Genomic DNA, 412,108 nt, shown 5'->3' with positions numbered 1-412,108 from the left:
GCTAGAGTGAAACAAAAGACTCCAACTTAGTTCAATAAGAAGATCTCAACACAACAAATCAACGACTTCATCATCATTTGTTAAATCTAAACTGTGGTCTTTGCACTACTACAGTCTTTTTGAAAAGAATTCTACACCCTACCTAAGCAAGAAAAATGTTCATTTTTAAGGCACATTTTTATGACAAAAACTGAAAATTCATAACGAAATCAAGCCTTTATTTTTAAAGCAAGCATTATTTATAGTGCTATACGGAATATACCATGGGTCGAGTTTCTTAGATCTTTTAAAATTTCCTGTACCATCTTATATCAGTTGATGTTGTAAAATGAGAAATCGGTAAATATGAAAAAAAATGTAAATATGCTTTATTTACTTCAGCGAGCATTGTAAGCATGAAAACGTGTATAGAAAAAAAAGAGGATGAACCTCCAAACTGGCTCTTTTTAAAAAGGTTTTTGTACTATCTGTCTTTCTAATTATACCCATAGTTAGAACCTTCACTCTAATTGTGACAAAATTTGCCATAATAAATAAAATGGAAATATTTATTAATTTATTATTATTTATAGAATTGCCTACATAACTACGTTATTTATTTCTTGAATAGTTCCTTAAGTAAGGTTCAACATTCTAGTCATTTAACATTCCATCAAGAAATTAAAAGGATACGCTGGAAGAAGTCAGGTATTGATCCTCAAGTTGTTGTTGTTTTTTTGTTTATACAGAAATAATCATTTATTTTTTGTTCGATTAATTGTGAATGTTTGCTAAACCTCATCAGAAGTTTAGCAAACTTTTCTAGTGCCCTCTTTTTTATTTCTGCAAAGTCTTAATTGATTTTGCAGAAATAAAAAAGAGGGCGCTAGAAAAGTTTATTTCAGATTATATATTGAAACGGATCATTTGTGATAGCATAAATATTGGTATTATTACTACCTTCCCTGTAATCTGCAGAACTGTTGCATAATAGAATGATTAACTGATTAACAGAATGCCATATTTTAAAGCATAATAACTCTAAATGATTATGGAGACTGACTTTTCAGAAGGGAATAATAATATGTCTACTTTTCTTAACTTATTTTCGATTTATTCAGTCCCCCTACATTCAACATTCACACACACATTTTTTTACTATTTTTTTTATTACAATATGATGTTTTTAGTCTTGCGTGATGTATAAATATAATATGATCTGTTTAATTGTTTAGTCATATAAAACAGCTGTATGCCAGCCATCTGGGCCAAAGCACGCTCATTGAGTGCCGCCAGACAACGACGCAGTAAGATCATCTGTTCCTCGAGCCTACAATTTATGTTCTCTGAAGCCAATACTGTTGGCACGTGTCTAATTATGCCTAGATGCCATCAGAATGAGCTTTATCGGCCATAATTACATCTCTTTGTAAGTTTTTATTGAAATTAGCGTAATAAGCTGAAAATGACTGCCAGAATTGAACAAATTACTACAATTGAAACATTTAATGTCATGCAGAATTGAGATGGCAAATAGTTCGCTGAACTTTAATGATCTTTCATTTACTTAAGGTTTCCGATGTAATTAACGGCTAAGATAAGCACCGTTATCAACAGAACGGTTTGTTAAAAGATGAAAATACATTTTTATTACATGTTAAATATCAAAAGGCTATTTCATTTGCGGTTCAATATAGATATTTGCTTATGGACAGTGACGACCTCATTTTGATTTTGCTGATGAAGACATTATGCCCTAACTACTTAAAACTTTATTTTTATTTTTTGGAGAAATATTATCTCATTTTTTCTGGTAAGCTGAAAAAAAAAAAGTAAATCATGCAATAATAAATTAAGTTCAAAATACATATGATTTTTTCCCCTAAGAATAAGCTGAATATTAGTTTTTGCTTTCTTAAGTAAGAGTTTTACTTGTTCAAATGTTAACAGAATTAACAGACTAAGTTAACAGAATTACTTACTTATTTAAATCCTCATATGGAAATAGAAAACACTCGAATATTATATTATTGAATGTGAAAATCGTTCAGATAGATATTTAACAAAACATCGTGGCTCTTAGAAGATAGAAAACGAAAAAGAACTCATAGTACTGTACCAAAGTTGCCATATTAATAAGTAGGAGAGTAGATCGCATTAAGGAAAGGTTTACACTCTAGCAGTGGGGATTCTACAGGCTGAGTATCATTGTAAAAAATCAATAACTGAATTTTGTTTTTATTTAGAAGTGGGTGTTTTTAACTATATGAATGTGTCTCTAATCTCATAACATTAACAATGATTCAAATCACATTTCATGTGCATAAAATTCATACTGAATTAAATTTTAACATCCAGTCTCAGAGTTTTCTTTGAAATGAATTTCATCATTTGAAAACAAAATCGAAATCTTCCAGCATATCCAGTATAATTTCTTAATCATCTAGTAAGTTAAATAAACTCTATATTTATTTATGTTGTAAATATTTTATATTTTATACAGTAAAGATGTGTTTATTTATTTATTTGTTTGTTTTTGTTTTCAATATATGATCAATTTTTATATGCTCAAATATATTCTCTAAGTATATTGCTTTCAGTTTATAGTTCTATAGTTTAATCAGTGTTTTAACTGATGATTCAAAAAGTTTGCTTGCATTTTATTTAAGATAGTATATGCCAAACCTTGTAACTGAAAGAATAAGCAGCATAATAATCATGTAACAAAATCCTATTATACAGAGGTTGTCAAACTTATCTCGACTGATCAATTCCATTATTTTTCATAAAGGCCATTTGGCTTGAGATACGTTTCATTATTTTCTTTCTTTCTTTCTTTCTTTCTTTTTTTTTTTTGATCTACATGTATTTCGCTTTTTATTGAAAGAATGATTTTAATAACTCTTTTTTAAAAGTTACTTTACTATTTCTCATAAATGGATTTTATTTTAATACCACCTTCCAGATTTCAATTCAGATTGTCACTCAGCTCAAACACATTTCGAGTCGATCAGTAAACAAACACAATTGATGACCTCTGCTCTGTGTTGTATTGTTTCTAATGTCTTACACACTTTAATTAAAAGCAAAACCAGTGTGTTAAATTCATTCCCCTAGACATGTATAAACGTTTAGACGTATTTCATAATTCAGTGATAAACTAAAGTCGTAAGTATTTATGTGGAAATACTCATAACACCATTTTCAAGAATAATCACACACTAGAAGTAATTCTTACAGACATAAACTTTAATAATAACATTAAGGATATTACGGAATAAAAAAGGCTATAAAATATCATATTATTATTTATAAGAACATAATTTTATGTTACAAAAATACAGTAATTGAAGAAGCTTTAAGAATAAAACGAATAAATCACCCTTACTGTTTTGTTTGCAAAATCCTTCCCCTGGTTCTGATAAACAACATAATATATTTTTACTTTATTTGACTTTTATAATAACGCAAAAACGAAGTTAATTATCTATAATGAATCTACATTGGTTAATGGATCTGTGTATGTAGTTTCCTTCCCTCCCCTCTCTGCAGAGGTTCAGTAAGCGAGCTACTGCATGATAATGAAGCAGAAAACATGGAAAGTCAAAAGACAAAAAAAGAAACAAAATCATAGCAATTTCGAGATAGGACATCTTTACTCATAGAGACGTGTTAGAAGAGAAAAAACAGACCTGTTGTTTGGATGATGTGCGATCATAAATGATCAAAAGGGAAGAATAATAAATAAGTAAATAGTAGGTTCGGATGCTTTGTTATAAAAGTGAATATGAAAACAATGGAAATGGCATTAAAGCTTTCTCCTCAGTCTTATTCAGTGTTCAGATGTTTGTTCGATGGTTATAAGCCAGAATGACGATGTAACATGCAAATTAAGCAGAAAGGAAGGAGAGAGAGAGAGAGAATGATCGAATAAATGTAGAGAGAAAAAATAATAATTCAGGAATAAAAATATTTGGATTTCAAAGAAATAAAGAAACATAGTTATTAGTATATCAGACTACCATATATATATATATATATATAGCACATTAAACATTGATTTTCTCTCTCTCTCTCTCTCTTTCCTGCACGCAAGTACCATTTCATCTATAAGAATTATATACTGAACTTTAGTCTTTGTAATTACTTTTTTTCATAATAATGTATTTATTTTATTTATTTATTTACGCTAATTATACTTTATTTTAATGATTTAAACTTGTTGTTTTTTATTATTTAAATTTTTTCCGTTTTATTATTATTATTATTATTATTATTATTATTATTATATTGAATGACGATTCAAGTATCAAATCAAAAAGTTCATGTTTAGTACCCGTTTGTAGAAATCCATAAGTAAAGTAAATGAATATTATCTAACGAACTGTGAACCACAATTATAGCAATAAAATATGGTCTAGAAGAAAACGAATTAATAAAAAAAAATTAAATAGTTTGAAAGCGACAATTTAGCTAGTTAAAAAGAGCGATGGCACATTTATCATCAACTTATTTAAAAGGTTCAAGCCCAAGAGGTGTCATTTTTAACAATAACTTTTTTCTTTTAGTTTTCCTTTTTTTTTTCTTTCTTTCTTCCTTTTGTTTTTCTCTTTTGATAATTGGATATTTTCTTACAAGGAGCCCAGAACGGATCAGTAAAACGAAATAACTCAAGTCTAAATTTAAATTCACTGATCCATAAATTGACTTGGAAAATTATATCTCCATGAAAATAAACGGAGAATTTGCGTCCTTTCAAAACACACACAGACACACAAAACCATTCGACACACACATTGACGCATACACTCACAAAAACAACAGAGTAAGAATGAAAATGTTGATCCTGATACAGTCCTTGTATATTTTGTCATGCGCAGCAGATACAGAGGAAGAAAAGTAAGCCATTTTCCATGTTAGGGTTATCTTCCACATGCAAACAACCTGTGCAAGACAGTTAAGTTCCCGACGCTATAATCTCGTCAACAGTGCCTGTAATGTTGGTATCGATTATTTTCGAAAAGTGCAAACTACGGAACATTGTGTCCTGAATATCAATGCTCATGTCGCTGTGTCGATCAGCGTTCTTGTACAGATGTTATTTAGATCATGATTCCCCTCCCCCCCTTCATGTCTGCAAGACTCATAACGTAATCACGTGCTGCCATTAATTAGCGCCTCCAATCGGCCACTTTTGTTAATTTCCCACCGTGTGTGGCGCGACATCTTTTCGCAACACTTTTGAATTATTGATGTTAATTACATTTTGGAGTAATTAATAATGTTAACGAACGTCTCACTCCTTTCAGCACGAAAGGTTATGAATGCCTTTTATCGATATGATTTCAAGAAGGATCTGTCTTTTTATTCACTTTTTTTTTTTTATTTTATCTTTACTTCCAAAGAATGTCTCATGTTATTTCTAATTATCAGGCCGAACTTTATTACAAGTATCCAATAAAAAAAAAAGAATAAAATAAAAAAGTATTCATTTTAAATCGGAGTCTCTCTCTCTACCCATAGGGCCATGATAACCATTTTACCTGATAGTTTAGAATTGGTATTGTAGGTAAATCTCATTGTCCACAACAGCAAGCTATTTTAGAGTCATTACAGAGTACTTTCACAACAATGCAGCGTTTGTACAGCTGCTCGCGAGCTCAGTTTCACGCTTCGTAGTACACGAGACAGACGCTGGAGCAGGTATCCTATTTTTGTAAAACGGTTCATCTCTATCTATCTATCTATCTATCTATCTATCTATCTATCTATCTATCTATCTATCTATCTATCTATCTATCTATCTATCTATTCTGTCTCTCTCTATCATTCTATCTGTCTTCTCTTTCCTCTCGAATTCAGACTCGGCAGGGCGAATGGAGGTTCCCCCACCCCACCCTCGAACTTCTTTAAGCTCTGGGCAATTTGCCGCTTCCCACTGTGGAAAGTAATTATACAACTGAGCACAGTAAAAAAAGCAATATCTTTGTATAGGCGTGTTTAGAAAAACATTGTTTCCTCACTGTGTATGTTGCCGTAGTTGACATTCTTGCACTATATAATGTGGCTGGGATCCTAGAGATCCTATCTTACCACAGAAGTATGCATTGACTGTGTACATATTTCTGAACCTTATTCCCATTTATTTTAGCACGTTGGCATTTTCTTTTGCTAATAGATGTAGTTGATAAAAATGGTAAACGTTGGACTACAGAATACTATTAATGTCATATTTTTGTTACTGTATTGTTGAAATTGAGATTTTTTTTTTCTGCCAGAGAGTTCATACTGTGCCATAACCAATCCCACCCTGCTAATAGCATTCCTTCCTCATTTGATTCGGTAATCATCTACTTAATTTTAAGATGTTATTATCTTTAAGTAATTATAAAAGGAAACTTGGTTAAGATTAAGAGCCAAAACTGAAGAACTATTTTTCTTTTTTTTTTTATCAATTAAACTTCCTTTTGTAAAATCAGCTTTTAATTCCATTGAAAGGTAATTGTTAGATGATAATTTGTACATAGGCTTTATATCGTGTGATAGTATCGATTAGGTGCCATTTCTAATACTTGTTTTAATGAGAAACTTGTAAATTATTTACAATGAAGATGTGTATTTTCCAACAATCATAAAATGTTTTTTCCGATTTTTACATTTCAGATGTGTACTTATTCAAATCTTTTTTTTTTCAGTTAAGTCCATTATTTTGTCAATTTTAACTGTCGTTGCCTTATTATTATATACAAAGATTGTTAAGCATTTTAACTGTACTTACTTTTTAGTGTTGCCTACACATGTCAATATCACAACTGGATTTTTTTAATGAATATTGTTCATTTCAATATATATTTTTTGTTATTTAATTTCTTGCAATGAGTTAACATGAATAAAGAAATTATTGTAAATCCCAAATAACATAAAAACTGGTGATTTTTTTTATTTATAAAATTCTTAATTTTGTCTCTATTTGTGTTTATTATGATGATTATTGTTGTTGTTGTTAATGAAAGGTGCAGGCTCGTGTATATTATTCATACTCAGTGAAACATATCAGTTCATTTCTTGATATCCGACCTCGAGGCAATAAACATTTATAATGTGTATGCTGGCAAACATCTTCCTTACTGATTTGTACTCAAGTGTCGAACACTTCGTTAAAGTCTTTGTCGTGTTCGGCCCATGACTTTCCCTCATTCCATTGGTTCCTTCTGTGTACTTGGATACTTTTAACATTTTGTTTATGTCTTTTATGTTTGTTTTTCCCCAACAGTGCTTGGCAAGTCTAGATTCGTTTTCATATCCCTCCCCACCCTCTGCTGCCTCACCACGATATTTCCCTTCCACTTCCTCTCTCTCTCTCTCTCTGTTCCCCCTTCTCTCTCTCTCTCTCTCTCTTTCTCTCCCTCTCTTTCTCTCCCTCTCCCTCTCTGATGCTGTCATGCAACATACCTACAGGCTTGTAATCCGAGCAGTCACTGTTTCCTTTATGTGTGAGAAATGTAATAAAGTTTAGAAGAAAGATAATGTGTCTCACTTGTTTTCTTTTCGCTAACTAGACAGTTGTATAAATAAACAATAATTGAATAAAATAAGTGGCTCCAAGGAATGTTTATTCCTTTCTGTTTTCCTATCAACCAGAGCACTCTAATCAAAATATAAACTGGAAAGAAAGGAACGAATATTCATAATAAATTAAATTTGTGCGACACACACACACACACACACACACACACACACACACACACACACACACACACACACACACACACACACACACACACACACACACACACACACACACACACACACACCATTTTGGCTATAGCAATATTACTGTATGATTTCTTCTCTTTTCAGACATTCTGGGCGTTCTAAATACGTTCAAGAAGTCAGGCATCTAGGAAACACTGTGACATGAATTTTATCGTTCGTTATGCTCCAACTCTGAAACTACCATCATGTTGATTGTTCAGAAGTTCCCAAATTATGGGAAGAGCATTTCGAATATTTTGAGTTTGTGCTTGATGAAGTTAAATTATATACTGATATTTACATTAGTCAATAGTTTTTTATTTGTTTTTATTTTTATGAAGTGAAGTAAGTTGTAGCTAAATATTTCACTTCCCAATTGCAATCTACTTAATATTTTCGTTGAAAGAAATGAAAAAATGGCTGCCATTCATATCACTTACATTTTATCTTGAGTTATCGAAAGGTTTCAAGGCTTATAGCGCATCAGTACCCCGTGTGAACACGAGAATAAGAAAAGAAGGAATTTAATGACTGGTTTGGTATTTGGAGAAGATATTTAAGAAGTTCAATCCAAAGACTAAAAAGGGATGAAATGAAAAAGAAGAAGAGAAATCAGTTGTGTAAGTTTGAAGCTAAATAGTAAGTGAACATTAACCCAGCAGCTGCTCTTGTTTTTCTGTTTTGGAAGAAAGTGAAGGAGTAAGAATGATGGTAGCTAGATCGGAGGAACCAATAAAGCAGAAACATGACATCTGTTAGGTAGAGAGAGAGAGAGAGAGAGAGAGAGAGAGAGAGAGAGAGAGAGAGAGAGAGAGAGAGAGAAGTGAGTCTGTGAGAATGGGATGGTCAGTTAATCGGATTACCCTCTTCTGGATAGCATTAATCCAAGAATAGGTGGATTTGGATTTATAGTGTCAGCAGCTGTATAGATGGGAAGTAGTGTCTTGAGTGGAAAAAAGTATACCAAGTTTCTTGTAGGCAGCTGAAGAAGCTGAGATGCGTTTATGCCAGGAGAGGCTAGAGGAAAATCTGATCCTGGTTGGAGATCTGGGTATTGGAGAGAGAGAGAGAGAGAGAGAGAGAGAGAGTATGAGAAAGAGAAACGAGGTCTTTCTAGTAAGAGATCAGACAAGGGCTGTGTCTTTGTAGCATTGAAGATCACAAGATTATACTTTCTCCAGCGAAAGATAACAAGGATAAAATAGTTTAAAGCATTTGTTACGGAGATTTGAAGTTTCTAAAGATTATGCAGATTATGGGTTTGAGGATTTGTCAAATGAAGCAGGGGAAGCAGGGTGTGTGTTCTCATCAACATAGCTACGGACAGAATTTGAAAGAAAGTTATTTATTTACAGGAACGTACAGAACCGTAGACTACTCTAAGTGGTTAATTATCAGAAAGGAAGCCGGGGAACTAATTGTAAGCGGTAAAGTAGATCGTAAAGATGGTAGATGGTAATTGCATTTACAATTGTATTTCAAGTGATGCTTGAAATACAATTGTAAATGCAATTGTATTTAAAGGTAATTGAATTTCGATATAGTATAAGAGCATTAAGATAATACTCTTATATTATATCGGTCTGAGTTTTTTTAATACCTTTCCTTCTACTGGTAAATTTAACCGAACATTATTGGGCGTGTATTTTAGTTAGGTTAAATATTCTATCTTAGAGAAAAAATAAGGCAGTAACGAAGTTTTTCTTTTCTTTTTTATAGAGCGAGAGAAAAAGTTGAAAAGCCATAAGTGTTGTTATCTAGCAAAAAAAAAAAAAAAAAGGAAAATAAATAAATACATAAACACGATGAAACATATTTAAAGTTTCAGTTTTACATATTTAGTGACTGGTATTGATGGCCTGATATGGCTTCACATATTATCGAGAGTCAGCAAGTTCAAACGTTATCTTCGTGCCAAACATTTTGAAATTAAAGACATAATCAAGTGAATTTTCAAGAGAAAATTCAAAGAAAGTTATACTTAGTAGCATACTTTTCGTGAAAAATTCTCACGTGTGAAAAACTTCAATTCCGATCCTCTTCAATTCACTGCGCATAGTTCGGTGAGATATGGATCGGGAACAGCCTTCATTAAATGCTTCGATCAATTCCTGCATACAAGAAGTTCTGTTTGTTCGTACAAGCCTCCTCAGGAGGCGATCTCGTTCCTGACGGACTGTCTTAGGACCTTAGTGAAGCTTCTTAGTCAAGCAATTTGGGTTATTTTTATAATGATTAACCACCCAGGATATCTCACCGTTTGAGAAACCAGTCAGTTTTGCTGTTTTCAAAATCTTGGCTCCAGTAGACAGACACCCACAATAAGCCTTCATCGAACACCGAAAGATCTTTTGTTTTTCCCATTATCATGGGAAAAACAAAGAAGATTACTGATCACCAGCATTCTTAACTAGTTGCCTAAAACACGCAAAAACCACGTATTTGGCATATATGCTGCGTAAGTGACGTCTACATGCATTTACATAAAGGTTTCTAATTAAGTGACCGGTATGTGTGTTTAGACTTAAAGAAAGATCTTGCAAGTAAAACTTTTACAATCAACATGTAAAATCACTTATCCACCGATGTCTGCATGAAATGGTCACATTGTTCAATAGAGACATAAAAACTCTTATAATCATAGGACGAATGGCTTAACAAGGTTTATGGTTATGATGAAAAGTAGTTTACAGTTTCTTCTTTCATTTTATATTCGTCTATAAAATGAGAGAAGTATATCACAAAGCACAAAATGAAATCCTCTGACTATACGTTTTTGAATCCCGGTAGGGGTACGAACATATGTGAAAATCTTTAAGTGGTAAATGATTTTCATTGCCAGGTATAAGTGTACTGCCATCATGCTTATTTGAAGCCTGAGGTGGCCCCTGAAAAGCATTTCATGTCTGGTTACAAGAGCAGAGTTCTGGATAAACTAATCCCTAGCTTACACGGGTTACTAAATGTGCTGAAGGTTTCCAAACTTTGTAGGTGAAATTCACATAAAAGATAAATCAATTGGAAGTAACCTCAATAAGTGAATAATGTTATTTTGTTAAGGTGAGGTTTAGAGGATGTCGTACTTCCACAAATAATTTCGATTTATTTGTGGATCATTTCTTAAGAAAAGTTTGATTTTCTGATTAAAAAAAAAAACTTTAAAAAATCTTTGTACGTCGTAATAAACACTCGAAAATCTGAATACGAACAGAATAGAAGTACGGATTTATATTATGATTTCAAAATATGGCCGCCCTGGTATTATTATAATAGCTGAATTTTTGAAAAGAGAAACTAATTTTTTGGAAATCTTAAAGGAAAACTTAATTTCTCCATTCTTTTCTTTCTCTGAAGAAAAGAAAATGATTTTTTTTCTTGATGTACGAAGCAAAGAAACTTTTAAATAAACATTTTATTTATTTTTTAATTATGACACTTGTGAGATTCTGGAGAAGGAATTTTGAACACTGTAACAAAAAATGGGGAGAGAGAGAGAGAGAGAGAGTCAAATAGCAAGGACTTTCCACTTACTTTAGTCAGTGAGTTATTCACGTTTGACATCACTAGACGCCGTAGGGTAACTCAGATAACTCATAAGGTTTTTGTAGTGAAGCCCTCTGATAGAAATGGTAGGGTCGCTCGCAGAATCCCTTTTCCCCAAAGATTAAGTAACACAATCACAAACATCCGTGCCCGGATTTGAACTGCGTATCCTTTCTCGAATTAGCGTATCCTCTTTCCAACCTCTTGGCCGGAGAGAGGATACGCTAATCACTCGGCCAACCAGACCTGCCTTTCCACTTCATACTTGCAAATGTTCAAGTCACATTAAAAGTTGACTTGCAGAGATCTATAAAATGATTAAAGGAAATTTTAAAATAATAATAATAAGAAGAAGAAGAAGAAGAAGAATTGAATTGTATAAAAAAAAGTCATTCAAAGGAGAAAACCGCTTTGCCTGTGGTAATTTCCTCCTATGAATATTACTTTACTATGAATATTAGTACAGCATTGTAAAAAGAATGATGCTGTGGGGTTATAGCCTTTCGGCTGTTTAATGGCAGCTATATACACGCCATCATCTAGGGAAATGACTATTAGAATGGTAGTTTCCCGTTGCCGTACTATATCCTATGGCTGTAGTCTGTGTGTTCGCGGGTCCGGTTTGCCTGCTTGGGGGATGAAAAACTCCAGGATAAACTGGGGGAGAAACCCTACTGTCTACGTCCGGCTAACTTGGCTATGGCAGCCTTCAGCACCGACGGGAATCGAACTTAGGACACTCCTTCCCCAGGCATATGGTTGCGAAGCGCACAACCACTAGGCTAAGCTCGTGGACGCTTTCAATATAATTAAAAAATAATTTTCCTCCTTATTACTCGAAAATAAGACTGAAATAAGCTGTTTTAGATAATCACTAAAAAAGAATGAAAGTTATTTTTTTTATAAAAACTTAATTTTTATATAGGTTTTGGAGAACCCACAGAATCTCGACACCACCCGCTGCGCCTGAAGGTTCAAAAACTGTTGGGTATTACTGAATAGTTCAACCTCGCCTTTAGGACATCTTGGCGAACCTCTAACAAAAAAAAAAAAAAAAAAAAAAGCACGATAGAAGAACTAAACAACAACGATCGAGGACCCCCTTTAGTAAACAGCCAAACAAGAAACATTTGAAATACATGAAAAAGACCTTCAGAGAATATAATATTTGTATTATGTTACTAAAAGAAAGAACCAAAAGGCTTCAGTTCGGCGATGTAAAATTACATAGATCCATCATTATTTCAAAGCCGAATGTTTGTAGAAACCAAAGTTTCGTAAGTTGACTTAAAAGACATGAGGCGCTATTCAAGAGTCCATATATTGCCTTTTTCTCTGACATTTCGATTTCCTTATTACTGAACGAGGTTTTTTTTTTTTTTTTGCTCTCTTCAGGTTTCTGCTTGATCTCTGAAGAGAACCAACCAGTTCGAAACAGCTGTCAGGCCAGTGACACACCTTTATCAAATGCACTAATAAAATGTGAATATATGGACGCTTGGGAAGCGCTCATGTCTTTTAAGTAGTGCAAGCTACGGTAACTCGGGGATGCCGACGATTGTATTCTCTTAAGCTCTCAGGTCAGCTTACGAAACTTTCATAGTTTCTACAAACATTCAGCTTAAATAATGATAGATATAGATCCCCTATGCCTATGTAATTTATATTATATTTCTAAGAATCTACAGAGTGTCCTAAAAGTCGCCATTCATAGGGAAAATGGGAAATTGTAGCTAACTGTACCTTTATTTACAAAATATTCTCTACTTGTTGGCGACCTCTTTCTACATACACACAAAGTCTTCTCTCCCATTCATGGCGAACGCGTTCCATGATATCTGTTGTTATGTAAGTAATTGCATTTCGAATGCGTTCTTTTAAATGATCCATGTTTCTAATCTCTTCCTGATACACCACAGTTTTAACTGGCCCCACAAGTAAAAGTCGAGTGTTCAAAGATCAGGGGATCTCGCAGGCCATTCCACGGGGCCGCGTAGAGAATACTACGCGGCCCCGTGGAATGGCCTGTTAGGGGAAAATATATAGAACTATTATTTAGATATTGGTCAAGTGTAGGTGAATAAGTATTTTAATTACCAACTAGTTTCGGCGGCTTATGCTGTCTGCTTCATCAGGTTACGATCAGGAAAGCAAAAAAAACGAAAATTACAAGCTTAACGTTAACTGGCAATTCTATTTCAATAACAAAATAGTGCGCGTGAAACAATACGCGTGTCGCGGATATATGATTTACTTCACATGGTGTATTCCGATAATTGGATCGAATTTCTTTATATAATAAGCTATGTAAAACACAATGAATTGATAAAAGACCCGACAAGTTTCGTGAGTCGTTTGACTTACATCTTCCGGGGAAAGAGGTAACTTAAAGTTAAAACACAAAGAAAAGAGAAATTATTAGTAATAGTTCATACTAAACAGTTGTGGTCGTCTGACTATTGATAAAATTAAAAATCAGAGTACAGATTCAAAGTAATGATGATTTACTTGTTGAGATGCATTTTATAGTTTGCACTGAAGTTCATTTCTTGTGTGTTTATTGTTCTAATTAAAGTCTTCCATATGTCTGGTAGGATTAAACCTCGGTTCCTATTGAGGTTATTTGTGGAACAGGCAACTGTAGCAGCTTCTTTGAAGATTCTGGAATGGTAGTTTTCTTCTATATATGGCATAAGACTTTTATTCCATTCAATAATGTGGTTGGTTGTAGAGAAGCGGGAAGAAAGGCCAGAAATATCTTGTCTGTGATTTCTAACATAGCTGATGTGTTCCTTTTGTCTCACTTCGAAGCTTCCAGATGTCTGACTAATGTAACTTATACCACAGGAACAAGGGATGTTATAAACTCCTGCATGTTTGTAGAAAGGATTGGAATCTTTTGATGATCTTAGAAATTTCTGGATAGTTTCAACTGGTTTGAAGGTCACTCTAATATTGTGTGGTTTTAGGAGGTGAGCTATTTTCTTGGAGATGGTACTAACCTATGGAATAGTTATAGTAGATATATATTGGGTGTCATCACGTTGTCTTTGTGGTATATCAGAGAAGAAAATTTTATTAAGAAGTCTTCTATGGTAGCCGTAACAAGATTCTCTTCTCTGATATACCACAAAGACAACGTGATGACACCCAATATATATCTGCTATAACTATTCCATACGTTAATACCATCTCCAAGAAAATAACTCACCTCCTAAAACCACACAATATTAGAGTGACCTTCAAACCAGTTGAAACTATCCAGAAATTTCTAAGATCATCAAAAGATTCCAATCCTTTCTACAAACATGCAGGAGTTTATAACATCCCTTGTTCCTGTGGTATAAGTTACATTAGTCAGACGTCTGGAAGCTTCGAAGTGAGACAAAAGGAACACATCAGCTATGTTAGAAACAACAGACAAGATATTTCTGGCCTTTCTTCCCGCTTCTCTACAACCAACCACATTACTGAATGGAATAAAAGTCTTATGCCATATATAGAAGAAAACTACCATTCCAGAATCTTCAAAGAAGCTGCTACAGTTGCCCGTTCCACAAATAACCTCAATAGGAACCGAGGTTTAATCCTACCAGACATATGGAAGACTTTAATTAGAACAATAAACACACAAGAAATGAACTTCAGTGCAAACTATAAAATGCATCTCAACAAGTAAATCATCACTACTTTGAATCTGTACTCTGATTTTTAATTTTATCAATAGTCAGACGACCACAACTGTTTAGTATGAACTATTACTAATAATTTCTCTTTTCTTTGTGTTTTAACTTTAAGTTACCTCTTTCCCCGGAAGATGTAAGTCAAACGACTCACGAAACTTGTCGGGTCTTTTATCAATTCATTGTGTTTTACATAGCTTATTATATAAAGAAATTCAATCCAATTATCGGAATACACCATGTGAAGTAAATCATATATCCGCGAAATGCGTATTGTTTCACGCGCACTATTTTGTTATTGAAATAGAATTGCCAGTTAACGTTTATCTTGTAATTTTCGTTTTCTTTGCTTTCCTGATTGTACCCTGATGAAGCCGACAGCATAAGCCGGCGAAACTAGTTGGTAATTAAAATAGTTGTTCACCTACACTTGACCAATATTATTATTATTATTATTATTATTATTATTATTATTATTATTATTATTAATATTTGACACTCCCAGGGAGTCCAAAAACTCATCGAGGGAGAGTGTGCCAACAGCATCGAACGATTCTTCACCTTCAACTACTAACCGCGCTCAAACTTACTTAACTGAGCCATTAGTAGCAGAGGCTCTACCAATCGATCTAAATAATAGTTTACTCTCATTAATCTTTGTGGTCAAAAATCAACAATTTTGAAATATATAGAACGTTGTAGGAAAAAACATACACGTATGGTTTACATACTACTATTTAATGTTTACCCTTTAAAAATCGGTACTATTTATCTTTGCTTTGAGGAGGACGGGATCATGCAGGCCGAAATACTTGAGCAACGATCGACCCCCAAAAATTAACATTTTACTGTGCTTTTTGTTGTCGTTATATATATTTATGTTATTTATTTGTAAGTAAAAATTTTACTGATGTCTAGTTTAGCGAGTTATTTTAACATATTTTGGGGTAGTCAAACATAAACGTTATATTTCAGTAGCCATAAATGAGGAAACATTACCTCCACCACAAATGTCCCTTTCAAGGATACTAGAGGAATAAAAAATTGTCCCCTGGTTCTCTCTACAAAGCGATCATTGTTAACGAGACAAGTCCTGGACTCTTATGTTCGTCTGTATGCTCGCTCTCAGCGAGTTAGAGAGATACTTCAAGAAGAGCAGTCGTACGTACGTACAGACTGACCAGCCAGGTCTCTTAACCATAATCCTTTTGAGCATGTCTGAGATGCTATAATTATGCCCGAAAGTTTGTCTCCCTCATTACACTTCCCCAATACATTTTCCCAGCTAATTACACTTAAACATATGAAGGCGCCTACAAACAATGACAATAACGCTGCAACAAAAATGAATTTCCTTCATAAACCAGCTCCATCAAAAAAGTCACATCACAAACAGACACAACACAAAAACCGAGCCAAAACCTCACTTTCACATTCACTTTACTGATATCCATGGCATTAACACAAACATGACGTTCGCCATCATTTGCAGTCGTCCACACCAGACATCAAATATCTGGCAGAAACCCCGATTGCAACTATATCTCCCACTATCCACTTCCAGCGCCCAACACTTTACGATTCTTTTCGCCACAAAGGTGTCTTGTGCATTTGTGAAATCTGACACGTCTGCCAGAGAATGGCCAATTTAAAATCCTTTGCTTTGCTTTAAAATCCTTACTCAAGGTTTTCTTTCCCCATTTAGTAACATTCATTTGTTGAATTTACCGGTCTTCAAACAATGATAACCATTCTGACCTCTCCATATTCCTTCATTAAACTCGACCATCTACAATTCAACTATCCAGTTAGTGAGGTAATCTTCCTGAGCGACCTCAACGTCCAAACTTCCAACTGGTTCCCCTATTCCGACATCATTGACCAAGTTGAACTAGAGGCAGAAGTCTTCTCGTCGAACTTAGTCAAAGCGGACCTAACAGAAATTGTACATCTACCTTAAGAATTCCTCATAACCAGCTTCACTTTCCGAATACTCTGGATCTCTCTTTGACCAGTTCTCCTTCCAGATACACTGTAGAGGTTACCTCTCCTCTCGACAACTCTTGACCACAATCTGGTGCTTCTCCTCACTAGCTCCTGATACGTCTCCTCAATACCTATACACCCTTCCCCTAACCAATCTCAACCTCACGTCCTCTGGTTACAAAAGAGCCAACTGGGATGACCTCCGAATTTCTAGCCCTCCTTTTCTTGGTCAAACTATTGTGTCCGCTCATCTGAGCCTAAAACCTGCTGTGAACGAGTTATAGAAATTACTCTCACTGGCATGAAGACCATCTTTATATAAAGGTATAATCCTCATCCACTTTCCAATCCCTGTTTCACTCGAAAGTGTACCAAAGCACTCGAAGAAAAAATTTAGCTTACCGCAAGTGGCTCACTTCAAGAACTTCATACTCTGCTTACACTAAAGTATGCACCATATGCAAATCAGTCATCAGCAGATCTAAATCTGATTTCATAAAGGCCAACAGCTAAAAATTCTGGACCCTAGCTAAAGTGATTAGACAGAACTTCAGCTCTCCTTCACTTCCAAATCTTTCTCATCCACATGGCACCACTGTCATTTCACCTAAAGATAAAGCTGACCTCCTGTCATCACTCTTTTCCTAAAATCTTGCATTGATAAATAGGGGAAATCACCTCTTACCATGCCAGATATAAGATAGCACACCTATCCATATCCTCAATAACACACAAATTATTACACATCAGATCTCCTTGCTTTTGGTGGCATTGCACATGACAAGATTGTCCTAACCTCTATCGAAGGACAGTATGGAGAACAATGTTTAAGGCACTAATTGTAGATGATCTTGTAGCTGGGGACATCATAATAATGCATGGTTTGTCAAAGGATTACGATGAGTGAAGAATACTATCGGCTGCAAAGCTGTGGACAGATTAGTGGGGTTTGCAAATAGGACATGTACAGGAGAAAGAGAGTAGGTGATGGGACAGAGTCTTGAGACACTCCAGCATCGATGGTAAAGTTTGAAGAGGAGGGAAGAGCCATCAACCATGACTCACAGAGAACTATCAGAGAGAATGCTTGCTCTCAGTACAGAGAGTGGCTGGGAGACCAAAGAATGGTCTCCCAGCCACTTGAAACACGGTCGAAAGCTTTGGAAATGTCAAAGGCGACAGCACAAGTTTTTCCGAATCCTGTGGGTGATGTAAGCTACGAAGTCAGCTGTTGAATTTGAATGGTGGAATCCGTACTGGTGGTCGCTTGATTAATTGGTAAGCCTCTAAGTAGAAGGGGAGATTACAATTGATGAAATTCTCCATTATTTTGGAGATGATGGAGGTGATGGAAAATGGTTAAAATGGAAAATTTGGCGGTAGACTTTTGTTGGAATAGGATGAATATGAGATATGAGATGATATATACCTATATCAGGTGCTCCTCCACGCAAGATCTACAATATGACAATTATGTGAGCAAATAATTAAAGAGAAGAAAGGAATCTGTTAATGTGCATGTGATGTGTATACTTAAGATTTCATGAGGGAATGAATCTCTATTTCCTTTCTCTTATTAAACTAGTGGTATTTTTCTTATCAATCAGATGCCAATCATTAATGAAAGCAGCCAAAATTCTTCAAAAAATAAAAATAAAATAAAAATAATAAGGTTTAAAAAGAAGTTGAGCAATAAGGTAAAAACTAGACAAACATTCAATTGTTATTATGGGCAAGATGTAACATGTTACCATGTAACAAGTCATGTGTTTGTAGCCGGTATAAATTGAAGGAATATGACGCTCCCAAGTAAGTGCGACTGTGTCCGGGTGAAATGGATGCGAGAAGGGAACTGACAGAGTGTGAAAGGGCGTTGTGATAGGATGCCATGTTGAAGGCCCATTTGTTGGGGAAATTGTTAACAAACAAATTGAGTCATCCCAGGTCAATAATCAGTGATACCATAATGACATGGAATTACAGAGGGGTCACTGCAAGTGTTACCACCAGTAAATCTATCACATTCACTAAACGTGACCGTAGGATGCTACGAAGGATAATATGTAAAACCGCCATTTTTCGGCCGACGCTTTAAATGCAGAGTTCCGGGATCGACTGGAACACGAATCTGCACAAAAACATTTAGAACCGAGGTTCACAATAGGGGTTTCCATCATAGTGCGGCAATATGCAAGTCTCAAATTATCCGAATCAACATGCAGCGTCTTCTTTTTTGGTGCAAAGAGCTTGTACTTTGAGACACAGAAGCTTGAAAAGCTGTGTTATGAAGCGGCGAATCTCGCCACATCCTCTACCGAGTCGTTGCACAAGTGTGGATGTGGCGATGCCCGGTGAACGTCTTTTACCAGAGTACGTAACCAGAACTATGAAATTCGGAGATGACAGTGTGATCATATGGGCATGTTTTTCCTTATTGGCCTCGGGCCTCTGTTTATGGCCACGAACATTGAACTCTGACAAGTATCTGAATATTCTGGACAATGCTTCCTACTTTATGGTATTTCTACGGACCTGCCTATTGTCTCTATTAGCAAGACAATGCACCTTGTCATCAGGCTGCTACTTTAACTGTGTAGTTTGTGAACACCTGACAGGCTTTTACAGAGCCCTGATCTCAACTGTACTGAACATCTGTGGGATGAAGTGATTCAAGGGACGTTAGCCCTTGTCAACAGTCCAGGTTCTCATTACATGCCTACAGAATTGTTCAAAATTGCCATTGATCGCAATCGTTCGTTCGCTTGTGGGAAATATGCTCCTTAAGATTGCTGCATCATCGAAGCGAAAGGTGGTTCTACATCATATTTGTTCTTCACACTATGGTGTCCGTTGAGTTTTTGCTAAGCAGTGTACATACATATGCATACATATATATGTATATAAGAATCATTTAAATTAATGACATCTTAAAATCGTCGTCGTCGTCGTCGGCTCATCTGCTGCAACTCTCTTTTTAGAGGGTTGCAACAGATGAGCTGTAATATAGTTATTGTCAGATGTCCTGCAAATCTGGTCTTTCTTTGCATAATGTTTTTAAGTGTTCTTTCCATCCCAACTCTTCTTAAAACTTCTTGATTTGATATTCTCTCTGTATAGCTAATCTTTTCCATCCTTCTGTAACACCACATTTCCAATGCATTAATTCTTTCCATATCTCTCTTTCTGAGTGTCCATGACTCATTTCCATACCTTGCAATACTCTAGACTGTTGCTTTAACTGTTCCAATTCTCACACCTACTTTAATATTCTTATTTATTAAAATTCTCTTAAAATCTTAAAATCAGAGATAATTATTCTTAGACAATTTTATTTTTTTTTTAGGTTTAAAAAACTATATGTAACGGTTTCAAAGCAAATCCTGGTAAAGGAGGGATTAATATTAATAAAACTCTATTGAAATATCTGTGGTTGAATAACTCTGACTGGCTCTGTATATATCAGCTTATATGCTAGTTTTTTAGGTAGAAATCTATAAGCCAAAAACAATATTTACTTTTTGGAAAGATCATCTCATGTCAACTTGCAGATATAAGCGCTATGAAATGCTGTTTTTGCTTGTTTAGAAAAAACCTTGAAGATGGTGAAAATCTCATGAATTGTGGTCATTTCTATAGGAGATTCAAGCATGTCGTTTTTTTGCTTATTTTCTTGTTTTTCACATGACCCCACCACATCCGCTTCTTCAGTGAAATGGAATTATATTAAGAACTTTTTTTTGGTAGCAGTGATAAATTAATGTACTTATATTTTAAGCATTAAAAGTAAATAAAATATGGATTAAAATTTAATACTACCTTCCTGAAAATTATCGTCTATATTCTTCCCCCCACTTTTGTTTACTTACTTTTACACATTGCTTTGTTTTCTTACATTTTCATCATGGAGTTCTATTTTTTTCTATCTTCAATATTTTCTTCAGCATCTGCTGCCAAGTCTTTTGCTTGATACTTCTTAATTCGATGGTACGTATATGAAATTTCAATGATGATGACTGAAGTTTGTTCCAGCGCTGATTTTTGACTGTTGTTCCTTGTTCTCTGGGGAAAAAAGCGAGTCCCTTGTTTAACTCGAATATGTCTCAACCAGAATTAAAGTCCATTACTATGCCATCAATTTTTGTTTTAATTTACGCCAGTAAGCAGCCAAATCTCAAGTTGCTAACTCCTGCTCATTTATTCAGTATCCTACTAACAGGATCCACCTGATAAATGCGATAAATGTAAAAAGTTCCAGTGATCCGCATCGTGCTGAATTAACTGTAAGCACAAGCTAATATTCTTCTCGTTCCTTATAAATAGAGCACTTTCAACGTCAACAAAAAATATATATGTGTATATATAGTAAGATTTCAGTCTATCTGGTGTTGACGCTCTTCTAAATTAGAGTTGGCAGAGAAAGGGGCAAGACTGGAGAGGGCGCTTGCACTGGTTCTGTTGTAAGAGATATCACGTTGATGCTCTTTGAGTCGTAGTGAGATAGACTTATCGGTTTGCCCATATATACAGTATATTATTAGCAACATGAAAATAGAAGCAGGTGAGATATAATTTAAATAAAGTTTGACTGACTGTTTTTTCCCTTTCAGTCGTTTCCGACCGTAGGTGACTTTGTAGGCATTGCCCACAAGGTATTCCTCGTGAGAATTACAGGATAGTTCACCATTGCTTCCCCCAACTCCCAATTTTATCCGGGCTCAGGACTGGCATATGGCTGAAACGTATTCATGATTGTAATCCATGTGTGTTCACGTGGCCGGTTTGCCTGTTCTAGAGGGACGAAAAACCCGATATTTCGGTGGGGGAAAAACCCTCTACTTCCGTATGACACCAGCTAACTCACGTTTAGTCGAAAGAGACCAGATAAAGATTCTTTATCTGACGGGAATCGAACCCAGGTCTTTCCGAACAAAGGACTTCTCTATACTGACTGAGCTACGAGGCTCAAATAAAGTTTAATGTTACTAATTGCTTTTCTGGTGGAGGGGGAGGACGACCTTTTACATGATTGAAATAATAATCCTCTAAGAGGGATTCATATAAAAACAAGTGGGAAATTAATCAAATGCCAAATATGAAACCCAGTCCTGTTCTCGGCCTTGCCTCCCCAGTACTCTCCAACAGATGCCAGATGTTATAAATTCCGTTTATTTTAGTCCACAAGACTATTCGGGGTTAAAATCAGTAATCAGTGCTGCTGCTATTACTATTACCAACATACAAAAATAATGTAGTTCCCTTTGTTCAGTGCATCTTAAGTATTTCCTAATCTTACGTTGCCACATTAGTAGCGCAGGTGGTAGCGATGACGTCCTTTGGTTGGAAAAATTTGAGTTCAGTTCCTCTTGTAATATGTTTTTTCATTTAAAGGTGAGTTAACCGATCTCATACCAAAGTGACAAGATTTTTTTTTTATCCCAGAAAACAAATAAACTGTCCAGGAATGGACAGATCTAATATACTAACTTCATTCCTTATTACCCTGGTTAAAATTATTTCAAACATCTCCAGTGTGGAAAGAAATGCTTTAATTGTTAGTTCATATGTTTAGTGAAGGAAAAAATAATAATAAAGATGAGAGTATTTCAACATTTGAGTATTATTTACGTAACACTGCTTCAAAGAATTAACTATCACTAAATATTTATAACATATGACAATTATTCGATATTTCCAATGATACCGATAGATGGCGTTGTGATCCAATTAATATATTATAACTGTCTGTTATAATATAACATATAACATATGGGTTCAAGCGAGGTTACACTAGCTGGGGTCCGTTGCTGTCAGGTACTGCTGAAAAAAAATCGAACAGGTTTCGCATTTCCCATACGCGACACTTGTGTTAAATAATACTGCCGGCTACACGACCTACGGGAAAGATTTCCGACTTAAGTTATGGCCAATCATCATTGGGTACACCAGGGGTATTCCTCAAGGTCATTTGGTGAGCAAGTGTCGAGCAATATATTAGAGCGGTCGTAAGAGGGAAGGAAAGAAGCAAGGGAACCGGTTTTCTAAGGAACTGAAACATCGTAGCCCTTGTGTTGACGGAGTCACTGAAAACGAACAGTGTGGGAAGGGCACGGTGACACCAGCCACTAGACTCCAAAATCAACACCAAGCTAGGGAGGTGCAGAATTACTCAGGTGAGGGCTGTAGCGTCAATAAGTGCTTAGATAAATGACTCTTTATTTTCTGGCATTATTATATTTCAGAAACAAATAATACTTTTGTCACTTCGAGTTTTGGTATCATTAATAATAGGTATTTGTGTTCCGCTTTAACGTAATTTTATTTTTAAAAAATGCCTGATAACTCAAACTATTATGAAAACCATACAAAAAACGTGTGTTCCATTTATATAATGAAATATGATTAAATTACTGCCAAGGCCCTTTGAGAAAAATAAATTCTATTCGTTTTTGATATATTCCTATTTATTTATTGTGTATTTTTGACATCAGTGTTCCTGTTTTAATTTTTAACGCATTATTCTACAGACATTATTTATATATAAGGGGACGGGGATGCCATATATTATTAAGTGATTGGACACAAACGAAATGAATCATTTATTTCTGAGTCTCAGTCTTTAAGCATGTTGATATTACAATGTATTTTATTTTATTAGCAATGTTGTTTTAATATTACAGGAAGCAGCACCTAGAAACAAAAATAAAACCAACCTTGATAACCTTTCAACAGAGCACAAGCAATGATATTGAAATCATAATAGACTCATAAACTGAAAAGCCGGAAGTAACGCATCACGTAAGACAGTGATGAAGAAGCTTTTCCAGCTGGTGTGCCAAACTAAGAAAATCTTATCCAGCTAGCATGCTAAAAAAATCAATAATATTAATAATATCACTCGGGACCCAATTGCTAATTTCTATGAATATAACGTAACAGCCTGATTTAGCCTACTTACTATAGAAAAAAAACCCTCCTCTCCTTCCCAGAAAAACAACTGATTTCATGAGGATACAAACAGATGACGAAGTGCGATAGAATGTCTACTCTTTTAAAATATATAAGTATTCCGAAACAGAATTTAAGTTCTTTGTTTTCCGTAGCACGCTAACAAATACCTTCTCATTTCATTTGTTATCCCAGAGCTAAGTTATTTTAAGCGATTTCGTTTTGCAATGCTTAATAACTAACAAATATTAACTTACACGTGAAATCTAATTCTGTACGTATATGATGGCTCTTTAGTTTATACCATTTGTGAGGAGATTTGTAGTTTTGAAAAATTAGCGTGTATTTAAGGCATTTTTACGCACATTCTTTCAAGAATTGTTGATGGAAACATACTCCATTCCAAAACTGACTCTTTTAATCAGTCTAAACTCGTCTTTAGGGAAACAATTGATTTTTTTTTTTTTTTATTATTATTCCTTCTCTCGCAAATTTTCCCAAAGTTGAATTTGATTACTTGGGGAGAAAAAAAAGTGACCTAAATGATCCATGAACCAATTAATCGATGCGTACTAATAGAATGAATTATTCTTCTTCCATATGAATGCCTTTGCATTTAGCGAAAAATTTAAAAAAAAGGGAAAATTTTTTGTTGTTTTTTTTTTTACATCCCGATACAGTTTTAATGACAATTTGCACTGCCGATACATATCGAACTCGTAAATAAGTGAACCAAGTCCTCCATATAAAAATCGAAGATTTTTATGCATAGTCTCCTTTTTGAAATTTCGCTAGCATCCTAAATATTGTCTTCTCTGATTAATAAAATTTGGTTTTATTAATCTTTTCTAATTAGTGCCACCGAATATCTGTGGAAATTTAATCATTCTACAAGCAGCGAATTGATTGCTTATATTTAATTCTCAGTTTGGAAGAATGGCAGCTGTCATGATATCGCATAATTAAAAGAAACACGTATTAACCACAGTGAAAATTATTTAATTGTAAATATTTCATCCTAAGTATCTTAAGGACATCATCAGTACAGTAGTTTAAACAATAATAGGATTAACATACAGTTAGGGCGCATGATTACAATAGAATCTCATTAAACGTGCGCAACGTGTTACAGAAGAAAAAAATACGAATAATAATTATTTAACACAATTTTGTATGACAATTTCCCATACTTTAGGAATAGTAAGAACGTCTTTGCGGTTTAAATTTGGTCTGTGTAGTAGGGCTTCATAACTTTCTTTGTATAAACGTTCATGTTTATATAAAGATCCAAGTAAAAGTTTTTCCCATTGGATCTTATGACTTGGATTTTCAATTCCGTGTTGAGAGAGGCCAGATTTCTGCAGTTTAAAAAGACGAATGTGGTCTTGATGTTCCGAGATGCGTTTCTGAACAGACCTACCTGTCTGTCCAAAGTAAGACAATTTGCATGAGCATGGAATCTCATAAACGCCAGGCAGCATCAAAGGTGAGAGTTTGTCCTTAGGAGAAGGTAACAAGTTGTAAATTTGGTTGATAGGTTTGTAAGTAGTGGCAAAATTGTATTTCTTCATAATTTTAGAAAGACGTTCGGAGATGCCTTTGACGTAAAGTATGGGAATCCTATGGACTTCTTCCTGTCTGGTTTGATGTGTGAAAAAGTGACTGATGATTTTTTGAGTTGTTTTAGGATTATATGCATTTAGGATGGCTGTATTATTTTTGATTACTTCTAATTCTTGGTTTAAAGATTCTTCAGAGGAGCAGAATTTGTGTGCTCTGGAAACTAGTAATTTAATAATGCAGATTTCTGAGATGGATGATGAGCAGAAGAATTGTGAATGTAGCGACCTGAGAATGTAGGTTTGCGAAAGACAGAAGTAGCGATAGAACTGTCTTCTTTTCTTTAAATGTGTAAATCCAAAAAGGAGATACCCTGTGCAGATTCTTTTTCTAACCAAATTTTTGGTTTCGATTCAAAAGTGAATATATATATTTTTTTCCTCAAGGTGTTCTATAAACAAGTTTGCTAGGTTTGGTGATAAAGGAGATTAAAAGGAAAGGTCAAATTTACAAACAAGAAGAAGGAACAGCAATGGGACCTCCTTTACCAAACCTAGCAAACTTGTTTCTAGAACACCTTGAGGAAAAAATATTCACTTTTGAACCCAAACCAAAAATTTGGTTGAGATATGGCGACGACGTATCTGCAGTCTGCGATCATCCCGAACGTGAATTACAACTGTTTCTACATAAAATTAACTATGAACGTTTATACAAAGAAAGTTCTGAAGCCCTACTACACAGACCAAATTTAAACCTCAACGACCTTCTTACTATTCCTAAAGTATGGGAAATTGTCATACAAAATTGGGTTAAATAATTATTATTCGTTTTTTTTTTTCTTCTGTAACTCGTTACGCACGTTTAATGAGATTCTATTGTAATCATGCGCCCTAACTGTATGTTATTCCTATTATTGTTTAAACTACTGTACTGATGATGTCCTAAGATACTTAGGATGAAATATTTACAATTAAATAATCTTCACTGTGGTTAATACGTGTGTTTCTTCTAATTATGATATCACCCCAGGTTTCGTTATTTAAAAAAAAAATGATATCGCATGTTTAACAAAGCAAAATAAGACTATTTTACAAGATGTGAGTATTGATCTAATACCAATAATCAAAATGTTTTGAAATATTGATATCAATGTGCTACTTCAATCTGTTTATTAATCACAGCCAGTCCCAGATCATTTTGACGGGGGTTCATAAAAATAGGGCATCGAAAATATATGCTATTAAAAATATTAAAAATTAAATAATGTATTTATTTAATGTTTGACATTTATACTTTGGCAAAAAAAAAAAAGAAAGAAAGAAAAAGAAAAGAAATTAAGTATAAATAAATGTTTCTTCCTTTTTCTGTTCTACAAATTTCAAATTTCTTGCTTCTGGATCCAATCGGTCCAGCCATCCAGTGGTCACAGACACGCCGAAGGCAAATGCTGCACTTCCGTCTATTTTAACAGAACGCTTTGAAAGATCCTGACTAGGTGGTTTCATAAATATTCGAATTGGCTGTGAACAGTACTCACAAATTCGACAATTTAATCCCTTAAATGTAATGATTACCGATAACAGAATCAATTATCCATTTCAAATATCTTTCTTAGGTTAATTTCAGTGTTAAATGAAATGTTAAACATAATATTATTTAAAATAATAATATAACTAATTGAAATAATAATCTATAATAACACTAAAATAGTATGTTTTTATTGAACCTTATGTCTTATATAATTAGGATATTTATTCATGCAAAGGGGAGGACAAAAGCAATACACACACAATAAACTTAAATTCGTTTAGTCTATGAAAGATTATTATTTTTTTTTTATCCCCTGAGTTGATTAAAGGAGGGGAGACTTCACACTGATCACTTTGCGTGCTAAACACAGACCCCGAATCATTGCAAAACTTGCTTACTCGTGTGGGTGTGTGGATCGGGTATCCATATTGTTTTGAATCCTAGCAAAGAGAAAACGTGCATCTTCATTTGGAGTTTAGGCCACCTTTACCAGTAGACACGAATCTAAAAGAATACATACAAGGCTAACTCATGGAAAAAGTAGTTCGAGCTCTACATAAATTTATTTGATATTATTTGAAACGTCGACACTAATGTTAATTTTCTTATTTATGAATTACAGTGAGATATTACATGTGCAATCATAAAAAGTAAGTTAGAAATATTAAAGATAGCCGTTTAAAAGTTTTTCACGAAAATAAGTGCTTAAATAGCTTGATATATATTAACAACTCTTTGTTTGTGTATCTCTCCATATTTTTTCTGCCTTTGTCCGGTATTTAGTTACAAATAGTTAAAGCAGAGACATGATACTGATACATTTTGCAGTGGAGAATCGGCAAGTGATCATCTTATTGTGTTTCAATACCAATCGATTTTGAATTTTACGCAAACATCGTCCTAATAAGGTCCTTATAAAGGTTTCTTGTGTCCTAGTCAGTTCACATCACCTGTTATTAAACGTAATATTACATCATTCTCCATGACTTTAGTTTTAATAAGCCGTTGTTACAAATGGATGACATAAGTTGTTTTCAATGACATTATTTTGTCAACAACTGCAAACGTAAACCAGTTCGGCGCCTTACGTCGTCACACATGAAGCCGTCATCTTACTCACCCAGTTCTTGGTAGAGATACAAACGAGACCTTAAACTTGAAACAGGAACATCTCAAGGAAACAGGAAACGGGAACATCTTAAGGAAGAAAGGCTTGACTAAGATTTCTACACGTACCAAAAGCTGGGAGCGAGTAAAATTTGTTTCTTTTCCTACTGCTGTAGTTCCTATAAATTTTTCATGCAATGGCCTGTAATCTGATCGTGAAGATTAATTGAAGAGAATTTCTGTTTGCTCTATTTTGAAACTGTAAATAACGTGTTAAAACCGCGTTTCCTATTTGATATAAAGAGTAAAGAAACCCAACTCAGAGTGTTCAGTATTCTATCGCATTCTTCTGCTTTCCAGTAAACTTTGTTTAATTTGCTAGCTTTTATACAGTCGGTGAATTTAGTGTAATGCTTCGCACACATGCATCATTTATGCACAATGTCTCCGCAGTGTTAATAATTTAAATCGCTCCAGACGCATCTCTGAACGCGGTCATTAGCAACGTCTCTCTCTCTCTCTCTCTCTCTCTCTCTCTCTCTCTCTGTATACTAAGTGAGTTCATTTCCTTTATATTTATTCTAATTCTTAAATGTGTTCTAATTTTGTTGCAATTCTTTCTTGAAAGATACAAATACAGGATTAAAAAAAGAAAGGAAAAAAAAAACAGCCGGTGAAAAGAATTCGCTGACTGCTTTTAAAAGAGCATTGAAAAAATCCCTGAAATCGTAGAATCCACAATGATAGAACGAAAATGATCACAAGAGAAAAAGAATTGAACGAAAAACAAAATACTGAATTAATAAAATTTATGGTAAATTAGATAGAGAAAGCTTAACTAAAGAGGGAAAAAATAGGAGGAATGCCAAAAAGGAAAACATAAAAACCAATGATTAAATTAACGAGACGGAACAAGCTGATATTTCTTTCTTTCTATTTTTCTAAAAAAAAAGCAAAATAATGAAAGGATCTTCTGGTTTCATATTTGTTCCTTTTAGTTTAGATCCGAAATAATTCGCTTAATAATTTAAAACCTTCTGCAAACCATCTACTTTATAGAAACATTCGCAATATTAAAAATGTCTTTAATGGCTGTAATTTTTTTAATATTTAACATTTCATGTTAGTTCTGTATAATGAAAAAAGTCTCGTTTCCTACTGAATTTCTAATTACAATTAAAAATAACAAATCGTGATAATAAAATGAAAGAAAGAAAATAATCGTCCATTTCCCCCCCCCCCAACACACACACACACCCCGGAAATAAATAACGTCTTTAAGCCGAAAATTGCGTGCGACAAAAAATAAAATCACTTAGAAGAAAGCCTGATCAAAGAAGCAAATTGAGAACTATGTAATATATTGTAATAGATATTTCCAACTTTGAACATCTTCGATGCGTAAATTCTCTATTGGTGTTATGCAAATTTCATTAAGTTTACTTCAGATACTTTTTGACTTACCCTCGTATAAGGACAGATAGAAAATGCATCTAGTGGAATAATAAAACATTATTCTTGATATTATTATTATGATCCTGATGTAAGAGAAGCATTCATACAAAGCAATTTTTGAATTACCATTACAACACGAGTTACACCTATTACTGTGACTTGTTCATTTGATACTTTTACGTATTTGTTTACACAGTGGTAATACTCAGAGCTTAGAGGAACCACACGTGAAACAGAAACGCCATGATTCACCTGTGAAAACTTTATTCCCATGAGTTTCAGAAAGGTTTCTAAGGAATAACAGTCTACTTTACAATACAAGACATGAGACATTAATCTCATTCTGTTATACAATAATTGTGAAAATATGAAGCACATGGAGATAAGAGTACGCATAAAGTGTGGGTTAAAAGGGCGAATACTTGCTCGCCTGCTTTTGTTCCATCATGATTGTGTTTTTTTTCATGGCTTAACTTATCTTTCGTTGATAAAACGTCTGTATGAAATAGTTTTCTTTATCAAAAGAATTTCAAACAGCAGCAAAAAAAAAAAAAAAGATGAAACCTATGTTTATCAAGGAAAACTGATGAAGTAAAAATTCACTACTCAATTGAAAATGCCAAGGACAATTTGCTGTTTTAATGCCTCTGGTAAGTGAATTCTTTTGTCCTCTGTTTTTTTTCCTGCACTTCCATTCTTACAGTAAATAAACTTGTCATTGCCATCAGAACTGGGCAGGCTGTTTTGAATTTCCGTAAATAAGGGGCTATCAGGCCAGTTCATGGTCTGTTCACTGTGTGCGTGCGTGTTCTACTGGCCACTTTACCTATTTTTGCGGGATGAAAAGCCTGGATTTCCTGGAGAGAAAAAACCCTTCACCTCCGTATGAAACTCACTAATTTATCTTCAACTGAAAAGCCCTTATATAGGTTTCTTGGCATCTTAGAGAGATTTTCAAACCACGTTTTTCCAACTAAAGGGCATCACCTCGCCCAACAGAGTCAAAATCGGGATCTCCGATGTTTTTGAGTGGTTAAGTCATGTTGCACAGCATACTAAGCCTGTCGAAGACGATCGGATGCTACCGAACAACGCCGTTTTACTTTTTGCTGGAAACAATCGAATACCATTCTTTTTAAATCCTGCATTCCTCAGTCTTTTGCTGAGAACAGTCCATGATATAAAATGTTATAAAATATGAAAATTCAAACTATAGGAAATCTTCAAGAATCTTCATGATTCAAGAAATCTTCAGATGCGAATACATCTGAAGGTGTTCGTGAAGACCAGCTTACTGTTTGCTTACTCCAGAGTTACAACTGATAAGAAAGTCGACAATGTTTCCTCTCAAATGGAATTAATCAGTTTCATCATTTCAATCTAGTTATGTTTTGAAAGAAAATTACACATTATAACAGGCAACAGAGAGAGAGAGAGAGAGAGAGAGAGAGAGAGAGAGAAAACAACAGGATGAAGATGAGAGCAGGACAGCTATCCAGACAACTAATAAACCACTTGAGGACATCCGTATTAATTCCACTGTCCTTAAATGCTAATATCAATTTTGATCTTTGTCTCGATAAAAATAAATTTATTTCGCTTGCCCATTTCGGTTGAGTGCGCTGTCGTGTGGCTTATGCAGCCCGCGCTACAAAATTCACGTCAATTTGACCGTACGATTGCATTTTTATGGATATATGAAAGTTTTAAGAATGCATCAACGCTCTAATTGCATTAATTAATGCAATTCATTGTAGAATAAATTTGAATACATTAATTTATCAATTAATTGTAACCAATTCTGCGTAGAGTGGGGGGGGGGTTTGCTTGTTTTAAGATATATTAGAAAACAATCATGAAGAAGAAGAATGCTAAATTTGTTCGGTATATTTGAATTATTAACAGGTGTAAATATAATAGCAACTTTGGGAGAGGAGGACGAATCTTACCTCCTTCGACTACAATCATATAATCCGCAAAAGCTTTGGCAGAAAACGGGACATTCAGTAGATCGTCAATACTGTTTCCCAATGTAAACATGGGCAAGAAAGTTATAAATTATTTATAGAAAATTATATTTTAAAAACTTGTTTATATCGATGTCCTAAACACGTTAATTCACGCACTTCACGCACGCAAAACATTTGAAACGCAGAAAACAAAAACAGCAACTCATGACAAATGACAACTTTCAATCGGATTGGTTGAAACAATAACCAATCACAGCCACTGATTCCTGGGTGCTTTTGTCTCGGCGCACACTCTGACTCGCCTTCTGGGTAGTTTAAAACCACACACACACACACACACACACACACACACACACACACACACACACACACACACACACACACACACACACACACACACACACACACACACACACACACACACACACACACACACACACACACAAAAGCATTCACCAATATGGTTACTTTCCGACAATGTTCTTTGGAAAAGCTCTGAGTTTGAAACCAGGGATGTGAATAAATCCTTTATCAGGACTTTTCAGCTGATCTCATAAGGGATAGCAGGGTTTTTCCTCCCAGAAACTTGGGTTTTTCGTCCTTTAAAAACAGGTAAACCGACCAAAAGAACACACACACACAATCTAATAATGCACTGGCTTCACTAGCTTTAGATCTATGTCTTCTTATGTCAGAAGTTGAATAAATCCTTCCTGTGCAACATTGGCATTGTCTCCATGGAAACCAAACTACCCTGCTAATTAAATAATAGCTTTGCATTTTAATTCTTAAAGTTCTAATTATACACGCAATTTTTATTTTAATAAATAACCTCACTAAAAATAATTATTAACTGAATTCTGATCTGCGGTTTCTCAAAGGTGTTGTGTCACGGGGTGCTGTTCCAATATGTGGGAATATATCCATAAAGCTTTCTTAAACGTTTTAGTTTAATTAACATAATAAACTCCCAGTAATATGGCATTTAAGTTAATTAATGATTTCCGGCATGTTATTGATTCACTTCACCCACTCTGATGGAAATGTAATTTCTGCTGCATGCCACATATAAATCTGTGATGTTGTTCGTCCGAAGTGACTTTTATTGTTTTTTTCTCGAACTTCAATTAAATGCGCATCAATAATCCATTTGTTCACATTAAATATTAAAAAAACTGAAACAGAAAATAGGACTGGTTGGATTTAACGGAGTAGCAGTTACGGCTATGAGGCCAGTATATTATCCACCAATTGCATCTGTACTTAGTTTGTCTGTAGGGCTAATTCTTCCACTTCAACTGAAAAGTTCTTATACAAAAAGGAGATTCGTAAGCTTCCTCGTACTGTAGACGATATTCGAATCCATGTTGCATCGGTACGGCAATTATGTTTCCGACATATCAAATATTTATTTATTTATTTTTGGTTAAGGAAGTTAAAAAGATAGATATGCACTTCAGCAGAAACAGAATTTTTTTCCAGTGGTATTACGAAGAATCTTTCATGCAATCTCGCATAATTATGCAATCAAGAAGTCAAGAATTATCACGGAAAAACGCAAAAGGTAGTAGCGAAAAACCAGTCAAACAAAAGAAGGAAGATATAGCATGTTCAACGGCGTTCGATCAAATTAAAAAACTAAAATAAAGGCTGTGAAACACATCTCCTGAAGAAGAAATATTATTTCTAGCAACGAAAACGTCATGTAAAATGAAAGTCACCTAAGTATGTATTATCTCTCTCTCATTTATGGGAGAAAGAAAGTAGCACCTCCGTATGAGACAGATTAACTCACCTTTGAATGAAAAGCTCTGATTTTTCTAACGAGATGCGAACTTAGGTCTTTTTAACCAAACAACTCCGTCGAGATCCAAGGAGCTACAGAGGCTTCTGTGTAACATCAACAGAAGCAAATCTTCAGTTTTGCCAAACAAACTCCAAATTGCCATTCCAATTTGTTCATTTAATAAGCAACACCCGGAGCATCTGTAATTTATGTGTAATAATGTGTGATTTAATAATGTGTAATAATGTGTAATTTATGAAAGAAAACTTCATTGAGCTCATGTGCACTTCATTGCTACGGAACTGCCGGCAATGCATGCACTTGTCCGCAGATTCGCTCATCATTTTATTGATGAGGTTGAAATCGTCAACCACTGTCAACTTCGTTGTAATAGTAGTAGTAGTGAAAGGATGCCAATTAAGACACCCCCCATAATACTGAAGTGCATCGCATCAACAATGAATATGGCATGGAGCTTTTTGACTCAGACAAGTTCTGCTGAATTCTATTGAAATTATAAACGCTGTATTAATACTACAAATACTTGAGATGTAGGAAATTCAAATAACTTCTAAATAAATTTAAATTATACATTTTTGGTCGTTTTATAATAGAAATACAATTTTATTAATACAGACCAGTATTTTACAATAAAAACATTTATTCAAACCTACCAGTTTCGCCAGCAAACTGTCTGACTTTTTCAAGGCATTACGGAGATATGAAAGTTAGTAAATGCAAATTAAAAGGAACATAAAAAACGTTGTAAACCAAACTAGTATCTATGGTTACACGTTTCGCGTGACAGAGATGACTTATTGTTCTTATTCATTATCACGCATGCGTGTTTGTTGTAGACTTGTAATGTGATTACTGGCTAGCTGTAGTTCAGATTGATTGAGAGAGAGGATCAAGTTTTTCCACGAACTGTTTAGAATTACACCCGGATTTCTGTTGAGGTTTCCGCCGGTTATTAGTACTATTGTGGCTTCCTTAAATACACGATGCCTGTAGTCGTCATCGAGATATGGCATGGAGCTGTTTTGCCAATCTATCGTGTGGTCAGACGTGCAGAAATGATGTGCTAAGCCGAAAGAGATGCTTCTGTTGTGGTTTACATCACCAACATGTTCTTTTTGTCTAATTTTTAAACTTCGTGAAGTTTGTCCGATGTAGGCAAGACCACAGGAGCAGGGAATGTAATATACTCCTGGATATTTGTAGAACGGAACTTTATCTTTTGGAGATCCTAAAACTTGTCTGATGTTGGTGGTTGGTTTCAAGACCACTCTGATGTTGTGGGCTCTTAGTATTCTTGCTATTTGATAAGAAATTGGCTTGATGAAAGGTATCACTACAGTAGAAATGTGCTGACGGTGGGATTCTTCTTGTCTGGGGTTGTCATTGTATAGATATTTTTTGATGATGTTTTGAGGATATCCATTTTGTGATAATGTGTTAGCTATTAGTGAGAGTTCATTCTGTGTATCCTCCTCTTCTGATATAAACTTTTTGGCTCTATGTTTCAACATGTGGATAATACTCTGTTTGTGTGACTTGTGATGGTTTGAAGTATAGTGAAGATATCTTCCAGTATCTGTGGGCTTTCTGTAAATGGATAATTTGACACTGTTAGGTTGTTTTTTTATCAAGATATCTAAAAAATGCAGTTGGTTGTTATTTTCTACTTCCAGAGTGAATTTTATCTTGCTATGTATTGAGTTGATTTTATCCACAACCGATTTTAGGTTGTCTAAGCTGTCTTGCCATATGATGAATATATCATCCACATATCTCCACCATGTAGATGGTCTCGGAGAGATTTCAGAGAGAATTTCTTTTTCAAGTTTTTCCATGAAAAGGTCTGCACAAGATGGTGATAGTGGGCTTCCTATTGCTAGGCCTTCTAATTGTTGGTATATGGTGTTATTAACCTTGAAGAAATTAGATTGAAGGCAGTGTCTAAAGATCTGTGTGATGTCTAGAGGAAAGAGGTCTTGGATGATGTTTATTACCTCTTCTACTGGAACATTGGTGAAAAGGGATACAACATCTAGGCTGGCTAGCATGTCAGTTGGTGCAATCTTAATGGCTTGGAGTTTATTTACAAAATGTTGACTATTCTTGATATAGGATTCTGTTGATCTTATTTTATTATTTAATAAGTTTGCAAGATGCTTTGCCAAAAGGTAGGTTGGTGATGATCTTCCATCAACTATTGGACGGAGAGGTATATCCTGTTTATGTATTTTAGGTGCCCCATATAGTCTTGGAGTGATAGGATGTGAGGATTTTAGTGTTTTCTTCACTTCTTCTGGCCAATTGTTACAATTTCTGATTAGTTGGTTTGTTTCATTATGATTTTTCATTGTGGGGTCTCTGTCTAGGATTTTATAAGTTGAGGTGTCTGATAGTAAAACGTTTAACTTATCATAATAATCTTTAGAGTTGAGAATAACTGTAGAATTTCCTTTATCAGCTTTTGTAATAATGATATCTTTAATTTTCTTCAAGTTGAGAATTGCCTTTCTATCATAAGGAGACGTGTTGAGAACAGGTTGTTTGGCTTTGGCTAGGATTATTGTACTTTTGAATCTAATAGTGTCGGCAACGTTTCAAATAACTTCTCTTATAGTATTTTACTTGCTCTGACGACACTCCAACAGAAAAGTTCTTATAAAGTTTCTACGTATGAATAGATGAGATTCAAAAGTTGCCTTAACATCGTGACTTCATCATACAAATACGGTGTAATTCTGTTGTACAGTCTGACCTCGAACTAAAGAGATGAACCACGTCGCTTTGGAGTATCATCTTCAAAGGATTTCATAATGACGGTTAATTTCTCATCATCCGAATAGTGTTTTTTTTTTTCTTTCATAGTAAAGCAGTCGGTGCGATTGTATTGTTCATCTTCAATTCTGCCCTTCGTTCTTGAAGTTTCAAGTATGAAACCCGTGCTTTTCATAAGGTATCATGCCCATGTTTTTCGGTGAACTACGCCCACGAACTACGCCCAGTTATAAACCTGTAGTGCAGTAAAACAGAGTGGGCTAAGAATTAAATAAATCATAAATCTGCTCTTAATACCAAAACAGAACTTTTTTTCCCTAGCCATTGCATGCCTATGATAAGCAGCGCGACACACGCACGCACGCACACACGCGCACGCACACACACACACACACACACACACACACACACACACACACACACACACACACACACACACACACACACACGCACGCACGCACGCACGCACGCACACACACAATCTACTACTTTGCTAATCTCAACAACAGCTTTCGAGACTGACCCAGTGTTTACGGCTCAACAGTGTGAAGAAAACAGCCAAAGACGTTTCAATCTAGCACTGAAAATTATTAAACGAAAGAAAAATAAACATGTATTTTTTCACAGTAAATTAAACAAATAATTTTGCCTTTCTTTTAAATAATTAAAGTTTCAAAATTTTTCAAGAGTTCCTAGAATACAATCGTGAAAATGAATTACCGTACTCTGGTACTACTTACAGTAAAGACAGACTCTGCCGAGATGCCCGTATAGCAGTGCAATAGGTAACTAATCTCGATGGTTCCCTTAAGCCCTCGGTCAATTTCGAAACTCTAATTTCAAAAGCAACGTTTGCCTACTAGTTATGAAATAACAATGGATAGTTATCTTTTCGTGAAAACTGTAGATATATGTTAATGAATATGCTTAGAGAGAACCAAGAAGCTCAAAATAATGACTTAGTACCAGCACCTACAGCAAATGTGTTGGAAACACTTAAAAAAAAAAGTATTGATAAAAGGTAAAAAAAAATTCATTCCCTCAGGTCTTTCCCAGCAATTTAAGTGCCAGATGACTAGAGCAAGCTCTACATGCTATATAATAATATCGTAACATCCAGTCCAATATTCCTTCCTTTCTATTTTAAGCTTACGCTTAGACCTACACAGTATCATGCAGGCTTTCGAAACCACATCCAACGTATAAGTGTGCTTAATCCTTATTCCCGTAGTGTTCTATGCCAGTTGCCTTTTGGGGGATGGAAAACCCGAGTTTCCGGGAAAAAATATATTCCACCTCTGTATGAGATCGGTTAACTCGCTTTCAGATGAAATGCCCTGATAAAAGTTCTTCGCGTCCTAGATTCGGAATCCGGGGCTTTCAAACCAAAGGGTTTCGTCTATACCGACTGAGCTACGAATGATCTAATTCCAATATTATAATATTTTAGCAAAATGTCTTTCGTCAAATAATTTATTTTTTGTTAGCGCAAATATCAGTTAAACATTAGTTTTTCCTACTGAGCCAACTCACCAAACAAACGGCAATCATTGGTCTTTAAAGACATTCATGAAACTCTTAAGAACTGCTGTTGAATTCTGAAAAGTTTTTTTCCAGAGTAACGACTTCAGAGAGTAATATCTGATCCACAAAATTCAATTTACAAAAAAAAAAAAAAAAAAGTGTCGCAAGAAATTATCGACTGCAAAATATATAACGTTGACTACGTATATTATTTCAAGTGACGTTATACTTTTTTTTTTTTGAAAATACAAACAACATTAAATGAAAGTTAACAATCAACCTTAAACTAGCATATGTGCATGTATTAAGCAGAATAAATGGTCATATTCCGAAAGCAAGGAATTTCAGTTGGAGCGTGCAGAGCCATTTGTAGGAGTTGCCTCACTTAAATGGACAACTCGGAGCAAAGGTGGATCAAAACTCTATACAATTTCAATTAACGCAGTGCTTAAAAGAAACTCTATTTTCCTAGTACAAATCTTTTGCTTGTCTAAGGATTAATAAAATGTTAAATTTATTGTTTTAAATATATCAAAACAGTGTAAAAGATAATAATATATGTATATAAAGATTTTTGGACACACATTATATGGAAAGATAATAATATATGAGCATAAAACAAATTTAGATATACATACATATACAGTATGTATATAGGAAAAGCATTGAGCAGGAATATATAAACGAAGTAAAATAGGAGAGAAAAATTACAAACACGAATTCTTAACACTAATGGTTTTGTTTGGAATAATTTAACAATCGATCAAAGTTAGGTAATTGGGGGAACATTGTAAATTTGCATCCCATCCGTCTCTTGTTTCTTCTCCTCATAGCTACTTGTCTGGGTGTAATTAATGCAAAAGAAGAGTCAGAGGAGAGTTCAGTTATCCAATTACTCTCAGAAAATTTCGCTTAATGAGCCATGTTTCGTTTGTATAATTTTTTTCATTCTTTAATTAATATATTCAGGTATAATTGATATGGAAAAATGAACCGACCTTTAATTCGCATGAGAATGCCTTACTAATTATATTAGTTACAACCTTCTTTTAAAAAAGGGAAAAAAATTGTGCTACAGTTATATTACAATAACCGCTAGCTTTACAGCTGATTGGATTATTACTGGAACTTTAAGGTTCGTGTGTTATATTTATCAGCTGTGTTTTCTCTCAGGCAGATTTGTATGTTTGGCAGTAAGAAACCCAGCAGTCTTACTGCGAGACTGGCGGACTTATCCGTGGTCGACATGGATTGAAATGTAGCATTTTTTAGCGAAAGGTATGCATCATTGTATAGATGTTACTTTCAAGAATGGGAAGTCTTCAACTGGAACTAACACGATCTTTATGGCTACTTCAAAACGAAATGTTATTACCAATAACAAAAAAAAAGTAACTTATTAACTTCGGATTTGAACATCACATCTGAAGTTTTGAATTTTTTGAAACAGATGGAGAGCTGGTAAGAATGAAAGAAATGAAGGAATAAGATTTGGACTTTGAATGAAGTGTTGCCATATGTATTCTTATAGATTTTAAACTAGTGGGATTATGGATGCTTCTTAGAAAATATGGCCATGGACACATCTGAAAAACAAAATGCAACACAGACAGGGAAAGTAAAACCGAGAAAATAATGAAATGATGAAAAATAGAAAGAATATAGAAACATAAAAGGCTTTTTATGCTCGATGTTTTTAAACGAAACTGCAGCCAAAAATGCTATACGTAATGTGATAAGCAGAATCAAAAATATAAAACAGCCGAAATATATGCGATACTCATATCGTGATACCGATAGATCTGACTTGATTATTAGTAAATTCCAATAACTTCCAAGCTGTTTCAGCTTTGAAAACACTGATATAAAAGTTTGCTTGCGGTTTTGAAAGTTTTGGATTCTGTTTCAACCAGAATATTGAAACCAATAATAGAAATGAAACAGTAAAAATAGATAAATTACTTCAAGAATCCTTTGTAGTTCCTTCACTGCCAAATAGGCTCATTATAATTTTATGTCCATTTCAATTACAACTTTTTGCTTCAGATTATATTACATTGTTTTTTTTTTTTTCAGAAAACTGATAATTCCAAGCCAAAGTTGAATGTCTACATTTCTGTACTTTTTCTTTCTTTTTTTTTCTTTCTTTCCCCCTTTAGCAGACGAAGCTTAAACATTCAAAACGCAGCATATGAGCAGCGGAGCGTGATTTTAAACAGACAAAGCAACTACGAGCGAGTTCATTATCAGAGAATGCGCTGCCTAGCAACGACTCACGTGAACATGTACATTGGTACTCAAGTCACGCTGAAAGAGTAGAAGCCATTTTTTGCTGTTTTTGTTACTAAAAAAAATAATACCCTAGTAATAAATTTAGAAATAAATTAGATGGAACGCCTCTGAACATTTTAAACGATCCTCGATGTTTGCTGAGACAGGTTAATATGTTACAAAGACCATGAAGGTTTTTCAAAGTAATTTTTCTTGTCCGAACTTCAAACTCGGTAATAAAATTCCTATCTTCTGTACTATCTTAGAAAGAAAATAATAACTACAAGTAATTTAGAACATTGTGTAACTAATGTTGCTTGATTAATTTGTACGCTTTTATGGTCACAGGAAAACAATTGTAAATTGGGTAATTCGAAACAATAAACAGCAACAGGGGAATAAACATTCGTAATTTCTCGTTAAACTTTTGAAACCGAGAAAGGAAATTCACTTGCAAAATTTTAATGACTACTTTCAAGGTAAATATGCTGATGATTGAACGAACACATTCTCGTGGAGAATTAGTCACTTATTCGTGTACTTATTTGATTTTTTATTACACAAGATATAAAATGAACTTAGCTGAATGTAGTGAGATTCTCTCTCTCTCTCTCTCTCTCTCTCTCTCTCTCTCTCACACACACACACACTCACTCACTCACGTCTCGATATGAATCTACGACATTACGAACATGCGATAAAATTTGAAGAAATACTGTAGTCATCTAGTAGAGCCACAACACGATATTTCCGATCCACACACGCACGCGCACGCACGCACGCACGCACACACACACACACACACACACACACACACACACACACACACACACACACACACACACACACACACACACACACACACACACACACACACACGCACGCGCACGCGCACGCGCACACGCGCACGCGCACGCGCACACACACACACACACACACACACACACACACACACACACACACACACACACACACACACACACACACACACACACACACACACGTTACTGAAAGTGATGTTTGTAACAAAAATTAGGAGGAATTATAAGCAAAATTTCATTTTTAACATTTTTTATACAATAAACGTTTTTAAAATTTTAATTATTGTACATTTTGTGTACAATAATTAAATTTTTACATTTTTAATTTTTAATTACTGTTCATTAATTATCGTACATTTTTAATTATTTCTTTATCGATCTAGTTAATATAAAGAATCTTTATAATGATTTTTTTTCAACTGAAGATGAGTTATTCGGTCACATACTTAACATGCATCTTTCTCATATTTGAGAGGCTGCAACAAAAAAATTCCCTATCAAACCTAAAAGGTATCCAGGAGCAGTGACTCCATTTTTTGCAGGAATTTTACGGGCTACACCAAGCTAGTTACCGTCATGCCTACATTTTCCTCTAAACTAAACGCTTTCCTGCAACGGCAGAAGCGAAAAACCAGTCTGCTACGATGTGCAGTAAACAGCGTGGAGATTGGCACTCACCTGCAAAAGGTAGAAAGCATATCATATTTCAGTTCGCTGAGAAGGCCACAATGACACACCTAACCAAACGTCACGAGAGAATGCACGTTTTTCCAAATCTTTCGGTAACAATGGCCCAGAGGTGGGTGATGTAGGCAAAGGAACTCGAATGTACAGTATGCTTACCAGTGATATCTGTGAATAACCAGAGGTGGACTTCTACACTGGAAAAACTTTACATTTTAATGGTCTTTTTCGTGATTTTTGAGACAAGGTGAGTTCAGTGGATCAGTAATGTCATGACTGCCTTTTATTTCCTTTTTGAAATGGGATGAATATGAGATCGGCTTACTTCTAAGTACCAATGCAGATTCCATCTGCGCATAAAAGAGTTTATACGATAGACGATGGATGTAAATTGAAAAACACAAGTTTTAACGAATTGAATAGAATTAGTAGAGGGGGGGGGATATAATCAATATTAAAAGACTATTGAATTATGCTATTCAATATTTATCTGATCTTTCTGGTGAGAGGTCACAGAAGACACTCTGTGGATACTCTTTTGGTATGGTAGTTAATTGGATGATGAAAAGAATGATATTTGGTGTCATTAAATTACCTATGGATTTGTGTGGAGTGTAAAAAACTCGATGGCTTTGTTAAAGATCGACAAGCCAGAAATGAGCAAATGCAGGATTTCTGCATTTGCTCGTTTCAAAGTGAGATTTCGATTTGTTGGTTTCTATTGCGAACTTTATTCCAAGCCAAGAAATTTGGAGTTTTGGTCTCAAACTAATTTGATGCACTGAATTTTTTGCTTGAACTGCTTTGGATCACTCCTTGATAAACCACGGGACTCTATCAGTGAGCAAAGACTTGGATGGAATACGAAGAATGGGTTTCCTTCAGACAATATTTCAGTAATTCTTTCAGGGAAAGTGAAAGTGTCTGGATTCAGCAGTGGTCATAGTAATCTGACAATGGAAAGTAATAGTATAAATTACCCAGGCCATAGCACTTGTTGCCATTCTAGTGCTAAACGATACGATAAAAGACTTTTTTATTTTGAAAAAAATAAAACTTGCACTAGATAATGGTTATCGTTACCAAAAAAAAAAAAACTGACATCAAAAGAAGACTGGTTAACAACAGATCAAGAGAACTGAAAGAGTGTATGAGTCATTTGGAATTCTGGTGATATTTTTTTCTTTACACCCCTTGAGGGTACATGGCAGGAATTTGATGATGATGATGATGATGATGATTTTTTTCTTTTGCATTATATATATGTTGTTTTTTTTATTTTCCAGTTATCCATAATAATACTCAAAACAATAGAAGGAGAAAAGAATTAACATCTCTCAAGCTGATTAACATCATACAAAACATTTCATTATTTCCATGTGAGTAATACAATTATGTACGGATAACTGCATTCTTAATTTTATTCAGTACTTTTACTTTAAATAGAAACAGTACATATACAGTACTTACACACCAATAATCTAATTTTTTAAATAGCTGAACTCAATGGCTTCCCTCTCTCCCGTATTTTTTTTTTTTTTTTTTTGGAAATAGTCTGGGTGATGAATTTTTGAAATAACAATAGATCTTTGCTGATACTGGAGATTATTTTAGACAGCTATCAAGAACATACTTATAAAGCTATTTTGGTCAGCACCTGGCAACTATTTCTTCAGTTTTCTCTCTTTCAGAAATAGTGACCTTGCCTCACAAGTATGTCAAGTATTTTTTTGGTAGTATTTTTTGGTAGTCGTGTAAAATAATCTCCAGTGTAAACAAAGATTTGTTATTTCAAAATTTATCACCACCTGCTTTCTCAAACTATTTCCAAAAAAAAAAAGTTTCTTTCTTCTTCTTCAACTATGACAGAAATGAACTGGAAGTTTAAATTTATCATAATCAAAACTAACAATAATAAAATAAAGTCGGACTATTGCCCTCTTAATCGCTAGACTGTAACTTTGTGCCATATAATCCAGACAAATTCATTCACCAACTACTAAAATCATGACCCGAGATATTATGGTATGCTATGGTGCTCTTTGGTGTCACACTCCAAGTCGATCACACACACAATCAGTCATAATACCCTATGGTCTGTTGGTCTGCGTTTTACGAGACAATACATTTCAAAATTTTTGGCACCGTTCTATTGTCTCTGGCATTCGTTTTGAAATCGAACAAATCTAGATTACTTGTACTACGATCCCCCAGTTAATCAGTAAGCTTTGCTGCGAATATAATTTCAATTATGCCGAATTCTTACTTTTTTTTTTTACTATCAGAATAAGGATTGCATCCATCCTCTTCCTCTATTCGAAATATACTCTTATTCTTTTTTTTTGTATTAAATTTCCAGTTTTGTCCCACTGTATTCACCGGTTACGTATAAGTAATACTCAGAACGAGGTGAGGGGGAAGCATGCATTCGCTTTTGAGTCATTATCAGAATGGATAAAAGTAGAAGTAATATATAACTCATGGATCTAAGAACTAAGCAAAACTCAGGAGTTGGAACGCTTTTGTTGTTGTTGTTGTCGTAGTTCACCCTACAGAAAACTAGCTGTGAAATAGGCAGAAAGATGAGGAGAAAGAAGGAGCATGTTAACTTTGAATTTGAAGACTTGTAGATCGTACTCCTTAAATACAAGAGAGGATGAATGTTCCAAAGACATCCGTATTAAAGCATGAATGAACAGAAAAAAAAGTTCTGAAAATGAGCTATTCATCAGTCCTTCATAGTTATATTTAGAACTTTCACGCATTTTAGTAGATGTAGAAGAGAGAGGAGAGCGGAGGAATTACTGATGGTAATTGTAATGAACTTTGATCATGGAAATATTTGATTAAAATTCTGTGTGAAAAAGAGGGAAGTAGTGTTGAGTGATGGGTCATTAATCAACCTAATTACTCTCTTCTGTACTGAGTCAAATGTCATTAATCAGTTCTTCGGGGAAGGTACCACAAATGCGAAAATCATATTCAATGGTTGGAAGGATCTGAGATCTGTATATACTCAATATCTGTTCTCTTTCGCTCAAGACACTTTCTGAACGAAAGAGTAAACCTAATTTCTTGGAGGCATTACTTGTAACATGTTTATGCCAAGAAATATCGACGATTAAAATCTTTTTAAGAAGAGAAATCTTGGCAAATTATGGCAGCTGATGGCAGTCAGAGTACGGCTGCAAACCGTTCATAAATTTGCTGATATTAATTAATATCAGCAGAAATTTGATATGTCCATAAAAAATTTTAGATTATTATTATTATTATTATTATTATTATTACCACGGGCTACTCCAGGAGTCCTTAGACTCATCGAGGGAGGCCCTAAACATCATGTTCACACAGCTGTTCAACATTCTCACAGTATCTATCATACCTTGCCTTGAACTCGCTCACTGTCATAGCACCCACAACAGACTCTGTCAGCTTATTCCACTCATTTACCACTCTAAAAGTAAAGAACCCAGCTCTAACACCCCTGCTAACCACGCTCTTGCCCAGCTTCCATGGGTGTCCCCTAGTTCTCCCACCACCAGTCCTGATTTCAAAAATATCATCTGAATTAATCCTATAGAATCCTTTTAGCAATTTGAATGTCTCAATCATATCTCCCCTTTTATTAGATGTTCGTAAAAATTTTAAAAATCTTCCATGAAATATTTTTAGACCTGCTTCATATTTCAATATAACTTTTCGGGATTCATTCACCATATTTAGATCAAACTATCTTTGCGAAAGCAAGTTTAGAAACGTATTTTTCTTTGTTTCACTAATAAGAAAATTGAATCATCTCTTAATTTAAGATCTGTGAAGTATTCGTAAAAATCGATATTGTTTATTGTCGCCCTATAAATCTTTCGTTGTACCATCAATAGATTGAATTCGAATCTTACTATAGCATGCATGCTTATAAAAAGACTTTCCAGCTTTAAAAATTTAGAGTTGCTAAAAAAAAAAAAAAAAGAAAAAAATCTAGGTGGCGGATAATGATCTTCGTATACCATGTACCATATTTAATGAGGAATCGAAATAATTAAAACTTCCGCATAGGATTCCCATCATACCTAACATTTGTTTCACCTACACATTCCCATCTTATCTAACCTTTCTCTTACCTACAGATTTTAATAGCCATTTGCAGTAGGAGTTGAGAAAAAATATAACAATTCAGTTATGAAATAAAAATGTTGTTCTTGTGCCTTATCCCATCTATTTGGTGCCGGCCTTTTTATATGATTCGACTTGAAGCAATCCCAAGAGACTTATCGCAGAGCCTGACGTTGGGGAAAAATGTATTCATGTCTGTGTGTTCACGGGATGAAAAATCCCGTGAACACACAGAGAAAAAACCGAGAGAAAAAACCTCCACCTTCTTACGAGACCGGCAAAATCACCTTTAGTCGAAAGAGACCAGATAAAGGTTCCTCACCTCATGGACGAGAATCGAACTCAGGTCTTTCCGACCAAAAGGCTTTATCTATATCGACTGAGCTGTGGAGGATCTAGTTATGAAATAAAATTGTATCCTTAAAATAACTTGATAGGCAATAATGCTTTCTTTCTTGTCCATAAAAAAAAAACCTCTAAATGACTGGTTTCGGATCGTCTCACAAGACATTTATAAAAATGTCTTTTCAAAATGGATGGATCACACAAAATATTGAAATATTGAAAGACATGAAACGTATTGTATTTCTATCAGTAATAAATATTTTTTAATCTTTAATGAAAATACGACGTCATTATTTAAAATAGATAATGTGCAGTTCTAATTCCTAAAAACTTAGAGCACTAAGCAATGTATATTGTGATGTGTAACGACAATCATATTCTATGAATAAAGTAATACAAAAGAATAATAAGAGTGATGCTATGATAAGATAATAAAATGTTACGATAGGAGAAGTAATATAAAAGTAATAAGAAAGAGATTATAAAATAAATAAAGAAGTAAAATTAAATTACATAACTTCATCGAAACTCAGTCAGAAAATGGGAGCATTCTTTTCTTCTGGATAAGAATTTTCAAATTAAACATCTGAGTCGGTATTTAAACTTGAATTCTTGCATTATACTGAATCAACAGTTGAAAAAGTCGAAGTTTATTGTGCCACATTTCTGAGTTTAATTGAATTTTATTTTTATGAAATCCATAGATAAAAAAAAAAATTCTTCATTAAAGTCGTTGAAAATACGACGTCTGAAATTCCTTTCGTAATCACCTAGAGCTGACGGAAAGCTGAATTCTCCGAAGTCTGTTGACTCGTCGTGATGCAAAGATTAGTGAAAGATTGAAGGTCCTTTCACTTTCTGCTAGAGTCAAGCAACCCTCTCGGCCATTCTTTCCTATATTAGTGCTATGACAACCTTCCTCACGAATGCACTGCTAGATAGCGTTAGCTAGACCCAAACAGAGCGTCGTTCATTTTCCTGTAATCCCGGAAATGGCTGCTGACGTTTTTCCGGCGGTCAGTAAAGAAAATTCTCTCTCTCTCTCTCTCTCTCTCTCTCGCGTATCTTTTCATTGTGTATGTTCTTAAGAAAGAAACAAGTAGTGCTTCTTATTTCTTTCAGGCTACAAATATTGCTGAAAATTCGATATTTTATAGCTTCTGGTGAGCGTCGTGAATTTTTTTGAAGGACAGGAAATGATACGGTTTGTGAAAATTTAATCTTTTTCTAGACAGCATTTTTTTTTTCTTGACCACCATTAGAACCGTAAGAGGCGTAAAAAAGCGTAAAAATTAATTTTTCTGACCTTCGAAAATCATTATGTCGCATTCTGAGACTTAATTGAAATAATTTGTTGAGGAATCAAAAAAGGTTTCGATTCCTCAACAAATTAAAATTAAAATTAAAATGAGCGATAAGGATACGAATGAAGAATGTGTCCTTTCTCGCAATTTTCTCAAGTGATCACTCTTAGATGAATAACGGATATTTTCAAGCAAACTATGGAAATGAAAGAAATGAATTCTTGACAATTTATTGGTTAACTTACGTCAATTTGCTATTAGCTCTGAAAAAGATATGCTTTTTTTAATGTTTACAATTTTGCCTTTTTTTTAAGGTGTAACTATCAGAACAATCTGTCTTCGATGAACTTCTTAAGCACATAATACGCTTAGAGCTTGTGATTTTTTTTCCCAAAAAAATCACAGTATACAGAAAAGCAAGTTCGTTAAGTTACTCTTTGCGTACGTTATAATAAAATAATATAGATTAAAAAAAATGAAAAGCAAAGCAAAATAAATTACATATTGTCTAGTTAGAATATAATTATAGAATAATGCAGGTATGTTTTAAATTGATTTTATAATGTTCGTCAGAGTTTATGACAAATGGATTGTTATAACAATTATATTTTTTTTCCTTTTAATTAAAGAGATGTCAGGTTTATCTACTTTACTTCAAGCTAACTTTACTCCAATACTTTTGTCTCTATATACATGACAGTATGGGAGTATCCAATGAAAATTCACAAACTGTATTTATTTATTTATATTTTTATTTTATTTTTTTCCCGAAAATATAAAGAAAGGTGAAAACAATAAAATTTACTTCGACAAAAAAATTCTGTTCCTCTTGATCTTCAGACTTTCCTCCTCTAAAAAAAAAAATAAAAAAATAAAAAAAATAAAAAAATAAAAAAAAAGAGAAAGAAAATTCAGGATATCTCATTGAACACCCTGTATCTGGTAGACTTATAAAGATAGCAAACTGGGGCTGGAAGTCGAGGAAGAAGGTTTTTTCTTTTCTTTTCTTAGTATGCATATCCATAGAGGCTATTAGATTCGTTCTTCCGTACCTATTTATATTGAAGTAACCATAGGTCTGATCGGTTTGCATAAGCAAAAGTGGGAAATTAATCCAAGAGGAAATGTAGGTTTTGATTATCTGGATGTTATCATACAAAAATGTTTTGAACTTTTGAAATTTGATTCGGCTATGATTTATTAACTTAAGAAAATTCGAATTCTCAGTCTTATGAAGTTAGCTACACGTTTCTTGAAGCTTTGATATTTTGTGCACTATGAATTTTGTCAGGTTAGAGAGAAGAAAAGAAAAGAGTAGAATAGGTTAAGATTTAATCGATATATACAAGAAGATTAAAAATGTCAGAATTCCATATGAATTTTGCTATTATTTTAGATATTATAAAAGTGAGTGCATTAAACTCCTTACCATCGAACTAGTATTTTGATGTTAAGAATGTTCTCGATTTTGGGAATTGACTAGAATTTGAATTTCAACTACAAGAAAGCCATTTAACAAGAGAGTATAGTACGAGGGTGGTCTGAAAAGTTCTCGGCCTCGACCATAGATAGCAATACTATTGGCAAGATTTTTTTTTCTAAGTTGGTACATCTGTCATAAGCATCCATGTGAAACTGCAGGTCATTCTATCAAGTAGTTTGTTTTATACAGCTGAAGCATTTAAACGTGGCCGTACCAGCCTTGAAGATGATCTACGTGAAGGAAGTCCAAAAAGTATAATAACACCAGAAATCATTGATCAAGTGCACGATATGGTATTGGATGACCGGCGAGTCAAAATGCGTGAAATTGCTGAGACTATAGGCATTTCAGAAGAACGTGTAGGATATATTTTGCATGAAGAATAGCAAACGAAAAAGCTTTGCGCAAGATGGGTTCCTCGCTTGCTCACATCAGATCAAAAACGCACTCACATGAAAATCTCTGAACAGTGATTGGAGCGTTTTAACAAGAATAAAACTGATTTGGTGCGTCTATTTATTACTGTGGATGAGACGTGATTTCACCATTGCACACCAGAATCCAAACACCAGTCAAAACAGTGGACAGAAGCGTTTTTTAGCGCCAAAGAAGACAAAGTTGGTTCCATCAACAGGAAAGGTCATGGCATCGGTGTTTTGGGATGCTAAAGGCATTTTGTTTATTAATTATCTTGAAAAGGGTAAAACAATAACCGGGGAATATTATTCCTATCTTTTAACCAGACTAGACGAAAAAATTCGTAAGAAGAGACCAGGTTTGCAGAAGAAAAAATTCATCTTTCATCAGGACAATGCATCTGCCCACAAAGGTGTTTTGGCAATGAGAAAATTAAGGGATCTGCACTATGAATTGTTGGAACATCCACCCTATTTCTCAGATTTGGCTCTCTCTGACTTCTATCTCTTCCAAAAACTAAAACTCTTCTCGCTGGTCAGCGTTTTTCTTCGAATCAAGAGGCGATTGCAGCTATAGAGGGGTATTTTGCAGATCTTACTAGAACCACTACACGGACGGGATAATGGCGCTGGAGCATTGCTGGAATAAATGTATTAGTCTTAAGGGAGATTATGTTGAAAAATAAAAATAATTTTGAAATTATAAATTCGTTTTTTCATTGTTAGGCCGAGAACTCTTCAGACCACCCTTGTAACTGTTATAATCTTTTTTTTTTTTTTTTCATGACCTTAATGAAATGCTGAATCTGGTGTGGCAGAACGTGCCATCTTGACTAAGCAGACAGTATTTTGGAAGAAAACTAAACTTTTACATAAAAGTCTATTTCTTATAGAGTGGTTATGTAAGGAGAGGTCTTTCTGCACTAACTCAACTTAGAAACAGATCTGATGGCTTTCAGTTTTCCCTTTTATGGGAAATATTTTTATATTGTGTTTAATAATTGGGAAGTTTATTGACTATCTTTGTCCTATTAACGCTATGCACGTTTTTGAAAATGAAGTTTCCTGTGATCCAGAGGCACACATTTTACAGCTAATAAATTTATTTCACGTAAGTTTCCTTCCTTAATTTTTATAAACATGCAGTTATCTTAATATTTATGTTTTTTTATTGTATTTTTTTACTGTTTCAGAACCATCATGAAAAACGTTTTAGTATTCTGTGCCACGATCGTTTTCTGTCAAGCGGATGTTTCTTCCAAATCCCAGTTAGTTGACGTTATTTATCCTGGTAACCCATTACGCGTTATTGAGACAAGTAATGGTTTTGCATTTTCTCTCGCCAGTCATCTTCCTACTGTTGGAAATCTGTTTTTTTCTCCAATCAGTGCTTCTATTGCCTTAGCCATGATTTATCTTGGCGCTTCAGGGACCACTGAAGCAGAAATGAGATCCATATTAGGTTATGACACTGCTGATTTACAACCTGAGGCTGTACATGAGGGATTCAAACGTGTGCTACAAATGGTATCCAGTAGTAAGAAGGAATACGATCTTCGTCTGGCCAATACAATGCTAGTTCAGCAAGATTATCGTGTTATATCCAGCTACAAAGATCAAATCACCCATTTTTATAATGCTTCAGTACATGAAGTGAACTTTGCTGACTCACTTAGTATTCTAAAAAGAGTGAATGCCTGGACTGCCTGGAAAACAGAAGGAAAAATCACCACGCTTCTTCAAGAACCACTGGAACCACTTACTCGGCTGTTTCTTCTGAATGCTGTTTACTTCAAAGGTACTTGGAAAACTCGTTTTGATCAACGCTTAACTATGCCTGATACTTTCTATAACAATGGACAGGTGCCCAAAACCGTTCCTATGATGAGGATTAGAAGAAAATTTCCTTACACTTACGTTGTAAAGCTAGAGAGTTATGCATTAGAATTACCTTACAGCGGAAAAGATATCTCAATGTTGGTAATCCTGCCAGAGAAACGGGATGGATTAAAACAAATTCAATCTCTTGTCACATCTACAGTCATCGAAGATATCATACAAGATTTGCGTGAAGTGCCTGTACAAGTTACTCTACCTCGTTTCCATCTTGAAGAAAAATGCGATCTTATTCCTGTGTTGAAAGAAATGGGAATCAAGATGTTGTTCGATGAAGAAGCAGATTTGTCAGGAATTACTTCAAATAAAGGACTGTTTGTTACTAAGGTAATTCATAAATCGGTGATTGATGTAAACGAAGAAGGAAGCGAAGCCGCTACTGTTACAGGAGTGGCAGCTGGAGTCAGAATTGGTGGTCCACTGGTATCTTCATTTAATGCAGATCACCCGTTCCTCTTTATTATTCGAGATACTCATACAGGTTTGATTCTCTTCATGGGAAAAGTAAGTGAACTGTAGGAAAACATCTCTTTACATCAGTGGCAGAACACGGTGTTCGTTATAGTCACCATATTTTTTTAAAACTCTATTAAGACATTGCTGTTTAATTGATACAGATGTTTGCTGCATGGACAAAGTTTTGCAAAAAGACCGAATGAACTACATTAAGAGTGCATCGCACAGCTTTGTTATTTCTTAATTTAAAAGTATTCAGTTTTTAAATGGTAATCTTCCGAACATTCACTGTGACAAAATGAACATTTTTGAAACAAAATAAAGCTTTATATTATATTATATATTTTTGTTTTCTACGACTCTAAATTCGCCTCATATTTAAAATAAGTCGCTTTTAAATGACCCTCTTACTTATGTATAAGAGAAAATGTTAAATGATAAAACGCAGTAAAGGTTGCGCAAGTGTATATAGTCGTATAGAGTGGCTAGTAAAAAGTAAAATAAAAACTAAATCTTCTTCTACCTTTTTCGTTATTCCTTTTGACTTATTTATCACTCCTTCATAGGACACTTCTCAAATGTCAAACTTAAAATTATTTTCTAGTGAAAAGTGAATGTGTGAACTATGATATAATCAATTGACCTCCTTATCATTAATGAAATCTGCAGCTTTAAAGAGCACTATGTATTGCAATAATACAAATAATTGCCGAACTGGCTGAATGATTGAATAGTATTCATCTAGGTGCTACACGAATATTATCGACTGGTGTAAGACACGCCTCGCTTATTGGATATCTAAAGTGACTTGAAAAAATACTGTTTGATAAGTATAGAAACTACTAATAGGTTTTCAACTTTTTGCTGGTTGAATTCACTTAAAAAATGCACATCATTATAGACACACAAAGTAGTACGTTTCGGTTTAAATTCCAGATATGAAATTTAAATAAAATTCGCTGAGCTAGAAGAATCTGATGATACGCATACTTGCAGAGGAACGGGCCAATGAATAACTAGCACCTTCTACAATGCTGTACACTATCGAAACAGTCCTGACCACAACAGCATCAATACAAGGCACTACACAGCAACTCCAACAAAAAAAAAATCATAAGCTATTTAGCGGAATCAGCAGCCAACTTATTAATCTTGCCTATCTGTATACATCGGTTGGAAAGAAGTCAACGGACACCATAGTGTGAGGGACAAACAGCCATGGCGCTCATCTTAAGATGTAGGACCTCCTTTCGCTGTGATGATTGCAATCTTACGGGGAATACTTTCCAGAAGCGTACGATAGCGATCAATGGGAAATTTTTACCATTCTTCCTGTTCGCAAGTATGAGGCCCTGAACTGTTGTGGGAAGGATATATCCTGGATCCAACCAGTCCAGTTCATCCCACAGATATTCAATAGGTTGAGATCTGGGCTCTGTGGAGGCCAGTCAAGTGTGATGACATTCGTGTCCACAAACCACGCAGATACAGCAGTAGCCTTATGACACGTTGCATTATCTTGCTGAAAGAGACAATCATTCCCGTAGAAACGCTGCTAAATAGGAGTAACTAATGGTTCAGAATGTTCGGATACCTCTCGGAGTTCAATGTCAGTCGCAGTACAAATAGAATTATGAACCAAACCAGAATAAAAAAACATGCCCCATACCATCACACCGCCACCTCGGAATTTCATAATTGGGGTTACAATTCGCTACACCCGTCCATCTGCTTGGTAGAGGATGTAGCGCGATTCGTCTCTCCATAACACAGCTTTCCAAGCTTACCAGTCCCACTGTACAAGTACAAGCTCTTTGCACCACTGAAGACGACGCTACTTGTTGGATTGGGTAATGTGGGGGCTTGCAAATTGAATCTCAGTTTTAAATGTTTTGTGTAGATTCGTGTTCCAGTCGATTCCTGGAACTCCGCATTCAAGATGTCGGCCGACGAATGGTGGTTTTTACACATTATTCGTAGCACCCTACGACCCACTACACTCACCGAAAGTGAGTGTGGTGGGTCGTCCACTGTAGGTAGCACTTGCAGTTTACTCCCTGCGCTACCATCTCAGTATGGTGTTACTGATTGTTGAACTGGGATGGCCGAGTTTGTCAACAATTTGCTGAACAGATAGGCCTGCAATATCTCATTCTATCACAACGCTTCTTTCAAACTCCGTCATTTCCCTTCTCGCAGCTATTTCACTAGGACACAGTTGCACTGACTTGGAAGCATCATATTCTTCTAATTAACACCGGCTACAAATCTGTGACTCGTTACATGGCAAGATGCAACTTGTCCATCGTGGTGTGTCCGTTGACTTCTTTCCAAGCAGTGTATTGATGTATTGTTTAATCTCAAAGAATAAATTTTTCTTTCTCCTCTAACATTTCCGCCATTAATAATTTAATTTTTGGTTTAAGAATTTGTTTTATAACACTTGATGCAGTATCATGTTTCAACAGTTGTACTAATTTTAACAATTGTATGAGAGTAAAGCTAACGAGGATGAATCAAAACGACTGTCTTTATTTATGAGCATTTAGTAAAACTCTTAGCTTACCCAAAAAGGTGGTATCTGCAATCACGACAAAAGGTAGATCAACAGCATATTGAAGTTTACTGAAATATACTCAGCACAGTGTATGTTTTCTAAGTTGTATAATAACGGGCTTTGAGAGGGGGGGGGAAAAAAGATAAGTAGTGCTTTTATTCATCAGATAAAACAATAAACTTACGGGTTATATTGCAAAATGTGATTTTAAAAAATTCTTGTAAAATATCATTCTCTAATATGACAAAACTTTAACCAATCTCTATCGCACATTCATTTGGCACGAGAATTAAACATGTAATCTTTTCTTCTTCAACCCATCCGTCCCTTAGGAGGGTAAGAACCCCAGATTAGAGATCACAACGAATTAATGCAGCCCGCACGCTACTCCTCTGCTGCATTCCCGAAGAGCAAATATTCATGCCCGTAATCTGTGTGTTCACGGGGACGGTTTGCCTGTTTTAAGGCACGAAAAATCCGAGTTACCAGGGCATAAACCACCGTATAAGGCGGGCTAACTCGCCACTCACTAACTCACTTGAAAAGTATTGATAAATATTCCTCTTCTCATAGACGGGATTTTAACTAAGGTCTGCAACCAAAGGGTTGCAGACCTTAGTTAAAACTTAGTTAACCAGTCTATACCAACGGAGCAACGGAGGCTGAATTCATGTAATCAAAATTGCAAATTTGCCTTAAAATAGAGCTGACTTACAAGCTACAAGAAGTTGTAATGGTAATAATATACACGTATAAGATGTCTATAAATTTCAAAAACTGGTTCTTGATGTAATGTGCACCTCCGCAGTTCAAATGGAAAGGTTACGCGTTTTTATTTAATTGTTTTAAACATGTGAGTTGTAGAATTGTGGTCAAAGCATCTTAAGGCTTATGAGACTTATTATGTTCTCTAAATTGATTCTGTTCTTCTGGTCCGCTTGCCTGCTTTGCTGGATGAAAAACCTGAGATTCCGATAGGAAAAACTCTACCATCTTACAGATGAGATTGGCTAATTCACTTCCAGATGAAAAAACCATAATAAAGGATCTGCGAGTTCGGGTTTGTCCAGCCAAAGAACGCTATTCGATAATGACTAAGTTAGTAAACTGTTGTACTTTGTACAACAGAGCATACTAACTTAGTATATATATATATATATATATATACTAAGACAGGCTTCAATACTGGGGAGATGGTTGACGTTTCTTTCTATATTATGTATGAAGTCTAAATATGGGAAACATTTTGGTGAAATCGCAAATTTATGGCCTCTTGCTAGAACATTTAATTCGTCTGTTGTTAGTGGACGGTTACATAAATTGACTACCCATTTTTCCGTTGGTAATTTGTTAGTGATCTTTTTTGATCGATTTAATAGATTAAGGAATATATTATGTAGAGCACTATTGCTTTTATCAAAAGCTTTTTTTCCTGAATTCTTTGAGACAGTTATAATTAATTGTAGCAATTCTTGGTTTAACGTATTTGACAAGTCTGTTTCTAATTCTGTAATATTTAAATTGTTTGTTGCTAATTCATGCTTAGAAACTCGTAACTGATTGAGTAGTAAGGAATGGCTTGCTTTACAAGGCTTCTAAGTACTATTTATTCTTCATCATCAGTACTACTGTACTGATGATGCCCTAAGATACTTAGGATGAAATATTTACAATTAAATAATCTTCACTGTAGTTAATACGTGTGTTTCTTTTAATTATAACTTAGTATATGTCTCATCTCCTAGCATAATACTACTAACGTTATTTATTATAGGAATGAGATAGTCATAAACCATGTTCGGCAACGAAGTTTACTTTATATTTCTAATGACAATATCACAGTTTACTTGATGTCTACTTCTTTCACTCGAACATTTTTAGACTTACTTCAAACAAGATGGGTAAATCCTATAGTTATTTTCTAGGATACATGTATTGAATACTATTGTTTTGTAGGCTGTAAGCCAAATAATATAATATGAGGTTTCATATTGTAATATCAGGTTACGCTAAAGTGGATTCAAGGTTATATTGTGCGTGGTGTAATTTAGTGCTTGTGTAAAACTGCTGTAAAATCGCGCCAAAAACGCAGAAGAAACGAAACGCAACAAGAACAGTTAAGTAGCAAATAAGGTTTTCTCCACTACAGAATACACAGTATTGAAATAATTTAACCTCCGAAATCGCTAGGTTAAAGCAGATTATTAGACAGACAGCGAGGAAATTAAATCGACTGGCGTTTAGAGGAATATAGGGAGTATAAAAAAGTTGTTCAGCAGCAAAATGGAAAACAAAGTACAGAATCTTGAAAGGTAGTGCATAATAACAAAAATCTGGTAAGTAAAGTTGATTGAAAAGGTAGAATGTTATGCCATTGATGAACAGGTTACAACTTCAAGTTTTTCCTGAGTAAAAATTAAGAATATAACTCAAGCAATTGAAAAACATAAAAACAAAAAGCAAAAGAGGTCGCAATTATGCGTGGCCGAAAAAATTCACAGTAAACATTTTCGCCCTAGGAAAATTCGCCGCATACATTTTCGCCATAAAACATTTTCCCCGTAAGACATTTTGCATTAATTTTTGTAAATAATCAATGGTTGATAAAGGGTATTATAAAATCATTAAAATGGATCATTATTAAGGTGAATGCCAGTGATACATAACATAATGAAATCATTTAAAAATTGTGCAAATTAAAAGAGATGCTGCGTAAACAATTCACTTTTTGCTTCGGATCGTCAATTCAACAAATCCATCACTAATATCGCTCATCGCAAGAAATGCTAATACTATGAAGCATATAATTTTCATGTTGGATTCAGCATCTGTTTAATAGCGTAACTTCAAACCAACGCCAACAATTTTGCGATAAAGATTTTGTGCCATATGAAATAAACAACCTGTTATAGTTGTAGATGTAAATATGTTAGAAAAAGCGTTGATAGTTGCTTTCTCGAAGTCAACCATTAATGTTTCGGAATCTAACGATGAATGTAAGCCCTTTAAGGCACTGAATAATCTGCTGTAAGTTAATTCTGATTTGCCAGGAAGCAAAGCGAAAAGCTGCCATGGAATCCTTATGGGTCTCATGCCAGTCCGAAGCATGGATAAAGGAGGAGGATCGGTCAGTTGAGCGTCGATGCTCTGACCGTAAAGAAAAAAAACACGATTGTTATCTGATGCCTATACGATCAACAGCTACAATATGCCGGCTCGGACGTCTCCCGGATCAACAAGGTCCGGGATTCCAACAAGCAATCTGGGATTGGATCGAAAAGTAGGATACCGAAAGGAAACAGAAACTGAAACTAACAGAACTATTATCAGTAGGAACATGGAATGTACGGACATTTTGGATGTTAGGAAAACTAGAATTACTTCGCGAGGAAATGAAATGATATCGATGTGATATACTAGGGCTGGCGGAGTTGCGATGGACAGCAGCAGGAAAGATAAATAGATACTAAGTCATGTGGTCATGGCATGACACCAAACATGAAGCAGGAGTTGGTTTCCTTCTTAACAAAAAAGCTAGAAAGGCACTGTTAGGCTACAAACCAGTCAGTGAACGAATCATAGCAGCAAGATATCAAGCAAAACCATTTAATATATCAATAGTCCAGTTATATATGCACCCCACATCTGAACAGCACAGATGAGGATATTGACTTATTTTACAAAGATTTGGTGTAAACAATACAAATAATACCAATGCAACATGTACTAATTATTGAAGGAGATTCAAATGCTAGAATCGGAATATATAGAATGATGATTGGGAAAGAGTCATGGGAAAATATGGTTTCGGAAAAAGAAATGAATGAGGTGAAAAAAATGTTAGAATTTTCTGTGGACCCCGAGATGATGTAACACAAGATTCCAGGAAAAGGAGTGTAGAAAATGGACGTGGCGATCAATTAATGGGAAAACCAAGAAAATGACTGATATGATTATGATTAAAAGAAGATGAATAACATCGTTACAGCAGTGTCGAACTTTTCAAGGAGCGGATATAGACTTGGATCATAGTTTAGTGATTGCAAACATCAAGTTGAAATTAAAAAGAAAATATAAATCCGATCTTCAGAAACGAAGAGAGCAGGAATAAGTAAAGCAGAAATAAGAAGGTACAGAACAATATTAGAGGAGAAACTTAAAAGTATGGACAAAGAAAAAATTCGAATCTAAGAGTGAAATGATTAATGAAGACGATAGAAGATGCAGTTGAAGAAACAGTACCAGAAAAAGAAGAGAAGATGTGGATTAGACAAAAAATTCTGAAGTTAGTACAGGAGAAAAGAATGTTGAAGATAGAAATGATACATCAGAACAAATAGAGGAGCATATAGAAGAAAGTGCAATGAGGTGAAAAAAGCAGTCAGTCGGATAAGATGAAATGGTTAGAAGCCCAGTGCAATAAAATATAGAACAGTACTATGGAGAGTATAAATCTAGGGAGGTGTACAAAATGGTTACAGCCATTAATAGAAGGTAGCAAACAAAACAGACCACAGTTAAAGACGAAAAAGGCAAATTATTGATGAATAAAGATAAAATTGTATAGCGATGGACAAGATACTGTAGTGAGTTATATGAAAAAAAAAAAAACCTAGATTCAGATAGCGTTGGGAAACTAATTGAAGAATTGAAGATGATATCACCACCAGGTAATGAGTATGATATGGAATCGCTCGATTGGTATCGAGGATCTTGTTGATCCGAGCGGCTTCCTAGCTGGCATGTTGTAGCTGTTGATCTTATAGGCATCAGATAACAATCGTGTTTTTTTCTTTACGGTCAGAGCATTGACATTCAACTGACCGATCCTCCTCCTTTATGCATGCTTGGGACTGGCATGAGACCCCTAAGGATTCCATGGCAGCTTTCAGCTTTGCTTCCTGGCAAATCAGAATTAACTTACAGTAGATTATTTTCAGTGCCTTAAAGGGCTTACATTCATCATTAGATTCCGAAATGGTTCCTTAATGGTTGACTTCGAGAAAGCAACTATCAACTTTTTTTCTAAATATATTTACATCAACAACTATAACTGGTTGTTTATTTCATATGGCACAAAAGCTTTATTGCAAAATTGTTGGCATTGGTTTGAAGTTACGCCATCAAACAGTTGTTGAATCCGACACGAAAATTAAAGGCTTCACAGCATTTAGCATTTCTTGCAATGAGCGATGTCACTGATGAATTTGTTGAATTGACGATCCGCAGCAAAAAAAGTTAATTATTTACCCAGCATCTCTTTTGATTTGAAAATTTTTAAATGATTTTATTATTTTTTTTATGGCTATTTTGCCCGCTTTCGTTCAGGAGTACTCCTCTTTTTTAATGTCATTGGCTTTTTACTCAAGAATTCTTATGACATTGCAGATGTATTTTAGAGATAAATGTATGTAGAATAATAGAAGAAAATTCGCACATACCTTTTCTTGGATGTTGTTGCCTGTCTTCCTTCTGCGATGTGCATACTTCTGCTTTGTGGTTTTAAAAGGGAAGTTCAGGGTAGGCAGTGGGAGAATTAATTTGAAAAAAAAAAAACAGGTTTTTTTATATAATGTATACATATTTGTTACAAATAATATATTTGTAAGGGCGGTAGAGCGCTTTTTTGTACGGTGGGAAAAAGATGAAAAAGGGGGCTGAAAATAGAAAGTATTTTTAAGAGGAAGGGGAACGGTTTATGGGAAAAGGGGCCCGGGGAGAGGGTTACCGGGGTGCGAGCCGTTTTGATCGTGTGTGTCGTCGTCTGAATTCATGGAGAAAGTGAATGCTATGTCATCTCGGCTTGGCGTATCTGCCTTTGAAGTGCTTATGTTATAGTCTATTGGTCGGAGTTGTGACCTAATTTTTATGTTATGGAGTTTCTAACACTCGGAGATTATGTAGGGTCGGAGGACGTTGATTGAGTTCTCGTCACATTTTATGGCTATCGTTTCTGATATTCTAAGCATTGTTTCGTTGTCTTGTCTGTCTATTATTATGGTCTTTTTGACGATTTGCGGGGCATGTTTCTGTTCAAGGGCGTGAATTTCTATTACTGTTTTCCCTGTACTTTGTATTCTATTTTTCTTCTTTTTGATGTTGAATAATAGAATACAAAAAATGCAAGAATACACAAAATGAAAATAGAATTACGAAGAAGAGGTTATGGTGTCAAACGATTCGACTCATAGGCAGTGTAGAAGAAATGGATGTGTGTTTTTGGATGTCGGGAATGAGTCTGGGGGAAGATTGGATTTCTATAAGAGAGACAGCCTACACTTGAATACGTTTGGCATCAGGAGTCTTGAAAAATTATAAATTAACATGACACCTAACACAGAGAGTCGGAGAATTTGAGGAATCGTGAGAAACTATATGCAATAGCTAAAATGTTAAGTAACTACGTTAATGTTGGGAATGGTTATTATTATGGAAATGGTATGTTGAGAGAATGATTCTGTGTTCGTCCGGTTCGGACCTATCAACCATGGGTAAAGATATCTACATAAGTAAGGAACTAGATAAGAAGAGGTCAGTAAGATGTCGCACTATGCAGACCAAAGGCAAGAGTATGCAAAAGACCATGCAGGTAACTTCCGTCTATGCACGAATGCTAGAAGTATCAGAAACAAGGGAGTAGTTTGTTGAATTGGTTAATATATTGACACCTTATATTATAGGCATTAGTGAGACCTGTATATCAGAAGAAATACTAACTGGTATTGAGTGCAAAGAGTGCAATATTTTTTTTAGGAAGAATAGACAGCATAGGAGAGGATGGGGACATGCTCCTAATAATATCAGATCAGTTGAATCCAGTTAGAGTTGAGACCTATGACTGCAATATAGTAGCTGTTTTTCATGTGGCAGTGTGTTTGAATCCATCTGGTGTGAGGTGGAGGTAAACAATACCAACTACAAAGTGGGGTGTTGTTACAGACCTAGCGGATGAGCTAGTAGTGACGAAGAAATGCATCACCAGATAAAATCGATGGGTGCGAAAAGAGTAACATAATGGATACTTTAATTATCCGAAATTAATTGGGTAGCTGTTAATTAACATGGAAATGAAACTGAATTTATTGAGCAGTTATGAAGCAACTTCCTCAACTAGTACGTGACAGAAGGAACTCGTGGTCAAAGAGTGTTAGATCTCATTATAGTGTCGAGGGGGGGGTCAGTTAAAGACATAAATCTTCTGCTTCCAGTTGGTTACAGTGATCACCTAGTGCTCATTTGGAAAGTGGCAAAGTTTATGAATGTTCCATTCGGAATGCTTGCATGCTGAACTGCAAAGCAGGAAATTATGATCACCGGAGGAATATGCTGGGTTCTGCGCCATAACATCAGTTGTTGGATGGGAAAGATATCGACAGTGCATGGGAAGAGTTTAAAAAATAGTTAAATGATATGATATCAGAATGTGTCACTAGAGTTCGAAGAATAGAGTACTAGTGAAATGAATGCGTAATCTAATTAAGAGAGAGATTCCTAAGAAAATGATAATGTGGAAGGAGTACTGCATAAGGATAATGTCAGTTATGATAATTATAAGCAGTAGACCAGAAAAGTCACAAGGTTTGTACGGAAAGCTGCCTCAGTATGATAAGAAACTGGCTCTGTAAGTTAAAGACAACGTAAAAGAATTCTATCGTTATGCGTCAAGTAAAAGAACTAATGGCTCTGCTGAATACAAATAGTATATGGGTGACTGATCCAGAAGAGATTGTTCAACTAATGAGTAGATTTTTATAAAAGCTATCAACCTGGTACAGGCAACATTGAACTCACCGCTACCTCTTCATTGAATGAGGAAATTCATGTGTATAAGAACAAAATACTATAGCTTTTGCACAAAATGTATAAGAATTCTACAGTAGGTACTGATGGAATATCAGCACCGATGGTAAAAGAGTGTTTAGCTGAACTGGCTGTTCCTTTGACCAGGCTACAAAATTTGAATATCAGAACAGGTAAGATTCCGCACGAGTGGAAATAATGTATGTCCCATTGCACAAGGATGGTGCAAAGACCGATGTATCCAACTTTGTCCAATCAGTATCTCAGGAGAGGTTGTCAAGATTTTGGAAAAGTTAGTTAGGGCTTGCATTCAGAAATGGGATGACAGATTCACAGAGAATAACTACTTTGCAATGAATAGCATGAGGGAAGTTCATTTTTACCAACTTTTCTACATTCCATACTAATGTCACCACTCAATTAGACAAGGGAAATAGAAACACTATGATACTTTTGATTTTGCTAAGGTTTTGCAGAATACAGCATGGAAGACTTACATAAATTGCAGAATATGGGATTGGATTATGGACTATTGGCCTCGATAAGAAGAGGACTGACTGACTGACGGATATTGAAAATTCTCATATGAGGAGTGTTAGATCTTCAAAGTATTTAGTGATGTGCCTCAAGGACCACCCCTTAGTCCATTGTTATTTAATCTATATATTAACGACATTGGGATGGATTTGACATGCTACATACAGCTATTCTGATGATGCAAAGATGTTTGCAAAATAATTTGAATAGGCTGGAACTGGGGTATGTGAAAATAGCTGTCATTTCAATGTTAATAAATGTATAGTCATGCACTTTGGTGCGATTATATTTCTAATGTGGTATTATATTGGTGGGATTACGCTAGAAGAAACTGATCAGGCTAGGAGTGTTGGAGTTATAGTAGACAGGAAGTTGAAGTTCAAGGATCATATAACAAAAATTGTAAATACAAATCGAAGAATAATTGCAATGCTGAAACGAACCTTGGCATGTAAAGATAATGAAGTCATTTTGCGTCTTCAGAAGGCATTGATAAGACATCACTTGGACTATTGCGTGCAGGTCTGGTCTCCTGGTTTCCGTGGTGATTTTAGTACAGTGAAGAAAATGCAAAGAAAGTGTCAAAAATGATATCAGGATTGTGGAATAGTGATTATGCAAAGAGACAGACTGAGAATTTGTTGACTGCAGACACTAGCAAACAGAGAAAGAGGAGGATGGGGTTATAAGATTGAGAGTTACAAACTTTAGAAAGGGTTATACAGCATTTCAATAAATGGAATTTTTCATTTTATGAAGGGTGAGAAAAGAAAGTGAGGGCATCCTTGGAAGTTGAGAATGAATTCTGTCAAGAAGAGAACGAGGGCTAGATTTTTCTCTGATAGGAGTGTTGCATGATTGGAATGGATTGCCGTTGGATGTATTGTGTGCAGGCAGTGTGAATGAATTCAAGAATAGATAAGACTGCTGGTAAGAATAGTATGGTCTCTCTTGGTGAGTTGTTGACTGTCTGGAGGCAGAACCGGCGCTAGGGTCTTTGCCGCCTGCATGCAATTTCTATATAAGCGCCCCTGTAACGATCCGGGCTTGTGTGGTTCTTTTACAACAATAAAAATTTTAAGTTATTTGAAATTTCTTAAAATATTTGACAGAACAGCCACACGTTGGTTCGCTAAACGTAACGAACCGGGGGTGTTGACTAGGCAGGATAATCGTTAAAAATCCAAATATTCAAAAAATTCTCAAAAGTTAAAGCAAATTTTGATAAAGCCACTTCACTTTAATCGTTGAATAAAATGATACAAGGATTACAGCCTTCTAACCGACCGGAATCGCTAACAAAATTAACATGAATTTTAATTAAAGTTAAAATTTATTTGAACTAAAGTTTAAAAAATTCTTACATTTTACAAGTTACTAAATTCTTAGTAACTTGTAATTTTTTTTTTTAATAATTTTTATAAGTGAAACTATCTTTTAGTAAAATAATAGAAACACAAGATAGATGAGAAAATAAGAAAATAATTCAGAAATAGTTAAAACATTTAATATAAGTAGTCAAAAAATAACATCTTTACAGAATAACAGAAAATAAATTAAATTACATAAATATACTTGGAATTTTTTTTATTAAAATTTTAGGGTTTTTGATTTCATATTCACAAAATTAGAAATAATTGTCTTACCGTCTAATTCCGCACATATATCATTTTCAATAGCTATTAACGCTAAATTAACAAGCCTCTTTTGTGACATAATTGTTCTTAAGTAAGTTTTAATCAATTTCAACTTGGAAAAGGAACGTTCACCGCTCGCTATACTAACAGGTAAGGTTAATAGCATTCTTGAAGCAATTGAAAAGTTAGGGAAAAATAAATTATTGGACACAATAAAATTAAGAATATCGAAAGGGTTTTGAATATTTAAATTATCCTTCCGAAAAATATACCAGAAAGCTCATAATTCGTCATATAGTTCTATTGCATTTACGTCTTTATTGTCGCCGTCCTTCAAGAGAATCTCTAAATCGTCACACTTCTTTCGTAAATCTTCGTTATTAATTTGTAGTAATCTATACAAGAAATAATCATGATATGTTTTTAGTTGTTCAAAACGTTCTATTAACAAACACATTGCGACTAGGGCCGACTCTACCGACGGTGCAAGACGTGCATTTGCACGGGACGGCAAGTTTTTTTTGGGTGGCAAAAGTGGCATAAACTATACGAAAAATAAGGGAGAAGGGGCGGAAAAATATCCTACTGCACGGAGCAGAAAAATTCCTAGGGGCGGCCATGATTGCAACGTCTAGAAGTGTATAAAACACATTCACTCTAAATTTATCTTCTAGCGATTGTGTCGTTTCGTCATGATGCTCGTAGTCAAATTGCCGTGTCTTCTTTCGTCATCGAACTTCCGTACCAGTTTTAAAGAAATTCTAAAAACCTAATGTTCTCCATCCACCTCTTCACTGAGTTCTTTTGCCGTTTTTAGAACTTCTTTAAAATTTGTATCTCATCGATACTCTTGAAGAGTATTTAATAATATTTTTTAAGAATATTTTAAAAAATAAGAATATTTTTAAGTTTTCGATAAATTCTAAAGCAATGTTCATATTTTTGTCTTGAAGCATTTTACTCACAGGGTTTATTCTCTTAAGTAAATTATGCTAAGTTATAAGAGAGCAAATAAATTTGTAGTCCTTTATTTTAGCACATAATGTTTGTGCTTCATGCTGATTTTCTTTTTTAAAATTTTCATTATTTAAAATTTCAAAAAGTGCATCGTAAATTTCTCCTAATTGATATCGTAGAGAGCGGATTGCATTAATTTTACTTTCCGATCGCATTTCTGATGGCTGTTTCAATGTTAAATTTTTTACGAACTTTAAAAGGATTGCCCAACGTTTGTAAGAGAATGAAAAGAAATTGTATATTTCTTGAATAATTTCAAAGAAACTAATTGTATCTGCATTCACTTTGGCTGCATTTAATGATTAAATTTAGATTATGAGCAGAACATGGCACGTAAAAAGCTCGAGGATTTTTGTTCAAAAGCAAATTTGGGAGCCCATATTTTTTCCCTTCCATATTTGTCCCATTGTCATACCCTTGACCTTATTTATTTGGATAATTCCAATGAATCACTTCAGAGTTACTTAAGTACCGATATCCTTGCTTGTGTTATTGTTCATTCATTTCTTAATATGCTAATTTCGGTAAAATCAGTGTTTTATTATGATTTCAAACTCACAACATTCAGTATCTTATTTTTGTCAGAAATTGATTAGTGAACTGTTCAAAAGAGAACCCAAATTCTTTTGTTAGTTCTATTGATATTTCTCGGATTACTCTGAAATGTTTGGAGGAACTTTTTCGAAGCCTTTCTTCAATCGGATTTAATCACACTATGGCAAGGACAAGCAGGTTTTTTTTTCCCAGAAAGTCGGGTTTTCGTCATTTATATTCAGGAAAATCGACCTTAAAATCCACACTATTTAAGACAATAACATATACTGTTAGGGTTAAGTACCAAGAGATGGCAGCACTTGTGTGCAAGTCTCTTCCTCAGTCGCTACTTATAATTAGGGATGGTCTTGGGTCAGCTTTAAACAGGGTTATAAGGCCTCTCCTGCTCCCTGTAAGGGAATAAATGGTGGTAACTGAATTTTTTTCTGCAGGTTTGTTCATCGATGAATCCTGTTTTATCTTGCCTTTTTATACTCTTTGGTTCAACTATGATAGTATTTATTCTTCAGTTTGAAAATGAGCATATCTCTTCCTGTTTAGGTAATTCTTAAAAAGAAACACAAATCTTTATCAACAAATTATTTTCCTATTGATCTTACTTGAATTCTTTATAAATTAATTCATAAATATATTAATGAATAAACTATTCCTGTATGCAGACTGTGAGTCAGTAATTCAGTTACTAAGTTACTACATTGTCATAGCAATATTTCACAAAATATTTGAATTTGTACTGTTGCCATTACTCTGGCAGTCACGATCTGATATATCATTCCAATCAAAAGTCTGTTCCTCTCAGCATTCCCTTTGTCAACCAACAAGGCACAATCAAATTCCACAAAGCTCAAAGCTTTCTGCGAGAAATGTAAATTTTATTATGTCAGTCTTGGTCAGCTACTGTATGTGACACACCAAAGAGCTCAGATGGGATGAAAATAAAATAAAGAATTTATTCATGATTGTGACTGAAAAAAAGAATTGCAAACAGTAGCAATATTCAGTGGCCAGTATATGTAAACTGGCCCACTGAATTAGAAACCCGTATACAGATGTACTGTAGGTAAACGTCACTTACGTAGAGTATATGCAAAATACATGGTCACGTGAGTCAACACGTGTTCTAGACAACCATTTAACGATGTTACTGGTCACTAGTCGTCAACAGTGGTGATCACAGTGGAAAACACAAAAGGATCTCTTGGAAATCGATAAAGAGCTTATTGTGGAGTCTCATCTAGCTGGAGCCATGATTTTGAAAAAAAGCAGAGCCGACTGGTTCCTCAAAAGTTGAGATATCTCCGGTGTTTAATTAGTTGGAAAATGACCCAAATTGCTTGTCTATGAGACATAACTGGTACTAATACAGTCTGTCAGGAATAAGATCGCCATTGTCTGAGAAGGTTTGTATGGACAAACAGAACTTAGTGGGTTCAGCAATTGAATAAAGCAATCATTGAAGGCTGTTCCCAACCAACATTTCACTAAACTATGAGCATGGAACTGAACAGGATCGGTATTGGCAGTAACATGACTATAAGGAAACAATTAATTTCAGCAAAGAACCGAAAAGTTCATCTACAGTGGTAGCAGGCAAACTGTGACTAGATACTGGAAGATTGGAAAAACGTGATGTGGTCCGACGAGTCACAGTACACCTTGTTCTGATGGAGACAGTTTGTCGGGAGTCCCATAAAGCAATTCACCCAGCTTGGCTTGTAAACACTACTCAAGGTTCTGGAGGTGATGTCATACTGTGGAGTATATTCTGCTGGTACATAACGGGTCCTCTGATATTGCATCCTGCAATGTTGACTTTTTTTTTATCAAAAACCTGAAGATTGTTTCATGGACGAAAATGCTACTGCTTTATTCCCCTATAGGGGGTAGGCAAGGCCGTTTTATCCCTAACTTTTAGAGACTGACTGGGCAGTTCAATGCACTTCATAATAGGAGTGCATCAGCACTTTCTAGAGTAATGAAATGCCGCCATAAATTCTAACATTTACTGTCCAAGCGTTAACAGAAATATTTGCATTAATAGAAATATTTGGCCTGCACTGAACAGAAGATATCAACTTTGACCTTTGGTTGCAAAAAGATATTTAAAATCCTGTGTTAAACATTTTTGTAAGTGTTTTTTTCTGAAAGTTGATTTCATATCAGAACATCAGGTGACAAAGTTTTGCAATAGTTGATTGGGCCATAATTCTAAACAACTCATTCTATCAAGTCATGGGAAATGTAGATATAAACAAACATGTATTTATCGAATGAAAAATGTGTCATTATTTAATTCAAAAGATCAAAACGAGTTCGCTTTCTTCTATACAAACGAATTTCAGATAGAATATCCAACTATAAAGGTTTATGTGATAGAGTAGTTTTGGTCAAATTAAAAATTAATGAAATCACATATTAGCTCAGTGGAAGTGAAAAAGTATTATAGCTCTTGAAGACTAAAATGGAAGAAAATTATTTAGCAAACAAGAAATCACAGAAGAAGCAAAAATTTTTTACATGTACAAAAGTGATGATAGAAAGAAAATTTCAGAATCAGAAAAAAAAAAAAAAAATAAATAATAGATTTTAAAAATACCTCTGATATACCTCCATTAGAAATCTTTGAAATTGAAAAGCATTAAAACAAATGAAAAACAATAGATCTTCCAGAGATTATGGTTTAATGATAAAGGTGATCAAATAAGACAGGGATATTCAAAAACAAGAACTGAAAATCCTACTCACTAGATGCATTGATAAAGGAGAAATTCCACAAATATGGAACAACGCAAACCTTATTTCACAAAAAAGGAAGTAAATTAAAACTAGAAAACTACAGACCTACTAGTTTCTTATCCCACATTTATAAGCTTTTCACTAGAATTATAACCAATAGATTAGAAACAAGACGATTCAATGCAACGGTCTGAACAAGCTGGTTTCAGAAAGAACTTCAGTACAATAAATCATATTCCATAAATAAACCTGCTTATTAAAAAACAACCTTCTTCATTTATGCGAATGCTACATCAAATATCATTCTTAATGAAAGAAACAAAATAATTCACATAAAGCAAGGAGACACCACTTCTAAACTCTTCATATTAACACTGGAACATATGATGAGTAATTTAGAATGGTCCAATAAAGGAGTCAATATTAATGGAATTAAATTAAATAACCTAAGATTTTCTGAAGATATTCTTATTATTGCAAACAATATGAAAGATGTAAAAGAAATTATAGAAGATCTAACAACCAAATCGATTGAAATTGAAAGACATTAATTCTGAGAAAACCCAAATAATGGCAAACCGAAAAGGTTATGATGAGAGACACGTTATTATGGTAAACAATAAAGAAATTGTTAACAATGGAAAAACAAAGAGCCATAAAAGAAGTGAAAAGAATAATATGAATGGAATGGATTAATGGAAAATGGAAGAATTTTTAAACAGTTTTTAATAAAAACTTAAGAACAGAGAAAAACTGTTAAACCAATGTGTATTGCCTGTTATGACATCTAGAGCAGATACCTGGCCAATCTAAAGGAAAAGAATAGATAAAATGCAAAAAAATAGAAAGAAGAATGGAAACATGTCTGCTAAACATAAGGTTCAGAGATAAAATCAAAAATAAAGAAATAAGAGCTAAAACAAATTTTTAGGTATTGGAGAAAGCATACTTCGAAAGAAATGGAAACAGAGAGGACACATTACAAGACTCAAAGATAACAGAGGGACAAAAGTTATACTAAAGTGGCAGCCATATAAAAGTAAAAGATCAAATGGTCAGATGATATAAGGAAAATAATTGGAACTCTTTGGCACCAAAACGCTCAGGTTTTCCAAATGGAGAGAATTGGGAGACAACTATATCCAGAAGTGCTATAAAAATGGTTAAAAGAAGTAGAAGAAGATTGTTGTTTCTAATTATATACGTTTATTAATAAGAAATATATATTTGCTTATTTTTATGGAGCTTATTTTGATTTTAAAAGATATAGCAGAGTCTTCCTTAAAGCAGATTTTAATAAGTTTGTAATAGTAATAATCAACTGATAAGGTGACTGTTAGGACTAATATCTTAGCCTGTCACCATGACTTTAACTCTGGTTAAACTAGCTGCTGTAGTTCACAAAATTAGGGAGCGGGTTAACCAGGCATTTTCCTATTATAATCGGAATAAAAATAAAGATGAATTCCCTACAATTTCGCAGGTGAAAAGAACAAACAATGGAGAAAACAGGTCAGAATTTTCAATTTTTATGCTATTGTTACAGCTAAAGATAAACCTTGTCATCTCATTTGGACATGAAAATAGATCTGGGAATTACAATTCAAATAACGCTATACATCAATTTGATGAAACTGATAATGAAATGTGATTTACTACAAATTGATTAAACAGGGCTTAGACTTTCTTTTACATGTTTCAGATCATTTTCTTTAGCTAGAGTCTAAAACTCGCATATACAGATGCTCAACTTTTGTCCAATATCTATATAATAAATAATAAGCTAACGTCTTTTATTCCTTTATAGGGATGAGGCGAGGTCTTTTAACCCTATCTAGCTTTTGGAGACGGAGTGAGCAGTTTCAACCTCCACCCGCAGCCATTCAGCGATAGCTATCCAATGACTATATAAGCAGCAACCGCAGAAGTGACGGGCCAACAATCTGCCATCTATTGGTACCTAACCCTAACAGGATATGATGATGTATGAAATAATTTGCCTTCTACAGTCGATTTCCATGAGTTTACTGGAGGAAAAACCCGAGTTTTTCAGAGAAAGCCTACTTATCAGTGCCAGAGATCAACTAACTTGGGAACCGGTCGAAGACAGGCTTACCAAACGTTCCTCCAGTCGTCGACTAGTGAAGACTAGATAGACTGAAATCTGTCTTTTACGGCGGTCTAACGCAGAGGTTGCTCCACTTCCACTGAGATACACAGGCCTCAATATCTGTATAGCTGAACATGTTTTACAAAATCTTACCATAGTTATAACCTTGTCGAATGCTTACAGCTAATGGGCAAATATCCTTCGACTAAATTACCAACATACTACAAGGCTTGGGCATTAGCTAGTATGCACAAATTGAATTTAAACAAACAAACAAAGAAAGCGACTACTTTTTACCTTTTACAACAAATAAATGAAAATAGACAGTGAATATGATTATGTAATTGGATACTAATCTCCACAAAAGCAATTATCTTCAGAAACGCATACTCACAAGAGAAAATAATATTCCATCAATCTGAGTCCAAAAAAAAAAGTTTCTGGTTGAAGATATATGCAGAAAATTAAAGAAACCATGGATTGAATTCTTCACTGTATTGTGCTTTACTGGATATTCACTGTATTCTCATCAGTATTGAAAGAACAATAGGAATAAAACTCAAAAGTATTATTATTATTATTATTATTATTATTATTATTATTATTATTATTATTATTATTATTATTATTATTATTATTATTATTACTGATACCTCCAAAAACTATGCTAATAAAAAGCACAAAAATTTTACTCTCTTTGTAGCAAGTCGATTATACTATTTCATAAATACATTTTCCTCGTTCATTTCAAATGGTGCCAAAACCTTACAAGAATAGTAGGGTAGAAAAAAAAATAGAGAGAGAAGCGATTAGAGAGAAATCAGATGGACATGAAGAGTAAGCAGGAAGAGGGAAACCAAAAATATATGCATAAAGATAATCAGGTAAGTAAAATCAATTACAGAAAGAAGTATATTATATGGTATAGAGATTCAATTATGAAACTTGCGATTTATAACTGTGTTATTGCTTCGAGTTTTGCGTGTGCTAAAATACCATCTAACGCCTTTTATTCCCTTATAAGGAGTAGGCGAGGACTTTTAAATCTAATCTAACTTTTGGAGACTGAGAGGGCAGTTCAATCTCCACCAGTAGCCAACCAGACATAGCATTCCCATGACTAATCGCAAATTGTAAGCATCGACCGATCAAGAGACCGGTAAACAAGTTCAGCCACCTGTTGCTACCCAATCCTAACAGGATATGTTACTGTCTGAAATAATGTGGGTTCTATGGCCGATTTTCTTGAGTTTAAGAGACGAAAAATCCACCCGTCCCAGAGATCGAGTAACTCAAGAAGCGGTCGAAGATAGACTTAAAAAGTTCCTCCAGTCAGCGACTAGACTTGAACCAAACTCTATCTTCGAGCCACCTAGCGCAGAGGATGCAAGCGCCACTTTCACTGAGCTGCACATGCCTTGTGCAAAAGGAATGTAATTGAAAATCAGCACAGTAACCAGCATGGTAATTCTTGTAGGAACAAGACATTTTCTGGCAATAAATACAATATGAGAGAAGATTTGAAAGGACTTCTGGAAGAAGCAATAGTGAAGATTTACAAAGTGAAAAGAGTTAGTATGTTAGCTAAGGAGAGATTATGGACTATGATGGCAAACATCTCGATGTGTAAGCTGTGTAGATAGCGCGAATTTTTGAATGTGTGCAGTGATGAGTATGAACCCAGAAGGGAATTATAGAAGAAGAATGGCCTGCATTTGAATCCGTTTGATATCACGAGTCTGAGGAAATTATTTATTGGTATTAGACCTAATATGGAGAGTCAGGATTATGATGGGAGGAATGATGATAATCTATGCATAAGAGTAACCAAGTTATGCAAATATATTCAATGATACAAATATGCTTAATAGCAGAGATTATTATGATGAAGAGATGATTTTGTGTTCGACCGTTTCGTACTTATTAAGTATGTGTCAAGATGTCTGTAAAAGTGAAGCATTAGATATTAACAGTAATCTGAAATTATCCAAGTGGATTATGCAGACTACAGGGGAGAGTATACAAAAAAAAAAGAATGGAGATACAATAGTATCTCTGTACACAAATTTCGGGAATATAAGGAGTAAGAGGATAAGTTTGTTGCCTTAGCAAATATGTTTTAGCCTCAGATAATTGATGCTAGTTGGACATAGACTCAAAAGCAGATAGTAGATATAATGACTGGTATTGAATGTAAAGGATACAGCATTTTTTAGGAATGATAGAAAGCTAGAAAGAAGAGACCAGAAATATGATGCTATTGACATCGAATGATTTTATTCAATTTAGGGTAGAATGCTAGAATTGCAGTATTAGTACGTTTTCCCTGCTATACCGGTGAGTTTGAGATTACAGGGTTGAGGTAGAGTCGAACAAGATCAAACACATCATAGAGTATTGGTACAGACCTAATGGATCAGTTATTGGCGACGATGAAATGCATCGACAAATAAACCTAATATGCACTAAACAAGTAATCATCATCATCATGACTATATTTATCAGGACAATGATTGGGAAACAGTGAAATCTCATGAGGAGAATCTGAATTTCTTGAGCTGTTGCGAGACAACTCTCATAAGCAGAAAAGAATAGAAGGAACTTGTGGTCAGAGAGAATTAGACTCAATGGATGTGGCGTTTGCCTAGTCGGCGACTAGAAGAAATTTTTCTAAGTCTTTTTTAGGCGTTGCCGAGTTAGCCGATTTCTGGTACGGCCAAGCGGGTTTTTTCTTCCGGAAACTCGGGTTTTTCGTCCCGTAAACTCAAGAAAATCGACCATAGAACTCACACTTTTCAGACATTAAATATTGTGTTAGGGTTAGGAACCACGAGATGGCGGCACTTGTTGAGCCATCTCGCTCACTGCGTGCCGCTTAATTAGTGATAGCCTTGGGCTAGCTATCTCTGATTGGGTACCAGTGGAGATTGAACTGCCCACTTAGTCTCCAAAAGATAGATAGGGGTAAGAAAAGGCCTCACCTTTGATTAGTGTCAGTGATCATGCTGTACTGACCTAAGAAGTGGCTAAGTGTATGAATATTTCATTTAGAAAATTTTACGGGCTGAGCTATAAATCAGCATATTACGATCGACTGAGGAGAATGCTAGGTTCAGTTCCATTGTACTAGTTGGTAGATGGAAAGGATACCGACAATTCATGAAAGATATTTAAAAAAAACCACCGACCATACAATACCGGAATGTGTCCATAGAGGAGAGAATACAAAGAATGAACAAAGAATAGATGTGCAAGCTTATTAAGCAAGAGATTTGTAAGAAAAAAAATAATATGGAAGGAATACAATGTGCATAAGGATTATGTCATTTATGAATTTCGTCATTTATGAAATTGTGTCATTTATGAAATTCAGCTCTGTATGCTAATTACAACCGAAAAGAATTCTATCGTTATGCTGCAAGTGAAGGAAAGAATGAATATGAAAGAATTATTCTACTGAATGCAGAGGATATGCGAGTGACAGGTGCAAATGAGATCATTCAACGAATAAGTGCCTATTTTTCCAAAAGCTATCAATTTGTTGTATGCAACATAGAGCCCTATACTACATCTAGACGGAAGGAGTAAATGTATGTATATGAGGAAGATGTAATAGAGCTATTGCATAAACTGAATATAAATTTTATCATAGGAACTGGTGGGATTTTAGCACAAATGCTAAAAAAGAGTTCGGCTGAACTACCCGTTCCTTTGATATGGCGTATAAATTGAGTCTTATCACAGGGGGTTTCCACAGAAGTGGAAAGAATGGATGATAATCCAATTGCTCCCAGGGTGATACAAACTAATGTGTTTATTGGCATAACAGTTTCTAAGAAGTGGTTGTGAAGATGTTGGAAAAGTTGGTAAGAGATTGTTTATACTTCGAAATGTTTATACAGAGAAAAGTCTATACTTTGAAATGAACAACATGGGTTTACTACATGAAGGACATCTTTGAGTAACTTTCTCATATTTGAATATGGCTGTTGAGTTAGACAAGAGATTGAATTCGTATTATTAGTTTTCTGAAAGGAAAATTTCTACTTACTTATGATAAGCCTTAAGACAGGCTTACGTTTTTTATGTTTTCTTCTGTGTACAAATAAATACATATCCTGTTATATACGCCTTGATCCCCCCCCCAAAAAAATCATTGATAGCAATTTATTCAACTTTTTGTGATGACTACTGATGTACCCAGGCTGTCCACATTTTACAAAAAGTAGAACCGCCTACTTTCGTTTGGGCATAAAAAGACGTAAAAAAATCAGCTAACGCCTTTTTATTCCCGTATACGGGGAGTAAGCGAGGCCATTTGGCCCTATCTAACTTTTGGAGACTGAGTGGGGAGTTCAAACTCCATCAATCAGAGATAGATGGCCCAAGGCTATCACTAATTAAGCGGTACACAGTGAAGAGAGAAGGCTAAAATGTGCCGCGATCTCGTGGTCCTTAACCATAACACAATATATTTAATGTCTGAAATAATGTGGATTCTACGGTCGATTTTCTAGACTTTACGGGACGAAAAACCCGAGTTTCCGGGAGAAAAAACCCGCTTGCCAGTGCCAGAGATCGACTAACTCGGGAACCGGTCGAAAAGAGGCTTAGAAAAATTTCCTCTAGTCGCCGACTAGACTCGAAACCAAGTCTTCCTTCGTGCGGCCAAGCACCGTGGTATGCAAACGCCACATTCACTGAGCTACACAGGCTCTAAAAAGACGTTAGAGAAGATAATATATATAACAGAATATTTCGGGGGGTCTGAGTTGAAGTAAACAATGGATTATTTCTCTTAAAACAAGAGGTTTTATCCTGCAATTCATCGAAATAGATCATAGACGTGACAGGAAAATTCATCATAAAAATCAAGTAAACTTTATGTAAATAAGGCCATAGGAGTTGCAGTTGAAGAGATCTTTGAGCAGTAGATGCTGTGGCCTTGCAAATGAACTTGAATAGATTGTATGAATGGGCGAGTGGATAAAGATGCCAATTCAATGTAGCAAGCAAAGTGTAATGTTTTAAAATTTGGTGTCCAAATTTTAAAATACTTTTTTAAAATAGGACACCAAATACTTTTGTATAACATGCAAATATAAGGATGTTATGATTTTATTGTATAAGGCTTTGATCACACCACATATTATTATTATTTTACGGCCTCTCCATGGAGTCTGAAGACTCATCGTGGGACTACTAAATTCAACCATTATACAAAAAAACACACACATCATACCTCTTCTTGAAACCATTCACCATCAAGGAACTCATAAAAAAATTCATGCCAGCAGCACCAAAGGTTTCCAGGTGTTTACTCTCCGAAGTATTGCTGTGCCTGGTTGGGGTTAATTTCAATGATCAGATGAGAACTGGTGAGTTCAAACCGATTTGGAAGCTGACACATATGGATTAACTATGCACAGCTCTAAGCATGAAGATATGTTAGAAAGGGATCAGAGATAACTGAGTAGAGTGGTTTCAGGTCTATGGAATGGAGTATGCAGACAGATAGAGAGAATTCAAATTACATATCCTAGTCGATTGGAGTAAGGGGCGACATGATCGAGACATATAAGGTGGTGAGGAGTAATTATGAGATTAATGTGGATGGAATTTTTCATAGAATGGTTGGATGAAGAAAAGAAGAGAACATTCCCTGAAAGCTGTACAAGGAGGATAAGCAAGAGGGTGGGAAGTAGTTTTCTTGCATGGAGAGTGATGGAATGCATTGTCTGAATGTGTGGCGACTGCAAAGACAATCAATGTAATTATGTCAAGGTATGACTAGATGTTTGTGTGAGAGTATGACCTTCCGCGACGAGTCTCTTGATTTTATCAGGATGATGATGGTGATTAGTATCCATGAATTTACTATGGTTGATGAATATTGAAGCAGACCGGATAGATAGCAATTTCCTAAAGTGAACCCTAAACTAACGTGATGTGTTATTATCTGTAATAATGCATGTTCTTCAGTCGATTTTCTTGAGTTTACAGGGAGAAAAATCTGAGTTTTCCGGGAAAAACCCACTTGCCGGTACCAGAAATTGACTAACTCGTGAACAGATCGAAGAAAGGCTTATAAAAAGTTAAAATTTGTTCAGGATGAGAGTTTCATCTTCCCTATTTCTTTTTATTGCTAAAAGAAGCGTTACTATTTTTAATTACTATCGGTATATAAATAAATAAACTGATTTATTTTCATTCTCCTCTTCTCCTTTCACGTATTAGGCCTAGTGGCTCGTTACGTTCGTATCAAGCATGACCTATTACGATTTGAAACCGCGACTGCTTCCAGGATAACGTGGTTAGTTCTATGCCTTCCGGTAAGTCTTATGCTTGTAGATGATTGTGTTGAATAGGCAGGTTTGCCTCTTCCCCCAGAACAAGCAAAAATTCTGCTTGTTCTGGGCGGAATTCGGATTTCTGGGTGAAAAAACCTCCTAGCTTATGAGACCGGCTAACTCACCTTTATTCAAAAGCGTCCAGATAAAGGCTCCTCACATCTTGGACGGAAATCGAACCAGGGTCTTTCCTACCAAAGAGCATCATCTATACCGACTGAGCTACGGAGGCTGGATTTATTTTCATTACATCCTCAAAATAAAACTGTAATTGATACTATTTGCCTACTGAATTGAAGAGTGATACCTCTATCTTATAATTTATTGATATTTATTTAAATTCTGATTTATTTATTCATACAAAATCTATCTCTTTTGGAAAAGTCTTTTTTTCCTTGAATTTATCCTTAGAATAACTGATATCGACCTTTGGTTTCCTAGAACTGTTTATCTCTGAGTCACTTAATCCATTTTGTGAGTTTTCAAATGCAGTATTGGATATAGACAACGACTTCTGTCTTTTATTATTTTCCTTTTCATTCATGTTTTTTTTTCTTCTAGAAATGCCATTGCTGGTTATGCGAAATCATGGTCTAAATGTTTCACATACGAATGTACTATCATTTGTTGATACTATATTTGTTGCAATATATACAGGATTATCATCTATATTTTTAAGCATGAGTTTGTAATAAATGTTTGGTCTTAAAATGTTAATCAAGATATTATAGTATCCATATAATAGAATCAAATTACAATTATTTTTAATAGATAGACTGGTAACACTGGTTATTTTTTATGCGGGGTGTTAATTTCCGATTATCAGTATCTTTCTGCTGTCCACTAGATGAAAGGCAGTGAACAAAACATCATTGTTCATCGTAGAATGCAAAAGACAATGAAATTCAGTGGTGGCGGTGATGATGATGATGATAGGCTTTATAGTATGGTCATTTTGTTCCTTGTACAAAACAGCTATGTTATAAGATCCATTGACATGGACATTAAGTTTTAACTTTTAAAAAGATAACAGAGAATTAAGATTTATAGTACTTCACTGTGGGCTTGTTTGGGCTGTATATATTACTTTATATATAATCGAAAACAAAAAGAAAGCAAAAAAGAAACTGGGCATGCGGTGTGATTTGTCGCTGTAGGAAATGTGACCATAATGTAAATGAAAATAATGGGCTTGAATGCTTACTGTGGTTATTATTTTTTAATGCCCCAAAAGACTAATATTATATACTCGATTATTAGTTGGTTTATTTTATTATTTTTATGACTAGTTTGTCATAAATTTTAAGAGTTTATATGCGGGGTAAGTTTATGTTTATCATCCGGATTATATGTAATATTTACGAAGATTTCTACAAATGTATGAAAAGTGAATATCAAAACAAGAAATCAAAATGAAGTGCCATTACGAAGTTCTTGGCTTGTCAATGGATGCATCCCCTGAGGACCTCAAGAAAGCTTATCGAAAATTAGCTTTACAATGGCACCCAGGTATGACTAATAATTTTGGCTATCAGTTTAGTAAGAATTTATTTCCCAAACGATGTTTTAAGGAGTGATGATATTATTAGTAGTAATAATAGTATTCATGCATCTCTATGGAGACCTAGAACTTATCACGAATGCCCATATAATGGAATCTGTAACTTGGTATTGACGATACCGTTTTTCTTTTGGACAGGCCAAGATTCGAATCTTACCTAGGAAACAAAAAGCCATTCTACATACTCGGCAGAAGACAAATTAGTAGGTTTCATATGAGGTTGCATGGTTTCTCCCAAAAGAAAAAAAAAAAACTTGGGTTTTTTTTATCCTACAAACAAGAAAACTGATCAGAAAGTGCACACAGTTAACAGTCATAATATAATGAACTTATAACCCTAGATGCTTTGGCTGTAATTCCAAACAACAATTAAGAGCCCATACAGTGCCTGTCATACTGTCTGAACTTATTCATGAAAATGTGTGCCAAGCACTATCTTACATTTCATTCCATCTATTCATGCAGCAAACAAAAACAAAAAAAAATTCGATTCCTGACCAATATCTTTTATTTAGTTTTCAAAGATGATCTGCAAGTTCTTTCCCCACCTCTCCAAACATGTAGTAAAATTTTTCTACAGCTATCCTGTCAAATCACTTCGGTAATTTATGTTTCTATCACACCAACATATCTATGGAATGCTTGTTATGAGGATGGATGAAAGCCTATCAACTCTATTAGCCATGCTTATAATGAACATGGATGAAAGGTTATCAAATGTTACTATCTTGTAACATTTGATGGAGAAAATCTGTATTTTCTCCATCACTTCCTCTCCCTATGAAACTCGGGTCATTTCATCTGGCCACAAGTAGTTCAGTAATGATCAATTGGCCATATATTTTCCCAAGCATCTCATTTCCTCAATTTGCTTTCATTTATTATGGTTTAATATTCTTGATGTCCCTGGAAATGCCATATGAGGATGGATATCATGAAAGTATTTTTCAGTAGCGGTTTGTTTTCTTGATTGAATTGCAAACCTAAAATTTTCTTAGTGAATCATAATGGTCAAATCACCACATTTATTCACATTGCTCAAAATTAAGTTTAATGGGAGGAAAACAGCACAATGAAATAATTAACTATAGGTTTAATAGTTCCAGTTCTTTGTCATGAGGCATCATCTTGGCCACAATATAGCAATTGTAGGAACACACAAAAATACACAAACAATAATTGGAAAATGTTAGACTAGAAGCCTAAAGGCTAAAGAGGGATGCTCTCTATGGATGCTGGTAGCTAGCCTTTGCTATTGGTCTGGAGGCCTAAGAATTAATGTTTCCCAAATCTTGGGACGTTTAACATAATCATAGTAATTTAGATTTGGTTGGTTTTGTTTAAATATGCTGTTGATATATATATATATATATATGTATATATATATATATATATATACCCGTCAGGTTTGTATTTATTGTGGTAAAGCAATCTAGTTTTTACCGTTTGATTCTGTACAAGATATCGGAAGTAAGGTTAGCTACACTGACTCACCTTAATTATGTCAGTGGATGCAGTTTTTCTGTTCGTAATGGCAAAGGTGTTAGTAGATCTTCCAGTTTGTCCATAATAATGTTTGACAAGTTGAGAGAACGAGAAACCTTATATATATATATATATATATATATATATATATACCTGGAACAGAGAGAGGATAAGGGCATCTAGCTTAATATGAGGTTTGAAAGCTGTGAAGAGATTATATTTTTTTAAAGTTCTGGGTATTTTTTCAGAGGCATCTTGGATATATGGAATAGTGATAACATTACACTAATCATGTATGTTGAGGAATATATGAGGTGGCAAGAGGAACAACTATTTTATTAATGTTTTTAGCATTGGAATGAAAGCCATTTGGGCTTTTAGGCTAACATTTGTATTTCCTGAATATTACAGTTTTTATGTTGTATCCCAGATGATGTCTCTGTGACAGAAACAAAATATTGTAACTATTAAATGTTTAATTATTTCATTTTGCTTTTTTTTATTATTTATTTATTTATTCATATGGCATGAATAACAAAATATACAATACAATACACTGTCACTTTAAAAACATATAAAATTAAAAGTCATTTTAAAAACCAATAAAATTAAATGGTTACATCCATATTGGTCAGATAGTTACAGCTTCGGGTGTAGCACTTAAAAAGTCCAATTTGTCTCCTGAATATGCTCTGAGATAACACGGAGTCACAATATGGTCCACAGTTTGTCTTTGAGCTCCACAATCACAATGCGGGAATGGTCTTTTACCCCATTTAAAAAGCATGTTCACACATACACCATGACCAGTTCGTATTCTATTAAGCTGAGTCCAGGATTTTCGTGGGAGGTGTGAGCAAGCATCAAAACTTTCTTGTAATTCTTTGAGAGAAAATTTTGTGATGTAATCTGTCTGGCTCTCCCACTGTTCTTGCCACTTTTGCTTCAGGTCAAAGTTAGATTGTAGTAGTAGTTGGACTAATTGTGGTAGTAGGTCTTGATCTCAATCGTCATACACTTAAGTCTGGGAGATCTAAATGTATTGGTAGGGCTGTGTTCTCCAAGATTTTCTTATACTCCTGTAAGAGAGCCTTAGTCCTGCACAGATTCGGTGAAACAATGTTGCTAAGAGCTGGAAGCCAGTGTGGGGGTGTTGATTTAATTGTGCCAGAAATCAGTCTCATTGTATTATTATTTTTATTATTTTTTTATTATTATTACATGACACCTCCAAGGAATCATCACAGTAGAGCTTTCTACTCTACTCTGCTACACACGCATCTCACTGTTTTCCCTACTACTTAATTCTTCAAATACACACGACACTACTACTACCCATCCTGCTAACTCTGTATGAGATCAGCTAACTCACCTTCAATTGAAAAAGTCCATATAAAGATTCATCATAATGAGAATCAAACACAGGTCTTTTCCAGTCAAATAGCCCATGTTCTGCTGTTCTTCTAATTGCACTATGAAGGCACTTTTATTTCATTAACCTTAATTATGAGCTTAAATCAACACTTAAGTATTAATCACATCAATGTCAATATGGAGGGGGGTGCTTAAGGGTCAAAGCTGTATAACTGAGAGGAGACTTCCACATAACCTTTAAAGGAATGTGGAGAACCGACCAGGGCTTCTGACCTAATGTTCAGTATTCACCTTCTCGTGGTGCACCCTTTTAGATATTTATCTGGATACTGAACAAATGAGGATGAGCTTACAATTTGGGATTTTAGCCGACCAAATTGTATTCTTATTGGCTTAAACCACAATATTAAATGATGGTATAATATGACAAAATTTCATGCTGGCTGGAGCATGGCCTGTAAAAACAATGGTCCCCATTGTTTTTACCAGGGAACCAGGGCGAACAGCGAAAAGTCAGCTACTGGAACAAACCCTGAAACACCCCAACTCTATATCACCAGAGCTCAAGATTGGTACTATCAACATAAGGAGCCTGAATGGCTAAGAAATGGATGTAGCTGAGCAATTGGATAAGTACCAGATCGATATAATAGGGGTGACTGATACAAAAAAGGCAAAAACTGATGAGAACTTTCTGAGCAATAAATACAAAATGTTATATTCAGACAATGACAATCAAGAAAAAGGAGTACCCATAGTATTCAACACTGAATACAAGGCTAATCTTCTTGAATGGCAAGCAATTTCAAGTAGAGTGATGTGGGCAAATATCAGAATGGGGAATTGGACAATGAGACTTATTTGTTCCAATGGTTCCACAGAAGGTTCTGCTAAGGTAGAAGTGGAGGAATTTTTTTAGGATTTAGAGAAAGCAACTGACACAATGAAAAATGAAAAGTTGGTCCTTGTTGAGGATCTAAATAGCAGAGTAGTGAAATGATTGTCAGACATACAAAACTATTTTGGGAAAATTTGGAGAAAAGAGCAAAGCTAATAATAATGGCAAATACTTGTTGGATTTCTACTCAGGACATGGATTGATTATTACTAACACCATGTTCCAACATAAAAATGTGCATGAATTCACATGGAGAGAAGATGCAAGGAATAAGAAAAGTCTCATTGACTGTGTTATTGTTCATAGTGATGTTTACTCTCTGGTGCAGGACACTAGAGTGTACAGAGGATTTGAAATTGGAAGTGATCACCATTTAGTCTTGAGCAGGATAAAATTGAATTTAATACAGAAAAGAATTTAATACATGTAAGAAAGTTTTAAAGCGATTAAAAGATGAGCAGCTCTCAGATGTGAACTGCAGACTAAAATACACCATCATTGAAGAAAAAATGGAAGAGTTTGAAAACAGGAATCAAGCCTTGGAGATTCATTGGCAAACTCTGAAGAAAACATTGATTCTGCCAGAGAGGCATGTGGTGAGGTTGTCTGCAAGGATAGAAAAATCAGAACTCGATGGTGGACATAGGAAGTTAAACAGACAGTAAAGGAAAAGAAGAAAGCATATCAAAAGTTCCTAGCAAATTAGTCAGCTTATGCTCATAGAGAATACAGAGACAAATGTAAGAAAGCTAAACACTGTGTAAAACTAGCTAAACAAAAGTATGGGAGGACATTGGTAAGCACATAGAAAATAATTATCAAGAAGGTGGCAAGACATTCTGGAGATTGTTGAAGAAGCTCAGAAATGGAGGAAAGAGTGCTGTAAATGGAATTAGAGATATAAAGGTGATATGAAAACTGGAAAAAAAAAGATATCCTTGAAGTATGAAGTAATTACTTTGAAAAATTGCCAAATGAAACTAGCAGTGATGATAGCACAGTGATAAAAAAAAACACTGACCAGTCATATAATCAGGAATACATATCCATACTTGAAGTAGAAAAAAGCCATCAAAAGTCTGAAATGTGAATAGGTAGCTGGAGTAGATGATATTCGACCAGAAATGCTCAAGTATAGAGGTATGAAAGTCTTACAGTGGCTGCACGGCATAGTTCAGAGGGCCTGGACAGAGGCACGAATTCCAGATGATTGGAGTAGAGCTCTGTTAGTATCAATATATAAAAAGGGAAATAAAACCGAATGTGAGAATTACAGAGATATTTCTCTACTGAGTGTTCCTAGTAAGATATATACAAGTATACTTGAGAAATGGTTGAGAAGGATTGTGGAAGAGAAGCTTGGTGAAGAACAAGCTGGAATCAGTCCAAATAAAGGCTATCAAGATCAGATTTTCACTTTACTGCAAATAGTTGAGAAATCATGGGAATATAACAAAGATCTGTATTTAAGTTTTGTAGATCTGGAAAAAGCATATGACAAGGTACCAAGACAGAAGCTATTCAAAACGCTACAGTTGTATGGTGTCAGTGGGGTAATACTTAGTCTTTATTTGCATTGTAAGTCAGCAGTTAGAATTGAAGGAAGTACAGGAAAATGGTTTAATGTTAAATCTTGTGTCAGACATGGATGTACATTATCCCCTCTGTTATTCATTATTTATGTGGATCACATTATGAAAGAAAGTGGTATTGAATCTGATATCAAAATTGGAGATGTTAATTTGAGCTCTTTGCTTTATGCAGATGATGTTATACTTCTAAATAAATCTGCTACAAGTCTGCAAGATTATCTGACTAAATTGAATAACTGTTGTAATAGATATAATAGGAAGGTCAGCAATAACAAGACAAAGACAATGAAAATAGGCAGAAGCATTGACAATATTAACTGCTTTGTGAGTGGAGAACCTATAGAATAAGAGAGAAATTAGTCCAAACACTAAATTATCTGTATACAGACAGTGTTCAAACCAGTTTTAACTTATGGATCTGAGAACTGGGTTAGAAGTAAAACACTTGATCAAAGATTAGAGACCACAGATATGAGTATCTTGAGAAAGATATGAATAGATGGCATCAATGGCAATATCGTATTAAAAACGAGGATATTAGGAAAGAACTTGACATTGTTACCATCCAGGAATGTGTTAGCAGAGCTAATCTCATGTGGTATGGTCACTTAAACAGAATGGGAGAGGAAAAATTAGCAAAACAAGTGTTCTCTGCCAGGTTGGCAGGGAAAAGACTCAGAGGAAGACCAAGGTATAGGTGGATTGATATGGTAAAAAGTGCCTTAGAAGATAGAAATATAAGGTATGACAATGTTGGAGCATTGACAGGTAATATATTGATTTGGAGGAAAATTGCAGATAGGAAGTTAGTAATGATGTAAATTTTTCATTTAGTACTATCATACCCTTGAGGGTAAATATTAGGAATTAGATGATGATGTCAATATGGATAAATTACATCACTCCTCATACACTTCATGTTTATCATATATTTCAATGTAATATCAATGGTATTAGAATTTTCATCTCTCTCTCACTCTCAGTTGCAGAATTTTGAATTAAAATTCTGCAAATTCTTGCATGCAATATCTTGAAACCTTATAAATCTAATTCCTGCTCAAGAAGAACAATTAAGGGAACTGACGTCACCATATCCTCTTCCTAATTAAGTAATCATGGAAAAACTTTCACTCCACTCCATTAGCACTAGAGATCTGTAAAATAAGCGTTTTCTATTTTACACACACATAAGAGTCGCACAAGCTCGGAAGCAAACTGACATGCCTGAAATTGCTCCTGCTTTTACCTTGATTTTGTGTGGTTTTGAACAGAAAAACTGGATGTATCTAGTATCAACTGATGGCTCGTATAGTGTTCTATCTAACATTGAGTAATTTACTCTGTAGTTTCATAGTTCTAGGCACGTATGACTGAAATTTTATTCCATCTTTTTGAACTGAATACTGCTGGTCAGACTATCTGTTGTTCAGCTACCTCAAAGACAATGTCCCAGTCATAATAGATATGTTAAAGATACCAAGTAATTTTATAACCTTGGTTTTAATCCTTTTTCCCAACTTGACTTACTTGACAAGTAAGTCAAGTTTGTGCCTGAACGTGATTCAAGACTTTAAATTGCCAACAACCACATTCAGTCGCAAACTTGACTTATATGTCTGTTTGCTTACTTGGGAAAAAAGATTAAAACCAAGGTTATAAAATTATTTGGTATCTTTAACATATATATTATACCCAAGGTAAAACACTTTTCATGGTCATAATAGAATTAGCTGCTACAGCAAGGGCTAACACCTCCCCCCCCCTCCCAACTGCTGCCACTGGGAGGTATATAAAGGACACAAGAAACAACCCTCTGAAGCCTAAATCAACGGAAGTGTCACATTTAGGAACAAGCAGGAAAACTGTAAGTACACTATCTTGAACTTTGTATCTTAGAAAGTGTAGCAGTTCAACAGGAAAGCTATAATACACAACTTTAAGTAACATTAAGATGGCGGCACAGGATGAATTAGAGTTGAAAAAAGCCCTAGATTTGCTTAACATTACCAAAGTAAAACCAATTTAAGAAATTATTAAAAAAGGACATACTAACTGCAGTGAGTGAACTAACGAAGGTATTCAATAAAATGAAAAATGCAACTAAAGTATCGATAGAACAATAGCCTACTAGAAACAACCAGAGACAGGCTAACTTAGCTCAGCCTATTCAGCTATACTTGCAAGTTTGTTAAAAACAACTCTAAAAACAAAGATGAATCCAAAAACAATCCTTGCCATTATTTAATATAAAACCGATAGCTCAACTAAACAGCAAAGAAACCAAAAATCTTATAAATGAAAAACTAGACCCAAGAAAAATAAAAAATATTAATAACGGAAGAGTGTTAATTGAATCCAAAGAAAAGACTGATATAGACTTGCTACATAACGAAATATCTAAGGAATGCAAAGACACATTAATAGCAAATCCCAATAAGAAACATCTTCCAAGGCTGATAATATATGATATTCACAGTGAAATTGATACGAACAACGCAATAGACTCAATCTGTATGCAGAATGAAGAACTCTTCATCGGCAACACAAAGATGACATAGAAATTTGTCATGACAAATGAAAAAAACGAACAAAAGAAACCTGATTATAGAAGTTGATCCAACAGTGAGGACCAGACTGCTGAAAACTGATGTTAAAATGCTATGGAGAATTTGCCACTGTGCAGACTACATAAGCGTTCTGAGGTGCTTTAACTGTAATAAGTTTCACCATCACAAGACTGCAGGGGAAAAACCACCTGTCCATTCTGCTCTAAAGAACATAAGTTCAGTGAGTGCCCATGAAATAAGTCTGAGATGAGTTGCATAAATTGCCAACAAGCATGCCAAACCAAAAACGACTGCAAAGACTGCCCAACATACAGCTACTGCAAACAACTCAAAATTCAAAACATAGAATAATGCACTATGTCTACTCAAGAAACCTATTAAGCAGCAATCATGATGCATTTAGACCTGAATCCAGCATAGTAGATGCAATTATGGAGGTTAAAGAGTTCACAAAAGGCAGTGTACAGTAAAAAAAAAAAAAGACGTACTACTGATCTCACTCACTGTACAAGGAGCTTTCGATGCTGCATGGTGGCCAGCCATAATCAATCGATTAAGAGATTTAAAATACCCAAAAAACTTACTCGATCTTACAAGAAATTATTTTACAGACAGAAGAGCAACCATGACATTAATAACTACAGTGGTAATGAAAGAAGTCAAACGAGGCTCCCTGCAAGGCTCCTTCTGTGGGCCAGGCTTCTGGAACATCCAGTACAACTCGCTATTAAGACTTCCTTTCACTACCGAAACAAAAGTCATAGCTTTTGCCGATGATGCGATGATAACGATTCAGGGATGTGACAGCTTACAACTTCAATTAACTGCCAACGAAGAACTTTTTAACATTGCAGAGTGGGCACGTGAGAAGAAAGTTACATTCAACAGTAGCAAGTCTAAAGTGCTCCACATCTCACATAAAAAATCAAAACAACCTGTTACGTTCTTCCTAAACTGAGAACTTCTCGAGGTAGCCAGTGAGCTAAAATACCTAGGAGTAATAATAGATGAAAGATTTACCTTCAACAAGCACATCTCATATGTTGCCGAAAAAAGCTTACAAATTGTAAACCTTTTAGCAAAGGCAGCCAGGATTAAGTGGGGATTAGACCAATGAGTGCTGAAAACAATATATACCGGAGCTATACTACCATTAATATCTTATGCTGCACCTGCCTGGAAACATTCACTAAAATCAAAGAAAAATTGACAAAAGCTAAACAGAGTTCAATGCCTTATAGCCTTATGCCTTATAATTAAATGATACAGGACAATATCTTTCACGGTAGCTTGCATTATTGCAGCTCCAACACCGATCTGTCTGAAAATACTAGAATTATCCCTAATATACAAAGTCACTTCTGGAAGATATAACAGAAATCCCAACATTGATCCAAATTGCTACGAATGTCCACTTCACTACAGTAAGTGGCCTCACCCAGCAAAGAAAACAAATATTAAGGAGAAGCAAAGCTCTAAAAGTGACGAATTCCATATATACACTGATGGAAGCAAAACCTGGAGGGAATGTCGGCTGTTCTTTCATTACATATAACAGGCAGTCCATTATACAAGAATGCTGCTCTAGACTGCATCCTCTCTGTTTCAACAACCAAGCAGAACAACTTGCTATAGTTCGTTTACTTACATATCTCCAGGAATTAGAAGTCAACACCTCTCATCAAAAGACAGCAACAATTTACAGTGATAGTAGAAACACTATAGATGGCATAAAAAACCAGAACAACCATATAGCGTTAATAGAACAGACAGGAAAGCTGGTATGGAATCTCACTCTATCGGGATGGGAAATCAAGTTCTGCTGGATGAACGCGCATACTGCGGTAGCAGGAAATGAGAGAGCAGATCAGTTGGCTAAAGAAGCAGCTAGAAACGAACGACTAGAAACAAGTTACCAAAAGTACTCGAAATCTGCTATAAAAACATTTGCAGAAGAAAGAAGCCTAGACTTGTGGGAAGAAGAATGGAAAACATCAAAAAAAAGGATCAACAACAAAAGAATTCTTTCCTAGCATCAGAAGCAGGCTCCGGCTGAAAAGACAAGCCATTTCTTCAGGTTTAACCATGCTACTAACGGGACACAGAAAACTCAGACACTACTTACATAGATTCCATATCCTGGAATCACCATCATGTATTTGTAGTCCACACCTTCAACAGACTGTTGACCACATACTTTACGACTGTCAGCTACTGGACTCCATCCGCATGCTCCTAATGCAACACATCATTGCTTCTGGAGACAAATGCCCAATGTCAAAACAGAGACTTATCGAAAAGTATTACTCAGAACTAATTAAATTTGCCAATAAGATCAACTACCAGTCGTTGTAAAGTAACATAAATTACGTAAATATATGTACACATCTACTGACACACTTTTTTTAAATTGATTTTTTTTGAATAAATTAATTGATTTGGTTGTTAGAAGTTCATATGCTAATATATGGGATGACAGCTCCACTAAAAATACAAATATAAATATGGATGTAAAGGCAGAGGCGTAGCTGGGGAGGGAGCAGTACTTTGAACTTTTGCAGTTAATTCTAAAATGCAGTCTCAAAAATTCATTTCCAAATATTGCAATGCTACTGTGAATTTTCCTCACAATTGCTGTAAGTGTTGTTAGTTGTGAGAGGAGTTTTTCTAAATAAAATAGATTGAGAATTATCTACATTATTATGAAATAGACTTCGCCAATGTCATCGATTTTGCTAACAGAAAAACAAGAAAAATAACATTTTAGAATGTTGAAATTAAAGTTTTACTTCAAAAATAAACATAATATTTTAATTTATTTTCCTATACGTCGTTTTGACTTTTTGTAGTATTTTTGGTGTGTATTGAGAGGGGCGGCAAACTCAGGGACTGCCCTGGGCTGCTAAAGCTCTAGCTAAACCACTGTGTAAAGAATATGTACATATAGATGTAAAAATATAAATGTAAATATGAATATTGATACAAAATTGGAAATGTAAATGTTAATCAGTATTTGGAAGCTACATGTAATATATGCATTGTATACAATGGAACATGTAGGAATAAATTATCTCCTGGGGATTACTATTAGGAGGGAAACACACACACTCATAGAAACATTTTTTTTAGTTGATTCCTTTCGAATAATCGTGTAGAAAGGCTTATGTGTTCGTCACACATGTTGATTGGATTTTTAACGGTTTAGATGCGAACACAGATTGCTAAGAAAATAACTATTTATTAACTTAACGTTAATATTTTGTTGATATTATATCCAGAATCTTCAGAGCATACAAACAAAATTTGTTACAGTAGTGAGATAACTGCAATCCGGTGTAACAGTGGGACCAGTATGAGTAATTGTAGCATGCAACACAAAGACTAAAGTCCTAATCAAGTGCCATCTAAGTTAAAAAAAAAAAAAAAAAAACATTAATTTGGTCTTAGGATGACTGTCTCCCAAATCTTTGGTAGATTTATACAGCCATACTTGTTGAGGTTTGAAGTATTTCAGGGCTTCTGTTGATTCCAGGAACAACCTCTCTGACTTGTAAAAGCTTCTGTGCAGTACTTTTGTTTTTTTCCAATCGATCCTGTGTGTGCAGGGGTATCCAAAGCATTGGTCTGCCAGACCCGACTTGCCATAGTGAAAATGCCGGATATATTTTTTGTGTTCACCAAGGCGGATATCCACAGTAGGCTCGATGCCATGGCACTTCATAGACTCCTGGATGCGATAAAGGAGAGAATGTGTCCTTAGGTCAACGAATAAGATAGATAAAATACTAAATACTCCCCAAAAATCCCCCCCCACCACTATCTACCACAAAAGACTACAACAAAACTATCACCATCCCATACATTAAAGGCACATCTGAAAAGATATCTAGGGTGCTTGACAAATACCAACTATGCACTGTATTTAAACCTTATGTGAAATTGGCAACTCTCATCCGTTCACCTAAGGACAGATTCTCTCCTTTATCGCATCCAGGAGTCTATGAAGTGCCCTGTTCATGTCATCAAGCCTACTATGGACAGACAGGAAGAACTGCTGTGGACATCCGCCTAGGTGAACAAAAAAAATCTATCCGCCACTTTCGCTGTGGCAAGTCGGGTCTGGCAGACCATGTTTTGGATACCCCTGCACACAGGATCAATTGGAAAAAAAACAAAAGTACTGTACAGAAGCTTTTACAAGTCAGAGAGGTTGCTCCTGGAATCAACAGAAGCCCTGAAACATACTTCAAACCTCAACAAGTATGGCTATATAAATCTACCAAAGATTTTGGAGACAGTCATCCTAAGACCAAATTAATGTTTTTTTTTTTTTAACTTAGATGGTGCCTAATTACGACTTTAGGCTTCGTGTTGCATGCTACAATTACTCATACTAGTCCCACTGTTACACCGGATTGTGGTTGTCTCACTACTGTAACAAACTTTGTTTGTATGCTCTGAAGATGCTGGATATAATATCAGCGAAATATTAGCGTTAAGTTAATAAATAGTTATATTCTTATCAATCTGTGTTCACATCTATACTGTTAAAAATCCAATCAACATCCTTTCAAATAAATTAATTGATTTGGTTATAACAAGTTCATATGCTAATGTGTGGGATGACAGCTCCACTGAAAAATGTAATGTGAATAGTGTTTTCATGCCATAGTATAAGCAGGGCCACCCCCATTGGTAAGAGATACCTTTGTTCAAAGTTAAATTTCAGTGTCCACCCCCATAAAATAGAATTTGCAAATTAAAATGAAATTAATTTCAAGAAATTTTTATTTATTTTGTATATAAATACAACATATATGCATGTGTACATAAAAATAGTGCATCTCAAAAAAAAAAATTTTTTTTTTTCAATTAGCACAAAAATATCGCAACATAATTCAAACCTTCTTTGATGCACCATCATGAAGCAGTGCGTCAAAGCGAAGTGGCTAATCAGTTTACTGTTAATTTTTTTATCGACTTACTGTTTATTTTAAGTCGTGCAATCTATTTTGTAAAGTTTTACTTCATGAATAAGAGCATTGTATAAAAATGTATTAGTAATTATCGTCTTGAAATGGCCCCTCCTGATCAGGTGCCTTTGTGCCCCGTGCAGGGAACAAGCAGTTTTATTCATTTTTCATACATTTCAAGGCAGCATTCATTGATTTAACCAGGCATTCTGTGTAATGCATGTGCTAGAAACTGAATCACTAGAGATTGCACTCTGATATGAGTGCTAGTATTTTTTTTAATACATTTTATATATCATCCTTGGCTTAGATTTTTCTAGGAAGAAAGGAATCCATGGGGTTCTCATTTTCTAAGAGGAAGGGGCAAACCTTTTGTAATTTTTTTTTTAGTATTATCTTTCAATATGCTGTTAGCTCATCAAGCAAAAAATTCAGTACAGTAAAAAAAATCTAAACATTTTTAGATTGCAGTGAATGTCATTCGACTTGTATTTATATATTTATTTACTACATACAGATTCCTTTTTTTCCTCTCCAGCAGTTTCTCATTTTTCCTATATCTTTTAATGGATGCTAATCTATCAAAATGAATGGAACTTAATGAGCCAATAATGCAAAAAATGGGTGTACTGGAAAATTGTAAAAACACCACCACTGTAATCAAGATGTCATTTTTAAAGGTTTTGGGGAACTGTCTGTAGTACAGTATAACACACTAAAACCTTACAGGTTTTGTTGTAAAAAGCTACTAAAGACAGACACTATTGTCTTTCAGAAGAATAAGCAGTATAACTGGTAATCCTTGACTGTTAAATGATATATTAGAACATTTGTATGTCCTTTTGTACATGTGAAATTACTTATTTGTCCTTTTCTGTCTGTGTGTGTGTATATATATATATATATATATAGGTGCATTTGCGATTTATATTCTGATAATTGGCTATCCTGATAGTTGGCTATGTGGCAGATTGTTAGTTGCCAAACTTATGTAATGGGAAGCATTTGTAAGGACTGAAGGCTGTAAGTAGGACTCTCTGTTGGTGCCATTATATCGAACCTTTATGTCAATATTGCAAATGGATTAAAACAAGATATTCCGAATTGGGCAGTGCTAATTTAATGGTGATAAATATGAGGTTTTAAGCACTGAGTCTATAGATGGAAAACTGTAATTCTATCAGTGAGATATACTATCCTGAAAATGGCATTGGATCTTGAGGTAATAAGTGGAATTGAAATTTAAGTACATATAGCAAAGGTGGTAAAGATAACCTATAGGACTGCTGCAATGATGTGAGTGATACCAACCATTAGAGATAATGTTGTGGTTCCATTGCATAGCCCTGTGATCATACCATATATAACTGGCCACTTGAATTTTGAGAGGGGCGAGGAAACTAGATTTACATTAGTAAGTAGCAAAGATATCCATATCGGCCAGTGAATTGGAAACTTTTCTTTAATACCATGTTGAACCTCCTTTAGTTGAAATTACAACACATATGTGATTTGGCATAGATTCCACAAGGTGTTGGATTTCATTTACATCTCCAGCATAAACATATGTTCGCCAGAGTCCTTTACTTGTTCAGATTGACGGAGAAGGATTTTGTTCCTGGATCTGTTTTTCTAACATGTCTCATATATTCTCAATGGGGTTCAGATCCGAAATTTGTGGTGACCAGGGAGGATGGTGGAAGTCACTGTCATGCTTTCTGAACAGTGCTTGCACAATGGACAGTTGCATTGCTGTCCATGTAATAACTTCACCTGTTGGATAAAAAGTCAACATTACAAAATGGACTTCATTGGTAATAATGTTCATATATTCCTTGGAAGACACCCAACTTTCTAGCAATATCAGTGGACCCGTTCCATACCCATAGAACATGCTCCACACCATGACACTCTTGACCAGAATCTTGAATTGTGTTTAGAAGGCAAGCTGAATTCATTGCTTCATGGGGCTCCTGCCAAACTCTCTGTGTGTTGTCAGATGGACTTGTGACTTGTTGGACCATGACTTTTTCCAGTCTTCCAGTGTCCAGTCATGATGTTTTTGACACCACTGCAGATGAACTTTCTTCACAGAAATCAGTGGTTTCCACGACTACCAGTTCTGATCCTCTTCAATTTCCTGTGCATAGTTCAGTGAAATACGGGTCAGGAACGATCTCCATTAAATGCTTCAGTCAATTGCTGCATGCAGGAAGTTCTGTTTGCCTGTACACGCCTTCTCAGATGATGGCCATCTCATTTCTGACAAACTCTCTTAGGACCAGGGGACCAGTTATGCCTCTTAGAAAGCAATGTGGGTTATTTTTCTGCTGATTAAACTCCTGGGATATTATCTCACCTTTTGAGACACCAGTTAGCTCTGCTGTTTTCAGAATCATGGCTCCAGCCAGACAGATACTGATATTAGCCCTTTATCGAACTCCAAAAGATCCTTTGGTTTTCCCATTGTAATCAATACTATTGATGATTGCTGACCAGCAGCATTCTTAAATAGTTACCTAGAACACATGGTCATGCATGTGACCATGTATTTTGCATATGCACTGTGTATGTGATATTTACATATATCTGCATAAAGGTTTCTAATTCAGTGGCATATGTGTACCATCAGGACTGCAAAATGTTGTCTATTAAGATGGATTGAAATCACATAATCAACTCATTTTTAGGGGGAAAGGTTGGAAAGAACAAGACAGATAAAAAAAGCTGATAAGTGAATGATAGGTATGATTTCAGGTGTTTTGCAATCTCTGTCTATACCAGAGGTTCCCAAACATTTTTTGCCATCCAGTGGTGTAGCTATACATTTTGCCACCCAAGGCGGTCCCTGAATTTGCTACCCCTCTCAATAGACACCGAAACTACTACAGAAAGTCAAAACAACGTATAGGAAAATAAATTAAAACACTATATTTATTTTTGAAGTGAAACTTTAATTTCAACATTCTAAAATGTTATTTTTCTTGCTTTTCTGTAGCAAAATCATCGATGACATTGGCAAAGTCTATTTCATAGTAATGTAGGTAATTCTTAATCAATTTTATTTAGAAAAATTCCTCTTACAACTAGCAACACTTACAGCAATTGTGAGTAAAATTTGCGCTAGTATTACAATATTTGGAAATGAGTTCTCGAGAATGTATTTTAGAATTAACTGCAAAAGTTCAAAAAGGTTCAAAGTGCCTCCCAGGGTGGACCGCCCCCCCCAGCTATGCCTCTGTTGCCATCACACTACCCTTTAGTGTAATCTTAATGTGTACAAAACTCTCATGAAAATCCAAATACTAAAATGAACAACAAATTTTCTTTTTCATAAAGGATCTCTATTAAAATTTGTTGAATGATGTCAATTTTGGGTTGTTTGTAGTATATATAGTTTGGGATCTTTGTGAATAAAAATTGAGCATTTGTGTCATAAATGAGCTCTCATTTTTGTCATGATCATTGGAATTTCAGTAGCACTTGATAGAATTTTTTTAATAATGTAAATTTGTTATAGACATATCAAGAAATGTGTGAGATATTGAGTGGACTAGAAGTTAATAAGGCTGTCAGAATGGATGATGTATCACTACACATTTTGTAGGGAATGTGTGTTCAAAGGTTATTTGAACCTTTGAACTGATTTTGAGGATCTTGCAAGAGAAAGTATTTCCAAGGAATGGAGATTTTAAAAAAATGCTAGAAGAAAAATGTCTTAAGAAACGAAAAATTTGTTCCCAACACTGCAGCACACACATTTGGTCTTCCAAGACGGATGTTTTCGGTTAGTGCAAGAATATATCTGCAGTTATGGTTAAAGTATTGGAAATATTGGTTAGGAACAGAATATTCGATTGGGTTGCAGATTGCCAGACTTCTCTGTCAGCATGGGTTTGTATAAGATAGATCTTGCTTTAACTCTGCTTGCATTTTCTGATGACAAGTTGGCATGGGGTGGAGAGAGCTATTGATAATAGATTGGTCATGGTATTGGCTAGAGATTCACATTCTTAGGTGGAGTGGGAAAAAAATTCATTCCATTTTTTTTTTCACAATTTTATTTCGATGAACAAAATGTTTACCAAACAAATGTTCCATATAAAAATAAAAGGATATAAGATAAACAGTGAATTATTTTTATTTCAATAAACAAAACTAAATATTATTATTTCTTATTTAGAAAATATTATACAATTTAGAAAATATTAAATATTTTTTAAATTGCATTTATTCTAGCCTTGAGCAACCTTTAAAAATGCAATTTATTCAGTTTGATTAAGATATTCAACAATTCCCTTGTATTCCATATTCAAGTGCACAATGATTTGTCAATGTAGACTTGTATCTATGTTGTCCATATCGTCACTCTCAGAATATGACATCATCTTTAAAAGGTAAAAGATTTTATAGATTATAACAATTTCACCATCAATGGTATAAATATTTATGGTAAAACATAAAAACCTTGAACCAGAAAAATGTTAATGTGTTAATATTATTATTCTAAACCTCTATTTAATCATAAGATTCATCATGGGAGACCTATCTTAGACAACAAAGTCTGTCATACCACTCCATCAGGTGATGAATTCCATGGCCCAACCACCTTCCAAAAAAACAAAACAAAAAAAGCCACTTCTTGCCCTCCTACTTATTACCTCCTTTAGCAGCTTCCAGGAATGACCTCTTGTCCTTGTTTTCCCTCTTTGTTTTACTGTGTGTGAAAAATCTCCCTTGTGTTAATCCTTTAAATATCTCTTAACAGTGTAAATGTCTCAATTAAATCCAAAATTGTTATCTGTCTTTGTACTTACCAAGGTTAGTTTATCCTCTTGAAATCCTGATGACCAGATCAGGCACAATACTGTATATGTGGCCTTATCAGGGCTTTATACAATGGTATCACCACTCTCCTATCACAGCTTGTCAAAGTCCTTATTATTATGGCAGTTCTTTGGGTTACCACCTTTGCAACATGTGCCCTAAACTTAATTATCCCAAGATTCTTTGCCTCATTTCCTTCCTTAATCTGCCAATAGAGCATGCATATGTGGATCTCAGATTTCAAGACCTTGTATTTAGTTGCATTAGATTGGCATTCCCATTGATCTTCACACCTCTTGTCATCACGACACACCACATTTTCACACCTCTTGAAGAGCCACAATATCAAAACTAAAACGCTCCCGAGCTTCACATCATTTGCAAATAACTGAATATCTCTCTGCAGTCCAGTGACAATATCATTGACATAAAAGTTAAAAAGTAAAGGTCTTAGCAGAGCTCCAGAAATGCCACTTAAATCTACTGGGCAAAAAAATTTTACTTGCCCATAGAAATTAATAAATTTTGTAAAAGTTGTGTGTGTATATATATATATATATAATAAAACAAAATGGTTTATTTATCAACATACAGTGCACCTGAGTTTTGGAGAGGAATTATGTAAACAAATTGTCTCTTCCAATTTTTATCTATGCATTTCCATAATGGACGAGTTGTTTTGCATTTGAAATGTCTGTAGAAGTATATAGAAGAAGACTCACTACTGGAGTATGCAATTTCTTTAACTGATGTTTGTTTAACAACATCAGCAATGTTGTTTTGATACTGGCTTACTATTAAGATTATGGAGTTTTTGAAAAATAATTTGTTGAATTCAACTTTATAATAGACTACATTAAAAAAGATATTGCATGTGTTGAAATATTTTAGAATCCATCTTTCTTTGAAAAATTACCCAGGTGATTTGTGATAAAGTGTATGCCACAGCATTTTATGTGAAAATTGAACATTTCATGAAGCCTAATTGACTCCATTTTTAAAGGACCTCGTAAATCTTGTAGTAATCTAAAGTTTCTCTCAGCAATCCCAGGATATTTTTTATATATTACGGAGTGCAACTTAGCCTTTGTAGCACATCTCCACATGAATTCTCTTTGAGCCATTTGTCTTAGAGAGAGAGCACATGTTGTTTTTAGTTGATAATGCAACAGAACTATCTTCTCCAGTGTTTTTAATACTTGATGCTCCCTTACCCTTTTTTTGCCTTTTGGGAATGACACAGAGAATACTGCATCATTAATCATCACTTAATGCATCACTTAATCCTGAATGGTTAATAGATTTATAGTCTTATTCTATAATGTCCTACAATGAGAAATATTATTTTTGAGCAATTTTGATTAACTGGAAAAAGGAGTTGTGGGGAGAGTCTATTTTATTACATCTTTTACTCTACCCAAAGTTCTATTTATCAATTCCAGGAGAGGGAGTCAACATAACATAAATCTATAATTGTTATGTATTGTGCATTATAATCTATAATCGAGCCTCTCCCAACGGAGCCTACAGCTCCGTTGGTTTGAAATGTGCCTTCTGTTAGGGCAGACCTGGGTTCGAATCTATCTAGGATGTGAAGAACCTTTATCAGGGATTTTTGATTAAAGGTGAGTTAGTTGGTCTCATATGGAGGTGGCAGGGTTTTTTCCTCCTGGAAACTTGGGTTTTTTATCTACCAAAACAAGAAAACTGACCAGACAAAGCTTGCATGATATGGTTTTTACACTCAAGCATAAAACATTAAGGAAGGAATCTTTAATTATTATTATTATGAGCATCTCAGTGGAGTCTATAGAATCATTGCAGGAGGCCACTAACATTTCACTAATCAATAACAATCATTCACACAATAACTGTCATATTTTGCTTTGAACTCATTCATTGACAGAGTACTCACAACTGGCTCTGACAAGCCATTACATTTATTTACCACTCTCCAAGCAAAAAATCTCATCATTATGCCCTTGCTAACCAAATTTTTCTGTTTCCAAGGATGCCCAATAGTACTCCCACAGCAGTTCACGCACTGAAATATTTCCTCCATATTAATCCTTTATGTCTCTGTCATATCCTCCTTTTCTGCCTATCTTCTCTTCGGTGAAAGTGCTCGATAGATTCTTACAATCGCTTCAGTTGTCCTTACAAGGACGACTGAAGATTTCTAGGAGAGAACCCAGAAATCTTTAGTCTTCCTTGTAAGAAACGTTCCATAGATCTACCATCAACTTGATCATTTGCCACTGTATCTTCTTCTTTACTTCTTACAAGAAATCCACGTGACTAGATCTATGCACATTACTCCATCTAGGGCTATATTCTATGAGCCATTTTAGCCACTTTTGCAGTATGTCCTCTGAACTTTAACTCATAGTTCATCTTCTCCTAAACAGCTGGTATTCTTTTCATCCCAAAATGCATAACCTTATGTTTTGCTACATTAAACTGACAACCATTTTCTTTTGTCCATACTGTCTGCCAATCTGTTTAAATCATCCAGCAAGATTTCTGCATCTCTATTAATTATTGCTCTACCCAATTTTATCATCAGCAGACAAATGAATATTAGTAGCAGCTGGACTACAGAGCCCTGTGAAGCACTGCTAGTTACATACCTTTTCCTTGACTACTTTTCTGTAAACTACTCTCAGATGACTGTCCATTGGCTGCCCTCTTATCCACATTATGAGCTTCATGTCCATCTCATTTGCTCTGCATGTTATCCTATCACATGCATTTGTCAAGTCCACAGTATTATCATATAGCCATTCCCTCCATGCAAATCAGCTGTTATTTTTATTATAAAAAAAGTGAGTAAATTACTGGGACATGATCCACCATTGTCAAAACCATGGTGTCCTTTTCATCGATTCGTGAATTTTGTCCTGTCTCCAATACCTTGACCACCACTCTTGATATGTTAATTGGTTGATCATTTGCTTTTTTTTTTTCTTTTTTTTTTTTTGAATCTGTTTTATGCAACAAGTATTTTCCCTCTCTTTCTACTCCCTTGGGACCCCACCAAAGCTGAGACTCAGTCTAGTCGGAGGCACTTGCAGTTCCCTGAAACATTCTCACATGTACTTATATCTCATCTAATTCCATAGCTGTATTATTTTTGTCAAGTAATTTTTTTTATATTTACCATATTTTATATATAAACTATTTTTTTCAAGTTTCTGTAATATCCTATACATATCATCTACCTCTGTTTTCAGATCAGCTCTTTTCACATCTATTACTGCAGTATCTCCACCTTGATACACTTTTGGAAAGTGATTACACAGTAATTCAACTACTCTCTTTGGTTCATTTACCTTTTTACCATCAATATTCATAAATTATTCTAGTCATTTTTCTTTTACTTACCACATACTGAAAGAACTCATTGGAATTACTTGGCTCACTGAGCAAGTTTCTTCTCATAGTCTAATTTTGCCTTTCTTACAATGTTGTTAGTATGGTAAGGGGAGTATGTTAGGCCAGTACCCATCTGGCCTGTGCTGTGGTGTCTCCACTTTTTTTTTTTTTTTTTTTTGTGATCTTCCTCTTGATCTTTCTCCCTCAATTTTCATTTCATACCTTCTTTTTGGTATGCTTTCTAAATTCATTCTCATTATTATATGTCCAAACCACTTCAAATAAAAGTTCATAAATAGAGTTCACTTTTCTTCAGTGCTTTCAGGTGTTTCAAATTACTCCTAATGTCCACATTTTTTTTTATTCTGCCTTTCCTTGTTTAATCATTTTCATCATAACTTTCATTTCCATTGCTTGTATTCTACTCTGTCTCTTTTTGTTAAGCTCCATATCTTTGCTGCGTAAGAAAGAGTGAATAAAAAGTTGCTTCTGTTAATCAGAAGTCTACGTTTCAGTGAGATCTCCTAATCTAAACACCATCACTAGAAAGTACACTTCAAATATTTAAAGTTTTCACTACTTTTCAAGACTTGCTCATTGAGTCTAATGCTATTAACTTACATATGCACATTGTTAACTGAAAATTCCGCATGTTTAGCCACCTACCAGATGAATTAAGAGGAAACTGTTGCCAAATGTTTTAAATTATTTGTAAATGGATAATAACCTTGAAGTCTTATAAATAAATAAGGCACAGTTCTTTGTTCTTGTTTGCAAAAGGTTCGTTTGGACTAATTCCAGGAGGATGAAAGCTAACTACATTTTTTGAAAATTTCATTGCATTATTTTTACTGAAAGTAAAAAAAAAAAAAAGTAATAGTTAAGTTAGTGATTGAATCATTCTAAGCATTTGTAGAGACGGAATTTAGAATTTATTTTCAAAATCATGCAAATCACTAACAATTCAACTGAAACCTCAATTAGGTTGCAGTTTCAGTTGAATTGTTTCTTTAGCAAAGCAGTTTTCACAAATAATAATTCCATTTCTAACCTTATAAAATTTAAAGTGATTGAACTGCCCACTCAGTCTTCAAATGTTAGATAGGATTAAAACAGCCTTACCTACTCTCTCTATAAGGGAATAAAAGGCATTGAATGATTTTTAGAATTTAATGAAATTTAGAAGAGCCCTGTGTAGCTCAGTGGATGTGGCGTTTGCACACCACGGCGCTTAACCGCATGATGGAAGGCTTCTTGGTTTTGAATCTAGTCGGTGACTAGAAGAAATTTTTCTAAGCCTTTTTTCGACTGGTTCCCGAGTTAATCGATCTCTGGCACGGACAAGCGGATTTTTTCTCCTGGAAACTCGGGTTTTTCGTCTCGTAAACTCAAGAAAATCGACCGTAGAACCCACTTTATTTCGGACATTAAATACGAGTGTTAGGGTTAGCGACCACGAGATGGCGGCACTTGTTGAGCCGCCTCTCTTCACTGGGTGCTGCTTAATTAGCTATAGCCTTGGGCCAGCTATCTCTGATTGGCTGCCAGTGGAGATTGAACTGCCCACTCAGTCTCCAAACGTTAGATAGGGCTAAATGGCCTCACCTACTCCCTATATACTGAAATAAAAAGGCGTTAGCTTTTTTTTTTTTTTTTTTTTTTTTTTTTAAATTTAGGGTTGCTATTAAAATGTATCAATGATTTCAATCAAAGCATTTGTAGTGACAAACTTTTGCCCATTCATGTTCTACCTCTGCATCCAAATACAGATGCAGACAGAGTATAGTATGATACTATAGTACTGTCCGACCACAGATGTGAGATCCCCCCTCAACACTGTGCATGGCAGAAGAAGGCGAATCCATTCCAATAATAGTGTAATCAATGATGAGTGTTTATTATTATACGTCGGAAAATTAGCTTTTCTTTTACAAAAATTCTAGTTTTTAAAGTGGTAACTATTTTGCTTATACAACAGTTGGAAAATTTTATGTATAAAGTACATGATTTCACATGTTGGTGATGAATTCATACATTGCCTTATTTTATTCTCCCCTTCGTGAATTGACTCTTCTTGGCACTGTGCCAGCCAGTTAGCCAGGGTTCTCTCATGTGTGGTTGGACAATTTGATACTATAGTAACATCATCCAAAGACAAGACTGACTTACTGGCATTATTCTCCTCCCCAACTCCTGCATTAACCCCCACTTTACCAAGAACTGCTCATTGTGTGCCACTCTTGTCTTTCATTTGAAAGAAATCAGAAGAATCCTCGGTAGCTAAGATACCAGCACATTGTTTTGTCCTATTATTATTATTATTACGTAACACCTCCAGGGAGTCCAAAGACTCATCGAGGGAGGGTACCTACTCTACGACTCCCTGTCTTCATCACTCAATCCACCAACTACAGCGAACCACAACTATCATCATCATCTATACCAATGCCATCTACCACCCATCATCACCACTAGTATTCACAGACAATCAGAAACATCATTGCCCACAGTGGGATTTGAACCCACAGCCTTTTGGCTAGAGAGTGGATACGCTGACAACTTGGCCAACCAGGCTGGCGTCCTGATGATACATCTCCTGTTGCTAAAAAACCTGTGCTATTAAATTAATACCTAACATATACTACCTTTTTCTATGTCAGTAGCATGCACTGTCCATCATGGAAACAGGCCTATATTCAGCCCATTCCAAAAACAAGATGATAAGTCTACTAACAAACTATCATCCATCAGCCAACTTTTTACCACATAGAGGAAGCATGTCAGTTAATCATTGACCAGTAGTATAATTTTACCACTCTCAATCTGCACTTAATCTCCTAGTCATCACAATCTACCCTTTGAATCAAGCCATGGAAAGGTTTGAAGAAACTCGTGATTGTTCTTGACATTTTTAGGGCATTGGATCAGGTCTGTCACAAGGGCCTTATCAGCAGCCATCTTATATGATTTGCCTTCTGGTCTTTGCTGTTGGATCATTGGCTTGCTTTCTGTTCATTTACCACATGTCATATTTGAGGACTTCCTCTCCTCAGATATTCCCACTAATGCTAATGTACCTCTGGACTCTGTACTTTCACCCACTGTTTTCCTTTTGTACATAAATTACCTTCTCTCCCTAACTGCAAGTCCTGCCTATGGCTGTTTTGATGACAGCATGTACCATTCCTCTTCTTCAATTGACAAACCCTGTCATTCACAATCCTTAGAAACTTCAAGATCATCCATAACCAGTGACTTCCTCTCCTCAGGTATTCACACTAATGCTAATGTACCTCTGGACTCTGGACTTTCACCCATTGTTTTCCTTTTGTACATAAATTACCTTCTCTCCCTAACTGCAAGTCCTGCCTATGGCTGTTTTGATGACAGCATGTACCATCCTCTTTTTCAATTGACAAACCCTGTCATTCACAATCCTTAGAAACTTCAAGATCATCCATAACCAGTGACAAACGTTTTACTTCTCACTTTTCTTTAGAGGGATGAGAATAATCTTGTAAACACAGTCCTGTTATCTCTCAAAGAAAGGTCTCATTTCCCCTTACACTTGATAATATCTACCTCTTCAGACAAGAGACCATCCTTCTCTTCTTGAGTTGATTTACATCTGTGACCTCACTTGGAATAAACATAGCCATAGCTTCTTCATCTTCCATAAAACTTGGTGTACTTTTCAAGATACTACTTCTTGCCTGTAAAGTTGTTAACATTGTATAAATCCCAACTATGGAATACTGCTCACACATTTGGGAGGGTAGTGTGGTGCACTTAAATGTCTCTGAGATTTTAAGTGCAGCTGAGAAGAAGAGGACAACTGATGATCATTCTCTTATATAGGTTTGGTTTCTGCCTTATGTCTCTTCTGTAAGTATTTGCACCAATGTTCCTCTGCTTTCTTCCAAAACTGTTCGAACATTAGTAGCTACTGGTCAACACCCATTTACTGTCCAGTGTCCTCTTACCCCATACACAGTACTGATGTGTGCTTGTAGGTCTTGCAACATTTTATATGTGGGTCTGATACAATTGTAATCAGCAGCAGTACCATGCTCATCGAGATGATCAAGAGTTGTTTGAAGAGCAGTATCAGACTATGTATCGAGTCAGGAGCATAAATCAGATTGATGAATAACATCATTAAGCAGGTGTAAAGATTTTTGTCACAAAGACTTGCGAATTCTCTTTAAAACTGTGTACTTTGGCGAGGAGGCGCTGCAGTCGTGACAGAAGCAGACGACGCTTAGGACTTGATTAGCAAAGTTTCCGCTGTGTGTGGTATCCATTTTTTTTAAATGTGCCCGAAGTGAAAGAATAAGTACAACATTAGTGTTTGAAGGCAAATTATAATGTTTTTGTAGTTTCAAGAATCTTGTAAAGCAAGTTTGTGTCAAGTTTTTCAGAAATAAATAACATCACTAGAGTTACATCAGTGAAATGCGTATGAATGTGTTCTAAAAGTATACGTATAAGCGAGCATTCATTCTGCGTAATGATCAAGACTTTCACCAGCTTTACCACTCATCACAAGTCCGAATTTTACTGGCGCAGTCGATAGGACCTACAAGGTGAGAGCAATTCGTTATGTAAATGCATGCTCCCATGTTTTAGAGTTCTATTTTGATTATTTGGGCGAAAGTCTGTTTTAATACAAAACAAAAAAAAAATAGTGTTCGTAGTTTGTTCCATCCTGGAACAGTAGTAGTTTTGATTTCCCGCCAGAGAAAGAATACGTCAGTATTCAAATTTTGTTCCATCCTGGAACAGTAGTACAACAGTTTGGATAAATGAAAAACACGCCAGTGTTCAAGCTATATTTTCGTCCCAGATAGTTCAGAATAGTTGTTTTTTTTTTTTTTTCATTTTAAATTTATTTTGTTCTGCAGTTACCGATTTGTCCTGTTTTGCATGTTAGTTCCATCTTGGAACAGTCAGAACTTGTGATTTCTCGCCAGAGAAAGAACACGACAGTGTTATCATAGTTAATTTTTGCATACTGTTTTGATAGTTCTGTTTCGAGATTTCAGTTATTATATAGTAGCGGTGTAAAATCGGAACTATTTTTTTGTTTTTGTTTTGTTTTTATATATCCACACACACATATATATATATATATATATATATTTGTGTATTTGAAAGTGTAGTAAATTGTGTAGTTGAAGTTTTTATCTGATAATATTGTAAGATTTATCTATGTTTACAAATGATATGTTGAATTTAATTATGAGTCCCATAATCGCCAAATGTATACATCTCTTTTTGGGCTTTTAAAAAAAAAAAAAAAAAAAAAAAAAAAAAGTGCAATTGATTCTTTTTTTTTAGGGTGATTTTTTTTTTATCAGTAAAGAGAGTTATTGTTTAGCACCATGACTTATTTAACCAAAGGTAGAAAGGAAGATTTACGTAAATTGGCTGAAGAATTTGGAGAGAAGCCAACTGTTGAAATGAAAGTGATAGATCTTAAAATGATTATTACGGGAAGTAAATTTTATGAAGAAGAATTTGTTAAAGGGATGTTGGAGACGATTATTAGTACCAGACTCGAGGAAGAACTGATGAAGAAAGAAGAATTAGAAGCTCAATGGCGGAAGGAAGAACTAGAAGCCCAATGCCGGAAAGATGAATTGGGGGCCCAACAGAAAAGAGAACAAATGGAGTTCGAGTTGAAGAAACTGGAAATTGAAGCGCGTGTTCAACCAACCTCAACTCCAGTATCCAGTGACAATAAACCATATTGTCTTGAACTAATTAAGCTAATGCCTAGGTTTAGATTACAAGAGGATGACATTGTGATATACCTATCCCTGTTTGAAAGACAAGCTAAGAGAACAAAAATAGATGTTAAAGACTGGATATCATGTCTCTTGACTTTGTTACCATTTGAGATTGTCCAATTAATTGGTAAAGAGTCAGAAGAAAATTGCGAAGATTATGAATATATTAAAACAATTCTACTAAAGAGATTTAGACTGAATCCTGAAAGTTTCAGAAAAAAGTTTGTGATGCACCAAAAGGTTGCTGAAAAATCTTTGAGGGATTTCTGTTATGAAATAACTAATTATTTCGAAGAGTGGATTGGTGGCCTTGATATCAAGGATTTTGAAGGGTTAAAAGATCTAATTATTACGGATCAACTGAAGAAGAAAGTACCACATGAAGTGAGAGAACATCTCTTAGACGACTGGACAAAATTTGTTTCTCCAACCAAGTTAGCTGACAGATTGGACGAATACGACAGTGTTCGTAGTACATCAAGGAAGCCCATCGGAGCTATTCCGAAGGACAAGGTTACTGAAAAGTTTAGACCTTATACTCCACCTGCTGAGCGAACATTCAAAAATAAGTTATCTCCCTCTCAAAGTCCACCGAGATGGTACCAGCCGTGGCGAAATGATGATTCATACAAGCCTCACTACAAACCAACTTGTTTTACTTGTAGAAGGGAAGGTCATATTGCCAAGTTTTGTATGAAAAATAGTCAATCAAAAGGTACTCCTACTACAGCACACAGTAACCTAGTTCAAACGTCTACCACTGGGAATGACGATAAATCAGGTGTGTTGACTGCCAAAATTTCCATTCCAGTATCCAAATCAGTGGACATTGATCGAAATGTAGATGATTTGAAGGTGGTCAAAATCAAATGTGGAAGTAGGGTTTTAAATGGAATAATAGATACGGGAGTGCAAATATCGGTAGTGCGCAAAGATTTAGTGGCAGATACGCCCCATGATGGAGAAAGTAAGATAGAAATATCTTCTGCTTTCGGAGAAAATGAAATAACACCCTTAAGGATTTTTGAAATGAAAATTGATGATAATTTACATGGTAATGTTCCAGTCACATGTGCTGTCTCAAGAAAACTGGTTACCGATCTGCTACTGAGCTCCTCTGCCTATGAAATGCTGGTCGAAAGCGTCGAGCTACATGAGAGTAGTCATCATTGGGAGACACCGGTTCTGAAATCAAAAGATTTAAGCGATAAACGGTCAGAAGATGATGAAGATGAAGACATGCCTTCGAAAATAACCAGTACAGCATTGGCAGTAAGTACGATAGAGTCCCCACCAGGTGAAGAAAATGAGTGTATACCAGAAAAAACAAAATTCGAATTCGGCAAACTTCAAAAGGATGATGAGACGCTTCGAAGGTGTTTTGAATGGGCAAAAAGACAAAAATTCCTATGCGTTTGACAATGGGGTTCTGCTTCATAATGAACATATTTGTGGCGAGAATATTAGACAAGTAGTGCTACCGCGTGTGAAACGAGAGAATGTCTTAAAGATGGCACATGAAATCCCTCTTGCTGGCCATCTCGGCGAAAAGAAAACCCGTCAGCGAATCAAGTACTCATTCTTTTGGCCTACCATTAAACAAGACGTGAAAAAATATTGCGAAAGCTGCAAGGAATGTCAAATGAGAAGGACTGCTACATATAGAGATAGAATCCCCATACGACCTATCGTCAGACCAGAAGCTCCGTTTGAGGTATGGAGCGTGGATTGTATCGGACCGTTAGAACCCCCATCGGGAAGAGGACATCGATTCATAATATGTGCTGTTGATTTATGCACTAGATGGGCCGAAGCCATACCTGTCAAGGAAATAAGTGCTAAAACTACATGTAACGTTCTAATGAGGATATTTACTCAGACTGGATTTCCTAAAATGGTCTGTACCGACCAAGGTACGAATTTCACATCTAAACTCACTCAAGCTTTTGAAGATCTGCTAGGCATAGCTGCACGTTTTTCCACTCCAGGACATTCTGAGAGTATGGGCGCTGTTGAACGTTGGAACAGAACTTTAAAAGAGATGATGAATAAGAATATACAGGAACATGGAAGAAACTGGGATTTACATCTTCCCTATCTTCTATTCGCATACCGAGAAGTACCACATAGCACTACTGGGTTATCACCTTTCCAGTTGGTATATGGAAGATTACCTCCAGGCCCCTTATCTTTGTTAAAAGAAATTTGGACTGGTGGACGAGTCATCCCAACTGCTGCCTCTCGTTCGGTTGAAAATTATTTACAAGAGCTTCTTGAAAATCTAAGAAAAGCTCATGAAATTGCATCCGAGAATGCCAAAGGGTCTCAAGAACAATACTCCTCCAGATATATAATCTTCGTTCCAAAGAAAAATCCTTCATGGTTGGTGAAAAGGTTTTAGTATTGTTACCTTCATCCTCTCATAAGCTTCTAAATACTTGGACAGGACCTGCTACAGTCGTCCAACTTACTAGACCACATTCTGCGAAGGTTGAGATGAAGGATGGAAGTATCAGGGAGCTCCACATAAATAAGCTTCGACCATATATTCAAAGAATTAATCATGTCGGTCTAGTTTTCGAACTAGATGAAGATTTCGGAACACTCCACTATGCACCTGCTGACAAGATGAATAAATCAGTTGAAGATATTAGGAAACACCTTGAGGATATGAAAGCTCTCTTGACGGAAGAACAAAAACAAGAACTTTTTGACATCCTCCGGAAATATGCAGATGTTTTTAGTTCCAAACCTGGTCATGCCAAAGTTGATGGACACTCCATCAAAGTTACAGAGAACTGTTCCCCTAAGAGACTCAAACCCTATAGGGTGCCAATCACTCTACAAAAGGAAGTAGATCGACAAGTCAAAGAACTGTTAGATATGGGTCTCATTGAGCCAAGTGTCAGTGAATGGGCTCATCCCGTTGTTTGTGTGGCTAAGAAAAATGGAAGTGTCAGACTATGCATTGACTTTAGATTGCTGAATAGTTTTACTATTCCAGATGCTTATCCAATGAAAATAGCTAGAGATTTATTATTTGAGGTAGGACAAGCAAGATTTATCACTGTAGTTGACCTCACCAAGGGATATTGGCAAATCCCTATGGAAAAGGAAGCAAAGCCCTTCACCGCATTCGTGACGCATTCTGGTCACTATCAATGGAATGTCTTACCGTTTGGAATGAAGAACGCTGGAAGCACATTCCAGAAATCATTAGATAAAGCACTAGCTCCTCATAAGGCATACTGCCGATCTTATATCGACGATTTGGCTATATTTTCTAAAACATGGTCTGAACATCTCACCCACATAGATGAAGTCTTCAAAACATTAAGAGAGGTGGGTTTAACAGTAAACCTAGAAAAATGCGAATTCGGGAAAAATCAAGTGAAGTTCCTAGGTCATTTGATTGGATCCGGTCAACATTCTCCAGACCCAGAGAAGGTCGAGGTTATAAAAGGTTTAGCGACACCAGCAACAAAGAAGGAAGTAAGAAGTCTACTTGGACTGGCTAGCTACTACCGTGACTACATACCACGATTCTCCCAAATTGTATTACCACTGACAAATCTGACTAAGAAAAGTGTCCCAAACAACATTCCTTGGACTACTGATGCTGATGAAGCTTTTACGAAACTCAAGGAAGAGCTTATAAAAATGCCTTCTTTGCATACTCCAGATCTCGACAAGCCATTCCAGTTGTATACGGATGCATCAGCAACAGCAATTGGCGCATGTTTAGCTCAAAACAACGAACAAGGAAAAGAATTGCCCATTGCTTTCTTCAGTAAGAAACTAAATTCCTGTCAAATGAAATGGTCAACCATTGAAAGCGAAGCTTTTTGCGTCTTGGAGGCGTTGAAAAAGTTTGACACATGAGTATTTGGTGCTGAAATACAGGTAATTTCAGATCATAACCCTCTGACCTATCTAACTAAAAGTGCCCCTCATGGTGCCAAGTTGTCCCGATGGGCTTTAGCCCTACAACGTTATAATCTGACTGTTACATATAGAAAGGGTAGTCGTCACGGTAACGCTGATGCCCTTTCCAGATTAAAAACTGATATAATTAATTAATGCTATTGGCTTGTTTCTTAATAATGATTATATATTTTCTTGATGTTTAGTTAATGATAATTATATAGTTTTTTTTTGTGTGTGTGGGAGCTGCATCGCACCATAAAGCTCTCACCTCATTTCTTGTATTTTAGAGTCAATTACTCGCCTGAGTTTTTTTTTAGATGCAACATCGACACTCCTGTGACGGATGTGCTTCCCCCAAAGGGAGCTGTAAAGATTTTTGTCACAAAGACTTGCGAATTCTCTTTAAAACTGTGTACTTTGGCGAGGAGGCGCTGCAGTCGTGACAGAAGCAGACGACGCTTAGGACTTGATTAGCAAAGTTTCCGCTGTGTGTGGTATCCATTTTTTTTAAATGTGCCCGAAGTGAAAGAATAAGTACAACATTAGTGTTTGAAGGCAAATTATAATGTTTTTGTAGTTTCAAGAATCTTGTAAAGCAAGTTTGTGTCAAGTTTTTCAGAAATAAATAACATCACTAGAGTTACATCAGTGAAATGCGTATGAATGTGTTCTAAAAGTATACGTATAAGCGAGCATTCATTCTGCGTAATGATCAAGACTTTCACCAGCTTTACCACTCATCACAAGTCCGAATTTTACTGCAGGATAGCAGAAAAAGAAAAAACACTCATGGAGAGTATATGAAGAGAAAGGCAATCAGCAAGATCATAAATAGTACAAGGCACAGGTAAGAAGGGTGATTAGTATGGTGAGAAAGACAACAGTGGATTATGAGGGAAAGCCTTGCAGGCCATTGGAAATTTTGGAGTTCTTTTGCTATGTGGATAGAGATATTTGCCATAATTCCCTTTGTCTTATTTTCTGCAATTTCATCTGTTCTGTTTCCTGTGTTTTCCTTTTTCCATTTCCTGAAATTTTCTTTGTACTCTTCTCCACAATGTTCTGTTATCAATGTACAATTTGCCACCATTTGTTTTGCTCTGTTACATGCCATTTTATTTCATGGCAGTGCAGTAGGTAGTCAGTCTTTACCTTCCTAAATTCATTATAGCAAAATTGTGCTTTAACAAACTATTTCTGTGGTCGGGAGAGGAGAGGGTTGCATCACTAAATACATATATCTAAAATCAGTCCCACAGCGAATTACAAAATCAAGAAGTTTGATAATATCTGGAGAAAAATCATGTTTAATTAAATTAATAGTATCTATCAGTGGAATGTTCTTGCAAAGATATATATATATATATATATATATCAAGCCCAACCTGAAGGTTCTCAATATAGATTACAAACTTTTGTTTTAAAATCTATGGAGTTTCTTGATGTGAGAAGTAAATTTTCTAGTAAATGAGGATAACATAGACAAGTATTTAGAAACTTTATATGTGGGACAGCTGATACAATTTAATATATATTATATATATATTAAAGAAAAAACTAAAATTTTTTTAAAGTTTTTTCTTTAATTCTTCATCCTAGGTGAAGATATTATCATTCATTTTATTGACTTTATTAATTTGACTTGAAGTCAGATTGGATGAGATGGGACAATAATTAGAGAAATCAGGTAGCATTAAGTAAATTTTCCTCAAATATTCTCTTATCTTGTATAACTACTTCTTTGCCCTTTTTTTTTTTCCAGTCCTGATAATAGTAAGATTACTGTTCTTTTTTAGAGAATTAAGTGCTTTAAATTCCCATAGAATTGGATTAGAAGGTGGTAGTTTTTGCTTTGTAAAGAATCATAGCTGTTTGAAAACATATTTTGTCAGCAGTCTCAGGAAGGAACTGAAAATTAGCCTGTAAGATGAAAAAAATCCATAATAGGTAAAAAATAATCTACTTGGAGAGATGGCATATTTGTAGCCTTTGGCTAATACTGAGATCTCTTCCTGGGTAAGAGGATGTCCTAATAAATTTACTATTAATTTATCCTCGCTGTCTGTAATATTACTAGAATAATTGATACAGTGCTAACTAGTAAATTATATTTCTGTATAAGAGAGCTACAGGTAGCGTTGAAACCTCTTTTATAGGAATCCAAAGAAATACTTAAAACCATATTTATACTGGATTTATTTTCTTATGGGGAACCCATTCATGAGAGGTTCCCAGCTTGTAGTATGCTAGTACTCTGGATGGGCAGAAAGGAACTTGTTCCACATTTATCTTGAAAGCTGTGGATTGTATTCTTTGGAAAACACATAATATGGCAGACTGTTCCAAAATTTGTTCTGTGAGTTTGAAGATACACTGTTAGGGAGCGTTGGCTAGTTATTGCACGTGCTTGAATTGATTTGACAAAGAGCAGGGGTATTATTGACTAATTCTGATGTTGCTGTGGCTGTAACAGTGGCTGTAGAAGTATTTATAGACGATGCAAGCAGTAGAAACTGAGCATCTTTGTGAAAATGAGTAAAGTGTATTAGTGAGTGGGGGATCATTGATCAGTCTGACTGCCCTTTTCTGTATCGAGTCCAGTATCTTTAGGGAGCTTTTAGGAGCACAACTCTAGATATGGGAGCAATATTTTCAATAGTTGTAGGACAGATTTATTATTGGAAAAATTAGGTTTTCTTTATTGCTTAAAGTAACACTTCGAGCAAAAAAGAAACCTAATTTTTTGGAGACAGAGGAGGCAATATTTGTAATATGTTTCTGCCAAGAGAGATTTGAGGTTAAGGATTGTATTCTTTGGAAAACACATAATATGGCAGACTGTTCCAAAATTTGTTCTGTGAGTTTGAAGATACACTGTTAGGGAGCGTTGGCTAGTTATTGCACGTGTTTGAATTGATTTGACAAAGAGCAGGGGTATTATTGACTAATTCTGATGTTGCTGTGGCTGTAACAGTGGCTGTAGAAGTATTTATAGACGATGCAAGCAGTAGAAACTGAGCATCTTTGTGAAAATGAGTAAAGTGTATTAGTGAGTGGGGGATCATTGATCAGTCTGACTGCCCTTTTCTGTATCGAGTCCAGTATCTTTAGGGAGCTTTTAGGGGCACAACTCTAGATATGGGAGCAATATTTTCAATAGTTGTAGGACAGATTTATTATTGGAAAAATTAGGTTTTCTTTATTGCTTAAAGTAACACTTCGAGCAAAAAAGAAACCTAATTTTTTGGAGACAGAGGAGGCAATATTTGTAATATGTTTGTGCTAAGAGAGATTTGAGGTTAATGTTATTCAAAAAGATAATTTTCATCATGCATGAGGATTTGAGTGTTGTCAGATCTTATCAGATCTTATATTTCTATCGTCTAAGGCACTTCGTACTGTATCAATTCACCTATATCTTGGTCTTCCTCTGGGTCGTTTTCCTGCTAACCTGGGAGAGAACATGTTTTGCTAATCTTTCCTCACCCATTCTGTTTAAGTGACCATACCACCTGAGATTAGCTCTGCTAATGCATTCCTGGATGCTGACAATGTCAAGTTCTTTCGTAATATCCTCATTTTTAATATGATATTGCCATTGATGCCATCTGTTCATGCCTCTAATCTTTCTCAGGACTCTCATATCTTCGGTCTCTAGTCTTTGGTCAAGTGTTTTACTTCTGACCCCGCTCTCAGATCCATAAGTTAAAACTGGTTTGAACACTGTCTTGTATACAGCTGATTTAGTGTTCCGACTAATTTCTCTCTTCTTCCATATGAATTTATTCAATTGACTTCTTACCATACCAGCTTTGTTGATTCTGTTGTCTATTTCCATATTTAATTTACCATCTTCACTAAAAATTGTGCCTAAGTAGCTGAAATGTTTTACTTGTTCCACAGGTTCTCCATTCACAACACAGTTGACATTTTCAATGATTCTGCCTATTTTCATTGTCTTTGTCTTTTTATTGCTGACCTTCATACCATATCTATTACAACAGTTATTCAATTTAGTCAGGGAATCTTGAAGACTTGCAGCGGATTTATTTAGAAATATAACATCGTCCGCATAAAGCAAAGAGCTGACATTAACATCTCCAATTTTGATATCATGTTTAATACCACTTTCCTTAATAATGTGATCCATATAGATAATAACAGAGGGGATTAATGTACATCCTTGTCTCATACCAGATTTAACATTAAACCATCTTCCTGTACTTTCTTCAGTTCTAACTGCTGACTTACAACTCAAATAAAGACTAAGTATTGCTTGATATAATGCCCCATTGACACCATATAACTGTAGCGTATTGAATAGTTTCTCTCTTGACACCTTGTCATATGCCTTTTCCAAATCGACAAAACTTAAATACAGATCTTTGTTATATTCCCATTCTTTCTCAACTATTTGTCTTAAAGTGAAGATCTGATCCTGACAGCCTCTATTTGGCCTGAATCCAGCTTGTTCTTCACCAAGCTTTTTTTCCGCAATTCTTCTCAACCGTTTCTCAAGTATACTTGCATAGATCTTGCCAGGAACACTCAGTAGGGAAATACCTCTGTAATTTTCACATTCAGTTTTATTTCCCTTTTTATATATATGGGTACTATGAGAGCTCTACTCCAATCATCTGGAATTTGTCCCTCTGTCCAGGCCTTCTGAACTATGTGGTGCAGCCACTGTAAGAATTTTATACCACCATACTTCACTGGTCGAATATCATCTACTCCTGCTGCCTTTCCAGATTTCAACCTTTGATGGCTTTTTCTACTTCAAGTATGGATATGTATTCCTGACTGTATACCTTGAGTGTTTTTTTACCACTGTACTGTCACTGCTTGTTACATTTGGCAATTTTTGAAGTAATTACTCCATACTTCAAGGATATCTTTTTCTCCTGTTTTAATGTCACCTTTATCATCTCTAACTCCTTTTACAGCACTCTTTCCTTCATTTCTAAGCTTTTTCAACAACCTCCAGAATATCTTACCACCTTCTTGATATTTATTTTCTATGTTCTTGCCCAAGTTCTCCCATGACTTTTGTTTAGCCAGTTTTACACAGTGTTTTGCTTTCTTACATTTGTCTCTGTATTCTCTAAGAGCACAGGCTGACTTATTTGCCAGGAACTTTTGATATGCTTTCTTCTTTTTCTTCACTGCCTCTTTAACTTCCTGTGTCCACCATGGAGTTCTGATTTTTCTATACTTGCAGACAATCTCACCACATGCCTCTCTGGCTGAATGAATCAGGGTTTTCTTCGAGGCTTGCCACTGAATCTCCAAGGTTTGGTTCCTGTTCTCAAACTCTTTCATTTTTTTTCCAATAATCTTTGTATATTTTAGTCTTCAGTTCACATCTGAGAGCTGCTCAACTTTTATTCTCTTTAAAACTTTCTTACATGTTATTTTTTTCAATATGAAATTCAATTTTATCCTGCTCAAGACTAAATAGTGATCGTTTCCAATTTCAAATCCTCTGTACACTCTTGTGTCTTGCACCAGGAAGAAAACATCATCGCTATCAACAATAACATAATCAATGAGACTTATTCCTTTCCTCTTCTCTCCATGTGAATTTGTACACATTTTTATGTTGGAACATGGTGTTAGTAATAACCAGTCCATGTCCTGAGCAGAAATCCAACAAGTATTTGCCATTATTATTAGCTTTGCTCTTTTCTCCAAATTTTCCTAAAATATTGTTGTATGTTTGACAATCATTTCCTACTCTGCTATTTAGATCCCCAACAAGGACCAACTTTTCCTTTTTCATCGTGTCAGTTGCTTTTTCTAAAGCATCAAAAAATTCCTCCACTTCTACTTTAGTAGAACCTTCTGTGGGACCATTGGCACAAATAAGTCTCATTGTCCAGTTCCCCATTCTCATATTTGCCCACATTACTCTACTTGAGACTGCCTGCCATTCAAGAAGATTAGCCTCGTATTTTGTGTTGAATACTATAGCTACTCCTTCTTTTCCTTGATTGTCATTGCCTGAATATAACATTTTGTATTTATTGCTCAGAAAGATCTCACCAGTTTTGGTCTTTTTTGTTTCAGTCACCCCTATTATGTCGATCTGGTACTTATCTAATTCCTCAGATAGCTCCATTTCTTTGCCATTCAGGCTTCTTACATTGATAGTACCGATCTTTAACTCTGGTGATGTTGAGTTAGGGTTTATTTTCAGATTTGTTCCAGTAGCTGACTTTTCGCTGTTCGCCCTGGTTCCCAGATGAAAACAACGGGGCCCTTGTTTAACTGGGCGATGCCCCAGCCAGCATGAAATTTTGTCATGTTGTATCATTATTTGCTATATTGGTTTTAGCCAATAAGAATACAATTTGGTCTGCTAAATCCCAAATTGCTAGCCCATCCTCGTTCGTTCAGTATCCAGGTACCCAACAGGGTGTACCACGCGAAGGTGAGGATTGGACATTAGGTCAGAAGCCCTGGTTGGTTCTGTGCATTCCTTTGAAGGCTATCTGGAGGTCTCCTCTCAGTTATACAGCTTTGACCCTTAAGCACCCTATTTCTGTACACATGCTCATTTATCACAGGGATGGCCAGACACATGCTTGATTGCATTCCTCCCCTACCAATATCTTTAGTTTCCCTGGTTTTGCACTTCCAAACTTTTGCTAAACAACACACTCTCCAAACACCTGATTCCAAATCCATTTAAATGTAATCTGTCAGGCCATCAAATTCACTCCATACATCAATAAACTACACACATTCCTCTTGCATTATCTTCTCACTGGCTCAAAAATTGAATCTTCTTCCCAACTCTGTCCTATTATACTGAGGCAGCAATCTCACAATTTTTGCTTCTTTACTCTTCATTCTAACTTCTTTCAATAACTCTTTCATATCTTCTCTCATTGAATATTTCTTCGCTTTCAAATAATTTGTTCCTGCTATAACAGTCATATTTTTCACTTCTCCCTTCTGCAAACTACCAACTTCACTACCTTTGTCACCATATCACATGACAGTCATTTGTCGCTCCAGTCGCTCTAGTTTTGTCCTGTGAAGGATGCAATGTAAGTGTGCTGTTTCACTTCCTACTATCGATTTATCATCCACATTACTTTCAACGACTTCTTTCATGCTCTCATTCCACACTCTGTTGTTCACTATTTTTGCATTTGCCAGAACACTTTCACTATCTTTCCTTACATTTTATTTTTTCACTTAATCTTACGGCTTTCTGCATGACTTGCATTTCTTGCACTGGCAAATGAAACATTTATGACAAATTCTCTCTCCATTCTCACTTTCGCACCACAACTCATATACACTTGGCAATGAATGCCTAGAACAAACACTATATCAAAATCCTTCATACTAAACTCAGTGACCAAGGAAATCTTGGCTGCCATTTTCCTTCTGTGCATAGGTACCATATATAAAAACATTTTCTAAATGAGATCTCATATTAAATTTCACAAACAAACACACATGCTCAACATTACAGTCTAAAATAAGTAATTTTATTTTTATATCTATTTAGCTTATTTTTGTTTAGGAATACCCTTTTTTTTTATAATGTCATTTTATAATGGCTTTTTACTCAAATTTTAGGGCATTACTGATGTTTTAAACACAGACATATATGAAGAATATATAGGAATAATAATTTGGACATACCTTTGTAGGATGTTGCTGGTTATGTTCTTATTCTGCAGCATCCAGTGTGGTATACATTTACCTGCTGTTAAAGTATCACTGAAAGGAAGGGGGGTTGGAAATTTGGGGATAGAGAGATATGAGAGAATTATCGGTGAGGCAAGAGATGTGTGAATTTTTAAGGTTTTTTTTTAAGGGTGGGCAGGAAGTGAAAGATAGAAATTTTTGGGGAAGGAGAAGGATATGATGGGATCGCATCATATCCCATCATAGGTCCTATCATATCCTTCTCCTTCTTGGCATCTTGTCATATCTATATAACTTAAATATAGGATTTCCCAGCCTTAAAAGGAAAAAAACTGTCAAACTGATCCCAGAAAACCTCTTTTTGGTGTGAAGCCAGCTTATTCTTCTCCAAGTTTCTCTTCCACAATTTTAATAGCTTCTCCTCAAGGATGCTTGCATCAATCTTACCCTGGAAAAGTCAGTAGGGAAATTCATCTGAAATCATCTGAAATTTGATCTTTCTGGTTGAATTTATTGCGCTGTTGTGTGAGAGCTTCCTCAAGCAGATGTAACAGAAGGAACTCGAGGTCAAAGAGTGTTAAATTTGATTATAGTGTCAGAGATGTTTCAGTTAAAGATGTAACTATTCTGCCTCAGGTTGGTGACAGTGATCATGCATTACTCACTTATGAAGTGACAAAGTTTACGAATGTTTCATTCATAAAAGGGTGCATGCTGAACTACAAAGCAGGAAATTATGACCAACTGAGAAGTACACTGAGTTCAGTGGAATGGGATCGGTTGCTAGATGGGAAGAATATCGACAGTACATGGGAAGCATTTAAACAATACTTAAATGATGTGATATCAGAATGTGTCCTGAGAGTTTGAAGAATAAATAGGGTAGGAGTCAAATGGATGTGTAATCTTATTAAGCAAGAGATTCATAAGAAATGGATGATGTGGAAGGAATACTGTGTGCATAACGATGTCCATTATGAAAAGTATAAGCAGCAGGCTAGAATAGTCACAACTGTTATATGGAAAGCAAAGTCTGAGTATGAAAAGAAACTGGCTCTGTGTGCTAAAGACAACCTACAAGAATTCTGTCGATATGCTACAATTAAAACAAAGAGTGAATATGAAAGAATAACTCTTGGAAATGCAGATAGTATTTGGGTTACAGATGCAGAAGAGGTTGTTCAACTAGTGTATTCAACTTTCAGTGCCCATTTTGTTAAAAGCTATCAACCTGGTGTACACAATGTTGAGCTCACTGCTCAACATTGTGTACTGGATGAAGACACTCTGGTGTATGAGGATGAGGTATTAGAGCTGTTGTGCAAACTGAATAAGAATTCAGCAATAGGAACTGATTGAATATCAGCACGTGTGCTAAAAGAGTGTTCAACTGAACTTGCTATTCCTTTGACTATGCTGTTTAATATGAGTCTCAGAACAGGGAAGATTCTACAGGAATGGAAAAAAAATTTATGGTAATTCCATTGCACAAAGGTGGTGCAAAGACCAGTGTATCCAACTATCTACCAGTTAGTATCTCAGGAGTGGTGGTGAAGATTTTTGAAAAATTGGGACAGTGAATCTCTGCTTTGCAATGAGCAACATGGGTTTACTAAGGGAAGATGATGTTTAAGCAACTTGCTCACATTTTATAACAATGTTACAATTGAACTAAACAAGGGGAACAGATACACCATGATACTTTTGGATTTTGCTAAAGCTTTTGACAGAATACTGCATGGTAGACTATTGCATAAATTGGAGAATATGGGTTTGGGTTATAGAATATTAGCATGGATAACAGGATGGCTGACTGATAGATATCAAAAAGTGGATGCCTCGTCAACATCAGCCTACATCTCATTCTACAATGACTTTGTCAAATAGGAAGCAGAGGAAGAGGGCCTATGCAGGCTCTCTATAAAAAGAATAGAGGGTAATATGCCAAGACCATTCTTGACGGTGCTTCCCATCCACCTTTAGCAGACTTACTTGATGATTTTGTTAAATTCTGGAGTACAGTCTTTTCTGCTCCACCTCTACACTTCCCTGATGATGACCAACCTACGATATTGAGGTCAATTCCTGCCTTTCAAATATACCAGCCTGTCTCCATCCAGAAGATCAAAGCATCCGGACATGATGGCTTTCCTGCGGCTAGGCTTCGGAAGGTGCTGTTGAAGATTCTTCAAGACTTATTGGACATTCTTCTTTCCAGTAAAGCAATACCGCCATACCTACGTGCTTCAACAACTATCTTCGTTCCAAAGAAAGAAACTTAAAGCCGTGCATCAGACTCTACGCCTATTACCATCTCCCTGTGCTACTTAGACTCTATCATAAAATTTTAGTTAAACAACTTCAGCAATATGTACAGCATGATTATAGACAGAGAGCTTTTGTCCCTTCAGACGGCTGTGCCGAGAATATATATATCTTCTTCTCTTCTCTCTGATTCCCGTCGCCGCCTTAAGCCTCTATGTATGGCATCGCTGGACCTCCAAAAGGTCTTTTATAGCATCTCCCTTCCTGCTTTCCTTCGAGCGCTGTCTATTGCTGGATGCCGAACCCTTTCTTTCCTATGTTATGGAGCTATACTTGGGTAGTTCCATCACTATCACTACAGGGTTCCGTGCGATTTCTATTCCTGCAGTGCGAGGTGTTCACCAGGGTGTTCCTCTATCTCCCCTTTTCTTTAACTGCATCATAGATGAGTTTCTTCACTCTCTTCCTAGCCATATAGGCTACTCTCTAGGCAGTTCTTCCTTTAATGCTATGCCCTTTGCAGACAATCTTATTCTCATAGCCTCTACTAGGGTAGGCTTGCAGGAACTCCTTGATCAGGGAGTTGACTTTTTCTCCATTCGAGGCCTTTCTATTAATGTAGAGAAGTCCTGCTCTTTAGCTTTTGTCCCCCTCTGGTCATGACAAGAAGCTTAAGGTCAAGACTATAGAGTTTTTCCCTGCATAGGAGGCCATTGCGTGCTTTGACCATCTTGGAAGAGTGGAGATACCTCGGTATCATGTTCACCCCAAAGGGAAGGTCTTCTGTCCCTTCCCTAGAAGCTGGGATCGCTTCTTTGAGGAAAGCTCCTCTCAAGCCCCAGCAAAGACTGTTTCTCCTTTCCCACTATTTCCTACCTCGCTTTTACCACAAGTTGGTGCTTGGTAGGACATATATCTCGGTACTGTCTTGAATGGACAGGGCTATTCATTCAGCCATGAGATCATGGCTCTGACTGCCGCCTGACACCCTACTGCATATTTCCATGCAAGGATGAAGGACGGCAGGCTCGGAGTTCCATCACTTAGATGACTGATTCCACTCTTGCAGCTGTCCAGAATCGCAAAGGTAGAACCATCTTCTTTCCCTATCTGCAGAGAGGCTTTCTATAGCCCATTATCTGGTCCCATTATCAAGGTACCTTAATTGAGTCAGCACCTGCAGAACACGAGAGATGGCCATCTCTGCTGCACTGTTCTGTAGATGGTGCTCCTTTAAAAGAGCCATATCTGGTGCCTTCCCAGTATGATTGGGTAAGAGATGGCAACAGACTCCTCCCTGGGTTCGAGTAATTTGACCTTATCAGGACGAGGATCAGTGCCCTGTCCACTCGAGCCCACACAGCTTGATGGGGTAGTGACAACTCAAACTGTAGGGCTGGCTGCCACTACAGTGAGACATTGTGTCATATAGCCCGGTGTTGCTTCCACACCCATGGGGTTTGCATGCGGAGGCATGATGCCGTGATCTCCATTCTGAACAACCGCTTTAAGAAGAGAGGTTGGGAGACTGCAGTGTAACCACATTATAGGACCTCCCCTGGTAAGCCAGACATAGTGATTAAAAGAGATGGTGATATTTGGGTAGTTGATGCCCAGGTGGTGGTAGCAGGGTGCCCACTAGCCTATAGCCATAATAATAAGGTAAACTATTATAAGAATAACCAAAATCTAGTTAGTAAGATAATGGAGGAGCATGGGCAACTCCGAGGTTTACCAGCGCCACCATCTCTTTACATGGGGTATGGAGCGCAGATAGCTATAAGGACTTAAAACAGCTTGGGCTTATGCAGAAGGATATAAAAGGTCTTTCCTTGAGGACCCTACAGGGCACACTGGTGGCATGGCATTGTCACCAGAGAATGATTACAATGATAACTATAACAGGCCAGGGCTGGTGTGAGAGTATCTGATGCCCCTAGGTAAAGAAAATTTAGGCACCCCTATACAATGTCTCTATGCAGTAATTAGTGCGCCATTTTATTCGATACCCAAATTCGATTAGTGCACTTATATACATCTTAAAAATAAATGTTACAGATTTAAAAAATTTTCTTTCTATACATTTTTATTCCTAACTATTTTAAAAAATCATTCACCAGAACGAAATAATTTAGTTACCGATTTAAAACATTTTACAAAGTTATTTATAATGGCATACTACACTACTTCCATGTACACTATGTATACCAGTGTTTACATAGTGTACATGGTATACATACACAGTCAGGGTTTCCCAAACTGTGTTCCATGGAAGGTGAATAAGTGTTCCACGAGAAGTTCCTGGAATTTGTCGTTTTAGTTTTCTAAGCATTTTTTATGAATAAATATTTTATAGTGGAAATATTCTGAGGAGAGTAATATTCGAGAATATGTCGAAAAGCTCAAACCCAGAATGCCTAATAACATTTGTTTTGTATATCATTAATTTTCACTCATCGAAACCTTTCAACATTTGGGAAAGAGAATACCGCTGTTTATGATCGGTCAGAAAAATTGCCTGCAAGCAGATTATACAATCGGCGGCGTATAATATTTTTCGTACAAGCGAAGTTTTTACGCAGCAATGCAGAGGCTGACCCTGATGAATAGAGAAGCAGTAAAATTTGCAGAAGAGTAGAAGAGGCAATAGGGCCATACCGTCAGTTATATGAAAAAAAAGAAACAAAATGCCTGCCAAACTACGTTAGCTCAATTCTTTGTTAAGAAGTAGAATAATAAAATTTATATTCTGAATATGTTTTTTTCGTAGACAGGCTTATGCATTGGTTATGCATTACTAAATCACTTAAGGAATTGACAACTACTTACTTAGCCCTGCTGATACTTACTTACAACACCTTTAGCCCGCTAGGGGCACCATCAGGACTTTTAGGAGAACAATAGTTTCATCATTTCATTCTCAGTTACTGTGTTGTAGTGCCTACGTGCACATACCTTTTTGTAAGTTCCTTTTGAAGATGACGTGATGACGTTGCCGAAATATCGGAAATATTTATTAAAGTGTAATTTAATTTATATTCTTATCTATGTCTGAATATGTTTTATAGTCTTTCAGCTACATGATTTTGCTTTAACTAGGCCCTAAGACATACCTTAATTCTTTTATAAAAAAAAATTAAGGTTCAAAAAAGAAATTTGAAGAACGAATTATACTTTTTCCCATAGGTTATTATATTCGATTATTGCATTTATGATTAATGCGCCTGTTTTAAAGAATGCATTAGGCGCACTAATCGAGGAATTGCTGTATATATATTTTATCATACTCACACAAGCACACATACACCTACACATGTGGATATTTATAAAAATAATATCATTATGAACATTTATATATAAAATTTATTAATCAAAACCAATACATTTGTATACATATATAATTACTCCTAATATCTGTATAGCAAGAAAAATTATATCTTAAATACGAAAATTATGAAAAATTAATCTTTCGAGCTTTTGCTTTGGCAAAGTTTTGAATTAATTCATCTCTATTGATTGTAGATGCAATTTCATGCTCTATAGATATTATTTCTAGACCAGTAAGTCGTTCCTGAGCCATCGTAAAGCGAGTATAAGTTTTAATTTCGAGAAACTCCTTTCTGAACTTGTTACCGATACTGGGAATGTCGAAAGAATTCTCAGAGCAATAAACACATTTGGAACACTATTTTCTAAATTTTTTTTGCATATGTATGACAGGACATCTAATGAGGAAGTATTTTCTGGAATTCGCTTTGCTATTATTTGTAATTCACTACATAAATCTATTCCATCAATATCTCTAGAACAGGGGTCAGCAAACTTTTGAGACGGAACAGCCAAACCTGTCCCTCATAACAATTTAAAAATTAATCGAGAGCCATAAATATATTTTTACAAATAAGGAAAATCTGAAGTAATGTTATAGTAAATTTATAGCAATATATAACAAGTTATAATATTATATCTTTATTAAATGAAGAAAAAATTACCCAAAAAATTGCTCTCATTGGTTTTAATCAGTGTGAGCAATGAGCTTGTATTTCCTTAGAAAGTTTCTGTATGTCCAGTTTGTAACTAGTCGTTTTTAATTTAAGGCACGATTCCAAGTTGGCATCAGTAATTTGGTTCCTCAATTTACATTTAATGAAATTCATGTTAGAAAACGAATGCTCACATAAATATGTAGACCCGAAGATACTGAAAACACCAAATGCAAATTTTTTCAACTCATGATATGAGTCTGGAAGACTATTCCAAGTATTGAAAATCATTGAGTCTGCCTTCTGTAGTTCTTTTATGGCAGTCTGCCTGCGCTGTGAAATCAGATTGCATTTTTCTTTTTCCAGTTCTATTTCAGTACCAAGACATACAAATTTTGAGCTCCATAAGTCTTTGCTTATCAAGTCCAGCAATTGTATTTCAAAATTAGCTATGTCAATATCAAATGGAGAAAAATTGAATTCCTACACATTGGTATTGAGAGGATTTGTAATAAAAGCTAGAGTCGCTTTATTATTTCTGAATTCCTGAAACCGTTGAAGAAAAGATTCTCTCATGTTTAAAACTGCTGTCTTGAAATAATCTTTGTTAATGAGGGCATTGTTTTCTTGGCGATATTGAGACAAGTTTGGGAAATGAACTAAAGTTCCCCTGCCTAAATCTTCAGCGAACAGAATCAATTTCTTTTCAAACGAAATAACTTCATCTAGCATTGAAAAAAGCAGTATTTCCCTTGCCTTGTAATTTACGATTGAGCTGATTCATTTGTGATTGTAACACCATAAAGTACAATTTTTGCAACCACTGATCTTCTGTTAATTCTGGATATTGAACATCCTTGTTGTCAGAGGAATAGTTTGATTTCATTTATGCACGATGCAAAATGCTTTAACATGTCGCCTCTGGAAAGCCATCGATCCCTGCTCTACTGGAGAAGATCTGAATACTTGCTCTCCATTTCACTTAGCAACTCTTTAAATTGTCGATGGTTAAGTCCCCTTGCTACAATGGTGTTGGTAATCTTAATTATCAATTCCATAATTTTACCAATTTCTTCTGTAAATCTTTGTGCACAAAGTGCTTCCTGGTGGAGTATACAATGGAAAGTAATAACTTCATGATTAATTTTTCCTTTTAAAATTGAAACAAAACCCTTTTTTGCTCCCATCATACTTTTTGCACCATCGGTTGCAATTGACACAATTTTATTGAGTGGGATATGATTTTTTTTCATGTATTCAAGGATGGCATTTGCTATGTCCTCTCCGCGCATTTGGCCCTTGAGTGGCAATAATCCCAGATGATACATACTGCACAAAAAGGGAAACTTGGGCTGTGTCCTTGATGCCGCAAGACTCATCTACCACAATTGATAAAGCCGAAGTTAATTTAACGTTCTCAATGTCATTATGACAGATCACAAAGGCTAACTTCAAATAAAATTCTACCACAAATTGAAACATGCCATTAATGCTTGTTCGAGTTCTCCTTCTAGCTCAAACACAACCAAGCCAATAAAAATCAAACAAAGGTTGAATCTTTGTATGAGTTGAACCCGACGGTAATGAGAAGTTCTGTCGGAACGATAAAAAACACCCCATCGTGAATGTCTTAAAACTAAGAAATATATAGTGAATGGTGTCATGACAGTTGCAGATGTTATGGAATTCAGTTGAAGAGAATTAGCATATCAACTCAAAAATTGTCGATTCCATTTCTCTTTGGGTTGCGTGATCTTTTGTTAATACCGCACCAATCAAATTCATGTCTTCATAGCTGCTCTCTCCTCTAAAACAAAATTTAACTTGTACGTATTGTAACAATTTAAAAAAAGTGGAATAATTTATAAGCGTATAAAATGATATCATATGTACATCATTGATGTGCCAGCAAAATTCTGGGCGTGCCAGGTTTGCCACCACTGCTCTATAGCAGTGTTCTCAACTTATGGTCAGTGAACCACAGGTGGTCTGCAACGATGAGACAGGTGGTCCACAGCAGACTTAAATTAACCAAATAAATCTATATATTTTAATTATCCAAACAAAACAAATTAAAATTGAACAAGTAAAAATTATTGAAATACAATCGATACTTAAAAAAATAAAAATAGCGGGAGAATGTTCATTCCATGAACATTCTGCCACTGTTTTAATTTGTAGCGGCAGAATGATGAGTAATAAAAGAGGGGTGAAATGAATAACAATATGGTTTTATTGCTTTCACCCTCACTTGCTGTTTTGTCAGATTTGAAGTGAACACTGTTATCCACATGACCACATTTCAACCAATTGCTTACTGTTTATTGATTTTTATTGTTGAAGGTTTTCCTCCTTCAACCAAGGCTCGATATATCTTCAGAAGTGCTAAGTAATACTTGGACAAAGTGTGTTGTGAGTTAACCCCAGTATTTATATATTTTTTGGAAATCGCGAGACTAAAAGATAAAAGCAAGCCGCCAGTTGAGTTGAAATGCTAACACACATGTGCGATCACTTATTAGTCACTTTGTTGCTCTGCAAATGACCTCAGATATCGAGGCACCCTAAAACTAATCCTAATTAGTCACTTTGTTTGGCTGCTCTGCCTACCATGTGCTCAACCTTCCTCTCCACTCCCTCTGTATAATCTTTAAAAATTTTATAAATGAAACTATGATAGTTTTATTTTTATTTTCAATTTTACTTCAGAGCCACACTTATGTGGCTCTGAAGTACCCAAAGAGCCGCGTGTGGCTCGCAAGCCGCAGTTTGCCGACCCCTGCTCTAGAATTATCATGTGTTAAACAATTTTCCGATATCAAACATTTTTAAGCAGTTCTGCTGAAGTAATTTTCTGAAATTCATATACATTTAAACGAAAACCAACCTTTTTATTAATTGTAGACATGTTCTTGAATTTTTCATCAACAGATGCAATTGCGGTCTCAATGATTGAAAAATAAAAATCTACCTTAAATTTTTGTTTAAAATCTGTTATGATGCCGCAGTTTGCCGACCCCTGCTCTAGAATTATCATGTGTTAAACAATTTTCCGATATCAAACATTTTTAAGCAGTTCTGCTGAAGTAATTTTCTGAAATTCATATACATTTAAACGAAAACCAACCTTTTTATTAATTGTAGACATGTTCTTGAATTTTTCATCAACAGATGCAATTGCGGTCTCAATGATTGAAAAATAAAAATCTACCTTAAATTTTTGTTTAAAATCTGTTATGATGCCGCAGTTTGCCGACCCCTGCTCTGGAATTATCATGTGTTAAACAATTTTCCGATATCAAACATTTTTAAGCAGTTCTGCTGAAGTAATTTTCTGAAATTCATATACATTTAAACGAAAACCAACCTTTTTATTAATTGTAGACATGTTCTTGAATTTTTCATCAACAGATGCAATTGCGGTCTCAATGATTGAAAAATAAAAATCTACCTTAAATTTTTGTTTAAAATCTGTTATGAATTCATCCTCTGCTTCATACACAAATTATTTCCTTTTTTTTCTAAGTCTAACTGTTTCTTGTTCAAAATTAGGCGTTATACTTAAGACAGACCTCAGTGAAATTTTCCGCATCTGTTGACATCTTTTCAAATTCATCCTCATTTCGGATTTTCATTAAGAAATTCTTTGCATCATTAATACAATTTATGGCACCATTTATATCAAGGCTTGTATTCTGAAGTTGTTTACTTGTAAAGTTTATTTCAAAAAGTATATTATACCACATTACTAAGGATGTGATAAATTTGAACTTCCTTAAAGTTTTAAGAAGACTACTCGCATCTAATTTCATGGTATTTCCAATTAATCGACATAAACTATCATCTTGAGATATTTCTTGCAGTGCTTCGCAAACATCGGTCAAATTTTATCTTAGGGGCTTTAATGAGTCAATTTGACTCTCCCAACGTGTATCACAGACTGGTTTGAGTGTAAAATTACTTGTGTCTTTTGAGGTATTCCCATCGATGAGTCAAACCGGAAAAAAATACATATAGACGATGTACCTCATCAAAAAATGCTGTGGCACCTAAAGTATTAGCAGTGCAATTCACTACTAAATTTAATGAATGTGAACTACAAGGTATATACATTGCGCTCGGGTTAATATTTGAAATTCTTCGCTGCACACCTTTTACATCACCTTTCATATTACTGGCATTATCGTATCCTTGACCTCGTAAATCTTGTATTGGTAATAAAAATTTGTCTAGAGTTCCTAGTATTTCATTTGATAAAAATTCTCCAGTGGTATTTTTTATTTCTATAAATCCCAAAAAGTTTTCTTTTATAGAAACCGTGCTATTATTAGTGTCTACGAATAAAGTACTATGCTCATTTGTTCCGTGTGACCAATGTCGGACGTATAGTCAATAATTATGGGGAAATATTTTGTGGCAACAACAGATTCTAAAATTTTCTTTGTTATCATATTGGCGAAGATGTTTATTATTTCATTTTGAATATCTTTTCCAAGATAATGCACGTATCTATCTTTATCTTTTATTCTTCGAAGATGTTCATTCATTATTGGATCAAACTTGGCTTGAAATTTGACAAATTTCAAAAAAAATTTCCGTTTCCATGCGAAAACAATGTCTTATTTGTTCCTTGAAATGATAAATTTTGAATAGCTAGCATCTGAACTAAAGCAAAGAGTCGTAATACTTGCACCCAATGTTTCTCCTCTTTTCTAATATTCTCATAGACAGGCTTATACATTGGTTATGCATTACTAAATCACTTAAAGAATAGACAACGTAGATACAAATATAAATTAAATTACACTTTTATAAATATTTCCGATATTTTGGCAACGGCATGTTGCCATCTTCAAAAGGAACTTACAAAAAAAGGCACGTGCACATAGGCACTACAACACAGTAACTGAGAATGAAGTGATGAAGCTATTGTTCTCCTAAAAGTCCTGATGGTGCCCTCTAGTGGGCTAAGTAGGTGTTCTTGGCCGTTGGGCCAAGAACAAGGACTACATCCGTTCCAATTTGTCGTACAGACCATGCTGTGGATACATGCCACAGAATATGGTGGAAGAAAGCTACAGTAATACACCGTAGCAAATACAAATTCGAAAGAGTATTTATGGAATCAGCCTCAGCCATAAGAAACTCTCCAAACCTGAGCAAATTTGGTTGTATGAGACTGCCCCAAATTTGGGAGGCTTACATCAGTAGACCTTCAGTCCAACGGCCAAGAACACCTACTTAGCCCTCCAGAGTGCACCATCAGGACTTTTAGGAGAACAATAGCTTCATCACTTCTTTTCTAATAACTAGCAAGTTCTCTTCATCCATGGTTTTCTTTTCTTTTATTCGAATTTCTAATTCTTTCCACTTATGGTAATTTTTAGCATGTCTTTGACTTTTTTCATGTGCACCTAAAATAGAAGAAGTATTTTTCCAGTCCCTCAATCCAGAATCAGCAAGGTTAATCTGCCATTGATCAAATAATAAACAGCAGAAGCAAAATGCAGAATCCGTGGATTTTGAATACAATAACCAGAAACGCTGCAATGTCTCGTCATTAAATAGTCTTCGAGTATAATGAGTCATTGAAAATCTTCTATTATTGTTATCTTTCTGAAAATCAAAATTATGAATCTGTTCAGGTCCATGTTCAACTAATAGTTGATGTAATTGATTGATATTGAAAAATTTTACAGAATTCCAAGTTGCTGGATCATTATAATTTAAATTTGTAAAATCAAATCCTTTTATGATTGGATCTGTAGAACAAACCAGCTTCAGAATCAACAATACTCATATCATCTGTAGATTTTCCTTTGATGTTTTAATCCAATTTGTTGTATCTGTAGAATTCTCCAATTCATTAATCGAAACTGTAGACCATAGGTTCCCAAATTTTTTCAGCCACCGCCCACTTTACAAGACATAAATTTTGTAACGCCCCCTCATAAATAATAATTAATAAATAAAATAATTACACAAGATATAACCAACAAACCTACCAAACATAACCACAGAAAACAGTATAAAAAGTTTCGAATAATATTTGCTTTGTTTTTTCCCAATATAAGTTAGTACTAACTAGGCTAACTAAAATTTACGATTTTATTTCTTTCTTGCCATTATTATTTTTAATGGCAAGAAAGAAATAAAATTTAATCGTAATATTAAATTATATAAAATTGGGTTTATTTTTGTATAAATCAATTAGAAAAGTGGTTTTATATGTTTTATATTTTGAAATGAAATATAACGAATATATTTGCTACTGTAAACATAACCTATTATACACACATATATACACTCTATTACTCTATTTTCTCATTGACATAGAAAATTGACATCTATTTCTATTTGACATGGTAAATTTTCAAATAATTGAAATTTTTAAATATATATTATTAATTTCTTCTATAAAGAGCCACCGACCCCTAGACCGCCTGAACGTCCCCAAATGCTTCTGATCCCACTGTAACCCCCGTAGAAGGCTTCAGAGCCCACTGAGGGGCGGTACCGCCCATTTTGGGAACCTATGCTATAGACGAATTATCCAATGAATAATCTTGAAGATTTTCTTCTTGTATGTGATTACGATCTTCTCGGAAAAGATTTTAAAAATGCACCTTCTTGTTTTTTCCAACTTTCTTCCTTTTCCGCTTTACGTTTGCAATATTAAAAACCCAATTTCTTGTTTATCCATTTTCAAAATCCAGTAACTGAAATATTTATAAATAAAAATAATCTTAATTATAAAAAAATATGGACTTTAAACTATTCAGTAATTCACAAATAAATTTTTATACATTTATTAATGAAGTATTTATCAATTATATATACCTTGTAACTATATAACTCAGGGGACGCCAAACTTCTTTGACCATTGATTCCTTCAAGAGTTTCTTGACTTTTTATCGACCCCCTCTATTTTACTATTACGTAATTATAATAGGACAAGCAAAAAAAGATGCTTATGTGAGTTTTTAGATTGTTTATTTTATAGTTAGTGTTTATTGTATGTATAATATAGTATATGTTATTATATTACTATTACTACTACTATTACTATCACTAGTAATATCACTGGTATTACTAGTGATATTAATGAACTACTGGTATTAATATCACTGGTATTACTACCAGCCCTGCTCAACTCTTCAACATAGAGAAGTTCAGTTCGTGAATGAAATAATGATTGAATTATAATATGTATGTTGATGAATTTTCGAACATTAAATCTCACTTGTATGTCGATGTGCGAAAATGAGACTTGGATTGAATACGTGCAAGTATAAGTAAATAAGAACCGCACACGTGTTGCAATCTCGCTCCCGCCGTGCCTGCTGGGCAGAAACCACCAACATCCGTTTATTGGTAAATACATCATTTTGGCCTACTTGATTAGCCTCAGTAACTATTTTCATGACCTTACTCCATCTTACAGGTCCTATTCATATCACTTCCCATGATTTACTCTTAATTACGTTGTCATTCAGGATGGAGGTAATCCAAGTTAACCAAATTAAATATTACCCATACAATGATGTCTTATATTTTTCTATCGATCCCTGAGCCCGAATCAACCCCTAACAATGTTGCCACTTTGGCAACCACTGATATAACTTATCTATCATAAATTTATAATTTAATAATTCAACAATATCGTTTTATATGGCATTTATTTATTGACAAATTTCTCAAATGCATCTGACTTAACGAATTGTGTAAATATTTTTAACACGTTTAAGTACAGAAAATAAACGTTCACCGCTAGCATTACAAACAGGCAGTGTCCAGGGCCGCATTTATACTTTTGGAGACCCGGGGCGCAACATCATTAGGAGGCCTGTTCATACGGTTAGCCTAGTGGCTTTGTGCTTTGCAACCATATGCCTGGGGGAGGAGTGTCCTGGGTTCGATTCCTGTCGCTGACGTGAGGAGCTTAAGGATCTTCCTCAGCCATAGCCAAGTTAGCCAGTTTGGCGTGGGTAGCAGGGTTTTTTCCCCCCACAATTTATCTGGGGTTTTTCATCCCGCAAGCAGGCAAACTGGCGCTGTGAACACACACGGATCTACAGCCATAAAATATTTAACCCCCATGAGGGAGCTCAACTCACCCCAATGGGGACATGGGAGAAAAAAGGGAAGAAACTCCATATGAATAAAAAAAAAATTAGGAGGCCTCAAAAATAAGCACTTTTTTTTAGTTTATTCAAAATAAAAGTCAACATTTCCATGATAACTAATTTTAATAACAATACAACATTGGTATACATATATTTGCATTTTAAAAAAAGTATAAAAATAAATCAGTTCAAATTTAAATAAAAAAAATCAATAACTAAAAGTTTTTTTTTCTGGCTTTCGTTTTAGCAAATATATCTATAATGTCATCATAATTAATCGAGCCATTATATCTGATTCAATGCATAATAACTACAGGTCACTTGTTTTATTTTGGTGCAAGTTGCTTCTTAAATAATCGTATAAGAATAAAAGTTTTTTTTTTTTTTAAAAAAAAGAAAAGAATTTAAATGCAATCAAATTAAGCTTGCTGATTAAGGTAAATAATAATTAAGGAATTGACAGCATACACCATAAATATAAATTAAATCAACTTTAATATATACTTTCTGATATTTCGGCAACATCACGTTGCCATCTTCTTGGGAACTTAAAATAAAGACAAGTGCACACAAGTACTATGTAACAGCAAATGAGAATAGAAGCGAGGAAGCTACCGTTTTCCTAAAGTCCTGATGGTGCCCCCTGGCAGGCTATATTGGTAGTTCTTGGCCTTGGGCTGAAGTTCTTCTGATGAATGTTTCCCAAATTTGGGGCAGTCTCATGCATCCAAATTTGTTGAGGTTTGTCATGTTCCTAAGGGCTGAGGCTGATTCCATGAATTCCATATGGAATTCGTGGAATTCAAGGAAATCAGCCTCATGGAATTCCATGAGGCTGATTCTTTCATATTTGAACTTGCTGCGGTGTATTACTGTATTACTAGCTTTCTTCCACCTTATTCTGTGGCGAGTATCCAGAGTGTGGTCTGCAAGCCCAGAGTGGCTGTACTGGTGAAATCGGATGTAGTCCTTGTGTTCTGAGATTCTGATATTTGCTGTCCTGCCTGTTTGGCCAAAATAGGACAATTTACAGCTGCAAGGGACCTGGTATACATCAGGTAGGTCTAGGGGAAGTGGTTGGTCTTCAGTGGAGCTGATAAGGGATGCCAATTTTCTCTATAACAAGTAGTCAAGTCATTTTTTTAGGATTTTGTTGATTTTTTCCGAGGTGCCTCGGATGTAGGGAATGGTGATGGATTTAGAGTAATCTTTTTTGTGAAGTGGGGGGGGGGTGGATAACTGGTTTAAGTATTTTTTGGATTTTTTTTTTGGGGGGGGGGTAGCCATTGGCTGAGAAAGTGTCAAGGATGTGATTTAGTTCAGTGGTTAGGAATTGATCATTTGAACAGATTAGTTTTGCCCTGTTGAATAGTGTCTTAATAACTCCATATTGTTGTGAGGGAATTTTAAATCTTTATTTTAAGTTCCCAAGAAGATGGCAACGTGACGTTGCCGAAATATCGGAAAGTATATATTAAAGTTGATTTAATTTATATTTCTAGTGTATGCTGTCAATTCCTTAATTATTAGTTATCATGTTTAACCAGCGTATAAGCCTTTCTACAATAATCAAGGTAAAAATAGAAACTTCATCAACTGTAACGTTCAGATATTTTCAATAAAAATAAAAATTTTGAATTTACGGTAATAAAAATTTAGCAGAAATCATTATATTTATGGAATTACAACATGGATCTGAATATAAATATAAAACATTTCAGTTTGCAGTAACATGAACAGTATGCCTCCCTGGTTGACAGAATGGTTAACCTATCTGCTTTCCAACCACCCAACTTTAGGTGAAAGGTAAATTTTGTTGCCTAGTGCAAGACCACCTTACTTTCTGAAGGCCTGGGATTCACATAAAAAGCATATAATATATATATATATATATAGGATTAATTCAGTTCCAACTTTATCGCACAATTATTAAGATTTATTCAACTCCAGATTTGATTTTTTTAAGTTGCAGTAATAAGTATAATAATTCCAGCTTTAGTTAAAACATAGAAGCAATCAATAGTAATGATAACTCTATGCTCGCTAACATCCACTTTTTTACTCGACATTTTACACTAAAATAACTAGAATCTTGATGCATAAAAAAATGAACTGAAAAATCAATTTAATTTATAAATAATAATAAACTTGAAAATCAAATGCTCTGTTTATGTGATATAGAAACTGCTCTTACCCACCAATTAATACAAATAGCAGCAGCACACAAAAAAACTTCTGTTGTCTCAGAAACGTGTTTGAAAATGATCGCAAGTTCAATACTCAGCAATCTGTTCTTTCCTAACAGGAGTCTGGGAAATCACAGGGTGAAATATTCTTAAAAACGTTATGGATTAAACTGACCATATATTTAATCTCTGGATTAAACTGCTAAGTCAGTGATTGGTCAACACAAGTCAAATATTTAGTAAGAGAAAATTTCCAGAGAAGGAGATTGGAATTTAGTAATATTGATAAGAACAATAGTCCAGGTAGTTCAGAAGCAAAAACCATCTGCGACAAAATGAAACTAGTTTATTTAATTAAAAACACAAAAATACAACCAATTTATTAAATATATCTTTATAGAGTTCATAATTAAAAGGATTAAACTAAATTTATTACATTCTAACCAAGTGAAAAATAAACTTTCAACATTTTCTCTAAATCCAGAGTAATTTATTAAAAAGGTGGTACACCATTTGGCAACTCCTATAGGTAGAGATGACCTTGCTAACGCTTCTGGCTGGTATCTCCACTTGGACCTGGCTCCCACTGAAGAGACCTCAATAAAGGTCGAAACTAGTCTGGGTAGTGGCCCTTCCCTTAATGCATAACATTAGACATATCCGCAAGGAGATGTGTTTTGTGTTATGGGAGATACTGAGATAGGAATGATAGTAGCTTGCTCCACCTTTGCAAGGAGTCGCCCTGGTGTTGCACCACCTTACCCCAGTCCTGAAGATACTTTCTGGCGCAAACTTTGTTTGCTCACACTTGGATAAAGGATTAAACTAAATTTATTAAATATGACATTTTGCTTTCTTTCCTTGCAAAATAAAATTATATGGGTCGCACATTTCAATTTTAGGAATGATTTTTTTTTTTTAATGAACAACAAATGATGTTAAACTGCATTACTTGGGGTTTCTAATGGTGAGTCTTTTTAATATCAAAAATTTATGTCCAATGGTATTTTATCAGAGATTCTTTGCCTTTGTCTTTTGCTTAAAACTGCAACAGTACAATTACTTTGGAAAAATAACGAATTCAAACAAAAAGAAAGTGCACATATGTTATCTAGCAGTATTTTGTGTGTGTGGTGATAATTTTGAGAGGTGGGTCGAGTTAACCATTAAAGGCGAATTAATTCTGTTATAAACATGATATAAACATAATGATGGGTGACTTCAATGCAAAAGTGGGAAGAGGGGGTGATGGATAAATTGTTGGCGAACATGGCTTAGGCACCAGAAACGACAGAGGAGATCGCCTAGTCCAGTTCTGTCAGGAAGAAGATCTAACAATAGCAAATACCTGGTTTAAATTTCCACCCAGAAGACTGTACACTTGGAAATCACCTCAAGATAACCAACATAACATTGTCAGAAATCAAATTGATTATATACTGATAAATAAAAGATTCCACAGGAGTATAAAGAATGCAAAGACTTATCCTGGAGCAGATCTCATCAGACCACAATCCCATAGTTGCAGAAGTACGTCTTAGATTAAAATCAGCTAAAAAATCACAAAAGAAGAAAAAGAAAATTGATGTAGAAAAACTGAAAGACCCGAACATAAATAAAAGTGCCAAGACACAGCTTAACCTGCGATTACAACAGATTAACATAGAAGAAAATAAAAGTGTGGAATCTCTTTGGAATAGCTTAAAGAATGCCATCGTAACAACAAGTATTGAAGTAGGTTATGTGAATAATATAAAACAACAGGAATGGATGATAGATGAGATTCTTCCTCTTATTGATACAAGAAGAATGTACAAAAACAAAGACCTTGCCAGGTATACAGAAACACATAACTTCATCAAGAAAAAAATAAAAGAAGCCAAGGAAAATTGGATGAAAAATTTATGTACTGAAATTGAACTGCTTCAGAAGAAACATGATAATTTCAATCTGTATAAGAAAATCAACGAAATTTCTGGAGAAATTTCCCAAAGAGACGAAAATGGAAAAATAGTTCTAGAAGAAGAGAATAAAGCACAGATTTGGATAAAATATGTAACAGAACTTTTCAATGATACTAGACAGAAGCCTATAAATATAAAAGATTACATTCAAGGACCAGCAATCATGAAATGCGAAATAGAGAATGCTATACGAACAAGTAAAACAGAAAAAGCCAGTGGACCAGATGGTGTGCAAACAGAATTTTTAAAATTAATAGAACCAGATAACATCAAACTTCTTGAAAAACTATTTAATAAAATATATGAAAGTGATGAATTTCCATCAGATTTGCTCAAATCTACATTTATCACTGTCCCAAAGAAACCCAAAGCGAATTCCTGTGGTGACTTCCGACTTATTAGTCTAATGGGCCAAACATTAAAAATATTTTTGAAAGTAATTCAGAATCATATTTATAGAAAAAGTGAAGAAACTCTAAGTGAAACACAATTCGGCTTTCGGAATGGTTTTGGTACTAGAGAGGCCCTTTTCTGTACCCAAATATTGATACAAAAATGCACAGAAAAACAGTAATCTGTCTTTATGTGTTTCATAGATTTTGAAAAAGCATTCGACAAAGTCAGACACACTAACTTAATAGAAGTCCTTCAACAAATAAGGCTAGACGAACAAGACATAAGACTAATAACAAATCTGTATTGGAATCAGTCAGCTACCATTCAATTAGACAACATTACCACCAGTGATATTAACATCAAAAGAGGAGTGAGACAAGGATGTGTGCTCTCACCACTCCTGTTCAACATATATGCAGAGGCAATCTTTAAAAAAGCATTGGAAGAATGTTCAGAGAGAATCACAATAAATGGAAAGATTGTTAACAACCTTCGATATGCAGATGACACCATGCTAATTGCAGATAATATTATGGATCTCCAAAAACTCATTGACAGAGTATACATAGAAAGCCAAAGAATGGGAATAAATATAAACATCAACAAGACAAAATACATGATCATCAGCAAACATCCAGCCTCATCAATGAAACTGACACTCAATGGGAAAAATATCGATCAAGTGTCAAGATATAAATATCTTGGTTGCTGGCTTAATGAACAGTGGGATCCAGAAATAGATATAAAGACAAGGATGGAAGTTAAACGGCAGTCCTTCATGAAAATGAGAACACTATTCTGCAATAAAGACCTAAACATGGAAGTCAGATGCCGAATGCTGAAATGCTACGTGTGGTCTATTCTGCTCTATGGAGTTGAAACATGGACATTGAAGGCGACAACCATCAAGAAAATCGAAGCCTTTGAGATGTGGCTATACAGAAGAATGCTAAAGATATCATGGACAGAAAAAATTACCAATGAAGATGTCTTAAAATCCATTGGCAAAGCTAAACATCTTGTGCAAATAATCAAGAAACGAAAAACATATCTTGGCCACATCATGAGAAACAGCAAACACCAACTTCTACAAACTATTTTGATAGGAAGAATTGGTGGCAAAGGAACTAGAGGAAGAAAAAGAATATCATGGTTTGACAACATCAAGACGTGGACAGGAAAGAGCAGTGCACAACTGCTCAGATTAGCACAAGAGCGCAGTTTGTTCACCAAGATGGTCGCTGACCTTCGATAGAAGATAGCACAATAAGAAGAAGATTTCTGTTATGAAAATTTTGGAAATAAAATTTCATTTTGACGCATGCACCTACGCATGTTTCGAAGGATAAAGTGTAGGGAAAATATTGCTACTTCTAAACTGCCGCATAATACTGAAAATATGTACATAACAGTTGACTTCATAACTGCCGTTTATTTCGATTTATAGGGAGTGATTGGGGGAAACCAAGAAAGTTGAAATGCATAAACCTACAGATTATGTTTATAAAAATGATGCATTACATGATATGATTCAAGATTTACATATGATTCTCTATAAAGCAAAATTTAAAAGTGCGAACCTTCGTGCAATTTGTGAACTAACCTTCGAACTAAGATTACGAATAAAAAAGAAAACTTAATTTGGAACAGATGGAGGCTGTGTTCATTTTTAGATTCGGATTTTCTTGAATTTATAAAATAATTGTTTGACAAAAATAATTATCTTCAATCAAGTTCTGGGAGAATTTTAAAATGTATTGGTGATTAAAATAATTAGCAAAAAAATTGATAGCAACATTGGTCTTCCATAGTGATACAATATGAAGTGAAGAAAGTATGATAGGATTTCTTATTTTGCGCTGGCATTAAAAACTATAATTATACAATAAAAACAAGCAGCAAAATGAATATAACTCATAGGTATTTAGTCTGATATAACTTCGATTCCGGTTACCGAGCAAACGGCAAGCAACTGCGTCTCTTGCTGTAGGCAACTGAACATAGCTACTACATACGCCAAGTAATCTAGTTAAGTGTTCTTTTCAGCATGAAGGATTATTGCCCCTTCTAATGGCTGACTGTCAAACTACATTTCTTATCCATGTTCTTTCAGCAGGTGGACAGAATATTATCTAGGTTTGCTGGACATGTATATACCTCCAGCAAAGAAATGGTATGCTTACATACATGAATTTTATGGAATATAGGAGTTCCTGTTAGTTTTATATAGTTTTATATGTAGCATAATCTGGCACCCATAGGCGATTGCCTAGGTTCGCCTAGTGATAAAACCCACCCTGGAACAAGCATAGGGTAAAACACTTGTAAAGGCTTAGGCCTATATCAAGTCTGGTCGAGGTGTCTGAACGTGATGTAAGGGTAGTACTGCGCATAACCAGTACAAAGATTAATAAAAAAATAAATAAATAAAAATAACCAGTGGTGTACCACAAGGATCAGTGCTTGGTCCACTGTTATTTAATCTGTACATTAACGATATTGGGAAGGATTTGACAAGTGACATACAGCTATTTGCTGATGATGCCAAGGTAAGTAGGGTAATCAGGAATGCTTGATATGCTGTACTTGCAGAATGATTTGAATAGGCTGGAAATGTGGGCATGGGAAAATAGATGTCAGTAAATGTAAAGTCATTCACTTCGGCGTGATTAGATATCCAATGTTGTATTATATTGGTGGGATTATGCTAGAAGAAACTGATAATGCTAGGGATATTGGAGTGTTAGTAGATAGGAAGTTGAAGTTCAGGGGCCATGTAGCAGATTGCAAATACAACTCAAAAGATAATGAATGCTGAAAGCAATGATAAAGCAATGCTGAAAGAAATGTTTAGATAAGGATGTCATTTTGCCTCTTTCCAAGGCCTTGATAAGACCTCACTTGGACTATTGTGCACAGGTTTGGTCTCCTGGATTCCGTTGTGATGCTGATATATTGGAGAAAGTGCAAAGGAGAGTGTTAAAAATGATATCAGGATTGTGGAATACTGATTATGATGACAAATTGAGAATTTGTAGACTGCAGGCAGGCACTAGCAAACAGGAGAAAGAGAGGTGATAAGATTGAGACTTACAAACTTCTGAAAGGGTCATACAGGATTTCAATTGTTGGAATTTTTCAATTTATGGAGGGTGGGGAAAGGACAAGAGGGCATCCTTGGAAGCTGAATGAATGCTGTTAAGAAAGGGGTGAGGGATAGATTTTTCTTTCATAGGGTGGTGCATGATTGGGATAGATTGCCATTAGTTGTTATGAGTGCAAGCAGTGTGAATGTATTCAAGAATAATTATGACAGCTGGTGTATGTAGTATGTGGCCTCTCTCGATGAGTCCCTGACTCCTTGGAGGTCATGTCATGGACTCCAGCTATATTTCATAGCTGGAGTCCATGACATTTTGATAGTTTTTTTTTTTTTTTTTTGATTTCCCCAGGTATTTGATATGTACTCCTGATTGTATTTTGCTTTGTTATTTTCTATTGAAGTTCTGTTATTATTATTTGTTTCATGTACTTTGGGCATCCAGAATGTTTTTATTCTTGATTTTTGTCCTTTATCATATCTGATCCCTTTGACAGTACACCTTCCTCCATTTTTAAGCTTTTTCTGTACCTCCAGAACATTTTGTTAACTTTCTGATATTATTGATATTAACACCAGACTTTTGTGTAGTTAAAAGACTCATCGCAGATATTTATCCTCTATATTCGTATCAAATTTTGCCTTGACTATCGTTTAGCTATTTTTCCACATAGTTAGCTGAGCTTTCTTATATTTTATCTTTATATTTTCTTAGGACATTTCTTAACTTACTTGCTAGGAACTTTCAATATGCATTCTTCTTTTCAACTGCTTCTTTAGCATATCTGGCGTGAGTCTACCCTGAAGTTTGGATTTTCCTGTTCTTGCAAATAACCATGCCTCCCTGACTGAATTAGTTCAGTGTTTCCTTGACACTCTGCCAGTACCTCCAAGGTTTGCCTCTTTTTTTCAAAATGTTTTTCTGTAATGATATTTGAGTGTAAAGCGTGCCTATGAAAGCAACTCAACATTGATTCTTTTAAAGACTTTCTTGCATGATTTTCTTTTCAGTATGTTATTCACTTTCATCCTGCTTAAAACTAAATGGTAATCACTATCTAGTTTTGCCCGTTCCATTTTCTTGTATGCTAAACTGGCATGAATATATCACTATGAACAGCAACATAGTAAGTTTCTTATTTCATGGGAATTTCCTATGAATCTGTGCACATTTTTATTTTGGAATACTGTATTAGAAATGACTAGTTCATATCCTGAATAGAATTCTAGAAGGTTTACAAACATTAATGTTTTCTCCAAATTTTCACAAAACATTTGTGTCTTGGTATTCGTTTCCAACTGTGCTATTGAAATCTCAAGCAAGGATCAGCTTTTTCTTTGTTAATTGCCTTAATTTGAAAAATTCCTCCACTTCTTTCTTTGTCTTCTCTCACGTTCAGTAGAACTATAGATACAGTCAGTCTTATTTTCCAATTCTTCATTTTCATGTTTGCCCACATAACTACTTGAAAATGCTTATCATTCAGACAGTCATGTTTAGTGTTGAATACTACAGCTGCTTCTTCATTTCCTGATCACTATTGCTTGAAAACCAGAGCATATGTCAACAAGCTTAGAAAGTATAAGGAATTAATCCCTGGAAACCTAGTTCTCCTTGAGCAAAAATCAATCCGGAGGAAAGGAGGAAAATTTGGAAGAAGTGCACTAGGCCCTTACGTGATCCTGGAGAAACCTTCTCCAGTAAACTTCAAAATTCGAGACGTAAAGAACCCCGGAAAGGTCATTGTAGTACATTCGAATACGATAAAGTTATATAACAAAAGAAATAACAGACGTGTGCTTGGGTGACTCTTTAGACTCATTGTTGGAAAAAAGGACCTCCAGCCATCAAGAGAAGAGGAAGGCAGGGGCACACTATGCCAATCAAGGGAAACAGGATAACCTCATATCCGAGGAGGATGCTGCCAAATATCACAGATTCGTGAACCAGGAGGATCACAAAGATAATGAGAATGAATGCTACGAGCCCCCAAGTGAGGGCAGTACATAGGTTGATGATACAGGGAGCAAGCAGCATTTTCAGATGCGATACTTCTTGAGATCAAGAAGCAATGTAAACATTATAGAGAGAAGCAGTAATAAAATTCACCACCCAGGCAATGGGAGAAGTAGAGAGAGAGAGAGAGAGAGAGCAAGCTGTTGGAAGGGAATTAGACGCCCGAGGGATAATAACAAACAAGTCACAGCATCAGTCACGCCAAGACGAGCCTACAGGTCAGATTGATGACGTTCCCTGCTCAAAATTAGATGACAAAACTGAGTATTGTCTGACCCAGAGAAAGTATGAGACATGATACAGACAGATTAAAGAAAAATTTTTCATTAAGGGGTGGGCTTTTGTAAAAACTCAATTGTAGCTTAAATATTCTAAAGCACATTGCATCACTTTTTTACATAGGTCAAGTCCCATAAGAATGTTGTAAAAATAACCTTGTTTGTCTCTGTATATTTTATATTAGATATTATTGTAAATAACCCTTTGGAAGTTAACTGTATATACTCCTTTAATAGGAATATTTTAGAGTGTTAAAAACAAAGGCAATGTTTTGCCACCGGAGCTGTATGTAATAGATCTACATGGTGGCATAAGAAAGGTTGTTTATGAAATTTTGTATGTATGAGAAAGGCTTACAGGCTCTGCATGTAAACATCTCCAAAGTCAGTCAGAAAGGTTCAAACAACTTTCCGATGGCCGGCAACTTAAAAGAAGGCACCGAAGAGAACAAAAAGTGGACCAAACTTGAAAGAAGATGAAAGAGTAATGCCGAGTTCTTTGGGGGTTACAAACTTCAGGCGCGGTCTCAGAGAAGGCATAATAAAAAGGGACAGAGCCAAGCATAGGAGGCTTCCCGGTTCGAGATGTTGCTAGAGAGAGAGAAGACTTCTAGGCCAGAGAGAGAGGGTTTCCCAGAGGCCGCAGACGGGGCTTCTCACTTTCAGCAGTTGCCAGAGAGGTAGGGATCCTGGTTGAAAGTTGGCGGCAGTTTCAGTTTCTTGGAGGCGACAGTTCAGGCTATTGGAGACGGCAGTCATCCAGGCATTTTTGGCGAGCCAAAGCAGAGGAGAAAAGGCAATGTAAATTATCCAAGGCAGCTTTGCTCGGAAGATTTTCTTTTTCACCGTGGGAGAACAACCTTTTACAATTTGGCAGTTTACAGCCCACTATTTTTCCGATGAGATACTGCTGAATGCCAAAATTTCCTGAAGAAAGCTTGAGATCTCAGATGAAAGAATTGTCAGAGAACTTTTAGTGAAAAATTTTTGACTGAATGTGCAATACAGAGTCTTTGTAAGTTGCACACTTTTGTATATTCCCTCTTATAGTTGTTATAGAAGGACTTTTAAGATTTTTGTTTAATAGTGATAAGAAGTGTCCTTAAGAGAATTGGCATGTTAGAAGTTGATATCAAATTTGTAAAGATAATTCAACAGAGATTTAGGTAACCTCTTTACGAGTAAATTTGGAGTTTAATAAGTGAAAATTGTAAACTGAGAGTAGATAAGTTTTGAGTTAAAGGAAGTATTTAATATTGAAGTAAAAAAAAGTTCTAATTTATGCTAAAGAATTTTTATAGATGGATAGAGAAAGCAATCTCCCTAGTTGTTTAAATTCATGTATATTTCATAGTAATGTAAGTAAATATGTTTTGATTTTTTGTTAAAAGAGTGCTGCCTTTTTGTTTATATTACAACTGCACTGTTCCTAAAAATATTGGACTTGTGAGTGGGAAACTAAGTGAGATAGCCGAAGCCTAAATTTAAGTAAAAGAATAGACCACAACTGTTTGTGTAAAGCTTTATTGAAGAAATTTGTGTTAGAGAGAGAAAGAAATCTGCTGTATTATTGAGTTTTATGCTAATTAAATGATATTAGTGGCACAGTCTAAATTAAATAAATTTTCTAGTATCTTAGGCATAAGACTTGTAGTGCGAAGGGTAGATAAACACAGTATGTAATATAAGCAAGAAAGATTCAGAGAGAGAAAGCACGCACAGCTAAATTAGAATAATGGCATATAAAGATAAAGATATTACATATAAGAAAATAAACCATGAGATAATACAAATAATATTGGAAAATGACACCCTTTATTACAATGATAGTGGCAGTTAGCTGTAGTTGGTGGATTAAGTGGTGGAGATGGTGAGTTGTAGAGTAGGTTCCCTCCCTCAATGAGTCTTTGAACTCCTTGGAGGTGTCACGTAATAATAATAATAATAATAAAATGAAAAAAAAAAAGAATAAGCAAAAAGAAGATATAGTATTGGGTGGCCAAACGTTAGAAACAATGGAGAATTTTAATTACCTAGGATCAATAATAAATAAAAAAGAAAAGGAGCAGAAAAAGATATAAAATCTAAGATATAGAGAACACAAATAATTTTTAACATGTTAAGGAAAATATGGAAATCAAAGCAAATAAGCTTAAGAAACAAAATCAGGTTATTTAGTATAAATATCAAATCAATTCTTCTTGTATGCATTAGAAACGTGGATAACAACAAAAGCAATTAGGAAAAAACTGCAAAGTTTTGTATATAAATGTTTAAGAACCTTACAAATAAAATGGCAATTAGGAAAAAACTGCAAAGCTTTGTATATAAATGTTTAAGAACCTTACAAATAAAATGGCCAGAAAAGATAACCAATAAAGAGTTATGACAAAAAAAAAAAAAAAAAAACCTAAACGAAAACCAATGATGTATGACATTAATCAGAGAAAATGTAAATGGATATAGTACTAAGAAAACCTGAAAATGACAAAGTCAAACAAACATTAGAGTGGAATTCACAAGGAAAGAGGAAGAGAGGTAGACCAAAGATGAATTGATGGAGAGGAATAGAAAAAGACTGGAAAGAAGAAAGATTCGAAAGAACTGGATACAGATGAAGAGAGGAGCACAATACTGAATCAGATGGAGATCTGTGTTTATGCCCTATGCTTCCAGTGGGGTGAAGAGGAATAAGTAAGTAAATCCGAAATTGCAACCCATCCTTTTTTGTTCAGTATCGAGGTGGATGCTTACTAACAGAGTTTGCCATGAGAAGGTTTTGGAATGGCCATTAAGTCAGAAGAATTGGTTCTTTGCATTTCTGAAAAAGCTGTGCAGAGGTCTCACTCGCTCTTCTTTAAATAAATGACCTTCTTTCACTGATAAATCATTTCCATAGCTTTGTTGATGGCAGTACATCCCTTTCCTCTTTTTTATTTAACAGATCATGGGGTGCACAATCATTCCAAGCTTCAAAATCTAAAAAATAAATAATATATTTATTTACTTGTTGATTTTATACCTAATATCTCCAGAGAATAGTTTGTCATAGTATACAAATAGCAACATTTAGTTAATAGCGAGACCAGTTTAAAATTGTAACTGACAACACAACGTACTGAACTCCTAATAGGCATCATCTATTGTTGGATAAAGAAAGAGGTTTTAACTATTCATTTTATCTTAAAATTACTTTCTCCCATATTTTTGGTAAATTGATACTGCAGGTTTGGGTAATGTTTTAAATTTGCTGCTGATTCCAAAACAGTTTCTCTCTGACTTGTAATGACCTGTGTAGCACTATTTTTTCATCTGATGTTTTGTGAAGGGTGTCCAATGCATGGTAGTCTGCTAATCCAGACTTCCCATAACAATGGAGTTGACACTGGGGAGTTCTTTCGCTTGGTGAAACAGGGGAAAGGAGCTAGGACAAAAGGGCCCTGAAAGTTATGAAAGGAAGATGTGAGCAAGAGGATGAGGAGTGGTTTCTTTGCATGGTGGGTGGTTGAACCATGGAATGCATTGCCTGATAGTGGTGAGAGCATGAATGGTCAATGAGTTCAAGGAGTGGTATGATAGACTTTGTTTTCTAAGAAGGGCTTCCCACGATGAGTCTTTTGACCCCATGGAGGCCTGAATCATCATCATAATAATAATAAAATGTATTTTTTATGTTCTTCAAGGTGGATATCAACAGATCTTCCTCAAGATGAACTGCTAGCATATTTGCCTTTTTGCTCATCATAAATATTCTGTTTCTACCTTTTCCTCTTTCACTAGCATTTTTACAGGCAATTTTCTGCTGAACAGACCATCATTTCCCCCCAATTTTTTTTAATACTTAAGAACACAACATTCATTTACTGCCTAGCATCAAACTTTAAAACCAACTTATCTTCCACCTCTTTTATTCTATCTACCTTTCTTCTTTGGAACACCCTCCCTCAGACTTTCTTTCCAAACAGCACCCACTCTGGTTGTTAAAGGAATATCATCCTCTTGCCCACATGCAGTACTGAGCTGCTATAGAGTTTGCACTCTTTCATGTTTTGTTGTGTGTGTATGTATATATATAATAAATTTTTATGACAAATTAAGGCAATGGAGCACAAAAAGTAAACTATTCTATTTTAATATAAAGAATTGTAAAGCAGTACTTCACTATAAGGCTGTTGGTAATTTCATCAGAAAGGAAATTATGTTGATTGTGTCTTATATTAATAAGTATTCATTGCATTGGAGCAATGGTGTGTGTGTGTGTGTTAGAGAATTAAGACAGAATGCATTTCTGAGACTTTCCTAAAAAAAGTCTCTAATGTTTAGTGCATTGAAATATCGAGCTATGAAGTATGGTATTGCATCAATACAGTAATTGTTGTTTGGAATATATTACACTGAAAAATCATTATATTAATGCTTGGCTGAGTGCAATTTCAATTAGCATTCTTAATATTTTCAGTATACATTAAACTGCACTGCATAATTTTTTATGATTAATCTGAAGTAAACAAATAGAGTAAATTATTTTATTTATTATTAAAAAAGCACAACTAATTTCATCCCACCCTTAATGGAATTTGTCTGTTGCATAAAAAAACAAAAGAAAAGATTTAGAAACCCAATAAACATTAGAAATGCAGCAACTGTCATTACACTAAAATTCTGTTGTTTAATACTATTCTGCATCTGTTGGTATTGTTGAACATGTGTGTGTTGTCTCATGTTCACAATAGCCGAATTGCAGTCTGATTAATTAAATCTAATCTAATTAGAATTAATTCTAATGTTTTTCTTTGTCTCATAATTGGTGAAAAATCTCTGATGCATCCACTTTATTACGTAACTGATAGATTGTCATTTGGATCTGAAGAATTAAATACATGACTGGATCTTCCATATGCAGTCTCTAATTTGCTTCTCTGTATGGTGCTCTATGAATTTTAGTGTAATTGCAATATGATACATTGCAATCACACTAATGGCATTAAGTTTCTTATGTTTTGGTTTCACTGGATGTAGCAAGAAATGTAGTTTTGATCCAAGATGCGAAAGTGGTTTGGATTTTGTGTTTTCTGAAAATTTTTGCTAACTTGAGATGATATATGAGAGAGAGAGAGAGAGAGAGAGAGAGAGGGGTGTAAAGTCTTGTAGAATGTTTTTCCACTTGGTTAGAAATTAAATTATACTTGCCAAGAACTAATATTCTTGTTTAATCCTATGTCCAAGAGTAAGCAAACAAAGTTTAACCATGAAGTATATTCACAACTAGAATATTTTAGTAATAGGTGATTTTTTACTTTTTTCATACATTATTATCATCCTAAGATTCCATGGAGTTACTCATCTAGGAGGATGTTATTATTATTAATATATTATTATTATTATTATTATTATTATTAAACAAGACCTCATGGAGTCAAAGACTCATCTAGGAGGTCCTTTTATCTTACACACATCTCATCATACCGGGTCTTAAACACATTCAAACTCCTTGCAGACACCACACTCTCAGGCAAGGCATTCCAATCATTCACAACTCTGCACGAAAAAAACCTGCCTCTCACTCCCCTACTCACACCCTCTTTATACAGTTTCCAGGTATGACCTCTGGTTCTCCCCTATAGTTATATATAATTAAATAGTTATATGCATTATATATTTATAGTTATATGTATCCAATAATAATTATTATTAAATGTTATTATTAATATTATAGTGTTCATTTTGGTTTTTATTAAACTAAAGTTGTGCTCTAACATGGTAGTTGTCTCCATAATTTTTGATAATGTAACTGCTCTGCCAAAATGAAAATACTAGTGGTGGTAGTCGGTCATAGATGCTGTTGGTGGAGATGGAGAGTTGTAGAGTTGGTACCCTCCCTCAGTGAGTCATTGGACTCCCTGGAGGTGTTATGAAATAATAATAATAAATAATAATAATGCTGAGCAATATACACTTTTGAAAGGAAGTATGCTTTGCATTATACTAAGACAGTTGAAGTGCAGTCATCAGCTTCTATATACAAAGTATCCTAGTAGTGAAGATATTTCATTTATTTACACTTGGATAAAGATTTAACAAGAATATAATTTCTTGGCAAGTTTGATTTAATTAAACTTAATCCCCTATTTCACTTATCAGTTTCATGACTGAAATTGATAACAGTGAAATAAGAGGACTGTTTTTTTGGAATGTAGCCCAAGGAAATTTTAGTTCTTTGGTTGTTTCCTCCTCATCATCATAATGTGTGTGGACTCAAGCTCCTCTGGTGATATAATCCCTTAGTTTTTGGGATCAGTAATGATGAGACTGAGCAGATTAATATCCTATGTACATTTTCTTTTTTCAAATGTTTACATATAGATATTTGCCAGTTGGGAGGTTCAAAGATTTATCTCACTGCCAGGTCTAAATTTTTTTTTGTGGATTGTGTCCTTGTAAACAAAGTGACCTGAATTTATACAGTGTTTTAAGAGTGCCATGACTCATCTGGAGAGTTTATCTTCCAGTAATGTTATTACTTTTTCAGTTGAGAACATTTTAGAAAAGGGAAGTGGCATCCCATCTTACCTTGTTCTTTATTATAAAAACAAAATGTTTTGACAATAATCTGTAGGTGCGCCACTCGCAACTTTTTCAACAGCTGGTCTCGGTGGACTGTTTTCCATATGTTTTCCTTATTTCTCTTGCAAATGCTGCTGTTTTAAATAAATTATTAGTACAGATTGGAAAATCTGTTAACATCTGCCTTGAAGAACATAACAAATGCATTTGCTACTATCATTATGACAAATCAGGACTAGCAGACCACACTTTGGACACTCTTTCACACAGGATTAGAAAACCAGTGTGCTATTTGGAAGTTATTACAGATCAGCTCTTTGAAAGTTATTACAGATCAAATCCTACATAGCTGTGATACTTCTTTTTTTGCAACATTAGAGGTTGCCAAAGATCTTTTGTCCATTACAATTTGAACTGTTTCACTTACTAATTATCACATATAAACTATAACATGCTGGTTTGAAATTCAGCAAAATATAAGCCAGTTAATAAACATCTTTTTTTTATTATTATTATAAAATCATTCATTTGGTGTTGCTAATACTGTCAAAATAAGTTATAACTGTCTATGTCAACTAAGATATTAGGCACAAGTGTGTCTTCTGACTCAAGGAAACTGAAAACTCTAATGAACAAGTTGTCAAACTCTCAGATTTAAAATATTGGAATTAGATACTGTTATAAGAAAAACTTAATCGTAATTTAAAGTTAAGATATAAACTTAGCCTAGCCTGTGTGTTGAAGTATTCTTTAGGGTTACAAAAACACAATTTTGTTTTGTGGCTATCGATCTCTGTACTAAGTGGTTAGTAGGCTGGCCATTATATAGTACAATGGATTGAAGCTCATGGTAATCCACCAGGAGGATTCCCAACCAACAAGCAAATAATCCCAAATTCCATTGTAAGTGACATTAGTGAGTCTTAACCCATACACTGCACACCCCTACTCTTTTTTAACTGCAAGAATAAAAGATGCCACATCCACTTCAACATTAGTAACCTTAGCACAAACATAAATGCATGATGTGCACCACCATTTACAGACATCTAAATCAGACCTAGCATTTCTCATGGCACCTCAAGTACTATCCTCAATCAACTATTTTTATTAAATTCTACATGGCTCCTTTTGTCACAAGGGTGATATTTTGTCAAATCTGACATGTCATGTCAGAGAACCACTACTTTTTGAACTTTATATTGTCTCTGAACTTATGGTTCATATTGCTCCTTTAGTAATCTTTGATATAAAACAATAAGCCAATCTTTTATGTTATGGAGCATCCTTAGATCAGAACATGTCTTTTGACTGCAAATATATTTTTTAAATTAAAAACCAAAATAAAAATTTATGAAGTGATCAATTGTTATACCTTTGGTAATAATGATCTTTGAATTGGAGATTGCAGATGGTGATTAACGAGTGTATTAGTGATAGGTAAAATAGTGAGATGAAGTTCCATTGATTTTTAAATTTTAAAACTGCGATATGAATAAAGGAGTCAAAAGTGAAAAAATAATAGGATATATTCAAAAGATGAGAATAAATTTGGTAATGAATGATGCTATATTATTAGTAAAAATATTATAAAATGTAAAATTTAAAATGAAAAATATTAAAAGATTAAACACTAGAACAAAAACTGTAAAGGCCTTGAAAGTAAAACATAAGACACGTTCTGATCTAAAGGTGCTCCTTAACATAAAAACTTGGCTTATAGCTTTATATCAAACACTACTCTTTGATTATATTAGATCAAACACTACGTTACTCTTCACTGTAGATTACATGTACAGTTAATAACTTCACATACTAGGACACTAATGTTGAAGTTGGTGTTTGGGATCACCATTACAAAATAATAATAATATGGATAATTCTGAATGAGTTTGTAAATATTGTGAAGTATAATATATTAATTTATTTTAGAATAACAAATTAACATTCCAGATAAGAACCTCCACAGAATAGAGGAGGCAAAAGAACAGTTTCAATTGATTCAACAGGCTTATGATGTACTAATAGATCCACATGAAAGAGCATGGTATGACCGACACAGAGATTCTATTTTAAAAGGTGAGTTTTTTCTTGTTGTTGTGGTCTTTATGTCACATAACATCATAGACACTTCACTGATTAAACTTTCTTTACAGTTGTTCTAAATGCACAATTAATACAATTCTGAAAGACTAAACAGCACGGTATATTTTGTAATTCTTTAAATTTTTGAGGTATTTTTTAGAAATTAAAATAAAAATAGCATTTAAAATTATATTATTTTTATCATTAGCATATTTATTGAACAAGAATAAGAAAAATTTACTTACAGGAGAATTACGCCCTTTTGTGGATGAGATTCACATAAAAATATGATCTTTATTCTTTAAAATATCATAATTTCCTAATATGTACCCTCACGAGTGTGTAGAGAATACTGTTATGATATTACATAATTAAATTTACACAATTTCTAGCTCCCTTTAAGTTTTTTTTTTTCCAAATTAATCATTTATGAGGTCTCCGGTGTCGTGGTTAGCCTAGTGCACTTCACAACCATATGCCTAGGGAAGGAGCATCCTAGATTTGATTCCTGTCAGCGACATGAGGAGCTTACGGATCTTCCTCAGCCAAAGCTAAGTTAGCTGGTCTTCGGCGTGGACAGCAGGGTTTTTTCCACCAGTTTATCTGGAATTTTTCATCCTACAATCAGGCAAACTGGCCCTGTGAACACAAAGGTACTATATCCTACAGTCATTGGATATAGTACGGCAAGGAAGGCAATGGGAAACCATCTTGCTCATAATCATTTCCCTAGTATGGTAGCATATACCTACCCCACCAGCCCTATGTCTGAGGAAATAGAATAGACAGGGTCTCCAGTATTTGCCAGATCTCATATTTTTGTTTTCTAAGGCACTTAACTGTTCACCAGGACGTCCTCTTAAACGATTCAACGATGACTTCTAAGGCTGGAACAGGCCATGCTAGGCCTAAATCCTTGATACGCATGATGATGACAACTGTTCACCTAGATCATGGTCCCCCCCCCTTCTAAAAACAGTGTGGTTCTGGTATGAAGTAGAAGCATGCCATTTTTAAAAAAAAAATTTTTTTTTAGTTATTGCAAAATTATTTTAGAATAGACCTGCACTAAATTGCAATAATATAGTAACACAAATATGATAGTCAAAAAATAAAACAGAAGTACTTAAAAAAAAAAAAAAAAAAAAAAAAAAAAAAAAAAAAAAAAAAATTGCCTCATACCCTCCTAAAGACCTTTTGTGTACCATTGGGGATATGCATGCCACACTTTGTGAAACATTGTCTAAGAGAACAAACAATCTTACTAGAAACTTTCAGTATGCTCTGTACTTTTTTTTTTACTGCCTCTTTAACTTCCTGAGTCCACTATGGAGTTTTTTTTTTAATCCTTGCAGACAACTTTACCTTACCTCATGCCTGGCTGATTCAGTCAGTGTTTTCTTCAGGGTTTGCGACTGAAATCTCCAAGGTTTGGTTCTTGCTTTAAAACTGTTTAATTTTTTCTTGAATAATGTTTGTGTATTTGATTCTACAGTTCATCTATTAAAGCTGCTCAACTTTGATTCCTTTTAAAACTTTTTTCCACACTCTACTTTTCAATAAGAAATTCAAACATTATCTTGCTCAAAACTAAGTGGTGGTCACTTTCAATTTCAAATCCTCTGTACATTCTTGTATCCTGAACCAGTGGGAAAACATCACTGTCGACAACAACATTGTCAATGAGACTTTTCTTATTCCTTGCATATTCTCTCCATGTAAATTTGTGCACATTTTTATGTTCAAACATGGTGTTAGTTTATTTATTTAACAGTGTGGTTATGAAGCAAGCAATAAGAAAATAATTATGCATTAAATGAAATTTATGTGGCATATGCTGACATTAACTAGTCCATGTCTTGAACAGAAATCCAGCAGGTACTTATCATTATTATTAACTATATACTCTTCTCCATATTTTCCCAAAATATTTCTGTATGTCTGGCAATTATTTCCAACTCTTCTTAGATTCCAACAAGGACTAGCTTTTCCTTTTTCATTGTGTGAGCCGTCTTCTTTAGTGAGTGTCTCAAAAAAATTCCTCTATTTCTTTTTCAGTACAACCTTTGGTGCAACCATAGGCACAAATAAGTCTCAATGTCCATTTTCCCATTCTCATATATGCCCACATCACTCTACTTGATATTGCCTGCCGTTCAAGAAGCTTATCCTCACATTTTGTGTTGAATATTATAGCTACTCCTTTTCCCTGATTTACATTGCTGAATATAACATCTTGTATTTGTTGCTTAGAAAGATCTCACCTGTTTTTGTATTCTTCATTTTGGTAATGCCTATTATGTCGATCTAGTACTTATCCAATACTTTTTCGTCTAGTTCCATATCTGTTTCATATGTGTGTGGTTTTTAATCTTTGATTAACTGTTTAATTTAATTCCTAACCTAGCTCTCAGTTCTGTAAGTTGGTTCGGAGACTGCTTTGTGTAGTATTTTGGCTAATTTTTCTCTTCTTACCTGCTTTAAATTTATTTAGCTTGCTCTCCATTGCACGATCTGCACTTATTTTATTATCTTTTTTCATATTAAATTTGCAATCTCGCTAAAAATCATGTCTAAATAGCTGAAATGTTTTGTTTTATGGGTTCTCCATTGAAAATGCATTTGATGTTTTCCATGTTTCTATTTGATTTCTTAATGCTGTCTTTTTATTGATGATTTTCAGGCCAAATTCATTATAGCAGCAGATTACTTGATTTATTTAGGAGTATAAACAAATCCTATGTAAAGTAAACTGCTGAGTTTAATATCTATTATTTTGATGTCTGGTTTAATATCTTTTTACTTCTTGGTGTGAACCATTCAGATAAATAATAGAGAAGGTAGCATGCACCATTGTCTTGCACCTGATTTTACATCAAGCCATTATTCTTTTGCCTCCTTCAATTCTTACTGCTAATTTAAAGTATGATAGACTCTCACTATAGCAAACTTGTAGGATATACAGAAATAGTTTGTTATAGTTTGCTGTTCTACATTTCCTTTAATGAGTAGTGTTATGTCCTTACTTTCTACTAATTTTCTATCTTTACTGTCTCTATAATCACTATTATCTATTCTACTGTCTAGCCTAAGAAATTTCTATCTAGAGTTATTTCCTTTTCAGATACTGGCAAAATTTATATTGTGCTGCACCAGCCAGTATCCTATAACAGAAGAGATTCTTGCTCAGGGAAACAATCCTAGATCTTAAGGCATACACTTATCATTATGCACTTCGTTATGGTCGTATAGATTTCTGGTGCTGACAGTTGTGACCTGTAATCTATCTTTATATACCTTCTAAATTCTTCCCGCTAAGGTTCTATTTTATAAGTGGTAATTTGATCTCGTAATCAGGCATAAGTAATAAAACATTTTTATTGGAATTTTAAGACACGTACAACTAAGATGAATCATATGTTCAAAAAGTCTCAATTTCATACTAAATAAGGTTCATGCTAAGGAAGTTAATACATTCTAAGTTAGTTAAACACATTTAGTTATTTCCAAATTATTAATCAAACTAGTTAAGGTAGAAAGCAAACACAATATCACATAATCTTATGATCCCTTTCCACATGCCACTCATTACATATTATACATTCCGGTGTTACTCAATTAAAGGCTATCTGCAATCTTAATTTCACTTTATCAAACTCAGTCATACTCAAATATGAGAATCACTTCCGAACAATTCTTTTGTTCAACGGAAACTAGTTATTCCAAATAAGTACTCTCACTAAAGTTCTCTAATAAATTGTCCACATCTTATAATTACACACAATTTTCTTTCTTCTATTACTTCTGAAACATATTATAAAGTTCTCTATGTTACCGAGCCCTTTCTGGGTGTCTAGTCGCTACCACGTGTTGATTCTGGTTACCTTCCGATTTGGCTGTCTCTGCGCCTGTCATTGTGGCTATGTCGTCCTTGAACCACTGCCGGACATGAACGTGTTTTTGCCGCATCAAAGGGGACTTTCTCCGCTCCGTCCAATGGGACATTCAGTGATGGCACAATTCTGCAAAGGCCGATAATTCATGAATGGCTCCGCATGGAATCTCTTAGGTCTCTCCAGGAAAAGGCCTGCTGTCCGACATTACAGCACCTATGCTCCTCACTCTCACAAACCACCCGTCAAAACACCAAGCAGGAACCAGGAAAAAGAAAGAAGAGACTCAATATGGCGCACATCACCTTATATTCTTCTCTCGTGCACCCCCTATTTTGCTGGGTCTTTTCCACACGACCCTTTTGTCAATCCCTTCCTCTCCCTTTGCTCTTAGGTTGCTGTTTCCATGGCAAACATGCTACTGCCACCTTCCGCATAAGCCATTGCCTCCGACGCTATGCTCGACTGCTATTTATTACCTGTCTGGTGATTTACAGTATACTCGATTGCTTAATGAAACCAATAGTAAGCCAGCATTTCTCTTATATAAATTTTCTATTTGACATAAATTCCTTAATTTGATTTTCCGCTAAACAGCAATAAATTTCAATACATCACATATAAGGAATACATATTCTCACATAAATTAAACAAGTTTTCTTTATTTTCTGCTGTGTACAGGTATTTCCTTAAGTAGTTAAATTTTGCATGTTAAATCCTGAATGAACAATTTCCTTGCAAAATTTCTCCATCTTACAGTAGAATGTCTTGTGTGTTGGCATTACATGTTAATTAATTTAATGGTATTGATTCACAACACTGAATAATGAGAAAATAATTAATGTTTATTAATTTATTTGCTGAAAGTTAATAAATATTAATTATTTTCTTATTATTCTGTGTTGTGAATCAATATCTTTAAATAAATTAACACATACATTTCCTTTAACATGGCATTGTGACTATGTGACTTTGAGTTGGGACTTTTCAGTAATTTTATTGTGAGCAAGTTTGTGGTAATGGGATTTACTATACCTTATTTACTTGAATATAACTCATCCTCACATATATCTCGCACCTCCAATTTTACTTTACGAAAAAAGAAATTAAAAAGTTTTGCATATGCTGCTTCGCACACAAAAAAAGTTTAAAACTTTAAGAAATACATGGTGAATTGTTATTGCAGTTTCAGATATTTTGGAATTCAGTTGAAGAAAAGCATTTCAACTCGACAATCGTCAGTTTGCCTTTTTCGTTGAGTCACTCAATCTTTTGTTAATACCACACCAATCATATGTATAGAAATGGAAGGAACCAGTACAGGAAATGGGGGACTGAGAGCATTGACTTTTGCTGGATCTTGGATTGCATGGGGGTGGATAAAAGTTAAGAGACCATCATTTGTTGTCCAACTGGATTTTGAGAGATTGGGACATAATTTTTCCAGAAATGATTAATTTAACTGCAGAAGCATTATCGCTAAAAAATTCAAATATATTGCTTGATGAAGGTGAGCAGTTGATCATGTAAATAACGTTGATAATTATATTTAATGTATTCATCTTATAAATAATGTGAGCAGTTATAAATTATAATGAATATTGAGGATTTAATTATAAACCTCAATTTCGTTTTTTTCCTGAAAAACTGTAGTTTTCAAAAATCCCCGCAAATATCTTGCACCACGATTTTTTAGCTTTAATTTGTGAAAAAAAAAAGTGCAAGTTATATTCGAGTAAATATGGTAGTCTGAGTGTCAGCTGTTTAGGCTATATCTATTCTACTACTTAACCCATTTCTTGCATGTTTTCCATTATTGTTTGCATTTGTACTTGATTACATGCCGTTTTGTGTTCTTTGTTTGCTTACTACCTATACTTTGCTGTTCTGTTATCCATATGATTTCTTGCCATTTTCTTTGTTCTGTTTCAGTTTCCTTTGTTTATGTAAGGTTCCCCTGCCTTACATATAGATTGTTCTCTCATCAGTGTATGATTTGTTGTCATTTGTTAGGAAATTCAGTTTGCTATTGTGAATATTTTGAGTGTTTACTGTTTGTAATAGTGAGCTGCTTGAAATAGCATTGTTTCTGTGGGACTTTGGCTGGAACATTTATAGTGGTGTAGTGCATGTCTATTGTAGTATGCATCAGATCAAATAAATTCTCCGTTTTTCAAAAGTATACCTAATAAATCATAATAGTACTACCAAAACAAATATAAAACTGCTGTATATCAGGATATAGATGTGACAGATAAATAATAAAGGGTTTCACTTCCTGGTCACCTGCTAGGAAATGTTTTTTTTTTTTTTTTTGCCTGATTAATGTTTTTTAGTTTTTCTGGGAAAATCATTCATCTGCACTGAGATTATAAAGAAAGCAATAAGAAAATAATCATGCATTAAATGAAATTTATGTGGCATATGCTGACATTAATTACTTTTACAGAGGTGTACATAATATTGACATAGTAGAAATTTGGAAATTGTAGATGATGGTACAATTGTCATGATTCTTATGGTACCAATGTAATGTCTGTTTATAATATGTGAGGTGGTTTTCTTATACCAGAGTGTACCTGAGCAGTTCATTAACTTTTTAGTTAATATCACAGATTCAGATCTGGGATATTATAATAAATTAACTTAAGTGGTTGAGTGAGAGACAAAGAAAATTCAGAAAGTTATTTATTTATTTATTCTTATGGCAAAAGCAGCTATAGGTCGATGTCCAGACCAGAAAGCCAATCCAGAGCTCTTCTGTCACCATGAAATTGGCACCTTGGGCAGTCATTCACAATATGAGTGATCGTCTGGGCCACATGGGAACAGTCACAATAAGGGTGGTCTGACAGTCTCCATTTATGCGCATCTATTGTGAATATTTTGAGTGTTTACTGTTTGTAATAGTGAGCTACTTGAAATAGCATTGTTTCTGTGGGACTTCGGCTGGAACATTTATAGTGGTGCATGTGTTCTTTCCCAGACAGGTGCACAGTATCCTGCTGCAGAGAATGCGAGGGCCAGTGCAGATGACCTTAAGACATCAGCACCACAACCCCAGATTGCTCCAGCACACTGTGAGATGATATTATTTCTTGTTTTAATTTCGTTGGTGATGTGCCTTTTATAGGTTAAACTTCTGTCCCGCCTCATTCCAAGGTATTTCAGGTAAGGCTCATGCCATGCCTTTTTGTCACAGAAAGAGAGGTTGAGGTGTGATTCGCCTCTGCATTGTTCAGGTGAAATGCTGTGAACACAGTTTTTGTTGGATTTGGCTTCAAGTACATCTGCTTAAAGTACACCTCCAGGATGTTCAGGTTGTTTCCAGGTTGGCAAAGGAGGTAGACTGGTGTAGGATTGCAAGATCATTGGTGTGTATATATTTCCTTGAGCTGGTATGTGGTAAGTCTGACAAGTAGATGTTAAATAGTGAAGGGGATAACACAAAGCCCTGTGGAAGAATCTGGGCCTGCTCCTTTTTCCAACAAATGGACCAGGATCTTTCTGTTGGAGAGAATGGATTCAAAAAGTTCATTCAAGATGGAACACAGTTTTTGTTGGATTTGGCTTCAAGTACTACTGCTTAAAGTACACCTCCAGGATGTTCAAGGTTGTTTCCAGGTTGGCAAAGGAGGTAGACTGGTGTAAGATCGCAGGATATCAGCGTATATATATTTGCTTGAGCTGGTATGTGGCAAAGTCTGACAAGTAGATGTTAAATAGTAAAGGGGATAACGCCAAGCCCTGTGGAAGAATCTGGGCCTGCTCCTTTTTCCACCAAATGGACCAGGATCTTTCTGTTGGAGAGAATGGATTCAAAAAGGTGGAAAGTTGTTTTGCACCTTATGATATTGCTTAGTTTTAGGAAGAGGGCCCCTGATCCAGATTGTGTCATAAGCTGATGTTAGGTCAATAAAAGTGACTGGATTTAAGTTTCTTCTGGAAGCTTTCTTCAATTTGTGTTGTCAGGACAAGCTTGTTCAATTGAGAGTGCTCTTTCGGTGATTGGTGAAATTCTTTTAAGGAGAATTTGTTTGAAGAACTTAAAGGTGGAGCAAAGCAATGAGATAGGTTGTAGATTTTTGACATTATTTGGATCTTTCCCTGGTTTGGGCACAGCAATTATTTTGGCTTCTTGCCACAGTTTTGGTAGTTTTCCAGTTATTATAATTTTTGAGAAAAGGGCGGCCAGCCATGTTTGACTTCTTTGGCCAAAATGTTTTAGAAACTCGGGGAGGATACCATCCACTTCCGCATCCTTACCATTCTTGGCGAGTTCTAAGGCTCTAAGGCTTCCTGTACTTCTTCAAGAGAAACTGGGTATACAAGTTCAGGAAGCTCGGAGGCCATCTTCAGATTTTTTATGATGGAAGATTGCACAGTTATTTTCTTGGAGAGTTGGGGATAATCTTGGAGGTTTTGAGTAAATGATTATCCATTTGTTCAGGAGTTATCTCTGGAGGTTTGTATGTTGGTTCTGCTCCCCCTAATTTTCTCAAAAGTGACCAACTTTTCTGGCTAGATTTGGTGAAGTCAAGTTAATGTTGATAGTTGAAATCCATCTTTCCTTTCTGTTTTTGTCGAGTGTTGCTATGAGCTCCTTAGCAGTAGTTGGGTCTTCAGTTTGTTTGTATTTCGCTAAAAGTTCTTCCGTATCCCTGCTCCAGCATGAGATGTATTGTTTTCTGTAGCCTCTAGGAATAGAGGCTTTGACTGCAGTTTTAATTAGTTTGACAAATCTGGGATAGCAGTTAGGGGTGGATGGTATTGCTGTAATGATTTGCTCAATTTGCTTCTCAAATACATTCCAATTGGATCTGCAAAGGTTCCCTCTAGCGATTAGTTTTCCACTGATGATTGGATTGATGTCCCTGTCTCTATTAGTGTAGGACAATGCTGACTGTTACGGAATCTGTTGAGGATTGTTCTGGTTGTTGGCAGAGGGTGGTCTTCAGAGTCTTTAAGACTATGCACAGGTCAGGGGTGTAGGTTCTGTTCCATCTGGCTGAGTGAAGAATGCCTTCTTGCTTGGCATTGGAGATCAAATATAGGTTATGTATTCATCCAGTTAACAAGATTATCACTATCTTGGTTGTTAGAGGAATAGCCCCACATGGTGTGATGAGAGTTGAAGTCACCAACATAGATAGCAGGATTAGGTGGCAGCCAGTCCATCTGGTCAGGCCAGGATTGTGATGGTGGTTTGTAGACATTGTAGATGGTGGCATTTTGAATTTTAATACCTATGGAGTATTCTGCTTCAGGTATACATTGGGTTATGTCCTTGAGACCAGACCAGATGTAGATTGCCAGGCCATGCTTGGGATGGCAGTTATAAGATACAAGAATTAGGCCTGGGATCTTTAGTCTATTGAGAGCTGTGTCAGGCACGTGGGTTTCCTGGAGTGCCAGGACATCAATCATTTTGTCTTTGGCTATTTTTCCAATGACTTTGGCTTTGGATTTAAATAGTCCTTCTATGTTTAAGGAATAAATCTTGAGAGAGTGTTGTTAAGGGGACTAACTTATTTTTTGAAGCCTGCCCTCCTCCCAAACAAGCAATGTGATCCTTGTTATTCCGGGTGACAATCAAGCCGGCATAGAGTTTATTTAATTGTGTATTTATCATGGTTTCTGCAAGTGGTCCATGAGGCTTGGACCTTTGGACACCTGGTTTGAGACATTGGCTTCATGTTAGCATTACATCTCTGGGGCTTCTTGTGTCTGAAGCACCAACAATGTACAACAAGGGTGACACTACTGGTGGTGGTGAGGGGGAGCACGGGAAGGCTGTCTCAATCTCCCCAATTCAGAAATAATATCTTTATTTACAAACAATTAATATTAGTGTAAATTTATGGTATTGTTTTAATAGCATGTGTGTAAAATGTTTGTTTTGCAAGTGCTATATACAAATATGCATTATAAATAAAAACTTATCTCCTAAAGAGAAAATGGCCCACAAATTTAATATCAGACTTAAAGAACATAATCACCACACAAGATTTCTTGTCTCTTCTCTTCAAGATCACAGGATTTGATGGAAATACACAAACTTCAAACTTGTAAGACACACAGAAAAATAAATATCACAGTTTCTTCCACTCTTAACAGTAGCTACAGAAATCTAATTAGCTCATATCTGTTTTTCTTTGAAAGCAGAAAGATAATTTGTATGCAACTTTTCTTAAGAAAGAATGGATTTCTTCTTTCATATCTTCTCTACAATATCAGTTCCTTTTCTATTTCACTGAAATTCAAAAATAATTTTAAAGTATGCTTTTCCCTGTGGAAAATTCTTATCCTTCAACACACACACACACAAAAAAAAAGTTCATCTCTTTCAAGTTTATAGCAAAGCATTTCACTAAAATAAGTTTTGCTGCTTGATGTATCAAAAGGAACTGTCTGTTGCTTAATGAGAAACTATATAATTCTTCTTATCACTTTTATATAGACTTCAACTTAGTTTCCATTGAAAGAAATGCATCTGTTAATTTTAGGATAACTGTTTGTTTCCCTCATAACGCTCTTTTCCACCTTTTTGGCTTAAGAATTCCTTCACACTATATTTCTCCCCTAAACTTACAACTTTTCTGTTCTAATCAATGCAACAGCTGTTCTGTTATTCTCTCTCTCTCTTACTAATTCAGCTTTCTCTTCTGAAGTACAAACTTTGCACAACCACACTACTAGCTGGCCTGCAAAGCAACTTTGCAGCGAGACGAAAGTAAAGTGATGGCTTGTTGTAAACAAGACTACAGTTCCCTAATAGCGTTGTCAGAAAGTTCAATATTTTCTTCTCTCAAGGTTTTTTTTGTTATTTTTTAAATTTATTTTTGTTTTTAAGTTACAGATATAAAAACTAAATTAGAGGTGAGTCCTTTTTTACAAATAAATATCACAATTAAACATTTTGCAACAGGCTGTAACTATATAAAGATTTCTCTTATATGTAACATTAGTAAAGAAATTTCTTATTACAAGAAATCATGCATTTTTGCTATACATTTAGGAGATGATTACATACGTGATAAAATAGAACTTATCCTGTCCTTTTTTATTTATTTATTTAAAATGTCACCACTGAAAATTTAATGAAAAAAAATAAGATAATCTGAAATCGCTAAATAGCAGATATCCTAACAGTTTCACCTTTCAGATCTCTATCACGAGTAAGTGGGTTTTAATAGTGTGAATTTTTTCTCCTGGCAACTTGGGTTTTTCATCCCATAAACTCAAGAAAATCGACCATAGAACCTGCAGTAACATATCTTGTTAGGGTTAGGTACCAAGAGATGGCTGCACTTGGTTCCCTGTCTCTTCATTGGTTGCTGCTTATAATTAGTGATAGTCATGAGGTTAAAAGGCCTTACCTACTCCTTATAAGGGAATAAAAGGCATTAGCTGATTAGTATTATTTATTATTTACTTCTTCTTGAACATAACAAAATTTCTTGACACATTTTTTTTTTTTCATTCATCTGTTATCTGTATGTTGAAATTTTTCAGTTTTAATATGTATAGCTAATTTTCTTTAAACAAATTAAATTGAAAATCATATATTTTCAACCCCTTTAACCTCTCCCAATAACCAATATCCCAGAACTACCGATATTGCTTTCCACTGACTGGCCCATCTCTGGAGTTTCCACATTACGTTGGAAACCAGGTGACTATTGTGTTTATGTTGAGCCCTTAGACGAGTGATTGGTTGGTCAGTCTATAGTATGGTAGTACTGTGGTTGGTTTTCAGTTTGTATTCAGTTTGAAAACCTGTGTATTATATTTCCTGGGGGGAACACATAAGAGAGAAGACTACAGGTAGAAGGAATGTATGAGAAAGTTGAGCTGTGGAGTGGCAACTGGTTGTATTTCAATGGATTTAGTAGACATAACTTGGTGCTAGTTAATATAAAAAAATATCATGGTAATATTTATAGAAGATGCATATAGCAGACACTAAATGCAGTGGAATGCATTGATAAGATGCGAGTCATTATTCAACTCTTAATTGTCCTCTTCTGGATTGAGTCAGGTATTTCTAGGGCAGGAACTCTTTGGAACCCCACCTCATATGTGAGAGCAATATTTCATATTGGTGCACATGTGATTTGTATAGGGTATTAGTAGAAATTAGTAGAAATATAATAATAATAGTTAACAAAGAGGAGTTCTAGTTTTTTTTTTGGATGCTGAGGAATCAATGGTTGCAGTGTGTTTATGCTAAAGGAATCTTGATGTCAGGGAAATTTCAAGGAGAGAAATCGCATCTTGTCTAGAGATTTGATTGTCAAAGGTAAAACTGCAGTTGTAAAAAGTAAGGCAGAACTATGTTTTTTGCGATCATTGAAATTGATGGTTATCTGAACCATATTGAAGAATAGCTTGAAGATCAGAATGAAGTGTAGTGGAGTTCATGTCTATTAAGTTGTGGTGATTTGTGTAGTGCAAAATTTTTCATATGAAGAGGATGAGTGAAGTATATTCTCATCAGAAAAGCTGTATATATCAGTCATCTACCATCATCAGCGAAACTGTGTATATATCAATGACCTACTGTCATCAGCAAAACTGTAAGTTAATAAGCTACTCCAGTTGACCACCAATGATTGGTGGTCAACTGGAGTAGCTCATTGATATACAGAAGGAAAAGGTGGTCAAAAGAACAGAGCTTGTGGGACCTCCCCCATTAGTTGTATAGTTAAAAGATAAGAAGCCATCCATAGTCACAGATAGCATGCATCTAGTCAGAAAGGTGATAACCCAGTTGTCAACTTATAAGACCCTGTCAGAAACCTTGGTGATGTGAAGTACGACTGCTTGGGATTCAAACTTTTCAATGGTATTTTTTCAGAAATGGATGATGTATATAAGCAGATTCTCTGTTAATTGATCTGCAGTGTAGAGTCTATACTGTCGCTCGTTTATTAGTTGAGTGTTATTAGTTGATAAGATGGTTCTCTCCATTTGCTTTGGAGAAGATTGGAGTGGAGAGTAAGAGGAGGAGGATACAGGTAGTTTGATGATAGGGATTTGCCACCCTTCTTGGCAATGGGTAACTGCCAACATTCTAGCTTGTGAAATAGACACCAGTAGAATAAAGAGAGCATAAAAAGGTGACATAGAACAGGTGTCAACAACTCTAGAGTGCATATCTTCAAGACAGGGGATTGCCATCATGACCAGGAGACTTTTTGGTGTCTTGAATGTTTAGGGTAGCATTTACCAACATCAACTGTCTGTGCATTTCAGGGAAAGTATGAAGCCAGGAGATTAGCGTTTTCTGTTGGCTGATGATACAGTAAAGTCATTTGGGTGCAACAAGGGCAGTAATATTATATTAGGTGAAAATATTTTTAACATCACCTACTAATAATAAGGGTGTAAAAATATGAATATATTTCAAAATAAAATTATTTTCATTTTTAAAAAATAAAAAATAAAAATTGTGCACAGTAGTGCATATGTGATTGGATCAAGTGGAGCAACAATAACCTTATCTCTGCTGGTCAGTGTGCTTCTTATGATGCCAACTGTGTACTGTGTAGGCTTCTGCCACATACCTTTGAAATTAAATAAGACCTCTATCAACTAGTCTCTGCAGATCTTGAATTTTATCCCACCTTCCTGGAGTCTAATTCCACCCATAAAATTCTACACTCTCAAGTGAAATACCTGGTAATTATTAATGAAAAATGGTAATCCCCACTCATTTGTAATTGGCTAAAAGTCTATTTAAATTTTCCTAAAGGTACTTGACATTAGCATTACTCATTATGACTAACTTTCATATGAAAAAAAATTGCTATGTTTAATTACAAATGCCAGAAGTATCAGAAATAAGGGAGATGTAATGGTTTCTCTGATTGAGTTTATTTACAAAATTGTTGGAATAAGTGAAACATTGAATGAAGATGATGATATCCTGATGCAAATAGAAATGTATGGATGCAGTATTTTTTGTGAGGATAGAAAGGACTGGAAAGGAGGGGGAGTGTTGCTGATGATAGCAGGAGAATTATGTCCACATAAGATAGCCATGAAAGAGGGGAAATAGTGACAATGGTTATGGAGGTTCACAGGAAGATATATTTGGTTGGATGTTGCATAGGCAGGGAATGTGGAGGGTGATGATGAAGAAATGTATAAACAACTTGTATTAGTAAACAAAGGAAGGGTAATTATTATGGATGATTTTAATTATATCAGTATAGATTGGAATGAGGAGATAGCATTTGGGAATAAGGAAAATTAATTTCTTGGGTTCTTGAGAGATAACTATCTCAGGCAGCATGTAAAGGAGGGCACACGAGGACCAAGAGTTCTAATCTGATCATTTCATCAGAGGATGTAATTGTGAATAGGGTTTCACACTTTCTTCCAGTTGGTGAGAGTGGTCACCTGGGTTGTGGCTAGCCATATGCAGACTTCCGTGAGGAAAGGATGTATGTGGAAGTACAAGGCTGGTGATTACAACAAGCTTAGTGGACAGCTTGGAGCTATAGAGGAGTTGAGCAGTAAGGAAATAAATGCTGCTTGAGAACTGACAAAGAAATATATAACAGCATCAATGTGTGAATGTATTTGAAGGTCGAAAGGCTGAATAAGGTAGATGTAAAATTGATGAATGAGGGGCTCTTAAGCATGAAATCTGGAAGAAGGCACTTGGAGGCAGTACGAAGTGAATAATAATAATAATCAGTTACATGAAGATTATAAAGAACAAGCCAGGATAGTGACTCAATAAGGACAACAAAAGTGCAGTATAAGCAGAAATTGGCAAATCAGGCAAAGAAAAACTAGTTTTTTAGATATGTGCCAAGTAGAAGAGAGAGAGAATGATTATGGTGGGATAATGTTAATGGATGAAAATAATAGAATCGTAACTGATGCAGAAAACATTGTTGAGGTATTTAGAAATCATTGTTGATGGATGTGCTATGGATTGTGCTAATGATGACTTAATTGTGAGTGAGCAGAAGGTATTTGAGGAAATAAATAACCTTGATATCAATAAGGTAATAAGATTTGATGACATATCACCGTTCATCTTAAGGGAAGGTTCCAGGGAATTGGCAGTAATGTTGGTATACCTGTTTAATAAGAGCCTTACAACTGCACAGATTCCAAGGAAGTGTAAAGAAGGTGAAATTGTTCCACCATATAAAGGTGGTGATAAGACTGTGGCTTCAAATTATAGGCCAATCTGTATATCTGGAGTTGTGATGAAGGTATGAGAGAGAGAGAGAGAGATTGGTGAGAAGTAGGATACAGAAATGGGTTGATTACAGCAGTATTGCCTCTGGCTATTAGCATGGATTTGTTAAAGGGAGATCATGTTTTGCTAACTTACTTAGTTCTATAAGAAAGTTACAAATGCCTTAGGCTGGGGAAATGCATATACAGTGGTATACTAAAATTTTGCAAAATCTTTTGATAGACTGCCACACAACAAACTGTCAAATAATGGTGCTTCCATAGCACAATTGGAAGAACAGCAGTACATTGTTCCTTTTGATTGGAAATGACCTGGATTCAATTTTCATCATGACGAGGGGAATCCTTATACAGGCATTTTTTCAATTGAAGGTAAGTTAGCTGATCTTATACGGATGTACCAGGGTTTTTTCTCCCGGAAACTCAGGTTTGTCATCCCACATACAGACAAATCAGCCTTCAAAACACACACAATTTACCGACAAAAAAATACTGTTGTTGGTAATGAGGGGTGGTATGTGGCATTGATGGTAGTAGTATCATAGTAGGAGAATTAAATAGTAGTGAAGAGGGTGAGATGCATTTTAGCAAAGTAGAGTACAGTGTCCTCTTGCGATGAGTCCTTGGACTCACTGGAGGTGTCATAATAATAATAATAAATTGAAAAGGATGGGATTGGATAACTGGCTGTCAGATAGGTGTCAGAAAGTTGTATATGAGGGAGGGTGTAGTATCCTGAAAGAGGAAAGTCACTAATGGTGTGCTGCAAGTGTCAGTTTTGGGACCATTGTTTTAAATTTGCATATTAATGATATCAGGTTTGGTTTAACTAGTGATATGCAGCTATTTGCAATGATACAAAGTTGGGGAGAGCAATGCAAAATCAAACAGATGTTATGGCCTTACAGGAAGTCTTGAATAGATTGAATGAATGGGCAGGTAAGTGGAATTGTCACAAAGTGTAAGATTTTGAAATTGGTAAGCAGTAGTGGGATGCAAAGTATACACTTGGTGGGGAAACTTTGAAAGAGTTAGAGGATATGAGAGATCTGTGAGTGGTGGTGGACAGGGACTCATTGAAATTCAGGGGCCACATTGTACAAGTTATGATGACATCACATTGGATAATGGCAATGATGCAGAAGACACTAACATTCAGAAATAAAGAGGTGCCATTGTATAAGGCCTTGATCAGGACCTCATGTGACACAGATCTTGTTACTAGGTTTTAATGATGCTGAGAATATTTTGGAAAGGGTCCAGAGAAAATTCACAAAGGTTTTCAGTTGGAATGTGGAGTATGAGGACAAATTGAGAGAATGTAAATTGCAAAGCCTCATGAATGTAAGGAAAAAGAGGCAGGGGATATGATTGAGACATATAGGCTAGTCATCAGGGGTTGTTATTAGGTTGACATGGAAGAGATTTTTCATAGAATGGGAGGGTAGAATAAGAAGCCAAGCCATCACTGGAAACTATATAATAAGGGTGTGAGCACTGGACTGAGGAGAAGGTTGTTTGTTTGGAGAGAGAATGATTGGTGAGTGGAATGCATTGTCTGAGTGTGTTGTGAATGTAGACACATTAAACATCATACCATGCTTAGCACCAAGTGATTCAGGAGTTCTTGAGGCAAATGGCCCACTCCTCCTTCAGAGCATGGATAAGGCCTTGTTTGTTTTCTGTAGGGGAATTTCGAGCAGACATGTTCTACAGGGTTGAGATCCCAATCCAGCAGAACATGTTGAGATCCTTGACTCAAAATTAAATTACAAATGAGTGTGATGTTGTTTTGTACTGTTAATATGACTATTGTACTGTTAATATGACTATTGTACTGTTAATGTGATTCTAAAGAGGTTTAGGGAGACAGGTGCCTTTTTTTTTTCCTGACAGAAAAGGAAAATTACACTTACTCAAGTTCATTTACTAGTTAGGAAAAGCAAAATGAATCTGAGATTGTCTGCTGTAGACAGAGACTTGGCAGCTAGTGGGATTAATGTTTCAGACATGACAGTCCATCGAAGATTGTTGGAAGCAGGGAGGACTGCCCACAGACAAAAAAAAAAAAAAATGAAACAACTGTTGACAAAGACTATGCAGAAAAAGAAGCTCCAGTGGACAAAAAGTGTACAAAGATTGGACTGTTGAGAAGTGGAAGAAAGTCATAATCTCAGATGAGAACCATTTCTTTGCCCAAGGAGAGAGAGAGTGCCCTATGTTTGCAAATCACTGGCTGAGAAGATGTCTCCCACCCACTTTCAACAAGGTTCTAAACACCAAGCTAAAAAAGAAGTTCTGGGGTTGTTTTATGCATTACGGTCTAGGATCACTTGTGCCATTTCATAGTATGATGAAAAGTGACCAATACATAAAAAATTTGGAAAAAGAGTGGTCCCACATATCCAGAAAGACAAAGAACTCATTTCAAACAGGATCTTGCTCCATGCCACACTTAAAAAAAAAGTGAAAAAGTTTCTTAAAAATCTCACTATCCATTGCTTAAGTGGCCAGGTAACTCTCTAGACTTTAACCCAATAGAAAATTTGTGGGTCATAGTGAAAAAGAGACTTGGAAAATAAAATTATGATACAAAGGATAACTTAATCCATTATAAAAAGTATTGTTTTGAGATGTAGAAATGAAAATATTCTATGTTGGTAGAGTCCATGCCTAAGTGGATTAATGAACTTATTGGTAAAGAAAGAGCACACATAATTATTAAGTAAAGTTGCAGTTTAATTTTTATACTTATTTTCTTGCAAAATTAAAATTCATCATCATCATCATCAAATTCCTGCCATGTACCCTCAAGGGGTGTACAGGATATGACAGTACTACATGAAAAAATTACATCATTACTAACTTCCTATCTACAATTTTCCTCCAAATCAGTCTGTTACTTGTCAAGACTCCAACATTATCAGATCTTATATTTCTATCGTCTAAGGCACTTTGTACCGTATCAATCCACCTATATCTTGGTCTTCCTCTGGGTCGTTTTCCTGCCAACCTGGCAGAGAACACTTGTTTTGCTAATCTTTCCTCTCCCATTCTATTTAAGTGACCATACCATCTGAGATTAGCTCTGCTAACGCATTCCTGGATGCTGACAATGTCAAGTTCTTTCCTAATATACTCATTTTTAATATGATATTGCCATTGATGCCATCTGTTCACGCCTCTAATCTTTCTCAGGACTCTCATATCTGCGGTCTCTAGTCTTTCGTCAAGTGTTTTACTTCTGACCCAGCTCTCAGATCCATAAGTTAAAATTGGTTTGAACACAGTCTTGTATACAGCTAATTTAGTGTTCCGACTAATTTCTTTCTTATTCCATATGAATTTATTCAATTGACTTCCCACGATACCAGCTTTGATGATTCTGTTGTCTATTTCTATGTTTAGTTTACCATCTTCACTAAAAATCGTGCCTAAGTAGCTGAAATGTTTTAGTTGTTCCACAGGTTCCCCATTCACAACACAGTTGACATTTTCAATGATTCTGCCTATTTTCATTGTCTTTGTCTTTTTATTGCTGACCTTCATACCATATCTATTACAACAGCTATTCAATTTAGTCAGAGAATCTTGCAGACTTGTAGCGGATTTATTTAGAAGTATAACATCATCCGCATAAAGCAAAGAGCTGACATTAACATCTCCAATTTTGATATCAGGTTTAATACCGCATTCTTTCATAATGTGATCCATATAGATAATGAATAACAGAGGGGATAATGTACATCCTTGTCTCACACCAGATTTAACATTAAACCATCTTCCTGTACTTCCTTCAATTCTAACTGCTGACTCACAACTCAAATAAAGACTAAGTATTGCTTGATATAATGCCCCATTGACACCATATAACTGCAGCGTATTGAATAGCTTCTCTCTTGGCACCTTGTCATATGCCTTTTCCAAATCGACAAAACTTAAATACAGCTCTTTGTTATATTCCCATGCTTTCTCGACTATTTGTCGTAAAGTGAAGATCTGATCCAGACAGCCTCTATTCGGCCTGAATCCAGCTTGTTCTTCACCAAGCGTTTCTTCCACAATTCTTCTCAACCGTTTCTCAAGTATACTTGCATAGATCTTGCCAGGAACACTCAGTAGGGAAATACCTCTGTAATTCTCACATTCAGTTTTATTTCCCTTTTTATATATGGGTACTATGAGAGCTCTACTCCAATCATCGGGAATTTGTCCCTCTGTCCAGGCTTTCTGAACTATGCAGTGCAGCCACTGTAAGACTCTTATACCACCATACTTCAGCATTTCTGGTCGAATATCATCTACTCCTGCTGCCTTTCCACATTTCAAGCCTTTGATGGCTTTTTCTACTTCATATATGGATATGCATTCCTGACTGCATGCCTGGTTAGTGTTTTTTATCACTGTGCTGTCATCACTACTTGTTTCATTTAGCAGTTTTTCAAAGTAATTACTCCATACTTCAAGGATATCTTTTTCTCCTGTTTTCATTTCACCTTTATCATCTCTAATTCCTTTTACAGCACTCTTTCCTCCATTCCTAAGCTTCTTCAACAACCTCCAGAATATTTTGCCACCTTCTTGATATTTATTTTCTATATTCTTGCCAAAGTCCTCCCATGAATTTTGTTTAGCTAGTTTTACACACTGTTTAGCTTTCTTACATTTGTCTCTGTATTCTGTTAGAGTAAAAGCTGACTTATTTGTCAGGAACTTTTGATATGCTTTCTTCTTTTCCTTCACTGCCTCTTTAACTTCCTGTGTCCACCAGGGAGTTCTGATTTTTTTATCCTTGCACACAACCTCACCACATGCCTCTCTGGCAGAATCAATCAATGTTTCCTTCAGAGTTTGCCACTGAATCTCCAAGGTTTGATTCCTGTTCTCAAACTCTTTCATTTTCTTTTCAATAATATTTCTGTATTTTAGTCTACAGTTCACATCTGAGAGCTGCTCAACTTTTATTCGCTTTAAAACTTTCTTACATGTTATTCTTTTCAATATGAAATTCAATTTTATCCTGCTCAAGACTAAATAGTGATCTCTTCCAATTTCAAATCCTCTGTACACTCTGGTGTCCTGCACCAGGGAGAAAACATCACTATCAACAATAATCAACATAGTCAATGAGACTTTTCTTATTCCTAGCCTCTTCTCTCCATGTGAATTTGTGCACATTTTTATGTTGGAACATGGTGTTAGTAATAACCAGTCCATGTCCTGAGCAGAAATCCAACAGATATTTGCCATTATTATTAGCTTTGCTCTTTTCTCCAAATTTTCCCAAAATATTTTTGTATGTCTCACAATCATTTCCTACTCTACTATTTAGATCCCCAACAAGGACCAACTTTTCCTTTTTCATTGTGTCAGTTGCTTTTTCTAAAGCCTCAAAAAATTCCTCCACTTCTACCTTAGTAGAACCTTCTGTGGGACCATAGGCACAAATAAGTCTCATTGTCCAGTTACCCATTCTCATATTTGCCCACATTACTCTACTTGAGACTGACTGCCATTCAAGAAGATTAGCCTCGTATTTTGTGTTGAATACTATGGCTACTCCTTCTTTTCCTTGATTGTCATTGCCTGAATATAACATTTTGTATTTATTGCTCAGAAAGATCTCACCAGTTTTGGTCTTTTTTGTTTCAGTCACCCCTATTATCTCGATCTGGTACTTATCTAATTCCTCAGCTAGCTCCATTTCTTTGCCATTCAGGCTTCTTACGTTGATAGTACCGATCTTTAACTCTGGTGATGTTGAGTTGGGGTTTGTTTTCAGATTTGTTCCAGTAGCTGACTTTTCGCTGTTCGCCCTGGTTGCCTGGCGAAAACAACGGGGGCCTTGTTTAACCGGGCGACGCCCCAGCCGGCATGAAATTTTGTCATGTTGTACCATCATTTTTTATTTTGGTTTAACCAATAAGAATACAATTTGGTCGGCTAAATCCCAGATTGCCAGCCCATCCTCGTTCGTTCAGTATCAAAGTAGATACCCATCAGGGTGCACCACGAGAAGGTGAGGATTGGACATTAGGTCAGAAGCCCTGGTCGATTCTCCGCATTCCTTTAAAGGCTATGTGGAGGTCTCCTCTCAGTTATACAGCTTTGACCCTTAAGCACCCCAAAATTAAAATTAAAATTAAAATTTTACTTTAAAATGTGAGTGTTCTAGTAGCCTTTAAATGTGCTTGGGCTATGTGAAATGTAGTAAAAAACAATCTTGAATCCAATTTACATCATAGATTAATCAAATAACCAGGGCAAAAATTGTATGGGATAAAAATCCAGAAAATGATAGGTTGATATTACACATACCATTTGTCTTTCTTTTAACTTAATGGATGTGTTGTTGTTGCTGATCCTAAAGCTATTGCAGAGACTTGGGGAGATAATTTTAGTAAAATCTCAGCGACAGCTTTTTGTCTTCCTGAATTTTTAATATTAAAGAGGAACAAGAGAAACAGTAGCTAAGTTCTATCAGAATCCATACAATCTGCTTTTCATTAAGGAGGAACTAAAAAAGAGCTCTTCTACTCTATCATGCCAGTGCAGTAGGCCCTGGTGACATCTATTATAAGATGATAAAACATCTTCCCTGGGTTTTCTTCTCTTACTATACAACAGAAGACTTGCCTGATGCTTCGCATAAGGCAGTTGTAATTGCCATTTAAAAACCTGGAAAGGACAAGCAAACAATTATTGATCTATCACTCTGGTGATCAGCTCTCTGTAAGATATTGGAAAAAAGTGGTAAATGCAAAGCTTCTCTGTATTTAGAAAGCAACAAACTTCTTTCCAATACACAGTGTGGCTTTTGTAGTCATTGATAAACATTGTACCATTTGGTCTGTTGAGCAACATGTGTAAGAGACACTCTCCTGAAATGAGATCATCTGGTTTCAGCCTTCTTTGGTATGGAAAAAGCTTATGACACCACCTGTAGATATGGCATATTAAAAGACCTCTTTAATCTTAGTCTGAGGAGACACCTTCTTGTTTTTATTAAAAATTTTCTGTCCCGCTGAGTCTTCCAAGTCTGAGTAGAAAGCACATACTCAGCCACAAGAAGTTGTTCCTTAAGACTATATTGTGTGACACTATCAGAGTTAATTCAATCACTAAGCAAACACCTCCCACAGTAAGCAGTGCTCTTTATATCAATGACTTCATAATTTAATGTGTCACTCTTACAACATGAGGGGGTAACTGAAAGACAGCTTCAACAGGCAGTTAATTGCATCTCCTCAGTGGCTCTTAGTAATAGGTTTTCAGCAAAATTAAAAACTGCCTATGTACACTTATCCCAAAAACATATCCTTTATTCATATATTGATTTAAGATTGGGACATAGTATTATTCCAGTAGCACCAGAGGCCAAGTTCTTGGGACTAGTCTTTTGACTGAAAGCTTACATTCTGTACACACATTTGTCAATTTAGGGACAAATGCAAAAAAGCATTGAGTTTCCTTCACACTCTATCCTCTACAGAATGAAGTGCTGTTTGACATTCCTTGCTCTGCCTTTATCATATACTTGTATGATCATGGCTTTATTATGGGTCACACATTTACAGTTCTCTGAGGGAGAAGATGCTCTGATGGTTGGACCTTATCCATCATCAGGGTATACAAATAGCTACTGGTGCATTTTGCACATCGGCCATTCAAAGTCTTTATGTTGAAGCAAAAGAACCTGCACAACTGTCTCTTAATTATGCCCTAAAAATAAAGTCTCTTCCTGAGACTTTCTTTCCTGCATTGAGAAAAGATACTAGTCTACGCAGCAAACTACCACACGTCTCTTTGGTATGTATGTATGTATGTATATATGTATGTGTTAAAAAGAATATGGAAGAAGCTTTTGGCTTGAATGTTGTCAGGATGAAGTGCAAAAACCTGCCATGAAGGCACGTTTTTGCACTTCATCCTGACATGTAACTTCTCACATTGTCAACTACAGAAGTCTCATACACCATCATCTGTCTACTTACAATTGTTAATGCACACAGAGCACCATGCCATTCAGCTTGTTCTTGTGCATATTAAAGAAAAAGTGTACCAAAAGTGTGCAATTTATACAGACTCATTGAATTCTTTACAGACCATCTCGTCTCTTGTGTATAATCCACATCCAATGCTAAGATTTTTTAGATATATTCAAGTTTTGTTTTCTCTCATGTTGTCTTTTACATAATCTCTTGACAGGTTCTTCTACATAATAATCCCTTGAAAGAAAGGTTTTCTATTAAGCATCATCCTTTGAAGTAGCTGTGCACATGTTGTTCAGATAATGCTTTATTTTTAGTAAATCATAATATCACTAATCATTATCGGTGGTACTTTCTTTATTTTTGACAGTATAGTTGAATGTGTTTGTTTAATTATGAACTTTATTACACAATATTGTTTAAAAAAGTGTTCTATGTGGCAACGACATTCAAGAAAATGGCAACCAAGACTTCCGATATTCAATGATTTCAATGTGAGGGATATAGTGCAATGTAGTGTATGTTCAATGCATTCTGATGTTGAAAATTTTTTCACTTGGTTATAAATTAAATTAAAGGTGCCAAGAAATTATATTCTTATTTATTTATCCAAATGTAAGCAAAGTTTGTGCATCAAATACAACTAGGCTACTTGTATATAGAGGTTAGTTACTTAACATTAATTATCTTAGTATCCCTTAATGTAAAGCATGCATCCTTTCTGGTGTGTGTAATGTTATACATTAGAAAGTGCCACTACCCAGACCAGTTTCAACGTTTATTTGAGGTCTCATTCAGTAGTAGCCAGAGATACTACTGAATGAGATAACAAGAGATACTAAAGTTTGAAGTAATGCAGAGGTCATATATTTCCCATATACAAGTAGTGAAAAGATCTAACATCTTATTATTAACATACTCTTTTTCATCTACCAGCTCTAATCCAGAGTGATTTAATAATAAGCTGTTACACCTTTCCACTACTTGTATATGGGAAATATATGACCTCTGCATTACTCTGTATATGAGAAATATATGACTTATGCATTACTTCAGCCTGGTATCTTTGATCTGGATAGTGGCCCTTCCTATAATGCATGGCATTATACACACCAAAAATGGATGTGTGTTTGCATTATGGGATTACTAAGATAACTAATGTGCAGTTACTAGCCTCCATATACTATTAGCCTAGTTCAGAAGATACTTCACATGCAAGATTAACCACAAATATAATTTCTTGGCATCTTTAATTTAGTCATTGTATTCATTGCTAACAGTGAATGTTTTTTGAGCGAGTGCAAAAAATGAGTCATGTCAAAAGTAGGAGAATGAAATAACTAATGTTACTTCTTGGCCTCGTCACCTTTACTTTTATTCTTGTTATTTTATTCTATATGTATTATTTATCTGTCATGCATATCAGTTAGTTCATTGCTGACAAATTTATACTTTGTTTAGAACGACTGCACCAGCCGGCAACTAAATTCTGATACTCAAATAAATAACGCTAAACAACAAGGGGATCACATGACATGCAGTCGTGGCTCCCCCTCCCCCTTTTCTTTCTTACATAAATTGCTTCCCCCTTCACTCATACAGGTCCGAAAGTTTTATAAGTGGTAATTCAATCTCAGGAACAACAGACTCATGAACTTTGACATAAAGAAATACATTTATTATAAAGCCTTGCATAGATACACTTTAAGTAATAATTTCAATGCTAGAGATTCTGAACTCCCCCCCCCCCCTCTTTAGGTTAGGATATCCATAATTTCAATTCTTATGTTTAAAAGAAACAATCCTATATCTCTGTTATATTATTATTTTCAGACTCGATTATTCCATACAGGGTTACTCATTGCTCATTTTCTAAGCACAATTATGTACAAGCTTTATTCAAAGTATGTCAGACGCTTTCCGTCTTGTAATTTGACATAGAAAAATGTTCCAATTCGTGCTCAAGCTCTATCCCCCCACAACTTGATTAAAATTCAGGCTAATATCTAACATTATATCATATATCTTCTTTCTGACAAACAGTTCAGAGGTTAGGTTCCTTTCTCAGCACAAGCTTAGAGTGGCACCAGCTTATTTGACACAGACAGATCAGTCCAAGCAGTCTTTTAGGCACTATGGGTAAGTTAATGTGTGGAGCTCCTTAAATCCTTGGCTCCTATTCCTTTTACGATTACAATTCTAAAATGAGTATGAAAAATTGTACTTTACCATCTTGTTCTTTTCATGGGGTTCCGTGACTTCCCTCCACGCTTTCACTTCCGATATGTAAGATTTCCATATTTTCTCACCACGTGTTTCTGTGGCATCAGCAACTTACTTCCACTATCTTCGAAGGTTGCCCTCCGCTGACTTCACGTTGGCATAGCTTACCAACGGCTCTCTACTGGAATTCTGACCTCATTCCTTTGGTGGCTTTACTCGACTCGGTACAACAGCAACCAGGAGATTGTTGCTGGGCACCGCCGACAATCTTCCATAGCTATTCAGAATTGGACGGAACATAGGAACAGAAAACAAGAGAGAGCGTTTGAGTCTCGCACCGCGCCTTAAATTACAAATGCGGGCGCCCTCTCTCTATGACTGCATCATACTCTTAACTGCAGCTGATTGGTCACCCCAACTCCAAACTGTTTTGACGTGGTTCTAATACATAGATCTCTTATGCACATTTAATAATAACAATTTCGGTCCTGAGACACAATTTCCCTTTGCTTATTTACACAGACATTATCAATTCTAAATACAGATTTCTTAAGTTTATTTAACATTAACAATCTCAGTCGGTTTTTGATATACTTTTAAGTGAACATATATACAATACTCTCTTAGCCCTTTCTCTGGAGGCATAAGCATGCCCTTATCCTTAGGTCTAATCATCACTGTGTGTTGGGTCGGAAACAAGATGGCTTACAAATAGTGAGTCAGCTCTTTTTCTGACACAACACTAATATTAACAATAAGTTAGGATGGTGAAGGTGTTGTAGAGAATGTAGTGGAAGGAGTGAAACAGTGTACAATATGAATGAGAGTATGAAAGAAGTAGCTGAAAATAATGTGGATGATGAGGTGACAGTGAGGAGAGAAATATTGTGCTTACACAGAGTTTTTCACAGGAAAAAATATGAACTCAAGTGACTGGAGAAACATTTGGCATGTGGTACATCAGGAAAACGAATGAAAAAAAAAAAGAATGGGAAAAGTATAAAAGTGAAAGAAAGTGGGAATAAGGAAAAGGTATTGTATGGAAATTCGATGATAGGAAGTGCACTTAATGAGAAAGTGACAGAGCATGTTTCCCAGATTTGCCAAGATCAGGGATGTTAGCAAAGCTGCTTACAGAAGTGAAAGGGTTAATTCTTTTGTCAGGCATGCATGATTTGAAAGATGAGAAATATCCAGTGAGAAAGGATATGGAAGAGTTGTTGAAAGAAGCAAAAATGAAAAGTACGAAAGTAAAGATTGTGTGACTACTGGCTCAGTATGATAAGACAGAATTGAGAATGGCCATGATTACTAATGACACAATCAGATTGTGTATGAGGAATGATGCAATGTTTATAGATGTATGGAGTGAATTTAATGGATGAAAGATGAATGAACTGCATTTGAATGGTTTTGGAGTAAGATGTTTGGTCTGGAAAGAGTGTTGTTCACTGAGGGTGTTGAAAGTCCAAAATCAGGGAAACTAGAGATATCAGGAAGAGGATGCAATCAAGCATGTGTCCAACCATTCCTGAGACAAATGAGTGGGAATGCAGAAATGATTATGAACAGCTTAGTGTAACTGAGCTGTTCATGGTCATCTGAGCTTTCCAGTCTGAATAGGTTGGTAATTACATTATGCAAGGATAACAATGGTCTTAATGGGATATTGAAATGCATGTATGAATGCTAGAAGTATCAGAAATAAAGAAGAGTAAATTTTGACATTGGCTAGCTCAACTCTGCCAAAAATTATTGGCATCAATAGGTCTGTTTGACAAAGAACTGATAAGGGATATTATATTTTCAGAGAGGACAGGGAGAATGGGCCAGGAGGAAGGATATTATTAATGATAACTGAAGAACTTCAACCAAGAAATAGAAGTTAATGAAAATTTTAGATCTGAGGGATATGGTTTCTTTGAGGCTATTCGGTGTGAAATGGAGGCCAATAGGATAAAATATATTGTTGGCTGCTGTTATAGGTTTGGTAGTACAGAGGAAGATGTTGCTGTGCATTGCCAAATTAGCAAAATGTGTGCAGGCCAGCTGGTATCATGGAGGAACTTCAACTATGTGAATATAAATTAGAGGGAGAGAAGGACTCCTGGCAAGGCAGTAATGGAATTTATACAGTTACTAAGAGATAATTAACTGAAATAGCATTGTATAGAGGGGGGGGGGGACCATGGGTTTGATAATAGCAGCAGATGATCTATCCATAGTCACAGTAACAACTCTACCTCTGATCGTGTAAAGTGACCATGCAGTCTTATTTTGGAAGGTTGCTCAACATGTGAAATTCTCAGTCAAGAAAGGGTTTATGGGTAACTGCTAACTTAGGTGGTGTCTTGGAGCAGTGCCAGGATGCAAGAAGCTGCAAAGAAAAATGTCAATAATGCATGGAAGTAGGAATTGTTTGAGAGAGAGAGGAAGTATTGGACTGCATATTCAGGGTTTAAATGGATGAGTAGCGAGTGGGAGCTAAAAAAAAAAAACATTCCTTTTGGCAACTCATAGGTAAAGATGACCTTGCTACTGCTTCTGCCTGGTATCTCCAACTCTGGGCCTGGCTCCCACTGAAGAGACCTCAGTAAAGGTCGAAACTAGTCTGGGTAGTGGCCAATCCCTTAATGCATAAGAGTATACATATCCACAAGGAGATGTGTTTTGCATTATGGGAGATACTGGGATGGGAGTGTTGGTAGCTTGCTCCACCTTTGCAACAAGTTGCCTGGTGTTGTACTACTTACCCAGGTAAGATAGTAGAACACTATATTCAGTCCTGAAGATATTTTCAGGTGCAAACTTTGTTTGCTCTCACTGGGATAAAGGATTAAACTAAATTTTAATTTTTCTTTGCAGATTTTATAAAGAAGATCTTGGAGATTAATCATGAAAATTCACGACCGAACAGCAAACATGAGTTGTGAAATTTTTCTATCAAAACCAAGGATCAATAATTCTGACCTAACGAGCATATCATTGCCATTACGGCATAAGAGATTCTCCAAGCAAATCAGTTATTAGACATTTGATTGGTCATTTTGAGGAACAGGGTTCAGTAAGTGACCTTCCATGAACAGGCAGACCGCGCTCGGTTAGGAACGAAGCCACAGTTGTACTTGTAAGGGAGAGTGTTGCAGAAGACCAGAGCACATCCACTCGAAGGCAGTCTGGACAGGTTGGAGTCTCTCAGACATCACTCCGGCGTATTCTGAAAACCTTGAACCTGTTTTTGTATAAAATCCAGTTGGTGCAACAGCTGAAGCCACCAGATTATGCTCACAGATTTCAATATTTCAGATTTCAAGAATTAGCATGAAGAGATCCCAAATTTATCCACAAGCTGATAATGTCAGATGAAGCACATTCTCATTTGAATGGCTTCATTAACAAACAAAACTGCAGGATTTGAGGTTTGGAAAATCCTAGAGCAATTCACCAAAGGGAATTGCACCCCCTTATGTGCACGGTCTGGTGTGGGGTGACATCAGAAGAAGTGATCGGACCTTTTTCAAAGACCACATTGGGAACCCTGTCAATGTTACAGGAGATGAATATTGGTCTTTGATCGAAAATTTCTTACTCCTAGCAGTTCAAGATAAACAAGATGTTCCAACAGGACAGAGAGACAGATCACTTAGCAAGGGCCATAATCCAACTGCTCTGACAAATTTTTGAGGGAAGAATAATTTCCTGTGGTTACAACATAAGTTGGCCATTGCATTCTCCAGGTCTGACAGCTCCTGATTTCTTCCTATTGGGCTATCTCAAAGAAAAAGTTTGTTAACAAGCCTCAGACACTCCAACAGCTGAAGAACAATATTTGGGCCAAAATCAGATCACTGGAACCTGAAACACTAAGAGCTGTCATGAAAAACACCTTAGAAAGGGAATGTTTGTACAAAGCAGAAAATTGATGCCATTACAAGATTTGATTTTTCATACCTAGTGTAAATTTATTTCCTATATATACTGTATGCAATACTATAGTATTGTAAATTTAAAACAAAAAATAAAGGAGTTATTAAATATTAAAACCTCCCTTTGTGACTTTTGGTCCACCCTGTATATTTAGAATATTTGTAGCATGTCCATTTGAACAGGAAAATTCCTTCCATGCTATCTACATTTCCAGATATTTGGTACAAGCAAAAAGCACTTTTGTCTTTTAAAAATACATTTCATTCTGTGTCCATGTTTTAAGAATCTCTGTAGTTCATTTGGGATGAACAAAGCCCTTCATATAGAAAGACATGGGTTCAAATGCCATCTAGGACTCAAAGAATATTGATCAGGACTTTTCAATTCAGGATGAGTTAGCCAGTCTCATGCAGAGGTGACGGTTTTTTTTCCTGGAAACTCGAGTTTTTCATCCTGGTAAACTGAGATCAAATACACACAATTTACAGCCTTAGTTTCTGCTTAAGTTTGCAGAAGAAAGAAGTGACAGAGGAGTTAATTGTGTTGGCAGACACAAATTATTTGAAAAGTGTGAAATTATTTGAAGAAGTATGCAATGTGAGAATATATGAAAGAGTTGTTAGAAGAAGCAAAAATGAAAAGGAAGAAAATAAAGGTTGAGAGTCTGCTGCCTTGGACAGAATGGAGAAGAAGGGCCATGATTGCCAATGAGGCAATGAGAAGATTATGCAGGAGGAATGGTGTGCAGGTTATAGATGTGTGGACTGAATTTGATGGATATAAAGACCTGTATATGCCTGATGGACTGCATTTAAATAGTTTTGAAGTTAGGTGCTTAGAGAAAATCTTGTTCATTGAGAGGTTGAAAGTGCAAAACCAGGGAAACTAGAGATAGTAGGAGAGGAAGCAATCAAGCATGCGTCTAGCCATCCCCTGAGATAGATGAGTGCAAGAATGATTCTGAAGAGCTGGGTGCAGTTTCCCAGTTTTCATATCTGAATGGGCAGGTAATGCTGTTATGTAAGGGTAACTGTGGACTCAAGAGGATGCTGAAATGCATGTACATGACTGCCCAAATTATCAGAAATAAAGGAAAGGAGTTTTTATCATTGATCAGTTCAACTTGGCCAAAAATTATTAGCATCAGCTAAATCTGGTTGTCAGAAAACGATGTACTTACAAGGATAGAATGTAATGAATATTGTATTTTCAGAGAAGATAGAAGAAATATGGAAGGAGGAGAGGTATTATTAATGATAGCTGAAGAACTTCAACTAACAAAAAAAAAAGTTAAGGAAGGTTGTCGATCTGATGGAAATGGTTTATTGAGATTGACTGGTGTGAGATAGAGGCTAATGGGACAAAATATGTTGTTGCTATAGGCCTGATGGTCCAGAAGAAAAAGATGTGGACAATCTCATCAGTAGATTAGCACAATGAGTATGGGCCATGCAATTATTATGGGAGACTCAACTATGGTGATATAGATTTGAAATAGGAAAGGGCACATGGTGAAATGGAATTTATACAGTTATTAAAGGATAATTAACCAACTCAGTATGTGATGGATGGAAGTAACCAAGAGTTTGAGAGTGTTGGATCCAGTAATAGCATCACAAGATCTAAATATAACTACAGTAGCAACTTGACCTCTAATCAGGGAAAGTGACATGGGAGATTGCTCAACATTTAGAAATTTCAGTCAAGAAAGTGTTTATATGGAACTACAAAGCTAGCGATTATGACAAACTTAGGAGGCAACTTGGAGTAGTGCTATGGCATAAGAAATTACATGGAATGAATGTCATTAATGCATGGGAAATGGTCAAGGATTGTTTGAGCCAGGCAGTGTAAGATTGCATATCCAGGGTCAGGAGGATAAACTGGGTAAGGATTATAAAGCATGAGCTGCAAAAAAAGAAAGCATTGTGGAAGGAATATAAACAACTAGGGGATCAGCATGCCCATGAGCAGTGTGAAGCACATGCAAGAAGGGTAATTAGTATGGTAAGAAAGGCTAAATCGGATTTCGAGAGAAAATTAGCTAAGCAGGCCAAAGTAAATCAAAGAGTTTAAAAGAGTTTTTTCATTACGTAGCAAGTAAGAAAGAATGATTATGGAAAAGATTTCTTTACCAGTGCTGCTGGTAGGAAAGTGACAGAAGCAGAAGAAATAGTTCAGTTACTAAGTGATCACTTTGCAAGGGTATATCATCCAGGTGGTGGCTTTCAGTTACCAAGGTGACAGAGACTGAAGTGAGCATTGAGGTACTCAGTATATAGAAAAATATCAATGTGAATACAGCAGTGGTCCTGGACAGTATGTCTGATCATGTGCTATGAGAATGGGCAAGTGAATTGGCAGTGCCTCTGATGAAGTGAACTTGTTTTATCTATGTCTCAGCTAAGTCTAAGTTTATACTAAGTGTCAACTCTGGTAATGTTCCAAGGAGTGGAAAGAGGGTAAGTTAGTTCCATTACATAAAGGTGGCTCCAGGACAGAAGCAGCAAATTATAGACCAATTAGTATCTCTGAAGTGGTGGTTAAAGTATTGGAAAAGTTGGTTAGAAGTAATATTCAGGATTGGGTGGATAGGAATATCATACTTTATAGGGGGTAGCATGGCTATGTAAAAGGTAGGTCCTGCCTCAGTAATTTATTCACCTTTTTTAATAAGGTCACAGCAGAATTGGAAATGGCTACCCCATGATACTGTTGGACTTTGCAAAGGCATTTGACAGAATACCATATGGAAAACTATTACATAAGTTGGAACAAATGGGAATGGATATGAGGCTGGTGGCATGGATAGGAGAGTGGCTGATAGACAGACCTTAGAGGGTGATGTATGGTGAAATGAAATCAAGGCAAATGAAGGTGACTAGCTGAGTGCCTCAGGACTCTGTACTAGGACCACTACTCTTTAATTTGTACATTAATGATATAGCAGAACATATAAGGGGAGAGATTAAATTGTTCACTGATGGTGCAAAACTAGCGAGGGCAATAGTTGACAAAGATATCTACTATCCCTTCCCCCCCTAGATAAGATATCTACATCACCCTATTGGGTGATGTAGATATCATACAGGATGATATAAATAAATTGGCAGTGTGGGCAGAGGACAATGGTTGCCAATTTATTATTGCAAAATGTAAGGTAATGCACTTTGGGATGAAAAGATTACACACTTCGTATGATATTGATGATACTGGTTTATAGGTAATCAATAAGGCTAGGGATCTGGAGGTGATGACAGATAGAGATTTGAAATTGAGGACATATTGCAAGAGTTGGCAAAAAAGCCCAGAAGATTACTTGGATGTTATAGAACAGATTGACAATAAAGATATGGAGGTTATTATCTCTCTTTGAATGATATAATCACGTAATCACAAGAAAGATATTTATTTAACCAAATATTTCGGTCTGGAAATAGCAGACCATCGTCGGTGGTATTACAAGAACAGTTTAAAAAATATACAAGCTAGAATACTAACAATAGATCGTTGAAATTAGAACATGCCGCGTGATGTTATATCACTAAGTATGAAACGAAATATTTTGAAGTAGAAACATGATTGAATTTGCTATTTAAAAAAAAAAAAAAAAAAAAAAAAAAAAAAAAAAAAAAAAAAAATTAATGAGTAATCTTGATTAGGCTTTCCCAGATTTTTGATATAGATATGCAGTCATTACGATTCAGGTTGGGATGATGGAGCAAGGCCTCCACGCTTTCCTTGAACAGACGTTCGAACCTATAACGCGACCTGAATCGTAATGACTGCATATCTATATCAAAAATCTGGGAAAGCCTAATCAAGATTACTCATTAATTTTTTTTTTTTTTTTTTTTTTTTTTTTTTTTTTTTTTTTTAAATAGCAAATTCAATCATGTTTCTACTTCAAAATATTTCGTTTCATACTTAGTGATATAACATCACGCGGCATGTTCTAATTTCAACGATCTATTGTTAGTATTCTAGCTTGTATATTTTTTAAACTGTTCTTGTAATACCACCGACGATGGTCTGCTATTTCCAGACCGAAATATTTGGTTAAATAAATATCTTTCTTGTGATTACGTGATTATATCATTCAGTCTTATGTCGCAAGTATCCTTAAAACAACATTATCTCTCTTTATAAGATTATGATTTGTCCACATGTTGAAGATTTGGTCATGTGCGTTTCTTGATGATTGAGAAGTGGTGGAGAGGATTCAGAGACAAGTCACCAAGCTGGTGACAGGTCTGTGGGATGTTCCCTATGAGGATAGATTGAGGGTGTGTTGAGTTGCAGAGTTCAGCTGACAGGTGGAGGAGAGAGGATATGAAAACTGTCCTCAATTTCAAAAAGGGATTCTATAAGATTGGCACAGAAGAAATTTTTCAATACATGGGAAGTAGTGGGAAAACAAGGGGTCACACATGGAAGTTGTCTAACACTGTGGCTAGTAAGGGTGTGCAAACTAAGTTATTTACTTGGAGAGTGGTGAATGAGTGGTATGGATTTCCAGAGGTGGTTGTGAGCACCCCCCAACACTGAATAGGTTTTAAGTATGATTGGATATTGCTTTAATGGATAGAGTGGATCTCCTGTGATGAGTCTTTTGACTAAATAATAATAATAGCATGCAGCACATAATATTAACTGTAGGTTTCTAAGAACCCAAGTTACTCGATTGTGAGCCTAACATGAAATTAGATTCATATCTTATCCCCCCCCCCATGTTATGTTTGATATTGTTCTTTTAAAGGAATACACTTGTTTAGTGTTGTTGAGAAATAAGAAAGTTGCTTATATATGAACAATTTTAAAACTCAATTTCCTTCTATTTTTGGAATTTCTGTTTAGAATAGAATTGCAGTGGGGGTTACATAGGTTGATCTCAGCAGCCTCAGAAAAAGTTAACTGCCTATAACTTAATTAATACGAGTAATAGTTCTTTATATGAGTTGCCCCAGTCGTGAAAATAGTTCAGGAGTAAACTTGTTTGCTTACACTTGAATAAAGGATTAAACCAAGTACAGTCATACCCTGACTTACGCGAATCCGGAGTTACACGGTTTCTTATGTGTACGTATTCCTGTCCTGCTTCACATCTCACCACTAGTCGTATCTTTCAGGTGCCAGCCGCATTTGCCAGTGTCGCGCATGCTGTGAACAAGCACCGACGTGTTTCGCGCGGTCTCCATTCATACACGATTTTTATAGTCCACAAACCTTGCGATTGTTTAATGTTATGCGGTTTCTTGATAAAAATTTTATCACATAAAAAATAATAATGTTATCCAAAAGAAGCAAGTCCGATTCTTCTACAGCTAGCAAGAAAAGAAAAACATTGACTTTGGAAAGAAAACTCAACATTATTAAGGATTTTGAAGGCAGAATGAAAATTTATGAGCTAGCAAAGAAGTTCAATCTACAGGAATCCACAGTAAGAACAATCATAAAAGAAAGGTTTACAGATTTTGGAGGACATAGATTCTAACTAGGAAAGAACTGTAGCCACAAGGCAAAAGGCAAGGAATAAAAAAAATCATTAGCTTGCTATGAAGAAATTTTGCATGACAAGAAAAAGACATTATGCCATCAGACGAATCTATTAGATTTTATGAAACCATCGGCATCGAAATAACTTTCTTTTTTTTATGTATGAAAAACTACAATTATGATTATATTAAAAAATTAAGTGTTTTTGTAAACCTTTGGTCCAAATTGTATGTTTGTATATATAAATTACATGCAAAATATCCCGAGCTATGCGAATTCAACTTATGCGCTTTTTGTTGGTCCCACCTACCGCATAACTTCGGGGATTTACTGTATATAATTTCTTTGGCATCTTTAATTTATAGTATAACCAAGTGGAAAAACTTCCAACAACTTTCTCTAATCCAGAGTATTTTAATATTGAGACTTCAGTAAAGGTCGAAACTGGTCTGGGTAGTGACCCTTCCCACAATGTATAGCATTATACATGTCTGCAAGGAGATGTGCTTTGTATTATGGTATACTAAGGCAAGTGATGTGAAGTCATTAGCTTCTATATAAGAGTTGCCCCCAGTCCTGAAAATACTTCAGACACACACTTGTTTGCTTACACTTGGATAAAGGATTAAACTAAGTATATAATTTCTTGGTATCTGTAATTTGTAGTATAACCAAGTGGAAAAACTTCCAATAATTGGCTATAGCCATTTTAAAAGCAGAACTGATTTATAGCTCAGGTTGAGAATTTTCCTATAACTTTGATTTATACATCAGAGTATTCATTTGACATATGCATTGTCAAAAGACAAATTATCAGATCAAGCCAGCCATATTTTCAAATTTTAGAACCAGTTCTCAGTTCTGAATGAGACACAAGCATAGGCATTATATGAACAATAGATAGACCTTGCTGATATTATTTAACAAAAAAAATATATATATCAGCCAATGCCTTTTATTTCCTATAGGAAGTAGGTGAGGTCATTTTATCTCTATCTAACTTTTGGAGACTAAGTGGGCAATTCTATCTCCACCAATTGTTAATCAAAGATAGCAGGCCCAAGACTATCACTAATTATAAGTGGCATTCGATGAAGAGGCAACTGACGTGTTGCCATCTCTGGGTCCCTAACATAAATAGTGTGGGTTCTATGGTCAATTTTCTTTATATTACGGGACAAAAAACCCAAGTTTCCAAGAGAAGAACCAACTTATCTGCCAGAGATTGACTAATTTTGGGAACCGGTTAAAGAAAGATTTAGATAGTATTACTTCCAGACCAAAGACTCATCAAGATAAAGTTCCTCTAGGTCAGTGATATTAGAGACTAGTACTTAAGTCTTTCTTTGGGTGGCCTAGTGCAGAGGATTCAAATGGCACTTCCACTGAGCTACACAAGCCTTTTTTATATATATATATATATATATATATATATATATTATTTATTTATTTATTTAATTTTATTTTTAAAAAACTGATTCAGAATAAGAATAGTTTCAAAACTGCTTGTCCCCTTTAAGTAAATGACCCTTCCATGTCATACTCCATTGCTCAAAAATATTTGCCTGAATATGCACGTTATAATTCCTGCCTTTTGCAAATAGTAGCAGTGACACTTAATGAAAAACTACATATTAATTAATAGTAGTAATAATAATGTTAATTATGTTTTATTTTTTTTTGTTTCTCCTACCCATTATTTGCAAACCTGTAGTGCATTTTGCACCATGGTGGGCTAAGGTTTTCTTCTATTTTTATTAATGTTTTGTATTAGTATTCTATTTATTTATTTATTATTATTCTTATTTTTTTTTTTTTTGTATGACCAGACGTTACTTTTTCAAGCCACTTGAGGGCCCCCAATAGTTGGGGTATTGGTCTCACATCAGACAGTGAAATTCATCTCATTTCATCTCTAAAAACAATCACAAACATGCCTACAGTGAGGTTCAAACCCCCAGCCTGTAGGTTTTAGAGTGGGTACCCAAATCACTTGCTCACATGTAATATAATAAGAGATGTGAAATGTTTAAATTGATTTAACACTTTTGTTACTTTTTTTTTTCAGACCATGATAGTGAATACAAAGATGATCAGGTTGATGTTTTCCAGTACTTCAATACTTCATGCTTTTGTGGATATACTGATGATGAAAAGGTTAGTCATGTTTTGTCCCCTCCCTCTATAGTATAATTCTTACTACATAGTGAACTCATATTTGCTCTGGAACAAAGATTACATTGTGTGCTGTCTGATATTAATAGTAATTATATATACGCTTACACATATATCAAGGGCTTGAAAAATTGTGCACTGGCACAGTAGTGAAGTAAATATCTGACCTATCAGGTATGTCTTTATGGAGTACCACATTTTCCTAACATATTTCAAAAGAGGAAAGTCACTAGTGGTGTGCTGCAGGGGTCAGTTTTGGGAACATTTTATTTATTGTATATTAATGATATTGGAATAGGTTTAACTGGTGATATACAACTATTTGCAGATGATGCAAAACTTGGGAGAGTGATGAGGAATCAAACAGATGTTGAGACTTGAATAGATTGCAACAGATGGAATTCAGAACCTTACACTTTGCAACAATTCATTGTTGCAAAGTGTAAGGTTCTGAAATTTTGTAGGCAATAATGGGATGCAAAGTATACACTTGGTAGGGAAATTTTAGAGGAAGTTGAGGAGTTTGTTTTTCCATTTCCAAGATTTCTCCAGGTGAATATCCTAGAATAAGAGACCTTGGAGTGGTGGTGGACAAGGATCTGAAGTTCAGAGTTCACATTGCACAAGTTATGAAGGTATCATATCTGATTATTGCAATGATCACCTTAACTTATAAAAAGGTTCTGGTTCCATTGTGTAAGGTGCTGATCAGGCCTCGTATGGGTTATTATGCACAGATTTGGTCCCCCCCCCCCCCCCCCCCGATTTTCACGGTGGTATACTGGAAAGGGTCCAGAGAAGACCGACTAAGATTGTAGCCGAATTCTGGGATGTGGGATATGAAGACAGATTGAGGGAATGCAGTTTGCAAAGCCTTGTGAATAAAAGAAAGAGAGAGAATATGATTGAAACATTTAAGTTTGTAAAGGATTGTTACCAGGTTAGTGTGGAAGAAATTTTTCGTAGAATAGGAGAAGAGCGTAAAACAAGAAGACATACCTTACCTAGAAGCTGTATAAGGAGGATGTGAGCATGGACATAAGGAGTAGGTTCTTTGCATGGAGAGTGGTTGATGAGTGAAATGTGTTGCCAACATTGTGGTGAATATAGATAAATTGAATGAGTTTAAAGCAAAGTTTTTTGGGCTTTGTGTGTAACAATGTTTACCTCTTGTGATGAGTCTTTTGACTCCATGGAAATCTGATGGTAATGATAATAATCACAGTTGTGTGTTCAATTTCTGATTTCTCTTCAATTTCCAGTTTATAAGCTTTTGCTAATGCTGTGGCTGTTTTTAACCTGCATAATTTTGTAAACTAAGCAGTTTGTTAGCTTTCGGGTGGGAGAGACCACCACTTTGCTTATCGAAAGCCTGAAGTGGCTTGAAAAAAAATTCAGTGTTTGGCTCTAGAGCAAGGTTTCTGAATTATGTAAGATAAATAAATAAAAGAGAAAAAAAAATTGACCCATTCATTGTACTAACGGACTGTAGTTGTTAACACACACACTACTGATATACAATGGTACCTTGACATACGAACTTTTTTCATATCCCATTTTGACCTCTAGATACAAACCGTGATGCTTTTCTTTTCAAATGAACTAAAGCCTGTTTTACATTATACTTTTTTTAAACTTTTTATGCACGTTTAGCTGAGCATGCGCTGAACCGTCTCTAGTGTAATGATTGTTGTTACTACGTCGTATTTATCTGAAATACGACGAATGCTGCACGTATTTACTTTTTTGTGTATCATTTCAGTATGTGTAAACAAACAATACACTTTGTGGTGATTTTTTTAGGTTTGTATTTATTATGTGTGCTGTATGTATTTCCTTTTATAAGTGACATATTTTATTGTAGCTTCACGTTTATTTTCTGAATAATCTACCAGATAAGCGTCATTTCACTGATCAGCGTATTATTTTCAACATGGGGCCAAAGAAAACTAAGAAAGAAGAGAAGAAGAAAATCACAATAGAAATTAAGAAAGAGATTGTGAAAAAATATGAGAAAGGAGTCAGGCAAAGTGATCTGTGCAGGCAGTATGACTTCTCCAAATCCACCATAGCTACAATTGTCAAGAAAGCAGATTTTTATAAGGAACTGGATGTGGCCAAAGTAGTATCTATCATGTCATCTTGAAGAAATAAAGTTATGGAAGAAATGGAAACTTTACTACTCGTCCGGATTAATGACTTGCAACTGAAAGGAGATTGTGTATCTCAAAACATGATCTGTTTACAAGCTCAAACTATTTACAAAGATCTTTTGCAGAACTTGCCATCCACTACCAGTAGCAAAGACATTGGTGAAGAGTTTAAAGCTAGCAAAGAATAGTTTGAGAAATGCAAGAACAGAACCGGTATCCATAGTGTTGTTAGACATGAAGAAGGTACTAGTGCTGACAAAGAAGCTGCTGAAAGGTTCATGAAGGAATTTCAGAAACTGATGGAGTCAGAAGGTTACAGACCAGAACAAGTTTTCAACTGCAATGAAACAGCTTTTCTGGAAGAAAATGCCTAAGAGAACATTCATCACTAAGGATGAAATGGTATTGCCAGGACACAAGCAAATGAAAGACAGACCAACTTTGCTTCTTTTGTGCCAATGCCAGTGGTGACCTGAAGATAAAATCTCTGTTGGTTTACCACTCTGAAAATCCTAGAGTTTAAAAAGCAGAAAGTTAACAGGCACAAACTCAGCATTATGTGGAGAGGTAACAGCAGAGCCTGGGTAACCAGACAATTCTTCTGACCTGAAAGTGAGTGGATAATAGAGGTCTTTGCTCCCACAGTGAAACAGTATCTACAAGAAAAGGGTCTGCCTGAGAAAATTCTTCTTATAATGGACAATGCTCCAGCACATCCACCACAATTGGATGAAGAGTTTAATTTCATCAAAATTAAGTTCTTGCCTCCTAATACCACCACTCCTACAACCAATGGATCAATATGTTTTTCCAACTTCAAAAAGCTTTATACCAAAGCTCTTTCCCAAAGATGTTTCGAGGTTATCGCCCAACACAGCGATTCTGGAAGAATCACTTCAATATTCTTCATTGTTTGCATCTTATTAGTCAGGCATGGGAAGATGTTTCTGTGAGAACTCTAAAATCAGCCTAGAAAAAGTTATGACCTGACTGTGTCTGATGAACTGCATTCATTGGAAGGACCTGAAAGTGAAATTGACATCGTAGACACAGTTGTCTCCCTCGGCAAGACCATGCATTTGGAAATTGATGAAGCAGATGTAGAGGATCACAACATTGAGTTGACCACTGAAGAACTACAAGAGTTAAAAAGAGAGCAGGAAAAAGAAAGACATGAGGAGGAAAAGCAAATGTCTTCAGAGGACGAAGACGACAGCAACAAAAAAGGGAGCAATTCCAATAAGTGACATGAAAAAAAAAAGGGTGTTAAGGAAACAACAGATTCAGTCAGCATTGGATAGGTTTTTTAAACCTCCCTCACCTAAGAGACAAAAAGAAGCAACTGATGACAACAAATCAAAAACTCTTGAACCACAAAACCAGCCACAAAAAAATTGATTTTTTTTTTACAATTTAATGGAAGATGATTTTCATACTAATCATGTAAAACCAAAGATTTCATAAATAAAAATTAATATGTGATGGTATACAAAATGCATATTTATAGTGTAAAAAATGCTCCTTCTCACTCCTCTATTTCTTTGCATTTTCTTCGTTTAGTTGAGAATAGTTTTTTATTTTTTTAATTTTTTTTTTAATTTTTGAATCTGGGAATGGATTAATTGATTTCCCATAAGATATAATGGAAAATTGCATACTTTTCGAGATACGAACCACAGTCAGGAACGAATTAAGTTCGTAAGTTGAGGTACCACTGTATTAGTGTGTTATCTATGAGACACAGGGAAAAAAAATCACCCCTGACGCATGACCATTTATTTACTCATTAATGATAATGATCATTTTCAGTGTTCAGTATGTCTTCAATTGCTTTTTTACAAAAACATCAAACAATTTTTTTTGTCATTGTAAACAAATGTTGAAGATAAGAAAACTCAGTGAGTTTTCTGATTGGAAAATGGTTCCAAAACATTGGCATCAGTGATGTATAATGTAGTGGTAACTGAAAAGACATTTGAAAATATTTAGGTTACGTTTTAGAATCAATATAAAATATATCAATATATATTTTGAAAATAAAGAAATAAATAGTGATAATTCTTTCCTAACTTTCTGGCCATATGCGCATTCCATTATTGGGTTCAAAATAAACTATCACTATCTTCGCAACATATAAATTAAAGATTCCAAGAAATTATACTCTTGGTTTAATCTTTTATGCAAATGTAAGCAAAAACAGTTTGCACATTAAGTAACTTCATGAGCTACTTGTATAAAGTGGCTAATCACTTTACATCAATTACATTATATGGCAAGGCCACTACCCAGACTGGTTTCGACATTTATTGAGGTTTCATCAGTGGGATCTCAATATCTCTGCATATAACTCAGTTGTGCACTTTGTTTGCTTACTTGGATAAAGGATTAAACCAAGAATATAATTTTTTGGCATCTTTAAGTTATAGTCTAACCAAGTAGAATAACTTTCAACATCTATCTATAGAATATTTTAATAATAAGGTGATACATCTTTCACTATTTGTATATGGGAAATATATAACTTCTGCATTACTTCAACCTTGGTATCTCTTCTGGGTCTGGCTCCCACTGATGCCATTTAATAATTCATCTTTGGACTTGCTTGTTTCCTGTGGAAGTAGAGAGGTTCTGCTCAGTGGTAAGTTTTTGCCTGTCAGTGAGTGGAGCCACTGCTGAGTTTCCTGTCCTGGCGTGACAAGTTTAGTAATTATCCTTTAGGATCACTCAGTGAGATTTAGAGTGATCTTGTAGATCACTCAGAGTTTTTGGAGAGGTATCATCTGCACTTTAACTCTTTCCAAGAAATGTTTTCTATTATTATGTGTTTTGGTGTTACAAAATGATTAAACATGATTTTTGTTTTTTCTCTGTTTATTTTTAGGCCAACTTTTCTGCTTTCATGATATAGGTCTTCTATCATTATATTAAGGTCTTCTGGAGTGTTTGCAAAAATTATGATATCATCTGCATATCCTAGGCATGTTAAGTTTCTGTTATTAATTTTTATACCAAGGTTTGTCCAGTTTATATTATTAAATTTTTCTTGAAGGACCGCTGTAAAGATTTTGGGCAATAGAGAGTCTTCCTGTCGGACACCTTTTTTCAATTGATATTTTGCTACTCGTGTGAAGTCGGATTGTTGCTGTTGCAGTGTGGTATAATTCCTAGAGGAGGTCCATATATTCTCCAGGAACTCCCTGATTCTGGAGTTCTTTGATTATTGCATTAGTTTTGATGGAATCAAATGCTTTTTAATCAATAAAGGCTAAACAAAGAAGCATTTGTTATTCTTCTGCTTTTTCTATTATTTGTTTTACTGCATGAATATGATCAATTGTGTTAAAGCCTTTACAGAATCCTGCTTTTCATTATGGGATACTAAAGCAACTGATGTGAAGTGAAGTAGCTCGGTTAGGAAGTTACTTCACATGCAAACTTTGCTTATACTTGAATAAAGGATTAAACCAAACATATAATTTCTTGGCAGCTGTAATTTATAGCCTAAACAAGGGGAAAATCAGCTTATATGTTTTAGGTTACCATGTTGCATTTAGTTCGCTAATCTGTGATATGCTTGCACTTTCTCTCTCTCTCTGTTTCTGTACATAATGTGATGCATGCATATCCTTTCCTCTTATTAGTCATCGTGCATTGGACATACTTAACTTATTGTGCTCTTGAGGACATGCTGGTTATTATAAATCCTTGTTTTATTGATTGAAAAATCAATAAAACAACTGGTTTAGTTTTTCACTAATCTCTCTCTCTTATTCCATATAAATTTATTCAGTTGACTTCCTACAAGCTTTGACAATTCTGCTATTTCCAAATTTCATTTGCCATCTTCTAAAAATTGTTTTACCTGTTCTGTAGGTTCTCCATTCAGGAAAGTTGATGTTTTCAGCGTTTCTGCCTATTTTCATTATCTTTGACTTTGATTTTCATACCAAATTTATTACAGTCTAAACACCCCTTGGGGATACATATCAGGAAACTGATGATGATTTATTACAGCAGTTATTCAATTCAGTCAAGAAATTCTGCAGACTTGTCCTGGATTTATTTAGGACTATAACATCATCAGAATACAGTCAACAGCTGAGATTCTTTCATAATGTGATCCATATAGAAGATTAATAAAAGTGAAGATAATGTGTACTCCTGTCTCACACCTGATTTAACATCAAGCATCTTCCGGTAACTCCTTCAATTGTAATTGCTGATTTACAACTTAAATAAAATCTAAGAATTGCTTGATATAATGTCCCATTTACACCATATAACCAGAGTATTTTGAACAGATTTCCTCTTGGCACCTTGTCATATTCCTTTTCCAGATTTACAAAACTTAAATACAGATCCTTGTTATATTCTCATGTTTTCTCAACTATTTATCTTAAAGTGAAAATCTGATCTGAAAATCTCTGTTTGGCATGAACCCAGCTTGTTCTTCTCCAAGCTTCTCCTCCACAATTTTTCTTAGCTGTTTCTCAAGAATACTTGCATAAATCTTACTGGGAACACTTAGTAAGGAAATACCTCTGTAATTCTCACATTCAGTTTTAGTTTCCTTTTTGCAGATGGGTACTATGAGTGCTTCTCCAATCATCTGGAATTCTACCCTCTGACCAGACTTTTTCTTTTTCATATGATATTTCACATCCAAGATAACTGAAAGTATTTATCTTTTCTATTAATATCATTATTAATAGCTATTTTACTTTTAACTGGAGTATGTCCACAAAATGCCATTGTTTTAGTTTTATCTATAGATATTTTCATTCATAGCTGTTCTTCATTAATGTTTAAATTATATATTGCTCTTTGTAAATTATCTTCTTTATTTAATATTATTTACTTAATCATCTTCACATAGTAATATATTTATTTTATTATTCTGAGAAATTTCTATACTTGGGTTGTAAAGTGTTCCATTGTATTAGTGTTTCATTAATCTAAATATTAAAAGCATTGGAGAAAAGGGACATCCTTGTCTTACATTTTAGTTTATAGATTGTTTTTCAGAGATTTTTATTTTTATTTCATTATCTTTGGTATATTCAATTTTGCATGTAGTAAAATATTAGGTATATTTATTCTCTGTTATACGAGGATTGTTTGAAAAGTTTGGTAAATTTCCAATAGATGGCGACTCAGTTTGTTCATTCATACCAGTGTTGGCACGTATCATCTTTTTCATGACCCCTGGCAAAGTTTTAGGCCATGTACGACACATAGTTCTCATTTGGCAAACATTTAAAATGACCGTGTTCGCATTTTTCATAAAAATGGAGAAAAACGAGTTTCATGCAGTGATAAAACACTTTTCTTTGAAGAAGTGGAAACCTGCACAGATCAAAGCCGAGTTAGATTCAGTTAATGGGGACTCTGCACCAGCATTAAAGACTATTTATTTTTGGATAAATTAGTTTAAACATGATTGTAAGTCCATTGAAGATGAAGCACGCTCCAGATGCCTGACTAAAGTCACTATGAAGAAAATGATTGACAAAATCCATGGTATCGTTATGGAAGCCTGCCAAGTGAAAGTGCATGAGATTGTTGTAGGCATTTCAACTAAATGGGTGTATAATATCCTGCACAAAAAATTGCATATGAAAAAGCTGTGTGTGTGATGGGTTTCGTTTAGCGCTTTGTCTTCTAGGCCAGCATCCCGAGAGTTAATTGGGATATTACTGTACTTGTATTTCATGCTATTAGTATTTTTCCACTTGTATCTATTTTATTTAAACATTTTAATTATCTCTGAAATTTTTTCCCCAACAAATTTATAAGTTTGTAGTTTATTCAGTCTTTTCTTGCTAATTTATCATTTTTTATTTTATTTAGGTTGTCCTTTAATTCTTTCATTGTTATTCATTTAGATGATATAATAATATCATCATCAATATCATTTTAGTAATCTAAGAACAAGCTGTATTACAGTATACTAAAGTGTAAGCTACAGCATAACTGTTCTCTTACACCTTTGCATTAACTCTAGCCTGATCTTTTGTGAGGGAAAATGGTTAACAGAGCATTCACTATCACCAGTAACTTAGTCAGTGAAGCTATTCTTATTTTTTGTCTTCTCTTTCTCTCTCTCTCTCTCTCTGTGAATTACACATCTTTATGTTAGAACATAGTGTTAGTAATGACTGTTCTTGTATTAATCCCTGAAGATGCCAGTTTAACTTTGGCAATTATAAGAAGTAGTAATTAAATTTTTTTTAGTTATTATGTACTCTGTGTTGCCAGTTTCCTGAAACAACATAATGCAGGGGCAACTCGTGCATAGACACTGTGGAACTGCAGCACCCCCAATTTTTCTCTATATAAATATATTTATTAATTTATTTATATTTGCTTGTAATATTTAATTTTATCAGCAATCCTATACACTTATTTTGTAAAAAAAAAAAAAAAAAAAAAAAAAAAAAAAAAAAAAAAAAAGTAAAAATCCATCTTGTTGCACTTAGTAGGGCAAAGGATGCTAGCAGCACTGTGTTTTCCACAGTGTCATAATGCTATGCATGCAAGTATATGCATGTCATAGTGAGATGCGAGCTGTTAGCGTAATGTGGCACTCTCCGTCGCTCAATTTCACTGTTGTTTATATGCAGTTTGCGCCAGTAGTAGAGTGTTCGTAGTGCTTATCGTTTACTCCATCCCTTTAAATATTTGGCCATTACAATTAAAGACATAACATTTGTTATAGTAATTTTTAAGTAATTTTGAATTATACTAAACTGTATAATTTTATCGATAATAAACAATATTTTTTCATGAAACAAAACAAGAAGAATATATTTTATTTTTAAGTAATTTTGAATTTACCAAACTGTATAATTTTATCAATAATAAACAATGTTTTTTCATGTTTAATTTTTTTAATTTTAATTTTTACCATAATTTTGATATTTTATCCAAACACGTATACACTGTACTTATAGTGTGTATGTATATTTCGAAAGTTGCAGCATCCCCACGATTTCAAGCCATGAGCCGCCACTGTTCTGTTTCCCAGAATTGTACACTGCATTCTTTAAAAAGTAGTGTGGATGTTTCTTCCCAGTTATCTGGGTTTTGACCCTTCAGCAACCATTTAATAGAATCAGCCATCTCAAAATTGAAAAATACAAAATTAGCTGGAATTGATATGCTAAAAATATGGAGGTAAAGAAATAGTAAAAACATGAGAAATTTATAAACATATCTTTGAGTAAAGTGATTAAGACAGATCTTCAGTGGATGGAAAATAAATATTATATATCTGTACATGAAAAAGAAATGAAATCTGAACCAAAATTTGTCGAGGAATGGACTTATTTTGTACTACCCTAAAATATGTACAGAAATTATCAAAGAAAAATCAGATTCAGGATTAAATTATAATGATGAACAATAAGGATTCCATAAGGGAAGATCATACACCGATGCTATATTTGTTGTAGCAATAAAATATGACAAATTGCTATTTATGTGTTGTTTCTTTTACTTAGAGAGTGGATTATGGATGAAATAATAACAGAAACTAAAATATACATTTGGTTGGATATGTAGATGTTGTAGTGTTACAAGAATTAAGATAACCTAAAAAATAATTATTTAAATCCCAACACATATGCAACTGTTTTAATATGGGCATATCAACACAGAAATAATATATATATATATATATATATATATATATATATATATATATATATATATATTGGGACAAATATAATGCAATTTAATATACCTTGAAATAATTTAAATAACCTAGGAATAATAGTGAAAATATAACACAGAATGGAAGTAAAAGAACCTTAAGGCTAATAAAATATCAGAATGTTTAAATTTACTATGTTGTAAAATAAAGATCTAACAAAAGTTAGAATCTGCAAATCAGTAGTCTGACCAGTATTAACCTATACACGTGAAACAAGAATATCAACCAGACACTATATAAATACAACATGAAAATAGTAAGAAAAATACTTAATAAAACAAAATTTGACATGCTTCATAAAAGATTTATGAAGCATGTCAGTTACAGCTCATAAATGAATGAAAAAAAAAGAGGATCGGAATGGAATAAACATATTAAGATAATAGATTCAATTAGAATAGCTGAATTAGCAAGAAAATGGAGGCCCCCTCTAAAAAAAAGCAGTTAACAGATTATTTACATTGAATTATTGCAAACACAACTAACTTAAATGTGAAGTGATATAATGATAGTTGTTGTATGGATAAAAGAAAAGGACAACAGGTGTTCTGCAGACAAGAAACTGTAGATATACATTTGGTCTTTTATTGTTTGTGCCAGTAAATGCTAGAGGTTTAAAACATCCCAAGAAGAGAAACATGATCTTGCTTAGGGGTCCAAGTATATATTAAGATCTTTCTTGTATGAGAATAAGACAAGACTGTTATGCTGAAGTTTGCATTGTGAATGCCATTGCTACTAGTAACTAAAAAATGCTAACAAAAAATAGTGTTACCAGTGCTTGTCAGAGCTATAGTTTCTATAACTGTAGCTCTGAAAAACTGCAGAAAGGTATCAGTTTGCTACTTTTCTGCAGTCATATGTTGTTCCATAACAGATCAGTGTGAAGGGAATTAGAAACTCTATGTGAATGCTCCTGAATAGGGACTGTATGTATTCTAGAGCAGTAACATTTGTTAAAATGACTGCATCTGGTAACATGAATTACATATTTTACTTTGCCAAAGATTATTTTAAACCCTATCAAGGCCATTTTTAGTTTACAAAACATCATAGTTTTTAAATTTATGAATGGTTACCATTACAGTAAATTAAAGATGCCAAGAATTTATATTCTTGGTTCATCAGAATATCAATCCTGGGAAAGATTATAGGAGTGAACAGATGGCATGAATGGCAATATCATATTAAAAACCAGGATATTAGGAAAGAACTTGACATTGTCAGCATCCAGGAATACGTTAGCAGAGCTAATCTCAGGTGGTATGTCACTTAAACAGAATGGGCGAAGAAAGATTAGCAAAACAAGTGTTCTGTCCCAGGTTGGCGGGAAAACGACCCAGAGGAAGACCAAGATATAGGTGGATTGATACAGTACAAAGTGCCTTAGACGATAGAAATATAAGATCTGATAATGTCGGAGTCTTGACAAGTAACAGACTGATTTGGAGGAAAATTGTAGGTAGGAAGTTAGTAATGATGTAATTTTTTTCATGTAGTACTATCATATCCTGTACACTCCTTGAGGGTACATGGCAGGAATTTGATGATGATGATGGAAAACATACCTTGTGCATCCTCTCAACCAGCACACCTTTAATAATGGAGTTGCCATACAACGCCACTAGCTCGTCTTTCATAACTCTTTCGTACCTACTTGATTTGTTTTAATCGTTTTCACCTGAATTTTCTTAATTGCACTTCGCATCCATTTCATCTCTTGCCTCAACCAACCCAATTCAACTTTCGAATCTTGTGTCACATTCTCTCTAACATTCAATCTTTCTAATTTTTGAATTTTCGATTATTGTTCTTTGTGTGTGTGTGTGTGTGTGTGTGTGTGTGTGTGTGTGTGTGTGTGTGTAACATTATATATGACATTGTTCTTTGCACAATCTTCCCTGGTTAGTTTTATTAATAACATAATATAAAAAGTATTATTTTTAGGGTAGTTTATACTATGCTACTCTACTTCATTCTTTTGTGGCTGATTCACATTATTGAGTCTTGAGTCTTTGTTATGTTACTTGTATGTTTTATTTTGAATTCATACTGATGATGTCCTTGATACTTGGTCAAAAAATTTATGCAGTTCAAATTCTGATATTAGTGTTCTGTTGTATCCAAGTATTTATTTGTTTAGGCTTATATATATATATATATATATATATATATATATATATATATATATATATATATATGTGTGTGAATCTTAAAAATTATTTCTTTGAATGGCTGGCCAACATGTCCTTGCCTTCAAATTTTTTTTAATTTTTTTTTTTTTTTAGTCATTTTATGCAGTATATAGAGATGTATTTGATAGAATTGCTGCAGAAGATAGGGCATTCATGGAAGAGGACAATATCGAAATACCATCTTTTGGGTATTCTTACAGTTCTTATGAAGAGGTGTGTATGTATCAATTCTTGATTTTATTTTTCAGATGATTTTATATTATATATTATCAGGGCATGACAGATATGCTTTCCAGTTGCAAGTATATTTTGCTAGCTGGCAAGTAGATGCAAACTGGATAAAATAGAATATCTTTATCTAATAAAATAAAATAAAAAACTGCTGCAACACCAATAATCACTTTATAGAACTCTTAATGATTATTGAGACATTTAAAAAAATGAGAAGGGAGGAGTTGAACCATGAATGAGTAGAGTTTGCATAATTTGTTGAGTCCTGTATATTATCACTAACAGTTAAAATATAAAGGAAAGCTGAACAAAATCTAAAAGGATTAGAATGTGTATTTAGAATAAGGTTCTTTAACTTAAAGAATAATAGATAAACTGAAATCATACCATTATTGATTCAAATGTATGTCTAATGAATTCTATATTAATTGTATATTTTTTGTGTATAATCATATCACAATGAGTAAATAACAATATCATTTACTTAGCAAATGCATGCTAACAATATATATATCGCCCTTGTACATCAGGCAGGTGTTCACTTGACTGCATATCACTATTCCTTTGCATTTTGATGCTTAGTTTTGTAAAAGCATTTAATATATTTATTATTTTTTTAATATTTATTATTATTATTATTATGGCAATGCATTTCACTCGCCAACAACTCTCCATGTAAAAAACTACTCCTCACAACCTTCTTCACCACTTCGTTATACAACTTCCAGGGATGGCCTCTCATTCTTTCCATCTTAACATCCACTCTATTTTTAATTCCTTCTGTATTAATCTGATAGAATCTCTTAACTAACTTGAAGGTCTATATCATCTTTTTCTCCTATCCACCAACCTCTATAATCCACATTCCCTCAAACACTTCATAACCAACTCCAGAGTCCTTGTGTCACTTTAGTCATTTATTTCTGGACCCACTCTAGTGTTTCCACATCATAATGAAAACTAGGTGACTAAATTTGAACACAATAGTCTATGTGTGGTCTGACCAATGTTTCATATAGAAGCACCACCACCTCCTTGCCCTACGTGTCAACATACTTTTTCTCATAGCAGCTATACAATGTGCGGAACTTGCTGTGTGCCCTCAGAACTTTAGTCCACTGTCTACCATCACTCCAAGATCCTGAATCTCATCCACTTCCTGAAGTACAGCTCCACCAATATAGTACATGGTCTTATATCTCTGTATCCCAAAGTGTAACACCTTGCATTTATTTTGAAGCCATCCCATCAAGACAATCACTCTGTACTCTCTCTGCTATAATACACTTCTATCCCTGTATTATAGACTGTCCTTGTTTCCCTGATCCTGACTCTGATTTTCATTCATATTATCATCCCCACTGCATTGCCTGCCCTGCTATAATCACTTCCTCACCTTTGTATCCATCAATATCTTCCTGTCCTTCCACAACCTGCTTCTCAACTCCTTTCTTTCTCTCTCTCTCTGACTGACTCTTAGCAGTACTAATTTTGTATGAAGTGTGTACTCTTAGTAAACAACAGTCGCTGCAAATGACAACACCAAATCCATTTCATCTCAGCTTTGAATCATTCTAACTTCTCTTCTAATTCACATATATTTACAAATTGAGTACTCTCTGCCTGACATAATTCAGCCATCTTGTTATTCAGTTTGAGTTTATGATTATCATCATCACAGGATTTTATGGAATCATGAGACTCTATGGCAGTCCTGTTCCAGTATGTCCATTGTGGGAAGTTCACCTTAGGTGCTGCAAAGTTAACTGTACTGTGCCTTAAATTATTCATTGTCTATATTCTCTGCTCTCTCTCTCGAGTGCATTCCATGTACCTACCATTCTAAATGCAGAATTCTTAGTTCTTGCTCCTTTGCACAACCTCCTAGGATGACTTTCTATTTTTCTAATTGCTCTATGTTTCAAAAAATTCTCTAATGTCCATCCACTAAATACCATTAAACAGCTTACATGTCTTAATTATGTCGCCAATCGGCCTTTTTAGTTAAAAAAAAAACTTTGGATGGGATGCATCAGCAAATTAATTCAGTGAGCACAGAGTCATTATGAAGGTGTGTGTGGGGGGAGAGACACGTGGGTTGTAAGGAGGAAAAGGCACATGGGGGAGGGAATGGAATTTATGCAGCTCTTGAAAGATAATTACCTAAAACAGCATGTGCTTACTGGAAGAACCTAAGGTAGATTACTGGATCTGGTGATAGAGAATTTGGAAGTAGCCAAGCTAACCAATTTGCCTACACTGAAGAGGGTAATCATAAAGTTTGAACTGGAAGGTGAGTAAACATGAAATTTTCAGTAAACAAGATGTATATATATATGTCGATCTACAAAGCTTATATTTATGACAAACTCAAGATGTAATTTGAAACAGTGTTTGTAGCATAAGAAACTGCAAGAGAAGAATAGTAGTACAGTGGAAAAGGTCAAGGGATACTTAAGGAAGGTAATATCAGACTATACACCAATTGGTATGAGAATAAATCAGATGAGTATTAAATGGATATGTAGCATCATCAAGCAAGAATTGAAAAAAAAAAAAGTGTTATGAAGGAGAAAAGTGATCAGTAGGCTCATCAGCAGAACAAAACATGGGCAAGAAGCAAAATCAGATGATAAGAAATTATTTGAGTAGATCAAAGGAAATCCATGGTTCTTTAGCTAAGTCATTAGAAATAGGAAGAATGATTATGGATAACTTTGAATACCAGTGGCAAGTGACAAATGTTGAAATGCTAAGCACTCACTTTACAGATATAGCCATGGGATTGGATGAGATATCAGCGCTCTTGTTTTATATGAAAGTGCAAGAGAAATGGCAATGTCATTTCTCTTGCAACTTCCTATAAAATAGATTAAACTGCACTTTCCTTAAAACTTAAATTAATCTAACTAGATTGTTTTATACCTCAGTACCAGTTGGGTTTCAAAGAGGATAAATTAATTCCATTAAAAGGAGGCTTCAAAACAGTTTGCAAAATATACATCAGTTAGCTTGGTTGTTAAAGTATTAGAAAAGTTAGTTATGGGCAGAATTCAGGAATGGTTAATAAGAATATGATATACTGTATTCTGTGGGAAACAGAATGGCTTTGTGAGGGAGAGAGCTCGTTTTAGTAATTTACTTTCCAATAAAGTGACAGCTGAGGCGATTAAGGGAAATGGCTACCATGATATTGCTGTACTGTGTAAAGATCATCAGTATTATAGTAGCCATTTGACAGGATATGCCATTGAACCCTTATGTAAAGTGCAGCAAATGGGAATATACATGAAATTGGTGACATTGATAAGAAGTAGCTGATTGACAGGTATATGGGGGAGTTGAATCAAAGAGAAGCCAATTGACGAGTGATGTTTCTCAGGACTCTGACCTTGGACTGCTGCTGTGTGTGTATGCTAATGATATTAGAAATGAGTGGTAAAAGATATTCTCCCATAAGGTGGCGCTTTATATTCACAAAGCGCCACCTTAGTAGCTAAGGTTAAATTTCCTAAATTTATTTAATTATTATTATTTATTTATTTTATTTATTTTTAATTATTTAAATTATTCAATTATAATAATTAAAAAAATAAAATAATAAAATAATTTTTTTTTTTAAATATGTATATGTCTATGCAATTATATGTTAGGAAAGATTTGCTTTTTTATAAATTACTATCTCCCACAAGGGGGAAAGACGTAGACCAGTGCTTCCCAAACTTCTGGATGTCAGGGCCCCCTTTGTAAAAATTAAAATATTTCATGGCCCCCCTCGAAAAAAATCGTAATAGAGAGATATATTATTATAATATTTATTGTATTTATATTCAATACAAAACATACACAGCGAATATTGCAAAAATCAAATGCATATATTATCTTTTTTGCTTCTTACCGTTTGGTTTTGAAGACGATGCGGGCTGTTCTGGTAAAATATGAAATGCTGTTTTTTTTTTTTTTTTTTTGAGTCTGTTTCTGCTTCTTCTGATTGTTTGCGGGAATTTTTTTATATTTTTTATCAGCCACTTGTCCATCTCAGGGTTAAATTTTTTAATGTAGAATAGAACAAATAATATCACCACTTACCGATACTGGCACACCACAGACTGATAACATGAAATTAGTGAATATTACCTGACTAAGGGAATCCCCGGACCAGGAACATTTTTCTCTTTTGTGACTTTTCTCTCTTTACGGTAATTAAGCCTAACACGAAACAGCAAAGGCAGCTTATTAACAAAAGATCATGCAACCGAAAGATAAAAGCATAGCTGACAATTGAGTTGAAATGCTTACTCTCTTCAACCGAATTCCATATGTGAAACTGCCATAACATTCATTATATATATATATATTACTTAGTTTTAACACGTTTCGTTGAATTTTATTGCTGCCTTGGGAAATCGAACTCGCACACATCTAACAATATCTATATATACAGCATAATTTCTGTATGAGGGGACATGTGATTCATTAATTAGTGTTTTTATCCCGGTCGTCTCTAATTGCACTATTTGTTGAGAAATATATTACACAGACTGCTCATACCTTATTCACTGGCATGATAAAAGTACTTGTTTTATTGCCTCTGCAGTATAGTGGCTGTTAGGGAGGACATGTTGTTTACCACTGCAAGCGAGTTACTATCTCCCCACATGAACTTGTTTAAGCTTTTTTTCATGTGTGAAGTATATGCAAAACTTTTATTGGTAACAGAAAACTAGCTCGGGTGACAGTGATAATATAAAACTAGTTTTTGATATGTATATAAAGTCAATATCCACAGTCCCTGATTACGAACGCCTGATGCCTACCGAGATTATATGGTCTTCCAAAAGTACATAAGCCAGGAATTCCATTAAGACCAGTTGTAGACTGTATGGGTTGTCCCACTTACAAAATATCAAAATTTCTGTCAAATTTACTCCCTTCTTCAACTAGAAGAACTGCTACATAAAAAATTCTGTGGACTTCAGAAATAAAATTTCGGATCTGCATCTAGACAATTCGGAAATTATGATTAGTCTAGATGTTGTTTCGCTATTTACGAATGTTCCGTTGGCGGACAGCATAGAATTACTACACCAAGAATTTCCTCCAGACATTGTCAAATTATTTGAATTTATAATAAAGTTCGGTTATTTTTCCTTCAAAAACCAGTTATACCAACAAATCGAAGGGACAGCAATGGGTAATCCAGTATCTCCTGCTATTGCCAACTACTTCATGGAGCATTTCGAACAGCGCATCTTTGACAACATTACACCCAGACCTAACATTTGTTTCAGATATGTGGATGACATTTTTGCCATATGGAAGGGCACCTCAGAAGAGCTACAACAGTTTCTCTCAAACTCTTAATGCACTTCATCCAAGGATCCAGTTCACCCTAGAAGTAGAAGGAAAGAAGCAGTTAGCCTTTCTAGACATCTTGATTCTTCGCCAACCAGATGGTTATCTACAATTCACAGTCTATAGGAAAGCGACTCATACAGGCCAGTACATCCATGCTGAATTGCATCACCATCCCAGCCAAAAGGCAGGTACTATAAAAACACTAGTTCATGGAGCCAACTTTTGTTCTTCAGAAAAACTTTTACAAAAAGAATTACAGTATATTAATTCCTCCTTCATATCCAATGGCTATAAGAAGTCCGTCATAAAAAAGATCTTTAAGTAGTTGTGCTCCAGCATCCTCTTCAAGTACAGAAGAACCTACATGTATACCTATCCCCTATGTACACAGGGTTAGTGAACACATAGCTAAGGTGCTAAAACCACTAAATATCTGTGTGGCTTTTCGAGCCATCAGAAAAATCTCCAAAGGACAAGCTCCCACATCTCAGCTATCCAGTTGTCTACCAGATTCCCTGCTCGTGTGGATTATCATATTTCGGACAAACAGGAAGATCTACTCAGGTCCGGTTAGAAGAACACCAGTCGTACATCCAGTACCTTGAACCCGAACAGTCTGGAATTGCAGAACATGCCATCAACACCAGACATAGAGTTAAGTGGAACAAGACAAAAGTCATTCACAAAAGTCGGTTCCTAATGGAACGGCTATACAAAGAAACATGTGAAACATTACTTCACTCCCCTAACCTAAACAGATCCGATGGTCTACGTCTTTACCCCTTGTGGGAGATAGTAATTTATAAAAATGCAAATCTTTCCTAACATATAATTGTATACACATATACATATTTATAAAAAAAATAATTTTTTTTTTATTTATTTATTTTTTTAATTATTATAATTGAATAATTAAATTTAAATTATTAAAAATAAATTAAATAAATTTAGGAAATTTAACCTTGGCTACTTAGGTGGTGTTTTGTGAATATAACAGTTATTGTTTAATTAGCCTTGTACCTGTACTGATTCCATAAAGAAAGACTCTTTATGGAATCAGCCTCAGCCCTAAGAAATTCTCCAAACCTCAACAAATTTGGGTGTATGCGACTGCCCCAAATTTGGGAGGCCTACATCTGCAGAGCTTCAGCCCAACGGCCAAGAACACCTACTTAGCCCGCTAGAGGGCACCATCAGGACTGTTAGGAGAACAATAGCTTCATCTCTTCATTCCCAGTTTCTGTGTTGTAGTGCCTAAAAAAAAGTTTCGTGCACGTAACTTTTTTGTAAGTTCCTTTAGAAAATGACAATGTGACATTGCCGAAATATCGGAAAATATGTATTAAAGTTTAATTTAATTTATATTCTTAACTCCGTTGTTCTATTCCTTAAGTGTTTTAATAATGCATCTCAGTTGTTGTTTTCTAATTTTTTCTATTATTGTCTTTTTATACAATAGTTCTTGTCTGACTGTGATGTTTGTTTTCTTTTCTATCCAACTTGTTCTATTTATTTTTCTTAAGCATTTCATTTCAAATGCCAGCAGTTTTTTCTCCTTTCTTTTTTTAACTCTCCACGCTTCTGCTCCATAGATGACTGTTGGTATAATTATTGCTTCATATAATTTGATTTTGGCTTGTTTAGATATCTTGTTTGTTTTCCAGATTTTCTGTAATTTTCCCATGGTGGTCCATCCTATCGCTATTCTGTGTTTGATTGTTTTGAGTTCATCTATTGTTTCTTTAGTTTTGATCCAAGGTATATGAAGTTGTCTACTTGTTCTAATTGTTCTCCGTTTAGGGTGGCTGAGATGGTAGTTTTGTTTCTCCCTATTTTCATCACTTTTGTCTTTTGTATATTTATTGTCATGTCATATGTTTTACAGGTTTCATTTAGCTTGTTGATCAACTTTTGTAGTTCATTTGGGGTTCTTGCAAGAAGGACGAGATCATCTGCATATTTGATATTATTTATGTTTAAACCGTTGACATTGATTCCAGGCTCATTGTCTATTGCTTTCTTTACAACTTCTTCTAGATATATGTTGAATAGGCATGGGGATAATGGGCATCCTTGCATTAGTCCTTTTTGGATTTCTATGGGTTCTGTTGTGAGTGTGTCCTTTTTAATTATTGCATTTGTCTTAGAGTAATATTTTATCAGAAACTGTATTATATATTTGTCTATTGCTTTTTCTAGTAGAATTTTGAGAAGGATTTCTCTGTCGATGTTATCGAAAGCTTGTTTAAAGTCCACAAAACAACAATATAGTTCTTTATGGTCTTCCCAGCTGAGTTCTGCTAGTTGGCACAATGTGAAAATTTGGTCTATTGTTGAATAGTTTCCTCGGAAACCAGCTTGTTCTATGCCTATCATTTCTTCGTAGGTGTTTTTTTAATCTATTTTGTATAATTCTTATGAATATTTTATAGGTGTGAGGGAGTAAATTGATTGGTCTGTAATTTCTACAGTCTCTTTTGTCTCCTTTCTTGTATATTGGGATGATCTTTCCAGTTCTCCAGTCATCTGGGATCTCTCCTGTTTGTAGTATTTTATTGAATAGGGTTGTTAAATATTCTATTGATATGCTGCCTCCATATGACCACAGTTCAGTAGGGATAGTATCAATGCCTGGTGCTTTATTGTTTTTCATCTGTTTTATTCCGTATCTAACTTCTTCTTGTAAAATTTTTGGGTGATCATTATTTTCTTCTATTGTTGGCATTGTAGTTTTGTTTCCTTGGTGGAAGATAGTCTTAAAATGGTTTGACCAGATTTTTCTTATATATTCAATATTCCCGGTTTCAGTCATCTTGTTGTTTATCATTGTTACTGCTTTTGCTGAGAATTCCTTTGTAATTTCTCTTACGGTATCATGGAAGACTTTTAGGTTGTTTTGTTGGTATGCTTCTTGGCATTTCTTAGCTTTTTCTTCTAACCATTTTTCTTTGGCTTTTTTGCATAGGTTATCAACTTTATTTTTTAGTGCTCTGTATTTTTCTCTGTTCTCTTCATTGTTTTGTTGGTTTACAAGTATCTTGGCCTCTCTTTTCTCTTTTATGGTAGCTATGATTTCTTGGGTTATCCACTGTTTATTTATTTTGGGTTTGGAACCTAGAGTGTCTTTTGCAATTGATAACACTATTTCTTTTCCTTCTTCCCAGAATTTTCCGCTGTTCTGTAAGATGGAGGGTTTTAATTTCAAGCACATCTGTTCTAAAAATCGACTTCTGCTTGAGCTATCTTTTAGTTTTGATAGGTTGATGTTTTCTTCTTTTCTGATATTATTTTTCCTGTTGAATTTTATCTTCACTTTGGCAGTTAATATTTCATGGTCAGTGTCAAAATTGCATAACAGCTACAACAAATTTGGCATGAAAATCAGTAATAAAAAGATCAAACTTATGAAAACAAGAAGGACCATAGAAAACTTCAGTACTGCATTCTCAATGGAGAAGCTATAAAACAAGTAAAATATTTCAACTATTTAGGCACAGTTTTTAGTGAAGATAGTAAATTAAATTTGGAGATAGACAACAGAATAAGCAAAGCTCATATGGTAGGTATCCAGTTGAATAAATTTATATGGAATAAGAAAGGAATTAACCAGACACTAAACTAACAGTACACAAGACATGACTGTTTTAAGTTATGGATCAGAGAGTTGAGTTAGAGATAAAGCACTTGATCAAAGACCACAAATATGAGGGTTCTGAAGTGCTGTCATAATAGCCGGGACACCCCTTTGGGATATATATATATATATATATATATATATATCAGAAATTGATGATGATGATAAATATCCACCCTTCCTATTCATATAGTTACATGTCAAGCAATGGGCCCTTATCTTTCATTCTGCAGGTATGCTTACATACATACACACACACATTTGGAGATACATTCATCAAGCCATACTATATTGTTGTGAGGGATGGTATTTAAAAAACATTTAGACAACTGGGCAAAAATTATATGATCTGATATTGTCCTTCTATTGAGATCAGTCACATACAATAATAATTTCTTAGCCATTGACTACAGCACATTGGAAAATGAGAATACTAATATACCCTGCAAGTTTTAGACTATAATAAGTCCATAACCATGCCATATATATATATATCATCATCATCATCAAATTCCTGCCATGTACCCTCAAGGGGTGTACAGGATATGACAGTACTACATGAAGAAATTACATCATTACTAACTTCCTATCTACAATTTTCCTCCAAATCAGTCTGTTACTTGTCAAGACGCCAACATTATCAGATCTTATATTTCTATCGTCTAAGGCACTTTGTACCGTATCATTCCACCTATATCTTGGTCTTCCTCTGGGTCGTTTTCCTGCCAACCTGGCAGAGAACACTTGTTTTGCTAATCTTTCCTCTCCCATTCTATTTAAGTGACCATACCATCTGAGATTAGCTCTGCTAACGCATTCCTGGATGCTGACAATGTCAAGTTCTTTCCTAATATCCTCATTTTTAATATGATATTGCCATTGATGCCATCTGTTCACGCCTCTAATCTTTCTCAGGACTCTCATATCTGCGGTCTCTAGTCTTTGGTCAAGTGTTTTACTTCTGACCCAGCTCTCAGATCCATAAGTTAAAATTGGTTTGAACACAGTCTTGTATACAGCTAATTTAGTGTTCCGACTAATTTCTTTCTTATTCCATATGAATTTATTCAATTGACTTCCCACGATACCAGCTTTGCTGATTCTGTTGTCTATTTCTATATTTAGTTTACCATCTTCAGTAAAAATTGTGCCTAAGTAGCTGAAATGTTTTACTTGTTCCACACGTTCTCCATTCACAACACAGTTGACATTTTCAATGATTCTGCCTATTTTCATTGTCTTTGTCTTTTTATTGCTGACCTTCATACCATATCTATTACAACAGCTATTCAATTTAGTGAGAGAATCTTGCAGACTTGTAGAGGATTTATTTAGAAGTATAACATCATCCGCATAAAGCAAAGAGCTGACATTAACATCTCCAATTTTGATATCAGGTTTAATACCACATTCCTTCATAATGTGATCCATATAGATAATGAATAACAGACGGGATAATGTACATCCTTGTCTCATACCAGATTTAACATTAAACCATCTTCCTGTACTTCCTTCAATTCTAACTGCTGACTCACAACTCAAATAAAGACTAAGTATTGCTTGATATAATGCCCCATTGACACCATATAACTGCAGCGTATTGAATAGCTTCTCTCTTGGCACCTTGTCATATGCCTTTTCCAAATCGACAAAACTTAAATACAGATCTTTGTTATATTCCCATATATATATATATATACACACACACACACACACACACACACACACACACACATATGGAGAACTTCTGAAGAGGTAGCAAAAATCTTGTAGTTCAATTCATTCTTACCTTTATACTACATAGAAAATTTGTATCTCTTGTCTTCCTTTCTAGGGTTCAGCTGCAATTAGATTTCCTGGAAAATGAAATACTGCAAGTATCCTGTGGTATTATGAGCAAACTAGCAAAACAACCAACATCAGGATTGCAGAATACAAAGATTATCTAGTTCTGCCAGCACTGTGGCTGCTCAGCTTCTCCTGAATTTCATGGAAAACCATTACAGGATATTGTGAAAAAACAAAAACAAAAAAACATAAATTTGTTTGAAGAACTACAGTTTATTTGAGAAACTTTTATCCTTACATCTCCAGAGAAAAAGAACATCTCCATCAAATCTGCTGACTGCTTCCTTCAAAACTATAGACTTTTTTGCATTTTTCTGTCTACTTTGCATGTGTTGTTTTCTGATGATGCCAATTTGACTTTAGCAAAATGTTAGAAATAATAAAGGGTCACTCTCTCTCTCTCTCTCTCTCTCTCTCTCTCTCTCTCTCTCTCTCTCTCTCACACACACACACACACACACACACACACACACACACACACACATACACACACTTCAAAACTATAGACTTATTTGTATCTTTCTGTCTACTTTGCATGTGTTGTTTCCTGATGGTGCTAATTTGACTTTAGCAAAATGTTGGAAATAATAAAGGATTACACACACACACACACATATAATATATATATATATATATAATGATTTATTTGTTTTTTAAGTTGTGATCTCCCTCCTAATATACCAACTAAATAATTTTTAAACATACATAGAACTTGGGCTAAATTTTTGGTGATACTTGTAGAACTGATTCCTCAGTTCTTCAGAATTAAAAGAGAAACTTTCATGATGTCCAATGTACATAATGTATACAGTATGCAAGAAAATTCTTGTTATTTAATCACATGGACTGTACCAAATAGCTATACTGCCTGCACATCTTTCTCTGCTGTCGAATTATCCAAAGAACATTATGCTTTCATGGAGAATCTAATTGAAAAGCATATAATAAAGGCAAATTTAAATTCATCTCTATGAATTTAATGCTCACCATATTTTGTTATCTGGTTCTGAACTTGAAGTAAAGTAAGCCTTTTAGTACTGTATCCCAGAATAATCTTTGGCCTGAAGCTGAAGATGTGCATCACCAATGAAGATTCTGGTCCAGACAGCCACTTAGCATAGCTGAAGCAGCTTTAATAGCAGTAGCACTCTGGTAGAGAAGGTAAGAGGAAACCACTCTACTATTTTCCCATTGTCATGGGAATAGAATGGTTCCATCACTTAACAACAGTGATGGAACTTAAATATAAGGGGGCAGGGCAAACCAAGGTAGTACCTCTTGGCAAGGAGGGAAAAGGAATATGCATCCTAGAATACAAGATCAGCTGAGGGACTATGACGTTGGCAAAACTGATGAGTCTCTCAATCAAAATTTGAGATTAAACCATAAATACTCATTAAGAAAAATCATTCGTATCAGTACAGGGACTGTCCAAGGTCTCCTACATGTTGGAAAACTTGATATCATACAAAGAAAAATAATATATCAAAAAGTGGACATATTAGGAATTGCAGAAACTCACTGGAAGAACAAACAACATTTCTCATCCTAAATGGGAAATTGCAATTGCATTTATTTTGCTGGATCTGATTCATCAAGTAGAAATGGGGTTGCAATAATAGTCAGCAGATCTTTGAACAAATCAGTATTTGGATACAATTGCATTAATGTTAGGATGATCTCAATAAGAATCAACTGTTAGCCTATTCCTGTCACTCTCTTTCAGATAAATGCACCAACATATGATGGAGATGTGGAAATAATTGAAACTTTCTATGGACAACTGAATGTTAGCATTGAAGCAGTATTCAAAAAAAGATATTTTAATTATAAAAGGGGGCAGGGCATGTTCTTGGCTCCTTTGGCCTTGGTTCAAAATCATAGAGGAGAAATGCTGATACCAATACTTTCTATAAACATCACAATTAGATTGTATACATTTAAATCACTTGGAAACAGATAACACAAAATCAGATCGACTATACTTTAATCAACCTATGTTAGAAATCCATGATTAAAAAATGCAAAAACACTTCCAGGAGCAGGCTCAGACCATCAATTCCTCATTGTAGATTTGAAAATCCATCTCAGAACAAATAAAGTAATGCATAACCAATTGTGATGTTTATACCTTCTATAAACATCACAAATATGTTGCATACATGGAAATCACCTGGAAACTGAACACAAAATCAAATCAACTATATTTTAATCAACCAATGTTAGAAATCATGATAAAAAATGCAAAAATAATTCCAGGAGCAGGTTCAGACCCTCAACTTCTCATTGTAGATTTGAAAATCTAAGAACAAATAAAGTAATGCATCCACTCGGATTTGATGTGGCCAGAATCAACAGTAATATATTATCAAAGTATAATTTACTTAATTATAATTAAAGTAATTACTCCAACATGAGTATTTTTGTCTCCTTAAATTCTACACATGGGGTGCTTAAAGGAAAAAGCTGCATAACTGAGAAGAGACCTCCACATAGCCTTTAAAGGAATGCGGAGAACCGACCAGGGCTTCTGGCCTAATGTGTATCCTTACCTTCTCGTGGTGCACCCTGTTGGGTATCTACCTGGATACTGAACGAACGAGGATGCGCAGGCAATTTGGGATTTAGCTGACCAAATTGTATTCTTATTGGCTTAAACCAAAATACAAAATGATGGTACAACATGACAAAATTTCATGCTGGCTGGGGCGTCGCCTGGTTAAACAAGGTACCCGTTGTTTTTGCCAGGGAACCAGGGTGAACAGCGAAAATTCAGCTACTGGAACAATCCCTAAAACACAAACCAACTCAATATCACCAGAGTTAAAGATCGATGCTATCAACATAAGAAGCCTGAATGGCAAAGAAATATAGCTAGCAGAAGAATTAGATAAGTACCAAATTGACATAATAGGAGTGACTGAAACAAAAAAGACAAAAACTGGTGAGATCTTTCTGAGCAATAAATACAAATTATATTCAGGCAATGACAATCAAGGAAAAAAAGGAGTAGCCATAGTATTCAACACAAAATACGAGGCTAATCTTCTTGAATGGCAGTCAGTCTCAAGTAGAGTAACATGGGCAAATATGAGAATAGGGAACTGGACAATGAGACTTATTTGTGCCAATGGTCCCACAGAAGGTTCTACTAAGGTAGAAGTGGAGGAAGTTTTTGATGCTTTAGAAAAAAAGCAACTGACACAATGAAAAGGGAAAAGTTGGTCCTTATTGGGGATCTAAATAGCAGAGCGAGAAATGATTGTGAGACATACAAAAATATTTTGGAAAAATTTGGAGAAAAGAGCAAAGCTAATAATAATGGCAAATATCTATTGGATTTCTGTTCAGGATATGGACTGGTTATTACTAACACCATGTTCCAACATAAAAATGTGTACAAGTTCACATGGAGAGAAGAGGCAAGGAATAAGAAAAGTCTCATTGACTATGTTATTGTTCATAGTGACATCAACAATAACATAGTCATTGTCCCTTGTGCAAGACACCAGAGTGTACTGAGGATTTGAAATTGGAAGTGATCACTATTTAGTCTTGAGCAGGATAAAATTGAATTTCATATTGAAAAGAGTAACATGTGAGAAAGTTTTAAATCGAATAAAAGTTGAGCAGCTCTCAGATGTGAACTGCAGACTAAAATACACCATGATTGAAGAAAAAATGAAAGAGTTTGAGAACAGGAACCAAACCTTGGAGATTCAGTGGCAAGCCTTGAAGAAAACGTTTATTGATTCAGCCAGAGAGGCATGCAGTGAGGTTGTCTGTAAGGATAGAAAAATCAGAACTTCGTGGTGGACACAGGAAGTTAAAGAGGCAGTGAAGGAAAAGAAGAAAGCATATCAAAAGTTCCTGGAAAATAAGTCAGCTTTTGCTCTTATAGAATACAGAGACAAATGTAAGAAAGCTAAACACTGTCTAAAACTAAACAAAAGTCATGGGAGGACTTTGGCAAGGACATAGAAAATAAATATCAAGAAGGTGGCAAAATGTTCTGGAGGTTGTTGAAGACGCTTAGAAATGGAGGAAAGAGTGCTGAAAAGGATTTAGAGATGATAAAAGTGACATGAAAATGGGAAAAAAAGATATTCTTGAAGTATGGAATAATTACTTTGAAAAATTGCTAAAGGAAACAAGCAATGCTAGCACAGTGGTAAAAAACACTCAACAGGCATGCAGTCAGGCATACATATCCATACTTGAACTAGAAAAAATCCATCAAAAGTCTGAAATGTGGAAAGGCAGCAGGAGTAGATGATATTCGGCCAGAAATGTTGAAGTATGGTGGTATAAAAGTCTTACAGTGGCTGCAATGCATAGTTCAAAGCCTGGACAGAGAGACGAATTCCCGATGATTGGAGTAGAGCTCTCATAGTACCCATATATAAAAAGGGAAATAAAACTGAATGTGGGAATTACAGAGGTATTTCCCTACTGAGTGTTCCTGGCAAGATTTATGCAAGTATGCTTCAGAAACAGTTGAGAAGAATTGTGGAAGAACAAGCTGGATTCAGGCCAAATAGAGGCTGTCAATCAGATCTTCACTTTACGACAAATAGTTGAGAAAGCATAAGAATATAACAAAGATCTGTATTTAAGTTTTGTCTATCTGGAAAAGGCATATGACAAGGTGCCAAGAGAGAAGCTATTCAATACGCTACAGTTATATGGTGTCAATGGAAAATTATATCAAGCAATACTTAGTCTTTATTTGAGTTGTAAGTCAGCAGTTAGAACTGAAGGAAGTACAGGAAGATGGTTTAATGTTAAATCTGGTGTGAGACAAAATGTACATTATCCCCTCTATTATTCATTAAGAACATGGATCACATTATGAAGGAAAGTGGTATTAAACATGATATCAGAATTGGAGATGTTAATGTCAGCTCTTTGCTTTATGCAGACGATGTTATATTTCTAAATAAATCCACTGCAAGTCTTCAAGATTCCCTAACTAAATTGAATAACTGTTGTAATAGATATGGTATGAAGGTCAGCAATAAAAAGACAAAGACATTGAAAATAGGCAGAATCGTTGAAAATGTCAACTGCGTTGTGAACCTGTGGAACAAGTAAAACATTTCAGCTACTTAGGCATGATTTTTAGTGAAGATGGTAAATTAAATATGGAAATAGACAACAGAATCAACAAAGCTGGTATGGTAGGAAGTCGATTGAATAAATTCGTACGGAATAAGAAAGAAATTAGTCGGAACATTAAATTAGCTCTATACAAGACAGTGTTCAAACCAGTTTTAACTTATGGATCTGAGAGCAGGGTCAGAAGTAAAACACTTGACCAAAGACTAGAGAAAGATTAGATGTATGAACAAATGGCATCAATGCCAATATCATATTAAACATGAGGATATTAGGAAAGAACTTGACATTGTCAGCATCCAGGAATGCATTAGCAGAGCTAATCTCAGTTGGTATGTTCACTTAAACAGAATGGGTGAGGAAAGATTAGAAAAATAAGTGTTCTCTGCCTTGTTGGCAGGAAAACGACCCAGAGGAAGACCAAGATATAGGTGGATTGATATGGTACAAAGTGCCTTAGATGATAGAAATATAAGATCTGATAATGTTGGAGTCTTGACAAGTAACAGAATGATTTTGAGGAAAATTGTAGATAGGAAGTTAGTAATGATGTAAATTTTTCATGTAGTACTATCATATCCTGTACACCCCTTGAGGGTACATATGTCAGGAATTTGATAATGATGAAATTCGAAGCAATGAATTTTATCTCTGTGACAATGTCTTCCTCTGTCAATCAAGTCTCATTAATGCCTATATGTTTTTGAACTTATAGGCATTAATGAGACAGTTCAAGCTAATCAGTGCCAAAAATTTCTCACCCTCATTCCTAATACTTCTGGCATTAAATACATGTATTGCAGTATCCTCTTTGGTCTACATCCTTGATTTTTTTTAATGAGTGTTTCATTCAAATTTGTGACCCGAGAAACTGCATTCAACATTTTATGGTCTTTCTCATTCTCACATTTGCTCACCTCAGTAGAGTCTATACACATGCTAACCTGCTTCCTCTGTATCATCTTGTCCTGATTTTACGCTGATTCTTTCACTGAATAAACTTCTTCTGGATACCTGGCTCCAAATCAATTTAAGTGCAGTTCATCAGACATAAGTCCTTTCATCTCTCAGATTTATTCCTGTTCTTTAAAACTACATGTTCCTTCTAGATAACCTATGCATTGCTCATCTGCAGTCATGGCTCTTCTAAATTCTATCTCTCATATCTATCTCACTCCTATCATACCTTGGCAAGAGACTTATAAACTTTACTTTCTCACTCTTGTTTTTAGCTTCTTTCAGTAACTCATGATATATTTTAATGGAATAATTACAGCACAAAAAATAATTAAACAGCAGGTTTAATTGTTTTGATATCTTGTCTCTGTCACAGAAACATCAACTCGCTCCTCCCACTTTCGTACAGATGTTTGGTGTATGCAATTTGTGATATTCTATAAATATTTCCATGGCAAATGTTCATCTGAAATAGCATCAATAATTCCCTTACTCGGTACACCTTGAAACCCACAGGAAAAAATTTCTTTTCCTCCTTCTTTATCTCTGGTACGACCATGTTGTGGAACAGTCTTCTCCCTGATGTGTTTCCCAAGAATTACAATATACAGGCTTTTAAATCAAACCTAAACATGTTTCTCTTTTCCTAATCCATGACCCATATATGGTACTAATGTACTATAGGTCGATCAACCAACCTCTCATTTATGGGCTCAACATATATATATATATATATATATATATACACGATTAGAGGTGTGAACAGATGGCATCAATGGCAATATCATATTAAAAATGAGGATATTAGGAAAGAACTTGACATTGTCAGCATCCAGGAATGCATTAGCAGAGCTAATCTCAGATGGTATGGTCACTTAAATAGAATGGGAGAGGAAAGATTAGCAAAACAAGTGTTCTCTGCCAGGTTGGCAGGAAAACGACCCAGAGGAAGACCAAGATATAGGTGGATTGATACGGTACAAAGTGCCTTAGACGATAGAAATATAAGATCTGATAATGTTGGAGTCTTGACAAGTAATAGACTGATTCGGAGGAAAATTGTAGATAGGAAGTTAGTAATGATGTAATTTTTTCATGTATTACTGTCATATCCTGTACACCCCTTGAGGGTACATGGCAGGAATTTGATGATGATGATGATGATATATACACGAACAGGGTTTATATATATATAAACCCTGTTCATGCTCTCATCACTCTATCAGCAATGCATTCCACAGTTCAACCCTCCCTCCATGCAAAGAAATCACTCTTCATCTTTTGCTTGCAACTTCCAGGCCCCTTGTCATTGCTTCTTCCCCTGTGCCACCAAACAAAAGAACTCCCCATTATCAATCCTGTAATTACCTCCCAACAGTTTAAATTTCTCAATAATGTCTCAATCATATCACTTCTCCTTCTATCTACCAAACTTTGCAGTCCACATTCTCCAGCCTATCTTCATAACTGAGATTTTACAGTCCTGATATCCAAGGTTAATCCTCTTGAAGTGCTACCACATCTGCACTATTACTAATAGCCCTTCCTAGCTTCACATCATCTGCAAACAACTGAATATTCCCTGCAATCAATTGACAATGTCATTGATACAATATAAAGGCTAAGCAATATAGTCCCTGGCACTAAGCCCAGTGGGACCCCACTTATCACCTTCTGCTTCCTTTATACTGCTTTTTCATACACAACTCTTTGATACTTATCAGAGATCCAATCCAATTCACTAATCTGACATCCAAACATATGTGCTGCAACTTAAATATCAGCTTATCATATGTCACCCTGTCAAAGCCTTTGTAAAATCCCACCCCCTGCCAAAAAAAAATCAATGGCACTATCTTACCCTTCTTCAACTCCTTTGGCATCTTTCCCATGGCCAGATTCTCATTGAAAAGCCAGGTCAACGGTACTGTCAGTTTTTTAGTTGTTGTTGTTGTTGTTATGTGCCATCATGTCATTTTTTACTTTTAGTGATCCTGTGAACAAAGGCTCTCCATTCCACTCGACCTCTTGACCTTTCTTTTACAGGATCACCAAAAGGATGTTATACCTGATATAACATTTGAATGGATGTTATATCTGATATAACATCCATTCAAAATATAATAAATTTATTATATATTTGATATAATAAATTTTTCATTATATGAAAGGTGAGGAGAGAGCATGGGGTCATCCATCATAGTTAACTTTGTTTGCATTCAAGAAAGGGGTAAGATCTAGGTTTTTTCCTTTCACAGAGCAGTGAGTGGAATCATTTGCCTATAGGGGTAGTGATTGCATCTAGTGTGAATGAATTTAAGGGAAAGTATGACAGCTGATTTGGGTGAGTTATAGCCTTCCTCAGTGAGTCCTTAACTCCCTGAAGGTCTCAGATAATAATAACAGTGCACAAATACATGCCATGTTGATGTTCATCAGTAAACAAAGTGAGACTGAGAAGGATGCATGCACTGCATTGGCTATCTGCCTTACGAAAGATCACTGTTAGGTGAAATGTGAGTATTATAGGCATGTTGAGTAAAATTTTTATACCTTGAAATTTTTTTCTGTTGCCCTTTCAGAAGAATTTGCTTTTTTCACTTTTGTGTTAGTAATAAACCATCAGATTTCTTGTATTCATGTTTTCAAATTTCTTTAACACAGCACTCTCTCTCTCTCTCTCTCTCTCTCTGTTTCTCTGCATTTGAATTCTAGCCATTGGTTTCCACTGGTCTTCTAAATTTATAAATGAATATCACAGTACTTTATAATTCCACATAATACTAATTTGATATTACTTAATTCAAGTATAACTGTTTTGTTTTTCTTTAATGTCATTTTTAATAGTTTCTCTTTTCTTCTAGTTTTATTTCTTTCTAAATAAAAAATAAAGTGTGTGTGCGTGCCTATAGTGCACTTTGTACTGTGTGTAAGGATTTTTTATTGATTTTATAATTTTTCTTCCATTTGTTTTTTACTTGGTCCAAAAATCCTGCTCTAGAGATCAAGCATGGAACTTTTTCAAGACACTTCAGGCCTCAAATAAGCATGGCAGTGGTCTTACTGGGCAATGAAATTCATCTCCCACCTAAAAATTTGCATCTAATCTCCTTGTATGAAGACCATTCTTCTGTTCTCCTAGTGGATGCATTCAGTATAAGGCTGAGTACATCGGCAGATAGCATCCAATATCAGACAGACCTATTTGCCTGTCTATTTAGCACTAATTACCAAAGCAATTCATGTAAGCATTACTGCAATTATTTTCATTTTAAAATCGTTTATAAATCACCTTGAAGTCATCACCATGTAATCTCAGTATCTTACTGTTAATAAAAACAAAATGTCACTTTAATATTAATATACACTTTCTGGAATTAATAAAGTAAAGAGACAGTACAATAAGTAACAGTTATACAAATTTTAAAACAAGTGTAATATTTAAAAGAATAATGGTATTTTCTCTATATTATATTTTACTTTATTACATTATAATGGTAAATGATATATGTTGAAATGTTGTAGATGTAAATGATATGTCATGTGGGCTGACTAGAGATCTTCAATTTGCTGATGATGCAGAGTTGGGGAGAATTATAAGTAGCACTGCTGATGTTAATTCCCTTCAGGAAGATATGAATAAAATTTTGATTTGGATGAAGGAGTGGCATTGTAGTTTTAATATTAATATGTGTAAAGTGTTGCAGTTTGGAGTGTAGAAATATAAGTCTGTGTACTATGTTGATGGTGCTGAAGGCAAGAGGGGGAAGAACCAGAGGCCATCCCTGGAAGTTATCTAAGAGTGTGGTGAAGAGGGATGTGAGAGTAGATTTTTTACGTAGAGAATTTTGAGTAAATGGAACATAGTACTGGAATATGCTATTAATACAGAGAGTGTTAAGGATTTTAAGATTCAGTATAATAAATATGTTGTTAATTGAATGTACCTCCCTTGATGAGTCTGCCAACTCCATAGAGGGTGTAATAATAATTATGATAAATTTTCAAGCATTTTTATTTTAAACATTATACCTGTGGGAAAAAAAAAAAAAAAAATATATATATATATATTAGTTAAGAAATGTTTTTAATAATATTTGAACACTCATTTTTACTTGAAACATTCATTTGGAATAAGAACAAGATATAATGATGTTGGTGTCATTTGAATCTTAAGTTGTTATGTGTATAATGCTCTTTGATTTCATGATTGTAAGCTCTGTATATAAGTATTCAAGTTTATTTATCTGTAAATTCTAAAAAATAAATATTTTTAACATGTAGACATAAGATGCATTAAGTAACACTTTATTTACAAATAATTTGGCTTAAAATTAAGTAGTCATTATCAGTGTAGAAATAGTTATATACATTAGGTAGAATGCTAACAGTGGATGTTTAAAATGATATTAGCTGCGTGTACAATATGATTATATATATATATATATGTTTTTTAAATGTAACATCATTCCAATTTAAGTTCAGATGGTGTATTAAGGTTTCAGCACTTTTTTTAAATAAACTTTTGTATGACAATGATGAACACATAATCTTCTGGTTCCTGACCAGAAGATTCTGTGTTTGGTATCTACCATGCTGTACTAAGCCAGACTTTTCAGGTTTATTTAAACAACATAAAATGGATGCTTCTGTATCATGTAAACGCATGGCTAATATTGTTTCAAATAATCCATTATTAGCATTCTACCTTCTATAACTGTTTTTACACGGTGGATAGCTTGTTACCTTACCAAAATGTTTGTAAATAAATTATTTAACATTTCTTGTGTTTACATGTTTAAAATACTTCTTTATGTGACACTAGTGCTGCTAAAAAAATTTATTCTGTAAATTCTACTGTTGCTGTTTAGTCGGTGCTGATGTCTTAGCTACCTAATTCGATATAAAAAATTTATAATGAGTTCTTCATATGTTTCCTAAAATTTCAAACATGTCATATTCCTGTTAGGATAAAAACTCATGCTAGAATAAACATATTAAACTTTTGACTTCAAACACAAAACTTTTGTTTTATGTTTGAAGTTACTTTGCTACTTTATATTTCACACATAAAGCATAAATTAACATAATGGTGGTTGCTCTGTGATGTTGCATACATTTCTGATGTGATCACAAGGTTGCAGAGCCAATGCCATTATTTTGCTATATGCTTTGCATTTAAAGTGAAAAACTGGATATACAGTATTTGTAGATCTTATGGTCTCAGCAACTTTTAACATACCTTTGAATCATAACCTATGATTTTATATTCTCTCAAAGAGCATTTCTTGATATGTAAGCATAATCAATGTGTATATACTTCACTCAAAAATTGTTCTTCGGTATTTTTCAGGATGTATGTCAATTTGATTAAATTTTATATTCTAGGTGGTGCATTCTTTTTATGCATACTGGATGAGTTACTGTACTTCAAAGTCTTACTCCTGGGTTGATAAATATGACATTAGGGACGCTCCCAATAGAAAAGTTGTCCGTTTAATGGAAAAGGAAAATAAAAAATTACGTGATCAAGCCAAAAAATCAAGAAATGAAGAAGTCAGGGTAATGTAATAATCTTTTTTTTTTTATTCTTTTTATATGAATTCTAAAAAGAGAGCAAAGGATTTCATTGATAAATTGTTACTAACAAAAATCTTTCTTTTGTCATGCTTGGCAAAGAAAGGTTATTCATGCTGAGGTGAATATCTAAGAACAAATAATGAGAAAGTTAAATAACTGATAACCTAACAAATACCTTTTGACTTTTTTAAAAAAAATTTAGAACATTATCACAGATGGCTGTATGTCAAATGAAAATTTCATATATAGGAATTCTCAAGCAATATATATTGTGAGTAGATCAATACTTCTCATCTTCTGATTTTTGGCATGGATTAGTCCTGAGATTTCTTCATTATCTGATATAATTTATGCATTTTTTGGTTTTATTATTGTTGATAATAAAGATACATGTATTATATATATATATATATGTATGTATAAAGAGAATTGAATGACTGAAACCCAGAATAATTGTAAGGTTTTAATGGTATAATGCACTACTAGTTTCGGCTTTTGACAGCCTTCTTCAGGTGTCTTTTAAAAATGGGAAACAGCAATAAAAACACTGAAGTTTAAAAAAAACTGAGAAACACGGGAAAAAATTGCAGTACATAATTAACATGAAAAAACGTTGTAGTTACATTTAAGTTGTTCTTTCAATTGTGGCAGTGTTTGGTGAGTGTGTGCTTGCAGTCTCTCGTGAACAACAGCCGACTGGCTATCTGGGAGGTTGTAGCTCAAATTGTTATTTAAATGTTCATGATTAAGGATGATTTCTCTAGACTCCACAATTTTTCTTTCAAACTCATCATGGCAACGAAAGATGTTATTGGATCTATCCCAGCAGACTGAATGACTGTGGTGTTCATCATCAGGATTGTTCGAGAAAAGACCATGACTAGACAAGGCACTAGCATGTGTTCTTTTGTAAGAGATGTCTCTCCTATGCTCCTCTATACGTAATTCAATAGATTTATTTGTTTGACCAAAATAAGGAATATTACAGTCACACCATATCTTGTACACGCCAGGATATTTCAGATTATGATGATGAGACAGGATGGCTTACTGGAAAGCGGATTTTTGGAAGTGTAGTAAATAAAGTCCTGATGTTGTATTTCTTAAAAACTCTAGCTAATTTTTGGGAAACTGAACTGATGTATGGGATAGAGATATCACCCTTAATATTGTTTATTTCTTCAGTGCAGTGGCTAGGAGGATCTAGAAGGAATTTTCTAATGGTTCTATCAGAATATCCATTTTGTCTAAAGACATATGAGAGGTAATTAAGTTCTTTTTGTAGTTCATCCAGGTCATTTAGAAGAGCGCGTGCTCTATGTCCTAGGGTAGAAATAGTTCCAAGTTTTTGTGGAGGAAAATGATGGGACTGACTGTTAAGATATCTATTAGTGTAGGTTTTCTATACATTGAAATTCTAAATTTTCCTGAGCAGCGGGACAGTTTTATATCCAGAAAAGGTAAGGAATTATCATATTCAAGTTCAGCTGTGAATTTTATATTAGGATGTTGATTATTGAGATGATCCAGAAAATTCATCAGAGAATTGTGGCTGTGGCTCCAAATAATAAAAATGTCATACACATAGCGTTTCCAAAGTTTGGGTTTAAACGAGATATAGCTTCAGTTTCAAAATCCTCTAAATAAATGTTTGCAAGAATAGGGAATAAAGGATTGCCCATCACTAGACCTTAGTTTTGTTTGTAGATGGTGTCTTGATATCGAAAGTGACCAGACTTTCGATATCATTGCATGTCAGAAAATGCAATGGGTCAGTAAAGCAAACTTTTTTTGGATAATTTGTCTCTTAGTAATATCAGTACTTCTTCCAGAGGGGCATTTGTAAATAAGGAAACTATGTTAAAACTAGCTATGATGTCATTCTCATTGATAGTTATATCCTTAATGTGTGATACAAACCACCGCGCTAGGCCGCACGAAGGAAGTCTTGGTTTCGAGTCTAGTCGGCGACTAGAGGAAATTTTTCTAAGCCTTTTTTCGACCGGTTCCCGAGTTAGTCGATCTCTGGCACGGGCAAGCAGGTTTTTCCTCCCGGAAACTCGGGTTTTTCGTCCTGTAAACTCAAGAAAATCGACCGTAGAACCCACATTATTTCAGACATTAAATATATTGTGTTAGGGTTAGAGACCACGAGATGGCGGCACATTTGAGCCGTCTCTCTTCACTGCGTACCGCTTAATTAGTGATAGCCTTGGGCCATCTGTCTCTGATTGGGTACCAGTGGAGATTGAACTGCCCACTCAGTCTCCAAAAGTTAGATAGGGCTAAATGGCCTCGCCTACTCCCGTATATACGGGAATAAAAAAAAAAAAAAAAAAAAAAAAAAAGGCGTTAGCTGATTTTTTTTTTGATGTGTGATACAAAGTCCATGGTGTTGTTGATGAAAGATGAAGACTTGTTAGAAAAATTTGAGGTTTAGCAAGATGTTTAGAAAGTTTGTAAGTCGAAGAATCAATACTTTCCACAGTTGGATGAAGAGAGATGCTTTATACAGGGTGTCCCAAAATCACACAAGATTTAAATTTAGCGCCATTTGTGCGATAAAGTGTTGCCAACGAGAAAAAAAAAGCGACATGACAGCTGACAGTTCAGGGTTATTAAAAATGGAGCACTACATGAAAGAACGATGCATTTTCATTGTTGAGCAATATTTTAAAAATAATGAAGGTTTGGCAGCTACAGTTCGCAATTTTCCTTGGAAATGTATGCTGTTATTACATTATGGAGAGAGGTCACTACCCAGACCGGTTTCAGCCTTTTTTGAGGCTTCATCAGTGAGTAGCTAGAGGCAAAAAAGGCTGAAACCGGTCTGGGTAGTGACCTCTCTCCATAATGTAATAACAGCATACATTTCCTAGGAAATGTGTTTTTACATTATTGAAAATACCTAAGAATAGCGATCTGAACTTTCCCCCACCTTTGCAACGAGTCGTCCAGTATTGTACTACGTACTAGGGTCACTTGCATTGGCTAACGCTAGTGTCGCCGATATTTTATAGTTTTCACTATATTCGGCAAGAAACTCTCTGATTCCTATCTTTGAGTTTCTTATTCGGTTTTAAAACTATGTAGGATTTAATATCCCATTAATTTAAGTAATGTTTTCATTGCCGAAATGAAGCTTATTAGCTCTTTATACTTAAGTAACTTAATGGTTGCACCTGTTTGGAAAACTCGTTCGCAGAGTATATAAGTTCTTTTCGCTATACACTTTGGTATTAGGTCTCGCTACTCACTGATGAAGCCTCAAAAAAGGCTGAAACCGGTCTGGGTAGTGACCTCCATCCATAATGTAATAACAGCATACATTTCCTAGGAAATGTGTTTTACATTATGGAAAATACCTAAGAATAGCGATCTGAACTTCCCCCCACCTTTGCAACGAGTCATCTGGTATTGTACTACGTACTAGGATCACTTGCATTGGCTAACGCTAGTGTCGCCGATACTTTATAGTTTTTACTATATTCGGCAAGAAACTCTCTGATTCCTATCTTTGAGTTTCTTATTCGGTTTTAAAACTATGTGGGATTTAATATCCCCTTAATTTAAGTAAGGAAAAATAGATATCCTTGAAGTATGGAGTAATTACTTCGAAAAATTACTAAAGGAAACAAGCAGTGATAGCACAGTGGTAAAAAACACTCAACAGGCATGCAGTCAGGAATACATATCCATACTTGAACTAGAAAAAATTCATCAAAAGTCTCAAATGTGGAAAGGCAGCAGGAGTAGATGATATTCGACCAGAAATGCTGAAGTATGGAGGTATAAAAGTCTTACAGCAGCTGCACTGCATAGTTCAGAAGGCCTGGACAGAGGGATGAATTCCAGATGATTAGAGTAGAGCTCTCATAGTACCCATATAGAAAATGGGAAAATAAAACAATGTGAGAATTAAAGAGATATTTCTCTACTGAGTGTTCCTGGAGTTATATGCAAGTATACTTGAGAAACAGTTGAGAGGGATTGTAGAAGAGAAGCTTGGTGAAGAATAAGCTGGATTCAGGCCAAATAGAGGCTGTCAGGATCAGATTTTCACTTTACGACAGATAGTTGAGAAATAATGGAAATATAACAAAGATCTGGGGAAAGGCATATGACAAAGTGCCAAGAGAGAATCTATTCGAAACCCTTCAGTTATATGGTGTCAATGGGGCATTATATCAAGCAGTACTTAGTCTTTATTTGAGTTGTAAGTCAGCAGTTAGAATTGAAGGAAGTACAGGAAAGTGGTTTAATGTTAAATCTGGTATCAGACAAGGATGTACTTTATCTCTTCTGTTATTCGTTATCTATATGGATCACATTATTAAAGAAAATGGTATTAAACCTGATATTAAAATTAAAGATGTTAATCTCAGCTCTTTGCTTTATGCAGATGATGTTATACTTCTAAATAAATCTGCTAGAAGTCTGCAAGATTCCCTGACTAAAGTGAATAACTATTGTAATAGATATAATATGAAGGTCAGCATTAAAAAGACAAAGACAATAGGCAGAAACATTGAAAATATCTCCTGTATTGTGAATGGAGAACCTATAGAACAAGTAAAACATTTCAGCTACTTAGGCACAATTTTTAGTGAAGATGGTAAACTAAATATGGAAATAGACAACAGAATCAACAAAGCTGGTATGGTAAGAAGTCAACTGAATAAATTTATATGGAATAAGAGAGAAATTAGCCAAAACACTAAATTAGCTATTCAAAACTGTATTCAAGCCAATTTTAACTTATGGATCTGAGAGCTGGGTCAGAAGTAAAACACTTGACCAAAGACTAGAGACCGCAGATATGAGAGTGCTGAGAAAGATTAGCAATGGCAGTATCATATTAAAAAATGAGGATATTAGGAAAGAACTTGACATTGTCAGCATCCAGGAATGTGTTATCAAAGCTAATCTCAGGTGTATGGTCACTTAAACAGAATGAGAGAGGAAAGATTAGGAAAACAAGTGCTCTCTGCCAGGTTGGCAGGAAGAAGACCCAGAGGAAGACCAAGATATAGGTGGATTGATATGGTACAAAATGCCTTAGATGATAGAAATATAAGATCTGATAATGTTGGAGTCTTGACAGGTAACAGACTGATTTGAAGGAAAATTGTAGATAGGAAGTTAGTAATGATGTAATTTTTCATGTAGTACTATCATATCCTGTACACCCCTTGAGAGTATATATCAGGAATTTGATGATATATATATATTTCATTGATGCTATGTCAGCACTGAATAAAAATTCTGAAAGATTAAGATTACAATCCTGCACACCCAGCTAGCCTGCAAGTTAGCACTGGTCTTTGTAGTTAGAAACAAGAAAATAATATAGTGTGAACTGGATGGGATGTTTAAAAAAAAAAAAGTAAGAAAGAAAAGAAACATTTTGAATAGTAATAAACTGTTTTCTTTGTCTTCTTCATCTGCTTTCAGTATGTACTCTGAAATCATCCCTACTTTCCCTGTATACTGTAGTACTTGAATTTAAAATTGAGCTGAAAAAAATAAAATGAATTAAAAGACAGGGAGACAATACTATGAATTATGAAGAAAGTAACAAGTAAAAGACTAAAATTATGCTGGCCATGTCAGAGAAATCATCATCACTGAAATGGCCAGCACACTGTCATAATACTTGTTGGTTTGCTTTTTCACAGTTTTGTTGTGTTTAGCTCATATTTTTAAATTTCATAATATTTAATTCCACTGCATTTCGAAATTAGTTTTATTGTTTTATATGTACCTTTTGATATATATATCATTTCCACTTTCCACATTGTTTTCCCTATCTCACATCATTTTCAGCTTGTTTTTAAAAATTTCATCTAAATATAACCATCATGCTGATTGTAATATCATCCAGGTATGTCTGATTTATTAGTTTTTCCAATTTAAATTTTAAATTTCATAAATAGCTCATTATATAAGCCCTGCTGGTTGGTTAAAAAAAAGGGGTAGCCCCCATTCACATAAAGCTTAGCTTTCATATATTATCTTACATCCGTGGAGGAGCTACATGAAACTTACACTTCAGAATATTCAAAGTTGTAAATGCTCAGCACTTTTAAGGATAGCTCAAGAATTTTTATAAATTAATATTATAACTTGCCACTAATTATGTTCCCTTTATTGGATTTCTGCAAAACTTTGCATGTTGTATTTGTAAAGTTATCTGTTAATACCCATTGTGTGTGGATTTACTCACCATGGTTTGAGATTTTAGAGAGTTCAAAAAAGAATAACTAAGATAATATGGGGTTACTAAAATGTAGGCTATGGAGACAAATCACTACTATCTGCAAAGCCTAGTATACAGTTGACTTTCGCTATAGCAAACACTGCCATAACAGACTGTTGAAAAAAAATCACACTCAATGTCTCATAAGTGCAGTGCTGTGCTGAAAGGAAAAGTTCGCTATAGCAAACTATGTACTATAACAGAAACTATTCATGTGGTCTCTAGGAGTTTTCTGTAGTGTAGTGTAAGTTGACTGTAAATAGGAAAAAAAAGTGGTGATATGAATAGGAATGGTAGAGTTGATGGGGGGGGGGGGGGGGGGGGGGGAAGAAGATGTCATTTGTAGAGTGGAGGATTTAGAGCGAGAGAGAAAGAAATTCCTGAAGTTATACATGAAAGGATGGAGAGCAGTGAGAGTAGGTTTTTTTTGCTTGGAGAGTTATGGTGAATGGAATGCACTGCAATGTGGTGAGTGAATAACAGTGAGAGTTTGAGGGTGCATTATATTAGGAGAGACCTCTCACAATGAGGTCCAACTCCTTTAAAGTTAAATGATCATAAAAATAATCAAATCTCTCATGTTTCCCAAAAAAAAAAGATTTTGTCCTTTATTAATTCATGAATAAATGACATTTATTTTTTCTTAAGTCTTAAATAAGATTTTTACTCATTGTATTTAGAAATTGTTAATAAATTTTAATTATTTTTAATGTGTAGGTTATGCCATGTTTAAATTAATAGAAAGTGATAAAAATTAATGGTATTACAAATATAATTAAGTCTACATGATCATCACCACCATAGAAATAATTTTATCATTCTGCTTCTTCAGCTTCATTCCTACTCAAGTGGAATTGCTGCGGCAGATCAGCTCTCCTCCATTCAGTTCTCTCCAAGGCCATGTTCTCCTTGAGTCTGAGCTCTTGGATATCAAGAAGAACATGGTCCTCTCAAGCTGTCCTACCATCATTGTTGAAGTCTGCCCCCTTACTTCTCTTGCTTGCTTGGTGGCTCTTCATCTCCAGAATTCTCCTTCTTTCATAGCTTTTGTCTCACCATGTATTGTACACCCACACTCCATAGAACCAGGCCTGGCAGACTTCCAAGAATAGTCAGTTCATGCTGAAGGGGAGAAAGAAATGAAGGATGTACGAATTGGTCACCAACACGCGAAATGACATGCTTTATATGTAAATTTTTTTGACTGTTATACAAGCAAAATAGTTACCACTTTAAAAACTGCAATATTCATAAAAGAAAAGTTAATTTTTCCGACTTGTAATAATAAACAACTTGTCCTACAAGATGGATTGATTACCCTATTATTGGAATGGATTCTCCATCTTCTGACATGTGCAGAAGTGTCAAAGGGTCTCGCATCTGTACTGGGCGTGCAGTACTTGGGTTACCTTCATTGTTTCCTGGATTAGTGAATTTTTGATCTTATCTAATCTTGTTATATCCCTTCAAGTCTCAACATTCTCATTTCAACTACATCCATTCTCTTCTTCCATATCTTGGTCATTTGCCAGTCTCACTGCTTACATCAGTGCTGATCTTACTTACTGACTCTTATAGATCTTTCCTAGACACTTTTGCATCGCACAAGATACCTGAAACCTTTTTCCAGTTTATCCACTCGATTGGATCCTCCTATTGAGTTCTAAGTCCAGATATCCATCACTTTAGACATATGATCTACTATCTTCCAAAGCTTTCCTCCATTGTTCGAGTCTTTCTTCTGCTTGCTGCTCAGGACTTTGTGCGGATCACCACATCATCCAAGATGATTCAATTCTTACCATCTCTGTCAACACATCTAAGAGCATGACAAATAAGAAAGGGTTCAAAGCTGACCCTTGATGAATCCCCACTTTTACTCAGAATGCTGTAGTAGTTTCTGCTCCACATCTCACTCTTGTTTTGCTACTAGCATACATGTGTTGTACAAGATATGCATACTTTTCTGGGATCAGTTTCTTCCTCATGTTTCTCCATTTCTCTTTTCTTGGGACTCTATCAATGGTCTTTTCCAAATCAATGCAAACCAGAAAAAAAGGTTTTATATTGCCCTCTGAGTACTTTTCTATGAGCTGTCCAAGAGGAGGGTGCCATCAGTTGTTTCCCCAGCTAGGCATAAATCCAAATTACCCTTTGAAGTGTGACTTATGAATTTAATTCCTCTGTAGTTACTACAGGACTGGATATCACATCATCATCATCAAATTCCTGCCATGTACCCTCAAGGGGTGTACAGGATATGACAGTACTACATGAAAAATTTACATCATGACTAACTTCCTATCTACAATTTTCCTCCAAATCAGTCTGTTACTTGACTCCAACATTATCAGATCTTATATTTCTATCGTCTAAGGCACTGTGTACCGTATCAATCCACCTATATCTTGGTCTTCTTCTGGGTCGTTTTCCTGCCAACCTGGCAGAGAACGCTTGTTTTGCTAATCTTTCCTCTCCCGTTCTATTTAAGTGACCATACCACCTGAGATTAGCTCTGCTAACGCATTCCTGGATGCTGACAATGTCAAGTTCTTTCCTAATATTCTCATTTTTAATATGATATTGCCATTGATGCCATCTGTTCACGCCTCTAATCTTTCTCAGGACTCTCATATCTTCGGTCTCTAGTCTTTGGTCAAGTGTTTTACTTCTGACCCAGCTCTCAGATCCATAAGTTAAAACTGGTTTGAACACTGTCTTGTATACAGCTGATTTAGTGTTCCGACTAATTTCTCTCTTCTTCCATATGAATTTATTCAATTGACTTCTTACCATACCAGCTTTGTTGATTCTGTTGTCTATTTCCATATTTAATTTACCATCTTCAGTAAAAATCGTGCCTAAGTAGCTGAAATGTTTTACTTGTTCCACAGGTTCTCCATTCACAACACAGTTGACATTTTCAATGATTCTGCCTATTTTCATTGTCTTTGTCTTTTTATTGCTGACCTTCATACCATATCTATTACAACAGTTATTCAATTTAGTCAGGGAATCTTGAAGACTTGCAGTGGATTTATTTAGAAATATAACATCGTCTGCATAAAGCAAAGAGCTGACATTAACATCTCCAATTCTGATATCATGTTTAATACCACTTTCCTTCATAATGTGATCCATATTCTTAATGAATAACAGAGGAGATAATGTACATTCTTGTCTCACACCAGATTTAACATTAAACCATCTTCCTGTACTTTCTTCAGTTCTAACTGCTGACTTACAACTCAAATAAAGACTAAGTATTGCTTGATATAATTTTCCATTGACACCATATAACCGCACCGTATTGAATAGCTTCTCTCTTGGCACCTTGTCATATGCCTTTTCCAAATCGACAAAACTTAAATACAGATCTTTGTTATATTCCCATGCGTTCTCGACTATTTGTCGTAAAGTGAAGATCTGATCCTGACAGCCTCTATTTGGCCTGAATGCAGCTTGTTCTTCACCAAGCTTTTCTTCCACAATTCTTCTCAATCGTTTCTCAAGTATACTTGCATAAATCTTGCCAGGAACACTCAGTAGGAAAATACCTCTGTAATTCTCACATTCAGATTTATTTCCCTTTTTATATATGGGTACTATGAGAGCTCTACTCCAATCATCGGGAATTCGTCCCTCTGTCCAGGCTTTCTGAACTATGCAGTGCAGCCACTGTAAGACTTTTATACCACCATATTTCAGCATTTCTGGTCGAATATCATCTACTACTGCTGCCTTTCCACATTTCAAGCCTTCGATGGCTTTTTCTACTTCAAGTATGGATATGTATTCCTGACTGCATGCCTGGTCAGTGTTTTTTATCACTGTGCTATCATCACTGCTTGTTTCATTTAGCAGTTCTTCAAAATAATTACTCCATACTTCAAGGATATCTTTTTCTCCTGTTTTCATGTCACCTTTATCATCTCTAACTCCTTTTACAGCACTCTTTCCTCCATTCCTAAGCTTCTTCAACAACCTCCAGAATATTTTGCCACCTTCTTGATATTTATTTTCTATTTAATCATCAGTCACTTCTGCATACATCAAACCAGACAGGAAGAAGTGCATAGGATTCCCATACCTTACGTTAAAGGTATCTCAGAACGTCTTTCTAAAATTATGAAGAAATACAATTTTGCCACTACTTACAAACCTATCAACCAAATTTACAACTTGTTGCTTTCTCCTAAGGACAAATTCTCACCCTTGATGTTACCTGGACAGACAGGTAGGTCTGTTCAGAAACCCATCTCGGAACATCAAGACCACATTCGTCTTCTTAAACCACAGAAATCTGGCCTCTCTCAACACAGAATTGAAAATCCAAACCATAGGATCCATTGGGAAAAGTCTAAACTTTTACATAGATCTTTATTTAAACATGAACATTTATACAAAGAAAGTTCTGAAGCCCTACTACACAGACCAAACCTAAACCGCAACGACGTTCTTACTATTCCTAAAGTATGGGAAATTATCATACAAAATTGTGTTAAATAATTAACGTTTTTTTTTTTTTTTTTTTTTTTTTTGTACTACTTTAGCACGTTATGCACATTTTCATGAGATTCTATTGTAATCGTGCGCCCTAACTGTATGTTATTCCTAATTTTGTTTAAATACTGTACTGATGATGTCCTAAGATACTTAGGATGAAATATTTACATTTAAATAATTTTCACTGTGGTTTATACGTGTGTTTCTTCTAATTATGAACGCACCACAGGTTTCGTTATTTAAAAAAGTTTTATTTTCTATATTCTTGCCAAAGTCCTCCCATGACTTTTGTTTAGCTAGTTTTACACACTGTTTAGCTTTCTTACATTTGTCTCTGTATTCTGTAAGAGTAAAAGCTGACTTATTTGCCAGGAACTTTTGATATGCTTTCTTCTTTTTCTTCACTGCCTTTTTAACTTCCTGTGTCCACCAGGTTCTGATGTTTTTATCTTTGCAGACAACCTCACCACATGCCTCTCTGGCAGAATCAATCAATGTTTTCTTCAGTTTGCCACTGAATCTCCAAGGTTTGATTCCTGTTCTCAAACTCTTTCATTTTCTTTTCAATAATCTTTCTGTATTTTAGTCTACAGTTCACATCTGAGAGCTGCTCAACTTTTATTCGCTTTAAAACTTTCTTACATGTTATTATTTTCAATATGAAATTCAATTTTATCTTGCTCAAGACTAAATAGTGATCACTTCCAATTTCAAATCCTCTGCACACTCTGGTGTCCTGCACCAGGGAGAAAACATCACTATAAACAATAACATAGTCAATGAGACTTTTCTTATTCCTAGCCTCTTCTCTCCATGTGAATTTGTGCACATTTTTATGTTGGAGCATGGTGTTAGTAATAACTAGTCCATGTCCTGAGCAGAAATCCAACAGATATTTGCCATTATTATTAGCTTTGCTCTTTTCTCCAAATTTTCCCAAAATATTTTTGTATGTCTCACAATCATTTCCTACTCTGCTATTTAGATCCCCAACAAGGACCAATTTTTCCTTTTTCATTGTGTCAGCTGCTTTTTCTAAAGCGTCAAAAAATTCCTCCACTTCTACCTTAGTAGAACCTTCTGTGGGACCATTGGCACAAATAAGTCTCATTGTCGAGTTCCCCATTCTCATATTTGCCCACACTACTCTACTTGAGACTGACTGCCATTCAAGAAGATTAGCCTCATATTTTGTGTTGAATGCTATGGCTACTCCTTTTTTTCCTTGATTGTCATTGCCTGAATATAACATTTTGTATTTATTGCTCAGAAAGATCTCACCAGTTTTGGTCTTTTTTGTTTCAGTCACCCCTATTATGTCGATTTGGTACTTATCTAATTCCTCAGCTAGCTCCATTTCTTTGCCATTCAGGCTTCTTACATTGATAGTACTGATCTTTAACTCTGGTGATGTTGAGTTGGGGTTTGTTTTCAGATTTGTTTCAGTAGCTGAATTTTCGCTGTTCACCCTGGTTCCCTGGCGAAAATAACAGGGGCCTTGTTTAACTGGGCGACGCCCCAGCCGGCATGAAATTTTGTCATGTTGTACCATCATTTTTTTTATTTTGGTTTAACCAATAAGAATACAATTTAGTTGGCTAAATCCCAAATTGCCAGCCCATCCTCGTTCGTTCAGTATCAAAGTAGATACCCAACAGGGTGCACCACGAGAAGGTGAGGATTGGACATTAGGTTAGAAGCCCTGGTCGGTTCTCTGCATTCCTTTAAAGGCTATGTGGAGGTCTCCTCTCAGTTATACAGCTTTGACCCTTAAGGACCCCCTGGATATCACATTTGTTCTTATATATTGTGACCAGTATATGCTCACTCTCCATTCCTTCTGTATTTTCTCATTTTCAGTGAATTCTGTTAAAGGCATCCACTAATAGTCATGCCCAATTCACCTAGATTCTACAGGGATGTTATTGAATCTAACTGCCTTCCCAATTTCATCTTTCTCAATGCTTCTTCCAGTCTTGTTTTATTAGGAATTGGCAGTAATACCAGATCTCCTTCATCCTTTTTTTACATTCCTATTTACTTCATTCATTATTTTTTTTAAAAATACTCTTTCCGTCTATTAGCCCATCTGTTTCTTTGTACAGTACAGTACCATCCTTTCCCATAATTTTATTTGTTATTGTTGTTATTACCAGTCATTTAAATGAAATGTGTGATGACAGACATAATAAATTTTATTTTAAAATAATGGTTGCACACATGTTACATTGAGCAAAATATATAGAAGTATTTAATAAGTTCTAGTTTCCTTTGCATGTGTGAAACCATTATTTTAAAAATTAGAATATTATTATTGATCAGTTACCACCATGGAATGTGAAACCTCATCTCAGGAGACTCAAACTATCCAGAAAATATCTATCATACTTCTTCTTTAGCTCACTGACAAGTAAATCAACAGCATACTCTTGCAACCTCTTCTGCTCATTCACTACTCTCCAAGCAAAAAAAAAATTAGTTCCTCACTCACTTGCTAATGTACTCTTTCTCATTTTTCACAGATGATCCATTGCTATGTTCCTTTATTGAAGTGCTAAAATATTTCTTCTGTAGCAATCCTATAAAACTCTTTTAAGTAACTTAATTGTTTTTATTATATCCCTCTTTTCCACCTGTCAACTAATGCAACACATAAATCCTCAGTCTAGCTCATAGGAAGCATTCCACAGGGCACTCACCACTTATAAAGAGGATTGATGACTTCCTTATATCTGTTTGTTAGTGCACCTGTTCTTCATTAACCAAATAATCCTATGAGCTGCCTTGGCCATCTTAGCAGTATGCCCTTTGAACTTTAATGCTATCTACCAATATCCCCAATCCTGACCTCAGTTTCCTGGAGTATAGCTCCATCTTTTTGGTACACATTAATCTTATATCCCAGAATGCATAACTTTACACTTTTTCATATTAAACAGGCATCATTATCTTTTGCTTATCATCCTACAGGTTATCTACATTATCTTGATTAACTATTACACTACCCAGTTTTGCATCATTAGCAAAGGACTGAATATTTTCCTTCAAATCATTTCTTATAACATTTATTTACAAATTAAAAAGTAGTGATCCAAGCACTGATCCTTGTGACACACTGCTTCCATGAATTCTAATCCTTCATATATATTTAGTATCTCTTCAGCCATCCTCATATCCATATCGCCAGTTTCACATCCATTTCCATTCATTCCAATTTGCATAACAGAGTTCCATGTAGTATTCTGTCAAATTCCTTTGCAAAAACAGCAACATCATTGTGTAATCATTCCCTTTATCTAATTCTGCCATCACTATTAAAAAAAAAAAGTATTAAATTACTAAGGCATGACATACCCTTCACAAAGCTAACCCCCCCCCCCCACCCCATAGAGCATCGAATTCCTATCTACCCATTCCTGAATTCTGTCTTTGACCAACTTTTCCAATAACACCAATTCTGAGATACTGATTATAATTTGCTACCACATTCTTGGAGTATCCTTTTATGCAACAGAACTATTGTGTCTTCTTTCCACTCCCTTAGGACCAGAGTTGAGATTTAAGTCTAGTAAACAGTCTAGTGACAATTCCTTTGCATATCCTCTTAATACACAAACTGATATATCTAATCCCTTATGTGCATATGCGCATTGGGACTCTGCAGTGTCCTAAGTACTTCCAAGTTCATCATCCTTTATTCCTGCGTTAGTTCTGTCACATTTGTCACAGCACATCTTCACTTGGATGATAGATCATTGCAAAGTAGTCATTCAGTAACTCAACTATTTCATCTGCTTCTTTCACCTCTCTATCATCAGCACTCGTTAAACTTAACTTATCCTCCATAGCCATTCCTTTTTGAACTTGCTACATAGTGAACACTTGATCAGCAAACTCAAGTGTGTTCATGAGCTTGCTGATCATCTTTCTCCTTATATACCCTCCACAGCATCTTCTTATTTAGAAGTTCATGTTTAATGATACTACTCATTCATCTGACTCCTGATTTATCCTCTGGACCTTCAGTATACAGTCTGATATTACTTTCAGATACCACTTGACTATCTCCCATGCACTGCTGACATCCTTCCCTTGCACATATTCTCATGCCATAACACTTCTTCAAGCTGCCTCCTAAGCTTGTCATAATCACCTATCCTATAGTTCCATATATACTCCTCCTCAACTGAAAATTCCACATTTCACAACCCCTCCAGTCGAGACTGCATGATCACTTCCCAATCAGAGGCGGTGTCATCACATTGGTTATGGACAGATCTTCTGATCCTATGACTAGATCCAACATTCTCAAACTGCTCTTTCCATCACATGTCATTTCAAGTAATTATCTCTCAGTAGGTGAACATATTCCTTTTCCTTCCTTCCTTCCTTCCTTTACTTCTTCCAGTCTATTATTGTAGTCAAAGTTCTCTGATTATAATTACTCGACCTACACTCCTTGTGCTAATTTGCCAGTGCATATCTTCCCTTGCATACTCTGGCCTTCCTGGTCTCCTACTCTTTTTTGACTGCAATTCATTTGTTATCATCATCATCATTGGTACTCCTTCTCCCATCCCATTTTCTACATCCCTCACATTCTATCTCTGTAACTACTTCTTCTATCAGCTAGGTCTCAGTAATTCCTATAACGTTTTGCAAGGTTGAACCAATGCCAGAAATTCTCTCTCTTATCCCTGATATTTCTAATATACATAGATTGTAGCATCTCCTTAGCCCCCCCCCCAACTACCTTTAAACTTTGTATTAACTACCCCATTCAATTTTGCCACTTAAGAGGCTAGATTCTGCATTTTTTTTTGGTCATTCTCACACTCACTCATTTACCTTACTGATGTCTCTACACACACACACACACACACACACACACACCCTAATAGTTTTAATTTTCATTACTTGGTGCTTCAATACTCAGTGAACAAAGCTTTTCTTAAACACCTAACTCTGAATCCATTTTAAATGCAGCTCATCAGTATTATATAAGTCCTTTCCTTCATGAAATTCGGTCCATAGGTGTAGAAACTCCATACCATTCCTTCTGCACAACACATTAATTCATTTGTAATCATTGTCCACCTCCTCAACTTACCTCTACCATATCTTGGCAGTAGATGTAGTCTTTGCTCTCTCTTGCTTCACTTCTTCCACTAGTTTAAATAGTTTCATCAACATAATCAGTTATTTAAATATAGTAATAACCTATATTAATAATAATATTTTTGCATTATGCAAAAAATTAAGTTTTTTGTGGATGGTCTCATGTTGTTTATTTAGTTTTTGAAGGATTTAAAAGCATGAAAAGACAAAATATTAATTGCAATATTGTTACCTATCTAATTAGATGTTAATTAATTAGATTTAATGATGATATTTTGTGAGATCTTGTGCACTCACAGCACAGTTACAACCAATATTTTCTGTAAACTAATAAAATTAATTATTTCTGTTGCAAATAAAGTTAGCTTTTGTTATGATATATGTATAGAAAGGCTTAGGTGTTGTTGATGATTCATGACAGTGTTTTACTGTATAAACAACACCAAGAAAGAAAAAAATATATATTTATTAAACTCACTAATATTTTGCTGGTTTTCTAACCACCATCATCTGAGTGCAATTATAACTGCTGTGTTTAGTGCTGTTGATAGGCACACAGCACTAAACTATGTAATTGAGGGAAACAATTTAAATTGTAACTGACAACAGAACTAATGTCCTTACATGGCACTCTCTATGGGTTGGATAGTAACAAAGTTAATTTAGTGAAATCTGGCTATCAGGTATTAAAATGACAGTCTTCCAGATCTTTGGTAAATTAATGCAACCATACTTGTTGAGTTAGGAGAGTGCTTCATAGCTGATGCTGATTCTAAAAATAGCCTCTCAGACTTGTAATGACTTTTATATAATAAAGATACATTTTCCTCCATCTGATCCTATGTGAGGGAGTATCCAGTGCATAGTCTGCCAATTCCAACTTGCCATATAAATTATTGCATAAGTAATTTTTTTTTCAAAGGCTTAACACAAATCATATTTGTACGGTCTGTACAAAGTGGACCCAGGCACAAAGAACTTTATACACTCCAGGATGTTCAAGAGGATGCATTTGACCTTTAGAAGAATGTGGTGATGGTAACTAGTTAAATGAAAGGTTTGAAAGTGGCATAGAAATTATATTTGCAGAGAACTATAGCTATTTTTTTCTGATGTACCATTAACTTATAGGATGGAATGGTGTTGCTTTGATCCTGTGTGTCGGAAGGATAGACGGTGCATGCCGTGTTTTATCTATTTTATATGGGCTTAGCCATTTGCTAAAAAGATGTTGCAGAGGTCCCTGATCTCAGTTTCAAGGGCTATGTCATTTCAACAAATAGTCTTGGCCAGAGTGTATAAAGTTCCTTGTGTCTGCAGTTTGGCCTACTGTGGACAGATTGTAGATGAGTTAACATCTGCCTTGAAGAACATAAATTATATCTATGATCATCTGTATTGCAAGTTAGGGAGACCATGCACCGGATACTCACTTCACATAGAATTAGATGGAGGAGCGCATCTTTATTACATAGAAGTCATTATAGATCTGAGAGGCTATTTATAGAATCAGCTATGAGGCACTCTCATAATCTCAGCAAGTATGGTTACATTAACATGCCAAAGATCTGGAAGACTGTCATTTTAATACTTCATAGCCAGACTTCTCTAAAATAACTTTGTGGTTATCTGACCCATAGAGGGTGCCATGTAATAACATCATTTCTGTTACCAGTTACAGTTTAAATTGTTTTTTTCATTACGTAGTTTAGTGCTGTGCCTATCACAGTTATAATTGTGCTCTGATGATACTGGCTAGAAAACATGGTGAGTTTAACAGATGTATATTTTTTTCTCTCTTGGTGTTATTTATACTGCAAAAAAACTTTATGATATATTGCATTAATGCAATGCCAAATCCAGTGCCATTTTCTGAGCATTTCTTTAATTCTTGAAGTTTAAAATGATGTGTTTTGCTTATTGTGCTAAGTGGCTAAAGTGAAATGAGGTAAATTATTAGTGGCTGGAAGGAAAAGGAGTATTGTCTGAACATGATTTTTGTTTATGCTTGAAATAGAATGTAGAGATTTTGTATTGAGGGGGGGGGGGGGCTAGATAAAAAAAGTATCAATGTTTGAAACTTAAAAATAAGTATTTAAATTAAGGGGATATTAAATCCCACATTGTTTTAAAACCGAATAAGAAACTCAAAGATTGGAATCGGAGAGTTTCTTGCCGAATATAGTATAGTAAACTATAAAGTATCGGCGATCACTAAGCGTCCGCTAAATGCAAGTGGCCCAGCACGTAGTGCAATACCGGAAATCTCGCAGCAAAGTCGGTAAAGTTCTGATCACTATTCTTAGGTATTTACCATAATGTAAAAACACATTTCCTAGGAAATGTATGCTGTTATTACATTATGGTGGTGAGGTCACTACCCAGACCGGTTTCAGCCTTTTTTGAGGCTTCATCAGTGAGTAGCTAGACCGAGTTAATACCAAAGTGTATAGCGAAAAGAACTTTATACTCTGCTATACGAGTTTCTGAACAGGTGCAACCATTAAGTTACTTAAATATAAAGAGCTAATAAGCTTCATTTCGGCAACAAAAACATTATTTAAATTAAGGGGATATTAAATCCCACATTGTTTTAAAACCGAATAAGAAACTCAAAGATTGGAATCAGAGAGTTTCTTGCCGAATATAGTATAGTAAACTATAAAGTATCGGCAATCACTAAGCGTCCGCTAAATAAGTATTTAAATTAAGGGGATATTAAATCCCACATTGTTTTAAAACCGAATAAGAAACTCAAAGATTGGAATCAGAGAGAGTTAATACCAAAGTGTATAGCGAAAAGAACTTTATACTCTGCTATACGAGTTTCCGAACAGGTGCAACCATTAAGTTACTTAAATATAAAGAGCTAATAAGCTTCATTTCGGCAACAAAAGAATAGTGATCAGAACTTTACCGACTTTGCTGCGAGATTTCCGGTATTGCACTACGTGCTGGGCCACTTGCATTTAGCGGACGCTTAGTGATCGCCGATACTTTATAGTTTACTATACTATATTCGGCAAGAAACTCTCTGATTCCAATCTTTGAGTTTCTTATTCGGTTTTAAAACAATGTGGGATTTAATATCCCCTTAATTTAAATAATGTTTTTGTTGCCGAAATGAAGCTTATTAGCTCTTTATATTTAAGTAACTTAATGGTTGCACCTGTTCGGAAACTCGTATAGCAGAGTATAAAGTTCTTTTTGCTATACACTTTGGTATTAACTCGGTCTAGCTACTCACTGATGAAGCCTCAAAAAAGGCTGAAACCGGTCTGGGTAGTGACCTCACCACCATAATGTAATAACAGCATACATTTCCTAGGAAATGTGTTTTTACATTATGGTAAATACCTAAGAATAGTGATCAGAACTTTACCGACTTTGCTGCGAGATTTCCGGTATTGCACTACGTGCTGGGCCACTTGCATTTAGCGGACGCTTAGTGATCGCCGATACTTTATAGTTTACTATACTATATTCGGCAAGAAACTCTCTGATTCCAATCTTTGAGTTTCTTATTCGGTTTTAAAACAATGTGGGATTTAATATCCCCTTAATTTAAATAATGTTTTTGTTGCCGAAATGAAGCTTATTAGCTCTTTATATTTAAGTTAAAAATAAGTTTTTTTTATTATAGTCAAATTTTCATTAATGATACTTTATTAAATTCTCTTAAAAAACTTTACTAGTAAGTTATTTTATTTTTTTGGATAATCCTACTTGAGAGGTTATAAAAACCTATATTAGTGTGGTTAGGCTATGGGCTTCGCAACCATATACCTGGGAAAGGAGTGTCCTGGGTTCAGTTCCCATCACCAATGTGAGGATCTTAAGGATCTTTCTTGGACATAGCCAAGTTAGCCGGTCTTGGGTGTGAACAGCAGGGTTTTTCTCCCCAGTTTATCTGGGGATTTTCCTCCCACAAGAAGGCAAACCAGCCCCCGTGAACGCACACAGCTTCAGTCATAGAATATACCAGGAGGCATAGATCTAGTCACTTTATCCTTGGGACCGGGTACGACTTAGAAGGAAGAAGAAGAATATTAGTACCAGGGATGGACTGAGAAATGAATGATTGATAATCTCTAGAAACCAAACATAGAACTTTTTCAATCCATTTAAGTCCTTCAGTAAGCATCTATGTCAACTCTCACCAACCAAACATGATATAAAAAACTCTCTCACTAAAACTACCGAAACATCTCAGCCAAAGTCCATTATAACCAACTATTCCTATAGTATCTATGAGTTTGCTATAGTAAGCAACTGTGAAGATATTCATAGATATCTTTGCCTCAGTGAAATACAAGCCCATAACTTGCAGATTAGTGAATAGAAACATTATCCATTTTGTCAACTAGTCACACATTAATGTTGTAGATGAATTTTTATTCTTGTTATAAAAGAGGGGAAAAAAGGATCTCTGGTGTTTTTTTAAGGCAAACTTTTTAAGGTTCTGAAAAGAAAAAAACATATCAAAAGTGGCTAAATGCCACAAGAAGACTTGGGTAAGCATATGGAAGATAAATATCATAAAGGTAGTAAAATGTTATGGGACCTATGGGGAAAAAAGCTTAGAAATAGAGGAAAGGAAGAGTAAGTGAAGGAATCAGAGATGATATAGTGACAAAAATTGAAGATAAAAATATTCTGAATGTCTGGAGTAAATTTAAAGATTGTTATATGACATAAGCAGTGACAAAATGTAGTAGAAAATATTCACAAGGGGATAGGTGCGTGTATATATGAGGGCTGTTCAATAAGTAATAAGACTAATTTTACTGTTGCAAAACCACTTATCACAATATTAATTTCTGTGGAATAAAGAAATGTTGCTGTCTGTATTAACAAAAGCGATTGATAGATGGCATATACGGGCTGATGTGCCAGTGTCACGTGACTAAACGCGAGCTGCGACCAGTCATCGAAATGGAAGCATCCTTGGAACAGTGTTATGCGATTAAATTTTGTGTGCGTTTGCAAGAATCGGCATCAGACACTTTTAACATGACGCGAACCTTTCCACGATGAAGCAATGTCGAGGACAAGTGTTTTTTGCTGGCATGAAACTTTTAAGGAAGGAAGGAAGGCAAAATGTGGAAGATCTTGAACGTGAAAGAAGACCTTCAACATCCATCACAGAAACAATGATCAACACAGCAGTGATTATCATCAAGGAGGATCACAGAATTACAGTATGCCAGCTGCATGTTGTCCTGAATATTTCTGTGGGAAGTGTTCACTCAATCATGGCTGAACATTTGGGACTGAAATGTGTTTGCATCCGATGGATTCCCAAACTCTTGACACTGGAGCAAATGCAGCATCGAATGGATGTGTGCACAGAATGGAAAGAAAGACTGGAACAAGAAGGCGACAACTTCTTAAAATGCATCATTACAGCAGATGAAGCTTGGTTGTATTACTATGACCCTCCAATGAAACAACAAAGCAGTGAATGGAAGCATCCGTCTTCGCCTAACACCCAAGAAAGCAAAAAATGTAAAATCGGCTGGTAAAGTTAGGACCATAAGGTTTTTTGACTACAAAGGCATTGTTTACCAACACGCTGTAGAACCCAGGAATACTGTAAACGGCTCATACTATGCGGATGTTATACGGACAATGGTACAGCACGTCAAAAGGAAGTGTCCATTGCTGAAGAATGGCTTCTTATTGCACCACGATAATGCAAGGCCACATATTGCTGGTGGTGTAGTGGATGTTTTGCAGAAGAACAACATAGATATCCTGCCACACCCTCCATACAGTCCTGATCTCGCACTGTGCGATTTCTGGCTGTTTCCTCAGCTCAAGAAACCACTAAGAGGCCGCCATTTCGAAAGCAACAAAGCATGTGTAAAAGTTGCAGTGGCGGTTTTGAAAGAACTCTCAAAAAACGCACTTTCACAGTGTTTAAGAAGTGTACACAACGTTGGGACAAATGCATTGCGTCTCACGGTAGTTACTTCAAAAAAGACCATGTAAATGATGATGATTAAAGGTAATCTGTTTTCTATATAAATATAGTCTTATAACTTATTGAACAGCCTACGTATATTAATACTTCATTTAAAAAAGCAATCAGAAATATGGGATAGCATCTGGAAAAGATGATATTCAACTAAAAATGCTCAAATGTGGACTTACAAAAGTTTTACAGTTGCCACATTGCATAATTCAGAAAGTTGAATTCTGAGTGTTTGAAGTGAAGTTCATAGATAACTTACCTATCCTCTTCAGGCCCCATGGCACATAAGGCCAAGATCCATCCTCAATTTACTCTTGTCTTATGTAGCTAATTCTGTTTCTTTCCACATCTCTCAGTTTTTTTAATCTTTTTCTTTCATTTTATGCAAATTAGTTTATGCCTTTTCTTTCCAGGATCAAGATCAAAGCTACTTGGAGTTTCTCCTCCATCCATTCTTGGTTATGGCCAATTGATTTTCATCTGTGCCTTTATATATCACTGTCAGTTTTCTGCTTTGTCTAGTTAAACTCTCATACCTATCCTAATAATTACTTTGAGTAGTAATTACTTTGGAATCTAATCTTTCAAAGCAGTTACTCCAGACATCTAGAATATCGTAATTTTCAGTTTTTGTGTCATTTCTGAATCCTTTTACAGTACTCTTTCCTCTATTTCTAAGCTTATTTTAATAGCCCCCAAGAAAATATTTTGCTGCCTTCATGATGTTTATTTCTACATTCTTACCAAAATTTTTCATTGGCTTTGTTTAGCAAGTTTTAAACAGTGTGTCACTTTCTTACAAGCTTCTCTGTATTCTCTCAGAGAACATACTGACTTACTTTCCAGAAACTTTTTGTATGCTTTCTTTGCCTTGATTGCCTCTTTAACTTCTTGAGTCTACCATGGAGATTTTAATTTTTCTATTCTTGCACACAACTTTAGCACATGCTTCCTTAGATGAACTAGGCGATGTTTTTTCAGGATCTGCCACTGAATCTACAAATTCAAGATTTGCTTCTTGTTTTTAAACTCTTTCATTTTTGCTTGAATATTTGTGTATTTGAGTCTGTAGTTCACCTCTGAAGACTGCTCAACTTGGATTCTTTTTTTATGACATTTAATTTTTATCCTGCTCAAAGCTAAATTTTCATTACTTCCTATTTCAAATCACTGTATACTCTTGTGTTCTGAACCAGCATGAAGATATTACTATCAACAATAACATAGGCAATGAAATTTTTCTTCTTATTATTATTATCATTATTATCAACATTTGACCTCCATGGAGTCAGAGACTTATTGTGGGAGGTACTCACTATTGCATACAATGCTCATCCAACCACGTCTTAAACTGATTCAATGCGTCCACATCCACAAAACACTCAGGCAATGCATTTCACTCACCAGCCACTCTCCATGCAAAGAACCTGCTTCTCACTCCTTTGCTCACACCCTCCTTATACAGTTTCCAGCAATGGCCTCTTGTTCCACTCCTCTCCCATTCTATGAAAAATCTCTTCCATGTCTACCTGATAACAACGCCTAACCAGCTTATATGTCTCAATCATATCCCCCCCCTCCCTTCCTTCTATTTACGAGGCTCTGCAACTTACATTCTTTTAATCTGTCCTCGTACTTCACATTCCAAAGACCACTGACTACCTTTGTGAAGTTTCTCTGTACCCTTTCCAACATATCCTCGTCGGCAACCAAATCTGTGCACAATAATCCATATCAGGCCTGATCAAGGCCTTATACAATGGAATCATAACTCTATTTATGCATGTCAGGGTTCTCCGCATCATTGCCATTATTCGATGTGATGTCTTCACAACTTGTGCAATGTGGCCCCTGAATTTCAGGTCCTTGTCCACCATCACTCCTAGATCTCTCATCTCCTCTACTTCTGTTAGTTTCCCCACCAAACGTATACTTTGCATCCCATCGTTGCTTACCAAATCTCAAACCTTACACTTGGCAAGGTTGAACTGACAGTTCAACTTACCTTCCCATTCATGCAATCTGTTCAAGTCCTCTTGTAAGGCATTAACATCAGGCTGACTGTGCATTGCTCTCCCCAGTTTTGCATCATCTGCAAACAGCTGGATTATCACTAGTTAAACCCGACCCAATATCATTAACATACAAATTGAACAACAATGGCCCCAAAACTGATCCCTTTGGCACACCAGTGGTGACCTTTCTCTTTCGAGATACTGCACCCCCTCCCCCCCCATATACAACTTTCTGATACCTATCTGACAGCCAGTCACTGATCCAACACAGAAGTCTTTTATCCAGTCCTATCTGTTTCAATTTATTTAAGAGCTTGTCATGTGGCAATCTATCAAAAGCCTTTGCAAAATCCAAGTACACCACTATATATGCATCTCCTCTGTCCAAGGTATTTGTCACCTTGTTATAGTACATAAGTTAATGAAACATGATCTCCCTTTAACAAACCCATGCTGATAACCTCAGAGAATACTGCTGTTATCAACCCATTTCTGTATCCTACTTCTCACCAATCTCTCCAAGACCGTCACAACTCCAGATATACAGACTGGCCTATAATTTGAAGCTACAGCCTTATCACTGCCTTTATGCAGTGGAATAATTTTATCCTCCTTCCATTCTCTTGAACTTTTGATGTTGCAAAACTCTTATTAAATAGGAATGCCAGTGCTACTGCCAGCTCCCTGGAACATTCCCTTAAGATGCATGGTGATATGTCATCAAATCCTGTCGCCTTATTAATATCAAGGTTATTTATTTCCTTAAATACCTCCTGCTCACTCACAATTAAGCTATCCACTCCTATGTCCTCTACACTTAAGTTTCTCATGATTCCACCCTGATCAGGATGAAACACACTTATAAATTGATCACTGAATACCTTAACAATATCTTCTGCAGTAGTTACCATTCTATCACTTTCATCCCTTAACTTCATCTTTCGATGATCATTCTTCCTTCTACTTACCACATATCTAAAAAAACTCTCTAGGGTTTTTCTTATCCTGATTTGCCAATTTCTGCTCATACTCTAGTTTTGTTTTTCTTACTAACTGAGTCACTCTCCTGGCTTGTTCTTTATATTCATGTGACTGATTACCATTATTCATCTTGTACTTCCTCCAAAGTACTTTCTTTTTCTAGATTTCATGCTTAAGCTCCACATTCATCCATTTTAGACCTACCTTATTCAGCCATTTGGCCTCTGGGATACATTTGTATATTGATGCTGTTATGTATTTCTTTGTGAGTTCACATGCAGTATTTATTTCCTTACCACTCAACTCCTCATTCATGATCTCTTTCACCAATTGGAGGAAAATGTGAAACCCCTCTAACAATTACATCCTCTGATGAAATGTTTATCAGATCTAGAACTCTTGATCCTTGCGTGCCTTCCTTTACATGCTGCCTGAGATAGTTATCTCTCAAGAACTCAAGAAATTCACTCTTCATTCCAATCTATACCATCATTATTAAAATCACCCATAATAATTACCTTTGTTCACTTATTTATTTCGTATCCAAACACAAGTAGTACAGTAGTAAGTAGGTGGTACAAAATGATTTACACCAAATTAGGATACATTACAATGAGATCAGCTTAGATTTGGTAGGTGAATTATACAGGGAATTAATAATTAAATATGAAAAAAAAGGAAATTATACATAACTTATATACAATAAACGTGGTCAGATGTTCCTCCAGTATCTTGCACAATCAACTGCTCTTTCTGTGCAGAATATAAGGTCCTCTTTTGTGCAAGGTGATGGAAGAAAGGGGCAAGCAAGAAGGTGTTCTATGGACTGGGTTGTCCCACAATCACAATTGTCTGGATCAGTGAGGTAGCTCCATTTGATGAGGTTTTGTTTGCAGCGTCCTGTCGTTCACAGTCTGTTGAGACTTTTCCAAGTATTCCAGTGCAAGTGGGCACCACATGGAAGATGTTCGGCTATTGGAATACCAGTATTATTTTCAGGATACAGTGCAAGCCATTGTTGATGTCTTGTCTCTGGGAGGTTTTTAGGTGATTCAAGAGTTGCTAGGAAGCTATGTCGGGATCTTAGTCTTTGTGGCACTGTGGTTTGGCCGAATAGTGGGTAGCGTTCATCATTCATTTGTCTGCTTCTTTCATCAGCTGAGAATGCAGATCTTCGAATTAAAGGGGGGGGTGCCTTTAATTCGAATAGTCACTTCTGAGAAGGGGTTGGTGTTGTAAAGTTGTAAGTAATCAGCATACTGGGCTTGTATGTCACTGGAAAGAGCTGGAATGTAGTTTGTGCGGCATCCTCGGGGGATGTGTTTGGTGGAGATTTTCCTCATTATTTTTTTTTGAATTCAGGATACTCTTCAGGGTTTGGTGGGACTCATTCTATGGAGTGGTCAAGATGTTCCATGAAACCCTTTCAATTAGCTTTTTGGAAATTAAATCGTCATCTGTAAGGGACTGTGTTAAGTATAATTGCTGGGTTGAATTGAAGCATTATAGGTCTGTGTTGAGTATGTGGAATCAGATTTAAGATCTTTTTAACACAAATGTTGGATATTTTTGAGCTAAGAAATATGAGGTCAGGGTTATAGCCTCATTTCCATCTGCCACTGTTGAAAGAAGCAGGGAGTTTTGGATTATGTATCAGGTTTAGAGAAAGGTTTTCAGCCCATTTTTCAACAAGTTCTCCATCTTCGTTGGACTTTGTGTAACCCCAGTTAACACTACGGCTGTTAAAGTTACCTAATACAACATTAGTCACGTATACATTATTATTGAGGAGGATGTCAGGAAAGGAAAAAGCTTCTTCTGATGGTTTATAGACTGAGGTGATTGAGATATTTTTAAATGTGATTGTAATAATCTCAATGTTTGTGTTCATTGAGTCAATGGACGATGGGATCAAGTTCTCTTTTGTAAATATTGCACTACCATATTTATCGTGGGGTATTTCTTTGATGAGTTTCATGCCACGAATGTAAGGTCTTGCAGCACCTGCTCCGCTGTGAGTTTCTTGAAGGCAGAGCACATCGCAGTCATTATTTCTGCAAATATTTGCAATGCGATCTTGCTTGACACTGGAGAAACCTTCAATATTAAATTATACTATTTTTAGGCCTGGCCCCAGGTAGGATCCTTTAGGGCAGAAATTTGAGAGCATTTTAGTTCGATCACTTGCATTTGGTTGATAGCAGCTTTAGCTTCCCCTAATGGGTACTAACAGTGCCCATTAGGGCACTGTTACAGTGATTGTTTACAGTGATACTGCTGGACCTGGCTAAGGCATTTAACAGGATACCACATGGAATTCTAATCCGTAAACTACAATATATGGGAATGGATATAGGGTTGGTGAGATGGATGATAGGTGGGTGGTTGATGGAGAGATATCAGAGAGTAGTTTATTCAGGAGTAGAGTCCAAAAGACAGCCTGTGACTAGTGGTGTGGCGCAGGGTTCTGTTCTTGGACCACCGCTGTTTAATTTGTTCATTAACGATATAGGGAAGGATCTAAGAGGAACAGTTCATTTGTTCGCTGATGATGCAAAGTTGGGATAGGGCTATAGTGAATGCAGAAGATGTCAAAATCTTGCAGGATGACTTGAATAGATTGGAGTTCTGGGCTAAGGAGAATGGATGTCAATTTAATGTGACAAAATGTAAGGTTATGCATTTTGGGGTGAAAAGATTAGCAGCAGTATACCACATTGGTGGAACTGTACTCCAGGAGATTGATGAGGCCAGGGACTTGGGAGTGTTGGTGGATAGGGAGATGAAGTTTAGGGGGGCACATTGCAAAAGTGGCTAAATCAGCTCATCAACTCACTTGGTTGTTGAAAAATACTTTGACGAGCAGAGACAAGCAAGTTATTGTACCGGGCCTTGATAAGACCTCATCTCAACTATTGTGTCCAGATTTGGTCACCTAGGTTTCATCTTGATGGGGAGGAGGTGGAGAGGATCCAGAAGCGAGTGACCAAGATGATAGCAGGTCTATGGAATGAACCTTATGAGAACAGGTTGAAGATTTGTGGGTTGTAGAAATTAGTTGATAGGCAGAAAAGGGGAGAAATGATTGAGACATACAAATTGCTAAAGGGTTTCCATAGGATTAATTCAGAGGATATTTTTGAGATCAGGACTGGTGGTGGGAGAACTAGGGGACACCTATGGAAGCTGGGAAAGAGTGTGGTTAGCAAGGGTGTTAGAGCTGGGTTCTTTACTTTTGGAGTGGTAAATGAGTGGAAAAAACTGCCAGAGTGTTGTGGGTGCTATGACAGTGAGTGAGTTCAAAGCAAGGTATGATAGATACTCTGAGAATGTCATATAGTTGAAAAACTATATGACATTCTCACAGTATGTGCGGACATGATGTTTAGGGCCTCCCTCGATGAGTCTAAGGACTCCCTGGAGTCGCCTGTCATAATAATAATAATAAATAACAGGGTGCAGGAATGAGAACCTAGCTGCTGCACACCCCTTTGTTCACTAATCCAAGTTTAGTGAACAAACTTCCTTTGTTCACTAATCTTGGATTAGTGAACAAAGGAAGTTCACTAATCCAAGTTGTTTATACATTTCTTCATCACCACCTTCCACATTCCCAGGCCTATACCAATATCCAACTAAATATGTCTTCCTCTCAACCTCCACATTACACCACACTGCCTCATAATCATTGCTACTGTTTCCCCTTTCATGTCTTCCTTATGTGGACTTATTCCCCAGTAGCACTCCCCCCTCCCTTCCTGCCCTTTCTATCCTCATGAAAAATACTGTACCCTTCCATTTCTATTCCCATTACGATATCATCTTCATTCAACCATGTTTCACTTATTCCAATGATTTTGGGGGCGAATAAACTCAGTCACTGAAACCATTTCATCCCCTTTATTTCTGATACTTCTGGCATTTGCAAACAAACACAACAGTTCATTTTTAGGTCTATAGCCTGTCCTATCCAAGCCATATGTTAGTTGTGATTTCCCCACTACACCTGCCAAATCACAAAACTTGTTTACATTTGATTTAAAAGCCTGTATGTTGTATTCCTTGGGAAATACATCAGTGGGAAGACTGTTCCACAGTACAGCAGTAGCAGGGATGAAGGTGGAGGAAAAGAAACTTGTTATGTGGGTTTCAAGATGTACTGTGAAGGGATGTTGGCAGCAGCTGTATATGTTTTAATGAACTTAGTACAGAGTGGGGGAATTATTGATGCTGTTTCAGATGAACATTTCCCATGGAAATATTTATGGAATTCAGTCTAATTGCTCTCTTCTGTATTGAGTCAAGCATTTTGAGGGAGCTTTTAGGAGCCCCACTCCAAATGTGAGAGCAGTATTTGATGGCTGGGCAGATTTTTAATTTGTATAAGGTTAACAGCTGTTTAGAGGCAAAGTAACGTATTGAGTGAAAGAGAAAACCTAGTTTTTTGGAAGCTGAGGATGCAATGGTTGCGATGTGTTTATGCCAGGAGAGGCTTGATGTCAGTGTAATTCCGAGAAGAGAAATCTCATCTTGTCTGTGAATTTGAGTGTTTTCAAAAAAAATGCTGGGAGAAAATGGTTCTTTTTTGTGAGAAATAAAAGACAGAACTGGGTTTTACTAGTGTTGAAGTTGACGAGGTTATCTGAGCCTCATTGGAGAATGGCTTGGAGGTCAGAATTAAAGGCAGTGGTGGTTGATGCTCTGTGGGTTGAAGTGAGTTGTGTAGAGTAGAGTTGGTCAAATGAAAGGGAGGAGTGCATTGTGCGCCCAATACACAGTTTTGCATTGGAGGTCAACTGAAGTAGGTCATTGATATACAGAAGGAAGAGGGTCGGTGAGAGAACTGAACCTTGTGGGACCCCAGCATTAATTGGATGGTGAGAGGATAGGGAGCTATCTACGATCACACACATAGTGTGCGTCCAGAGAGGAAGCTGGCAGTCCATCTGCAGAAGTCCTGAGACAGTCCAAATGATGGGAGTGTGCTTAGTAAGCCTTTGTGCCAGACCCGGTCAAAGGCTTTAGAGATATCAAGTGCAACCACTTGGGATTCGCCAAATTTCTCCATGGCATTTGTCCAGTGATGGGTGATGTATGAGAATCGATCTCCTGTTGATCTGCATCAATGGAATCTGTACTGGTGGTCACTTAATTTTATTTATTTATTCGTGTGGAGTTTCCTCCCTTTTTCTCCCCCGTCCCTATTGGGGCGAGTTTAGCCCCCTCATGGGGGGGTTAAGTATTTATGGCTGTAGATCCGTGTGTATTCACGGGGCCGGTTTGCCTGCTTGTGGCAGAAAAAACCCTACTGCCCGTGCCCAAGACTGGCTAACTTGGTTATGGCTGAAGAAGATCCTCAAATTCCTCACGTCTTTGACGGGAATTGAACCTGGGACACTCCTTCCCCAGTCATATGGTTGCGAAGCGCACAGCCACTAGGCTAACCATGCAGACGGTCGCTTAATAGCTGGGTACCTTCAAGGTAGAATAAAAATCATTCCCTTTTTTCACCACCCCTATGCAATGGCACAATCTTTCTCTCCTTCCACTCCTTGGGCACCTTTCCTATGGCCAGATTCCCATTGAAAAGCCATCAGTTCTTTAGCACATTCTCTTAATATGGTAAAACCATATAAATGTATTCAGCTGGCTACCCACTATACAACTTTTGCTTATTCTGTTGTCTATTTCCAGATTTAACCTGCTATCTTCACTAAAAACTGTGCTAAATAGCTGAAATATTTTACTTGTTCTATAGGATCTCCATTCATAATCTGTTGAAGTTTTCTATGCGCCTACCTATTTTTATAACTTTGGTCTTTTTGGTGCTGATTTTCATGCCAAATGTGTTGTAGCTGTTATGCAATTTTGTTAGAGAATCCCTGAAACTTGCATTAGCATCTGCATAAAGGAGAGTGCTAAGTTTGACATCTCCATTTCTAATATCAGGTCTAATGCCACTTTCTTTCATAATGTGATCCATATAGAGTGGAGATAATGTGCATCCTTGTCTTACTGCTGATTTCACATCAAACCATCTTCCTGCATTTCCTTCAATTCTAACTGCTTGCTGACTTGCAACTTAAATATAGACTATGTATTGCTTTGTATGAATGTTCCATTCATACAATTGAAGTGTTTTGAAGAGAAAATTGAAAAAATTTCTCTGGGAACCTTGTCCTATTCCTATAATTTCTCAACAATTTGTCAAGTGAAAATCTGATCTTGGCAACCTCTATTTGGCCTGAACCCAGCTTCAAGTTTCTCTTCCACAATCTTTCTCAACTGCTTTTCAAGTATGCTTGCAGATTCCTCTGTAATTCTCACATTCAGCTCTACTCCAATCATCTGGAATTCGACTTTCTGACCAGGCCCTCTGGATTATGCAGTGTAGTCACTGCAAAACTTTTTTATCACCATATTTGAGTATTTCTGGTCATTTACTCTTGCAGCCCTTCTGCGTTTCAAGTTTTTGATGGCTTTTTCTACCTCAAGTATTGATATATAATCTTCTTTGCATTCCTCGTGAAAATTTTCTAGTAGAGTTCTGTCACTGCTTGGTTCATTTAGCAGTTTTTCAAATTAATTACTTCAGACATCAAGGATATCCTTGTGTTTAGTTTTCATGTTGCCTTTATCATCTTTAATTCCTTTTACAGTACTCTTTCCTCCATTTCTTAGCTTCTTCAATAGCCTCCAGTACATTTTGCCACCTTTCTGATATTTATTTTCCATACTCTTACCAAAGTCTTACCATGATTTTTGTTTAGCTACTTTTACACATAGCTCTCTTACATTTTGCTCTGTATTATTTTAAAGCACTTGCCCACTTATTTGCTGGGAACCTTCTTTTCCAGGACTGTTTCTTTAACTTCTTGTGTCATGGTGTTCCTATTTTTCTATCCTTGCAGACACCTTACCACATACCTCCCTAGCTGAATCAGTCAATGTCTCCTTTAGAGTTTGCCACAGAGACTCCAAGGTTTGGTTCTTTCGATTTGCTTCATTTTTTTCTTCAATAATCTTTGTATAGTCGAGTCTACAATTTACCTGTAAATGCTGCTCAATTTTCTCTTTAAAATTTTCATGCATTTTCAGTGTGGTATCAATTTTTATCCTGCTTAGTACTAAGTATTGGTCACTTCCAATTTCAAATCCTCTGTACACTCTGTGCCCTGAACCAGCTTGATGATATTACTATCAACAATGATGTGGTCAATGAGACTTTTCTTATTTCTTATGTTTTCTCTCCATGTAAAGTTGTGCACATCTTTATGTTGAAACATGGTGTTAGTAATGACTAGACCATGCCCTGAGAAGAATTCCAGTAAATACTTACCATTATTATTAGTTTGCCCTTTTCTTCAAATTTTCCCAAAATGTTCCTATATGCCTGATAGGATTCATTTTCAACTCTGCTGTTCAGATCTCCAACAAGGACCACCTTTTTCATTTTCTTTATGTCAGCTGCCTGTTCTAATGACTCAGAAATTTTCTGAGTCATTAGAATTTCTTATATATTTTCATAGGCACAAATAAGTTTCATTGTCATTTTCCCATTTTGAAGTTTGCCCACATAACTACTTGAAACTGCCTTCCAATCAAGAAGTTTATCTTCATGTTTGGTGTTGGATGCTATTGCTACTCCTTTCTTTCCTTAATCATTGTTGCCTGAAAATAACATTCTATACATGTTATTTAGTAAGATCTCACCTATTTTCTTCTTTTTCTCAGTAATGCCAATTATGTCCACATGGTACTTTTTCAATTCCTCTGCAAGTTCGAATTCCTTTCCATTAATACTCCTTATATTGATGGTTCCTATCTTCAGTTCTTCTAGATGTGAGTTGGAGCTTGTTCCAGTAGTTGACTTTTCACTTCACCTTGGTTCTTTGACGAAAACACCTGGTGGTTTAACTGGGTGATATGCCAGTCAGCATGAAAAATCATCATTTACGTTTGTTCAAGCCAATATAAGTTTCATATTGGAAAGGATCTGAGAGGAACAATTCAGTTTTTTTACAAGGATGCAAAATTGGGTAGAGCAGTAGTTCATACAAATAATAAAATTTTGCAGGATGATTTGGATAGACTGGGTATTGAACCTCATTCATTCAGTACCCAGTAGATACTTACTAGTGGGGCACACTGCATGAAGGTGAGGATTGGACGTTAGGTCAGAATCCCCAGTCAGTTCTCTGCATTTCCAAAAGGAAAAGTGAAGGTTACCTCCTAGTTATTTGGCTTTGACCCTTAAGCAACCCCATATTGTTTTATATATTATAAAATATGATGATTGGATTGCATTTCTGCTCTTCACTCACAAGGTTATGGATTCAAATCTCACTGTGAGCAGTGAATGTTTGTGAATGTTTTTTGGTGGTAGATGAAATTCATCATCCAATACTAGATCCACCACCGTGCTTATTGAAGGCTTGGGATGACTTGAAAAAAAGTTCCATGTTTTGTCTCTAGAGCAGGGTTTCTGAATTATATCTAAAACTTATGTTGAAAATTTATTTATCACTAGGTTAGACTATAATAGATTTAGTTTAATCCTTTATCCCAGTGAGAGCAAACAAAGTTTGCGCCTGAAAATATCTTCAGGACTAAATATAGTGTTGTACTATCTTATCCAGTAAGTAGTGCAACACGAGTTGCCTTGGTGTTGCACTACTTACTGGATAAGATAGTACAACACTATATTTAGTCCTGAAGATATTTTCAGGCGCAAACTTTGTTTGCTCTCACTGGGATAAAGGATTAAACTAAATCTATTATAGTCTAACCTAGTGATAAATAAATTTTCAACATCTTTCTCTAAATCCAGAGTAATTTTTAAAAAAAGGTGATAAACCTTTTGGCAACTCCCATAGGCACAGATGACTTGCTACTGCTTCTGCCTGGTATCTCCAGCTCTGGGCCTGGCTCCCACTGAAGAGACCTCAATAAAGGTCGAAACTAGTCTGGGTAGATGGCCAATCCCTTTAATGCATAACAGTATACATATCCACATAGGAAATGTGTTTTGCATTATGGGAGATACTGGGTTAGAAGTGCCTGGTAGCTTGCTCCACCTTTGCCACGAGTTGCCTTGGTGTTGCACTACTTACTGGATAAGATAGTACAACACTATATTTAGTCCTGAAGATATTTTCAGGCGCAAACTTTGTTTGCTCTCACTGGGATAAAGGATTAAACTAAATCTATTATATCTAAAACTTAGTTCACCCATGATTTTAAGGTACTCTAGGTTTATAACATTTTGTGGGTGGAGAAGCCACATTAAAAAAAAAAAAAAAAAAAAAAAAAAATCTTCAAAAAGAAAGGCATTAGGAATCATTAATGAAATGATTCATATCGCATATACCATCCTTACCATGGTATTGTATTGTATTGTAATGGCTTTTATAAACGCGGTGTCTTAGCATAATTTTCCTTAGTCTATAGATGTATCTTTATTTAAAATATTTTACATTGGGTGCATAAATTTTAGTGTATTTTCAAAGTTTTTCAGCCTTTCTTAAAATTAATAATAAAATATTAATTTTCAGCAATTGGTTTCCTTTGTTCGGAAAAGAGACAGAAGGGTTCAGGCATATAGAGTAAGTAGCAAAAATTCTCAAAATAGTTAAATGTCAAAAAAGGCTGTGCCATTTTTTGTAAAACTGTGAAATAAATAAATACTTTTTTTTTCCTTGCTGAGCTTTATGGCAATTTCAGTGCATTTAGTTTTGAGATAACTAATTTATTAGCTATTAATAATCTCAACATTTCATCTCATTTTGTCAAAATCATCATCAAAGTTCTAATATGTACTTAAAAGTTGTACAGGATGCTATGATAGTACTCCATGATTATGTTATTACTAACTTTCTATCATTAGTATTCATCCAAATTAGTCTGTCATTTGTCAATGACTCCATTATTGCCAAATGTATTGAACTTCTAAGACATTTCTTATTGCATCAGTCCCATCTTTTCCTCTACCTAGGGATCTTTTTCTTGTTATCAGATGTTTGTTTTGCTATTCTTTCCTATTGCATTTTGATTAAGTACCTATAGCACCTTGTATTAGCTGTGCTCCTTCCTTATATCATCATTTTTCACATGATTCTCATTGACATCATCTATTCACTCTTCTGATTTTTTTTAAAAAACTCATATTTGTGGTGTCAAATCTTTTTGATCATCTTGTCTTTCTAACCCATTTCTCAGATCTCTAAGCTAAATTGGCTTAAACATTGGCTTTCTTGTAATACATGACAGGCGAGTTGGATAAAGGCAATGGGTTTATAGATACTGCTGAATTTTTCAAAAGCTTTTTGAAATAGAATTCCATGCAGGATACTGTATGGAATTCTAATTAGTAAATTGCAGCACACAGGAATGGATATAAAGATGGTGAAGTGGATAAGATGGTGGTTGATGGCAGTTTAATGTGGCAAAGTGTAAGATTACCTGCTGTGTTATTACATTGATAGAACTATTCTCCCGGAAATTGGTGAAGCCAGGGATTTGGGAGTGGTTAGGGAATTAAAATTTAGAGAGAGCATATTGCAAAAGTGACTAAAGCAGCTCATCAAATTATTTATTTACTGAAGAATACCCTGATGAGCAGGTTATTATACCTCTTTATAGAGCCTTATAAGACCCTATCTTGACTACTATGTGCATATCTGATCACCTTGCTTTCTTGGAGATGAGGAGGAGGTGGAGAGGATCCAGAGGCGAGTGACGAAGATTGTGTCAAGTCTGTGGGATATACCATGTGACAGGTTGAAGATTTGTGGCTTACAGAAATTGGTTGACAGGTGGAAAAGGAGTGATATAATTTAGATACAAATTACTGAAGGGTTTTTACCAGATTAATACAGAAGAAATTTTTCAAAATAGCTCTGGCAGTGGAGAACTAGGGGCCATCCTTGGAAATTAAGTAAAGGTGTGGGAAGACTCAATTTTTAGCTTGGAGACTGGTGAATGAGTGGAATAGGTTGCCAGAGTCTGTTGTGAGTGTCATGACTGTGAATGAGTTCAAAGCAAAGTATGATAGATACTTCACAAATGATGGATAATGCTTGGCATGATGTTTAGGGCCTCCCTTGATGAGTCTAAGTACTCCATGCAGTATTCCATAATAATAATAATAGTAGTGCTTGTTGACAGTTTTGGTTAAATTCTTTTATTTCATATAAATTTATTATCTCTGGTTTTCATGCTAAAATTATAACAATTAACTCAGTTTAGTTAACATTTCTGAAGATCTGTACTGGACTTATTTAAAGAGTACAATATATTATTATCTGCATAAAAGGCTGAGCTGAATATATCCAATTTTCATATCCTGTTTAATGCCACTTTCTTTCATAATATAATCCATATAGATGATATTATATAAGATGTATAATATTCCATTTACTTCACAACTGTAGTATTTGAATAACGTTTCTCTTGGTACCTTATCATATGCTTCTTTCTCTTTTCTTTCTTTTTTTTTTAATATATAAAAAACTTAAATAGAAATTTCTGTGATATTCTTATGATTTTTCAACTACAATCAAATTTCACTATAACAAAAGTCTCAACCAATATCGAATAGTACAGCCTACTAATTCTCAGGATGCTGTTCTAAAGGAAATTTACTATAGCATTCTAACCACTGTAAGAAACCATTTCTATGGTCTCTATGAGTTTGCTGTGGTGACATTAGGCCACATTTGTCTCAAAACTTAAATCCAGATTCCTCTTATATTCCCATAAATTTTCATATTCGTCTTAAAGTGAAGATTTGATCTTGACAATCTCTGTTTAGCCTAAACTTGACTTGTTCTTCTCCATATCTTCCACATTTTTTTTTTTAGTCTCTTCTTGAGTATGCTTGCTATATTTTACCTGAGATACTAGTGAAATTCTCCTGTAATTTTCACATTCAGTTTCATTTCTCTTTTTATGGATAGGTATCATTGCAATACCAAAACTTTTATACCTTCATTCTCATTATTGAATATCATGTATTTCAACTTGCTTTCAACATTATGTTTCCAATGTCCTACTTCAGATATTTAATATGTACCCTTGACTTCATTCTTCTTGAATACCTTATACTACTGTTCTGTCACTGCTCATCTCATTTCTGAGATATATATAATTTCTTTATCTTCAGCTTTTATGTCACTTATCATATCAAATTTCTTTTATTGTACTCTTTTCTCCAGTTCTAAGTTTTTTCAGTAGCCTGTATTTCACAGGCTATTGAAATCACATGACTGATGGACAGATATCAAAGAGTGGTTTATGGATGAATTAAGTTCAGGAGAAGGCAAGTAACTAATGGTGTACTACAAGGCTCTATACTTGGTCCTCCATTTAATTTTGTACATCATTTGATATAGGAAATGGTTTAATGGGAAATATTCATTTGTTTTCTGATGATGCATAACCAGGAAGAACAATGATAATAAATGAAGATGATGTAGAGATCTTGCAGGATGACTTAAATAGACTCACAGTATGGGCAAAGGTAAATGGTTCTCAAAATAGTTAAATGTGGCCAAGTGTAAGGTGATGCACTTTGGGAAGAAGAGATCACTACTATGTACTCTGTTGATGGAGCTAAACTACATTTAACTGATGAGGCAAGGTACTTGGAGGTAATTGTAGATAGGATGTTGAAGTTTAGAGAGCATATTGCAAAGATAACCAAAACAGCACATCAGATTATGTGGTTGTTGAAGAACACACTGATAAGCAGGGAGGTTATTGTTCCCCTTTATAAAACTTTAATAAGACCATAGAGTACCTACAAAGCTGATTGCATATCAGCTAGTGTTCGAAGCCAATAGACCTTCAACTTATTCCCTTGCAGAACATTCCATAGACCTGCTGCATCTTTATCACTTGCCTCTGCATCCTATCCACTACTTCTTCACAATGGAATCTAGGTGATTTCATGGGATGAAAAAAAAAAGAGGTGACTTGATAAAAGTGTATAAGTTATTTAAAGGGGTTTTATAGGATTGACACTGAAGGTTTTTTTTCAGCACATGGCAGGAAGGAAGAGAACAAGAGGTTACCCATGGAAATTGTGTAAGAGTGTGGTTAGCAAAGATTAGATTTTTTGGTTGGGCAGGGAAAGGGATGTGTTAATGGGTGGAATGGGTTGCTAGAGGTAGTTGTGAGTACTTTTTCAATGAACAAAAGGAAAGGTATGATAGATATTGTATGAATAATGGGTCTCCCGTGATGAATCTTCTGATGCTATTTAGATACCCATATAATAATAATATTTTGCCACATTTTTGGTATTTATCTTCTGTATTCTTACCAAATGCTTTCCATAACTTTTATAGCTATTTTATATATTTAGTTTTCTTATTATTCTATTTATTTTTTCCCTCTCTTACTCTCTGTGAACTTTGATGATTTTTTCCCCCTCTGTGATTGCTTATTTAACTTCTTTAGTCTCCACCATGAAGTTTATATTTTCTCTTTGTGAACAGCTTCATCACATGACTTCCTGGCTGAGTCAGTCAGTGTTTCTTCAGATTTTGTTCACAATCAAAGCTGCTTGACTTTGATTGATTTTTACACTTTTGTGTTATTTTTCTTTACAGTATATTATTGATATCTATCCTTCTTAAAACTAAACAGTCATCACTTTTTATTTGAAATTCCCTGTACACTTTTCTGTCTGGAATCAGTCTCTAGATACTATCAATAGTATCATAATCAATAAGATTTTTCTTTTTCCTTTTGTTCTCTCCCCCCCCCCCCATGTTCTGAATAGAAATCAAAAAGGTACTTATCATTATTTTTAGCTTTGCTTTTTTCCTCCAGATTTTCTTAAAAAATTTTTATATGTCTGATATTCATTTTTAACTCTGTTGTGTAGATCTCTAGCACTGACTGATTTTTCCTTTTTTTTTTTTTTTAATCTGCTTCTCTAATGACCCAAAGCATTCCTCCATAGCTTTTACTCTTCATAATTGTTTTCCTTAGTAGAAATTTCTATGTGACCATAGGCACAAATGTCTCATTGTGTAATTTTCCATTTTGAAATTTGTCCTCAATATGAAATTACGTTCTATTTGAGATATTTATCTTCGTTTTTAGTATTGATTATTTTAGCTACTACTTTCTTTTCCTGATAATAACTATAAGTAGTTATATTATTATGATATATAACTGCTTACAGTTATTATCAGGATCTTATCTGTTTTATTCATCTTTGTATAAGTATCACTCGTTACTTCAGCATGCTACTTTTCTAATTGTTCTGCCATTTGTACTTCTTTTCTGCTGATACTTCTTACACTATTGCCTATCTTCATTTTTGCTAACTCTGAATTTAAATTTGTTCACGTAGCTGAGATCCAATTTCAATATGCACAACAGAAAAGAATGTGTATTAGAAATAAACTGTGATGCAGTAACTGATTGTCATTCTGTGTGGTCTTATCTGTATTTATGTTTCTCTCAATGCCTAGTAGTGACACTTTATTTTCTGACTTCATTTAAACCTTGAAACATATATATTATTAAGAAAGACCTCCTGGTGAGCAGGAACTCATCAAGGGAGGCTATACTGTTTGCACCAGTGGCAATCCATTCCAGTCATTCATTACCCTATGAGAGAAAAATCTAGCTGTAACCTCCTTCTTGACAGCATTCATTCTCAACTTCCATGGATGTCCTCACATCCTTTCCCCACCTTCCAAAAAATTAAAAATTCGATTTACTGAAATTCTGTATAACTCTCTCAGAAGTTTGCAAGTTTTCAATCATATTACTCCTCTTTCTCCTGTTTGCTAGTGTCTGCAGCCTATAAATTCTCAATCTGTCTTCATAATCAGTATTCCACAATCCTGATATAATTTTTGACACTCTTCTTTGCTCTCTCTCTCCACTGTATCAAAATCACCACAGAAACCAGGAGACCAGACCTGCACACAATGATCCAAGTGAGATCTTATCAAGCTCTTGTAAAGAGGCAAAATGACTTCCTTATCTTTACTTGTCAAGGTTTGGTTCAGCATTGCAATTATTCTCTGAGTTGTATTTAAAATTTTTACTATATGATCCTTGAACTTCAACTGCCTATCTACCAAAACTCCAAGATCCCTAGCCTCATCAGTTTCTTCAAGCATAGTCCCACCAATATAATACAACATTGGATATCTAATCATGCCAAAGTGCATGATGGCTTTGTATTTACTGACATTCATTTTCCCATGCCCACAATTCCAGCCTATTCAACTGCAAATCAGTAGCATTCCTGATTATGCTGCCTATCTTTGCATCATTGACAAATAGCTGTATGTTGCCTGCCAAATCCTTCCCAATATCATTAATGTACAGAGACTGAATAACAGTGGACCAAGCACTGATCCTTGTGATACACCACTGGCTACCTTTAGTCTTGCATATTTACATCCCCCATATACCACTTTTTGATATCTGTCAGTCAGCCATCCTCTTATCCACACTAATATTTTATAATCCAAACCGATATTCTCCAATTTATGCAACGGTCTTCCATGCTGTATTCTGTCAAAAGCCTTAGCAAAATCCAAAAGTATCATGGTGTATCCATTCCCCTTGTCTAGTTCACTGGCAACATTATTATAGAATGTGAGCAAGTTGCTTAAACATGACCTCTCATTAATAAACCCCTGCTGTTCATTGCAAAGCAGAGATTCACTGTCAGCCCATTTCTGAATGTGAGCCCTAACCAATTTTCCAAAATCTTCACCACCACTCCTGAGATACTGATTGGTCAATAGTTATATACATTGGGCTTGATACCAATCTTGTGCAGTGGGATTACCATACATTCTTTTCACTCCTGGGAATCTTCCCTGTTCTGAGACTCAAAATATATAATCTAGTCAAGGGATTAGCCAGTTCACCTGAACACCCTTTTAGCATCCATGTAGATATCCCATCAGTTCCTATTGCAGAATTCTTATTCATTTTGTTCAATAGCTCTAGTACTTCCTCCTCATTCACATGAGTTTCCTCATTACAGTAAAGAGGTAATAGTGAGTTCAATGTTGCATATATCAGGTTCATAGCTTTTAGCAAAATGGCTGCTCATTAGTTGAGCAATCACTTCTGCATCAGTAACCCACATTCCATCTGCATTCAGTAGAGTTATTCTTTCAAATCCATTCTTTCTTTTACTTGCAGCATAAAGTTAGAATTTTTTTGGCTTGTCTTTAAGTTGTAGAGCCAGTTTATTTTCATACTCAGGCAGCTTTCCATACAACACTTGTGACTCATCTGGCCTGCTGCCTATAATTATCATAACTGACATCATCCTTATGCACACAATATTCATTTCATTCCTACAATGTTTATTCTTCGAGCTCTAGGGACACCACATTCTGATATCATATAATTTAAGTATTTTTTAAACACTTCCCACACACTGTGGATATCCTTCCCATCTAATAACTGATACCATGGTAAAGTACCCAGCATACCCTCTCGGATGGTCATAATTTCCTGCTTTGTAGTTCAGCATGTAACTTTTTCTGAACGGAATATTTTTAAACTGTTTCAAGTGTCACCAACCGGAGGCAGAATAGTTACTTCTTTAACTGAAACATCCTCTGACACTATAACCAGATCTAACACTATTTGATCACGAGTTCCTTCTGTCACATTCTGCTTGAGAAAGTTGTCTTGCAACAGCCCAATAAATTCAGTTTCATCATTCTCATACAGTTTCATAGCTACCTAATCAATTTTCAGGTAATTAAAGTCCCCCATTATGATTACTCTTTTCATACCCATCACTAGCAACCAATTCACCAGGTCTATAGCAACACCCCACTATGTATTTAATCTTGTTAGACTCCATCTCATACCAAATGGCTTCAAACTCACTGCCATGTGAAAAACTGTTACTAGTATTGCAATCATAGATCTTAACTCTAACTGGATTCAAGTCATCGGATATCATTGGCAGCATGCACCCTCCTTTCCTGTTCTGTCTATCCTTCCTAAAAATACTGTACCCTTTGCACTCAATACCAGTTAGTATGTCTGCTTGTGATAGCCAGGTCTCACTAATACCTACAATATGAGGTCCCACTATATTAACCAAAGCAACAAACTCTACTCTTTTGTTTCTGATACACTGGGCATTTGTTTACTGACATAAATTACCTGCATCCTCTTTTGTATGAACTTGTCTGTGGTCTGCATAACACAGTTTGAAAATTTGCAAATCACTATTCTTATTTAGTTATTTACTTATGCAGAAATTCTTCACATGCTGGATAGGTCTGAACTGGATGAACACAGAATTGTTCTCTCTTCTTAATCATTTCCATAATAATAATAACCATTCTCCTCATTAACACAGTTATCTAACATTGTTCCTCCTAAACAGATTCTCATGATTCCTTCCATCAGACTTCAGTTTCCCTGACTCTCCATGTTAGGTCTTATATTAATAATTTTTAAGATTCCTGATGCCAAACACATTCAAGTGTAGGCTGTCCCTCTTATGCAAATCGAATCTTCCCTCAAACTCACCACCCACATCCAAAAACTCACATCCATTCTTTCTACACAGTCTATGTATCAAATCATTTGCCATCATAGCCCCTTCTCATTTTTATCATATCGAAGTAATATACTTACTATTTTCATTTTCTCACTCTTCACTCTCACCTCTTCCAACAACCCCTTTCATGTCCTCTCTTATACTGAACTTATCACTAGTTAAGTCATTAGAGTCTACTCTACTACAGTTACGATCTTGTTTACTTTTCTTTTCTGTTTTTCAATTGCTTGCATTATATATTTAATTTTTGCACCAGGAAAACTTGATGTTATAACCCGCTCAGCATTGGATGGTTTTTGGTTTTTCTTAGAGTCACCATACCAAATAGCATTCTCTTTATACTCAACTTTACTTACCAGATTTTTGTTATTATGCACTAACGTTCTTTTTTTTTCTCTTAATGAATCAAGGCTATTTCCACTCATCTCAACTGACTCTGACTAAACTGCTTACTGTTCAGTTCCTTCTCCATTTGCACATCTGGGTACATGGATGCTTGTGAATGTCTTGAGGTGGTAGATGAATCTCATCCCACTTATTGGGGGCCTGAAGTGGCTTGAAAAATTCCACATTTGGTCACTGGAGTAGGGTTTCCATATTTAACTCTTTGCCCGGACATGGTACTAACACTAACATACTATCGATTTACACCATCTCGTGGGTGGGATTAAAAAAAAAAAAATGAGTATGTGTGTGTCCTTACCACCTTCATAATGTACTTGACCTCTTCCTTACAGATAATCCTTCCAATATTGTAATAGTAGTCAGTTCTCTAAACTAATAATAGACTATAATGCAATGCAAGTTTTCTCTCTTACAGAATGCTCTCCCCATTATCATTCTCAAGTCTTACTTACTTGCCAAGTTAACAAAACTGTGATTTCTATTCATTTCTTCCACAGTTTGATTTTTCATTCTCTTGATCTGAATGAAATACTGGCATGACACTGAGCAACAAATGAAAATTTTTTTGTTTCACTTTGAAGTGAAAGTAGTGAGGCTGATTAGTTTCTATTCACTGAATTTCGATATGCTGAATATTGCAGTCATCCACTCAGTTTTTCAGGAATCAAAAGAAATTCTTCCACTTACCTAGCATCATTGCCTTTTTGATTAATAATGAATAAAAATCAGCAATCATATATTGGTGTTACAATTTACTTAAGTACAGTTCTTCCACACAAGAAATGTCCTGGAATAGTTTGCCATATGCTTCATCAAATACACCCAAGTTAAAAGGAAAGAAATACACCTGCCAATGCAGAAAATGGATGTTTAATATGCATACTGCATCCCCATCTCTTTTACATGCTATGCTACAAAGCAATGAGCAAATCACATTACTAAACTGGAAACCCTACCCTAGAGAAACAAACTCAAGCTTTCCATTTTATGGCATTAACAAGCATAGTGCTAGTCTCTTACTGGGCCTTAAAGACATTTATAAACGTCCATTCTCATATGGGATTGGAACTCATAAGTTTTTAGTTGTGGGTCTGAACTCAGCCAACCATGTCCTTTTTTTCAAATTCCTCTTTTGGCTTTAGTGTCATTTCCCTGGTGAGCAACTGCTCATATTGTATAAATCCCAGATATGCATCCCCACAAAAAAAAAAAAAAATGACTTTGTCCAGAAGGATAGTCAAGAATTCTGAGTGTTTTGAAAACAAATTATAAGATAATGTTGTAATTTTGAATGACTGATTCGGCAACTTAGAGCATTGGGAGGAATCATAGAAGTGACACCAGAATTAAAATACTACTGGACCATAATCTTCTCAGTCTAAAAAATCACACATTGCAAAAGCTTTTGTAATGTGTGGTTAAGAATCAATATTTAAGTTTCCTCTTAAATATTGATTCTTAAAAGAATAGAGGGTGGACCTTTTTTTTTTTTTTTTACTAGAGAGGAACTTCAGAATTGCAATGTACTGGAGAAAGTAAGTTGGTTATATATAACCTATAGTAAAGCTGGTTAAGCTGTTACTGATGAAATCAGTATGGAAGTCTTATCACTGGTAAGTAGTTCATTCAGTAAACAAGTAGCATAGATGAATAAAAATATCATGGGTATAACACTAATTTCATCTGTGTTATACCTAAATGCTTGCAAACAGTAATTTGTACATGAATATAATGTTACAACTTAGAAATGTAGAGAGGCTCTTCTTGGAGTTTTTATTATGGAAATACACCATGGAAATGGTGTATCACAATATCACCATAACTGTATATTATGTGTAGTAACATATACTGGATATAATTTTTGATTTCAATGCATATTATGCCCATCTGAATGGAGCAGTTGTTTGTCCATTAGTTCATTTGTGATTATTTATTTTATTTTTTAGACAATTAAGAGCAGCTACTTCACTGTAAGTTGCCACTATGAATAAACTATACAATAAAGTATAATTGTTGTAAGAATAAACATTTTATTAGAGTGGACACTTTTTTTGAGTAGTATAGGTATACTTTAATTTGCTTTTAAAAGCATTAGGACAGTCCATTATCATGAAGTCTAAAATTATATATTTCTGTAACTTGTAATAGAAAATACTGGAAGAAAGGAATGCTGAAAATGCAAGAAAAGTTCAGGAACAACGATTGCGACAAATACAAGAAAGGCATAAGTATGTTATATATATATATATAAGGGTTAATGTTAACAACAGAAACTTGAAATACTTTTGGAGAAAAAAAAGTAAATATTTTTAAAGTATTTTTTATAAGCATTGTTTAAACACAATTAAAATAAATACAAGATTACTTGGAGGAACTCACCTTCTTACCTGTAAGGAATGTGGGGAACCAACAGAAGCTCCTTGTCCACTGTCCAGCTCTATCTTCTAGGGCATCATTTCCCAGATTTTTCCTACGACGGAACACTTCACAAATCCTGAAATTTTCATGGAACACCTTGGTTATTTTGTAATGTATTAATAATTAATTATGGCATAATCATAAAGAGTATTAGTACACTTATGTATACGATGTGGCATGTCGACAAATATAAAATTACATTTAAGTTTAAATTAGTTATCAATCACTGGGGCTAATGAAATCTTGTAGCATATTATAGTTTCCTCAGACCAATATCATTAAATTAATTTGTGCTGATTTTCATTGACATATCCCATTCTGATCACCAAAAATTTATAATATTATTATAAGTACTTACGAACGAATGCAGATTTTTTCTCGTGTGGTAGTTTTCCCCTCCTTTTGTACATCCTGGAGATCGCTTTGTAGGCTGGAGATGGATGAATCACTATCTGTTGCATCACAAACACTTTCAGTAAGAGATTTCTTAATGCCAAAATTAAAAAAAGTCCCATGTCTCTTATTCATATTAAAATTTAAATCTGTAGGTTTATTACTTTTAAAAAATCATGGCACTATGGTTTCGAAACAAGCACTTTTACCCTACAATACGAACTTGTGAAGAAAGTATTCACTATTACTAGATTTGAGAACCAGATACAGACTACCTTGATTTTCAATGGAAAAATTTTCTTTATACTTCCTTGCTGATTGGTCACTAACATTTGCAACACAGATGTTATTTCGTTCAGTTTTGAGAACAGAGGATACGCCGCCCATTTCTGTAATTGGCTTGCAGGCAATTTTTATGACCTGTCATAAACAGCGCTATTCTCTTTCCCGAATTACTTCTATATTTAAAAATATACAACTTGGTCACTGACATCAGAGAACACTTATTCACTTTCTGCAGAACACAATTCAGCTAATGTGAATCAAAGGGAAAATCTAGTTCTCTGAGAGCTAAACAAGAGTGTGTGAAATGAATCGTAAGCATCCAAAAAAATTTCTGAAAAAATTGTGGCAAAAACATGCTATAGTGAGTTCTGATTGAAGTTCTATAGATACAGCTGTTATGAAGAAAATTTACTATAGTGAGTGGTTGACTGTATTAACCTACTTTTTTACTGCAGAACACCTTCTTCTGGAGTAAAGATGTACATCAATTCATGTGAAGAGAACACATAATAAATAAGAAAAGTATTATTGATTGTATTATTTTAGATAATGATATCTTCAGCCAGGTGCAAGATGAACATCATGTTTGAAATAGGAAGTGATTAGCATTTAGTTTTGAGCAGAATAGAAATATGTATCTCATTGAAAATGAAAAATGTGAAAGTTTCTGCAAGGAATTAATAATGATCAGTTTTTAGTCAGATGTGAGCTGCAGAGTCAAATATATGTACTGTATATTATTTGAGAAAGAGGAGAGTTCAAAAACAACATTCACATCTTAGAGACTGAGTGATGATGTCTGAAAAAAGCATTTCACCCAAGGAATTCGGTGATATTATTATCAACAGGGAAAGAGAAATCAGAAATCCAAAATCCATGATGAATTCAAGAAATGAAAGAAGCAGTCCTGGAAAAAAAAAAAAGAAAGAAAGTGATATTTTTTTGGAGAAAATATAAGACAAATCAGAAATTGTTTCATAATAAAAAAAAAAAAAGAGCAAGTTGCGTTTATTTGTTTCACTAAAACTAAAATGCTTTATAACATTTATTATAAAATATAGGCATATATATATATATATATATATATATATATATATATATAGCATTTTAAAAATCATATTATTACTTAAAAATTTAATTTTGATACTTTTCACAAGAATGAATTTATTTTTAATAAATCAGGTTTGTGCTTTAAAAATTCATAAAACTGTATACAATTTATGTCAAAGTTGCATTTGGTATAAATGCATGCTTTCAATGTTGCGATTTTTAATTGGATTTTCTCACTGGTCTACATATTGTTCACTAACGAAAATACTCATTCGGTGGGGGCATTAGATCTCGGGAGATATAAGCAAAATAACATTTTTAAAATGTTTTTAAAAGATGTGTTTATCTGCGAAATATTTAATCAACCAATCTATGTTGGCATGACTCATCATTTTGTCGCCATTCTTCGATCTTTTCACTGGTGACAACTTTTAATACACGAAACTTCATCAAATAGTTTGCTGTCATTTATATTTAAATTCTAGTGACTGGAAATGAACAAAACGTTTCCTCGATCTTTGTCCACAGAGAGATTTCTCGTAGTAGGACCCAATCAAATACTTCCATTTCCATGAAAGAGCTGTCCCAGTTATTTAAATAACTCAGACAGCTGGGATAGTTATTTAAATTGCATCCTTAAATATGTTGGCATCAAATATTCAGTTTACTATTTCAATTCACAAAATAAAAGACAAAATGGCCATTTTAGAAAAATAAATAAATCTAAAGGGACAGAGCAGTGAAATAGAGGATGTATGGTCACGATACATATGCACCTAAAGAATACAGAGAAAATGTAAAAAAAAGAAAAAAAACTTCTAACATCCTCAGAGCACAATTTTTAAAAAATAATTGTGCTCTGGGGATGTTAATAGGGAAATATTAGCTGATTAATGAATTATCATATGTATATGTTCTTGTGTAGTTGTGAATCAATACCATTAAACAGTTAATATGAATTTCCTTAATACATACCTTGTTGTATTATTAATAGTAAATATAATTTAAATCTCTCATACTTCTCCTGCTCCCCCACTGAGTTCTTTCACCAGCATAAAATTACCTAATCACTATTTAAGTACTTCAGCTGTATTCTCTATGATGTTGATATGTCTATCATTTCCATTAACTAATTTTCTTCTTTAGGTGCTATTTCGTAACAGAGTTCAGTGAACAGTTTTGCAAATTTACTTCTGTCTTTCGTGACTCTGATTAAGCTTTATGTTCAGTTTAGTACAGTTTTTATATTGTCTAGCCATGATATTTTTCTTTTTACAGGTTTTTCTCTTTCTTTTAATTATACCTTCTAGTATAACCTGGAGAATGTTGTATTTATGTTTTTTCATTAGATGTCCTAAATAGGCAGTTTTTCTTATTTTCACAATATTGATTAATTCTCAATTTTTATTCATTCTTCAGTACCTCTTCATTCTTCACCTTTTCTGTCCATGGGAACTTGAGCATCCTTCTAAATATCCACATTTCAAAGGCTTCCAGTTTGTTGATTGGATTTGCCTTTAACATCCATGTTTCAACTCCATATAGTAAACGTGACCATACTTCATCATTCGTACTCAGATTTTAATGTTATGTTTAAGTTGTTGTTACATAAAATAGGTTTCATGTCGATATAGACTGTCTTGCAATTTCAGTTCTTATCACGGTCCTAACTTTCATATAGCCAAGATCCCAGGTATTTGCATTTGCTCACTTTTTTGATTTTGTTTTCATTTAGAATTAAGTCCTCTGCCATCAAAAGATTGTTGCTTATTAACATACGTTTTGTTTTGTTTTTTTTGTGTTAATTTTTAGGCCCATTTCTGTGTTTTCTTTGTTGACACGTTCTAGGAGTAGTTGAAGATCTTGAATATTTGTTGTAATTAAAGCAGTATTCATCTGCATAGCATAAGTTATTTATTAATTGCCCATTTATAATTACTTCTTCTTTTCTTCTTACTAAGGCCTTTAGAAATAAGACTACTGAGTATATGTTAAACACAAATGGATGTGGTACACATCCTTGTCTCACTCCTCTTTCAAATTTGATATTGTTTGTCCTGATGTTGTCTGTCTGGATAGATGCAGTCTGGCCCCAGTAGAGGTTTTTAATGATTCTAATATCCTTATCATCTAGGCCTAGTCATTCTAAGATGTTTATGAATTTATTATGCTGGACTTTATCAAAAGCCTTTTTGAAATCAATAGAAATATAATAGGTCAGTTTGTTGTTCTCTGCATCTTTTTGCTAAGATAAACAAAAAAAAGTGCTTCTCTTGTTTCTAGACTATTTCTGAAACCAAACTGAGTTTCATTAATGAAATCATCGCATTTTTGGTATGTTCTGTTATGAATAATTTTTAGGAATATTTTGAGAATCGCTCATTAGGCTAATCAATCTAAAATCATCACAAGATTTTGTTTGTATTAGATTTTTTTTAGGCAGTGCAGTGAAAATTGAGTTCATCCAGTCAGAGGGTAGTTTACAATTATCGTAAATTCTATTGAATAATTTTACAGTTTGATCACTATTACTGTCATTGATTAGTTTAATAATTTCTGCTGGTAGTTCATCGGGTCCACACGCTTTACCATTTCTTGATATGTAAAGATGATAATTTGATCATCTTTACTACGTCAGACTTCAAGATAGGTGGGCCTGTGACTATATTCCTTGAATTTGTTAAGTCTTGTCTATTATCAGAAAATAGTGCCTTAGTGTATTCTGTCCAAACTTGTTATTTTTTAGATGTTTCTAAGATTCTCTCCTTCATTGGTCATAAGCAGCATAGGATGTAGATCTTCAATTTTATTACATTTTTCTTTGGCTTCTTTTATTTAAAATTTTATCTTAACCTGTAACTCTTTATATTTTGTAATATCTTTATGCAGTCTGTGTTGATCCATAAGGGATAAGATCTCAGCATTCATCCAATCCTTCTGCTTGTTAGCAGAAGGATTGGATGAATGCTTCTGCTAACCTATAATCCAGTATTTCTGTACTTATTTTTAATAATTCTTTTAATATCACCATCAACCAATATCACTCCATAATTATCTTTCCTTTTCTCTGGCTGCATAATGGAAGAATTAGCTGAGGTTTTTCTTTGTAGTTGTTATATAACTAGCCATTTTTTTGCTTAGAAAATTAAATATACTTAACAAGGAATTATATTCTTGTTTTTATCTTTTTTAACGTTTGCATGAAAATCTTCATAAGTAGGCTACTTCTCCGTGGATGCAGTTGCCTTTAAATCATCTTATGCCAGTATCCCATAATGCACAACACACATTTATTGCTCATGGATGTGTTATGGTATTTTGTTTACTTGTGTGAGGGCAAAGGATAAAAACAAGAATATAATTTTTTTTATCTTTAAAGGTACCTGTAGCTTGACTATAAACAACAAATGACACAATAACTACAGTAATTAACCTTAATGAAATTAAAATACAGATATTTCATGCTGAAAAAATGACAGCATATCATCAGTGCATAGAAACGAGTATTGATACTAAACACAGTATCCGGTGGGATGAAGCTCGTCTTCTTCATAGAAGCAGTTTTAAATATGAACACCTTTTCAAAGAAAGTTATGAAGCCCTTTTACATTGCCCAAATCTGAATCAGAACCAAAAGTTTAGAAGATTCTCATTTTATGTAACCATCAAAAATAATTTTAATATTATTAATTTATAGCACATGGCAAACCATTTTTAATTAGTAAACCAGTTGTTGTTTGTACCGTGTTTTCCATTTCTTTGATTTGCTTGTTTCTACATATTGATGATGTATGTCAATTTCAGTATGAAATATCTGTACTTTAATTTCATTAAAGTTAATTACTGTGGTTATCTGTAATTTGTTGTTTTAATATAATTTCTTGTCAGGTATATTTTATGTAACTGATTGCCTTCCACCTACTACTGTCTCCATGGTGTCTTCTTCCTTTTGTTCTTACAGAGTACCTGATTAATTTCATATTCACCTATTTTCCACCTACCTTATTTAATTTCTTGACCAGCTATGTCTGAATATATTCAGACATATCACCAAATTCCTGATATGTATCCTAAGGGAGTGTACAGGATATTGTGATAGTACTATACACTAACTTCGGATTGACAGTTTTCCTCCAAATTAACCTGTTATCAAGACTAATATTATCAAATCTTATATTTCTGTCTTCTAAAACACTTTTTGCCTTTTTTTGTGACAAAGAACACTTGTTTTGTTAATCTTTCCTATCTCATTCTATTAAGTGACCACCTGACATTAGTTTCACTAACGCATTCCTGGATACTGACAATGTCAAGTTCTTTCCTAATATCCTCATTTTTAATACGATACTGCCATTGATGCCATCTGTTCACTCCCCTAAGCACTCCCATATCTGTTTAATCTAGTCTTTTATCAAGTGTTTTATTTCTTACCCAGCTCTCAGATGCATAAGTTAAGCTTGATATATACAGCCAGTTTGGTGTATTGATTAATTTCTCTTTTATTTCATACAAATTTATTCAGTTGACTTTCTGCCAGCTTGACTAATTCTGTTGCTTATTTCCATATTTAATTGGCCAATTTCACTAAAAATTGTGCCTAAATAAAAACTTGTTCTATAGGTTCGCCATTCAGGATAAAGTTGATGTTTTCAGAGTTTCTGCCTATTTTCATTATCTTGGTCTTTTTAATGCTGATTTTCATACCAAATTTATTACAGCAGTTATTCAATTCAGTCAGGGAATCCTGCAGACCTGTCCTGGATTTATTTAGGAATATAACATTATCAGAATAAAGTCAACAGCTGAGATTAACATCTCTAGTTTTGATATCAAGTTTAATACCACTTTCGTTCATATTGTTATTCATATAGATGATTAATAACAGTGAGGATAATGTGCACCCTTGTCTCACACGTGATTTAACATCAAACCATCTTCTGTAACTCATTCAGAATAATTCTAACAACTGACTTATAACTCAATTAAGAGACTAAGTCAGGGGTCTCAAACTCAAATTGCATGTGGGCCGAATTCTGCCCCGTCAGCTGTGAAAGCAGCTGAAGGTGCAGAATTTTTTTTTAACAAAATGAGAGTGAATATATATATATATATATATATATATTGAACCATGCTTACCCCTAATATATGGATACCACCCCTTTATAACCTTTATAATTATGAAACCCTTTTATAGCCTTTATAATTTTCCATACCACTTCCACTGGACACAATGTACTCTGGCAAAAAACGACGATGTCATACAGAAAACAACAGTTATATATGAAAATTTAAAGAAGCTGCTGATATGCTAAAAAACCCAACCCAATGCAATAAAAATCAAGGTTTAATTCTCCGTCAAGTGTGGTCAACTCTAATAAAAAATCTACTCAATCTGAGCTCGGACTGTATGAACGAGAACAAGAACACGTGACATCGTCCAGTATTGTTCAACGTCAATAACGTTTTATATCTACATTCTGTTATTTGAGTTTATGAATAGCCAGACGGTTATGATTTGTATTTATTAATTCTCTTGTTTAAACTTTAAGTTATACTATTTACCCCCTGAAGATGTAAATCCTACGATTTACGAAACTTGTCGGGAACTATTATTTCAGTATTTTGTATAACTGAAATCACCGAAATATATCTTTTTTCATTTATTGAATCAAAAAATCGTTTTAATACAGCTCCTTGACTTAACCACCTCACCTCGTTATAATAAATCATTTCTCCGTACTCACTTTCAATTCAAGCAATGCAATTCTCGATGATTCGGAGCTCGTCCACGGATAAAGTTTACTGTTTTAGTTACTGTTTCCATTACATCATTATCCATCTGCAAACTTTTGACACAAAGTGCTTCTTGATGAATAATGCAATGTATAGTGCAAAATTTATTCTGAAATTTTTCTTCTTTCACTATATTTCTTAATTTTACCGCTACTCCATTTTTTTTACCAACCATAGCAGCTGCACCATCACTTGCAAATCCAACCATTTTATCCCAACTTAATTTATGTTTATCTATTACAGTTTTTATTTCAGAAAAAATATCCTGTGCACCAGTTTTTCCTTTCATAGGAATTATTTCCAATAATTTCTCAATTACTTCAAATTCATCAGTAACACCTCGTACTGTGATGTCAGTACTCTCATCAACTGCTATTGAGAATGCTGCAAAATCTATATTTTTTTCTTTTAACTGACATCGTAAATCACTAGCGATTTAGTTAATACGTTCTGCTACCATGTGTTGGCTGACAAACTATTATTTTTAAATAATTGTTGTTCTTTGTCAGGACAAAGAAGTTCAGCAGACTTAATCAAACAATCTTTAAGGAATTTGCCATCAGTAAATGGTTTTGATCGTTTTGCAGTGATGTGTGCGAGAGCAAAACTTGCGTGAACTGTTGCTTCACTGGATTTATTTGCTTCAGTAAAAAAATTTTCTTGTCGTTGTAAACCAGATTTCAGAAACTGTAACTTTTCTTCCCTCAATTTGCCTTCCAACATTTCAAATTTTTCTTCATGATTCGTTTCGTAATGGCGACGTAAATTGTATTCTTTTTGGAACTGATATTCCCTTATTACAAATAAAACATACAATTTTATTGCGCCCAACACCACAAAAGTACATAATTTCCCATTTGTCTTGAAAAACACATCCTTCTTTGTCCACTTTTCTTTTACTCTTTGTTAAAGACATGGCTTGCAGTTTAATCTCTTAATTAAAATCACTAATATAATTTTATTTACAACTTTACTTCAACAAGATGAATTTTCGTATGAAAGCAACACTCAAAAGTTATGCAAAATTCTAAACGATAGGTATTGATATAATGTAGATCTAACAAGATTGCTAACACACAAATAAACAGGTTTTATAAGCCGTACGTTAGTTTGTCTCCATCTATATTGCAATATGAACTGCACAGATGTGCATCAGAAACATCAGAATACCGAAGCGCCACCAACTGTCAGCTGGCAAACTAAATTTACTGATTGTAAATTGTAGATATGGACTGAGCTTATGCGCACATAAGCTCAGTCCATATCTCTGTGTCTCTAAAATTATAAGCACCTTACTTACAACAAATACATAATTGAAATGTATTCACAGGCCGTGTAAAATTGCTTCGGGGGCCCACAGGCCGCCAGTTTGAGACCACTGGACTTAGTATTGCTGGATATAAATTCCAATTTATACCATATAGTGTAATGTTTTGAACAGCTTTCTTCTTGACACCTTGTCATATGCCTTCTTCAGATCTGTGAAACTTAAATACAAATCCTTGTTATATTCCCATGATTTCTCAGCTAATTTGTCTTAAAGTGAAAATCTTATCCTGACAACCTCAATTGGGCCTGAATTCACTTGTTCTTCACCAAGCTTCCCTTCCACAATTTTTCTTAGCAGTTTTTCAAGTATACTTGCATAAATTTCACCAGGAATACTCATTTAGGGAAATACTTCTGTATTTCTCACATTCAGTTTTATTTCCCTTTTTATACTATTATGCTATATTTATATAGCATAATATATATATACACACACACACACACTATGATATTAGTCACTCCATCCAGATGCAAAAAGATAAATCGAAGGAAATTATTTTTTGGGGGGGTGGGGGCGCAAATGATTTGAGAAGCAAAAGTATTCTGTGAGGTAAAGGAGTTGTTAGAAGAGGCAAAACTGAAGAGCGAGAAGGTGAAGATTGTAAGTCTCCTACCATGCTATGATAGAGGCAAACTGAGGAGGGCATTGCTAGCTAATGAGTCTTTATGTTACCGCTAAAGTGCAGAAATCAGTTATTCTGCAGATTAACTACGGTGATCCGTTAATGTGCGGAAAATTGTTTCATTTCTCAAATTACCTAGGTAATCTGCACATTACCTACTAGGCACTCGTTAAAGTGAAAATAAGATCTTTGCTGGAACAACAGCAACGTTTCTGTATGTTTAAATTAAAATAATGTTATTTATTTATTTTTTGATATCTAAAGAATCAAGTTAATACAATCAACAAATTAGTTGATAGAATCAATCATCAATCAATTAATATAATACAAGGAATCAAACGGTTTAAAATATTATTACAATTAAGAAAAAAAACATGATAAAATTATGTTTACTTATTAAAAAACCAAACTAAAAGTGGAGGGAGAGGGGAGGGAAGGAGTAGGGAAAGGAAATGAGAGAAACAAACTTTCGAACTATAACTATACGGAAGCCGTTAATGTGCACATTACCTAGGTAAAATGCGGAAAACTCTTGATTCCACACGTTAATGGTGCAAATCAGTTAATCAGCAGATTAGCTAGGTAATGTGCACATTAACGGTTTTCGCACTTTAGCGGTAACATATACGTAGGTTGTGTAGAAAGAATGATGTATTCCATCCATCCACAAATAGCTCAGATGTGAATATACACCCTCTGTCCAAAAAGAAACCAAACTTTTTATAGAAAATAAAACACAGGCCAATTATAATTATTCAAATCATTTATTTCAATCAATATACTCTTCCTCAGCTTTGATACAGCATTTGGCACGGTCAATTAATTTGTTAAATGAGTTTTTTATATCAGTTTTTGGGATACTGTTGAGGGTTGTTGTTACTGCCGCTTGAACATTTTCAGTGGTGTCGTATCGCTTTCCTTTCATCGGCAAAGAAGTCATGGGAAGAGAAAGAAGTCACAGGGTGCTAAATCAGGTGAATACGGCGAGTGATCTGAATACCTGAATTTGGTTTTTGCTCAAAAACTGTCTCACAATATTTGAACGATGAGATGGTGCATTATCGTGCAAAAGTGAGCAGCTACCTGCATCACAATATTCATGCCGTACTCGACGAATTTTTGCTAGCAATCGCTTCAAAACTTCGAGATAAACCTCACCATTGACTGTTTGGTTAGCCGTAATGAATTCTTTGTGGATAATGCCCTTGGAATCATAGAAACAAATCAGCATTGTTTTACTTTTGACTTCTCCAAGCAACTTTTTTTTCAGATGCCCCTCTTCTGGTGCTCTCCACTCAGCATTGGCACTTTGTTTCGGGCTCATACTTAAAATACCATGTTTCGTCACCAGTAATGATCATTTCAAGGAAGTTTGATTCTTTACTTTTTAATGTAATTTTAATGAGGTCCTTGCAGTGTTCAATTCGATACTTTTTTGGTCGTCAGTCAACTTGTGGGGAACAAATCGCGAATTCAATTACGAAGGCCCAAACTCTCAGTCAAAATGTTGTGCACAGTTGATTTTGGAATCCCCAATTCATCTTCAATCAATCTCACGGACGATTTGGGGTGTTTTTTAATATGAAATCATGCGCTATTTGGATGTTAACTTTGCTCAGTCCAGCTTTTCGTCGTCCTCAAGCGTCTCACGACCACTTTGAAATCGCTTCAACCATTCGTAAACTTGAGTATGGGATAAGCATTCATCACCATATGTTTTATGAAGCATTTGATGCATTTTGGTAAAACTTTTCCAAGTTTAACACAAAAGTCAATCGCAGCTCTCTGTTTGAAACTCATTTTCCAACCATTTGGCAAAACACACTGTCATTCTTGGCACTATAACTTCTTGGCTTCTAATGAAACAAATGTCATAAACAGTTGACACAACACTAAGGAAAGTTGCTGCTTTCGACAACAAAAAGATATAACATGTGGCTCCACTAGTTTCTTCCATAAAGTTCAGTTTCTTTTTGGACAGAAGGTGTATTTCATGTGCAAAACATTGTTTTGTTACTTGGGAAAACGATTAAAACCAAGTATATAATTTCTTGGTGTGTATCTTTAACATATAATAAACCCAAGGTTAAAAAAAACCTTCTACAAGAATGATGTAGGATTTATAGATCTGTGGTCAGTATTTGACAGAATTAAGGAGTTGTGCAATGCTGATGGACTGCATCTAAATGGTTTTGGTGTTAGGTGTCTTGTGAAAGAGCTTTGTTCATCGAGCATGCTGAACTGCAAATTCAAGAAAACTTAAGCAATTAGAGTTGGAAGCAGGTGAGTTTGTGTGAAGGCACCCATGAATCGAGTGAGTGTGAGAATGACCAATTGTGGAATCTTGTCTCTCAAGCAGAAATATTGAATAGGGGTAGTCAATTCAGGAAGTAAAAGTGGATGGGGAGACAGCAGCAGATATGTAGTTACAGGGATAGAATATGAAGGGTTTAGTATTTTCAAAATCAATAAATTCTTCACTGTTAATCTTGGTTGTCCCCCAGAACTACACTTCAGTACATAAAAATGTATTGGAAGTAGTTGTTGCTTGATTACCAGTGTGATATTTCTATTCTATTATACCATTAGGTAGGACTCATATCTTGGTAGATCTTCTGTGTAGTAGTATATTCTTTCAGGTTGAGGCCAATAAGTGAATTGTTCCTTTGACCATTGTAATTGGCATCGGAAGCGTTTGGAATCTATACTGAAACAAATCTATCAAGTATGCCTCTATTTATAAAATATGAATAATAAGCAACCTGCTTTAGTTATTCATGACATTGACTCCAAGATTTATTCAGTTCAGAAAGACCTTTGCGACAATCATAAATGATCATCACTTTTGTATAATGTTTTGAGATTTTAATTAATAGTTTACCTGTTCTTTAGTAGATTTTTAATTATATATATTCTTGTTGTATATATACCTTTAATATTGTGTTAGGGTAAGAAAAAATATGCAATTATGATAATTGGATTATAAAGGTGTTGTTTTTGTTACGTTAAATGTAGCCATAACACTTAAATGTTAAATGTTATGGCTAGTGTGACAGATGCCTGTATTTCAAGCTTAAGCCTACCAAAAATTGTTAAATATGTATTCAGCATAAATCATAGTGAAGGTTATTTATTCCTGATACAAAAATTTATAAAGTGAGAAATATTTGTTGTTTAACCTTCCTGCTGACTATGATATGTTTAGCCTTCAATCATATCATGAATGCAAAGAATACCATTCAAATAACATGAAGTTTAATATGGCTGATATTATTCATCCACCATGGCAATTTGTATAGTTAATGTTAGCTGCTATGATACTATTGCAGACCAATGAAACAAACAGTTTGCCTCCCATGTTTATATAGTTTTGCATTTAAATGATCTTCATCTACTCTTTTTTTTTTTTATTAAGTTTTTACATACTGTTATGCTTTTGAACTGCTAAGTCTGGCTTATGATTTGACTATTCATAGCTGTATTTTAAAGAAAATTACAATTTAGACTAAAATATTATCTAAAATAACTTTAATTAATATTTCCAGTATTTTCAAAGTCAAATTGCCATCATCAGGGAACAAAAACATAAGATACATGCATGCATGTATATTTTTGTTCCATGATAAAGGCGATTTGACTTTGCTAAAATACTGAGAGTATTATAAATTTAGTTTAATCCTTTATCCAAGCGTGAGCAAACAAAGTTTGCACCTGAAAGTATCTTCAGGACTGGGGCCAGGTAGTACAACACCGGGCAACTCGTAGCAAAGGTGGACCAAGCTAACATCACTCCTATCTCAGTATCTCCCATAATGCAAAACACATCTCCTTGCGGATATGTATAATGTTATACATTAAGGGAAGGGCCATTACCCTTCCCTTAATGCATATTAAGGGAAGGGTAGTGGCCTATAGTCTAACCAAGTGAAAAATAAACTTTCAACATCTTTCTCTAAATCCAGAGTAATTTAATAAAAAGGTGGCACACCTTTTGGCAACTCCTATAGGTAAAGATGACCTCGCTATTGCTTCTGCCTGGTATCTCCATGTCTTGGCCTGGCTCCCACTGAAGAGACCTCAATAAAGGTCAAAACTAGTCTGGGTAGTGGCCCTTCCCTTAATGCATAACATTATACATATTCGCAAGGAGATGTGTTTTGCATTATGGGAGATACTGAGATAGGAGTGATGTTAGCTTGGTCCACCTTTGCTACGAGTTGCCTGGTGTTGCACTACCTGACTCCAGTCCTGAAGATACTTTCAGGCGTAAACTTTGTTTGCTCACACTTGGATAAAGGATTAAACTAAATTTATTATAGTCTAACCAAGTGAAAAATAAACTTTCATCTGAGAGTATTAATTAAAGTTATTTTAGTCTAAGTTGTAATTTCCTTAAAAATACAACTTTTGAACTGTTAATAAAAGTTTATCCAGTAGAGAAGCTCAGTTGCTGTAGAGTAGTTATTTCTTCCAAAATTTGGTTGTCATCCACCTTCAAGACACCACTGTAACTTGAATATTAGTCATCTTCAACTATTTGACTTCCTCTCATTCCTGACAGACTATCCCTCCATTTCATTGAGTATATGCCAATTCTTCTTTTTCCCCCCAGTACTTTACTGTATATTAGTGTTTTAAGACATCCCTTTCCAGTCCTTCTGTGTACCCAGAGTATTTAAGGAATCTCAAAGTTCTACTGCTCTTTGCTAATACCCATCTGTTTGTCCATTTTTCAATATAAGAACCTCTCAACAGCCTCTCCTTAACATCACATCCCAAAAGCAATTATCCTTTTCTTATCAGACTACACATTCATAAGTTGCTACTGAAATAACGACTAATTCACAATCGTTAACTTTGTTTCTGGAGTGATTGATCTATCATTTCAGACTTTAACTAGTCTGTGATTGTAGCTTTAAGTTAATATCTGTGGGAATTGCATTATATTTTAAAAAGAATGATAAATCAGCTATAAAAATAAAATATAGTTCTTTTGAACATTATGATCGGTTCCAAACACAGAATCTGGCTATCCTAGCCATTTCTTCTCTTCTTCTTTTGATGTCTTCTGAAGAGCAGTTCTTCATGATCCTTCACAATTAAATTTTCTGACCTCCACAATTATTTTTCCATTAAGATAAACTTATTTTTCAGGCCATTCTATGTCTTTGAAGAACTTCAAGAATCATAGTCTTACTAGGGTTCTTGTTAAAGTCCTTTGCATCAACCCTTCTCAGCCATTGCTTTTCTAAAACTTAAATAAGGCTGAATCTTTTTCATCATTTTTTTTTATTATATTTCTGTTATTTAATTCTAGAAATCTAGAAAATTATCAAGAAGCTGAGTGGTCCTCTATGAGTCACTTAGAAGAACATCTTCAAGAGATAGAGGCTACTTTGGATGAGGAATTTGGTAGTGATTCAAATTCAAACTCAGGTATTATAACTCTTAAGTTATCATTCAGTGCATTATGTTTCTTACATTACTTATAGCATTTATTGTCTCCATAAAAACAAATCAAATTAATTAAGAATGAATTACAGATTGTATGCATGCAATGCAAGCTGTAAAATATTTATTTTAATCTAAGTTAGATATCAAAAACACTTTTGAGAGTTTTTACTCTCAAAAATGTTTTTGATACCAGTAACTTCTATGTGAATATTTATAGTCAGCATATTAGTCCATCTATGGCTTTAGATGATGGTGATGAAGATGCTACACTGATTTATGGTAACAGGTAGCTAATATTTTTCCTCTCACTAAAAAGCAGTGCTCCATTGAATTGAGACCAGCATTCCATGCTCTCTTCATGACATTGCCATAACATTATTATCTTTAGTCTACAAGAATTTTTAATTTGTAGCATACTGTTTACCAGCAGGATGATGCTTTCATAGATTTGCCAGTGTGTAAATAATAAGAAATAGCTCTAAATATCACTTTCAGAGTTCTGCATGCTACAGCCAGTGGCCTTAGTCCAAATCACAGCAAATAATCCAAATTTTATTATCCAGCCTTCTTGGACCAAAAGGTGACCATTAGATCCAAAGAATGTGTATAACACAACACATCATTCATTAGAACCTTCCTTTCAGCATTTTGCATTTGTTGCTATTGTGTGGGCTTATACATTGTAGCTATATCATTAAAATCTATTCTCCTTAAAATTAGGACCACTCCAGTTCAGATTATCTTTGTATTGTTTACAAAGATGTACATTCTTGTTTGAAGTATATCAAATATTAAAAATCAAAAATAACAGCATTCTTCCCATACATTAAGATACTTCTTCACCTCCAGCTTTTCGTCTTACTTCCAAATCTCCCATATGGCATACCACCCCAGGACAGATGGAGAGAAAGTTCTGGAATGAACTAGAAACTACCAAGTACCTATTCACAGATCCAATGGGTTAAACCTCCAAGATTCAATCTACCAACACCCCAGCTATTAGTCATCATATCACTGATGACTGCCCCACACACACCTTCCCTGGAGGCTTCAGAAACGTGCACTTGCACTCAAATAGTGTCATTAATTTGTTATATTTTTACCCATGCACTAAATAAGAATCATGAAAAGTACTTAAAATATTATTTCAGTTATTTACATAAAATATTATTTCAAGTATTTAAACTTTTCAGTAACATTCAAAATGTAACATCTCAACTTATTATTGGTTACTTGCTTTTCAGAAATTTCAAAAGTTTTTTTATGTGTTTAAAGTACAGTAATACTTCGATTAACACTCAGGATGTGTTCCTAGAAGACAGCGCTAAAAAGAACAGTGTTAAATGGGGTCATAAATGGTGTATTAAAATACATAGTAAATAGGGATGGGGGAGAACATGTAACCAAGAATAAACAAGTTTTACTTTAATTTTAAGTTATTTTTATATTAATTTGCAAAATATACATAACACATATGCATATTTACACAAAAATACAAAGTTTATTTTTGTGCTGTCGAAGGTTCTAGCTCTTCTGAAATTCTTGATTTTTTAGTGATGAAGTCATCTAGTGTATTTGTTTTCTTTTTCTCTCATTAAGCAATTGTCAGAGGTTGTTTCTTTTTTTAAATCTATTGAACCAACCTCTGCTAGCTGCAAAGTTTTTGCTCATATTCTGTCTTTGTTTTGAATGTGAAATACTTCTGGCCTTTTCCATGATTATTGCCTGACTTAATGGCATGTTGCATTCGGTTTCATCATCAATCCAAAAATGGAAAGACGTTTCTCCATTTCCTCTAAAACATTGCTTCTGGATCAGGTTACCTTTGTTGCAGAAGACATTGTGGTTGTGGTTGCAGTTGCTGAACACTTAATTTTGTCCTTGTTTTTTTTAAATCGTTCATATAGTAGAAGTAGACAAATTTAAAGCTGCTCCAATGTCAACTTGACGTTCACCTTTTTCTAATCACCTCAGCACCTGCATTTTAATATTGAGCAAAATGTTTTTTCATATCAATTTTGTTTTATCATCTTTACACCCACTCATTTTGAATAATTTAAAAAATGATAGCAATGATTAATTTTTAATGAACGAACAGAATTTTTGTTGATTTCCTTGGTCAATAAATTGATAGCATGGATGCTGTTTCACTTCCATTGAACAACTACACGATGTACAAGGAAAGCAAATGCATGGGACAATCATAGATTTAGGGTTTAGGGGAATTACAGTGCTACTATGAATCATCACCTTTCACTGATTGGTTCAGGAATAATCGTATCATATACGAATCATGGGAAATACAGCGATAAATTGAATCAGCTGTGTTATATCGAATCATGGAATATTTAGTGCTTTTTTACATTTTCCAGTGATTGTTCTTGTATCACCTGCGTATATTTGATTGGTTCCTCTGTCGTGACGTTCTATTTTCATGTTATATTCTAAATCCGCCATCTTGCTAAAAGTCACTTTCATAAAATAAAGGAAAACTAATTGCAAATTAATCACTGATCTAAGGGTAGAGAAATTTCTATTATACTGCGCCACTCTATCCTTAGATAAGTCTATATGAATTAGTAAGATTAATTCAAAATTAGTTAGCAGTCTTTTCACTCATTCAGGCCGATGGTATTTATTTTCTTTCCTTCTGGGATTCCCGCTAGATCCGAATTTTTGTGAACGGTGCAGTAAGAAGAAATTCAGGCAAACACAATATTTAGATTAACAAAATAAAACATTTAATATATGATATATGACAAATACATGAATTCAACTTTAAATTGAAACAACACAATCTACTTAACACAACTCGCCAAGTCTCTCATGCCAATTCGATGTACTAAACTTTCATATACAATTCACAACTTCAAAAACACATGTCTTCTTAACTCAAGTTAATATAACAAACTTCACATTTATTCAGTCTCTACAAATCTGTCAGCTCAATGTTTATATTCACAGCAGGCACTCATCTAGGTAGACAATGTTCCAAGCAAACTTATTCCGGACTTTGAGCTTCGAAGTTATATTACAGTTAATGTTAGCACAAACAAACAACTATGACTAATCTTACCAGTTACAATCTTCAATACATCAACTCACTGTGAGTACACTTATGAATTAACTTATTTACGTTAGCGGAACACACACAATAAAAATTCTCCACCGTTTAAACTGTACTACTGTTATCGCACTTCACTATTCTAAACAACAGCTATAAGGCACTGATATCCTTTCTTGTTTATTTTTCTCCAACTAATCAATATAGCCTTTTTCCCAGGGCAACATATAATTAAGTCGTAATCTTAGATTAACTGGAATTAATCAGAATTTCCCATTGAATGTCCAGTTCTTTGTTATCTGATTACGGCATCAACTCTTCCTCACAACAACAGCTGATTTCACTTATAATATTAAACTTTATGATTCACTACGTTTTGGTTCACTTCCGAACACTATTCTCATGAATTTCTGCCCTAAAGAATTTATAATTTACTTCCACTTCTTTGCTTGTATGCTACCTTCCTACTGGTTCCGCAAAACTCTCTCCTCTCTCTCTCTTACTAATAAAATCTCAATTCTCTTTTTTCTATATACTTTCACTTCTTTTTCCCCCCCGTTCGAATGCCACGTTCTCTTCGACCCGTGTTGTTTACTCATGCGTCTCCATGACAACAAACTAAACGCAAACATTTCGCTAATGTAATACAACGCTCTACTACTACATGAGTGATTACATAACGTTAAGCTTTATACACAAATATGAATAATTAGAATATTTGCTTTTCAATAAATGCGTAGTTAATATTGCAAATATAAGTTTCTATAATATTGACATAACAATAAATAAAATAGCTTAACAATAATTAATACAGAATCTATTTACCATTAACACATTTCTTTGATTAAATAATTAAATAATTGATATAATTAAGGTAGTTATATGATATCAAATTACATTTACGTTATTTACAATAAATAATATTTACAACGCAGCCTTTGTAATGGAAATTCATGTTGGATTCTGAATCAAATAATATTTATTCTATTTTCTACATAATTAGAATCCAACACCTCATACCAACATACATGTCTCAATCGTATCAGCCCTCCTCCTCATATTTGCCAAAATCTAAAGACCACATTCTCTCAATATTCCAGAGTTCTGAAGCAGTCTTAGTTATTCACCTCTGCACTTTCTCCATTGTTTTCTTATCACTAATATAGCCAGATGACCAGGTCTATGTACCGAAATCTAAATTAGGCCTAATTAGTGCCTTATACAATGAAACTATTACCTCCTTATCTATACATATCAGCATCCTTTGCATTTTAGCAGCAATTTTCTGTATAACCCTGACACTTTTGCAATATGGTAAACCTCCAATATGGTAACCCTCATTCCAGTGGCACACTCAGGATTTAATCTCGGGGAGGGACTAACACTCATGATTTAATCTTGTGGGGGGTGGGGAGTTGAGTAGACGATTTGAGAATACACACTACGCCTTGCATATGACCTATGACTGAGCATCTGCAGTGATCGCCAATACATGATACATGATTGCTGTGATCTATGGCCCGGCTTCGGGCAAACAAAGTATCGCCCGAGCACTACTTCGTTCGCCTTGCGTTCACAACAGCCGTGATTTCTGAGAGCCAGAGGGTGTTCCCACCTTACATGACCACTAATTCATAAGTAGTATAGAAATAAAAGACACGACACAACATAAATTTTAAAAAAATAATTTTAATTAGGAAAAGATTTTTGAAAATTTTTCTAGTCTTCTTTCCTTTTTCTTTTGGGGGGGCCAGAGCCTCTTGGCCCCCTCCCTGGGTGTACCAATGCCTCATTCCATCTTCTCTGGCCAAACTGCATAACCTTACACTTAGCAACATTGAAATGAATCCCCCCATTTTTCAGCCAATAGCACCAATCCAATCAAATCGTCCTGTAACAACACATCAGAACTTCCTTACATGCTGTGAACTATATCATTGATATATAATTTAAACAACAGTGGGCCCTAAACAGAACCCTGTGGTATCCCACTCATCTTCCTTTTTTGGAACACTGACATCAGTACACAACTCACTGGCTTGGCACCTTTCAGTCAACCATCCCTGTAACTAAGTTACTAAATAACTATCATCAGTTTTGACAACAGTTTAAACAATTTTTATGTTTTCCATGTTTATATCTTATAAGAAATTTCCTATCAACGTCTATAATTAAGGAGTACAACTTTTGCATGTCCTCATTAAAGTTCCAGCTTTATCATCACTTAAATGCAATGAGAACATAGTGATAACCAAAGCTGACAAAGGGCATGCAGTTGCAGTTTATGACAAAAACAAATATTTTAGAAAATTTAATCTCCTACTTCAGGATCGTTTCACATATAGATGCATCTCCAGAGATCCATCTCAATTGCAAATCAACAAACTTTATATTCTTCTGGACAGAATTCAGTCTTGGGATGAAGATAATATCAAAAAGTTGATGTTCATCATGTCCGGAAGGTCTCAATCATCCCGACTTTATGGTTATGTTCCTTTAAGACCAATTGTTAATTGTATATGTTGTCTAACCTATAAATTCGCATAACATTTGTCCAAGCCTCTCTCCACATTTACTGGCAATTCATCTTCCTTCATCAAAATTTCAGGGATTTCGAGAATAAAATATGTTAGAATTATCTTTTCAACCTACAGATCTTTCAATTAGTTCTCACTTTTAATTAGTTTCACTCTTCACAAACATCTCACTTGATGATATAGTTTAATTATTATGTTATTACCTAATGATTATTTGATTTTGAAATAAATTCAGGGTATTTTTCATGTTAAAGTAAACTTTATGCCTAGTCTAGTCATAAGTACTGTTGCAACTTCAGTGACAGTGCAAACCTTTACTTTTTCAATAAGTCATTTACAACATTCAGCACATACAAACCACATATAATGTGCATATTATAATGTGGATATAACAACCTATCTAACAGATAGGCTTAGGTGTTGATGGTTATTCATGGCTTATTTTTAATAGTATTAATAACACCAAATGAACTATTTTATAAAAATATGTTTTATTAACTTGCTTATATTTGAATATAAGCTGAATTTCAAATCATCATCATGAGTAAGTGAAACAATGCAATTGTAACAGACAAAAGATCTGAAGTCCTATTTTGGCACCCTCTGATGTTGTAAAAAGAGGGTGCCAAAATAGGACTTCAGGTCTTTTACTCATGATGATGATTTGAAATTCAGCTTATATTCAAATATAAGCAAGTTAATAAAACATCTTTTTATTAACTTGCTTATATTTTATGATAAAAACAAATATTTTATCATAAAATATTTGTTTTTTATGATTAATGTGGGAGTTGCTCTTAAGATAATAGCCTCCCAAATTTTTGGCAAATTAATGCAACCATATTCGTTCAGGTTAGGAGAATTTTTCATAGCCATGGCCGACTCAAAAAATAATCTTTCAGGTATGTAAATGTAATGACTTCTGAATAGTACATTACTTTTCTTCCATCTAACCCTGTGTGAAGAGTTGTTCAAAGCATGGTCTGCCAGACCTGACTTGCCATAATAATGGTAGCAAACATATTTTTTATGTTCTTCCAGGTGGATGTTAACAGATCTTCCTGCCTTCCCATAGTAGTCCAAGTCACAGTCACAAGAAACTTCATACACTCTAGGGTGTGCTAGAGAGTGAAGTTTATTCTTAGGCAAGCAGATCTGTGTTGCTAATTTAACACGAGGTTTGAATGTGGTGCAAAAGGCCATGTTTCATTAATACTTGGGCTATCTTTTCTGATGTACCTCTGATATAGGGAATAGAAATGGTAATGTTGTGTTCCTGTGTATTAGAGGAGGGAGAAGTAATGGGGCTATCTAGTATTTTTTCTATTTTGTAGGAATTGTAGCCATCAGCCAAGAAAATATGGCACAGATATTTATTGGAGTTCTGTGGACAGAGCTATATCATTAGAACAAATGACTGGCCATGTGTATAGGTGTTTTTAAAATGCCATACTGTTGGACCTGGATGATGATGTGATTGTTTATGTAAGTGTAACCATTAAAAATAAGTCATGCATATAGCAGCACTCGATGTTCAAAATGTATCCTTTTTGCCTTCATGCATGCCCAAAGTCTGTGAAACCACATATCAATGAAACACACACAACATCCAACGGAAACACTGCTTACTCCAAATTCACCTTCATGCTGGCGATTCCAGGGTGTCATTTCTTGCAGGCTACTCTCTTAAGTTCAGAACACAATTTGAAGCCCAATGGATTCAAATTGGAACTTCAGATAGCCAATGAGATGGTGATGTGTGGTTAGTCACATTTGCCACCAACCACTGTTGTGTAGTCCTCGCCTTGTGTGTAGAGACTGAGCCCTGTTGGAAGGACCACTGCCTACTTTGAAACAAGTTGTTCAGGGTCTATACCACAGGTTTCAGCATGGAGTCTTGACACTCTTTGGTGGAGGTTTTGACCCCTTTCTTGCAGTAATGCAACTTGGATACCCCTCCTCCCTGATACATCACCCCCAAACAAACCATTGCTGATGTAGAGTTATGACCTCTCTGAATCTTGAGTCTTATGGCACATGCTGTGTGACCATCCGGAGGCATATAACTGATCATTTTTTTTGGTCAAACAACTCTTTAGGTGAAAATTTTCTCATCTTTGAAGAGGATATTTCTGTGTCTGTTGTTCACATACTGCCAGAGAAGTGCCTTTTGATTTTATCACTCTCTGTTGCATAAGTTTTGGTGTTAGGAAGTGTCCAGTAGAATAATGATACTCTAACCCCAGGTCATCAGTTAGTACACGTGACATTGTTCTCTGCGAAACGTTCATCTCTCACAACATCACATCCTGTGTTCTCACAGGAAATTTGTCAGAAGTCTTCATAAATTTTTCTTCATAGCCTTCAATGTCTTTTATATCCTAGAAGAAAAGTAACAAATTATTACAGTTTCATGAAACATGGGGGGGTTAAAGGGTTTAAGCTATTTTTTGTTCTAAGTGTTTATGAGAACTTTTCACCCCCCCCTCATATAACACATCTGTAAAAAAAAATAAGCCTAACATTATAAGCCACTTCACGCCAGTCCTTATTTCAAAATCATTCTCAGCGGAGTTGCTGTGGAGTAACACGACTTTTACTTTCTTTATAAATTTCTTTTATTCTTTTCACATATTTATCAGCAATTCCATAGCTTCTGAAAAATAATTATTCATAATTGGATATTAGTGAACATTGTCAGTTTATAAGGCTGAAAGATAAATTATTTTTGCTAATACTGAGTTAATATTGTTTTATCTGTTTTATAAGTGTGCATGATAGACTGAGTTATTTAGATTTAAATAAGCTGTGTATACTTCCTTAAAGTATATATACTTATATGTTATTGTCTGTATGACACCAATGTAGCACAATGGCAGCCAAGATCTGAGTTAAATTTGTGATTTTGTCCAATGTAAAATTTGTGAAATGTATTTCAAAAATTAAAGGGTTTAATTTTTGATTTATGAAAAGAGAGTGAAACTGGTGAATGAATGCATAGTTATGTGTTCTGAGAGTGAGTGTGTTCTCTCCACACTCACTTCTGAGAGTGAGTGTGGAGAGAACAGATTATGTAATTAGTAGAACAAAGAATATTGATAAAAGACTGGAAAATGCTAATGTCGGTGCTAATATTGAAAATGTGATAGCAGAAAGTCAGGAGAATGTAGATCTGAATAAGGAAATAGCTCACTCTGATGTAGGTAGTCCTTCACAGTACAAAGCACGAGATTAACCAAATGGAAAAGAGGGGGGAAAAAGTAAGCGGTTTGAGGTAAAAAAAGAAGATCATATAAATAAATGAGAGAGAGCATAAGAAGATTAATTTTTTTTATATGAAAGAGGAGTATTTCATGAAAACACAACAAAATCTTGTTTTCCTGCTGCAAAAATTAATAACAATATTATTATTATTATTATTATTATTATTATGTGACACCTCCAGGGAGTTCAGAGACTCATTGAGAGAGGGCACCTACTCTACAACTGAATTCACCAACTACACCAATGCCATCTACCACCAACCACCACCACTAGTATTTTCACAGAGCAGTCACAAACATCCATGCCCATGGCAGGATTCAAACCCACAGCCTTTTGGTTGGAGAGCAGATATGCTAACCACTCGGCCAACCAGGCCAGCAAGTTATTAGTAATTATTTTCACTGGTATTAACATTTTGAGTCCTATTGATGTAAATATACATCACTACATATATATATATTTACAGTAGGTCTAGGACTCAAAATGTTATTGACCTGAGAGGTGAAAAATATTGTATAAGGGAGAACATGAAAGAATTATTGCAGGAAGCGATAAGGAAGAGCGAGAGGATGAAGTTTGTAAGTCTGCTGCGATGCTATGATAGAGACAAACTGAGAAAGAAGGTGATGATAGCTGATGAACTAATACATAGGTTGTCAGAAGGAATGATGCAGAATTTTTGGACCTATGGTCTGAGTTCGATAAACGGAAGGATTTGCATAATGCTGGTGGATTCAGAGTTAGGTGTCTAGAGAGTGCTTTGTTCACTGCGGATGCAGAAGCATAAAGTCAGGGTGGATACACTTGCCTCTATCCACCCTGATGTACAAAAATGTGGAGTCTAGTCTCTCAGGCAACAATATCATATAAGGTAGTCAATTTACGATGTAAAGGTGGTTGTGATCGAAGGAGATGCTACAGTTTCTATATACTAAAACTAGAAGTATAGAGAATAAAAAGGAGGAGTTTTTGTCACTGGTTAGTTTTTATATTCATCCTACATCCTCTATTTTATGTAACAGTGTTTCATATAATATCCTGTCAAAATGCTTTATCAAAGTTGAACAATGTCACAGTTTATTCATTCCCTTTTTATGTTTACCATTAAATGTTGAGATCAATAGAAGCATTTGCCCCTCAAGGATGTTTGTGTTCCAATGTTGATGCTACATAAGCTTTGCTTCCTTGCATCAGAATTTATTCTCATTCTGTGATTGTTATACCTGTAAGCATTTTTCTGGCAATATAGTTTAGGAGAGGGTGGGGGGGGGGGATACAGATTGCTGATAATGGTATCAGTGCACACACACATGTATGCACATATACTTTGCATATCAATTGAGGAATTGTTTCTTTAACTAACTTAAATAAAAATTTGTAGACACTGATTTGTACTTGGATGTTATGTAATGTTTTTTCACAAAAGCTGTTCACCAACTGAAAAGGTTAATAGTAAACCAACAAATTGTTCTCTCCCCTTCATTACCAATTATAGACAATATATAACTGAAATTACTTCTCATTTTTTTATTTGAGTGAATTATTTCTATAGCTGCAACAAATTAGATGCTCTGAGTGTGGGATACAATTTACCAAAGCTTAAACTGTGTCTTAATGATGTAAATTTTTCATGTAGTACTATCATATCTTGTACACCACTTTGAGAGTGTATGTCAGGAATTTGATGATGATGATGATGATGATAAACTGTGTCTAAAAATGCCATGTAGCAAGATTTAAACATATTTATATCTTGGCATTATATTTGAAATTTTTCTTTGAAATTCAATGCACTGAAACAAAATCTCATTCTTGATGGTTTTAAAAAAAAAAAGACAAAAGGAAATATACCAAAATTTACCTTTCAAAATAGTGGTTTTCTCCAGTAAGTCAGAATATGGTGTGAGTGAACTGAAACTAACAATGGTACAGATTGTGGAGGCATTGCACCATTTGTCACTAATACTTTTTTTTTTCTTTGCCTCTTATTTTGTAAATCAATTGCAATTAAATAAATATAAAGGATTTAGATTACTGTATGTAAAATTTCAGCTGATTTAGTTGTAAATTGTAGAATTTCAATAGGACAAGCATTTTATGCCATTAGAGAGATTTTTCTTTTTTAAATACATATAAACTAATGAAATGTTTTATATTTCTTTTGATTTCAGTTTTCCAGACAGATATCTCTTTTGATAGTAATGTTTATCTTCCTATGCAAAAAAGTGCTGTGTATGTTTTTCAAGATGCACCTGTTTTGTAGATCAGGGACTGACAAACCTTGAGTAGAACCTTGGAGTTATAAAATCAAATGACTTCAAATCTGCTAAGGATTCTCCAGTTCAGAAACTTGGAATGCTTTTTAGGGACTTTTTGATATATGTGTAATGGGGATATAATCTGTAAGTTTCATGATTTTTGATTGCTAAAGACATTCTTTGTTTCTGCATAATTAACAAAAATTTCCATTTAGTTTTATGCCTTTTCTCAACTTATTCTTAATCTTCTATATCTTCATTGTCCTTTAACCACCTTACCAGCCATTATGGATCAAATACACATCCTCATACGCTTCGTATCCATCATGTATTTCAATGTAATATCAATGGTATTACAATTTTAATATGCACTTCGCATCCATGATAACATTGACGTCTATAGACGTCTTGGCCGGCAGCGTGGTTAACACTCTCTATTGCAGTTGATGAAATGATAATCATCACTTCAATTAACTCATCATAGTTTGTGCAGTAAAAGTAGCATCATCATCATCATGCAATATTCAATCACCAATTGGGTTGTTAGTGATGCCATTGAACAATTCTTTCTTTCATTTGTCTCTTTTCTTCAAAGTCATCAAATTCTTAGAAATGTAACATTGCCATTATAGGCCATATTCTGTAACAGGCATGCTCTAACTTAGATATTTATTTCGTGCAGAAATGCACAAAACATTTCTCACTTTTCTTGGTGTATGCACAATGGCAAAAAAAAAAAAAACTGGACTAGGCACTTAATCAATGTTAGTGTCCAATCTACTATTACATAGAAGCATTAAAAAAAATTATAAATATATACATAGACAAAATGAAGTTAGGAAATATTAGCAGATTTAAAAAGTACCATCTCCCACAAAGGGATAGACCATTGCATCTGTTTAAGTCAACAGGGGAGATGGTACTTTTTAAATCTGCTAATATTTCCTAATTTTATTTTGTCTATATATATATATATATTTAATAAGTTAGGAAATTATTGATCTTATTTAGTTATCTTACATTAGCTACTCAGGTGGCACTTTTTAGAATTATCTGTTATTGTTTAATTGCCATTTTGTGATCTTGCACTGACAATCTCTCTTATACTTAGGCAAAAATTCTACATTAATAAAAAAAAAAAAATTTTTTTCATGAGTTTTCCTTTGTTTTTATAATTCTTTTAAATAGATGATGCAGTCTACCATCTGTGGATCCCAAACCTCACACTTTTCATCCTATGTTAATTCCCATTCATTTCCCCATCTTTCTAGCTTATTCAGATCATCCTGAAGTGCCACTACTTTGGCGGTATATCAAGTAATCTTCCATGGCCTCACGTCATCCGAACTGAATACCTCCTGCAGTTAGTTACAATCAAGTTATAATTTTATTGTCACCAAATGATGACATTGACAATAAAATTTATTTATCCTGCCATACTAAAATTCCTGATAATGAATGCAAAGATTTTATGTGAGAATATCTTTCATTCATACAATTATCATGATATAAAATGATAAGTCAAAATTTGACTTTTTTCAAGAAATTGATTATTAGGCAATTCTTTATCTTCACTGTCTCTGAGAGAGAAGAATTAAAGGAATATTTAAATTCTATTACAGGACTGTTTATATTATCAACTATAGAATTTTTTAAATACAGAACTGCCCACCATCTGTAGCAGCATAGTATTAGTATAATACTTAAATCTGTTTTGAGAAAACAGCCTTTGCAGAATGTATTTACAGTAGTAAATTAGCTGTCAGATTATACAGTAGTTTTAGTTTATTCTATACTGCAATATCATCATCATCAAATTCATGCCATGTACCCTCAAGGGGTGTATAGGATATGATAGTACTACATGAAAAAAAAATTATATCATTACTAACTTCCTATCTACAATTTTCTTCCAAATCAGTCTGTTACTTGTCAAGACTCCAACATTATCGGATCTTATATTTCTATCGTCTAAGGCACTTTGTACTGTATCAATCCACCTATATCTTGGTCTTCCTCTGGGTCGTTTTGCTGCCAACCTGGCAGAGAACACTTGTTTTGCTAATCTTTCCTCGCCCATTCTGTTAAAGTGACCATACCACCTGAGATTAGCTCTGCTAACGCATTCCTGGATACTGACAATGTCAAGTTCTTTCCTAATATCCTGGTTTTTAATATGATATTGCCATTGATGCCATCTGTTCATGCCTATAATCTTTCTCAGGGCTCATATCTGCGGTCTTTAGTCTTTCGTCAAGTGTTTTACTTCTGACCCAGCTCTCAGATCCATAAGTTAAAACTGGTTTGAACACTGTCTTGTATACAGCTAATTTAGTGTTCCGACTAATTTCTCTCTTATTCCATATGAATTTATTCAGTTGACTTCCCACCATACCAGCTTTGCTGATTCTGTTGTCTATTTCTATATTTAATTTACCATCTTCACTAAAAATCGTGCCTAAGTAGCTGAAATGTTTTACTTGTTCCACAGGTTCTCCATTCACAACACAGTTGACATTTTCAATTATTCTGCCTATTTTCATTGTCTTTGTCTTTTTATTGCTGACCTTCATACCATATCTATTACAACAGTTATTCAATTTAGTCGAGAATCTTGCAGACTTGTTACGGATTTATTTAGAAGTATAACATCATCTGCATAAAGCAAAGAGCTGACATTAACGTCTCCAATTTTGATATCATGTTTAATACCACTTTCCTTCATAATGTGATCCATATAGATAATGAATAACAGAGGGGATAATGTACATCCTTGCCTCACACCAGATTTAACATTAAACCATCTTCCTGTACTTCCTTCAATTCTAACTGCTGACTTACAACTCAAATAAAGACTAAGTATTGCTTGATATAATGCCCCATTCACACCATATAACTACAGCATATTGAATAGCTTCTCTCTTGGCACCTTGTCATATGCCTTTTCCAAATCGACAAAACTTAAATACAGATCTTTGTTATATTCCCATGCTTTCTCGACTATTTGTCGTAAAGTGAAGATCCGATCCTGAGAGCCTCTATTTGGCCTGAATCCAGCTTGTTCTTCACCAAACTTTTCTTCCACAATTCTTCTCAACCGTTTCTCAAGTATACTTGCATAGATCTTGCCAGGAACAATCAGTAGGGAAATACCTCTGTAATTCTCACATGCAATTTTATTTCCCTTTTTATATATGGGTACTATGAGAGCTCTACTCCAATCATCGGGAATTCGTCCCTCTGTCCAGGCTTACTGAACTATGCAGTGCAGCCACTGTAAGACTCTTATAACCACCATATTTCAGCATTTCTGGTCGAATATCATATACTCCTGCTGCCTTTCCAGATTTCAAGCCTTTGATTGCTTTTTCTACTTCGAGTATGGATATGTATTCGTGACTGCATGCCTGGTCAGTGTTTTTTACCACTGTGCTGTCATCACAGCTTGTTTCGTTTAGCAGTTTTTCAAAGTAATTACCCCATACTTCAAGGGTATCTTTTTCTACCGTTTTCATGTCACGTTTATCATCTCTAACTCCTTTTACAGCACTCTTTCCTCCATTCCTAAGCTTCTTCAACAACCTCCAGAATATTTTACCACCTTATTGATTTTTATTTTCTATATTCTTGCCAAAGTCCTCTCATGACTTTTGTTTAGCTAGTTTTACACAGTGTTTAGCATTCTTGCATTTGTCTCTATATTCTCTAAGAGCACAAGCTGACGTATTTGACAGGAACTTTTGATATGCTTTCTTCTTTTCCTTCACTGCCTTTTTAACTTCCTGTGTCCACCAGGGAGTTCTGATGTTTTTATCCTTGCAGACAACCTCACCACATGCCTCTCTGGCAGAATCAATCAATGTTTTCTTCAGAGTTTGCCACTGAATCTCCAAGGTTTGGTTCCTGTTCTCAAACTCTTTCATTTTTTCTTCAATAATCTTTGTGTATTTTAATCTACAGTTCACATCTGAGAGCTGCTCAACTTTTATTCGCTTTAAAACTTTCTTACATGTTATTCTTTTCAATATGAAATTCAATTTTATCCTGTTCAAGACTAAATAGACTAAAAATAAAAAATGATGGTACAACATGACATACTGCAATATTGGTATTATATCATAACTTTTTTTCTCTTTACTCTTGTTGAATTTTCACATATTCTTGACTTCTTTTAACTTTTGATAGCATAATTTCTTTGAATGCATTTAAAAGAGCTGTATTCTAATGCACTTACTAAGTTTTTGTTAGGATATCCTGCTTAACCAGACTTGCAAATATTTGAACAGAAGTGTTGATGTTACCAAAGGAACCCAAACTAAAGTATTGCAAATTTCATGTAAACAAAAAGAGTTTAATTTGTGAAATTTGGTATACAGCTTTCCTCTTTGTTATTGTAACTAAAAGTATCATAAGACATTTATTTTATATTCCCCTTACCCACCCACCCACACACACACACAAAAAAAAAAAAAAAAAAAACATCAGGTGGTTAAATGCTTATAGATATTGTCTTAGAAAAAAGAGCTAGGACTGTCATATTTGGTATTATAATTACTTAAAGGTGTCATAGCTTTATCATAAACACTTAAAGGTGTGGAATTTACAATTAAGACAGGGTACATGTGGAATTATCGGGCTGGTAAGTATGACAAGCTTAAGAGCTTGATTGGTTCGGTGACATGTCATGTAAAACTGCAAGGGCTGGATGTTGATAGTGCATGGGAGGCGGTTAAAAAGTGTTTGCAGGAGGCAATGGCTGACTGTATACCTAGAGTCCAAATAATAAATCAAGTTGGGATTAAATAGATGAATAACACCATTAAGCTTGAGCTGGAAAAAAAGAAACAACTGTGGAGAGAATTTAAGGAGAAAGGTGACTTGCAGGCACATGAACGGTATAAAGCCCAGGCCAGAAGGGTAACAAGTGTGGTAAGAAAAGCAAAAGTGGATTATGAAAGAACATTAGCCATGCAGCCTAAAGAGAATCCCAAACAGTTTTTTTTTGATATGTTGCAAGTAAAAGAAAAAATGTATATGGCAGATTGTTTTTAAAGAATGCCGATGGTATGGTGGTAGCCGAATCAGTTGATGTAGTAGAATTACTGAGTGAGCACTTTGCAAGAGTATATCATCCAGGTGGTGATATTGCAGAAATGGAAGAACCAACAGCTTATACGGGAATTGTGGTGAATGAAGTGGAGGTGAATAATCTATTACAAAACCTCAATGTCAATTCATCTGTGGGATTGGATGGTATACCAGCTCGTGTCATACAAGAAGTGACTCAAGAATTGTCAGAGCCTTTGACCATTTTGTTTAATTTGAGTCTCGGGTGTGGGTTAGTCCCAAGGGGTGGGGAAAGAGGGGAAAATAGTTCCGCTGCATAAAGGAGGTTCCAAGACTGCTGTTGAAAATTACCGGCTGATCAGCATATCAGGAATTGTTGTCATTGTCTTTGAGAAAATAGTCAGGAGGAAAATACAAGATTGGATAGATGAAAATGGGGGACAGCTTGGTTTAGTGAAGGGTAGATCATGCCTCAGTAACTTGCTCACGTTCTATAACACAGTGACGGCTGAACTGGATAAGCGTAACCGATTTACAGTGATTCTACTGGACCTTGCTAAAGCGTTTGATAGGATACCACATGGAATTCTAATCAGTAAACTGCAGCATATGAGAATGGACATAGGGTTGGTGAGATGGATAGGAGGGTGGTTGATGGAGAGATATCAGAGAGTGGTTTGTTCAGGAGTAGAGTCCAAAAGACGGCCTGTGACTACTTGTGTGCTGCAGGGTTCTGTTCTTGGACCACTACTGTTTAATTTGTTCATTAACGATATAGGAAAGGATCTGAGAGGAACTGTGCATCTGTTTGTGGATGATGCAAAGTTAGGTAGAGCAATAGCGAATGCTCACGATGTCAAAATATTGCAGGATGATTTGGATAGTTTGGAGGACTGGGCTAAGGAGAATGGATGTCAATTTAATGTGGAAAAATGTAAGGTTTTGCATTATGGGGTGAAAAGATTAGCAGCAGTATATCACATTGGTGGAACTGTACTCCAGGAGATTGACGAGGCCAGGGATTTTGGAGTGTTCGTGGATAGGGAGTTGAAGTTTAGGGAACACATTGCAAAAGTGGCAAAATCAGCTCATCAAATCACTTGGTTGCTGAAAAACACTTTAACGAGCAGAGACTCCATCTAGACTACTGTGCCCAGATATAGGCGCCAGGGTTTCTTCTCGATGGGGAGAAGGCGGAGAGGATCCAGAGCTGAGTGACCAAGATAATAGTAGGACCATGGAATGAACCTTATGAGAACAGGTTGAAGATTTGTGGGCTGCAGAAATTGGTTGATAGGCGGAAAAGGGGTGATATGATTGAGATATTCAAATTACTGAAAGGTTTCTATAAGATTAATTCAGAAGATATTTTTGAGAATAGGACTGGTAGTGGGAGGACTAGGAGCCATCCATGGAAGATTGGTGAGAGTATGGTTAGCAAGGGTGTTAGAGCTAGGTTTTTTATTTGGAGAGTGGTAAATGAGTGGAATAAGCTGCCAGAGTCTGCTGTGGGTGCCATCACTGTAAATGAGGTGAAGTATGATAGATGTGTGAATGTTGAATAGTTGTTCTTGACATGATGTTGGGCCTCCCTCGATGAGTCTAAGGACTCCTTGGAGCTGCCCGTAATAATAATAATAATAACTAAAAATATCATAAAGGTTTGGCTCACCTTTTTCCCAACCTAGGGACTCAGACCTTGCAGAATTATCCTAAAAAAAAAAAAAAAAAAAGTATGATCTCAGTTGTTTTGATACACATCCTAAAAACACCAGGAAAATTTGTTTGCTAAATTGTGGATTTTATCTGGATAAAAACAGCTATGCACACCAAATTTAGTATACATCTCCCTCTTATTGCAATTGAAAACATCATAAGGTTTTTAATTCCACTTGTCCATATACGTAGCAGAGGTTTTGCAACCTTTTCACGTGTGGGATTGATGTTAAAATTTAAAAAAAAAAATTCATAAACCATATTGGTATTTTTGATTTGTTATATTTTTTAAAATAAACTACGAATATATAACAGTAAATGTAGCTTCTCCTAACCATCTTGCAAGGCTAAAATTCGATTGTTAATTTAGTTGTTAAAATTCTGAAAACATACCTGAATATTCTTAGAGATAAAGATGAATATCATATTTATAATATAGCAATCTACCATTTATCTAACCTTCAACCAACTTCTGGTACAGCACTGTGTAATTATACTTCAATTAGCAGAACCACAAATTGCATTCCTGATGTGGTTGGTTGAATGGTAGATTATTGTATTTTCTGTTGTTTAGTACTGAACTTTATAGTATGGCAAAAATTAAATAGAAATATGAAATAGTAGCAAGAATTAACCACAAATAAAATAAAAATATTACAAACTAAAAAAAAAAAAATCCTGCAGTATACATGATAAGCCATCAGTATGAATTCATATACAGTGTAATGAAATAGCCTTCATATGGCAAAATTTAATTTAAAATAAATCAAACTAAGTACACAATGTTTCATCCACTGTATATGAATTCAGCTTGTGTCCCCTGGAGCGCACTCTCATATACAAAGACACAAGCTAATTACAGTTCATACAGCATAACAGAGTCACTAATTTGGTCAACTATTAACCCTACTGGTGTGGGGGGGGGCAAACCTACATCCAAGTTAAGGGCCTTTTTTATTTACAGCTGAAGATAATTCATATTATCCTAGTTAGAAACACTGGTTAATGCTTAACAGCATTAATGGTAGCCTAATTATTTTGAGGTACCTGTATTTGAAATAGGTACAAATGCCTTACTAATTTGTGCTTAGAATCCTGAAGTTGGAGACTGTTGGAAACCTAAAATCTTAATTATTTGTCACCTGCTTGAAAAAGTTATGTGGATTGAACATGTGCCATCCAGATTTTAGGCCATTGTTGTCACTGTTGAGGTGAGGATATGTGCTAACCACTCGGCCAGCCAGGCTGTCAGCACATCTACTCTCCAGCCAGAAGGCTGCGGGTTTGAATCCCGCCGTGGGCATGGATGTTTGTGATCATCTTTGGAAATACCAGTGGTTGTGGTCTGTGGTAGATGGCGTTGGTGTAGTTGCGGTCAGTTGGTGGATTGAGTGGCGAAGACAGAGCTGTAGAGCAGGTACCTTCCCTTGATGAGTCTTTGGACTCCCTGAAGGTGTCATATAATAATAATAATAATATATATATATATATATATATATATATATTCATTTTATCACACTTTGCTTTTGCTGAGAGTTGACTGCATTATATTTTCTGAGGATAAAAGTTTCTTCAAAAGATTCCTTCTTTGAAAAGCATAATGCATTATTAAAATATAGTTTGTTTGAAATAGCATCAGATAGACAGTTTCAAAAAGAAAAAACCTCAAATAATATTTCTACTTTTAATTATATCAGTTTGGCCTTTTAAAATTCTGATTAAAAATTCTTATTCTTATTATTCTTTTAAAACTGCCACTGCCCTGCTTATTTGAGGCCTGAAGTGCTTGAAAAAAGTGCAGTATTTGGTCTCTAGAGCAGGGTTTCTGGACCAGGTAAAAATGAATTTAAAATATTCTATAGGTTTACAACTATAGTACATAATGTACTATAGGTGAAAGTCACATAAGAAAAGAAAAAATATGGCATCATGTAAAATAGTACCTCATATTTCCCATAATTGCACTGTTTGTTTATTTGTTCTACCTTTGAGATGTATTTTATCATGCTACATGTGATATCCTTTGAATCTCATTTATAAAATGTTGCAAACCTTTCATACATTTGGGTGTGTACCAGAGATGAAATAAACTGGAAACCTTCTTCTGGAGACTAAATGAAACATTTTTCAAGCCACTTAAGATGCATTATTAGTCTCATACTATCCTACTTCAGGTAGTACATTAGCTGAATTATCTAAATATCTTTGGTAAATGAAATTCATGTACCACTTAAAAGATATTCTCAACATCCATGCCTGCAATGGGATTCGAACCCATGGTCTGTTGGTAGGAAAGCAGAATCGCTATCTGATTATCCAGCTGGTAACTACTAAAAGAGTGTTGTTTTTTCAACTACTAAAAGATTTTGTGATTTCGCTCTGTGCTACATGTAGACATTTTATGCCAAACTTTACATGTTATTCTTACAACTTTTTACTTGAAACCTTTGGGCTAATCAGGAGAATTACAATTATATTATTTAAATGCTTGTAATGGCACCTAATAATAATGTTCATTCATTCATTCATTAGGCCAGGAAGATTACACTAGTGAAGAAGAACTCTATTTAGAAGATCTTTATTGTACTGCTTGTGATAAAATTTTTAAGTCTTCCAAAGCGTAAGTATTTATTCATAATTTAAAATGCTTTATGTACATGCAGATGACTTTTATTGTAGCACATATTGCTATAATATGCTCACTCACTATATCAGATACCATAGTTGTTTGTGATTATCCAGAGCTGTATAGGCATGGTACTGTTCTTAAGCAAATTCAGTGTAGCAAACTGGCCACTGAAATCAAACATTCTTGTGGCTCCTATGGATTTGCTATAGTGAGAAGCAACTATAGTATATGAGAGAATATATTCCTTTTTGAATCTTAAATATAAAACTAATTTTGCATAATTCAGTTTTTATTGCTTGTATGGCTAGCTACTTTTGAAACTCAGATGTCATATCCCAATGCAGTGGCTTTTTTTTTTCTCCTCTCCATAGTAATTCATACAAAGAGAATGGCAATAACAGTTTTTGCAAAAACTATTGTAAATCAAATTATGCAAGAGTATGCATATATACATGTGTGTGTGTGTGTGTTGTAAAAATTATTTTCTAGCCTTTTAACTTTAACTGATATTAAAGTATTAGCATAACAATAGTGATCATGGTGTTTGTATGCTTAGATCATGCTGTTGATCCATTATCAAAACAGTTGCCGATACCTTCATTGTTGTCACTCATCTTTGTTCAATAAAAGAAAAGCACATTTGTGGATATTAATCAACTGATAATTATTAATCCAATATTTTGCCTTGGTCATCAAGGCATAAAAATAAAATTATACCTGTGCTTGCAGACGTACAGAAAGAAGGTAAACATAGAATGTGTACTAATGAATGTAATCCTTAAATCCTAACTCAACACACTTTATGGACACTGTAAAGAGATCTTGATTATCAGATTCGTGGTCTTATAATCTCCTAGATTTTTGGTAGCATGACACAACCATATTTATTAAGGTAGGGGAATGTGGTTGAAGTCTTGCAGATTCTAAAAACAGTGTCTCCCAGATTCGATTCATCTCTATAATAAGGAAATTTTTTCCTCTAAATGTAATATAGATTTTGAAAAGGCATATGACAAGGTGATAAAAGAAAACCTGTTCAAAATGCTCCATTTGATGTCAAATCAAATGTGAGACAAGGGTGCACATTTGATTATCTCTACTGTTATTCATCATCTATGTGGATCACATTATGAAGGAATATGACATTATACCTGTTGTCAGAATTGGAGATATTCACCTTGGTTCTTTACTTTATGCAGATAATGTAGAAAGTATTTTTACTTGGTTATAAATTAAATTAACCAGGAAATTATATTCTTGTGCTTAGTCCTTTATCCAGTGTCAGCAACAAAATTTGCATGTAAACATGTAAAGTACCTTTACGACTAGGCTACTTGTATATAGTGGCTGACTTCACCTTAATTGCCTTAGCATCCCATAATACAAAGCACACATCCTTTCAGGTTTTATAATGCCATGCATTGTTGGAAGGGCCACTATCCAGACTGGTTTCAACCTTTATTGAAATCTCATCAGTGGGAACCAGATCCAGAAGATTTGGCTAGATGCCTATCAAAAATACATCCAAGGAATTCACTACACTTTAGTTTGACTAAGTTGGCTATGACATTATGCCACCATGTTTCCATGTCAACAAAAGTTCTGCTTGTAACAATAGATATCTAAGCAGTTAGAAAATGTGACAATTAAGATAGATGTGATGTTATGCCTCAAGATTATGAGATCTGTTATTGCTACATCACAATAATCAGTTCTTCTACTGTTATACAGAGAGTAGAGGATGTTTATAAAATAACTGATATTTCATCTTGATAAAGCTATTAGTGTGTGTGAAACATTTTTTGTCTGCTCTAAATTGTGGTTTGTTTCCATCTCTATACTTTTCTGTTATTTGTTTCTTCTCGTAGACAGGCTTATACGTTGGTTATGCATTTCTAAATCACTTAAGGAATTGAACAGCGTAGATCCAAATATAAATTAAATTACACTTTAATGAATATTTCCGATATTTCGGCAACGTCACATTGCCATTTTCAAAAGGAACTTACAAAAAGGCACGTGCATGCAGGCACTACAACACAGTAACTGAGAATGAAGGGATGAAGCTATTGTTCTCCTAGAAGTCCTGATGGTGCCCTCTAGCGGGCTAAGTAGGTGTTCTTGGCCGTTGGCCTGAAGGTCTGCTGATGTATGCCTCCCAAATTTGGGGCAGTCGCATACAACCAAATTTGTTGAGGTGTGGAGAGTTTCTTAGGGCTGAGGCTGATTCCATAAATAGTCTTTCGAATTTGTATTTGCTATGGTGTATTACTGTAGCTTTCTTCTTCTTCTTATTATTATTATTATTATTATTGTTCCGGGCAACTTCAAGGAGTCGACAGACTCATCGAGGGAGGCCCTAACATCATGTCAAGAACAACTATTCGACATTCACACAGTATCTATCATACCTTGCCTTGAACTCATTCATGGTCGTAGCACCCACAACAGACTGGAAACTTATTCCACTCATTCACTACTCTCCAAGTAAAAAACCTAGCTCTAACACCCTTGTCAACCACGCTCTTGCCCAGCTTCCATTCGTGGCCCCTAGTCCTCCCCCTACCAGTCATTTCAAAAATATCTTCTGGATCAATCTTATAGAAACCCTTCAGTAATTTGAATGTCTCAATCATATCACCCCTCCTTCGCCTATCGACCAATTTCTGCAACCCACAAATCCTCAACCTATTCTCATAAGGTTCATTCCACAGACCTGCTATCATCTTGGTCACTCGTCTCTGGATCCTCTCCACTTCCTCCCCATCACGAAGAAACCCTGGTGCCCAGTTATGGGCACCAGGGTTACTTCGTGATGGCACAGTAGTCCAGATGGGGTCTTATCAAGGCTCGATACAGAGGAACAACAACTTGTTTGTCTCTGCATGTTAAAGTATTTTTCAGAAGCCAAGTGATTTGGTGGGCTGTTTTAGTCACTTTTGCAATGTGCCCCCTAAACTTCAATTCCCTGTCCACCAACACTCCCAAATCCCTGGCCTCATCAATCTCCTGGAGTACGGTTCCACCAATGCGATATACTACTGCTATTCTTTTCACCCCAAAGTGCATAACGTCAAGGCTGTATAACTGAGAGGAGACCTCCACATAGCCTTTAAAGGAATGCAGAAAACCGACCGGGGCTTCTGACCTAATGTCCAATCCTCACCTTCTCGTGGTACACCCTGTTGGGTATCTACTTGGATACTGAACGGACGAGGATGGGCTGGCAATTTGGGATTTAGCCGACCAAATTGTATTCTTAATTGGTTAAACCAAAATATAGAATGATGGTACAACATGACAAAATTTCATGCCGGCTGGGGCATCGCCCAGTTAAACAAGGCCCCCGTTGTTTTCGTCAGGGAACCAGGGCGAACAGCGAAAAGTCAGCTACTGGAACAAATCTGAAAATAAACCCCAACTCAACATCAAAAGAGTTAAAGATCGGTACTATCGATGTAAGAAGCCTGAATGGCAAAGAAATGGAGCTAGCTGAGGAATTAGATAAGTACCAGATCGACATAATAGGGGTGACTGAAACAAAAAAGACCAAAACTGGTGAGATCTTTCTGAGCAATAAATACAAAATGTTATATTCAGGCAATGACAATCAAGGAAAAGGAGTAGCCATAGTATTCAACACAGAATACGAGGCTAATCTTCTTGAATGGCAGGCAGTCTCAAGTAGAGTAATGTGGGCAAATATGAGAATGGGGAACTGGACAATGAGACTTATTTGTACCTATGGTCCCACAGAAGGTTCTACTAAGGTAGAAGTGGAGGAATTTTTTGAGGCTTTAGAAAAAGCAACTGACACGATGAAAAAGGAAAAGTTGGTCCTTGTTGGGGATCTAAATAGCAGAGTAGGAAATGATTGTGAGACATACAAAAATATTTTGGGAAAATTTGAAGAAGAGCAAAGCTAATAATAATGGCAAATATCTGATGGATTTCTGCTCAGGACATGGACTAGTTATTACTAACACCATGTTCCAACATAAAAATGTGCACAAATTCACATGGAGAGAAGAGGCTAGGAATAAGAAAAGTCTCATTGACTATGTTATTGTTGATAGTGATGTTTTCTCCCTGGTGCAGGACACCAGAGTGTACAGAGGATTTGAAATTGGAAGTAATCACTATTTAATCTTGAGCAGGATAAAATTGAATTTCATATTGAAAAGAATAACGTGTAAGAAAGTTTTAAAGCGAATAAAAGTTGAGCAGCTCTCAAATGTGAACTGTAGACTAAAATACACAAAGATTATTGAAGAAAAAATTAAAGAGTTTGAGAACAGGAATCAAACCTTGGAGATTCAGTGGCAAACACTGAAGAAAACATTGATTGATTCTGCCAGAGAGGCATGTGATGAGGTTGTCTGTAAGGATAAAAAAATCAGGATAAAAATGGTGGACACAGAAAGTTAAAGAGGCAGTGAAGGAAAAGAAGAAAGCATACCAAAAGTTCCTGTCAAATAAGTCAGCTTGTGCTCTTTGAGAATATAGAGACAAATGCAAGAATGCTAAACACTGTGTAAAACTAGCTAAACAAAAGTCATGGGAGGACTTTGGCAAGAATATAGAAAATGAATATCGAGAAGGTGGCAAAATATTCTGGTGGTTGTTGAAGAAGCTTAAGATTGGAGGAAAGAGTGCTGTAAAAGGAATTAGAGATGATAAAGGTGACATGAAAACTGGAGAAAAAGATATCCTTTAAGTATGGAGTAATTACTTTGAAAAACTGCTAAATGAAACAAGCGGTGATGACAGCACAGTGGTAAAAAACACTGACCATGCATGCAGCCAGGAATACATATCCATACTTGAAGTAGAAAAAGCCATCAAAGGCTTGAAATGTGGAAAGGCAGCAAGAGTAGATGATGTTCGACCAGAAATGCTGAAGCATGGTGGTATAAGAGTCTTACAGTGGCTGCACTGCATAGTTCAGTAAGCCTGGACAGAGGGACGAATTCCCGATGATTGGAGTGGAGCTCTCATAGTACCCATATATAAAAAGGGAAATAAAACTGCATGTGAGAATTACAGAGGTATTTTCCTACTGATTGTTCCTGGCAAGATCTATGCAAGTATACTTGAGAAACGGTTGAGAAGAATTGTGGAAGAAAAGCTTGGTGAAGAACAAGCTGGATTCAGGCCAAATAGAGGCTGTCAGGATCAGATCTTCACTTTACGACAAATAGTCGAGAAAGCATGGGAATATAACAAAGATCTGTATTTAAGTTTTGTTGATCTGGAAAAGGTATATGACAAGGTGCCAAGAGAGAAGCTATTCAATATAACGCTGCAGTTATATGGTGTGAATGGGGCATTATATCAAGCAATACTTAGTCTTTATTTGAGTTGTAAGTCAGCAGCTAGAATTGAAGGAAGTACAGGAAGATGGTTTAATGTTAAATCTGGTGTGAGACTAGGATGTACATTATCACCTCTGTTATTCATTATCTATATGGATCACCTTATGAAGGAAAGTAGTATTAAACATGATATCAAAATTGGAGATGTTAATGTCAGCTCTTTGCTTTATGCGGATGATGTTATACTTCTAAATAAATCTGCTACAAGATTCTCTGACTAAATTAAATAGCTGTTGATATGGTATGAAGGTCAGCAATAAAAAAAAAAGAAATTAATGAAAATAGTCAAAATCATTGAAAATGTCAACTATATTGTGAATGGAGAACCTGTGGAACAAGTAAAACATTTCAGCTACTTAGGCACAATTTTTAGTGAAGATGGTAAATTAAATATAGAAATAGACAACAGAATCAGCAAAGCTGGTATGGTGGGAAGTCAATTGAATAAATTCATACGGAAAAATGACATACAATTAATCAGAACACTAAATGAGCTGTATATAACACAGTATTCAAACCAGTTTTAACTTATGGATCTGAGCGCTGGGTCAGGTCAGAAGTAAAACACTTGACCAAAGACTAGAGACCACAGATATGAGAGTCCTGAGAAAGATTATAGGCGTGAACAGATGGCATCAATGGCAATATCATATTAAAAACGAGGATATTAGGAAAGAACTTGACATTGTCAGCATCCAGGAATGCGTTAGCAGAGCTAATCTCAGGTGGTATGGTCACTTAAACAGAATGGGCCAGGAAAGATTAGCAAAACAAGTGTTCTCTGCCAGGTTGGTAGCAAAATGACCCAGCGGAAGACCAAGATATAGGTGGATTGATACAGTACAAAGTGCTTTAGACAATAGAAATATAAGATCTGATAATGTCGGAGTCTTGACAAGTAACAGACTGATTTGTAGGAAAATTGTAGATAGGAAATTAATAATGATGTAATTTTTTTTCGTGTAGTACTATTATATCCTGTACACCCCTTGAGGGTACAAGGCAGGAATTTGATGATGATGAGTGCATAACCTTACACTTTGGCACATTAAATTGACATCCATTTTTCCTAGCCCAGTCCTCCAAACTATCCAAATCATCCTGTAAAATTTTGACATCCTGTGCACTCATAATTGCTCTACCCAACTTTGCATCATCAGCAAACAAGTGAACACTTCCTCTCAAATCCTTTCCTATATCATTGATGAACAAATTGAAAAGCACAAGGTCCAAGAAAAGAGCCCTATGGCACTCCACTAGTCACAAGCCGTCTTTCAGACTCCACTCCTGAATAAACCACTCTCTGGTATCTCTCCTTCAACCACCGTCCTATCCATCTCACCAACACTATATCTATCCCCATCTGCTCCAGTTTACTGATTAGGGTTCTATGTGGTATCCTATCAAAAGCCTTGGCAAGTTCCAGTAGTATTACTGTAAACCTCTATATCCCTATCCAGTTCAGCCGTCACTGTGTTATAAAACGTGAGCAAGTTACTGAGGCATGACCTATCCTTCACAAAACCATGCTGTCCCCGATACAGTATCCCATTTTCTTCTATCCAATCTTGTATTTTCCTCTTGACTATTTTCTCTAAGACCTTGACAATGATTCCTGATATGCTAATCGGTCGGTAATTTACAACAGCAGTCTTGGAACCACCTTTATGCAGTGGAACTATTTTCTCCTCTTTCCACCCCTTCGGGACTAATCTAGACTCGAGACTCAAATTAAACAAAATGGTCAAGGGTACTGACAATTCTTTAGCTGCTTCTCGTACAATACGAGCTGGTATACCATCCATTCCCACAGATGTATTGACATTGAGGTTATGCAATAGACTACTCACCTCCACTTCATTCACCACAATTCCCGTATAATCTACTGGTACATTCGTTTCTGCAATGTCACCACCTGGATGATATATTCTTGCAAAGTGCTCACTCAATAACCCAACTTTATCAACTGATTCAGTTACCTCCCTGCCATCGGCATTCTTTAAAATCATTCTGCCATGTACATTTTTCCTTTTACTTGCTACATATCTAAAAAACTATTTAGGATTCTCTTTAGCCTGCATGGCCAATGTTCTTTTGTAATCCTTTTTTGCTTTTCTTACCACACTCGTTACCCTTCTGGCCTGTGCTTTATACCATTCGTGTGCCTGCCGGTCACCTTTCTCCTTAAATTCCCTCCATAGTTGTTTCTTTTTTTGCAGCTCAAGCTTAATGGTGTTATTCATGCATTTAACTCCTAGTTGATTTATTATTCGGACTAGGTATACAGTCAGCCATTGCTTCATGCAAACACTTCTTAACTACCTCCCATGCACTATCGACTTCTAGTCCTTGCAGTTGTACATGCCATGGCACTGAACCAATCAAACTCCTAAGCTTGTAATACTTTCCAGCCCGATAATTCCACATGTACCCTGTCTTAATTGAAAATTCTACACCTTTAGCCACCTCCCAAGTCAAGACCCTGTGATCACTCTCAACGATTGGTGGCAATGTGGTCATATTTGTTACAGCCAAATCCTCAGATGTAATTACTAGGTCAAGCACTCTCTGACCCCTAGTATTTTCCATTACATGCTGTCGCAGATAGTTATCCCTTAATAACCGCATAAAATCCAATTCCTTCCTCCCGTGTGTCCTCTCCTCACTCCAATCAATGCGACCATAGTTGAAATCTCCCATAATAATCACCCTCCTTCCACTCATTTCTTCTATTTGCTTATGCATACTGTTACCATCATCTTTTCCATCACCTGGTCTATAGCAGCACCCAATTGTATATTTAGTTCTGCTAGCCACAATCTCACACCAAATGGCCTCAAATTTGCTCTTTTCTCTATCCTGCAATTCAAATTCTATTCTCCTTAGCTGCAGCTCATCAGCTATCATCAACAATACCCCTCCCCCCATTTTATCCTCTCTGTCATTCCTGAACACACTATACTCATCACATTCAATCCCACTAGCTATATCATCTACAGTCAGCCATGTTTCACTAATACCAATGACCTGTGGTCTGGAAGTGCCAACCATGGCCCAAAACTCTTCCTTCTTGTTCCTAATACTCCTAGCATTAGTGTACATGAATTTAAGCCCCCATTAGCCCCAAACCTACCTTGATGCCTTATATTAACTATACCACTCTGATTTGTTGTCCTTATTTGCTTCGGCATATTATATTCATTCTTACGTTCAACTGCCTCCCTAAGAACTGTATATCTACTCCCCCCCCGTTAATAAATCTAGTTTCCCTGAATTTGCACATCCACCACATTCAAATGCAAGTCATCCATCTTATATAGATCCTTTCGCCCATCGAACTCGCTCCACACATCCACAAATTCCACACAACTCGTCATACATAACCCACGCATAAAGTCATTCGCAATTATGGCCCTCCTTTTAAACATTTCACTATCATACCTTGGCAAAAGACTAATCATTCTAACTCTCTCGCGCTTTTCTTTTGCTACCTCAAACAATTCATTCAGGTCTTCTATCATTTCCATTTTGTCTCCTTTCAAATCATTCGTACCTGCCACAACAATCATTTCTTTCACCCTTTCCTTTTGCTCTCTGATAGACTCAGTTACATCCTTTATGGTCGCACCAGGTTGGTACAATTTTGACAAATCCTCTGTTATCACACCTCGTACTAACGAGTCTCCATACAGCACTCTATCCTTCATTTTGTTCATGTTCACACTCGTATGTCTATTTTTCCTGTCATACTTTTTATTATTGCCTGGTTCATTCAGTCGACTTTTGCTCATGTGCTCCAGCTGCTGTTTTTCCTTTTGTATCGCACCATTCAACAATGCGATCTCACTCATTGCGTCTATCTCATCTTTTTTATTCTCAATAAAACCATTAATACTATCATTCACACTTTCTACATTCACACTCTCACAATTCTCTGGTACAACCTCGCTGTTTCTTGTCATATCCCTATTTTCTTCATTCTGAAGTTTGACAAAAATATCACACTCATGGTCCGAAATACTCTTCAATTTCTCATTCTCCTTACATTTTCTACACATATTCACTCCTTTATTATCATCTAACCACACTCCGGCCGCACTCCGCAAAGTGTTCATTTTGCAGCTGGTACACTGAATCATCTCTTTTATACTACCGTTCTTTGATAAAGATGGCGAATCATCATTACTGGCTGCCATTTTCCTTCGTACTGGAACCATACTTACTTGCAACGTATTTTATTAAATTAAAAACTATAACACACCAAAAACACACAAAAAGATCCACTAAGAGATGCAAGGCAAACAAAACTATGCAATATTAAATAAATTTATCAACGATAACTGAAAATAATACTTATCTTATCCGGAGCTTTCACGAACACTACACACTACGAAACCCTCTAGCGGCGATGGCCCCAATAAAATATGTTATAAAGACACACAAAATACTCTAAAAACACCAAAATCGTTCTAATATACTATAAAACCTATACTATAATATACTATAAAATATATACTATAATACTAATATACTAAGGAAAAACACACAAAAAACACTCAAAATCACCAATTTTACACGAGCACTAAATTACACCAACCTTCTTCCACCGTATTCTGTGGCGTGTGTATCCAGAGCATGGTCTGCAAGACCAGAATGGCTGTACTTGTCAAACCGGATGTAGTCCTCATGTTCAGAAATTCTGATATTCACTGTCCTGCCTGTTTGGCCAAAGTAAGACAGTTTACAACTGCAAGGGACCTGGTATACATCAGGCAGGTCTATAGGAAGTGGTTGGTCTTTGGTGGAGCGGATAAGGGATGCCAATTTTCTGTAAGGCCTGTAACAGGAGGTGAGGTCATGTTTTTTTAAAATTTTGGTAATTTTTTCCGAGGTGCCTTGGATGTAGGGAATGGTGATGGATTTAGAGTAATCTTTGTTGTGGGGGGGGGCTGTGGTTTGTAGGTTTTAATATTTTTTGGGGGGGGGGGGGTAGCCATTGGCTGAGAAAGTGAGGATGTGATTTAGTTCAGTGTTTAGAGCCATGTCGTTAGAAAAGATTAGTTTAGCCCTGTTGTATAGTGTTTTCACCACTCCATATTGTTGTGAGGGGGGGGGGGGTTGTTGGTGAATGTATCTGCCTATATGGATGGGTTTTCTATAAATTGAGAAAACCAAGGTTCCCATCAGGCTGGCGGGTGACTAGTGTGTCTAGGAAAGCTGTTGTTTTCCTCTTTTTCCAGGGTGAACTTGATTCTGGAGTGTTGGTTGTTTAAGTGTGTTAAGAAGGAGTGTTTCAGAGCCATGTGGCCAAATAGCGAACACATCATCAATGTAGCGAAGCCATATGGTTGGTTTTTGTGGGGCAGAGGCTAAGGCTTTTTCTTCTAAGGTCTCCATAAAGAAATTGGCCAAGGGTGGGGAGAGTGGTGAAACCATGGCTGTCCCCTCTATTTGTTTGTAGAATTTTCTCTGCCAAACAAAATAACCTGAGTTCATTGTGAACTGAAATAGGGCTGAGATATTGGGAGAAAATTTGTCTTGGATTAGCTCTAAAGTTTCCTTGAGTGGGACATTTGTGAATAAGGAGGAGACGTCAAAGCTGACCATTATGTTAGTATGTTGGAGTGTAAGGTTTTCTATGCTGGCTTTGAAGTGGGCTGAGTTTTTTATGTGTGATGCCAGTATAGTGTGTGAGCTCTTTGGCCAAATGTTTAGCTAATTTGTATGTGGGGGAATCAATGCCATCCACTATGGGACGTAATGGCACATTTTCTTTAGGTATTTTTGGGAGTCCGTAAATACGGGGGTGGGGGGTGGTATAGAGTTAAACAGCTTGAATCTGTTGGTAACTTCTACAGGCCAAGAAGTGACTTTCTTAAGGAGCCTGTGAAGTTTTCTAATTTGTGAGTTGGTGGGATTGTATTCGATAGGGAAGTAAGTAGCCCGATCTAATAGAAGAGCATTAAGCTTACCTTTGTAGTCCTTTTGCTTAAGTACTACAGTTGCATTTCCCTTATCCACTTTGGTAATAACTAATTCTTTATTATTCCTCATTTCCTGTAGAGCTTTAAATTCCTTGTTGGATATGTTGGTTTTTAGCCCGCTAGAGGGCACCATCAGGAATTCTAGAGAACATGCGTCATTTCTTCATTCTCAGTTACTGTGTTGTAGTGGCTGCGTGCTTGTCCCTTTTTGTAAGTTCCTTTTGAAAATGGCAACGTGACGTTGCCAAAATATCGGAAATATTTATTAAAGTGTAATTTAATTTATATTCGGATCTACGTTGTTCAATTCCTTAAGTGATTAGAGAAAAAAAAAAATTTATTTGTATCATTATTACTATCATACTAAAAGTCATGTGATTTCCCCACCCACCCCCCAGTACAAAAAAAAAAAAAAAGAAAAGAAAAAAAATTGTGTAACAATGCACCATGCAAAGTTTTTTGCCTCTCAAGAAGGTCACTGTTTTAACCCACAAGCCATTTTAGTCTTGTAGGCTTAATGATGAGTATACCAGTGGCGGCCAGTGAAATTTTTAAATGGGCGTGCTGCATATACAAAAAAAAATTTTTTTTCCTAATCAGTAATGAATTTATTAATAAATAAATTTACATATTAAAAATATTTCATGCTCACCACAAACAAACACCAATAATAAAAGTTTCGTTTCAATAGCAATGACAAGTGCAAACGAATATTGGCATTAGATTGCAGTGCATTTGTTTCGTGTAACGATAATTGAAAAATATAATTCTTTTTATATTTTCAACAGTGACACTCATCATAATTCAGCTTTGTATCTATAATAAATAAATAATTATATGTTATTTTAACAAAATAAAATAAGATTTACAAAAGAATAGTTCACCACAAACGCGCGCCAATAACGAGCGCAGGCATAAGATACACTGCCAAAGCGGCAGTGTATCTAATGACGTAACGTGCAACGACAGCAAACGAAGATCGCAATGCATTTGTTTCGTGTAACGACAATTGAAAAAATATTGTTCTTTTCATATTTTCAACAGTGACACTCGTCATAATTCAGCCTTTTATCTATAATAAATAAATAATTATATGTTATTTTAACAAAATAAAATAAGATTTACAAAAAATAGTTCACCACGCACATGCACCAATAATAAACGTTTCATATCTCACAGAAATAAGGCACATAAGCAATGCACTGCTGCGTGTGCAGTTACAGTTGGGAATGATGTAACATGCAATGACAAGCGCAAACTGTCACCTTTAGATCGCAGTGCATTTGTTTCGTAATCTAAAGCATTAATCGAGCAATTTCAATTATTAACTATTTAATCAATGTCAAAACATAAGCTGTAACATTTAACATGTTGTACTGCATTTATATAATGTTGTAAGCATTGTTATTATTTATAAAACACAAACAAAATTTAATTTTTTTATTTTTTCCTTGGGGATGCTGCAGTGTCGCAGTGCTTATGTACGGGCTGCCATTGGAGTATACATAAAAAGTTAACAGCATTTCAGAGGGGAAATAGTAATTGGCTATCATATGAGAAAATTTGTCTGCTATTGTGCAGCACTAAAGCATAACAAATCAACAGTTGGCAGGATACTGAAGAAATAAAGTGCATTGATGATACTGACCCCAAGTTATGACTGGGTAATGAGTTAAGGAAGCCATTGCAACTTAAGAATAATTACCTCATCCGATTAGATTCACTATCTTCAGATCCTCAGGAATCCCTTTTGAGATGCAAGCAGCCACCAGGCAATTTTAACAACAAATATACATCAACCATTTGCATGGATCAAGGTGCATAGAACCGTTGATAAGTCTGACAGACTATATTCTCATCCAGGCTGATGGGCATATTTGAATAGGAACCATGCATGGAGAATAATACCTTTTAATTGAATTTGTTGCCTCAGTGATAAATTTTAGAGGTATCAGTGTAATGATATGGAGTCGCTTATCATAGTACAAATTAGGTCCAGTAGTCATAGTGCAAAGAATTATGACTTCTAGGTCCTAATTCCAAGCTGGCTTTTTTATGGCATTGGTCCACACATCTTCCAACTTGATATTGCTTCATATTACAATCAGTGATTATAAAGACATGGCTTTAAAATAATAACATTTTAATCTGGTGATGTGCAACATATAGCCTCTATCCCTATAGAAGCTGCATGTTGTGCATCACCACTGAGTACAGCAGCAAAGCAGTTCTGCAGGTTGCATCCTGGAGAGTACATGGGACAGAGCTTAATGGTAATGCATAACAAAACTTCCTGGTAGATCATCATCTGTTAGAATAAGCCAGACAGGAAACTGGGTGTGTGCTCTCCATGGAAGACATTTTGATAACACTGTGTATATACATATAATATATATATATTTATTTATTTTCCCAGGGGCATATATTTCGAGTGTGCTAGGTGTGCAGTGCACACCCACAGAATAGCAGTATCACTGATATTATATTTTTGCATTTATTCCTGTTAAAGGCTCCACTAATTGTTTCCTGGCTTCTTGTAATTCTTAAAATTAAATGCAATATATTAATCCTTTAGTGTTACACGGTGATCAGCATTCATTTCAGACAAATTATGGAGACTACAACCATGCTAGAAATAATTATTTTATTTTCCCGACATTTCGACCTTCATATTAAGGTCATCATCTGGGGTATACACACACAGACACATATATACAGAGACAAGCTATATTACATTTCAGCTTAAGATACAGAGACAAGCTATATTACATTATGCTTAAGAGACAATGATTTGATCAGTGGTTATTCTGCTGGCCTGACCTCTAGTGGAAAAAAAATAATAAATGAAATAAATAAAATAACTACATCAAAGCTATATTCTGTTTAAGGCAGCATCAGAGAAGAATTTTTTCATATAGATCATATAGATAGTTTTATTACAGCAAAAGTGATGTCCTAATTTAAAATGAGAATTGTTATATTAGATTTAAGATCCTGGATTACCTATAGTCTTATTTATAATTAACTCTTAAGGAGAAAGATTATGTGGGTAGAATATGTGCCTTCCATATTCTTGTGATTTAAGGTTGAAACGTCAGGAAATTAAAATAATTATTTCTTTCTAACATGGTTTTAGTCTCCATAATTTGTCTGAACTTAACAATATATTAATACTTCATGAAGAGGGCACTTTTTAGTGCGTAAACATTGCATCATATTCATGTTAATAGCCTAAGCATGCAGTCACAAATATGGAAAGCTATGAGTCCTTTGAACAGACGTATAGATGATGCAGCGGGTCAAATTGTGCATTCCAATGGTTTTAAACCACCCAGACAGTGAAGCACTGAGACAATAGCACCCAGAAATCAGTTTCTGTGATTAGTTATTGTGTCAACTAATCCAATTGAATATTGTCATTTGTCACGAGTTGCTATTTTTGTTTCTGAGTTTCATCTGTTTTGCATGCGCGAAGTGCGAACTGATGTGTTTGGACACTGATATAGACAAATTTTTAATATATAATTTTCTATAAATAATTTATAACTTTTTAGCCCATATTTACAATGTGAAAAAGTGTTGATGGGGATGCTAAGTGTTAAAGCTGTATAACTGAGAGGAGACTTCCACATAGCCTTTAAAGGAATGCAGAGAACCAACCAGGGCTTCTGACCTAATGTCCAATCTTCACTTTCTTGTGGTACACCCTATTAGGTATCTACCTGGATAATGAACAAACAAGGATAGATTGGCAATTTGAGATTTAGCCGACCAAATTGTATTCTTTTTGGCTTAAATCACAAATAAAATGATGGTGTGATATCAGAGAATTTCATGCAAGCTACGGCGCCACCCGGTGAAACAAAGCTGTTGTTGTTTTTGCTAGGGAACCACGGCAAACAGCAAAAAGTCAGTTACTGGAACAAATCTTGAAACACAACCCCAACTCAACATCACCAGAGTTCAAGATCACTACTGTCAACATATAAGAAGCCTGAATGGCAAAGAAATGGAGCTGACTGAGGAATGGGATAAGTACCAGATCGATGTAATAGGAGTGACTGAAACAAAAAAGAAAAAACTGGTGAGATTTTTCTAAGCAATAAATACAAAATGTTATATATTCAGGCAATAACCATCACGTACAGGAAGGAATAGCTATAGTATTCTACACAAAATACAAGCTAATCTTCTTGAAGCAGGCAATAGTGAAAGCAACTTGAGGTCTTAGAGAAAACAACTGACACAATGAAATAGGAAAAGTTGATCCTTGTTGGGGATCTAAATAGCAGAGTAGGAAATGATTGTCAGACATACAAAAATATTTTTGGAAAATTTGGAGAAAAGAGCAAAGCTAATAATAATGGCAAGTACCTGTTGGATTTCTGCTCAAGACATCGAACTTGTTATTACTCACGCAATGTTCCAACATAAAAATGTGCACAAATTCACATGGAGAGAAGAGTCAAGGAATAAGAAAAGTCTCATTGACTATGGAATGACTTTTAATGGGATTATATTGATCAAGTGCATATAATAAACAAATAATCCCATTAAAAGTCATTCCAGAGCTTTTTGGTCAATAAAATTAAACGTTTTTTAACATCTCATTGACTATGTTATTGTTGATAGTGATGTTTTTTCACTGGTGAAGGATACTAGAGTATACAGGGGATTTGAAATTGGAAGTGATCACCATTTAGTCTTGAGCAGGATAAAATTGAATTTCGTATTGAAAAGAAGAACATGTAAGAAAGTTTTAATGCAAATAAAAGTTGCGCAGATCTCATATGTGAACTGCAGACTTAAATACACAAACATTATTCAAGAAAAAATGAAATGACAGAGTTTGAGTTGATTCAGCCAGAGAGGCATGTGGTGAGGATTGTCTGTAAGGATAGAAAAATCGGAACTCCATGGTAGACACAGGAAGTGAAGGAAAAGAAGAAAGCATATCGAAAGTTCCTGGGAAATAAGTCAGCTTGTACTCTTAGAGAATACAGTGACACATGTAAGAAAGTTAAACACTGTGTAATACTAGCTAAACAAAAGTCATGAGAAGACTGGCAAGAAGATAGAAAATAAATATCAGAAAGGTGGCAAAATATTCTGGAAGCTGTTGAAAAAGCTCAGAAATAGAGGAAAGAGAATGGGAAAGGAAAGGAAAGATTAACAAAACAAGTGTTCTTTGCCAAGTTGGCAGGAAAAAGTCCCAGAAGAAGACCAAGATATAGGTGGATTGATAGAGTAAAAAGTGCCTTAGAAGATAGAAATATAAGATCTGATAATGTTGGATAGGTCACGGATTGATTTGGAGGAAAATTGTAGATAGGAAGTTAGTAATGATGTACTAACTTCAAAAATTTGATGATGAGGAGAAGGAATATAAATTACAGAGTTTAGGGAAGGCAGATCATGAGAATACTTCAGCTGCATTGAACAAGTAAAATATTTCAGCTATTTAGTCACAGTTTTTAGTAACGATGGCAGGTTAAATCTGGAAATAGACAACAGAATAAGAAGAGCTGTTATGGTCGGTTGCCAGCTGAATAAATTTATATGGAATAAGAGAGAAATTAGCCAGAGCACCAAACTAGCAAACTAGCAGTATACAAGACGGAACCAGTTTTAAGTTATGGATCTGAGAGTTGGGTTAGAAATAAAGTACTTGATCGAAGACTAGAGATCACAGATACGAGGGTGGTGGGAAAAATTAGGGCAGTGAACTGATGTCATTAATGGCAGAATCATATTCAAAATGAAGCTATTAGAAAGGACCTGACATTATTAGTACTCAAGAATATGTAAGCAGAGCTAATCTAAGATAGTATGGCCACTTAAATAGAATGGGTGAAGAAAGGTTAGCAACACATGTGTTTGATGCCAAAATGATAGGAAAGAGACCCAGAGGAAGACCAAGATCTATGTGGATTGATTTGGTCAGAAGTGCAAAATGTTAGATATGACAATATTGGAGTGCTCACAAGTAATAGATTGATTTGGAGGAAAATTGTTAATAGGAGATTAATAATAATATAAACTTAATCATGTAGTGCTGTCATAGTAACGTGAACACTGCTTAGGGGTACATATCAGGAAATTGATGATGATGAGTTTAGTGAATAGAAAGAAGAGTAGATGGTAACATGAGAAGACCATGTTAGATCTTGAATGGGAAAATTTATTGAAAAATTAATTCATTTAAGACTTAATAAGTCTAACATCTCAACAGGGAGAAACTTGTACTTGGGCAAAGAAAAGGATTGTAAATAGAGCTATAAATACCTCCTTAAATGCAGAATTATATTAGAAAGCTTGGCTTGTTTATTCAAATCTAAGAAAAGATTTCCAGTTTGTAAAATATAACTATAAAAGGGTATTCTATGTGAAATGAAATATTTAGTAAGATGTAAAAAAAAAAGTCCAAAGTTCACAGGCGAACTGTTCGGGTGAACGTTTAGCTTGAGGCGTAAGCATATACACGGAAAGGGGCAATAACTCATTTTCCCGGAAGACACTACACAAGAAGACATGATATACCGGATCCTCTCGTGGGCAAAGAAGACCAGTGCTGTCCAGAAGAACATGGCAGTAAAGAAGGTGCCAAGGGTGCAGAATAAAAGGGGTTTGCTCCCCTTTCTCAGACACCTTTTTTTTTCCTGACCTTTCTGGGTGTTTTACTTTGTTAGACGTGGGGCCTTTTTCTCACCTCCTGATGAATTCCGGATTGCCCTAAGATGTTAGATGTCGACACCCGCAGTTCCAGTGCCCTAGCTAGCTATCTCCTCAGGATGGAATAGCTGAGCGCAACTGCCGAACCGGCAGCTCTGACGAGGACAAGCGGCAATGGAACCAGACAAGTGTAGGCATATCGCCAGAGTACGGTAAAGACAAATAGGATGACCTTCATGAGTAACCATGTGGATAAAAATCAAAAGGAGATGGTCTGACCCCGATTCAAGGAAGAAAGATCGGGCTGTGTAAGACGAAATGTGAATTAAATGACGGATTTGTTAATCTTCATAAGAGCTGGTAATGTACAGAAATTTTGTTATTCCTTTCCCATTTTTAGAGTGAAGAAATGTTATATAGTTAGTGAGCAAGGACAATATATTATACAACTCTTAGGGGATTATCGCTGACAGCAGTGACTTAACTCCACTGAGCATTTTGTTAGAGAAACTTTATATATGAATTGTGACAGATATTTTATGCGAATGGCTAACGTAATTTAGAAGAGAATTGAATAGATGAAATTTAAGACTTGTAATTTGTGTATTATTATTATTACGGGCAGCTCCAAGGAGTCCTTAGACTCATTGAGGGAGGCCCAACATCATGTCAAGAACAACTATTCAACATTCACGCAGTATCTATCATACTTCACCTTGAACTCATTTAAATTCATGGCACCCACAACAGACTCTGGCAGCTTTTTCCACTCATTTACCACTCTCCAAGTAAAGAATCTAGCTCTAACACCCTTGCTAAACACACTCTTACCAAGCTTCCATGGGTGGCTCCTAGTCCTCCCACTACCAATCCTATTCTCAATATCTTCTGAATTAATCTTATAGAAACCCTTCACTAATTTGAATGTCTCAATCATATCACCCCTTTTCTGCCTATCAACCAACTTCTGCAGCCCACAAATCTTCAACCTGTTCTCATAAGGTTCATTCCATAATCCTGCTATTATCTTGGTCACTCGTCTCTGGATCCTCTCCACCTTCTCCCCATCGAGAAGAAACCCTGGCGCCCATATCTGGGTGCAGTAGTCTAGATGGGGTCTTATCAAGGCTCGATACAGAGGAACAATAAGCTGTTTGTCTCTGCTCGTTAAAGTGTTTTTCAGCAACCGAGTGATTTGATGAGCTGATTTTTCCACTTTTGCGATGTATCCCCTAAACTTCAACTCCCAAATCCCTGGCCTCGTCAATCTCCTGGAGTACAGTTCAACCAATGTGATATACTGCTGCTAATTTTTTCACCCCAAAATGCAAAACCTTACATTTTTCCACATTCAATTGACATCCATTCTCCTTAGCCCAGTCCTCCAAACTATCCAAATCATCCTGCAATATTTTGACATCGTGAGCATTCGCTATTGCTCTACCTAACTTTGCATCATCCACAAACAGATGCACAGTTCCTCTCAGATCCTTTCCTATATCGTTAATGAACAAATTAAACAGTAGTGGTCCAGGAACATATCCTTGCGGCACACCACTAGTCACAGTCCGTCTTTTGTACTCTACTCCTGAATAAACCACTCTCTGAGTGGTTTATTCAGGAGTAGAGTACAAAAATCTCTCCATCAACCACCATCCTATCCATCTCACCAACCCTATATCCATTCTCATATGCTGCAGTTTACTGATTAGAATTCCATGTGGTATCCTATCAAAGGCTTTAGCAAGGTCCAGTAGAATCGTAGAATCACTGTAAATCGGTTACCCTTATCCAGTTCAGCCGTCACTATGTTATAGAACGTGAGCAAGTTACTGAGGCATAATCTACCCTTCACTAAACCATGCTGTCCTTCATACAGTATCCCATTTTCATCTATCCAATCTTGTATTTTCCTCTTAACTATTTTCTCAAAGACCTTGACAACAATTCCTGATATGCTGATCGGCCGGTAATTTTCAACAGCAGTCTTGGAACCTTCTTTATGCAGTGAACTATTTTCCCCTCTTTTCCCACCCCCCTTGGGACTTACCCACACCTGAGTCTCGGGTGTGGGTAAGTCCCAAGGTATACCATCCAATCCCACAGATGAATTGACATTGAGGTTTTGTAATAGACTATTCACCTCAACTTCATTCACCACAATTCCTGTATAAACTGTTGGTTCTTCCATCTCTGCAATGTCACCACCTGGATGATATACTCTTGCAAAGTGCTCGCTCAGTAATTCTACTAAATCAACTGATTCGGTTACCTCCCTACCATCGGCATTCTTTAAAATCAATCTGTCGTATACATTTTTTCTTTTACTTGCAACATATCAAAAAAAAACTGTTTGGGATTCTCTTAATCCGCTTTTGCTTTTCTTACCACACTTGTTACCCTTCTGGCCTTGGCTTTATACCGTTCATGTGCCTGCAGGTCACCTTTCTCCTTAAATTCTCTCCACAGTTGTTTCTTTTTTTTGCAGCTCAAGCTTAATGGTGTTATTCATCCATTTAATCCCTACTTGATTTATTATTTGGAATCTAGGTATACAGTCAGCCATTGCCTCCTGCAGACACTTTTTAACCGCCTCCCATGCACTATCAACATCCAGCTTTGGCAGTTTTACATGCTATGGCACTGAACCAATCAAACTCCTAAGCTTGTCATACTTGCCAGCCCGATAATTCCACATGTACCCTGTCTTAATTGTAAATTCCACACCTTTAGCCACCTCCCAAGTCAACCCTTGATCACTCTCACCAATTGGTGGCAATGTGGTCATATTCATTACAATCAAATCCTCAGATGCAATTACTAAGTCAAGAACTCTCTGGCCCCTAGTATTTTCCATTACATACTGTCGCAGATAGTTATCCCTTAATAACTGCATAAAATCCAATTCCTTCCTTTCATATGTCCTCTCCTTCTTCCAATCAATGCTACCATAGTTGAACTCTCCCATAATAATTACTCTCCTTCCACTCATTTCTTCTATTTGTTTATGCATACTATCTCCACCATCTTTTCCATCACCTGGTCTATAGCAGCACTCAGTTGTATATTTTGTTCTGCTAGCCTCAATCTCACACCAAATGGCCTCAAATGTGCTCTTTTTGTTTCTCTATCCTGCAATTCAACTTCTATTCTCCTTGGCTGCAGCTCATCAGCTATCATCAATAATATTCCTCCCCCCATTTTATTCTCCCTGTCATTCCTGAACACTCTCTACCCCTCACATTCAATCCCACTAGCTTTATCATCTTCAGTCATCCATGTTTCACTAATGCCAATAACCTGTGGTCTGGAAGTGCTAACCAAGGCCCAAAATTCTTCCTTCTTGTTCCTAATACTCCTATCATTAGTATACATGAATTGCAGACCCCCATTATCCCCTTCCCTACCTTGATGCCTTATAATAACTATTCCATTTTGATTTGTTGTCCTTCTTATTCGTTCAGGCATATTATACTCATTTATACACTTAACTGCATCCCTAAAGTCTGCATATCTACTTTCCCCCACTTCCCTTAATAAATGTAGTTTCCCTGATTCTGCACATCCACTTCATTCAACAACACTTTTTCAAGTCTCCTTACACCGAATCTATTCAAAGGCAAACACCCATCTTATATAGAACTTTTTGCCCATTGAACTCACTGCACACGTTCCACAAATTCCACACCACTCATCCTGCATAGCCCACGCCTAAAGTCATTTGTAATTATGGCCCTCCTAAACTCTTCACTGTCATACCGCGGAAAAAGACTAATCATCCTAACTCTCTCACTCTTCTCTTTTGCTACCTCAAACAGTTCCTTCAGGTCCCTTTCAAATCATTCGTACTTGCCACCACTATAATTTCTGTCACCCTTATCTTTTGCTCCCTAATAGACTCACTTACATCCTTTATGGTCGCACCAGGTTGGTACGATTTTGTCAAATTCTCTACTATCACACCTCATACTAATGAATCTCCATACAGCACTCACTTCTTCATTTTGTTTACGTTCGCAAGCATACTCTTATTTTTCCTATCGTACTCTTTTTTATTGGCTGGTACACTCGGTAGACATTTGTGCATATGCTCCTGCTGCCGCTTTGCCTTATGTATTGCTCTGCTCAACCGCACGATCTCACTCATTGCATCTATCTCATCTTTTTTATTATCTGTTAAACCATTCATTTGCTCTGCATTAATACCTTCATTCTCACTTTATACGCCACCCTCACAGCTCTCTGGTACAACCTTGCAATTTCTTATCATATCGCTATTTTCTACATTCTGAAATTTGATAGAAATATCACACTCATGACCTGAAACACACTTTAATTCCTCAGACACATTTTCTGCACACGTTTACTCCACTATCATCATCTAACCATACTCCAACCACTCTCCGCAATGCATACATTTCACAGATAGTACATTGAATAATCTCCTTTATGTTACAGTTATTGAACAAAGATGGCCTACCATTATTACTAGCCGCCATTTTCCTTCTTACCAGAGCCATGTGCACGTTTCTGTCGTATCTTATCAATTTAATAATCGAAACAACACCAAAAACACACAAACATACACACTAAGATACGAAAAGCAAACAAAACTATGTAATAATCAAGCAAAATTGTCAATGATAACTTAAAATAACACACCTTATCAGGAGCTCTTAACAAACACTACACACCACGATTCCCTCTAGTGGGCAATTTTCTAAGTATAATTCGTATAATATTTCTAAGTATTATTAAGTATAATAATGCTTAATCTTATAGAAGGAACTAATGATAGTATCCAGTTGTGTTTTAGTTTAAATAGTTCTTTACTTTAGAATGACAGTAAATTGACCGAGTGTATAAATGTAATATGTATAACCTTAAGATTTCAATAATTGTACTTTGTGTTTTATACCTGACATTGGCCTGAGAATGAATTCAAATTGCCACTCATAAAATCGGAACCTAAGCGGAGTAAAATAGATGTTTAAAAGCCACGATTGCAAACGATATTAAACATAGTTGATATTGAGAATTTTTGTACTAAGAGTAAGTGGTAGATTCTTCACCTCTGTATGTCATCCGAGAGAGTTTCCCTGTTTAAGAATTCATTCTAACCTAAAGATATTGGCTGATGCAGTGTAACAAATAAATTTGCCAGTATCTGATCGGGAGACAATCTCAGACTGTAATCACAAAGGATTTTGTCCTCAACAAGAGGTTAACCCCTTGTCCGAGTAATTGATACACTTGATTAATCTAGAAATCATCCAGATATATTAGATAGGGTTTCTATATCGTGTACTGAAGGCAAAATTTAGGTTTAGATCTTGAGAGTAGTTAGGACAAAGGAAAATGTTGATCTAAGTAAAGACAAAGTAGTATTAAATAAGAAATAAACCAAACAAAGCTCAATTGGCGATGTAACAATAGCACAGCTGGCAGGATGTGATTAGATCACTTAATTAAGATTAATTGGTCAATCGCAGTGAGTTGGTCTTGAGTTCAAGTCAAGCAGTCAGGTTATAATTGAGATTAGTGGAAAAGTTTGAGAAATTTTAGATATTTCACTGTGAACTTAAGTGCAGACATGTCTCTATCTACAAGATCCAAAATGAATGATTCTGAGATTTTCAGAACGATAAACCTTCAACAAGTATTCCCACAATTATCAGGAGAAGAGACAGATGATGTGATAACATTCTTTGGCTACATTGAAGAACTGAGAAAGATTGGATGATGGAGTGATTTGCAGCTTCTTATACTGCTACACAGTAAGCTGGTAGAGAAAGTGAAAGACTTCCTCAACTCATCACCTGTCTTAAAAGAAACCCTAGTGTATGTCAAATTTAAAGAAGTACTAATTTCCGAGTTCTCCAATAAAAATGGGCTTCTTCGGACTCTCGGGGGAACTGTACAGATGCATACAGAAAAGGGGAGAAAGGGTGACTAGTTACTTAAACAGAGTATTGTTTATCACCTGATCCTTGAGCTCATCAGCGGAGGAAAAGACCCACCTTGAGTGGATGGGCTTTCAACAATTCCGGTCGGGCCTGTGCAGTGAGTTGCAAGAGATTATTTACAAGAATGATGCGAGAAGTCTTGATGAATGTTATGAGTTGGTCAGAGAGAAGGGATATTGGAAGAAATGGCCCACGCTGGTTCCCCAAGAGCATTACTATTGGAAGAACCAGGTGCACACTTTCCTTCCCACTTGGAGCACGAAAGCTACTCTGATCCAGATAAGAGTTCAGACCTTATGATATCTCCAGAGCATCAGTGCAAAGAAAATGTTGTGAATCAAGATCTGAGAGGGGGAAAGAGAGGGAGCTGCATCGCTCACCATAGTGAGTTAGTAGGCAAGAACGAGTTGAGTGAAATAAACACTGGAAGAATGCAAAGCGTGGCCATAGCAGAAGTACAAGGAAGGATGCCACTGCCCCTAGTGGAAGGATTTGTTGAGGAAATATGCAGTTTCCTGTTCGATACTGGAGCCCACGTATCAGTGATTCCTGTGTCATTGTTCAGGAAACTTAACACTTTGACTCCAGTAGTCTCGTTGAATTACAGAAACCAATTAAGATCACGAGTATTGTCAAGGTTGAGCTCCTTTCAACAACCATGGCTACTATAAATCTTTCCACACCCTGTTTCCCCTTGAGCCTCAGGGAGGAATAGCATGAAATGCTGATCCTCCCTGAACTAGCAGACACGGGCAATCAGGTCATATTAGGCCTTGATTTTTTAGAAAAACATCAATTCATGTGTGATTTTAATAACCAATCACTATCCTTCTGTGGGAAGACGTTCCGACCAAAGTTTGAAACAGCAATGAATGGGAAGCGCAGGAAGCTATGCAAGTTGAATTAAATAACTTAGAAGGAGATCCCATTGAGTGAAAGGAAAGATTGATGCATGATGTTATGAGCTTGTCTAACTCAGATCATGAGAAGGCAGAGATCAAGGAATTTTTTCAGTCTGTGTACCAACATACCTGATGTGTTTACTGAAGAAATTGGCTCCCTGTCTTGCACGAATAAAGTTGAACATGCTGTGCAGATTACATCAGAGTCTCCCATATATGTCAAGCAATATCAGACCTGCACCTGGGAAAACTAGAAAAGCTGTTGCAAGCGTATGAAAGGGCAGGAATCATAGAAAAATCTAATTCCCTGTGGAACAGTCCGTTCATCCTTGTAGAGAGACCGAATGGTAGCCTGAGGTTTGTGTTAGACTTAAGGGAAGTTAACAAGTCACCAAGCCCATAGACTTCCCCATATGTAAGATTGAAGACTTGTTGATCGGCCTGGAAGGAGTGAGGTATTTTTCAAAATTAGACCTGAACTCTGGCTATTTTCAGATTCCCCTCAGGAAGGAAGACAGGAAATATTTTGCCTTCACCACCAGATGGCAAAAATATCAGCTGTGCTGACTTCCCCAGGGGGCCAGAAATTCAGCTATGAGTTTCCAGTGTCTAATGAACTCTGTTCTGACTGATATGTTGGGGAAGGGAATCATATGCTTCCAGGACGATCTGCTAGTTAATTCATCCAACTTAAAGGAACACAAAAAACCTTGGTGGGGTTCTGGACAGACTATGCAGAGCCCACCTATCACTGAAATGTTCAAAATGCAAATTTTTCCTAAAGGAGGTGGAATATTTAGGGCACGTGGTGAACGAAGTGGGGATAATTTCCACCAAAAGTAATGTAACAGCCATATTGAAGGCCAAGATTCCCACCACGGTGAGTCAGGTTCGAAGATGCCTGGGCATGGTCAACTTTTATCGTAAATTCATTCCTGAGTGTTCCAAGCTAATGGAGCCCATAGTGAGGCTGATGAAGAAGGGGGTGAAATTCACATGGTGGAAAGAGCAACTGCGTGCCCACCAAGTGCTGAACTTAGATTTGACCAAATCGCCTGTACTTACCTATCTCAGGCTTGGTCAAACCCTTTTTCTTGCTGCTGATGCCTCCAATGATACAATTGCTGTGGTGGCGGAACAAACGGGGGGGGGGGGGGGGAGGACTTCAAACCTATTGCTTTCATTAGCAGAAAGCTCTCCTCTTCCGAAAGGAACTACTCCGTGATTGAAAAGGAAGCCTTGGCAATTATCTATGCCCTTAGGAAATTCCGGTATATGTTATTGGGGCAACATGTCATCTTGAGATCAGCCCACAAGCCCTTGTTCTTCATCTCATCCATGAAGGATAAGAATCAAAGAATTATATGCTGGTCTCTTGAGATGCAGGAATTTAATATTGAGGTGAATTACATCTCTGGGAAGGCGAAGGTTGTGGCAGATTACCTGTCAAGGTCTCTAGATTCGGAGCCTGTGGAAAACACCTGCCCAGATATGGAAGTTGTCAGCTCCATACTTATGGTCGATATGAAGAAAAAGAAAGAGCCTACACCCCTCCAATTTCAAATCTGGGAGAAAACCGATATAATTGAGGCTCAGAAAATGGATCCGATGTGTGTGTGTGGGGGGGGGGGGGGGTATACAAAAAATTATCGAATGGCGAGAAGCTCTCGGACGAGCAGTTGTTCTATGATACCGTGCACATGGATAAGGATGGTGTTTTGTTGTCAAAACAAGACATTATGGGGAGATGGAAGGACAAAATCTTGGTTCTGAAGGTCATGATTCCTTGGGTGCTCTACACGTTTCATGACTCAGACCTAGCAGGTCACCAAGGAGTTCATAGAACATGGAAAAGAGTAAAGGATAGATATTTATGGAAGGGAATGAAAGAGGATGTCGAAGCATGTGTCTTCATGCTACTTATGCCAACAAAAATCTAACATCATAGGTAAGGCTTCTCTCCAGCCTTTTCCTATTCCCTTGCGTCCCTTTCAGGCTGTGGCTATGGACATTGTGGGCCCACTTCCCACCTCCTCAAAGGGCAACAAGTACATACTTGTGATAATTGGTATGTTCTTGAGGTTTCCTGAAGCCACAGCCATGAAGGATCAGACAGCTAAAGCTGTAGCCAATATGCTGTTTAAACTAATTTTTTTCCAGGTATGGAATGCTTCAAATCCTTCTATCAGACCAAGGCTCTAATTTCACCGCTGAGGTTATTGCAGCTTTGTAGACTGTTAGGGATAAAGAAACTGTTCACTACTCCCTATCATCCTCAAGGGAATGGAATGTGCGAGAGGATGAATAGAACGTTAAAGCACACTCTCCAAACTAGCAGATGATCGAGTGTCAGACTGAGACACCCATTTAGCACACACCCTGTTTGCATGTAGGACTGCTCTCCATGCTGCTATCAGGGAGGCCCAGCAGTCATACTTTATGGTTTCGAGCCATTGTTCCCAAATGACTTAAGAAATTCCAGAGTCAGCACAGGTTTCCCCAATATAGATGACTATCTGAACAACCTCATCAGGGAGAACAAAGTGGCATATGAGTTGGTAGTTGAGTCCAGCAACATCCGTTCACAATGTGCAAGATCGTATGCTAACAAGCTAAGAAGATACAAGGACTTAAAACTAGGAAATCTGGTCCTCCTAGAGCAAAATTCCAGCAATAAAAGTGGACACGTCGGGGAAAGACTATGGTTGTGCACTCAAACCGATTAAAACTGTACAAATGCAGGTCAAACAGACTAGTATGTTTGGGAGACTCGCTTGAAAACATATGGGGAAAAGGGGGAAATCCTCAGGTAGTAGGCAATTACTGGAGAAATAACGAGGTGGAGTCTACGGTGTGCTTGCGGAGGAGAAGAAACATCCAATGGAGGGAAGAACATTCCTCCTCGAATGACCTTTTTCTAACTACAACAGACATAGAAGATACTCTGGTATAAGCCATAGGGATAAGCAGGATCAGAGGGATGAAGAGAATTTGATTCATGAGGGAACTAAAGATTTAGCTCTGTCAAGATATGAATTGATACCCAGGTGAAATGGAAAGGTTTTCCCCAGAGAATTGAGGGATGTGTTGGAGAAAAAGTTTTGTTAAAATTTTTTTTAGAGAAAGGGGGGAACATTTGTTAGATCTTGAATGGGAGAATTTATTGAAAAATTAATTTATTCAAGACTTAACAAAGTCTAACATCTCAACAGGGAGAAACTTGTACTTGGGCAAAGAAAAGGATTATAAATAGAGCTATAAATACCTTAAATGTAGAATTATATTAGAAAGCTTGTTAATTCAAATCTAAGTAAAGATTTCCAGTTTGTAAAATGTAACTATAAAAGGGTATTCTATGTGAAATGAAATATTTATCAAGATGTAAACAAAAAGTCCAAAGTTCGCGGGAATGTTTGGCTAGAGGCATAAGCGTTTTCCCAGAAGACACTACGCAAGGAGACGCAGTATATCGCATCGTCTCATGGGCAAAGAAGACCAGTGCCGTGTGGAAGAACATAGCAGTAAAGAGGGTGCCAAGGTTGCAGAATAAAAGGGGTTTGCTCCCCTTTCTTAGCACTTTTTTTTTCCTGACCTTTCCGGGTGTTTTGCGTTGTTGGATGTTGGGTTTTTCCTCTCCTCCTGATGGATTCCGGATTGCCCTAAGATGTTAGATGTCGACACCCGCAGTTTCACCTCCCTGGCTAGCTATTTCCTCGGGACGGAATAGCTGAGCGCAACTGCCAAACCGCCAGCTCTGATGAGGACAAGCGTCAACGAAACCAGGCAAGTGTGGGCATATCGGCAGATGTACGATAAAGCCAAATAGGATGACCTCCATGAGTAACCACATGGATAAAAGCCAAACAGAGATGTTCTGACCCCAATTCAAGGTAGAAAGATCGGGCTGTGTAAGACGAAATATGAATTAAATGAAGGATCTGTTAATCTTCCTAAGAGCTGGTAATATACAGAAATTTAGAGTGAAGAAATTTTATATAGTTAGTGAGCAAGGACAATATATTATAAAACTCTTAGGTGATTATCGCTGACAGCAGTGGCTTAACTCCACTGAGCATTTTATTAGAGAAACTTGATAGATGAATTGTGACAGATATTTTATGTGAATGACTAACATAATTTAGAAGAGAATTGAATGAATGAAATTTAAGACTTGTAATTTGTGTATAATAATGCTTAATCTTATAGAAGGAACTAATGATAGTATCCAGTTGTGTTTTAGTTTAAATAGTTCTTTACTTTAGAATGACAGTAAATTGACTGAGTGTATAAATATAATAGGTATAACCTTAAGATTTCAATAAATGTGCTTTGTGTTTTACCTGACATTGGCCTGAGAATGAATTCAAACTACCACTCATAAAATCGGAACCTAAGCGGAGTAAAATAGATGTTTAAAAGCCACGATTGCAAACGATATTAAACATAGTTGATATTGAGAATTTTTGTACTAAGAGTAAGTGGTAGATTCTTCACCTCTGTATGTTATCTGAGAAAGTTTCCCCGTTTAAGAATTCCTTCTAACCTAAAGATATTGGCTGACGCAGCGTAGCAAATAAATTTGCCAGTATCTGATCGGGAGACAATCTCAGACAGTAATCACAAAGGATTTTTTCCTCAACAAGAGGTTAACCTCTTGTCCGAGTAATTGATACACTTGATTAATCTAGAAATCATCCAGATATATTAGATAGGGTTTCTATATCGTGTACTGAAGGCAAAATTTAGGTTTAGATCTTGAGAGTAGTTAGGACAAAGGAAAATGTTGATCTAAGTAAAGACAAAGTAGTATTAAATAAGAAATAAACCAAACAAAGCCACCGAATGGTGGCTTTGTTTGGTTTATTTGTGACGTAACACCCAGTGGCCATTCCTGGAAGTTGTGTAAGAATGTGTGTAGAAGGGTGTGAGGAGTGGAATTTTTACTTGGAGAATTGTGGGTAAATGAAGCACATGATGAGTATGTTGTGAATGCAGGAAGCGTTAAGGACTTTAAGGTTCAGCATGATAAATATGTTGTTGGTTGAATGAATCTCCCAGGATGATTGTGCTGACACCACGGAGAATGTAAAAGAAATAATAATATATTGGTAAGGTGGTCACTTTGCTTATCCTCTACTGGGAGGTTTTTTCAGTACTTCTTTATTTTTTCTTTGTTGGCTGTGGAAGCATGTTTGGTTTTGTTATAACTGAGTCTAAATTATTCCAAAGATCAGCAGAAGGTAAACTGATGGTCAATATTATTATTGTTATATAGGTATCTCCATGATGTCAGAAGCCACATTGCAGGAGATATATTATTGAAATACTAGCTATTATTCATACAATACCTGCCATACCTCTCTTTAAAGTTATTTACTGATGAAGGAAAGGATTTACGACCATTTCTGGTAATTCATTCCACTCATTCATCACATTCCAAGCAAAAAATCTAGTCCTAACACCCTTGTTAACCACACTCTTGGACGATTTCCATTGGTGATCCCCTCCTTATCCTCTTTCCCTTCCCAACCATGTACTAAAACACATCTTCTGTGTCACTCCTATAAAATCCCTTTAATAACTTATATGCTTCTTTTATATCTCCTCTTTTTTGCCTATCAGCTAGGTTTTGAAGACCACAGACTTGATCTGTTCTTGTAGGCATTGGTAGACTGTACAAAAGCCTTTGTACAGTCTACCAATATCACTTAATAGCCATTTCCCTTAAACCAACTCCATTGTTATTTAATTATAAAAAAAGTAAGCAAATTACTAAGAAAAGACCTACCCCTTCACAAAACCATGTTATCCCTTATAAGAGTATCACATTCCTTACCACCCAGTCCAGAATTCTGTCTTTCACCAGTTTCTTCAGTACCTTAACCATCACTCCTTAGATGCTGATTGGCCTATAATTTCCTACTTCTGTCTTGGAGCCCCCTTTATGCAGTGGGACATTTTGCCATCTTTCCACTCCATTGGCACCTTCCCAGTACTGAGGCTTAAATTAAACAGTTTGGTCAGAGAAGCTTATAATTCTCTTGCATATTCTTGTAATATATGGACTGATATGTCATTGAATCCTATGACTATGTTTGCATTGAAAGTCTGCAATATTTTAAGCACCTCTACTTTCTCAGCCTCTATTCTCCTATCAGTCATTGTCATATCTGGGATTGCAGCATTGCCACCTGGATGATACAACCCTGTAAAATGCTCACTTAGTAAATCAACTGTTTGATTTGCTTCGGTTACATCCCCACCATCAGAACTTCTTAAAGTCATCCTTTCATGGTCATTCCTCTTCTTTTCCACATAGCAAAAAAAAAAAAAAAAAAACCTCTAGGTTTCTTTTGGCTTCATCAGCCAGCATTTTTTCATAATTAGTTTTGGCCTTCCTTACTATACAGATCACTTTCTTTCCTGTGCCTTGTACTGCTCATGGATATTGTAATCACATTTTTCTTATTCCCTCCACAACTTTGTCTTTATCTGTAATGCTTGCTTAATGATGCTATTCATTCATTCTGGTATACATTCTGATATTTCTTTCTTCAAACACTCCTTAACCACTTCCCATGCACCACCAACATCTCTTCTCTCCAAATTCTTATGGCTTGGTACTGCTGAAAGCTGACTTCAGCTTGTCTTAATCACTTGCTTTGTAATTTCCCATATATCCCTTAATAGAAAATTCTGCATGTCTGGCAATCTCCCATGTCAGGACTACATGATCACTTTTCCCAAGCAGAGGCAGCATCGCTAGATTGGTTACGGTTAAGTTCTCTAATGCTGTGATCAGATCCAGCACTCTTGAAACTTGTATCCCCCTCCATTACATGATGCCCCAGATAATTATCTCTCGGAGCTGTATGAATTCCATTTCCTTCCCTACCTGGCCATTCCTCATGCTAATTTGCCAATGTATGTTGACTTCAATTTCCCTTATATCCCCTCTCCCTGGATTATGGCAGCATCCAATTACATCTTTTGACCTGTTGGCCTCTATCTCAAACCAGATAACCTCAAATGAACTGACCTCTGCATCCCTGTCACCCTGATGTTCCTCTACTCTTTTTGGCTTCATTTTCTTTGCTATCATTATCAAAACCCCTTTCCCATCCTGTTCCTTCGTCCTCCCTGAAGATGTCTTATCTTACTGTGAAGAAGTTTTGTAAGATTGACCATCAGTTTCAGAAAGGTGCAATCTTGTGCTGCTCATATGTTCTTTCAATAAGGCAACTTCTGTCCAGTGGTAAATTCTCAATGCCTGTTTGGAAGACTTAGCTACAATCCTAAGAATTCTGATATTACTCCATTATCTCAGCATCTTTTGAGAAATGTTAGTCTCTTACAAAATATTTTTGATTGATGTGTAACTTTTCAAAATTATTCACATCAGGCATAAGCTTGAAGCATAAACTCTGTGATCGGATTTCATTCCAAAGACTTCTAAAGAAGGAAGAAATGTTCTAATATAATGCCAGTATATAAACAATATAGAACAAATGATACCAAAAATAGATTTATTTAACAATCAAAAACTTTCGTGAAACAATTATAATTCACTTTATCAGGAGATAATAGTAAATAAAACAGAGTTCTCTTAAAGTAAAAATGCAAGATATATTCTTGTTTAATCCTTTATTCTATATAAGCAAACAAAGTTTGTATGTGAAGCATCTTCTTGACTAGATTACTTGTATATTACTAACTAGCCTGGCTGGACAAGTGGTTAGTGTATCCGCTCTCCAGCCAAAAGGCTGCGGGGTTCGAATCCCACCTTGGGCATGGATGTTTGTGATTGTCTATGAAAATACTAATGATAGTGGTGGTGGGCAGTAGATGACATTGGTGATCATGATGGTACTTGCCGTTCATTGTAGTTGGTGGACTGAGTGGTGGAGACAGACAGTTGCAGAGGAGGTGCCCTTTCTCAATGAGTCTTTGGACTCCTTGGAGGTGTCACGTAATAATAATGATGATGATGATTTCATATTAATTGCCTTAATATTCCATAATGCAAAGCACACATCCTTTTGGGCGTGTATAATGCTATACATTATGAGAAGGGTCCTTACCCAGACCGGTTTTGACCTTTGTTGAAGTAATATTAAAGAGCAGCGTGGTACCTCTCTCTAAAAACTTGAGTGATCTTGTAGATCACTCTTAAATCTCAATGAGTGACCCACAAGGATCACTCCTCAACTTGTCAAAATCTCATTGGTAACTCTACTCAATGATGACAGACAAAACCTACCAGCTAGAAGCAGAACTTCTCTACTCTCTGCAATCAAGTCCAAAGACAAACATTATTAACAATTGGAGCCAGACCCAGAAGAGATACCAAAGTTGAAATAGTGCATAAGTCATAATTTTCCACATATTCAAGTAGAGAAAAGGGTGTAACACATGAGTGTCAAACTCATGGCCCAGCCAAACGTTTGCCAATGAAAGTGATTACTACATATAGCCATGTTGCATGCATTTCCTTTACATGCAGGCGAACCATTTCCCCCCACTATTTCTCCCAGCCAATTATATACCTACTGTCACGTGCCAGTGCCACGCCCATGTCTAGTCATCAGTCTTGTTTGAACTGACTTGTTTGGTGTGCATAACAGGAAATATTTCGCTTTCGGTGAACAAGAAAAATAAGTTTATTTACGTTACGCTTATTAATTTGTGCAGTTGTTTAGTGTCTGGTAAGTTGATGTTCAAGAAAAAAATCAGTTTTTATTAAAATATTCAGCATGTCTCTATCGAAACCAAGTGATAGTAATAAATGAAAAATTGCTGACGAACATCGAAATTTCCAAGAAAAGTGGGAATTGGAGTATTTTTGCTGTGAAGTAAAAAATAAAATAATCTGCTTAATATCTAATAATGTTATCAGTGTACCAAAGTTATACAACATAAATCAAAATATGATAATTACAAAGGATTAATGAGACAAGAAAAGTTGAAAAAGCTCAAGTCAGGACTGAAAAAAAACCAATAGTTCATGTTTATTAAAGTATCATCAGAAAGTTAAGTGGCAGTGCATGCAAGCTACGTCTTGTTGGAGTTGATAGCTAAACACTTGAAATCTTTTACTGAAGGTGATTTCATTAAGGAATGTCTAATTAAAGCTGCAGAAATTATTTGTTCTGAAAATATGAAGGCTTTTCAAACAATCTCTTTGTCTTGAAATACAGTTGCGGAAAGAATTACTGATTTGGCCGGCAATTTAAGTGTTCAGATCAAAGCAAAATCATCTAGTTTCGAAGCTTTTTCCATTGCCTGACGAGAATACGGACATTGGGGGCGTAGCTCAATTAGCTGTGTTTCTTCGTGCTTGCGAAACGGATTTCAACATTTTGAGGAATTATTTTAACTAGTACTAATGCATAACACTAGTACAGGACAAGATATATTTAATCGTGTTTTTGAACTTCTGCAAAAATACAATCTACTTCTGTCAGAATTAACTTCTGTAGCTACAGATGGAGCTCCTTCTATGACCAGAAAAAACAATGGTTTCATGGCATTACTGAAAAAAAAAAACAAAGTGAAATTTATGACAGATCAAAGATTCATCATACGCATTACATTATACATCAAGAAGTCTAAGGTTTATGCCAACAAGCCCACGACCACCCACGCCTTGAAGGAGGAAATTGAGCACTGTATCAACGAAATTCAGCCACACTTATGCAAAACGGTCGTGGAAAATTTCGACAAAAGAGTGCATATGTGCCAGCAAAGCCGTGGAGGCCATTTACCCGATATGCTATTCCATGCATAACCCTATACTGTATACTTTATGAATCAATAAGAAATTACAATTTTTAATTAAAAACCTGTGTTTTCTATCAAAATTACTTCTTGCGTGAATTTTGGGACACCCTGTAGATATAAGATATTCTTCAACTTCCTTGTTATCCAGACAAGGATATGATGAAAATATCATATCCTTGTCTGGATGAAATATGCATGTGATGAAAATATCATCGACATGCAATAGATACACTTTAGGTTGGTCATGTTCTGTGGGAGAGAAACTCCAAGGCTTGTTTCTAAAACGACTCCATGAACAAGTTTACTAGCATTAGTAACAATAAAGAGCCTATTGCTAGTTCCTCTTTCTGTTTGTAGAATTTGTTCTTGGAATTTGAAGAAGTTGTTGTTAATACAGTACTTTAAGCCTTCACATCCAGAGGAAATAGATTTTGAAGTAACTATATTGTTTCTGCTCTGGGTACATTAATGAATAGATTGGCGATGTCTAGACCACAAGTAGGTCATTTGGTTCGTTTCTTAAATCTTTTGTATATTCATGAAAATGTGTCATATTTCTTACATTTTGCACAACTAATAAGTGCTCACATAGACAAGACAAATTCTTTTATAAAAAATGCAGTTCATATTCTCTACGTGAACTAGATTTTCATTTAGCTTGATCATTGTCTATATTGTGATTATGCATAACCTCAAAAACTTAGAACAGTCATTCTCATTACTTTTCAGGTTAAAAAATCATGAAAATTCAAAGAAACATAAGGAAAACATACTTTTATTAAAGGAAGAAATGGAAGAGGATGAAAAATTATTCCAAGAAAGTATTTCTTGTACCAGTTTAGAATTTGATGGCAATAGAGAAACATTTATAAATGTATTAGAAAATGACTCTGACATAGTTGTAAATTGTGATCAGGGAACTGAATCAAAACCATGGTAAGATAGTCATAATTTATATATATATAGTAATCTACTATTTATCTGACCTTCAAAACAGTGATCCTCAGTTTCAGATGTAGTCAAACAATCCTTGAAATTGTACTTTTCTGCATTACATGAATGTTTCTGTTCAGTGAGATTGAATTTTATTACCTTTTTTTTTTTTTTTTTTGCTACCCACTTAGCACTGGCTGTCACCCTTCATATATTATTATTAATATTCCAGGATCCCATGGAGTCACACACTCATCTAGGTGGACCCTTTTGTCATACACACAGCTCATTATACCACACCTTAAACACATTCAAATTCTCTGCAGGCATCACACTCTCAGGCAGATACCAATCATTTACAACTCTCCATGCAAAAAACCTGCTTCTCATTCCCCTGCTCACACCCTTCCAGGGATAACTTCTTGTCCTCCCCCATCTCCCACCATTTTATGAATCTTCAATATTAATCCTATAACAAACCCTTACTATCTTGTATGTCTCTGTCATATTGCCCCTCTTCCTCCTATTCGCTAGAACATGAAAATTGCATCGTCTCAACCTTTCTTCATATTTAACATTCCAGAGATCAGAAACTGTTTGGGTCATTTGCCTCTGGACCTCCTCCAACATCTCTCTCTCTCTCTCTCTCTCTCTTCATCCTTTTGAAAACCAGGTGACAAAATCTGTGCACAGTAGTCCATATGTGACCTAATCAGAGCTTTAAACAGTGGAACCAGAATCTCCTTACTTCTACAAGTCAGTGTCCTCTGCATCATTCCCAGAATTTGTTGTGTTGTCCCCACAATTTTGGCAATATGTCCTCTAAATTTCATATCCTTATCCACCATCACCCCAAGATCTCTTATTTCCTCCACCTCCAACAATATATCCCCCACCAAGAGTAAATTCTACATCCCATTTCCGATTTTAAAACCTTACATTTCATAACATTGAACTGGCATCCCCCACTCCTGTTCTCATTCACTCAGTCTATTCAAATTTTCTGTTAAGGCCACAACATCTGCTCCACTACTCATGGTTCACATCAACTTTGCATCATTTACAACTGAATATCCCCATTCTAATCTTCCCCAATATCATTAACATACAGGTTAGACAGCAATGGCCATTAAAACAGACCCCTGAGGTATACTACTAGTGATTTTCCTCTTCTGGGTTATTGCTTCCTTGCACAACTTGTTGATACCTATCAGACAGCCAATCTCCAATCCAATGCACTAGTCTAGTATCCAGCCCCATGCAGTAAACATGCAGTAATCTATCAAAAGCCTTTGCAAAGTCTAAGTATTCTACTGTGTATCTATCTCCCACATCTAATGCTATTGTCACCTTATTGTAATAAGTAGATTACTAAAACATGACCTCCCTTAGCAAATCCATGCTATCCATCAAAGATAATACCACTGTTATCAACCCAATTCTGGATCCTAATTCTCACCAGCCTTTCCAAACCTTTAACTACAGCACCTGACAGACAGATTAGTCTATAATTTGATGCTTGACTTCTGTCACTTCCTTTATGAAGCAGTACAATCTTGCCTTCCTTCCACTACTTGGAACGTGACCCAGTGTAAGACTCATATTAAACAAATATACCAAAGCAGATGCCAACTCCCTGGAACATACCTTCAAAATATGTGGTGATATATCATGTAGTCCTGCAGTCTTATTAACATTAAATTTGCTTAATTCCCCATATACCTCTCCTCACTCACAGTCAGCCTCTCCTCCTCATCATTCACTCCTCTCAAATTTTCCATGATGTCACATTCACAAGGATGAAAGACCTTTATGAACTGCTCATTAAATATCTCAACTATATCCTCTGCAGCAGTTCTCCTTGTACCATTTTCTCCAAGCAGTGCCATTCTACCATAACCATAAGCATTCTTATTTTTGTTGGCTACATATCGAAAAAATGTGTAGTTGTGTGCTAAACTGCAAAGAAACGAGTAATGTAACAGAAAAAAAAATCATAACGTTGTCATTAAAGAAAAAATTAATTAATTTTAAAAAAAATTTGTCACTTTTTCTTCTGAACAACATTCTAACAGATGTAATTCCAAAGAAAAAGTGATTTTTATATAGTGGTTAATAATAAAATAAAATTTTTTGCTTAAATGTTATGATATATTATGCCATAGCTATATATTGGTAACTTTGGTTTGCCCTTATTTAACTGCATTAATGTTTATTCTCCATTTCATTAATCTTCCTCTTTATATCGCAGATTCTCTCATTTTTTTGCTCTTAGTCAGCTTTGAAATATCTTTATTCTGACTTTTTAAAGCAACAGCAAAGATTACAAGCATTTATATGTACGATCTTTTATTTTTGTGCACTATGTTGCATGAAGAAATTTTATACTATCTACTTGACTTGCTGAATAATCTAGTTTTGTTCTGCCTTTCTGAAAGATTTCAGTAACTCACAAATTAAGGCATCAATACATACTGCCAATTTCTGCCTTTTGTATGTAAAAAATTAAAAGACATATCCTGTTAATTGTCTATATGTGTAAAGTTTAGCAAATTTGTCCTTTCCTTCATGCTTGCACAGTGATCAGAATACATTAAGAAAATTATGGAACCAACTACCACGTAACCAACATGGTAGTTGGTTCCATAATTTTCTCAATGTACAGTAAAACCCCGAAGTTACGCGGTAGGTGTGATCAACAAAAAGCACGTAAGTCGAATTCGCATAACTCGGGGTATAATTTTGCATATAATTTATATATACAAACATACAATTGGGACCAAAGGTTTACAAAAACACCTATATTTTTTAAGAAATATAATCATAATTGTAGTTTTTCGTACATAAAAAAAGAAAGTTATTTTGATGTCGATGGTTTCATAAAATCTAAATGACGGCATAATGTCTTTTTCTTGTCATGCAAAATTTCTTCGTAGCAAGCTAATGATTTTTTTATTCCTTGCCTTTTGCCTTGTGGCTACAGTTCTTTCCTCGTTAGAATCTATGTCCTCCAAAATCTGTAAACCTTTCTTTTATGATTGTTCTTACTGTGGATTCCTGTAGATCGAACTTCTTTGCTAGCTCACAAATTTTCATTCCGCCTTCAAAATCCTTAGTAATGTTGAATTTTGTTTCCAAAGTCAATGTTTTTCTTTTCTTGCTAGCTGTAGAAGAATCGGACTTGCTTCTTTTGGATGACATTATTATTTTTTATATGATAAAATTTTTATCAAGAATATAACATTAAACAATCGCAAGGTTTGTAGACTATAAAAATCATGTATGAATGGTGACCGTGTAAAACACATCAGTGCTTGTCAACAGCATGTGCGACACTGGCAAATGCAATGCAGCCAGCACCTGAAAGATACGACTAGTGGTGAAGCGGGACGGGAATACGTACATATAAGAAACCGCGTAAGTTGGGGTACGACTGTATTTAGCAAATTTATGTTTATGATTAATTCATTTAGGCTGCATATTTTTTTAAATATTCAAGGTGCATGTGTATCATTCATTCATTCTTGACTAACTAACATAATTTCTCTGAATGTTATTTTTCATGTACTTCAATTTTTTTCCTCTCTGTGCATTATTTGAATTTTGTACGCATAGTGTAACTTTTACCACATACCATGTTCATATTCTGCATTTCACCTTATTGTAAGGTGAAAAAAAAAGTCTGTTTTTTTTTTTAGTTTGCTTTGCATTTTGTTTTTCTATTATTTATACTTATAAAAACAGCATATGGATATGTATGAGGTGTGACAATTTAATTCCCGGAACAGCAGTGTACTGTCGCCTGTGTGGTGATTTCGTTGGAGTCACGTGAGTAATACATGTTTGTACATCTTTTAACTAATGCATGTGTAAACCTCAAGCCAATAGAGCCATTTGGGAGTTAGCTATTGCAAAAACAATAGAGATCTGCATGTAAACTCTGGTGTAAAAATCTGTGATCGAAATTTGGAGCAGCATGTTCAAATTTTGTGTGAAAATTGGCAAAACTGCTACTTAAACGTTGGAGCTGTTGAAAGTGGCGTATGGTGTGGATGCTCTGAAAAAGTCAAGTGTCTTTGAGTGGCATAAGAGATTCAGAAGTGGGTGAGATGTGAACGACAACTCTAAAAGTGAGCAGCCAAAAACAAAATGACGGATGCAAATGTGAACATAATGTGATTAATGGCTGATGAATTGCAAATGAAACAGGATAATTTTAACTGAAGAATTGGGTATGTGAAAGATTTCTGCAAAGTTTGTGCTTCAGATCTTGACAGACAAAGAGAAGCAGCATTGGGTTCAAGTTGCAAATGATCTTTCTGCAAATAAGCACATGTTTCCGAGAGTAATTACGAGTGATGAAACCTGGTGCTTCCAGTACAATCCTAAAACAAAACGCCAGAGCATGCAGTAGAAAACCCTGAGTTCGCCATGTCTAAAAAAAGCACGCATGTCACATTCACAGTTCAAGACCCATGCTGATTTGTTTCTTTGATCACAAGGGGATAGTGCATTATGAATTCATTGAACAGGGACAAATGGTCAACCAACAATGCTTTTAGAAGTGCTGAAAATATTACAAGATTCTATTTGGAGAAAAAGACCTGAATTGTGGCTTGACAAGTGGATCATCCATTACGACAATGCACCAATCCTTAGTGCGTTCATCGTGAGAGTTTCTGGCCAAAAATTCAATTAACGAATTAGGTCATCCTGCTTATTCATCCGACTTGGCTCCTATGATTTCTAGCTGTTTCCAAAATTAAAGACTGCGCTAAAAGGATGAAGATTTTCTGACATTGCTGATATCCAGCATTGATAAAGGAACTCAAGCGTATTCTGGAAAAAGAGTTCCAGGCCTATTTCCAAAAATGGGATAGCATATACTTACTAGCTCATGTGTCAATCATAGCGAAGTTGACAACATTAACAATATTAAAGTTCAAAGGAACAATTGTAAAGGTTTGTGTGCAGATTATTTTAAAAAAAATGATTATGAACAAGTAATAGTAATCGCCTCCCAAAACTTGGAGACGGACTTACAATAAGAGCAGATCCCTCTAGACTAGTAAAAATTGGGACTGTTATTCTTTGATAACAGCAGAATAGTGAGCAATGATATTAAACTGTAAGAGATATATTACTTCTTGATTATTCAAGTTAGTGTTTACCTAAACTCCTTTTCAGCAACAGAAAAATCACCAATTTGGCTCCATCATCTTAAGGAAAATGGTTTGTGTGTTTGTGTACTCGCACTCAGTAGATATGCACCATAGTTAACACCTCTATTACAAAATATGCTCTACTGAACTATAGAAAACTCTTGGCCCCAGTCTCATAGAACTAATGTTGTTTTAAGCTCACTATTACTAACAGTATATGCCCAAAACCTTCACTGTAGCAAACTGAATTTCTTAGCAAATGATATCACAATCACTAGAGAAAGAAAATGGCAAGAGTCATACATTGATGATAGGACGGTGTTTATATTTATATATGGCAGGAATCATACATAAACAATGGAAATCATGGAAAAGACAACAAAGGAAAGGGTGGGAAATTGTTCATAGATAACAGAATACAAAGGATTGGTATAATGTGTTGGAGGTGTAATGGAGTATTGACAGAACTAAGAAAAGGATTAAAAACTAATTTTAATGCTTCCAGTATTTCATCACGATCACTGAGACATCTTCAGGGATTACGAATAACACTTGTAACACCCACACAAAGACATCACAGTACTTGATGAAACACCTGGGTGACTCTAAAGTCCTGTCTATGTGATGCACCCTCTCTACACATTTATAGGTGGCCTAGGATGTAAACTGGGACCTCTGACGATTATTGCTTCCCAAATTTTGGGAAGTTTTATGCATCCGTATTTCTTTAAATTAGGTTGATTTCTGAGTGCATCTGCAGATTCCAAAAACAGTCTTTCCTTTTTAAATTTACTGTAGTGGAACATGGAGATTTTCTTCCAGAAGATCCTGTGAGTGGTATCCAAAACAGGCAGCCCTCGGTTTACGCCTCACTTCAGTTCCTGAAAAAAACGGGCATAAAACAAATCGGCGAAAAACAAACCCAATTTTAATGGGAGGTACAAAGTTATGTTCCGTGCAGTCAAAAAATATGCACATGAAGTATGTGTAACATTAGTATATTTAAAGCTTTGATAATACATATATATATTTGTGAAAATAAAATTATTAATAACGAAAACAAAACAAAATTATATAAAAAATATGAAACTCTGAAAAGATATTACATATTTCTATGTTGAAGTTCTTGGTTTTGGATCACCTGCATTTTTTTTGAAAAAGTATCCAGTGTTAACTGCCTAGATTTTCTTTTTCTTTCTTTAAGGAGTTCAGTGTAAGATCGAATAGATGCGATTACACTCCTTTTTACGTTTGCACTCTGTTCCCAGTCGTGGTCCATTTCACAGAGTTCATCAGTCAATGTCTCTATGCTTGCAAGGATATGCTGTAAATCAGCTGTTTTTATCTCTCTCAGAGGACCTTCTTCGTTTTCTTTCTCCTCCTTTGGATGTTGACTTAATTGTTTGGCTAATTCTTTTAAGTCTTCATTGGAAAGCAATTTATAATGGCTCTCTAAGACTTCTGTCACATCTGCAGCTGCAATATCGTTAATATCGTCCAATCTCACCTCTCGTGCAAGCTTGGTAACATCTTCAATAACATTCTCCTCTTGCTCTAATTCCTCGAAGTCATGCATAAATGCTGGAAGAAGTTTTCACCATGCTCCTTTTAAACACTTTGCTGACACTTCTTTCCAAGCTGCCTTCATGTTATTAATGCCCTTCAAAATATCGAATGACCGCCAGTAGTCTTTAATAGTTTTTCCTGAAGTGTCCAAGACTCTTACCATTTCCATAAATGTTATATGGAGGTAATAGGATATGAAGATTGATATAATAGCCTGATCCATTGGTTGCAAAAGCGATATTGTGTTTGGGGGCTTGTAAACCATCTTGACATCCAATGGTGTTCTTACTTCAGCAAGGTTATGAGGATGTCCAGAGGCATTATCCAAGGGAAGCAATGCCTTGGCTGGCAAATCATTTTCTTTACAGAAACGAAGCACGGTAGGACAAAATTAATTTGTGTACCAATCTATAAAAATGTCTTATGTAACCCAAGCTTTCTTGTTCCATTTCCAGTCGACTGGCAGCATGGGTTTTAGACCCTTGAAGGTACGTGGTCTCTGTGAATGGTACACCAACATTGGTTTAAGCTTCAAAGTTCCAGAGACATTTGCACCCAACAGAAGCGTAAGTCTATCTTTTGCAGCTTTAAAACCTGGAGCGGAATTTTCTTCACAGGAAATGAAGGTGCATGATGGCAATTTTTTTCAGCAGAGCCCAGTCTCATCAAGATAAAAAAATGAGATCAGGAGGATAATTTCCTTGTTCTACACAGTCTTGAAATTCTTTAGGAAAAGCAGCTGCTGCCAGAACATCTGCACTTGCCACCTCACCACATAATTTGACACTATGACACTTACTTCGAGACTTAAATCTCATGAACTTAAATCTAAATAACATGAACTTAAATCTCTTTGCTTCCTAAAAATGCGTCTTCGCCTCCATCTGTCTTTTTAAGATCCTCAAAAATTGTTTTTGCTTTCTCAGTTATAGCCTGCATCAGAGGAATGTTTTTCTGATTCAAGTCATCCACCCATGATAATAATTTTTCCATTTTTTCATGAAATTTACTCCTGCTATAACCTACATGTTTTGCATTTAGTACTGCCATAGATTATTGTGCAGACTGTTTTATTCTATCTGCATTTTTCATAATTGTAGTAACAGTCAATGGAGGTAAGTTCATACTTCTACAGATATTAACACATGTCTGTCCAGCTTCTTTTCAAGTGTGACTGATTTCCTTGCCTTCTTAACACCAAGTTCTGCTAACTTTTCTGCACTTCTTTTATCAGGCATGGTATGTAATTACATACCTTATCAATTTAAATACGTATGTATGTAAAAAAAAAATTAAATAGAACAATTAGGTAGATTCAACAGTAAAACTAGATTTACCAAGCTACTATGTCATAGTAGATTTTTGTAAACACTCGAACACTAGAGTGCCTGCGGGCATCGTTTCTCAGTTAAACACTACAGTAAGAAAGCACGTGCAGGCATCCAGCGTTATTGTGAATCGGTGTAAATTGAACCTTCATAAACCGAGGGCTGCCTGTACATGGTCTGCATGACTATAGTGATTGCAGATGCAAGATTTGGTTCATTTAAATGGATGGTGGCTGATCTACCTGTCTGTCTGAAGTATACTCCAGGTGCTAAGAGAGGTGAGAACTGATCTTTGGTAGAATGGATAAGGGTAGCAAGTTTCTCGTGGGGCTTAAAAGCTGTCTAGAGGTTGTACTTTTTTAAAGACCTGGTCATTTTTTCTGATGTGCCCTAGATGTAGATGGCAATGGCATTTCTGAAGGGATGACTGAGAAGGACTGATTATTTTTTTTAAATCCTATATGCACTGTAGCCATTGAATAGGAAGGTGTTGTGTGTATATGGTTGTGTTCTGTTGAAAGAGAGATTCTGCTGGAACATAGATTATAGGCTTTATTGGTTAGAGTTTAATGATGCCATATTGTTGAGACAAGTGGTGGTGGAAAAGTTTGTGAATGTATCTTCCTGTGTGAGTGGGTTTTCTATATACAGTGAAGGAGAGGTTACCATTTGGAATGCATTGTAATGGAGGCTGTGTGCTACGCCATTGTAATATTTGATGTCTAATGCGTTATTGTTATATCTTTATTCTTTATTAGCAGTGTGTGCTTTTGCTCTCATAACCTTACTTATCCTATTGCGTACTATGTTTATCCACCTTTTGTAATTACTAGTCGTATGCCTAAAAACACTGGAAAATTTATTTAAGACTGTCACCAGTATTTCTATATTGGCATAAGACTCAGTAGTACGTCTGGTAGATCTCTTTCTCTCTCTTACTAGCATAAATTCCTTCAATAAAGTTTATGTAAACAGTCATGGTTCTTAAGTACTTAAACTACACTTTTATTTCCTTAGTTGTTTCCTGCTCACAGATCCGAGTTTGTTTTTAGCAACAGTGCATTGTAAAATAAAAGATCAGGCAGCACTCTTTTGACATAAATAAAACACATTTATTTACATTAATATCAAAGTACATTAATTAAATGATAGGGAGGTTACGCTCTCTACCTATCCGTTAGACTTTCAGCATAAAGAAACAAACTTTCCCTTTTCAATACTAATTAACTATACAATACAATTACTCAATTACTTCTCTGCTTATTAAATCAAATTGCTGAAAACTGAATTACTCACTAAAAGTTAACTATGCCAAGTTATTTCACAAATCTTATGCCAATCATTACCATTCCAAATGACTCTCTTATGGATACTTCTTGTTACTATTAAACTAATTCTTATCAGTCCATCTATAACATATCTCCTAGATTATTATGAAAGGAAATGTACAAAAAAAAAGTAAACTTACAGAGGCTCTGTATCACACATTCAATCATAAGTCTTGCACTAAAGTCTCTATGGCATTTCTTTCAGTCTTGGGCTTCTTCAGGAGTGTCTTGCATCAGCAGTATCTTGTTGGGAATTGGCAGGCTGTGGACTGCAACCTGCGGTACTCGAATAGCACATGCAAGAGGTTTCAGCATATGGGCAAATTCTCCTCTGGATCCTACTTCGGGAACTTCTGCTTCTAACTGCCGACTTCTCTCTTCTAACTGCTGATGACCGTGCCTCTAATTGCCGACTGCCGACCACAAGAGCTCTAACTGCCACCAATTGTTTCCCTAGATGTTTGACTCTGATCCCTTTTTATTACACCTTCTGCAGAACCTTGCACGAAAGGTTGTAACCCCTGAAGAATTTGGCACGACTCGATCTTTTTTCAAGACCAACCCGTTCTTTCTTCTCCTCTGTGCATTCCTTTGATCGTATTTTGTCAGGCAGCGGAAACTTGTCTGAACCTTTCAAATCTCTCAGGCGCTGACTTTGAAGGTGTTTATGCGTAGAGCTCGTAAGCAACTTTCTCATACATAAAAATCATAAACAACTTTCTTATGCCCTCATATAGAGCTATTATGCAAAGTTCTGGTGGCAAAGCATTGCCTTTGTTTTTGACATTCTAAAATATTCTTGTTGAAGGAATAAATACAGTTAATTCCCATAGGGTTATTTACAGTAATATTTAGCATAAAACATATAGAGACAAACAAGGTTATTTTTGTAACATTCTCGTGAGACTTGACCTCTGTAAAAATCGATGCGAAGCGCTTTTGTATTTCCAAGCTATATCAAGTTTTACAGCATGAGCATGACACTAAGGTGTCTAGGAAGGGTAAACTATTGTTATTTTCCTTTTCCATCATAAACTGAATTCTTGAATGTAGACTATTGAGGTGACTGAGGAAGGAGTCTAATGTGTCTGGGCCATGAGCCCAAATAGAGAACACATCTACATATATTAACCAAATAGAAGGTTTGACAGGGACTGAATCTATCTTTGTTTTTCAAAATTTTCCATGTAAAATTGGCAAGTGGAGGCGAGAAGGTGGGGAAACCATAGTCATTCCCTCTATCTGTTTGTAAAATTTGTTCTTCTGATGTGCCAGAAAAATAACCAGAATTGATGGCAAAGGAAAAGAGATCTAAGATATCAGAAGAAGAAACTTTTTTTAAGAGTGTGAAGGTGTCATTTAAGGGAATATTGATAACCAGTGAGGCGATGTCAAAATTTACCAATATGTCTGTATTATTTAAAGTTAGATTTTCAATCAAGGATTATTATATTTAATTTTTAATTAAAATGGGTAGAGTTTTTTAATATGGAATGTGGTAAGTCCAGTGAGTGGAATAAGAAATTTTGGTAGCTGTTTTGACAATTTGTAGCATGGAACATCAATGGCATTTTATCTTATGGGCCACCAGACATTTGTAATATCCAGGGGCCAGTAAGATAATTTTCTAAATAGACTTTTTAATTTTTTAACCTGCGTTTTGGTTGGAACATCAAGTCTGATGTTGTTGACTATTTCTGGAACTAAGTGACAGATTCCATGTTCTGTGTTATACATTAGGTCTAGCAGTGGCACTTCTTTCGGTGTGATGACAAAATTGTAGCTTAGAGCACTGAGGGCATCTTCATTGAGCCTTTTTGAAGATAGATTCACTACAGGATGGAAATGTTGAATTTGCAGTTGTGATTTAGATTTTCCACAGAATGTTATACTTTTTTACGTGCTTATATATTTTTTTTAGGAATGCTTTTTTGTGCGAATGCTTCTGAGATCTCTGAGAGAATGGACCAAAACTAAGAATCGAGGATTGCTGAGAGCTGAGATTGTAACAAGCCAATGGTGACGTTTATAGCAGAGTGGCAAGCGCTCATTGCAGTGATCTGTTCTCCTAGTAGTGCAAGACTGGCATATTTGTATATATAAGGGACTTTTTTTTTTCAACTGGAATTTGATTTTTAGCAATTAGGTATCTTGTATCCCAGCATCTTGTATGCAATTCTTGTATCTCAGCGTCTTTTAAGAAAGGCTATCCAATTTAATTGCTTAGATAAATGTAGTTTTGGCTTACCGTATTGTTTGCTTACTATTTCTTCATGCATAATTAGCATCCACGTGTTAAGGCTTAAGTGCTGGGAGGACATCGTGTTGGAGGTTTAATGGAATATTGACAGCACAAAGAAAAGATTTAAAACTAATTTTAATGCTTCCAATATTTCGTCTCAGTCACTAGGAACATCTTCAGGAGTGCAAATAACACTTGTAACACACACAAAGACAACACAGTACTCAGTGAAGGTGATTACAGCTGGTAATCTATTCATCCCAAAATGCATAACCTTACACATTGCCACGTTAAACTTGCATCCATTCTCCTTTGTCCAGTCGGCCAATCTATCCAAATCATCTTGCAAAATTTTGACATCATCTGTATTAACTGTTGTCGACCCAATTTTGCATCATCGGCAAACAACTGAACAGTTCCTTTCAGATCCTTTCCTGTATCATTAATGCACAAATTAAACAGTAGCGGTCCAAGAACAGAACAGAACAGAACAGAACCCTGTGGCATGACACCAGTCACAGGCCTTTTTTTTGGACTCTACTCCTGAATAAAGTACTCTCTGATATCAACCACCCTCCTATCCATCTCACCAACCCTATATCCATCCCCATTTGCTGCAGTTTATGGATTAAAATTCCATGTGGTATCCTGTTACAGGCTTTTGCAAAGTCCGGTAGTATCACTGTAAACCCATCACATTACCTTTATCCAACTCAGCCGTCACTGTATTATAAAACGTGAGCAAGTTACTGAGGCATGACCTACCCTTCACAAAACCATGTTGCCTCCCAATATGATATCCCATTCCCATCTATCCATTTCTGATATGCTGATCAGTTGGTAATTTGCTACATCAGTCATGGAGCCTCCTTTATGCAATGGAACTATTTTCCCCTCTTTCTGTCCTAATATCTATTTTTTTTCTGCCCTTACTTTCCTCCCTAAATATGTATGTGCATGCCAGAAGGAAGGCAAACATAGACTGAGCAAAATGATGTAATCATACTTTCCTAACTTGTGCTCTCTATGGACTTGGTGAGGAGATCTTGATTATTGATTGATGGTGGGTTATAATAATGGTTCCCCAGATTTTTTGGTAGCGTGGGATAGCCGTATTTATTTAGGTTAGGAGAATGTAAAGCAACTGAAATATTCATTTATCAAAACCTGGAATTCATTTTTTATTCTGCTGTTTAAGACACTAAGGAGAACATGTTTCTAATTTTTCCTCTATTTATGTCAGTTGTCTTTTTTAAGTACTCTTAATTCTTTCTTTCATTTTTTGTATTAAAACTTTAGAAAAATGTTTTGCTTTCATTTTTCTAAATTAATTAATAAATATAAATAAATAGTCTGTATCCAGTACAGAACTTCTAATCCAAAGCACTAATGTAATGGTTTCTGGGTGTGGGGAGAATGAATTTACTTGGAATATAAAAAGACAGTACCAAGTGTATAAATAGTAGATATTATTTAAATATTGTTTATTGCTAAATACCCTTTTAACTCTCTGCCAGTGTCAAGAAAAGAATGCTTCTGCTGCTGTGTGCACAAAAATGAAATTTTCTCTTGTATGTATAAAAACATATATATATATGTGTGTGTGTGTGATATATATATATATATATATATTTTTTTTTTTTTTTTTTTTTTTGTATCATAAAATTATATGATTTTTGCAAATTATTATTCAGGCCTCCATGGAGTCAAAAGACTCATCACAGGAGGTACTTCCTAGGAAACACAAAGTCTATCATACTACTCCTTAAACTCATTGACCATGGTTCTACCACCCTCCATGCAAAGAAACCACTCCTCACCCTCTTGCTCAGTTTCCTTTCATAACCTCCAGGGATGGACCCTTGTGATCACTCCTTCCCGCTGTTCAACCAAGCTAAAGAACTCCACATTGTCAATCCTGTAACCACCTCTCAACAGTTTAAAAGTCTCAATCATATCATCTCTCCTTCTTCAATCCACCAAACTCTGCAGTCCACATTCCCTCAGCCGATCTTCATAACTAACATTATGAAGTCCTGAAACCATCTTTGTTATCTACCTTTGTACCCTTTCCACAGTTAATTTATCCCCTTCAAATTCTGGGGACCAAATCTGAGAACAATAGTCTAAGTGTGGTCTGATCAGGGTCTTATACAACGGAATGATAACTGTTTTATCTCTGCAGGTCAGCGTCCTTCTCATTGTTGCAGCAGTCCTCTGTGTTACCTTCACCACCTTTACAATATGTCCCCTAAATTTCAGGTTTCTATCAATCATCAACCCCAGATCTCTTGTCTCTCCTACTTCCTCCAGTATAGCTCCTCCAATAGAATATGCAGCGTCCCATCGATGTGTCCCAAACCTCAAGACCTTACATTTTGCTGCATAAAACTGATGCTCCCATTCATTTGCCCAACTGTCGCTTATTCAAATCCTCTTGCAGAGCTACCACATCTGCACTATTACTAATAACCCTTCCCAGCTTCACATCATCTAAGAACAACTGAATATTCCCCACCTGCAATCCACTGACAATGTCATTGATGTAAAGGTTAAACAATATAGGTCCCAGTACTGAGCCCTGTGGAACTCCACTTGTAACCTTCTGCCTCCTTGAAACTACCCCACCATACACAACTGTCTGATACCTATCGGACAGCCAAATCTTATATTTTTTCACAGTAGATGCTTATTGAAGTAAAGCTTTAAATAAATGTCAGTAAGAGGAGGCAAATGTTTCACAGTAAGAATTAAAGGTTTTGTTTTATTTCAATTTTAGTGGTTCTAAAGAAAAGAAGAAAAAGAAACATAAAGTTATAATAAACTATGACGAAGTTGAAGTAAGTGGTGTTCTGTTAATCATTATTTGGTTTTGAATGTTACCACATTTATGCAAATATTGGAACTGTGCTTTTGATTAAACCATTAGCATATGAAAAGACAATCAGATGATACTATGTAGTGTAGATATTAATTTTCCAAGTGTTTTTAATAGAGTTTGAACATTTCATATATGAGGATCAGTCCACATTAACACACTTTTTAGGGAATTTCAAATAGGAAGTAATCACCATTTAGTTTTCAGCAGAAAAAAAGATAAGTAAAATAAATTGTCGGCTCAATATGCAAATATTACTAGAAAAAATCCAGAACCAAACCTTAGAGGTCCAGTGGCAAAATTTGAAGAAAGCATCGATTCATTAACCAGAGAAGAATGTGGTTAAGCTGCCTGCAAAAATAGAAAAATCAGAACTTTGTGATAGATTTAAGAACTTAAAGTTCCTGGAAAAAAATAAATCATTGCAAATTTCAGTTCTTCGAGAATATAATAAACAAAAGTCACAGGAAAATTTTTGGAAGAATATAGAAAATTAATATCTTGAAAATGTTCATGCGGTTAGCCTAGTGGCTGTGCGCTTCGCAACCATATATGCCTGGGGAAGGAGTGTCCTAGGTACGATTTTCATTGGTGACATGAGGAGCTGAAGGATCTTCCTCAGCCATAGCCAAGTTAGCTGGTCTTGGGTGTGGATAGTAAGGTTTTTCCACAGTTTATCCTGGGCTTTTTCATCCCGCAAAGCAGGCAAACCGGCCTTGAGAACTCAACGCTACGGACATAGGATACACCAGGGCATAGGGCTGACCACCTTATCCTGTGAACGGTTTGAGGTCCGATGATTAATAAACCCTCGACACCGCAAGGTAAGAAGAGGGAAAAAAGAAGATGAGATGATCAATATCTTGAAACTGTCATAATGTTCTGAAGGCTTGAAAAGTTACTGCTAAAGGAATCAAAGAAAGAAGTGGCATAGATTTGAATATAAGGATATTCTGAATGTCTGAAATAATTGCTCTGAAAAATTGTTAAATGAGGTGAGCAAACGTTTCAGAAAATATCCAAGAGGGATGCAACTTGCAAGTACCATCCCTCTTGAATATTTTCATTCGTGGATATTATAAAGCTTTTCAAGAAAAGTTGTTCAAAGCACTCCATTTGTTTGATGTAGATTGAACATTATACAGCAATGTATAACATATATTTACGTTAAAAGTCAGCCATTAGAAGGTAAGAACACAGATAATGGTTAGATATAAAATCAAGACAGCAAGGATGCATGCTATTTCTGCTGTTATTCATTACCTGTCTAGATCACATTAAAAAGTTGCATTAAACCTGACATCAAAAGAAGAAATATTAACTAATTTCTTTTATGTTATACTCCTAAATAAATTCCACATAAGTCTTTGGGACCCTTGAACTATAGAATAACTGATGTAATAAATATGGCATCTAAGCCATAATAAAAAAGATGGAAACTCTGCTAATAGGCAGGAACTGCATTCTCATTGGAAAATTTATAAAGTAAGAGAAACATTTTGGCTATTAGCCACAATTTTTTTTTAGTGAGGATAGCAAATTTAATATGGAAATATCTAATAGAATGAATAAAGTAGTTGATATGGTAGAGTGTCGGCTAAATAAATTTCACTCTTTTATATGGAAGTAATATAAGATATCAGCCAGCACACAGTATACAACTAGCAGTATACAAGATAGTATTCAAATCAATTTTAACTTATGGATATAACAGTTAAGTTAGAAATAAAACAGTTGATCGAAAATTAGAGACCACAGAAGCAATTGAACAGATGGTATCAATGGTGGAATCACATGAAAAATAAAATTATATTAGAAAGGAAGTTTATCATTTATTTGCATTCAACAATGTGTGAGCAGAGCTGATCTTAGGTGGTACACACGAACAGAATGAGAGAAGTAAGGTTGGCAAAGCAGGTTTGATATTAGGATGACAGGAAAAAGACACAGGAATCACCTGGACCAAGATCTAGGTGAATTGATGTTGCTAATAGTACTTTTAAAATGATATAAAATCATTTTTGGAGATTTAACAAACAGATTTGAAAGGAAAATGTTGATAAGAAGCTCATTTCTCACTGAAATGGTAGAGAGAAAAGAAACAGTTTGCTATAGTGAAAACTGCCGTATTGAATTATGTTTAAAATAGCATTTGTATATTATGAGACTCATTTCGGAGAAATTTAGATAATTTGTTAATAACAGTGTTTGCTGTATTCAAACTTGATTATATTATTATTATTATTATTATTATCATTACATAACACTTCCAGGTAGTCCAAAGACTCATCGAGGGAGGGCATCCACAACTCTCTGCCTCCCCCACCACTCAATCCACCAACCACAACCACATTCATCATTTTGGCTGGATATGCTAACCACTCAGCCAACCAGGCCAGTATTTGCTTCTGTGTACCATTGTTTGTTTCATTCAGTATAGTAACATAAGCAGCTTAACCCTGTATTATATTTGAGCTTAACCTTCTGCAGTAAATTGTGTATAAAGAAAGCATTGTGAAAATGTCATCACTTTTAAAAAAAAAAAAAAATGGTTACTCTGTTATTCTTAAGACTGTTAGACACAGTGGAATATATCTTAAAATGTCTACAGAGGGAACGTCATGAATGCCACAGATTGTTCAAGTTCTACTTTATATATAGCTTATATGTTACACTACTGCTGGTAGAGAGAGAGGGGAAAATAGCAGACACTCCAGATATGGAATAATCACCGTGTATATATGTTTGCTTCTGTGTACCATTGTTTGTTTCATTCCGTATAGTGACATGAGTTGCTTAACCCTGTATTAAGCTCTCCATATTGGACCAAACAGAGCATGATTCAAACTGATAACATCTGTCTGTCATTGTAGTTGAGAGTTTATGTGTTTTCATTGCTAAAAGAATGAAATGAAAACCAAGCTAATGAAATCTCTTCTGTCATAATCCATACCTGATATTTCTTTTTTTACAATTAACATTGACATTTCAGTGGTTGATATAGATTATGAAAGTCGTTTGATGTTAAACATTTCCATCTCTTTATCTATGGCATGATCTGATGGGAAAGATTTTATGTTAATCCCATACATGAGAGTTGTTCATCAACCTGTAATTCATTAGTATCATGGATATGCAGAAAATTTAGAAACAAGAAACTTGCCAGCAATGGATGTGAAGACCTGCAGATTATGCTGTTTAATTTAATTTTATATGATGATGCATCGGCCATGAGCCTTTTTTATGGAGATGGTATGGCACCATCTCAGTTCCCCTATTTTTATCCGGGCTCGGTACCGGCGATATTCAGTACTGACGAATCAGACCTATGACTGGAGGGGACTGTCTTAAGTATTCCTAATTGTAATCCATGTGTGTGCGCTCACAGGGCCGGTTTGCGTGCTTTGGGGGTCGAAAAACCTGAGTTTCCGGGTGAAAAAACCTCTACCTTTGTATTAGACCGGCTAACTCACCTTTCATCAAAAGAGACCAGATAACGGTTCCTCATGTCACAGGCAGGAATCAAACCCAGGTCTTTCCGACCAAAGCCCTTTGGTCAGAAAGAATGAAGAAGAACAAAAATTTGTTTTCAATTAGTAATTTGCTTTGAATGAGTGTTGAATGGTTGTTATACAGGTTTTAGCATGGAGAGTGGGAGAATTATTATTGCCAGTTCTGTTGAACAGTGACCATGAAAATATTTGTAGAAAATCAAAGCAGCAAAAACTGAACAGCAGTGTGAAAGAGAAGGGAGTGAATAGGTCATTGATTCAACTGATTTGCTCTCTTCTTCTGAATCATACAGTAGCTGTTTAGAGATAAAGTAATGCCATTTTCATAAGAGAAAGCTAAGGATGCAATGTTTATTATAAGTGTATGCGTAGAAAGATTGGAAGTGAAAGTTATTCTAAGAAAATGAATCTCATCTTGTCTGCATATTTGAATATTATCAAAAGTAAGACTAGAAAAAAAGGCTTTTGTTAGAAATTTTATTGATCACATACAGGAGGCCTGGTTGGTCGAGTGGTTAGCGTGTCTGCTCTCCAGCCAAGAAGCTATGGGTTCGAATCCCACCATGGGCATGGATGTTTGTGATTGTCCTACAAACCCTGGAAAAGTGGAAAGTGAATCTGTGACCTTATCACTTATTCTAGCAGAGGACTTCACTCTCAAAACCCAGTGATATATAGGAGTGACTATATGATGTCTATGGATGCCAAATGTGATTTTTTTTTTTTTTTTTTTTTTTCCATACAGGGGAGATTGAAGAAGAATCTATAAGCATAATCAGTGCTGTGCATATGTGCAGGTGAGGATTGAGAAAGAACCGTTTTTGATGTTTTCTTGAAGTTTCAGTTGTAGTATTTTTGGAAATACTTCATGAGGAAAGCTGTTTCAGAGAATAAAAGTATATCAAATAAAAAGAGGAGAAGCAAGTTCAGTATGTTTGCACTTGCACTGAAAAGGGATGCTGGACAGTTGCTGCTCTTGTTTTAACAGGCCACATAAACTGAAGAAATTATAATTTTCAGAGAATGGAAGAACCTGTAGAAGAGATACGGTGCTGAAACATTGTGTCTGAGAAATAAAGGTTGAAGAGAGTTTATGAGGGAGGGAACATCTATGAGCCGAATTGCTCTCCTCTGGACAGCATTAAAAAATTTTAGGAAGATTTTAGATGCAGTGTTCTAAGAATAAGCAGTTTTGAGATTTGATGTAGGTAGTAGTTGGGTGGATGAAAGATAATATCGTGAGCAGAAGAGAATGGTTTTCTAGATGCTGAGCTAGCCACTGATGTGATGTGTTCATTATACCAGGAGAGGCTGAAGAAATATTAGTCCAAACAAAGAGATTGTTAGATCTGAAACAGGCAATCTCACTCTAAATGAGGTCACCTTTCCAGAGTCTAACAGAAGATATCCATTAAATGAGCATACTTATCATTTGGCACAATTTAACTACGTCTTAAAAGAAATAACAACTGGCAAATTAGAATAAGAACTGTTTGTATTGTAGTAAGTGTTTATACTTTAATGTAACTGTAATTCAACAAAAAGGGCTTACATGAGAGTAATTACAGTGAACTTCTACACGTGAAAGAATGCCAACAATTCGGTAAGAAGGGGGCAAAGGTCGCCCAACACTACAATAGCAGCGTAAGCATCCGCGGGTGCTACTTCTAAGAAAACATCAAGATGCATGCATTCCCAGAATTGGATCGGTGAAGTCACCCATTCGGGGACGAATCAGAAGGGCAAAAGGAGAGGTCAAACTTGGAAAGGTGGTGCTTTTGGGGAGCGTATAAAACCTGCAACACAGAATTGAAACCCCCCGTTTTGTTTGTTCCTGTATTCTCACTGTGTGCTTCGAGTGGTCATCGTGATTCAGTTCTTATCTTTAAGAGCTGATCTCCGAGAAATCCCAGTATGGCACTGCCACAGAGCACAGCAAATTTTGAATGCAGGCCGTCGGTAAGAATAGCATCGATGTAAATCCTTAGTTAAGAAACTGAGCACGCTATCCAGGGAGAGCACATGATTCCCACGTGGCAACAGAACCAAGGCAGCCAGAACTTCGTGAGAAGGAAGGACGGAGAGAATTCCGAAAGAACCTGAGATAGTGTAGATAAGTACTTTTACATATTCTAACCCTTTAGAGAATTTTACTTACAGAAACGGAAAAAAGTGTATCTCACATTTATGATAAGGATAAGCATGAAGAATTATTATATGTATGAATGACTCTATACCATTAGACTGAATTCTGAGACCTCCTAAGGATATCCTAAGTAAGAAAGGAAAGGGGGCACGACTGCAGACAGACTAGAAAACCTATGGCTTCTGATTTCAAGCGAATTATTGATACTCTGTAACCATCCTTAGGCTGAGTTTGACTCTGTCCTTAAAGCCCAGGCTGGCGCAGGAAATAAATTTGTCTGAGCGAATGTGGATGACTTATAGAGATCAGGGAATAGGCATTTTCTGGGGGCCCAAAATTTAGAAATTGTCAGGTAAGCAGTAAGATCATATACTCAGTGTTAGGCAGACGATTTAGGGATATATAAGGGTTAAAGATAGCAGACAGAGGCTAACATATATAATAAGGTAAGGGAAAGAGTAGTGATCATTAAATTAAGATAGCATTATACAACTGAGAAATAAAAAATTCTCATGTACAGGAGACTGAGGGTGGTTGGTAGACCAAAGGATTTTTTGAGCGGGCCTTAAACTGCTTTTGTACAGTCCCTGTTGAACTAGGACTTGGAAAGTGGATGAAAATTTTGATTAGAATGGAATTGAAAGCTACATGTCAGTGAAGATAATTTCTGTGACACCAATTACTGAGGGTGGCTGGTAGACTAAGGTATTTTTTTTAGCAGGCCTTGATGCTAGATGCAATCAAAAACTCTGGAAATGTAAAGAGCAATAGGATCTATTTCTCCAAACCTTTCCACATCACATTTCCAGTGTTGTGGGATGTAGGCTAAAAGCTCTGTGGACCTTAAATGCAGAATCCATACTGGAGGCTGTTGACTAACTAGTGGGACTCTAAGCAGTAGCCAAGTTGACAATTGATATCTTTTTCGATTATTTTGGAGAGGAATGAGGTGATGGCAATTGCTCGATAATTGGACAGTAAATTTCTTTCCTTTTTTTTGGAATAGGCTAGAAATACGATTGGGATAACTAACAGCTAAGTATAAAAGATTATAGAGAGGATATAGGATGGGTGTTAGTACTGGAGCAGCACAGCGTCTAAGTACAATTGGAGAAATGCTACTAGGACCAGAAGACTTTTTAGTATTCTTCTGATGTCTTTTTACAAAAAACAACAGAAGCAGAAGTCATACGGCATTCAGATTCTGGTATGATATATGATACAATGTAATTTGCCTTGGTTATCTATGCAGGAGTTGGAGGAAAATATGATGATGATGCCAGGAGGTCAGGGCTTTAATAGTGATTCCATCTGGATAAGTGAGAGAGAGGTTGAAGTGCAGGTGAGCAGAAGTTGCATCTGAATGGTCTCAGCAAGAGGCCAATGGCACGACTTCTATTTCAATAGAATGCAAGCTTACTGTTGTTGACCTTTATGAAGTCAGATTTAGACCTGTTGATGAATGTTTTACATTATCGCATGCTCCAGCATATGAAGTCTGGATTCTTAATGCAATCTGGTAAGTTGAATTTTTTTTCTCTTCAACTGCTTTGGTACAGTCTCTATTGAAATAGGGCTTAGAAAGTGGATCAGAATTTCAAGTAGAATGGAATTGAAAGCCTTAATGCTAAAGAAGATAATTTCTGTGACTTACTCAGAGAAGGAGTTTGGATCAGAGAAGCAGAAGCAATAGCCAAACCAGACAAAGGAAGATTAGAAATTCTGGAGGTTGTCCTACTTAGCACCTTTGTAATTCCAAAGGACGCAAGGTTGGGAATGGCTGGAGGAAGGCCATTCTTTGAGAGAGGAAACTTGCACAAGATTGTGATTTGAGTTGCCAAGAGGAGAGGTGACCTGTGGTGTATCTGGAAGTAGACTGGCTAAAAAATGATTGATAGCATAGGGAGAGTGAAGAGGGTTATCAGGAATTCTAGTAGGTAGTACGATTGGTATTAGGTCATTGTTTATAGCAAGGACTTCTGCATCTCATCCAGCTTGGTCAGTAGTGTGGGGAGCCAGCTGGAATTGTGGATGTTAAGGTCACCTAGGAAGATGATCTCACTATTTGGATAGCTGGATTGTAAATAGTCAAGCTTTACAGAGAGGAAGGTGAAGAGATAAGAGCAGTTTTCAGATTTTGGAGATTAGTAAATGCAGCAAATGAATGTTACCAAATGGGGTGAGGAAACCCCTTGAGCAAGAGGAGGTCGAAAGCAGGAGATTCTAAATTGATCATTCTCTGCTAGGCAATATCAGATCTTACAAATGCACAGTACCACCCTTGTAGCAAAAGGAATCATGAAGTGTGTAATTTTGGAATTGAAGGTGAACAGTAGTGGATGTAGCTGCAATACGAGTTTCCATTAAGAGGTCTGCTCAATGACTGTAAGTGATAGGGAATGTCTTTATTTTGGTGTTTATGTCACAATTATTAGTAAATTGATGTAAAAGTGAGTTTTTATTGTGTGGATTCTGGTATGATTTGTATGTCATGTTGGTATGTTTTTCAGATTGATTTTTGAGAGAGAGTTTTTTTTTTTTTTTGTCGCATATAACTTTCAATGTTCGTATGATTCATTGTAGGTTCATTTATGGTTAGATGGAAGAATAGAGTGGGGATGTGCAATGAGAGGAGATGGATTCTTGGATGTGACACCTAAATGGAGAGCAACTTGTCTCCTTGCTGTAACATGATCTCATCAGTGCTTTCTGAATAGAATTATGTGCCATTTGACCAGGAAGCCTCCTGGCTCATTACTGTGACAGGTTAGGGTTCCTACACTGTCTAGCAGCCAGCCTGCAGCACCACTGTCTTTAGTGATGTACCCTTAAAATGGAAGATGTTTTGAATGTCCAAATATGTTTGGTATGCCCTTGAAGGATATTAGAGAAGAGAAGGATAGACAGAAACTGCTCTAGAGATCAAACAGGGCATTTACTACTTCAGGTCTTTAATAAGCCAGATGGTGGTATTTCACCAGTGATGAAAGTCGTTGCTGCATAATGGGCCTAGTTGGTATTTCTTTCAACTAGGAAGGGATCCTTTTTCAGTGGGAAATACTTACTGGTTTGTCAGATTCCCCTTTTGTGAAAACAGACGATACCACAGGAAGGCAGAATTAACTTAACAAGAAGAAGCTGTATATTGCGCATCACCCATCCATTAGAGTCCCAGATAAATCATAGTTGAATTTTACATGAAAATTAACAAGTTTATTAGAACTCCATGAAGAATACTTTGGAGATCAGATTTTAAGATAATAGAGATGTAGCTGCAATATGAGTGTTCCGTTAAGAGGTCTGCTCAATGACTGTAAGTGATAGGGAATGTCATTTATGTTGGTGTTTATGTCACAATTATTAGTGGATCATGATTAGTTTCTGATCATGATATTATGGATATTTTGATGATTTGTGACAAGGCTTGTCTAATAAGAAAGAGGAATTGAATTATAATCTCATCAACAAAACTTTGTGGATTGAATTTGCAGTTAACTGGAAAAGGCCATTGACATATAGAAGAAAGAGAGTAGGTGTAAGAACAGAACCTTGTTGATAGCATTATACAGTAGTTGCAAAGTTTGAATATATAAATCCATCTTTCAAATCAAATGTGAATAAGTTCCTTATTGCCCATCCATGGTAATAATGTACTATTGATTGACCAACCTCTCGTGCCTGGGCTCTCCATGATAATAATAATAAATCAGCTATTACATGTGGATTCAGGCAAAAAGCTGGAAACCCAGTTGCAGAAGTTAGAAAAGAAGCCATGCAGCCGAAGCTTACTTAATTAATAGTCCTTTGTTTCAAAAGTGATCAGTTTTCTTAGAGATGTGATGGGTAACCTCCAAACTTTTCCTTGGCACTTGTCCGAGAATGAGTGATATAAGCAAGATTCTCCACTAATCAGCACTGGCAGAATCTGCCCTGGAAAATATTAAGTTTAAAGTTGATTTAATTGGCTGGTATGCCATTTTTATGTTGTTTCCCAAGAATAGCAGCAGTCTGTGTACAAGTAACCCTCGTATAACGCAGTATTTATACAACACGGTTTCACTATAATGCAGTCTACAAATTGTAAACAAAATCATAAGTGTATAACTACAAATTGTAGTAATTCTTTATCTTTTTATATATTTTTCAGTGCGCGACTTAAAAATCAAATTTTATGTTCACTAAATTTGCGTCTGTCCGTATCACGCATGTAGTTATAAGTAGCAAATTTATATTAGTGGAAATACCTTTTAGCACGCATGCACGTCAATTGTTTACTGTGTAAACAATTGACGTGCAGAAAACAAAGACAGTTGTCTTTGTTTTCTGTCAGGAAAGTGCATTAAAAATCATAAGTGTGTTAATCTCAAGCTGAGCACTTTATTTTCTGGTGAGTTACATACAATATGTAAAGCTTTAATATGTAAAAATTTGATTTTTTTAGTAATGACCACTTAGCGGGCTTTTGTGATATGGTTGAAAACGAAATTAGTGAATTAAATGATTGGAAAGTAGATTTAAATGAGGAGGAACTGGTACGGTGCAATTAGTAGATGACATCGAACCAAGTGTGGGGGAAAGTTCTGCCGAAGATTCTGATTGTGATGAATCCGTTAAAGAATTCAGTTTAAAGAAATCAGCAGAAGGACTGGACTTGGCAAGAAAGTTAGAAAGCTATTTTACAGATAATGATCCATCAATGGGACACTCCAGAAAATTCATGGGACAACTGGATATTTGTTTAGCTCCATATTATGAACTTAATAAAAAAACTGCAGCATGGTGGTAAGCAAGGTCTTATTACTGACTTCTTGATAACTAAACCAGCTGAAATAGGCAGTGAGAATTATACAAACGATGTCCAAGAGATTTCAAGTGATGAAAGTTTATTTTTCACTTGGTTAGACTATAATAAATTTAGTTTAATCCTTTATCTAAGTGGGAGCAAACAAAGTTTGCACCTGAAAATATCTTCAGGACTGGGGTAAGGCAGTACAACACCAGGCAACTCGTAGCAAAGGTGGACCAAGCTACCATCACTCCTATCTCAGTATCTTCCATAATGCAAAACACATCTCCTTGCGGATATGTATAATATGCATTAAGGGAAGGGCCTCTACCCAGACTAGTTTCGACCTTTATTGAGGTCTCTTCAGTGGGAGTCAGGCCCAGAAGTGGAGATACCAGGCAGAAGCAATGGTGAGGTCATCTTTACCTATAGGAGTTGCCAAACGGTGTGCCACTCTTTATTAAATTACTCTGGATTTAGAGAAAGATGTTGAAAGTTTTCAGGTGCAAACTTTGTTTGCTCACATTTGGATAAAGGATTAAACTAATTTATTAATTTCATGTGATGACAATGTCAGGCCACTCGAAAATAAAGAACATCTACAAAATGTTCGTTTTGAAGACAGTAATGACAATTAAATTATGCACTTTATTTTATTTTGCTTAAAACATTTATGCATTATGTGCAATGAAGTTTACATACAATTTGTATTTTTATAAGTTTATACTGTGTATTTTGTTTCATAGTTTATATGTTTTCTTATCTTATATGAATTACGTGAATGAAATAAAATTATTTTTCATTGGATATGTCATTGTTGTTTATATAATTAAAATAAAAACTATTTCGGAACATAACCCTACTTTTTCTATGTGATCTGAGTCTCACATAACGCGATTTATATAACACACCATTTCTGTGGAACCTAACATCCATGTTATGCGAGGGTTACCTGTATATGTTTTTCTACAAATAGGTGTGTATCTGCACATCTACGCAATTCTGTCTGTGTTTCCATATTAGAACATAGTTTGAAATATGCTTTTATTTCTTTTTTTCTTATAAAAATTTTGGATGAGTAACTGTTATCCTCTGAAGCTCATTCTGCAAGAGCATGCAATTTATTGATTCTACTTAGTGTTTTAATTTTCTGTTTCTATTTACTTGTCTGATCCATATAATAATTATCATTATCAGTGCCTTCACACTGATAATGAAGATCGTTATTTTGGTTTTATTATGATATTTGGATGCTTTTCATACACAGTATTATTTAGTATTTGCTTTTGTCAGTCTTTTTGTTATATCCTTATCACTTCCACTTTCAGTATCAACATTAGCTCCAGTTATATAGAATTATGTATAAAATAACATCTACTGTATGTTGGTCATCTGTTGTTCAGTTTACATGGTTTTGTTTTATTCATATTCAAATCTACTTTTTTAGCTGTTTTATATAGGTCTTCTGATTGTATTTGTATATTGATGTTTTGATTATATTAAAATTGTTATCTGCATTGTTCAGATTCCCAGGTGGAATTCCATCTCATTCTTTTTATACTTGCAACACCCTTTTCATATTCCAAACAGCAGCTATGTTGAAAAGTAATCTGGACATATCACAACTCTGTTTCACACCAGTCTTTCTCTCCAGCTGTTTTGTTGTTTTACTGTGTGAAGTAACACTACTTTTAATTTATATATGTTTTTATATATATATATATATAGACACACACACACACATTTTTCACATTTATCAAGAAATTCATAGTTTCCAATAACTATCGGTAATGTCATTTCAAAAGGTCCTGTCATATGTCAAATTTTTAAATTTAAGCATACATGGAATTCTAAATTCTCTTTATTGTTTGTTCAGTTATATTACTTCCACCTTTTCCAAATCCAGCTTGCTTCTGCCATAATATCTCTTCTCTTTGATTTTTAATTTTGTTTATCAGAATTTACAAAATATTTTCTCAGTACTGACAGTAGACTGATTTCTCATCCAATTTTTACATGAGATTGCCTTTCTTTGTTATTATCGTTATTTGCTTCCTTCCATTGTCTGGGGATCTTTTTACTCTCTACCCTCTATTAAAAATTCCTTGCAACTGATCAGTAGCAATTTTTTTAGTTATCTTAAGCATTTATGTTATAGTATCATTGCTGTTATCCATTTATCATCTTCTCTATTATATTCATTATTTCATCTTTAGATATTGGTTCTAATGTAATGTTTAAATACATAGTTTTAGAGAGTTCTTCCATTATTGTGTTATATCTATTATTTTCTACATGTAAAATCTCATTAGAGTGCTATCATCTTTTAACAATCTGGTCCTCTTCAATTAGTAGCATATCCTTTTTATCCCTTATTGCATTTTTTGTGTTTTCTTCTCTCAGGGTGTATTTTCCTCACTTCATACAGTTTTCCATTGTTATTTGACTTCTCTGCGGCTTCTACCATACTGGTCACATAATTTCTCTCTTAATAATCTTTTAAAATTAACTTTTCTCTGTATAAGTTTTCTAGTGAATTTCTTTAATCCTATGAGAGTTCATGTTTTCAAACATCATTTTTCATTTCTGTTTAGAAAAAATTTTTAAAAAAAAATTTCACACCTTTATTAGTTTCTAGGTCTTGTTCGATAATCATTCTTTATTCTTATTTCCTTTCTTAGTGCTAAACAATATTTTACCACCTAATTAAACACTATCTTGACATTTTCTCCCTTTTTTTCAATCGTGTCTTCTGGGTTTTCTCTATTCCTGCCTTCTACTTTCTCATTCTCCAAAATTTGAAATCGATTCTTTATCATAATGGAAAAAGTTTCTTCCTCTATTTTATTCATTTTTTCCTTTTACATGTCATATAATCATTGCTTTTTTATTTTTAATCTTGACCTATTTTTCTTCAAGATCCTTATTGTTTTTTGGTACATAAATCTGTATAATGGTTCATTTAATTTATCTTGAATATAATCCAGCAACTGTTATTTCATTACTTAAACTTTCATCTCAACAAGCATTTACTTGTCTCTTCACTCAGTTTAAGTGCTACTCCTCTTTCATATGTTTCATTAGATATGTGAGTAAAGTATTATAACTAATATTTAAGGAATTGACAGCGTATACTAGAAATATAAATTAAATAAACTTTAATATATACTTTCCGATATTTCGGCAAATGTCACGTTGCCATCTTCTTGGGAATTTAATACAAAGACACGTGCACACAAGTACTACATATCAGCAAATGAGAACTGAAGCTAGGAAGCTAACGTTTTCCTAAAGTCCTGATGGTGCCCCCCTGGCGGGCTATATTGGTGGTTCTTGGCCTTTGGGGTGAAGTTCTGATAAATGTTTCCCAAATTTGGGGCAGTCCCATGCATCCAAATTTGTTGAGGTTTGGCATGTTCCTAAGGGCTGAGGCTGATTCCATGAATAGTCTTTCATACTTGAACTTGCTGCGGTGTATGACTGTGGCGAGTATCCAGAGCGTGGTCTGCAAGCCCAGAGTGGCTGTACTGGTGAAATCGGATGTAATCCTTGTGTTCTGAGATTCTGATATTTGTTGTCCTGCCTGTTTGGCCAAAGTAAGACAATTTACAGCTGCAAGGGACCTGGTATACACCAGGTAGGTCTAGGGGAAGTGGTTGGTCTTTAGTGGAGCGTATAAGGGATGCCAATTTTCTGTGTGGTCTGTAACAAGTGGTTAAGTCATGTTTTCTTAAGATTTTGTTGATTTTTTCCGAGGTGCCTTGGATGTAGGGAATGGTGATGGATTTAGAGTAATCTTTTTTGTGAAGGGGGGGGGGTTGTGGATAACTGGGTTCAGTATTTTTTGGATTTTGGGTGGGGATAGCCATTGGCTGAGAAAGTGTCACGGATGTGATTTAGAAAATTGGCATCCCTTATCCGCTCCACTAAACACCAACCACTTCCCAGACCTACCTGGTGTATACCAGGTCCCTTGCAGCTGTAAATTGTCTTACTTTGGCCAAACAGGCAGGACAGCAAATATCAGAATCTCAGAACACAAGGATTACATCCGATTTCACCAGTACAGCCACTTTGGGCTTGCAGACCACGCTCTGGATACTCGCCACAGAATAAGATGGAAGAAAGCCACAGTCATACACCGCAGCAAGTTCAAGTATGAAAGGAACATGCCAAACCTCAACAAATTTGGATGCATGGGACTGCCCCAAATTAGGGAAACATTTATCAGAACTTCAGCCCAAAAGCCAAGAACCACCAATATAGCCCACCGGGGGCACAATCATGACTTTAGGAAAACGTTAGCTTCCTAGCTTCAGTTCTCATTTGCTGCTATGTAGTACTTGTGTGCACGTGTCTTTGTATTAAGTTCCCAAGAAGATGGCAACGTGACGTTTGCTGAAATATCGGAAAGTATATATTAAAGTGTATTTAATTTATATTTCTAGTATACGCTGTCAATTCCTTAAATATTAGTTATCATGTTTAACCAGCGTATATGCCTCTCAACAAGAATAATGATCATCCACAGAGATTACTTCGCACGCAAGGCCCGCCATTATGGCAAACTGAAGCTTAAGTTATCCAGACAACTTAACCGTCTGGCATTCCTAAAATGCTGCCGGGATAATCAAGTTATCCCAAACTGTGTAAAAATTTAAACACCGCTTCGTCTCACAGAAAGCTCTCCGTATCTACAACCGGGCAAGCCAAGCTTTACTTCGGGAGCAAATTACCGCTACACGCGGTTCCCTAGCCGACATAAACAGAGCTATTTTAGCACTAGAGAATGAGCTTTCACATACGCTTAATCACAAGCTTTGGTCAGTCCTACATGACATCTCGTGTACGGCAGCTAATAAAGAATTCGAACGAATACGGAGCCGACATATCAACAAGTTTGATAAATTAATAAAGAACTCGGCGTCCAAACCTAAACTACAAACCAACACTGTAGTGAACCTTTCTTCAGTTATCTTGAAGCCTGAAGCACTCAACGCTCTGTCACGTGGTCACAACTTCGCCATGGCTCCTAAGAAATTACTGGCTGAGGAATTAATGATCCAAATTGAACGCGGAATTTGCCAACTTTCAAACCACATCGCCAACGATATTCGATTGGATGTAGCCTGTGTTCTCAAAAAAGCAAAACCTCCAAAATCCAACATATCTATTAGTGAATACAAGTCACTACAAGAATTGAAGAGAAACAAAGAAATAGTGATCACCAAAGCAGATAAGGGGAATGCCACTGTGGTACTCAACCTTAATGACTACACAGGTAAGCTCAAGGCTTTACTATTAGATCGATCCACTTACCTCCCCATTAATTACAATCCCACCAACTCACAAATTAGAAAACTCCATAGGCTCCTTAAGAAGGTTACTTCTTGGCCTGTGGAGGTTACCAACAGACTAAAACCCTATAACTCTAGACCCCCCCCCCCCCCCCGCATATATGAGCTCCCAAAAATACATAAAGAAAATGTGCCATTACGTCCCATAGTGGATGGCATTGATTCCCCCACTTACAAACTAGCCAAGCATTTAGCCAAAGCACTCTCACACTATACTGGCAACACACCAACACACATAAAAAACTCAGCCCACTTCAAAGCCAGCATAGAAAACCTTACACTCCAACATAATGACATAATAGTCAGTTTTGACGTCTCCTCCCTATTCACGAATGTACCCCTCAAAGAAACCCTAGAGCTAATCCAAGCTAAATTTCCTCCCGATATCTCAGCCCTATTTCAGTTTACAATGAGCTCAGGCTATTTCGTTTGGCAGGAAAAATTCTACAAACAGATAGAGTGGACAGCCATGGGTTCACCGCTTTCCCCACCCTTGGCCAACTTCTTTATGGAAACTTTTGAAGAGAAAGCCATAAACTCAGCCCCACAAAAACCTACCATATGGCTTTGCTACGGTGATGATGTGTTTGCTATTTGGCCACATGGCCCGGATTCACTCCTCTCCTTCCTAACACACTTAAACAACCAACACCCTAGAATCAAGTTCACCCTGGAAAAAGAGGAAAACAATAACCTCCCCTTCCTAGACACACTAGTCACCTGCCAACCTGATGGAACCTTGGTTTTCTCAGTTTATAGAAAACCCACCCATACAGGCAGATACATTCACCAACAATCCCATCACCCCCCCCCCCCTCACAACAATATGGAGTTATTAAGACATTATTCAACAGGGCAAAAATAATCTGTTCAAATGATCAAGCCCTAACCACTGAACTTAATCACATCCGTGACACTTTCTCAGCCAATGGCTACCCCCCCCCCCCCCAAAAAAAAAAATACTGAACCCAGTTATCCACAACCTACCACTCCCTCCCCTTCACAAAAAAGATTACTCTAAATCCATCACCATTCCCTACATCCAAGGCACCGCAGAAAAAATCAACAAAATCTTAAGAAAACATGACTTAACCACTTGTTACAGACCACATAGAGAATTGGCATCCCTTATCCGCTCCACTAAAGACCAACCACTTCCCCTAGACCTACCTGGTGTATACCAGGTCCCTTGCAGCTGTAAATTGTCTTACTTTGGCCAAACAGGCAGGACAGCAAATATCAGAATCTCAGAACACAAGGATTACATCCGATTTCACCAGTACAGCCACTTTGGGCTTGCAGACCATGCTCTGGATACTCGCCACAGTCATACACCGCAGCAAGTTCAAGTATGAAAGACTATTCATGGAATCAGCCTTGGCCCTTAGGAACATGCCAAACCTCAACAAATTTGGATGCATGAGACTGCCCCAAATTTGAGAAACATTTATCAGAACTTCAGCCCAACCAAGAACCACCGATATAGCCCGCCAGGGGGGCACCATCAGGACTTTAGGAAAACGTTAGCTTCCTAGCTTCAGTTCTCATTTGCTGCTATGTAGTACTTGTGTGCACGTGTCTTTGTATTAAGTTCCCAAGAAGATGGCAACGTGATGTTTGCCAAAATATCGGAAAGTATATATTAAAGTTTATTTAATTTATATTTCTAGTATACGCTGTCAATTCCTTAAATATTACTTATCATGTTTAACCAGTGTATAAGCCTCTCAACAAGAAGAATGAGTAAAGTATTGTTCCATCTGTTGTTCTCTTTTCCAAACTCTCTCCACTTCAGTTCACTTATTCCTAAAATATCTGTTTTATATCACCTTATTTTTCTAATAATAAGTTGTGGGTGTCTTTGCTGTTTGGAACATAGTTCTAACATTACATATTACAGTTAGTGTTTTTTTTTTTTAATTTCTAAACTGTCTTACACTCCTCTAAAACATTTTGTCACCTTGGTAACAATTATTAAGGATATACTTTGCAGAATGACTTTTTAGTTGCTTTTGGATTTAACTTTTTTACTTTGATGCTTCTGACTCAGTGAGTAGTATTTTCTTTTTGAAACCTTTCATTTTTATTTTCCACAATACCATTTGCACATTTGACTCTGCATTTCATGTTTGACTTTGATATTTTCAGAATTCATCTAAAAATCGAGACATAAGCAGAAGAATTCATCATAAAATATTAATACCAGAATCACTTATGTTTAATATTTTTATTTGTAATTTTTTATTTTTTTGGCTAAGTTTCATAGTCATTGTTAATACAGTTATAGGAAAACTCTAAAATGAACAACAATTTAATTGAAAGCATGTGATATTATGTTCACTATAGGCTGCAGGAGAATAGCTCCATCTGCATTCAAAATAAATTACAATAAATTAATTTAAATATAAGCAAAATATAATTACAATTTAAGGAACACATGAATGGTAAGTATTAGTTAATATAACTTCCCAAAATTGAGAAAGTTTTAGGCAATCACTTTTGTTTATGTTCGGTTGTGAATATGAGCTTCACAGCTTTCTTTGTAGTCTTTCCAGAAGAAAGTAACTGTGTAATATTTTGGTTTTGTTCCAACGAATCCTGTATTTTGTAGATAAAGCATGGCTTGCTAAACTGGATTTGTTGGGTTCTTTAAGAGAAATGTATTTGTGATGTTCTTCAAGTTGAATTTGTGCAGAACAACCAGTTTGTCCGTAATAACATAAGCTACAAGAGTAGGGGATTCTGTAAACTCCAGGATAAGATAGAGGAGGATATTTGTCTTTTGGTGAGATATGGAATGTATTAAGTTTGCGAACTGGATGGAAAGCGACTAGGAGGATATGGTGAGATATGGAATGTATTAAGTTTGTGAACTGGATGGAAAGCAGCTGGTACATTAATCTGTTCAAAGTAATCTTGCTTTTTTTTTTTTTTTTTTTTGAAAGTCCTTCAACATATGGCATACAAAAACAGTTCTTTGTTGAAGAGAATCTGTAGAATAAATTTTATGAGCTCTGCCAACTAAGGATTTGATTACACATATTTCTGACAAGGGTGATGATGAGAGTTAGAATCAATGTATTTACCAGCATGAGTTGGTTCTCTATGTACTGAGAACTGTCAATTACCATTTGGTTGACATAGAATGAGAACATCCAGAAAAGGAAGGCAATTGTTGTTTTCTACTTCCAGGGTAAATTTGAATCTTGGGTTCATTGGATTAATATTTTCAAGAAATTCATGATTAAATTGTTCCTATAATTGTATTGACAATGGCTATGAAACATGGAAAATTTTACAGATAAAAATTTTAAATATAAGTGATTCTGGTATTAATATTTTATGATGAATATTTTCAAAATGTAATGAGCACATGGGAAAAGAAAAATATGCATTGGTATGTAAGTGTATACATTTTTTTATGTTGGAATGGTATTAGTAATTACTAACTGTCCAAAACCCTTACCATTATTATTAAGTTTTCTCAAAAATTTCCTAAAAATATTTCTCTATGTTTGAGTTTAGGTTCCCAACAAGAACCAGCTTTTCTCTTTCTTTATGTCAGATGCTCTGTCTAATAGTAAAAAAAATTCATCAACCACCAATCCAGAAGTTTATCTTCATGTTTCATGTAGAGTACAGTAGCTACTTCCTCCTTAGATGTTTTCTTAATCTCAGTAATGAAACCAGTTATGTTACTATAGCATTCTTATAATTCCTCTACTATCTCTATCTTTTTCATTAATGTTGCATATGTCGATGATAGCTTACTATTTTCCCCTAGTTCTCTGATAAAATAAAGAGTTGGGGGGGGGGACTTTGTATAACCACTTATCTCTGCATCTATTATAATAGCTAATTTTGTTATCCCATATTGTAGCATATCGTTGTTTGTTCAAGATGAGGATTGGACATTGGGTCAGGAATCCCAGTTATTTTTCTGCATTTTTTATAAGTGATGTGGAGGTCTCCTTCCATCTATTTAGCTTAATTCACAGTAACCCTGCTGACATACATATATATTTTTTAAAGTTTACTGATCTGAAAATTTACTGATGCTAGTCATTTCCTTTTTTTTTTTAATCAACTCCATGCATTGGAGGTCCTTAACCCTCTCAGAGTCATGTATGGGCAATTAATCAGTTGCCTAGCAAATTTAATGATGAATGCAGGCCTAAGAGATGTCATTTGTTATTCAGTGATTGTAACTGACTACAGTTAGCAAAAGAAATGGAGTATGTTCTATGGAGAGTTGTACTGTTAGCAGCCAGCACCTAAAACTCATCTGAAAATAAAGTAATCCATTAAATTTCAATTTTTTTTAAATCTTTATATATTGGGAAAAATAACTATATCTTGAACATCTCCTAAAGCAGTGCTTCCCAAACTTCTGGATGTCAGGGCTCCCTTTGCAAAAATTAAAATGTTTCACGGCCCCCCCTCGGAAAAAATATCGTAATAGAGAGATATATTATTATAATATTTATTGTATTTATATTCAATACAAAACATACACAGTGAATATTGCAAAAATCAAATGCATATGTTACATTTTTTGCTGCTTACCGTTTGGTTCTGAAGATGATGCGAGCTGTTCTGGAAAATATGAAATACTGTCCTTTTTTTTTTTTGAGTCTGTTTCTGCTTCTTCTGATTGTTCACAGGATTTTTTTTTTATTTTTTATCAGCTACTTATCCATCTCAGGGTTAAACTTTTTACGTAGAATAGATCAAATAATATCACCACTTACCGATAACATGAAATTAGTGAATATTACCTGAATAAGGGAATCCCCGGACCAGGAACATTTTTCTGTTTTGTGACTTTTCTCCCTTTACGGTAATTAAGCTTAACGCGAAACAGACAGCAAAGGCAGGTTATTAAAACGTGCATATGATTGGTGCAGTATTAACAAAAGATGGCGCAACCGAAAGATAAAAGCATAGCTGACAATTCAGTTGAAATGCTAACTCTCTTCAACCGAATTCCATATGTGAAACTGCCATAACATTCATTATGTATATATATATATATTACTTAGTTTTAACACTTTAACGAATTTTAACACGTTCGGTTGAATTTTATTGCTGCCTTGGGAAATCGAACTCACACGCATCTAATTAATAACAATAGTTTTTAGTTAGATAGCGTGTTTGCCCATGCAACATATGGTTTTGTTTTAGTCTATATAGCATAGTTTCTGTATGAGGGGACATGTGATTTATTAATTAGTGTGTTTTTATTCCAGTTGTCTCTAATTGCACTATTTGTTGAGAAATATATTACACAGACTCCTCCTCCTACCTTATTCACAGGCATAATAAAAGTACTTATTTTTATTGCCTCTGCAGTATAGTGGCTATTAGGGAGGGGTGTTGTTTACCAATGCAAGCAAGTTACTATCTCTCCACATGAACTTGTTTAAGCTTTTTTTCATGTGTGAAGTATATGCGAAACTTTTATTGGTAACAGAAAACTATCTCAGATGACATTGATAATATAAAATGAGTTTAGATACGTATATAAAGTCAATATCAACAGTCCCTGATTATGAACGCGTGATGAAAGGGACAGGAAGATTTGGAGCTTCCCTGGAGAGCATTCGAAGTAAATACAATTAACCACTGCTTTGAAATGAAACATATGAATAAGCAATATTTACTAATATTCATTAAGCGCCGAAATACGCAGGAAGCAAAGTTTGTGAACCAACACCAATGTGTGAATTTTTCCATTAAAATATAAAAAATAACAAAAAAAGAAATAATAAATAATAAAAGTTGAATACGTTTCTTTTAAAATAAAAAAAATCTACATAGTCTTAAAACATTTTAAATTTGTTTTCGTTATATCACGACCCCCCTCAACAAAACCTACGACCCCCAAGGGGGCCGCGGGCCACAGTTTGGGAAGCGCTGTCCTAAAGCATAAAACAAATAATGTTGAAGTAAAAAAAAGAATAAGATCAATTAGAATTCTCGTAGAAAGGCCTATACGTTGATTATACATGATTATTAATTAACTTAAGGAATTAACAATGTACACTAGAATATAAATTAAACTTTAATATATATTTCCAATATTTCGGCAGCGTCACGTTGCCATCTTCAAAGGAACTCAAAATAAAGACACATGCACACAGTCACTTCACACAGTAAATGAGGAAGACGCGCAGAATCTATTGTTTCTCCTAAAAGTCCTGATGGTGCTCCCTAGCAGGCTATGTAAGTATTCTTGGCTGTTGGGCTGAAGGTCTCCTGATCAATTAGAATGTTTTAAATCAGGATGAGCATACTTAGAAATGTTTGAGAAGTGGAATTGAAGAGTTTTTCCAAGTTGATGCTCAATATATTGAAGTATTTATTTGCAGATGGAATAGCACCCATATATTAACACGGGTACTGAGGCACCCACGTATTAACACAGGTACCTCAACATACAGCAGAGTGCTTTTTATATTTATATTTGACTTGTTGCACCATATCAAAATGCAAAAGAATGTACGAAGGGAATTTAATGCTCTTAAGAATACTGTTAGGCATGCCTTTGTGGATTTTATATATATATATATATATATATATATATATGCTGCTTGGACATCCCCATGAGCAAGGTGCATCATGCCATGTAACAAGTTTATAGTCAGTGTAAATTGGAGGAATATGATGTTCCTAAGTCAATGCAAATGTGTCCAGGTGAAATAGCTGTGAGAATACAATGGAAACCTGTCAGACTTCATCCATGCTACACCAAGTGCAGTCAACAGGATAGTTAACCTAGACATTCAGTTGTAGCCTTCTTGAGTGGCTGTCTTTTATGACTGTATTATGTCTTATTATTGTACATATGTCTAATTATTATATTCATATATATTAAAGATTAATGTGATGTAACTTTTCATGTCTGAGCCATATGCTAAATAAAATAAATAAGCTGTGAGAAGGGAACTGATGTAGTTTGAAAGATGCACTGTGATAGGATGCCATGTTGTAGGCCTATATGTTCAGCAAATTGTTGACAAATTGGGCCATTCCAACTCAACAATCAGTGATACCATACCCTGTGCTTCCAATCAGATGGAAGCACAGGGAGTCAACTGCAAGTGCTACCCACAGTGGACTTGCCACACTCACTGAACGTGACTGTAGGGTGCAACAAATGATAATATGTAAAAACTAGCATTCGGCACGTTGAATGCATAGTTACAGGCATCGACTGGAGCACGGATCTGATAAAAACATTCAGAACCAAGGCTCACAACATGGGTTTCCATGGTAGGACCACAATATGCAAGTCCTACACTACCCGAACTAACACAGCATCATCTTCAGTGGTGCAAAGAGTGTGTACAGTGGGATGTGGAAGCTTGGGAAGCTTTGTTATAGAGTGACAAATCACGCTACACCCTCTACTGAGCAGATTGATGGGTGTGGTGGATGCCCAGTGAACATCTCTTACCAGAGCACATAACTCCAACTATGAAATTCAGAGGTGAAATTCGCTTTAGAAATTTGTTTTTGGTGCTACAAACATTGAACTCTGGGAGGTACCTGAACATTCTGGACAATGCAATGCTTATTACTTTGTGGTGTTTCTTTTAGTAAGACAATGCACCATGTCATAAGGCTGCTGCTGCTGTAACTGTGTGGTTTGTGGACATGAACATCACCACACTTGATTGGCTTCCACAGAGCCCTGATCTTAACTCTACTAAACATCTATGGGATGAACTGGAGTGCCCTTGATCTCATTCAACATGAACATACCCTATGTCCAATCCCACAACAGTCCAGGACTTCATTATATGCCTACAGGAAGAATGGTCCAAAATTCCCATTGATTACTGTCGTATGCTTGTGGAAAGTATGCCCTGTAGGATTGCTGCAGTGCATACCTATAGGAGTGCATTGTTGCAGCAAAAGGAGGTTCTACATCTTATTAAGATGCATGTCATGGCTGGCTGTATATTCTTCATGCTATGGTGTCCATTGACTTCTTTCCATGCAGTGTGTGTGTGTGTGTGTGTGTGTGTGTGTGTGTGTGTGTGTGTGTGTGTGTGTGTGTGTGTGTGTGTGTGTGTATTAAATGGGAGTTGAATTTCATCACCCAGTGTGAGACCGCTGCCTTTCTTATTAGAGGCCTGAAGTGTTCTTTGCAGGGTCTTCTAGAGCAGGGTTTCCAGACTGTGTAAAAATATATTTTTTTAAAATTACAGAAAAAATATATAAAATTGATGAAAATGGTAAAAAAATAGTAATGGTAAAAAAAAACTTAGTCCACCCATGGTACAAAATATAGTACATGTTTATAATCACCTTTCGTGAATGGGAACCACATTTAAAAATATATATATATTTATATGTATATATAGATAGATATATTTATTATTTATGGGTTTTTTTTTTCCTGTCTGCTGATTGCTTATATATCTGAAGTATCATTGTGAAATATCACTCAAGATTTTGTAAAATATGAGCAAAATATACAATTTCTTAAATGCATACATGTTTGTATACATTTCATTCTTCATCTAGGATGACTTTGAAAGTGAGAGATTATTGGATGGAAAAATTGATGTAGCAGAGGCTAGTACTGAAACTTCAGTGGGAAGCACAACATCTTCACCATTAGTTAACACACAAAAGGATATCTCTGAAGAGGATCCAACAATGAAAAGGTATTGAGTCAGTTAATTATGTTTGTTGAAGTAAAAATGTTTTAAATATCATTCAACTTGATTTGTTATGTTATGTGTATTATTGGTTGATTATTACAGAAACAGTATTCCCCCCCCCACTATTTAAATTATGTTTAATTATGGTACTGAACTAAAAAGTCAAACAGTATATGCACATGCATAATAGTGTGGCATACTAGACTGACTATCCTTTGCTGCTCTGTGGTAAAATGACAGTACTCCTTATTCCTCTGTTCATTGTCCAAATTTTACATTGCTCAAATATTCCAAGCTACAAGCATATCTGTATTCCATGCATTAAACACACCTATCTCCTTGCCATATTTCAGGTGAGGACAATCTTGTCAACTTGAATTCAAGAAAGACAACACTTCACCTTCCCCACCTTTGATAATATCCAAAAATCTCCATACAAGATCAGATATTTCTTCTTGGACTGACTTATGCATCTAACCTCATGCATAAGCATATTACATTCATAGTTTCCTCTGTTGCTAAAACACTTAGATGTCCATTTCTTTTCATGAAGATATCACTATCAACAATGACATAGTCACTGAGGCCTTTCTTAATTTCTTGTTCCTTTCTCCATGTGGACATTTGCACATTTTTATGTTGTAAGATAGTGATAGAAATGACTGTTCTGTGTCCTGAGCAGAAATCTGCAAATGTGTACTATTATTATTAGCCTTACACTTTTCTCCACATTTTCCCAAATGTTCCTGTATGCCTTGTGTTTAGATCTCGAACATAGAACACTTTTTACATTTTCTTTATGTTAATGTCTGTTCTAAGAACTCAAAAAATTTCCTCCATTTCTTCCTTAGGAGAATCTTCTGTGGGACCATATGCACAAATAGGTTTCATTGTGCATTTCTCCATTTTGAAGGTTGCCCACATAACTCTACTGAAACTGACTTCCAATCAAGACATTTATCTTCATGTTTGGTGTTGAATGCTATTGCTACTCCTTTCTTTCTTTGATTGATATTGTCCTAATATAACATCCTGTACTTATTTTTTAGTAAGATCTCACTTGTTTTTGTCTTCTTTGTCTCCATGATTTCAGTTATGTCCCTTGGTACTTTTCACTGTTCATTCTGGTTCCCTGACAAAAATAATGGATACCGTGTTTAATCAGGCAGTGCTCCAGCTGGCATGTAATCTCATCATGTTGTACTATTATGTGTATTTGGGTTTAAGCCAATAGGGAGTACAGTTTGGTATGCTAAGTCCCAAATTGCCAGCCCATCCTCATTCCTTCAGTATCTAGTGGATTGTTGTGGAACAATTCTTTCCTGACACATCACATGCAGGTGTACAGACATTGCATGCACTGCATGAAAGTGAGAATTGGACATTAGGTTAGAAGCCTCAGTTGGTCCACACTGCCTTTCAGGAATGCAGAGTTGTTTGGCTTTGACGCTTAAGCAATCCCGTTGTCTTTACTGCTTTTCATTGCAATTCAGAGAAAATTCACTGGATTCCATATGATGGGGTGGAATTTGCAGAAGAGCTGATTTTATGAACACATGGTTATTGAATGCGAGACTGAATACATCACTACCAAAGAATATGAGCTCTTGCATTGTTTATCACTTATCTGTGCCCCCCCCACAACACACACACACACACACACATGATGCGTGTGTGTGCACACAAACATTTTCATTGCCTGTGAGATTGCTACTGCTTCAAAGCTGGCTATATACATACAACAGTTGATTCTTTTGGTTCCCCCACCCTTCCTTTCTAGATGCTTGTAATTGATGTTAGTAACATAACTTCTGCAGTTAAAATTATTATGAATACCTCATGGGATTTCTTCACATATAAACACTGTTTTGCTTCTTGGGTATTTATTATCCTTGTTTTTGATTGTTTTTAATACCAAATGAAGTATAATGTATGAGCCCTTTTGGTTCTCTTTTTTTTTATACTTGTGATCTTGCACTGACTGAGAGTTCATCTATGTAAAATGAAACTTTCATACATATGATTCTATAGTATTTATTCAGAAAGGAATTTTTACCCTCATAGGATTTCTACTTGGTTTGTTAGAGCCAGTTCTCTGAACAGTTGTCAAACTAGTGAAACCCTTAATCAAACATACTGTTATACCCTGATAAGTTAAGAATATTAAATTTCCACTTATCATGGTATAACGAGCAAAGAAGTAAAAACCCTAGAAAATAATTAAGTAAACATGCTTGTTTCTAAGTAGGTATCGTTGTGAAATTTAGAAAATATTGAATACATTGATTTAAGAAGAAAGAGATAATTAATCAGCTCAAGGAGGATTTTATAAAAAAGTGGGGGGGGGATTTGGATGGATGTGTATAAAGCATAGTTGCCAGAGATAAAGTGTAGGTTAAGAGAGTTGTGGTTTTGTGTTGATATTAAATTCAATGTAAGAATAACTTGTAAAAGAAAGATAAAAATGAGCTTGAAGTTCGGGGAGGGGGAGCGGTTGTGTGCTTGACGCGTGGGGTAAACAAGCAGGAGAGAACGGACGTCATGAGGTCATGTGACAAGAAATCGAGGTGCCGGATGAACAGCGAAGTTTTGTTGTTTTTTTTCCTGATAGGGTGAACATATCAAAGGGTTAAGAACACCCCCCGACACACTCTCTTGGTTTTTTTTCGTCGTGTGGAGTTCTCGGATTTCCTCGAGTAATGAAGGTTTAGCCTGGTGCTGGTTCGGGGATGGCCGAACGATATCTCTAGACTAGGACGATGTTACCGCGGGTAACCCTGTCTTAGATTCCCAGAAAGTAATGGCAGACCATGCCGTTAAAAAGTCAGCAGAAGCATGCGCCCAATATCTAGGCTGGTAATTACTATGAAGAAGTTAATCCAGGGTAGATTGAGGGAAACAAAGAAGTGTCCTAATGAAACAGAAGATAGACTGAAACAGATGCAGAAAATTAGAGATACCACCGAGTGGAGATAAGTAAAGTTTGTTATTTATATGAATGTAATCTGAGTGTGTGATGATATGAGTCCTTTGTTAGTGAAGGATTTAGATACAATTATAGGTCAGGACTATAGCACGTGTGTTTTATAGGACGCCATGAGTGAATAGTAACTAAGTGAATCTGAATATTTGTATGTTGAAGAATGCTTAAAGTTACCAGTTGTTAGTGTGGAAATTAATTAATGGAATTTAGTAGCAATTTAGATGTTAAAGAATTATTAACTTGTGTGTGAATTATCTGAAGAAAATTGTGTTTTATGGAAAGTCATGAATGAATAGTAATTAAGTGAATCTGAATATTTGTATGTTGAAGAATGCGTAAAGTTACCAGTTGTTAGTATAGAAATTAATTAATGGAATTTAGTAGTGATCTAGATGTTAAAGAATTATTAACTTGTGTGTGAATTACTTGAGGAAAATTATGTTCAGAGATCATACCTGATGAAGTTTAGCTATTTAATTGATTTAGATTAGAATGTGTCTATTTAGAGTGATGATTGTTCATGTATGTAAACTGTAATTTTAGAAGCTACTAAACCTTGCTTGAAATTAACTAAATATGAGTATGTGTATAGAATTCGATGCACTGCTTGTGAAACTTATTATGGATCTGAGCAGGAATTTAATTGAGTAAGGTTAAGGCTACGATTGCAACCCTAGGTCACATGAGTATATCTTCTAACTTACTTCTTGATTGAGTTATTATCTTTAATCTAATAATTCCAAGTGGTGCAGTCTAAAAATACAAATTTCTTGGGATTTTAAGAGAGGTAACATTTGAGGACTCTAGTCACATTGAATTTTGGCTCTACCCTGAGGCTATTTCTTTGTGTGATAGAGATACCACATGACCCACGTAGAAGAGACATCACTTTTAATGGCTTGATATAAAGAATAGCACAACAATACTAATAAAAGTCAAAATGGGAGCAGGGGTATCATCTTTTAAGTAGTAATTCAAATAAAACTGTTATGCTGAAAGTTCTCAAAAAATTTTTAGAACATTGGTTACTTGGAAGTAAAACAGTAATGATATTTATTATCTTTTTCGATACTGTCACAATGAGTTGCATAGGAGTATTTTCTTTAAAGATATTAGCAAACTGTAAATTCTTGGGATCAGGAGAAACAGTTTGCTTCTTCTATGTAAGAATGATATTGATATCAGATTTCTATGCTGTGGCAAGTATGGTCTTTTATATAGTAACCTGGAAACCTGCCACAGAAGCTACCAGAAAGAAAGCTGTTGCCCCTATATTACTATTCTGCATCAACTGAACTTTAATAGGAAGTATGGTATGATAAGCATAAGGGTATGGGAACTCTCATCTGATCAGTCTGCCATCAGCCTCACCCACCATTTGGCATCAATACCCAAATAATCAAGACTGATATTCTCTTCTAGATTAATAGGAAAAGTTTTTCTTCTTACAAAACTATAAAAAAATTCAATGTATTCCACACAACCTTCTGTATAAGGACTCTAGATAAAACATTATATCATTATTTTAGATATTTTGACATCATCAGGACTGCAGGTTTGTGTAAAGAATAGGACTCTGGTATGTGTTGAAGGAAAAAGTGCCTGGATATCAACTTAGCTCTACTTACAAGAAGCAGAACTCCAGATAATACATTAACTACTTAATTATGCTCTTTTGCTGTTGAGGATACATAATGGTCAAAACATTGAGTAGTAACTTTAAAATAAATTTTAGTTCTTGAAGTGATATAATATCTAATTAAATCTTCAAATATGCAATCTTTTAAAGGGAAGTTTTGAAATCAATATATTGAGTGATTATTGTGAATTAGAATTGATGGCCAGAATATTTTCTTCCCTTTCTATCATATTACATAATAATCATTTAATAACAGGGTAAATTGATAATTTTCTTTTGTAGTGTGTCTAAAGGTAAAAGCAAAAAGTCGAAAGAAGTCAAAGTTTCAAAATATGAAAATATAAATAGTACACAAACTGAGGTTAGTATAAATTTTATTTAGAAATGTATGCTCTATGAAATATTCATCTTTAATTTTTTTTTTTTTTAAATCTTGCATATAAATAATTTGCATTGCATCATGTTATATAACAAAGAACAAATTTTTAACCCATTAGATGAAAATGTTTAAAGTAATTTTAAAGTCATTACTGCTAGTAAATGCCATCGTTGTTCTCATCATCAGTTTCTTAATATGTACCCTCAAAAAAAAAAAATTATCATAGAGGATCTTGTAAACTTTTTTTTTTTTTTTTTTTTTTTTTTTTTAGCCATTTTTTTTATAAATGTTTGGCTAATAATTTCATATTCCTGCTCATTGGGACAAATTGTTAGGACTATTTGAGGGTGCTGAAAACCCATTGTCTTTGTGTTGGATCGTGATATGAATTTTTGTGTATGTATTGGTTTCAGTATGTAGGTTTGTGAATGAAAGGTGGCCTAAGGGAAGATGTGTAACAAGTGTGTCTAGAAAAGGAAAAGAGTTATTGTTTTCAATCTCAATGATAAATTGGATACATTTGTGTTGTTTGTTCAGGTGGCTTAGGAATATATTTAATGTTTTGTGGCTATAGAGCCAAATGGTGAAAATACCTAAAGCACAGACGTGAGTCTTCAGTGAGAAGTGAATTTCCCAAATTATCTGAAGAAGCACTGGAAATCATCATGCGGTTTTCTACAACCTATTTTTGTGAGAAAAGATTTTCATCGCTCCTTCAAATAAAAACAAAATACAGAAATCGCCCTTGTGTGTACCGACCTTCAACTAAAGTTAACCAAAATCGAGCAGATATCCAGCAACTCTGCAAAGGCCAAGAAGCTGAACCATCTCATTAAAAGTAAGTAGTAACAATTATATTGTATTATTTATTTGGACTACAGTTTCTGATTATTCTCGTTACTGGTTTTGGAATTGATCCATTTTCAAAATCGGGGATGAAACAAAAGTTATGCAAAGTGACGTCACAGTGAGGCTCAGCTCTGTTGGCAATGAGGATAGCTGCTCATTAGCGCAGTTCCGTATCGCTAAACAGTCGATTGCGGGAATATGTGGCTGAGAACACCGAATCCGTCGCATGCAGACAACAATATTCGTACGGTCATGGATTATACAGAAACACATATCACAACATCACGAATACACGCAGCACAGATATAAATAAAACCACCATATGATTAATGAATTGCCAGATTTACGATGACCAATGTTGTGTCTCTGGATAAAATAGGAAGTACATAATTAAAACCGCCATCATAACACTATTAGTACAAATCACATGCGTACAGTATGTATGGCATACAGTCGCTGGTGGGAAAATGCACCCGACCACGTGGATGGCACTTTGTGACTGTCATCGTGGGTTGGGCTGTTTATAGATATCGGGAAGGACCTCACATAACAGGATGTCTTAAAATTTTTGGCTGGTCATGGAAAATTCGTAAGGGAAATAAAGCGATTCGTATCGGCCAGAAGTGTGGATGACGGGGGGGGGGGGGGGGGGGGCATTGATGTTTTTAGGATGTTCAGAGTGAAATTTTTGGGTATATGCAGGGAATGGTTTGGACAGGACAAGGGATGTAATCCATGATGGAATCTAGGTGTCAAGTTTATATTCAGTATTATGATGAATGGAGTAAAATAAGAGCAACATTTTTCCCAGTGCATGAAGATAAAAGTTGCTGTGGGGTAGCTTCATGGGTATGGGCAGATGAATGGGGATAACATATCAAGTATAAAAGTTGCTGTGGATAGATGAATGGGGTTAAAGATAAACTCGTTGTGGGCAGATAAATGAAGGTTTCAGCTGTATGCCACTGACATTCCCCATTCATTTGCCCATGATACCAACGGCTCTAAAAAAGTTGTGGGGTGAGCTTAATGAGTGTGGGCAGATGAATGGGGATAACATATAAAATTGCTGTGGGCAAATAAATGGGGTCTTCGGCAGGACGGCGCTGTTATACCTGTTCATTTGCCCACAGCAAATCGGAAACCGATACCTTTATTTGTTTAATAAAAATTAAAACTTTGTTCAGTGTTGATACACTTTTAATCGTTTACTTCCAACTAATTAATTATGTTTCCAAACATGCTTTTAGATTTATTATGTTAAAATTAAAAAGGCACAGTTTTTTCAAAATGTTGGTAATCCCCACATACATTTAAAAAAAAAAAATTACATAGTGGTCCGTAGAATTGTTTTAGGCATTTTACTGGTTCTTGAGCTTAGAAAGGTTGAGAAACACTGCTCTATACTAATGCCAAGAATATCCAAAATAAAGGATATGAATTGGTGGCACTGATAGCATCAGTCTGGCCAAAGATTATTGGGATCTCTGAGACATGATTGCCGGATGATATAATAACAGGGTACAGCATTTTTCGGCAGGATAGGAAAGGAAAATGTAGTGGTGAAGTACTGCTTATGATAAGTGATGACTTCTGTCCTCTAAGAGTGGAGGCTTTGGAAGGCAGTGACATTAATGGTTTTGAAAGCATATGGTGTGAGGTAGAAGTGGCCAAGACAGGATGTTTAGTGGGGTGTTGCTATAAACCAGGGACACAGAGAGTGGGGAGCAGGAGATGTTCTGGCAGTTGAGTCTGGCAAATGCAAGAAGAATGATTGTTATGGGAGATTTTAACTATATCAGTATAAGCTTGGAAGAGGAAAATGCATATAGTAATAAGGGGATGGAATTTTTAGAATTCTTGAGGAACAAATGTCTTAGGCAACATGTAATAGAGGGAACAAGAGGTTCAAGAGTTTTGGATTTGGTCATAGCATCAGAAGAGCTGATAATAAGTGAGATGACATCTCTCCCACCAGTTAGAGAGAGTGACTGTGTGATTTTGACTTGGAAGATGAATAGACATGCATGTGTATCAAAGAAAAGGGAATGTTGTGGAATTATAAGGCAGGTGATTATAATAGTCTAAACTTCCCCTAGTTGATATAATAGGTATCAACTAGGGGCAGTTCCATGGAGGGCCGAATTGGAAGGCCAGGATATCATTAGTGCTTGGGAAATTGTGAAAGGATATTTGTTAGCAGCAATAGTAAGCTGTATTCCACGTGAAAAAGAGATTTATGGAAAAGATATAAGGAGAGAGGTGGAGGGCAGATACACGAAGAATATAAGACACAGGCCAGGAGAGTGACCAGTATGGGGAGGAAGGCAAAACTGGAATATGAGAAGAGATTGTCACTAAGATCCAAAGAAAATCCTAGGGAATTTTATAGCTATGTGGGCAGTAGAAATGATTGTGGAAGAATGACACATTCATTTTTCTAAATCAATTTTCTAAAATAATTTTTTGTGTGTGTGTGTGTGTGAGTGTGACTTAATAAAGCTGAAAAATCAGTATAAAAATTAAACATTTGTAAATAATCAAAAAAATGTAAGAAGGGATGCAAATATATGTTAGAAACATAGCATAAAAGAATGTGATTATTTAAATTAAGGGGATTATCCTCTTAATTTAAATAATGTTTACATCGCCAAAATGAAGTCTATTGGCTCCTTATTTATGTAATAAAATAATGTGATTTTTTTTCTTTTTTTTTTCCAGCCCGTAACTTTTCCCCACTACTAGGGTAAAGGCCTCTCCCATTGCAGACCCAACCTTCCTGCAATGGGAGAGGCCTTTACCCTAGTAGTGGGGAAAAGTTACAGGTTGGAAAAATGTTTATTCACTTGTATGAATTAATGTATGAAGGTGGAAGACAATCATAAGCATCCATGCTTAAGTGGGATTCGAACCCGCAGCCTCTTGGCTGGAGAGCAGATATGGCCAACCGGGCCAGCTTAAAAATAATAATAATAAAATAAATATGAATATACACATTTAATTAAACTTCAAATTTTTGAAATAAATTTGGATGTGAAAATGTATAAAAAGACTAGGGAAAAAACAACATCTGAGTTTTATTAATAGATTTAGTGGCTTTGCAGGTTGGTAACTATACCCAGGAAGTCTTGCTAACCAAATATTACCTACATAGAATTATTGTTTTTTTTATTTCTTTGATATCTTATATATAAGATTGAAAATCATGGTTTAATATAATATTGAATCATCTAATATAAAATAAAATTTAGTAGTGATATTTACAGTAATTGTTAATGCTTTTATTCCCTAGACTTGGAAAAAATGTGAAAAATGTGGTGCAGTGTTCAGTTCCAGAAATAAACTCTTTGATCACTTGAAAACTACAGGCCATGCAATACATATTGCTGGGAATAAAAGCAGACAGGAGTCTTACCAAACTGATATAGCAGATAAAATAACTAAAAAAGGAAAGAAGAAAGTTAATAGATAATGTTGATGTTATTAATAGATAATTTCTATATAATGTAAATAAAAAATAAAAGTTGTGTAAATAAATCTAAAAACTAAAGTATGAATTGTGATAGGCATTCCATTTGAAGCCAGCATAGCCCATGGTTATTAATTATATTGATCATCATATACATTATATGTATAATTATAGTTATCCTTCCATAACTTATTATGATATTTTTTAAAGAGAGATGAAAGCATTCATGCCTGAGTGGTAGGGCTAGGTAGAAGAATTTGAGTTGTGAAAGGAAGAAGAGTGAGAAATAAATAGGTTGCCTTGTAAAGTTGATAGAGAGAGAGAGAGAGAGAGAGATGATTAAGACTGGAATAGGATTTAAAAGAGACAGGAAGATGATTGAGTTTTAGTGTCAAAGAAGTAAGTGTGGGGTGATTCTTTTCAACCAGAAGGTGAGGTTCTGCTCCAATTTTATACTCTCAACTCCTTTCTTCCTATTTCTCTTCCCATTCTTTAGACCACCCCCTTCTTGCTTAGTAATAGTCACATGCATTAAATAAACTATCTCTGCCACTCAGGTTGGAATAGCATTAAAACTAACATTAAAATAAGTTTTTATATTAACCTAACTTTGCATCCACAAGAGGTTACAGAACCCATTGACATATGAACCATTCACAAGCCAAATCGATTAACTCCACTTTTTGAATTTTTTTAAATTTCAGTGTCAAAGCCCTTGATTGACTCCTAACTTTTTATATTCATAATAAATTTCCCTAATAATAAGCATTGACACCACTAAATGACAAAATTTTTGTTGGCCATCGAATAATAATTTATTTCAGAAGCCAATCTAACTAACTCCATACGCTAATGTAAATTGTTGCAATAATGCAATTCAAACGCAGAAGCAAGTACTTGATGATAATGGTAAATTGTTTAGTGCTTCTGCATTTGAATTGCATTATTGCAACAATTTACATTACCAAAAAAAGTAAAATAAGTAACACGTTCGCTGCCAAGCTCCACATGTTCGTTTGGACAGAAACTGAAAGATCTCACAAGTCTCAGGAAATTTCATCATGCCTAATAAAGTATATAAAGACTTGTGCTAAAAATTATGAAAAAATAATAACCTATTCAGATTTGTGTACCGGATAAAATAGAAATATCAAAACTGTTTATTGAAATTGGTTCAAAGTACAGAAATAAGAGCTGAGTCAATTGAAATTAAATTTTTGGTAAGTGGACATAGTTATTTGCCTAACGATTCAAATTTTGCCATTATCAAGTCACATGTGAAAAAAATTCATAACATTTTTTTACCAAATGATTGGTACAATATAATCAAAACTAGTAAAAAGAAAGCACCATTTAATGTGGGTCAAATGACTCAACAAATACTTCAGAAAATTGTATCATTAACAGAAAAGTAACAGTTACAGGGTTACCAGTAAATTGGCTTAACTAAATGCACTGGATAAAATTAGAAAGGTTGAAACTCCACGTTATACAATTCAAATATGACTTTAACGAAGATTCAGAATTTCATGCCATTAATATAAGAAAATCTGTAGGAGGTAGACCACTATGTCTGAAAAATGTAGACCAGCCTTTGTGACAAGAGGAAAGATATGATGGACCTGTTGAAATTCATTCATCCTATTAAACATGATTATTATAAAAACTTAAGAACAAATCGACGTGACAGACCACAAATACAGCTGACGAAGAAGACATCATTTATGTTGTTGATGAATCAATTTAAACAAACTAATAATAATTGTAACAGTAACAGAACAGTTATTCATTTTTGCAAAAAATCTTTAATAAAAAATGTATGATGATGAAGTTTTTCTGTAATAAAAAAATAATTCGAAGACTGAATTTGATGTTATTACTTTTTTTCACTTGCCAAATTGATCAACTCCCTTAGTCAAGCAAAAATTGTAATAATAATAATGATTACCCCAAGGATATTCTATCTTATATACATTTTATATGTCATTAGATAAAAGCTACATCTGCAATAATACATTCTACAATATTTATTTGAATTTATATTTTAAAAGGAATTTTAAAAAACAATGTACTGTATATTATTTTATCACTTTTTTCCACTTTTTGTTTTATGGAGTTAATCGATTTGGCAAGTGAGCGGCTCATATGTCAGTCTCAGTGGTTAGATATATATATATATAGCTAGCTTTACTGGCAATATAACTAAAGTGTATAAACAGTGAAACCCAATAGTTGGAAGACCTGCTGAAAAGGAGAAGAGGCAGAACATTGAAACAGCTCCAATTTAAGTAGCAAAAAACAGTAGTATTAAGTATTCATAACATTCAGAACAAACACCAATAATAAAAGTTCCGTATCAATAGCAATGACAAGCGCAAATGAATATCGGTGTTAGATCACAGTGCATTTGTTTCGTGTAACGATAATTGAAAAAATATAATTCTTTTAATTTTTTCAACAGTGACACTTGTCATAATTCAGCCTTTTATCCATAATAAATAAATGTTATTTTAAAAAAATAAAATAAGATTTACAAAAAATAGTTCACCGCGCACATGCACCAATAATAAACGTTTCATATCCCACAGAAATAACTGCGTAAGGATACTAAAAATACACTGCCGTTTGGGCAGTGTGGGAATGACGTAACGTGCAATGACAAGCACAAACGAATATCAGCATTAGATCGCAGTGCATCTGTTTCATAATCTAAAACGTTAATCGAATAATTCCAATTATTAACTATTCAATCAATGTCAAAACATAAGCTTTAATATGCTGTATTGCATTTATATAATGTAAGCAATGTTATTATTTATAAACAAACAAAATTTAAATTTTTCATTTTTTCCTTGAGGATGTCGCAGTGCTTATGTACGGGTCGCCACTGTACAATTTAGATATAAATGTCTTCGCGGTGTACTCGGCAGTTCTCTTCATGCTTTTATTAGTCACTTCGATTGGATAACGTTGCTGACTTTTAATCTCAGGGTTCGAATCGTACTTAACAAAGTCTTAACGAATAGTTTTACGAAAAGTGTTTTAATTAGTGATATAATCCGTTTTCTCAGATTCAAGCTATACGTAGTCTTCATTTAGGCATAAGAATATCTTGAGTGGGCACCTATACTGAGGATTGTGGTCAGAGAAGCATTTGTCTCCTTATACTTATATTTGTACCACCTTATCCCAGTCCTGAAGATACTTTCAGGCGCAAACTTTGTTTGCTCACACTTGGATAAAGGATTAAACTAAATTTATTATACTCTAACCAAGTGAAAAATAAACTTTCAGCATTTGTCTCCTGTTTAAATCCCACAGTCAGCCGTTCTGAAACCGTCTAATTAGCTTGTACAAGGTGGGACATCCCGTGGAGAACACAGGATGTCCCACCCTCTTGGCTTTTTATGTGGGTTCGAACCCTGGAAAAACGAACTTACTTGATCTTTTAGCTAAAGGACATCGTGGACATTGAATGAGTTGCTGAGACTGTGGAGCAAATAATGAAGGAATAAATGAAGAAATAAGTAAAATAAATTTAATATTTTTATTTGACTTGCTAATAGTTTGTCATAGCTATGACAAACTATTTGCATTTTAAACGCACGATATAAAAGGATCGTGCGTGTGTTTGTTTCCAAGTTATTTTAGAGAAAGAAGCAATCCGATCCTTGCAAACAGAATTTGTGCAGCTCCGTAACTGTAAACCAAACACTGCCACACCCGTGTGGAACAGATTTAACAAGGGAACTTGTATTGACGATCATTTATTTGTCGAGAGATTTTCGTAATACAGAAGTTGACTATTAATTAACTTCGTCATTATTCTAGAAATGATTTAAATGAGGCTAAAAAATAAAAAAAAGAAATTTTATGCTAAAAATATTTCTAAAAATATTGGAAATAAGTATAACATCTCATTATTCAAGCTGAAGAACAAATCAGAAAAAAATTCACAATGAAACAGAAGAAATGGTAAAAACTCTCCGATAAAGGTCAATTTTTGTAATAAGAGTATCAAATGTTTTAAAATAATTCTACAAGTGAAAGCGATGTTAAGGCGATATTTAAGGTCTATATAATGAATTAAAACCAGTCTCGTGCAAAATTTTCTAAGTTAATCTAGATATGTAAATGATTCATTTGCATCCTGTTAAATTAATTACGTAAAATCAAAATACTCCAGTCACTCAACTCAAAGTACATTTAACACTAGTAATATTTTGGTATTCTTTAAGAACACACTAGATGGCACGATTCATTCTTGTGTTTTCGCATTTTAAATATATTTTACGAATGGCCGGTGCGGACAAGTCGGAAGAACTCAGCAATGGAAACGAGAGAGTAGTCTGCATTTTTTTATAAAATTATTGCTAAAATTATAATTATAATTTCCATATTAAAATATGTAATAATTATCTTACAAAATAACTAAAAATAATTAAATAAAATGCATTCGTTCTTATTTTTTAATTACGTCATTTGCATTCTTTTTTATTTATTTTTTTATAAAATAAAATAAATGAATAAAATTTCAAAAAGTAAAAAAAAAAAAAAGAAGCCAATATTAAATGCACGGATCTAATTAATGACTTAGTGTTGAAATAGGAATAAGTGGAAAAAAAGTTTGTAAGAAAAGTAACATTTCATCAAAAAATGCAACACGACGAACAAATAAAAACCTTGTTAAAAGACTGACTCGATATCCCTGGACTGACTTGATACTTCTGGGAGAATCGACTTAAAACACGAATTGGCTGAGCCATAAAAATCGCCGTGGTGGGTAGATGATCTAGCGGGACAGCAGCAGGCTTTTTGACTCATATGAATAAATCCCGTTGACATCATCAGCACGTGAACTTTTTATCTGAAAAAGTGGAGCAACAGTTCAAGTTGAGAAAAGAAGAGCAAGTTCATCACCGAAGCCAAAAGCAACTCAGCTATGCCACATTTGGTTATTCCTAACACAATTTAGTCAACAAGGAGTTTATCCCAAACATCATATATAGTATTTTATTTAGGGATTTTATACACATTCCGTTCAAAATATTACGACTAGTCCAGTTGATTGCCAAATGGAAATTCCAGCTTGCCGGGTGGCGCTCATATCACAGTGAAATCCAATACACAGTGCTGAAGGTATGCGATGTACTGTTCATTCCAAGTTGCTGAGGGAAATAGGCAAGGAACGTGATCCGACGAACTTCAAAAAAGGTGTGATTGTAGGTACTTATTAAAGAGAGGCGGTGTCCAGGAAACAAAATTTGTAGGCTGAGTGCTGTAGTTGAAGTGTTCAAGATTGGGGCTCATATTGCTCATCGATCCTCCTGGTGAGTGCCAGTTGGTCAAACCAACGCACAGTAAACTGTGGGCTGACGATGGAATTTCACCAGGGCATGAACAGTGGTATTTCAATCACAATCCAATGTACCCTCGATATAAGCCTCCGAAGTATGAGTCAAGGAATTCTTGCTTACGACTAATCATTGAGGAATGCCTCCACAATTTGGAGTCAGTGGAATACTGGAAAAAGTTGTTTGAATGAATCTTGTTTTTAACTGTGTCATTTGGTTGGGAGATGGAAGGTTAGGTTAAAATCAGGGAGAAGAAAAATACCGATGTGAAGGTTGGACCAGTAGAAACAGGTAGCAGGTGGGAATGTTTTCCTGGCAATCCCTTGGAGTCCTAATACTGTACCAAGAAAGATATCAAGCTACAACATATTTATTTTCCCTGTCCTTCATGGTGAGTGTCTTCCCAGATGTCACATGTTCCATCATGAAAATGCACGATCCTTTTTGCTGGTATCATTCGAGATTGGTTTGCCTAACATGAGAGCGACTCCCAAGTGTTCCAATACCCACCGAATTTCCCAGATTTCAATATTATAGAATATCTCGGATTATATGGCTATTGAGATTCCAGCATTTGAATAATCCACCACGCTGACTACTCATAGATCTACGTATGCATTCCTGATGATGTAGTACAGCATACCTACTGCAAAGTTCATAGCTTTCATAGCGTGCTTGAAGAATCCTGAAACAGTAGTTCTGGAAGCAATAGCAGAGATCTTCAAAACTATTAAGATGGTTGTCCTGGTATTTTGATTGGACTCTGGAGAAAAGTTAACCTATTGACTCTGTCCTTCCTTTGTTAGAGTTCTAAGTAATATTCTGACTTTATGTGATATGACCATTCGTCCAAATTCCAGCAAAAGTTCTGTTGGAATTTAAGAAAGAAATCCTGGTAACGCAAATTTCAGGAACCAAGCAAAACAAACTCAACAAAAAAAAGGGAAGGACGGATTCAATACGTTTAGGTTTTCTCCAGAGTCGGAAAAACAGAATCGTCAGCAAATAAATTCTATTTCTTTCTTTATTGCTTCTTTATGTAATATTTATTATTGTGTTGATCATGCATTTCTAATGGATGAGAAATTGTGATCGAAATCATTCAACTTATTGAATCCACCCTTCTCCAACTGCAACAATCACACATCCTGAACACTGTATCGAATGACTCATTATCACATACATCTGTTCAGGTGTGGGTGTGTGTGATAATGGGTAAAGGTTGTGATCCGTAAGATATTCTCCGAAGTCGCTCCTTTGCCACAATGGCCTGCGCAACAGTGTGTAATATACTAAGAATGTTGTGCTAACAGTGCAAATGATCCTTCAGTGCTCGGTTTATCATGTTAACCATGCGACTCGAAACAAGTAACCAATGCCAGAGAAAAATGAAGATTGGCATCGAAACTGCTACAGTTGGTCAATAGACACTCGGTACAACCCGACATCCTCCAACAGTCGACTTTGCTTGAGGCAATTTGTATATAACTTAGCAGCAGTTGAGGTAAAATGCATTTTGACCAAACACAAAATTTCTTTCTTATTTATGAGGAAAATGAATGTGTTTCATTCACAGTAAAAGGGAAAGTCAAATTTGCCACAAGATAATTAAATTTCATTTAGCAGTACATTATTTTTTAAAACATTGCTCGTGAAATCAGAAAGAACAAGAGTTTCGGTTACTTGGAACAAGTCTGTCCTGCTGACTAAAAGCAAGTGGTGAATCATTAAAGAGAAACCTAAATAACTTTTCGTGACATAAAATGCATTCATTCTAATTATAGTGATCTTTACATATTCCTTTTTGTTTTATGCTCATGCACACAAAATTCAGGCTTTCAAAACCAAATCTGACGGCATCTCTAGTGTGTCTGTTTTGAGGGATGAAAAATCCAGAGTTTTGGGGAGGGGAAAAACCCCACCGCCTGTATATGAGACTCGCTATCTCACCTTCAGTTGAAAAGCCCTTATCAAGGTTCTGCACATCCTATACAGGAATTGGAAACGAATTCTTTCCAACCAAAAGTTATTGTCGAAACTGATTGAGCTACGAAGGCTCTTATACCGACCCCTGAATTATAAACTTATTTTCCATATAGGCAAGCTGTGACTACCATTACCGATCCTCTTCACTTCCCTGCACATAGTTCGGTGAGATATGAGTCAGGAACAGCCTTCATTAAATGCTTCGGTCAATTGCTGCACACATCACAGGAAGTTCTGTTTGTCCATACAAGCCTTCTTAGCCGACAGTGATCTCGTTCCTCACAAGACTCTCTTAGGACCACATTCACACCTCTTAGACGAACAAAGTGTGTTATTTTTCCACTGATTAAGCACCTGAGATATCGCTCCTTTTGAGAAACCAGTCGGCCACCCAGAGTACTGAATGTGTGATAGGTGTACTATTTGTGGGTGGAATTAATTCACAAAAAAACATGATGAGAATATACGTTAGCATGTTTAATTCTGAAACAAGAGGCATTTAATAATATTTCAACAGAGTGTACGTATTAAGAAGAATAATTAGAAAGCTGAGAGAATTCAGGATAAAACAGGTGATAGAGACTGAGATTAGGTTCTTAATAATATAATAAACATAATTAGTTATCATCAGTCCAATGTCAGATGAACAGACCTTTCTTCTACTGTTGACTGAAAAAGAAGAATACACTCTCTCTCTCTCTGTTGTTATTCTCCAACAGCAAACTTGAATTTCAAAACTGAACGTGTGTAATGCAGAATTCATCCCTCTATGGGACCTTATCTACGTCTTCAAAGTCTAATAGCTAGCAGTGTGCCATTTAAAATGAACATTTGCAATATTATGTAATGGACTTGTGAGCTGTAGCTTTACCAAAAAGATCTAAATCATGCACCTACTTACTTATAGATAATGTACACACAATTACAAATAATGCTGCAGATCCTATATATCAATGACAAATGGACCTAAAGTGCAAAAGAACAATGTTTTCCAGATGTTTAATATCCCACTTATAACTTAGAAATTACCGTATTTTTCTGTGTATAAGAAGCCCAATGTATAAGACAAACCTGCTAGCTGTGTTTGCAAATCTGCTGCAACCCTTTTTTTTTTTTGTCTTTTCTGTTAGATGTGCTCGGAACTGATCAGACACGAGCAGAGCTGACCTCTTCAAGAACCCTCCAGGTCTTCTGGACCAAATCTTTGCAAACCAAATAGACATGATCTCTTTATTCATCTAGCATTCTCATGAACCTGGACAAGAACGGCAGGTGGTATGCTCTCTTTAGGATACATTTTACTTTTAAAAATGAGCGTAGGAAGCAGTTTGGTACCATCTGCACAGCATGAAAGGACAGCAGTATAGTGTGTCTTTTCATGACTACTTGTTTTGATTGCCACTGTTTTGACCCCTTATATATCAACAGTTCTGTTAGAAGGCACATCAAAATTGAGAGGCACCTCATCCATGTTTGCAATCTGACTTGGTTCAAAAACATATTTTCTCCAAAGTTTTATGACATAGGAGTAAAACTGTTGGATTTTATCCTCATAAGCTGATGGCCAACCCTTCTCTCCTAATGAAGTTGAAGCCATTTTACCTTTCCTGTGAAATCAACAATGTTCATTTCTCTTGCAAACTTTTTTGCCTCATATTGAATAAGCTTGGTTGACACACATATCCCACTCTGGTGTTGCTCCATAATCCAAGTCATAAGCCTCTGCTCCAAGTTTGGCCATTTTGCTGGTTTTCCTCTTAAGGTGCTCTTCTTTTCTGGCATCTTGAGTAGTGTTCTTCTTGTTTTCTCCACTGTCTAATCATACACTCAGTGGGAGGAGGTTTAAATGTTCTTTTTTTGTGTAATTGATGACTTTTAACTCGAATTTTGAAGAATATGACAATTGCTTTATATTTTTGGACATTTTTATGGGCTAGTGCTCAAAATATTGTTAATGCATTAACTTACCCCACCAATGAGTTGCCGACATATGAATGCTTTCAGAGTTCATCAGCTTATGAGGATAAAATCCAACAGTTTTACTCCTATGTCATAAAACTTTCTTTCTGATTGGTTTATTAAGGATCAGCCATTAATGACATCAATCGACAGAGTTAACAAAGGCTAGTGATTGGCAGAAGCCTGTTCGCGGAGACAAGGTACTGGCAGTTTTGCCATGGCAACCGCAGGTCTCTCAACCAGCTACCTCCTGTGTATAAGATGACCCCCCCCCCAATTTTTGGTCTAAAAATTTTAGAAAAAAGTATAGTCTTATACACAGAAAAATATGGTATATTCTCATATTATTAATCAGCATACCACAACATTTCCTCACTCTAGATGGTTCACTTACTATAAACAATTTTATAAACACATTGAAGACACTGTTATAAGCTCAGTGATTCCTGCTTCATTAGCTATAAATTATATATTTAGTTTAATCCTTTATCCAAGTGTAAGCAAACAAGGTTTGTGCCTGAAGTATCTTCAGGACTGGGGCAACTCGTGGCAAAGGTGAACAAACTTCACATCACTTGCCTTAGTATCCCATAATGCAAGACACATCTCCTTGCAGACCTGTATAATGCTATGCATTATGGGAAGGGTCACTACCCAGACTGGTTTCAACCTTTATTGAGGTCTCTTCAGCGGGAGTCAGACCCAGAGGTGATACCAAGGTTGAAGCAATGCAGAAGTCATATTTACCTATATGAGTTACCAAAAGGTGTCACACCTTATTATCAAATTACTCTGGATTAGAGAAAGATGTTGGAAGTTTTTTTTCACTTGGTTAGAATATAAATTATATATTTATTTTAATCCTTTATCTAAGTGTAAGCAAAAAAAAAAGTTTGCACCTGAAGTATCTTCAGGACTGGGTATCTTCAGTATCTTCAAGTTTACAACTTGTGGCAAAGGTGGACAAACTTCACATCACTTGCCTTAGTAAAGGTGTGACACCTTTTCGCAACTCGTATAGGTAAATATGACTTCTGCATTGCTTCAACCTTGGTATCACCTCTGGTTCTGGCTCCCACCATAGAGACCTCAATAAAGGTCGAAACCGGTCTGGGTAGTGACCCTTCCCATAATGCATAGCATTATACATGTCCGCAAGGAGATGTGCTTTGCATTATGGGATACTAAGGCAAGTGATGTGAAGTTTGTCCACCTTTGCCACGAGTTTCCCCAGTCCTGAAGATACTTCAGGTGCAAACTTTGTTTGCTTACACTTGGATAAAGTATTAAACTAAATATATAATTTATAGTCTAACCAAGTGAAAAAAACTTCCAGCTTCATTAACTAATTTTTTCAATGAAAAATTAGAAATTAAACTTGTGGCATCTAGTTCCACTATCTGATATTTATATCTGATATCATATTTATACCATTGATATTCAGATAAAATGCAATATTTTCTTAACACCAATTAGCAATATTTTAGAGAGTTTACTATGCAAAATAAAATAAGACTTAATTTCCAAGATATCCATGTCAAATATGAACTTTCTAGTGTAGTCAAAATATAACAAGCTCTGTTTTTCAAAATCAATGATTCCACCAGTCATACCACATTGAAAGATGCATGCATGATACTGGAGGTTCACAACATACTGGTCATATAACATACTGTTCATTTTGCTGATCAAACTACGCAAGAGACATGATCTGACAGACCTCAGAATAAAAATAGTATTTGACAAGTAGTATTGTATTTGTAGAGAGTGCAGGTTTTTCTTCCATATCCATAAAATAAAAAAAACATGCAATTTAACCAGGAGCAAATGGCAGCCAGGCAAGAGGCAGCAGTGCTACAAGGTACCTATTCATCATAGCTCATCAGGTACATTGCTTCATGGTGACTGTCTTCCCAGATGACACACGTGTGTTTCTGTAGGATAATACACAGAACTATGTTGCTAACATTGCTTCAGAGTAGTTCACGGAAGACAACAGCAACCAGGCTCGCATCTCTGTGGATTACATGAATCAAGAGATCTAGCATCATTTGAATCCTACACACTGATTGTAGATATATGGGAAGCAATCAGTGGTCTTAAGAGTCCATGCCATGTAGAAGGATTCTGGAAGCATAAGGTAGGCCTATGAACTCTTAGGGCAGTGTATGCCATTATATCCATGGTAGCTCGAAGTTTTCTGAAAGTATATAGAACCATTTCTATTTGTTCTTAATATTATGTCTGCTAACTATGAGCTAGCAGATGCAGATTTCAAATGGGGGGGGGGGGATGAACAGTGAAATTGGTTAATACTTTTTTTTTTACAAGTGAATAAATCAAAGAATTAACACAACAGACTTAAAATAAATATAGAAATAAATATCAGAGTTGTACTAACACATTTTTGGAGCTTGTGTGTTTGCATTTAATGGTTCAAAGTTTCTAGAACCAGGAAGGGTCTATCCAGCTCATCAGAAGCAAATAGCATAAAGGAAGCACTAACATCAACATGTATTCACATAATCCATTATGCCTGGCACCTTCCACACATATCACTGTGACCCTACTACTCATTGCCACATGGGCTCAATGCTGGCATGCCATCCATTTTCAGGGAGAGATAACTGCTTCAGAAGGTGAGCTGTTACACTCCTTAGCAGATTCTGACTTCCATGGCCACCATCCTGAGGGTAGCTTGTTGAAGGCCTTGATTTAAATCTGAGAATGAAAGATTTATTCTTAACAGTGAGATTCCACTTGGAAGGATACTTTATGACATTGATGACTTTTGTAGACAAGTCCAGTAGCTAAGCAATTCTGATCAGGCCATGAAGTATTGCAATTTTGCTGAAGAAAGGGGCTAAAACTGTATATGGCACCAGATCACCCTACCCAGATGTCCATGAGTCACAATGCATGTCAAACACAACAATAGTGCACTGGATCCCAGTAATTAAAGGAAACAAAGAATATGGGAAGTAAAAAAGGAAGAACAAAATGAAGAAAAAAGATCAGCCCATTACCGGGAGGGCTCTTTCCACCACAACCAGGTGTCTCCACATGAAAAGATCAGTGTTTACAATGACCTGAAAAAGACTGAAAAAGACCTTAAAACTGGATGGAAATCTACTTACACTAGGTCACATAATTCTTCATTAGTTTTTTTTTTTTTTTTTTTGGAAAATCATTACTATAAAAATCTTATATCCTTATATTTCAAAACCTTGTTTTAACTTTTTTTTTTTTTTGCAAGGTCAGTTATTTCTTCACTGTCAAGTGCCAGCTACTGGACAAATCTTGAAAAACATCCCAATTCAACATTAGCAGTACCACTCTTTCTTTTCTATTGATATTTCTTATATTGACAAATAATGGAACTAGCAGAAGAAGAAGAATTGCATAAGTAGTAGATCAACATAATGCATTTTTTGGTAAAGCAGGATAGCCATATTTATTTAGGTTAGGAAATGTAAAGCAACTGAAATATTCATTTCTCTAAACCTGGGATTCATTTCCTATTCTGCTGTTTAAGACACTAAGGAGAACATGTTTCTAGTTTTTTCTCTATTTATGTCAGTTGTCCTTTTTAAGTACAGGTAACCCCCGTATATAACACGGCATTACTACAACATGGTTTTGCTCTAACATGGTTCGAGAATTGGGGAGAATATCCGTATAACACAGCATTCCTGCAACATATCCTTGCTCTAACACAGTTCGAGAATTGGGGAAATCCCTGTACAACATGGGACATGATGAGAGCTCTTAAGAACAAGCATCATCTCATTCGATATCTTTCATTAGAGCGTGTATGTCATGTCAGATTTGTGTACAGAATTTTAGAATTTATTAGAATTTTAAATTCGTGTTGTAGCATTCATGGAGTATTAAACATATTTTAAGACTTTCACTGTTTTCTTCTTTGTACTATTTTTTGTATGCATTATTGAACCTTTTTTAAAGAAGTGTTAAATGTTTCTTTTTTGTGAATTAATTTGAACCTGAATGTCTGCTGGAAGTAAAAAAGTACCTCTTAAAAGACATTTCATCTCGCTACAATTAAAAATACAGATTTTGGATAGTCTTAAAAAGGGGGGAAAAAGTATAATATGTTGCAAAAATCTTAGATTTAAATGAAGCAACAATCCGGACAGAAAATTCGAGCTTCCATTGCTGCAGGTTGTTCTATCTCCGCAAATATGACAGCTTGTTCCAAAGCACCAATACTTGAAAAAATGGAAAAAGCTCTTAGTATTTGGACTGATGACTGCTCAAAAGAAATATCCCACTGGACACCGATGTTATTAAACATAAAGCTTTAAAAATTTACAACTACTTAAAAGAAAATGGAGAATCTGATATTAAGCCTGACTTTGTTACTAGCAAAGGTTGGTTCAGCTGTTTTAGAAAACGCTTTTCATTACAAAACATAAAAATAGAGGAGGAAAGCACATCAGCTGATAATGAAGCTGCCAAAACTTATCCAAAGGAATTGCAAAAATTTATTGGACAGGGTGGATATACAGCACATCAGGTTTTTAATGCCGATGAGATGAGCCATTGGCAGAAAAAAATGCCCAAGAGAACGTTTATTTCAATAAATGGAAAAAGTTGCACCAGGTTTTAAAGCATCAAAAGACCGTGTAACATTACTTATGTGCAGTAACTCTTCCGGCGATCACATGGTAAAACCCATGCTAGTTTATAAATCCCTCAATGAAATTGAGGTTTGGGTTTATAAATCGTGCAATGAAAAACCTAAATAAGAGTGCTTTACTGGTATATTGGACGCAAATGAGAAAGCTTGGGTAACTACCGATTTATTTAAAAATGGTTTCTAAACTGTTTTGTACCAAGTGTGGAAAACTACTTAAAGCAGAAAAATCTAGATTTTAAAGTTCTACTGATATTGGATAATGCACCGGCCATCCGAAAGATTTAAATCACCCCAATGTCAAAATAATTTTCTTACCACCAAATACAAGTTATTACTTCAACCATTAGATCAGGGATTTATAGCTGCATTTAAAACTAATTACATCAAGAAATCGATGCAATAGGTTTTGAATAAAGTCAATGACGAATCTATCGAAGTCATGGAGGCATGGAAACTTTTTACAATTTTGGACTGTATTAATCTCATAACTTCATCCATCAAAGAAATAAAACCGACAACGTTAAATGCCTGTTGGAAAAATATATGGTCAGAATCAGTTCAAAGTGAAAATCTAATCGAGCCAGCAGAAAACAGAATGGATGCAATAATAGAACTTGCTAAGTCTATAGGAGGGGAAGGTTTTGATGATATGAATGTCGAAGATATTCAAGAATTACTGGTGGAAGAAGAGACTAATGAAGCAAATTTGGTGGAAATGGCATCTGAGATAAACCAATTCAGATTAATTCAAATTAATTCAGAGGATGATACAATTTTTCATTGCACAGATGGAAACGATGAAGTTAAACATTTTACCCTAAAAAGCAAAAAGAAAGGTCTAGACTTCGCGGAACAATTGGAGTTAGACTTTCTAAATGAAGATCCCTCCACTGAAAGAAGCACAAAATTTAAGAGAGAACTTCACAAGTATTATTTAAATATTGATTATTGCTAAATGCTCTTAATACCATTCCAAAAATTTTAACTTTTAACTATGCATCAGTGGCAAGAAAAGAATGCTTCTGCTGCTATATGCACAAAAATGAAATTTTCTCTTGTATGTATAAAAAAGTGTGTGTGTGTGTGTGTGTGTGTGTGTATTTTGTATCATAATATTATATAAATTCTGGCCTGGTTGCCCGAATGGTTAGCATATCTGCTCTCCAGCCAAAAGGCTGCGGGTTCGAATCCCACCATGGGCGTGGATGTTTGTGATTGTCTGTGGAAATACCAGTGGTGGTGGTTGGTGGTAGATGGAATTGGTGTAGTTACGGTCAGTGGAAGTTAGTGGATTTGAGTGGTGGAGATGGAGAGTTGTGGAGGAAGTACCCTCCCTCAATGAGTCTTTGGACTCCCTGGAGGTGTCACGTAATAATAATAATGTCGTGACGTGTTCTCTTGACGTTCGAATCCGCCATCTTGCTAAAAGTCACTTTCATAAAATAAAGGAAAACTAATTGCAAATTAATCATTGATCTAAGGGTAGAGAAATTTCTATTATACCGCGCCACTCTATCCTTAGATAAGTCTATATGAATTAGTAGGATCAATTCAAAATTAGTTAGCAGTCTTTTCATTCATTCAGGCCGAAGTATTTATTTTCTTTCTGGGATTCCCGCTAGATTCGAATTTTTGTGAACGGTGCAGTAAAAAGAAATTCAGGCAAACACAATATTTAAATTAACAAACAAAACATTTAATATATGGTTATATAACAAATACATGAATTCCACTTCTAAATATGACAACTCAGTCAAGTTAGTACATCAGGTCAAGTCATTCATATTAATTCAATCTTCCAAACTTTCACATACAAATTCACAGTTTCAGAATCACAAAGTTTCTTTCTCAATTTATTACAATAGAATTTCTTATTTAATCAGTTTCACACACTTCTCAGTCATGCTATAAGTTCAAAATATCGCAGGCACTAATTGTTGAAAATAATCTTTCAAACAATTCCTATCTCCAACTCTCAATCACGAAGGGTTTCCACAGTTAAAGTTAACAATTCACTACGATAGACCTTACCGGAAATGGTTCCTAGAACATCTATTATGTTGTGAGCAAACTTCTGGAATTCACTTATCACACTTAAAGAATAAAAACACATTTACAAAACTTATCCGCAGTTATACTTAAAGCACTATCAATTACGCTTCAGAATTCTTGACATCAATTAGGGCACTTCAACTATCGTTATTACCACTCATAAATTAATTAAAACACTGAGGTTCTCTTTAGGGCAAATCGGAAATAAGCTGCAATACTAGATCAGCTGCGTTTATTCAGAATTCTTCCTTGAATGTTCAGCTTTTTACTTTATCCGATTGTAGCTTTAAATTTCCTTCTATTACTACTGCTGATTTCAATTTCAGCTAACTATAAAATTCGTTACGTTCTTGCTCACTTATAAAAATTATCCACTTAACTTCTACCCTAAGAACCTTTTATTTACTTCTACTTCTCTAGTTTATCCCCTTGCTACTTTTTACTTCCAAAATTCCGTTCTGACTCTCTTACTACGTATATATTTTCTCCTCTTTATTTAGTCCACGCTCCCTTCACTCGCGCTCATTTATTTCACGCGTCTCTATGACAACCGATAAACGTAAACATTCTCGCGAATGTTACGTTAGGCTTTACAACTACATTCAGTTATTACATAACGTTAAACTTTCACAAAAAAGAATAAATAGAATATTTGCATTTCAATAAGTGCGTAGTTAAATTACAAACACAAGTTCTTATAATATTGACATAACAATAAATAAAATAACTTAATAATATTTAATACAGAACTTCTTTATCATTAACACTTTCTTTTGATTAAATAATTTATATAATTAAGGCAGTTATATGATATCAAATTACATTTACGTTATTTACAATAAATAATATTTACAACGTGGCCTCTGTGATGAAAAATCATGTTGGATTCTGAATCAAATAACATTTATTCTAATTTCTACATAATCAGAATCCAACAATAACATGATTTTTTCAAATCTTATATTTTTTTCACAGTGTAGATGCTTATTGAAGTAAAGCTTTAAATAAATGTCAATGAGGAGTCAAATGTTTTGCAGTAAGAATTACGGGCTTTTGTATTATTTCAATTTTAGTGGTTCTAAAGGAAAGAAGAAAAAGAAACATAAGATTATAATAAACTATGATGAAGCTGAAGTAAGTGGTATTCTGTTAATCATCTATTTGGTTTTGAATGTTAATACATTTATGCAAATATTAGAACTGTGCTTTAGATTAATCCACTAGCATGTGAAAAGACAATCAGATGACACTATTAGTGTAGATGTTAATTTTCCAAGTATTTTTAATAGAGTTTGGACATTTCACATATAAGGATCAGTCCACATTAGCACATTTTTCAGGGAATTTCAAATAGGAGGTAATCACAATTTAGCTTTCAGCAGAATAAAGATAGGTATCATGTACATGTAAACTGTAGGCTCAGTATGCAAATATTACTAGAAAAAATCCAGAACCAAACCTTAGAGATCCAGTGGCAAAATTTGAAGAAAGCATAGATTCATTAATCCAGAGAAGAATGCGGTTAAGCTGCCTGAAAAAATAGAAAAATCAGATCTTCACGGTACATTTAAGAAGTTAAATTTATTTCCTGGAAAAAAGAAATCATATTGCAAATTTCAGTTCTTCAAGAATATAGTAAACAAAAGTCACAGGAAAACGTTTGGAAGAATATACAGAAAATTAATATCTTGAAAATGTCATAATGTTCTGAAGGCTGTTGAAAAGCTGCTACTATATCCAAGAGGGATGCGATGCAACTTGCAAGTACATCCCTCTTGAATATTTTCATTTGTGTATATTAAAGTTTTTCAAGAAAAGTTGTTCAAAGCACACTACATTTGTATGATGTAGACCAAACGTTATACAGCAATGAAAAGCATATGTTTAAGTTATAACATTAACATAGATAATGGTTAAATATAAAATAAAATCAAGTGTACAACAAAGATGCATGCTGTTGGAAGTTTTTTTCCACTTGGTTATACTATAAATTAAAGATATAAAGAAATTATATACTTCATTTATGCACATACCCCTTACGGATATGTACATATCAATAAGGATATGTGCTTTGCATTATGGGATATTAAGGCAAGTGATGTGAAGTTATTAGATTTTATATGCACGTTTCCCCAATCCTGAAAATACTTCAGGTGCAAACTTTGTTTGCTTACACTTGGATAAAGGATTAAACCAAGTATATAATTTTCTTGGTATCTTTAATTTATAGTGGAAAAACTTCCAACAACCTTCTCTAATCCAGAGTAATTTAGTAATAAGGTGAGACACCTTTTGGCAACTTGTATATGAAAATATGAATTTTGCATTACTTCAACCTTAGTATCACCTCTGGCTCCCAGTGAAGAGATGTCAATAGAAGTTGAAATCTCCACGTTTGGGTCTGCCTCCCACTGACGAGATCTCAATAAAGGTCAAAACCGGTTGGAAGTTTGGGTGATGAATGGCAATGCTGTAGCCTGTGAAGTTAACTGAGGCATGGCTGTTGCTGTTACCTTTCCAGATGAGAAAATGAGCATTTCTGATTCTGCGGGTCGCTCATTATTGGGTGATCCGGGGGATTTTATGAGTTTTTGGAATGGTATCCCCGCACTTAAACAAAGGGAAACTGGTCTTGGTAGTGACCCTTCCCATAATGCATAGCATTATACACACCCCGTAAGGATATGTTCTTTGCATTATGAGATACTATGGCAAGTGATGCAAAGTTATTAGCTTCTATATATGAGTTGCCCCAGTCCTGAAAATACTTCAGGTGCAAACTTTGTTTGCTTACACTTGGATAAAGGATTAAACTAAGTATATAATTTCTTGGTATCTTCAAATTTAAGGATGCATGCTATTTCTGATGTTATTCATTATCTGTCTAGACCACATTAGAAAATTGCATTAAACCTGACATCAAAAGAAGAAATATTAACTAATTTCTTTTATGTTTTTATGTTTTTTCTTTTATTTATTACTCCTAAATAAATCCCATATGTCTTTGAGCTCTTGAACTAAATAGAATAACTGATGTAACAAATATGGTATGAAAGCCATAATAAAGAAGATGGAAATTATACAAATAGGTTGGAACTGCATTCTCATTGGAGAATTTATAAAGCAAGAAAAATATTTTGGCTATTTAGCTATAATTTTTTTTAGTGAGGATGGCAAATTTAATATGGAAATAATAAATTTAGTTTAATCCTTTATCCAAGTGTAAGCAAACAAAGTTTGTGCCTGAAAATATCTTCAGGCCTGAGGTAAGGTGGTACAACACTTAGGCAACTCGCAGCAAAGTTGGATCAAGCTCTCATCACTCCTTGTCTCAGTATCTCCCATAAGCACATCTCCTTGCGACCTTACCTTAATGCATAGCATTAAGGTAAGGGCCACTACCCATACCGGTTTCGACCTTTATTGAGGTCTCATCAGTGGGAGGCAGACCCAGAAGTGGTGATACTAAGGCAGAAGCAATAGGAGAGGTCATATGTACCACCTTACCTCAGTCCTGAAGATATTTTTAGGTGCAAACTTTGTTTGCTTACACTTGGATAAAGGATTACACTAAATTTATTATAGTCTAACCAAATGCAAAATAAACTTCCAACATCTTTCTCTAAATCCAGAGTTTAATATGGAAATATCTAATAGAATGAACAAAGTAGTTGATATGGTAGGGTGTCAGCTAAATAAACTTCACTCTTTTATATGGAAGATATTAGCGAGCACACAAAACTAGCAGTATACATATTCAGTCCAATTTTAACTTATGGATATAACAGTTGGGTTAGAAATAAAACAGTTGATTGAAAATTAGAGACCACAGAAGCAATTGAACAGATGGTATCAATGGTGGAATCACATGAAAAATAAAGCTATATTAGAAAGGAAGTTTATCATTTGCATTCAACAATGTGTGAGCAGAGCTAATCTTAGGTGGTACAGGTAAACAGAATGGGAGAAGTAAAGTTGGCAAAGCAGGCTTGATATTAGAATGACAGGATTCACCTAGATCTTGTTCCAGGAATTGACCAAATTTAGATGAATTGATGTAGTTAATAGTGCCTAGAAGACTGAAATAAAATCTGACATTTTTGGAGATTTGACAAACAGATTTGAAAGGAAAATTTTGATAAGAAGCTCATTTCTCACTTAAATGGTAGGGAGGAAAAAAACAGATTGCTATAGTTAATTGTGTTTAGAATAATATTTGTATATTATGAGACTTGTTTGGTGGAAATTTAGATATTTTGTTAATAACAATATTTGCTGCATTCAAACTTAATTATATTTGAGCTTAACCTGCTACATTAAATTGGTATAAAGAAAGCATTGTGAAAATGTCATGACTTAAAATATCTACAGAGGGAACATCATGAATAATGCCAGATTATCCAAGTTCCACTTTATGTACAGCTTATATGTTACACTACTGCTGAATATATTTCTGTTTGGTATTATGTTAATTGGGGAAAACCTGATGAAAAACCAACTCAACACAAACTTATTCATTGATAGAGAGAAAGGGGAAAATAACAGACACTTGAGATATGGAGTAATCACCAAATATATATGTTTGCTTCTGGGTACCATTGTTTGTTTCATTCAGAATAGTGACATGAGCAGCTCAACCCTGCATTAAGCTCTCCATATTGGACCAATTTTAATTAACATTTCTCTATATAATATTTATGATGAATTTCTTTAATCCTAAGAGATTTCGTGTTTTCAAACATCACTTTTCATTTCTGTTTAGAAAATATTTTAATTTCACACCTTTCCTTTATTAGTTTCTAGGGCTTGTCCCATAATCATTCTTTATTCTTATTTCCTTTCTTAGTGCCTAAGCAATATTTTACCTAATTAAACAATCTGACATTTTCTCACTTTTTGTTAATCGTGTCTTCTGGGTTTTCTCCATTCCTGCCTTCAACTTTCTCATTCTCCAAAATTTGAAATCGATTCTTGACCATAATGGAAAAAGTTTCTTCCTCTATTTTGTTCATTTTTTACTTTTACATGTCATGTATCATTGTTTTTTTTTTATTTTTAATCGTGACCTATTTTTCTCCAAGATCCTTATTGTTTGTTGGTACATAAATCTGTATAATGGTTCATTTAATTTATCTTGAATATAATCCAGCAATTGTTAGTTTGATTACTTAAACTTTCATCCAACAAGCATTTACTTGTCTCTTCACTCAGTTTAAGTGCTACTCCTCTTTCATAAGTTTCATCAGATATGTGAATAAAGTATTGTTCAGTCTGTTGTTGTCTTTTACAAAACCTCTCCACTTCAATTCACTCATTCCTAAAATATCTGTTTTATATCACCTTATTATTCTAATAATAAGTTTTGGTTGTCTTTCCTGTTTGGAACATAGTTCTAACATTGCATATTACAGTTAGTGTTTTTTAATCTCTATACTTTCTTACTTTCCTCTAAAACATTTTTCACCTTGGTAACATTTATCAAGGATATGCTTTGCAGAATCTTCCCATGAATTTTTAGATGCTTTTAGACTTAACTTTTTACTTTTATGCTTCTGACCAGTGAGTAGTATTTTCTTTTTGAAACTTTTCACTTTTATTTTCCACAATACCATTTACACATTTGAGTCTACATTTCACGTTTGACTTTGATATTTTCAGAATTCATCTAAAAATCGAGACATAAGCAGAAGAATTCATCATAAAATATTAATACCAGAATCACTTATGTTTAATATTTTTATTTGTAATTTTTTATTTTTTTTGGCTAAGTTTCATAGCCATTGTCAATACAGTTATAGGAAATCTCTAAAGAGAGCAACAATTTAATTGAATGCATGTGATATTTATTATGTGCACTATAGGATGCAGAGAATAGTTCCATCTGCATTCAAAGTAAATTACAATAAATTAATTTAGTCGATTATTTTTAAATATAAGCAAAAATTAATTACAGTTAAGGAATATATGAATGGTGAGTATTAGTTATTATAACTTCCCAAAATTGAGAAAGTTTTAGGCAATAATTTTGTTAAGGTTCGGGTTGTAAATATGTGCTTCACAGTTTTCTTTGTAGCCTTTCCAGAAGAAAATAACTGTGTAACATTTTGGTTTTGTTCCACTGAATTGTGTGTTTTGTAGATAAAGCATGGCTTGCTAAACCGGATTTGTTGGGTTCTTTAAGAGAAACGTATTTGTGATGTTCTTCAAGACAAATTTTCTGCAGTTTGTCCATAATAACATAAGCTATAATAGTAGGGGATTCTGTAAACTCCAGGATAAGATAGATATTTGTCTTTTGGTGAGATAAAGAATGTGACTTGTAAGTTAATCTGTCGAAGTAATCTTGCTATTTTTTTCTGAAAGTCCCTTAACATACAGAATACAAATTCTGGTGATTTCTTCTTGAGAAGGGTTAGGATGATGGCCATAATTAATGATTATTTTTTTGATAGTTTTTTCATTATAACCATTAGCAATAAAGGTAATTCTGATAATAAACAGTTCTTTGTTTAGAAGAGAATCTGTAGAACAAATTTTATGAGCTCTGTCAACTAAGGATTTGATTACACCATATTTCTGACACCATTAATTAACACACAGAAGGATATCTCTGAAGAGGATCCAACAATGAAAAGGTATTGATTAAGTTAATTATGTTTATTGAAGTAAAAATGCTTTAAATATCATTCAACTTGATTAGTTATTATGTTATGTTATGTGGATTATTACAGAAACAGTATTCTCCTCTACTATTTAAATTATGTTTAATTATGGTACTGATCTAAAAAGTCAAACAATATATACACATGCACGTGTATAATAGTGTGGCATACTCTAGTATCCTTTGCTGCTCTGTGGTAAAATGACAGTACTCCCTATTCCTCTGTCATTGGACAAATCTAACATTGCTCAAATATCCCAAGCTACAAGCTTATCAGTATTTAATGTATTACACACACACCTATCTCCTTGCCATATTTCATCATCATCATCATCATCAAATTCCTGCCATGTACCCTCAAGGGGTGTACAGGATATGACAGTACTACATGAAAAAATTACATCATTACTAACTTCCTATCTACAATTTTCCTCCAAATCAGTCTGTTACTTGTCAAGACTCCAACATTATCAGATCTTATATTTCTATTGTCTAAGGCACTTTGTACCGTATCAATCCACCTATATCTTGGTCTTCCTCTGGGTCGTTTTCCTACCAACCTGGAAGAGAACACTTGTTTTGCTAATCTTTCCTCTCCCATTCTATTTAAGTGACCATACCACCTGAGATTAGCTCTGCTAATGCATTCCTGGATGCTGACAATGTCAAGTTCTTTCCTAATATCCTCATTTTTAATATGATATTGCCATTGATGCCATCTGTTCACGCCTCTAATCTTTCTCAGGGCTCTCATATCTGCGGTCTCTAGTCTTTGGTCAAGTGTTTTACTTCTGACCCAGCTCTCAGATCCATAAGTTAAAACTGGTTTAAACACTGTCTTGTATACAGCTAATTTAGTGTTCCGACTAATTTCTTTCTTATTCCATATGAATTTATTCAATTGACTTCCCACCATACCAGCTTTGCTGATTCTGTTGTCTATTTCTATATTTAATTTACCATCTTCAGTAAAAATCGTGCCTAAGTAGCTGAAATGTTTTACTTGTTCCACAGGTTCTCCATTCACAACACAGTTGACATTTTCAATGATTCTGCCTATTTTCATTGTGTTTGTCTTTTTATTGCTGACCTTCATACCATATCTATTACAACAGCTATTCAATTTAGTCAGAGAATCTTGCAGACTTGTAGCGGATTTATTTAGAAGTATAACATCATCCGCATAAAGCAGAGCTGACATTAACATCTCCAATTTTGATATCAGATTTAATACCACATTCCTTCATAATGTGATCCGTATAGATAATGAATAACAGAGGGGATAATGTACATCCTTGTCTCACACCAGATTTAACATTAAACCATCTTCCTGTACTTCCTTCAATTCTAACTGCTGACTTACAAATCAAATAAAGACTAAGTATTGCTTGATATAATGCCCCATTGACACCATATAACTGCAGCGTATTGAATAGCTTCTCTCTTGGCACCTTGTCATATGCCTTTTCCAAATCGACAAAACTTAAATACAGATCTTTGTTATATTCCCATGCTTTCTCGACTATTTGTCGTAAAGTGAAGATCTGATCCTGACGGCCTCTATTTGGCCTGAATCCAGCTTGTTCTTCACCAAGCTTTTCTTCCACAATTCTTCTCAACCGTTTATCAAGTATACTTGCATAGATCTTGCCAGGAAAACTCAGTAGAGAAATACCTCTGTAATTCTCACATTCAGTTTTATTTCCCTTTTTATATATGGGTACTATGAGAGCTCTACTCCAATCATCGGGAATTCGTCCCTCAGTCCAGGCTTTCTGAACTATGCAGTGCAGCCACTGTAAGACTTTTATACCACCATACTTCAGCATTTCTGGTTGAATATCATCTACTCCTGCTGCCTTTCCACATTTCAAACCTTTGATGGCTTTTTCTACTTCAAGTATGGATATGTATTCCTGACTGCATGCCTGGTCAGTGTTTTTTACCACTGTGCTGTCATCACTGCTTGTTTCATTTAGCAGTTTTTCAAAGTAATTACTCCATACTTCAAGGATATCTTTTTCTCCTGTTTTCATGTCACCTTTATCATCTCTAACTCCTTTTACAGCACTCTTTCCTCCATTCCTAAGCTATTTCAACAACCTCCAGAATATTTTGCCACCTTCTTGATATTTATTTTCTATATTCTTGCCAAAGTCCTCCCATGACTTTTGTTTAGCTAGTTTTACACACTGTTTAGCTTTCTTACATTTGTCTCTGTATTCTGTAAGAGTAAAAGCTGCCTTATTTGCCAGGAACTTTTGATATGCTTTCTTCTTTTCATTCACTGCCTCTTTAACTTCCTGTGTCCACCAGGGAGTTATGATTTTTTTATCCTTGCACACAACCTCACCACATGCCTCTCTGGCAGAATCAATTCAGGTAAGGGCAATCTTGTTAACTTGAATTCAAGAAAGACAACACTTCACCTTCTCCACTTTTGATAATATCCAAAAATCTCCATACAACATCAGATATTTCATCTTGGACTGATATATGCCTCTAGCCTCATGCATAAGCATATCACATTCATAGCTTCCGCTGTTGCTAAAACACTTTGGTGTCCCTTTCTTTTCATGAAGATATCACTATCAACAATGACATAGTCACTGAAGCCCTTCTTAATTTCTTGTTTCCTTTCTCCATGTGAACATTTGCACATTTTTATATTGGAAAATGTGATAGAACAGACTGTTCCATGTACTGAGCAGAAATCTGCAAATGTGTACTATTATTATTAGCCTTACACTTTGATCCACATTTTCCCAAATGTTCCTACATGTCTGGTGTTTAGATATCAAACATAGAACACTTTTTCCAGTTATTTTATGTTAATGTCTGTTCTAAGGACTCGGGGGGAAAAAAAAAAAAAAAATCCACTCCATTTATTCCTTAGAAGAATCTTCTGTGGGACCACAGGCACAAATAGGTTTCATTGTGAATTTCTCCATTTTGAAGGTTGCCCACATAACTACTGAAACTGACTTCCAATCAAGACATTTATCTTCATGTTTGGTGTTGAATGCTATTGTTATGCCTTCCTTTCCTTGACTAATATTGTCCTACTATAACATCCTATATTTAATTTTTAATAAGATCTCACCTGTTTTGTCTTCTTTGTCTGCATGATTTTAATTATGTCCCTTGATACTTTTCACTGTTCATTCTGGTTTCCTGACAAAAATAATGGAGGCCTTGTTTAACATGTTCATTGCCAATCACGTGATATCGCGCGATGCGAGTTCTCACCAAACGGCCGATCACGCGTTATCGCGTTGACGTCGCTAACTAAATAAAAAAATAAAAAAAATTTGGCCACCACACGAAATTCCAATTTTCAGCTTGGTAATGAATGATACGCGTGATGCGAGTTCTCACCA

The 412,108-nt window shown here is 35.3% G+C and overlaps 2 protein-coding genes across 4 annotated transcripts; both read left to right on the top strand.

The window, feature by feature from the left end:
* The first annotated feature begins 22,976 nt into the window (after window positions 1–22,976).
* Window positions 22,977–51,933, top strand: LOC150108624 (intracellular coagulation inhibitor 1-like). Of its 2 annotated transcripts, none has more exons than XM_090416085.1 (2): window positions 22,977–23,116; window positions 50,253–51,933. In XM_090416085.1, the coding sequence occupies exon 2, from the start codon at window positions 50,260–50,262 to the stop codon at window positions 51,472–51,474; it is 1,215 nt and encodes a 404-aa protein (XP_090272211.1). In that variant the 5' UTR covers window positions 22,977–23,116; window positions 50,253–50,259; the 3' UTR covers window positions 51,475–51,933. The 2 variants fall into 2 exon arrangements, with proteins under 2 accessions (XP_090272211.1, XP_090272210.1); XM_090416084.1 differs by lacking the exon at window positions 22,977–23,116 and adding an exon at window positions 46,924–47,060.
* A 25,962-nt stretch (window positions 51,934–77,895) lies between these two features.
* Window positions 77,896–386,253, top strand: LOC150108623 (dnaJ homolog subfamily C member 21). 2 transcript variants are annotated; one of them, XM_090416082.1, is made up of 14 exons: window positions 77,896–78,219; window positions 149,582–149,707; window positions 186,535–186,623; window positions 198,797–198,916; window positions 221,238–221,411; window positions 255,840–255,890; window positions 266,414–266,493; window positions 281,474–281,592; window positions 302,049–302,136; window positions 337,554–337,760; window positions 352,163–352,223; window positions 376,598–376,740; window positions 381,642–381,720; window positions 385,880–386,253. In XM_090416082.1, the coding sequence occupies exons 1-14, from the start codon at window positions 78,123–78,125 to the stop codon at window positions 386,057–386,059; spliced, it is 1,614 nt and encodes a 537-aa protein (XP_090272208.1). In that variant the 5' UTR covers window positions 77,896–78,122; the 3' UTR covers window positions 386,060–386,253. The 2 variants fall into 2 exon arrangements, with proteins under 2 accessions (XP_090272208.1, XP_090272209.1); XM_090416083.1 differs by lacking the exon at window positions 77,896–78,219 and having other exon boundaries at window positions 149,578–149,707; window positions 198,797–198,920.
* Window positions 386,254–412,108: the final 25,855 nt, after the last annotated feature.

Source organism: Typopeltis vanoorti, chromosome 3, assembly GCF_054136105.1.
Source record: "Typopeltis vanoorti isolate ZY-2024b chromosome 3, IOZ_Tvanoo_1.0, whole genome shotgun sequence".
In the NCBI taxonomy this organism is placed as follows: Eukaryota; Metazoa; Arthropoda; class Arachnida; order Uropygi; family Thelyphonidae; genus Typopeltis; species Typopeltis vanoorti.
The sequence above is the reverse complement of the archived record's forward strand: the minus strand, read 5'-3'. Positions and strand labels throughout refer to the sequence as shown.

Coding starts and splice junctions, on each gene's coding strand:
- LOC150108623 (XM_090416082.1), top strand. CDS start 78,123: ATGAAGTGCCATTACGAAGTTCTTGGCTTGTCAATGGATGCATCCCCT. Junction 186,624..198,796: donor GATATACTGATGATGAAAAG/GTTAGTCATGTT, acceptor TTTTTTTTTTAG/TCATTTTATGCAGTATATAG. Junction 337,761..352,162: donor GGAACTGAATCAAAACCATG/GTAAGATAGTCA, acceptor TTTCAATTTTAG/TGGTTCTAAAGAAAAGAAGA.